Consider the following 574,924-nt stretch of genomic DNA (forward strand, 5'->3'; position numbering starts at 1 on the left):
TCGGCCACTGAGCTACAGCAGAAGCGGGCTTTGGTTTTTCAAATTTCGGCAGTGCCCTGTGCGAGGCCAAAATCCGGCATGCTCCCTCACCTCTCAACTTCTGTTCTGCTCAATCCACTATGTCATAGTTATGGCACCCTGTGGCGCCCCCTAGAGTCAGTGCCCAGTGCAGAGGAAGCAGTCACACTGCCCCAAATCCACCTCTGGCTACAGCCCATGCCTTTGTCCTTTGGGATGATTTAGGGTTTACTTTATTTCTTTCAAAAATAACTGGATTGGTTTAATTGCACCAGGGCATCTACACTGTTGTAGAGGTTTAAAAACTGGGGTTTTTTCAGAAAAAGGAAGTTGGGTGTAAATAACTTCTACTCTAGTTCTGTTCCACAATTACCCATATTTTTCATTCTATAAGATGCACCAGACCACAAGATGCACCTAGTTTTTGGAGGAGGAAAACAAGGGGGGGAAATTCTGAATCTCAGAAGCCAGAACAGCAAGAGGGATCGCTGCGCAGTGAAAGCAGCAATCCCTCTGGCTGTTCTGGCTTCTGGGATAGCTGCGCAGCCTGGATTCACTCCATAAGACGCACACACATTTCCCCTTACTTTTTAGGAGCGAAAAAGTGAGTTTTATAGAGCAAAAAATACGGTACTTAACTGGTGTTGACAGAAGAAACTGCAATGCTTTTACAGGGAGGTACGTTTGCACACAAAAGAATTATTATTATTGTTATTATTATTATTATTATTATTATTATTATTATTAGGCTTCCCTTTCCTCATGCAACACCCCAGTGCAAGGTTTGGATTTGTCTGTGCAATATAAAAAAAAATTCCTGGATTCCAATTGTGACGGCCCATGATGCTGTTCTTATGAACTCTCGCTAGAGGGTGCAAGAGCATCAGATATAGAGGCCATTGCGATGAGATCGCTCAATGTGTTCCTTCTGCAATTGATTTATTAGAGCCTGCAATGAGACAATGAGGCTCTGGCACAGGTCATAACAGCTATTTCACTTTGTGCCTTTCTTCGCCTGTGAAATTCCTCTCCTTCCCGAAGCCAAATGGCCTTGTCTCCTCTAGAGACGCATCTTGAAGCCTCTGGCTTCCCCAAGCAGCCCAGCCTTAAGAATATTTATTCAAAGTCAAAGCCAACGTGAAAGCAACGGGATTTACTTATGAGCAAGCATGCTCTGAAAAATTTGGATGTCTTAAAGTAAATAGTCCAAATCATCAATTTGTTGTACATGCGATCTAGTCTGGCTCCCTGCTATACTCAGGAATTTAAGAACTGAGGCATGCAAGAGATGATCATTCTTCAACATCTCCATGTAGGGATGAGGAAGACTTCTGCTGCTGTCAACCCACCAGAAAAATTAACCAATAAACTGAAACTGACACGGGGACAAATAGAAGACACCTTCACCCCGGTATGGCTCCCCTTTATCACATACACAGCCCAACAAGACAATGACAAAAATCCACCAATGGCATATAAATCAATCTGGCTAACCTGATCCAAAACACCCACCCACCCCACTCAAACATGAAAACAAAGACCACCACAGCCAACCACAAATGAATAACCACACCTAGGCCAACCCCAACCTCTCTCACCACCAAAGGAACACAAGCGAACAGCAAAGAAGCTGCACAAGCAACGCTGACACCAAACCCTACATATAGTGAGTAAAATAGAAACATTGCCACCGACCCCACCCATCTTCCCCACCCCACCTCTTTCCCCCTTTTCTTCCTAATGTCTCAACAAATGAAACTGATTTGTAAAAATGCTACATGGGGGAAAATACATACAAGAGAGAGACATTGCACACACTTTTGTAAATCAAGAAAATCTTTAATAATAATAATAATAATAAAACAATGCTGAGCTAGGTGGACGAATGATCTCACTTGGTCAAAGGCAGCTGCCTATGCAATTTGATGAATTTAATGCTACAAGATGTGGTGATGACTCCACCAGGAGTCCTGGGTCCAGTTCTGGGCACCACAATTTAAGAGAAATGTTGATAAGCTTGAAGGTGTGCAGAGGAGAGTGACTCAGATGATCAAGGATCTGGAAAGCAAGCCTTGTGGGGAATTGTTGAGGGAGTTGGGTATGTTTAGACCAGGGGAGGAGGAGACTGAGAGGAGGTATAATACCCATCTTCAAGTAAAAGGTAAAAAAAAAAAAAGGTAAAAGACCCCGGACGGTTAAGTCCAGTCAAAGGCGACTATGGGGTTGTGGCGCTCATCTCGGTTTCAAGCCGAGGGAGTCGGCGTTTGTCCACAAACAGCTTTTCGGGTCATGTGGCCAGCATGACCACTTTGGGAGCAACGGAACACCGTTATGGAAACCAGAGCGCATGGAAATGCCATTTACCTTCCCGCCACAGCAGTACCTATTTATCTACTTGCACTGGCGTGCTTTCGAACTGCTAGGTTGGCAGGAGCTGGGACAGAACAACGGGAGCTCACCCCATCGTGGGGATTCAAACTGCTGACCTTCTGTTTGGCAAGCCCAAGAGGCTCGGTGGTTTCTTGAGGGCTGTCACATGGAAGATGCAGCAAGTGTTTTTTATTTCTGCTTTGGAGGGTAGAACTTGAAGCTCTGGTGTTTGTTTGTTTGTTTGTTTGTTAAATTTATATACTGTCCTTCATCCGAGGACCACAGTTTGGTTTACAGCAGAAATGCACAAAGATACAAAAACATGATAACAAACGAAACAATAACCCTCCCCTCCCCACTCTCTGGGATGGATCCTGCACCTGAAGCTGCCAGGCTCTCCTTATGTCCTTAGGCTCCTGTCCCCAGGACAGTGTAATTTGGCCGTCTGCCATATCCTGCCCTCTTTAAACCCTCAGCAGGCCCTGCCCTGCCCCACTCCCACCCTTCTCAAAACAGAAAGCAGCTTATCCTCCTCGTTAAATTTACTGTGGGATCTTGATGCAGCGTACCTTGAAGAACAGCCTGTTTGGGGGGCCGTCATAAATAAGCAATTTTTCTCTTATTAGCCAGCCATGCATTTTATGGGAATGAACTCTCCCAAAGTTGAAGTACATCTCTGTTAGCTTCTTCAAGCGCCAGATGCAAGGCATCTGCAGCCGGCCATAAATCCAAGATGGGTTTTACAGTCGCATCAACAAGCGCACGGCTCCGTCCCTCTGCCAGATGTAATCCTTTCAAGAAGGGTGCCTTCGCCCCACACAAACTTCTGGCTCAAGGTTGTCAACTCTGGGCCACTTGAAACACATCTTGGGATGTTTCACACATTCAGTCCTGACTCCAGAGTTAATAATAATAATAGTAATAATAATTCTGTTATTTGTACCCTGCCCATTTGGCTGGGTTGACCCAGCCATTCTGGGCGGTTTCCAGCACATATAAAAACATAATATAGCATCAAACATCCCAGTACTGAGCTGCCTCCAGATGTCTTCTAAAAGTTCTTCATCTCCTTGACATCTGATGGGACGGAGTTCCACAGGGTGGGTGCCACTGCCAAGAAGGCCCTGTGCCTGGTTCCCTGTAGCTTCATTTCTTACAGTGAGGGATCCACCAGAAGGCCCTCAGAGCTAGACCTCAGTGTTTGGGGTGGATGATGGGGGTGGAGATGCTCCTTCAGGTATACAGGGCTGAGGCCGTTGAAGAGCTTTAAAGGTCGCCACCAACACTTTGAATTGGCTGTTGTGTTTTGGCAAAGGGAGCTTGAGTATTTGGGCCACATCCTCTCCAAGGCACTGCCACCACCTCCCTCCATGCACTGGATGCTGGCAGCAGAGGGAGTCAAGCATAGGCAAGCCCCGCCTGCGACATACTGCCGAGTGAAGGCCCCATCGCACTCTGGCCCTCAAACCAGTCGTTGGTGAGGTATCAACACATCACCCAGGCCTAGAGGCCACATACCCCTGAATGCCAGTTCCTGAATGAATTGCATGTGGGGAAAGTGCTGATAAACTCAATTCCTCAATTCCTGCTCGTGGGCTTCCCATGGACCTCTGATTGATTCCTGTGGGAACAGGAGGCTGGCCCAGATAGGTCTTTGGCCTGATCCAGGAGAGCTCTTCTCAAGATCTTGTGAGAGGGATCACCCCCTGTCGCTCTCCTGATTATTCAACCACAAGTAAAACAGATTCCGTGATCACTGCAGATGGTGACAGCAGTCACAAAATTAAAAGACGCCTGCTTCTTGGGAGAAAAGCAATGACAAACCTAGACAGCATCTTAAAAAGCAGAGACATCACCTTGCCGACAAAGATCTGTATAGTAAAAGCTATGGTTTTCCCAGTAGTGATGTATGGAAGTGAGAGCTGGACCGTAAAGAAGGCTGATTGCTGAAGAATTGATGCTTTTGAATTATGGTGCTGGAGGAGACTCTTGAGAGTCCCATGGACTGCAAGAAGATCAAACGTATCCACTCTTAAGGAAATCAGCCCTGAGTGCTCACTGGAAGGACAGATCCTGAAGCTGAGGCTCCAATACTTTGGCCACCTCATGAGAAGAGAAGACTCCCTCGAAAAGTCCCTGATGTTGGGAAAGATTGAGGGCACAAGGAGAAGGGGACGATAGAGGATGAGATGGTTGGATAGTGTTCTCAAAGCTACCAGCATGAGTTTGACCAAACTGCGGGAGGCAGTGGAAGACAGGAGTGCCTGGCATGCTCTGGTCCATGGGGTCACGAAGAGTCGGACACAACTAAATGACTAAAGAACAACAAATCTTCACTGGACACAGTCTATATCTGCAGAACCCAATTTCCCATCAACTCAAGGTTGGATCTCCTACAAACATGATCACATTCCGCTGATTTCAAGAAGGAGAGCGTTACAGATGCATTTAACTCCCTCCAGCTGAAATTTATAACTTTATGACTTTGGCCAAATCCTGACGTGCCCCTCCTGCATTCCACCTTATTTGTTTTATTGCTTGCAGCATATTTTATTTATCTGTTTTAAGGTCTGATAAATCCACATCGCCCTTAGATTAATCTTTGCAAACACAAACCGTGGCAGAGGAATGTGTACCATTAACTCCCTCTCTTGGCCCAGCGTTCCTGAAGCGTGATGTTCTGAGCCATTTCCTCGCTGCTAATTTGCTGGAGCAATAAATCTCTATGAAGGCAATTGCCTGAACTTTTCACATCACTGGATATATACATACCTGCACTGTTTGGTACTGAAAAGAAAATAGTTTTCTATGAATGTCCTTCTAGGCCGAGAGCACATGTTCTGCAAAGGACCAGTCAGACTGTGGCAAAGCAGTTCAGCAATGGAAGGTTGCAGATTCTATTTCCTTGACTTGAGGACTCCAAATAGAAGTTCTTCCTACAAAAAAACTCTATAATACACAACAAGAAAGGAGTTTCTTGAGGAGATTCTGACTCAACATCAGGAAGAACATTCTGAGAGCTGTTGGACAGTAGGATAGACTCCCTTAGAAAGTGCCGGAGGTGAAATCAGATTGAGAGAATGTTCTTTCATATGTGGTGGACCTCTAAAAGGGTAAAAGAGTACAGTAGTACCTCGGGATACATACGCTTCAGGTTACATACACTTCAGGTTTCAGACTCCGCTAACTCAGAAATAGTACCTCGGGTTAAGAACTTTGCTTCAGGATGAGAACAGAAGTCGTGCTCCGGTGGCGCTGGGACAGCAGGAGGCCCCATTAGCTAAAGTGGTGCTTCAGGTTAAGAGCAGTTTCAGGTTAAGAACGGACCTCCGGAACGAATTAAGTACTTAACCCGAGGTACCACTGTCTTGGGAAATAATCCACAATGAATTTAAAAAAAAAAAAAAAAATTTAAAAGTAATTTTCTAAAGAAAACAGAGTCCATTTCATTGGGGATAATGCAGATGGAAATTCCCATGTGTCAAAAAAGGTTATTTATGAATGCCACTACTGTGGCCCGTGTTTTGTTAGCCCAAAAATGGAAAACGAGCCATGTCCCAACCAAAGAAGAATGGCAACTGAAGTTGACAGAATATGCGCAGCTTGCAGACTTAACATAGAATAAGAGAGCAAGAAGAACATATGTTTGAAGAAGATTGGGAAATGTTTATTGAATATACGGGTGGGGGGGGAATTGTGCACACTTGAAAACCTTGGCAGCATTAAGATAAATTCAACAGAGTAAATGATGGATGTGATGATGGAATACTGAATGGTTTAGTTTTTGTAAAATATGCAGGGATTTATGATATGCAAAATGAACCACGGAAAGAGAAGAAGGGAAGTCATTGATATTTTAAGGATGTTTAAATGAGTATTCTAAATTGTAAAACAGAAAATTTAATAAAAAATATATAAAAGGTAAAGGGACCCCTGATCATTAGGTCCAGTCGTGGCCGACTCTGGGGTTGTGGCGCTCATCTCGCTTTATTGGCCAAGGGAGCCGGCATACAGCTTCCGGGTCATGTGGCCAGCATGACTAAGCCGCTTCTGGCAAACCAGAGCAGCACACGGAAATGCTGTTTACCTTCCCGCCGGAGCGGTACCTATTTATCTACTTGCACTTTGACGTGCTTTCGAACTGCTAGGTTGGCAGGAGCTGGGACTGAGGGATGGGAGCTCACCCCATCGCAGGGATTGGAACTGCCGACCTTCTGATCGGCAAGTCCTAGGCTCTGGGGTTTAACCCACAGCACCACCCGCGTCCCTAAAATATATACCCTCCCCCCCAAAAAAAAGACTCCCTCAGAAGGTGGATGTTTTTAAATAGAGCTTGGGTGGCCCACTGTGATTCTTGCATTGTGGAGGGTTGGCCTAGATCACCCTTCCAATTCTCCAGCCCTGTGCTTCTATAACACATACAGGGAAGTTGGAAGTGAGACATATATATACAGTGGTACCTCTAGTTACGAACGGGATCCGTTCCAGAGGCCCAGCCGCATCCCGAAAACTTCATAACAGCAGGCGCCCTTCTACGCACACACGCTGCACGATTGAGCACTTCTGCGCATGCACACAAAGCCCTTATGTGCATGCGTGTGGGGTGAAACCAGGAAATATACACTTCCAGGTTTGACGCATTTGCAACCCAAAGTTTATGTATCCAGAGAGATACGTAAGCAGAGGTACGACTGTATCTCATCCACAGATACTGAGTTTTCAGGCAAATGCCTGGGCACTTCTAACATTGAACACTTGGAAACCCCACTGAGGAATGGGGCCTTGGAACGGAATAAGTTATTATTGTGGAAGTCAGCATCAAGACTTTTTTGTCTTTTGACCTTCAACCCTCTTACTGAGTTTTCAACAACAACTGTGCTGTGCTGAATAAGAAGCTCAAAGTATACAGCAGCTGCTATTACTGGTGACCAGAGTTCATTTATGATAAGGTTAATACCACAAATATTTTGGAAAGAAGTCGTGCCAAAATTATTTCTGCATCTCCTGTGGTTTCGCAAGTCCATACAGTCTTCCAATATGGGCGATAAGGGGATCCCAACAGAGCCAAATTAAGACCTTTAGAAGCCTTTAACACCAAAAGATTATGGGTCAACATTAATTGCAAGAAAACAATGTAATATTTTGAACATCTTTTTTAATTGCAAGGAGGGACTCCCTGGTCCTGAATGGGGTAACTGTGCCGCTGAAGGACCAGGTGCGCAGCCTGGGAGTCATTTTGGACTGACAGCTGTCCATGGAGGCGCAGGTCAATTCTGTGTCCAGGGCAGCTGTTTACCAGCTCCATCTGGTACACAGGCTGAGACCCTATCTGCCCGTGGACTGTCTCATCAGAGTGGTGCATGCTCTGGTTATCTCCCGCTTGGACTACTGCAATGCGCTCTATGTGGGGCTACCTTTGAAGGTGACCCAGAAACTACAACTAATCCAGAATGCAGCAGCTACACTGGTGACTGGGAGTGGCTGCCAATACCATAAACACCAGTCCTGAAATATCTTCATTGGCTTCCAGTATGTTTCCGAGCACAATTCAAAGTGTTGATGCTGACCTTTAAAGCCCTAAATGGCCTCAGCCCAGTATATCTGAAGGAGCATCTCCACCCCCATCATTCAGCCCAGACACTGAGGTCCAGCTCCAAGGGCCTTCTGGCGGTTCCCTCACTGCAAGAAGTGAGGTTACAGGGAAGCAGGCTGAGGGCCTTCTCGGTAGTGGCGCCCGCCCTGTGGAACACCCTCCCATCAGATGTCAAGGAAATAAACAACTATCTGACTTTTAGAAGACATCTGAAAGCAGCCCTGTTGTTAATGTTTGATCGTTTATCATGTTTTTAATGTTCTGTTGGGAGCCACCCAGAGTGGCTGGGGAAACCCAGCCAGATGGGCGGGGTATAAATAAATTATTATTATTATTATTATTATTATTATTATTATTATTACTCCCACCACAAAAATGTACCCCCTCCCGAAACTGGCATCCAGGAACTAAGTGTTGCTGGGCCTTACGAACACTCTTCCAGCAGAGATGCAATTAAGTTTTACTCCAAGCAGACCTGCTGAAATGGGTAGGACTAAGTTAGGGCAATTAATTTCAATGGGTCTACTCTGAGTAAAGCTTAGTTGATTACCAGTCTGGGATTCACACTCCAAGAATATGTGATTTCATAGTGTTGGGTTACAGCTGGACTGGCAGCAGGCGGAGGGATACATTTGCCAAACCAGAATTTACAAAGGCACCCTTCTCAAATGCATCAGCAGGAAAAAGATTTGCTGCTATGGTTTGTGAATTTCCCTTCGGCCACCAGATGGAGCCAGAGACAAAGTCTTCAGCAATCTTGAACTCAAGAGTAAACAGGGAGTAAATCCCAATTTAATTCTGTGTGTCTTTCTTCTGATCATACATAAGATCATACCCCAGAAAGCTGGTTGTGTGTTTTTTTAATTTTATTTACTTAATCAATAACACATACTTCAATATCATATAAGAATAAAGGAAAACAATTCAATTGAATGGAAATAGAAATTAAACATACACACATACAAATTGCAATTTTGGGTCATTTAACTCACAATCTCTAGAAACGTATTAGTATATTACTGATGTTGGCAGTTGGTAACATTTAAAAAAAAAGATTTGTCTTATTTTTACATGACAGGATATTTTCCTTAAGGTCTTATGATATTCTCACCTAAAGCTGAAATGCTACAAAAATTCCCACTGATATTTCAGAGAAGGAATTGAAACATTGTTTTCGACATTGTTTCCACGTAGCTGAAAACAAATCTTTTTCCTGTCTTCAAGTGTACCTTCAAATCTTAGTTCAATTTTGAGCAATAGCTATGGACACTATAAACACTTATTTATTTTCACTTGCTTGAGGGAACCATCCCGGCAGCTAACAATAAATATAAAAACAATTCTTTATCCAGACCATATTTAATGCGGCCCATTCCCAGTAATCAAAGGAACTGGAGTCCATTATTATTTTGCTATTAAATTAATTTCTAGGAAGCATATCTCCCCCAAAGCTGCAACTGAGTGACACTCCAGCTACCTATAACTGGGAATGCTTTGTGTGTTTTTAAACCATCAGCACTTGAGGGGGAGAGGTTGGGTTTAAAGTGTGTCATGCCACTTAAAAAATATTTTAGGAGTAGATTCTTGAATCTTTACTGAGGCTGATGTCATAGGCACATTCTTCCATATTCTTTCCTACTTAATAGAGTCCGTATGGAAGTGAAAGCTGGACCATAAAGAAGGCTGATCGCCGAAGAATCGATGCTTTTGAATTCTGGTGCTGGAGGAGACTCTTGAGAGTCCCATGGACTACAAGAAGATCAAACCTCTCCATTCTGAAGGAAATCAGCCCTGAGTGCTCACTGGAAGGACAGATCGTGAAGCTGAAGCTCCAATACTTTGGCCACCTCATGAGAAGAGAAGACTCCCTGGAAAAGACCCTGATGTTGGGAAAGATGGAGGGCACAAGGAGAAGTGGACGACAGAGGACGAGATGATTGGACAGTGTTCTTGAAGCTACCAACATGAGTTTGACCAAACTGTGGGAGGCAGTGGAAGACAGGAGTGCCTGGTGTGCTCTGGTCCATGGGTCATGAAGAGTCGGATACGACTAAATGACTAAACAACAACAACAACATCAAAACCAAAATCCTTTTCTGAAATCCTGTTAGATTGCATGTATCTAATTCTGTTAATATTTCATAAATCTAGGTGATCTGTCCTTTGGCATTGAAATGATGAGCTGCAATCAGATGTCCAAATGACATGAACACTCTTTTTACCTGCTGTTTAATTGCATCTTTTTAAATATAACTAATTTTTATTACATTTTGCAGTTTTGTATTCAACATAATCATCATTATCACAAAAGGAGTATGTATATCCCAGTCTCCCTCCACCCCCTCTCCCATGACCATAGCTGTCAACTTTTCCCTTTTTTAAAGGGAAATTCCCTTATTCCGAATAGGATTCCTCGCAAGAAAAGGGAAAAGTTGACAGCTATGCCCACGTCAGATAGTTGTTTATCTCTTTGACATCTGATGGGAGGGCATTCCACAGGGCGGGCACCACCACCGAGAAGGCCCTCTGCCTGGTTCCCTGTAGCTTGGCTTCTCACAGGGAGGGAACCACCAGAAGGCCCTCGGAGCTGGATCTCAGTGTCTGGGCAGAATGACGGGGGTGGAGCAATTGAGTTATTATTTTCACAAGCAAAGCCAACCCAAGAGATTTTGGTACCCAAGGAAAAAAATCGCGCATACATAAAATTTCACATACAAAATGTATTTTGACTACTAGCAGTTGAATTTTATTTTGACAATAGGATAGGACAATGTACTCTGCTGAACCCGAGAGCAACCGACTAGCTTTCATGGTGCTGGGGAGGTCGCAGCATGGTTCACAGAGTTCTGTCCTCCATCTAAACATCACTGCCTGCCCTAGAGCTTGTGCAACCTAATGCAGCCACCTCACTCTGCCCCATGGTAGGGCCAGCCTGGAACAAAACGATGCAATTCAGTGCAAGGGGGCCTGCTAGCTAACAACCCAAAGATTCCCCTTCTGTCTTTACATCTTGCTTCTGCAAATCCCAACCCCACATCCTTCTCCTTCCACCACCTGATTTTCCGCTGTGATGGGCACACTCAAAAAGACTGGGGTGGGAAGGGAAAGAGGGAAAGGAGTAACAGCTATTTTGGTTTTCAATACAGCTGCAGATTTCAAGGTATTGGGGAAATTTCTGAGTAGTGAGCCATCAACCTATAATGTGATCAAGGGAACATTCAGAGGACACACACACAAACAATAACACCATTGTGCTCCATGTTAATTAATCTGCAGCCACAGAGCCATCTGTTTGATGGGACTCATGATTAGTTTCTAAAATGAGAAAGTCCACGTGTTCAAGCTTGGAACTGCTTTCACTCCAATTACGCCAATTTACGGATGAGGACTTCCCCACCATCCAATCCCTTTATGGGTTGGGGGTGTCACTGCCCGGCAGTCCCCTGCTCCTGAGTTCCTGTTTAATTGGGAGGCTCTTTCAAATCAATTCCATAACAGAAATAGGTCTGGCCTTGATGGTGAGCCCACAATCCATCGTCAAGCAATGTTAGTTCTGTGTGAGAAATTGGCTCCAATGATGTCCAAGAGGGAACTGAATGTTTTACTGTTCCCTGCGTCAAATCACCCTCCCAGGCTCCATTCCTTTGCTGGACTCCACCACCCCACCACCCCTGTGGAGGCATTGAAGATCTTAAAGGGACAGGCTTCTAGGTCAAGTTCCTCCATTCTACAGCAAGTTCCTCCATTCATGTTGCCGCCATTGAAATGTTGGCTTGGAGATGTAGATTCCTGCTGGGGAAGTGGCTGAAATTTGAAACCTTAAGGTCCACCACCATTGCAAACCTTACTGGAACCTTAGAGTGAAGGACAGGCAATAATAATAATACAGTGGTACCTCGCAAGACGAAATTAATTCGTTCTGCGAGTTTTTTCATCTTGCGAATTTTTCGTCTTGCGAAGCACGGATTCCCTGGGTATTAACGGTTTTAAGAAAAAGGAAACAAACTCGCAAGACGTTTTCGTCTTGCGAAGCAAGCCCATAGGGAAATTCGTCTTGCGAAGCAACTCAAAAAATGAAAAACTCTTTCGTCTTGCAAATTTTTCGTCTTACGAGGCATTCGTCTTGCGAGGTACCACTGTAATAATAATAATAATAATAATAATAATAATAATAATGTGTATTTTAGGTAAAAGGTAAAGGGACCCCTGACCATTAGGTCCAGTCGTGGCCAACTCTGGGGTTGCGGCGCTCATCTCACTTTATTGGCCAAGGGAGCCGGCGTACAGCTTCCGGGTCATGTGGCCAGCATGACTAAGCCGCTTCTGGCGAACCAGAGCAGCGCACAGAAACACCGTTTACCTTCCCACCGGAGCAGTACCTATTTATCTACTTGCACTTTGACATGCTTTCAAACTGCTAGGTTGGCAGGAGCAGGGACCGAGCAACGGGAGCTCACCCCGTCACAACGCCAACTTTCTGATCGGCAAGTCCTAGGCTCTGTGGTTTAACCCACAGCGCTACCCGCGTCCCTTAATGTGTATTTTACAAATACATTTATTGGGGAACCGGGGCAAGCTGTAGTTCCTTTTTGGATTATACATGCTTGATAGTACATCTGGGTTCATTGCCACATACAGTGGTACCTCCGGTTACGAACGGCATCTGTTCCAGAGGCCCGTCCGCATCCCAAAAACCTTGTAACTGGAGGCGCCCTTCTGTACACACACGTGGCGCAATGGAGCACTTCTGCACACAGACGCAAAGTGCGGAGTGAAACCCGGAAGTACTGTATTTTTCGCTCCATAAGACACACTTTTTTCCTCCTAAAAAGTAAGGGGAAATGTGTGTGCATCTTATGGAGAGAATGCAGGCCACGCAGCTCTCGCTGAAACCAGCAGAGCAAGAGCTGCGCAGCGCCTCTTGTTCTGCTGGCTTCCCAGCGAAGCGGGAGGAGGAACGGAAGGGAGCCTTTACGGAGCCCCTTTCCTTCCCTCATCCTGCATCGCTGGGAAGGCAGCAAAACAAGAGGCGCTGCGCAGCTCTCCCTCTTGCTGTGCTGGCTTCAGCGGTAGCTGCGCAGCTTGCTCTGGCTTTTCAGGGAGGTAGGAGAAGTGATGGAGGGCAGCCCATCAGTCCCTTCTCCCACCTCCCAGAAAAGCCAGCAAGAGCCACTCTATCTTTAAAGAGCCACGCCAAGCGAGCGTTTCTGCGGCTCTTGCTGGCTTCTCTTGTTTTCCTCCTCTAAAAACTAGGTGCATCTTATGGTCAGGTGCATCCCAGAGGGATACATAAGCAGAGGTACGACTGTAATGTGCAAGGACACAGATTCATAAAATTGTAGAGTTGAAAGGGACCCCAAGGGTCATCTAGTCCAACCCCTTGCAATGCAGGAATCTCAGCTAAAGCATCCATGGCAGATGGCCATCCAACCTCTGCTTAAAAAACTCCAAGGAAGGAGAGTCCACTGCCTCTCAAGTCAGACCATTCCACTGTTGAACAGCTCATGCTGTCAGAAAGTTCTTCCTGATGTTAAGATGGAATCTCATTCCTTGTAACCTGAAGCCATTGGTTCCCTACCCTCCAGAGCAGAAGAAAACAAGCTCGTTCCCTCTTCCATGAGGCAGCCCTTAAGATATTTGAAGATGACTCTTGTATCTCCTCTCAGTCTCCTCTTTTCCAGGCTAAACATGTTAGAATTCCTGCTCCATGATTGCAGTCATGGGATTGTTGTCTATCACATGATGGTGTATGTTTTGACTCCACAGAGTGGGAAGTGACGGAGACAGGATGTTTGTGTCACTGTGTTCCATGTAGTGGGACTATTGTCCTTTGTTCTTTCTCTCCGCTGTCTGATGCTAGAGAGAGAGGGAGCCATGTTGCAGTACTCAGTCTGTGTTTATATGTAAATAAAGTAGATTAGCCAAAATGCTGAGTTGCTGGGGTTCTGTTACGCAAGCTGCGCAAACTCTGCGGATCCCTAAGTGTGCTGATGTCTGTTGGCATCGGTCGCTGTGATGTTCTGGCTGAAGACAGCTTTTGAAGCTCCCGAACAAACGACCAGGAGGGAGAGAACATGCCAGTCGGGCATGTGTCTCTGCTAGGGTCCTACTTCAACCACTCCTCATAAGGCTTGATCATCTTGCTTACCCTACTGGAAAGGCCTATCTAGACCAGCATTCTATTCTCACAGCAGCCAACCAGATGTCTCTGAAAAGCCAGCAAACGGGACCTGAGGTCAGCAGCCCTTTTCCGCACAGAACATATCTGTTGTGGCTGGTAGGCACTGACACCCTTCTCTATGAATCTGTCTAATCCTCTTCCAAAGCCATCCGAGCTGGAGGCCATCACCATTTCTTGTGGTACCAAATTCCATAAATTTCTTTATTTGTCGTCTGCAGAAGTATTTTCTTTTTCCTGTCCTGCACCTCTGAGCATTCAGCTTCATTGTGAAATAGCTTCGCTGGCGCGGAAGACAGCTTCACGGATATCGATATGGAGACTGATTAAGGTTTTATTGTCCCTCAACACGTTCAAATATGCTAATGTTATTGTTTGCTTAGTTTCATTGCCGTCTGTAAATTTTTTATTCATGCCCTTGTGAACAGCAAGTCAAAACATTCTATTAAAACATTCTGTCCTTGGACATATATGATGTGAGCTATTTCAGGAGTCACTTGTGTCCCAGAATCCACACGTGAGGGCAACTGAGTTCTTGATGAATTGTAATTCTTGTATTTGTTGAAATCTTCCTTTGAATCATCGAATCATAGGATTGCAGAGTTGAAGGGGACCATGAGGGTCATCTGCAAGGTGAGAATCCTTTGCCCAATGTGAGACTTGAACCCACAAACCTGAGATTAATAGTCTCGTGTTCTACTGACTGTGCTATCCCTTGAAGTTCCTTTGATCCAAGGCATAAATGAGTAGGTTCATAAGAGCAGGAGTGGAGAACCTTTGGCCCTCCAAATGTTGCTGAACTGCAACTGTCATCATTCCTGATCTCTGGTCATGGTTGCTGTGGCTGATGGGAGTTGCAGTTCAGCAACATTTGGAGAGCCAAAAGTTCCTAACTCCTGTATTAAAGCATTGTGGGTGGCGCTGTGGGTTAAACCACAGAGCCTAGGACTTGTCGATCAGAAGGTCAGCGGTTCGAATCCCCGCAACGGGGTGAGCTCCCGTTGCTCGGTCCCTGCTCCTGCCAACCTAGCAGTTCGAAAGCACGTCAAAGTGCAAGTAGATAAATAGGTACCACTCCGGCGGGAAGGTAAACGGCGTTTCTGTGTGCTGCTCTGGTTCGCCAGAAGCGGCTTAGTCATGCTGGCCACATGACCCGGAAGCTGTACACCGGCCTGACCATAGGTGAATAACAAGAGCAGTCTTGCTGCCAAACAAATGTATGGTTTCAAAAAATTAAGAAATTCAGGTTTGGACTACAGAGGAACCCCAAATTTGAAAGAGCTGAAAAAGAGCTGAAAACTTTAGGGTATATTCTACCGGTGGAGACCATTTCACATGGGGGGGGGTCCATTTCCAGCCCCCACATGCATCGGCGGAGCTCATATAACCCCACCCTGCCCATTCCATCCCCGTTCTTTCCTCTTCCAGGTTCAAAAGAACCTGCATATCAGCCATTGCGCGTCAATTGGACTCGCACAAATCGGTCGCCGGCAATCCCATCAGCATTGCCTCTCCCCATGGTAGGCCTCCCCGCATCAAATATAGGTCATTTGTTTTACAGAAAAGGAAGTTTTACAGGAAAGGACAGCGAGAATTACAGAGCTGGGGAGACGAAAGAATTTACTGTCTGCCGTAAAGAGGATTAACAAGCTCTCTGTGACATAACATGCCTCGTTGGTCTACTTGGCTAAAGTTACCAGATGTCCCCATTTCCTGGGGACAGTCCCCAGATTTACAAATCAGTCCCCATACAAAATCCATTGAAGTTGAAAAGTGTCCCCAGATTCATTAAAAAAAATCTGGTAACCTTATACTTGGCACTATAGTGCATGGGTAAGCAAACTAAGGCCCAGGGGCCGGATCCAGCCCAATCGCCTTCTATATCCAGCTTGGGAATCAGGGTGTTTTTACATGAGTAGTATGTGTGCTTTTATTGAAAATGCATCTCTGGGTGATTTGTCGGGCATAGGAATTCGTTCATATATTTTTTTCAAAATATAGTCCGGCCCCCCACAAGGTCTGAGGGACAGTGGACCAGCCCCCTGCTGAAAGAGTTTGCTGACCCCTGCCATAGTGGAACACACCCAAAAGATGACAGCACGGGGAAGACGTATCTATGGAGGAAATTCTGCCTAGTGGAAGACCAGCAGTCTGCCCCCGATGGGCTATATAGCAGGAATGCATATCCTGCAGTCCTCCAAACGCCAGTGAACTACAACTCCCATTTGCCCCAGCCAGCATGGCCAATAGCCAGGGGTGATGGGAACTGTATACTTCAGCCACAACCAGAGAGCCACAGTTTCCCCACTGTGGCGCCATGCAAGACTTAACATCTGTACATGCACTTGTCTTGGAAGACAATGCCTTGTTTGATAAATCGTAGAATTGTAGAAGGGACACCAAGGGTCATCTAGTCCAACCCCTGCAATGCAGGAAACTCAGCTCAAGCATCCATGACAGATGGCTATCCAGCCTCTGCTTAAAAACCTACAAGGAAGGAGAAGAGTCTACAACCTGCAGAGGGAGACCATTCCATTGTCAAACAGCTCTTACAGTCAGAAAGTTTTTCCTGATCTGAAGTCGGAATCTCATTTCTTGTAACCTGAAGCCATTGGTTCGAGTCCTGCCTTCCAGGGCAGGAGTTTCAAATACAGTGGTACCTTGGGTTAAGAACTTAATTCGTTCTGGAGGTCCGTTCTTAACCTGAAACTGTTCTTAGCCTGAGGTACCACTTTAGCTAATGGGGCCTCCCACTGCCGCCGCGCGATTTCTGTTCTCATCCTGAAGCAAAGTTCTTAGCCCGAGGTACTATTTCTGGGTTAGCAGAGTCTGTAACCTGAAGCGTCTGTAACCCGAGGTACCACTGTAATATTAAAGGGCTGGCCACCCTCCTTGGTCTCTCCCCCATTATGTGGCACGGCAAATTTTGTTCCTTCCACTCAAAGAAATCTAGCAGGTGCGATCCAGGCACAGTTTTGCACTTTTAAGCCCTCCCTGAAAGAAAACATGTACTTAGCTCTCCCAGAGAGAGAGCGAAAATGTGTGTGTGTGTATTTGAATCTTCCATTGCTGGAGAGAAAAGTAGGTGCACAGAGGGGGGAAAGACAGGGGAGAGCAAGGAAACATCAAGAAGAAAATGGGATGCATGCTTTGTCGTTCCAAGCGACTTGGTCAAAACCCCAAGAGGAGGGGAAGAAGGCAAAAAGCTCTCCTCCTAAAACCACCTGGGAGAGAGCCAGGTGTATGTGTGGAATGGGCAGAGAAAGGCTGCCAGGATGACTTATGGTGTGCTTGGAGTTGCTGTGGGCTATATAAAGCAATGCAGTGCAGGCACCCTCCCACTATCGCTGTCTCTGCACGCTCTCTGCAAAGCGATAAAACTTGCCAGAGAAGGAGACTTCCTGGCCAGGCAGCTGCTCAAGGTAAGATGAGATGACTTCTTTGCTTGTTTAAGGCAGTGTGGGAGTGCTAGGGTGGCTGGCCTGGTCAGATGCAGAAGAGAATAGGATCCCTGCACTTTTTAAGCAGTTGGATTCCAAAGGGGGGATTTCAACAGGTGTACGTTTGCTGTAGTAATCCCCCCCTTTTCCCCCCGCATCTCGTCACCCTACAGTGCACTTACCTGATTTGGGGCTCTCTGAAGTATCTGATTCTACACACCTTGCTAGGAAAGGTTTTTTTTTCTTTTTTAACAATCCAGAAGGAAATAAATTGAGCTAGAATGCAACTGTGCAACTCCTAAGGATGCACATAGTTAGGCAGTCATTCAGTGGGACACATGAGTTAAGATGCGCCAGGGCAGGCTCAGGCTGCAACTCTATATGCCCACTTACTTGGCAGTAGAGATTGTGGTGAAATTCAATATGCTTTGCATTTTCCGAAACAAGGTGAGAAGCAAAACGGAGCTGTCCTCCGAGATCTGCCCTTCTCTGAATTTTGCAATGCAGCGTTTACCCAAATGCATGTGCTAGGGCAAGGTATGCCTAATCAGGCATTGATTAGTGAAAATAGCATGCAATAATGTATTGCAAATGGGGAAATTGCTTTGCAAAAATGTGTACTTGAAGGGAATTAGCCGGCAAAAAAATGTGCATGCAGAAATTTGAACAGAAACACTAATGAATTTTCATGACGACTTTTTAAAAAATTACGAATTGCCATGGAAATGTGGAGAACTGGATGCAAGTTTGGAAAAATGAGAAACCAGAACTGAAAGATTCACACATCCTTACCTAGCAGTAAGGCCCATTAAACTCAATTGGTTGCAAACTTTACTCAGAGCACTCGTTGAATTGAATGAACATAATGAAGTTAGCTCCACTAATTTAAATGGGTCTACTCTGCGTAAAACTAAATTTCAAGCATATGCATATAGGCTTGCACTGTAAACTATTCCTAATTCTACACCAAACATTTGTGGCAGGTGTTTTTGTTGCTTTACGGTGCCCCACCATCAGACTGACTGTGACTGCAATCCTAGGCGCACTGACTTGGGAGTAAACCCCCATTGAGCTCAGTGGGATCTGTTTCTGAGTAAACATGTTCTGGCTGACTCTGCGCATCTTGCTTATCTGGCTTCTTGCTGTCTGTTAAAAGCGTCTCCGACAAACTACAACCAGCAGGAAGAGATAAGAGGCAGGAACAGACAGCAAATACAGTACTTTGAAATTAAGACAAGTCTCTGGAAGCTGAACCACCTTGTGCTTTTTATTCATGCTTAATCCTAACCGATGGGCAGTTTGCTTGTTTCGAAGACATTCGTGCTGGCAAAATTGGGACAGTTCATCCTAGTAGCAGAAACGGATTATTGACTTGTCAAGAGGTGTGGAACTAATCGTCAAATTTCTTGGGCTGGTGGGATAGATGTTTAATGGACATCAGCAGACTGGTGTTGGTTTGTGCCCTCTGGGCATCTAGCTACTTAAGCAGCTCCCTACTAGAAGATTAAAAGCAGCAAATCCATGAGGAACATACCCTATTTTTTGCTCCATAAGACTCACTTTTTCCCCTCCTAAAAAGTAAGGGGAAATGTGTGTGCGTCTTATGGAGCGAATGCAGGCTGCGCAGCTGTCCCAGAAGCCAGAGCAGCAAGAGGGATTGCTGCTTTCACTGCACAGCGATCTCTCTTGCTGTTCTGGCTTCTGAGATTCAGAATATATTTTTTTTCTTGTTTTCCTCCTCCAAAAACTAGGTGCGTCTTGTGGTCTTATAGAGCGAAAAATACGGTAATTCATACAGAGATAGTTCAGAGATCTGCTTCCCAGAAATGGGCATTCTTGATAGATGATGAGTTCAACAGCTTGACTCGAACCAGGGTGAGCTCAAGACATTTTTCTGCATCAAGTGCAGCAATTTGCATCAAGTGCATCAAGTGCAGCAATTTGCCGTTCTCCACAACCCTAGATTTGTTGTTGTTGTTTAGTCATTTAGTCGTGTCCGACTCTTCGTGACCCCATGGACCAGAGCACACCAGGCACTCCTGTCTTCCACTGCCTCCTGCAGTTTGGTCAAACGCATGCTGGTAGCTTCGAGAACACTGTCCAACCATCTCGTCCTCTGTCGTCCCCTTCTCCTTGTGCCCTCCATCTTTCCCAGCATCAGGGTCTTTTCCAGGGAGTCTTCTCTTCTCATGAGGTGGCCAAAGTATTGGAGCCTCAGCTTCAGGATCTGTCCTTCCAGTGAGCACTCAGGGCTGATTTCCTTCAGAATGAATAGGTTTGATCTTCTTGCAGTCCATGGGACCCTCCAGAGTCTCCTCCAGCACCATAACTCAAAAGCATCAATTCTTCGGCGATCAGCCTTCTGTATGGTCCAGCTCTCACTTCCATAACGGGTTATAAAACCCAACTCTCACTAACCATCTCACTCGGAAAGGAAATTTCAGATTCGGGAAGCAAATTAGGCATTTCCTGCTCATTGTTTGGGGCTCAAGGTGAATTTTGAATGCCAGAATGCAAAATGAAACAACAACAACACACACACACAACAGACACAGCTTCTTGACACTGTTTTTAGTACTCCAGGATTGATGTTACACTGCAATTCAGAGCAGCCTTCCCGGAGAAGAAATCGGCACCCCTCCATTTGGTTCTTGTTCTGTGTTGTTGTTTTTAAGCCTTGAGATTTCATGTTGCTGTGTGTCTGAAAAGCAGCGTGTAAATAAAATAAAATAATAAAACAGAATAGGGGGTTGCTAGCCCAATAAGTCAAGGGAAACATTGCTGAATTTTGCACTCCTGCCTTCAGAATGTACTTCAGCCCCCACTCCCAAGTTGTTGGCATCCATCTGTCTTGAGAGACAATGGAGTGTGCCTCTCAGGGTGAAATCAAACCATTGGAGAATCACAGCACCTGCTGTAGCTGCAGAGGCTGGTAACTCATAACTGCTGCCTGTGACTCCTAACTGTGTGGCCTGATGAGCGAGATAATCTTGGGGTGATTCTGCCTTGCATCGGGGGGATTGGGTTCAATTTACAATTCTGTGCTCAAAACAAGGAGATCCTGTCCGAATCAGGCCTGTGATCTGAGAAGTAGCAAGGACTTTCCTCCTGCATAATATTATTTCGCCGTATCTTTACAACTGCATGTGAAACTCTTTTTTTTTTATTGCTTTTTGTCAATCTGTCAGAACCAGTGCAATAATAAAGCTACAGGCTTCTAGAGAGTTGCTACAGCTCTGTGCTGTAGTAACCCCTTTGTTCTCACTAGAGCCTTTCCAACATTTCAGTCCTGTGGGCACTTAAGGGGGTGAGGGGACCTGAGAGCCTCAGTGGGAGGGGGGCACAGTTCAAAATACCAGAGTGCCGAAAAGAGAAAAGAGGAGCGAACAAATGTAAACTTTGCTCTTGTGTAAACCAAACAGCTCCATTGAGTCAGTCAACACACATCGCAAGCAAAGAAAGAAAGTTCCCTTACCCAGGTGAAAATGTAGTCCTAACCTTAGCAGCAAAGAATACCTATGTAAACTGCAAAGCACAATCTGTACACCACGTTTTTTCCAAAAGCACGTTCTCAGTCCTCTGTCTCGACTCTGCAAGTGGTTACTAGTTTCTGTTCAAGGCTTGGGGGAAAGGCACTCTGCACATGTTGGGTTTCCCTCTGATCATTTCTGCTTTTCAGCGAACAGAAAGAGAAGTGCTGGATTTTCTGTGAAGGCATTTCCCCCTAAGAACATTTGTGAGAATAAGAAAGTGCAGTTGGTTCTTGTGTGAAGGGAGGCAGAAGAGTTAGAGTGAGTTAGAGACAGGATAAAATAAGAATAAGAGGGTAAAGGGAACAGCATTTTGAATGCATTCAAATTTTACAGTGGTACCTGAGGTTAAGTACTTAATTTGTTCCAGAGGTCTGTTCTTAACCTGAAATTGTTCTTAACCTGAGGTACTATTTCTGGGTTAGCAGAGTCTGTAACCTGAAGTGTCTGTAACCTGAAGTGTATGCAACCCGAGGTCCCACTGTAGTTGTGTTTGCAGTAAACTACAATCTTCGTTGTTAACTTGAGAACCCGACTGGGACTAAGTGTTTCACCGGGGAGAACCTGGTTGGCGGCAGCAGATTAGTGGTGTATGGGTCAATAGTCCATCAAACGACCAGGGGCTCCGTACACAAAAATTCAGGAGAAACAGTAGCGGATGGTGGGGTAGGATGACAGCACTTACCTAACCTCCTGGCTGTGGAGTCTCTGCTGTTTACCAGAGGGAAGTGAGAGGGGCAAGGTGGTGGTGACATTGATGCTGTGGAAACGCACCAGCAGGAACACTCTGCCAGCACAATTGCACAGCACTGACCTCCCTACTGCCTTGCTCCTTCCACTCTTGCTCCCAAAAAGCAGCAGGGACTCTGCTGCCAGAAGTCAGGTAAGCACCGTTGTCCCACCAACCACTACAGCAGAGAGCCTTTCAGCAGTTGTGTTGGAAATGCAAAACCTCCACTTGCGGAAGAGAGACCAACAAAAGATGACATTCCACCTGCATTGTGCGTCTCATTCAACGAAGGCCAGCACAGTAGTCACGAGAGATATGATCAAACAAGAGCAGAATGAGGGCACCCGACCAGGTGCCTATAAAACAATAAACTTCTTGCCAAGGCAGAGAATGGGTTCATTTACTGACTTCCTTCTCCCTGCCCTTTATCACACATGCCACGCTAGGGAGAGATGGATGGATGTTCTCTCGCCGACATTTCCGGGCACTCCGCCATTCTAGTCCCAACAAACACATCCCCAGATGGACACAAGCCTTATGACTCTGAATTTAAGAGCCAGCGCTGCCCAGCTTATGCCCACGACCCCTCTCAAAGCATGCCACTACTGGAGAGGCTGCAAGGCCAGGTAGGCATACTTTGAACATGGCCAGCATCTACAGCATCAGGTTCAGAGGTCAGCTTGGTGGAAGGCCTACTGGGTGGATCTGATTATTCCTGGACCCCTTTTGTTTTTCATGTTCCGGCAGAATTAGTTGGACCATGACTCCTGTCATTGCTGGTCATTGGCCTTGCTGGCTGGGGCTGATGGGACTTGGGAGGGCATGATGTTGGCTGTCCCTGTGGATTTCACAGGAGTACCTTTGGACCAGCTGCTTCTCCCCGGCCAGCTTTTCTCTGAATTGCTTCTAGTCCTAATATGGAAAAGGAGGTGTCAGGAATGAGCCAGCTCCTAGTGAAACTCTACAGCCTGCTGCAGAACAGAGAGAGTTAGATCTGCAGCAGGCAGAACAGTGCCCAGGGGCCAGTGCAACTCCCATGGGCACTGGAATGCCAGTTGCCAAGAGCGGGCTGAGAGTGGGCTGGAACACAGCCAAAGCTCTCCAGAAGATCAGTTAGGCACAAACAGGCAAAGAGATAGTTTGTTGGAACAGGAAGAGGTTGGAGCAAGCCAATCAGTCCCAAAAGCCGGCAAATGGGAGGGTTGTTAGACCGGAAGCAAAACAAGAGACGTAAAAGTCATAAGTTCAATATCTTCTGTAGATCCCAGAAGGACTCTTTAGAAGGGTCATCTTGAGTAACGATATCGGTCAGAAGCTTTGTTAGAGTTGTCCAGAGCTATCTGTTTGTTTGGTTTTTTTGCAACAAATCCTCCTTTTTAATTAGCTAAGCTTCTGGGAACCTGGACTTCTGACAGGAGGATCACAGCAACTTGGGAGATATTCATGATCACAGTGTGAAGTCCTATGCATTGTCGCTTTTGTTCCTGGCAGGGTCTGAACACCGCAACGGAAATGGAAGACGCCGGAGAAAAGTCTAGCAAAATGCAACCCCAGACGGGGAAAATCTGCAAAGCCCTGAGCTACATCATGGGGGACATGAAGGCATTGGGAGACTGGCTGAAAGGTAAGCACATAGCAGATGATGCACCGATGAGAACCAGAATGATGCAACATTGCTTTTGGACCTGGAGACCTTTGCTTGAGTGCCTGCTCATCTTCAAAGCTTCTCCTGTACGAACAGCACAATCCTGGGGAGCCTGTTGTTTTCCAGGAGATGATGGACTAAAACATTCATTATCTCTCACCACTGGGACTCAGGACACGTTTCCTGAGTCCAAGAAGAACATAATATGGAGGGTGCCTGCTGGATTAGACCAATGGTCCATTCTAGTCCTGTGTTGCAGTCTAGGTGGTTCCATCAAACCACGAAGCTCAGTTTAGTAGTTTTGCAGAGGAAGCAGTGGGTGGGAACAGGAAGTAAGGCAGCAGAGCTCAGCGGCCAGGAGCCTCAGGTTCAAAACATCCCTGGTCACTCTGCACTGAGGGCCTCCCACAATCCTGGACCTGTCCTGCTAGGTCTGGTGTTGTCCTCTCTTTTCCCCCATGCACATATCACGATATGTTTATTCCTTTGTTCCTAAGTTTCCTTTGTTTGAGATCCACTCCGCCACCCTGCTCCCAGACCATCGGTTTATCTTGCCCAAATTCCAACACGAAGTTTTAAGTTATGCACATGGAGCGGGTGTGTCGCAATCCCAGCACAAGCTGGCAGGGACACACTCACGCCATCTGCCATCTTAGATGTAAGCAACATAAATAAGCTGGGTTTTTTATCTCCGGCATGAACTCTGCCATCAGTTCACGCGCTGCTCAGTCAACTCCCCAATTGCAAAACGGTGTGGTTTATTTTATTTTTTTATAAACAATAATAAACGTGTGTCATATTTTACAACTCTGTCAGTGGTAAGGGCCCTACCAGATGCTGCTGGGAATATGTGCTTTGGAAACTGTCCCAGACTATAAACTTTCAAACAACGGTAACAGACCTACTGGAGTGTGCTACAAGTTGCGCCCCAAAATCTGCCTCTTTGTGCATTTTGACAGTGCATGGTCAGTGAGTGTTTAAATACTTGCCCAATGCTTGCTAAGTATTCAGGATCCAGTGAGTGCACCTAATAAAATGTCCTGCGGAAACATAGATCAAACTGTGGGTTCATCTAGCTCAGCATTGCGGGTGGCGCTGTGGTCTAAACCACTGAGCCTCTTGGGCTTGCTGATCAGAAGGTTGGCGGTTCGAATCCCCGCGACAGGGTGAGCTCCCATTGCTCTGTCCCAGCTCCTGCCAACCTAGCAGTTTGAGAGCACACCAATGCAAGTAGATAAATAGGTACCACTGTGGCGGGAAGGTAAACAGCGTTTCCATGTGCTCTGGTTTCCGTCACGGTGTTCCATTGCGCCAGAAGCGGTTTAGTCCTGCTGGCTACATGACCCAGAAAGCTGTCTGTAGACAAATGCTGGCTCCCTCAGCCTGAAAGCGAGATGAGCACCACAACCCCATAGTTGCCTTGGACTGGACTTAAGTGTCCAGGGGTCCTTTACCTTAGCTTTACCTTTTTACAATGATTGGCAGCAGTTGCTCTCCAGAATTTCAGGCAGCGTTCTCTCCCGACCCACATGGATATGATGGGGAATGAATCTGGGACCTTCTGCATGCACAGCAGATATGCTTCTGCTTAGCTACAGCTCTTCCACAAGGGCTGTGCGATGCAGCCCTTTTGCTCAGCAGAGAAGCATGGCCAGTGCACATTGCTGTGCTTGCTATTGATCTTGTTACATTGACTTGGTTTGTGAGGTTTTTTGCTTTTCCTCCAGAGATGGTCAAGGCAGTGTACACAGCATTCCCAGGTGGTCATTTATCCAGGCCCAGCCCTTGTTTGCATCAGCAAACTTAGTGTGTCATGTGCCTTGGATGGCTTTGAAAGAGGTTTGGATAAATTCATGGAACATAGGGCTATCAATGCTTCCAGTTGTTGGAAACTGAAAGAGGGGAGGGTGCATACACTCCAACATTTCTCCAATGAAAATAGGAACATCCTATTCAATAATAATAATAATACAGTGGTACCTCAGGTTAAGTACTTAATTTGTTCCGGAGGTCCGTTCTTAACCTGAAACTGTTCTTAACCTGAAGCACCACTTTAGCTAATGGGGCCTCCTGCTGCTGCAGCACCACCAGAGCACGATTTCTGTTCTCATCCTGAAGCAAAGTTCTTAACCCAAGGTACTATTTCTGGGTTAGCAGAGTCTGTAACCTGAAGCGTCTGTAACCCGAGGTACCACTGTAATAATAATAATAATATTCTTTCTTTTTAAAAAAATAATTTTTATTAACTGGCCAATCACATCAAATTAAATCACATCACATAAATTCCAAATTACAAAGCCAAATTTTTAAATTTTGTTGGGGGAACCCATACTTCAAGATCCAAAGGGGGATTCAGATCATCTTCTTATTACTGCGTTAATGTCCAAATCAGTCCCAATCAGTCCAAACAAAATTCATAATTCTATCCAGTCTTATCTTGGTGTTTCCACATCATATCTTGTTCATATAATTTCTATTTTTCCTTTACAATCTCTTCTGTTAGTCTCGATAAGCCGATAAGCAAAATAATAAATAATAATAATAATATTCTGCCCATATGACTGGGTTGCCCCAGCCACTCTGGGGAGCTTCCAACATATATAAAAACATAATAAAACATTAAACATAAACAACTTCCCTATACAGGACTGCCTTCCAAAGGTTGTATAGTTAGTTATCTCCTTGGCTTCAGAGGTTGGATAACTCCATACCCTCCAACATTTCTCTGATTAAAATAGGGACATCCTAAGGAAAAGCAGGACATTCCAGGAACAAATCAGAAACCGTGATGGCTTCTGTAAATCTGGGACTGTCCCTGGAAAATAGGGAAACTATTAGGGTCTGAGGGTCTTCTTGTTCTAGGGCCCTGTTTGAGATACATCTGGGTGGCCACTGCGAGAACAAGAGGCTGGTCTAGATGGGCCCTTGGCCTGATCCAGCAAAGGCTCTTCTTATCTTCTTCTGCCCCTCCCTTTGGACCCCTCCCTCGTCATCTTGTGTGTGAGCCTTTAGCCATGTTTTCAGGCACCATCTGTTTTTTGCACTTAGGTGCTCCAATGACGACATTCTCTTTTTATATATATATACATTTTTATTGGTTTTTTTACATATCATTTCCAACATTCATTTAACATAACTTCTTATCTTATACAATATTTTAGACTTCCGTCAACACCTCTGATGATTTTCCATTCTTTATCACTTGTTCTGCATGTCTTAATTTCTCTATTACTCTTAATTATCATTAACTAATAATTCTCCTCATAGTCTTTCTTGCAATATTTCAAATAGTCCTCCTTACAGAACTTCTTGCAGTCCTACTAGCGTAATCTGTTCATTACTTTTCAAATAGTTCATATATTTACTCCAGTCTTCTACGAATCTGTGGTCCCAGAGGTTTCGAATCCTTCCTGTTAATTTATTCAATTCTACATAGAATTTCATCCGCCATTCATCTTTCATCGGTAATTCTTCTTGCTTCCATTTTTGTGCCAATAACATTCTTGCTGCCATCATTGCATATAAAAACAACTTACAACCCTGTCTGTTAATATCATCTCCTACAATGCCAAGTAAAAATGCTCCTGGTTTCTTAATAAATGTATGCTTCAACATTTATTTCATCTCATTATATATTTCCCAGAAGTTTTTCACTTTTTTACATTCCCACCACATGTGATAGAAAGTTCCTTCCTTTTCTTTACATTTCCAGCATTTATTACTTGTTTTATAGATTTTAGCTAATTTCGCAGGGGTGATATACCACCTATACATCATTTTCATCACATTTTCTTTCAAAGCATTGCATGCACTAAATTTTAATCCTTCTTTCCACAGTTTTTCCCAGTCTTTTAACTGTATACTATACCCAAAATCTTTGGCCCAATGGGGACATTCTCTTTCAGATAAGCCTCTGGTGTTTCAGTTTGTCGACTGGGTCCTGCGTGGCATCTCTCAGGTGATGTTTGTCAGCAACCCGCTGAGTGGTCTGCTCATGTTAGCCGGATTCCTCGTCCAGAGCCCTTGGATCACACTGACATGTTGCACTGGAGTCATTGTCTCAACATTAACAGCACTGATCCTGTGCCAGGAGAGGTAGGTTTGCCCCTGAATTATTCTTTCATGCCTCAAATCCCTTCTCTTTTCTTGTTTTACATGCTTATATATACATATCTTTAGGCACCAGGCAAAAGCATTCCTCTTCTCCCAAGCCTTTGGCCAATTAAATAATCTGCGGCCTCTTAAACTGGGGGTGTTTTTGTTTTTATTTGTTATTATGGTGTGTGTGTTTTGTGTGTGTGTGTGTGTGTGTGTGTGTGTTTATGTTGTAAACAGTCCTGTGATCCTCAGGTGAAGGGCGATATAGAAATTATTAGTATTATTATTATTATTATTATTATTATTATTATTATTATTATTAGGCTACTGGGCTTATTGACAACTCCACAAATATCCTATGTTCTGCAATACATTAGACTGAAATTTTGGACACAGAAAGCTGAAGTTCTGTGAGCAGAATTATACTGTTCAGTGGAGGGGAATAATAAGTGTTATGTACTGAGCTTGGTCCTGCCAACCTAGCAGTTCGAAAGCACGTCAAAATGCAAGTAGATAAATAGGTACTGCTCTGGTGGGAAGGTAAACGGCGTTTCCGTGCGCTGCTCTGGTTCGCCAGAAGTGGCTTAGTCATGCTGGCCACATGACCCGGAAGCTGTACACCAGCTCCCTCGGCCAGTAAAGCAAGATGAGCACCGCAACCCCATAGTCGGCCACGAATGGAACTAATGGTCAGGGGTCCCTTTACCTTTTTACTGAGCTTGGATTCTAGAACAATAGGCAGGTAGGGTCCTAGAAGGCAGCAACCTGATTGGTCTGCACGAGCCGTCCAATCTGGCTCCAGGAGGAAGTGAATCAGCAACCTGATCTTCTGCAGGAGCAGACCAGTCAGGCTCCAGGAGGGGAGTTGAATCAGCCAATCATGCGTTGTTCAAATAATGTAAATATAGCCAGAGGTTTTGAGGGAAAACACACTCACTCACTGTTTACCATGAGCTGAAATAAAGAGCATGAAATCAACACTCAACTCTGTGTATATTTCAGAGGATGTGGTCAGGAATCATCCCTTCCTTGCCAGCAACCTCCAGAGACCCTCAACCATTAGGCAAGGGTAGACATTGTCCGTTATCACTCTTGGTCACAGCCTGGGGCAGAGGCAAATATCTTCTGCAGTCATCAAGACTGCTCCTCAGACCCTCAGCTTCAGCAGCGACTGTTACAATACAGTTGTAAGCATTTCTGACCTCTTTTGCTCCTCACGCAGGTCAGCCATTGCTGCAGGACTCTACGGCTACAATGGCGTGCTGGTAGGAATGCTCATGGCTGTGTTTTCCGACAAGGGCGAATATTACTGGTGGCTTCTGCTTCCTGTTGCTCTCATGTCCATGACGTGGTAAGTATTTTGGGTTCCAAGTGGGCATTTTGTGTGTGTGTGTGTGTGTGTGTGTGTGTGTGTGCTTCTCCACTTTGCCCGCTGTCCACTTTGTTCTCCTCTCACCGTCAGGCCATAAGGTGCATTTATATTATACAACAAGGGTAGCCAATCTGGTGCTCTCCAGATATAGCTGGATTACAGATCCTTTCAGCCCTAAGCATGGACCATGTTGGCTGCAGCTGATGGGTTCCGGAATTCAGATATTGGGTGCTGGGTGCTGGAATCCAATATCTGAATTGGCAGCATGTTGGTGGGGGAGAATTGGTTTTCCTTCCTTCCTTCCTTCCTTCCTTCCTTCCTTCCTTCCTTCCTTCCTTCCTTCCTGGAAGCATAGAAGCTATCATACCCCCCATTAAGGTCCCAATTCAGATTCTCCCCACCTCCTAATGTATGCATGATCAACTAAATATCTGGCCTTTCGGGACATCTTCGGGAGAAGAAAATACAGTGGTACCTTGGGTTACAGACACTTCAGGTTATGCGTTTTCGGGTTGTGCACCGCGCCAAACCCAGAAGTACTGGAACGGGTTACTTCCGGGTTTCGGCGCTCGCGCATGTGCAGAGACACTAAATCACACTTTGCGCACGCACAGAAGCGCCAAATTGCGACCCATGCATGCGCAGACACGGCGCTGCAGGTTGCGAACCTGTCTCCCACAAGGATCACGTTCGCAACCCCAGGTTCCACTGTACTAAGGAGTAAACCCTACACAAATCCATAGTTGATTCCCTTGGACTGTTGGGTGGCTCCTTGTATGCCTCCATCCTCAACTCCTGCAGCCAGACTGGCGCCAAACATATTGCTCTGCTTTCTTTTGGTCCACATCAGTGAGGCTGAGAAGGGGCTCTTGTCATCTGGGCATCCCAGGACACACACTGCCCAGGCTTGCGCCCCAGGGAAGTCACTTGGAATCTGTTAATGCAGCAAAAAGCAATGCAGGAGGTAGCAGTTGTGAATTACCAGTCTTTGCAATCGCAGCAAGTGCTGCAATCCTCCAGCGGTTTGAGTTCACCTTCAGAGGCACACACACATTATCTCTCGAGACAGAGGAATGCCAAGAAGAACCGGCTCCTTTAAGAGAAGCAACTATGACCCAGAAGGCCAGCTCCCAAACTTTCGTTATACCATTAATTAAGCTCACAATGGGTTTTTGCATAAACAGCAGATGACAACGCACTCATGTTGATATTTGGTGTGGGTGTCTTAAAAAAACACACAAAATCCTTCACTTAAAGGCACACATGCAGAGCTAATGTATTATGTGGTTTCATCCTAAGTGGGTAATTGAGTCTGGGTTTTACAGGCCTTGTCCAATATTCTAACCATAGTGGTGCCTCTGTTTATGAACTTAAACCGTTCTGGAAGTCCGTTCTTAAACCAAAATTGTTATTAAACTGAGGCACGCTTTCCCTAATGAGGCCTTCTGCCGCCGGTGCCCTTCCACCGTTCGGATCCCGTTCTTAGACCAAAGTAAAGTTCTCAAACTGGGACACTATTTCCGGTTCTGCAGTTTGTAAACAGAATCATTTTTAAACCGGACTGTTCTTAAACTGAGGTACCACTGTACTTCACTACACCCTGTGTGCCTGCTAAACCAGAAATTATCTCAAGTTTCTTTTTGTTGTTTTGTTTTGTGATTTTTCATTGACATAGTTCTACAAACTCCCACTAACTGGTTCCTTTCTTTCCATTCATTTCAAAAACATTTTCCCTCCCTTCATATAAACTGAACACTGAACCGAAACAAGTTTATCGCATGAGATTCATTCAACAGGAAGGTTACATTCCATGCTGCGTATTGTGTATTGTGTATCACTTTGAGAAATATGAGCCAGTAACGCCAAAACAAAATAAAACAAAACAAAAATGCCAACGTGATAAAACTTCTCCCTTTGGCTCTGAGGACAAAAAAAACCAGTGACTGATCATGCATTCCAATCTGTTTCCAAAGGGGGAGCACTTTTGCTCTCTGCTGAGCACTCATTCTGATCTGTTTGCGGGGAGATTCGACAAAGGGCTCATCCACACCAAATTTCCTCCTCACTTTCTAGCCACTGGTTCATGCTTTTCCAGTCCGTGTGCAAGCACTTTTTTCTTCCCTGCCACTTTCCCTGCAAAACCCACTCTTTTAGATGCAGATAGTGTATGGATAAGAGACGCGGGTGGTGCTGTGGTCTAAACCACTGAGCTTTTTGGGCTTGCTGATCAGAATGTCGGTGGTTCAAATCCCCGTGATGGGGTGAGCTCCAGTTGCTCTGTCCCAGCTCCTGCCATCTTAGCAGTTTGAAAGCACACCAATGAGAGTAGATTGGTACCACTGCAGCGGGAAAGTAAACGGCATTTCCGTGCGCTCTGATTTCCATCACAGTGTTCTGTTGCACCAGAAGTGGTTTAGTCTTGCTGGCCACATGACCCAGAAAGCTCTCTGTGGACAAACGCTGGCTTTCTTGCCCTGAAAGCGAGATGAGCGCCACAACCCCATAGTCGCCTTTGACTGGACTTGATTGTCCAGGGGTCCTTCACCTTTACCTTTATCGTATGGATAAATGCAACAATGTTTGGAATCCATTCATAAGAAGCGTAATGTCTTGTTAATAATAATTTTACATTTATTGGATTATTTGCATCACTTATGTCCTCTATTGTGTACTCTATTCTATTGTGTTGGTTATTTTCCCTCTTTCTTTCTTTCTTTTCATATTATTCACATCTTTCATATTTCTTTTCTTTCATTGAAGATTTTTCACTGAAAACTTATACAGTGGTACCTCGGGTTACAGACGCTTCAGGTTAAAAACGCTTCAGGTTACAGACTCCGCTAACCCAGAAATAGTACCTTGGGTTAAGAACTTTGCTTCAGGATGAGAACAGAAATTGTGTGGCGGCAGTGGGAGTCCCCATTAGCTAAAGTGGTACCTCAGGTTAAGAACAGTTTCAGGTTAAGAACAGACCTCCTGAACGAATTAAGTTCTTAACCCAAGGTACCACTGTACATACATATATATATGTATATATGTACATACTTTAACATTCTTGGCAATCCACAGAAAACCCTAATTGCCCTTTGCTGTAATTCAGTGTGGAAGAGCTGGTTTCCTAAAGAAAGCTGTGGGGCAAAAAAAAGGGGGGTGCTCAGAAATGGACTGGGGAAATGCAAACATATGCCAAGAAAGAATGGGGGCAAAAAAAAACAGTAAGGGGGAGGGGCCCTCAAAGTTGCATCAAGCAACTGTCAACCTTCACTTTCCAGCACATTTTTCTAATTGCTTTCCTTATCACGAAACAGTCCAATTTGGATGGGGAAGCAGGTTTGTTTCGCAAGATCTCCTAAACAACTTTCATTGTGCAACCTGCATTTGCCTGTACGTGGTTGAATTCCACCAGAAAATAGCTACAGTTTGGAAGCCTGCTGGGGCTTCTGAAGCAGCAGCAGCAAGCTGGGTAGAATTTTGTTCGCAATTTCTCCAGGCTTTCTGTAAAAATATAAAAAAAATAAACAGAAGCCAACTCCCCCTCCCAGTACGATTACAGTGGTACCTCAGGTTACAGACGCTTCAGGTTACAGACTCCGCTAACCCAGAAATACTACCTTGGGTTAAGAACTTTGCTTCAGGATGAGAACAGAAATCACGTGCCGGCAGTGCGGCAGCAGGGGGAGGCCCCATTAGCTAAAGTGGTACCTCAGGTTAAGAACAGTTTCAGGTTAAGAACGGACCTCCGGAATGAATTAAGTTCTTAACCCGAGGTACCACTGTATTAGACATTTAAATGTTTTCTGGTTCCGTGCTTACCAATGCTTAAAGAACTGTGTACACATTGGGTATGAGCCAAAGCTCCTCAAGGCTCCTATTTGAGAAAGCAACTCTGTGCACACAGGGAGCTACCCCAAAGCCACTCCCGACCTAAAGAGGGGGTGGGGTTGCAGTCGCACGCCCCCATCTACTTCTCGCGGGGCTGGGGCCAGCCCCGCGGGTCGCGGGGATTCCCTTAGCATTAATATTCATCGCCCACAGCGTCAGCCAATCAGCTGACGCTGTGGGCGGGACCACCAGGGAGCATTTAAGGTCGGGGCAGCCCTGGCTTGCCCCTTTTCTCTCTTACAGCTGCTGCGGTTTGTGCACACAACTCTGTGCACACAGGGAGCTACCCCAATTACCTTTGAGTAGGGATGGGAGGGAAATTCAATTCAGTTGACAAACAAGAAGAAGAGAAGAGTTTTGGATTTTATATCCCGCTTTATCACTACCCAAAGAGTCTCAAAGCGGCTAACATTCTCCTTTCCCTTCCTCCCCCATAACAAACACTCTGTGAGGTGAGTGGGGCTGAGAGACTTCAGAGAAGTGTGACTAGCCCAAGGTCACCCAGCAGCTGCATGTGGAGGAGCAGAGACGCGAACCCGGTTCCCCAGATTACGAGACTACCACTCTTAACCACTACACCACACTGGCTCTCTACCTGAGTCACACGATTCAAAGGCAAATCTACCTGATTCACACATTCCGGGGGGGGGGGGGGGACATGTAGGTTGACACACAGCCATCCGGCAAAATTTGTGCTCCCCTGAATGTTGCAATGCACATCTGCAGCCAACTTTTTGTTGGCATCCGTCTGTCTCGGGAGTTGATGGAGGAGTGCGCCTTCAGGGCTAAAGTCAAACCGTTGGAGAGTTGCAGCGCCTGCTGTGGCTGTAGAGACTGAGATGGGAGAGACATGTTTTGTTGCAGCTGGTGCAGATGAAAGCGTCCGGTTGTGCTGCTGCAGATGCACCATGGCATTTCGTCTCTCTATGCTCCTCCCAGTGGTCATTCCTCCTCTGGTCACAGCTATGGATGATCAACTTGACTGCTTGTCTCCAGGCACTGCAGTCGTCTGCAAGGGATTCTCGTGTATCTGGGTTGATGTTGTCAGCCTCCTTGTCATGTTTGCAGACATCTTTGCAACGCAAGAGTTGGTCTTCCAATGGGCCTGGTGCAAATCCATATACTACACTAAAATGTGCTTTAAAATGCATATACAGTGGTACCTTGGTTCTCAAACACCATGGCTCCCGAATAAATTGGCTCCCGAATGCCACAAACTTGGAAGTAAGTGTTCCGGTATGCGAACGTTTTTCAGAAGCTGAATGTCCGACATGACTTCTGCTTGAGTGCAGGAAGCTTCTGCAGCCAATCAGAAGCTACGCTTTGGTTTTTGAACGGTTTCAGGAGTAGAACAGAGTCCCAGAACAGATAATAATAATAATAATAATAATAATAATAATAATAATAATAATAATGTATTTACACCCCGCCCATCTGGCTGGGTTTCCCCAGCCACTCTGGGCTGCTTCTAACACAATATTAAAATACAATAGTCTATTAAACATTAAAAGCTTCCCTAAAGCTTGAGAACCAAAGTACCACTGCATTAATGAAAGTAACATTCAAAATGCATTATATTCCTGCAAACTGCTTTGCAAAAACATGTACAGTGGTACCTCTGGTTGCAAACAGGATCCGTTCCGGAGGCCCATTTGCAACATGAAAAGAGCACAACCTGCAGCGGCATGTCTGCGCACGCGCAGGTTGCGATTCACCACTTCTGTGCATGCGCATGATGTCATTTTGTGCGTCTGCGCATGTGCGAGCAGCGGAACCCGGAAGTAACCCTTTCCGGTACTTCCGTGTCACCGCGGGACATAACCTGAAAGAACGTAACATGAAGCGGACATAACATGAGGTATGACTGCATGCAAAAAATTGCATGGGACATCCCATTGTGCAAGTGCAAATCACTGCTGGCAGGACCTCTTAGCTGAATCCCATGCAATATTACTAACTGTGAATCTATACATACATGTTAGCGTAAGCACATTGTAATGCAAAACTGTGTCCCCCTTAGCTCTGTTGTGTTTCCTCTCTGTGTGCAATGATGCTCTTTTGTTCTTTTATTCCAGTCCTCTTTTCACGAGTGCCTTGGCCTCCGTCTTCAGCAAATGGGACCTGCCAGTTTTCACGCTGCCCTTCAACCTGGCTCTGAGCATGTTTGTGGCCGCCACTGGCCCCCACAACCCCTTCTTCCCCTCGACGCTCATTCAACCCGTGACCTCGGTGCCCAACATAACGTGGTGGGAGGCCGAAGCATCTTTGGTAAGGGCCATTTCAAATGCTCGCATCTCTCAGCCAAGGGAATTCATACGGGGGGGGGGGAGAGGAACCTCCGAATGAGGGAACATGGGGTGGAAACAAACCACTTTCAGACAAAGGATTGCGGAGCCCGATTCCTGCATCTATTACCCTTTACATTCTGGTTGCTCCTATACTGGGCTGAGCACAATGGGATTCTGCACCAAGGGACAAGACAATTGCAAAACATCGAGCTGAGAACAAGCCTTGAGTCATGGACACTGGACAATGAATCCAGTGAAAATTATTCTCTATTTTTTTTAAAAAAAAATGTGGATGGAACTGTGTGATTAACAGGTAATAGACAGTCTTTCAAGAAAGCACCATAACTCAATAAATAATCAATGTATAACAACTGTACTGGAGGTAAAAATTTGACCCAAACACATTTTGACTTTGATGCCTTCCTCGTTGGCCCTAATTGAGTGCATGTATATAAATAAGGATGGAATGTGGGTGGCGCTGTGGTCTAAACCACTGAGCCTAGGGCTTGCCGATCAGAAGGTTGGCGGTTCGAATCCCCGTGACAGGGTGAGATCCCATTGTTCAGTCCCAGCTCCTGGCAACCTAGCAGTTCGAAACCACATCAAAGTGCAAGTAGATAAATAGGTACCGCTCCGGCGGGAAGGTAAACGGTGTTTCCGTGCGCTGCTCTGGTTCGCCAGAAGCAGCTTAGTCATGCTGGCCACATGACCCGGAGGCTGTCTGCGAACAAACGCCAGCGCCCTCGGCCTACAGAGCGAGATGAGCTCACAACTCCAGAGTCGTCCGTGACTGGACTTAATGGTCAGGGGTCCCTTTACCTTTACCTTTACCTTTACCTTTACCTTTACCTTTACCTTTACCTTTACCTTTATATAAATAAGCATCAAATATCAAATACAGTTTTAATAAGTTGTTTACATGACTCGAGGTTTCATCCTGGCTTGTGGTTTCACAGTGCTTCTATGCTGGGGCCCAAGTACGTAAAAGATTGCCTCCCCCAATATCAACCGTCTCAGGCCCTATGGCTCTCAGAGTGGTGATATTATGGCACGTTGTCTAAATGGTCTACTTAGTAGCAGTCCCGTGCTTCTGCAATCCACTCCCTGGTGGTGTCCATCTGCTCCCTGCCTCCTTGCTCTTAATATTTCAGTAGTTTTTTATAATGTTCCTGTTCATCCACTCATGTGGTGGCTGAAACATAGGGGATTTGAGGAGCAAACTTGGAATTATTAGCAGTGAGGATGCTTGGTTTGCCTGAGGTGGTCACTGCACTCTGCCTAATGGCATTATTAATATTATTGTTATTATTATTATTATTATTATTTTATATAACACCCTTCACTCGAAGAACACAGGGTGGTTTACAACATGTTGTTGTTGTTTAGTCGTTTAGTTGTGTCCAACTCTTCGTGACCCCCTGGACCAGAACACGCCAGGCACTCCTGTCTTCCACTGCCTCCCGCAGTTTGATCAAGCTCATGCTGGTAGCTTCGAGAACACTATCCAGCCATCTCATCCTCTGTCGTCTCCTTCTCCTTGTGCCCTCCATCTTTCCCAACATCAGGGTCTTTTCCAGGGATTCTTCTCTTCTCATGAGGTGGCCAAAGTCTTGGAGCCTCAGCTTCAGGATCTGTCCTTCCAGTGAGCACTCAGGGCTGATTTCCTTCAGAATGGATAGGTTTGATCTTCTTGCAGTCCATGGGACTCTCTGTTAGGATCTTCAAGCCCATATCAGTCAGAGGAATTGGCCACTCTCCAGGTGCCCGGCTTGAATCCTTGTTGATCTCCCCCGTCTCGGCTCCCGGCAAGACAAGGCCAGATCTCTATTGGCCGATTCTCCTCAAACGTGAGAAGAACACAACCACTCCTCCCCTCTTCCCTGCCATCCCCAGGGAGGGGAAAAAGACAGACAGAAATGTCTTTACATGCCTTTATTTCTGTCTTTCCAGCAGTGCAGCGAAACGTGTCTGCACTCTCTCACATCAGCAGCAGAGAGGGAATAACTCCACCCATGTACTTCTGGTACAGGGTCATGTGACACTCTGAGCTAACATCCGGTGCTCAGTGCACATAATAGACTGTTCCTTGTTCCCACGGTACAGTCCCAAAACATCAACATCCTGTTTGGCTTTCCAGCCACCTGGAGCACTCAGCAGCATTGCTCCTTTTTCGTAACAACCTCCCCCAAAAGAATCAATGCGTGTTGCGGCAAGCAAAGCGTGATCCAGAGAAGAAAACAAACAGTTGTTATACACATAACACTCCCCTGTTGTTTCAGTTCCACCCTTGGAACTACCCGCCACTGGTTTCCCCAGTGTACCTCTCTGGTTGTCTGGCTTCCAAGGAATGAGTGCATCTGCATTACCTTGGCTAGCAACCCTCTGTTGTGTCTTTGTCTCTGACTTAGACACAGCTCCAACCTGTCCCCGGTTGTGTCCAACAGCAACACATGCAACAGCTAAGTTAGCAAACTCTTCTGAGTACCTTTTGGGTGGTTCACCCTTTGTGACTCTCTCAGACCTGCGTATGAGGTGCTGATCCTCTCTGCTCACTGGTTCAGTCTCAGGACTCTTAGGAGAACCAGTTCCAACAGCAAACAGTGGTTCATCCTTCACCTGTGAAGGTCTATCCATAGTGTGAGATTTCCTCTCAATGACTGTGACAACTGAGCTCTCTGAGCTATCACTGTCGCTCTCAGTACCACTGTAAACTGTGAAATCATCATCATCATCTGAATCGTCCTCTGTGGGAAATGTGTGTACTATCACTCTCTCCTGTTCAGGAGCACTCTCTAGAAATTTTGTGAGAATCACCTGACCAGATTCAGACAAAATTACTCTGTAGAGACCCTTTTCATATCCCACAAAAATGCCTCTGGCATTCTTTACTCCACCTGGAGCTTCTGTCCTCACATGAGACCCAAAAACCCTGAAATGGGCAACAGAAGGTTTTCTCTGGAACAGTTTCTCAAAAGGAGAACTTCCCAACTCTTTTGAAACCTTTCTCACCCACGCATGACAAAACGACATGAGTGACTCCGCCCAGAACTCATGTGGCAGATGTGAACTAAGCAATTGCGCATTCATCCCCTTTTGCAATTCTTTGTTCACCCGTACACAGACACCCCTGTTCCACGCTTCCGCTGAAACAGCAACTTTGTGTCTTATCCCTTTCTTGTGCAGGAACCTCTGGAAATCCTGTAAAAGAAAAATCTGCTTCTCATCTGTCAAAAGACAATCAATGTTAGCATCATGCATATCTTTAACTTTGTCACAAAACTCCTGAAACCTTTCCAAGGCTTCCTGTGGCCTCTTTAACACATAAACCCAGACAAAGTTAGAGAAATGATCCACACACACAAGATAAAATCTTGCATTGCCTCTAGATGGTTCTAGAGGACCAATCACATCAGCATACACCCGCTGAAACGCTCTGTCGACCCTGGCCACCTTCTTGGCACTTGTTTTGGTCACACCTGCAAGAGAAATCAAGTTAGACTCAGAATTACATTCCATGTAATCACTTTGCTCAAAGTCCAACAAATACAGTCCATCTTTCTCTCTGGCAGAAAGATACAACTCTCCATTAGCAACATCAGTGGGGGAATTAGAACTCCGTTCTTCCCTCCCCCTGTCCTTCACCTCCAGTGCAGCAAGCCTGTCGTGTTCATTCAAAACAACGGCAGACACCCTCTCCGCGGTCAATTCGTTCGCCGGAAGGGAACCCAGCTGACTGGCAACCGTTTTGTAAGTCCGATTTAAGCTGTTAATCATCATGAAGCAAAACACTTCCTCCTGTAGACGGAAATTGCGTTCCACCATCTGTTGGCGCAGATATTTCATTTCCGTCAGGTGCGCTTGAACATCTCCATCAGGCGCAAGCCTCAGATTGGTCAGCTTCTCAAAATACAACAACGCTGAAGAACCAGCATCTCTCTGATGTGTTCTACGCAGCGTTTCCCAAACCTCTTGCGCGTATTCCAAATCCTGAATATGCACAAGTTGATCATCCGAGACACAGAGATTTTTGGCCGTCCTGGCCTTCACATTCTGTGATTCCCAACCTCGGGTTGGTGCTGCAGGGATGGGATTCTCAATCACCCCAAAAATCCTCTGATTCTGCAGCAGGGCCTTCATCTTTACAGACCAAGATGAATAATTGTCATTAGTCAGGGGAGGCGGGTAAGGCAAGGCTCCCCCCTTCTTGGGATCCATTTTGAATCCAAGTCTCAGCTCTCTTTCTCGAGCTAGTAAAATCCAAAAGCTCTTTTGAGCTGTTTTTCTGCCTCTCTCAGGCAGGCAATCTCCAAGCTGTCTCACAGTCCTTGCAAAGAAGCGAATTCAAAACAACATTCGCTTTCCCATTGCTCTGACTGAGCCAGCCCCAGGTGTCAGTAACTTTCCAAGCCGACTGACCGTCGTTGCTTAGCAACTTTGCATACCTCTTCTTCGTTATCTAACCACAAAAATCCCTGGTATGCAAGCCTAGCTCTCAGAGCTGGTTTTCCAAACGCAGCTCCTGTGAACCACTTCTGCGTTCACACTTTCAGCCCGATATCTCAGCATACCTTTTTGGGGCTCCGATGCTTGGAAAACACCCCCTCTTGGTGTCCAGCCGTCTGTTCAGCTTCTGGCTGCAATGCAGACGTTATCTTCTTTCCTTGGTGCAGAGGATGGCACACGATCCATCAACCTCTCACCTCTCATGCTGAATCCCATGGATCAGATAACGAGCAGCTTATGCTACCATATGTTAGGATCTTCAAGCCCATATCAGTCAGAGGAATTGGCCACTCTCCAGGTGCCCGGCTTGAATCCTTGTTGATCTCCCCCGTCTCGGCTCCCGGCAAGACAAGGCCAGATCTCTATTGGCCGATTCTCCTCAAACGTGAGAAGAACACAACCACTCCTCCCCTCTTCCCTGCCATCCCCAGGGAGGGGAAAGAGACAGACAGAAATGTCTTTACATGCCTTTATTTCTGTCTTTCCAGCAGTGCAGCGAAACGTGTCTGCACTCTCTCACATCAGCAGCAGAGAGGGAATAACTCCACCCATGTACTTCTGGTACAGGGTCATGTGACACTCTGAGCTAACATCCGGTGCTCAGTGCACATAATAGACTGTTCCTTGTTCCCACGGTACAGTCCCAAAACATCAACATCCTGTTTGGCTTTCCAGCCACCTGGAGCACTCAGCAGCATTGCTCCTTTTTCGTAACACTCTCAAGAGTCTCCTCCAGCACCATAATTCAAAAGCATCAATTCTTTGGCAATCAGCCTTCTTTATGGTCCAGCTCTCACTTCCATACATCACTACTGGGAAAACCATGGCTTTAACTATACAGGCCTTTGTTGGCAAGGTGATGTCTCTACTTTTTAAGATGCTGTCTAGGTTTGTCATTGCTTTTCTCCCAAGAAGCAGATGTCTTTTAATTTCGCGGCTGCTATCACCATCTGCAGTGATCATGGAGCCCAAGAAAGTAAAATCTCTCACTGCCTCCATTTCTTCCCCTTCTATTTGCGGTTTACAACATAAAAACACCAGATACATCCCAGGCAGGATCCCCTCCCCGCTCCTCGATTTGTGGGTGCTGTGTGTGAGTAGTTGTCTGTGGCCCATGCCCAACACCAAATTCTTCGTTCAGCCTTCTTCGTTCAGTGTGAGAGGGGGCCCTGATATTTTGACTGACTAGGGGCCTCCACAGGGTTTAATCTGGCATGGGTCACACTGGAAATAGCAGCAGCAAACCTTGCGCTGATTTTAAACAGTTTCCTTTGCCCCCTAACCCACAAAGCGGCTGTTTGTGGGTTTGGTTTACATGACAACCCCAGAGCCATAGAAAAACACCCGGGTGGTAAAGTTGTGCATAAGATTTTATTGTGGCAATCGACTTTTATATGCGCCGCCAACTAACTCCCCTAACTGCCTAATTGGGCCCAATTGACACGTTATGGCATCCAAGTGATCTTTCCAACTTCCAAACACCCTGGATCTCGGAGACTTTGGTCTCTCGTTGGCACGAGGGCAAATAAACGTGATCAGGGAAAAGGAGCAGCACCATGCTTCCTGAGAACAGATCCAAGCTCAGCATTCGTCCTAGCCTTAGCTATAACCACTTTAGCTTCAGTTGGTCACCCACTGAATAATTACGTGAAGAGACCATCAAAGTGTGAAGCTGCCAAGATGATGATGATGATGATGATGATGATGATGATGATGATTTTATTTATACCCTGCCCTCCCAGGCCAAAGCCAGGCTCAGGGTGGCTAACACCAGAAAAATTGCAGTAAAATCATAATGGGGGGGGCAATTTAAAATACAGGTTAAAATGCAATTTAAAATGCAGCCTCATTTTAAAAGTAGCAGATAGATCAAGACCGTAAGGGGAGGGAAACGTAAGGGTCAGATTGAGTCCAAACCAAAGGCCAGGTGGAACAGCTCTGTCTTGCAGGCCCCGCAGAAAGATGTCAAGTCCTGCAGGGCTCTAGTCTCTTGTGACAGAGCGTTCCACCAAATCGGGGCCAGTGCTGAAAAGGCCCTGGCCCTAGTTGTGACCAATCTAACCACCTTGCAACCTGGGACCTACAAAATGTTGTCATTTGTGGACTTTAAGGTCCTCCGCAGGGCATACCAGGAGAGGCGGTCCTGTAGATGTGGGGAGGGGGATTGAATTTATGTGTCAAGGTAGCCAGAGGTCCGCATTCCCTTCCAGATTGTCCGTGGCAGGTCAGAAGCAACTCACATGCGCACTACAACGTACTCATAAGCCAACTTCTCTCGGCAGCCATGAGCATCATAGCCAGACACTGGAGGGACCTGTCAGGAGTAAACATGGACCACTGTTACCAAACCTTATGGGAAACAGCCCTACTAGAAAAATAAACCAACAAACTGAAAGTAGCATGGGGACGAATAAAAGAGGACATCTTCACCCCGGTGTGGCTCCCCTTTGTTACATACGCAGCCCAACAAGACGACAACAGGAACCCACCGACAGCATATGAATCAATATGGCTAAATTGACCCAACAATTCTCACACACGAAAACAAAACTCATTGCTATAGTCAACTATGGCAACCAACCATGCCCTGTGTCCCAATCTCTCTCTCCGACAACAAAAACTAATAAATGAATAGAAATAGGACCGACCCATGTGATGCAGACGCAAAAACCTTATGCGTACACTATGTAGGGGATGCGGATGTGGTCTAAACCACAGAGCCTAGGGCTTGCCAATCAGAAGGTTGGCAGTTCGAATCCCCGCAATGGGGTGAGCTCCCATTGTTTGGTCCCTGCTCCTGCCCACCTAGCAGTTCGAAAGCCCGTCAAAGTGCAAGTAGATAAATAGGTACCACTCCGGCGGGAAGGTAAACGGCGTTTCCGTGCGCTGCTCTGGTTCGCCAGAAGCAGCTTAGTCATGCTGGCCACATGACCTGGAAGCTGTCTGCGGACAAACGCCGGCTCCCTCGGCCTATAGAGCAAGATGAGCGCGCAACCCCAGAGTTGTCCGCGACTGGACCTAATGGTCAGGGGTACCTTTACCTTTTTACACTATGTAGAAGAACAAAAGTTTGCTGCCCTCTTCCTCTTCTCCCCCAACTTTATGTGGTCTATAACATTAGCGTCTCACATTGAATATGAATGATCTGTAGAAAACTCTATGAACTGAAAGCAGAGATGCCGTATGTGTTTTTGTAACCAAGAAAATATTTAATAGAAAGAGTTTTTAAGAAACAAATAAGTGAATAACTCGTACGGCATCTGTGAAGTTAGGAGAATCAAATTTCTACCCCACTCATAGCGTGGAGAAGAGTTTTCTCCACCAAAAATTACGTTGGAGGGAGGGAAGGAAAATGTCTTTTCTTTCGTGTTTTTTCTTCAAATGCTCTTCTGGATTTTAACCCCAATTGTCCTAATGGTGCTCTTCATACCCCCATCATTCCCCATCATTGTGTCTTCTAACCTGAGAGTTAGATTCAAGATCATATTGATTCAGGGCCACACACCCGGCCCCTCAGTTAGCTGTAATGAAATATTTGGGATATGCACAGAATTGTATGTTCTGGAGCCGCGTTCCTGAAAACCGTCAAGACTCTGTTGACGTGAGCAGTGCTGCGTCCCACAAACTGAGTGGAAAAGTACAGCTTGGGGCCTCTGTTGGCAAATGGGTTTTTTGGCATTGAGACCAGTCACCTCCAGCTTCCATGGAGGGGAGACGTATTATGTGAGATTAACAGGTTATTAGAAATATTTTTTATTCTTATCTCCGCAAGAGACTTCAGAAAGCGTGTGCCAGCAGCGTCATTTAGTGGAACGCTCCCCTGTGACTTAGCCAAAGCAGTAATGAGTTTTCTGCTGTCAAGCTGAAGCAGACTCATGCGTCGGGCATTTAATTTCATTTAAAAGGGGGCCTTTGTTTCGGCGGCTGTCTCATCACGGTTCAGATTCATAACATTCACTGCCTGACATTAGCTGCTTGTTTGAAAGGAAGGAAGGGAGCATACCAGCTCAGGGGTCGAGAGTTCAGCTCACAAAAGCCCAGTTTATATGTCCCTGGAACAGGAGCAAACTTCATTCAACTGGAGGGGGAGAAGTAATGGTGTCCCTCACCTCCCCTTAGCAGATAGTGTCATGTCTTAAGATGGGAGCTCCCTGTTGATAGCTAACTTTCCACTCCGTGCAGGTGGCTGAGATGCCCAATTCTCCTTTCAGGAGAAGGAGGAATTTAATGAATGGAATGTCCTTGCAGAATCCTCGCCACAGAGATGGGGAACCTGCAGCCCTCCAGACCACGGCCAGCCCACCAGTTAGGCAAGGTGACACAGCCGCCTCAGGCGGCAGGATCCACCGGGGTGGCAGATCACTCCTTTCCCCTTTGTTCCTGATACTGTTATGTATTGGGTTTATGTTACAAGGCGTGTTCTAACCAATCGTATAGGCGTTGGTAGTCGAACGTTCTAATGGCAAGTAAGCGCATGCATTTTCAACCGTCAACGGTCAATGGTCAGTTCATGCACGGTTTATTATTGTGTTGTCCAGTCAGTTCGGCTCTTGTTTTCCTGTGAGTGAGCTGTTGTCACTGACAAATGTTGAAGGAACTTACACTGCCTTGGACTTCTGACATTTTCCGAACATTTAACGTTTTGTGATCTGCCTCAGGGGCCAAAACGTCTTGGGACAGCCCTGCTCCAGATGTTGCTGGACACCAACTCCCATCAACCCCAAGGGTGACGGGGGCTGAAGATCAGCAGCATCTGGAAGCCATAGTGTCCATCACCCAGGAGGGCTGACAAGGGGAGGCCAGTAATTCTGGGTTCCTCAGGTAGCAAGGCAGCATAGATGGCGCCCTTGAGCAACAGTGTTTGATATTTCAAGCTAGCTGTGGAAACAGGTAAAGGTAAAGGGACCCCTGACCATTAGGTCCAGTCATGGCCGACTCTGGGGTTGCAGCGCTCATCTTGCTTTATTGGCCGAGGGAGCTGGCATTTGTCCGCAGACAGCTTCCAGGTCATATGGACAGCATGACTAAGCCGCTTCTGGTAAACCAGAGCAGCGCACGGAAACACCGTTTACCTTCCCACTGGAGCGGTACCTACTTGCACTTTGACGTGCTTTCGAACTGCTAGGTTGGCAAGAGAAGGGACCAAGCAACAGGAGCTCACCCCGTCGCGGGGATTCGAACCACCGACCTTCTGATCGGCAAGTCCTAGGCTCTGTGGTTTAACCCACAGCACCACCCGCGTCCCTGTAAACAGAGCATTGATTATTGGTTATTGTAAACAGAGCATTTGTTATTGTTCATTCATGGTGATTTGTGTTCATAATGCTAATGGGTCGGTCACATGCGACCCTACTCTTCATGTCTGCAAAAGTTCTGGGGTGGTCAAACTGCTTCATTTTCAATCAGAGCATCTCCTGTAACGTCCTGCTGAAACCTCATAACCTTTTTCATAAGATCACAGATTTGTAGAGTTGGAGGGTCATCTAGTCCAACCCACTTCAACGCAGGAAACTTTTCCTTGAACTCACGACCTTGAGATTAAGAGTCTCATGCTCTACAGACTGACCTATTGCAAATGTTCCGGTTTGGTTTTTCCCCACTTTTGTTGAGCTGTAGTCCCTATGGCAGGCATAGGCAAACTCGGCCCTCCAGATGTTTTGAGACTACAATTCCCATCATCCCTGACCACTGGTCCTGTTAGCTAGGGATGATGGGAGTTGTAGTCCCAAAACATCTGGAGGGCTGAGATTGCCTATGCCTGCCCTAAGGAGAGCAGTAATGTGGTAGCATGAGAAAAACATCACAGAAACAAACAGAATAACAAGCAGAGGAAACCCATCACCCATATACTACTATTGTGCCAGCATCGTGTTACAGAATGCACCTGCATTAGAACACAAGTTCAGAGAGGCTTTAAGATGCCAGAGCCTGGTTTCTGAGAGCCCCGGTAAGAGACTCACAAATGAGAATGTAAGAAGAGTCCGCTGGATCAGGCCAATGGCCCATCTAGTCCAGCATTTATTTCTCACAATGGCCAACCAGATGGCTATGGGACCCACCTTAACACACACACATACACAGAGTGCCCTAAATAATACTTGCACTCTGCAAGCATAGATACATGTTCCTGGTGACATAATCCAGGAATCGAACACACCCAGATTTTAAAACTATTGAAGGCTGAGAATATACATCAGAAATGGTATATTTTATCACTATCCTATGCTGTCATAAATTCTCTGAATCATTTAGACCCAAGTATGGTGGGAGACTGGATTCTGGGCAATTGATGGTCCTTATTAATATGGGGGCATTTGTATGGAAGACCATTATCATACAACCTTGAAACCTGATATATCTTTTCCCAATACCTGTTCCACAGATATTGCAGTCCGTCCCAGTGGGAGTTGGGCAAGTGTACGGCTGTGATAACCCTTGGACCGGAGGCATTATCATGGTGGCTCTCTTCATTTCCTCCCCGCTCATCTTCATCCATGCCGTGATTGGCTCGGCACTGGGGGTGCCTGCAGGTATGAGAATGCCCTAGGCAGCCAGAACTGGCTTAAACCATTATCCTAAGTACTCCATCATATATCCAGCCAAACTGGGGTTATAACTGAGATGTTAGTATCTGGTTAGCTTGCCAGATAAAACCAACAAACCATGCTTGGGGTCTAAAGAGGGAAGAACTTGCCTCTAGGTGAAATGAGGGGGGAGTCACCACAGATACCTTTGCATGTCAAATTCCATCTTGAGATCCTAGGGTAGAAGGTTTCTAGAGATTGTGTGGACCTAATCAAATAATAATAATAATAATAATAATAATAATTATACTCCACCCATCTGGCGGGGTTTCCCCAACCACTCTGGGCAGCTTCCAACAGAACATTAAAATACAATAACCTATTAAACATTACAAGCTTCCCTAAAGAGGGCTGCCTTCAGATGTCTTCTAAAAGTCTGGTAGTTGTTGTTCTCTTTGACATCTGGCGGGAGGGCGTTCCACAGGGCTGGTGCCACTACCGAGAAGGTCCTCTGCCTGGTTCCCTGTAACTTGGCTTCTTGCAGTGAGGGAACCGCCAGAAGACCCTTGGCACTGGACCTCGGTGTCTGGGTTGAACGATGGGGGTGGAGACGCTCCTTCAGGTATACTGGACCAAGACCATTTAGGGCTTTAAAGGTCAGCACCAACACTTTGAATTGTGCTCGGAAACATACTGGGAGCCAGTGTAGGTCTTTCAAGACCGGTGTTATATGGTCTCGGCAGCCGCTCCTATTATTTCCTAGGTATCAAGGCTGGGGAACACTTGGCCCTCCAGATGTGGCAGGACACCATCTCCCATCGGATGGGCCAAATTTTAGTTCAGCAACATCTGGAGGGCCAAAGGTGCCTCGCCCTGCCTTCAGCCCAGGAGTGACGTGTCTTCTTCTCACCTGTCTTCTTTGCAGCCCTGAGCCTAGCCACACCTTTCAACAATATTTACGCCGGCTTGTGGAATTACAACAGTTGCCTCTCCTGCATCGCAATTGGGGGCATGTTCTATGCCCTCACCTGGCAGACCTTCCTTCTTGCACTTGCTTGTGGTAGGTACCCAGTTTCATCCCTATTGTGCTCACAATAGGGCATTTGTCCCTGTTGCCCAGTATTAGCTTCCTATGATTGCTAGTGTTATGTACTGAGTTGAATAGGATCCAAACTGCAGCAGTCTGATTGGTCCTAGAACAATAGGATCCAAAAGGCAGCAGTCTGATTGGTCCTAGAACAATAGGATTCAGAATGCAGCAGTCTGATTGGTCCTAGAACAAGGCAGCAGTATGACTGGTTGGCAGGAACCACCCAATCATGCTCCAGATAGAAGTGAATCCACAACCCGATTGGCTTACAGTAGAATTCCGGAATTAGCCAATCATGTGCAGCCCATTGTGTAAATGATGTATATAAAGCAGATACTTTGAGGGGACGTTCATTCATTCCTCCTCACCACTATGAGCTGAATAAAGAGCATGAAATCACTTTGCGACTCTGAGTATATTTCAGCTAGCTTCTCTCCAGAGTCTCATTTCCCATCACTTGCTCCCTGAAGATGCCAAGGATTGAACTTGGGGAATATCTCTTGGATTTTAAAAAATATACATTGACTTAGTTTATAGCAGAATTTAAAGCTTGGAAGCTGGGTCTACGCATTTCCTCTGCCACCCATTCTGTCTCATTCTCACATCATCAGCATTACTTAAGTTTTAAAAAAGGGAAATAGAGGGGTCCCAGAAAAATAAGTTCTTTCCTTAAAAACAGTCTTGAAAACAGACTTCTGTTTAATTGGTTCTATGTTTTCAAGAGAATCCATCAAGAGTGTGTGTTTTGTGACTTTCAGAGATTTATAAGATTTCTGTTTATTTGGTTTCGCTGAGAGTGCATATTTCGTATATTTCATGCTGTTCAAGGTTCTGTATAGATTATATAGAGAGTTTATATTGACATCACATTGTTGTACTTGGTCATCGTGTTGCCTTGGCTATTAATTGTTTGCAACGCAGGGGTTTAATTGTTTGGCCACTTCAGAATCTGCCATATATACTAGTCTAATTTACTTCTTTGTCTCGTCTCCCCGCACCCATGCCTCTCTTTTTTTTTTCCAGCTCTGTTTACTGCCTACTCAGGAGGAGCACTGGGCCATATGTTTTCCGTGGTGAGTTTTGCAGGCTTTAAGGGGTTGAATTCATCATTAAGAGTTCAGAGTCGCTTTCTTAGTGATAAGGTCACCATCCCCTTTAAAAAAAATGGAAGCACACAAAAAGGAGCTTGTTGGTCTTGGCTCCTGACTCTGGGAGATTTAAAAGGGGAATAAAAAAAAAGTAAAGCTGCTATTCTACAGCACTCCTGTCTTCTTGAAATTATTCATTATTTAGAAAATGTAAACTGCTGGATCAAAAGGTTTTACAGCCAGTATACAAATGAAATTGGAATCCACTGTCCAGAACACACATACATAAGGTCATTCATCATTAAAATTCAAACTCAATACACCTTTTAAAACAGATACAGGCAAACAAATGTTATACGTGATGGCATGCATTGTTCCATGCCACCTGCATAACCCCACTGTTTCATTTTGGGGTTTTCCCGACAACTGGGCAAACCCCTGAAATGAAATTAAATGAAATGAGAGGAGACCACAGAATAGTAAAGAGATGCAATGCAGAAAATCCTCTGTTCCTTACTTTATCGTGTTGTCTTTTCACTTTGAATACCTGTTGCCTGTTCAGAGCCAGAACAAATGAACAAACCAACCTAAGATGCTTAAAAAGCATAGGCCCCTGGTCCATAATAAATACTTCCAAAATCTTCCAATGGCTAATATCCTTTTTGGGGACCAAACAACATGTCATGAACTACTGCGAAAGCCACTGAGAGCCAGTGTGGTGTAGTGGTTAAGAGCGGTAGTCTCGTAATCTGGGGAACCGGGTTCGCGTCTCCGCTCCTCCACATGCAGCTGCTGGGTGACCTTGGGCCAGTCACACTTCTTTGAAGTCTCTCAGCCCCACTCACCTCACATAGTGTTTGTTGTGGGGGAGGAAGGGAAAGGGGAATGTTAGCTGCTTTGAGACTCCTTAAAGGGAGTGAAAGGCGGGATATCAAATCCAAACTCTTCTTCTGTAGAGTTCTACAGAACTCTTCATTTGGCCAGATACTGCAATGGCCTTTCCCAACCTCAGTTGTGACTGGACAGTAGCTTCCATCATTCCTGAACACAGGAGTTTGAGTTCCTCCAAGTACCATGTTGGAGGAAGGTTGCGTTTGACAAAGCAACAAGCGGAAGTGGGCAGATGGAGTGAACAAACAAGGAGCAAAACAAGTTGGGGATGTTACAGTCCATGGAGTTCTGCATCTAGATTCAGGTCCAAAAAGGAGATTGGGTTAGTCTCTTCTAGATGCAATGGGTACCAAGTTTACGCACTTAGGAATCTGGGATAAAGAAGCAATGACTGATCCCCATTTCTGAACCTCTCTTCTCCTTCAGTTCGGAATGCCTTTGGGAACATGGCCTTTCTGTTTATCTTCGCTCGCTTTCCTGCTCTTAACTACCACCAACGACGCCATCTACAAACTTCCTCTCTCCAAAGTCTCCTACCCAGAAGCCAACCGGGCCTATTACTTGTCGAGAAACGACGGACAAAACGCCAAGTCCACCTGCGACGTGTGACAGGCTGAGCCTCGTACATCTTCCTGTCCGTAGTGGTGTCTGGACTTCCCAAGGAAGATAAACAGCTCAGAAGGAAAACAAAGCTGTTGGTGGAGCTCTTCATCCATTTTAAGTCGCAAATAACTTCACTCAGATCAGCAAGTCTCGGAATTCTCTCCGTATGCCAGTCAGAAGTGAGCAGAATATCCTGTTTGTTTGGAAAGGGGTGTGACATTGATGGAACAAATGAGGGCTGAGATCTGTGGTGGCCAACTGCAGGTTCACTGGCTGGAGCCAGTCTTCTAAAGCAATATTAGCTGATACCACCAACATACATATATATGTGTGTGTGTATATATATATAATCACAGTGTGGTTTTTTAAACAATGCTATACAGCGTCACTTGTAAGGAATAGAAGGAAAACGTTATTGTGTGTCACAATGCAATATTGTATGCAAGTTACATTCACAGGACCTTAGTGCTGGAGAGCACCAACTTTATTGTGGAGACTGAGCACTCGTATAGGGGCCAGTTCATATGAAAAAGAGACATATTGAAGACCCAGACCACTTTCGGGAACAGAACGGCTCCTGAGAAAAGAGGTTTGGTGATTTCTAGATTAGATGGTATTCAATCAAGAGGACATCTAATTGAGAGGACAAAGCAAGCAATGGGAGAGTTGCATGTCTGGGGAGAGTATTTTTGTATTAATTGTATGCAATGGGAGTGTCCGATTACAGGTAACAGAAGAGATGTGGGCTAACCATACTTGCATAGTCTGTATCACCTTGCTGGAATCCCCATGGTTGGCTGGTGGGTTTTTAATTTGCAAACAGAGAGAGCATACTCCAGATCACTGGACAGGTAAGGCAAAACTACCGTATTTTTCGCCCTATAGGACGCACTTTTTCCCGTCCAAAAATGAAGGGGAAATGTGTGTGCGTCCTATGGGGCGAATGCAGGCTTTCGCTGAAGCCTGGAGAGCGAGAGGGGTCAGTGCGCACCGACCCCTCTCGTTCTCCAGGCTTCAGGAAGCTATCAGCAAGCCTTGGGAGCTCCGCAGGAGTTCCCGTCAGGCTCCCAAAGCTTGCGGATAGCAGCCTGCATCCCGAAGCCTGGGGCGTGCTGCACAGCGTGCCCCGGGCTTCGTGCAGATATCGGGCAGCCCCACAAGCTCAGGGGACAGCGGGGAAGCGGAGCGCTGCCATCCCGCTATTCCCCGACCTGGTTTGGAGGCTGGCTGTGGGGAGAAGCACGCTTCTCCCTACTGCCAGCCCCACAATCTCGGGGGACAGCGGGGAGGCGCAGTGCGCCTTCCCGCTGTTCCCCGACCTGGTTTAGAGGCTGGCGCTGGGAGAAGCGGGCTCTGTGCATGACTCTGTGCATGCTTCCTGCCACTAATTAGCCGGTGTTTTGCCAGTGGAGAAACAGAAGGAGAGAAAGCAACCATAATAGGGAGAAATGGGAGGGGTGAAATCTGAAGGTTTTATTGGCCTAACACATTTGAAAATATGCCTCTTCTTCAGGGACACTGCAAATAAGAATATGGAGCATTTTGTATAACATGATTCAACTAAAACTATTATATACCATATAGCAAGGATGAAACTATTATAATTTCAATATTGGCAGTGAGCCCCCTATTGAGATGTGGACGCTGGGGCTGGCTAGCTTCTTGCTTCCAAACCATGGTTTGCAAAGTTGCTTCAAGCCATGGTTCAAAGGCTTGGTGCTAACCACTGTTTGCTACTGTGTTTATCTCGGCAAACTATGGTTAGGAAAAAGTCAGGCAGTAAACAAGGGGATCCTTGAGCAACAGAGGATAAAGGTCATGCAATTTGAACTGCTATGTTTATAGTTTTCTGGATTATTGCAGCTATTGTAATAAATGTGCCTTAAAGGAGGGAGCGAGGGTGTTTCCTGTGTGCCAAATAAAACCACAGACAAAGTTCACAAGTTGTGGCAGTTTCCTATTCTCTTTTTTGGGGCATCAGAAGCCACTGGAAGATTAGGAACTTGCTGTTCCATCTTAGAAGTTCCTCATTCTCTTTTCTGCAGTCTGAGCTGTCACCTGCGGTTTTCCTTCTGGTGGAAATCATGTGCTGGGCAGCTTCGCAGAAACAGATCTTCCATATCAAAGCAATTAGGTGGAAGCTGATTCACTCCTAAGGCACTGGACTGCAAAAGCAAAGCAAAACAAAGCTGGTTTTTTCATCCAGGTTGGTTGCTCTACAGTGCAAGAAAAGGAGAGGAGAAGATCTGGTGCCAGGACACTTTCAGCAATGGAACATCCTAAGCTACGGTTTTGTACAGAGCAGCGACGTTGCACTATTGCAACAAGGCAAAACCATCTTGGCTTCTTTCAGCAGAACAGCTCTTTTAGAAGAAGCCCTTTGGAGGTGTCCTTCCTAACTAGTTTGCAGACACTGAAATATACTGTAAAGCCAGATGCTGCTCTAACACAGGCAAAGATTGCCAATTTCTCAGTAGTGGCGCCTGCCCTGTGGAACACCCTCCCAGCAGATGTCAAGGCAATAAGCAACTATTTCACTTTTAAAAGACAATTGAAGGCGGCCCTGTTTAGAAAAGTTTTTAACGTTTGATGCTGTACTGTTTTTAAGATTCAGTTGAAAGCTGCCCAGAGTGGCTGGGGAAACCCAGCCAGATGGGCGGGGTATAAATACTATATTATTATTATTATTATATATGAATACACAGAGCTGATTATTAAGGAGTATGTCTAACTCATTCTAACTCACCTACCTGTCAAAATGGCCCACAGAGGTTAGGATAGATAGTCACCTGCTAGTATTTGCAGATCAACCTACCATTAAATACCTAGGATAAAGGACCATTAAAAAAACAAACCAACACTATTCTGCCAGGTTCCCATTTCAATACAATCAGCTTGCACTGAATATCTCTCCAAACCTTCCTGAGCCCACAAGTCCTGCTCCAAGGGGTTCACCAAAATTAAGTTTCTCCCATACTCTAGTCTTCTGGACCATGACTAGTCACATGGAGACCAGTACTACTTCCATCTAATGTTTAGCCAAAAACCTTCCTCCAATTTCTTTCTCTCTTTCTGAAAGAGGCTTCCATTTTTTTCATGTGCATCATTCTTGGGGCACTTGAGAATTGCTTTGGGTGCAGGATTTTGAGTTTACTTTATCATTTGTTTTCCTTTCCATTAAATATTTCTCTGGGACTCTGCAGCCTTCCTGGCTGCCGACACTTCCTGATCTGGGTGGGGAGACATCCAGGGGAGAAGTTTGCTTTGGACGCCTTCCCCAAGCATTTAATTGAAGGGTGAGCACCTGGGAAGGGCATAGAGTGCAAATCATTCATGAGATGCTTTGCAGAATGAACAAAAAGATATTTACAAACAGCCTTCAGACACTCCAGAAGTAAGGCAAGCACATGAGCATAGAATCATGGAATCACAGAACTGTAGAGTTGGAAAGAACCTCAAGGGTCATATAGCTCAGCCTCTGCAATGCAGGAATCTCAACTAGGCCATACATGACAGATGGCCATCCAATTTCTTCTTAAAATCCGCCAAGGAAGAGACAGCTCTTACTGTCAGAAAGTTCTTCCTGATGTTTCTTTGGAATCTCCTTTCTTGTAACTTGTTCAGGTCCTACCCTCTGGAGCAGAAGAAAACAAGCTTCCTCCATCTTCACTGAAATGTTCTCTCCTCTTTCATAAATTTCAAATGCAATTTATTGACTTGTTCACTGATTGAGAAGGGAGGGGGAGCAAAACACAAGAGATGTTCTCAACTTCCTTCATCCTTAAAAACAGCTGGAGCCTAGAGCCAGCTCAAGGACTTTTGCTGGCTGAGACAAAGCAGAAGTTGGTGCCCCCTTCATGCCATGTACAGAAGCTAAGTGGATTGGCAATCGACTCTTTCTTCAGCACTGGTAACAGGATAACGTTCCTCCATTGTCCCTGAGGGCAGAAGGCTAATTTAGGAGATACAGACATACCTCAGGTTACAGACGCTTCAGGTTGCGTTTTTTCAGGTTGAGGACTGCCAAAATCTCGAAGTACTGAAACGGGTTACTTCCGGGTTTCAGCAGCCGCGCATGTGCAGAAGCGCTAAATCACACTTTGTGCATGCGCAGAAGCTCTGAATTGCAACCTGTGCATGTGCAGACATGGGTTGCGAACACTGCAGGCTGTGAACGTGCATCCTGCACAGATCATGTTCGCAACCTGAGCGTCCACTGTATATGAAAGGCATGAGATCTCCAACAGAGGGGAACGGTTGGAGGGAGTCTCAGAGAAAATGTCTGCAGCTGACCTGACCTCCAACATCTGCCGCCTGAGGCGATTGCCTCACTCTGCCTCATGGTAGGGCCAACCTATCTGGTGTCCTGAAAAGGACACTGTGACACCAGAGATTCACTTCAGAGGCCAGTTCCGCTTTTATTGCCGCTGTAAAACGTCTATTGCCACCTTTATTGTATTCGTGTTTCATCATCTGTCAATGCCCGTTGCCCTCTTCAAGCACACAGTTGCAAGTGGAATCAAAGGAACATAACCGACTTGTTTTGCACCCACCCCAAGGCTCAGTGCAGCATGAGGGGGAGATTTGTGTCAGGATCTCTGGGGAAGGAAGCATTAAACCTCCCCTCCTAGCATCTTGCAGCCACAATGAATATTAGGGAAATGTTCCCCCATGGTTCATTAAGGATGTTGGGAATTGTAGCTTTGTGAGGAGTCAACTGGGGTCAGCATCTCTGGTGGGGACACAAGGTGTCCTTCTGGGCAGTTCATCTGCCATTGGTTGCCACCCCTTGCACTCAGGTCTCAGTTGTGCCTCCTAGAAGCTGTCAGTACGTGACAGCGGCCACACCCCTGGCTTTGTATAGGCAGGTAAACCAGGTGAGGGTAGCCAATGGGTCTCCAACTCTCGGTGAGTTAGGTATGTGCCCTGCGTGCAAGGACAGACTCTGGCAGATTGAGCAGATGAGAGACCACTACTGGGTCTCAAGAAGGTGCTTTCTGCATGAACTGTTGAAGGGTTGAGGGGTAAGTGGGGCTCATCCACCTGGGAAGGTAGCCCAACTAGGAGAAGGAAAACTCTGATCCTCAGCCTCTGCTGCCTTGCAGCTACACTCATTTGGGAGAAAGCCACTTCTGCCCTTCGGAGAGGTGGAGTTGCGGGCTTCACGGCCCCAGCCCCCGCACGATTGGGGGGATTCCCGGCCACATCACCTCCTGGCCAGCCAATCAGCTGACTCTGGGGGTGTGGCCTGACCTATTTAAACCAGGACGTGGCCGGGGGTCTCCCTCTTTGCCGCCTGCCAGCTGTTCCTGCTTTTCCCACCCTCCCACCCTATAAGGTTTCCGTTCCTTGACCTTGCTATGGACCTTGGTTGGTCGCCATTGAGGGGCCTGGTAGGAATTTTTCCACTTAGCAAATTGGCACCAGCCGCTTGGTTTTCTCCTACCTTGTAGCAAATCACCACAACTTTCTTGGTATTGGTGGTTAGGCATTGGTATTGGTATTGATATATAGTTGGAAGAGTGGAGGTAGTGCCATCACCTGCCCCATATATTGAAGGGTAGTCCGATAAAGGATTCCGGGGGGCGTGGCCCTGTCCGAAGCCTAGGGAGGTGAGGTCCTAAGGCACGTCCCCAATCAGTGACCCGGGGGGAGTTCCTAGTTGATGTGCATCAGCAGGACTCCCCCTATTGGTGGTTAACTCTTCCCAGACTTCAAGCGGACGGGCTGAAGTCGGATATAGTCGGTTAGGACCAATGCCTAAGCCAATACCGCTCATCACCTGTAACCAATAAAGTTGTGGCCTTATTTAGCCCATTAACCTTAATAATTGTGTCATGTGTCATTATTTCCACTGGGGGAGGCGGGAACCCGCCACGGAGAGGCTTCAGGAGCAAACCCTGAGGAAAAATCAGTACCCACTGCCTTGCGGGACATCTTCAGGAGAAGAAAAGGCTAAGGAGTAAACCGTACACAATCTGGAGTGGAGTCCCTAGGCTGGTTGAATGGTGCTTTGTATGCCTCCTTCCAGCAACTCCTACAGCCAAACTGGTGCTTTCTTTTCCTTTGGACCACATCAGCAAAGCCAAGAGGTCCTGTCATCTGGGCAGGACCTCCAGACACACTGCCCAGACTTGCACCCGGGAGAGGCCAGGCCAGTGCTCCAAACGCAGCGAAAACAACAAGGGAGGCAGTAGTTAGAAGCTCAACCAGATTGGCCGAAGGTATGAGCACTATGGGTTGCCTCCATAGACCTCACCCCCAAAGGAGCACTCCCCAACTGTCTCCCAAGACAGACAGATGCCAACATGTAAAAGCCCTAGTATTTTAAAACCCATATATTTGAGTGACACCTAATTAGTCCTTCAAATGCTTCACTGAGTGTTCTCAGTTTTGCTTTTATTAAAAACTGTTCCATCAGTGACTTGAACAGCAGGCCTGACATAGCTATTAAAGAGTTGGTGCTGACCTTTAAAGCCTTAAATGGCCTCGGTCCAGTATACTTGAAGAAGCGTCTCCACCCCCATCGTTCAGCCCGGACACTGATGTCCAGTGCCAAGGGTCTTCTGGCGGTGCCCTCACTGCGAGAAGTGAAGCTACAGGGAACCAGGCAGAGGGCCTTCTCAATAGTGGTGCCTGCCCTGTGGAACACCCTCTCATCAGATGTCAAGGAAATAAGCAACTATCTGACTTTCAGAAGACATCTGAAGGCAGCCCTGTTTAGGGAAGTTTTTAATGACTGATGTTTTAATGTATTTTTTTATCTTTTGTTGGAAGCTGCCCAGAGTGGGTGGGTATAAATATTATTATTATTATTATTATTATTATTATTATTATTATTATTATTATTATTTTGAGGGAGTCACTTCTGCACAATTTTGCAGACCAGGGTGCTCTGTCTGACAGGAGCAGTTGGAAAGAAAGAAGATGTCCATCCTATCTGTTTCACTTACATATGGCATGTTAGATTATCGGTGCGATTGTTGATGAAGGTTTTAGCTCAGGAATTAATTCAATTTCCTTCTTTCAATCAGGGGCAAGGAACCTGCAGTCCTGAAAATGTTGCTGGACTCCAACTCCCATTAGCCAACAGCCAGGGATGATGGGAGTTGGAGTCCCATCCAACTGCAGGTCCCCCCACCTCTGAGGAGGAACATTTCCCCAGCATGGCTGTGTAGCAAAGGGAAAAGCTTCCCATCTTTGAAATCTTTGCTTGTCGGCTGTTCAAGGCCCTGAACTCCTGCCAAGAGAATTGTGGGCAGGTGCGTCTGAACAGAATACAAATATTGCGATAATAACCCCATTTGAAGCTCGAATGAATGCAAATCGGGATTTAAAGCCTGGAACTAGCAACTGCTGCCACAATGTGAAATTCGTAACCCCTCTCCAGAAGTTCCACTGTGAGAAAAAAAGATGGCGGCAAGTCTGTCGCCATGGAAACCAAGAGCCACTGCCGCACTATGGAGGGTGGAAGGCTGCCAGGCCTGGTAATCCTTCCCTAACACACACACACACACCCCAAGAAAAATTCAACATTCAACATTTTCTTGGCTGTGTGGGGGGTCAAATGCACACAAAGGAAAGGTTAGCATAGCTCCACCTCAGATCCCCACTTTCTGAAGCGCCATGACACAGCTTTGGGCCTGGGCGCCCTGCAGCTCAGCTGACTGGAATTTTCCCCTCTGGCAAAAAAGGGAAAAATTCCACTGCCCTTTCCGATTCACCCCCTCGCTGCGGCGAAGGGCTGGGCAATATATTTTTTTTATTGAGCACAAAAGTATTTGAGCCTGCAATTTACGGCTTGGAGATTTGCAAAGTTGGGCAGGGCAGGCTTTATCAACAGTCTCTTCAGCCATTAAAATATTGTTATGAGTTTGCGGAGGGGGGGGGGCAGTCGGCTGTAAGCAAGATCCTTCTAACTCCTGGATTCGGCAAGTGTTAAAATATGAGCCAGGATTGCTCCCTGTGTTGCGGTGATAGACTGGGTGACGGGCCATTAGGGAGAACAAGGAATAGGGCAAAGCCTGAGTTTAGAGTTGGATTGCCGTGATGTGAGCTAGAAGCAAAGCAGCATGTTGGAGAGAAAGAGAAGCACTTGGAATTAATGTTTGGTTTCTGCTTGAATCCAAGGCTGTGGCAATGTCAGGAAGGCTGTGAAACCCTCCATGGCAGGCTCAGACCGTATATAAAAAGGTAAAGGGACCCCTGACCATTACGTCCAGTTGTGACCAACTCTGGGGTTGTGGCGCTCATCTCGCTTTATTGGCCGAGGGAGCCGGCATACAGCTTCCAGGTCATGGGGCCAGCATGACTAAGCCGCTTCTGGTGAACCAGAGCAGCGCACAGAAACGCCGTTTACCTTCCCGCTGGAGCGGTACCTATTTATCTATTTGCACTTTGACGTGCTTTCGAACTGCTACGTTGGCAGGAGCAGGGGCCGAGCAATGGGAGCTCACCCCGTCACAGGGATTCGAACTGCCGACCTTCTGATTGGCAAGGCCTAGGCTCTGTGGTTTAGACCACAGCGCCACTCGCGTCCCATATAAAAACATAAAGGTAAAGCTAAAGGGACCCCTGACCATTAGGTCCAGTTGTTACCGACTCTGGGATTGCGGCACTCATCTCGCTTTATTGGCCAAGGGAGCCAGCGTACAGCTTCCGGGTCATGTGGCCAGCATGACTAAGCTGCTTCTGGCGAACCAGAGCAGCGCATGGAAACGCCATTTACCTTCCCGCCGGAGCGGTACCTATTTATCTACTTGCACTTTGACGTGCTTTTGAATTGCTAGGTTGGCAGGAGCAGGGACCGAGCAACGGAAGATCATCCCGTCGCGGGGATTCGAACCGCCGACCTTCTGATCAGCAAGCCCTAGGTTCTTGCAAATAAATCCTATTCACTGTGCCTCATTTCCAAAAGGAAATGTGAACACTTGCCTGGAACCCCTGGAATCTCACACCACTTGGAGATTGGGGTGGCAGCAGGCAAAATTACGGAATACATGTAAAGATCGAGAAAGAGAACTAGGTGAATGACTTGTAGCATTGTAGAATTGTAGAGTTGGAAAGCAGTGCAAGATTAGACCCTGTGGAAGCACCTAGACAGTCTAAATCTCGGGGAGGGGGGCTTGCAAATTATCTCATAATACTTGATTGTAATTTTCTTTCAAGATCAAATCAATATTGTTTTGATCCGTTGCCCCTAAAAGGCATGGGGCCCACAGGCCAGTGCCTATTCTGCCCATCTGGTAGATGGCACGGTAGAAAGGACACCAAGAGTCATCTAGTCAAACCGCCAGGGACACAGGTGGTGCTGTGGTCTAAACCACTGAGCCTCTTGGGCTTGCCAATTGGAAGGTTGACAGTTCGAATCCCCACGACAGGGTGAGCTCCCGTTGCTCTGTCCCAGCTCCTGCCAACTTAGCAGTTCGAAAGCACGCCAGTGCAAGTAGATAAATAGGTACCACTGCAGCGGGAAGGTAAACAGTGTTTCTGTGCACTCTTGTTTTATGTCATGGTGTTCTGTTGCACGAGAAGCAGTTTAGTCATGCTGGCCACATGACCCGGAAAGCTGTCTGTGGACAAACGCCGGCTCCCTCAGCCTCAAAGTGAGATGAGCTTCAACCCCGTAGTCACCACCAGCACGAGGTTGACCAAACTGCGGGAGGCAGTGGAAGACAGGAGTGCCTGGCATGCTCTGGTCCATGGGGTCACGAAGAGTCGGACACGACTAAACGACTAAACAACAGCAACAGACAGATAATTTAAGGATCTTTACAATTTTATAATATGTAGACAATAACATGTGCTGAAAAAACAGAGAGAGAATTAGGGAGGGGGAGAAGACGGTATGTTTTTGATAAATTGTTATGTTGAAATTCTTAATAAAAATTATTCAAAAAGGGGAAAAAAGAGGATTAGAGAAATTCATTGTGGGTAAGGCTATCAGCCACTACTTGCCATTATGGGTATATTCTCCGGCCACTGTCAGTCTGCTCCCAAATGCCAGCTGCTTTCCATAACTATCTGGCTGGCCACTGTGAGATCAGACTGCTGGACCCAATGGGCCTTTGGCCTGATCCTGTAGGGTTCCACTTCCTTTTTGCTCCAGAAGTCACTCTACTTAGAGCCAGATAAGCTTCTTCGATTTCACATAAAACCTGGCAGCATGAGCTGCACAATGCCCTGGACTCCCTATTTTGCCTATGTTTCCCCTCACCACCACCCAGCAAGGCCGTTTTCTTGGGGGTAAGTCTTACTCAAGTTCACGGCATCTCCTTCAAGCCCCACTGCCCTCTTGTGGCAGAAAGCTTGCTTCTTAGCACCACAATTGTGTCTCACTGCCTTCGTGGAGTGAAACACAGGAGGAGCAGAAAACCCATTAAGAGGTCTGGTGCATCAAGATAACCATGCTCACTCCTTTTAAGGGGCCAAAGGACTGTATCAGAAGACGAACAGATAAGAGATTGCAAGAAGACTGCAATGCCACGACCAAAGCATTCCAAAGCACATTAGAACACTTACTGTGGCACTTTAGGATGAATGAATTGTTGCTGCCTGTTCCTCACCTTTGACGCTTTCTTCAAAGCATCTGGTATGTAGAAACCCAATCAGTCTAATGTGTGGATTAAATTTGCTCTTGCTGCTTTTATTCTGCATTTATTCTCCTTTCTGTCTCGCCCTTACTCCAAGGAGATCAGGGCAGTCTATATGCTTCTCCACCACCAACATCGCATAGATACGATAGAAGTGTACAAAATTATGCAAAGCAGCCAAGAATGATGCATGTGTTTTCTTTTCCAGTAAAGCATATCAAAGTGCAAGTAGATAAATAGGTACCACTCCGGCGGGAAGGTAAACGTCGTTTCCATGCATTGCTCTGGTTCGCCAGAAGCAGCTGAGTCATGCTGGCCACATGACCCGGAAGCTGTACGCTGGCTCCCTTGGCCAATAAAGCGAGATGAGCGCCACAAGCCCAGAGTCGGCCACAACTGGACCTAATGGTCAGGGGTCCTTTACCTTTACCTCTACCTAAACATTTCTCTAGCACTTTGCAGCCTCCTTGTCTGCCCGTGTTTCCTGATCTGAAAGAGTCTGGTGGGGGGAATCCTCATGATGTCTTCCCATGGGCTTTACTCTGGAGTGTAGGCACCCAGGAAGGCTGCAGAGTGCAGATGATTTGTAGGATGGAAGAAAGGGCACCCACAAACACCCCTCAGCCACAGCAATAAGGCATGCATGATCAAAAGAATAACCTCTGCACCCAAGGATCATGAGAATTTAACCTAATTTTCTCTCCCTGTGTATGGAATGTAAAAAGGTAAAGGGACCCCTGACCATTAGGTCCCATCGTGGCCAAATCTGGGGTTGCGGCGCTCATCTCACTTTATTGGCCGAGCAGCAGTTTACCTTCCCGCCGGAGTGGTACCTATTTATCTACTTGCACTTTGATGTGCTTTCGAACTGCTAGGTTGGCAGGAGCAGGGACCGAGCAATGGGAGCTCACCCCATCGCGGGGATTCGATCCGCCGACCTTCTGATTGGCAAGTCCTAGGCTCTGTGGTTTAACCCACAGCACCACCCACATCCCTTTCATGTATGCAATGTAGTTTCTCATTAATTTTCTCATTAATTGATGAAGAGTTGGGGGTTTCTTAAGGGAGACGTTTTCAGCACAGCACTAGTTTACCCAAGTCATTTCATCACTTGCCTTCACCCTGGTTAAATAGAAAGGGAGGGCGAAGGGTTGGGAGAGGAAGAACCCAATGGCTTCTCTCTGCGATGACTTTTACACTCATCCCAGCATGGCTAGCAAGAAGACTCATCAGCTGGCCAGCCATGTGAACAACGCATATTTTCCAGGATAAGGGAAGTCCAGTCACATTCATTCTGCAGAGTGGAATCACTGCTTCAGCATTTTACCCAACAGCAAACAAAGAGTGGGTCTGATCAGATCAGCAAACAAGCTTCAACGTGGAGCAAGCCCAGAAGATGGAAGGCACTAGCTTCTTGCTCGCATGTCTGCTTTGCTTTCTTAAGGAAGGTGAGTTTTGCTTTGGGGAAACTTCCCCCCTCTCGTCCTTACGTTGTTCTTGGAATTGCCCAATTCCCTATGGGGCAGAATGGAGGGCAAAACCCAAGACATTGCAGGTCTTGATCAAAAACCTATTGGTAGCCAATGGAGCTCTATCAACGGCCGCTGGTCCTATTGACTATGCTTTTCCTGTTGAAGCAGTGTTTCCTCTGAATAGCAGCTGCTGGGAATCACAAATGGGGCGTTGTTGGGATCAGGTCCTCCATGCAGACTTCCTGCAGCCATCTGGCTGGTCACCATGGCAACAGGATGGTGGACTGTGATGGGTCTTTGGCCTGCTCCACCAACACTCTTCATGTGCTGCTACTCTGCCTTAGACAGAATGCAACAGCATCCAGACAATCCATTGTGTACCGTGGCTTCATTGCCTCACTTGTTTGGAAACCCATAACCATGGTTTCTTGGTTTTCACGTAATGGGAAGCCATAGCTGACTGCAGCTTCTGGGTTTGATTCCTTGCGCACTCAAAGGGAGCTGAGAAGTGAAAGCAAAGGGGAACTGTGCAACTGCACACAGCTTGTGAATATCCTAGCTTCTTCTTCTTTTTTAATCCGCAAGTCCCAGGCCCACACTCTCCTCCCCCAATTTCTGACAAACCATGTTTACTGTAACCTTCCTTAAAAATACCAGCTAAAGGAGCCAGCCATTCTTGAAGTGGCTTGGACTAGACAAGCATCAGGGTTCCTTCCAACTCTACAATTCTATGGTTCTATTATACTCTGCCTCAACCCCTCTGTAATTTGAGCCTTGCCCTGAACTCTGCTTGCCATGTTGATGGTAACTGTTGTCATTCCTGGCTCCCTTACAACCATCCCTGTAGGAGATCATCCCTTTGAAAACACTTATTTGGTCACATTCTCACGTTCCACTTTCAGTTGTGCACTCATAATAGTAATAATAATAATAATAATAATAATAATAATAATAATAATAATAATTTTTATTTATGCTCCGCCCTCCCAGGCCAGAGCTGGGCTCAGGGCGGCTAACAACAATAAAAATTACAGTAAAAACATAATGGGGGGGGGGCAATTTAAAATACAGGTTAAAATGCAATTTAAAATGCAGCCTCATTTTAAAAGTAGCCCATAGATCAAGACCATAAGGGGAGGGAAACATAAGGGCCAGACTGAGTCCAAACCAAAGGCCTGGTGGAACAGCTCTGTCTTGCAGGCCCTGCGGAAAGTTGTCAAGTCCTGCAGGGCCCTGGTCTCTTGTGACAGAGCGTTCCACCACGTCGGGGCTAGTACTGAAAAGGCCCTGGTCCTAGTTGAGAACAATCTAACCACCTTCAAATCAAATATCTTTAATACGGTCAGTGACCAGGAAGCAATTTATAAAAATATGACATTAAAAGTAGTGTTGTGCTACAAATAACATTAGAAATATGGCCAATTCACAGAATTGGTGCTTATATTTATAACCAGGTTTTGACTTTTAAAGTTTTAAAAATTCAATTCAGGTGTCGCTACTGTTTATTATCGTTCCTTCGATGTTTACAATTTGAGCTCCATTGTTGACATCATTGCTCGTCTTATTCTTGTTGCAATGTAACAGTACTTTGCCACGGACCTGCTAATTTCGGGCTCTTTGTCAGCTAAGAGGTGTCTGATATAGGTGTCATCTGTACTGCGAGGTATTTTCCTCAGAATCGGTTCGATCAGCTCTTTTCTTGAGTCTCGATATAATGGGCAGTATAAGATGACATGCCCAATGGTTTCGATTTCATTGCTGTTACAGGGACATAATCTTTGTTCGATCAGTATTTTATTGTATCTTCCCTCTAGAAGAGCTGAAGGGAGAGCGTTAAAGCGGGCCCTGGAAAATGCCCATCGGTGTTTAGCGTTGTCTAGAACTTTGAGATAGTTTGCTAGATGGGGCCTTTGGGGGTTGTATAGAAGTTTGTAAGTTATCGGAAGTTGATTAAAGTCATTTTGGGCTTCAATGTCCCTGAGTCTTTCTTTGATTATGTTCTTGGCCCTTCCCCTTTCTAAACTTAATAGATACTCTGGGGAGAGACCATATGTGGCCAGTTTTCTGAGAGTGCCCTTCAACCAACTAGATTGGAATTTGTCAAGAAGCATCAGGGAAAGTAGTCCAGCCGGCGAGTTGTTTAGTCTTAGCCAAGTGCATAAGGTTCTTATCCATACTTTGGCTTTAATGCTGTATAAGCCCGCTTCCAGTCGTAGGGCGGCGTTTGGGACGCATTTAGGTGTTTGCAGGAGTGATCTAAGGAAACCTGATTGTATCTTTTCATATGGGTCTAGATTAGAGAGGGAGACGAGTGGTGCGCCGTATAGTATTTGTGCTGTTGGTTTTGCAACGAATAGTTTAATTGTAGCAGGAATGAAATTTCCTCCCGTTGTACGATGGAATCTTAGGATTGCTGTTGTACTTTTTTGTGCTGTAGAGGAGCTGTAATTTATGTGGGCAGTCTTCTTCCTTGATGTTTGGAATATAACTCCTAGATATTTAAAGCATGTCACTTGTTCAATCTCCTGATTGTCTAAATTCCATCTGTATATTTTTCTTTTGTTAGAGAAAACCATGATTTTTGTTTTTTGGTAGTTCACTGTTAATTTCTCTTCTCTACAGTATTGGGATAAGCTGTTAAGACCTTGTGACTTGGGACTTGTGTTGTCATTTGTGAACCTTAAGGTCCTCCGCGGGGCATACCAGGAGAGGCGGTCCTGTAGGTATGAGGGTCCTAGGCCGCATAGGGCTTTAAACGTCAAAACCAGCACCTTAAACCTGACCCTGTACTCCACCAGGAGCCAGTGCGGTTGGTCAAGCACTGGTTGAATGTGATCCTGTGGCAAGGACCCCGTAAGGAGCCTCACCGCGGCATTCTGCATCTGCTGGAGTTTCTGGGTCAGCTTCAAGGGCAGTTACATACATAGAGCGAGTTACAATAATCAAGCCTGGAGGCGACTGTCACATGGATCACTGTGGCCAGATCAGGGTGAGAAAGGTAAGGGACCAACTGCTTGGTATGGCAGAATTTGGGTCAGACAGGGTAGGAACCGGTGTGGGGTTTTCTTGGTTAACTAAAGATCATCGATGCTTTCCCTTCCAGGTGTTTCTTCCAAAGGCTGGTCCATGCACATCCCGCCAGAGGTAACCGGCGAAATTGGCAAGGCAGTTGCCTTGCCCTGCACATTCACACACCCACAGAACACCAACGACCAGACCCTGACAGCCATTTGGCGGGTCAAGGAGCCTTTCAACGGAGCCGTTGTTTTCAAGTGCGTTTCCCACAGCTCAAGCGACCCCTGCAAAACCACCGTCGGCTCGGAGGGCAGATACAAGCTCTTGGGGAACCCGAGGCAGAACAACCTCTCGCTCCAGATCAACAGCCTGACGTGGAACGACAAGAACAGATACTTCTGCAGGGTCGAGTTCTCCGGGGATTTCCACGACAAGTATGAGAGCAGAACGGGACTCAGGCTCCATCTCATAGGTGAGAGGAACGTCAGATCCAATAGAGAGGGGAGGGGGAAGAGCTGGAAATGGATGGCCAGTGTGAAAGGTTGGCAAAGAGGTTGGCGCTGAGTGAGGTCCAAACCCAGGAGGGGGGCATCCACAGTCTATTGCCTCTGTTCCTGTTCAACATCCTGCCTATTCACCTGCCCATTTTGGGGCATGGGAGGAGGGCAATATGAAAGAAGCAGGCTTGGCAGCGACTGTCCTGCTTTGTGGTAAGCAGGGCAGGTCCCAAACTGAGTGAAAGGCAGGATGGTAATGGTAATAATAATAATAATAATAATAATAATAATAATAATAATAATTTATTTATTTATACCCTGCCCATCTGGCTGAATCTCCCCAGCCACTCTGGGCGGCTCCCAATCAAGTGTTAAAAACAATACAGCATTAAATATTAAAAACTTCCCTAATCAGGGCTGCCTTCAGATGTCTTTTAAAGATAAAATAGCTGCTTATTTCCTTCACATCTGAAGGGAGGGTGTTCCACAGGGTGGGCGCCACCACTGAGAAGGCCCTCTGTCTGGTTCCCTGTAACCTCACTTCTCACAATGAGGGAACCACCAGAAGGCTGGATCTCAGTGTCCAGTCTGAACAATGAAGGTGGAGACACTCTTTCAGGTATACAGGACCGAGGCCGTTTAGGGCTTTAAAGGTCAGCACCAACACTTTGAATTGTGCTCGGAAACGTACTGGGAGCCAATGCAGATCTCTCAGGACCGATAAATGATGGAGTGTAGAGGAGAAGGTGAAAAAGCATCTAAGTCTGTATTTGGTTGTCCCATATCATATCAAATCAATAAATTTTGTTGCTTATAGCCAATGGCCATCACAGTGCAGTATGAACACAAACCACACAGCTAAAAAACAGAAGACATTGCATGCGCCAGACCAGAACAATTGTACAACGCCAAAAATTTAGGAAAGTTCTACCTGGTCAGTATCCCTAGGGTTTGGCACTTACGCTAAGGTTACCAGACGTCCCTGTTTCCCGGGGACAGTCCCCGGATTCTCAAATCAGTCCACTGACAAAATCCTATCATTCCTAATGAAGCTGAAAAGTGTCCCTGGATTCATTGAAAAATATCTGGTAACCTTAACTTACGCTTTCCAGAAAGGTCGTCCTTATCTTTCTTGCCGCTGGTGTGAATGGTGCTGCCCTAAAGCTGATGCCCTTATCAGCATCTGCCCATGACCATTCAATTTTCAAATCATCTGGTTGACCTTCTAAGGCGATCTGAAAAGGGGAGATAAATTTAACTGTGGGAGTATCGTACAATGGACAATACAAAATACAGTGTACCAGATTGGTTTCCCCATATGCAAACTGGGACTGTGCATAATTTAAAAGGGGCCTAACGGGGAGGGGTTTTGAGTTTACTGGGGGAGAATGTACACACGCACACACACACAAATGCATATACAGTGGTACCTCGGTTTACGAACTTAATCCGTTCCGGAAGTCCGTTCTTAAACAAAGGCGTGCTTTCGCATAGAAAGTAATTGAAAATCGATTAATCCGTTCCTGACGATGAAAAACGATCCCTAAAAGAGCAATTTAACAGGAATTTTGCTATCTAACCATTGATCCGTAAAATGAAAGCAATGATAAATGTAAAAGGTAAAGGTAAAGGGACCCCTGACCATTAGGTCCAGTCGTGGCCGACTCTGGGGTTGCAGCACTCATCTCGCTTTATTGGCCAAGGGAGCCAGCGTACAGCTTCCGGGTCATGTGGCCAGCATGACTAAGCCGCTTCTGGCGAACCAGAGCAGCACATGGAAATGCTGTTTACCTTCCCGCCGGAGTGGTACCTATTGATCTACTTGCACTTTGACGTGCTTTTGAACTGCTAGATTGGCAGGAGCAGGGACCGAGCAACAGGAGCTCACCCCGTCACAGGCATTCGAACCGCCGACCTTCTGATCAACAAGTCCTAGGCTCTGTGGTTTAACCCACAGCACCACCCGTGTCCCTAATAATCAATGTACTGTACTATAAAATAAATAAGACAGTATTGTAGATGATAAAAAGTAAAATTGATTTTTTTTTTCTTACGTGCACTGATTGTTTGGATGGGGGGCTTTTATCCATTTCTGCAGTCACACAATCAACCAGTAGCTGAACTGGGTTCCACACAGTCACAAAAACGAAGCCACAAGCCACAGACACAAGTCAGTCCCCTAAAACGAAGAACAAGTCACAGTCAAAAAAATGAAAAAGCCACACAAACAAAAACACACAAGAAAATTAGCAAAAACTAAAGCTCCAAATGTCACCTCTGTGTTGTGTGGGTGCTCGGGACTCAACAGCCGACAGACTCAACAGGAAGCGTCTGATTAGCAGTGGGGGACTCAATTTGCAAAGGGAACACACTCAACAGGAAGAGGAACATGTTCTGCTTCCAAGGCAAAGCTCCCAAACCAAAACACCTATTTCCGTGTTTGCAGCGTTCTTAATCCAAGTTGTTCATAAACTAAGCTGTTCTTAAACCAAGGTACAGTCATACCTCGGGTTACAGCTGCTTCAGGTTGCATTTTCTCGGGTTGCGGACCGCCGAAACCCGGAAGTACCGGAACGGGTTACTTCCAGGTTTCGGCAGTCATGCAGGCGCAGAAGCACTAAATAGCACTTTGCGCATGCTCAGAAGCGCCAAATTGCAACCTGTGAAGACGCAGGTTGCGAATGCTGCGGGTTGCAAATGTGCATCCCACACTGATCACGTTCACAACCCGAGCGTCCACTATACCACCTCCATCGTTCTGACCGGAAACAGAGGTCCAGCTCTGAGGGCCTTCTGGCAGTTCCCTTGCTACGAGAAGCCAAGTTACAGGGAACCAGGCAGAGGGCCTTCTCAGTAGTGGCACCCACCCTGTGGAACGCCCTCCCACCAGATGTCAAAGAGAAAAACCAACTACCAGACTTTTAGAAGACATCTGAAGGCAGCCCTATTTAAGGAAGCTTTTAATGTTTGATGCATTTCAGTATTTTAATATTTTGTTGGAAGGGGCCCAGGGTGGCTAGGGAAGCCCAGCCAGATGGGCAGGGTATAAATAATAAATTAGTATATTATTATTATTATTATTATTATTATTATTATTATTATTATTCCAAGTTGTTAGTAAACTAAGCTGTTCTTAAACCAAGGTACCCCTGTATTTGCATTGTGTTCATATTTCGGGACTTTCCGCAGCTCCCCCCAGGATCGTTAACATCTCCGTCCAGACCAGCCAGGACCACACTTTCCACGCAAAGTGCACAGCCGAAGGGGAGCCTCTGCCCACCCTGACATGGGCTGGTCCTCCCTCCGACAACATCACCTTGGCTTCAACTACGGCCCACCAGATAACCAAGGAGCTCCAGCGCCTGACGCACGATGGGAAATACACCTGCACAGCTGTTAACAGCCTGGGAAGAGCAGAGGGGGCTGTGTACTTCTACAAATTCAGAGCTGGGGGCAGCTCCTGGGTCCTGGTCCTCTTGTTTGCCGCCTTGGGGATTAAGACGCTGGCGCTAGTGGCGATACTGGGGTTTGGCGCTTTCTGGAAGAGAGGTAGGTCCATGTTTCTGTTGCGTTGTCAATCATTCAGAGATGCTTCCTAATTAAACAAAGCAATACTACCTCTCCTGATATGCCCTGCGGAGGACCTTAAGGTCCACAAATGGCAACATTTTGAAGGTCCCGAGTCGCAAGGTGGTTAGATTGTCTCAACTAGGGCCAGGGCCTTTTCAGTACTGGCCCCGACTTGGTGGAACGCTCTGTCACAAGAGACCAGGGCCCTGCGGGACTTGACATCTTTCTGCAGGGCCTGCAAGACAGAGCTGTTCCGCCTGGCCTTTGGTTTGGACTCAGTCTGACCCTTATGTTTCCCTCCCCTTATGGTTTCGATCTATGGGCTATTATTAAAATGTGGCTTCATTTTAAATTGTATTTTTAACCTGTATTTTAAATTGTTTTTTTCCCCTCCCCTATTATGTTTTTATTGTAATTTTACTGGTGTTAGCCGCCCTGAGCCTGGATCTGGCAAGGGAGAGCGGGGTATAAATAAAAAAATTAGTAGTAGTAGCAGCAGCAGCAGCAGCAGCAGGAACAGCAGCGGTATTCATTGAGAAACCAAAGGGGATGAAAATCTAGATCCAGTTTCTCATTCCAGTTTTGCAGCCTGGATTTGCAGAGGAAGCACTGGTTTTTATATATTTGCACCATCAGCATGCATGGTGTTTTATGTCGTCAACTTGATCATATTGATCACTTTTAACCCATAAATGCATTTAGGCACCATTTCTTTTTTTTAAAAAAATTGCACTATATTCAAAAGATGTGTGCTGCTGTTAGGACCCATTTTAGATCCGGCCAGCTGAAGAACCGAGTTTCACAAACTTGGATCTCCAGCTGTTGTTGGACTACAGCTCCCATCATCCCTAGCTAGTAGGACCAGAGGGATGGTGGGAATTGTAGTCCCAAAACCGCTGGAGACTCAAGTTTCGGAAAACCCTGATTTAGTGTGCAGAAAGTCAAGCCCTTGTCCTGAGGAGCTTATGGTCTAAAATTTGATGTGCAGAAAATCTTTGCTGCAAGCGTAGTTGCAGAAGCAGCCTGCAGGGTGTGAATTCCAGACCTTGTTGGACTCCATTTCCCATCAGCCCCAGCCAGCATGGTTAATGTTCAGAGGCAATGGATGCTGGAGAGTCCAACACCAGGTGGAGTGAACCATGTTGGGGGAAGGTTGTGTTATACAAAGGAACACTGAGGTCCTCAATGATGAAGCTATCCCTGTGCATGGGCAACTGGAGTGTTAAGGAGAAGACTAGGCTACAAAGAGTCCTGACATCTAGTTTTCTCCCTGCAGGGAACCTTTGTGCAGAGGTGCATTCAATCTGCCGACCCCCACAAGCAGCTTGAAATACTATGGCCCAGACACAGGTCTATTGTTTCAGTAAGAACCAGGTCTTGGTCTATCAAGGACTTGGGCTTTTGCTGGCTCTCCAGTGTTTGTTCACTTGAACATTACACAACAGAGCCAGTGTAGAGTAGTGGTTAAGAGCAGTGGACTCGTAATCTGGTGAACCGGGTTCGATTCCCTGCTCCTTCACATGCAGCTGCTGGGTGACCTTGGGCTAGTCACACTTCTCTGAAGTCTCTCAGCCTCACTCACCTCACAGAGTGTTTGTTGTGGGGGAGGAAGGGAAAGGAGGTTAGCCGTTTTGAGACTCCTTCAGGTAGTGATAAAGTGGTTTATCAAATCCAAACTCCTCCTCCTCCTCCTCCTCCTACCTTCTTCTTCTTCTTCTTCTTCTTCTTCTTCTTCTTCTTCTTCTTCTTCTTCTTCTTCTTCTTCCTCTTCCTCTTCCTCTTCTTCTTCAATGCAGTAAGAAAACTGATACACCTTTCTCTTTATTTTTTGTCTCTTGCATCAAATCACAGACAACTTGATGGCTCCAACCGGCCTACCACGGTAAGAAATTCTTACATCTCAGCTTCAAATTGGGTCAGCAGGTCTGGGTGGGTGCCAGAAGCTAGAACAGGCTTCCTCAAACTCAGCCCTCCAGATGCATTGAGACTACAATTCCCATCATCCCTGACCACTGGACCTGCTAGCTAGGGATCATGGGGGTTGTAGGCCAAAAACATGTGGAGGGCCGAGTTTAACGAAGCCTGAGCTAGAGGAAGGGTTTCATGGGCTTGCCAACCCTTGCCATGAAGGGTTTCATGTGCCAATTCCCAATGTGCTGGCCTTCCTGATACACTAGATTTCCACATGCAGGCTTGTTCTTAGTTGACGGAGCGCTGCGACATACCGCCTGCTCCCTGTGCCTCCCACCAGCTGCCATACAAAACTATACGGTGCTCTGGTAGGTCTTTCACATTTTTTATCCGGCAAAACCTACAGTGGAAGTGGAATCTCAGCCCAACTCTCAGAAGTGCATGAATAGCCACTAAGGCAGAAACTTTACAACCTACTTCCACTATCCTCTACACGCATAGCTGTCAACCATCCCTTATTTGGCGGGAAAGTCCCTTATCCCAGCGCCGTGTCCCACTGCTGTCCCTTATTGGTGATGTCCCTTAAATTTCCCGGGTTTCAAAGGAAGCAGCTCCTCTCCCTCCCTCCCTGCCGGCCAGGGAGGAGGGAGGCTCCAACTGTGTTGCTTGGCTGCGTTGCTCACCCAATAAGGAGTCTAAGAACGACTGGGGGGTGGAGCTTGCATGCCTTGTGCTGATCAAATCTGCCACGTTGCCTGGGGACTCGCCTTTGCTCAGCGATTCCCAGCGGAGAGGTGACGGTGGTTTTCCTTGCTGCATCCCCTTTGCCGGGTTGCTGCGCTGTGGGAACCACTGCTTGAGGCTTTGTTTGGCTGCTGGCTGGGCTTTCTGTCTTTGGCTCAGAGGGGCTCAGAAGTTGAACATACCTGTGCTGGGAAAATCCCTTATTTTGGCTGCTGATCCCTTATTTTCGAGGCTGCTGGTCCCTTATTTTCAAATCTGTAAGTTGACAGCTATGTCTACACCAGGCTTAAATAAATCTGCCCTACGGGGCAGTAAAGGGAAAGGCAAAGTGGGATTAAACAAGGCAAAACCCCAGATAATACCTGAGGAGGAAACCCCAAAGCAGCGCCCTGAAACAAACATAATAACGGAAGTAACATCTCAGAGCCCTGGAAGGAAATCAATTAGAAATACGGGTATTAAAGAGGGTGTGGCCCACAATATTGATGGCGACATACTACAGGACTGGCAAGTTCCAATCCAGAAAAAAGACTGGACCTTGATACTAATCCCTCAAAAACTTGTGTTTGTTAACTACCCAAAACTGAAGGGTTTCCTCTCACAGATGGATCGCACAATGCATTTCCTGAACCTCCTGAATGATATGTTGCCAGGAGTGGTAAAGCCAAACGATATTGCTTCTATAGTGTACTTAGATGATGATGGTTACTCGGTACGAGCAATGATCACCTTTCAAGATCAAAATTTGGCCAAATTTATCCACGGATCAAGACATCTATTCTTAAAGGAAAGGATAACAATACTAAGATTCTTTGAAAATAGGGTACCATTGAGCCCCCTTTTTGATGCCAAGTGTGATAAACCAGTGGTAGAAGGAATAGCCACTAAAAAGCACGAGCTATTTTTTAAAGAGTTTTTGTCATAAGGAACTACTGCAGGACGTGGACACAGAGTGGGAGAGTGGGGCAAAGATTTGTGGAATAAAAGACGCTGCCTTTTAAATAGGTCAGACAGACCATTTCAGCATCTAGCCCAGTACTGTCCCACTATGACTGGCAAAGAAGAGTTTTCCCATCACCTGTTTCCTGGTCATTATTTTTCCTGGCGAGGAAGGAATTATGCCAAATTAGGACATTCCACCCATCAACAACACACACACACACACACACACAGAGAGAGAGAGAGAGAGAGAGAGAGTCATTTCTGAACCATTAGCAGACACATCACCTTTCAACTTTGTTTCTGCCCAACTTCAAAGTGCAGAATATTTGAGAATCTGGGCAGAGGAGAAGAGTCAGCGGTTTTCAGCATGACTTAGCAGTGTCCCTCCGGCCCGCTTAATTTAGATTGCAATTATAAGAACATAAGAACAGCCCTGTTCCAGTAGCCGAGTAGCCCATCAAGGTCAGTTCTCACAGTAAACCAACGAAGACCACAAGCAGGACCTGAGAGCAGAGGCGTTCTTCCCTGTCTCTGCCTTTGGCCAACTGATGGCCTACATTTTGAGGTGCCCACTTTCAAACAGTGTTCTTTGTTTTTTCCTTCATTGCCTGGCATGAGCACACAAACACACCCATTTCTTTTTTTAAAAAATAGAGGGTAGCAGTTGCCACTACACAAGATGGCAGAGACAGAGGGCCTTTGAGAGAGCTGAAAGCAGTGAGAGACATATCACTTTGTTCCCCGTAATGCATCTTCGTTTCTGCTGCGGAAACCCAGGTTTAACAGAATTTAGAAACAGAGCTTTTCCAAACCTGTTTGCGGGAGATGGAATTGAGAAGAGCGTTCTTCCCAACCACTCTCAACTCTTAAGGACATAATTGACGTAGGAAGCTGCCTTATGATGAATCAGATCCACCACTCCATCTGGAAGCAGCTATCTGGGGTCTGACACCCAGTCTCTCTCCTAGCCTTACTTGGGGACTGATTCTGAGAACTCCTTGCATGCAAGGCAGATGTGCTCCTTCTGAGCTACAGCCCTGCCCCAGTTCCCTATCTCTTGCCACATGTGGTTTGAAAACATGGGTGATGAAACTATGGCCTTCCTGAAGTTGCAGCTCCCGCCATTTGTGACCACTAACCACAGTAGATTGGACTGGAGGAGTCCAGTAACATCTAGAGTGCCACAGGTTCCCTCACCCAGCAGTTTCCCAAACTTTGGTCTTCAGCTACAACTCCCACCATCCCTAGATAGAAGGACCAGTGGTGAGGGATGATGAGATTTGTGGTCTAAAAACAGCTGGAGACCCAAGTTTGGGAAACATAAAAAGGAAAAGTAAAGGGACCCCTGACCATTAGGTCCAGTCATGGCCGACTCTGGGGTTGCAGCGCTCATCTCGCTTTATTGGCCAAGGGAGCTGGCGTACAGCTTCCGGGTCATGTGGCCAGCATGACTAAGCCGCTTCTGGCGAACCAGAGCAGCGCATGGAAACGCTGTTTACCTTCCCGCTGGAGTGGTACCTATTTATCTACTTGCACTTTGACGTGCTTTCAAACTGTTAGGTTGGCAGGAGCAGGGACCGAGCAATGGGAGCTCACCCTGTCGTGGGGATTCGAACCACCGACCTTCTGATTGGCAAGCCCTTGGCTCTGTGGTTTAACAAACAGCACCACCCACGTCCCTTTGGGAAACATAGGATTAGACAAAACCTTGGCACTATAGCAAGCAAGCTTCACCAGTTCACTGATCTGGATGGATCAAAGTCGTTGTTTTCATGGCAACATCTTTCGCCGATTAAAACCTTTCAGGCATGATCCAGCCAAAGCTCACTGCCTTTTTCCATTGGGGAGTTAACTTGCAACCTAGAAGTCCATTAAATTCAGTGGAGTTTAATTTGGAGTAGAATCCACAGGGTTGCTCAACAGGACATAAAAATAGGGGGGGAATCAAATGGATTTAGAGTTGATGTTCTTCTGTTTTAAGCAGTTGGGCTTTCTTTGTTGTAAACGACCTTAAAGTGTTTGGATTTTTAAAAAAGATAGTTATATAAATTGTGTTAAAATAAATAATCAATTTCTGCCATGGCCTGCTTCCCGCTTCTTGGAACTTATGTTGTTGACATTTTTCACCGGCAGGCAAGCCATGCAAGATTCTCCATACGAAAACCTCAACCGCAGGATCAACTCCATAAGTCAAAGCCTGCCAGAGTGAGAGAGATAAAAGAAAGCCATCTGTGCATTAAGCAGTACATGCACGAAGAACTAAAACAATGTTGTGCACGTGTCAAAAGATTCTCAGCTATGTGGAAATCAAGCAGTTTCATGCAGTGAAGCAGAGATCCCACCCAGAGCGTTATCACTCAGAGATGTTGTGATGCAAAATGACAGGAGTGGATAAAAACTTGCAACTCCCTTGCGATGGAACATCTTGATGGGCCAGGACGTTGTTCGTTGCTGTTAAAATTGTGCTGCTGAATCTTTCTGCTAGCATTGTTGAGGCTTGCTTTGCTTTGTATGTTTTTTTTATGAATTGAAAGTGGTTTTGTGTTAATGTGTTTACACCATAATGCCTCTCTGCTTGTGCTTTTAGTAAACGGCAAATGGTTTACATACAATCTGAAGAGAAACCAGAGTATGTGCTTTCAAACATGTTGTAAGTCACTTTTTGGGCCGTGGCCACCTAAAGAATTAAATAAACATCAACAGCAGCAAGCAGGCACTTGCATGGCCACGTAGCTGTCCATCACGCATCAGCCGAAGTGCTTTGCTTTGCAGACCGCCCTGAATTTGTGAGGTATGGGGTTCCTTCAGTCAATCTCAGGAGGTCTGGTCTGAAGGCAAACGAAATCCCTATCTTGATGAAGCTAAGCCAGGCTGGGGCTGGTCAATGCCTGGATGGGCACCAGCATGGGGATCACGTGATTTTTCTGTTGGTTTCTGTTTGCCTCACTGAGCAGCTGCTGGTAGTCACAGGACTATGTTTTCATTCCACAGTCCAGATACTGTTGGGAGACGGGATGTGACGTTTACTGGTTTCCTGTTTCCTGTTTCCTTTGTACTGTCGTTTCTTTGTTGGAGTTGCTCTCTGCTTCTCACAGAGACAAGATGTATATTTGTATGCTCTCAGCATAGCTTAGAAATAAAGTCTAGCAATGTAGCCATACCTGCCTCATCCTTCTGTTGCGGACTCTGGGTTACACTCTGCTGGCCTCAAGCCAAGATGAGCCATATCAGCTCGGAGGACCGGAGCTGAATTTATCTAACATTTTCTGCCTTGGCTTTCTTCCTGGATGGAAGGTGAACTATAAGAGTAACAAAATATTTTGCCAAGGGTCCTGCCTCAAATGTTCAACCAGCCTCGCACGAAGGGAAGGGAATCCCACTGCCCTGTCAACACACACCCCGCAACTGGTACCCCAACTGACAAAACAGCCTATCCCCAATAAGAGTCTCAATCATCGTTCTAGTGTTTCTCACTGTTTTATTTCACATGGTCCTTGCAGACACAAACAACTATAAACACACATCCGGTTGAAACCACAGGCAAAACAATAGCTCCCATATCAGAACTATCACGCCTGATGCACACATAATAGTTTCTGCATTTTCACAGTCTTCGTTTTTTTTAATATAAATTTATTAATTCTGAGCTGAGGGGAGGAAAAGAAACATCTCAGAAGGCTTCTCTTCTTCCTCTCCTCTCTCTCTAAAAAGCAGCAATAATTCTTCTTCCAGTTGTGAGGTCCTCTAAACATGAAGTCCCACCAAAGCAGTGATATTTCACTACCAGTGCACCACAGGGGCAAGCTGACTGGTCCTATGTCTGGAAGCTCAATCCACAACCTGAGTTCTGAAGAACCCGATGCACAAGGACCTTATTTGGCATAATTTGGCAATTTCACAAGGAAAGACTGTGGGATTTGCAGTTTCAGAAATCATTAGCTGAAGGCAAACGCTACAATATCATTTGCCAGTGCAAGACACTGAAAAGTTAGGAGAAAACCTTGCCTGCCAAGTGGAGCTAAAGGCATGAATCTGCAGGTACATATTCAAACAGAAATGCACTCTTGGGTTTTGTTTTGTTTTTACTGATGAGTTCAGAAAGGAAAAGCATATTTAAACCCAAAAAGGGGGCAGGGGTGATTCCCAAGAGATGCACAGAACGTGCTTGTAGTGTTTGCCGGAATCTATATCTGAGCAAATGAAATCCCAGCAAATATATATATAAATCTCGAAAGGCCTGTTGCCAAAGCGTAGCAGCTTCACCGTCCAAGTGCATTTCAGTGAGACTCAAAAGACAGTTGCAAGTCAGCCCATTGAAATGAACTGAGCATATTGGCCCCCTGACGATGCTAGATTTTAATTCCCATTCTCTGTGGCCACCAGCCATATAGGTTGGGGCCAATGGGGGTGGAGAGTTCAGCAACATCTGCAGGGCACCCCACTGGCTATGCCAGGCATAGCGAGTTGCACCAAGAGTGTGTGCGGAGGTGATCAATATCTCTTTTTTTCTCAAACAGAAGGGGGACAACCTTAACAAACTCACTCAAATAAAGCAACAGCAACGGAATAAATCAGTGAGCCAGGAAACGCAGCTTGAGAGGCACGTCGTATACACACAGGTAAATAAAGGGCACGCACACACACACACAGAAACCAGCTGTACTCTGTATATTGCAAGATTTGGACAGACAATTCTGGAGTGTCATCCGAGCCTCACAAAAAGGCTCCACAGCCTCTTCCTTAGGACACTTAGCAGTAAATGTTCAACTGATTACTATAAAGCTTATCTCTCCGTGTAGGACCACAGGTTAGTGACCTCAGCTTAGGGAAAAGGTGTTGGGTGGGGAGAAATCAAACTTGCTTTGCTGTACTGACAGAAAGAATCCAAGCTATTCAAATGATGTGTTTTAAGGATAGGGTAGCCAGCTTGTGAGTTGTATCTGCTCCAGGTGAGAGGAATCCTGGGCACCTTGCAGGCTTTCTACCCCGCCAGCGTCGATGGTCCGTCATACCATTACAAGAAAACCATATTTTTCCTAATTAAACTCTTAAGAACACTCCAGTAATTAGGACGCTGCTGTCTTCTCCATGCTACTGAAATCCAACGAAATTTTTGTTCTTTGCTCCTTTTACTGCCTTATAATAAAAAAGAAGTATGAAAGCGATAGCTTGTTCCATGCACATGATAAGTGACGCAGGAGACTCTCTCCCTTTCCCCAGAACCCTTAAAGAAATGAATTCAGCTTCTGTCAATTTGGCTGGGTGAAGATGCAGGAGGTTTGCCTCACTAGGTTCCATTTTCATCACACATCAGAAGCATTTCAGACAAGTAGATGGAGGCAAATTAAGCAAGAGCAGCGGGGTGATGAGAGAGATGGTCCAAAATCCTGATTAGGTGACGACCAGTGAGTCCAGACTGGCCCACGAATTTCACAGTCAGCCAAACAAAGAAAGAAGAAAAGGCACAGAAAGCAAAATCAAGTTAGTGCTGGGGCAAACAAACCCTGCGTTATTTCCAAAATGGTGAAGCACTCACGTCACTTAACAGTCTTCAAGCACAATCCAGCACAGAGGTCTTCATAAAGTCCATGGAAAAATCAAACCAGAGCCCCGCAAAGCCCTGAACCACGCCGTTAAGACTGTATTAAAACAAAAAAAAAAGCCAGAGAAGTGTTTTGGCTTGGCGGAAACGCGAGAGAGATTTGTGCAGGTGTTAAAGCCCAGCTATGGAAACCTCCAAGCTGGCTTTCAAACCAGTCTATCTAATCTTTGCCCTCTCTCTCTCTTCCACCACTTTTGACAAAGTGAAACCCTGTGAATGACAGCTACTTGTGCAACTGCCGACTGTAAACTGTAGATAATCCACGATTGCAATGCGAGGCAGGGTGAGGCCACCTCCCCTCACTTGCTGCTACCGTATGGCGTCCAAGTAATGCACTTCTGGGTACAAAGTGTTGACGAGGATAGCCAGAAGGTTCGGCCCATCGCGAAGGCAGCGGCGAGAGTCCCTGACAAACTGGGAGGCTTGGGAGATCTGCTCCTGGTATTCTGCGTACTGTTTGTTTGAAGTCATGGAATCGAGAGCACTCAGAGCCTGCAAAGATGGAAACAAGCTATTAATAATAACAATAACAATAACAACAACAACAACAACAATAATAATCATAATTTTATTTTTACCCTGCCCTCCCCAGCCAAAACCAGGCTCAGGGCGGCTAACACCCGATATAAAAGCAAATTGATTGAAATACAACTTAAAAACAAGATTAAAATACAACATTCAAACATTAAAATACAGCCTCATTTCAATGGAAACTCAAATCAAAAACTTTTTTGGGGATGAAAACGTCAGGTCTTCACCAAGGCCAACTATCCAGACTGGTCCTACGTGGGCCAGAAAAAAGCCAGGGAAATCCCCAAATAGGAGTTCCATCACAGGAGGAGAAAGGAAAAAAGAAAGAGGGAGAGGGGGTCAAATTGATTCCAAGCCGAAGGCCAGGAGGAACAACTCTGTCTTACAGGCCCTGCGGAAAGAAATCAGATCCTGCAGGGCCCTGGTCTCATGAGACAGAGCGTTCCACCAGACTGGGGCCAGTGTTAAAAAGGCCCTGGCTCTGGTTGAGGCTAATCTGACTTCCTTAGGGCCCAGGACCTCTAGGGTGTTGCTATTTATGGGCCTTAAGGACCTTACATCCACCAAGGGACACAAAGAGCATTCTTGATGCAGGCACCAGATTAAACCACTCAGGATGCATCCAACCTACCTGCTGAGCTTTGGCAGAGAGGTGCAGCTCCACGCCAGGCCTCAGGCGGATCTGGTTCTCCACCGGAATCTGCACCAGCAGGAAGGTGGACATGCTCCGGGCAGCGACACGGAACCTTCAACGAGAACATGAAGAGGGAAGGGAGTTGGCAAGGGAGCTCCTCTCTCCGTTGGAAACAGAGAAACACACACACACACATACAAAGAGCTCTTTCCCTGCAAGTTCCACCTAAAAAATATGCAGTTCCGGCCCGGCTTTATTTTTGCCCTGCATTATGTCTCTGCGTGATCACTGCCAATCTGTCTCATCCTAACCTACTGGAAGGGTTATGGTGAGGATAAGAAGGGAGGCAGAAGGGAGGAGAGGGCAAGAGCCCTGCAAGCTGCTCTGAGGACGGCAGGACACCAAGGACGCGGATATTGGCCTTTTCAGAGGAAAGGGTGAATCTTTGGCATCCTTTTGTCAACCTTTTGCTCTGTACTTTCTCTAATAATAATAATAATTTATAATAATAATAATTTATTATTTATACCCCGCCCATCTGGCTGAGTTTCCCCAGCCACTCTGGGCGGCTCCCAATCAAGTGTTAAAAACAAGACAGCATTAAATATTAAAAACTTCCCTAAATAGGGCTGCCTTCAGATGTCTTTAAAAAATAAGACAGATGTTTATTTCCTTGATATCTGATGGGAGGGCATTCCACAGGGCGGGCACCACTACCGGGGAATGAATGAATGAATGAATGACTAAATAAATAATAACAATAACAATAATAATTCTTGTGCAGGTTTTGTTGTGGCCAGTACACCCTGCCCTCTCCTTCACACACTAGAGGAAGACATCAGCAGACTTTGGGAGGGAAAATAAAACTAGGTGGAGAACTGGGAGGAAACTCTCAACAACCCAACAAGGATTGGGCATGCCCCGCGGTGGCAGAACGTTGGTTGTTGTTGGTGGGAATGGAATGGAGTATCCAGGAACAGGGCAAGATTCTAGCCACGCAGCAAGCCCTTCACATTGCAACATATGCAGCAGCAGCAGCTCTTGCTTGCCTTCCAAAACGCCCATCTTCTTCTTCTTCTTCTTCTTCTTCTTCTTAATTGTTGCAATACATATATGAAATCTTTACATAATGATACATATACAGTGGTACCTCGGGTTACATACGCTTCAGGTTACATACGCTTCAGGTTACAGACTCCACTAACCCAGAAATAGTGCTTCAGGTTAAGAACTTTGCTTCAGAATGAGAACAGAAATCGTGTTCCGGTGGTGCGGCAGCAGCAGGAGGCCCCATTAGCTAAAGTGGTGCTTCAGGTTAAGAACAGTTTCAGGTTAAGAACGGACCTCCGGAACGAATTAAGTACTTAACCCGAGGTACCACTGTACATTATATTCGTAAATTCACATTTTTCACTTTTCATTACGTACCAACGTTTATCCATTTCTTAATCCTTGCCCTTTGTCTTCCCTCCACCCGCGTGTGACTTCCTTGTTATTACTTTATAACTTTATTATTGAGATTGTATTTTCGTATCTTAATAATTAACCATTCAGTCTTACATAGCTGCTATCTTTTTATTTGGGCCCACCTTTCCTTAATCATCATAAGAACAACAACCCATTTTCACCTGTTTGACAAAGGAGATTTCCTGCCCAGCCCTAGAGCACCGAGGATCCCAGAGGTGAGTCTCTCTTCGGCCAGGAGGTTCTGCCTGCCTTGCAGAGACATCAGGATGCGGATGACCGACTCCATCAGGATGGCATCGTCCTGGTCTACTTGGAGGAGGCAGAGCTGCAGGATCTTGTGCCACCAAAGGAACAGCTTCGCTTCATCCTTGGTGGAGCTTTCGGGGGGAATCGTGAGGATTGGGGGGGGATGGACAGGGAAAGGGGGAGAGACACAGACAAAACCAGACACCATTAGAAACTGCCCGTCACCCCGACGTTACTTCCCGATAGCTGTTATCCCTCTTGCAAGAAGTACCGTATTTTTCGCTCTATAGGACGCACCTTTTCCCCTCCAAAAATGAAGGAGAAATGTGTGTGCGTCCTATGGAGCGAATGCAGGCTGCTTGGCTTCAGCGATAGCAACATGAAGCCCCCGAAGCGCAGAGGGAGAGCTCCCCCCGTGCTCCGGAGGCTTCTCGTTGCTTTCGCTGAAGCCGCCTGAAGCCCCCGGAGCGCAGGGAACTCCCGCTGCGCTCCGGTGGCTTCGGGCAGATATCCGCAAGCCTTCGGAGCGGAGCAGGAGTTCCCACTGCGCTCCGAAGGCTTGCGGATAGCCGCCTGAAGCCTGGAGAGCGAGAGGGGTCGGTGCACACCGATCCCTCTTGCTCTCCAGGCTTCACTTCGCTGGAGAAGCGCTGCACTGTTTTCCCTCTCTGTGCAGCGCCCCTTCAGGGAAGCGGGAGGAGAAATGAAAGGGGCTCCGTTTCTCCTGCCGCTTTGCAGAAGGGGCGCTGAGCAGAGAGGGGGAGAATTTTTTTCCCTGTTCTCCCCCTCCTATGGTCCGGTGCACCCTATGGAGCGAAAAATAAGGTATATGCCAAATAAAGACTGTCCTTCTTCACACGGCGCATAGTTAAAACTGTGGAACTCCCACAACGGCTGCCCGAATATTACTTGCTAAAAATTGGAAAACACAAGAACTACCGACAGTGGAGGATTGGCAGATGAAGATGATGGACTTTTCGGAGCTAGCTGACCTGCCTGGAAGAATCTGCGACCAGAAAGAAGAGGAGTTTCAAGAGGAGTGGAGGAAATTCAAGGACTATTTGAATCAATATTGTAATATAAAAAATTAGAAATTACTTGACAGAAACAAATAGGCCTAGGATTAAATTAAGTTATAATTAAATAAATGGGATTTAGAATGTTAAGAAAAGTGAATAAGGTGGACTATAACTGGAAACTGTTTTAGTTTAATAATGATATTGGAAAGCTGTTACTTTTAATTACAAGGAAACTCAGAAGGGAGGGATTTGAGGAAGTCAACCAAGATGTTTAAAAGGTTGGATTTGTGAAGAATTAAAAGTTTGTTGTTATTGTTTATCTGTTTATTGTTCCCTCCCTTTTTTCCTTTTTTTACTTTTACTTTTTCTGTTTTTGTGTATCATTTTGCTTTGTGGTTTGTGTTACCACTGTGGAAAATCTAACAAAATTTATTTTAAAAAATAAAATAAAACTGCGGAACTCCCTCCCTCAGGAGTCAGCAATGGCTGCCAACGTAGATCGCTTTAAAAGAGGATTAGAGAAAATAATGGGGTTGGAGAAAGCTATCGAGGCAGCAATGTTCCAGGATATGGGTCCTATCGTTTCCTCCTGCCAAACCTTTTACATCTCCATTATATCCAAAATTCACCATTGTTCCAATCCTACTAACCATTTTAACTGTTTACAATGGTTTTTAAGGTAAATTAGAAATTTTCCCCATTCCTACTGGTTTAATAAAGCTTCAAAGGAAGGTTTGGACAATTAATGAGTTGCTGCACCATCAAAGATAACAGATTTGGACAACATCCCAGACTGGAACGGAATCAGAGGAAGCTGAGCTGATAAAAAGACAGTTGAAAAATATATATTAACAAAGCTGTATTCGGCGGATGAAAGTATATGATGCTTGACATGAATGAGAATCACCGACCCAGGGACAAAGAATTATGAAGCGTCAAAATCGAGATGTGGAAAATATGGAAACAACGAGGAGAAGCAGGACTAAGATGTGGAGATATGCTTCAGAGATCCAGACCGTGGGGCACTCCGAGAAATTAATAAATACAATTTAGACTATAATTTGATCTTTTTATTTTAGTTTTTTATTTTAATTGAAGTATTATGATTGGATATATTAATTGGATGTTTTTTATCAGAAAATCAATGAAAATGATTTTTTTAAAAAAGAAATTTCCCCCATTCCTTATTAAAATTTTGGTTTTTCTGATTTCTGATTCTTCCGGTCATTTTTGCCATTCCGGCATAATCCATCAATTTAATCTGCCATATATCTGCAGACAGATGGGAGGTCTCTCTCTCAACCTGGAGGTGTCAGAGATTGAACCTAAAACCTTCCAATTGTGTTCTGACACTGAGCTATGGCCCTTTCCCTAAAAATAAAGCAAGGTTCTAGTCATCAGTGTTCTGATTTAAATAGCAGAAGCCGACTCAACCTAAATGGTTCTCCCAGGTTTCAGGCAGTGATAGTGGCTCCCAGTTCTACCTGGGAGAAGTCAAGAACTGAACCCAGGATATTCTGCATGCAAGAACATGAAGAGGCATCCGCAGAAACAACTGACTGCATTTTGCGTAGCCAGGAGTGCGGGCAGACAGTTTCCTGAGTCCATCCATCTCTGATCTAGCTGCAAGGATTTTAAACATGATCACTGCCCTGCAATTTGCCAACAGAAACTGCACAGCTCTGAACCACGAGGGCGAACTTCCCCTGCTGGCTATTTTTTAAAGGGTTCCAAAAATAACCCTGTCTCCGCCAAAGCCACACTTTCCAAGGCGAAGCACCAGCGCGTGACTGCTGGCCTCACTCACAGCTGGGCTGAATGATGGAGCAATTCTGACGGAACCACAGGCAGGATTAAAAGTCTCCCTTGTCCATCCTTTGTCCATCCCGGTCGCCCTCTGGGGATTTAAAGCTTGTGTTGTTAAGAACTTGCTATTTAAGCTCTTAAAACACTCCCCGCATTCCAGTTAGGAAAGATTATTCCCATTTTGCAGAGATAACCAGGGTGGAAGTGGGAGAGACGATAAAATACGATATCTTTATTGTCATTGTCCCATACAGAACAATGAAATTGAAAAATCTACATAAGACATTCAAAACCAACAAGCCTGCTATCCCAGCTACCCCAACCTGGTTAGCCTTCTCGGTGGTGGCACCCGCCCTGTGGAAAATTGACTATCAGTGAGCATTTTGGAAGGCCCAAAGAGAAGAATTTGCCTGGCAATCGGTAGCCAAGGTGAGAAGTCCTGCCCCAAACATCTGTCCTCATCTCCCTCCCGACCACAAGATGTCTGTACCTGGGGAACACCTGTTCCAGCCACTTGCTCAACATCAGCACCACTTTCATTTCATTGTCCAGCGTCTGCTTGGCGTTCAACTGCTGCAGAGCGTAGACGTAAAGAGTTAGGTAGCCGCCCAGCGAAAGGCACTCCTGCAGGAAGTCTTCGGCCGTGAGTTCGGGGACCTGTAGGGAGGCCACGATCGGCCCCCAGCCCAAATCCTGGCTGAGTGGAGAATCTTTGTACAAAGAGGGAGTTGGGGGTGGGAGGAGAGAGGAGAGGAAGCACTGTTAGGCTAAAGCGGTCAGAAGACCTAAATGAGACAGAGCTCAGAGATGTTCCTTTAATTCCAAAGCATTTCCTTTAAATTTGTAAATATCCATGAGAACCCAAAGAGGCAAAAGGAGCACAAACTATAGTATGAACGGCACCAAATGGCACCCCAAAAGGGTCAAATCCGCACCCCGAATATACCATCTCTCAAAAAAACAGTACAATTTTACCGTATTTTTCACTCCATAAGACGCAGTTTCCCCCTCCTAAAAAGTAAGGGAAAATGTGTTTGTGTCTTATGGAGCGAATGCATATGGGAGAGAGAGGAGGGAGAAAGCCCCCAAGAGCCGCACACACGCTCCGCGCAGCTCTTTAAAGGGAGCGCGGCTTTTGCGGGAGGTGGGGGAAGGGACAGAGGGAAGCCCCTCAGTCTCTTCCCCCACCTCGCGGAAAAGCCCCCAAGAGCCGCGCTCCCTTTAAAGGATGGGCTGCCCTTCTCCCTCCTCAGGGAAAAGCCTGCAAGGGTCGCACGCACACTCCGCGCGGCTCATTAAAGGGAGCACTGAGCAGAGCCTGGGATGCATACAGGCTCTGCTCAGCGCTCCCTTTAAAGAATATTTTCTTTCTGGCATTCCCCCTCTAAAAACTAGCTACGTCTTATGGAGTGAAAAATACGGTAATTATGCAGGGAAAAAGTGAATAATTTAGTCTGATTCTGCCTACCATGGGGGAGGAATAAATAATTGTGTGAAGCACTGAGGATTCATCCCCCGGGCAGTGAAATATCCCCTCAGCTGCTTGCTTCACATCCATATTTTTCAAGTTTATCTACATAAGGAGCGCAGAGAGAAGAAACGCCATGGTGCATCTGCAGCAGCACAACCGGACTCCTCCATCTGCCCCAGCTGCAACAAAACATGTCTCTCCCATATCGGTCTCTACAGCCACAGCAGGCCTTGTAACCTTCCAACAGATCTATGAATTGAAATCCAACCTCTGTTGGAGATGTGGTGGAGAAATAGGAACAACAATACATATGTGGTGGAGGTGTGAGGAAATTAAGAAATTTTGGATAGTAGTACATGAAGAACTAATGAAGATGTTGAAAATATCAATAACAAAGAAACCAGAGACATATCTCCGTGGAATGATAGATGAAGAGGTACCACAGGGGGGGGGGCGGGATTTTTCTATATGCAAGTACAGCTGCTAGAATAGTGATTGCTGTTAGGTGGAAGTCACGCACCATACCCACAAAGGAGGAATGGACTTGTAAACTAAACGAATATTTAATTTTGGCAAAATTAACTGCTATAATATGAAATTAGTCAAATCAAAAATTTAAAAAGAAGTGGAAATGTTTTGATGAATATATGGCAAAATATTGCTATGCTAATATGCCTAGATTAAAATGTGAAGTATTGGATGGAAGAAAAATTAGTAAGGAAAGATAATAAGAATATACAGATGATTTGAGAAGACTGTAGAATGCAAAGATTATTGTAAATTGTATAATGTGGAGGAAATCGAGTGGGGGTGGAGGGAAGTGGGAGGAGGGAGAAAAGAATAATATGATGGATTGAGGAAATAGAAATGTAAATGTATGGGGGGGAGGAAATGATGTTGGCTTTGGTACATTTGTATTGTAATGTAATATAATATGTGAAAACCAATAAATTAATAAATAAAAAACAAAAACCTTCCAACGGTTTGACCTCACCTACAAAGGCATATTCTTCTATCGTCTCCCGAGACAGACGGGCGCCAGCTACAATCTTGGTAACGTAAGGACTAGAAGCTTGGGTTTTTGTTTAAATCCTTAGGTTCTTGGGATGCTGAAACCTGTACACTTACAACAACATCCAGGTCCTTTCCAATGCTACAATTCTATGAGGTATCATCACAAAGACAGAAGTTCTTGCACTAACACAGCCCTTCTCAACCTGTGGGTCCCCAGATGTTGTTGAACTACAACTCCCATCGCCCCTAGCTAGCAAGGCCAGAGATCAGGGATGATGAGAGTTGTAGTCCAACAACATCTGGGGACCCACAGGTTGAGAACCACTGCGCTGACACGACAGCTTCACTGGGTGCAACCCACCATGCCTAGACAGACAGGCAGGGCCACCCTGAGTCGACAGTGAGTCACGAGGAAGGATAGTCAAAAGCCTTCCTCTCCATAGCTGTCAACTTACAGATTTGAAAATAAGGGACCAGCAGCCAAAGTAAGGGATTTTCCAAGCACAGGTATGTTCAACTTCTGAGCACCTCTGAGCCAAAGGCAGAAAGCCCAGCCAGCAGCCAAACGAACCCTCAAGCGGTGGTTCCCATAGCACAGCAACCCGGCAAAGGGGATGCAGCAAGGGAAACCACCGTCACCTCTCCGCTGGGAAGCGCTGAGCAAAGGCGAGTCCCCAGGCAACGCGGCCGATTTGATCGGCACAAGGCATGCAAGCTCCATCCCCCAGTCGTTCTTAGACTCCTTATTGGGTGAGCAACACAGCCAAGCAACACAGTTGGAGCCTCCCTCCTCCCTGGCCGGCAGGGAGGGAGGGAGGGAGAGCTGCTTCCTTTGAAACCCGGAAAATTTAAGGGACATCATCAATAAGGGACAGCAGCGGGACACAGCACTGGTATAAGGGACTTTCCCACTAAATAAGGGACGGTTGACAGCTATGTTCCTCTTTCTCACCTTCGTTAAAATAGGCCGTGACACAGGCTTCCGTGGTCTCTGCCATGTGCCGGACCGATGCCAGACTCTGGCATGCAGCTGTTAAGAGAGGCATCACCCCTAAGCCATGCACGGCACTGTCGATCCAGCCTCGCAGACTGATGCGCAGAGACTCTGCCGTTGCGACGCTGGCGTTATTCATCATCGTCAGGGCTTCTGTGAAAAGGCTGCTTAAGGCCAGGTGGCGAGACTGCATGTCCGTGTCTGCAAAGGTAGAGCAAGCCAAAGGTTTTTGTTTTGTTTTTAATTTTAAAAAAATCAAGCAAAACATTTGAAATCACAGGAAGGAAAGAGGAAGGGTGGCTTTTCTGCATAAAGCACAGGGCTGAGATTCATGAGATTTATTTTTTTTAAATCTTTATTAATTTAAATTACACATATACAGTGGTACCTTGGGTTAAGTACTTAATTCATTCTGGAAGTCCATTCTTAACCTGAAACTGTTCTTAACCTGAAGCACCACTTTAGCTAATGGGACCTCCTGCTGCCGCCACGCTGCCAGAGCACGATTTGCATGCTCTGGTTATCTCCTGCTTGGACTACTGCAATGCGCTCTACGTGGGGCTACCTTTGAAGGTGACCCGGAAACTACAACTAATCCAGAATGCGGCAGCTAGACTGGTGACTGGGAGCGGCCGCCGAGACCATGTAACGCCGGTCTTGAAAGACCTACATTGGCTCCCAGTACGTTTCCGAGCACAATTCAGAGTGTTGGTGCTGACCTTTAAAGCCCTAAACGGCCTCGGTCCAGTATATCTGAAGGAGCGTCTCCACCCCCATTGTTCTACCCAGACACTGAGGTCCAGCTCCGAGGGCCTTCTGGTGGTTCCCTCACTGCGAGAGGCCAAGTTACAGGGAACCAGGCAGAGGGCCTTCTCGGTAGTGGCGCCCGCCCTGTGGAACGCCCTCCCATCAGATGTCAAAGCGATAAACAACTACCTGACATTCAGAAGACATCTGAAGGCAGCCCTGTTCAGGGAAGTTTTTAATATGTGACATTTTAGTGTATTTTTCATCTTTGTTGGAAGCCGCCCAGAGTGGCTGGGGAAACCCAGCCAAATGGGCGGGGTACAAATAATAAATTATTATTATTATTATTATTATTATTATTATTATTATTATTATTTACGTTCTCATCCTGAAGCAAAGTTCTTAACCCGAGGTAATATTTTTGGATTAGCGGAGACTGTAACCTGAAGCGTATGTAACCCGAGGTACCACTGTACAAAGAATTTACAAAGAATTTACAATCTCATACTACAAAAAGAAAATTAAAGAAAAACAATTAAGAAGAAAAGAAGAGAATACAGAAGAAAAGAAAAAAGAAAAAGCAGGTTTGCTTACATAAAAATACTTAATCTTCCTAATTAATACTTAAATAAACACTTAAATAAAAAAGACTTCTGACAAAATGAGTCTTTCTCATTATACTGTTTATACTGTGGTTGTTCTTTTCACATCGTTTCATATTTTTTAGTATTGTTCCCGTCTACTCCACAAATGGAGATTCATGAGATCTAGCACTCTGCCACCACTGGTGAAAAACAGTTCCGCTGAACCCCAGTACTGCAAAACGAGCAGAAATTAGCATCAACTTCTGAAGATGCCACCTTGCTCAGTAGAGTGGAACCCTGCTTCTCAAATGCCTTTTGGCTCCCAAACTCCAAAAACCCAGAAGTGTTCCTGTTTTTGATGTATTTTTAATCTTTGTTGGAAGCCGCCCAGAGTGGCTGGGGAAACCCAGCCAGATGGACCGGGTACAAATAATAAATTATTATTATTATTATTGAACATTTTTCGGAAGCAGAAGGTCCGATGCCGTGTCAGCGATTGTTTCTGGGTTGCCTGCACCAATCGGAAGCCGTGCCTTGGTTATCAAACATTCCGGAAGTCAAATGGACTTCTGGAACGGATTACGTTCGAGAACCAAGGTACCACTGAACTACCAATAATGGGAGGCAGCGGGACTCCATGTACGTTCCAGTCCTGAACACCAGAGACCCTTAAAATTGGGGTGCGGGGCCTTTTCTGCAGCAGCCTTAATTCTCTAGAACTTCCTCCAAAATGTCTGCCTGGCCTCACTTTTGTTAAATCTTAAAATAGGGGAGGCTAACCTGCCATATACGGGACGCGGGTGGAGCTGTGGGTTAAACCACTGAGCCTAGAGCTTGCCGATCAGAAGGTCGGCAGTTCGAATCCCCATGATGGGGTGAGCTCCCGTTGCTCGGTCCCTACTCCTGCCCACCTAGCAGTTCAAAAGCACGTCAAAGTGCAAGTAGATAAATAGGTACCGCTCCGGCGGGAAGGCAAATGGCGTTTCTGTGCGCTGCTCTGGTTTGCCAGAAGCGGCTTAGTCACGCTGGCCACATGACCCGGAAGCAGTACGCCGGCTCCCTTGGCCAATAAAGCGAGATGAGCGCCGCAACCCCAGAGTCAGCCACGACTGGACCTAATGGTCAGGGGTCCCTTTAACCTGCCATATACAGCCCTTCCCAAAAGATTTGCGTACCTCCCCTAAACCTCCCCCCCAAAAAATCCATTAAAATGTTTACTTTTTATTTAAAAAATGACACACCACAGGTTCCCCTCTGTAATACTGTGACCCCCAAAATGGGGCCACAGGACCATGAAAATGTGGCCTTGGAAACTTTGTATTGATACCTCCCAGCAGTCTCCTGCTGCGATTTAAGGTCTGAACCTGCCCCAAATGTGTCCTTTTTTACTTCATTAAATAAGAAAAATGGTTTTAAATACAGCAGAGAAGCTGATGGGAAAGTCTTTGGTAAGGCAGCCTTGAAATATGTCATTCTTGCCAAGCCCACTTTGCACTTTGGCCCCCAGAGGGCTGGCCATGAGTTAATGTGGCCCTCAGCCCCCCTAAAAAGGCGATTCACCCATTTTAAAGGTTCGTTTTTAAAAGCTGTTTGTTCCAAGCTGTGCTCTATTAAGACTGCAGTGAACTGGGTTTTTAAAACTCGCTGCTGTTTTGTTTTGGAGTTTTCCTAATTGGATTGGTTTGTTTTTTATTTTGAAAACAGTCTGACGGTTTCAATTATCTTTCGTACGTCGCCAGGCTTTGCCCTGAAAGGCGACAGAGATGTGCTCCACATGAAATGGGTGCTCAGCCACGCAGTTACAGCCCAAATGACATAAAAAAGGGTCAGCAGGATTGGACCAAAGATCCTGAGATCATAAGAAGGGTGTGCTGGATCAGGCCAGCAACCCATCTAGTCCAGCATCCTGTTCTTAAATTTCTTTTTTTTAAATATAATTTTATTTAACATAATTATTACAAAATATAAGCAAAATATTGCAAATACATACATATATATTTCAGATAAGCACACACATATAAAAAAGAACAAAAAAGAAAAAAGGAAGGAAAGAAAGAAAAAAGGAAGAAGAAGAAAAGTTGGAAGAATTTCTTCCAAATTTATTCTACAAATATCTCAATCCTAAAATTTCATTGATTGACTTCCATCGCTTACACTGCACTTCCTATATACATTTAAAGCAAGATTGTATCTGTTATTGCACATTTTCCCCATATAATCTCATACAAATATTCTAAGCAATAAGTTTTCTAAATCTTTCATAAATCTATTCTTAAATTTCAAGCAACATATAGAACAGCACCCTTCTCTCTGCAACTCCACAAGCTACACACACATAGAGACCAACCTGGAGGGTTAAAGATGGTAATATCATCCAACAGCTTTGACATCTCTTGCTCCAGAGAAGGCAGGGTTATCTTCCCATTTTGCTCCAGGATGCTGAGGAAATGGACAACCTGGCGAATGTAAGCCCTGCACTTGAGGGTTGCATCCTAGGAAAAGCCAAGGGGGAAACAGTTAGCTCACCACCTCCCTGTTTCTCACAGAAGCTGCTCTAAATTTGTTTGTTTCGTAAAATTCATACATCGCTTAATTGTATGCGCGTATATTAAAACTTCAAAGCGGTTTCCAAAAAAAGGTAAAAATACTAATAAGAACAACTAACAGCGACAACTTAAGACTTTCTGTAAGTTAGAATAACAATATAGTTGTGCCTCGGATCTCAAACGCCTTGGCTCCCGAACAAATTGGCTCCCAAATGATCGAAACCCAGAAGTGAGTGTTCCGGTTTCCGAACGATTTTCGGAAGCCGAACATCCGGCGCGGCTTCCAATTGGCTGCAGGATGCTCCTCCAGCCAATCAGAAGCTGTGCCTTGGTTTTCAAATGGTTCTGGGAGTCAAATGGTCTACCGGAACGCATTCTGTACGAAAACCAAGGTACGGCTGCAGATTTATTTATTTTTTAAAAAAAACCCAGATTAAAACTTGCACCATCCCTGGGTAGCCTTGCCTAAACAAAAATGTTTCTATTTTTTAATTTTTAATTTTGTTTAAAATGTATATAAGAAGTGCAGTGTAAGCGGTGGAAGTCAATCAATGAAATTTTATTAATATTTTCATATTGAGATATTTGTAGAATAAATTTGGAAGAAATTCTTCCAACTTTTCTTCTTTTTTCTTTCTATTTCTTCTTCTTTTTTCTCTTTTGTTCTTTTTTATATATGTGTGCTTATCTGAAATATATATGTATTTGCAATATTTTGCTTATATTTTGCAATAATTATGTTAAATAAATAAATTAATGCATTATTAAAGTAAAAAAAAAAAATGTTTCTAGCAGACGCCGAAATGTGACGGTGCCTGTTTGATGTCAGTAGACCGGGAGTTTGAAAGTTTAGTCACTGCCACTAAAAAGTTGAACCCTTACAAATGCAGAATGGCATTTTGTGGCACCTGTAGCTGCTAATTTAGCCAATTTAAGCTGACAAGTGGGCACCTATGGGGCGAGGCAATCTCGTAGCACAGAAACCACAAGGTGGAGCGGCTCTCTCCTTCCCACCAGGAGCAGATTTAGGGGATCGGGGCCGGTTTGGTTGCAGAGCCTCGGGGAAGCTGCAACTATGAGGCAGAATGGACAGCAAGAGGCGGTGGGGGGAGCCAAATTTTGGCCTCGCACAGGGCGCTGCTGATTTTGAGACCCCAAATTCTGCCGCTGTCCCTACCCACACAGGGCTGTCCTTACCAGATGCATGTGGCTGTCGGAGGAAGCGCCGAAGCCCGCCGACGCCTTGAGCAGCTTGACGATCAGCTCAGCTGCTGGCTCCTTGGCCAGGATGATAGACGGAGGATAGTGGGTGTTGAAGTAGCCGATGATGCTCTGATAGGACAAAACGCTGACGTGCTGCCAAGGGAGGGAGCTGGTCTGGCCCAGGAGGTTCAGCAGCGGAGACTCCTGACATTTTGGGGGGGGGGATGGAGATCTCGTTCACGGTTCAGTCAACCAAAGAACCACACTTTGCCTTCAGCTAACCTTTACTCGGGACACGGGTGGCGCTTTGGGTTAAACCACAGAGCCTAGGACTTGCCGATCAGAAGGTCGGCGGTTCGAATCCCCACGACAGGGTGAGCTCCCGTTGCTCGGTCCCTGCTCCTGCCAACCTAGCAGTTCGAAAGCATGCCGGTGCAAGTAGATAAATAGGTACCACTCTGGTGGGAAGGTAAACGGAGTTTCCGTGCGCTGCTCTGCTTTGCCGGCCACATGACCCGGAAGCTGTACACTGGCTCCCTCGGCCAATAAAGTGAGATGAGCGCCACAACCCCAGAGTCGGCCACAACTGGACCTAATGGTCAGGGGTCCCTTTACCTTTAACCTTTACTCAGAGCAGACCTCCTGAAATCAATGGGCCTAAGGTTGTCGTGGGGATTAACTTCAATGGGTATAGAACAGAACACCACAACACCATTTCTGAAAAGTAAGTCTTCTTTGCCCTAACAGCCTCCTTGACTTTCCTTTTCAGCCTTGCTGACAACCTCTTGAACCGGGAAGGGCGGGGTATAAATAAAATTTTATTATTATTAATAATAATAATAATATTTTATTTATACCCCGCCCTTCCCGGTTCAAAAACTGGGCTCAGGGCGGCTAACAACAAATCTAAAACACTTTAAAACACTTAATTATAAAAGCATCATAAAATACAGCATAAAAACATGAATAACAATAAAATGCAAAAATCAATTAGATAATCCCCAGGGCTAGCTGGATGAATTGGTCCTACTTGGGCCAATGAGGAGGCCAGGGGGGAATTAGCTGTGGGGACTCAGAGCGGGTGATCTTCATAAAAGGGGAGGGGGAAGGAAAGAGAAGGGAAATAAAAGATCAGATTTTTGCAGTTTTGAACCCCCCCCCCAAAAAAAAATCGTTGAAGAGAGATTTGGGCCCATGAACATTCCCTTTCAAGGACATATTCCAGCAGGGCAAAAGCAATTCTGCAATGTGCAGAGCAGGACCGGTGAGCTTCCACGGGCCAAGGAGAGTCCTGTGGAAAGAGACCTGGAGGGTAGAATCTTCCTGCTGCTGTGGGATATGGAATTTTTCCGTGCAACCGTTTGCGGAGCAGAAATCAGTACCAACTTTGGTTGGCACAGGAAAACATCTGAGCAGCTCAATTTGGGAGGGAGGGTCTAGCGGACAACCGTTGGGCAGGGTGGGGGAGCTGCTTAGTCCTGGGACATACCTCCCTGGTTATAAGTTGCTCTTCCTTTGCCAGAAGGACCACCATATAAAGCAGGCACACAATCATGTCCTGAGTTCCCGGAGGCGGGTTGGGATTCCAGGCGTCAGAGAGGACGCTGACCCAGTTGATCTCGCACAGAACCGAGCCCAGGAAGAGGAAGCAGCTTTTGGGACTGCCTCTCTCAACCTGGAAAAGTGAAAAGGAAAGAACAACAACAATTTATTATTTATACCCCGCCCATCTGGCTGGGTTTCCCCAGCCACCCTGGGCGGCTTCCAGAAGGATATTAAAAACAAGATAAAACATCAAACATTAAAAACTTCCCTAAACAGGGCTGCCTTCAGATGTCTTCTAAAAGTCAGATAGTCGTTTATTTCCTTGACATCTGGTGGGAGGGTGTTCCACAGGGCAGGTGCCACCACCGAGAAGGCCCTCTGCCTGATTCCCTGTAACCTCACTTCTCACAGGGAGGGAACCGCCAGAAGGCCCTTGGTGCTGGAGAGGCCAGAAGGACAGTATTTGGTTCCTCACCCCTCTTCTCCAGGTGTACAGTTCAGGGAGGGTGCTGGCAAAATTTGGGATTGCCTCCCAGGAGCGCTCAGCCTGCAGACACGCAGTGGCAGCGGCAGGACAGCTGTCTTACAAGGAACCTTGCTGTTCTGCTCATGGGCAAACCCCTATCAGGCATTTGAGGAGCCCACAATTTCCTTGAACACACTTTGAAGAGCACTGCAGGGCGGGAACCTCAGAGCTGGACCTCAGTGTCCAGGCAGAACAATGGGGGTGGAGACGCTCCTTCAGGTATACTGGGCCGAGGCCGTTTAGGGTTTTAAAGGTCAGCACGAACACTCTGAATTGTGCCCGGAAACATACTGGGAGCCAATAGTAACTAGGATGGGGAACTTCTGGCTCACAGACCCTCATTAAGCCCACCAGACTTTCCCACTTCTTGACCCACTGGCAGGACCACACATTTGCCATCCCAGGTTCGGGGCTCTGTTGCATAATCTGAATTGCAACGCCTGAAGAGGACAGGGAGCTCCTTCCAAACATCCTTCCCTGTTTTCCCTCCCTCGCTATGGTTCTCTATCCAAAGCATCTGCCTCTTACTTTAAAGAATTCTTCCATGAGTTGCCGGTCCGGATGCATCTCCTTCCAGGGAAGGCGGCCAAACTCGGCGTGGAACGTGTAGAGAATGTGCTCTGGCATTTTGGGGGCCGTGCACGTCTCGCAGTAGTGCATCAGGTGGAGCCAAAGTGGCCCATGGTGGCTTGGCAGCAGTTTATCTGGAGAGGAAAACGGAAATGGCAAATTTAGCTCAGCATCTGCTAACCACTTGCCTATAGGAAGCCCACAAGATGTCCCATAGAATCAGATGAGGTAGCCTTTGTCAGGAGCTCAGCCTACACTCGAGTAGAACCCTGGCAGAGACACATGCCCGACTGGCATGTTCCCTCCCTCCTGGTCGAGCGTTCAAGAGCTTCAAAAGCTCTCTTCTGCCCGAACATCACAGCGACCAATGCCAACAGACACTGGCACACTTAGGGATCCACAGAGTTTGAGCATCATGCATAACAGACCTCAGCAACTCAGCATTTTGGCTAATCTACTTTATTTACATATAAACACACACGGAGCACTGCAACATGGCTCCCTCTTTCTCTAGCATCTGACAGCAAAGAGAAATAAACAAAGGACAATAGTCCCACTTCATGGAACACAGTAACATAAGCATCCTGTCTCCGTCACTTCCCACTCTGTGGAGTCAAAACATATACCGTCATGTGAAAGACAACAATCCCATGACTGCAATCACGGAGCAGGAATTCTAACAGCTTTCCCGTTGTTGTTCTTTTATCATATGTAGTGGTCTTATAGTAAGGTTAAGGCTTACTGGGAAATAATATATAATGAAATGAAAAGGACGTTTAAAGTAGTGTCCGTTTTAAAAAACCCAGAAGCTTTTCTCTTGGGAATTATAGGGACAGGACTACCTAAAACGTATAGAAACGTATTCATGTATGCTGCTACAGAGGCTAGAATGTGACTCACCCAAAAATGGAAAGGAGAAGAAGTCCCAGCAAAGGAAGAATGGGTACAGAAACTTATGGAATATGCAGAAATGGCAAAACTTACCGGAAGAATAAGAAATCAAGATAACAAACTTTTTATAAAAGAACGGAAATGGTTTATTGAATGTTTACAGATAAATTGTAAACAGATAAAAGCACTGGCAGGGTTACTGTAATAGCCTGCAGTTTCATAAGAGTTTATATTTAAAGAAGATTAATAAATGAACAAGTTCAGCTATTTTGGATATGCAGAAAATATTAAAAATAAATTTAAGGAACCTCAGAAAGTGGGGGGAGGAAGTCAAGTTTCAAAATGTCAAAATGATTGTAAAATCAGTGAAATGTATAAATCTGAAAAGTATTAATATATTTTTTTTTAAAAAAAGAAAAAGATGGATGATCCCTACTTTATTTTGCCTTCTCTTCTGTGTTGCGTGTGTGTATTGCTGTTACGTTGTTTGGAGACCTTCGAATGGCAAGCAACTAACAAGCTTCTTCTTAATAAGAAGAAGAAGAAGAAGAAGAAGAAGCCTCGCTTGTTGGAAAAATTGGGTGGATGAACACCTTCCTGGCAGCATGGATAACACAAGTGGGAACGAAATCCACACACAAATAATGTGCAATTCAGAAAAAGGCTAAGGAAGGGAAACATTCATGGTGGGCATGAATATTAAAGGATATATTTAATGGCTGCCAGTATGGACTTTTGCCTACCTTTAAAGCTTTCGTGCAGAACTCCTATGCTGCCTGCGTATAACTGCACCATATTTGAAGCCACCGGTGTGTCGCTCTCCAGCCAAGGGTAACAGGTCTGTTTGCTTGATTAAGGAACAAGACGCGGGGAGAGGGAGAGAGGTAAGAGAGATTTTAGACAAGAGCCACTACCCTCCACCTGCTTCCTGGCACCCTGCCACAATTTCAAGAGGTCAACCAATATAAGCTTATAAAATTGCCTTGCGCCAATTCAGACCATTGTGGGCCATCTATCCCAGTGTAGCACAGGAAATGCAAAAAGAGAAATACGCCGTATTTAAGAGGAAGCACGCTCATTAAGTCAATATACAATACAGTCGTACCTTGGAAGTCGAACGGAATCCGTTCTGGAAGTCAGTTCGTCTTCCAAAATGTTCAGAAACCAAAGCGTGGCTTCTGATTGGCTGCAGGAAGCGTCCTGCAGCCAATTGGAAGCCACGGAAGCAGCGTCGGACATTCGGCTTCCAAAAGTGGTTCGCAAACCAGAACAGTCTTTGCAGTGTTCAGGAGCCAAAACGTTCAAGAACTAAGCTGTTCGAAAACCAAGGTACGACTGTATTCTTAACAGAGCTGCAGATAAAAACATACATTCATATCCATTAGCAAAGAGTGTCCAGGGACCAAAGTTTCGGGATTCTGAGTACAATCGAAGGTTATTTTTAAAAATCTCTTAATAAACACTTGTAATTATTTTAATTTAGACCATGGAACCTTTTGTAATTGGAGTCAAAGAATTGTATCAAATATATATCATTTTCCTCCAGGTATGTTTCATTATTGATTCAGTAAATCACACAGCTGTATCCTATTGCTTTCCTTATTGGCACTTGTGACAGCTTAGTGTTTATTTTTTAAAAAAATTAAAGACCATTTTTCTTTCCTTTCCTTTTTTCTATAACTTGCTCAGCATTATTAAAATTCAATAAACCTTTTTTTCCCCAAAAAAGAAATAAACGAGGAGCTGACTGATTATCGCAAACGGAATCACACAAATGCCCTTTCACAGACACAGACACATGAAATGTTTCCTCCCTTCGACTTCCTGCTCACCTTGCGTCTTCTCTCTCCAAAACCAGGATCCAAGGCCTAAAAAGTCTGGTGATAACCAAATGCAAAGAGCGCAGCGCTGGGAAGGAGGAGAAAAAACACATGTGCAACATAGCAGAGATATTTTCACAGCACAAACATCTAACCACTTTCTTCAAAAGAGGTAAAATCGTAGAACTGTAGAGTTGAAAGGGCCTCAACTTCCTGCAACGCAAAAAACAAAAGTTGGGACTATGTGTTGTCAGCAACTTCAACAGCCCAAGTTTCAGCTGATGCTGCTTCTTTTAATTAAAGCAAGTCCTTAAGACTGCAAAAACAAGTACAGTCGTACCTTGGTTGTCAAATGGAATCCGTTCCGAAGTCCATTCGACTTCCGAAAACCTTCGACAACCAAGGCGCGGCTTTTGATTGGCTGCAGGAGCTCAATCGGAAGATGCGTCGGCCGTTCGGGTTCCAAAGAACGTTCACAAACTGGAACACTCGTTTCCAGGTTTGCGGCATTCGGGAGCCAAAACGTTCGACTTGCAAGGCGTTCGGGATCCAAGGTACGACTGTACACAGGGGAGTGTGGAATGCCAGTGACCTGTCGGAAGCCAGCAAAACAGTATGCCGAGAAACCAGGACTCAGCAAAACGTATTTTCAACCTGGGGCGGGGCAGAGAAGGGCAAAAAGGGAGGCAGGCACAGTGGGAGCAGTCACCCTACGTGGACCCTCGTATCTATGGGGCCGCCTCTCCCGGTATGCCCCACGGAGGACCTTCAGGTCCATAAATAGTAACACCCTAGAGGTCCTGGGCCCTAAGGAAGTCAGATTAGCCTCAACCAGAGCCAGGGCCTTTTCAACACTGGCCCCGGCCTGGTGGAACGCTCTGTCTCATGAGACCAGAGCCCTGCAGGATCTGATTTCTTTCTGCAGGGCCTATAAGACAGAGTTGCTCCGCCTGGCCTTTGGCTTGGCATCAACTTGATCCCCTTCCCCTCTTTCTTTTTTCCTTTCTCTTTCTGTGATGGAAATCCTATTTGGGGACTTCCCTGGCTTTTTTCTGGCCCACGTAGGACCAGTCTGGATAGTTGGCCTTGGCGAAGACTTGACGTTTTCGTCCCAAAAAAAAGTTTTTGATTTGTGTTCCTACTGAAATGAGGCTGCATTTTAATGTTGTATTTTAATCTTGTTTTTAAGTTGTATTTCAATCAATTGTTTTTATGCCGGTGTTAGCCGCCCTGCGCCTGGTCTTGGCTGGGGAGGGTGGGGTATAAATAAAAAATTATTAGTATTATTATTAATTATTATTATTATTATTATTATGCTAGCCTCCCAAAACACAGGGACCTCAGGACAGCCGTTCCAGTTTGCCTTACACTCTTGCCTGTGTGTTACCTTCCAGAGTCCTGCCGCTGCCGACTGGCTCTCGTGCCAAGTTGGCCACTTCCGAGTCCACCAGGCGGTTGACGAGATACTCGGCGAAGCAGGTCACTTCGGCTATGTAGGGAGCCCACTTGGAGAACAGGCCAAAGCTCCGGAAGTCTTGCGAAGACAAGCGCAGCTTCAGGAAGTAGTCAGAAAGCCAGTCGATCGTCTCCATGACCTGCAGAGGAAGAAAGCTCTGAGGCCTGGGAAGATGTACAAAGCAGATTATGGCCCGCCATCCCAGACGGAGAGCTTGCCACTTTACTTTGCCGCCAGTAGATTATGGGAAATTTTGGACCACCTCCTGTAGGCGACCCAGAGATTTACCAGTAGATTCCGGCCTGCTATCTAGCTCTCCTTTAGATGATGCATCGTAACAGCGTCACTCAAGGAAATAAGAAACTGCCTGAGGCTGCCACACACCAGAGTTCCATCTAGCAGCTAAATATCCATCAATCAATGTTTATTACGGCAAACAGCCAGCATATTAAACCAGAATTTCTGCATAATTCTCTACGTAAGCAATAAAAACGATATATATGGGATTTAACAATCAATATACTAACGGAATGTACTTGAAATATGCGTCCAGAGAGAATAAAACGCCATAAAAGTTTAAAAGAGTAAGAGATTTAACTAAGAACTGTAGAGGTTTATGACGAGTTATGCAGCTGTGTATTCTTTTGGTTTCTTTGACTTACAGCTGTTGCACAAAATCTAGCTACATTTCTAGTGACGTACGAATTCTGGCCGGACAAGAGGCAATTTAAATAGCATTCCTCTGTCCTACCTGACACTTTTCATACAAGGGGCGTTATGACAGAGGCTCTGGAATCTGAATAAAATATACAATGAAATAGAACACGGATCACTGTTTTTATGTGACCACTCTTACATGGACAGATCCAGAATCTTTCTGTATCTACCTTCCAAAAGAACAGATGGCAGGACGTCAAATTTCCAGCGGCTAAATAGCATTTGCCTTGACGGAACAAGGGCAGAGGGTCATTGAAGCCTTGCTACACGCAGATCCTTTTAAAGACCCTCCTTCCTACTTAATCATAGACATGTAGTGCCTGTGCTTTAAGCTTGAAGTTACCAGCATGGTAAAGGTAAATGACCCCTGACCATTAGGTCCAGTCGTGGCCGACTCTGGGGTTGCGGTGCTCATCTCGCTTTACTGGCCGAGGGAGCCGGCGTACAGCTTCCGGGTCATGTGGCCAGCATGACTAAGTTGCTTCTGGCGAACCAGAGCAGCGCACGGAAATGCTGGTACCTTCCCGCCAGAATGGTACCTATTTATCTACTTGCACTTTGACATGCTTTTGAACTGCTAGGTTGGCAGGAGCAGGGACCGAGCAACAGGAGCTCACCCCGTCGTGGGGATTCGAACCGCCGACCTTCTGATCAGCAAGTCCTAGGCTCTGTGGTTCAACCCACAGCGCCACCTGCGTCCCAGCAGCATGGTACCCATGGGCTAAATGGTGTTTTGGGGGACATTCCCTGGTGCCCATGAAACCTCAGACTAGATCCTTCCTGCATGAAAGAAAGATGCTCCGCTATTGAGCTACAGCCCTTCCCCTTGTTCGCGAGATCACATCGCAACGCTACACCAGCCGCCCACCTGATCTGCGGACAGAAACAGCTGCACGGAAGTTTGCAGCGCGATGTTTTCGCCGGCGTTCTCCTTCCCGGCATCTTTCTTCGCGGCCACAGAGCCGCAGCCCAAGGCTTTCAGGGACACCTTCCAGCAGTCAGGGCTCAGGAGCTGATCCGAGGAACCTGAGGGAGCAGGCCCAGAGCAGATTGTCCAAGTAACAGGTGCCAATAACCAGAAATTACATGGGAGCAGGGGTCGGGAACCGCCGGCCCTCAGGTCAAATGCGGCCCAGCTCCCAATTTGGCCCATGAGGCCATTTCACTCAAAACACACCCAACCTGTCTCACGCCCATCCTTAGATTTGACATAAGGGGTGGGAAGGTAGAGACAAAGTTGGATCAGCTGTGAAGGCGATCCCTTCTATAAGCAGGGTTAAACTCACAGGCCATAGGCGGCCAGTTTTACCCTGCCAGATCGGCTGTGCGGCCAAGTCCTCCAGGGGGCTGGGGCTCAAGGACAAGGTCAACTGGTGGTGAAAACAGCTTCGCCAGTCCTCTGATTGGTGAAATGCCAAGTGCAGGGCTGGCAAAGTCCCCACGCACTATAGGTCCCATGTCCCTGACTACCAGCCGTGTGCCAAGCACTCTTAAGGATGTAAGGTGATTGACAGGCGGTTTGTCCCACTTTAATTGGTCCACAGGGGTGACCCGCCAAGCCAAAAAGGTGCCCGTCGCTGCATTAGGTGGGGCTTAGTATAAGCTAACCAGTGTGGAGGATAGCTCAGTGGGTAGAGCATGAGACTCATAAATCTCGTCCTGGGTTCAGGCAGAAAGATTCCTGCATTGCAGAGGGTTGGACTAGATGACCCTCGTGGTCCCTTCCAACTCTACAATCTATAATGCTATGTATTTCGCAGCAGGTCCACAAGAGACCAAGAAAAGTCTAAAGCATCTTAACTTTCGTTCTTTTCTTTTTCTAAGGAACAATTGCAAAAATAATTCATAAAATGTAAGAAAGCTGAGCACCACCTCTTTGTTTGCATATGATTAGTGTGCATCTATACAGGCCGCAGAAATCTGCTTTTTCTCCTTGCAGGGTATGAAGTGTTTCAGGGCAGGGGACTTTACATCTATCCCACACATGCAGACACACCCACACAAAAGGTGGGACCAAATTTCAGTGGAAGCGGTGCAATTCAGCTGTTTTGAAACAGGTGGCCGAATTTGGCCTGAAGGCCAGCTGGGAAACTCTCAGGTAGTGCCCCACCAGGTACTTACTTTCCATGAGCAGCCGCAGGTAGCTGCTGTAGTGGTCGGGGAACTGGTACTGGAGAAGGCAAGTCCAGTGCTTGCAGAAGATCGAAAAAGGCATCAGAAGGTCTTCCTCGGGCTCCAGGCCACAGGCTTTGAGCGCCAAGTGGATGGACTCCAGAAGTCTGGTCCGCTCAGAGAGTGGCGGCTTTGAGCTGTGCAGCCACTGAGGGAGGTCAAACTGGAAGAGGAAAAGGAGGACAAGCATTGTGACGTTAAAATATGAGAGAGTGCTGGAGGTGAAATAGTTAAACAGGTTGTCCAGTCAATAGACTGAGTCAGGAACAATTAGGGGCTAGGCAGACAAGTAAATATCTGAGAGGTGGTTTAGTGAGTGAGAGCAGGGAGCGGAAGTTATAGGTCTGGATAGGTACCCCATGATTGGAACTGACCGATACCGTTCATGAAACCACATGCTTGTTAAACTGCAATAAATAAACAAACGTTTATGTTCCAATTAACTCTGGCTGGACTCAGTATTGTCCCAGGTAAGGCCTGGGTGGTGGCAGCGAGAAATAAAGTGCTGGCACAGGGATCAATAGATGGTGAAACGTCCAGGGACCCTGTGTGATCGCCACAAGCATTTGCACAAAGAGCTTTGAGGATGGAGCTGCGGGGGACTGGGAGATCTGAGAAAAGAAATAGTGAGCATAGTTCTCCAGCGCCCGAAGGGTAACCTTCACACAAAGAGGTAATAAATCAGAATCTGCCTGCCCCTTCAAAATGAATGTGTGAGAGAGGGCCGCTGCAGCCAAACTGTTGCTGAGGCATAAAACAAGTTGGGAGACCCTGAATATTTATTCGATTCCAGTTTCCCTCTCTTCTCCTTATGTTCAAAACATAAGTTAACACTGATTAGGGATACAAAAAAGAACTTCACAATCCAAGGAGAGCAGTAGGGAGGATGCAAGCATGCGTTCTGGATTTCTTAATGCTAGCTGCGTATGCCCCAAACCTTAAGCCACGGCTTGTTCGAACCATGGTTTATTGAACAAACCAGGGGCAGCCTTGCAGACGAGCAAAGAAACCATGGCTTGTTTTGCCTACTGTTGGTTTCATTTACTAACTGCTCTCGCCTTGGGTCTCTGTAGCCAGGCAAGCACCTGGAGATGGGTAACAAATCAAACCAGAGTTACTCCCAGGGTAGCGTGTTTGGACATAACGAGAAACAATGGCTCACACAAGCTGAGATTTGTAAGTAAACTTCAATTCTAATATTCCGGTTTGTGGGCCACAAGCAAACCATAGCTAGTTCAAAATAGCAAACAGTCATTCAGGTGTTCAAGCAAACCACAGATAAGCTAAACAAGCCATAGTTTAGTGTAATGGGGCCACTCATTAAGAGTGTGGGATGTTCCATCTACACTAGCCTGGAAGAAGCCGGACATTCGCTTTGTATTGTTATGCTGGAACGTCTTAGCACAGTAAGCCTCCAAACCACAGGTTAAAGGAGTACATTTCAGTAAACCTGTCTAGCTTTGCTGTATTTGCATTAACGTTCTTCCACCCTCTCTGCACCCACAACAAACACTTCAAAAAGGGAAACCCATGTGAAATCAACTTCCCGGGTCATAAAAAGGAGAACTTTGAGAGCCTCTTGCCTTTGTGAGCAGCATGAAAATGACATCGCTGTTGTCGTCGCCAAGGAAAGACACAACTTTCTCATACAAGCTGACGAATTCTCCTGGGGAGGCAACAGGAGTGAAGTAAGGAGACAGGAGTGTGCAGAGCCTCCGATTCTTCAGGACTGTTTGCAGCACCGGCTTGCATTCCGATTTGGTTCCGGAGATGAACACCTGGAAAGAGACTTAGATCTAGGGGTTTGTTCAGCAAAGACACAGCACAGCAAGACCCTTCTGTATTCTGCTTGGCTTTGCCACAGCTCATCTACACTTGGACTACGGAAGCATCAGTCTTCAGTTCAAGTCTCTGTTAATAGATATACCTGCACTTAAGTGAGGACCAAAGACAATTTTACACAAGGGCCTTGGAGAAGACCTATTAATGGGACTTAGAAAAGCGAACGGAAACTGAGCGAGGTCCCAACCAGTGGCGTAGCGTGGGGGGTGCAGGGGGGGGGGCGGCCGCACCAGGCGCAACATCTGGGGGTTAGGGTTAGGGGGCGCAAATCCACGGGTTAGGGGGCGCAAATCCACGGGTTAGGGGGCGTAAATTACTTGCCTTGCCCCGGGTGCTGACAACCCACGCTACGCCACTGGTCCCAACCAAAGAATGGCAACTTAAATTGACGGAATATGAGCAGCTTGCAGATTTAACATATAGAAAAAGAGAACAAGAAGAATATACGTTTAAAGAAGACTGGGAAATGTTTACTGATTATATGGGTGAAAGTTGTATACATTTAAAAACATTGGTAGCATTAAGATAAATTCAACAGTGTAAATGAGTTTTGATGGTGTAACAATGGATTACTGAATAGTTTAATTCATGTAAAATATGCAGGGATGTATGGTATGCAAAATGAACCGTGGAAAGAGAAGAAGGGAAGTCTAAATGATCATCTTGAAATGTAAATTAGAAAAACTTAATAAAAACTATTTTTAAAAAAGGAAAGTGGTGAAGATCCTCACTTCAAACTTATTTATGAGGTTTAATTTCACGGCTGCATGGATGTCATCAAGAAGGTGGTAAGGAGGTGTAAGTTAGGCCTAAAGCGTCCATGACAAAGAAAACATTTGCAACAAGCGAAACAGAATTCTAGACCAGAGCGGCTTACTTGGCCAAGGATCTCAATGCAGGAGGTGAAGAACTGCCTCGTAGGCGGATGCCGTTGTGTTTCGTCACAGACAAACCCCACCACGGCAAAGAACAGGTCGATCCCGACTCTGTGAATCCCGGGCGTAGACTGAAGCTTGTAGATATTTATCAAAGCTCTGTGCAAAACCAAATGAAATTAGGAAACATATTACGCAGGAAGCCACACTGCTACCCATTCTGGGAAGTTCTTTGCATGATCAGACATCTCTTAATAATAAAATTTTGCATGATGGTTCTCAAGATGAAGGAAGTTTCCATCTATGTTTGGGATACATTAAAAGCGGCTTTTTAGAATACATTTGAAGGGGTTGTGAGGGGCTATGGTATGAAGGAGGAGAGGCTACAAAGAACCAGGACCAGAACAGAACCTTGCATAGAGTTCTTTGGGCCCTGCCCACGGCCTGATGAACAAAGGTACAGTGGAACCTCTGGTTATGTACTTAATTCGTTCCGGAGGTCCGTTCTTAACCTGAAACTGTTCTTAACCTAAAGCACCACTTTAGCTAATGGGGACTCCCACTGCTGCTGCGCTGCCGCCGCACGATTTCTGTTCCCATCCTGAAGCAAAGTTCTTAACCTGAGGTACTATTTCTGGGTTAGCGGAGTCTGTAACCTGAAGCGTCTGTAACCTGAAGCGTATGTAACCCGAGGTACCACTGTATTTTGCTTTATCCCACCAAACAGATGTTGAGCTAGATTCCAGTTGTATGCCTGAAGTTTCCAGCACTGGACATCATCAGGACCAGAGAAGCATGACCCGAGATAGATATGTCCCAGCAACTTACGTTATAAAGTTTTCCATGTGCACAGCGGCTTCCACCACACTCAGAGAAGGGGGCTGAGAGGCCTCTGCCTGCAGCTGCTTCACTTCTTTCTTCAGAGCATGAAGCTGCTGACTGATGGCTTCGTTTTTGTGCTTCCCTTCAAACTTAAAGAGGGAACAGTGAGTTACCGCAGGGCCCATGCAAGGCGAGCAGCATCACAGAGGCCCAGAATGTGACTCTTGACACAGAATCCCCCCCTGGAATTTTTAGAGCAAGTATCTAGTATCCATAGGAATAAGGAAGAAAGTGTGTTCATGTGTGTGTTGTGGGGATCAGAGTGTTGGAGTGGGACCTGGGAGACCAGATTTCAACTCCCGAACACGCCCATGAAGATTACTGGCTCCCAGTACGTTTCCGATCACAATTCAAAGTATTGGTGCTGACCTTTAAAGCCCTAAACAGTCCTGTATATATGAAGGAGCGTCTCCACCCCCATCGTTCTGCCCAGACACCGAGGTCCAGCGCCAAGGGCCTTCTGGCGGTTCCCTCACTGTGAGAAGCCAAGTCACAGGGAACCAGGCAGAGGGCCTTCTCGGTAGTGGCACCCGCCCTGTGGAACGCCCTCCCACCAGAAAAACAACTACCAGACTTTTAGAAGACATCTGAAGGCAGCCCTGTTTAGGGAAGCATTAGGGATGCATTACTGTATTTTAATATTTTGTTGGAAGCCGCCCAGAGTGGCTGGGGAAGCCCAGCCAGATGAGCGGGGTATAAATAATAAATAATAAATAATAATTATAATTGGGTGACGCTGGACCAGTCCCTTGGGAGTTCCCCAGCTGGTTCCTCCCACCATCCCTCGGCGTCCAACCAGTCTAGGACATTGCTAAGTTGAATACAACCCCTGTACTCAACAACCCACCCCATAGCGCTTAGAAATGAGTGCGTGAGGCCCTCAAACTGTAGAAGAGAGAGGTGTCTGTTCCAACCTGGATTGTCACGAGAGCTGCTCCCTGGCAACTTTTCCCAGAGCTGCCCCGACACTCCAGATGGTGAGTAACTTGCTCTTCTCTGTTGCTGTAAAGTTTCGGCAGCGTGTCCAGGATCTCGCTGTTGAAAGCAACTTGCTGGGACTCTCGGAGCGCTGCAGACCTGAAAAATCAACAGCGGCAGCAACCCATACATTAACCAAAATAATAATAATAATAGAGCTCTACTCAAACATTTAGGCTACCAGGCACATGGGATTTTTTTTCTAGCCATGGATGCTGTACATAAGAAAGTGTAGCCTTCTTAGACTTTACCGACTGGTGGGGTCTGCGTTGCTCCCAGGAGGGAGAAAGGAAGTCAAACGACACCGAGGTTGATTCAGAGAAAGAGTTTATTCTGCTCTCCGGATAGCAGAAGGCACTTGCGTGGTCAGTTCACAGCAAGTCCAAAGAAAGGAGAAATTTCATGCAGTATATATATCCTCCAGGCACCCTCTCCCCCCTTCCCCAGGAATCCAACCACGTCAGCTTATACACGCAAGTTGACATCCATAAACAGATATTCCTGTTCCGGTACTCTTGACCATAAAAGGTTGTTCCTGTTCCTATACTCTTATCTTGGGGCAGGAGGTCACCAACTCTAAGAGCACTCCTGGTGCCGTTCCCGGGTCTCTTGTCAGACCTGACAAGGTCTGTGCGTCTTTGTGATCAGGATGTAAGATAAGACCCAGACGGTCCATCCCTGCTGCACGAAACTGGCAAGGCCATCCATTGCCGTCACAGACTGATAAAGGAGAGGGCTTTGAGCAGCTGTTTATACAGCTGGCTTTCTGTTTATACATTGACTCAAGAGCTCAAGTTAATGCATTTGAGAAATGCTCCCTTGGAGGAGGAAAAATGAAGATTTTGGGTCCCGTTACAGACTGACTGCACAGAAACCCAGTCCTTCAAAAGAAGAGAGGAAAGTGATGCCCCAAAGGTTTGCATGCAGCACCCAGAGCGCCTAACACAGGCCTGCGGCAGGGTTTCTCCCTGTCCGAAGGAAGAGAGGGAGGAGGCAGCCTGGAGGCTGGGCTACACTTAAAGGGGCTCAATACAACACAGGGGAGAGATGCACAAAGACAATGACAAGGAAGCCTGTGTCTCACTTGGCACGGTGCTGCAGGATGCTGAGGTTGGAGCGAACCAGCTCTTTGGCTTCTCTCTGATTCACCAAGCTGGCGGGAGAAATAGCAGGCACAGGAGCTTTCATCGGCTGAAGGGGGAGAGGGGGCTGGGGGGCGTCGTACTTCTTTAAGCTGCTGATGATTCTCTCTTTGGCTGAAAGAGAAGAGGCATGTGAAGCGGTCACCAGTCACACCGCTTTCTGGTTGATCAGCAACAGGTGGAAAGCAAAATTTGCACTGAGAAATCGTTTCAAACCTTTAAGAAGGCCTCTACCGCTCTTACAATGCCATTCATTTCTGCCCCTCTGCAAAACTGAAACACCGCACTTTACAACACGGGATCAACTGGATTCCCCACCAGCGCCTCCTGGCTCCCCCGGTTACTCTTTAATTCTACTGAGCAGGTTATCTGACAAACCTGGATATCAAACTGTGGTCTGAGTCTGGTTTGCTTTGACTACTCTGAATGGTCACCACGTAAGAGGAGATGACCACTTATGAGCTTGCAGGTATAATGATGATGATGATGATTTATTACTTGTACCCTGCCCATCTGACTGACCACTCTGGGCAGCTTCCAGCATATATAAAAACATAATAAAACAATTAAAAATTAAACCCTATACAGGGATGCCTTCAGATGTTTCCTAAATGTTATATAATCACTCATCTCCTTAACACCTGATGGGAGGGCATTCCACTACCAAAAAGGCCCTCTGCCTGGTACTAAGCTTGTGAAAGTCAGACTCTTCCTATGACTGCCAATTTCCAAACATGGGGCTCCATCCCATTTTAGTTCTGCTCAGAATGGAAGTGTTAAAATTAATGGGCATGACTAACCAGCATCCATTAACTTCAATGGGCCAAGCTTGAGTAGAACTTTATGGGCTACAACTCAGAAGACCTGTGCAGACTAAACTTGCAGAGCTTTTAACCAATTATCAAGCGAGGAAATTTAGATACAGTGGTACCTCTGGTTACGTACTTAATTTGTTTTGGAGGTCCGTTCTTAACCTGAAACTGTTCTTAACCTGAAGACCACTTTAGCTAAGGTACTATTTCTGGGTTAGCGGAGTCTGTAACCTGAAGCATCTGTAACCCGAGGTACCACTGTAATCTACTCACCCTTCTCAGGAGTGAATGAATGAATGTATTTATTGATTTAATTCATTGGTTCATTCATAGCACCCTTCAACACAAGCTCTTAGGGCTGTTCACAGAATAAAACACAGGATAAAAACATATAAATAAGTAAAACAAAACAGCAAAATAATAACCCCCCACCTACCCTACTCTGAAAGCAAGATTAATGTAAGACTATCAAAGTGGAAACAACATGAAGATCATTTCTTTCAGCAGTCTCCCATTATGATGAGAGGTTCGCCTACTCACTATTCTGAGCAATTTTTTAAAAAAATTAAAAAATGCAAGCGTGCACTGCACTAAAAACACTCGTGTAGTTTTGCAGAAACAGATTATAGGGATTGCCAAATTGGAATTGTAGGCTCAGCATATAAATTTATCAAGAAGACCTACTTAAGGAACAAAAGTTCTTGTGAGCATTTTAATCTAAGTGGGTTTTTACTTTTCCACCAAAAAGTAGGAGTATATAAATACAATCACTGCAGCAATTACTAAGGAAACTGGAGTTACAAATGCCTTTTCTCTATTAACGATCCAAAACAGCTGCACCATTAAAGTACTGCAAGCAAAAATCTCAGTTAAAGCACAGACGTCTTGTTGTGTTTCTAAGCACCGTGAGCGCTGCTTACCTAGCAGAGGGTCCGTGAAGTCCGTCTGTGCAGACAAAGTACTTGAGGCTGCATGCGATTCTACCTTGACTTGGAACCAAGAGTCCAGCACTTCCTGGAATTCGTGCTGAACGCGCTCAGTGTCCACAAACTCTATCCACAAATCCTACGACGGGACGAGAGAAAAGAAACACAGGTGGGCAAATATGGATGGCCGTGGAAGGGAACGCTCCCAGTCTCTTTTACATCATGGTGGCAGGGACATCGGATATGGGTAGAGAAGCAGAGCAACAGAGAACATCCCACTGGTGTCCATCTCGTGGTCTCTTGTGGTTTCTCACAAGCTCAACCCCACCATGAGGAATGCAATTCCAACCTCTCCCCAAAGGGGCGTGGCTTGCATGAAGCTCCTCCCTAATGGGGGTTCCATCCAATAACCTGCCTAGTGGGTTGAGGTTTCCTCCCCCAAAAAAAGAATGAAGTTTTGAGAACGAAGCTGGGCTTCCTGAGAACCCCATATGTAACAGACATGTGGGTATTTTTACCTTATGGGAACTAGGTTAAAGACCGATAGAAAAATTACTGGAGAGCACCATTAGAGGGTCTCTGCTCCTGCCAACCTAGCAGTTTGAAAGTGCAAGTAGATAAATAGGTACCACTCCAGCGGGAAGGTAAACGGCGTTTCCGTGCACTGCTCTGGTTTGCCAGAAGTGGCTTAGTCCTGCTGGCCCATGACCTGGGAAGCTGTACGCCGGCTCCCTTGGCCAATAAAGCGAGATGAGCGCCACAACCCCAGAGTCGGCCACGACTGGACCTAATGGTCAGGGGTCCCTTTACCTTTACCATTAGAGGGAGAGCGGGGAGGAGAGCCACTTTGATCCATGAAGCTGCTGTGACCACTTCAAACAAGATCCTAAAGGCCACGCTCTCATGAGGGACACATGCCGCACACATACCTCTGACAGAACTGCCTATTTGGACATCATCCAAACAGCTCTCTAAAGCCACCCAAGTCCAAAAAGCACTTGGGAGTGTTATAGAAGAAATTGGGGTTGGCTTTTACAGTGTCACCTAAGTCCATTACAAATCAGAGAAGGAATGGACGGAGGCAGGATCCGGCGAAAGCAAGGCAGATCTTTATTTTTCCTGTTGCTACAGAGTCTACACATACACACACACCCCGGGACTGGGCAATTTCTAAAGTTCTTAAAATTCCTTCCACACTTTTGTGCCAGGTGCTTGGACTACAAATCCCATCAGCCCCAGCCAACATCTGAGGGTTGTAATCCTCTAGAGGACACCCAGTAAGATAAAACATATGCGAAGGGACTTGAAAGGAAGTCAAAATTGAAGTAAAGATTTTGTAAGATAAAAGGGGGGGAAATACTTACTTTCATTATTATCATTATGTCTGTGTGTGTCTATACATATGTGTGTTTTGTATGGAATGTTTGGGAGGAAATAAAACGGTAAATAACAAATAAACTAAATATTGATGTATGTAATTTTTATTTCTCAATTATATTTAGTGGTAGTATGGTTGTAATGTTTTTAGTAACATAAAATCATTCAATAAAAAGTATTTTTTTAAAAAAATAAAAAATAGAGGGCACCCGGTAAGTGAAGGCTGGCTTACAGTACATGAAAAAGATACACTACGTTAAAATGCATCCGCTAGAAACATCATGTATATTAAAAATTACAAAGAGATCAATAAGCTGAAAGTCTTCTGGAACAGGCAGGTTTCCGCCAGAGTCCAAGAAGAATGAAGTGTTGGGGGTTGATGGATTTTCCAGGGAATGGCAACCCGCGAAGTTAATTGTTAATTTGGAGGTGTATTACGGGGGGGACAGAGTTATGGCAACCTCACCTTTTTTTTTCCAGAGCCAATGCAAATTATTTAATTACATGAAAACAAATGTTCACCTACAGACAAGTAAGCATTTGTGAACATTGTCTTTTCTATTAGTGGAACCGTTTGGCCATGTTTTGTTTCCCAGGCTTTTGATTTATTAGTACATTGGCATATTCCTTTCAGAGCATTATGTAAAGGAAAGATCAGATTAAAAAGCCAAGAACGGTATAATAAATTGTCACTAAGGGAAATAATTTTCCACTTTAAAAGAAAAAGAAGAGAGAAAATCTACCACCCCCATGACTGTTAGACTGTTAGTGTTCCAGCATCCTGTTTAAAAGATTAGGCTAATGCTAGAAGTTTGAACTTCATTATTCAGCATGTATATCTGAAGGAGCGTCTCCACCCCCATCGTTCAGCCCAGACACTGAAATCCAGTGCCGAGGGCCTTCTGGCGGTTCCCTCATTGCGAGAAGTGAGGTTACAGGGAACCAGGCAGAGGGCCTTCTCGGTGGTGGCACCTGCCCTGTGGAACAACCTCCCATCAGATGTCAAAGAGACAAACAGCTATATGACATTCAGGAGACATCTAAAGGCAGCCCTCTATCTGGAAGTTTTTAATGTTTGATGTTTCCTTATGTTTTTGTATTCCATTGGAAGTCGCCCAGAGTGGCTAGGGCAACTCAATCAGCAACCTCACCTTTGACCCTCCACATTACCTGCTGGTTCTGCATGATCTTCGCAAGCCTGTGGGCATCATATTGCTTTGGTAAGGAGGGGATGTACGTGTCCCCCTTCTGAAAGCTCTCTTCCTCCAGCCACAAAACAAACGTGTTGAAAAGCCTGAAAAGCATAACAAGGAGAGGAAGCAAGAAGAAATTCCGACGAAAGAAGAATGGCAGACAAAATTAACGGACTACACAGAATTGGATAAAATGACAAGGAAGGATTCGAAACCTGAGGGACCAGAGATTTACAGAAGATTGAAGAAATATATCATAGAACCATAGAATCAAATAATCATAGAGTTGGAAGAGACCACAAGGGCCATCGAGTCCAACCCCCTGCCAAGCAGGAAACACCATCAGAGCACTCCTGACATATGGTTGTCAAGCCTCTGCTTAAAGACCTCCAAAGAAGGAGACTCCACCACACTCCTTGGCAGCAAATTCCACTGTCGAACAGCTCTTACTGTCAGGAAGTTCTTCCTAATGTTTAGGTGGAATCTTCTTTCTTGTAGTTTGGATCCATTGCTCCGTGTCCGAATTATTTGAAGAGCAACTGTAATCAACAAATTACGCTAGTAGGACTACAGGAAGTTTTGTAAAGAGGAATATATGAGATATTGCAAAGAATAGAAAGAAGAGAGATATTAGTTATGATATTTACCGTATTTTTCACACCATAGGGCGCACCGGACCATAGGGCGCACCCAGTTTTTAGGGGGGAAAATCAAGGGAAAAAAATTCCCCCCCAGCCCCAAAGAGCAGCGTACAGGCTGCGCACAACCTCTCCCTGCCGGAGGGGTTGCACGCGGCTATGGCACAAGCCAAGGCAGTGAGCAGGATGGATCCCGCTTGCTGTTTTGGCTTCCCCTTTAGCCCCGTGCAGCCTCTCCCGGGAGGGAGAGGCTGCACGGGGCTAAAGAATCCATAGCCCCGTGCAGCCTCTCCTTGCCGGAGGGGTTGCGCGCAGCTATGGAGCAAGCCGAAGCAGCGAGTTTTGGCTTCCCCTTTAGCCCCGTGCAGCCTCTCCTTGCCGGGAGACGCTGCGCAGGGCTTTCCTGGCTTTACTGGGAGGTGGGGGGATTCACCCACCTCCCGCAAAACCGGCAGAAGCCGCACAACTCCTTTAAAGAGATCGCGGCTTCTCCTGGCTTTTCTGGGAGGTGGGAGAAGGGACTGATGCGGCCAGCCTCCTGTGGAAAAGCCCGCAAGAGCGCACGGAGCTTGTGTGCAGCTCTTGGGGGCTTTTCCCGCCTGCCTCCCCCCTGCATTCGCTCCACAGGAGGGGAAAAGTGCGTCCTGTGGTGCGAAAAATACGGTAAATGTAATAGTGAAAATAAGAAATGGAAATTAGGTGAAAAATTGGAAAATTTTCAGATGTGATTAATGGAAGTAAAAAAAAAACTGTGTAAGACGTAAAAGTACGCTTAATTGTTTTTGAAAATGGTATGTTGAAAAACTAACTAAAAAATTATTTAAAAAAGAAAGAAAACCTAGGAGAAACCTGGCCAGAGGGTCTAAATAATAAAATTATTGTTATTATTATCTCCAGCCAGGCAGGGTATAAATAATAACAAATTTATTATTATCTCCCCCTACCCCGCAGGCCACACACCCTTCCAAGCTGCACCCCTCAAGAGTTCTTGCCTGCCCAGAATGTGCCCTTGGACTTTGCCAATGCCTGGATGAGAGTCAGAGAGGGGTGTGTACAAAGGTAACATTCGCAAGCATTGCTCCATTTGCTTTGGCAATGGCCTGAAGCCTCCACGAGGCTTCCCCCAAGCAGATGTCACCTGTGAGCTAAAAAGGGTTCCCCCACCCTAGAAAATTTTCCAGAATCCTTTGCAGCACATAGAGGAGAATGTGAGGGAGGCAGGTCGTTTAAGAAAGGGTTCTCCGGAACTAGAATGCATGGAGACCGTGCATCTAAAGCCCACCCCTGAGGCAGGGATACTATAATAATAATAATAATAATAATAATAATAATAATAATAATAATAATAATAATAATAATAATAATTTTATTTATACCCCGCCCTTCCTGGTTCATGTGAACTGGAATACAAAAAACCATGTGAACTGGAATACAAAAAAGGGAGGCGTGAGGAGGTCAGGAAAATAAGCAAATGAAATCCAAGATATGAAAAGACTGATTTGTTTTTAACTATTTTTCTTTATTTATTTTTTCTGTATTTTGTACTTTTTTTTTCCTCTTATGTATTTTTGTACTTTTTGTATTTTTCCTTTTTTCTTGTTTTTTATTCTGTAAGTTCTTTCTTTTTGTAAAACTATAATAAATATCTTTTTAAAAAAAAAACTGGGCTCAGGGCGGCTAACAACAAATTTAAAACACTTAATTATAAAAGCAGCATAAAATACAGTATAAAAACATGAATAACAATAAAATTCAAAAATCAATTAGATAATTGCCAGGGCTAGCTGGCTGAAATTGGTCCCACTTGGGCCAGCGAGGAGGCCAGGGGAGAATTAGCTGTGGGGTCTCAGAGCGAGTGATCTTCATAAAAGAGGAGGGGGAGGGAAGAGAAATACAAGATCAGGCTGAATTCAAATTAAAGGCCAGGCGGAATAGCTCTGTCTTACAGGCCCGGCAGAAGGAGGTTAAATCCTGAATGGCCCTAGTCTCATGGGACAGAACATTCCACCAGGTCGGAGCCATCACTGAAAAGGCCCTGGTGGAGGATAGTCTGACTTCCTTAGGGCCCGGGACCTCTAAACTATGGCTATTCATGGACCTTAAGGTCCTCTGCGGGCCATACCAGGAGAGGCAAGGGATGGGTGACCTGTGACTGGAGGCATGAGGAGATGCTCCAGAAAAACAGCACCCCAGGTTCTGCTTCAGGACAAGGTCTTCTTTGGAGATATATGATTACCTGACAAGCTCCTTGTGCAGTTCAGGGGAGGTCAGGTAGACCTTCTTGCCACCTCCTTTCTCTGCTAAGCTTTCGCTGCCCCCTGCCGGGTTCTCCAGCCTGAGGGCTTTGCTGGCTGAGTGGTGGAAGTCTGCAGCCTCGATCAGGCGATGCTTCAGGTCGCTTAATAAACCCAGATGAGCAGGACTCTGGAAGAACCTTTTCCCAATGCATCCATCTACAGGTAACCTTAAAAAGAATAATCTTTCTCATTTACAACCAACACATAGAAAAGCGCTATGTAGACCTTTTCCCTTTTGAAGAAAAAGAGACTAAGGTGGTCATAATGAAACTTAAAGGTAAAGGGACCCCTGACCATTAGGTCCAGTCACGGACGACTCTGGGGTTGCGGCACTCATCTCGCTTTATTGGCCGAGGGAGCCGGCGTACAGCTTCCGGGTCATGTGGCCATCTGGCAAACCAGAGCAGCGCACGGAAACGCCGTTTACCTTCCCGCCAGAGCAGTACCTATTTATCTACTTGCACTTTGACGTGCTTTCGAACTGCTAGGTTGTCAGGAGCTGGGACCGAGCAACGGGAGCTCACCCCGTCGCGGGGATTCAAACCGCCGACCTTCTGATTGACAAGTCCTAGGTCTGTGGTTTAACCCACAACACCACCCACGTTCCTTTATAATGAAACTTAGCAATGGACGAATCAGTCTACTTCCAGTTGCATGAGTTATTTTGTTAAGTTTGTCCAATTTCTGCAATTTTTTAAAAGAAATACCCAAACAAAACTTAATACACGTTTCTAAATATATTTGGCTATGCTGGCTCAGGCTGGTGGGAGCTGAGAGCCCTAGTACATCCAGAGAGAGGCAGATTCCTGTGTCTTGGTAAAGAGAAATTTCAGTTTTAACCAGGATTCCTGAACTGCCACCTGTTCGTCCCCAATACACAAACATAAAAAACCTGCCTTTTACTGGTTTGACTATTTGCCTGTCTACCTCCAGTGTTGTTTGCTCTGACTGGCAGAAGCTCCCCAGGGTCTCAGGCCGAAGGCTGCCTTTCTTTATCACCCGCTCTAACTGAACCCTTTCACTTGGGGATGTTGCCAGGGATTAACAGGCGGCCAAAGGCATTTTGCATGCAGAGCAACCCATATAACCAAAAAGCAAAATGTGTTCCCCTTTCATGAGCCTCCTAAAACATTCATCCCAGCTGGTATCTGCCTGGGATCTGAATTGATGTCATGTTGTCTTTAAACTGCCTTTATATTTGCAGTCGTTTCCTAAAATTGTTTCTGAATGCGCAAGTGTCTTTAGCCGGTTCTTCTATCTTATGTCATTACAGGGTAAATCGTTTCAGGACGCCTGGTGGGGAAGCAAGACGGAAATGAAATAAATAACGATAATTAAATAAAAACCCTCCAGATGTGAATTCACCCATATTGCGGCCCCGAGCGGTGGAGGTAGAGGAGGAAGAATTTCTGCCAGATGAGCGGGAGCAGCGGGTGGTCGGCGGGGGTAACGAGGGCTTGATGAGCCCAACGATAAATCAGCAGCCGCTGGAGAGATGGGACGATGGGCAGCTTCAGCTGGCTCTGAGCTTTCTGAAGACAGAAAAGAAAGTTGGTTGCGTCGCCTTCTGTTGTTGGGAAACTGTGTACGTGCAGCTACTCACACAGAGTCAATTGTGAAGAGAATTGTGAAGAGAAGGCAATCTGAAGGAGTAAGTCTGCCTGGTGATAACAGAGACATGGAGACAACTCCCTGATTGGTCAAGCTCTCTAAAGGGAGTGCTAATTAATGGCCTACTAAATGGAATGTGTTAGTTCAGTGTTCAGAGTTCTGTGTGTCAGTGTAGGAGTTGTGAGTCGTGTCCGAGAGAGCTAGCAAAAGATCCGTGTTCTGTTCCTGTAAATAAAAGGTAAAGGTAAAGGTACCCCTGCCCGTACGGGCCAGTCGTGACCGACTCCGGGGTTGCGCGCCCATCTCGCTTAAGAGGCCGGGGGCCAGCGCTGTCCGGAGACACTTCCGGGTCACGTGGCCAGCGTGACAAAGCTGCTCTGGCGAGCCTGCACCAGCGCAGCACACGGAAACGCCGTTTACCTTCCCGCTATAAAGCGGTACCTATTTATCTACTTGCCCTTAAGAGTGCTTTCGAACTGCTAGGTCGGCAGGAGCTGGGACCGAACGACGGGAGCTCACCCCGCCACGGGGATTCGAACCACCGACCACACGATCGGCAAGTCCTAGGCGCTGAGGTTTTACCCACAGCGCCACCCGCGTCCCTGTTCCTGTAAATAGTCCACTATATATAATAAACACCTAACTACTACTGCTTCGTCTATCCTGTCTGCAGCCAAGTCGCCAATTGCTTCCGTGGATTCTGCGTGTACTCTGCTAGGTCTGGCTAAGGTCCGGCAACTAGTCAGAAACTTGCGAAACACCAAATAGGTTATGCCAATATCTGTGAAGTCAATTTCCCCCATTACGAGCTTGTTCTGGGTGCTAGGATACATCTGGAGAGACGGGGGCAATTGGCAGGCCCCCAGCTGGCTCCAGCCCACAGGCCGGCAGCCGGGCGAACTCCGATTCTCAGAACAGTATCAAAACTGCGACTCAAGCCCCAGAGACCTTTAGAGACTGAGCATGCAAGCTAGCAGAGATAAGAACTCTTTGCAACAGAAGTAGCGAACAGAGGCATATGTAAGCATATTTGCAAGCGTTTATTCAGCATCAGGACAGAGGAAAAACATGTCTGCTTCCCTTCGTGTCCAAGCAAACAGCAACATAGGCAAAAGCTATATCCAATGGAAGTTCCCAGCAGACTGTGCTGGAAGTAAACAGACATGTGACATGCAACAACTCCACATGCCTGTTCTAAAGGTGGAACGGAACTATATCCTAACATCAGGTGCCTTTTAAGAGAGGGCATCCATTGCCTAGAGAAGACATGTTGGTCCTACCTTCAGAGCCTGATCAGGAGCCGAATTGCTGATCACCAACTCCTTTTCCACGACTCTGCGAAGCTGGGAATCCTCTTCGAAGATGGACTCCGTATTCAGAATGGTCCACGCAAACCAGACCTGAAAGTAATAAAAGCAAAGGCTACCAAGGGAAGAGAAGCTTCTGCTCCCAGGAGGCCCATCGAGACTCAAAATGGTTTCTTCCAGGGAGAATAAAAATCAATGTTTTTTTTATTTTAAAAAATATTTTTGAATGGATTTTTTTCTATTTAAATCAGATTTTTTTGATTTAAATTGGATTTTTAAAATAAAATGCTTTCAGGGGGGAAATCTTTCTAAAGATAGTTTTCTATTTAAGTTACATTATAGTCCAAAGGCTATTCATCAGGAATAAGGATTTATTTTAGGTTTTTCATGTGTGCTACCACTAAGTCTAAGTTTTTGGTTTCTTAAAATTATTTTAACCACATCAGTTAACAAACATGGATACATATGCCATAAAGTTACTTTTTTGGTTAAATAAATTGTTTAAATTGTTATTAAGGAAATGATTATTTTTTCCTTCCAATAAAGTACAGCAGAAAAGTTGCCCAAATAGAAACAGTTAGCTTATTAAACCTCACCATAATTTCATAATTATCTGTCTATGTATTTCTAACAGTATAACCAAATCAGTGATTTTTGATATAACTGTAAAAACTACTCTGAAAAATTATTATTCCAAAAATGAAACCTTTGTCTGGTTGCAAATATTAAGATTATACCAACAAGAATGAGTCTTTCTGTTAAAAAAAGAAGAAGATTTAAATCAAGTCTTACTGACTGGTGATTTAAATTGTGATTTGATTTAAATCAAATCCACCCTGGTTTCTTCCCAGTGAGAGAGCAAGGCTGGGCAACACCCTCCAAGCCCATTCTAGGACGTCAACTCTATGGCACTTCCCTACCTGCGCGGGATTTGCGTTTCCCTCGATGAACGAAGGCGTGACATTTCCGGCCACGATCCAGCTGACTAAGGAAGAGAGCAGCCCCTTGTCGCAGTGGTAGCCCAAGGCATTCTGGGAAGGTTGGGTGAGAGAGAAAAGGCCAGGTGAGAAGACCTTGAGCCATTGCAGGCCAGAGATTTAGGCTGAAAGGCAATGGGATTTAAGCCATAGAAGCATCTTCAGCCTTTAAGAAGACTCTTTTTGTTATCAGAGATCAGGAGAACAGCATTTCAAACAGCATTTGACATAACAATGTTTGAGGCAATATATAGCACAGGGAAGCCAAACTCTAGTGTGAAGAGGGCAGCAACGAGGCTTTGGAGTCTGGAGAGTGTCCTAGCAGGAAGGGTTCAAGAAGATGTGCAAGTTTAGCTTGGAAAAGAGACGAGGAAGAAGCACTGGGGACCGCCATCTTCAAATATCTGAAGAGCTGTCACATAAATAGAGAAAATCTCCTCCAGATGGCGGCAATCAACAGGTTCAGCTTCCAAGAGTGGTGATTTCTTCTAAACATTAGGTCAGGCGTCCTCAACCTCGGCCCTCCAGATGTTTTGAGACTGCAGCTCCCATCATCCCTGACCACTGGTCCTGCTAGCTAGGGATCATGGGAGTTGTAGGCCAAAAACATCTGGAGGGCCGAGGTTGAGGAAGCCTGCATTAGGTCATGGGAAGAAGGAAGGGCCACGCTCATGAATTAAATAGCCACACACCCAAGAATCACAGAGTACCAGTGTTAGAAGGGATCCCAAAACTCAACAAGTCCAACCCAATTCCAGAGCAGGGAATAGGTGACCACAGCATCCCAACACATTCTGCATTAAAGGTAAAGGTAAAGGGACCCCGACCATTAGGTCCAGTAGTGGCCGACTCTGGGGTTGCGGCGCTGATCTCGCTTTACTGGCCGAGGGAGCCGCCGTACAGCTTCCGGGTCATGTGGCCAGCATGACTAAGCCGCTTCTGGCGAACCAGAGCAGCGCACGGAAACGCCGTTTACTTTCCCGCTGGAGCAGTACCTATTTATCTACTTGCACTCTGACGTGCTTTCAAACTGCTAGGTTGGCAGGAGCAGGGACCGTCGTGGGGATTCAAACCGCCGACCTTCTGATCGGCAAGTCCTCGGCTCTGTGGTTTAACCCACGGCGCCACCCGCGTCCCACATTCTGCATTACTTGGGCATTATTTAAATATGAGGGGCAGATGGGAGTCATCAGCCTGGGAAGGAAGCCCATCAAGGAGAAGGAGAACTCTGATCCTAAACCTCCGCTGCCTTGCTGGATATCTTCAGGAGAAGAAAACCCTACACACATCTAGAGTGGAGTCCCTAAGATGGTTGGATGGCGCCTTGTATACCTCTTTCTGGCAACTCCTGCAGCCAAGCTGGTGCCAAAGACGTTGCTCTGCTTTCCTTTGGAACACATCAGCGAGGCTGGTGAGAAGGGTCTTGTCATCTGGGCAGGTCAAGCCCATAAACACTGCCCAGGCTTGTGCCCCAGAGAAGGCACTTTAGTGCTGCAAGCACTGCAAGCTGAGCCTAAGATGGAAGGGCTGAAAACATTAACACTTCAGCACCCCTAACTTCCCTGTTGGGTTTCTAGAGGGACCACCAAATCCACAGCTTTGGATTTGTGACAGCAAGCAAAATCAGGCTCACTTTCCGTTTGCGGTTCCCAGTTACACCACCAGTTGCCAGCCCTGTTGTTCTCTTGCCAGTGACAGTCACCTGCAGCCTGGGGAGAGGAGAGATCTGCCCCCTTCATCTTAGGGGGCTGCCATATACTGAGTCAGATCTTGGTCCACTTAGCTCAGTTTTGGACAGATGCTCCCAAACCTTCCTGGAGATTTTTTTGGGGTTGAACTTTTCGAACCTTCTGCATGCAAAACCTCCCCTTCTAGAAGCTCTCTGGCTATTTGGTTTCTATGAAACAGTATGGCCCAAGCTTAATATAACAGAGTAGACAATAAACTTGGCTGAGAGAGGAGGATCTTGTCGTCTAGGCAGCCCAGGACCTCCAGGCTTGCACCTCCATGGATGGTCACCCCAAGAATTGCACTCCATTGTCTCTCGAGACAGACACTGCTAGTTGAAGCATCTCCTAACCCAGGAGGGAAAGAGGGATGGGGCGTCCGTACCTTGTGCTGCTGGTACAGCAGCTTCTGCACACAGTCCTCTTGGTTGAACTGGAAAGCGGCTTGGCACAAGTGGTCCATCAGGCAGAGTACGGCTCTCTCCTTGTGCCACAGCGGCTGGCTGGTAAAGGCCTGGACCCAGAACTCCAGCACGGCCGCTGGCCCGACTCCGTTGGGAAGGCTGCTCATAAAAATGTGAGTCTGCCAAGAAAAAGGGTGGAAGGATGAAACGAGATCGCAATAAGGGGCAGAGAGAACCCAAACACCAGGACGGCAGCAACAAGGCATGAGAAGAGCCCTTCTTAGTAAAATGCTGCCACGATTAGAGACGGATTTTTGCAGGCGACAGAGAAGCAGTCAAAACTATTTGATTGGAGGTGCTCACTGCATGGGCTTTACACACACACACACACACACACACACACACACACACAAAGAGAGGGAGAGGGAGAGGGAGAGAACAGAGCCTGATTCTCATTCATCCACAGCACAGTCAACTCACTGACACTGTATCTTTTGCCCACCATTTTTGCATGCTCCTTCTGATGGGAGACTCAGGGTGGTCATAGAATTGTACTGCCGGAAGGAACTCCGAGGGTCATGTAGTCCAACCCCTTGCAATGCAAGAATCTCCACTAATAATAATAATAATAAATAATTTATTATTTATACCCCAGCTGGTTTCCCCACCCACTCTGGGCGGCTTCCAACAGAATGTTAAAATACAATAACCTATTAAACATCAAAAGCTTCCCTAAACGGGGTTGCCTTCAGATGTCTTCTAAAAGTCTGGTAGTTGTTCTTCTCTTTCACATCTGGTGGGAGGGTGTTCCACAGGGTGGGCGCCACTACCGAGAAGGCCCTCTGCCTGGTTCCCTGTAACTTGGCTTCTCGCAGCGAGGGAACCACCAGAAGGCCCTCGGCACTGGACCTCAGTGTCCGGGCAGAACGATGGGGATGGAGACGCTCCTTCAGGTATACTGGACCGAGACCGTTTAGGGCTTTAAAGACATCCCTGACAGATGGCCATCCAACCTCTGCTTAAAAACCTCCAAGGAAGGAGTCCACCATCTTCCGAGGGAGCCCATCCCAGTGCGGAACAGCTGTCGCTGTCTGAAAATTCTTCCTGATGTTTTGCCAGAATCTCCCTGGGGATGGCCTCAGAAATGGTCAGAAATTCAGAAAAGCTTGGCGATTCTACAAGCCTCCACGCAAGGTGCATGCAACTTGGCTTCCTTGACCAAATCATCTACTACCAGGACTCCCAGTCTCGCTCTCTCGCTCTCGTCACAGGACCTTGGACAGTTCCGAGCTGGCAATTTGCTGAGGTCATAGAACCCTTCCCAGGCTTCACCCTTTTGCTGAAAGGTGGAGCGGTCCTCTAGCCTGCAGCCATGGATCGCCGTTGCCTCAGTGCTTGCCAAACACAAGCACTGGAAAGGGTGAGGCTCTGGACAAAGACTGACAAAGAATTGGCCTCGGTGGGGAAGGGGCAGCTGAAGGCACTACCAGCTGGCCGGTTCTGGCTCCGCACTGGAGACTCCGCCTGGACCCAGAATAATATAATACATAATAATAATTTATTATTTATACCCCGCCCATCTGGCTGGGTTTCCCCAGCCACTCTGGGCTGCTTCCATCAAAATATTAAAATACTGCAATACATCAATCATTAAAAGCCTCCCTAAAGAGCGCTGCCTTCAGATGTCTTCTAAAAGTCTGGTAGTTGTTCTCTTTGACATCTGGTGGGAGGGGGTTCCACAGGGAGGGTGCCACTACCGAGAAGGCCCTCTGCCTGTATCTTGGCTTCTCGCAGTGAGGGAAGCTCCAGAAGGCCCTCGGCGCTGGACCTCAGCGTCCAGGCAGAACCATGGGGGTGCAGACGCTCCTTCAGGTATACAGGGCCGAGGCCGTTTAGGGCTTTAAAGGTCAGCACCAACACTTTGAATTGTGCTCGGAAACGTACTGGGAGCCAGTGTAGGTCTTTCAAGACCGGTGTTATGTGGTCTGATGTTGCTTGCACAGCTGGTCCTGGCTTCTGTTCCCCTGCATCAAAGTCCTGGCTGCTTCCAGAGGTTGGGGCCATGACATTTTAGCTGCATTGATGTATCCCCAACCCCACCCTGACCACTGTTGCTCTCATTCAGTCATCCCTGGAACTCCTGGAATTTCAGCAGATATGGATCTACAAGCTCTCAAGCCTATCTTGTCAAGCCTAAGATAAACTTAATTTGGGAAAGGAAGGAAGAGCCAAGATTCTCAGAAAGCTGCATTATACACTTGCAATACTACACATGTTTTGTCAAAAGATTCTTTAGCTGAGATTCCTGCAATGCAGGGGCTTGGAATAAGGGGCCCTTTGGGTCATTTCCAACTCGACAATTCAATGATTCTGAGATTCCACGCTTGGGGGAAACGCACATTCGTTTACATGGGGAAACAATCCTTATTTTATTTCTTTAACAAAAATTCATATGCTGCTTGATTGTCGTAGAGCCTCTAAGCAGTTTAAAGGAAGCGGCAAAACTGTCAATAACTCCTTGTCAATAACTTGTCAATAACTCTTGTGGCACAATCTAGTCTGGAACCGTGTAGGCTGATCTTTAGGAGCAAAGGGGTGGGTGAGGTTTGCTCCCTTGGTTCCCTTCCAGCCTTAAAAGGGTCCACGGTCGAAGAAGACATGCTTCTAGCTCCTGACCTGAATCATGCAGTTGAGCAGCTTGATGTTTTCACCGTAACTCGTCCCAGTTAAGTGCTGAGTGACTTTCTGCGTCACTTGCTGAGTCATCCCTTGGGGGACACCACTGTCCAGCTGAAGGAACTGATAGAGGCAAGACAGGAACCTGGGTGGTCGGGGGACAGAATAAAGAACAAGTTGCCAATTTAGTTGCCAGGTCAAAAAGGTACAGCTGCCCCACTACCATTGTTACAAACTGGGATACGAAAGCTAGGAGCCATATGGCTGCTGGGATCTGGATGGTGGGTAGCAAAACAGAATGTCTAGTCGCCATTTTATGTACATAGATTGGGAAGACAGATAGCAGTAAAAAAAAAAAAGAGTTCTTTCTTTCTTTATTTTTTGCTGCCAGGTGATTCAGGAAGTCTGCAAGGTAGCACAGCAGCAAAAGACATGTATTTTGCTACCGCGCCACCCCGCAAAACAGCTGATTTACCTGGCAGCGCAGCAGCAACAGCAAAAAAAAACAAAGGCGTGTCTTTTGCTGCTGCGCTACCCTGCAGGCCCCCTGAATCACCCACAGACAGGTGGATATGCTAGGCACCAAAGGTGGCACCTGGACAGAGCAATCCTGTTGCAAAAGACCGGTCGCCAGTTGCAAAATGCCCAGCTAATTTCAAATGCTGTGCACTACATATACCAGGCATAGGCAAACTCAGCCCTCCAGATGTTTTGGGACTATAGTTCCCATCATCCCTGACCACTGGTCCTGCTAGCTAGGGATCCTGGGAGTTGTAGGCCAAAAACATCTGGAGGGCCAAGTTTGCCTATGCCTGACATATACCAACTCTCAGAAAGGGCCCTCTGGCTGAGCTGCAAAAACCAGCCTGCCCTATTTAATTAATAATAATAATAATATTTGTACCCCTGTCCATCTGACTGGGTTGTCCCAGCCACTCTTCCCAGCATATTCAAAAACATAATAAAACATTAAACATTAAAAACTTTCCTATACAGGGCTGCCTTGAGATGCAATAACAGCAGAATTTTGAAAGGATGGATGGGGGAGTACAAGCAAGGCAGGCAGTCTTGGACTTACTGTTCGTTCTTCAGCAGGTAATACTGGCACGGGTAGAACAACGGTAAGACTTTATCCAGCACGTGAACCACTGTTCTCAGATGCCGCGACTGCACCAAAACGCCCAGGAGTGAGATCCCTTCAGCACAGAACTTCTCAACACTATTGAAGGATAAGAGGAAAATGTATGTTAGTCATTGGACAAAATGATAACGGTATTAACAGGCAGAAGGGTGATCTGCTCCCATACCTGCAGGCTTCCAGGAAGCTGACACAAATTCTTCTGAGGGGTGTTCCTGCCTCAAAGCTATTATGGGGAGACAGACATGAAGATGCATTGGGCAGCTGCCACCTCCCTCCATTATGTGCTGTAAATCTATCTTTACTGTACATTGCTTGGAGACTTTCACATGACAAGCAACTACAGTTGTACCTTGGATCCCGAACGCCTTGGCTCCCGAACAGATCGGCTCCTGAACGATCGAAACCCGGAAGCGAGTGTTCCGGCTTTCAAACAATTTTCGGAAGCTGAACGGCCAGTGCAGCTTCCGATTGGCTGCAGGAAACTCCTGTAGCCAACTGGAAGCCGCGCTTTGGTTTTCGAACAGTTCCGGGAGTCGAATGGGCTCCCGGAATGCATTCTGTTCAAAAACCAAGGTACCACTGTACAGTCATACCTCAAGTTACAAACGCTGCGGGTTGCGCGTTTTTGGGTTGTGGTCCGCGCCGAACCTGGAAGTACCGGAACAGGTTACTTCCAGGTTTTGGCGCTCGCGCATGCGCAAAAACACAAAATGACATCACACGCGTGCGCAGAAGCGCAGAATCACGTCACACACGTGCGCAGACACGGCACTGCAGGTTGCGAACGTGCCTCCTGCACGGATCACGTTCGCAACCCAAGGTATGGCTGTGATAAGTTTAATAAATAAACAAATAAGCAAGGGGAAGGGCCATTGCTCAGGGGCAGAGAACCTGATTTGCCTGAAGAAGATGCCAAGTTCCATTCCCAGAATAATAATTTATTATTTATACCCCGCCCTGAAACCTAGGAGAGCCATTGTCAGTCAGTTATACAGACCAATGGTCTGGCTCTGTATAAGACAGCTTCCTATGTTCCTGTGATGCAAGGGCAGGTCAGCATGAGGGGGGGGGGTTTTGGGGGGGTCACCAGGTTCCTCTGAGCCATGATTGCACTACCTTCCCTATGCTTTCTGATTGACTGTGAACGAGCTGCAGGCCTGGGGCGGGGGATGCATGTAAACCCAGAAATGCACCGCCGAGGACACAGAGGGCAAGGGAGAGTTCTCCTGGCACTCACCTATGCCCCACCGTCGTCATGGCCAACGCTAGGTAGCAGCCAATAGGGAGGCCCGACCGGACGGCCTTCAACAGTGGGTGAAAGGTGGGCGATTCTGCCAGGTCAAGAGCCGCAGAGGAGGCAGGAGTGGGAGGCCAGCCCTGCTGCATGCCGTAGTCGTTGGCGTGCAGTTTCAGCCTCAAAACCAGCCCCCAGGCCCACTGGTTGAAGGAGGTTTCGGGTGTCTCTCCGTAGCGGACGATGCTGGCCAGGTAGGAGACCTAGACAATGATTAATAATAATAATAAATTTTATTTATACCCCGCCTTCCCCAGCCAAGACCGGGCTCAGGGCGGCTAACACCAGGTAAAAACAATTGATTAAAATACAACTTAGAAACAAGATTAAGTACAACATTAAAATGCATCCTCATTTCAGTAGAAACTCAAATCAAAAACTTTTTGGGGATGAAAACGTCAAATCTTCACCAGGGCCAACTATCCAGACTGGTCCTACGTGGGCCAGAAAAAAGGCAGGGAACTCCCCAAATAGGGGTTGCATCACAGAAGGAAAAAGGAAAAAGGAAAGAGGGGAAGGGGATCAAGTTGATTCCAAGCCAAAGGCCAGGCGGAACAACTCTGTCTTACAGGCCCTGCGGAAAGAAATCAGATCCTGCAGGGCCCTGGTCTCATGAGACAGAGCGTTCCACCAGGCCGGAGCCAGTGTTGAAAAGGCCCTGGCTCTGGTTGAGGCTAATCTCACCTCTTTAGGGACCTCTAGGGTGTTGCTATTTATGGACCTTAAGGTCCTCCGTGGGGCATATCGGGAGAGGCGGTCCCGTAAGAGAGACGGGACTTCTGGTTTGTCTACACAGCATCTTGGAGCGGTGCAAAGTCGCTTAGCGTTGCTTTAACCTGAAGATTGATGGACTCCAACTCCCATCAGCACACCAGCACCGTTGATGGTCAGGAATGATGGGAATTGTAGTCCAGCAAAAATCTGCATTGGCCACAGGCTTCATCTACATTTATGGGAGGGACTGAGGTAACAATTGCCCAACCTTACATCCAACAGAAGTGAAGGGCAGTTTTTAAGCAACAGTTTATGGGAACCCAGCTCGTCGCTGCCTCCCCCATAGCAAACAGGATTGTATAAAGAAGTATTATTACATGATGAACACACAAGAAGGATTTGACACTGTGAGAAGGGATTAAAGATTACGGCAGTTTTCTTAAGGTTTAAGAGAGGGTGCAACAGGGGGTGAGAAATGGAAACACAATGGAAAAGCAGGTGAGAAGTTGGGGAAAAGTCTTTATTATGTACAGTGGTACCTCAGGTTACAGACGCTTCAGGTTACGAAATTTTCAGGTTGCACACCGCGCTGAACCCGGAAGCACCAGAAGGAGTTACTTCTGGGTTTCGGTGCTCACACATGCACAGAAGCACTAAATAGCACTTTGCGCATGCGCAGAAGCGGCGCTGAGGGTTGCGAATGTGCCTCCCGCACGGATCACATTCACAACCCGAGGTTCCACTGTATTGAAATACATGTGTGAATTTTGGAAAACTTAATAAAAAAAAACTTCAGTGCAAAAAAGCCAAGCTAACAAGAAGCATTCAAGGAAGAAGGGCGTACCTGCTTGATGCTTTCAGAGATGAGCCCGCTGTACGGTTTCTGAGAGAGGTACTTCTGGTAAGCTTCTAAGACCATTAGCGCAACTTCAGCGTGGACCGCTGGGTCGAGATGAAGGCCGCCCTGATGATGAATGACATTTAAGACACAGGCCTTAAATGTACAACCCTCCCATCACATCACAGTAAACCGTGGTCCCTGGGGCAGGTATGTTTGAACAAGGGACTGCGGTCTGTCTCAGTCCCAATGAACGGAGGGTTGTTCTTGGCTTAAGGAGCAGAGTTCCGTGAAGAGTAACAGCCCCTGAGCTGTTTCCTCTCTGCACTAGCAGGGAGAAGGCAAAGCAACCCAGAAGGGAGCATGTTGGCATATAAACAGTGGTGGCTTGCAGAGGCATGCCTCTGTATTTTAATATTTTGTTGGAAGCCGCCCAGAGTGGCTGGGGAGGCCCAGCCAGATGGGCAGGGTATAAATAATAAATTTATAATGTCTGTTTCCAGAGGCCAGGGGTAAAAAAATTCCATTTACCCAAGCCTTTCGGCTGCTCATTTGCAATGTGGATAAAAACTAGCCTTTTGTAGAGAGGTAAAATTTGCATTCGTTGCTCCGCCTGTTTCCGCTCTGTCCCCGCCCATCCAGTGGCCTCACAAAATTGCCCATAGGAGAATGCAGCCCTCATGTAGAAAAGGGCTGTATGAAATCTGCACAAACCATCCTCTGGACTGAAACCAGGTTTAATAATAAATTAATAATAATAATAATAATAATAATAATAATAATAATAATAATAATAATTTATTTATACCCCACCCATCTGGCTGGGTTCCCCCAGCCACTCTGGGCGTCTTCCAACACAATATTAAAATACAGTAATGCATCAAACATTAAAAGCTTCCCTAAACAGGGCTGCCTTTAGATGACTTCTAAAAGTCTGGCAGTTGTTTTTCTCTTTGACATCTGGTGGGAGGGCGTTCCACAGGGCGGGCACCACTACCGAGAAGGCCCTCTACCTGGTTCCCTGTAACTTGGCTTCTCACAGCAAGGGAACCGCCAGAAGGCCCTTGGCGCTGAACCTCAGTGTCCGGGCAGAACGATGGAGGTGGAGACGCTCCTTCAGGTATACTGGACCGAGGCCATTTAGGGCTTTAAAGGTCAGCACCAACACTTTGAATTGTGCTCGGAAACGTACTGGGAGCCAGTGTAGGTCTTTCAAGACCAGTGTTTCAAGACCGGTGTTTTGCTTTGCAATCAGCTGATGCATTCATTACGACGTAGCAAAAGCCCGTTTAAAGGAGCTTTTCAGTCCTGCACAAGTGTGTGTGTTTGTGGGGCGGCGGGTGTCTTAAAAAATGGAGCTTGCCACCTGCAGTTCCCACCCCCCCACCCCAAAGTACTGGTATTAAAAATAACTGAAAACTGTAATGCATTGTTCGATTCACTGACTAAAAAGCTGCAGCCTTCTTTCTCCACACGCACCTGCTCACCGAGTCCCCAGTTCAGTCCTTCCAGGATAATGCAGGCAAGCTTGTTCTCCACTTCAGTGAGGCTGTGATTCAGAAGCCAGTCGCGGATCAGGGCTACCTCGGATGAAGACGGCTTCCAGAGGTGCATGGGCAGCTCTTTAAATAAATACAGAGAAACCTAAGAAGAAAGAGGTGACAGATATGCCGATGAAGATGCTGGAGTAGAGATACAACAGGGAAAAGATAAGACATAACATTTTACAAGAAAAGGAAGAAATGCCACAGACAGAATAATTGCCACACACAGGAAGAATAAGGATATAGTTTGAGTGCCTCACTTGTAGTTTTATAAAGCATCTAATGTGCCAACACGAATAGAAGTTATTAATATTGCAGTTGTTGTATAAAGGATTATTACAATGACTGGAATATAATAGAAATTAGTAAGATTTTGGAATGCAGAAATAAAGAAAAGCGTAAAACCATCCATTCTAGCACGTGGGGAGGGGGCTAAATTACGTAATTCGGTATTTGAACGATTGGTATTAGTAATTGTATTATAAATTGGTATTGTTATAATGAGGCTGTTATTGGAATGTAATTGAAAACTAATGAAAAATATTATAATAAAAAAGACCATCTCAAAGGTCCAGGGAAGTCTTTTTTAACGCTGTTGGACGTGAGTAATCTTGCAGAAATAAAGGCTCATAAAGCAACAGAATCGAAATCTTGGACCCGTTTACACAAGCCTCTGTTGGCATCCATCTATCTCAAGAGACAAGGGAGTGTACTTCCAAGGGCGAAGTCAAACTGCTGTGATAGCAGCGCCAAAGTGAGCTCCCCAGGTGCAAGACTGGGCAGTGTGTCTGGAGGTCCTGGGCTACTCAGATGACAAGACCCCGCCCCCCCCCAGCCTCGCTGATGGGATACAAAGGAAAGCAGAGCAAGACGTCTGGCACCAGCTTGGCTGCAGGAGTTGCCGGAAGGAGGCAAACAAGGCGCCATCCAACCGTCTCAGGGACTCAGCTCCAGATTTGTGCAGGATTTACTCCTTAGCCTTTTACCGTATTTTTCACTCTATAAGAAGCACCAGACCATAAGACGCACCTAGTTTTTGGAAGAGGAAAACAAGAAGAAAAAAAATTCTGAATCCCAAAAGCCAGGACAGCAAGAGGGATCGCTGTGCAGCGATCCTGCTTGCTGTCCTGGCTTATGGGATAATAATAATAATAATAATAAATTTTATTTATATCCCGCCCTCCCCAGCCGAAGCCGGGCTCAGGGCGGCTAACAACACTAAAATAGTGCAACATTATAAAAACATTATAAAAATTAATTAAAATCAAAATTGATGGCAACCATAAACTAAAGTTTTGTAAAGATTGCCAAAGGAGAGAGTCAGGCTGCGCCCTGACCAAAGGCCTGGTGGAACAGCTCTGTCTTGCAGGCCCTGTGGAAAGATGTCAAGTCCTGCAGGGCCCTTGTCTCTTGTGACAGAGCGTTCCACCAGGTTGGAGCCGCAGCCGAGAAAGCCCTGGCTCTAGTTGAGGCCAGCCTAACCTCTCTGTGGCCTGGGACCTTCAAGATGTTTTTATTTGAAGACCGTAAGTTCCTCTGTGGGGCATACCAGGAGAGGCGGTCCCGTAGGTACGAGGGTCCTAGGCTGTATAGGGCTTTGAAGGTTAAAACCAGCACCTTAAACCTGATCCTGTTCTCCACCGGGAGCCAGTGCAGCTGGTATAGCACCGGATGAATGTGATCTCGCAGCGAAGACCCCGTAAGGAGTCTCGCCGCGGCATTCTGCACCCGCTGGAGTTTCTGGGTCAGTCTCAAGGGCAGCCCCACGTAGAGCGAGTTACAATAATCCAGTCTGGAGGTGACCGTCGCGTGGATCACAGTGGCTAGGTCAGGGCGAGAGAGATAAGGGGCCAACTGCTTAGCTTGGCGGAGATGAAAAAATGCCGCCTTTGTTATAGCTGCAATCTGCGCCTCCATGGAGAGGGAGGTATCGAAGATTACACCCAAACTCTCGCGCGCAGCCTCTCCCAGGCAATGGGAGCCTTCATTCCTGCCCAGGAGAGGCTGCACACGGCTAAGGCTCCCCCAAGAGCCGCACTCCCTTTAAAGAGCGTGTGGAGTGTGTGTGTGGCTCTTCAGGGCTTTTCCCCGAGGAGGAGGAAGGGCAGCCCTTCTTCCTCCTCAGGGAAAAGCCCCGAAGAGCCACACACACACTCCACACGCTCTTTAAAGGGAGCGCTGAGCAGAACCTCCCACCTGCATTCGCTGCATAAGAGGCACACACATTTCCCATTACTTTTTAGGAGGGGGAAAGTGTGTCTTATAGAGCAAAAAATGTGATATCCTGCAAGGCAGCAAAGGTTTAGGAGGAGAGTTTTCATTCTCCCACACGGGCTACTTTCCCAGGCTGCCAAGCCCTATCTGCCCCTTGGCTCTCAGCTCATGGTCTTTTAAGGTGGCTCTTATTTAGCAGTATGGGCTCTATGGCCCTTTGGTCCTCCAAGCTCCTATCTCCAACAAGGCTGTGTGTGTTCTGTGATTCAGAACATGCTTCTAGTCCCTACTGTTTATCCAGATAAGAGCTGCAAGGTGTGCATTTGGGAGGTGGCAGGAGGTGAAATATCAGGGTGTGAGTGAATGAGGTTTCCATCATTCAGAAGGTGAGGCCGAAGGTCCTTGCTGTTCCCCTTCCGAACCAGAATAAACGCAAAACAACAGGGCTGGCGTACATCTCTGGCGGGAGCATTTTAAGTTGCACATGGCCAAAGAACGTTCTCCATCAACTGGGCCCAGCCGCAGCAGCAGCAGCCCAGCATGGCGTGGTTCTTACCATGCCGACCTTTTCAATGGTCTCTTTGACTCGGTCCAGAAGAACAGAGATCATGCTGGTGTGGACAGCGGTGATGGCGCCCAGGAGCTCCCGGCCGACCTTTGAGAAAGTCTCTCTGGTGGAAAGGCTGACGTAAGACACCTGGAGAAATACAGCGGTTTTTATTTCATTTTTAGCCGGCCGCTGAGGCTTTCCCTGGTAAAACGCCATTTCTCTCTTTTTTTAAAATAATTTTTATTGAATGATTTTATGTTATAAAAAACATTACAACCATACTACCACTAAATATAATTGAGAAATAATAATTACATACATCAATATTTTGTTTATTTGTTTTTTACGGTCTTATTTCCTCCCAAACATTCCATTCCATACAAAACAGACATACGCACACACACAGAAAAAAAAGAAAAAAATTACCGTATTTTTCACCCCATAGGACGCACCAGCCCATAGGACGCACCTAGTTTTTTTTTGGGGGGGGGGGAATAAAGAAAAAAAAATTATTTCCCCCCCAGGCGCTTGCGGGGCCGGCAGTGGGGAGAAGCGTTCTTCTCCCCACCGCCAGCCTTCAGACCAGATCCGGGGACAGCGGGAAGGCGCGCTGCGTTCCGCCTCCCCGCTGTCCCCCGAACTTGTGGGGCTGGCGCTGGGGCTCTCCTGAAGCCTGGACCCCTCTCGCTCTCCAGGCTTCAGCGAAAGCCTGCATTCGCCCTATAGGATGCACACACATTTCCCCTTCATTTTTGGAGGGGAAAAAGTGAGTCCTATAGGGTGAAAAATACGGTAATAATGATAATAATGAAAATAAATATTTTCCCCCTTTTATCTTACAAAATCTTTTCTTCAATTTTGACTTCCTGTCAAGTCCCTTCGCATATGTTTTATCTTACATTTGAATGTACCCAAAACAATAAACCTTTCTATGTAAATTTTCCAAATGTAATAAATCCTTAATTGTTATCCACCTCCTTTTACTTCCTTTGTCACTCGAATGCTAGCACGGAGTCAAAACGCCATTTCCCAGCAAACAGCCTTGCTCAACTTCCGACAGACGAACGGCTGGCCGGGACCAGGAAAAGGAGGCAGGCACACAGCCATCTCTTAGCAAGTTTGGAGCAGAGGCAAGATTCGAACCAGGAGCTGCTTGCTTAGCAGCTCCGCCTCGCAGCTGCAGTGCGGAAGCCACTCATGGGTCGGAGCTTTCCGCCCAACACCGCAGCTCCCTCTCACCTATCGAACTGCTCCTGGCTCACCTCATAGATTTCCAGCACGATGACTCTGACAAAGTCCTGGTCAGCATCTTCGCGTTTCGCCTGAGCCATCTGGGCAAACGTCGTCAGCAGGCAGATCTCCTCGGAGCCGTTCATCGACTGGAGATACTTTTCGAAATTCTCCAGGTGGGCTGGGTCTGCCGGTGGCAAAAGAGGGGGCTGGTTTTATTTCAAGGGCAAAGATCAGAGGTCCTCCTTTAATGGGCATTTCATTCCATTCTGCGTCACAGCGGTGAGCTCCAGATATTGTCTGACCGCAACACCCACTGTCCCTGAGAAATGGAGTCTGCTGTCTGGGGCAGAGGGGAGCTTTAGTCCAGCATCATATGGAGGATGAGGATAATGATTAATAATAATAATAATAATAATTTATTATTTATACCCCACCCATCTGGCTGGGTTTCCCCAGCCGCTCTGGGCGGCTTCCAACCGAATATTAAAAACAATACTGCCTCAGACATTAAGGACTTCCCTAAACAGGGCCGCCTTCAGTTGTCTTCTAAAAGTAAAATAGTTATTTATTAAAATAGATTATTATTATTTTATTTATACCCCGCCCATCTGGCTGGGTTTCCCCAGCCACTCTGGGCAGCTTACAGCACATAAAAAATGGTTAGACATTAAAAAAAACTTCCCAACACAGCTTTCAGATGTTTTCTAAAAGTCAGATAGTTGTTTCTTTCCAAATTGGCTACTGCTGCTGCTGTGTTCTAAATAGATAAGGGGCCTGAACGGCTGCCCAGCATAACCAAGTGTGCACACAGCAGCTTGCATGGGGTGGAGGCAGGCAGATCTCTTCCTAGTGGCAAAGAATTGGGGGGGGGGTGGAAGCACACAAACAGCTGTAAAAAGAAAGAAAAGAAAAGCCATCTGCCTAAGCCCAGCCATTTGTCCCCAAAGCAGATCGACCCACCAGCCTTCAGAAGTTTACACAGAAGGGAATGTGGCCAAAAAAGATTCCCCAATGTTGCACCACCACCATCACAGGAAGATGGCCAGAATTGGCACTTGCCAGCATGACCACTTGCTTGCTCCCAGGACACCAGCCCTGACACTTACACCGCAGGCAGTAAAAGGTAAAGGTAAAGGGACCCCTGACCATTAGGTCCAGTCGCGGACGACTCTGGGGTTGCGGCACTCCTCTTGCTTTATTGGCTGAGGGAGCCGGCATACAGCTTCCAGGTCATGTGACCAGCATGACTAAGCTGCTTCTGGCGAACCAGAGCAGCGCACGGAAACGCCGTTTACCTTCCTGCCGGAGTGGTACCTATTTATCTGCTTGCGCTTTGACGTGCTTTCGAACTGCTAGGTTGGCAGGAGCAGGGACCGAGCGACGGGAGCTCACCCCATCGCGGGGATTCAAACCGCTGACCTTCTGATCGGCAAGTCCTAGGCCCTATGCTTTAACCCACAGCACCACCCGCATCCCTACACTGCAGGCAGATGAGCATCCAAATATACCTGGCTGAAATTCCACATGCAAACACCCAAAGAAAGAAAGGGAGAAGGGGGTGTTGAGACGCTACCATTGAGCCTGCGTTTGCAGTCAGCCAGCTGCACTGCGGCACATAGCTTCTCCAGGTTCTCACTTTCTGCGCAGTGCATGATGGAGAAGAGTTTCCAGAGCATGTTGCAGGACAGGGTCCCGTACGGCATCTCGGACATAAAGAGCCAGACCCCTAGCCTGTTGGGAAAGGGAAGACCAAACAGAAATGTTTCGGGCACAGGATTAATAATAATAATTTATTATTTATACCACGCCCATCTGGCTGGGTTTCCCCAGCCACTCTGGGCGGCTTCCAGCAAAATATTAAAATACAATAATTCATCAAATATTAAAAGCTTCTCAAAAAGGCGCTGCCTTCAGATGCCTTCTAAAAGTCAGATAGTTGTTTATTTCTTTGACATCTGGTGGGAGGGAGTTCCACAGGGCTGGTGCCACTACCAAGAAGGCCCTCCGCCTGGTTCCCTGTAACTTCACTTCTCGCAGCGAGGGAACCGCCAGAAGGCCCTCGGAGCTGGACCTCAGTGTCCAGGCAGAACAATGGTGATAGAGATGCTCCTTCAGGTATACTGGACTGAGGCCATTTAGGGCTTTAAAGGTCAGCACCAACACTTTGAATTGTGCTCAGAAACGTACTGAGAGCAAATGTAGGTCTTTCAAGACCAGTGTTATGTGGTCTCGGCGGCCACTCCCAGTCACCAGTCTAGCAGCTGCATTCTGGATTAGTTGTAGTTTCTGGGTCACCTTCAAAGGTAGCCCCACGTAGAGCGCATTGCAGTAGTCCAAGTGGGAGATAACCAGAGCATGCACCACTCTGGCGAGACAGTGCACGGGCAGCTACCATTGCTGCAAAGGCAGAGAGGATTCTCAAATGAATGGTCCAGCCACTCACTTTGTCAGCTCCCGCAGAGGAAACGCATATGCCCCTAACCTTGGCAATTAACTGCATGCTAAAAAGCTCTGATAAAAGCCATTTCCCTCCACGGCTTGAGGAGCTGAGTTCCTGGCTTCTATCGGGTCCCACCTGACTTCACAGCTCTCTTCTAGACTCAACCTAGACTTCCCAAACGCCACAAATGCCGCCCCCCGCCCCTGGCCCAGCCCATCGTTTCCTACCTTTTCGCTTTCAGGACTTGGAGGACAGCCCTCAGGAAGAGCTCATCGAATTCCACCTGCAGTTTCTCAACAGAGTAAGGGTGCATCTCGTAGCCGTAGCCTTTGGCCTGGCTGGCATACTGGGCCCAGTGGTCACTCACGTAGCAAAGTGTCATCCTAACAACAGGAGGCGAGAGAGGGGGAACGGGGAGGGGGAACAGGACAATGCGGAAAATCTGAATGTCTACAAATCATTTAAGAACATAGGAAGAGTCTTGCACCTGGATCAGGCCAGCGGTGCATTGTAGTCCAGCCTCCTGCTCTCACGGTGGCCAACCACTGTGGACTCTCCTTCCTTGGAGGTTTTTAAGCAGAGGCTGGATGGCTATCCGTCTTGGATGCTTTAGCTCAGATCCCTGAAATGCAAAGGATGGCCAACTCCACAGTTTTCTGATTCTGTGATCTGTAGATAATGAGGGTGATGCAACAGCTGCTGAACTACACATACAAAAGGCCCCTTTGGAAACATGTAAAGAAGCTGTTGCATGGCCCTCAGACCCCTTCCAACTCTACAATTCTAAGGTATTTCGATTCTAAAAAAGGTAAAGGACCCCTGGACAGTTAAGTCCAGTCATATGCGACTATGGGGTTGTGGCACTCATCTCGCTTTCAGGCCAAGGGAGCCAGCGTTTGTCCACAGAGAGCTTTTCGGGTCATGTGGCCAGCAGGACTAAACCGCTTCTGGCGCAGCAGGACGCCATGATGGAAACCAGAGCGCATGGAAATGCCATTTACCTTCCCGCCGGAGTGGTACCTATTTATCTACTTGCACTGGTGTGCTTTCAAACTGCTAGGTTGGCAGGAGCTGGGACAGAGCAACGGGAGCTCACCCCGTGGCGGGAATTTGAACCGCCAACCTTCCAATCAGCAAGCACAAGAGGCTCAGTGGTTTAGACCAGAGGGCCACCCGTGTGGACCTGTGCCTAGAAAGCATGGGGCAAAATGCGGCACAATCCGAGACCAGGGAGAAGAATCGGTAGAAGAAGGTTGGAAGAAATTTAAAGACTATCTACAGAAACATTGCAAAATTAAGGAATGTTAGAAGGATGCTGGAATGAAGTTATGTGGTTTTAGCAGTAATGTAATAAAGGAGTATGTAAAAATGGGTTGTTAACAGGTGAGAATGTAAAGTTATGATATATTAAGATAAATGATTAAGATAAAAACAAAGATGGAAAGGATTTGCTGAACTAACCAATTGAATTAGAATACAAAAAAGGGAGGTGTGAGGTGGTCAAGGAAACAAGTAAATGAAAGATAAGATATGGAAAAATTGATTTGTTTTTAATTGTTTTTATTTTTCTGTATTTTGTATTTTTTTTGTTTTATTATTTTTATTATTTTTGTAATTTTTTGAAACTTCAATAAATATTATTTTTTTTAAAAAAATTGAAAGCATGGGGCAAAATGAAAGTGTAGATGAGTCTAGATGTTGCCCTTGTAAGACTCAGCAGAGAGAAGGATGGGGACGAAGTCAGAATCAGTTGACTCTGACACCACCTGTACACCCAGCCCCACAGCACAACAGCAAAGCTCCCTTGCACACAAGTGCTCACCTGACATCTGCTGCTGCACACAAAGATCTATACATCAAGGCGCTAATCTAACGCTGGCAGAAGAACAAAATCGCTCAGGTGTTTCCTTTGGAGCAAAGCGGCAATTACAAAACTGGGAGGGGATGCCGAGGCAAGCTGGACAAACAGCGACCTCCACAATCCCACGTTGGCCGAGAAGGGGCCTCTGTTGCTGCTTGAGGCTACCAAGCGATGCTCCTTACCTGATGAGGTGGCCGATTCGTTTCACAAACTGCCTATAGCGGGCTCTGTTGAAGGTTTCCAGTCCCAGGGCAAGGAGTTCCACTAAAGAGTTTGCAAACGCAAAGACCTTCATCATCTCTTGAGGCTTTGTTTTCTCAGGAACGTAGATGCCTTCGCAACAGATAAAACAGATCAGGATTGGCAAAGGTGGCGAGGGGGAGGATTAGCGTGTTATTAATAAGTCCTGTTGAAACTGGAATATAGTTCAGACTACGGCAAGTGTGCTGTCATATATATTCCAGCATTTCTTATTTTTCCATTTCATTTCCCTTTTAATTTGTATACCGCCTTTCTACATTACTACACACGAGGCAGTTTACAGCGGCAAAATATACAGCATACCTTATAATAATCTGATCCAATACAAAAAGCCATGATAAAACATAATCTTAAAATGAAACGGCCTACATCAAATAAAGTAATATCCAATAATCTATTAGAATAGTACACAGTAAAATTAACTCTCGAAACATCAGCAAATAATAGCTAAACTGAAATACACTCTTAACAATTGCAAAAAATAATTACTAAACTACGATCAATAAAAATAACTGCAAGTCACCGTGCGTAAACTACTACAATACATGCAAAACCGAGTAAAGGGATCAAATTGAGAAACGAAGACACACCACTTATAAAATTATTATTTAAAAAATTAATCTTAACCTCTGTCTTAGGGTGCCAGTCCTACTGAACTAGGCTCACTCCCTGTTCCCAACCTACTAAGTAGGAACATAGGAAACTGCCTAGCACAGAGTTCGAGTGTTGATTCCTCTTAGTCTACAGTGACTGCCGGCAGCTCCTTTGGGATCTTACACAGCGGTCTTTCTCCCCAGGCCTACGTGGAGGTTCTGGGGACTGAACCCAAGGCCTTTCCATATGTACCAACTACTTCAGTTGACATTCCACACCGTTTCCATATTGCCCGACCCACATCCCTTGGGGACTTCGCTTACCTTTAGAATCAAACCCGAGGATGTGCTGGAAGAGTTCGTGAAAGGGGAACTGGGACAGAAGCGCAATCAAGTCGTCTTCCAGGAGGAGGACCCAGCTAGTCTCAGAATCTTCGTCCTAGGACAAAAGACAACAGCGCATCAAGAGGCTGCATTTCCCACTGCACAGTGCCATCTCTCTGAAATTTTTTTTAACTTTTTAAATTTTATTAACATATAAAACACATACATATACATTTACACAATTACACAACACACATACATAACACACTACAGTGGTACCTCGGGTTAAGTATTTAATTCGTTCCGGAGGTCCATACTTAACCTGAAACTGTTCTTAACCTGAAGCACCACTTTAGCTAATGGGGCCTCCAGCTGCTGCCGCGCCGCCGGAGCACGATTTTTGTTCTCATCCTGAAGCAAAGTTCTTAACCTGAAGCACTATTTCTGGGTTAGCGGAGTCTGTAACCTGAAGCGTATGTAACCTGAAGCGTATGTAACCCGAGGTACCACTGTACCTTATTTTCAAAACATAAAACATACCTACATTACTCTATATAGTAGCTACCTATACTATACATATCAACATACCTACACACCTACCCAACTCAGACACCCACCAAGTGACTTGACTTCCAGCCATTCTTGTTACGCTACTTTATTTTTCCAACTATCATTACTTCTTTAGTCTCTTCTTCTATCTTAACTTTACTGTCCTTTCACTCTAATCATTTTCTGGATTCACTCAATATCTGTCAGAAATTCTACTTTTTCCACATAAATTTTGATGTATTCCTTAAAGACAGGTAAAGGTAAAGGGACCCCTGACCATTAGGTCCAGTCGTGGCCGACTCAGGGGTTGCGGCGCTCATCTCGCTTTATTGGCCGAGGAAGCCGGCGTACAGCTTCTGGGTCATGCGGCCAGCATGACTAAGCCGCTTTTGGCGAACCAGAGCAGCACACGGAAACGCCGTTTACCTTCCTGCTGGAGCGGTACTTATTGATCTACTTCCACTTTGACGTGCTTTCAAACTGCTAGGTTGGCAGGAGCTGGGACCAAGCAACAGGAACTCACCCCGTCGCGGGGATTCGAACCGCCGACCTTCTGATCGGCAAGTCCTAGGCTCTGTGGTTTAACCCACAGCGCCACCCACGTCCCTTGATTCCTTAAGGATAGCTCACTCTTTATTCACTTTTTGTACCATATCTCCTCTTATCCTCCCTGTTAGTGCCATCCCTCTTAAAAGGTACCTCTTCTCCTCCTTCATCCACCAGAGTCCAGTTCCCAGATTCCTGCCCAGATGAGGAAGACGCCTTCCGTTCGCTCGGTTTCATGTGGCACATGAACTCCGCTCGATTTCTGCGAATCACAAAATGCAGCAGGCCATGAAAATTGGGTCACAGAGACCAAAAGAGGGGGAGGAGGCTCCGTCTTTGCTGGCTAGTGTTCTGGGGGGGGGGGGCCAAGGGAGAGGGGAGAGGGGAGAGCAAGGCCAGCAACTCTCAATTGCCTCGGCACCCCCTCTTGCAGCTGACCCAACTGCAAACACAAGCAGGCCAAAAGGGAAGCTGAGTCACAGGGAATGGGCTTCCCTTGCGCTTGATCCATAAACAGCAGTTCGAGCAGAATTCTGCAGCGCAATGGCTGGCAAGAGTGAGGCCTTGTCAGCATATAGCACCTGCGCTCAGAAATCTGCACTGGCTGCCGATTTGCTACTGGACCAGGTTCAAGAGTTACTACTAGAATGTAGTACTACTAGTTACTACAGTAGTACCTCGGGTTAAGCACTTAATTCGTTCCGGAGGTCCGTTCTTAACCTGAAACTGTTCTTAACCTGAAGCACCACTTTAGCTAATGGGGCCTCCTGCTGCCGCCGGAGCACAATTTCTGTTCTCATCCTGAAGCAAAGTTCTTAACCTGAGGTACTATTTCTGGGTTAGCGGAGTCTGTCACCTGAAGCATTTGTAACCCGAAGTGTTTGTAATCCGAGGTATACCACTGTATTAGTATACAAAACTCTTAACAGTTTCCAAAAGACCAGAAAAGACTTTTTATGTATGCGACAACAGCTGCATGGATGTTACTAGCCCAAGGATGGAAAGAAGGAATTTAAAGCAGCTGTGTAGATGACACAGAATTTACAGTTTGTGGAGAATATTCTCCGGAGAATATTCTCACCTCACATCACTAGTCCTGTATATATCCAGTTTGACATTTTGTGGGTAGCTATGAGGTTACCTGCACAGGGGGAAAATAACTTTTTTTGCTTGCACGTCATCCCTGCACAGTGCTAAGCAGAATAACACCCCTAGCGCCACGGAGAGAGGCTCTTTTGTATACTTACTTGGCAGGAGACATAAGCAAAGCAAGGGACTGCATGAAGTGAAAGAGCCCCGAGGGGTTATCCAGAACCCGAATCTGAAAGCAAACAAGAAATTCAGTGAGGGGTTTTTTAAAAAAAAAAAAAGGTGCTACTCAAACTCTGAGGAGATTTCACCCCTCCCATATCCAAGAATCTCCTGATGAGTCTGCTGATTCTCCAGAGAGGAGGAGCAGTGTTCTGCTCTCTACTTATTCTGCTCCAGCACCACATCAAAGAGTCAGTCAGTCAGTCAGTGTGTTGGAGAGAGAGAGACTGAGTGTTAGAGATCGTGTGTATAGATAAGGTTGCTGCTAAGAGCAGCTGCAGACACTCAGTGCAGTGCAGCATTCTTTATGCTTAGACCTCATTTAGCTCTGTATATAGTTTGTATGATAGTTGTAGATAGAATAAAGAAGTTATTCTACAGAGCTGCTCTCCAAGTCGTCTATACTCTGCTATACTCTGCTATACTCTGCTGTGCGACGACTGTCTTCTTGTGGGAGTGAATCCGGTGCTCACAACTCTAAGCTGTGAGTCCACAGCACTTTGACCTGTTCCTGTGCAGAAGGTGGTCTCTGGAAGTGCTACCCAGCTCGCCTAGCCCAGTCGGGGCTGAAGTGGATGATTCCAGTTAGTGGCACTGGCTCAAGAGCGATGCTGACAAACTCAGGTGTCTGGGAAATCAAGATCGAAATGCACCCGGTACATCCAATTTATGGAGATGCAGGTGAGGAAACAGTTTCCACAAGAGCTGAGGTGAGATGCTCAAAGGCAGATAAACACAAAATGACCTCTGAGAGCAGATTAGAATATGCAGGAAAATATGTTGGTACAGCCCATCTCAGACTGCACCATTTCAGACCTCAGGTAGAGAGAATTATACTTTTAATGCTCCCTAAAATAAAACACACCTGCCTGTGAAAACATGCATGTCAAGGGGCAAGGGAAGGCTAAACTGCTTTTCCTAATAATAATAATAATAATAATAATAATAATAATAATTTATTTGTACCCCGCCCATCTGGCTGGGTTTCCCCAGCCACTCTGGGCAGCTTCCAACAAAGATTAAAAATACATTAAAATGTCACACATTAAAAACTTCCCTGAACATTTTTTTTAAAAGACTAGCCTTTGCACATTCAAATTTCAAACATGCTGCATTATCATCACATTTCTATACCGCTCTTCATCCGAGGATCACCCCCTGGCAATCTGTAATGGTGTGGCCCTAGAACGCCTACATTTGTCCTCCTGCCCCCCTTTAAAAGGTTTCACTAATCTGCAAACTGTAACTCATTTGTGGTTTGGCACCTCATTCTGTGGGGCAGGCCCTCCCACACCTGCCTCCCAAAGTGCAACTAACTGCCCAGGAGACAGCGAGATCTGGGTCCCCAGCACATCCCCGTAAGAAGCAAAGATTAAGCATCCACACCTGAATGAAAGGAACAGCCCACTTGCTAACGCCGGCCGGGCAGCGGAGGATGTGGTTTAGGAGGAAAATGTGGTCCCCTGGACAACCAACCTTTTGCAAGACGGACACCTGGAGAGACAGGAGGCAATTTGAAAGGCAGTTAAGGGAGGGAAGGACTGCAAAGCCACAGTTAAGACGGTTCTCTTAAAACAGAAGCATACTGAAAGGCACGGTCCCTCTTCAAAGCTCCCCATTCCAGACCCTCTTCTCCTTGCATTGCTATTCTTGACTTCCTTTTGCTAGGTCAGTTGGGGAATAGGACGCGGGTGGCACTGTGGGTTAAACCACAGAGCCTAGGACTTGCCGATCAGAAGATTGGTTTGAATCCCTGCGACGGGGTGAGCTCCCGTTGCTCGGTCCCTGCTCCTGCCAACCTAGCAGTTCGAAAGCACGTGCAAGTAGATAAATAGGTACCGCTCCGGCGGGAAGGTAAACGGCATTTCCGTGAGCTGCTCTGGTTTGCCAGAAGCGGCTTAGTCATGCTGGCCACATGACCCAGAAGCTGTACGCCGGCTCCCTCAGCCAATAAAGCGAGATGAGCGCCGCAAGCCCAGAGTCGTCCGCGACTGGACCTAATGGTCAGGGGTCCCTTTACCTTTACCTTATAGATATAAAAGGATTGCCCTAGCACCAGATTTAGGGTAGATCTGACTCCCTCTGTTTCTCACCAGCCTCTGCAGCCAGGAGAGCACGTCGCTCTCAAACTGAGGATCCTCAACGACCCTGCGCGTGAAACTGAAGAGGACACTGATGCACTCCTTCAAGGGACCCACGTCCGAGGAAACATTTTCAGCCTGTTTAAGAACTGCAGACGAGGAGAGAAGAAAAAGGATGAAGCGCTTTCACAGTTGCAGTGAAATAATGCAGAGTACAGTGGTACTTCGGGTTACAGATGCTGCAGATTACAGACACTTTGGGTTACAGACTCCGCTAACCCAGAAATAATACCTTGGGTTAAGAACTTTGCTTCAGGATGAGAACAGAAATCAGATGGTGGTGGCATGGCGACAGCGGGAGGCCCCATTAGCTAAAGTGGTACCTCAGGTTAAGAACGGTTTCAGGTTAAGAACGGACCTCCAGAACGAATTAAGTTCTTAACCCAAGGTACCACTGTACTGGGCCTCTGCTAGGAAGCCTCCGCTGGGTTCAAAACCTTGCCTAGCCATGAGGAGGCTTGCACCAAGTTACCGCCTCTTATTGATGGACTGATTTCATTTATATTCCAGCTTTTCTCCACGAAGCTTCAGGTGGTCCACACAGTTCTCCCCCTCCTCGTTTAACCCCTACCATAACCCTATGAGGTCAGTTAGGATAAGGCTAGAGAGGGGAATAGCCGCCCAGCGTGGCCGGTGCAGCCCAGCCAGATGGGTGGGGTACAAATAATTAAATTGTTTAAATTGTTACAAGGTCACCCAGTGAGCTTCATGGCCAAGTGGGGATCTGAACCCTGGTCTCCCAGATCCTGGTCTCACTCTGGTGGTTGTAAAGGGGTGGGAATGGGATAACCGTCACCCCACTGGGGAACTGGGGGGCAGATGCAATTTAATGACGTAAATACACTCGTACCTTCCGGAATGGATTACCATATTTTTCGCTCTATAGGACACACTTTTTCCCCTCCAAAAATTAAGGGGAAATGTGTGTGCGTCCTAAAGAGCGAATGCAGGCTGCGCGGCTAAGCCCAAAGCCAGAACAGGAAGACGGAGCGCTGCGCAGCGCTCCGTCTTGCTGTTCTGGCTTGGGGTTAGCTGCGCAAAGCCTCCGCAGGGCAGCGAGGTGCCTTCACCCCGCTACCGTGCGGAAGCTACGAAGGCTGTACAAAGGTGGGGGAAAGTTGCAACGCTTCCCCCCACCGCCAGCCCCACAAGCTCGGGGGGCAGCGGGAAAGCAGCACTTCCCCCCGCCAGCCCCAAGGAGCAGGTCGAAAGGAACCCAAAGCTGGGCTCCGGAGGCTTCGGGTGAACGCACCTTGAACGCACAGAATGCACCTTGTTTTGGAGGGGGAGAACAAGAAAAAAATATTCTGTTCTCCCCCTCCTATGGTCCGGTGCGTCCTATGGTCCGGTGCGTCCTATAGAGCGAAAAATGCGGTACATTCGAGAACCAAGGTACGACTGCAGTCCCCCTCCTTGGCTGAAGGGAACACGCAGTTGCAGGGTTGTGCACACACACACACAGATGCTCTCAGCAGCCACACACCACTGTCCATGTGCCCAGAGCATGAGAAGCTGCCAAACAGGATCCCCCCCTCCGTTTTCACAAAGGGGTTCTACGTCAACACCCCAATACGTATGCCACAGCCCCTTCTCTCACACACTGTGTGGATGGTGGGAGGGCAGGGAGAGCAAAAACAGCCCCACAAACCCATCGTGCATTGCCAGAAGGTACAAGAAGGTAGTCTGAGCCTGCCCAGAATCAAGCACGTCAAATGAGCAAATGCGCTTCGCTCGCGTAATTTATGCAGGTTGCAGAACGGGAGCAGAATTCTGCCGCCTTCTGCACACGGCGTCCCTGATGCTCCCTGCCCATGGGGAGTTAATTGGAATATAACTCGGATACACGCACCTGGTGGCGGCTGCTGCTGAATGCCCACAGACCTCAGAGAGGAAGAGCTGCTGAGAAGCCTATAGATGTAAGACTCCACCTGCAGGCGGGACAACACAGACGTGTACAAGTGCAAGGCCAGGGTCTGGTGCACATGCTCAGCCTGGGCTTCGAAGAGCCTCTTCAGGTCTCCCAAAGCGCCTTCGTTCATCTCGACCGTCTGGTAGCGATGGTGGCCGGACACTTTGCACTGATCAGCACAGACGCCCTGCAAGGGAAGCAATGTTCAAAATAAGGAGTTAAGGCCGGCGGGGTGGAATCCATTTAATAATTTTATTAAGTGACCTTGTTGCACAATTCGATCTCCTAACATGACTTTTTCAATGTATTGTGGCATTTTAGGTATCACAGTTTTTATTATGATGATTGCAACTGTCGAGAGTGAATTTCTGTGCAATTATTTGTTGATATTCTGAGAGTTCATTTTGTGGTGCGCTATTGTATCCTGATGGGTCATTACATATTACTTCATTTGATAGGTTAAGAACCCTAATTTTTTTATTATTGATTTATTTGTACCGGATCAGTTTGCTATTAAGATGTGTGGCCTTGTATATTTTGTCGTTTTCGCAGCTCGCAAACCGCCCTGTGTATAATAATATAGAAAGGCGGAGTACTAATTAAAAGAAAGAAACAGAAAGCTCCAAAAAGTCTGTAGCTGAGTGTGGGCGCTCCTGAGCCGATTGAAGACATTCCTTAAAAGCGTGTGGTATAGCCCTCTCAGGATGCTCATTCAGGATCCCATTCCAGAAGCATTTCCGCAAGTCAAGAAGTGTTCCCTCAAAGATGAAAGCTATGGAAAAACTCTGGTCTAGAAGGCTAAGCAACAAGGCATGTTAGGCCTCACCATTTCTTGGGAGGGGAAATTCAAACAAGCAATTTCCCCCACACCACTAATACCTGCATTCTGAAATAGCTATGTTTTATAATATTAACAATAATAATAATAATTTATTTATATGCCACCTATCTGACTGGATTGCCACAGCCACTCTGAGCGGCTTCCAGCAAATTAAACATGTTTATTTAACTGTGTTTATATCCCGCCTTTCTCTCCAGGGAGCTCAAGATGGTGCACACACAGTTCTGGCCCTCCTCATTTAACTAACTCCCAGAACAACCCTGTGAGGTTGGCTAGGCTGACAGACAGCAACTGGCCCAGTGGGGAGTCAAACCCTGGTCTCCCAGGTCTTAGACTGACACTCTAACCCGGTGTTTCCCAAATTTGGGACTCCAGCTTTTTTGGGGGAATACAAATCCCATCATCCGTAGCTAGGAGAACGAGTGGTCAGGGATAACGGGAACCGTAGTCCAAAAACAGCTGGAGACCCAAGTTTGGGTAACACTGCTCTAAAAAGGTAAGAAAAGGTAAAGGACCCCTGGACGGTTAAGTCTGGTCAAAGGCGACTATGGGGTTGCGGCGCTCATCTTGCTTTCAGGCTGAGGGAGCCGGCGTTTATCCGCAGACAGCTTTTGGGCGTTATGTGGCTAGCATGACTAAACCGCTTCTGGCACAACGGGACACCGTGACGGAAACCAGAGCGCACGGAAAGGCCGTTTACCTTCCCGCTGCAGCGGTACCTATTTATCTACTTGCACTGGTGTGCTTTCGAACTGCTAGGTTGGCAGGAGCTGGGACAGAGCAACAGGAGCTCACTCCATCACGGGGACTCGAACCGCCGACCTACCGATCGGCAAGCCCAAGAGGCTCAGTGGTTTAGACCACAGCGCCACAGTGCCACTAACCACTATGCCACACTGCATCTCAGATTTTTTATAAAATGTTACGTCTCCGGAGGGCTGAACCATCTGATTTTCCGCAAACGTATGAACCGGTTTTTAGAAACATGCTTCGGTTACTCCACCTGGATGGCCTGCTGTTCATCCTTGAAAGTCCACAGGCGGCTCCTGGCGCTCTGGCAATCCAAGGCAATGGTTTGCAGCTCCGCTTCGGCAAGGAGCAGCTGCTTGCGGCACCGCCAGTAGTTCAGCAGCAGCTCAAAGAACTCGTGCCTGTCCTGGTGCGCCACAGTCCCAAACTCTTCCACGTAGGCGTCGACGTTCTCCAGCCAGGAGCAGGGCTCAAAGACCTTCAGCTGCTCTCGGGTGAAAGGCAACAGCTCCGGTTCTGCAGGGATCTCAGGGTACAGCCTCTCCTTCGGTTTGAGGGGAGCAACCGCAACCGCCGCCAGCCTCTCCCTGAACAGCTCCAGCGGGAGATCCGGATAGAGCATTTTGGGAGCGGATTTCTGAACCTGCTCTTTGCTGGGGGCACAGATGGCGGGAAGAACCTCATCCGAAGGATGGGAAACAGACTGTTTGTCACTGCGTACGGTCTCAGTCTCTGGGCCCTGCGCACTCCCCAGCAAAGGTGGAGCGCAAGGAGCATTGCTTTCCGAGAGGTCGCAGGAAGCAACTGCTTCGGCAAGGCTCTGAGAACTGGCTGGGTTTCCCCCGGTACTTTTCTCCTCCTGCAAAGCTCTGCCTGCCAATTCTTCCCCCGGGATCGGGGGCTCCGACGGGGCAGTTTCTGGAGAGCCTTCATTTTCTACAGTTATTGCACTCGGTGGAACATCACAGGCATCCTTCACATTTTCTATCTCTTTGGCTTCGTTGCAGAGCCTGGGCTCTGGAAGGCGTTTTCCCTGGGTGTCGCAGGACCGAGATGGTTCTTCTCCATCTCTAACTGAATCTGGAAGAGACAGCTGACAGGCGACGCTCTCCTCCTCCTCGCTTTTTTTCTTTTTTTCCTAGTGCAAAGAATTGGGGGGGGAGAGACAGCAACACTGAAGAATGAGATTTGAGGAACAAAAGACCCATAGGAACGTAAGATGGTCCCTTATGGGGAGTAATAATAATAATAATTTATTATTTATACCCTGCCCATCTGGCTGGGCTTCCCCAACCACTCTGGACGGCTTCCAACAAAACACTAAAATACAATAACCTGCTAAACATTAAAAGCTTCCCTAAACAGGGCTGCCTTCAGGTGTCTTCTAAAAGTCTGGTAGTTGTTGTTCTCTTTGACATCTGGTAGGAAGGCATTCCACAGGGCGGGTGCCACCACCGAGAAGGCCCTCTGCCTGATTCCCTGTAACTTGGCTTCTTGCAGCGAGGGAACCGCCGGAAGGCCCTCGGCGCTGGACCTCAGTGTCCGGGCAGAACGATGGAATAAGGCCATTAATCCATCTAGCTCAGCAATGTCTACACTGACTGGTAGCAACTATCTGGGATTTCAGACAAAAGGCATTCCCTGTCTCACCTAGAGATGCCAGGGGGTGATCCTGGGATCTTGTTTATGCAAAGGAGATACTCTACCACTGAAGGAGCTGCTCAATCACACACAGAGAGATAGATGCTAGATAGATAGATGATAGATAGATAGATAGATAGATAGATAGATAGATAGATATCCTGATCTACAAGCCCAGAGGAGGGCTCATGGGAGTGACTGGGTGCAGGGATACCAAAGGAGAATGCCAAAAACACCAGAGTAATTGGTATACCTGAAGGAGCGTCTCCACCCCCATTGTCCAGCCCGGACACTGACGTCCAGCGCCGAGGGCCTTCTGGCAGTTCCCTCACTGCGAGAAGTGAGGTTACAGGGAACCAGGCAGAGGGCCTTCTCGGTGGTTGTGCCCGCCCTGTGGAACGCCCTCCCCTCAGATGTCAAGGAAATAAACAACTATCTGACTTTTAGAAGACATCTGAAGGCAGCCCTGTTTAGGTAAGTTTTTAATGTCTGGTGTTTTATCAAGTTTTTAATATTCTGTTGGGAGCTGCCCAGAGTGGCTGGGGAACCCCAGCCAGATGGGCGAGGTATAAATAAATAAATAAATAAATATTATTGTTATTCTCTATTAAAGAAGGTGTAGACTTAGAACAAAACAGCCTGACAGTTCTCCTAGCTTTTGCAACCAGGAGCTGCCTTGTCTGCACCTAAGCAAATATTTATAAATTATTTATACAGCAAAGAAGCATACATCATTTCACCAGACTAAATGAGAGCAGTGGTGCCAAATACCCAAACCTTACAGATAGCTCCCCTCTTCTGAGCTCAGAGCTCAGCACCTCAAGCCCCACAGATAAGGGTAACATCAAAGCAATACAATTAGCCTATATCAATGCCAGTGAATAGAAACGTATATGGGTTCACTGCTACAACTATTACAAACCTCCCCTTTTACTGAAGTACACCTTTAAATTGATATTTTATTTAGAGTCTATCGCCTTTGTGCGTTCCCCTGCTCCAATCTGCTCTTTTATTGCTTGTTAGAGTTGGGTTGTGTTTGTGTGTTCAAGTCTTGTTGTATTTTTAATGTTTTCACTGCAAGCCACCTTGGAGCTGTTGTGACAGGCGAGATAATAACACCGACAACAAACAACCTCTCACCCGTTTCTTGCAGAAGTGTTTGGCTTGCCACATCATGGAACACTTCCCCAACTAATGAAAGCGCTTTCTGGAAGGGAGCGGGGGAGATGAGAAACCAAAAATGCTGAATGCGAGCCAAGAGCCGAAGGAAATGCCATGTGAGAGTCACATTATTCCCAAGACTCGAGGTTAACTAATGTCACAGATTCAGTTTTCGACAAACTGGTACCCTGCTGGTACACTGGCTGCGGCTGATGGGAGAATAACCCAAAACATCTGCAAGATACCAGCTTGGCAAAGGATGCCACGGATCACGCTGCCTCCGACAGTCATATATGACCTTATCTGACCTTTTCCAGCAGCAAAATAATGCTTATCCACAAAGGCCAGGAGGGGAAGCCTGAAAAAACAGCAGCAGCATTTCAGCACAAAATCCAGGGTGTGTCCATCAGATTCCAAAGGATCCAAGCTCCCTTGTCCTTTTGAGCAACGAGCAAGTTTCTAGCCCCCATGACTGCAGCCGTATGCTTATGAAAAGCTAAGGGGCTTTTAATCCTCTCTGACAACAGAACTTGGCCATCAAGTCCCACCGATCCCTTTTTCTTCTGCTGAAGCTGCTTTCACTGAGGGCTTGGGGTATACAGAATAGTGGAGCAAGCAAGGCAGAACCTGCACTGGCCACAATGACACAGAGAGAATCAGAGGCAGCAGGGAGAAAAGAAGAGCGAGAGAGAAGAGACAGGAATACGCAAGTATTAGAAGGAAGGAGCTTCTTCTAAGCCTCACTTCTGACTCTAGGAGTGTTCGCCCGTTACATTCAGCACATGTAAAATCTGTACCACTGTTGGTGCTGACCTTTAAAGCCCTAAACAGCCTCGGTCCAGTGTACCTGAAGGAGCGTCTCCACCCCCATCGTTCTGCCCAGACACTGAGGTCCAGCGCCGAGGGCCTTCTGATGGTTCCCTCCTTGCAAGAAGCCAAGTTACAGGGAACCAGGCAGACGGTCTTCTCAGTGGTGGCGCCCGCCCTGTGGAACGCCCTCCCACCAGATGTCAAAAAGAACCACCACCACCAGACTTTTAGAAGACATCTGAAGGCAGCCCTGTTTAGGGAAGCTTTTAATGTTTGATGGATTACGGTATTTTAATATTTTGTTGGAAGCTGCCCAGAGTGGCTGGGGAAGCCCAGCCAGTTGGGCAGGGCATAAATATATTATTATTATTATTATTATTATTATTATTATTATTATTATTATTATTACCTGTGTACATGTTCACGGAACTGCATAAAATCAACAAGTGTGCACTCCTTCACACATTCCCTTGTATAATTGTAGAGACAGCTTGCAGCTGGGTTTGATATAATGTGTGAACAAGCCTTTTATTCTTCTTTCAACCATTTCAAAGACCACAAGCGGAACACTAAAGCCTGACCTGGATTCTGCAAGTCCCGGCCCCAAACTCTTCCAAATGCCTTTTTTCTGGCACTTTTGTCTGCATTTTGTGTATTCACCTGCTTTGCCTCAAATCCCACCCGTCCCTTCGATCTCCTTCCCCAAGTGAAAGTGAAAGTCGAAGCCCATGCATCGAACTGCCTCCTCCATCCTTACCTCAGCTTCGTGGTTTCTCAATACCACCAACACTTAAATGGTTGCTGTCTTGCAGAGCTGCAAACCGACTTCTCTGCTTACGAAACTCCATGAAATGCCAGGCATGCTGATGGACTTCCACTTAATCCATCAATAAACAAACGCTTCCCGGATACAAAGAATGGTATTGCAATCCAGCGCTGCAGCAGCATCTGACTGCATCTCCATGGCCATCAAGGGTTGCCAGAGTAAAATTCCATAAATGGGGACAGAACGTAAAAGCTGCTTTGCTAGATCAGGCTAGAAGGCCATAGCCTAGCCTTTTGTTTCAAACACTGCCCAGCCAGACTTTTCAAAGCCCTCGCAAGGATGGCAAGATGGAGCCTCCCTATGGAGGGGCAGCTCTATCTGGGAGATAGCCTCCCTCAAGGGACAGTTTTGCTTGTCAACAGCCTACAGAGTCAGATTTAAGGTGCTGGCTTTGACCTTTAAAGCCCTTTACGGCCTAGGACCTTCGTACCTATGGAACCGCCTCTCCTGGTATGCCCCACGGAGGACCTTCAGGTCCATAAATAGCAACACCCTAAGGAAGTTAGACACCCGGGCCCTAAGGAAGTTAGATTAGCCTCAACCAGAGCCAGGGCCTTTTCAACACTGGCTCCGGCCTGGTGGAACGCTCTGTCTCATGAGACCAGGGCCCTGCAGGATCTGATTTCTTTCCGCAGGGCCTGTAAGACAGAGTTGTTCCACCTAGCCTTTGGCTTGGAGTCAATTTGATCCCCCCCGCTTTCTTTTTTCCCTTCTCCTCCTGTGATGAGGCTGCATTTTAATGTTTCAATGTTTTAATGTTGTATTTTAATCTTGCTTTTAACTTGTTTTTCATTCAACTTGTTTTTATTATTGCTTGTTAGCCTGGCCTTGGCTGGGGCGTGCGGGGTATAAATAAAATTTATTATTATTATTATTATTACTATTATTAAATGGAGCCTCCTTGCCTACAGACAGTCTACCTGCAGAATAACTAAATGAAGCCTTCCTGTGTAGAGAATGAGTCTACCTGTGGGCCACCTGAATTGAGAGCTCCCTCACCCCACTTGCTGAGAGGCAGTCTACCTCTGTTATACACAGAGCCTCCCTACCGAGAAGCAGTCTACCTGTGAGCCGCCTGAATGGAACTTGCTTGCTGACAGGCATAGTTGAGAGGCAGCTTACAGAATACCTAAATGGAGCCTCCAGCCAGCTTCCTGGACAGACCACCTGTCAGCTTCCTAAGTGGAACCTCTCCACTGAGAGGCAGTCTACCTGCAAGAGGCCTTAATGAAGCGGCCCCTATTGGTAAACAGGCTACCAGCTGCCGAAATGGATCCTTCTCGCTGAGAGGCAGTCTACCTGCGTGATGGAGGCAAAAAATAGTCTACCTGTACGAGACCTGGGAGAAGAGTTGGTGGAAGAAGACTGGAAGAAATTTAAAGACTATCTTCAGAAATAATGTAAAATTAATGAATGTTAAAATGATGTTGGATTGAAAATAAGTGGCATTAGCAACAAAGTTAACAAGAATATGCAAAAATGAATTGATAATGGATGAAAATATAGAGTTATAATATGTTAAGATACAGAGTTAAGATAAACGAAAGAGGGTAAGGATTTGCTGATTTGTTTATTTAAATGGGAATACGAAAAGGGGAGGTGTGAGGAGGCCAAGGAAATAAGATAATGAGTTTAAAGTTACAAAAAATGGATTTGCTTTTAATTCTTTTTTAGCTATTTGTCTTTTGTATTTTGTATTTTTATTCTTCTTTTTTCTTTTTCATGTATTTTTCTATGTTTTTTTTTTTGGTATCTTTTTCTTTTTATATGACCTTTGTTCATTTTGTAAATTTATGTTTTTGTAAAACTTTAATAAATATCTTTTTTTTAAAAAAAGTCTACCTGTAAAAAGTCTTAATGGAGCATCCCCTAATGAGAAACAGCCTACCTCCAAAATGCCTTAGTGGAGCTTCCCTGCTAAGAGGCAGTCCACCTGTGAGACGCCTTAATGGACCCCCCCTCCACCCCCTAAAAAAGAGAGTCAGTCTCTGAAATACTGTACCTAAATGCAGCCTCTTCTGTCAAGCAGCAGTCGACCTGCGAGAAGCCTCAGTGGAGCTTCCCTGCTAGGGGGCAGTCTACCTTAATGGAACCTCCCCTAATGAGAAACAGTCTACCTGTGAGAAGCCTTGATAGGGCTTCCCTGCTAAGAGACAGTCTACCTATAAGATGCCTTAATGGATTTCCCACCCACCCCCAAAAAAGGCAGTCAGCCTCTGAAATACCTAAACGGAGCCTCTCCTGTATAGCAGCAGTCTACCTGTGAGAAGTCTAGTGGAGCCTCCCCACCAAGAGGCAGCCTACCTGCGAGATGCCTTAATGGAGCCTCCCCCCCCCCCCCCGCACAAAAAAGGCAGCCAGTCTCTGCAGCCTCTTCTGTCAAGCAGCAGTCTACCTGCGAGAAGCCTCAGTGGAGCCTCCCTGCTAGAGGGCAGTCTACCTGTCCTATAAGATGCCTTAATGGCGCCTCCCCTAATGAGAAACAGTCTACCTGTGAGAACACCTAAATGGAGCCTCTTCTATCCAAGAGCAGCCTGCCTGTGAGATGCCACCCCAAACATCAGAAAGGCAGGTAGCCTCTGAAATACCTAGATGCAGCCTCTTCTGTCAAGCAGCAGTCTACCTGCGAGAAGCGTCGGTGAAGCCTCCCTGCTAAGAGGCAGTCTACCTGTCAGATGCTTTAATAGAGCCTTCCTTCCCTGTGAGAAGCCTTGATGGATTTCCTCCCCCCCCCCCCAAAAAAAAGACAATCAGCCTCTAGAACACCTAAATGGAGCCTCTTCTATCCAGGAGCAGGCTACCTGTGAGATGCCTTAATGGAGCCCCACCACCCCAAACATCAGAAAGGCAGCCAGCCTCTGAAATACCTAAGTGAAGTGTTATGTACTGAGTTGAATAGGATCCAAACTGCAGCAGTCTGATTGGTCCTAGAACAATAGGATCCAAAAGGCAGCAGTCTGATTGGTCCTAGAACAATAGGATTCAGAATGCAGCAGTCTGATTGGTCCTAGAAGAATAGGATCCAAAAGGCAGCAATCTGATTGGTCCTAGAAGAATAGGATTCAGAATGCAGCAGTCTGATTGGTCCTAGAACAATAGGATCCAAAAGGCAGCAGTCTGATTGGTCCTAGAAGAATAGGATTCAGAATGCAGCTGTCTGATTGGTCCTAGAACAATGCAGCAGTATGATTGGTTGGCAGGAACCACCCAATCATGCTCCAGATAGAAGTGAATCCACAACCTGATTGGCTTACAGTAGAATTCCGGAATTAGCCAATCATGTGCAGCCCATTGTGTAAATAATGTATATAAGCAGATAATTTGAGGGGAATTTCCTTCATTCCTCCTCACCACTATGAGCTGAATAAAGAGCATGAAATCACTTTGCGACTCTGAGTATATTTCATGAAGCCTCTCCTGTACAGAAGTAGTCTACCTGCGAGAAGCCTCAGTGGAGCCTCCCCGCCGAGAGGCAGTCTACCTGCGAGGCAGCAAGGCGCCTCCCTCGCTCGCTCCCCGGGTTACCTTGGTCCTTCCCCGGCTGCTCCTCGGCCTGCTCCGGGGCTTGACGGCCTCCGCCATGCCGCCCGCCTCGCCCTCCGACGCCCAGGCAGGGTCTCCCTTCCTCCCTCCCTCCTCTGGTGTTGTTGCTCTGGGCTCCCGCCGCGTCACGTGGGCGCCAGGCCACGCCTCCCCGCCGGGCCGTAGAGATACGCATGATAGAGTGATGCTGTCATTCACGATTATAGTCAGGCCGAAAGGGCGGGTTTTTCTTTTTTTTTTCCCTCGCTTTTCCTCCCCATTGCTTTCTTATTTGCTTGTGTTGCTTTTCTCACCCCGCAGCTCCGTCACGGCGAGGCTCACGGGCCGGGCTGCAACCAGGAAGCCTGACTTCCAAGTCGAGTCCTTGCGGCACCTCTATATTTTTAGTACATCTACGGCCACTCTGCTTTCCGCCAATCGCTGCCGAGACAGACGCGGAAGCGACGGGCGGCGAAGAGGGTTTTAAAAGGGAACGAAATAAGCGCCCGCGGTTCCGGCGATCTGTTGGCAGCAGCGACCCCTGGCGGCGCGGGGTGGGAATGGCGATTCTATTAAGGTCTATAACGGGAGCGATTGTTCCCTGCTACGTTGTTCTGCAAAAAATAAAAAGTGGTGTCGAAGGCTGCGACCTATATATGCATGTGAAAAAGGGTTGCCTGAAATGAAATTAATGGACTGTGCAGAATTAGATAAATTAACAGGAAGATTTTGAAATCTAGGGGACCAGAGATTCTTGGAAGACTGGAGTAAATATTTGAACTATTTGAAAAGCAATTGTAATAAACAGATCACGCTAGTAGGACTGCAAGAAGTTCTGTAAGGAGGACTATATGAAATATTGGAAGGAAGACTATGAAGAGAATTATTAGTTAATGATAATTAAGAGTAATAGAGAAATTAAGAAATGCAGAATAAGCGATAAAGAACGGAATGGAAAATCTTCAGAAGTTGTTGACGGAAGTCTAAAATATTGTATAAGATAAGAAGTTATGTTAAATGATGGTTGGAAATGATATGTTAAAAAACTAATAAAAATATATTTTTAAAAAGAGAAAGGGTTGCCTGATTAGAATACTTAGTGCAGGAAAAGAAACTCTGCACGCGCCCAGAGACAAGTAATCCAAGACTGAGACGCAGCGTTATAGCAGCATCTTAAAACAAATCCCAGCCTAGGCTCAAAATTTAAACTATCCACTTTTATTTATTTTTTACAATTAAGCTGCGTAGAATTTTTTATGACCTTTATTGCAATGACCTCCCGAGGATTATTTTGGGAAGATGCACAGGGGCTAATGAACATGGCCATTTTTGCACTTTTTATTTTATGTCCTCTCATTTTCAGGGTGCCCATGAAAAAATCCGGAATGAGGAGGGGACAGCGAAATGTGAGAAGTCAGTGATTTGGAGGAGAACATAAAATGGACAACAGAGAATCAGTGGAAGTACAGAAAGCTTGCTGTCCGCATTAACTGTCATGGGCTGGCTGGGTGCAGAGGAGGCACCAGCGGAAAGAAGGCTCGGAGTCAGGGGATTGGTGGTGGGTCAGTGTTGAGTGGTCAGAGGGAGAAGCCTGGGAGGAGGAAGTGTCGGAAGCTGAAGAGGCAACAGGACTTAGTGAGCAGGAGGAGTCTGTGGCAGAGAGCAGTGCAGACCCGGAAGCTGAAGAGGAGGCAGAGTTGAGGCAGGCTGCTGAAAAACCCAGGGAGTCTCCCCCTCCTGCTGCAACCAGCTCCCCTCCCCACTGGTCTCCCAGAACACGCAGAGAAATGAAAAGAGCAGAGATTGTGTGCAGACACAGTCTCCAGCATAGCTGTCAACCTTCCCCTTTTTTGTGGGAAATTCCCTTATTCCAGCGCCGTTTCCCGCTGCTATCCCGGATTGTTAGATATCCCGTAGACTGTCCCCGGGACTGGTGAGGCTGCTGATCCCTTATTTTTGAGGCTGCTGATCCCTTATTTTCAAATCTGAAAGTTGACAGCTATGTTCTCCAGTTGCTTGGGAATAAACCCTGGAGAGGAAGGGACTTAGGCAGCGGTGGGAAGGCAGGGACCTTCAGTCCTCGCAGCTGCAAGACCTACTTGGGAAGAGTTGCTGTGATCACTAGGGTCTGTGCTGTTTGGGTTGTTTTGAATAAAGAGTTAACTTCACTGATACCGGTGGGTTTTTAAATTGCTGACATATACCTGACATATTCTTCAGCCACCCATTAGGTACAGTAGGACTCCTTAGGCCCAGAGGGCGGAAATTTCCAGACATTCCCATTCCTTCCACAGCCAGGAACTCACAGGCTATTAATACTCACCCAATCTCTTATGTGAAGCAATTTCAACACAGCAAAGTATTTCAATTAACCAAAGTCTCACAGCTTGGTGTGGGTTTTTTTTAATCAACATTTTATTAATCACCAGCCCTTGTAGCTGGGAAATAAATCAGTAACTCTTTCCTTCAGCCATATTAAAGAAATCAAATAATTAAAGGGGTGGAGGTGGGGAATCAACCGAGAGAAGCCAATTCTGGGAAATCCATTCCTTTCATCTCTTTTACTTTCTGTAATAAATTTGGGGTTGGATTAAATGGAATTTGGGGTCTCCTCTAAGCTGGATTTCTGCAAGCAGAAAAAGGAACTGCAAAAGTGGTCAGACCAGTCTCTATTGACTTGAATACCCCAGCCAGGTTTATTGAGTGTCTACTCTGTTATGTTAAGGTTGGGCCATACTGTTTCATAGAAACCAAATAGCCAGAGAGCTTCTAGAAGGGGAGGTTTTGCATACAGCAGGTTCCAATAGTTCAGGCTTCCTCAACCTCAGCCCTCCAGATGTTTTGAGACTACAGTTCCCATCATCCCTGACCACTGGTCCTGCTAGCTAGGGGTCATGGGAGTTGTAGGCCAAAAACATCTGCAGGGTCAAGGTTGAGGAAGCCTGCAATAGTTCAACACCCCAAGATCTCCAAGGAGGTTTGAGAGCATCTCCTGTCCAAAACTGAGCTAGCTGGACCAATGGTCTGACTGAGTGTATGGCAGCCCCCTAAGATGAAGCGGGCAGATCTCTCCTCTCCCCAGGCTGGAGGTGACGTCACTGGCAAGAGAACAACAGGGCTGGTAACTGGTGCTGTAACTGGGAACCGCAAACAGAAAGTGAGTCTGATTTTGCTTGCTGTCCCAAATCCAAAGCTGTGGATTTGGTGGTCCCTCTAGAAACCCAACAGGGAAGTTAGGGTATGGTTTGTTGTTGTTTAGTCGTTTAGTCGTGTCCGACTCTTTGTGACCCCATGGACCAGAGCACGCCAAGCAGTCCTGTCTTCCACTGCCTCTCTGCAATTTGGTCAGACACATGCTGGTAGCTTCGAGAACACTATCCAACCATCTCGTCATCTGTCATCCCCTTCTCCTTGTGCCCTCCATCTTTCCCAACATCAGGGTCTTTTCCAGGGAGTCTTCTCTTCTCATGAGGTGGCCAAAGTATTGGAGCCTCAGCTTCAGGATATGTCCTTCCAGTGAGCACTCAGGGCTGATTTCCTTCAGAATGGATAGGCTTGATCTTCTTGCAGTCCATGGGACTCTCAAGAGTCTCCTCCAGCACCATAATTCAAAAGCATCAATTCTTCGGCGATCAGCCTTCTTTATGGTCCAGCTCTCACTTCCATACATCACTACTAGGAAAACCATAACTTTGACTATACAGACCTTTGTTGGCAAGGTGATGTCTCTACTTTTTAAGATGCAATCCGGGGACACTTCTTTTTTTAAGCTGAGTAGCAACAGGGAGTCAGTAGGGGGGATGGCTGAGGCAAAAGACCCTGGGCTCAAGCACACATGCATATTGTATAAAGGTGCAAAGCCCTTCTTTCGCACCCTGTGAAACATAAATGGGCAGAGCTTTTTAAAAACTGGGCAACGGCACGCCACCCACCCATAACTCCCGAGCCTTCCCCGGTCTCCTTCCCCCTTTGTTTTGGCAGATCAGGGGAGGCTCAGGAGTCACGGGCGGGCGGCCATTGCCCAGGAGGGGCCAGCCTGTTAGCGCTGTTGGCTCTGGCTGGCTTCAGGAGCTGCTTGCTGCTGTGGCGCTGGAAAAATGGCGGGCGCCACGGCAGCAAACAGCTCCTGAAGCCAGCCAGAGCCAACTGCGCTAACAGGCTGGCTCCGGGCTGCTGAGGCTGCCGTGGCCACGTTTCCCAGGGACAGATTTGCAAATCTGGGGACATTCCGGGGACGGAATTTGTCCGGGGACAGATTTGCAAATCCCGGGACATCTGGTAACCCAAATTAGGGGTGCTAAAGTGTTAATGTTTTAAGCCCTTCCATCTTATGCTCAGTTTGCTGTGCTTGCACCACTAAAGTGACCTCTCTGGGGCACAAGCCTGGGCAGTGCTTATGGGGTTCCTTGACCTCCCCAGATGACAAGACCCTCCTCTCGGCCTCCCTGAGCAGAGCAATACGTTTGGCACCAGCTTGGCTGCAGGAGCTGCTGGAAGGAGGCCAACAAGGCACCATCTAACTGTCTTAGGGAGTGACTTTCATTCCTGAGAAGGCATTCCCTGCCTGGCCAGTGTGTGGGACCACAAGATATCCCACAACGCAGAGAGATTTAGGCATATACAGTGGTACCTCGGATTACATACGCTTCAGGTTACAGATGCTTCAGGTTACAGACTCTGCTACCCCAGAAATAGTACCTCAGGTTAAGAACTTTGCTTCAGGATGAGAACAGAAATCATGCTCCGGCAGCGCGGCGGCAGTAGGAGGCCCCATTAGCTAAAGTGGTGCTTCAGGTTAAGAACACTGTATCCAAGACCTTCAGTTTGGACCTAAGTTGAGAAACATCCTAGGGAAAGCCCTTTTCCCAGACCTGCTGAAATCCAGTTGTGGAAATTGACCACAGAGGTCAGGCAGAGAGCTAATGCAAACTGCCCAGACAACACACATAACCCTTGCTTCCTCATTCCACAACGCCAAGGGAAGTGTTAACACTAAGTCGCAGGGCCTGCAAGACGGAGCTGTTCCGCCTGGCCTTTGGTTTGACTCAGTCTGACCCTTATGTTTCCCTCCCCCTTATGGTCTTGATTTATCGGCTATTTTAAAATGAGATTGCATTTTAAATTGCATTTTAACCTGTATTTTAAATTGGTTTTGTTTTTCCCCTCTCTTTTCCCCCTATTGTGTTTTTACTGTGATTTTATTGGTGTTAGCTGACCTGAGCCCGGCTCTGGCCAGGGCGGGCGGGGTATAAATAAATTTTATTATTATTATTATATTATTATTATTCTCGGAAAGCTGCGTTCTGCACCACCAGAGTACACGCAGCAGTGGAGAATATGAAGAACCCCAGACGTTAGTGTCCTTATCTGATTTTGACTTACAGCCATCGAAAGATGGAATCATTTAAATGATTGAATCGTTTAGAGTCCTTCAGTTCTGGACCTCACTAGACTCAGATTGATGCTTTAAAAAGAAAAAGAAAAATCAACGCTATCTCCCTCTCTTCCATTCCACCCTGCCTTTTTCAATCCTAGCAAAACTAGCCATCATATTAGCATCTCACTGTTCCTGAAAAGAGTTCAGGACAACGTAATGGGATTATCTCATTTTACCCTCACAACAACCCTGTGAGGTAGGTCAGGAGATAGCCAGCAATGTGCCCAAGGTCATCCACTTATGTATTTTCACTATTAGATGAGGATCTGAATTCAGGAGTCGCACACCCAAACCCAACGGTTGAGACATGACGCCACATCAACTGCTGAGCACTTAAGGGTATCCCCCACTCCCTCAAATGAAAAGTCTTTCGGATTTGTTGTGTGAAAAGCCAGAGGTCTTTTCTGACGCTGGCACACATCCTCTGTTGTGAATGAAATAATCTCCTCGGGAGACCTTGCTTTTAAACAGTCCAGCCGAAAACACAAGTCTTCAGGGATGGGAGAGTGGAGAGCAAGCCACAGCTTTTAATAAACTGTTATTTTCTCACTTGCTTTCCTCGAGGAGGGGCAGCTGGGCAGAACGGCTTCAAGATCTGGAGAAAAGAAGGATATAGAAAGTGAGCGGAGTGCATCTAAACTGAAAGAAATTTCTGAGCCGGTCAGGCTCCTGCAAGCTTTAGCAAGTGCAGAATGGCAGAGTCCACATCCTGGAGGTTGCTGGGAATCAATTCTGTGCTGAATGAATTGACTTCTAATTCATTTTGGGACCAAGCTGGAGGGTTTCTTACAGGGGTTGGGAACCGCCGACCGAAGGGACAAATTTGGCCCGCCAGCCCTCCCCATTTGGCTCAATGAAACTGAGGGAAGATTATATTAAAACTATAGAGGCAATATATAGGAAACAAAAAAACAAACTTATTTTCAATAACGAAATAACAGAATAATTTTGTATGAAGAGGGGGACAAGACAAGGTTGCCCCTTGTCACCACTACTATTTATTATGGTACTGGAATTATTGATGGATGCCGTAAGAAATGATAATAAAATAAAAGGTATCTCATTAGGGAAAAAGGAATATAAGATCAAAGCATTTGTGGATGACCTGATTCTGAGGGTTGAAAACCCCAAAGAAAGTGTAATACAGATAACTGAAAGCGTTTTTATTTTGTAAACCGCTCTGTGACCCTTGGGTGAAGGGTGGTAAAGAAATTTAATAAATACAGTGGTACCTCAGGTTACATATGCTTCAGGTTACATACGCTTCATGTTACAGACTCCGCTAACCCAGAAATAGTGCTTCAGGTTAAGAACTTTGCTTCAGGATGAGAACAGAAATCGTGGTCCGGCGGCGCGGTGGCAGCAGGAGGCCCCATTAGCTAAAATGGTGCTTCAGGTTAAGAACAGTTTCAGGTTAAGAACGGACCTCCAGAACAAATTAAGTACTTAACCCGAGGTACCACTGTAATAAAATAAGCCGTGAATGATGGAACGAAATCTAGTCCTGGCGTTGCTGCATCCCACCCTCATCGAGTCCCTTTTGGAATGAGCAAACTTACACTCTCTGGGCTAGTGGTGATGTATTAAACTGTATCCATCCACCGTAGAGTATTCAGGGTCTACTGTAAGAAGCAGATGAACAATTAATTAGCATTGTGAAAGATAGAAAGGGCACGTGCGTGACAAGACGGCGCAACTGACAGGAATCCCCAACTCAACTAGGGCATCCCACAAATGCGGTCCTGAGAAGGGAATTTCCTGACCTCTAGCAAAGGGACCTGTTTATTGAGCATGCGTCTTGCTTTGCTTGCGCCGGGGTGCCCAAACTTTTTTCTTTCTTTCTTTCTTTTTAATTACTTTTTTATTCAAAATTAAAACAAAACATATTATCCAGAAACGTATCATCCTTATTTTTCCCCTTTTCTCCTCCCTCCCCCTCCCTCCCCCCACAGAACCCACCCACCCCCCGACTTCCCTCAGTTCCAGTCTTTGATTTCTCTAAAAATGCTGCTTTCTGCGTGTTACACAGTTGTATAGATCCTCAAACTATTTAAGTAATAATTATCAATAAAAAGTTTGTGAATGTTTATTCAAGACCAGCCAAGGAGTCCAGTTCGCTTTGTTGCGTCTTAAATACTTTGTAAAGGGTTCCCATTCTTCTTTAAAGTCACAGTTACCCTTGTCCCGTAACTTTTTTCAAAGAGGGCCAAATTTGATGAAGTCGCTTGAGCTTTTTGTTGTTGAGCTTTTTTTAGGATTGAAGTTGCCGAACTTTTTAAAAGATTTTACCCCATGACATATACTGCCACGGGGCCGGATTAAATAAACCAGCGGGCCAGATATTAGGCCCCCGAAACGGACTTTGGACAAGCCCGGCGTACGCAGAGGTTAGGCCAGCGGTTCCCGAAACAGGACAATTATGGGGGGGGGCACACGCTAAGAGACAAGGGGGTAACCGGGTGCGGGAGGTATAACTGAACATCAGTCTTTGTATCACTGGATCAAATTCATCACCCTTGTTGAATCCGTTAAACTAAATTGTTTCAATTGGATTTTGAACGAATGTGCAATTGTTTTGAATTTTGCAGCATGGTTCTCTTCCTTAGTGGTGTTATGTACTGAGTTGAATAAGATCCAAAATGCAGCAGTCTTATTGGTCCTAGAACAATAGGATTCAGAATGCAGCAGTCTGATTGGTCTTAGAGCAATAGGATTCAGAATGCAGCAGTCTGATTGGTCCGCAGGAGCCACCCAATCCAGCTCCAGGTGGAAGTGAATCCGCAACCTGATTGGCCTACAGGTGAATCCCGGAATTAGCCAATCACATGGGGCCCATTGTGTAAATAATGTATATAAAGCATACATTTCGGGGGAACTGGCATTCCTCACTACTATGAGCTGAATAAAGAGCATGAAATCCACCCTCGACTCCGAGTATATTTCAGTGTGCTGGGCAAACCATTATTTTATGCAGTGCTTTTTATAGGGTTGGGTAGAGGGAATCGGAGATGAGTTTATGGAAGCAAGAAAGTGGTGGCTCCAAAAACTTTGGGAATCACTGGGTTCTGCTCCGTCCGGTCATTACTGAGCATTTGTTGGGATTTTCTTGCAGGGAGGTTATACGAAAAAACAGCATTCGTCCTGAATTCATCCTGGCTTGCTTGCATCACATCCTCCCAGTAAACATTAGCTCATCTCACATTTTTTCAGTGAATCTCCCCATCAATTTCTTAACCTTAAAAAAGCGGGTTTGTTGCACGTGGGTGACAGATTAAAGTGTGCGAGCAAACCTATATTTTCTGGTATGCACGTCAATCTCTCCCAGAAAATGCTGATAGTCTGGAGGTGACCAGAGAATTTACAGCACCGTCATACTACAGGAATTCCCAGAGTTTCAGGGCAGAGCAAGATGGTGGGGATCTGTGTTGGCTCCCCCCCCCCAACATAAAAAGCAGCAGCAGCAAAATTCTCAAAAAAATGCAGCTGGTTTAGAAGAAAACTTATGGTTGCTTACATGGCCCGCTGGAAGGAATAGGTAGCTTTGGCCTCCTGCCGAGAGAGAAGAAAAATTCATTTATTTTTTCTTTTGTTGAATTTTTATACAGCCCTTCATTTTAGGATCACAGAGAGGTTTGTGGTATAAAAATACATAACACAGTAACAAACCAAACAATACCACACACACACATACACAGTTTAAAAAGGCCATAGATTATTTAATTAGCCAAAAGCCTGGGAGAAGAGGGAAGTTTTCGCCTGGCCCCTAAACTGAAGGACAAATGGCTTCTGATGGGCCTGGACTCTGGAGTAAATTTCTCGAGCAGAGCTGCAGGAGCAGCAGGTGCTCTGTTTCTTGGTTGCCATCTTGCCAAACAGGTGATACGGGAGAGGGAGGAGATGGCCTCGTTTCTGTTAACCCCAATGGAAATTATCAACACCACCCCTCTTAGCCAGAAATGAGTGGAAATGAACTTCCATGGGGCACTCTGTGAATGTGACGAAGCGATCCACCTGTAAACAAATCTTTGCGTTGCCTGGAATCATTTTTGTCCAACTGGAAGTGCAGATTCTTGAACAGGGGTGTTTGTTCTGCTCGTGAACCAACACACATGGGAGGAAGGGAGGAAGAATAGGAGAAGGATGGATGGTTCTTTTCCTGTGTTTTTCGGCTCATGAATCCAAGGCCACTTTTCTGGGCAGCTGTCAAGTCACAACCAAACCTGTTCCGAGCATCTTAAAGGCACCCAAGACCATGCTATTGAAAGGGGCCCCCTTAAGCATGTCAGTGTGTAAGACAATAAACTCTCTTCTCCATGTCCCTAACCTGCAAGAAGTTCCACAGTAGTCTCTTATCCTCCGTGGAAGCTTCATGGAAGCTTATGAGGAGCTGAAGGAAAAACCTCCTGTTATGTACTGAGTTGAATAGGATCCAAACTGCAGCAGTCTGATTGGTCCTAGAACAATAGGATTCAGAATGCAGCAGTCTGATTGGTCCTAGAACAATGCAGCAGTATGATTGGTTAGCAGGAACCACCCAATCATGCTCCAGATAAAAGTGAATCCACAACCTGATTGGCTTACAGTAGAATTCCGGAATTAGCCAATCATGTGCAGTAAATAATGTATATAAAGCAGATACTTTGAGGGGACATTCATTCATTCCTCCTCACCACTATGAGCTGAATAAAGAGCATGAAATCACTTTGCGACTCTGAGTATATTTCACCTCCCATTACAGACAGAGGCTTTTCTTCTTCTTTATGGCTTTTAGACAGTTTTCGGCTGAGTCGCTTTGAAAATACTGCAGAGCGGAGCAGGGAGAGGGGCCAGCGACAAGGATTATTTCTTGACAACCTGGATGACGTCATCATGTTCCATCAAGTGGCTGAGTCCTACTTGCTGGGGGCTGGCGCCTAAATATATTCACTGAAGGTAGCAAGTGAGCCTCCCTGGAGAGAGCGTTCCACAGATGGGGAGCCACTGCAGAAAAGGCTTTGGGTGATGATTGCAGGGTCTGGGTTGGTTCAGAGGCAGTCCTTGAGGTATTGAGGTCCTGAGCTGTCTAAGTTTTTATAGGTCAAAACCAGCACTTTGAATTGGGCCCAGAAGCTAATTGGCAGCCAGTGCAGTCAAGCCACAATCGGTATAATATGCTCAAACTGTCTTGCTCTGGTGAGCAACCTGGCCACTGAATTCTGCACCAGCTGAAGTTTCCGAACCATCTTCAGAGGCAGCCCTACATATGTGTTGCAGTAATCTAACCTAGAGATTTATTAAAATATTTAATAGAATTCAACTTTTAGGGTTGGTGGTGGTGGTGGTGGTGTTATTCCACTCATATGTCAAAAAGCCTTCAACTATAAAATTGATCCATAATCACACCTGCGTGTTAACCCAGTAACAGTCAGTCTGCTCTAGTGAAACCGTGAAGCTCCAGTATACGTGAAGGAGCATCTCTGCCGCCATCGTTCTGCCCAGACACAGAGATCCAGCTCCGAGGGCCTTCTGGTGGTTCCCTCACTGTGGGAAGCAAAGCTACAGGGAACCAGGCAGAGGGCCTTCTCGGTAGTGGCGCCCACCCTGTGGAACACCCTCCCGCCAGATGCCAAAGAGATAAACAACTTCCTGACACTTAGAAGACATCTGACGGCAGCCCTGTTTAGGGAAGTTTTAAATGTGTGACATTTACATGTATTTTAAATCTTTGTTGCAAGCCGCCCACAGTGGCTTGGGAAACCCAGCCAGGTGGGCAGGGTACAAATAATAAATTATTATTATTATTATTACTATTATTATTATTATTAATGCCAGGAGGTGCAATGCCATTAATACCATCTTATATTTATACTACTGAAAGGTTGAAGGTTTGTTTGGTTTTTTTGCATGTTGCTACTTTACCTATTGGGACACGGGTGGCGCTGTGGGTTAAACCACAGAGCCTAGGACTTGCCAATCAGAAGGTTGGCGGTTCGAATCCCCACGACGGGGTGAGCTCCCGTTGCTCGGTCCCTGTACTGCCAACCTAGCAGTTCGAAAGCACGTTAAAGTGCAAGTAAATAAATAGGTACTGCTCTGGCGGGAAGGTAAACGGCATTTCCGTGCGCTGCTCTGGTTTGCCAGAAGCGGCTTAGTCATGCAGGCCACATGACCCGGAAGCTGTACGCCGGCTCCTTCGGCCAATAGAGCGAGATGAGCGCCGCAACCCCAGAGTCGGTCATGACTGGACCTAATGGTCAGGGGTCCCTTTACCTTTACCCTACATTAGCTATTAAGCTGCTGTTTTATGCACTGTTATGAAACTGTTCTTAGGACAGTTGGTTTTGAGATGTGTTCCTGTTTTCTCAGCTGCAAGTTGCTCCATTTGCGCAAAGGCAGCACACCACCAAAATGACTGCGATGACTGCTGCCACATTGGCATCCCCTGATGCAACTTAATCAATTAGTTAACTTGCGATTCCCTCCTTTATCCTTACCTCCCGGGGGCGGGGGCTTGATTTCTCCCTGGTGCTGCATTCTTCTGAGTGTTGTAATAGTTTTCGTAGACCACTGGATCTGCAGAGAGAGGAAGGGAGAGCAGGCAGATTGCAAAGCAGTCATCGTTTTGTAAAACAGGCTGCAGAACCACCGGCAAAAGCCACTTGCTTCTTGGCCAAATTTTGGACAGGAAAGCCACTACAATTGTTACAGCTGGGGAGTAGAACATACTGAGAGGAAGACCCAGACAGAACCCTTCCCCCACCCTGAGTGCAACTTTTTTTGAAAAAACGTATTTTTATTGTTATCATTCAATTTAACACACCATACAGAAAAAGAAAGCAAATATCCATCACCACAAAACAACAAAGAAAAAAATTGATACATAAAGTAGTAGTCTCTAAACCTTAAAATAAAAATGGTCTTTTTCTATCGGCCAGACTTTCTGTCTATTCCTTTCTTCAAATTCTCATTATTTGTTCACTGCCGTTACATAACAAGCTTTTTTATATAATTTAATAATATTTAATCCATTCTTAGACTTTACATCATTCTCGAAACTACTACTGAAATTATTCGAATGCTGCAAATGACCTTAAACTACAATTATTATTTTTCAAATAGATTTTAAAGACTTTCCATTTTGAAATAAATGCCTGCTTTGGTTTGGTTTTTGGTTTTTTTCTGACATACTATCTAGTTCCGCACATTCCACCAATTTTTGAATCCATTCTAATCTTGACAGAACTTTGTCACTCTTCCAGTCTGCCGCAATGAGAACTCTTGCTGCGACCATGGCATATAAAAAGATCTCTCTTACCTTTTGGGGAATATCCGAATCTGTGATTCCCAAAAGGAAAGTTTCTGGTTTTCTCTTAAAGGATATTTTAAGCATTTTTTCAAATTCTATACGGATGTCCTCCCAAAAGACCTTAATTTCTTTACACTGCCACCACATGTGGAATAAAGCACCTGGCTTTTCTTTACACCTCCAACAATTACTTGAGATGCTTTTGTACATCTTTGAATGTTTCCAGGGAGTTAGATACCACATTTTAAGTAAATTCTCTTTCAAAGCATAACAAACTGTAAATTTCCAGTTTATTTTCCACAGGTTTCCCCACTGCTTCATGGTTATTGTGTACCCGAAGTATTGCGACCACTTTACCACAGCCGCTGTGACCTCCTCCTCGACTTCCCAGTCAAGAAAGAGTCGTACCCCAGTATGCAACTTTTTGACCCACACATAGTGACATTCCCCCTCTCTCTCTTTACAGAAAAAACGGATACCAAAAAGGGACATGGTTCACCCACTGCTGTGATGTTCTGTGCGCTTCCAGAATCTGAGATGGGTCCACTTACTTGGTGGGACGGTGCCTGTTTTTCGGGCATTCACAAAAAACTCGATGTCCTTCTCGATGCTGCACTGCTCAAGGCTCTTGCGTATCTCCTCGTAGTTCTGCAAGGTGCAAAACAGCAGGGATCATCCCTGGTCCTGAATGGGGTAACTGTGCTCCTGAAGGACCAGGTGCGCAGCCTGGGAGTCATTTTGGATTCATAGCTGTCCATGAAGGCGCAGGTCGATTCTGTGTCCAGGGCAGCTGTTTATCAGCTCCATCTGGTATGCAGGCTGAGACCCTACCTGCCCGCGGACTGTCTTGCCAGAGTGGTGCATGCTCTGGTTATCTCCCACTTGGACTACTGCAATGCGCTCTACGTGGGGCTACCTTTGAAGGTGACCCGGAAACTGCAATTAATCCAGAATGTGGCAGCTAGACTGGTGACTGGGAGTGGCCGCCGGGACCACATAACACCGGTCCTGAGAGATCTGCATTGGCTCCCAGTACGTTTCTGAGCCCAATTCAAAGTGTTGGTGCTGACCTTTAAAGCCCTAAACAGCCTCGGTCCAGTATACCTAAAGGTGCGTCTCCACCCCCATCATTCAGCCCGGACACCGAGGTCCAGCTCCAAGGGCCTTCTGGCGGTTCCCTCACTGCAAGAAGTGAGGTTACAGGGAACCAGGCAGAGGGCCTTCTCAGTAGTGGCGCCTGCCCTGTGGAACGCCCTCCCATCAGATGTGAAGGAAATAAACAACTATCTGACTTTTAGAAGACATTTGAAGGCAGCCCTGCTAAGGAAGTTTTTAACGTTTGTTGTTTTATCGTTTTTTAATATCCTGTTGGAAGCCGCCCAGAGTAGCTGGGGAGGCCTGGCCAGATGGGCAGGGTATAAGTAATAAATAATAATAATAATAATAATAATAATAATAATAATAATAATAATCCCAGTGGCTCCAAAGATATATTCTGACAAGGGCTCGGGAAGAAAGAGGGCAAACCACCTCATCTTTGAAAGTGGCTTCTCTTCTGTTATGTCACAAGAGGTCAAATTATCTTTCTGAGAGGGAACAAAATCATCGGGGGCAAATTCTGGTTCTCTCAGTCCCTGCCTGTCCATAGGGTTCTACTTCCCACCAACGCCTCTGTCTCCATCCATTAAAAAGCCAAACTTATTGGCACTGAACAGTGAGGGTCACAGCAAACAGGAAGCAGGAGATGTACGTTTGTGATCTCCAGAGTTAAGTGGTCCCTCAGATACTGAAGGACTGCAGGCCCCATCGACCCTGACCATTGTTCATGCTGGCCAGGGCCGATGGGAGCAGTTCTTTGTCTCCAGCCCCTGTCCTGGAGAATGCAGACAATGCGGTCCTCTACTTACCTCGTCGTTCTTGACACATTCCTGAGAGAGCTGGTTGACGTGGAGCCACAGAGCATTCCGGAAATAGTTTATCCTTTCGGTCTCTTGGCTCTCAAAGAACTGCAGGGGGAGAGAGGCGGAGGACAAGGCTGAATGTAGAGGCAAAATATCAGTATCTAATTCTTTTGGAAAGAAGCTTGCTTTGGTCTTTCCCCCTTCGTTGGGAGTAATTATAACCTTAAGCACAGATAATAATTAGGAAACTAAACCCCCACCAAAGAAACCCCACCTTTAAAAAACATCAGCAAATGAAGCAATCAGCACCGGACTTGAGAAATGGCAGCAAGTTGTCAATCTAACTTTTCAAAAGCAATCCCAAAATTGTGCAAATGTCTGGGAAGGTGCAGCTTGTGATGTTCATCTCCCCTGGGGCATCAAGGTCCCCGTGCAAAAGTTGCTGTGCAACACGTTACTCACTAGTGCAAGGGGGGGAGGAATTGCAAGACAGCATTTAACTGATGCAACCAATAAAATTGTGTTCTCAGAGATAGCCATAAGAAGGCAATGAAGTATCAATTCCAGATTCTGAACAGGCTCCACCCACACCGCCTGTTTGTTTATTATTTGTCAAAATAACTAAAACTCTTTGAAAAATGCACTGTGACATAAGCAACACACTCCACCTGTCATTGTTTTTAAGAGTGTTCCTCAACACCCACACACAGCCATTGTTAGGATTCTCTTTTACCAGATCATTACAGATATAACATTCTTCCTTACATTTCTGTCCCGCAAGGGCCCGGACTGACTCCAGCTACAAAAGCTAAGACTCTTGGACTGGGGTGTTGTTTTGGGCTTTTGATGTCATTTTTTAAAATATTTATTTTAGATGTGGAAATTGTTCAGTTTGGCTGTGTATTTTGTGATGGTCTATTTACTACTTTTGTTACGTTGCAATCAGGGTCTTGCGAAAGAACAATGTTAAACAACAATTGATGACCTCCTTCTACCAGTCCACAATAGAAAGTGTCCTCTCATATTGTATTACAGTGTGGTATGCTGGCCTGACAGCCACGGACAGAAAGTCTTTACAGAGGGTGGTGAACACAGCACATGATATCATGGGCTGTCCCTTGAGCCCGCTAGATGACATCGCAAGGGATCGATGCCTTAGGAAAGCGAGAAAAATTCTCAGGGACGATTCACACCCTGGCCAGCACCTCTTTAATCTTCCACCCTCGGGCAGGAGATATAGAAGTATAATCACTCGTACCAACAGGCTAAGAAACAGTTTCTATCCATGGGCTGTTAGGCTGCTGAACGGAAAATAATATAGTGCAACTGAATTTTGGGGTCGGTGTGTCGTGCGACAAGCACACAGAGTGCAATGAGATTGAGTGTTTGTGTGGGGCGGGAGGGAGGCTTGGTTAATTTCATTGTACACAGGTTGTACACTGACAATACAGGTTGTACACTGACGTTTCTGAGCACAATTCAAAGTGTTGGTGCTGACCTTTAAAGCCCTAAACGGCCTCGGTCCAGTATATCTGAAGGAGCGTCTCCACCCCCATCATTCTACCCAGACACTGAGGTCCAGCTCCGAGGGCCTTCTGGCGGCTCCCTCACTACGAGAAGCCAAGTTACAGGGAACCAGGCAGAGGGCCTTCTTGGGAGTGGCACCCCACCTGTGGAATGCCCTCCCTCCAGATGTCAAAGAGAAAAATAACTACCAAACTTTTAGAAGACATCTGAAGGCAGCCCTGTTTAGGGAAGCTTTTAATGTGTAATAGATTATTGTATTTTAGTGTTCTGTTGGAAGCCGCCCAAGGTGGCTGGGGAAACCCAGCCAGATGGGTGGGGTATAAATAAATTATTATTATTATTATTATTATTATTATTATTATTATTATTATTTAGGTCTTCTTCCATGATGTAAGCTGCCTTGTGCATGGTTTGAACTGTAGAAAGACGCATACAAATAAAATAAAAAAGTTACATAACCTTGGTCTCCCGGATCTTAGTCAAGCACAGTAAGTCCTACGCTCTATAAAACCGCTGCCGGGTTTTCAATCTGATTAGAACTGGCAAAGCGAGCCATCAATTTATACTCTTGAAATCCAGTTCTTTTTCATACGCTCAAGCTGACTGAAAAGCCAGAACAGAGTCTGAACATGAGAAACTGGGGGCTCTGGTCAGGCATTCTAAATAAAAGTACATAACACTCTCCCCACAAAAAAATCATGCTGTGACAGTCTACCTCAGCCTGGCACCCTGTTATTGAACTACAACTCCCATCAGCCCAGGCCAGTGCTGCATGCACCTAAATATCTGAAAAGAGCCCCATTCTTGAAAACATTTTGTTCTAAATCCTGCCTGCATCTCTGAAGCACAGCTGTCAACTTTTTCCTTTTCTTGTGAGGAATCCTATTCGGAATAAGGGAATTTCCCTTAAAAAATGGGAAACGTTGACAGCTATGCTCTGAAGAAGGAAGGGAATTCCATGCACAGTATATCCATTTCCATGTGTATAATTTAAATGCAATAATCTTAACACTATTTCCGGTTCCCCAAGAAAGAATGCAGATATTCGAGATGCTTTCGAGAACTCGAGGGCATCTAAAAAGCAATCCCTGCCCAGCAAATGGTTTTCTTGCAACACTCTGACTTTACTTGTGGGCTGCCCCCTTTTCCGTGGGGCAGGGTGGGTCTCCTCCCTGCAGCTTTTCAAAGAAACCTCACCCGCTTGAGGAAGTGATTGGCAATCCTCTGTTTTGTTACATGTACACACACCCAAAGGGCAATCCAAAACACACAACGTTCAAAGGCGAGGGATGAAGTTTCCTCCACACACTTATTTCTGTCTTTTGGCTGCTACTAGCTAATCTGGATTCCTCCGCCCTGTTTCTTTTTGACATAAAGTGTTCAGAATTTGAACCCAGAACCCAGTATTTGGGGTAAGGGGGCAGGGGAACTTTTTTTGCAGGCTGAGGGCCACATCTCCTTGCGAGTGCCCTTCCAGGGGCCACATTCAGTTCCACACATACAGCTTTTTTAGGGGGGGACTAGCAGCTAGTGGCAGACACCCCTTCTTACAAGCCCGGCGAGCCTCTTTTAAGACCCAAGGGCCACATTCCCTTCTAGGAAATCTTGCAGGGGCCGCATGCCAGGGGCCAGGGCAACTAGTGGCCAGGGCAAAAAACAGTATCCTAGTTTCTCCACAGACACACCAGGCAAGGAAGAGACGTTATCAAGGTTTCGAGGGCATATGCCAGTCGGTCAAAAACACCAGTGAGGTGAATTGAACGAAACATTTCTGTGACGACAACACTCTCTGAGCTATACAGTGGTACCTCGGGTTACATACGCTTCAGGTTACAGACTCCGCTAACCCAGAAATAGTGCTTCAGGTTAAGAGCTTTGCTTCAGGATAAGAACAGAAATCGTGCTCCGGCGATGCAGCAGCAGCAGGGGGCCCCATTAGCTAAAGTGGTGCTTCAGGTTAAGAATAGTTTCAGGTTAATTACAGACCTCCGGAATGAATTAAGTACTTAACCCGAGGTACCACTGTACTGCCTGCCCCAGCATCCTGTCGCCTCAGGAGAGGCAGCCAAACCATTTTTCCCCCAAATAATCTTTATTAGTTTTTCAATTAGATACTCCACATACACATATTGTATTACATTTTGCATTTATACTTGCTCTTCAGAGCTGACTTCTCTCCTTCCTTCTTCTGGTTTTTTATGTCACATATAATTTTATCACATTATTTCCTTCCATTTTGTATATTGTTATTCATTTTCCATATTTTGTCCATAGTGTATCCATAAACAAATAAATCCTCGTGTTTATACAATTCTTGTTGTCTGTCTGTATTCATTTACCACTACTGTTAGTTATATTAGTTTCCTTATACGTATTATTTTCATTACCCATCACTTTTCTTAACCTTTCCTGTTATGAGGTTCATTTCCAATTCTACTGGTTTCACGATTTCATCTTATCTTTCCCATAAGAGGCAGCCAAACCTTTGTTATATTCATATTTACCTCACACGCCTTGACATGTTCATTCTTCCATTCTTCCCTGATCTTCTCCAGGGCACCAACGTTCGTCTGATACACCCTGTCTGCAGTTGGAGAAATAAAAACAAAGAAATCTGGTCACATCAAGAGAAGATGGGCCAAACACAGAATTGTAGAATTGGAAAGGGACCCCAAGAGTCAAGTTCAACCCCACTGGCAGTGCAAGAATCACAGCTATAGAAGCTCTGACGGTTGGCCATCCAACCTCGGTTTGAAGACCTCCAAGGAAGGAGAGTCCACCATCTTCCATGCGACTTCATTCTACCACCGAATAGCTTGTTCCGTCAGAAAGTTACGATACGATAATCTTTATTGTCATTGTCCCATACAGAACAACGAAATTGAAAAATCTACATAAGACATTCAAAACCCAACAAGCCTGCTATCCCAGCTATCTCAACCTGGTTAGCCCCCTAAAAACTCTGATACCCCATTTTTAAATACAATATACTCCCATACAGACTCCTTAAAGGTAAAGGGACCCCTGACCATTAGGTCCAGTCGTGGCCGACTCTGGGGTTGTGGCGCTCATCTCGCTTTATTGGCTGAGGGAGCCGGCGTACAGCTTCTGGGTCATGTGGCCAGCATGACTAAGCCGCTTCTGGCGAACCAGAGCAGCGCAAGGAAACGCCGTTTACCTCCCCACCAGAGCAGTACTTATTTATCTACTTGCACTTTGATGTGCTTTCGAACTGCTAGGTTGGCAGGAGCAGCCAGTCGCGGGGAATCGAACCGCCAACCTTCTGATCGGCAAGTCCAAGGCTCTGTGGTTTAACCTACAATGCCACCCGCGTCCCTTACAAACTCCTTACAATGCGTTTAAAACCAAAATCACATTTGGGTAAAAACTGTTTCTCAGACGGCCAATCCTAGTCTTTATAACCCTGTACCTTCTTCCAGAAGGCAGAAGCTGAAAGAAATCATTTCATTTCCGGGGTGCGCACTATCCTGCGCTATGTCTACGGCTTTCTTATGGCACCTGGAAGCATAGATTTGATCCAAGGTGGGAAGAGTGCACCCAATTATTCTCTCTGCAGTCTTTACAACCCTGGACAGCATTGTTTTTTCCCTGATCGTGCAGCTCCCAAACCACACACCAGACCGTAAGTTAATATACTCTCCACAGTACAATGGCAAAATGCCATCAACAGGTCCTTTGAGAGATTATTTTTCAGAAGGATTCTCAGAAAATATAACCTCTTCATCAGGTCTTTGCTGTTTTCTCCCCAGGTTAGGTCATCTCTCAACTCCATTCCCAGAAATCGAAACACGGAGACCTGTTCCACGCACTTCCCCTCAATAATAAGTGGCTGAATATTCAATTTACATTTCCTAAAGTCCACAGTAATCTCTTTTGCTTTCTTTAAGTTAAGGAGTAAGTTGTTTTTCCTGCACCACTCCCCCAACTGCTCAACTTCCTTCCCCTCTCCAGCCATAATTAAACCAACCACCATTGTATCATCTGCAAACTCAATGATCTTATTACTGGGGTATTTGGGGGCACAGTCAGCTGTGTAGAGCGTTCTTCCTGATGTTCAGTCGGAATCTCCTTTCTTGTAACCTGAATCCAGCAGAAAAGGAGTGAGCTCCTTCCACCATGTTGTTAACCCTTCAGATATTTGAACGGAATCACAGAATTGTAGAGTTGGAAGGGGCCACTGCAGATCAAGCTGCGGCTAAAGGCCGCGGAGCAGAGGTCCATGCAAAAGTTGACAACCCAACTTTCTGGGGGACGTGAACTCACCCGAATCTTCCAGGGCTGTCTTTGTCTGAGCCAACTTCACGAAGAGCTGGAAGGGAAGCAAAAGAAATGAGGTCAATCGTCGTTCAGCCAGCCAGGAGAGCAGCTCTGTGAGGAAAAGTTGGGCAGATGGGTCTCCAACCGCCATCTTGGTCAAGGGAAGGGGGCCTGACCTCAGCCTTCCCTAGAACTTCCATTTTGTTTAGAAGGTACCTTCTACCACATGTGGTGGACCTGCAAATAGGTACATAAAGGCTTTCTGGGAAATGATATATAATGAGTTAAAGAAAATGTTGAAAAATACATTTCTTAAGAAACCAAAAGCTCTCCACCACTGAGCTATGGTCCTCCCTCTTTCATCTCCCTATTTTTGGCCTCGTTTAGGGTCATACTTCAGCCCGACCCAGCTCCCACTCCCCACAACCCCCCTTGCACCTTCCTAACCTTTTCCTGCTGCTTTTGCGTGACCAGGTTGGCGCTCCGGTGGACAGCCTGCTCCGCCTCGTCCTTGTCCCGGCACCTTTGCTCATACAGCCTCTTGGCCTGAGGGGAAACCAGGATGCAACAGGTTGCCAAGGATGTACATCAAAGGGTTACAACAGAGACCATAACAACTTGGGACCAGGCTACCTATGAGATCGACCTTGCTTGTTCAGACCCAGAAACCTCCCCCCTAAATAAATTCACACTTGACTCAAATTTTGGTTTTGGTTTTTGGCAGAATTTAGGCCACAACTTTATTGATTACAGAAGGTGAGTGGTTGCATAGGCTCTGGTTCAACTAGCTCCCTGCCATGCAGGTAGCGCTGACCCAGGACACCAGCATAGGTCAGTCAAGGGTGAACACCTGGATAAGCGGAAAGCCGGGAACAGGCTATCTCCGCCACCCAAATGTCCCCCTGCACTCAGGCATGGGCACAACCCCCTCTCAGGGGTTGACCAAACCATCGAGTCCCTGGATTCCTTTAACAGAATACCCTTCACATAGGGATGGCGAGAGCATTCTCCCATCCCTATCACCTGAACCAGAGCCTATCCGCAACCTTACAAGTTGTGACAATTTGCTACGCAGCAGGCGAAACGCAAATGGCAACCGCCAATCAGCCAAGTGGGGAAAATTCCTGCCGTGCCCCTGTCCCAATGACAGACTACACACGACGGCATAGCAAGCGCAAAGCCCTAAAAGTAGGGAGAGGTGGGAGGGTGTTCCAAATGCATGCGCCAAAAGAGGAAGCACTGGGTCACGTAAAGTAAAGGTAAAGGGACCCCTGCCCATTAGGTCCAGGTGTGGCCGACTCTGGAGTTGCGGCGCTCATCTCGCTTTATTGGTCGAGGGAGCCGGCGTAAAACTTCTGGGTCATGTGGCCAGCATGACTAAGCCACTTCTGGTGAACCAGAGCAGCGCACGGAAACGCCATTTACCTTCCTGCCAGAACGGTACCTATTTATCTACTTGCACTTTGACGTGCTTTCGAACTGCTAGGTTGGCAGGAGCAGGGACCGAGCAATGGGAGCTCACCCTGTCGCGGGGATTCGAACTGCCGACCTTCTGATCGGCAAGCCCTAGGCTCAGTGGTTTAACCCACAGCGCCACCCGCGTTCGTGCATGGGTATAAATAGGTCCCTCAAACCGTTTAGACTGCGTCCCATTGGCCAGATTGCACCCAGCTTTGAGGGACCTACCAATTGGGTATTGTGGCTGACCAATGTACCCATCCACAACACAGGGTGTTGGTTGTCCAGGTCCTCCCGGTTTGTCCCATAAATGCTCTCTGGATCGCTTCAACTTGTGGCAGCAACGCAGCCACAGGTGTCACATATAATACCTGCTCTGCTTTTGCAAGAAACTGATCTTTGGAACTCCCTGCCTCTTGATGACCAGGCAGGCACTGTTTTATTCTCTCTGCAAATCGTGTTGAGGCTTTCTACACTCAGGCTCGTCTCGCCGAATGAAGCTGAACCTGCTTCACCACACGACTGCCAGAGAGGGTGATCTGCAAGGGCATGTGGTATCTTAAGAACCAGGGGAAAAGAATTAACTCACGTCCAGGGTTTTCTTGTACTGCAGATTCCGGTTTTTGTGAATCGCGTCCATTATGAGTTCGATCTGCGGAAAGAGTACCAGGGTTAGTGGAGCCTTTTGCTCCTCAGCAGAACAGGGAAGGAAAGAGAAATCCGTTTCCCCTTTCTAAATATAGAAGGCCACACGCGTTTTACAAGGAGAGGAATTACCGCAAACGTCTTCCGCTTCATCTTGCAAAACTGAATTGTCATGTCTTTGCTACAGGCCTCCGATTTGGACACCTAACAGAGAATCTGAATTCCACTGAATTTTTGAGGTTTGTTAAAGGGTTGTATTTCCTGATAACCGAAGCAGAGCGCCAGTAAAAGACATTAAATCATGCCGAAAGCACAGCAGCTTCACTTTGCTTCCTCATGTACTACTTGAAATTCTTTCATTCCCTTTGCAGACCCATGGCAGCTAGAAATTTGGTTTAATTTAACCAAAGTTGAGTTTCCTTATTGATTCAGGTCAGAGGAGACAGGATTTTCAGCCAGGCTTTTGGGCTTGATCTTGAGGAGTTTCACGACGCTACTATGGTTCTTATTTTTTATTGGTTCCAAAGTTTAATATTTTATTGCTAAGTCGCTTTGAGTTCACTGTTCCTTTAAAAAAAGCAACTGATACGTGCAATAAAATAATGGATTCATAGCTGGATCCTGCCCTACGCTTTTCAGCGGGAGGGTACAATTATGGAAGCTCTCAGCTCGAAAAGGAAATTCAAAACCAAAAGCTTTTCCTCCAGAGCTTTGAAATGCAGAAACGCAATATATCGCCCGCAAACAAGGAAGCTGTACTGTGCTACCTGGTCTGGGCCCTATGCGGTTAAGGTGCAAGCTGAATTTTGTTCCACTAGCAGAGGAGAGGGGGAAGCAGTTGTGAAAGGAATGAGGAAATTAAAATGGGCAGACAAGAAACTCTGCCATGTCCAATAGCGGTAGAGAAGTTCAGGTGCTGAATGGAGGTTGTTTTCTTCTTGGAACCAGAGTTTATCACATTTTAGGGCTCCCAAACACAATGGGAACTGGAATTGCCACCTGCAGGGTGGTGTGGCAAGCACAAATGTGTGTGTTTGTGTGCTCAGTCCCTGGAGTGGCAGCCTATTTATTATTTCTACCGAAAGATGGTGGAGATTACCTGTACCTGAACATCACAATCTGTGTGCCTGAGCTCACCAATCCCTGGGCTGCATGTGGCTCTGTGTTTAGTTGCAACATAAAGTCTTGCGTGAATTCCCCAAAACCATTATTTTGCTTTTCTCAAAGCTCATACACAATTTCATTCTGGACAGATAGTCAATACAGGAATTTAACAATCACTTTAAACCAATTCTTGTCCGTGAAAGCAAAATTGTATCATTTGCCTATAGGAGGATGGGAATGTTTAATGCATTGAGTTTTGGGCTGTGGGCATCCACCTGTTTTAGTGACGACGCGAGGTCGTTAAGAAAAAGGTTAAAAAGAGGGGGAATAAAGATGGAATCAATGTCAGTGAATCATCCTGTGTCTGTGGGGAGTCTGCTACAGCCTTCCAAAATTTCTTATGACCTCTCGTTCGGATGGCTGAAAGTAACATATCCCAACATGGCTGATTATATCTTATCCGGCTGAGCTGGATAGTTTCCCTGAGTTGTCGGGATCTGGAGAAGTAAATATCAGGCATATATATATATATATATATATATATATATATATATATATGGTTATCCCAGAAGGCTGATCGCCAAAGAATTGATGCTTTTGAATTATGGTGCTGGAGGAGACTCTTGAGAGTCCCATGGACTGCAAGAAGATCAAACGCATCCATTCTTAAGGAAATCAGCCCTGAGGGCTCACTGGAAGGACAGATTGTGAAGCTGAGGCTCCAATACTTTGGCCACCTCATGAGAAGAGAAGACTCCCTGGAAAAGACCCTGATGTTGGGAAAGATGGAGGGCACAAGGAGAAGGGGATGACAGAGAACGAGATGGTTGGACAGTGTTCTCGAAGCTACAAACATGAGACAGAAGTGCCTGGCGTGCTCTGGTCCATGGGGTCATGAAGAGTCGGACACAACTAAATGACTAAACAACATATATATATATATATAACCTATTGCAGAGCAGACGTGAACCTTGGGCCACCCTCCCCCTTCCCCAATCTTGTCGCTCATCTTTCCTGTCCCGAGCGGAGAAACCAAGTGACAACATTTTGCAGAATGCCGTATCTCTAGGAAGAAGCGGGACAGGCCTCAGGCGGCAAAATGGGACCGGCCACCCCCATCTGTCTCCAAGGACCTTCTCCAACCCCTCTCCTGCTCCTGACCTTTTTGCGATGGAGCTTTTGCTTCTCCCGGAAGTCCTCCATCTTCCTCGCCTCTTCGCGCAACGTTTGGGCCAACTGGATGTGGCTCTGCCCGACGCTGTCCACCTCTGAAAGCAAGGATATGTTAAGAAAGAGATAAAGAGATAAAAGTGTCGTATGTGTGAACTTCAGTAAGTTAAAAGTGGTGTTGTGCAATTTTCCTATTACTATTTATATATTGTTAAAATTGGTTAATTGTAATGAATTGATGTAGCAACTACTGTGGTTTTTTCCTTTGTTATTGTTGAATTCTAAATAAAGTATTATTCTTTTTAAAAAAATATGAAAGCAAGGAACGCTATAACAAAAGAATCACCGGGAGGAAATGTAAATGGCAGGCTTTGTTCCTCCTCACCACCCAACTCTGGAAGGAACGTCACTTTTACTGCCGCTTTGCAGAAGGGAAACCGAGGCTGAAGCACAACAGCAACATTCCCAAGGTCATCTGACGCGGAGTTTCCGACTAAAACGCTGTGATTTTTTTTTTACAAAGTGAATGTTGCAGTTTTCGTTACTTTATTTTTTGCTTAATTCTTCTATAGCGGCAATAATAATGTTGGGGAAACGTCACAGAACAACTAGCAAAACAGGATGCTGTGTGAACACTCCAGTATAAATCCAGCACTAACACACAATTGTTCCGTCAATCACATGTTGCGAATACAGCCCCTAAGGAAACACCAGTCTGCAGGGACAGGGTTTAAAAGCGTTTAATAGAGATGTTCCCATCCAGCTAAGGTGCTCCCCACCAAATTCATATGGGGCTGAACCATAGCTGTCAACTGTCCCTTATTTGGTGGGAAACTTCCTTATCCCATCCCCATGTCCTGCTGCTGTCCCTTACCGATGATGTCCCTTAAATTTCCCAGGTTTCAAAGGAAGCAGCTCCTCTCCCTCCCAGCCGGCCAGGGAGGAGGGAGGCTCCAACTGTGTTGCTCGGCTGCGTTGCTCACCAATAAGGAGTCTGAGAACGACTGGGGGGTGGAGCTTGCATGCCTTGTGCCGATCAAATCGGCCACATTGCCTGGGGACTCGCCTTTGCTCAGCGCTTCCCAGCGGAGAGGTGACAGTGGTTTTCCTTGCTGCATCCCCTTTGCCAGGTTGCTGCGCTGTGGGAACCACTGCTTGAGGCTTCGTTTGGCTGCTGGTTGACTAAAATCCCTTATTTTGGCTGCTGATCCCTTATTTTCGAGGCTGCTAGTCCCTTATTTTCAAATCTATAAGCTGACAGCTATGGACTGAACAGGGATAACAGGTGCCCTAGGGAGGCAGTGGAATTACCAAAGCTGGTACCATGCATTCAAGTTCACAAATTTTGCTGAATTAAACTTAATGTTTCTAATTGGAATTTGGAAAGAAGATGCAATTAATGGCTACTGTTCGGATTGCTCTCATGTTATTATCGTCCTTTGTAGGCCGTGCAAACCACTATTCTGAATAATGATTTTTAGGGGTGGCGCTTTGGGTTAAACCACAGAGCCTAGGACTTGCCAATCAGAAGGTTGGCAGTCCGAATCCCCGCGAAGGGGTGAGCTCCCGTTGCTCGGTCCCTGCTCCTGCCAACCTAGCAGTTCAAAAGCACATCAAAATGCAAGTAGATAAATAGGTACCGCTCCGGTGGGAAGGTAAACGACGTTTCCGTGCACTGCTCTGGTTTGCCAGAAGCGGCTTAGTCATGCTGGCCACATGACCCAGAAGCTGTACGCCGGCTCCCTCGGCCAATAAAGTGAGATGAGTGCCGCAACCCCAGAGTCGGTCACGACTGGACCTAATGGTCAGGGGTCCCTTTACCTTTACTTTACTAGGGATGAGTTTATGGAACTCAGGGAGCAGTGCCCCAAAAAAGTTTGAGAATCGCTGAGTAACGGCGTGAAAAGGGCAGAATTTCGGATAAATGAACAAATCCTTAGCCGCTCGCCTCTTCTGTCCTATTGTACAGTCTTCACTATTTTTAAAAGGCTATGGTGGACTGCCAAAAGGGGTTTGATAAAATTCTATTCTAATCCGTTCAGATGCCTGAAACGAGGGCGAAGGAGCCCTTGATTCCCACGAGACCTTTCTCACGCTTCCCCTGTTGCGTTTTCACCGTTGTTCGCCAGCTCCTCCCTGTGAGGAACAAAGCAGACTTTGGGGGTTCCAGGGTCAGTCCAGCCAACGCCAAAAAAATGCCACTAAACTGGCAATGTGGGAAATTCCGCTGCCTGGAGGCTGCCTATCAAGCTGGAAGCCTTCCAAGGCTGAGATTTTCCAGAAAAAAACACCAACCCACATTTCATGTTGCAGGCAAGAAGGGTTCCTAGAAACCCCGTGGACTTTTGCAGAACCTCTGCCCAGATCCCACAAATGCATTTTGAAACACAGACATTCCTGGCATTGCACTGCTCTGTGTTTCCATCCAAGGATCCTTAACGCGTGCCAGTTTTTCTGCGCCAGTGTATCTCGCCGCCTGTCAAGGGCAGTGCGAGTGCTTATTTCTGCTCCACGTACCCAGGGTGCAAAGACAGGAGTGATTCCAACTAAAAGGCCTGAGAGAGTCATTAAGCAAACAAAGGCAAGGAGCTTGTGGCAGAATCAGAAGCTGGGCGGACTATGCTATGAGACGCCTTAAAGGTAAAGGTAAAGGGACCCCTGACCGTTAGGTCCAGTCGTGACCGACTCTGGGGTTGCGGCGCTCATCTCGCTTTATTGGCCAAGGGAGCTGGTGTACAGCTTCCGGGTCATGTGGCCAGCATGACTAAGCCGCTTCTGGCAAAACAGAGCAGCGTACGGAAACGTTGTTTACCTTCCCGCCGGAGCAGTCCCTATTTATCCATTTGCACTTTGACGTGCTTTCGAACTGCTAGGTTGGCAGGAGCAGGGACCGAGCAACGGGAGCTGACCCCGTCGCGGGGATTCGAACCGCCGACCTTCTGATCGGCAAGCCCTAGGCTCTGTGGTTTAACCCACAGCACCACCCGCATCCCCTATGAGACACCTTAGCCTCTCTTAAAGGAATAAAAGGCAAACAAAGGATGCTATCTTATACTGAGTCAGAGGATATCAGGGAAAGGCAGAGCACATCCTTTGTGTGGACGACTTTGCCCATTCAGCTCTGAAACTGACATCTCTAGTCCCCTATCTGACACCCTGAACTATTCAACCCCGGCACAAAAATGGAAGCAATAAGAATTACCGACGAAAGAAGAATGGCAAATGAAATTAATGGACTACGCAGAATTAGATAAATTAACAGGAAGGATTCAAAACTTGTGGGATCAGAGATTCGTAGAGGACTGGAGTAAACATTTGAACTATTTGAAAAGCAATTATAATATACAGATTACGCTAGTAGGATTGCAAGAAGTTCTGTAAGGAGGACTTTGTGAAATTTTGCAAGGAAGACTTGGAAAAAAATGGTTAGTTAAGGATAAATAAAAGTAACAGAGAAATTAAAAAATGCAGAACAAGTGATAAAGAACGGAAAACCTTCAGAGGTTGTTGACGGAAGTCTAAACTATTGTATAAGATAAGAAGTTATGTTAAATGGTTGTTGGAATTGATATGTTGGAATTGATCGAAGGTAGGGTGAGCAAGGATTACTCACCTCCGTCACTGGTGTTGTGCAATGCCAGGTCTATAGGCAACAAAACCGCCACCCTGCGAGACTTCTTCACCTCGCAGGGGGTTGACCTGGCTTGTGTGACGGAGACCTGGGTGCGCGAAGGGGAAACTGTTACCTTACGACAGATGGCGCCCCCGGGTTTCTCCGTCCTCCACCAGTCACGGACTGTGGGCCGGGGGGGAGGGGTGGCATTATTAATTCGGGAAGATTGTTCTTTCAGGGCTCTACCATCGCCATCGATTCCTGGCATTGAATGTGTTGGCCTAGTGTGGGGCTCCGAGGTGAGCTTGGCTGTCTGGCTGGTGTACAGGCCACCTAGCGCACCAGCAGCCACCCTGTCAGGCCTGCTGGAGGCGGTGGCCGGCTGGGCCTTGGAGTTCCCTAACCTATTGGTATTGGGGGACTTCAACATCCATGCTGATGCCATTCCCTCCTCACAGGCTCTGGACCTGGTGTCTTCCATGGCGACACTAGGGCTCTCCCAGTTTGTTTCGGGCCCCACACATGAAGCAGGCCACACGCTGGATTTGATCTTTGGCGCCGGTATAGATGTGATCATGTCTCCTTCGATGAAGGTGCCATGGTCTGATCACTACGCTCTGAAAGCCAGGATTGATTTTCCACCTCCACCCTGCTTAGGTGGCGAGCCAATTTGGGCTCGCCCGCATAGGCTGATGGACCCTGATAGATTCCGTCAGGCCTTGCGGGACCTTGCTCCCCCTGGCGACTCATTGACTGAGCTTGTTGAGGGCTGGAATATCCAGCTCCTAGCAGCCATCGATGAGATCGCACCTAGGCGCCCTCTGCGACCCTGCAGAAACCGGGCTCCCTGGTTTACCGAGGAGCTTCGGAAAATGAAGCGGGACCTCAGACAGCTAGAGCGAGTATGGCGGGGTGCCCGTGACAGAGCCTCAAGAACATCTTATAGGGTTTTTATGAAAACCTACGAGATGGCAGTGAAGGCCGCTAAGAAGTCCTACTTCTCGGCCTCCATTGCCTCCGCTAGCTCTCGCCCGGCGCAATTATTTAGTATAATTCGGTCTTTAACGTCCCTTGAAGGACAGCCAAATTTAAATAACAATTTGACACACAGCTGTGAAGCATTTGCGAGCTTTTTTGCGGAGAAGGTCCTGTTGCTCCGCCATGACCTCCCTGCCAATTTGGATACAATAAAGGAACTGGAGGCCCCTCGACTGTCCTCGGGTCCAGTATTGGACCACTTTGACCGGATATCCCCAGCCGATGTGGACAGACTCCTCCGAGCTGGAAAGCCCACCACCTGTCCTCTTGACCCATGCCCGTCTTGGCTGATTAGAGCGTGTCCAGACGAGGTGCGGGCCCCCCTGGGTGATATCATCAATTTGTCCCTTGGCACCGGGATATTCCCAGGGGAACTGAAGGAGGCAGTGGTGCGTCCGCTCTTAAAGAAAACATCATTAGATCCCTTAGATCTATCCAATTACCGCCCAGTTTCGAATCTTCCATTCCTGGGTAAGGTGATTAAGAGAGCGGTTGCTGAACAGCTTGGTAGGTTTCTGGATGAAACATCGGCTCTCGATCCATTCCAGTCCAGCTTCCGCGCTGGTCATGGGACCGAGACGGCTCTGGTCGCCCTAACAGATGATCTCCACAGGCAGCTGGATAGAGGCGGGTCAGGGCTGCTGATTCTTCTAGACCTGTCAGCAGCCTTCGACATGGTCGATCATGAACTCCTAGACCACCGCCTTGCCGACGTGGGGATCCAGGGCACAGTCCTCCAATGGCTGCGCTCGTTTCTCTTTGGTTGGGGACAGAGGGTGGCGCTTGGGGGGGAATTGTCATCGCGCCACTCCTTGGTGTGTGGAGTGCCTCAGGGTGCGATTCTCTCCCCGATGCTTTTTAACATCTTTATGCGCCCCCTCGCCCAGCTTGTCTGGAGTTTTGGGCTGGGTTGCCATCAGTATGCCGATGACACCCAACTCTATCTGTTGATGGATGGCCATTCTGACTCGGCCCCAGACACACTGACCAGATGTCTGGAAGCTGTGGCTGGATGGTTACGTGGGAGCCGGTTGAAGTTAAATCCTTCGAAGACAGAGGTCCTCTGGCTGGGATGGGACGATATGGGATTGAGGGGGCAACTCCCATCTCTTGCGGGGGTGCAATTAGTGCCAGCATCATCCGTTAAGAGTTTGGGTGTAATCTTCAATACCTCCCTCTCTATGGAGGCGCAGATTACAGCTATAACAAAGGCGGCATTTTTTCATCTCCGCCAAGCTAAGCAGTTGGCTCCTTATCTCTCTTGCCCTGTCCTAGCCACTGTGATCCACGCGACGGTCACCTCCAGACTGGATTATTGTAACTCGCTCTATGTGGGGCTGCCCTTGAGACTGACCCAGAAACTCCAGCGGGTGCAGAATGCCGCGGCGAGACTCCTTATGGGGTCTTCGCTGCGAGATCATATTCATCCGGTACTATACCAGCTGCACTGGCTCCCGGTGGAGTACAGGATCAGGTTTAAGGTGCTGGTTTTAACCTTTAAAGCCCTATACGGCCTAGGACCCTCGTACCTGCGGGACCGCCTCTCCTGGTATGTCCCACAGAGAAATTTACGGTCTGCAAATAAAAACATCCTAAAGATCCCAGGCCACAGAGAGGTTAGGCTGGCCTCAACTAGAGCCAGGGCTTTCTCGGCCGCGGCTCCAATCTGGTGGAACGCTCTGTCACAAGAGACTAGGGCCCTGCGGGACCTGACATCTTTCCGCAGGGCCTGCAAGACAGAGCTGTTCCACCAGGCCTTTGGTCAGGGCGCAGCCTGACCCCCTCCTCTGGCAATCTGCACAGAATTTTGCTTAATGGTTGCCATCAATTTGATTTTAATTTGATTTTAATTAATTTTATAATGAATGTTTTTAGAATGTTGGATTATTTTGATTGTTGTTAGCCGCCCTGAGCCCAGCTTCGGCTGGGGAGGGCGGGATATAAATAAAATTTATTTTTATTATTTTTATTATTATTATTATTATTATTATTATTATTATTATTATTATGTTAAAAAATTAATAAAAACATATACAGTGGTACCTCGGGTTAAGAACTTAATTCGTTCTGGAGGTCCGTTCTTAACCTGAAACTGTTCTTAACCTGTGGTACCACTTTAGCTAATGGGGCCTCCCACTGCCGCCGGAGCACAATTTCTGTTCTCATCCTGAAGCAAAGTTCTTAACCCAAGGTACTATTTCTGGGTTAGTTGAGTCTGTAACCTAAAGCGTAGGTAACCCGAGATACTACTGTATATAAAAAAGAACTATTCAACCCTAGAGATTCACATGCGGTGCAATTAACATCTCCTGTTTAGCAACCATGTTCAAAATTGTGCCAGCCTAGTTTGGGGACTCCTTCATGACATCCGTAAGCTCTGCACACCCATCCTGACCTGCTCCTCATTTTTGGGGCAACCCAGTCAGATGGGCAGGATATTATCAAACCGTTCTTTTCCTAGCCTGCTAAGAGGGCTGCAATAGGAGTGGGCTGCAATGACAGCCAGCGTGGTGTAGTGCATGGGTAAGGAAACTAAGGCCTGGGGACTGGATCCGGGCCTTAGTTTGCCTACCCATGCACCCATGCCCAATCACCTTCTAAATCCAGCCCGTGGATGGTCTGGGAATCAGTGTGTCTTTACATGAGTATAATATGTGCTTTTATTTAAAATGCATCTCTGGGTTATTTGTGGGGCATAGGAATTCGTTCATTTCCCTCCCTCAAACTACAGTCCGGCAGCCCCCCACAAGGTCTGAAGGACAGTGGACTGGCCCCCTGCTGAAAAAGGTTGCTGACCCCTGGTGTAGTGGTTTAGGGTGTTGCACTAGGACCTGAGAGACCTGGGTTCAAATCCCTGCTCAGGAACCAAGCTCACCGAGTGACCTTACGCCTGTCACTCATTCTCAGCCAGACCTACCTCACAGGGTTGTTGTAGTTTTAAGGATAAAATAGGGAGTGGGGAGAACTGTGTATGCCGCATTGAGCACCTCAGAGGAAAGGTGGACTATAAATGGAATAAGGAGGTAAAGAAAAAGTAAAGTACTGGGTTTCCCTTCCCAATAAGCACTGCTTTCTGAAGGTTTTGGCAGTTTCCAGCCGTGAAATGAGTTGCATTCTTAGAGTTGCGCTACTCCAAGACCTTCTCCCTGCTTTTGCGGGAGGGGGCGGAATTCCCCCACCTCCCGCAAAAGCCCACAGGAGCCGTGCGCGACTCCTACGGGCTTTTTGACCAGGAGGGAGAAGGGACTCAAACGGCCAGTCAGTCCCTTGTCCCCCCTCATAGAAAAGCCAGCAGAAGCCGCGCACCCTTTAAAGAGCGCACGGCTTCTGCGTGCTTTTGCGGGAGGTGGGGGAATTCCCCCATCTCCCGCAAAAGCCCACAGGAGGGAGAAGGGACTGACTCAGTCCCTTCTCCCTCCTTGGGGAAAAGCCCCCAAGAGCAGTGCGCTCTTTAAAGGCTGCGCGGCTCCTGCGGGCTTTCCGACCCAGCTTGTGGGGCTGGCAGTGGGGGGAAGTGCTGCTTTCCCCCAAAGCCAGCCTCAAAGCCGGGTTGCGGATCAGCGCGAAGGCGTCGCCCGCCTTCCCGCTGCCCCCCGAGCTTGTGGGGCTGGCGGTGGGGGGAAGCGCTGCTTTCCCCCACTGCCAGCCTCAAAGAGCAGACTCTCCTGGCTTCAGCGAAAGCAACGCGAAGCCTCCGGAGCGCAGGCTTCGGAGGCTTTGCGTTTCTACCGCTGAAGCCAAGGAGCCTGCATTCGCCCCATAGGACGCACACACATTTCCCCTTCATTTTTGGAGAGGGAAAAGTGCGTCCTATAGGGCGAAAAATACGGTAAGACTTTGCAATCCGCTGTAAGTCTTCTAGGGAGGAACTGGAGTAAAGGAAATTAAAATGCCAGAGCGTTCCATGAAATTCAGGGTGGGGAGGAGGGGAGAGGAGAGAGAACTATCTAAAAATACATGGCTTTCTCCCCCCAGGTAACCTGCAAATATCAAAGTATTTCGAGCCAGTGATTTCACTCTCTCGTGTATGTGTTTGTACATTTCTTCACATTAGCTTCACACACAACCCGAGCCACGGTTTTGCACATTCTGGAGACCGTTAAAAGTTACTTACGTTGCTTGAAAACCTCAAGAGCTCTTCTCAGGGTGCTGGAGGAAATGCAGAAAGAGTGAGGGGTGGGGAGAAAAAGGAGCAAACAGTTAGAATCTGGGAAACCTTGGAGAGAGGAAAAAATCATCAAATCTGTTTTTATGCCACACGCCAGAACAAGACTTCCTTGTGAACTTGCATAAACTGGCCTTGTTTCAACACCGGGTGATGCAACCTTTGAAATTCAGAGGACAAATTTTTACGGCTGGGCGTGAGGTCCTGGGCTTCTTTTTCTTCCGCTGCCAGAGACCTCCTCAAAAGCACTTGGCGGCTGGGTAAATATGCCAAGATTTCTCAAGAGGGGCTGCAACGAGGCTCAAAATCCAAACACTCCTCTCTCACACACACACACACATACATGCAGATGATTTAACATGGGGCAGCCCCACCAGGTAGGTCTCCTGCACAGCTCCTCGACTGCAAGGGGGTTGTGCAAGAGACCTTCCCAGTGGACTCTGCCCCATAAGCAGGCTGTACTCCATAGAGCAGATCCACCCATTTTCCACTGTAAAACTGCTCTGTTATATACCTAGGAAGAGGCCAGCCCAGATCTAGAAAGAGGAGATAACAAAACCCTTTTGTTTTAGGCAGGCCTAGTACACAATTTTGTTACTTTTTAAAAATAATAATAATAATTTAACTAACTTTATATATCACTTGATTACACAAAAATTTTAAAAAACCAAACATTGTTATAATTTTTTATTAATTTTCTAATATTTACCCAATATTACCACAGTTTTGCCAATTGTACAGTTATTCCAATTAATATCAAAATAATTCCAAATATTTCCAAATTTCTACAATTTAATCCCGCGGGGAGAAACCCCAAACTTCTGGTTGGTTTTTTTAAAAAATAAACAAAATGTTAAAATTATCGGTCATTTAAAAATATTCAAAAGATGATCAAAATCAACTGTGGCTAAAAAGAAATAAGAAATAAATACTTGCTGATTTTATCCATATTTTTAATTACGCTTACTGTTTTTTTAATGTCTGGTTTTTGTCACTATTTTTCCGGGTCATGTGGCCAGCATCACCAAGCCGATTCTGGTGAAACCAGAGCAGCGCACGGAAACGCTGTTTACCTTCCCGCCAGAGCGGTACCTATTTATCTACTTGCACTTTTTGGGGTGCTTTTCAACTGCTAGGTTGGCAGGAGCAGGGACCGAGCAACGGGAGCTCACCCCGTCGCGGGGATTCGAACCGCCGACCTTCCGATCGGCAAGCGCTAGGGTCAGTGGTCTAGACCACAGCGCCATCTGCATCATTCTTGTTTAATTTATATGTAGATCCAGAACTGGTTACGAGCACATCTGAACCCACAAAAGCCGAAGGATTCCCACCCCCTTTTTGCCTACGGCTTCCCAAGATGGCTGCCTCGCCGTAAAGCAAAACCAGCCACCGTGAGCAATTTAAAGCAGCGGAGCTTCCCCTAAGCCACAGCCTTTTCTCGTTTCCACTAAAGCAGGAACTGAATTCTGAGCACGGGCAACAATGATTACTGGAAGAGCCTACTTGGGCAGAAATGAAGGGAACTGGGGTTACGTCACACATGGTTTTTTAGACCAGCGAGTGTTTTTCCAGCAAAAACCCTCCTCGCTTTCACAATAGACTCAGGGACTTTTTAGACTGGTGGCAGATGGCTGTCCGAATTCTAGACCAAAAGCAGTCAAAGCAGTTCCGTTTTAGCAAAGTGATTTTTGGAGGGTACGCTTGAACTTTCCTCTCCTCGTGTGGACCCACACTCACACCCACAAATCTGCTCCAAAGGGCAGGGGTAAACCCCTCAGAAGAGATTTCCAGGGACGCGGGTGGCACTGTGAGTTCAACCACAGAGCCTAGGACTTGCCGATCAGAAGGTTGGCGGTTCGAATCCCCGTGACGGGATGAGCTCCTGTTGCTCGGTCCCTGCTCCTGCCCACCTAGCAGTTTGAAAGCACATCAAGGTGCAAGCAGATAAATAGGTACCGCTCCGGCGGGAAGGTAAATGGCGTTTCCGTGCGCTGCTGTGGTTCGCCAGAAGCGGCTCAGTCATGCTGGCCACATGACCTGGAAGCTGTACGCCGGCTCCCTCGGCCAATAAAGCGAGATGAGTGCCGCAACCCCAGAGTCGGTCATGACTGGACCTAATGGTCAGGGGTACCTTTACCTTTACCTTTACAGGAAGAGGAGGGGACCTTCACAAGGGCAAAAGGAGAGCTGCCTTATTCCAAGGCAGACTCCACAGGCCAGAATCGCCCACACGGGCTGGCAGCTTGCTGTTCAGTGCTCCCGAGACAGGAGCTCCTCCAAGCCTTACCTGGACATGCCAGGATCTGAACCTGGGACCCTTCCCCGAGCGCCTTCCATCACGCAGCTGGAACGTCTTGCGCTGATGGAACATTGCTGGAATCTGCCCCGAGTTTCATTCAAAGGAAGTCCAGAGGTTGAGCCAAAAATGGGGTATAACCCCCCCTTTTTTTTACAAACAACAACACAGTTTTAGGGACCGCAGTCACTCACTTCAGCTCTGTCTGCCCGCAGGGTTTTTTCCGCGATAAATTAATCAGGTCCTTGCCATATCTCTCTTCTATAGAAGCCCTGTTGCGTGGGAAGAGAACGATTTTGTTTGTTTGTTTGTTCATATCCTGCCTCTCCACCTCCCGCCCCCACAGCCAGGGGCTCCAAGTTGGCTTACACAAATGAAAGCAACACATATAAAATACGGGAAAGCCTAAAACATAAGGAAGATGTAGAACAATGGCAAGAGAAGTTGATGAACTATGCAGAACTGGTAAAAATGACAGATAGAAAAAGACAACACAGACTTTGAAAAAGATTGGGAACCATTCATATTATATTTGCAGAAACGAAGAAAGTCGATAGACTTGATGGCAGGATTTAAATAAACATTCACATTATTAGCATTAGAAAATGTTTAGAAGGTAGTGAAATATGATTATGGTGTATTTACTTTTATTTTTATGCTTTTAAGCTTGAAGTTATGTTATTAATAACTTTTTCTGTTAGGAGGTAGCAAAGTGGGTGAAAATAGCAACAAACCAGAAGCGGAAATTGGGAGAAGCCTTGGAGGGGAGGGGAGGGAGGAATTTATAGTAAATGCTAAGAATTTGAGATGCATGTAATGAATGAAAAAGAAAAATGAATTATTATTTTTTTAAAAAATAATTTAAATAAACAGGTTGGGTGGCCATCTGTAAAAAAAAACATATAGAAGATTAACAAGTACAAAGTAATTTGGACTATAATAGAATCATAGAACCGCCGAGTTGGAAGGGGTGCCCAGAGGTCATCTAGTCGAACCCCCTGTGATGCAGGAATCTCAGGTAAGCAACTATGACAGGCAGCCATCCAACCTGTGCTTAGAAATTTCCATGAAGGAGAGGCGTTGGTTTCAACAGAACTGAAACAATATTTTAATTTTTTTTACCAAAGCACAGATAATGAGAAACAGCATAATTAAACCCCTTTCCTTAAAAAAACAAAACAAAAGCCTATTGGAACAAAACACCTGCCAGCTGAAGAACAACAAGGAGTTGTTCTACCTGGCCTTTGGCTTGGAATCAACTTGATCCCCTCCCCCTCTTTCTTATTTCCTTTCTCCTCCTGTGATGGAACTCCTATTTGGGGACTTCCCTGGCTTTTTTCTGGCCCACGTAGGAACAGTCTGGATAGTTAGCCTTGGTGAAGACGTTTTCATCCCCAAAAAAGTTTTTGAGTTTCTGCTGAAATGAGGCTGCATTTTAATGTTGTATTTTAATCTTGCTTTTTAAGTTGTATTTCAGTCAATTGTTTTATATCTGGTGTTAGCTGCCCTGAGCCTGGTCTTGGCCGGGGAGGGCGGGGTATAAATAAAATTTATTACTTCTTCTTCTTCTTCTTCTTCTTCTTCTTCTTCTTATTATTATTATTATTATTATTGAGAGAGCCGGTCTAGCTTCTCCAGGGAGGGAGTTTCAGAGCCTGGGAGAAGCCACCACCAAGAAGGCCCTCTCTTGCATTCCCACCTGTGAGGTTGGCGGGTGGGGGGAGAAGATTTTTTTTGGGAAATGGAACCCATGGAGGAAGGGGAGGACAGGATCACACTTCAAAATGACCTTGACAGATTAGAGAACTGGGCCAAAACAAACAAGATGAATTTTAACAGGGACAGGATCACACTTCAAAACGACCTTGACAGATTAGAGAACTGGGCCAAAACAAACAAGATGAATTTTAACAGGGAGAAATGTAAAGTATTGCACTTGGGCAAAAAAAAAAAATATGAGAGGCACAAATACAAGATGGGTGACACCTGGCTTGAGAGCAGTACATGTGAAAAGGATCTAGGAGTCTTGGTTGACCACAAACTTGACATGAGCCAACAGTGTGACGCGGCAGCTAAGAAAGCCAATACAATTCTGGGCTGCATCAATAGGAGTATAGCATCTAGATCAAGGGAAGTAATAGTGCCACTGTATTCTGCTCTGGTCAGACCTCACCTGGAGTACTGTGTCCAGTTCTGGGCACCACAGTTCAGGAAGGACACTGACAAACTGGAACGTGTCCAGAGGGCAACCAAAATGGTCAAAGGCCTGGAAACGATGCCTTATGAGGAACGGCTAAGGGAGCTGGGCATGTTTAGCCTGGAGAAGAGGAGGCTAAGGGGTGATATGATAGCCATGTTCAAATATATAAAAGGATGTCACATAGAGGAGGGAGAAAGGTTGTTTTCTGCTGCTCCAGAGAAGCGGACACGGAGCAATGGATCCAAACTACAAGAAAGAAGATTCCACCTAAACATTAGGAAGAACTTCCTGACAGTAAGAGCTGTTTGACAGTGGAATTTGCTGCCAAGGAGTGTGGTGGAGTCTCCTTCTTTAGAGGTCTTTAAGCAGAGGCTTGACAACCATATGTCAGGAGTGCTCTGATGGTGTTTCCTGCTTGGCAGGGGGTTGGACTCGATGGCCCTTGTGGTCTCTTCCAACTCTATGATTCTATGATTCTATGGTTCTAGGTCCAAAGGTTCGAAAGAACCTTTTTCTTTTTATGCTCTGGAATGGTTAAAATTATTGTGCACAAATTTATGTAAAACCAATAATATATAATGGAGCAAGTCCGACAAGTCTTCAGCACATACCTTTCCTTCAAAAAGTCTTCAAACTCCTTGCAGTTCTTCCTGCCGTCATTGAGGTGCTGGATGATGCCATCGTAACCAGCTGTGCTGATTAAATCTGTAGTCTGAGCAAAGGGAGTTGAAAAATATATTTAGAAGAAATATAACTTTAAAACAACAACAACAACAACAACAACCAGCCCAGCAAGGATCTAGAACAGGGGTCCTCAAACTATGGTCCGCGGGCCAGATCCAGCCTGCCAGGGTCCTGAACTTGGCCCATCCGCAAGGCGTAAGGCTCAGAAACGGGCGGGTGGGAAGAACCCTGAGGTAAAAGCATGCGCGTGTAACAAAGCCCTGGTAACGCGGTTGCTACCGCCTGCGCCGGCTGCTTGATAACAGCATGCTGCCCCTTTAAGCCGCCGGAGGGTGGGACAGTGGTGAAGGAACTCCTTCCACGCCAGCCCTTACCCTCCAGCCAACTCCATGCCCGCCGGAACAGCGCCTCCCTAGCCAGTTGCCTCCTTAACGCTGCACGGATCTCATCTGGCGGCTTTGGCAGCCTTAAAAGTTAGGGAAGCACCAAAAACACAGGCAACATATGCAAATAGAATTAGCAAGAAGAGGGGAGTCTCCATGTAAATAGCGGTGGGTGAATCTTTAAAATCAAGCGCTCCACCCACACTTCCCCTCTACAAATTCATGATTCTGTGATTCTATCCTTTGAAGTTTAGACTGATACATCTTAGGTTTCATCCTGTTTACAGCTTCCTTTTCCCTCTCCTCTCTCATGGCTAGGGATGAGAGGTCCCCGTGGTCTGAGAAGAAATGAGCAAGCACAGCTGCTTTTACTTTCTCCAGACCAGTTATTTAGCTTAGAACTAGAAACGGTCCTATCCGATAATAAACAGCTTCAATTACTTTTCTCTACTGCTGTATTGGACGGGACGTGGGTGGTGCTGTGGGTTAAACCACAGAGCCTAGGGCTTGCCGATCGGAAGGTCGGCGGTTCGAATCCCCACGACGGGGTGAGCTCCCATTGCTCGGTCCCTGCTCCTGCCAACCTAGCAGTTCGAAAGCACATCAAAGTGCAAGTAGATAAATAGGTACCACTGTGGCGGGAAGCTAAACGGAGTTTCTGTGCACTGCTCTGGTTTCGCCAGAAGTGGCTTAGTCATGCTGGCCACATAACCCGGAAAAACTGTCTGCGGACAAATGTCGGCTCCCTCGGCCAGTAAAGTGAGATGAGCACCGCAACCCCAGAGTCGTCCGCGACTGGACTTAACTGTCAGGGGGCCTTTACCTTTACCTTTTTACCGCTGTATCTCTCATGGTGTGATTGCAACAGGTAGAACGAGATCTCCAGCCATATTCACAAGCCCCACTCTGCACACTGAAGTTCAACAGCTGTGGTAGAGACCCTGTGGCCCTCTAAATGTCTCTGGACCAAAACTCCCAGCAGCCCCCACAAGCCAGACCAATGTTAGGGTTGATGGGAGTTGTAGTCCCGTGTAGAATCATAAAGTTGGAAGGGACCCTGAGGGTCATCTAGTCCAACCCCTTGCAATGTAGGAATCTTTCGCCCAATGTGGTTCTCCAACCAGTGGCCCTAAGAATAAGATTCTCATGGCCACCCTTTTATTAGAGTGTCACTATGAAGCTGATCAATATACCACAAAACCAGATTGATGGCAAAGAAGTCCAGCGCATTAGAAACTGTATAGGACTGAAACTGAAGGTACTTTCTACCACCTTTGGTGGACGTGCCCAAGGATCAAGGCCTTCTGGGAAATGATCTACAATGAAATTAAGAAGGTACTTAAGTGTACCTTTCATAAGAAACCAGAGGCCTTCCTCCTGGGCATGGTAGGCCAATTGGTGTCAAGGAAAGATAGGACGTTTTTTATGTATGCTACAACAGCAGCAAGAGTTCTTTTAGCAAAGTATTGGAAGACACAAGAACTACCCACGCTGGAAGAGTGGCAGACGAAAGTGATTGATTATATGGGACTGGCTGAGATGACTGGCAGAATCCGTGACCAAGGGAAAGAGACGGTGGAAGAAGATTGGAAGAAATTTAAAGTTTATCTTAAGAACTGTTGTAAAATTAATGAGTGCTAAAATGTCATGGGTAATGTAAAACAGAATTGCAGTGATAAATAATTGGGTAAGAGGAAAAGGATTAGAAATTGAATTACAAGTATTGAAATTAGGGGTTGCTGGGAAAATTTAAAACAGGGATGCAGAAAAGGGAGGTATGGGGAAGTCGTTGAAACAAGGTTCAAGAAAGAGAGGTTAAGAAATTATATGTGTTTACATGTTTGTTTGTTTATGTGTTATGTCGTTAATTGTTAGTTGTTTTGTGTTTTAATATATGTTGTAAAATCAATAAAAATCTATTATAAAAAAAAAGAAACTGTATAGGACTCTTCATCTGGGGGGAAAGCTCTGAGTGGATCATTAAAAAATGTGTGGCGATTAGGAAGTTGACTCTCCCCAAAGGCAGAACTTGCCTCCATCATGGGCTGAGCAAATTCCAGCTGTTCAGCCCCATATAGGCCATCGGTGGGCTCTGCTGCCTAGAAGGGATAGGCTGAAAGGCCAACACTGAGGATCATCACAGAGGGCAGGAAATTATTCTATGGTTCTATTTATTTGAGATTCCTGCATTGCAGGGGGTTGGACTAGACCGCTTCAGGGTCCCTTCCACCTCTACAATTCTATGATTTTATGATTCCAATCTGGTGGAGGAACTGAAACTCAGAGGCAGCTGAGAAATAACGGGACGCCAGGGATTCTGTCTAAAACACAGCGGAGCATCCCCAGAAATGGAAGCAAGAAGAAATTCCGACGAAAGAAGAATGGCAGATAAAATTAACGGACTACGCAGAATTAGATAAAATGACAGGAAGGATTTGAAACCGGCGGGACCAGAGATTCACAGAAGATTGGAAGAAATATACGAACTATTTGAAGAGCAACTGTAATCAACAAATTACGCTAGTAGGACTACAAGAAGTTTTGTAAGGAGAAATACATGAAACATTGCAAAGTAGAGAAAGAATGGAGATATTAGTTATGAGATTTAAATGTAATAGTGAAAGTAAGAAATGTATATTAAGTGAATAGATCTCTTGTGCTCAAGTCCTGCTTGCCTGTTTCCCACAGGCATCTGGGTGGCCGTTGTGAGAACAGGATCCTGGCCCAGATGGGCCACTGGCCTAATTCAGCAGGCTCTTCTTATGTACTTAGGCTGGTGCTGAGCAAGGACTTGAGTCTTGTTCTCTCCAGTCAAAATTTCTCTGCCTAGGGCTTCTGTCACACCTTAGGAACCTGACGTACACTGAGTGAGAGCATCTGACTTATGTAGCCCTCGGCTGACTCATCCTGTAGCCTGATTAGACTCTACCGACTGGTGGGGTCTGTGTTGCTCCCGAGAGGGAGAAAGAAAGTCAAATGACACCGAGGTTGATTCAGAGAAAGAGTTTATTCTGCTCTCCTGATAGCAGAAGGCACTTGCGTGGTCAGTTCACAGCAAGTCCAAAGAAATGAGAAATTTCATGCAGTATATATACCCTCCAGGCACCCTCTCCCCCCTTCCCCAGGAATCCAACCACGTCAGCTTATACACGCAAGTTGACATCCATGACCATAAACAGATATTCCTGTTCCGGTACTCTTGACCATAAAAGGTTGCTCCTGTTCCTATACTCTTATCTTGGGGCAGGAGGTCACCAACTCTAAGAACACTCCTGGCGCCGTTCCCGGGTCTCTTGTCAGACTTGACAAGGTCTGTGCGTCTTTTTGTGGTCAGGATGTAAGATAAGACCCAGACATGCCATCCCTGCTCCACGGAACTGGCAAGGCCATCCATTGCCGTCACGGACTGATAAAGGAGAGGGCTTTGAGCACTTGTTTATACAGCTGGCTTTCTGTTTATACATTGACTCAAGAGGTCAAGTTAATGCATTTTAGAAATGCTCCCTTGGAGGAGGAAAAATGAAGATTTTGGGTCCCGTTTCAGACTGACTGCACAGAAACCCATTCCTTCAGTCTGACTCGCAGCAGCTCTCTGAGATCTCAGGACAGAGGCCTTGTGGCTGCGAGAGATGTGCTCTGGTTCTTGGCCATGGCTAGCTGGCGAAGAAGACTTTCTTCAAAGAAGACGTGTTTTTGCATGTCATCCAGTCAGCCTCAATGTGTCAGCCCAGGAACAAAAGATTACCTTGTAGTCGAAAATATAAATTTAGGAAAGGGCTTTTCTCAGAACCCTGAATTCCAGTTTCCTCGAGTTCTTTGTAACACTGAGGCAATGCGATAATGCTGGAAAGGGGAACTCTGGTTCTCACACACTGGCGTGACAATGCTGCAGATCATGGTTTTGATGCTCAGCGGAGAAAGCTTTGCACAAACTTTCGTGGAAATTAGACAGTATTTAAGGGAACCTCTCAGAGAGATATGCCTGCATGGTGCCAAGCTTAGAATAGGTCAGGCTGCAATAAATATTGTTTCAAAAGTTGGGTGCCATCCCTACCCTCTACCAGATTCATGGGGGCTCCTGGCACTCACCCAGGGTCTGCGTTCCTTTGGAGAACAGAGACACAACAGAGACTGTCATAGCTTTAAGAAATGTGGTTCATTTGCCCATTTACACCTTCTGTCTGCATGGGAAGAGTCCAGATCTTACAGCATGGCTCTTTCAAGAGCCTTGTACCCCACAGCAGTGCATCTCTCCCAGCCAGCCTTCAGCCATCCTGCCCAAGATGGATCCCAGGCTTTCTTCTTCCTTCTTCTTCCCAGAACACCCTGCTAAAAAACCCTCTTTTCCTGCCATTTCACACCCAGTTACTGTGGCAACCTTCCAAATCCCCAATCACACAGTGGGGAGGATAGTTCTCTTGCATTGTCAAAGGCTCTCAATGGCCCTGTATTGTTTCTTGATGGCCAGGTTGTTTTGCATAAGCTTGCTCAGGATTTCCTCTGCAGTTTGTCTTTCTCCTTTCACAACACAAAGCCTCAAAATCCTACCATTTATTAATTTCGAGAGTTATGGGGTCCCCAGCCACAAATCTCTTAACACCGTGTTTGTTAAATTGTGGGTGAACATATCAGACGACACAGCGATTCTTCAAACAGCTCTTGTTTATTCAGAGGCCAGAACAGAACTGAACTGAAGGGCTCAGTCAGCCTGCTTATATAGAGCTCCGGTACAACGTTACTGTAGCAACTTTCTAAAACTATCCAATCACTGAACGTCACTTTCGATCCTTCATTTGCATAAAAACTATCCAATCACTTAACGTCACTTTCGATCGTTTATTTGCATAACTATCTACAGTATCCCCCTGCTGACCCAGGGTGAGAACTTCAGTACATAACAGTGTTAGCTTTTTAGGAGACACTCTGCCAAACCGGTGCCCCCCAGCTACCCCAGCCAGTATGGCCAGACTGAAGCTGCTGTCAGTCATCGGGATGGACCAATGAGCAGATTCTTATTGTGTTAATCTGAGGGTCTGCTTGTGCATGGTAGCTGTGAAGCAGAACTTTTCCTGACTTCCTCTGTCAGAGCTCCATTGCACTCACTTCCTGCTTACAGACTTCCCAAAGGGCATATAAATGAGCCGCTGATCTGATCTGGCAGGGCTCTTTCGTTTGTTCTTCTGTCATCCAACCATTATGGCCCATGTTGCCCAGTGTCTGCTGGGGATGTGTGCTGACCTCTGGGCCTGTCCGCTGCAGATGCTCCACTGTGGGTTTTTTATTATATAATTTTTTATTAGTTTATCATTTTCAGCAATAATTAAACATACTTTCATATCTTATACACAAGATGTGTATTTCTTTAAAGGCCAGAGCAAATAACATAACCTAGTTTTACAGCTGTGAAACAGTATAGCAAGTGCTCTTAAGTTGTGGTAATTAAGCTGTTGGGTATAGTATATAAGGACGCAGGTGGCGCTGTGGGTTAAACCACAGAGCCTAGGACTTGCCCTGCGGCAGGGTGAGTTCCCATTGCTCGGTCCCTGCTTCTGCCAACCTAGCAGTTCGAAAGCACATCAAAGTGCAAGTAGATAAATAGGTACCGCTCCGGCGGGAAGGTAAACGGTGTTTCCGTGCGCTGCTCTGGTTCGCCAGAAGCGACTTAGTCATGCTGGCCACATGACCCAGAAGCTGTACGCCGGCTCCCTCGGCCAATAAAGCGAGATGAGCGCCGCAACTCCAGAGTCGGTCACGACTGGACCTAATGGCCAGGGGTCCCTTTACCTTTTTATAGTATATAAAGAACAGCATGTAGCTCTCTCAGTACCCTGGTGAATTGGATGGTGGATGGGTCATGCTTATTGATATAGTTATACCTCGGGATGAATACACTTCAGCTTAAATATTTTCGGGTTGCGCTCCGTGGTAACCCGGAAGTAACGGAGCGCGTTACTTCCGGGTTTCTCTGCTCGCACATCCGCAGAAGCTCTTGGGTATTGTCGGCCAAGGGGTGTTAAAGACGGATTTAACTTTCTTTATGTATGCTACAACAGCAGCTAGAATACTCATTGCAAAGTACTGGAAGACACAAGATTTACCCACACTGGAAGAATGGCAGATGAAGGTGATAGACTACATGGGCTTGGCAGAAATGACGAGCAGAATCCGAAACCAGGGAAGAGAAGCAGCGGAAGAGGAATGGAAAAAGTTCAAAGATTATCTAAAGAAATATTATAAATTTAATGAAAATTAGAATGATGTTGGACTGGAAAGTAAATGGTTACTATTAGCAACGGTTAAGACAAGGAGAATAAGGAAGATTAGCTTAAATCTAAATTAAAATAAGGGAAGATTTGCTGAATAATTGATTAGAATCTGGAATACAGAAAAGGGAGGCATGAGGAAGTCGGGGAAGAAAGGTTTAAGAAATTAAGATATGAAATGGTATTTGTTTTTCTTTGTTTTGTCTTGTTTTTGCCTTTGTTTGTTTAAGTATTTGTTGTATTTATGTTATGTTATGTTATGTTTGTGCGGTTATAAAAACTGATTAATAAAAAATATTTTTAAAAAAAAAGAGAACTTGATGGTGTAAATCGGTCACGAGACTGAAACACACACCTTTCTGGTTCTGTGTTTTTTAAAAACTGGCACCAGCAGGATTATATTTGCTCCTTGCTCAGGGTGGCCTAAACGCTCCTGGAATAACCAGAGAGTTTCAGATGGGCAGAGATGGATTTAGGGGACTGCAACTGGTTCCCCCACACTGGGCACCAAGCCGGGAGCGCGCCACAGGGGGCACTGCAACCATGACGAACAACGGAAGGCAAGGGGCAGGAGGGTTGCCAAATGTTGGCAGCACACAGGCGCCTCTGAAATTTTAAAAGCTCAAAGTCCTCCACCAAGATGGGGTTGGGGCAGCCAAGTGCCACAAAGCCCAGCCTCAGCATTGCAAGGTCTCCTCACCAGTGCCGGAGGCAAAGAAGCCAGTGCAAATGTTTCGGCTGGGAACATAACTAGGTCACCATCTGTGGCACAGCTATAAACAGAAATAACCCCAGAGGAGCTGTTTGCAGGAATATCGGTGGAAACTGTAGGCTGCTTCAAGGTGACAAGTCAGCCGCTGATGAGTCCTTGGTGCAACAGAAAGAGTGACCGGAGGCAGATGGAAACCAAATTCCAGATACAGCACAATTCTGTTCAGCCCCACTAAACCGACTGAGACTCAGGGGCGCCGAGAAACCAGAGGCCTTTCTTCTGGGCATAGTTGGCCAATTGGTGTCAAAGAAGGACAGAACATTTTTTATGTATGCTACAACAGCAGCAAGAGTACTCATCGCAAAGTATTGGAAGACAGAAGATCTACCCACCGTGGAAGAATGGCAGATGAAGGTTATAGACTATATGGGACTGGCAGAAATGACCGGCAGAATCCGAGACCAGGGAAAAGAGACGGCGGAAGAAGATTGGAAGAAATTTAAGGACTATCTTAGGAAACATTGTAAAATTATGGAAGGCTAGAACGATGTTGATTCAGAAATTAAGTGGTTAAAAGCTGTAATGATTATGTGATTAAGAAAAGAAAGGTTAAAAATTATACAGAAATTAGGGGAAGAATTTGCTGAATTGACTTAATTAGAGAATGGAATACAGAAAGGGGAGGTATGAGGAGGTGGGGAAAGTAAGTTTTATGAATATAAGGGATTGAAATTATACATGTTGTTGTATGTGTTCTGTTGGTTTGTATGTATTTTTATTGTTCTTGTTTTTTGTTTTGTTTTTTCTATTTTATATAAATTCCTAAAACCTTAATAAATATTTTATTAAAAAAAAAGAGACTCAGGGGCGCCGACTCCTAGGGGCACATCTCTTCTGGGGTCCCCTGGTCCCCAATATTTTTTTGGATGAGGAGCTGGGGCCCCCAATGTTCTGAATGAACAGGGGATGGAGTAGGCTGAGTGCAGAGCCAAGGACAGCAAAGAGGCAGCAGGAGGAGACATCCGAGAACAAGAGAGAAGGAACCACCTGCCATTGAGTCGGCACTGCCGCCATGTTCAGCTCCCCCCCCCCGGCTCCCCCCAATGTCCTGACGTCGCAGCAGCATGCACACGTCATTGCCCTCCCAGTCTTCAGCACAAGCTGGCAACTCTGCTGAGACTTACAGTGCAACTTGTGAAACTGCCTTCTACTGAATGAGACCAACGGTCCATTTAGCTCAGTATTGTCTACACTGACTGCGACGCGGGTGGCACTGTGGTCTAAAACCACTGAGCCTCTTGGGCTTGCCGATCGGAAGGTTGGCAGTTCGAATCCCCACAGCGGGGTGAACTCCCATTGCTCTGTCCCAGCTTCTGCCAACTTAGCAGTTTGAAAGCATATCAGTGTGAGTAGATAAATAGGTACCACTGTGGCGGGTGTTAGAATTCCTGCTCCATGATTGCAGTCATGGGATTTTTGTCTATCACATGACGGTGTATGTTTTGACTCCACAGAGTGGGAAGTGACGGAGACAGGATGTTTGTGTTACTGTGTTCCGTGAAGTGGGACTATTGTCCTTTGTTTTTTCTCTTTGCTATCTGATGCTAGAGAGAGAGGGAGCCATGTTGCAGTGCTCCGTGTGTGTTTATATGTAAATAAAGTAGATTAGCCAAAACACTGAGGTCTGTCATGCAAGCTGCAAAGACTCTGCGGATCCCTAAGTGTGCCGATGGCATCGGTTGCTGTGATGTTCGGGCTGAAGAAAGCTTTTGAAACTCCCGAATGATTGACCAGGAAGGAGAGAACATGCCAGTCGGGCACGTGTCTCTGCCAGGGTCCTACTTCAGTGTAGGACCAGCTCCTGACAGTGGGAAGGTAAACGGCGTTTCCATGCACTCTGGTTTCCGTCAGTGTTCCATTGCGCCAGAAGCGGTTTAGTCCTGCTGGCCACATGACCCGGAAAGCCAAACGCCAGCTCCCTCGGCCTGAAAGCGAGATGAGCGCCACAACCCCATAGTCGCCTTTGACTGGACTAAACCATCCAGGAGTCCTTTACCTTTATCTTTTTATCTTTCTTTTTTCTACACTGACTGGCAGCAGCTCTCCAAGGTTTCAGGCAGGGGTCTCTCCCGCCCCCCCCCCCGAGATGTCAGGTATTGAACTTGGGACCTTCTGCACACGAGACAAATGATTCGCCACTGAGCTCCAACCCATCTCCATGTCTGTTCAGGGGTAAGCCCTGCTGAATTCAGAGGGGCTCCTTCCCAAGTAAGTGCGCCTAGTGTTGCAGGATCACCCCCCCAATCATTTAGTTTGTACAAACTCGACACACTCACACATGACATACGCGATGTTTCTGTTATAAATTCATAGAAAATCAACCGTACATCGGATCTACACCGGTCCACTTTTATTTTGCTCCATGAAGGAAGGACTATCAAAGGGGAATGGTTTGATACAGGACGACCATAATCCCTTGAGCGTACCAACATGTATGCAGGAGCCATACCCAGTTGGCATGCCAACCTTGATGGTCCCAGACAGAAGACCATCAGGGTCATAAAGGACTTGCATATGGGAGTGGATTCAACACGGACTGAAACAAAGGACAATGATCAGATCTTCCCTCTGGGGGCAGGAAACTGCCAACTCCCCTTTGTCCTCTGGAAAATACTCATGGGGAGGGGGGAAAGGAGGGACCAGCCAGGTGACAAGGTACTCAGGTTACCTCCACAAACCCCTAACACAACCCCTCCTTTTTATGATGTAGTCATGATGTAGCTGTGATGTAGTTCTAGGGGTGTAGCTTGGGGGATTAGTAGCTAATAAAAGTTGGGGTCTCCTTTTGTTCAGGGCTTCCATCTTGATCCACCTGGTGGCAGGTGGGAGTCCTGTCATGACAGTCTTCAATAAAGACCAAGCCTACTGGCTGCTGTTTTGCTCTGGTATTCCTGGCTGGTGTCCTTGTTTTTTTGTCCAAGGGAGCCCTCAGATTTCTCCGTTAACACTAGGATTCTGTAATTGGCATTCCAAGACTTAACAAATCACCGTTCTTGGAGGGGAAGAACCTCGCTAAAAGTGTCCGGGAACCAAAGTCTTCGAGATTGCTTCTTTGCCGTTTACTTTTATTCTATACAGTGACTCGGTAGCATCAGGTACCACAGCTCTATGCGAGTGTCTGGATTTAGTACAGTTCAGAGTTATTCCTTATCCTTTTCTTTGGAGTAAAAAACTGCAATTGTTTCGATTCAAACCATGGAACCATTTGGAACAGCGTTTCCCAAACTTGAGTCTTCAGCTGTTGTTGGACTACATCTCCCATCATCCCCGACCACTGGTCCTGCTAGCTAGGGATGATGGGAGTTGTTATCCAACAACAGATGGAAATCCAAGTTTAAGAAAACCTGCTTTGGAATGACTATACAGGCCTCACTTCCTCTTGGTCCATTTTCTCACAGGCTCAGTAAATCGTATTGAGGTATCCTATACATCTTTACAGGGACGTAGGTGGCACTGTGAATTAAACCACAGAGCCTAGGACTTGCCGATCAGAAGGTCGGCGGTTCGAATCCCCGCGATGGGGTGAGCCCCCGTTGCTCGGTCCCAGCTCCTGCCAACCTAGCAGTTCGAAAGCACCTCAAAGTGCAAATAGATAAATAGGTACCGCTCCGGCGGGAAGGTAAACGGCATTTCCGTGTGCTGCTCTGGTTTGCCAGAAGCAGCTTAGTCATGGTGGCCACATGACCCAGAAGCTGTACGCCGGCTCCCTTGGCCAGTAAAGCGAGATGAGCGCCGCAACCCCAGAGTCGGCCACGACTGGACTTAATGGTCAGGGGTCCCCTTTACCCTTTACCATACATCTTTATGGGCAACTGTGACAACTTGCCCTTTCTCTAAAACCAAGTTTTCTTACATTTCTTTGCTGTTGTTAAGATGCAGTTTTAAAATATTTGGGGTGGGCAAGGATTGCAGCAGAAATTGCCTGCCTGCATTGAACTCTGCCATTCCACAAGAGAAAGCGCAGCGCAGAATCCTCTGACAGGGCCAGGGTTTTGTTTTCATTGCTCTAAAGTGTTGCCACGTTTCCCACTTCTCCTCCTGACTTCCTGCACACAGAGCAGCTTCACATTAGCACATTAAACAATCCAGACTTGACCCCGTATCCTGTTTTCTTACTTTCATTTTCCTTTCCAGTGACTTTTCTATCACAGTCCAGGCTAATTTGAACTTAGCCTGATCTTTCATTCCCCTTCTTCCCTCTCCCCTTTTTATGATGATTACCCGCTCTGGGATCCCACAGCTAATTCTCCCCTGGTCTCCTCGCTGGCCCAAATAGGACTAACTTAGCCAGCTAGCCCTGGTGATCATCTAATGTTTATTGGATGGATTTTCCCCCTAAATTGATTTTTTAATTCTGAATTTATTGTTATTCACGTTTTATACTGTATTTTATGCTGTTTTTTGTTGCATCAATTAAATGTTTTAAATTTGTTGTTAGCTGCCCTGAGCCTGGTTTTCTGAACCAGGAAAGGCAGGGTATAAATAAAAATTTATTATTAGTATTTATTATGAACTCCATTCTCTAGCTTCTGTTAATACAGACCAGGAACACTGTTTGTCTTCTAATCATTCATTGAGAAGTGGACTCAGTCCAAAAGCTGCTCTCTTTCTTCCCCAAGGAGGGCTATAACTCAAACAATATTATTAATTATGATGATGATTAAAAATTTGTATACTGTCCTATACCCGCAGGTCCCAGTTCACAACGTAAAATCACAATATAAAACACAAAATACATAATAAAAACAAAAACAAGAGCAACCCAGTAGTTTCCCCGCCCCCAACATGTTTTAAAAGGGCATTGGATGTGAATCAGCCAAAGGCCTGGTTAAAGAGGAATGTTTTTGCCTGGCGCCAAAAGGTGTATAATGGGTGTGGCAGCTGAACCTCCCTATGGAGAGCATTCCACAAATGGGGAGCTAGTGCACAAAAGGTCTGTTTTTGTGTTGCCACCCTCCGGACCTCTCACAGAGGAGGCACACGAAGAAGGGCTTCAGAAGATGATCTCAGGGTCCAGGTTGGTTCATAGGGAGAGAGGCAGTCCTAAACATCTTGATATGCATACAGAAGACACACGCCGTCTCCAGGTAGGGCTGAGATGGACCAATGGTCTGACTCAGGACAAGGTATTTTTCTATGTTCCTAAGGCAGCCTTAGGAACATAGAAAGTGAGATCTGGACCATAAAGAAGGCTGATCGCCAAAGGATTGATGCTTTTGAATTATGGTGCTGGAGGAGACTGGAGAGTCCCATGGACTGCAAGAAGATCAAACCTCTCCATTCTGAAGGAAATCAGCCCTGAGTGCTCACTGGAAGGACAGATCCTGAAGCTGAGGCTCCAGTACTTTGGCCACCTCATGAGAAGAGAAGACTCCCTGGAAAAGACCCTGATGTTGGGAAAGATGGAGGGCACAAGGAGAAGGGGACGACAGAGGACGAGATGGTTGGACAGTGTTCTTGAAGCTACCAGCATGAGTTTGATCAAACTGCGGGAGGCAGTGGAAGACAGGAGGGCCTGGCGTGCTCTGGTCCATGGGGTCACAAAGAGTCGGACACGACTAAACGACTAAACAACAAAACAACAACAAAGGCAGCCTTTTTCAACTTTGGGTCCCCAGTTGTTGTGGGACTACAACTCCCATCATCCCAGTGGTCAGGGATGTTGGGAGTCGTAGTCCAACAACCCCCCCTTTGCTTCTGTACCCGAGAAGTGACCCGTCAATGTATGCTAACCTGTTGTTTTGGCATTTCAAATTGTTTTATGTGCAAATCGCCTCAAGACAGCGGTTTAAAAGCCGATTAACACACCAGCTGCAATAGCAATAAGCAAGAGCAACCGCTCGCCCACCATCTTGCTGCGTCCCAAAGTCCCACTTTCAGAGAGCAAACCTCCAGTTGCACTTTCACAAGCACCGGTTTTGCAAGGCCAAGAGGGACAGGGAGAAGTCGGCGAGGAAGAAGGAAGTGACAGGCGCCGTTTCAAAAAGTCGAAGGGAAGAAAGCAAGAGGAGGCAGCAATGCAGCCGCCAGCTGCTGGCCCTCTACATCCCCATCCATAGCATGAATTGAAAACTAAACTCATTTATCACGGCGTAAAGCTTCGTGGGCTGCTGTCCCCTCCATCACAGGTCCAAGGCACAGTCCTCAGTCGCAGGAACACCAGTTACAAACCTGGCAGGTAGGTGGGCGGATAATAATAATTATAATAATACAGTGGTACCTCGGGTTACTTATGCTTCAGGTTTCATACACTTCAGGTTTCATACACTTCAGGTTACAGACTCCGCTAACCCAGAAATAGTGCTTCAGGTTAAGAACTTTGCTTCAGGATGGGAACAGAAATCGTGCTCCGGTGGTGCTGCAGCAGCGGGAAGCCCCATTAGCTAAAGTGGTGCTTCAGGTTAGGAGCAGTTTCAGGTTAAGTACGGACCTCTGGAACGAATTAAGTACTTAACCCGAGGTACCACGGTCATTTTTTATTTGTACCCTGCCTATCTGGCTGGGTTTCCCCAGCAACTCTGGGCGGCTTCCAACAAAGACCAAAAATACACTAAAATGGTGAGCCACAAGCTCAGAGGGATGAACAAGTGTAAAAGGGCAGGCCATGACAATTCAGCTGCAATTCACAGAAGCACAGTGACCCTTTGCAGGCAAGAATAATGGGCAATAAAGCTGTAAACTTGGCAATGCAGAGATAATAAACGTATGCAGGGCAGCAGGGCAGGAAACGGTTGCTCAACAGGTAGTCACCAATCTGTCAATGAAACCCATGGAATCCTCAAACAGGCACCTCCTCAAACACACCTTTTCTCTCAACCAGAGCCGGTCCACCCATTAGCCTGGCTGAGGCAGCTGCCTTGGGCGGCAGGCTGGGGACAGCCCGGAGGGGCGGCAAATCCAGAAAGACAGGGCAATCCTTGAGTGCTGTTTCCCCAGGTCACCTCCAGGGGCTTCTTCAGCAGAGTAGGAATTAACTAAAGTTTATATAATAAAATAAATAAATAAATAAATACATAATAATAAATTTTATTTATAGCCCGCCAGAGCCGGGCTCAGGGCAGCTAACACCAGTAAAATTACAGTAAAAAAATAATAGGGGGGGGGACCAATTTAAGATACAGGTTAAAGTGGAATTTAAAACGCAGCCTCGTTTTAATAATAGCCCATAGATCAAAACCGTAAGGGGAGGGAAACATAAGGGTCAGACTGAGTCCAAACCAAAGGCCAGGCGGAACAGCTCTGTCTTGCAGGCCCTGAGGAAAGATGTCAAGTCCCGCAGGGTCCTAGTCTCTTGTGATAAGTAGTTGCAACAGACGGGGCGAACCAAGAAAACATGATAAAGACAAAAGGAAGGAGAGGATGGGAAGGTCAGCTGAGGAATGCTTTCTGGTTTTCTGTTTGTTCTTTTGGATATCCTAACATTGTTATTTTATTTTTTTTCTATTTCAGAGTCGTTGTTTCTTTTGCTTCTTGCGTCATTTCTGTTTATCTCTTTGATATGGAATTGTATCAGAAACATAAATAAAAACAATATAGGTTGGGGTGGCTTCTGCCAATTGGGGATGTCTCGCTCAAAACGGGACAGTGGCGGCATATGGGAGGAGCGCAGGCGCCATTTTCTGGTTTACCTCAAACGGCCAAAGATCCTGGACCAGCCCTGCTCTCAAGAGATAAAAGGTAAAGGTAAAGGGACCCCTGACCATTAGGTCCAGTCATGGCCAACTCTGGGGTTGCGGCGCTCATCTCGCTTTACTGGCCGAGGGAGTCGGCGTACAGCTTCCGGCTCATGTGGCCAGCATGACTAAGCCGCTTCTGGCGAACCAGAGCAGCACACAGAAACGCCGTTTACCTTCCCGCCGGAGTGGTACCTATTTATCTACTTGCACTTTGATGTGCTTTCGAACTGCTAGGTTGGCAGGAGCAGGGACCGAGCAACGTGAGCTCACCCCATCGCGGGGATTCGAACCGCCAACCTTCTGATCAGCAAGTCCTAGGCTCTGTGGTTTAACCTACCCGCATGGTTGCAATTATGCATTTGCTGAGATGTCCTCTAGTTCCATTTTTAAGCAACGAGGCACTTGGGTTTTCCCCCAAACCTCGCAAGGCACTTCCTAATATAATGGTGAACTGTCTCTGCCCCCCTGACAGGAAGGGCACTGCCCCTCTCAGTCTGAAATGTGGGGTTTTTCTTTCTCTTTCCTAAATACTTCCTTCATATTTTTGCAAACCAGGGTTTCCTCCTCTTCCTCTCACACACGCACATGCCAAGCATGTTGATATCTGCCTCTTGTTTCCATTTCTGTCAGCTGTCACCACCTGCATCTGCGATTAGCGCAAGTGCCACAGCGTTTGTTATTTTTAACCCGACTCAGTCAGTAGGTGCTGTACGGTAAGTGCATTTGCAAAAGGAACAAATTCTTCCCACGGGTTTTCAGCCTGAAAAGGCAAAGCGACAGGAGGAAATGGAAAGAGGCGAAAAGGAGGCAAAGGTGGGAGCGGTTGCAAAGAGAGGCAGCCTCTTCATGTGGTGTCGAAGTCATAAAATTGTAACGTCGGAAGGGACCCTGAGGGTCATCTAGTCCACCCCCCGGCCATGCAGGAATCTTGAACCCATGACCCATGAGATTAAGAGTCTCGGGGAGCTCTGGGGAGCAGGGGCAGCAAGGAGCGAGGTATGCAATAGAGCGGGGGGGGGGGGTGTCCCCAAACTTTTGGGCTCCATTGGGCATATTTAGAATTTAGAGGGTGTGACATGGGCTGCTGGGAGTTGTAGTCACTTCTGGAGAGTGCCATGTTAGCAAAGGCTGGACTAGGAGATTAAGAGAAGCTGCTGAAGTACCGTATTTTTCGCTCTATAGGACACACCCGACCATAGGACGCACCTTGTTTTAGAGGGGGAGAACAAGAAAAAAAATTCTCCCCCTCTCTGCCCAGCGCCCCTTCAGCGAAGCAGCAGGAGGCGCTGCACAGAGAGGGGGAGATTTTTTTCCCCCTTGTTCTCCCCCTCTAAAACAAGGTGCCGTTCAAGGTACGTTCAGTCGCCTTCAGGCGGCTACCTTGGAAGCCTGGAGAGCGAGAGGGGTCGGTGCACACCGACCCCTCTCACTCTCCAGGCTTCAGTGAAGGCAACCCGAAACCTCTGGAGCACGCTCTGGAGGCTTCGGGTTCCTTTCGACCTGCTCTTTGGGGCTGGCGGGGGGAAACCCACCACCAGCCCCAAAGAGCAGGTCGGGGAGCAGCGGAAAGGCGCGCAGCCTTCCCGCTGCTCCGTGAGCTTCTCAGGGCTGCAGGGGAAGCCCGGGTTCCCCCCCCCCCCAGCCCCAATGAGCAAAGAAGCCAAGACAGCGAGCGGGACGCATCCCGCTCGCTGTCTTGGCTTCTGCCATAGCTACGCGAAACCTCTCCAGTAGGGAGAGGCTGCACGTGGCTGTGGCAATACCCCCACCTCCCGCAAAAGCCCACAGGAGCCGCGCACCCTTTAAGGAGTATGCGGCTCCTGTGGGCTTTTCTACAAGGAGGGACTGACTGGCCGCGTCAGTCCCTTCTACCTCCTGGGGAAAAGCCTGCAAGAGCTTGTGTGCGGCTTTTGGGGGCTTTTCCTGCCTGCCTCCCCCCTGCATTCGCTCCATAGGACGCACACACATTTCCCCTTCATTTTTAGAGGGGGAAAACTGCGTCCTATAGAGCAAAAAATACGGTACTCCTTGCAGATGAGAAATGTTAGTTAGGGCCGTAGCTCAGTCTGTTCTGCATGCAGAAGACTCCAGGTTCAATCCCAGGCATCTCTAGGTAGGGCCGGGAGAATGACAGCTCACTCATCGAAGCAGGGGGCGGGGTTTGTGACCTGTGCCTGGGTGATACCCCCTTTGCTTGCTGACTGTAGCCCCGCCTGTCGGCTGGGGGGCGGAGCAAGGGCCAGGTAGGGCAGGTTCCAGCTGACCATCTCTCCAGTCGGTCCTTTTCTGAGAATTGCTTCACACCTGACGTGGCAGGCCAAGACGTTGGGGGCAGGGCGATGAAGGTCGCAACAGTAGGAAGTGAAATGCATGCCCCCTCAAAGCACTTGGGGATATACAGAGCGTGTACCCCAAGGACCCACATTTGGCAGCTGCCCCCCTGATGTTTCTGGCCATTTTTACCAGTTCCTGCTTCTTCCAGAGAATCCTGGGAACTGGAGTTTTGTAAAGGGTGCTGCAAGTTGAAAGCAGCACAAGTTGAAAGCTGTTCCCCTCCCAGAGGCATAATTCCCAGAGTTCCCTGGGAAGAGGGAATGGTTTCAGCAGAGAGTCCAGATGGTTGGCCTTCAAGAGGTTCTCTCCCGCTGTGTGATCCTAAACTCTGGGAGACAAGGTCCGTTGTCTGTCTTTGCTACTATGTAAATATGCAGGATGTGAAATGGTACAAGTGACTTTTTGTGTGTGTCCGATTGCTGCGTCCTTCACCTTTCGCTGTTCCTCTGGTCTGTATCCTTTTCTGCATTCCTGGCTTTGTAAATCCATTGAGGAGCCACTTGCGTTGTACATTTACAGTGGTACCTCAGGTTACATACGCTTCAGGTTACAGACTCCGCTAACCCAGAAATAGTGCTTCAGGTTAAGAACTTTGCTTCAGGATGAGAACAGAAATCGTGCTCCGGTGGCACAGCGGCAGCAGGAGGCCCCATTAGCTAAAGTGGTGTTTCAGGTTAAGAACAGTTTCAGGTTAAGAACGAATTAAGTACTTAACCTGAGGTACCACTGTATAGCAGTATTATCCCACTTTAAATGGTCATGACTTCCTCCCCAAAAATCCTGGAAACTGTGGTTTGTTTGGGCTGCTGAGAGCTGTTAGGAGACCACCCCGTTCCCCTCACAGAGCTACGATTCTGAAAGTGGTTGAGTATACCTAAAGGCATCTCCACCCCCATCGTTCAGCCCGCACACTGAGGTCCAGCGCCGAGGGCCTTCTGGCGGTTCCCTCACTGCAAGAAGCAAAGCTACAGGGAACCAGGCAGAGGGCATTCTTGGTGGTGGCACCTGCCCTGTGGAACACCCTTCCACTAGATGTCAAAGACACCTGATATTTAGAAGACATCTGAAGGCAGCCCTGTTCAGGGAAGTTTTTAATGTGTGACATTTTAATGTATTTTTAATCTTTGTTAGAAGCTGCCCTGAGTGGCTGGGGAAACCCAGCCAGATGGGCGGGGTACAAATAATAAATTATTATTTATTATTATTATCAGTTCATAAGGGAGAGAGAGAGAAAACCCTCCAAAATCCAGTTAGACAATAACTTAGGATCTACCAAACGGCTGTTTGGTTGGGATTAGACTGTTTGCCACTATGGCACACCAGCTTAGAGAGTGGGAGAGAAATAAGATTCTAAAGCAAATGGAACAGAATCGGAACAGAATTGTTCCTATTAGGATAGCTAGAAGGAAAATGCCAGTATTCACTGTATAAATTTAGTGCATCCCAGAAATGCATTTATCAAATAAGATAATAGTTGCAAGTCAGAGAAGGAGGTTGGCATTGGCTAATTAAAAAAAAAAAAAGATATATACCGCTATTCCAGCTTGCGTGACCTGAGAGGCTCTTCATTACTAATCACAGAAACTTTTGGCCTATCTCTGGACAATTCGACGGTGCAAGGGAAGCACTCTGCACATGCTCATGACCATTACAACAACTGATGAGCCAAGGCCAAATCCTGGTATTCTGAATGAAGGGAATGTGAAGAGCTCCACAAAGAATCTCTCAAAACTGGCTGAAAGGGCTTTAAAATAGCAAATGAAATTCAGCGTAAGCAAGTGTAAACTGATGCACATTAGGGAGAGAAAAAACCCCACCTCTAACTTGATATATATGCTAGGAAGCTCTGAAATAGCGGTGGCTGACCAGAAGATAGACCTTGGGGGTCATACCAGGCACCTTAAATAAAGTACCAAGCCAGTGTGCAGCAGCTGTAGATAAGAAAACTCCTTTTTTATGAATAATTAGGAATGGGCAGGAACATAAAATGCAAATCTATGATATAACCACAGTTCTGGTCACTGTGCCTCGAAATGGATATTGTAGAGCTTTAAAAGATTCCAAAATCAGCAACCGAAATGATCAAGAAGGGACTAGAGCAACCCCCCTATGAGGAAGGATTACAACATCTGGGACTTGGTGGTTTTTTAAAAGCTGAGCAAAAGGCAGGGGAGACACGAGAGGCGTCTATAAAATTATGAATGGTGTGAAGAAAGTAGATATGTTTTTTTCTCACTCTCTATAACTTTAGAACTTGGGAACGGTCCCATGCAACAGAATGGAGAATAGCTTTCCACCCTCTTGCATAACTGAGGAACTCATAGACATCCAAAGAAGTTGAATGTCTGTCGGAAGATCAAGGGCAGACCAGAGGACGTTTTGCACCCAGCACACAGTTAAATAAACCATGGAATTCAATCCCTCAAGAAGAGGAGAAGAGTTTGGACTTGATATCCCGCCTTTCACTCCCCTTTCACTCCTGTATAGGCCAAGGGAGCTGGCGTACAGCTTCCGGGTCATGTGGCCAGCATGACTAAGCCGCTTCTGGCGAACCAGAGCAGCGCACGGAAACGCCGTTTACCTTCCCGCCAGAGCGGTACCGATTCATCTACTTGCACTTTGACGTGCTTTCGAACTGCTAGGTTGCCAGGAGCAGGGACTGAGCAACGGGAGCTCACCCCATCGCGGAGATTCGAACCGCCGACCTTCTGATCAGCAAGTCCTAGGCTCTGTGGTTTAACCCACAGCGCCACCCGCGTCCCTTTCACTCCCCTTCAGGAGTCTCAAAGCAGTTAACAATCTCCTTTTCCTTTCCTCCCCCACAACAAACACTCTGTGAGGTGAGTGAGGCTGAGAGACTTCAGAGAAGTGTGACTGGCCCAAGGTCACCCAGCAGCTGCATTTGGAGGAGCGGGGAATCGAACCCGGTTCACCAGATTACCAGTCTACCGCTCTTAACCACTACACCACGATGGCTCCCAAGCTATCTCTCAAGAGGCGACAGTGGCCACCGACAATGGATGGTTAGGCAAATTCATGGAGGAGAAGGCTAAAAATGGCTAAGTTCTGCCTCTTGCTCCGAAGGCATTGTGCCTCTCAGTATCAGTTGCCTGGAATCGTGAATGCTGTTGCACTGAGGTCTGCCATGCAGGCTTCCCACTGGCTGGCCACTGTGAGAACAGGATCAGCATCTGGACTGGCACACCTCTCTGTTGAAAGCCTGGAGAATGAGCAGGAAGAGGCAGGCAGAAAAAGGAAGAGACTCAGAAGGGCAGCAGAGCATTTAAGGACAGGGAGGGACCAGAAACAGGCAGAAACAGCCGCTGCTCAATCCAGACCCTGCACAGACCAAACACACAACCAACGCACAGGTTACAGCCTGGTGCCGATAATGCCAAGGTTGCAGGTTCGATCCTCGCAGGGGGCAAATTCACACATTTCAGGGGATTGGTCTAGACGACCCTCAGTGTCCCATCCAATTCTGTGACTCTATGTATCTATGCAACACCCTAAAGCTCAGCACAAATTCGCTGTGGCACGCGTTTCTGGAACCAAGGTCCATTTCCTTAGCTCTCACCTGCACAAAAAACTTTTAAGCCGCGATAAATTGCCTACAACCTTCCGGCTGGGACAAGACGCTTCGCTCGAGGCGCAACGCAGGACGCAAACCAGCCTCTAGGTAGGACCTCGCCTCCCGTTTTGAATCCCCAAACAGCCCTTGCGCCTTTAAGAGCTGCCCAGAGGGAGCAATTGCGCCAGCTGCGCTTCCCCTCCACCACCGCACACAGACACACAAACAGCTGCATCGCCAGGAGGACCGGCGCACCTGGCGAGAAATTCGCCCTTAGAGGCGCAGGGTCTGCGCATTGCATCTGTGCAGCTTTGCTGCAGGTATCCGAACGCCCCCTCTCCCCAACCCCTTATAACTAAGCCTTTAAAGGAGAGGGGTGGGTGTCTAACTTTTCCTTCCAGAGACCGGACACGCTCCCACGCTGTCTCCCCTCTCACCCAGAAGTTGTCCTTGAAAAGCGTCTCGCGCATGGTGGCTGCAACAGGTTAGATCCCCACCTCTTCTGCGCCAGGTGCGCAAAAAGTGCCCAGGCTGCTGTTGCTGCTGCTGCCCGGCCGATCTGCTCCACGCAAGTTCCTCAATTCTCCGTGCCTTCTCACTCCCCCCCCCCACTCCCTTCCCTGCTTCCCTTTTCTGCTGGGTCTTAAAGCCGGTGCACGCGCAAAAAAGAAAAGGAAAAAGGAACCCATTCTTCCCCTCTGAATTGGACAAAAGGGGAAGGGCTGGGGATGGTTAGGCGGCCGCTGAGATGGAGTTGGTGCCCGCTAGCAAAATGGCTTTAAAAAGTTGTGCAGAAGGTGGGGAAAATTCATAGAGCACCTTCAAGATCGCGGTGAAGGTTTAAAGACGTCAGCAGGATTGTTATAACACTTATAACATTAACAAGGTTAATATTAAAAGTGAATTTGAAAAAAAATGTAATTGGATGCAGTAAAAAGAACGGATAAATATTGGAAACTGAGGGAGGGGGGAAGTCCGGGTATTCAAGTAATCCCAGATGTGCAAAAAGTTGGAAATGTTTTAAATGCAAATAACTCTGTTGAAAAATGCAAAAAAATAAAAAATAAAATAAAAAGGTGTGTAAAAGGATTTCTCTCTGTGTGTAGCTTCTCATAGAGGGCTAAGAAATGCATGCTCAAATTTCCTCTTTTTTGCACAAATTGTAAAAAAAATGGAGTTTGAGGCTGTTCCTTGACTTGGGGGAGGGGTAATCTGATGACTACTCCAGAGCACAGACAGTGTCATCCTTTTATATGTGGTTACTCAAAAATGACTGAGTTTAATGGGGTGTTAATAATAATTATAGTTATTATTTTATTTTGCCCAGCCTTCACCTGAAGGTCCCAGGGCAGGTTACAATTAAAACACGATGTTTTAATTGCGGGGGAGGCTGGTGCCCAGCAATCGTGTACATGATCTTAAATTTCACAAGTCAGGTTAAAGAGGTCCAAAATAAAGCTGCATATTCACTATACATTTAAAACACCCGCCCCAAGAACCTTGGGAACTGTAGTTCACTCCTCAAAGAACTACACTTCCCAGTAACTTTAACAAATTTGCAGCAACTGGTCCCAATAAATATATACTATGCATATTTGTAACTCAGAGCAACACTTTATAAGTCTGATGACGTGGACTATAGTTTATAAAGGTTTATAGCATAATTTGTTCGTCTTTTAACATATCACAGAAGTTTCTTGTTTTGCTGCAAAACCTATGATGCAAATCTTTACCATGTTTACTCAGATGTTAACCCCCATTGATTTCAGTGGGCTTTACTACCAAGAAAGCAGGTTTGGATTATATAGATTTAGGGTTGTGGTTAGAACTGTAAGGTAAAGGGGATCCCTGACCGTTAGGTCCAGTTGTAGCCGACTCTGGGGTTGTGGCGCTCATCTCGCTTTATTGGCCGAGGGAGCCGGCGTACAGCTTCCGGGTCATGTGGCCAGCATGACTAAGCCGCTTCTGGCAAACCAAAGCAGCACACGGAAATGCTGTTTACCTTCCTGCCAGAGCAGTACCTATTTATCTACTTGCACTTCATGCTTTCGAACTGCTAGGTGGGCAGGAGCAGGGACCGAGCAATGGGAGCTCACCCCGTCGCGGGGATTCGAACCGCTGACCTTCTGATCAGCAAGCCCTAGGCTCTGTGGTTTAACCCACAGCGCCACCCGCATCCTAGGTTAGAACTGTAGTTTACCCCTAAGAGAGAAAGAGTTCCCAGTGACTTTAACAAACTACAATTCCTATAATTTGTTGATAGAAGCCATGTGCCTTAAATGTATTATGTGGTATTTGTCCTGTGAGTAATAATGCCGTACAGCTGCAATCCTTAGGCACACTCTTGGGAGTAATGGAAATGGAAATTCATTTGGAGTAATGGCAAGGCAGCACTCCTGCACACACTTACTTGCGAGTAAGCCACACTGAACTCTGATTTACTTCCAAATAAGCATTGTTTACTACAGCTCCTAAAGGCACTACTTCCTTGAATGCAAAGGTTGTTTAGACTCAAACATAAGATTGTGGTCTTTCTGGTGTAGTTCTGATTGATAGGTGGCAAACATTCAACAGGTAGAGCTCTCCCTTACTATTGCCCAGGAAAAGGCTGCATCTGTTGAATTTTCCTTGTGCTGCACAGATAGAGGAGCCCTGTCAGACAAAAAGGTGGCAACTCTGTGCATGGCAACAGAAGCTTCATTTAGGAGCAGAGGTGTGGTAGGAGGATCAGCTGGAGTGTTGGCGAGATCAGGGAGCATTTGCAGGTGCTAATTAACTCCAGTTTTCAAGTTGCTTGTTACACACAAAACACTTTCAGACGCAGTAGATTGTGGGAAGAAGAGGTGCTGTGCTCTGAAGGAAGAATGGTTTCTGACAAGGGTATGCAGTTAAGAGAAACCAGAAGCCTGTGATTTTCACAATTGCTTATCCCAGGTTGAAAAGGAAAAAGTATTTTTTAAAAAACCATGCTGACTTTGCTGGCCAAATGCAAAAGGGGAAATGATTCCATCCCACCCCTTTTAAAATTCTGGAAGAAACACAATTTGAGCCAGTCTAGCTTCTCAGGCAAGGCTCAGAAAAGCTGCCCTTACTTATTTTTCCTCTTTGTCAATCATATTTAGTGTATTTTTTTAAATCCCACCCACCTTTTCCCCAAGCATGAAGTAGCACACATAGTTCTCTTCATGTTACCCTCACAATAACCCTGCGAGGTAGGCTGGCCTGTGAGATGAGCAGCAAAGGTCTGCCCATGAATGCCATGGCTGAGTGGAGATTTGAATCCAGGGCTCCCTGGTCGTTGTTTGAGACTCTTAACTGCTACGTAACCACCCCCATCGTTCAGCCCGGACATTGAGGTCCAGCGCCGAGGGCCTTCTGGTGGTTCCCTCGCTGCGAGAAGCCAAGTTACAGGGAACCAGGCAGAGGGCCTTCTCGGTAGTGGCACCCGTCCTCTGGAACGCCCTCCCACCAGATGTCAAAGAGAAAAACAACTACAGTGTTACCTCTGGATGCGAACGGGATCCATTCCAGAGCCCAGTTCACATCCAGAAGAGAACGCATGTCTGCGCGGGTCGCGATTTGCAGCTTCTGCGCATGCACGTGATGTCATTTTGAGTGTCTGCGCATGCATGAGCGGCGAAACCCGGAAGTAACGTGTTCTGTTACTTCTGGGTCGCCGCGGAGCACAACCCGAAAACGCTCAACCTGAAGCAACTTTAACCCGAGATATGACTGTACCAGACTTTTAGAAGACATCTGAAGGCAGCCCTGTTTTGGGAAGCTTTTAATGTTTAATAGGTTATTGTATTTTAATATTCTGTTGGAAGCCCCCCAGAGTGGCTGGGGAAACCCAGCCGGATGGGCGGGGTATAAATAATAAATTATCATTATTATTTACTTAACAAAATTATTTAATAACTGGGGGAGGGGAGAGAGCGTTCTTAATTTAAGAGCACGAGAAGAGTTTGCTGGAGCAGACAAGTGAGCCGCCTAGTTCTGGATCTTGTTCTCGCAGTGGCCAACCAGATGGCCGTGGGATTCTCAAAAACAGAGTCTGAGCACTACAGCAGTCTCCCCACCTGTGATTCCCAGCCACTGGTATTCCAAAGCATTACTGCCTCTAGCAATGAGGTAAAACATAGCCATCAGGTTTAGCAGCCAACGACAGTCTCATCCTGCACAAATTTGTCTAATCCTCTTTGAAAGCCATCCACATTCGTGGCCGCCTCCTGTGGAAGTGAGTTCCAGAGTTTAACACTGCAGGATGAAGACCTGTACAGTGGTACCTCTGGTTACAAACGCTTCAGGTTACAGAGTCTGCTAACCCAGAAGTAGTACCTCAGATTAAGAACTTTACTTCAGGAAGAGAACAGAAATTGTGTGGCGGCGGCAGCGGGAGCCCCATTAGCTAAAGTGGTACCTCAGGTTAAGAACAGTTTCAGGTTAAGAATGGACCTCCAGAACGAATTAAATTCTTAACCCAAGGTACCACTGTAAGGTGCCCAGATGTCCCCCCCCCCTTTTTTCCTTTTAAGTAAAAGCTGAAAACTTTGCGATGGTGAAGTTCCGTCTTGAGAAACAATAGTGACCGGCTCATGAATAGATAGAAGTATTTTTAAGGCTGTCTTTCATGGCATAAAACCCTCACAAAGCAGCTCATGAGACATAAAAATACAAAACAATTGATATATTGATATATATATATTTAAAAAGGATAAAACAACTGTTCAAAGCACCACAAGCTGACAGCAGATAAAATGATTAAAAGCTGTATTTGGGGTACCGGTAAACCACCCACCACTGGAACATGGAAATTACAGAAGCATTTCTTATGCAAAGTTTGCAACGAGAGGCATCGCAATCCACAACGTGTCAGATGCTGTTGGCACAGAATGAAGACTCCACCTGTTCTCCCGGTTTGCCTGGCCTGACAAGAGTTACTAAAAATACAGCTGAACAATGAGGAAGGTCGGACAGGACAATCGCCTAGTTTGTTTCCAGGTTATGACAGTAAGAATGCATACAGGAGGAAGTCCCAAGCCCACAAACACACCCTCTCTGTTGCCGATAACTCAACCTCAGGAAGAATGCTTCCAAAGAGGGGTCGGCAACTAGAAGTCCTCAAGACTAATCCGTCCTCCCACGAGGGATGGGCACTTCACTTTACCACATTGCCAGCCCAGAAGCCAAAGAGGGTTCTGTAGTAAGTGCTGTCCTTTTGCATCAGAAGTTGTCTGCAGAAAGCTGAAGTACAGTGGTAAGGTAAAGGTAAAGGGACCCCTGACCATTAGGTCCAGTTGTGACCGACTCTGGGGTTGCAGCGCTCATCTCGCTTTATTGGCCGAGGGAGCTGGCATACAGCTTCCGGGTCATATGGCCAGCATGACTAAGCCGCTTCTGGCGAACCAGAGCAGCGCACGGAAACGCCGTTACCTTCCCGCTATAAAGCGGTACCTATTTATCTACTTGCACTTTGACGTGCTTTAGAACTGCTAGGTTGGCAGGAGCAGGGACCGAGCAATGGGAGCTCACCCCGTTGTGGGGATTCGAAGCGCCGACCTTCTGATCGGCAAGTCCTAGGCTCTGTGGTTTAATCCAGAGCGTCACCTGCGTCCCTGTAGTACAGTGGTACCTCTGGTTACAAACTTAATCTGTTCTGGAGGTCTGTTCTTAACCTGAAACTGTTCTTAACCTGAAGCACCACTTTAGCTAATGCGGCCTCCCGCTGCCGCCGCGCCGCCAGAGCACGATTTCTGTTCTCATCCTGAAGCAAAGTTCTTAACCCGAGGTACTATTTCTGGGTTAGCGGAGTCTGCAACCTGAAGCGCATGTAACCTGAAGCGTATGTAATCCGAGGTACCACTGTACAAGGGTGTTAAGGCAAGTTCCCATGACCTACCACACAGCTACCCCCAGGTAATCTTGTTCCTGATCAGGCCACTAATATTTTGCTATCTAAGGGCAGGGAGGCAGATTTCACATGGCTGTAAGCGAATAAGGGGTTTGGTGGGCAAACAGCCTGCAAGCTGTGCTTTACTCCTACTTCGTGTGTGTATGCATGTGTGAACAGGGGGCAAATAAAGGTCAGAAAGCCACTTGCATACCAGTGTCTAAGAGACTGAACTAGGAGTCAGGATGTTCCTTGTTGCAAAAGGCCTGATCCTACCCTAAACCAGCGACAGTCTGAAAGCACCCCTAGACAATCACAACAGGCTAACATGAAGCTAACTTAGGAAGAGACAGGCTGCTGGATTGCTCTGGCCGGCAGCATCTCACAGCAGCCCAGGTTGGATATTTAACATTATGAGGTGGCAGAATGGACTGTACAAATCAAACTGCAAGGGAAGAGATCATTTTTATTGGTCCCTTGAGTAAGAAGAACTAGAAGCAGAAAACTAGCCATTTGGGAGAAGCAATTTGCTCTCCCTGCTGTCTCTACTCTATTTTATCTTTTATTCATAAATTTGATCCACAACTGCATTGGAACTGTTCGTTCTACCAGAACTTTGTAGCCCAAAAATGGAAATTACCAACAACAGAGGAGTGGCAGACGAAGATGGTTGATTATGTGGAACTAGCAAAATTGACCTGTACAATCCAAAATCAGGAGCAAACAAAATTCCAAAAGGATTGGAGTAAATTTATGGAGTACATAAATAATAGCTGTAGAAATCTGAAGACTCTGGCAAGACTCTGAAAGAGTTCTTACGATGTAGACAGGGTTGGATACAGTAAGAAACTGTGGAAAAGTAACTGACATAAGAAAACCTGTTGAAGAAAGAAAGTCAATGCTCAGCAGAGTGTGGGGAGAGAATGTGGGTAAATGGCTGTTGAATTTTACTGTATTTTGTTTGTATTAAATGAAACCCCAATAAAAAGCATTTACCAAAAAAAGGGAACTGTTCGTTCTACCCTGAATCAGGAGTCTACCACCCCATTCTTCTGCATGTTAGATCCAGCCTCAAGCTACGTTCTCTACCTGCTGCCTGATCTTTTCAGTTGCCTGAGCCAGGGATTAAATCTGCAAAGGATGTGCTTGTCACTAGATTGAAATGCTTTTGCCCAGTCCCTGGAAAATGTCCAAGATAACCCATGTAAGCCCAAAAGGACCTCTAAGCCAGAACTCACAACAAAGATTTAATACTTCTTCCAAAATCACCTGTGCTTCCTTTCCCTTTCCAACCATCGCTTTCTTACCTCCTTTGGTAGAGATGTTTCTTTGAAGAGTGTTCTTTCCACTGTAGAAAAAGTATTCCATATTAAATCCATGAGCCTTTCTGTCCTCTTTTCCTTTCTCTCTCTCCTGCACCCAAGAAGGCTGCCTTGCTGTAATGTGTGACTGAGTGTAAGGGACAGACCTGAATGAAACTGGGTGTTCTGGGAGGATTAAGCCGCAAGCATCATATTACTGCAAGGAAGTCTATGGAGCAAGACTATGGAGGTGGGGAAAACACTAGCAGGAAGGTGTACTTTCCTGGAAAGTGTCTCCAGAAACCCAGGAAGCTGCACAATTATTGGATTAGTGACATCCCTTAATCCAGGTGCAACGTGGGGATGAACACACAAAATGATACCATGGTGGTGGCTGTTATTGAAGAGACAATGGAGTGTGCCTCCAGGGGTGAAGACAAACCGTTGTGTTAACAGCAGCAAAGTGACCTCCCTGGGTTAAAAAAAGGTAAAGGAACCCTGGATGGTTTAGTCCAGTCAAAGAACTATGGGATGCAGCGTTAATCTTGCTTCAAGGCCAAGATTAGACCTGTTTAGACCACAGTACCACTCACGTCCCTGGGAGACAAGCCTGGGTAGTGGCTATGGAGGTTCTGGATTACCCAGATGAGAAGACCCTCCTCTTGGCCACGCTGATGTGGTCCAAAGAAGAAGACTTTTGGCACCAGCTTGGCCGCAGGAGTTGCCAGAAGGAAGAGAATAAGGCACCATGCAATTGTTTTAGGGACTCAACTCCAAATTCGCATAGGGTTTACTGCTTAGCCTTTTCTTCTTCCAAAGATATCCCACAAGGCAGCGGCGGCTTAGCAGGGGCGAAAGTAGGCTTTCTTTCACCCGGGTCAAAGACCCAGTTTGGCACACACAAACCCATGCTCATTTGAGTACACACACACACACACACACACACACACACAGGTTGGTGTTAGGATATTGATGTTCCGTTCCACCTAAACAAATGTGTGGAGCTGTTGTATGTCACATGTCTGTTTACATTCCAGCACAGCTTGCTGGGAACTTCCGTTTGTGTATAGCTTTTGCCTTATGCTTCCTGCTGCTTGGACATGAAAGAGAGCAGACATGTTTTGTTTGTCCTGATCTATGCTGAATAAACTGCTTGTAAATATGCTTTACATACGCCTCTGTCCGCCCTTCCGTCGCAAAGAGTTTTGTTATTTCTGCTGACTTGCTTGCTCAGTTTCTGAAGCCCTGAGTCACATTTTTTGATGCAGAACCGAGGACTGGAGTTTGACAGGCTGCCGGCCGGTGGGTTGAAGCCACCTGGGGGTCTGCAAATTGCCCCCGTTCCCTTGGACGCAGGGGGGCCACCAGGTGGCGCATTGGAAGATGGCCAACAATAACATCTCTCTGACCCATACGAGGTAATTAAGAGGCTGCTATGGGAAGTATGCAGCCTTCCCGCCCCCCCCAAGGAGATGGGGGGGGACTGCCTTGCCAGTGGTGTCCATAACGCACCCCCGGATTCGAAAGAAGGGGGTGCCGGTCACTTGGCACAAGCCCTCGATGAGGTCGGCGCTTCCTGACGCTGTCTCCAATCAGCGCGTGCTGGTTCGCTTTAGCTCAAAAATATAATTGGAAACATATAATTGGAAAGAAGCTAAAGCACATACATCAAGCAAAGTTCAGGAGATGAGACTGCTGATTAATGGATCTCTGTGACCAGAGCGACGGGTGGGACAAATAAATCAAGTGATGAACCACCATTAAGAGACTGGTATGTTTTGGAGTGAAACAGAAGGGGGTGGAGGAAAAAACTTTTCTTTTCTTTGCCTTATGTGAATATTAATAACCCTCCACCCCAGAAAGAAGATCGTTGCATTCTATTAATCACAAGCAGGAATTCAAGAACTCTGTGGAGTGGATTATAGATTAAAGAGATGACTGGTAAACAATGGAGAACGGAGGAAAATTTTATGACGCAGCTTTAAATGGCGTCTCGCTAAGACAGGCTTGTCTAAGAAAGACGGGGGGGGGAGGAGGATCAGGATCATCGGAATGTGAATGATGAGTGGAATGTGATCTTAACCTGACAGAGCTCTCCTGATATACTTGGCAAGCCTGAGAAAAGTAAAGGACAGACCGAAGATAAATTTTTTATGGAAGTGTGCAATGGCTGTCCCTAAGTGATATGATCTTTGGAGAGTGTAAAACCCACACAGAGAATGTCTGTTTCCAATCCGCTTGTGAAGATTATCAGAGATCGCAAAGAAAGGAATAATATGATAACAACAAGAAGATGAAGAAAGTAATAAAGAGACTATCTGGAAAGAACTGGATAGAACTGTTTAATTAAAGCAGCAATATAAGTGATGCTTGGACCCCCGTTCGGAGCTTGATGTATGGGTACCCCCAACAAAATTTAAAAATCTGGCTGTATAATTTGGAACTAATGTGATTTGGAAATAATGTGATTTGATTGGCCTGTTAATAATTTTTTTTTTTTTTTTAAAAAGCAAATTGCCCCTGCTCCCTTGGACGCATCAAAACAGTTGGGAGCTTTTACGGTGCCCCTCTGGAGGCTCCATCAGGGGCAACCCCCCCCCCCAGCCCCCTGTAGGTACAGCACTGGTTTAGGATCAGAATTTTCCTTCTCCTAGGTGAGCTACCTTCCCAAGTCAACGAGTCCCATGTGCCCCTCACTACAGCACATGCAGAAACCGCCTTCTTAACTGTTGGACCCACTATTGGTCTTGTCTGTTCAATCCACAAGAGCCTGTCTTCACATGCAGGTGAAGTCCCTAACTCACCGAGGATTTGAGACCCATCAGCTACCCTCACCTGGTTTAGCCAGCCAGTCAGAGCTATTCCTAGGGTGTTGCATGCTGACAGCTTCTAGAAGTCACAGGTGAGAGCTGAGTGCATGGTAGGGACCAAAGATGGACAAACTACCCCAGAAGGAGCACATCATGTCCCCCACCAGAGGTACCACTAACACCCCATAGCATGGCAAAGCAGTTATTTTTCTTAATACCAGGAACAACTCCACAGTAGTGGTTCCTTGGTTTAAGAAGTCCGGATTAAGAATAATTCGGTTTACAAACTCCGCAAAACAGGAAATAGTGTCCTGGTTTGAGAACTTTACCTTGGTATAAGAACAGAATCAGAACGGTGGAAGGGCACCGACGGCGGGAGGCCTCATTAGGGAAAGCGCACCTCGGTTTAAGGATGGTTTCAGTTTAAGAACGGACTTCCGGAACGGGTTGTTTGTAAACCAAGGTACCAGTGTACAATGAAATGTTTTATTTGGCCCTGTGTGTTTATTATGGGGGATACGTACCCCCCTCTTCCAACAAGATCAAAGGGTTAGTGGGTGACCCTTTGTCTATCATGTATTTGTGATCTGAACCATCAGTGTTGGCTTAAAATATATTACAATGTATTAAAGTCAGGGGTTTCAAAAAGGGAGCTGGAAATGTGTGCTCTGGTTGTGCAAGCCACAGCACAGGTGAACAAGATGGAGCACTGGCCTTCCGTCACATACGTGACTTCTGATGGAAGAGGAAAAAGCCATGGGCTAGGAAGGAAACTTTGACTGCTGGGAAATGGAATGTACATGTCAGGTTTCTTTGCAGGGTGGATGAACTCTGGGGCTTTTCCATGTGGTGACTCCTCTAATCTTGTGCTTCTTGATCATCTCCAAAGTTGCTCAAACTAGAGACCTTAAAGCCATTATTTCACTCACACACACCCAATACACCATGCACGCATGCTGAGAGGTGTGGATTTAATCTCTAGGCAGGGGTTCCCAAAACATGGCTCACAGGCTTCATTCACCTGGTCTGCAGTGTGTCACTGGATTTGTGACTTGAGAGGGAATATGCATCACCTTAAATACTCCTAAATTGTAACTGTATTACTTCTTTTATTTCTTATATTGCATTTGATATTGAATGCTATGGAATTCTAACACAATGCCATTACAAATCGTCCAGCAATGACTAGGACAGAAAAATCACTAGGTGGTCTGTAAAGACCCTTAGCAATTTTCAAGTGGTCCATGGGGTGAGGAGAAAGAGTCTGGTCACCACTGCTCCAAGGCCTCATTTGCACATTACAGTGGTAACTCGGGTTAAGTATCGTATTTTTTGCTCTATAAGACTCACTTATTCCCTCCTAAAACGTAAGGGGAAATGCGTGTGCGTCTTATGAAGCGAATGCAGGCTGCGCAGCTATCCCAGAAGCCAGAACAGCAAGAGGGATTGCTGCTTTCACTGCATAGTGATCCCTCTTGCTGTTCTGGCTTCTGAGATTCAGAATATTTTTTTTTGTTTTCTTCCTCCAAAAACTAGGTGCATCTTGTAGTCTGGTGTGTCTTATAGAGTGAAAAATACGGTACTTAATTCATTCCAGAGGTCCGTACTTAACCTGAAACTGTTCTTAACCTGAAGCACCACTTTAGTTAATGGTGCCTCCTGCTGCCGCTGCGCCACCGGAGCACGATTTCTGTTCTCATCCTGAAGCAAAGTTCTTAACCCGAGGTACTATTTCTGGGTTAGCGGAGTCTGTAACCTGAAGCGTATTTAACCCGAGGTACCACTGTACTGGCAGAGGGCTGTTGCATGGGAGATTCCAAACTCCTCTGGTCATGTTGTTGGGGAGTAGGGGAGACTGCTGCCTTAGAACAAGTGTGGGGAACCTGTGGCCCTGGATACATGGGTGAACCGCAATTCCCATTATCCCATGCTGGCTGGGGTTGATGGGAGTTGGGGGTCCAGCAGCACTAGGATGACAACAGGTTGCCATCACTGCCTTGTTAGTTCCCATAGCAGCACATTCCCTGAAATGAAAAGGCAGGGAGGCTAGGCAAGATTTAGAGTGAGCATGGCAATCATTTATGGTCAAGAAACTCTCAGGTCCATAATCATGACCTTCCCCTGCCTAGTGCTCTCCAGTTTTGAACTTTGTAATTCCCACCATTCCTAACCATTGGCTACGGTACCTAGGACTGATGGGAGTCTTAGCTCAAAATACCGTACCTAGAATGTATCTGGTTGGGTAAAGTTAAAATAGGGAAAAGGTTGAATTGCGGGGTGTTAAGGAATGGTAAAGGCTGGAAAGAGGAGGTGGTGAATGAGGAAACAGTTTCTGAGGGAGTATATTATCTAAGTTCTAGGAAAGGGCTGGGTGCTATGAACTACAAGGCAGTAGAGAAGGACAGCAGCTTGGAAAGCTGGGCAATTGGTTTCAAGGAGTCAAATGAACACAGCCAAAGCAGCAGGCATGTTCACGCAACACAATGCTTTCATGTATTTTATTGCACAGTGCCCTAGGGTTTATTTTCTGTACAAGTGCTGCCCTCTACTGGTCCATACATTTAATGTACTGGTTCTGCTGGCTAGGGGTGATGGAAATTGTAGCCCAAAAGCAGCTGGAGGCCAAAGTTTGCGAAACTCTGTTCTGGAGTCAAAGGAAAAGCACCTCCCAGTCAAACAAGCCATGTAATCCTAAATGTGCAAACTGGAGAACCACGTCTCTTCCCCACCCTCCAGCTAAGGGCAGTTTTAGGTGCTTGAAAACATGCCGGAAAGAGTTGGATGTGATGTCTCATTGAGGGGTGAAGGCAGAAGCAAAGTTTCAAGGTGCAGTAGATGCCACCAACCTGTTTGCACATAGGCCTGAATACACACATAGGAAAAAGTATAGCTGTGTTGAGACGTTTGTGCACCTACCTTTCCAATATGTGTTTTAGAGAAGTGGCCTGTGTGTGTTTCTTTCCAATACTTTTCTTTTCCTCTACAAGGCCAAAACACTTCTAAAAGGGGTGAGACTAGTTTTCTGGCAATGTGTCGGCAGGCGATGTGCTTCTTGGAGGCTGATGTGCCACCTAAGGTGGTTCCCTCATGAATGGATTGTCTCTGATTAGTGGGGTGTGGACAATGAAAGGAAAAACAGGCTGTTCGAAACTTGTGGTTTTGGCCACCTGAGTAAACCCCTTTTAGAATGGGGTAGGGCTATAGTTTGGCCTGTACAAGCAGCTTGTACAATGGATTAAAACTCTGCTGCCCATTTTGCAGCCACCCAAACCCACCTTCCCATCCTATTCCAACCACCTAACCCCAAACCACATTATCAACCTCCAGGTTAGAAAGTCTGAGCAGTACGGCAAAGAGGCAAAGCAATTCTCCCACATGTGTCTTTAAGGGCAAACGGCCTTTAGAAAAAAGCTTTTGTTCTTTAATCGACAGTGTGCAATGTTTGCACTGAGTCTTAAAAGTATTACCCTAACAAAAAATCAGTATGGTTTGCAAGATTTTATTTGCCATGTACACACCTATGTCGGTTGCCAGCAGGTCACTATCGCAGCGAGCACTATGGCCACAAGACTTCTTTACATGGAACTTTTAATTCTCAATGAGATCTGTACATTCAACTCACACATACCTTTTATTAAGCCTCTGGTAAAAAATGGAACCAGAGTGCTACCACCGTTCAGTGACAAAATATGCCTTGTATAGAGAACTGTCAAAGAGTTTATGCTTCAAATGTTGCCAGGAAATTTGTGACTATTTCCTTCAGCTTGGCTTCAGTTTGTTCAGAGATCTTCCCATCAGTCCTGTCAAGGCAAAACCAACCAAATTTCAACTCTCATCCACAGCAGACTGTGTAGCAACTACTCCTTCACTTCAACCCTTTTGCAGCGACTTCTTCGGCCACCAGCTTTCTCTTTCCCCCACCCCCACCATTATCCATAAATCGCCATATTTAACAATATTATAAAATGAACCTAAATATTAAATGCAGTGCTGTGCGCCATCCAAAGGCAGCTTCTTGAAGCAGCTCTTCCAAGTGAAACTTAGGACTATTTTTATAAAGTCACTGCTGCTCTTTAACAATAATGCACAGAACTATAAGAACTATCAGTGGTTCAAAGCCACAGTCATTCCATAGAAATGTATGACTGCCTCAAAAGCAAGTGGAAGTTTCTAGCCTATTTTACCTGATTGTGGAGAGGAGGGCCTGGTGCTGGCTCAGAACGTGAGCAAGGAAAGCACTCTCGAATTTGGTGATCTTGCTGGGCTCCAGCTTGTCCAGGTGGCCTCTTACCCCAGCATAGATAACTGCAACTTGTTCCTCAATAGCCATGGGAACTAGAGAGAGAAACGTGCAAACTTAGGTTAGACTACTTAGTCATTAGTGTGCCGTAAAACACAGCAAACCTGTGCCTATGCTAAGTATAGTTAAGACAGGGGCAACAGGATTTCCTCAAGAAAGTTAAGAACACTTCACACGCCCCTTAATAGAAAGGATCAAGCTACTGCTCAAGGCAGATACTTCTCTGATCAGAGACTGCCAAGATTCCCAGCCAGACACAGGAAAATCACATTTCTCTTTTCCCCTCCCCACACATGCATATGTACAAGGAACTTCTCTTTCATCTTCAGCAAATAAGCATTTCCCCTTGATCAAATAAACTGATTCAGGTAAAGAGAAAGTTTTTAATTAATTACTCTATTTTGCCCAGACATCGGCTCTGTTCGGCATCACCCGAAGTGATAGTGATGGATTTAGGCAATGCTACAACATTAGGCCTAACAGGAGCTCAGAAAAGGAGGAAGAAAGAAGTTTTATCCTCCCTTAGGAGACCCAAGGATCTGCAAAGTCAGGAAAGGTTTCTGACTACCTCATTCTAAACACTGGAACATGAGCAGGCGCATGCTTTATTTCTACACTTATTTGCGCTCAGCAAGATTTCAACTAAACTGAGTTATTCAGCAAACCTTCACCTATTACATCAGGCTCAGGGCACCTCAGGTCCAGGGGCCAAACACAACCCTCCAAGCATCTCTCTCTGGCCCTCAGGACCTCCTCCCCAGGCTGCACCCTGCAGAGACCCTGCTTTGCACAATCCTTGAATTTTTCTGCCTGGCTGGAATGTGCCCTTGAACTCTGATAATGCCTCTTGTTTGCCTGACTGGACAACAGAGAGGGATGTGTGTAGAAGATACAAAGGAAAACAATATAATTTTGCCTCTGGGCCACTTCTGTGTCTGGCCCAGAGGGGCCTCCCAAGAAGATTATCCAGAAGGAATAAAGCAGACCTTGGGCTGAAAAACATTCCTCACCCTTGTGTGACATGGGGAGGGTGTGGTAGAACTAGGAGTCATGCAGAATTCTTACCATATTGTCCTTGTTTAAGCAGCTCAGTCAGTCGTACACCACGATTGAGCAGCTGCTGAGTAGCAGCATCCAGATCTGACCCAAACTGGGCAAAAGCAGCTACTTCACGGTACTGAGCCAGTTCCAGTTTCATGGTTCCGGCCACCTAGAGAAAGGAGTGGACAGGCTTATTGCCTTTTCTAGGCAAATCATTCTGAACACTTTCCGCTTGCCAGTCTGGGTCTTCAGCTACTGCCTGGACCATCAGAATTGCTATGACAATATAGAAGTGGTCACAGTTAACTATCTAGATTAAATATGGCATTGTCAGAGATAGGCAGGCTTCAGGCCTGGGCAAACTACTGTGTTTTTACTAGGATGCTAAGATCCACCAACTGGTGCTAGGTACAAATGGCAGCTCAGCGGCCTGACACAGGCTTAGAATTAAGGAACAAGCTGCCGCCAAACATTTCTCAGTGCCAGAACTAAGCTCACAATGTTTTCATACAGAAGTTGTCATTCGTTTCAGCAGCTGTCATCCACAGCAGCTAAATTTAGTGCCTTTTTGTTACTGTCATTGTTAATCAGTGAGATTAATGATATTAGTCAGATATCATTGCCAATATATTGCAAGTCACTCAAGAGTACTCTCTTGTCCTACAGAAATTATTGCTCAAAGTCAGAGGAGCCAGGACCAGGAGGTACAACAATTTGACAAAAATGGTCTAAGCAGAATTGATATAGAAAAGGTCTGGCATATTATGCTATTTGTCAGGGAATCAGGAGCAGGAGCACTGGGGAGAGAGGATTGGGAGAGCGAAGGGGAAGAATCCGAGGGCAGCGTAGGGGAGTATGACAGTGGCCCGAGAGATTCCATGAGCTTCTCCAGCGAATCAGAAGATTCCCAGAAGGGGGCGCCGATGGTCAGGGCAAGGGGGGTCCCAGGGGGGACGCACCAGAAACAAGGAGCCAGAGGGGAACCCCAAAGCAGCAGTGGAGGATCGGGACCAGTTTCCCCACCAGAGCGTAGTGGGGGGGAGGAGTCACATGTGTCAGGGGCAGTGTCTCCTCCAGAGAGGGAGTCAGGGCTGACCACGCCTCCAACGGAGGGGAGGTCAGTTGCAGCTAGCCCCCCCGAAGGGGGAAGCAGTGACAGCAGCAGTGGAACGGTCAGGAGGAAAGCTGCTGGCTGGGCGCGCGTGCCAAGTTCAAATGTGCAGGCGCGCGGAACAGCAGGAGACCCGGATGGGGAACCAGCTCCTAAAGCCCGCCGGAGGGAGGGAGAAGGCTCAGGGGAATCAGCGGGAGAAGAGGCTAGAAAGGGCGGAACCCCGGCGGGCAGGCGGACCCAGAGGAGGAAGGAGCAGCGGAGAAGGTGGAGCAAGGCTAGAATCTTAAATTGGTGTCAAGGGGGAGGAGACTCAGACGGAGCATCAGCGGTCTGACACTTGAGACGTGGAGCTGCGCGCTGCGGCTCTGGAAGTGAAACTGAACTTCAATAAAGACTTTTATACTTAACAACGAAGCAGCGTTGGTCCTTTGTGAGCTGGGACCTAGGGTAGCTCTGACACTATTGCTCAAGAAATTTCCAACCTTGCTTTTGCTAAACTGGCCTCCACTTAAACTTTTAGTAAACCCATTCCTGCAGAGACAGCAGCATGGAATATGCAATTCTGTATGTTAACCAGAGAATACTCACTAGCTTGCCACGTGAGCTTCTTTTATTCAACAGTTCTAATTGAGATAATGAAATGCTAGAACAGAACGATACTGCTGCTGTAATCCTGCACCCCAACACAACAAACTGAATGCTTAGCTAACCCATAGTGTCAATATAACTAAGATTTTACACTTACCTGCTTCATAGCCCTTGTCTGAGCAGCAGAACCAACACGAGACACAGACAGACCAACGTTGATGGCTGGGCGGATACCTTTGTAGAACAGCTCAGTTTCCAAGAAGATCTGTGGGGAAAACCAATATATAATTTTACCAGACACTAATGTGACTAAAGAAGTGCAATTGGGCCCAATATGGACTTCAGATCATCCCAAACCATTCTGTATGCGGATTCTCAATTAAGTACTTTGGGATCCTACCTGACCATCGGTGATAGAGATTACATTGGTTGGAATGTAGGCTGACACATCACCAGCTTGAGTCTCGATGACAGGAAGGGCAGTCAGAGAGCCACCTCCAAAGGAATCGTTCATTTTGGCTGCTCTTTCCAAAAGGCGGGAGTGCAGGTAGAATACATCGCCGGGGTAGGCCTCTCGGCCAGGTGGACGACGCAGCAACAGGGACATCTGGCGGTAGGCAACAGCCTGTTGATACAAGAAAGATGTTACATCTGTTTCACCTGCTCCAAGAATCTTCTTAAGGTCCAAGTTTGTGCCCTGCAAATTAAGAAGCCAATAGCACATTCAAACCTGTTTGGATAAGTCATCATAGATAATCAAAGCATGTTTGCCATTGTCTCTGAAGTATTCGCCCATGGAGCAGCCAGAATAAGGAGCCAAATATTGAAGTGGGGCAGCGTCTGAGGCTGTAGCAGAGACCACGATAGTGTACTTCATGGCATCTGGAAAAAATGGTTTAAAACAGTTTTGTCAGTGTCAGTTTCTAATTAAATGGAAATGGAAACAGATTGGCTAACAGCCATTCAGTTACTAGATTTTGCCCCATCGCACCATACCATTTTCTCACAGTATTTCAAAGCGGGGGGGGGGGGGGCTTTGCTACAGTAAATGGCACAGTTTACAAAAGTGTGTCATTTCTCTTGGGGGGGGGGATATTTTCTCCTATTTGTCCTTACCCTGGCACACTGTAAGCTGAGCAAATTTAGCATGTAACAGAAATAAAATTAAGCTGCAGTTTCAGGAAAGTAAAGCAGGTCTTTAACTAACAGAGCTTAGTACCAAGATAACGGGACATGGAACTTGACAAATATTCTGCTGTCAAGAACATCTCAGCTGTGTACATAAAACAGTTATAGATCGATAATACACAGATAAAAACAGTTCAACAAACATTTATGCTATTCATTTCCACAGACTTCACTTCCATCTAGGAAGTTTATACAAAATATATAAATACCTGCATCAGTGAGCCTCTTCACCAGCTGAGCAACAGTGGATCTTTTCTGGCCAATTGCAACATAAATACAGTACAGTTTCTTCTTTTCATCAGTCCCATCATTAAATCGTTTTTGGTTGATGATGGTATCAATAGCAATTGAAGTTTTCCTGCAAGGAGAATAGAAGGTCAGTTAGCATCATTTGCTACAGCCTGTCCAGAGCTTTTACAAAGGATTTCAAGCTATATTTTGGAGAACCCCAGGGTTCCTCATTGTGGAAAGATCACAAGGCAGTTTACAACCTAATTGTGTGCAAGCATAATAATCATGGACAAGCTTCTCTGCCTATATGAATCTTTTTTTTACAATGAGCTGAATATAATCAGGAATTCATTGGCAGTTTGTTGTAGAGCCAGTGAACTGCCTGAACTGGATACACCTTAAAAACATGCCCCAGAGCCTTCTACAAAGCCCAGGAGTTTTGAGACAGGTGCACTGGGGTCCTTGGCCAACAAATCAATGTGTGAAAGGGATCTCTGAAAAATGGGAGCTTCGAGAATAAGACACTTTTCTGAATTCCCAGGGCACTTTTGTATCACAGAAAACTTAACAGCAGTTAGGACAAAGCAGTTTGAGTTAGGCGAGACACTAGCTCCTTACCCTGTCTGCCTGTCTCCAATAATCAGCTCACGCTGACCACGACCAATTGGGACCAAGCTGTCTACGGCCTTGATGCCAGTTTGCATGGGCTCTCGCACAGAGATTCTAGGAATGATCCCAGGTGCCTTCAGACCAACCCTCCTGCGAATCTTGGAAGTGATGGCACCCTTTAAAAGGAAGACAACATTGTCATTTCCCCAAATTTGCTCACTACTGATAACCGACATGCAAAAGCAGTAAACATTGTTGCCACACCAACCTTTCCATCGATGGCATTTCCCAGTGCATCTACAACACGTCCCAGCAACTCTTCACCAACTGGGACATCCACAATGGCTCCTGTTCTCTTCACAACATCCCCTTCCTTAATCAACCTGTCGTTACCAAATACGACGACACCAACGTTGTCAGGCTCCAAGTTCAAGGACATACCCTAGAAAGAAAGTTAATTTAAGAAGGAATTGAAAAGATGCATTCATGAGACACTCCAGTCAAGTGTTGGCAGGGCAGATTCCCACAACCAACTTAAGTCTACCAAGCTATAAGGGTTGAAAACAGTATCAGTGATGACAGTTCCATATAGGATATGCTATGGCTGAGCACATTAGGTTAGAGCTATAATCACAGTAGCAGATTGTCAGGGGACTGCAATCAGAAAAGGGGAGGGAGGCAGGGGGATACAGAGAGCCCCCAACGCTTCTGAGGAGCAGCGCCTCGTCCAGCGGTGGTAAAAGCCACACCTCCAGTGCAGTAGAGGGGGAAGGGGGCAGCCAAGCGAGGGGAGGGCCCGAGATGATACTGAGAGCCCAAGCACCTCACCTAGCCCAGCTGGCCAGGAGGCAGACGCACTGTTTCCGTCGCCCAGCTTACGCAGAGGGGTGAAGGAGGGGAGGCGGAGATTTGGGGTGTCTAAGTTCTTATGTTGGGGGAGACACCGGAAGGGGCCACTCCCAGAATCTACAAGTGACTAAGATGGACATGAACTTTGTGGTTCTACCCTGTAAATAGTTTGCACCAAATAAAACCTGTTAAAGACAGGTTGGAGTCCTGCCTGGTTACTCACAAGCAACCACCACCAGCACCTGACACAGGTGTCATATCTTCAGTGAGCAAAGGCTCTTTGTAACAAGTTGATTTTAAACCACATTTTCAGTCCCAACATTACTCATAATTAGGTACCTTTCACAATGTAATCAAAGGGTATGAAGAGACCTTCAAACCAAGAATCACAAGTTTTACACAGGCACTTAATAAAAATACAGATGCAATGGAAACAAAACCTACCTTAAGCCCAGAAGAGAACTCAACCATTTCTTCTGCTTGAACATTCCTGAGGCCATACACACGGGCAATACCATCACCAATGGAAAGCACACGGCCAGTTTCTTGAAGCTCAGCAGAGGTGTCAGCGCCCAGAATGCGCTCTTCAAGAATTGAGGATACTTCAGCAGTGCCTGGCAGAATTTAAGTCAGGACAATGAAATTTCTTGTGCCGCTGGAAGACTCGTAGAACCTTAGCTAGCTTTACATCAAAAGTGACATTTCTGGTAGTCTGGATTAAACAAGATAGGTTAGGTCTAAAACTTGTTTATAGCACATCCTTCTGTGTGGTGTGGTGACAAGACTCTATCTAGTCTATGAAAGCTTAGATGTCCATCTCTAATCTAGTCAATGGCATGCAAGACACCATATATAGAGAGAACAGATCTACAATTGTAAAAGCAGAAAAAAACCATTTTATTATTTTATATTTCTTTGGTGGACTTATCATACCCTTCAGACAAGGTTTTCAAGGTGTATTTGAACATTTGACTCAGCTTTCTACCAGCTACTCAACGAAGCTTGCATGTGTTAGGCAAGCTGGATGAAATGTTTAACAGTTTCATTTCTTGATTCTGTACAATCATGAATTAGATTAAGCTAAATGGTAATCAAAGTACTCTTCTATTTGCCCAACTGCCGCTATTTCTTAAAACTCCAACAGACAATTAAAACTTTAGTTAATATCCCTATTCCAAAACATTTAGAAGAGTAACCAGTTACGTAATTGCTATACAGTACTACATAAAAGGATGTATTTATTTTGGTTCCACATGTTTCACCAAATCAATGCTTAGCTGCAATTAACAGTGATCACTACTGTACTTTATTACCTAAGTTGAGTTTCCAAATATATATTTTTTACTCACCTGTTTTCTGTTGACTTGTTTTGGAGGCATGGAGGTTCCTTGTTGCAACAAATGATGCACCCAGAGCATTCCGAGAAACCTAGCATAAAGAAAAATCTTTTGACTTTTACGTTCAACTTATTATCACTTTCTTGACATTTATGAAATCACACTCGTTTTTGCTACTCCTCACTCCATCTCCCCACAGGGTTTACTTAATTCCAGTTATCAGCTCTTATATATCAGCTATTGATTATTTCAACCATAAAGGTATGTTACTGGTATACAGTATCTCAATGGTGGCGAACCTATGGCAAGCGTGCCAGAGGGGGCACTCAGAGTCCTCTCTGTGGGCATGCGCACCATCACCCCAGCACAGAGTTCGTCACAAGAAAGCCAGAGGGAGGCGCCTGAGGACATTTCTCACATAACCCACATCTCTGCCCAGCCCAGCTGCTCCCGCTCCATTCTGCGCCCCTCTACTGAGTCAGGCAGAGCCAGCCAAGCGCATCATGCGAACTGCTCCTCATGCTCCAAGCATGTATGAGTTGTTGTTTTTTCTAAACTGAAACCTCAGTATTCAGGTTAAATTGCTGTGTTAGCACTTTGCAATAAATAAGTGGGGTTTGGGTTGCAGTTTGGGCACTCGGTCTCTAAAACGTTCTCCATCACCGCAGTATCTGGAACAGGTAGACATACGGTACAGTCCATTTCTAGTATGCAGGTTTACTTGGGATTATACACCCACTGTAGCCAATGGGGCTTTCTCCTGGGTAGAAATGAACAAGATTGTAGCTTTAGATTCAACACTGCTGCAAGTGACTTTAGCAAGTAAGGTTTTGGCACCATTAACACAGAGAAAGAAGATACAAAATCTGAATGATTTGTATAGACTACTCAGTATTAGTGGCTGGAAGGTATTGCAAGAGAAATAATCAGCCCAAATATCTTGATTTTAGTGGCATCCTCCATTCCCCTTCTGTAGAATCCTGGGGGAAGGAATGGGCCTAGCTCCCTGCCATCTGAAAAGTTTCTTTCATAGATTCACTCTTGCACAAACCTATTAACAGGACAAAAGTAATGCCTATATAGTCACTGTGCTGAAAATTGGGAAAATATGGGGACAACCTCTTGGATAGAGATGTCCAGATTTTTTTTTAAAAAAAGCTCTCTCCCATGTAAGGCCTTGCATTTGAAATTGGATGCAAGTATTTGTTGCTCTTTTCAAGTACTATGTAGGAATTCTGAAATAATTTAATTTGAGGTGCCTTTTCTAAAGAATGACCTTCAGTAGAATCTACCAGCAATACTGCACATGGACGCTCTCAACACTAATTGGTCAAAAAGAGCAACAAGGACAAATATATCAACTCTGTAATGTAATGGCAAATGTGAAGACACAGGACTGTGAAGAGTTGATGGAACCGTCAAATATGTAGCAGCAGTCACAGCTGTGAAACCTAGGGCTGCACCACCAAAGTATAATGCTAGAATGAATGAAGATTTACACTGAAATATTTGCTAAGAATGAATGATGTATTAGTGTTTTTCTATTGTAAACTGCCCTGTGATCCGCTGAGGAAGGGCAACATAAATTTTAAATAAATAATAAGTAATAAAAATAAAGAAGATATAAGCCTATCTTACAAAACAGAGGAGGAAGAACTCTAGGACTTTCCATCACTGACAGGCTTTCAAGACATGTAGATCTACAGGGGAGACCCCAAACAAGTTGTTGCATTTGCAACCCCTGAACGTATCTTTTTGAGTTCCCAAACTTGTCTGGGAAGCAGTTTTCTCAAACCCTGATTAAATGCAAAAGGTGAGCAAATATAGCTCATAAAAAAGGCAATACCAAAGGATTCTCTTATTAGATGCCACCAAGGTCACAAATACCAAAAGACGATGCTGTGCTGACACCACCACAAGGGCTGTCATCTTGCAAGGTGAGGCAAGTATGCCTGCAACAGCAGCCACTTCTCTCCTACCCAGGAGCTCATGCACACTCCCATGTATCCACAAGGATTTCCCCTTGTGCGGAGGGCCTTCTCCTCTCTCTTTCCCCCTCTGTACTCATCTGGATTCGGTCGCTGCAGGATCAGCAGCTGCTGGTCTGCCACTTTTTTGGCGTTCTGTCTTTACAGGCTTTCAATTCCATTTTAAAGACATTTAAACTTCTCAATATTCTAACCTGCCGTGCATGGTCCAGTTGACCACGCATTGCAGGGGGCTGAACTAGAGGACTCTCAGGGTCTTCTCCAACTCTACCATTCTGTGGCGACTGTAGATGCAGAAACTGAATTGCTTTGAAAATAAGAAATTGAATGGAGGCATTGCGGGTGACGGGAACTGGATAGCATATTCAGCACCCTCAGAGGGAAAATGAGTCCAACTGCATTTCTGCCCAATATGTTCGCAGCTCAGAGAGGAGCAAATCAGGGGTGAAAATGCCTCTCCTGCAACCTTTAAAAAAGAAACAGCGTAATCTTGGAGGAACAACCATTACTATCGCCATTTATTGATTACCACTGACAACCACCCACCCATGCTTTCCAATGCACAGCCGCGCATTTTAAGTCATCGTAGAAACAGAATAAATCACAATCACATGGCTTTATTTGAAAAGAAGAATCACCACCACTCTGACCCCCACCAACGTGCAGCGGCTGAAAGGGACCCGTTTCCCTTCGCAGTGACCTTGCCAGGCCTCCAGGGGCGAAGGGAAACGAGAGGACGGGAAACTCCGCCAGCCCCGCTCCCCATCCCGCCGTGGAGCCCAGCGACACGAGAGGAGGGCGAGGCAGCCTCGAAGGGAGCGAGGCCTGCAAGAGCACGGAGCCTCCACCCTCCTCAATGTCACCCGCAGGGCCCCAAGATGGCGGCGCCGACGGCCGCCTCACACGGACCGACCTCCCTCCCTCCCTCCGCTCTCGCGTCTCTCTCTCACCAGGCCAGCCTGCCGGGGCAAGGCGCGGGCGAGGGCGGCGGCTACGCGCACGGACAGCATCGCGGCGGGAGAGGGCGGCGGAGAACCAAGGGAGAGAAGGAGACGCCGCTACTGCCGCTGCCGCTTCTTCTTGCTTGTCTTGCAGCCGCCGCAGCCGCCTCACGTCAGGGACCCGCGGACAAAATGGCCGCCACGCAGCACCGCCCCCTTTTTGCCGGAAGAGGCCACGCCCCCTTTCCTTCAGCCTGGCGGAGAGGAGAAAGTCATGACCCGGAAGCGCTTCTGCTGCCTTTCCCCACCTTTTACCTCAGTTCAATAATTTATTATTATTATTATTATTATTATTATTATTATTATTATTATTATTATTATTATTATTATTATATAATTAAATATATATAAAAAATATTGATATTATTATATCGGTCCGGTTTCTTTATCTGCAGTTATGTCTGAAATTTCTCTTCATGTGTGCGTTTAAGGGGGGGAGAGCGCTGTTGGACTTCAACTCCCAGAAGGCCCCCTCCGACACGGCCGGTTGTTAGGCATGCTGGGAGTTGGAGTCCAGTCGGGTCGTCTGGCATCCCGACGTTCCCCTCGCGAGGGCAGACCACGCCCACCCAGACGCGAAGGTCGTCCAAGGGTCGGTCCAAACGGACTAACCCCACCCCTTTGGTGTAAACTGCCGGCGAAGGGGGCGTGTCCGACGCCCTTACCACGCCCCTTCCAAACTGCCCCGGATCCACGTGGCTCGCTGTTCAGTGCTGCGTTGTCAGCTGCACCCGAGCAGCCGCTTGATTTGAGCCTCTGCATGATAACCCTGGTGTCCCTCTGCCTTGCATGATCAGGGGTTTTGCCCTAGTGAGCGAAGCTCCTCTGAGCACGTGCAGAGTGCTTATCGCTCCTGACACTAAAAATCGCTGCGCTCCTAATCCCAAATGCCTGAGATAACCTCATTTCAAGTCATTGGAAGTTACTCCTGAGTAAACGCGGCCAGGACGGCAGCCCTCATTGCCAGATACCACTTTCTTAGGGAGGGAGGGAGGAGGGTGCGTCTTCTGTTTATAATAATATATGGAAAAACACATAAAGTAGGCACACCTCAAATGCGACGAAAATATATTCTCTTCATAATACTGTTACGTAATACGGTATGTATTTTTGTGTGTTTATTCAGTAAACCACCCTCGGATGGTTGATAATAATAAAAAAATAATAATAATACGTAATAATTATAATATTGAAAAGATAGGCATCTCCAATAAATATGATGGAAGCACTGTATATGCACGCACCTTTTGTTATTTGTTTTTCAAAAGAAACGTAAAGTTTGGGAACCCTCATCCGACAAGGCCCCCTCCTCACCCGCCACCCTCTAAGCACAGGTTCCTATGGGGAAACGTTCCAAAGTTTCAGGTGCGAGTCCAGAAGGTGCCCAATGTACATGACGTTCTGTTGAGTGTGCGATAAAAGAGTACCACGGTGCAAAGGTGCAATAGTGCTACAATATACTGTGGACATGAAATCCTTGATGCACCAGTTCAATAGCGGCCTTTGTCTTATCCATGGGTAGGCAAACTAAGGCCCGGGGGCCGGATCCGGCCCAATCGCCTTCTAAATCTGGCCCATGGACGGTCTGGGAATCAGCGTGTTTTTACATGAGTAGAATGTGTGCTTTTATTTAAAATGCATCTCTGGGTTATTTGTGGGTCCTACCTGGTGTTTTTACATGAGCAGAATGTGTGCTTTTATTTAAAATGCATCTCTGGGTTATTTGTGGGGCATAGGGATTTGTTTATTTCCCCCCCTGTTGCAGGAATTTATGTATAGGTTGGGGGGATTGCCCCTCCAGCAGATATCATGCACATGCAGCCCACTACCAAAACCAGCACAATTGCTTTTGTGACTTTTGTGATTTGTCCCCACAAAATACTTCATCACAGTTTCTTCCTATCCATTCAAAGGGCCTTTGCTGCCGGATACCAAATGTAACAATTCACTGCTAAATGTATCTATGTACTGGCTCACTGGGGAAACTTCAGAAATTCATATAGACATGTGTGCTCAGCTACTCAGCAGCCCCTCTGCCTGAGTGATAATCCCTGGCATCCTGATACCTGAGTACCAGACAGGTAGCCATTCCAGAAATAAACCCAGATGAAGACAAAAGGGTGTGATTAACCTGGCTGGGAAACAGGGAAATGTAAGTATCTTTTTGTTACACTTGATGGGTGTTTGGTGGAGGGCAAGGGGAACCATGGGGCAGGGTCCAGGATGCTCAGATTACTGCCACCAGACCTCCCCTTTCATGATGTAACCATGATGTATGAGTGATGTAGTTTTGCCAGCAAAGGTCTGTATAGTTAAAGCCATGGTTTTCCCAGTAGTGATGTATGGAAGTGAGAGCTGGACCATAAAGAAGGCCGATTGCCGAAGAATGGATGCTTTTGAATTATGGTGCTGGAGGGGACTCTTGAGAGTCCCATGGACTACAAGATGATCAAACCTATCCATTCTGAAGGAAATCAGCCCTGAATGCTCACAGGAAGGACAGATCGTGAAGCTGAGGCTCCAATACTTTGGCCACCTCATGAGAAGAGAAGACTCCCTGGAAAAGACCCTGATGCTGGGAAAGATTGAGGGCACAAGGAGAAGGGGACGGCAGAGGACGAGATGGTTGGACAGTGTTCTCGAAGCTACCAGCAAGAGTTTGACCAAACTGCGGGAGGCAGTGGAAGACAGGAGTGCCTGGCGTGCTCTGGTCCATGGGGTCACGAAGAGTCGGACGCGACTAAATGACTAAACAACAACAACAACATGGGGATTAGCAGCTAATAAAAGTTGGGGGGCTCTTTTGTTCGGGGCTTCCATCTTGTTCCACCTTGTGGCAGGTGGGAGTCCTGTCGCGACAGTCTTCAATAAAGACCAAGCCTGCTGGCTGCTGTTTTGCTCTGGTATTCCTAGCTGGTGTCCTTGCTTTTTGTCCAAGGGAGCCCTCAGATTTCTCCGTTAACACCCCCCTTCAAAATATAGTCCGGCCCCCCACAAGGTCTGAGGGACAGTGGACCGGCCCCCTGCTGGAAAAGTTTGCTGACCCCTGACTTATCTATGCAAAGGGGTGCATTTTCCCACTGACTAGCAATGCGGCTGCCTTTGGTCTTCCGCCCCCCCGGGGCTTTTCCCGGTCCCTTCCCGGGTGAAGCAAGGTCGCTTGTCCTTCCCGAAGCAGCTTCCTCCCCCCTTGCGCGCCCTTGAGCTCTGGAGGCGTGCAGGGAGTTTCAGCGCCTCCCCAGCGTGGGCTGGGCTTTGATTCATAGGCTAGGCCCCCTCCGAACTACAACTCCCAAGAGGCACCTCGCCCAGTGACGCCATCGTTCCGCGACGGGGGAGTTGCCGAGGGATAGCGAAGCGGGAGGTTTGCAATGCAAGAGGAGCTGGCGGGGATGGAGGCGAAGCTGGAGAAGGTGAGCTGGAGAAGGCGATCCCTCTCTCTCTCTCTCTCTCTCCCTGGGATCTTTCCGGAGAGGAAAGCGCTTTGCAGATGGGAAGGGCGAATTGAAGAGCGAGAAGTTAGTACTGCAGGAGAGTAAAGGGCGAGTGGTCAGGGGAAAGCCGAGCAAACGAGGAAATTTTTACTAAGCGCCCACCTGAATGACACTGGGGTAGTGCCAGATTTACTTAGAAGCTAAACAAGATGTAGCTTAGGGCCCCACTCTCTTGGGGCCCCCCCAAAAAAAATTAAAGGAAAAAAACTGGATGTACATTTCCAAAATATAAGATGAAAAACAAATAAAATAAAACCTACATACAGCAACAGTGTTTTGTGTTGTGTAGGCTCCTATGATGTAGGTAATGGGCCCCGCCTGCTAGCCTGCTCCCTAAAATATCACTGGTTTGCTCATTTCTATATATAGGGTGCCTACATTATGCATGGACTGGCTACATGGCAACATGTGCAAATGGCTTTAGATACCTCTTAGGTCCATAAATTACCATCTAGCATATATTCCACACACAAAAACAGTGACCATTTGTTGTTGACAAAGGACAGCTGGACATATAAAGGGCCCCATTACCTTCAGTTGCTTAGGGCCTCATCAAACCTAAATCTGGCCCTGCTCATAACCCTTGTGATTACCCCTGAGTTGTGTCTTGTATTTTTAAACTACAGCTTATTCTAAGCTGAGTTTCGTGACCATTGGGGCACATGCTGGGAACCATAGGAAAAGCTCTTAGGAGGTATTTCCCAGTGACCTGCTGAAACAGGTAGGATTTGTAACTGGGGACACATTGGACATACCCTTTTTCGGTAGCCGCAATGCACAAATAGCCCCTTTAAGGGGACTGGGGTCTCCGAAACAGAATGTGCAATTCACGGTGAGTTGGGAGCCACAGGAAACACTAGGAAATCCAAGGGTGTTCCTTCAGGGCTCAGGAAGCTGTCAGAGACATCGGTTGCCACAATCACTGGTTTGCTCATTTCAGTGATCCGTGCGACTGTCACCTCCAGGCTTGATTATTGTAACTCGCTTTATGTGCCCTTGAAGCTGACCCAGAAACTCCAGCGGGTGCAGAATGCCGCAGCGAGGCTCCTTATGGGGTCCTTGGCGCGGGATCACATTCACCCAGTGCTTTACCAACTGCACTGGCTCCTGGTGGAGTACAGGGTCAGGTTTAAGGTGCTGGTTTTGACCTTTAAATCCCTATGCGGTCCAGGACTCACGTACCTGCGGGACCGCCTCTCCTGGTATGCCCTGCGGAGGACCTTAAGGACCACAAATGACAACACTTTGGAGGTCCCAGGTCGCAAGGTGGTTAGTTTTGTCTCAACTAGGGCCAGGGCCTTTTCAGTACTGGCCCCGACTTGGTGGAACGCTCTGTCACAAGAGACTAGGGCCCTGCGGGACTTGACATCTTTCCACAGGCCTGCAAGACAGAGCTGTTCCGCCTGGCCTTTGGTTTGGACTCAGTCTGAGCCTTATGTTTCCCTCCCCTTATGGTTTTGATCTATGGGCTACTTTTAAAATGAGGCTGCATTTTAAATTGCATTTTAACCTGTATTTTAAATTGGTTTTTTTCTCTTTTATTTTTAATGGAATTTTACTGGTCTTAGCCGCCCTGAGCCTGGCTCTGGCTGGGGAGGGCAGGGTATAAATAAAATTTATTATTATTATTATTTTATATATGTGGTGCCTACATTCTGCTGTTTATAATTATTAATAGTTTGCATCATTTATTTACACCTATTACTATTTCATGTTATAGCAAGTTTCTAGAGACTAGATTGAGTCTTTGTAAAGTGTGCTACTAAAGGAACTTTTGTTATTGCCAAATGTCAATGTGTTTGCATTATTAAGTTTGTTATGAGTAAAAAATCATTTTAAGTTAGAGCTTAATAATTAATTATTTCACTTTGAATATACTTCTTAATTGTATTTGAGTTCAACAATTACTTTCATAAAAGGCATATTTTGTTATGTGCAAATGGCTTTAGATACCTACTAGGTGCATAAATTACCATGTAGCATATATTCAACATAAAAAAGCGACAGTTTTGTGGGGACATATAAAGGGCCCCATTGCCTTCAGTGCCTTAGGGCCTCATTAAACCTAAATCTGGCCCTGCATGGGGGGAGGGCATTTCAGGGAGTAGGGGCCATCCCAGAGAAGGCCCTGCTGCCAGATGACACTCAGAAGGTTTTGTCTTTATCAGCAAGGCCTCCTCTGGTGATGTTGATGATCTACACGCCTGTATAAGGGAAGATGGTCCTTTAACATCCCAGCCACCAGCAATGTTTATCCTTAGGTAAAGGTAAAGGGACCCCTGACAGTTCAGTCCAGTTGCGAATGACTCTGGGGTTGCAGCGTTCATTTCGCTTTACTGGCCGAGGGAACTGACGTTTGTCCGTAGACAGTTTTTCCAGGTCATGTGGCCAGCATGACCAAGCCGCTTCTGGCAAAATCAGAGCAGTGCACGGAAACGCCGTTTACCTTCCCACGGGAGCAGTACCTATTTATCTCCTTGCACTTTGACATGCTTTCGAACTGCTAGGCTAGGTTGGCAGGAGCTGGGACAGAGCAACGGGAGCTCATCCTGTTGTGGGGATTCGAACCGCCGACCTTCTGATCGGCAAGTCCTAGGCTCTGTGGTTTAACCCACAGCGTCACCCACATCCCATGTTTATCCTTACAGTATGATATTATAATAATTAAATAACTGCAGCATATTTTATAATGATGAAAGGCGCTAAATAACAACAACAGTAATTGGTTTCTTTCCGCTTTTCCCGTTAGGTTGCTTCGTGGCTGAAGAAGACCTTTGGGGATCAGCCCATCCCTCCATACGAAGCCGATGCACGGACGGTGGATATTTTGTACGAACTGGCAGAGTGCAATGAGTCCAGGGATGGGGACGTCCGCCTGTTAATCGAGGACATGAAGCAGAAGGCGGTAGAGTACGAATCTGACGGTGAGACTGAAAGCTTAAATTTGAAGTTGCGGCGGGTAGCTGTCTCTTAAAACACACACTTTAGAACAGGGGTCAGCAAACCTTTTCAGCAGGGGGCCGGTCCACTGTCCCTCAGACCTTGTGGGGGGCCAGACTATATATATTTTTTATTTTAAAAAATGACACAAGAGTACCACGAGCCCCGTTGGCTGCTTACCTGTGTCTTGTGAGCGTCAGAGGCTAGCAGCGGCGGAGGGACGATGAGTGATGTGCGAAAGGGCTCCAGAGAGGGGCTGCTTAAAATGGCGGCCACTCAAGCACTGCTCTGCTGGCACCAACAAAACCCAGCCCCCTTCCTCCTCTAGGCAGGGCGGGGAGAAGCCAGGAGGAGGGAGGGAGGAGGCACCGCCGTCGTGGGAGGGAGAGGGAAAGCACGCATGCGCTGGCAATCTATGCAGCGATTCCCTGACCATCCACGGGCCGGATCCAGAAGGCAATTGGGCCTGATCCAGCCCGTGGGTCTTAGTTTGCCTACCCATGCTTTAGTATAAGAATAAGAATAAGAATAATTTATTATTTATACCCCGCCCATCTGGCTGGGTTTCCCCAGCCACTCTGGGCGGCTTCCAACAGAACACTAAAATACAATAACCTAACACTAAAATACAATAACCTCTCTCCTCCTTATTATAGTTCTTTAAAACTGTACGCCAGGGATGGCCAACTCTCCTCGGTCCCAGCCAGCATGTCCAAAGATTGGGGGCTATAGGAGTTTGGAGTCCCAACAACATCTGCAGGGCACTATATTGAAGAAGAAGAAGAGTTTGGATTTGATATCCCACTTTATCACTACCCTAAGGAGTCTCAAAGCGGCTAACGTTCTCCTTTCCCTTCCTCACCCACAACAAACACTCTGTGAGGGGAGTGGGGCTGAGAGACTTCAAAGAAGTGAGACTGGCCCAAGGTCAGCCAGCAGCTGCATGTGGAGGAGCGGAGACGCAAATCCGGTTCACCAGATTATGAGTCCACCGCTCTTAACCACTACACCACACTGGTTCTCCGATTGGCTATTCCTGTTGCACACAACAACTGTCTTAGGTGTAGTTTCTCCTCCAGTCAAGGCACCAATTTTCGAACTACTCAGAGTTCCTCTCTTCTGTGGCCTGCTTTATAGAAATGTGTTTTTTAATATATATATATATTTCCCCCCAGGCACCTACCTACAGGATCTTCTGACCGAGAGTCTGAATCTTTCTTTCAGCAACATGTCTAAGGGCAGCACCAGCTATCTGAACACATTGGTAGACACAGCTTTAGCCCTTGAAACAAAGGACACGTCCCTTGCAAGGTAATGTGTGCCTTTGGTTTTCTCTGTTATCAGATAAGCTTCTTTTGGGTGTTCAGTCTCACGCTCGGTTTGCATGAAGAAGCCCTTCAGCTGCATGAACTTTAGTGCCTTTTGCACTTACAGTCTTACCGAGAGAGGGATATGAGAGAGGGTTTTAAAGAGAGAATCACGTCCTGTTTTTGTTTGAATGGTTTGTCTGTTTTTACAATCGGAATTGTTTTAACCTGTGTTTATATCATATAGTTGCAATCAGCAACCTGGGAGCTTACAGTGAAGGGAGGGTAAGAAATTCTAAAAATAAACAGAACAAATAAATGTTCTACTACTCTGGAAAGGGTTGTTTATACAAGTAGTTCAAGGCTGCAGTTATAAATACACTTACTAGGGTGTAAGCCTCACTCAACCTTCCTGTGAATGAACTTTCCACAGACAGTGTGCTTTCATGAATGGATGGTCAAAAAAAACCCTTAAATCCTTTAAAAAATATTTTGGGTGTGTCATGTGTTGTTATTGAAAGCTCATTCACCTGTTGGTGTAATGAGTTTGTTTAATAAACAAAATCTATCAATTGTGTATTTAATTGTATATATTTAATTAAATATATTGTGTATATTAAATAATATTGAATACAGTCATACCTTGGTTGAATGTGCTTCAGGTTGAGCGCTTTCGGGTTGCGCTCCGCGGTAACCCGGAAGTAACGGAGCGCGTTACTTCCGGGTTTCACCGCTTGCGCATGCGCAGATGCTCAAAATGACATCATGCGCATGCGCAGAAGTGGCAAAATGCGACCCGCACACGCGCAGCCGCACCGTCGCATCTTACGTTCTATTCAGGATGCGAACAGGGCTCCGGAACGGATCCCGTTTGCATCCCGAGGTACCACTGTATTAATTTACAATATGAAAATTTAATTTATTGTGTGGCCCGTGAGTTCTATGTTGCCATACTCTATAGGGTCTTATTAGCAGTTTGTGTGAATGAGCCATAAAGGTAAGTGGGGAGAGGGCCACAGCTTTGTGGAAGAGCATCTCCTTTGCATGCATACGTTCCTGAGTTCAGTCCTCACCACTTCCTGTTAGGGCTGGGAATGTACGCAGCCAGGACTCGTGCAGAACTTCTGCCAGCTGGTGTAGACAACACTGAACTAGATGGGTCCAATCGCAGCTTGCCAAATCCTTCCTTGATGCACGTAGGTAGCTGGTAGCTGAGCTTCTCCTTGCAGCCCTGAAATCCGGATACTGTTTGTTTGGTTGTTGCTGTTTTTTTTTAAAAAAATAATTGTCATTACCAATTCTTTCTAGCTTCATTCCTGCCATCAATGATTTGACTTCAGAGCTGGATGCCGCAGATTCCAAAAACAAAGAGATGGAGCTGGAACTGAGCACTTTGAGGAAAAAGCTCACCTCGGCGCTGGTGCTGGAAAAACGGCTTCAAGAGTAAGTGCTGGACAGAAGTTTCCTTTATGCTTAAATTTTCTCCAGTGAGCTCAGCAGCTTCAGTAGGGTTGCGGACACACTGGCAGCCAGCCAGTTAACAGGATGGATTTTTTTAACTGTTAGTTGAATTGCATCATGTGCCTTTTGATCTCACGGCTCTTCCTCCTCCTCCTCCTCCTCCTCCCTCTATATTTATTTATACCCCACCCTTCCCCCCTGAAGGTGGCTTGCAGATAAAATAAGAACAGCTGAAAACTTAGGGAAAAAACCATTACAAAGCAATTAAGCATTAATAGGATGAAAACTGTACAGTCGTACCTTGGATCTCGAACGCTTTGGCTCCCGAACAAATTGGCTCCCGAACGATCGAAACCCGGAAGTGAGTGTTCTGGTTTTCGAATGTTCTTTTGGAACCCGAACGTTTGATGGAGTTTCCTGCAGCCAATCAGAAGACGCACTTTGGTTTTCGAAAGTTTTAGAAGTCGAACGGACTTCCGGAACAGATTCTATTCGACTTCCAAGGTATGACTGTAGATAAATAGATAGATAGATAGATAGATAGATAGATAGATAGATAGATGTAGATTGATATACAGTGGTACCTCGGGTTACATACGCTTCAGGTTATAGACTCCGCTGACCCAGAAATAGTACCCTGGGTTAAGAACTTTGCTTCAGGATGAGAACAGAAATCGCATGGCGGCAGCAGCAGTGGGAGGCCCCATTAGCTAAAGTGGTGCCTCAGGTTAAGAACAGTTTCAGGTTAAGAATGGACCTCCAGAATGAATTAAGTATGTAACCAGAGTATTCTATTAAAAGCATACAGATAATAGCCACAAAACAGCATGCAAAGTGCATTGTGGGCCATTGTGATTCAGGCCTGACTTCCAGCAACAACAGAGCCACAAACATCAGTCACCATCATGACATGTATCTTAGACTTAAACATAGGTTAAAGGTTAAAAAAGGTAAAGGGCCTTAAACATATAACTTAATAAACATATAACTTAACAGAAGCCCTCCACATGTCCACACAAAATTGATGTCTATATGAAAAACGTTCAAATGTAGCTGGGGCTATTAGGTGCACAGATCGTTGTTTTTAGTGGACGGTGGGTATTTATCCTTCCAGGGTCTTAAGTCTAAGCTTCTTAGCAACCACGGGGAATCTCTAGGTCCACTTCTGTTGACTTGCTGTTAACCTCCATGCTGTAGGATTAAAAGTTCATGAACATTTACAAATGGTTTTACATTTGGCCGCCAAAGCTGAGGTCTCCCCACAACTGCCTTCAGGGAAAACATTCCATATTGCAGACCTTGTTGTGCCTCCGCAAATCCCAGTCTCACGGCAGGCAGGTCGCCAGGGTATGTTTGGGTCTTTTACTTGAATTTTGTTAACTGCATTGGAAATGTCAACTGCTATCGTTTGAGCCTTTATTTTCCCCTTTCCTTCTCACTTTCCGAAAGAGCAGCCTTCTTTATTGCAAGCCTGTACATGCTTTGTGATCCTGAAGACTCAGCTAACCACAATCCGAATACTGTGGGGCATTTGGGGGTTCGGTAGGGTTCACCCCAGGGCTGTAGATTCCAGATCCTACTAGCCCTGTTCAATGGAAGTTGTACGTGAAGTTTCTTGAGCTGTTCTGGGAGCAGACAAGCAGTTTGGTTCCTGGCCTCCTTAGAGATGATGTAGGCATTTAGCAAAGGAGATCTGCCACTGATAAGAAGTCTTTGCTGTTTTTGTCGTTGTAGTGACCTTAAGAGAACCGAAGAACTACTGGTAGTGGAAAAAGCGAAAGCTGATAACCGGACCCAGAACATGAAGTTCCTGAAGGACAAAGTGGAAGATTTCAAATTCAGAATCAAGGCAGCAGAGGTTAACACAAAGAACCCTTTATTGGTGTTGCTGTAGGGGAGGCTCACTGAAATAGGAAGTTTGTTTTTACTAACGCTTTCTATAGTGCTATCTTTGTACCTGCAGCTTAGCAGAGTGGCGTAATAAAATATAAACCCCTGCCCCAAGGAGCTTGCAATCTGAATTTGACAGAGGGAGGAGGCAGACGGAGAGGTGTGGGTAACAAAGGAGGAATGGCTGCCTCTGAAAACCGTTCAGAAGCTCCACCTGGTGCAGAATTTGGCGGCTGTTTAGCTCACTGGGTTTAGCAAGACAGTTTGAGCATATAACGCCAATCCTGGTCTGACTGCACCGGCTGCCAATTAGCTTCTGGGCCCCATTCAAAATAATGTTTTTGACCTATAAAGCCTTAGACGGCTCAGGACTGCAAAACCTCAAAGAATGCTTCTCCCCATATAAACCCTGAGATCATCCTCTGAGCCCTTTCTGTGTGTGCCTCCTGCATTTGAGGTCTGGAGGGTGGTAGCACGAGAAGGGGCCTTTTCTGCAGTGGCTGCCTGTTAGTGGCTCCCTTCCCAGGGAGAATGGTCTGGTGCCTTCCTTATACAGTGGTACCTCGGGTTAAGAACTTAATTCATTCTGGAGGTCCGTTCTTAACCTGAAACTGTTCTTAAACTGAAGCACCACTTTAGCTAATGGGGCCCCCCACTGCTGCCGCGTTGCCGGAGCACGATTTTTGTTCTCATCCTGAAGTGAAGTTCTTAATTAGAGGTAATATTTCTGGGTTAGCGGAGTCTGTAATCTGAAGCGTCTGAAACCCGAGGTACCACTGTACTCTTGAACCAGGCCTCGAAGGGCTGATTAAAATTCTACTGCCTTTTAAATGTGCTGGGGAGGGGGTTATTGTTTTGTTGTTCTCATTTTAACTATTTATTCATGCTTGTACATTGTACAATGGTACCTTGTACAGTGGTACCTCTGGATGCAAACGGGATCCATTCTGGAGCCCCGTTCGCAACCTGAGTAGAACGTAACACGTGTGTGCAGGTCGCGTTTTACCGCTTCCGTGCATGTGCGTGATGTCATTTTGAGCGTCTGCGCATGCGCGAGCGGCGAAACCCAGAAGCAACGCGTTCTGTTACTTTTGGGTCGCTGCGGAGCGTAACCTGAAAAAGCTCAACCTGAAGCATATTTAACCCGAGGTATGACTGTATTTTTATCTTCTGAACCGCCCTGAGATCTTGTGATGAAGGGCAGTACAATCATACCTTGGTTCCCATACGCCTTGGTACTCTGATGTTTTGGCTCCCGAACACTGCAAACCCGGAAGTGAGTGTTCCATTTTGCGAACGATTTTTGGAACCCGAATGGCCGACGGGGCTTCCAATTGGCTGTGGGAGCTTCCTTCAGCCAATCAGAAGCCACACCTTGGTTTCCGAACCTTTTGGAAGTCGAACGGACTTCTGGAACGGATTCCGCTCGACTTCCGAGGTACCACTGTATATCAATTTAATAAATAATAAAACGATGATAATTTAGCTCAGCGGGGGAGCGCCTGGCTTCCATGCGAAAGGTCTCAAATTCCATCCCTGGCATGTCCAAGTAGGACTGTGAAATCTCCTGTCAGTGTAGGCTATACTGAATTAGGAGGACCAACAGTCTGACTCAGTGCAAAGCATATGTTCGTGAAGCAGAATGGCATTTTTGCTATTTTTAATGATTTGGGAACTAGCAAAATGACTTTTTCATCTCTGTCTTTTTCTTGAGGGTAATCCTACAATGCGTACCGTCTGTTGAACAGAAGTCATTGCTTGCCCTCTTATCCTGGGTTTTTTGCTTTGTATCTCTTGGCAGGAACAATTATCTATGTGTGGGATGGATGCTTCACTGACTCACGAGTCTCTGGTGAATCTCTCAGAGGTGGGTGTTCTGCCTTGCATGTTGACGTGTTTGAAAATGACACACGCTGGTTGGCATTCAACCTGGATGATAGAGAGGAAATGCCATTTACCCAGATGGCAGTTGGCTGTAAGCTTGCTAGAGATGGTGAGATCAGCTCCAAATGCCTCTGTGATGCGTGTTTCAGAGAATGCAAAGGGATTCGCATTTTACATCAAAGGGCGGGCCCCTAGTGCTAACTGAAATACTGCAAGAGAGAAATAATAATAATAACTTATTATTTATACCCCACCCATCTGGGTTCTTGACGCACAAGCTATGAAAGATACAAACAAAAATAGGGTGTTTTGTATTGGGGGGTGGGAAACCATAGACTGTAATTGTAAATAATAATAATACCGTCATTGTCATAATCATCTTCATTCATTCCTTCCTTCCCCTCCCATCTGGCTGGGTTTCCCCAGCCACTTCAGGCGTCTCCTAGCAGAATATTAAAAACACGATAAAACATCAAACATTAAAAACTTCCCTAAACATGGCTGCAGAAAGAAAAAAACCACCCAAACTCAACTAAGACTGCAATCCTGTGCACGTCTACATGGAAATAAGGGTAAAAATAATATTATAATAATTTATTATTTATACCCCGCCCAACGGGACGCGGGTGGTGCTGTGGGTTAAACCACAGAGCCTAGGACTTGCTGATCAGAAGGTCAGTGGTTCGAATCCCCGCGATGGGGTGAGCTCCCGTTGCTTGGTCCCTGCTCCTGCTAACCTAGCAGTTCGAAAGCACGTCAAAGTGCAAGTAGATCAATAGGTACCGCTCCGGCAGGAAGATAAATGGTGTTTCCGTGCGCTGCTCTGGTTTGCCAGAAGTGGCTTAGTCATGCTGGCCACATGACCCGGAAGCTGTATGCCGGGTCCCTTGGCCAGTAAAGTGAGATGAGCGCCGCAACCCCAGAGTCGGCCACGACTGGACCTAATGGTTAGGGGTCCCTTTATCTTTACTTTACCCCACCCAAACATCGACGTTAGTTCATTTCTGTTTCCTTTTTCCCCAGTCTTAGTTTAGTTCCCCCCATTTCTGCACACTTTTTGTAAGCAATTTTGCCTAATACTGATGCCCCTGCTCACTTTGCTTGCCAACTCCCTCCCCCTCACCCCCTAATACGCTGCTCAAGAATATTTATTATAACTTGTTAGGGGTTTGAGCACTTAAGCTTCTCTTCTATTCCCCATCTCACAATTTTGTTTTCCCCCACCCCGGCAAAAAAATCCCTTATACCTCTGCATTCCAAACATTCTGGACGCTCCCAAGCTGTCACGCTATTTTGGGAGGTTTTATTCCAGCCTGTTGATAGACAAACATACTTCTGCATTGCTAGGATATCCGCTAAATATATACAAACTGCTCCCTTAATTTTGGCCCTGTTTTTCTTCCAAAGTGATAAGCACACCTCCAGCTGACTTTCCTTTTGATAGTCACTTTTGTATCTAACAACACAGTTCAAATTGGCTGTGCCTACAGTGGCTCTCATACAATGTAGCAGCAGCATATTTAAATGCGCAAGTATCCGCTGCGTAAGTGTTTGTTACCCAGTTGCGGCTGGATCGTGACCATTCACTTGGTTCTGCCCACGCAGTTGCGTTGTAGCGGGTTTGTGGGATGAAGCTATGGGAAAATGAGTCCCATCTCGTTTCTGCATTAAAATATAAATGGCCCCTGGTATCATTGCAGGTCATTTTATACCCACAGTGAGCATATATACTTGTCAAAACAGGCAAGCTCTCCCTCTGCTATAGGGATAAAGCTTTCCATTTCATCTAATTTCCTCTCTTCTCCCTGGCCTCCACCCCTCCTACAATCTAAATACAGATTAAGACGGGGGATTTTGGCCACCTAGATGTTGCTAGACTACATTTCTCACCATCCCTAATCAGAAACTCTGAACCGAATTCTCCAGTCCATTCTTCCCAAAATATGGCAATTAAGTGTGTAGATAAAAAAGGTAAAAGTAAAGGACCTCTGACAGTTAAGTCCAGTTGCGGACGACTCTGGGGTTGCGGCGCTCATCTCGCTTTACTGGCTGAGGGAACCAACGTTTGTCCGCGGACAGTTTTTCTGGGTCATGTGGCCAGTATGACCAAGCCACTTCTGGCGAACCAGAGCAGCACACGGAAACACCTTTTACCTTCCTGCCGGAGTGGTACCTATTTATCTACTTGCACTTTGATGTGCTTTCGAACTGCTAGGTTGGCAGGAGCTGGGACCAAGCAATGGGAGCTCACCCCGTAGCGGGGATTCGAACTGCCGACCTTCCGATCGACAAGCCCTAGGCTCAGTGGTTTAGACCACAGCGCCACCCGCGTCCCGTGTGTAGATAGGCATGCATATTTTGCAGACTGCTTTGAAGTGTCGTTTATTGCAGATCGTGAGGCTAAAAAGCACCCACCCAAATCTTACATTTATTTATTTATTTATTTCTGGTGGGAGAAAGACGGAGTCACTGTGTGAATGGTTTGTTTTGTTTCCATCCACAGAATCTAGCGGAATTAAAGAAGCAGGCAGTACCTTTGAAGAAGAAACTGGAGTCGTATCTGGACCTGACCCCTGTAATCTCCCGTACCCCGCTTCTCTTAGAACTGTAGAATTCTAGCATTGTAGCTCAACTTCCAGCAGAGTTCCCCAATATGGTGCCAATTGACAAGGATCGTGGCTGCTGCGGCCCCAAAGGCCAGGAAAGCACCAGATTGCCCAAGGGCTAGTTTAAAATATTGGCATGGATCCCTTGGCTCAGTATGCTTTTGGAAGTTCGGCCTGACATGAGGGTTATGGGTTAGCTCACAATTGAAAGGAGCTTAAAACATGATTGCAGAGCTTTCTTTGCTGCCAAGGCTATAGAATTGCTATTATTCCTACAGCACTTGTACATATATGCACGCTATTATGCTTGTTTTTAAATAAATACAGTATTTTTCGCTCTATAAGTCGCACCCGACCATAAGACACACCTAGTTTTAGAGGAGGAGAATAAGGGGGGAAAAATCTCTCCCTCTCTGCTCAGCGCCTCTCCAGCAAAGCAGGAGGAGAAATGGAAGGGGCTCCGTTTCTCCTGCTGCTTTGCTGAAGGGGCGCTGTGTAGCTTTCCCTCTCTGCGCAGTGCCTCTCCAGCAGAGCGAAGTCAGAACAGCAAGAGGGATTGCTGTGCAGCGAAAGCAGCAATCCCTCTTGCTCTCCTGGCTTCTGGGATAGCTGCGCAGCCTGCATTTGCTCCGTAAGTTGCACACACATTTCCCCTTACTTTTTAGGAGGGTAAAAGTGCGTCTTATAGAGCGAAAAATACGGTAAGTGTCCACAAATGTTGCTCCAGTTAACAGTTGCAGCCCTTCTGGTAGGCAGTTGCAGACATGAGTGGCAAGAAGGAAGGTGGGTAGGGTTGTTTGAGGGGTCAAGAAACCTTCAGATTGCTGCTGGACACTGAAGTGTCTTTGTTCCAAACTCACTCTTCTTCATTGCCTATCCGTCTACATTTCATGGAATGATTTCTGATGGCACCGGAGTGTGTGCTGAACAAATGCACTTTTAAAACTCTCTTTTTTAAGTTTTTTGGGGGGGCAGCAATACCTCCGTAGACTTTTTGATTGATTTCAAAAATTCAGACGGGAGTGTGGAAAACCCCTTCGTCTGCCTAAATGGCTTTCTACTACTCTTTTCAGAGTCCTTCTCTCGCACGAGTGAAGATCGAAGAAGCAAAGAGGGAGCTGGTAGGTGCTTTGTTGGTATTAATACGTTCTCTTAGCTGCACCAGTGGACAGGCTGGTCTTCTGGGCTATTTGGTGCATTTTTCTTGTCCGAGGATATTTTGGAGGGGTGGAGAAACTGGACCTCTTCTGTCCTAAAGGCAGCATGAGAAATTGCCACCTACATAAGCTCAAGCCATTGTCCATCTCTGCCTTCCCCTAAAGTGCTTTGTTCTTATCTCTGCACATCAAGCAATGGAGAGAGAGGTTCAAGTGCAAATCTAAGCCTGTCAACCATTCCTCCTTTTCACATTTATTTAAAGGTAAAGGGTAAAGGGACCCCTGACCATTAGGTCCAGTCGCGAACGACTCTGGGGTTGCAGCGCTCATCTTGCTTTATTGGCCGAGGGAGCCGGCGTACAGCTTCTGGGTCATGTCGCCAGCATGACTAAGCCGCTTCTGGCGAACCAGAGCAGCGCACGGAAATGCTGTTTACCTTCCCGCCGGAGCGATACCTATTTATCTACTTGCACTTTGACGTGCTTTCAAACTGCTAGGTTAGCAGGAGCTGGGACCGAGCAATGGGAGCTCACCCCATTGCAGGGATTCGAACCGCCGAACTTCTGATCGGCAAGCCCTAGGCTCTGTGGTTTTAACCCACATCGCCACCCGCGTCCCTTTCACATTTATTTATTACTTGTTAAATTTATAACCCACCTTTTTCTCCAAGAAGCTCGAGGTGGCGTACATGGTTCTCCCCCTCCTCATTTAATCCCCACAAAAACCCTATAAGGTGTTGTGGACTAGATCATCCCTGACCAGTGGCCATGCTGTATGGAGATTATAGCTCCACAACATCTAAAATCTTTTCATTCTGACCTATTCTGTTTCCTTTACTACTTTGGCTTGACCGTACTGTCTCTGTTAAGGGCTTTGAATGTCTGAGCATTTTTTACTGTATTGTTGGTTGGTGTTTGCTTTGGGTATCGTGTTTGCCACTTTGCGAAAACATGCTCTTAAAAAGCAGGATATAAATCTATTGGATTAATGATATCTGTTATCCCAATTTCCCTTTTTGGTTGGTTTCAGCTTGTGGAAAGCATCTGTATGGTATGTTGCCATTACCATACCATGTGTGTGTATTGGGGAGAGTGTCTTAACTCTCATCCAAATATTGGGGCTGACTTTTCTCTCCTTTTTTCTAGGAAGCTCTTGAGGCCGAGGTTTCAGCAAAGGTGGATATGACAGCACTTTCAGTCCCTTTATCTACCAAACGTCACTTTTCTTAATGACCTTGGTGCAGAAACAAAAGGGCAGTTCTATATTGTAAATTCTGTGGCTCTTGGTATATCTTTCTTATGTTCATGTGGCCTTTGTCCTCTCTCCTTCACTTCCCTTTCTCCACCTTTTTTTATTTTAAAAAATGTACAGCTTCATGTTTTGCATACATTTCTCTCTATTTCCCCCATGAGAATGAACAATAAAACAGTGTTTCTGAACCATCCTTTACAATCAACATGTGTAGCAATCTGATTTGACTGCTGCCCGGAAGGCGGTACTCTTATTGTATACAGGAGCAGAAACCATTCAAGGTTTGATTAACGTTAGGAAGTTGATCGGGAAAATCCGAAACCAGTGTGATCAAGCTTTCCGAAAAGACTGGGGTAAATTTATACAAAACTTGAAAGACAATTGTAAACATATAACAACACTAGCAGGATCGACTTAAGAAGACTTGTAATGTTGATGATTCTACCTTTTTACATTTTATTTAAATAATATGACAATGGTAATGGGAAAAGTAATTAGGAAAAAGTACAAATGTGATGATATAGTAAAGAATTAAGGTAACCATGAATCGGGGGGGGGGGGGGGTGAGTCGATCAGCTCATATGAGCAAAAAGCAATGTGAGTAATGAGGATGTATCTATATATTCACTACTGTCTAGGTTTGTCATTTGCCGTGATCACGGTCTTCTGCATATCTGAGGTTGTTGATATTTCTTCTGGCAATCTTAATTCCGGCTTGGGATTCATCCAGCCCAGCCTTTCGCATGATGAATTCTGCATATAAGTTAAATAAGCAGGAATATCATCACTTCCACTGGCAGTGCTTTCTAAGGCCCATTTGACTTCACTCTCCAGGATGTCTGGCTCAAGGTTTACAACCACACTACTTGGGGTGTACGAGCCATCCATATCTTTCTGGTATAATTCCTCTGTGTATTCTTGCCACCTCATCTTGATGTCTTCTGCTTCTGTTAGGTCTATATATTATAAAATGGAAACTTAATAAAATATTAAAAACTTTAGAACTTTAGAACTTTAACTAAAAATGGCACCTAGAAACAACCAGTTCCATTTCTCTCTTGCCCACTCCCGCCTACTCCCAGTAAATGCTAGTGGGGCCCAATATCAGCACCCCAACCATCTTTGGGGAGCTGAAGGGGACCAAACTGACCAGAGCTGAAGTCTGCCTGGGGTTTCTGTGCAGGTAGGCTATAAGTCATTACTTTAAATTTACTATTTTGTCCCAGAGATATGAAGATGACACAACCTTGATGGCAGAAAGTGAGGAGGAATTTAAAAACCTTTTAATGAGGGTGAAAAAGGAGAGCGCAAAATATGGCCTGAAGCTCAACATCACAAAAACGAAGATCATGGCCACTGGTCCCATCACCTCCTAAAAACAGAAGGGGAAGAAATGGAGGCAGTGAGAGATTTTACTTTCTTGGCCTCCATGATGACTGCAGATGGTGACAGCAGTCACGAAATTAAAAGACGCCTGCTTCTTGGGAGAAAAGCAATGACAAACCTAGACAGCATCTTAAAAAGCAGAGACATCACCTTGCCAACAAAGGTCCGTATAGGGAAAGCTATGGTTTTCCCAGTAGTGATGTATGGAAGTGAGAGCTGGACCATAAAGAAGGCTGATCGCCGAAGAATTGATGCTTTTGAATTGTGGTGCTGGAGGAGACTCTTGAGAGTTCCATGGACTGCAAGAAGATCAAACCTATCCATTCTGAAGGAAATCAGCCCTGAGTGCTCACTGGAAGGACAGATCGTGAAGCTGAGGCTCCAATACTTTGGCCACCTCATGAGAAGAGAGGACTCTCTGGAAAAGACCCTGATGTTGGGAAGGACTGAGGGCACAAGGAGAAGGGGACGACAGAGGACGAGATGGTTGGACATTGTTCTCGAAGCTACCAGCATGAGTTTGACCAAACTGCGTGAGGCAGTGGAAGACAGGAGTGCCTGGCGTGCTCTGGTCCATGGGGTCATGAAGCGTTGGACACAACTAAACGAGTAAACAACAACAACAAAATCTGATAATTGAGTTGCTCCCAAGTATTGCGGGAAATTTAAGTGACAGCTCTCCATTTTTGGTACATGGGCTGCCAGAAGTTGCTAGTTTTGTGTACAGCTCCCTCATGTGGTGAGCCACAGAGCTGCAGGTAGCAGCCTCAGCCAGTCGCCTTCAAATCCTGAGCTGAGACAGCCCACCTAGACAGGCCATAGGCTCCTTCCAGCCAGGAGGGGAGTATAAAAGGCGTCATTCTCCAGCTGAGTGTTTCTTGAGCAGCGTTCTGAGGTGCTCCTGTATCCTTTAGTGCGCAATAGCTGTGGGAATAGTCAAATTAAATGCTAGGGATCGCTAGGAGAGGAACTGAAAACCAAACTGGCAGCTGTCATAATGCCACCATAATAGGAATTTATGGTGGGCTACTGCGCACAGTTCTGGTCGCATTGCCCTCAAAAGGGATTTTTTAGGGTTGGGAAAGGTTCAGAACAGGGCAACTGAAATTGGATGGAGTGGCTCCTTCTGAGGAATGGTCGCAGCTTTTAGGACTTTCTTAGTTTAGAGGATAGGCGAGAAAGAGGTGACGTGATAGAAGTTCTATAAAACTCCACCTGGCATGGATGGAGAGAAGTTATTTCTCCCTGTCTTATGACACTGGAACCCGTGGGCATCCTAGGAAAGTTTGGGGCAGACGTAAAGTACACAGCGCATGGAGAAATTATGGAACAGCAGAGATGGCTCACGGGGATGGCTTTAAAAGTGGATTAGACCCATTTATGGAGGAGAGTGAGGCTGCTGATGGCAACTAGCCATCAAGGAGGCTGTGCTCTTCATGGTTGGAAGCAGCAGTTTCTGGAAAACGCCGGAGGGGAGAGCGACTCCTGCGTTCGAATCCTGCTTGCGTCTTTCCCTTCTGGGGTATCTGGTCTGGCCACCATGAGGACAGAGGGCTCGGCTACATGGACACCCTTTGGCCTGATCCAAAGTGGATCCAAAGTGATGCCAAAATTCAGAAGTGAGGCACTCCCACAACTCACACACACATATATAATTTTATTCGTATTATTATTTATTAAATTTCTAGACCTCCTTTCATCCAAGGATCACTGGGCATTTTGCAATACAAAAACACGAAAATGCTTAGCAAAGTAAACAAAAACCGTACTTTCCAGCTGAAAAGGCCATAGATACACACACACACACATGTGCATGTATGTATGTATACCTGAGTGTAGGTACCATCTGTTGTGTATTGAGTCAAAGGATTTTATATCTGTATTATTGTTGTCTGTATTTGCATTAGGGTAAAGTAACTGCCTTTTGGTTCCAGAGGGTACAGCTACTATTGGTTCATTTAAGCTGCTGTATTTGGATCCTCTGTCTTATTGGTTTCCTCCAAAAGGCAGGACTGTGATTGCCTGATATTGTTCCCTCCAAAATGTATCCTTTCTAGCTAGTTCCCTGTCCCTATAAATGTAGCTCTCCCCTCCTCAGTCTCAGTCTTGTTTGCTGTAATAAAGAAGCGTTACTACAGAACTGTCTCCAGCATATTATGTCAAGAGAGCTGAAATCACAAACCCCACGTCACAACAACTGGCGACGAGGATGGGATCCGGAATGCTGAGGAGCGGTTAAACGCAGCCCTGCCTCAGAGTCCGGATTGTAGCTAAGAACAAGACTCACTGGCCGGCTGAGAAGACGACCCTGCCCACAGGACAATGGAGAGTCCAAGGGTATTGGAGCCCTTCCAGCCATCAGAGCCCCACACGTGGGAAGACTACGTCGAACGCTTTGAGTTCTTCGCAGTGGCTCAAGGGATCACCGATGCCAGCAAAAGAAGGGCCACATTCCTGAGCTACTGTGGGCCTGAGACCTTCAAGCTGGCCAAGGCATTGCTTGCTCCAGCGAAGCTAAGTGAGACACCTCTCAAAGATATTCTTGCCTGCCTGACAAGCCATTTGGCGCCTACTGAGACCAAGATGGCCCGGCGGTTGGAGTTTCATAAGAGGCAGCAGCGTGCTGGGGAGTCTGTATCTGCATTCCTAGCTGAACTGCGGAAGCTCGCTCAGCACTGCGACTTCCAATGTCTGGAAGAGACTCTCCTGGATCAGTTTATCGGTGGTCTGAGCAGCAAGAAAGCCAGAAGACGCATCGTGGCTAAAGAAGAGGTTACCCTTGCTTCAGCCTTGAAGGAGGCCACCGCCACGGAGAATTATGAAAGAGAGGAGCTTGATGCCAGTCGCAAGGCCCCAAAGATAGAAGTTGCGCATGCCATGGACGAGCTAGAGGCTACTCCGAGCCAAAGCCCAGTCCATGGGGTCGAGTCAGTGCGTCAGGCCTGCACAGTGCACAAAGATCACCAAGGCAGGTACCCTGGTTGTGGCGGAAACCATGAGCGAAAGAGTTGTCGTTTCCGGGATGCTATGTGCCGGACGTGCGGGAAGACAGGTCACATCGCCAGGGTCTGTAGATCGGCGGCGCTGGGAGCGACAGGAGCAACTAGACTGGAGCATCGCAGACCGTCCACGGCAAACCATGTTCTAAAGGACTGCCACTACGTAACGGAGATCAACGGGAGGGTCATGCAGTTTCCAGTGCAAGGCAAGGCACACGTCAAGGTGAAGATTGAGGGTCAGCTGTGCGACATGGAGGTGGACTCCGGATCTGGATTCACTATCGTGTCGGACCAGACCGCGAGGACATTCTTCCCCAGGGGTAAGTTGCCCCCTCTGGAGCCCTTCCCGGCAACCTTGCAGTCATACTCAGTGGGCCGCATCCATGTCATGGGAATGTGTGCCGTGAGAGTACAGTTCCGGGACAAACAGGCGGTACTCAAACTGGTGATTGCGAAGGGCAGTCGCCCCAGTCTCCTGGGCACTGACTGGTTCCCCGCCCTGGGACTGAGTATATCAGGGCTTAATTCAATCCAAACCTGCCCTGAGATGAGCGAGGCATTATGCAAAGAATTTGCCGGTCTCTTTAATGGAAAACTGGGTTGTTATAAAGGGCCCCCAGTTGACTTCGAATTGGACCCTGGGGTGGCCCCAATCCGACTCAAACCAAGGCGAGTGCCATTTGCACTGCAACCCAAGATCGAAGCAGAGCTGGATAAATTGGTCAAGCAGGGAGTTCTCTCACCCGTGGACTCTGCTAAGTGGGAGACTCCAATTGTCACGCCCCTTAAAGCAAATGGGGAAGTCAGGATCTGTGCAGATTACAAATGTACTATCAATAAGGCACTCAGGGGAAACTCATACCCCATTCCAGTCGTATCACATCTGTTGGCTAAACTGGCTGGGGGCAAGGTGTTCGCCAAAATTGACCTGGCACAAGCTTACCAACAGCTGCCAGTAACCCCACAATCAGCGGAAGCACAGACTATTGTCACACATAAAGGGGCGTTCAGAGTTAACAGATTACAATTTGGAGTTTGTGTGGCCCCAGGGATTTTTCAAGGGCTCATGGAACGCCTGTTAAGAGGTCTGCCGGGGGTCTTGCCATTTTTTGATGACGTTTTGATTGCTGGAAAAGACCCACAGGAACTGGTTGCGTGTGTCCGTGCAGTGTTGCTCAAGTTCAAGGAGGTGGGGTTGCAACTGAAAAAGGAAAAATGCAGTTTTGGGGTGCCAACCGTGGATTTCTTGGGGTTTAAAATTGATGCATCAGGCATCCACCCCACAGATGCTAAGATTAAGGCCATCATCGAGGCACCACGACCACAGAACAAGACGCAGTTGCAGTCATTCCTGGGACTTATTAACTTTTATCATTCGTTCTTACCCCACAAAGCTTCGGTAGCTGAACCATTACATCGTCTGTTGCAGAAAAAGAATGTGTGGCGATGGGGGCAGGGGCAGCAGAAGGCTTTTGACTCCTTGCGAGGAATGCTGAGTAGCAGGAGCGTCCTTGCTCATTACGATGAGTCAAAGCCGCTGGTCCTGGCATGTGATGCCTCTCAATACGGCCTGGGGGCGGTGCTGAGTCATAGGGAACCGGATGGGTCGGAAAAGCCCATCTCTTTCTATTCCCGTACGTTGTCGCCCACGGAGCGCAACTATGCTCAAATTGACAAAGAGGCGCTTGCAATTGTGGCAGGAATCAAAAAGTTCCATGATTATGTGTATGGTCGCCATTTCTCCATTGAAACGGACCACAAACCACTGTTAGGGTTGTTCAACCCGAACAAACAAACGCCACAAATTCTCTCCCCCAGAATGTTGCGTTGGTCTATATTCCTGAACGGGTTCCAGTACACCTTGACCCATGTGCCGGGGAAACGGTTGTGCCACGCTGATGCGCTGAGTCGATTGCCTCTTCCTGGCGGGAGCAATGTGGATCCTGCTCCAGCGGAGCACATAATGATGCTGGAAACACTTCCGGGGGCTCCTGTAACGGCTACTGATATAGCTGAGAAAACGAGGAAAGATGCTGTTCTCTCCCGTGTGCTCACTTGGGTGGGGAGGGGGTGGCCAGGTGGTCCACATGAAGACAAATTCAGGCCTTATGCGACAAGGCAGCACGAGTTGTCCATGCATAAGGGTTGTCTCCTGTGGGGAGATAGGGTGATCATCCCAGCACCACTGAGAAACAGGGTTCTTGAGACGCTTCCCATGGGACACCCGGGAATGGTCAGGATGAAGTCGCTAGCCCGATGTTATGTGTGGTGGCCTGGAATGGACCAGAACATAGAACAATGGGTACGAACATGCAAGGCATGCCAAGAGGTGCGGCCAGAAGTGGCCAGAGCACCAGTTCACTGGTGGGAGCAGTCCAGATCTCCCTGGAGCCGGCTGCACTTAGATTTTGCTGGGCCATTCCAGGGGAAGGTCTTTTTGGTTATCGTCGATGCATATTCCAAATGGTTAGAAGTGGCGATGGTCCCTAGCATGGCATCAGCTGCCGTAATCAAGGTGTTGAGGCAGCTGTTTGCAACCCACGGGTTACCTGAGACCATTGTATCAGATAATGGGGCAGCTTTTGTATCCCAAGAATTCAGGGCATTCTTGGCTGATAACTTCATAAGAGGGGTCACATCCGCGCCCTTTCACCCATCCTCCAATGGGCAGGCTGAGCGCATGGTAAGAACAGCCAAAGAATCCATTGCGCGCTTAATGGAGGGTAACTGGTCAGCTCGCATCGCGCGAATGTTATTTTTGCAGCATGCGACGCCGTGTACTGCGACGGGCAAGTCGCCAGCTGAGCTGCTCTTGGGTAGAAGACTGGTAACGGTGCTGGATTATGTCCACCCCGATAAAATGCCAAACCGTAATTCAAGAGAAACCCCCCAGGCTGAGGCTGACACAACAAGGTATCTCGCCCCTGAAGATCTGGTCTGGGTGAGGAACTATTCACGAGGTCCGCGGTGGGTGGCTGGTGTGGTCACCCGGACTAGTGGACCAGTGTCCTACTATGTGACCTTGGAAAATGGGCAAGTTTGGAAGAGACATATAGATCAGCTGAGGCGCCGGGCGCTCAGCAGGGAGGGGTCAGATAATTCATCCCTGGCTAACGACGCAGAGCTGCAAGACCAGAGTGAAAATGGCCCAGAGGTGCAGTCACCAGGGGCTTCAGCAAATGAACCAGGGTCTGCTAGTCCTGAGGAGGACGAGGTACAGGTAGGGGACCCTGCGATGTCTGGGACTCCATCTGTTCCTGACGAAACCCCTATAGCACCCCCCCTACCACAGGTAACTGCCTTTTGGTTCCAGAGGGTACAGCTACTATTGGTTCATTTAAGCTGCTGTATTTGGATCCTCTGTCTTATTGGTTTCCTCCAAAAGGCAGGACTGTGATTGCCTGATATTGTTCCCTCCAAAATGTATCCTTTCTAGCTAGTTCCCTGTCCCTATAAATGTAGCTCTCCCCTCCTCAGTCTCAGTCTTGTTTGCTGTAATAAAGAAGCGTTACTACAGAACTGTCTCCAGCATATTATGTCAAGAGAGCTGAAATCACAAACCCCACGTCACAACACCATCTTAGGTTAATTGATGGTAAGATGCTCCAGGAGCCTTCCTGGTACGTGATGCTCTAAATCAGGCTTCCTGAACCTCAGCCCTCCAGATGTTTTGAGACTACAATTCCCATCATCCCTGACCACTGGTCCTGCTAGCTAGGGATGATGGGAGTTGTAGGCCCAAAACTTCTGGAGGGCCGAGGTTGAGGAAGCCTGCTCTAATAGTATGTCTCTTTTGTTTTTTTATTTTGGCATTTTTTGTGTTGTCAACCCCGTGACCTTCGGAGGAAGGGCAGTATCTAAATCTAATAAAAGAAGAATGTGTATATGAATATAAACACGAGCACACACATTTCTGGGTCTTTATATATGGGGTTTGTTTAGTTTGCCTGTTTTGTTTCTTTGCAGGTCAATTTGTGTTGCGAGGAGAAAAGTGGCTGCTAAATTTAATAACATATATAACATTATGAGCAAATTTTTTGCATTATTTGCTTGTTATAATGATAAATATCCCAGTCATAATGAAATCACATACATATGTGTGTATTTATATATATATAAATATATACATATACACACACACACACACATTTATATGTAGGTATAGATACATGCAATATTTTTTTCCATTTGCAGAACCTTGTGATTAATGCTCGGTGTGCTTTTGTAACGTTTGACGTGTGTTATCTTATTTCATTTGTGTTGCGATTAGCAATGAACCTTTTCACTCCTGTCAGCGGCCGTTGGGAAAAGCGCGCCAATTTCGCCCTCCCTGAGGGAAACCCGTTGGAGTCGCGCGAGGGGCTCCGCTTTCCCGCCCAATGCGCGCGCGCGCGCGCGCCCCGGGAGCCGCTAGGCGGCGCTGCCGCGGCGCGCGCGCCCTTGCGTCAGCCGCTCTTCTCCGCCGCCTCCCTCTTCGCCTTTCCCCCTCCGACGACGAAGCCGCCGCCGCCGCCGCCGGAAGTGACGCCGAAGGGAGCCGGAGCCGAGGCGAGCCCAGCGGCCTCTCTCCTTCCCTCCCTGCGGTGACATTTCCGCTCCCTCCCCGCTGGGCCGAGGAGGAGGAGGAGAGGGCGAGGGCGAGCCGGTGGTGACGGAGGGAGGACACCCGGCCCCTCATGCTCGAGCTGCTCCCTTCCGCGGGGCCTGAGGCCGGGAGGAGCCTCGGCGGCGGCCCTGGTGGTGAGTGACCCCCTTTTCCAAGCGGCCCTCCTTGAGAATCCAGGCCCCACAGTCGGGGTGGGGGGACCCCCGCTAGCCGACCCCTCGGAAGGCTTGGGGGGTGGGTGGGTTCAAGAGCGCGCACGGCGGCAAGTTTTGAGGCTCTCGACCTTGGTCGGCCGCCGTTTTCGCCTTGTCGCCTGGCAACGCTTCATCCAACCCCCCCCCCCCGCCTCAAATCTTGAGGTTTAAAGAGAGGGGGCAGGTGGAGAGGAGGGCTGCTCTCTTTCAAACCCTCCCCTCCCCCGCACACGATTCCTTCCTTGGTGGTCCCTTTGCCCCCCTCACCACCTCAAAAGAAACCAGCGCTTCTCCCCGGCGTGTAGCTGTTTATTGAGGGCGGGGGGTGCATGCGGGCCAAGGGGGTCAGGAGGCAGAGACCCCCCCCCTTAAGGAAACCTGCCTTGTCAGGTTTCCTTAAGATGAGCGGGTTGGCATGGCCCTGTAATTCTGCACAAGGTTGAGAAATGAGGGGGTGGGGAACGTTAGGGCCAGGGTTTTTTTTTGTTTTTTTTGAGGGGGGAGGACTGCACCAGATGCAGAATTAACTAGCCATGACTCCGCTGCTTCTCATCCGCTCCATGCCTAACCTTGAAATAGTGAAATGTCGAGGAAATAGTCTCATCTCCCCTCTTTTGTGTTTTCGTGGAAACTTAAGAAAGAAGGGGATGGGTGGCTTTTCCTTGAGTCAGTGCTTCTATGGGGTCATGGTTTTCTCACCTGTAGCACATTCCACCCACCCGCTCTTTTTTTGCTTACCACCATGGACACGCTGGCTGCCTCTCTCTGCCTCCCCAACTTAAGTCTGCGCCTAAGGGACATCATCTCAGAAGTTTATTCCTTTGGTTCCAATCGGATCTGTTAGTATATGTGTTTAACATGTATGATAAAGAAGTTCTTGGTGGAAAGAGAGGGCCTAATAGAGTAGCTGTGAGAGATCAGAGGGTGTTAAGTATAGATGGGGAACCTGGGCCTCTGAATTTTGTGACTTCAATTCCCATCAGTTCCAGTTAGTATGGCCAGTGGTCAAGGGTGATAGTCGAACAATACCTGGGGGGCCACAGAACCCTCACTCCTGTGGTGAATGAAAACCATGAGCCTCCTTCTATGAGGGTAACTTTGTAATCTTTCTTTCATTTTGGAAAGAAGCAGGGATGCCGCCTTTTCTATTCACTAATGGAGCTTAATGTACTAGAGTGCGCTTTCCCCCAGAAACAAGATTGCCGTGATATGTGTATGTAGTGGCAAGGGAGGTAGAGTTTGCTTAGACACTTTCTATGGGTCTCCCTTGGGGCAAGTCCAAATGCAGATATATTGGCCAGGTTCGTACGACACTGTAAACCATAGTTTGATTTATACTGTGAATAAGGTGAATGGCCAAACTGCTGGTGTTTGCTCTTGAAATTACAGGCACTTTGTGCCTCCCCAATCCTGCCTGTTCAGAGCCAGGTTGGCTTCATGGTACAAGTTCTCCAGTCAAACAATGAGTGGTAAGGCAAACAAACGGCGGCTGGTTTGGAGAAAGCAAACTATGAGTATGGGCTCGCACATGATGTGAAGCCTTCTTCTGCTTTGTTTCCTCCCTGGCGCACTGAAGGAAAGAGCTGGGGAGCAGTCAAGTGTGATCTTCGGAGCAGCAGGCATTAGCTTGCTGCTTGTTCACCGTAAACCGTTGTATATTTTAAACTCTGGTTTTAAGTGACAAGCAGTCCAGGACATTCTTGTTAATCCTTCCTAATCCACCTTTTTCAATTGAAAATTATTCCAGATTGGTTGTTAGTTATTATTTCCTTTGCGGCATGGTGATCTGATCTGTACTGACCTCCTATCCCTTTATAAGGCTGCAAAGATATTAGGTGTTAAACCTTTTCCCCTTGCCCTCTTCTCTCCCTCCTTCTCCCCATTCCTTTGAATATTTTATCTGCCACTGTTAGCAAAGGTGGAAACAAGCCAGAGGTGTAACTGAAATACAACTGTCTGGCTTCAAGTAAAGAATTCCTTTCAGCTGGGTTAATGACAGTAAATGATAAATATAGCTGGTTTGAATTTCTGTGACCTGACACATTGCTCTAGTGAAGTTTAATTTGTAGATTTAGCAACTATTTTTACAAGCCCTGTGGGCTGTTGAGTAATAATAGTGACTGCTGTAGGTCACTTAATCAGAAGAATTTATAATGTTGGAGGACATCATTTTTTATGCTTAGGGTAAAATGTATGATGTTATTGATGAGCCCATAATTCAGCATCAACAAATCATTCAAAGCAAATGTTCTTCTTGCAATAGCCAGAGGACCAGTACATGCTTCTGTTTGTAGAGTGTACACAAATTCAAATAAGAGTTTACTATTTTGCAAGTGACAACAAGCCAGATGTCCATGGACATGATGGGTTTTGTTTTTTAACATTGGTGAGACCGCTGATGTAACAGGACAGCAGGAATAGAGTGTGGGATGGGCTTTTGCAATAATTGTGGAAACCCAAATGTTACCTTGGTTTGATTATTATTTTTATATACTTAGCTCATTTTAAATTAGTTCAGAATTTAGATAGCATTCTAACATTTGCTGCTGTTCATTCACAAAGTGTAACATTCTATATTAAAGGGCAAAATGTGCATACTTCAACAATGTCAATTTTCTTTTAGGAGCTGAATTAATGATTATAAGAATCTGTTCACTTGGTTAATAAGTTTTTCTTTTTTAAAAAATAGCTGTTGAATTCATATTCCGTTTCTCAGTATTCTTCTTTGAGCCCATTTAGCTTAGTTACAAGTTTGTTAACAAACATTGTTAATAACACACAGAGTTGTCTGCGACTGGACCTAACAGTCAGGGGTCCCTTTACCTTTACAATTGGAACCTAGTTTGCATACTGGTAAAAAGTTACTTTTTGTTTCTTGCTACAGTTGATTGAATGGAAGGGTAGTTACGTTTCTGTGGTGTTTCTCCAGCATGGGTTCTCAGAATAACATGGACGTATACACTGATTTTCCTTTCCAGCCAGAGCCCCATTTTTTGCATCAAGCGTTGTCTAGAGTAGGGCGGTCCAACTTTTCATACCAAGTGGACCACAAGTGTACTTCAATACAGGACTTGTGGGCCACACACTGGCCTGTTGCGGGGGGGGTGGGTGGGTGGAATTTGATAACCCCACTTGTGTTGCCTTCCAAAAGCTGGCTAAGTGAGGTGTTGGACTTTGGGAAGGTGTGAGGATTCTGACAGGGTCCTACAGCCCTCCCACCTCCTTCCCAAAGCTGAGAAATTGCTAACCAGGCAGGAGCACTCTAGGACCTTGTCAGAGTCCTCATGCCTTCTTCCCAAAACCAAGAGCCTTGCTTGACTTTCAGGAGCAATTTGGAGAATGTGAGGAGCTGTTGTGGGAAGGAAGCCTGAACTATCTCTTCCGTATGAGTGGGACACCATGTGCAGTGCTTTATATTCTGATCTGTGACTACAGAATGTGGGTTAGAATCCCAAACGCAAATGAAGAGCCTTCATGTTTCATTTATACACATTTTCTCTTTCTGTCGGATTGACAGTCCCTAAGCTGTCACTTTCCCCTATGTGGATAGGACTACAGCAACAGCTAGTATGAAATGTTGTCTGACAGTGCTGTTTCTACTACCCCCTAGTGCTTGAATGGTACTGGTTCATTTTCTCAAAAGTATTGCTGTTGCTTTTTTAATTTGCAAATGCTGTAGAGAAGGGGTAGTAGTAATCTGCTGCCCTGCAGATGTTGCTGAACTACAACTCATCATCAATATCATCTCTTTATTTGTAGCCATCTGACCATTTACAGTGGTACCTCGGGTTACATACGCTTCAGGTTACATACGCTTCAGGTTACAGACTCCGTTAACCAGAAATATTGCTTCAGGTTAAGAACTTTGCTTCAGGTTGAGAACAGAAATTGTGCTCCGGCAGCGCGGCAGCAGCAGGAGGCCCCATTAGCCAAAGTGGTGCTTCAGGTTAAGAACAGTTTCAGGTTAAATACGGACCTCTGGAACAAATTAAGTACTTAACCCGAGGTACCACTGTAAATGTTTTATAACAAGTAAAAATTGACAGTTAATAACATTAACAAAGATGCAGTTGAATGCAACTAAAAACCCAGAATTATAATGCTAGCAGTTTGTGTGTGTATATATAGCCATCATAAGTGGTCTAATATGGATGGCCACATTCAAAAACTTTGCTGCTTGCCTTATGACTGGCTTATTGGAGCCCTCAAGCAGACTGTAGATCAGGGACCCCCAAACTCGGCCCTCCAGATGTTTTGGGACTACAATTCCCATCATCCCTGACCACTGGTCCTGTTAACTAGGGATGATGGGAGTTGTAGTCCCAAAACATCTGGAGGGCTGAGTTTGGGGATGCCTGCTGTAGATCCTTCCTAGCTTCTTGTTACAAGGGCAGCATTTATTGTTCATTTGTGGTTTTATTGTTTCTGCCTTCTAAAAAATTGAAAGGAATAGCACAAAACCTTTCTGAAGTATTGCGACTCTGGGGGATCCAGCTTGTGAGGACATTTTGAGTTGATTTGCTGTTGATAACAGGCTCTGAATAAAATAAGCTGCATAAAGGACAAATATATCTTGTTCTAATTGTGGGGTTCTTTCCTCTGTACTTTAGTCTTCCCTAAAAGCAGCAGAAATATTTTTCTGTCTCAAGAGGGGAGTTCTCAACTGATATACTGAGAATGACTGAGCAATAAACTTGAGGAATACTCTCATGGTTCTTCCATAGCTGGAGGAGTTAATTAGTGTCTGTATTTGGCTAGGTAGAAGGATCAAAGAATTAACACTGAAATATAGAAGAAGGCTGCTCAAATGTGTTAAACATATGCAAAATTAGATCTGTATCATTGATTATGATAACTATGTTTTAATATTTTACCAAGATCGGTGGTGATGGATGTTGGATAACATGATCTGCAAAGCGCCTGTACTGTGTTGGAAGCACTTACGGAAATGTTTCAAAGTACATGTTTACTCTAGCCAATAAAATTGAAAAAGATATTAAAGGTAAAGAGAAGATGAAGTTTTTTGCTGTCTTAGAGAATGTAAGCATTGCAAATAATGCTTCTTAAATGGTTTTGAAACCTGACAATTTTTGTCTTTAAATTATTTAAACCTCTGTCTCTTCAGGTTCTAATTATGGGACGCCTCATCCCACGCTGGCTAGTGAAATAAAAGAGAGAGGAACAGAATAGGTGTACCTTTAACCATCACTGCGAAGGTAGTTAACTGAAATGCTAAAAGTGGCATCTGAGGAAATGCAATTACACCTCAGTCCCTTCCTCCTTTTGTAGTGTTTCATTTTGCTTTTTTTAAAAGAGAATAAATATGTAAAGGCAATTTCCTTCCAAATGCCCATTTTTCTTTGCAAATATATGCCTTAGTTGCTATTTCTCAGAGCTGCTTGTAGTAAGTGAACTTTTGAAGCAGAGAGACCAAGTATATGGTAAAAGGTCTTAGCTATTCTGAGCAATATAACTGACGTGCTTGCGATATGTTGTTTATCTGTGGTCAATGATATGAGGAAGTTGTGTACCGAAAAGAGAAACTGATCCAGAGTAGATTTTTATTACTTGGCGACTTCAAGTGTAATTTTATCAGCTCTTGTTAATGGTGCTAATTTCCTAGTAGTGTGTGTGCATGTGCTTTTTGGAGGATGGGATGAAGTGTGAAAAAGACATAGAGGAGAAGAAAAAGTGGGATAATTGGCTATACTTATCTATTCACCTAGTTACGCTATTCAGAAGTCCTCAATTGCCCTTGTAATGTAGTTTTTATTACTTTAGATCAGAGGATTTCAATTTTTTTGGGTCCACGGCTCCCTTGACCAACTACATTCTTTTTGCAGCACCCCTGTGGGGCTCAGGAGCCCAGTTATGTCACCCCTTGCCTGCAGAGCTGGTAACCCCTCACCTTTTTCGAACGCCCTCCCTTGTGGAATGTGCCTTCACCCTCCTCTCCTGTCCTTGGGAGTGCTTTGGGCAGCTACTGCCGCTGTCCCTGGTCTCTGAGCTGCCTCCCCTGCCCCAAAGAGAGGTGCCTCCCACTGCCCAACAGGGGCCTGGGAAGCACCCCCTGGCTAGCCCCAGAGCCACCATTTTTCTGGAGAGCTGGAGAGCCAGGGCTGCTGGAACAAACAGCTGTGCAAGCCTTTTGGAGGCAGAGACATGAGAGGGCATCGGAGGAGGGAAGGAAAGAGGGACAGAGGCCAGTGTTGCCCACAGCACCCCTGACCACCATTCAAGGCACCCCAGGGTGCCACGGCACACTGGTTGGAAACCACTTTTTTTATTTATAAACATCCCTGTATTTTATAGACTGGCATATAGCACTCAGTTTTCTGTTTAAAGGGTCCACATTTAGGAAGGTATTCAACTAAGCTTTACTCAGAACAGACCTGTTGAATTTCATGGCCCTGGTTTAATTATGGTCTATTGTTAGTAAAACTTAGCTGACTGCCACCCCTAATTATATAAGCGTATTTGCAAAAATAAATGACAGCATTTAGGATTTCTTCCCTTCTTATCTTTGGATAGTGTTCAGTGTAGGGGAATAGGCAAAGTGGTTGATTTGGATATACCAGACCCAATTTCAGTTGTTTGCTATGTCATTAATTTCACTGGAGCCATTAGCTAACTCATAGCCAAGCATACCTCAAGTGGTTGTGAAGATAAAGAAAATTCTAGCTGTGCCACCTTGAGCTGAAAGAAAAGTGAGATAGATTTGTAACAAATTTGGGTGTAGGAAGAGTTAATGAACTTTCAGTTTTGGGTTTTTTTAAATATAGCAAACAGTAAAAAAAAAAAACACAAAGCAAGTGTGACAAGTCTTTGTGCAAAACTATAAAGTTGAAGAAATTAGTGGAAACGTGCATTAAATGTCTGGATAAAAAATGGACAAATTCGCAGTACAGCGGCATTTCTGAATTGGCAGCTTTCACACACAGCTGATTCCTGTGCTTTCCTGAAATGTCTAAATGAAGGGTGGTAGCTGGGGTAACAGCTGGCAGAGGAACAGTTAAGCAACCCCCTCCCTTTTCCCCTAAGTCAGCTCCCCTGTGAATGCCTTCCTCCACTTTGCACATCAGCAGCAAACACAGGATTGGGAATCCTGCAGTTACCACCAAACCTCTGGTTTAACAGAGCTTAATCAATAATATGCTTTTTCACTCATGCAACCCAACCCTGTGCATGCTTATGCAATTGTAAGTCACAGAGTTCAGTGGGACTTTCCCTTTGAGTACCGGTAACTGTATTTGGCTTAAGAGTTCAGCCCTAGAAAGGAAAGATAGTTGAAGTTGTTTTTTTTTTAATAAAAAAAACTTTCAACTCCACTTCAGCAACTCCTCTGCCCACTTCAATTTAAGATAGAGCTTTAGTATTGCTCTTTAGGGCTTAGATAAAACTAAGAATTAGAGTTGCTTGACTCCGTGGGTATCACTGCTATGAAATATCATCCCCAAGTATATTTATAGTGTGCTTTCAAAAGTGAACTAACGAAACCAGGTAAAAAAAACAAACTTGCTAATGTCACTGTTTATCTATATTATTTATATCAGTATGGCTTTTTTTAAAGAGTTCCACTACAGAAGCCCTATTTGTAATAGAACTATTCTCAGTGGTGACGGTAAGCTTCTGCTACAAATGTGATAGCAATAACACTGTAAACATCGTCTGTCTTAGAAGCAATCCAAGATACAATTTATTTTGGGATTAATAAATAAGATGATGCCTCTAATATCTGTTCCAGCATAAACAGAGTCACTATGCTAACTTTAAGGTTTAGATTGTGAATTTACAATACACATTTTCCTACGTCAGTTACAGACTGCAGCCTACCGTTATAATCATAAACTTCTAGACAATCTGTTGTATTCAGTAACTTGTTTTAAGGCATGTCTTCTAAAGATTAGTATGGCTTTCCTTTTTGAGAGGAAGTGGTCAAGTACGGTGAATCCCCATGTGTTTCTGTCTATTGTCATTTGCATTTGTTGCTTTGTAGATACTGTGACTTTGGCTCAGTCCAATGTATTGTTTTAAATAGGAAATATTTTCTTTAAAAAAAAATTACATTGAAAAAATGGTGCAGACTGCTTTGTCTTGAAGTCAAGGTTAGCTGCCTTTAAGATCTGTATAAGAGTTACCGGTATGTGTCACCGGAAAGCTTGTGTACTTCTTAATTTGATCGTCTCAGAGTAACATGACAAAGACACTCTTATCAATTTTATTATACTAGCTCAGCAACAATAATCAAACTATGATCTCCATAGAAATGTTGTTTTGTAATATTAAAAAATATATACTGAAATTGTAAGTGGTGCAATTTGGGTATTTCTTTACAAAACATCTAAACTTCAGGGAACCTATTAATTCAAGATGTTACAGTAGGACTTGTTCTTGCACAATTACAGTTGTTGCCCAAAGCATACAGAAATGAAGTAATATGTGTGAATTTATTTTATAGCATTTGTGTTTCACCTTTCTTCCAAGGAGCTCACGGCAACATGCATAGGGTAATCTCGTATCACAGCATCTCAGTCCATATAGGTAATCTTTGTCATTTCAGCCTGTAGTAGTAAATTAGGCTGAAAGCTAGTGTCTTGCCCAGAGTCATCCACTGAACTTCATGGTTGAGTTTGCACATGGGCCTTCCTGATCTTAACTCCCAACACACTGGGCCCCATTTAAGTTGCATGTTGAATTAAATGTCTATTTCCAAGGTTATTTGACTTTCCCTTTCTTAAAGGTTCATTGCTAGTTGCCGTACACACTCCTAACTCAGGGATTTTTCAGGTGGTGTTATCTTCAGAGTTCTCTATCCAGGTCTGTGGCTAATTCTAATTTATGTAAAATGCTTGCATAAATCTCACCAGTTTTCAATCCAAATTTTAGTGGCCCAAAGGATAGAAAGCTTGTCTTTCCTCAGATGTTAGGGCCCTGAAGGTTTTTTATTTTTATTTCCAGAGCAGCATCTTTTAGATTTTAGTTGACTTTCCTTTACTTACTGTGATAAGAAAAATCAAGGCAATAGCCTCTGAGACATCTGTTTCTAAATGCTTACAAGCTTCTAATATGGAGGCTTACAAAGTAATGAGGGTATCCTTTGCAGAAAATGCATTAGCCCCCTTTGGCATTTTTGTTTGTTTGTTCCAACCAAGCAGTCTGTTCTTACTTGGCTGTGTTTCAAATGTATTCTTCCCAATTTTGTGTGTGCGTACTGCTTTGATACTACCCAGTTTGAAATGGCATTGTCTTGGGTGCTAGTGCAGCCGTCCTTTGTTGGAACAAAAAGTGCATATTTCTCTATACTTTACTGATGGGAAGAGATAAGTGTGTTTGTTTTGGAAGACTTTTGTCTTGTTTTGTATCTGGGACTTACGTAATGGCTTTACCAGTTGACTGACTGTGGGCTTGTAATTGAGTTTTATTTTATTTTATTAATGTTTTGCCAGTCCAGGGGGAAAGGGGTGGATAGGCGGTATAGTCTATGTTTTATGGGTGGAGAGACGATCATTGTTGTTACTGAAGGGTTGCTTTATGATACTGTTATTGTTCAAGTTCAAATAGTGAAGGTTAGTGTTATAGGAAGCTCTGAAATAACTCCTGGAGCCTGGTCCTAAGGAGTCCATCTGAGAAAATGATTTGGTATTTCCTGCCTCCTACTGGTCAGATGGAAAAAGTACCCAGTATAGTGTGGCACCTGCAGTAATTGCAGGAGGACAACTTTGCAGGTAAGAGCCTAAGTTGACCATTTCCTCAGTGTTCGAAAGTGGTCAGAATTATCCATGTTTTGGATATTAAGGGCCTGAAACCTGAACCAAGGAACTTTGGCTGAATCTACTCCAGTCTCTACTTCACAGATGCTACTGTGTTGTCTCAAACAGCTAAGTAATCTGTGCTTGCTTCTACAGTGGTACCTCGGGTTAAGTACTTAATTCGTTCCGGAGGTCTGTACTTAACCTGAAACTGTTCTTAACCTGAAGCACCACTTTAGCTAATGGGGCCTCCTGCTGCTGCCACGCCGCTGCAGCACGATTTCTGTTCTCATCCTGAAGCAAAGTTCTTAGCCGGAAGTGTATGTAACCTGAAGCATATGTAACCTGAGGTACCACTGTACAAACATATTTTATTTTTACGAGACTATGGAATTATAGAATGCAGTGGTGATACTTGTTTACATTTAGCAGGACTTCAACGAAGTCTTGACAGTTCAGTTTCAATGAGGATTTTAAAATCATCTGCCAGTTTTCAATCCACCCCCTTTATTTGCCAGTTTTGCCTAGCTTTTTCAATAATGTGTTCCCAGGAATAGCAGAGCCTGTGCTATGGGAAGAATTATTAAAGTCTCTGTTTTAATGTAGCCAGTGTGATGAATGGGGAAAGGGTATGGTTTTTCATGTGTTGTTTGGGAACAGAGTTTAATGTAAGTCAGCTCAATGCAGTCACCTCCATTAACTGCTGAAATTCAAAATGTCAGTTCTTTGAGGACGTTTAAGGCCATGGGCTTGAACTAGATTTTCTGTTTACATGAAGGACTTCTCTCACTTTTGATGGCAGTTGATGAGTGCTTAATGCTGCTCCACAGAATAAAAGCTGTAACTTTAAAAGCCTCCAATAGAAATTGTAGAAACACCGTGCAGTATGATTAAAGACACCTTTAAAAAAATCTGTAGCCTGAAGAAACATCACGCATCATCTGTTGAATTACTTATACAATTGTTCTTTGGACAAAATGCACCAACTGGTTTTGATCTTTTAGCACTCTACAAATTAAACTTGATTTAGAATTTTGAATTCAGGGATGTCCAGTTTTTAGTACCTTAACTAGGTACTAGACCACTGTTAGTGAAATTGTTATATCAGCTCAGTGATAAGGGTAAACAGTGCTGAACCCTCTGAACTTTTAAAAATAGACTTAGAAGGTGTAATTTCGACTTCATTCACCTCATTGACTGTAACCCTTACCCTAATGGTAAGCATGTTTGGAATTATGTGACAGATTTTTTTCTTGTATCATATTCTCAAATTTCAGTTTTTTTAAAAAAAGGAAAGGATAGATTTTAACAAGATCATGAGAACAGAAGCCAGAAATAAGCCTTCAGAGAGAGCCTGTGGCCCTCTAGGTTTTGCTGGCTTACACTGATAACTCCCAGCATTCCTGATCACTGGTCATGCTATCTGGGACTAATGGGAATCATAGTCCAACAACAATGGAGAGCCACAGGTTCTGCATCCATGACATAGGTTATATTTGGCTTGATTCTGTAATCCCATTGCTCTGGGTGGAATTCAACAATGCGCTATGTTGAATGCTCTGTCTGAGCAAGCTTACCAGATGGAGTAATCCCCCGTCCTCTCCATGCACTGTTCCAGGAGGTTTCCAAAGCCAATTTTGGGGTGGGCATGGGGAGGAAAGGAAGGAAAATCCAATTGCGTAAGTAGAAGCCCTTACACACAGGGCTTCTCACGGGACTGATGAATCCCATCCTCTGTTAGGTTGCTTTCTGTGATTTGCTGATCAGATGATCCTCCTTTTCTGGCCCTTATATCTTCTCCACTGGGGATTTAGAAGCCATCAAGATCATAATTTGAAACCAAAGAGAAATGACAGCTCCTTTTTTTTGTTTCAACAAAGGCTCAAAGATTAGAATATAATAAGAATGAGCACATTGATTTACCATTCAGTTATCAGTAGGTGCAGTAATTTTGTAACATGCAATGAAATGCACCAGTTGAATGACTACCAGTTTGACACTTGGTTTACGGAAGCAGTTTATTTTCCTGAATCATCAGGAAAAACTTGTACTATCTTAAAGGATGTATGTGTGAAAAAACTGTGGAGCTGTTTATTCTTAACACACACAAAGGCACTGAACTGACAACCTACAACCGCAAGACACATGCAGTTATTTGTGGTATCTTTATACTGACAGGCAAATGTTTACTTATTTTATATTGCATATATTTACGTAAGTGTTTACCTGTCAGTTAGTAGCATTTCAGATGTCAGAATTTCATGAGAATAATCCAGCACAAAGATACATAATTGCCCACTGCCATTCATTGAGACGTAACAGCATGCAGATAAAATCTTAATAGTTTACAGCAGAAGGATTAGTATCATCAGGTATTGCCCTGAGGTGAAAGCTTATGCAATGCAACCCTGCTGCCACTTCAGCATAACAAGTCAAATACAATATTGGTGGGATATGACATCTATTAGCTGTAACCTTGCAAATGATCTCTCCAAATCTATGAATGCTACTTGTTGGAAATATTGAGTAGAATTCCTAAAATGTTGATTGAGGTATTGACTCCAGGAATGTAGACAGAGATGCTCAAATACCATTTTAGCAATATTTGGTGTCCTTAAAAGAGAACTGTTTTTACCCCAGAGATCTTAATAGTTTAATTGTCTAGACACTGAAGTTGGGAGGGAGATGTCTTATGTTGCAATGTTAATATTTCAGAATTGTTCATGAGTTGGTTATTTGCAATACATGAAATGCTTCATTTCATAGCTTCTGTAACAAAGGGCAAATAAATGCACCTCCCTATCACTGCATTTTTCCTCTTGAAGCTGCACTGCTTTTCCAGCCACAAAGTGGAATGTCTCCATTGCATTGGTGTGATGTACTACATAGAATGCTTAACTTGGGCCAGGGAGATATGATTGATTGATTTTGATATGTTTGTGTGGCACAGAACACCCCAAGTTGACACAGAAAAAATAAGGAGTTATCAATGGCCACTTGTGTTCTATGTGGTGATTCAAGGCTTAAATTCCACCCTAAATGACATTTATCAAACACAGATGTGTCAGCAGTTCCAAGAATAGGATTCCTTTCTTACTCACCTTCATCCTTATTTGTGTACTCCCCTAAGCCCAAGGTAGATTGTCATATTGTGAGCCCTGTTGGATCAGTCTGATGGTTCAGATACTCCAGCATTTTGTTTCTAACAGTACCCGGGGAAGTGTGCAGGCAAGATGTGAAGGCATTGACCCTCTCCTCCTGTATTGATCCCAGCATCTCTTACTCAGAGGTGTACACTCTCTGACATCCCATTTAGCTGTTATGGCTGATATCTGTTGATAGACTCTTTCCTCCTTGATGCTAAGCAGTTGAATGGAAAAAATAAAACAAGAAGTACAATTTCACACTACAGACTCATAAGCAACTTGCAGTTTCACTGCCATGATATGTGGTAATGACCACAAGCTTAGATGGCTTCACATTAGAAATTAGAAATTCATCAAGAAGCGAAGGGGCTCCTGAGTTATTTTAAGAGGTTTTCCCCCCTATCCACTCTCTCCATGTTGTTTGTCATTTAAAAGCAAAAAACCAACAAATGTCCCCCTACGTTTTTGTTTTTCTAGATTTAAAAACCCCCAGGAAATATTGTCAAGCCTTTCCACATGGGTAAAACTCTCCAGACTCTTGATTATTTTAATTATCCCTTTCTTCACCTTTTCCAGTCGTATGATCTCTTTTTTGAGATGAAATAACTAGAATTGCCCACTGTGTTGCAAATGCAGTTGCATCATACCTTTTTTCTCAGCCTGTATTGAGTGTTTGACTAGCTTGGCACAGTAGCTTGGGCTTTGAGCTTTTTATATTGTGCCCACACCTTTTAGATTTTGATGGGCAACACCCTATGCCATGCCAGTGGATGTGATGGAACTTCCTTTTCTCCTGTTCTCTCCATGTTTGGGAGCATCTCCCAACCCCCCAGCGCAGATTAGAGGGGTTGCAAGAGTGAGGAGAGGAAGAGTTAAGTCTGTTTTAGCAAGTGGAAATCTGTTAATCCGCATTTACATTACTGCCCTATGTTTCCACCTTCTTAAACTTTTATTAAATATGTTGTAGCTTTCAAAATGCACAGGATGTTCTACAGACAGTAATAAATATACTTCCCCTCCTCTTAGTGCTGGCTTGGGTATATTGTCTGCTGAGCACTAAATAGAAGCAGTCTGTTTTCTTAACCCTCATTTGTTTATGCAAAGCTAGCTGAAACAGTGCTCTAATTTCATCCTTTCATCTCTTGTTTCACTCATCATCTAGTTGGACAGAGTAGAGCCCACTGCGTCTAGGGTGGCTGCTCAGGCTAATTTATTAATTGTCTGGTGAAGTGCCAGAGTAATTTCCCAGAGCCTTTGGTAGAATGGGGGCAAAACATTTCCTTCCATAAAAACTTGATTTCTAAACTTAGTCTTCCTTAAACTAAAAACTCGTGAAATATTTTTTTTTTGAATGCGTGAAATGCTCTACTTGCACAGCATGTTCAGTGTGCCTTCTATAATAATCTTCAATCTACAGCATTAGAGAATTCTAATTGTAAGACATATGCAGCATAAGTAATAGATCTATTAAAATTATAAGGCATATGCAATATTATTAATAGATCTGTTAATACTATCTATTAATCCTGCGACTGGGACTGTTTTCTGTCCATTTGTTGTGCTTGTTAATGAACAATCAGTCAGTCAATCAAGGCAGCTTACAACATACAAAAAAATTACATTATTACAGACATAAGTACTCATAAACAAAAAAATAAAACATCAAAAGGTACATAGCCAAATTTAACAATTTCCACATAAATCATAAGATCTAAAATAAAGATACAAAATAATAATAATATCAGTAACAGCAACAACCTCCCCCAAACAATACCTCAGCTCAATAATAGTCTGTTCAGCGACCTTTGCTTTTGAAGCTGGAGTCAGTTAGGGCACCACCCTCCCAGGCCAGGTGAATAAAAAGACCTGCACGGCCGGGAGCAGGTCTTCCAGGACTCACAGCCAAGATGAAGCATTGTTCTCTGAATTAGTTTTGTTTGCCTTCAATGACAACAACATATAGCTAAATCAGACTGGTTACATATGACATCAAATAAAGAATGTTGATGAAGCAGCGGTCAATGGGAAATGCAGATGCCAGTGAAGTGGGTAAGATTGGGGTAGGTGGTTTGATTGGGGAACTCAACCCTCCAAAAGGTCGTCTTCCACACCAACTTAGTTTTTGAAGAAAAGAGGCTAGCTTTTAGGTTTCTTTGTGTTGCAAGTAATTTTAACTAGATATGAGCGAAAGTATATACCTAGGTGATTTTGCTAGAATCCTGGCTTTGCAGCTGTGACCGTAAAGAAAATTGAGGAAGAAAACGTGATGGAAGTATAGAATCATGGAGTGGAGATGCATCATTTTTGCTGCACCCCTCTATTGCAGGGATAGTAGAGCCTATGTCCTTCCAGCTGTGGTTAGATTCCAGTTCCTCCCATCACTCTCAACCAACATGGCCAGTGGTTGGGGATGAGCAAAATTATAAGCAGATGGACCACTGGACAACTGTTCAGTATGGTGAAATTTTTATTTGCAGGAAGGTACTCTTTAATTTTCCCAGGATTGGGACAGGACCCCACACACATAACCTACCCTACTTGAACTAGTCATCCTTACCATTTTTGCTGTTCCGCATCAAGTAATGCAGATGTGGCTTGTCATCAAAACTCAGTGAGGCCTACTTGGAGAAGCTTGACAAGAAAACTCTTCCTACAGCATTCCAATTCCACCCCAGTACTGTACTTAAATTAGCACTCCTGTTGTAACTCTCAAAACATTTAGTAAGTGCTAGACTTCAACTGAAATGTCTGGTTTCCTTCAAAGTTATGACCTAAAAAAAACACTATGAGCCTTTTTACCGGCTTAAACCTGCAGAAATACATTGAAAGAAAAATGAAGCCTTCGCTAACCATGGCCTGGTGCATCATTGTAATATATTTACATCTTTTTTGGAGTTAATTGTAGCCTTGCACAGGCGTTGACTGATTATCATCACGTGAGGTTGCTTGCTTTTGACCTTCCTCCGCCCAACATGTACATAGTGGGGTTTGTGAGAGAGAGGATGCAAGCACTGTCCTGTTCTTCCCTTCATGAGGAGTGAATGGCTTTATATGGATAGTGAGAATGTTGCTTTTACAGTCATAATGAAGCCTCTCAAAATTGGATGATTATTATTTACTTCTCATGAGGCATATTGATGTGATTTACAATATTGCATGTTGCATTTAGAAAAAACAATTAAAAACTCTTAATTATACATGCATGCATACATACATACATACATAACATTAATTCAGATCCAGGACAAAAACCAACTGGGATAAAGATTGATGACAAATTACAGCAGTTGGTTTTAATTTGGAACCCTATTAGACATCCACTCATATAGTGACCAGAAGGTAAGAGAATGTTATCTGAAAATAGCAAAGATAGGTCTCAATACAAAGTTCAGTGACCACTGGTGTAAGAAAAATACGTGGGTATGCCATTGTCTAAAGTTCATGCACTTGTCTTTTCTGCAGTCAAGAATTTGGCTGGACACATGTGAAAAGGCTGACTTTTGATTAAACACGTGCCAGGGTTAAGTAGTGAATCTTGCAAAATTTCAGTTTGTGGTTGGTTACTGATGTGTCAGCAAAGAGAGCTGGTCAGGCAGGCATTTACCACTGTCCCTTGTTAAATAAAATGACTAGACTTAAAAAAATATGGAGTGCTTTTCCTCATGTTTAAATGTACAAATGGTTGTTGTAATTGCAATTGTAATTCTAATGCAGCATACTCATAACCCAGAGAGAAGGTTAACTGTCGGCTTATGAGTAAGGAAAATGCATTTGTGTTCCTGCGCAATAGACAGGTTATGCAAAGGAGATAATCTTCAGGAGTATCTGCTATGCTTGTGGATATATACATACAGATAGGGAATTCTATATAATGAGAAGAACCTACTGATTCGGTTTCACCTTTCTTGAAAATTTTGTTGAATGATAAGAACCTGCTAAACTTTTGCTGGTTTTGTTTGTTTGTTTGTTTGTTTTGCTTCGTTTAAAAAAATTTTTTTTTACATGTGAGTTTTTGTTTGCTTTTGTAGTGAGTTTGGTGGTGAAAAACAGCCAGAATGACAACTTTGGGCACTCAAGTCTTCTGTCTGCAGAACAGGTACAGCAGTGACAGCAGTAGCTGAAGGGTGAGTCCTTATCTTATACTCTTCATGTACAACAGCTCTTCATCATCTGAGCATGAGAAATAACAAGACAATCCATAATGTATCAATTTTATTAACTGTCATAGATAAGAGGCAGTTATCGCATCAAATAACTATGCAGCAAAAAACTGAGCTTGTAAGTGGTAATTTATTTCCTATTGCATATTAACTGTCAGATTGGATGGGCTGTATCCACATTGATACTCACAGTCATACTCAGAGTAGACCCACTGAAAGTAATGGACATAAGTAACTTAGGTATGTTAATTCATATGGCTCTACTCAGAGTAGAACTTTGTTAACTACAACTCCATGTGTGTGAATTCAGCCTGAGACAATTGCTGCTTTGATAGCTACTAGAAACAGAAGTTGCTAAATTAACTACCCACTCTCATGTAGTTGAACTCTTCTGTGTGTTCTTTGACTAAATATTGTATAGAATCATTTAAACTGTCTTAGCTTTAGCTATGTATGTCCAGTGTATGCGTTTTGCTGTAATTCATTAGTACAGCATGTGTTTTGCATGCAGCAGGTCAGAGTTCAAGAGCTGGGGAAATCTATCTGAAGCGTTAAAAAGCTAACGTCAGTCAGGGCAGACCACGGGTCAGAAAACCTCAGGCCAATTGCCTTAAGTTTATTTGTGAGGAACCTTCTGGGGGCTGCATGCAGTAGCAGGTGTTACCAGAGGCAAAATGGGTAGAGTAGTGGCTGTGACTTGGTATTTTTGCATTCCAGCCTTGCAAAAATCATGGTTTTTACGCTTGCACGCAACTCTCTATCCTCCACTTAGGCTGCAGATGTGTGGGATTGTGACATGTCACATGTCTTTGTTTACATTCTAGCACTGATTGTTGGAGTCTTGTGAGCAGAAATTGAGATACACTGTTCCGTTCTGTATAGCTATTGCTTTTGCAGTTCTCTCTCCGAGGAAGAAAGACGCAGAGAGAAGCCATATTTTCTTTGTTTTGTTACATTTGATTCTGTGCGCAATAAATTAGGCTTAGATGTTACACCTCAAGGCTCGGCTTCTGTTTGGACTCTGCTAGTCGTGTGCTCATGTCCTTGGAGAAGGGTCACATCAGCCTGATGGGACACTGGAGTGATGATGGGCAACGCTGCCAAAAACATAGTCGCAGTTCAAGCACACAGTCCACTCAGGCAAAAACACTTGAGGAGGATGCAGAACGGGGGGGGGGGGTGTCAGGAGTGTGTGGCCTGAGAGATTCCTGGAGTACCTCATTTGAACCCTGGGCCTGAGGTTCTCCAACCAGTACAGACAATACTGACCTAGTTAAATCAGTGGTCTGACTTTATATAAGGCACATTCCAGGGTTCCTAAATAAGCTGGAAACAGCTAGAGGTCAGAATGTTGCATTGAAGAGAAAAAATGCTTAGATAAGCATTTATTTATTTTATAAAATATATTTATTTCATCAAGTCTGTTTTAGATAAACATGAAGCATAAGATTCCTTTTCATAAAGGGTGTGGATGCTGGGCTAATGAATTCCTAATTATACTACTCTCTATTAACCGGAGCTTGAATTAAAAAGATAACATTATGGCTGAATTTTTTCAGGGATAGAAATAAATGCTTTCTCATATTCAGTTGCCTCTTCTTATACTGTTTCCTCTGCCAGATCTCACAAGTTTATCTGGGTCAGTCTAGGCCAGTACTTGTAAACGAGACCTTAAAGAAGAACCTGAATGTTGCATGAAGTAATGATATCAGTGCACCGTGAGAGGCACGTTTACTTCTAAGCAAGTACTTAGCTTGTCTTCTTGCATAGTAAGCCAGCAGCATACTTCTGTTTATAAATGAGAAATCTGAAGAACATGCCCCTTAATACTTTATATAGTTAATGGCTAAGTAAATACTCTTTGCAGGGATTTGTATTGCAGACAACAACTCCTGTCATAGAGATATTCACTGAAAGTTATTATTGTTTCATATTCTTTCTATATTTCTCTTTCACTCTGTGATGAAGTGATCCTTTCCATGTAGCTAGTTTTAGGAATACAGTAATAATTGTAAAATAATTTACAATTGGCATCCTCAGTGAAGTAAATTTGTAGCTTTCCTGTGTGTATTTTTCTTATACTGTTGCTAAGTGTAAAACAGCTGATTTTCATGCCGAAGGCCCCCTTTCAATCCCCACTGTCTTCAGGTATGGCTGGGTGAGGCTTCTGTCTGAAACATTGCAGAGTTGCTGCCAGTTATTGTGGACAATACTGAGGCAGATGAACTGTTGGCCTGATTTGGTATAAAGCCTTTTCCTAGGTTGGTTCAGACTTGTGTAAGAGGTAGGCAGCCTTGGCCCTCTTTCCAGCTCAACCTTTAAACTTGTTTATGTCCCACTAAAACCAGAGGGGCTTCTGTGTAATGTTTAAGCATCTCTAGATAGTGACATTTGCCATTTTCCACCTATGAATTACCTCTAGTCTGGTTTAAATAGCTATCCCTAGTAAGCACATATAGTATAAATATAACTGAAGCACTTTCATTCAGCATAGCTGTGCTTGAGTACATCTGGAGAGTCATATATATACACATGACATGCAGAATCCTAAGAATCGCTTCACATTTTTTCACATGTTTTTAAAGTAGGCTGCTGTCTACTTTAAAACACCTTTCCTGTGGAATTTCCCTGTATCTTAAGGTGATAGTTTCTATAACACTTCTCATTGTTCAAAGTGATTCATTTCCTCTATGTTTATCATCTGAGAACTTTAAACTCCCAGCCAGCCAGGGAAGGTGATCACAACTTTAGTGTCCCACAACCAGGACTTTGTCCACTAAGCCACTAATGTTGGGAGAGCAATGCATTTGTTTGAGACTGGGGGACAGGACAGGGGACATGTGGACAGAATTATTTAGCATCGTGCCACTTCTCTCTGAAAAAAAGTACCTGTATTGCTTTGTAAGCATTACATTTTTCTGTACCTGATTTTAAACTGTAAGAAGCACACTTGACCACTTTAAAGAGCACCGTCATTGTGGAGAAACATTTTATCAAGTGGGCAGTACTGGCATAGAAGGCTCAAAATCCAGAAGGTGGTCCCAAACCAGTGGACATTTCTTTGGACAGAAATGATACTAATAGTAAAACTGTACGGTATTAAAACCTATGAAATCTGACCATGGAAACCAAATATCTAAAAGGTTAGCTAAAGAAATAGATAAATAGATAAAGAAAAATATTAATGTAGCCACAGAAAGACTATTTGATAGAATATGAAGATTAAGTCCTGATATGGTCTAAATAGGATATAGTCTAAATTTGTCTGGCGTATACACATTTTGAAGTCCTACCTGACTTCCCACCATCATTATTATTGTGAATGTGAGCAACTGGCATCAACCCTTGAACCAGAGTAATAATAATTTAGGCTGAGATAACGTTCCATATACTGAGTTATATGTTTGAGCAATTGGGTACAGTTCTGAGTCATTCTGCTTCTGGTCTTCTGTCAGGCTCCAGTTCTTTTTCCTAGTACTGCTATTGTCCATAGTTGGCTTGATAGTGATGGAATGAGGGACATTAACCTTCATGGCACCTGGAAGCTTGTGGTCTCACTTTAATGAGGAAAGGGGAACTGATCTATTTGCTTACTATTGTGTGCTGATCTGAAAGCCTTGCAAGAAGGAGGCCTTTTCTTCTTACTTCTGTTGCTGGAGAGGAATTTGGATCAGCTCCCAGACTTCAATATCAGTTGGAGGTGTGTCCAAACTACTTGAGTGAATGGTCATTGCTGCCACTGTTCTGATTCCTGATAATTGGGAGGAATTTCCCCTCCTGGGCCCAGTGCTGTTTCACACCACTGGTACATCACTAAATTGCTAGCAAAAAAACTTGGGCTGGAACTCCGTAGTGTACCCAAATGTGCTCTTTAGTTGGACCTTATGTTTGAAGCAAAGCATGTTTTAACAGAAGTCCTCAAGAGGCTAATTTCTTGACTCTTCAGCACAGCTTGACCCTCTCTGGGAAATATTGGGGGGGGGGGAGCCTGAAATTTGTTGGGAAAGTGTTAAGCCCCAACTGAGTTGCCAGTTTAAAATAAAGGGCTTCAGTAAACTTATTGATTTCTCCTATATAACCAGCAAGATCCTTTGCACTCTCCCATGGTTGTTTCAAATTCTCCTTAAAGTACCGTAATTTTGCTGCTGTGTCACTGCCAAACCTGTTCATTTGTTCTGTGTGTTCTCCTGCAGGTTGCTTTCCTCCTGAAGCCCTTGGCTAATTTGCGCTGTCCGCTAGACTCTGTGATCCATGCTTTGAGACCAGGAGAGACTTAAAATTTTGAAATGAAGATGGAGGCAGCAGACAAAGTAGAAGAACTCATTGACCCAGAGGTTCCATCAAAACTCCCAGAAAAACAAGAAGCAGCTCTGTGTGAAGAGGGACCTGTAGAACTAGAAATGCATGCCCAGAAAGAGAGCGGAGCTGCTGTGGAGGATTCGACAGTGCTTGCCTCGATGCCATGCTTGCTGATGGAACTGAGACGAGACTCGTCAGAATCTCAGCTAGCATCAACAGAGAGTGACAAACCAACAGCTGGCCGTGTTTATGAGAGTGACTCTTCCAACCATTGCATGCTGTCCCCTTCTTCCAGTGGGCACTTGGCTGATTCAGACACTCTGTCTTCCGCAGAAGAGAACGAGCCCAGCCAAGCTGAAGCAACTATAGAAGGAGATGCTTCTGCGGTATCAGGGTCTACTGTTGGGAGGAAATCCAGGCGGTCAAGGTCGGAGAGTGAAACCTCAACAATGGCTGCAAAGAAAAACCGGCAGTCTAGTGATAAGCAGAATGGTCGTGTCGCCAAGGTCAAAGGTCATCGGAGCCAAAAGCACAAAGAGAGAATTCGGTTATTGAGGCAGAAACGGGAGGCAGCTGCCCGCAAGAAATACAACCTGCTGCAGGACAGCAGTACCAGTGATAGTGACCTGACCTGTGACTCAAGCACGAGTTCATCAGATGATGATGAAGAAGTTTCAGGGAGCAGCAAGACAATCACTGCAGAGATACCAGGTAGAGGATGTTTTTTAAACTGAACTGGTAAAGCTCCTACCATCATTTCTCAGCTGTCCTGCTAAATTTAGAGGAGCGACACTTGAGAAAATAGAAATAATAAACTAGGAGAACTGCAACTCTATGTAAATTGGAGGGCTGCAGTATGTGAAATGTTTTAAAGGTGGGTCCTGGGGTTTTTGAATGTTCTTATTTGCAGAATTGAAAATTTAAAAAACTGGTAATGGTGAGTTGAGTTCCAGACCCTGCTTTCTGCCCCCACTAGTTAACATCAGTGTGGCTTAGACAGACGTATTTAAAACAGCCTAGTTTGAAGCTATTTTATTACAAATGGATTATTCTTTTAAAATACTGCAACTGTATCTGCATCTGAAACACCATGGGGCATAGTTTTGCTGTTGGAGAAGGCCATGCTCTCTCCAATACTTAATTTAATGGTGCACTTTCCAACTTCATTTTAGTGCATGATAAACTGGTTCAGCTTCGTTGTGTGTTACAATTAGGTGAGCTGGTTACTTCAGAACCTATATGAGGAATATTTTGCACTTAGATTGCAAATTAACAGCCTCCACACTACCCCTCAGTTTCAGAAGCCAGAGGGTTTCAATGTCCTCTGTTGCATGGATTGCACAATTACTAATATCATTTTTCCTGCTGCATCCATATTGTGTGACTGAGAGGTGAAATATCTTGGCCATTCTTACAATCAAATATTGGGGCCATTCTTATGATCAAATACTGGAAGGTGCATTTTGGACAGCTTTCCATTTGTTAAGGCCTGCATTATTCCTTTATCCCAAATAGCATGAGGAGGAATATGTATCTTCTACTTGGCATATGGTACTCAAAATAACTGCATTTTATAGCAACCTTAAAATAAAATACTATTTAAAAAGCTTTTGGTTTGCCGATCTTTTATGGGTGAACATAACATTTGTTTCTTTGCATGAGAGAGATAAGTTTTGTAATTAAAACCTGTGTCCTCAGTAAAGCTATTTATATATGATGTGGGAAGACTTAAAAGGAAAACTATAATGCTGTTTTTGCAGCTTGACCCTTCAGGTATTCTTTCTGCCAGTGGTAACCTTTTAAAGTTTGATGGATTCTGCCTTTGCACAGCACTTTGGGTTTTACAGTTGCTTATGGGTGTAGTCTGCCAGGGCTTTTAGTTGCCCAGCCTCAATGTCACTTTGGATATCATGAGCTTTCTGCCCAGACCTGTTAAAATAAATGGAAGTTGCACTGCAACAGTGCCTAGTGAGATGCCATATCAGTGAACAGACTAAGGCTTTGCTCTGGACATAGCGTTTTTTTAAAAAAAGATTGTGTACAATCTTAGGTGAAAGGGACTAACCCCAAGCAGACTGGCTCTGTTGCTGGACTGTACCATTTCATACCATGGACATGGCATAGTTTTCCACATAAAATGCTGGCTACATATAAAAAACTGGCATACTGGGAAGAAGGGCCATAGCTCATGGGTAGAAGATCTGTTTTGCATGCAGAAGGTCCCAGATTCAATCTTTGCCAGGGAATGCCTTGCTGTCTAATCCTAGAGAGCCATTACCAGTATGTATTGACAGTACTGAGCTTAGATTGGCCAGTTTTCTGACTCAGGGTACATAGGAAGCTGCCTTATACTAAATATCTAGGCCGGCCCTTTTTCATATCACACTAGTTTTGAACAGGGAATCTTTTATTACACCCACAACAGGTTTTTGGTGGGTCTTTGCTAGTCTGGTGTAGTGCTAGCAGAATCTGACTGCACGGCCGGCTATCTTATTCCATTGATTTGATGCCCGTGTGCAATTCTGTGCAGGTGTAAAGTGCTGGCAGACATTGTAGACACAGTGGAGATAGAGGTGTAGCCTGGGCTTCCTATCAAGTAAGGGGATCTCTAGTACAGTCTCTTCTGTAAGGCAGAATCTCTGCTGTCTAAACCTTCTCCGATGGGACACCGAACAATGGCAGGGGCCATCTTGTTCAAATGTTTGTATATAGACAAGTCCTTAAGTCAGCTTCTCTCTGCTGAAGGATATGGAAGAGTAGCAAGCTTTACATCATCACAGCCTCCACACAATAATAGTGTGACATGCCCTCCATTAACAATGCTTCTCTCTGGCATGTTTCACTGTGGATATATTGGTTGTTTGGCGCATAGTATGAAGCAAAGCAATTAAGTCTTTAAAAGTGTGGATCACTCTTCCCTCGGTGCCTTTGCCTTGCTTGTTATAGAAATATAAAACCTATATAATTGTGGTTCTTTTGAAAGTGTGATTGTCAGTTTAAGTAGGGGCAGGATTTTGTTTCTGTTGCATTTCTGTTTTAGGGGAAAAAATAAGTCAAGGATTGAAAGCTGGAATTCCAGGTGAGTGCTCATGAGCACACACATAGTTTCAGGAACTTGCAATACATCTTAGCCCTCTTTTTTTAGGCTAGGTGAGAGTTTCTCAATTTTAAAGGAAGGCAAGAAACACCAAAATGGGAAATTGGAAGAGCTAAGTGAAAAGGACATAAGCTGTACCTGCTTGTTTACATTTTAGTTTTGCTAGTAAACAGGAGAGTAAATAATGTATCATAACCCTAAAGTAACCTGTTTTTGGAGAAATTAGTGCAAAAAACACGCATGTGGGGTTGTGGAGGCCAAGTATTTGCCTTCTTTAAGTTACGTGCATATGGATTTCTTTTTATCCCTTAAAAATGTTGAGGCAACCTTTGTAAAGATAAGACCTAGCCACCATTAAAATATCTATATCAGTGTCAGTTTGCATAAGCATTAAGTTGTTTGTATTGAATAGTTTTCCATCTCTTAATAAAATCTAGGTTTGGGGACCTGCAGAGGGTAGATCTGATTGGGGCCTGCTACAGTGAAGTTTTGAGTAAAATTATATTTTAAATTTGAGAAAGCTATTTTATCCAGAGCTGCAAAAATGAACTCACTGACAGTGTCATTTGGAAATTGAATGGGAGTGACAATTGCCTAAAAACCATAACCATGCACAAAGGTTTCTGCCTCCCCCTCTATAGCTACCATACCATATGTCCTTGTAAGTTGGAAATGAAAATCTTTCTTTAATCTACCATTGCTGCAAGCTGTTTTGAAAGTTCACCCTCAGCCGTGTTAGTAGGGTTCAACTACCTCTTGTCCTTTTTGCCAGTGGTAAGCAGGACAAACCCAAGGTGTAGTTCCAGTGCTGGTGCTACAGAGGGGGAGGGAAGAACCCTGCCCCACCCAGCTGAAAACATGGATAAAAGCCTACAGTTTGCAATTAGTTGTATTTGTAATGGGTACACGTCTAGAGCCAAAGCTCTGGCTGTGGAATTGTAATCTTGTAAATCATGGCATATTAGTGCAGTTCTTCTCTGTTCCGAACAGAAGGAAACACCCCTTTGCCCCTCTTGTCATCCTGGAAGAGAGGAGGATAGAAGATAGCCCAGAATTTCCTTCTGGTAGACATTGCCCTGGAGAAGAAATCTGAATTTCCCTTCAAAAGCAGCTGCTGTTATTATAGAATGCTAGGTTTATGAGAAGAGCTCAAAAGACAGACCTTTCCATATCTAGTTGTCTCTGATCTTTTTAGTCATTGAAGGACTTCACTGTAAGTGAAGATATATTGCTTCTAACAACTCAAGAAGAATGCATCCCATAATAAATGTCCAGATATTTCATTCCTATAAGAATAGTAGGCATAGTTCTACTGATACTCAGGTTTTGAGAATTTTAACCTCTGCCTCCTGAGAAAGCAATCTATCAGACTAATGTCATACTCTTAATTGTTTGCCATTGAAAAAGAATGCAAAAACTAACCTAAACAATATAATTTATGAGTAGTAGTCCCCTCATGGTATTCTTGTGGTAGGTTCCCGTAGCATCAGCTATGTGTGACTCTCCTCCCCATATTGTAGCACACTGAGCTAGAGACTTAAGAATCAAGTGAGCTGCCCAAGTATTTTTCACTGTCAGTATTTCAAAACAGGTGTCCAGTTAAATTCCTAAACTATTTCCCTCTAAAATAAATTCTGGACATCACAGTTGCAGAGAATAAGATGGAAGCGTGTAGGCAAGTCCCAAACGAGTAGTGTGTTGCTGGTCACTTGCTAATCACTACTAGAAATGACCTGTAGATTTTCCTTCCGTTATCCATGCTTCACTTGTGCCTCATGTTTCATCTCTCAGGCCCACATCCACCTTCCATAATCTGTGTCACCTCATTCTTTGCAGAAAAATCTGAGATTTGTGAAGACCTACGTGCTACCGTTAGAATACAGAATGAAAATTATGTTTCTGCAAACTTAGATGAGCTGCTCAGAGTTCAAAATTAGGGTTTTCTTTGTGCATGTTTGGGACCCTCTCCTTGAGTTGTGGTTCTGACTATCTGCAAGAGCAACTTTTCCCTCTGGGAATGTTTTCACCCACAAGGTCCACATACAGGTCTTTGTGTTTTGGGATTTTCCCTTAAAGCAGAGTAAACAAAGACTGTGGGTTGGATTCAGACATCTCCCTCTGAATGGAAAGTCTCTTTCCATTCACAGATAAGGTTCTGATCCATCAGGAGCTCCCACACACTTAATCCTGCAAATGGGATACAAGGAGGCATTTTTCACCAGTGCTTCCCCTCTTCTGCAGCCCCTCTCCCCCCCCCCCATATGACCCCATACACAATTTTGGAGGATACCTTTGGAGGATACCTCAACCCTCCCGAGCTGCTTTGTGGGGACATAGAGGGCTGTCGGCAAAAGGGAGGAATTGCTGAAAAGCCACTTCTACCCATGGGAACCTAGAGTTCTGCTGCAGGCAGGTCTGGATCCAGCCCTGTGCTTTTCTTTGGCGTAATCTGCTCTGTGTTTCCCCTTCTGCGCTCAGTAGTTGAAGATAAGATTATTTAAATATAATTCAAATCCATAAAATCAAATCCATGGTGGTCTCCCAGAAGCTAGTAACCTTGAGAGAGAAACAGAACCTTCACCCCCAGAGGCAGTAGATATATCTGATGACTAGATGACGTGGAGAAACAACCACGAATAGCCACCACCATCGTACCTTGCTTGTGAGGTCAGATATTGGAAATGGAATGCTGGACTAGACGGACTATGCTCTAATCTCGCACGGCAACTCTTGTATTCTTACGTTTTACTTAGATGGAGTGTGCATAAAATTAGAGTGTTGGTTGTATTCTCATAAAACAAGATTTTGATTCTTACAAAGTTATGCTGCTTTGGCTTTTGTTCAGCGAGGAAGACACCAAACTTAGAAATAGGGTTGATTTCACCTTCTGAAAAAATGTTTTGAAAGCCAAAAGATTTAAATAATTATGTTGGGGTGGTGGCTTATGAACTTTTAACTGGGCAGGTATCTCAGTGCTTCTCAGAGATTCTACCTACCTGACCAGTTAGAGCAAGTATGTAGCTTGTTCGTGCTCGCATGCCTTAATGTATGGATGTGATTACCTTTTCCTTAATGATGTCTTATGCAATGGCCTCAATGTCTTTAAAGCTGGCTTCAGTCGTGCTGGGGGATCTGGAGGAGCGACCAGGGAAATTCCAGGATTGCTTGACAGGGGCACCGTATGGGATAGGAACTGCATAGGCAGTGTCCTGGAAGAGGCCATGAACTGCTTTGCCGAGATGCAGAGGCAGACAGAGGAGAAGTTTCGCATGTGGATAGAAAAGCTAACCCGCCTTGACACAGATGAAGAAAGCAAGCAGCAGCTGGAGCCCAGGGAACCTAAAGTACCATTAGCTGGCCAAAGAATCTCCCCAGCTACTCAGGCAGGGGTATTTGTGCAGGTGCCTGATAGCCAAGTGCTTCCACAGCCGCCCTTTAATTCTTATGTGAGCTGTCAAAATGCCGACACTGCAACTTTAAATAACAATTTCCCAGCTATCTTTCCTGAAAATGGGAATATCGCAGAACCCAACTTGAATCAATCACAAACTTAACATGGTTCCCAAACCTTTCCTGTTGACCTTTATTGAACTGCAAAAGCTGTATTCTATATGTTTTTTTGGTTCCTTCTTTAGGCTTTTTAACTGCCAGTGTTGGATTTTTTTGAAGACAACAGATTTGTACTTAAGGTTACCATTAAAATGCTTCTCCTCTCCAGCTTATCATCACCAAAGCTTGGCAAGATACAATTTAGTGATCTTTTTGTGTGTGTCTTACTGTAGGAACAATCAATGTATTCACTTGTATGCTCCTTTTGCATGCCAAAAGTGTTTATATGTGGAAATACAAATTTGGAATTGAAAGCAGCCTTATGTACCCAGACAGTATACCCTGTGAATATTTTCTTAAACAAATGCTAGTATCTAGATTGTGCATCATAAACAGGATTATATATTGCTTGCCATATTTTTTGGGTTTCTCCTTTGATCCTGTTGGATTGAAGTTGGCCAGTCTATGGACGAGATGATTTGATAAACCAGTATTCATAGCCTCTCTTTAGCCTTTATTTTTCTCACAAGTGTTTGTGACATTTAGGAAGCATATGTTTTGGTAAAAACTCACGTTACCCCAGGACCACAGGAATTTGAGAGATAGTTAGAAGCAATAGGCCTGTCTACCCTGGGTTACACTAACTTCTAGAAAATTTGACGTTTTTAATAAAAGAGGTTGAATAAGTTTTTTATTGTACCAGCATGACTGCTTTAAACACTTAGGCCACCTGTCCACAAACAGAAAAATAGTAATTGGTGTGTGTTAATACATGATCAGATTGCATTTTCATGTTCCATTTAAACTCCAGAAGCCTGTAGTGAAGTAAAAAAAAAAAAAATTGGTCAAGGGTGGTTGTTTTTTAAAAAAATCTGACCTACCATGGAGGAAGAACAAAGTACATTGGCTGCAATCCAGAGAGTCTCTTTAGGCAGCCCATGCAAGGGTTTGTTGTGCATGTCAATCAGGGTCTAGTACAGTGGAGGCCGGTCTGTTACAGGAAATGGGGCATTGCTCCACCAGCTTCAAGTCTGACCTTAGCCAATCCCTAACTCCCTGCTTTCTTTATTAAAACCAGTCCCGGGAGTAGCTGTGCCCTTCATTTTCCTTCTCCCTGGTCATAGTGTTGCCATTGTATAACTAGCAGAGAGAGGAGGATGGGGACAGCATGAATTTGTTTTTTCTGCCTGTCATAGCCTCTGGCTCCACCAACTGATGGTTTCCTTCATGGGCAAGTTGTTGAGCTCTCTCTAGGATATCATTTAAATCAAATCGATTTAAATCACTAGTCGGTAAGACTTGATTTAAATCATTTTTTTACAGAAAGATATTCTTGCTGGTATAATCTTAATATTTACAACCAGACGAAGGTTTCATTTTTGGAATAATAAATTTTCAGGGTGGTTTTTAGAGTTTTATGAAAAACTACTGATTTGGTTATACTAGTAGAAATACATAGACAAATAATTATGACATTGTTGTGAAGTTTAATAAGTTAACTGTTTATATTTGGGCAACTTTTCTGCTGTACTTTATTGGAAGGAGAAACTTAATCATTTCCTTAATAACAATTTAAACAATTTATTTAACTAAAGCAATAACAGTATAGCATATGTATCCATGTTTGTTAACTGATGTGGTTAAACAATTTAAAACAAAAACAAAAAACCCTTAGACTTAGTTGTAGCGCACATGAAAACTTCAAACAGATCCTTATTTCCTGATGAATAGCCTTCGGCCTATAATGTAACTTAAATAGAAAACTTATCTTTAGAAAGATTTTTTCTCCAAAAGCATTTCATTTTAAAAATCCGATTTAAATTTAAAAATCTGATTAATAAAATAAAAATCAATTTTTTATTATTATTTTTAAATCATTGATTTTTTTTATCCACCCTGGTCTCCTTGCCTTTGGCTCTGCCAGTTCAAATTGATATCAGCCACCACTGGTCTAGTATACCTAAGAGCTAACTTTCTTCCCATTTTATCATCGTTACATTTAAGAGATTAGAAACTTTCTGGGCATCCAGTCAGAATTGCAAGGTGCACCGATTGCCATTCATGGTGGCTGCCAATGCTGGCATTCAGCTTCTAAATTTTCTTCCCCATGTGACTCCCCCAAGCTAGTATGTCTTCTGGAAGCAGTGTAAGACATTCTTATTCAAACCAGGTCTTGGGGCCTAGTAACATGGTAGTAACATTTTACCTGCCCCACACTCCTTGGGTGAAATAGACTACAGCTCCTAAAAGTGTAAATTTAATGGTGTAAGGGATTCACAAGCATGTGGAAAATTTAAGTACGTGGTGCTTATTGTATGACTTTCTGGATTGTGGCCATTGTTTTAACCCATGTTCCAGTTCAAGCATTTTCCAAGCCAGCCTTGAAGGAATAATTGAACTATATCCCTAACACCTCTGGTTGAAAATGCCTAAGCATTATTTCAATTACTGTAATTTGCAGGTTGGGGGTAAACTCTGCACCTGGGAAGTAGCTTTGTGTAGAGTAATGAACCTTATAAAGTTGCTGGTTAGATAAACTTTGTTCTCATAATGGAAACTGAAAGTTTTCCGTTTTCCTTCTCCAGTTAGGCTTTTAAATGCAAATCATATGTGTTGCTTGCACAATGTACAGTAGCTCAGCATAACCCCTTCCGTTATAGGCAAACAAAGGTCAAAACAACATTGCATCTATTTCAGGTTTACAGTGTGGGCCTAAACATGCTTACTCAGAAATAAGTCTCATTAAGTTCAATGGAGCTTTCAAGTAATTGTGCTTAGGACTGCTTAGGACCTAAAACTACAGGTTGCAAACATTGGCCGACATCCAGAGAACAGGATGACTGCTTCTTCATGGCCGAGGACTGTGTTTTTCTAACAGCACCTTCCTGTACCACATGGCAAAGTGCTCGTGGAATTGAGGGGGCTTTTGGAAGCAGGCTGTAATGTGACGTGCTGTTCAGTGACAAGCATTCAAAAATGACAACAGACATTTCCAAGACCTTGGGGCATTTCTAGAATAACTCTTTGGACCCTGCCTTTTTATTGCCGTGTGCCTGCTCACTGGCCTTCCCCCTTTTCTAATGTCATAACTGATTTTATGAAAGTAAAATAACTTGGAAATATGTACCTGCGTTCCCTGCCCTATCTTCTACACAATGTCTTTTAAGAATAAACCTTGCTTTTAAAAAGCTGTATTTTCAGGGTGACAGTTGAAAGGCTATGCAGGATGTAATTTTATGTAAAAGAAAATATGAATGGTTTCTAAAGCAATTTTGGTGTTAAATCTTTCCTTGTATAATTTTGATATGAGTGTTTTGATGTAAATTTGATATCTTCCTAATATGAAACCATGTGTACATTAACTTGATTGATTTCAAACAGTAGAGTAATTTTTTATAATCTTGACAAGACCTTTTCTTTTCCCTCTCTCCTTTTTTGCCTTGAATAAAACGTTATGAATTTGTCCTTACCTACTTTTAAAATTAAGAAATTATTGTGATTATTTTGTTGACGTTAGTATGTACCCCTTTCTAGTACCGATAGGCATCTAAGCATTTAGAAATATATTCGGAACTGCATGTCAACTTTACAGGTCTTCCCAAGCACTCAGGGGCTGCTTTTTTTTGTAGAACATCATTGCCTCAAGCATGCTCTAAAGCATATTTTTAAAATGGATGATACAGGTGTTTTAGAATCTAGATCAGCTGAGTCAGGTTATGCTATAGGCACCTCACAATGTAATAGTTTTGAGATCGAAACTAGTTGTAACTGGCTATAATCCTGTTAGCATAATTTTATTGTAATTTTGTTCTTAGAAGCCCCTTGCAAAAATTAATAGATGGGAGTTTTACTGAAGACCCTGAAAGGTCTTCTGATGTTTATGAATAATCATGTTTAGCATTCTGTTCACTCTTTACCTGTGCAAAGCATAATTACCTTTGTTTTTGGTAAAAACCTGTGGTTTCTCTACAGTGCTACCATACCTTTGGTGTCAAAGCAGTACTTTTTATTATAACTCTGTACAGAGTTATTCAATAGACAAGTTTGGTTTTAATTTGGTGACCACTGAAAGACAATGGAGATGTAATGCTGTCTCCCTCTTAGCTGTGGTTAAAAGATCAGGAGTCAGCTGTGCAAGAGTTTGTGCCTTCCCTCCTCAGAAGTAAATCCCCTTCCCTCCAGACACCTTAAGGCAGGCATCCCCAAACTCGGCCCTCCAGATGTTTTGGGACTACAACTCCCACCATCCCTGACCACTGGTCCTGTTAGCTAGGGATGATGGGAGTTGTAGTCCCAAGACACCTGGAGGGCTGAGTTTGGGGGTGCCTGCCTTAAAGGAAATGTTTCTACTAATTACAAACATGGTTAATTCTAACCACAGTTTGTCAACTTTCAGATCCCAGTACAACAGGAACCCTGGCTTGTGTTAACCACTGGTATGGCTGGTGACGCCTTCCTTGCCCATGATTGAGGCAAGAAGAGGGGATTTGCTTCTCAAGAATGGGGTGGAAGGAAGGTGTACAAACATTCATAGCTGTCTCTAAATCCCTTAAGCCTGCATAATAGCTTTATGCACCAACCACCTGCAATCTGACCAGGGGGTATCTTTACCACCAAGTAGAACATGAAGCTGCCATAGGTTTGACAATTTGATTTATTTAACTGTGCATTCATCTTTTTTAATCTGTAAGGTTTGGGGGAAAAAAAAAATTATTACTAGTGGCACAATAAATGGAATATGTCCTGGTGGTGTTATTAGAACCAAAGGAGCAACTTGTAAACCTTACCCCAAAATAATTTGTGAGAAGCCTTATTTCTAGATGAACATGTCCTATTGTCAGATCCTGCTACCCCGTTAAAGCTTTTCTCCGTAGGAGGAAATGGTGGTTCAGGGTCCAGCAATTATATGGATCGCACCTGCTGATCATGCCCTCAGAGCCCCAGAAAAACACTTCTAATTTTCAACTTGCACAATAATTTTTGGTTGCATTGTTTCAGGACTATCCTTGCTACAGATTCAAGGGTGAGTGGCCTGTCCCACATTCTGATTTTGAATACTGATGATGTGGAATAGCTGTACATTGTCTTCATTAAAAAGAAAATAGTGGCATTCGTGCCATTGAACTTATCCCTCATCATGGCTCTTGTAGGCATTTCATAATAACTTGAGATTGAAGCCAGTTTATCAGGCTGAATAGATTTGTTCTGAGTGACAAACTAATCTTTGATACGATTTACATTATTTTAATATATGTCTTGTAATTTAAACAGACCAGTTCTCCTCTCCCTCCTTAACTCATGATGTTAGTATTTCTATATTTTTATCTTAGTCTTTTAAGTAAAAGATTCAAATTTAGGACAACAATTTATTGCAGAGCCATGTTATTTGGGTCCAACTCTCATCCACCCTTGGCAGCATGTAATGTGCAGCATGATGGGAGTTGTAGTCCATCAACAGCTGAGAAATACCACTTTTGGCTGCCACTTGCAGAGTGTTTGCTACCTATGCACCAAGATTAATGCTACTTGAAGTCAGGTTTTTACCAATAATTACAAGCTGGGTGTGAAATCGTGTTTAAACCTAGTTGAGCTTTAGCATCAGTTATCTCTGGAAAAAAAAGGGAAAGGAGAAGGAGAGAGAGCTGAGAGACAAATTTTGAAGAGGTACTCTCCTCTCTTTCATTAGGAAAAACATCTGCTTTCAGCCAAATGACTGGTTACATGCAAGTCACACTGTGACTGTTCAGTCCCCACCACTCGCACTCACATGTTGTTGTCACCTTGATGTAATTTTGATTTGAGTAGATCATGAAATACTGTACAGCAGTGATGGCCAAACTCGGCCCTCCAGATGCTTTGGGACTACAATTCCCATCATCCCTGACCACTGGTCCTGTTAGCTAGGGATGATGGGAGGTGTAGTCCCAAAACAGCTGGAGGGCCGAGTTTGGCCATCACTGCTGTACAGTGTAGCTTCACAGCCTGTGCTCAGAAATCACTTGTTTTGTATGGCAACATGTTTATTGTCTTTCCCTTTGCTATGATAGCAAGTGGTTATGTCCATTTTATAGATTAGGGTTCAAGAGGAGGGGAGGTCATAACTTTCTCAAGGTGCCTGCGTCAACTCTAGACATTTCAGTTCAATGTGCCAACATAGCTATGCCATGTCGTGCCCCTCATGACTGCTTACAGAAAATTATTTTTCTGTCCACTTTACTGCATGGCATGAAACTATTACTTGGTAAACTTTTTTTTTTTTTTTTTGGAGAAAGGAATAATTATCTTGAATTGGTTCTTAATGGATAATACCCAACTGAGTTATATACAGATTAGAAATAAGAGGGCTTACATGATTTATCACTAATATTGGCTATCACCCGTTGCATATACCTTCATGATTTTGTTTGGGTTTTAATATTTAAATCAAGTATAAGCAACTTCTATCAAATGCATAATTCCTCCACCCCACCCCAGTGAAAAGATCATGACGGGGTGGGAGCAGCTTTGTGCAGTGAAGAGCGAAGTAATGTTAATTTCTCTTAAAATTCTTTTCACTATATGATTTTGGAGAGAATATGGTTATGCTATTCTTTTACTGTATTTATAAATGTGTATTCCTTGCCAAACTGTATAAATTCAGAAATGTAACTACTGTAACCTAGAATTAATATAGCTATTAATAAAATTCTTATTACAATGTAAAAATATAAAGCCAACCCTTTTTTTGGGGGGGAGGTTTTGTGAGGTTTAATTTAAAATCTAGCTAAACTGCCTCAGGTGCTGCTTGGGAAACTTTTACATCTCCCCTCTCCTTTCAGTTCCATACATCTTTCGCTTTTCACTTCTGTCTGGTTTCTGCAGCCACTTACGGTACCTCTGCAACTCCTGCATCGATGCTATAATAGCCCATGTTGTTTTATCTCACCGTTCCCTCCACATCCCTGCTTCTTGAGCAGCGTATTTATCAATTTATTTTTGTAAATTTCACTGGGCATTAGCTTTCTCTAATCTGGAACCCTCCAGGCATTGTGGCACTTCACCCCCATCAACACTTTCCATAATGGCCGGTCGTCGGTTATGATGAGAGTTAAGAAGAGCTAAGCTGGATCAGGCCAATGGCTCACTACTCCAGCACCCTGTTCCCACAGTGACCAACCAAATCCCTCTGGGAAGCCCACAAGCAGATCCCAAGTGCAAGAGCACTCTCTCGCCCCACCACCGTGGTTTCCAGAAGCTGTCATTCAAAAGCATTACTGCCTTTGACTAGAGGCAGAGCATAGCCATCAGGGCTCGGTAGCCATTGATAGCCTTTTCTTCCATGGATTCGTCCAATCCTTTTAAAAATCATCCAAGTTGGTGGCCGTCGCTACCTCCTGTGGGAGCAAGTTCCATCATTTTAGCTGTGTGAAGAAGTGCCGTATTTTTCGCTCTATAAGACGCACCAGACCACAAGACGCACCTAGTTTTTGGAGGAGGAAAACAAGAAAAAATATATTCTGAATCTCAGAAGCCAGAACAGCAAGAGGGATCGCTGTGCAGTGAAAGCAGCAATCCCTCTTGCTGTTCTGGCTTCTGGGATAGCTGTGCAGCCTGCATTCACTCCATAAGACGCACACACATTTCCCCTTACTTTTTAGGAGGGAAAAAGTGAGTCTTATAGAGCAAAAAATACGGTACTTTCTTTTAACTCTCCCGAATCTTCCGATCCTCAGCTTCCCTAAGTTTTAGTGCTATGAAACAGTGAGAAAAACTTCTCTCTCTCCACTTTCCCCATGCCACAAATAGCTTTATAAACTTCTATCATGTTGCCTCTTCCTTGCCTATTCCCTAAACTTAGGTAAAGTTAAAGGGACCCCTGACCATTAGGTCCAGTCGTGACCGACTCTGGGGTTGCGGCGCTCATCTCGCTTTATTGGCCAAGGGAGCCGGCATATAGCTTCTAGGTCATGTGGCCAGCATGACTAAGCCGCTTCTGGCGAACCAGAGCAGCGCATGGAAACGCTGTTTACCTTCCCGCCGGAGCAGTACCTATTTATCTACTTGCACTTTGACGTGCTTTCGAACTGCTAGGTTGGCAGGAGCAGGGACCGAGCAACAGGAGCTCACCCCGTCACGGGGATTCAAACCGCCGACCTTCTGATCGGCAAGCCCTAGGCTCTGTGGTTTAACCCACAGCGCCACCCACGTCCGTAAACTTAAGTAGTCCCAAATGCTGCTGCCTTTATTCAGAGGCAGGTCGCTCCATCCCCTTGATAATTTTGGTTGCCCTTTTGCCGTCCACCAACAGCTGGAGGGCACCAAGTTGGGGAAGGTGGCTGTAAAGCCTCTGATGTAACCAAACGTTACTGTTGTTTTTTCATTTTCAGTATAGTTTGCCAAAGGAAGTAAGTAGTTTGAGTTGTTTGTTGACAAAGCAATTGAGGAAGCAAATGCAGAGAAGGCATAGATCTAGGGAGGCAGAGGCTTCTTCTTAAAACCAGCATGTTTGTGCACCAAGGTTTCTAATGGTAAAGAAACAGACCTGCCAGTGCTGGGGTCTTCCACTAGTAGTAACAATAATTGCAGCTCCCTATGTGCTGCTTGGCTCTACTTGTTTTACTCCCGATTGGAAAGTTGGTTTGTTTTTTAAAGAAATCACTTTGTCATCTTTTGCCACTGTTGTAAGGCTGGATTTGGTGATGACAAGTGGTACCTGAAGCAAAATTTTGCAGCATGCGTTCACCTGATAGACGTGCTCCTGTTTCAGGGTTGCAATCACAATACCGTGGTACCTTGGTTCTCAATCCATTCCGGAAGTCCGTTCCAAAACCAAGGCGCCCTTTCCCATAGAAAGTAATGCAAAATGGATTAATCCGTTCCAGACTTTTACAAGCAACCTCTAAAACAGCAGTTTAGCATGAATTTTACTATCTAACAAGACCATTGATCCATAAAATGAAAGCAATAAACAATGTTCTGCAGTCACACAATCAATCAGTAGCTGAACTGGGTTCCACACAATCACAAAAACAAAACAGAAAGAGCCACAAAAACAAAACCGCAAAATAAATAGCGAAAACAGACAGACCTCAGCGTAACACTCAAATCGGAAGTGTGGCACTCAAATAGGAAGCATGGCACTCAAAACGGAGCGTGTTCGGCTTCTGAAAAAAGTTCGCAAACTGGAACACTTACTTGCAGTGTTTGGGTTCCAAGGTGTTTGAGTCCCAAGGCATTTGAGAACCAAGGTACCACTGTAGGTGGAAGGGATCCATAGCATCTACTCCAAACTGCTGCCAATGCAGGAAATTCCCTATTGCACCATTCCCAGAGGATCTTCTTCCAGCTTCTGCATAAAAAGAGATATAGAAGTTAGAAAGCTGCTGTTGGTCTATCTAGCTCAGTATTGTCCTGAATTGCAATGGCTCTCCAGAGTTCCAGGCAGGGGACATTTACAGCCCTACCTGGAGATCCCAGGAATTGGACCTGGTGTCATCTGCATGCAACATGGATGCTTTCCAAATGAGCTTTTCCAAGGCTATTCCACGGACAAACAGCTTCTACCATCACTCTTCCTAACGTTTAGCCAGGATCCATTTTCTTGCCATTCGAACCCATTGGTTTGAGTCTCGTCCTCTGGAACGACAACAAAAATTGGGAAGGAGAGAGCTGAAAATAGATTCTTAAGTGTCACTCTCTTGAACTAGTAGTGCTAACCAGGAAGGAGCCAGCGTCCCACGCAGAATGCAGGAAACCTGAAAGATTTACTTAAATGTAAGCAGACATATGATGAAAACATGCAAACTTGGCATTGATTAAAAAAAATGCATAATTTTTTATGTAAGAGCAGTATAAAAGTGGAAAGGAACAATATGAAATTCATATTAACTGAGGAAGGGGTGCAAATGTGATTAAATGCAAAAACAGAAAATTAAAGAATAAGGCAACACAATGGAGATATAAATAGATACACAATTTATAACGAGCAATTAACTGAAAAAAATAATTGGCAAATAAAAATATTTAACAAAATGGCTGCCACTAAAGCACGCATATTACGTTGCCCTAAACAGCATTTTCCTTCAACGTCTACCAATCCAAACTAGCTAAAAGCTTACTAAATTCTCCAGTATATAGTAATGTAACCTAAAGAATAAGGAGCGGATGATAGATAGATACCTATGCAAGGAGGGATCCAAGGAACAGGTTCTTGGGGCAGTGGGAGAGGGAACTGGAGGTAAATGAATTCAACATCCTGAATGGTCCAAATAGGAAATTAATTAAGATAAAAATAGATTTAAAAATGTTTACAGTATGAAGAGTGCAGTCTGAGCATCCCAGGAAGATAAACAGAACCTTGGGGGAAATAAAAACTAAAGAAAAGGCATTTATTCAGAACTGGTCAGGAGTCAAATATTCAATTCCAGAAGCCTGACTCAGAAAAAATGGCCAGGAGTAGTCAAAAAAACCAAAGGAAGAAGGTGTTCAAAGCTCCCACAGTGAAGGCTGAGGCAAGCTGAGCACCAGTTGTCCTCAGAAAAACTCTTAGTAGAAGGAACAATAAAATAAAATCAAGTTGTTTGAAAAAGTGAGTCCTAGCACTGAGGTACAGTTGCATTTGGATCTTGACACCTCATTTTTTCCTGTGTTCTTATTTGTTCATTTCTCTCACTCCACTTTTTCTCACTAAGATTTAGTTCTATATTGGTGAATGACGTGTTGGGCGCCTGCAGAAATCAGTTTCCAATTATTTTAAGATACTTAGCATGTTTTCATGCCTGATGAGGGGACATGGAGATTCATGAAGGTCGCTCAGAGCTGCTAAAATGCAGGAGAACAAACCTGTATCTTCTTCATAACTGGTATAAGGCCTTGGCAGCATTTCTGCTCCCCATATTCCAGAGTCTAGGCCAGTGTTCCCCAAACTTGGGTCTCCAGCTATTTTTCGGACTACAATTCCCATTATCTCTGACCATTGGTCTTCCTAGCTAGGGATAATGGAAGTTGTAGTCCAGAAACAGCTGGAGACCCAAGTTTGGGGAACACTGGCCTAGGCAGAGACATTTCTATCTGGAAGAAAGACATGGAGGCCTGCTTAAGCCATGAGCCAGAATTTCTTAAGCAAAGCTTCTTTGCATTCCACTCCATAGTTATCTGGGGTGACCACTTTTGCCATTAATGCAGATCTCAATAATACGAAGGAACAAGCCATGCCTTCCTTTCGGATTTTATAAGCTTAAGCAAGCCAATTCGCTCCACCACTGGTTTTCTGGTTTTCTTTTCCAACATCCCTTGGTAGTGTTTGGTAACCACAGAGCATTCATCGTTCCCATTGTTTTTTGGGGGAATGGGGAGCTGCTCCATTTCAAAGGTTTTTTTTTATACTTCTGCAAACCTTGCAGTTTGTCCGAGCATACGAACAACTCCCTCTTTTTTCTCAGTGGCCCTGTTTCAGCTATCATCGTGAATTGAGTCCTCAGTATTCACAGTCAATGTTCTCTTGGCTACCAGGATAAACAGTTACAATCCTACGAGCATCTAGAGGCATTTGCCTGTCATGTGCAAGGTCCCAAGCTCAATCCCAGATTTTTTGGGGGGTTTTGGCAGTTGTTGACCTTTTTTTAGGGGGGGGGGGCAAAAGTAACACCAAACGATCGCTCAGCAAACAAGAAGAAACTGTGCAGCGATAACTCAGTCTTCCGTTTTTGCATTCATGCGCGACTGAAGGATGGAGCGAGGAGGCAGGGGCAGATGTTCTTTCTCCCCCACGGAGGAAAAAGAGCCCGCGATCGACCACTAGCAGCCGGGGATCGACCTGTCGATCGTGGTTGAACGGTTGGACATCTCTGCCTTACAAGAGCTGACACCTTACAGTCAGTGCTGGGCTTGATGGGCTAATGGTCTGTCTCCATATGAGGCAGCTTCATGCGTGAGAAACATAATGCTGGATAAAAAATGCCTCTGGGCTGGATATCCCAGGCTCTTCTTAACGTGGCAGGATCCGGCAGCCCCCTTGGTGTGCATTCTGAAATTGCGAATGTGAAAACGCCATGCTGGGTTTTTATTTTTCCATGTCAGTTTCCCAATGGAGACGTCTCTCTCTGCTGTTCACCAAGCAAACGTGAGCTGGTTGGCAAATTGTGTTGCAGAGCCATCCTTGCCAAGCCTCACCCATTTACATCGTCTTGGATGTGAACATCAGTTAACCGGATGAGTTGTGTGCAATTGATTGGCAGTAGGCTCAGGACAGACAAGAGAAAAGTACTTGGAAACTTGTGATTCAGGGAATTTGCAGCTTCAGGATGAAGTAGTAGCCTGTAGCTCCATGCTTGTTTTTTATTTAAAAGATTAGACAAATCCAAAAAGAATTGGCCTGCCAATTAAGCATGAAGGCTAAATGCTCCATGCTCAGAAGAAGTGAGCCACTGAGTATTTCTTGTTTGGAAGTAACACCAGTGGAGTCCCACTGCCCTCATGTGTTTCTAGGAAGGTGGCTGGTTGGTCATTGAGGGAAGGAGGACTCTGGACCAACTGGGCCTTTAGCCTGCCCAGGTGGGGCTCCTGCTTCTATATGATATTTTCCACCTTTGCATCTGATAACCCACTGGTTGTTTGTTTCTCATCCCGAAATATGGAGCTTATTTCCTCCCCCGCCCTTTCTTCAATGCAATTGTTTCCCAAAGCTTTGTTTCTCTTGCCTTCCATTTTGTTCAGATGTGTAGAGTTGCCTTCCCATTGGGGCTTCCCCATTCATTTCAGCGGAGGTGGCAGCTCCCAGTAAGCAATCTCTTGCATGTACCATATTGCTGCCTCTGCCAAAGTAAATGGGGCACCCTTGTGTACAGGAGTGTGGGGTGTTGCACACACTCAACTGCAGCAGAGTTGGGAGGACACTAACTTAAGATGCCCCCGATCAGTTCTATCCCATGCAAGTATGGGGAAAGTCTCCATTTTCTTGGGCACCGGGATCTCATTCCTGAATTTCTACCTATTCTGATTGTAGGCTTCCATTCTGCTATGGAAACGAATGCTTGCCACCAATGAACCTGCAAAACCATAGCCATTCCCTTCTGTGTGATACAGAAGTGAACAACATATCAGAGGACAGTCGGCTTTGCAGATTGAGAGAAAAGGCAAAGTTGCAGGATGTTGCGTTGTGAATTTCCTAACAGGACAGCAGTTTAGCCAGGGCCTAGACAAAAACTTTTGGTGCCATGTAACCCACTCCTTTGCATATTTACTCAGAAACAATTCCCAGTGTGTTAAATGGAACTTATTTTCAAGTGTATTGCAGCCTGAGTCAGAAAATTCATAAACCACCCCACCACCAGTAAAAAAAGAAGGATTCATTCTGTCAGTTTCTTCCCTCTACAGGTCTCATTGAATGCCCTTGTATGGCTCCCCTTAAGCCCAGCAGGGCTTGTGCAAGAGATTATTCACCTTCCTGTCTTCCCCCTCACCTGCCCATGATCGGCTTCCTTTGCCTTTTGCCTGGGCTGCTTCTGGATTTAGCTTAATCCAAACATGCATAGGAATTTCCCTTTCCCCAATCTCATTTGAGAGTCGAAAGCAATCAAATAACACAACTCTTCCATTGACAATTTTAGGGCATTTGACTTTTGCCAGTTTTTCTTTTAAAGAAACCTAGTTTAAATATTTATTTTCATAATTGACAAATGTTAATTATTGTTCAGCATGTAAACTGTTTGTTCAATGTATGCTAAAAATTTAAGCTAAGTTATAAGGTGTGCTGTTTGGAAGTGTGGAAGATACAGGAGTTGGAGCTACAGATAGCAAGTTTATGCTTGTATTTCCTACTGATGAAGACTTTCACCCAAGTTATTCTCTGGGTAGGTGATAAGAATATCACTCTGCATGTATATACATTTATTATACATTTTTGCATGATTATACATGTAGGAGTGGTACAATTTTGACTTGACTCCAGTTATTGTCTAAATACAATTTGGCTCATTTAGACCTGTCTGATTTGACTTTTGACAATATTACTGACAATTAAAGTAAACTCATTTGCAAAACATGAAAACATTATGAGTAGCTCCTTAATTGGCTAGATAAGAAACAGTCAATATTGTACTTGACCCTCGTATCTTCTGCACTCAAAACATTTTTTATTGACCATGTAATGTCAATTGATACCATATCGCACTGAACTCTGATGATATTGTGGGGAGGAAAATTACGCCTTTGCTTAATTCTGCACGCCAGTTAGTGTTGTAACACACATTCTCACTTCCCACCTAAAACATTCTCACCCTTGCATATAAAGTTTATAACCCTATTTTCAACAGCAAATGTCAATCTGCAACTGGCTATGATTCCTCCCCGCATTACAATCATCAGTGTTTGGTGTTGGACCATTGTCCCCTTTGTACATACTAGTAGTTAACCATTCCATTTACCTTTTATTTAAGTTGAATCTGTCTTAATTTTTGCAACTCCGACATTGTTTCAGGAAGCAGGTTGTTATTGATGCTGGTTTATCCTGAATCTTCTGTACGTTTCTTTAACGTAATTTACAGAACTGATTTCGGGATACTTTTAAGTGGCATTGGTTCCATATGGAATTAAGAAACGTCTTGCTAAATTACCTAGTTTATCTAGTTATTTGAGAAATGAAATCCAAAACGTACCAAAATCCCTGTGTCTCTAAACAGAGCATTTGGTTGGCCACTGTGGGAAACAGGATGAACTTTTGGTCTGCTCTAAAGTTGGGTTCTTCGATTCCTAAAACTTTAGCTTCATTTCCCATAATATGGAACATTATTCTTATACTGTATTACACTGGGATTTATACTGCATGGTAGCTGGCAGCCATTTTATATAAGAGAATAACTGCTTTTATACTGAATCATTTTTATTGGTCCATCTAGCCCAGTGTCCTCTGTCCAAACAGACAGTAGGGAATCTCAAAGTCTTCCCCAGTTTTGTGACATGAGAACCTTTCACTGAGGATGTCTGGCAAATCATCGGGCTCTATATCCCATTTGCACATCCACATTAGCTGCTGGAAGGATTCTTTTTATATTCTGTTTTAGCCAGGACAGAGTGAGGGTCAGTTCTCTTGACAGCAAAGTGACTTTTTCTTTCAGAAGATGCATTGCAGCCCTGTTTAGGGAAGTTTTTAATGTTTGATGTTCTATTGTGCTTTTAATTCTGTTGGGAGCCGCCCAGAGTGGCTGGAAAAACCCAGCCAGATGGGCGGGGTATTAATAATAATAATAATAATAATAATAATAATAATAATAATAATAAAATAATAATAATAATACCTCCAGAAGGGATGTGTATTGCAGACTTTGCAAAATTCAGTTCTACGTGGCATGGCAGTTTTAAAGGGGACAAGTCAGATGCGTGGAGAAACAGCTATTCGTGATGATGGCTTTTATGAAACCTCCATTTTTATAGGAGTGTATATCTAAAGTGCTGGGGAGGAAAAGCAGAGGAGGCTATTGACTTTATGTCCAGCTTGTGGCCTCCAAAAGTATTTGGTTGGCTGCTGAAAGAAGCAAAATGTTGCACTTAGATGGATCTTTGGTCTGAACCAGAAAGCTGCTTTCACATTTTAAAAATCCAAAGATCCATTTAACTTGTTTGCATGCCTAAGGAAACTTTAGACGGATGCTGACACACAGGAACACCTGAAACACACAATGCTTCATAGTAGAAGACGTTTGAAATGGAGAAGAATAGCAAAAACTGTTTGTGATGTGACGTTGGGAGCGGGAGGCGGTCTGCTGCTCATTGAAAAAGCAGAAAACCCCAAGAACATTTAAAAATAATTCCCCGCCAGGTTATTCTAAGACTGAGCATTTCAGGTGTCTAGTCTCCAGACAGGAATCTGAACCATATAAATTAAAGAAGGGACTGCTTCTGTGTTTTTCTGTGTCACAAAGACTTGTGCCATCATAATGCATGACTGCATGGACTAGCGAGATCCTGGCTCAATGCAGATGAAACAAACCATAATTTGGTCGTTGGGAACACACTCTGTGCTTGCACATGCCAGTTACCTTCCATGCTTCCTGGGTTATGGTAATCATAAGTTGTTGTGATGTCTGAAACGATGAGTACTGCTGATCGCGGGTTGCCTCCAATCCAGAGTTGGAAGCCCACTTCAAACCATGATTTCTCATTCTGTTTGGAGGCAGACCTGTGATTAGTGATACCCATAATTTGCTTAACTCAGACACTGAGGCAAACTAGTGTTCCTAGAAACCAGGATGTGGAGGACCATGAGGAAGTTGTGTGTTTCCGACAGCCAAATCTTGAGTTTGCCTCCTTGCCTAGCTTGAACAGTTGATTCTTCAGTCTACATAGACGCTGCTTTTCCCATTCCCACTTTCATAGGAGTAGATGGTTGTTTCTAAGGCAGCTATATTGAGAGCAGGCATGCCGTGCTTTGCTTGCAGTCCATCTGGCGCTCTTCACTCTCCCCCCGCACCCTCCTCTCACTTAGCAACAAAAATACCCTGCTGTAATTTTGAAAAGAATTGATGTGAATTATTTTGTCGGTGTGTTAGATGAGTGAATCGAAAAGGAAGGTTTCTCCTCATCTGCCCCCCTTAATTGTAAGTTGGCAGATGAAATGTGACACACCTTTTCCATAGCTCGTTGGCAGAGTAGATTGTCTGCATGCAGCGGTTCTCAACCTGTGGGTCCCCAGATGTTGTTGGACTACAACTCCCATCATCCCTGACCACTGGTCATGCCGGCTAGGAATGATGGGAGTTGTAGTTCAGCATCTCAGATAAACAGGGCAGCATCCCCAGATCTTGGAGGGCTGCTGTCAGTCAGAGTGTACCTTGCTAGGCCACATGGACCAATGATAATTAGACTCATTATAAGGCAGCTTCATGTGTTCGCACATGTATGTTTCTGCACCACTTTTTCTGCATCCGTGCTTACAGTTTTCAAAATCTTCAAAAGCGCAGAAATGCCGATGTTTACCGTTTTGGAAAATATATATATAAACCACTCAATAAAATAAAGAATAATCTCTTAAGCAGTGTGCATTCCGCAATATAATGAGATGCAGATAAAATCAGCAGGATTTAAAAGCAGGTACATATCTGGATAGGTCTGGACAAAGTCTTCTTAAAGGTAAAGGGACTCCTGACCATTAGGTCCAGTCGTGGCCATGCGGCGACCATCTCGCTTTATTGGCCGAGGGAGCCGGCATACAGCTTCCAGATCATGTGGCCAGCATGACTAAGCCGCTTCTGGCGAACCAGAGCAGCGCATGGAAGTGCTGTTTACCTTCCCGCTGGAGCAGTACCTATTTATCTACTTGCACTTTGACATGCTTTCAAACTGCTAGGTTGGCAGGAGCAGGGACCGAGCAACAGGAGCTCACCCCGTCGCAGGGATTCAAACCACCGACCTTCTGATTGGCAAGTCCTAGGCTCTGTGGTTTAACCCACAGCGCCACCCACGTCCCTTAAAGTCGCCTTAGCAAGAGTCAAAAAGCAGTATAGCAAGAGTGCCTGAATAGCGCTAGCACGCAGGGAATTCCATGGCATAGTTGCTGCCACCCTGAAAGTTGGGCAGACGTGGAATGATTATTATAAGACACTTGTAAGAGTGCAAGCCCTGTAAATCCAAGTGGTGGAGAAGGCAGGAGAGGTGCACTACGGTCCCTCAAGCAAGCAGGTCCCAAGGTATTAAGGGCTTTATATACCAATAGGAAAACTTGGCCCAGGAGCAAATCAGCAGGCACTGCAAACCTTTGGGCCGAGGTGTGGTATGCTGGGAGGGTCTCATTCCTGTCAGCAGCTGCACTGCAGCATTCTACATTCACTGCACTTTCCAGACCACCGGCAAGGGAAGCCTCACATAGATATATAAAGTTCAGTTTAAGGGGAGAAATAGGGCAGATCTGTCAGATCTGCACAAAGTAGTCCAATGATAGTTTTGACTGGATTGCTCAGGTGGTTAGAGCACGGTGCTGCTAACACTAGGGTTGCAGGTTTGATCCCTGTATGGGACAGCTGCATATTCCTGCATTGCTGGGGGTTAAACCTGAGGATTCTTGGGTTCCCTTCCAACTCTATGATTCTATTATTTTGTGGGAAATATGAAGTATATTTTGTTACCAGTAATCCTTTAGATAAATAATATTGGTGTTATGTAAAGCATTTACTTGCATATTACTTCAACAAATGACATTTATGGTCTGCACCAGCCTTCTGCAACCTGGGGCCACCCAGATATTTTGGACTACAGTTCCCATCAGCTGGGAGTTGTAGTCCAAAGCAGTTGGACCCCATCCAAAAAGGCTGATCTGTATCCAATGAAAGTTGGCAGTTTTGTCCCTGCTTTTGATTTGTTTAGTATTCAAATGCTGACCCTTGTTATATAGACAGCAAAGCAGCAGTAGAGTTTGTGCTTCCTCCAAGCCGCTTGCGGTCTTAATAGCTGCGGGTTCTCTTTCCTTCCCAGATGGAGCTCCGGTTGTGGCTCACTATGATATCTCGGACACAAATTCCGACCCAGAAGTGGTGAATGTAGACAATCTATTGGCAGCTGCGGTAGTCCAAGAGCACAACAGTTCTGTCGCTAACCAGAACACTGGGCCTACTTGGAGGACGAGAGGGCTGCTAGAAGAGCTGAATGCTGAGACAGGTGAGTAGGGGAACATTGTCCCAATCCTGCGCTAGCTCCTGCACCTGGCCTACGCTGTTGTCCCCCTGCCACGACTCTTCAACTGTAGCCTGAGGTCATCAGGCCTGCAGCAACTAGGCATGCAAACCCATTCTCTCCACTGCTTGCTATTAGAAAACTTAAGTGTACACATTGTAAACATGGCTGAACTGGCATGGTTGTTGTTGTTTAGTCGTTTAGTCGTGTCCGACTCTTCGTGACCCCATGGACCAGAGCATGCCAGGCACTCCTGTCTTCCACTGCCTCCCGCAGTTTAGTCAAACTCATGCTGTTAGCTTCGAGAACACTATCCAGCCATCTCGTCCTCTGTCGTCCCCTTCTCTTTCTGCCCTCCATCTTTCCCAACATCAGGGTCTTTTCCAGGGAGTCTTCTCTTCTCATGAGGTTGCCAAAGTATTGGAGCCTCAGCTTCAGGATCCATCCTTCCAGTGAGCACTCGGCTGATTTCCTTCAGAATGGATAGGTTTGATCTTCTTGCAGTCCATGGGACTCTCAAGAGTCTCCTCCAGCACCATAATTCAAAAGCATCCATTCTTTGGCGATCAGCCTTCTTCATGGTCCAGCTCTCACTTCCATACATCACTACTGCGAAAACCATAGCTTTAACTATACGGATCTTTGTTGGCAAGGTCCGTATAGTGAAAGCTATGGTTTTCCCAGTAGTGATGTATGGAAGTGAGAGCTGGAGACAAGCTGTATTCCAAGCAGGCAAACTTTGCCCCCTAGAGCACCTGTGGCTGACCACTTCTCTGGAAGTCCCGAACAGACAGATATTCTTCCTTTCATTCCCCAATAAAAATCCTGAGTTTAATCCCTTTTCTCCCAATACCCCAGCTACTCAAAAGTATCCAGTCCTTTTGTTATACAAACCAATAGGGCTCAGAACATGTGCACAGTTCCTTGCAAAAGATAGTGAAAAAAAGAGAGAGAGAATATCTGATTAAATGCTTCCAAAGGATGAAAGACCATGAGTGAAGCCTAACATTTTAATGGGATTCTGAGACCAGTAAAAGCTGGCCCCTTAATGGAAGCCCAACTCATGCAGGTAAAACTAACTTACTCTGACATTTTTATTTTTATTTGCAAGTCTCTGTGTGTGATGTGTCACTTTTCCTTTTCCCCACCTTTTCTGAATTATCTGGTGTTTGGTGTCAATGATTTAGAAAGATATTTCTCTGGAATTTCTCACAAAAATCTTCCAGACCACACAATTGTTCAGGGACACTTTTGTATTCTCCAAGGATATTTCACAAAGTTTTCTTAACCTCTGGGTCCTTTCATAAATCCAAAAGTGCTCTTTGGGTTTATTCTTTTGTGGAGCTAGGCTGGTGGAAGGGACTCTCAGCAGCTTTTCCAGCAGGTGGACAGTAGACTGTGTCAGGTTCAACCTGGTGGCAATCCATCATAAAAAAAAATATGTGAAGGGTCTGTTTTTATACAAAAACAGGGTCTGCCAGGAAGGAAAGTCTTCTCCCCGTCCCCCACTCCCCATCCATGGCTGGTATACTTTGCAATGGCAGTCTGATGAATGGGTCTTTGCTTGACGTTGGTGAGAAACAGCTTCTTTCTAAGGATTTCCTGCAAGGGTGAACAAGCTGCTGAATCTTGGGTTGGGTTGTCCTTTTTCTTTGCCTTCTACAGATCACTTGAATGCTGGATTCCTGGCAAGCGGCAAGGCCCCCAGCAGCAACACCCAGGTCAATGAAGAAATTAATATAGCATCATCAGATAGCGAGGTGGAGATCGTGGGAGTTCAGGAACATGCAAGGTACTAATTTTCCTTTTAAGCACCGAGTCCATCTAAATACTTGGAATTAATTTTTGAAAAGGAAGAAAATGCAGATCAGTTGGTCATCTTACTCCCCCCCCCCCCCCCCGTGGGTAGGTTTTCGCCCTCCCTCTGTTAAGACGACTTGCCTTTTCCCAGTCTAACCCTGGAATTGCATACACATTAAACATGGACCTAGCGTCAAATATATGATTGATATTTGGGTGCGACGGAATCTGCCGAACCCAGAGGCACAGGGCACAGAGAAGGGTGTCTTCAGCATACCGTATAGTGTGCACAGCTGCTACAAGCTTATTTTTAAACGAACTAAAGCAGCAAAACCATAAGGGAGCAAAGCAAAGGGAGAACCCGAGTCTTAAGGAGATCGTTTTTTTAAAACAGGAAAGAAGTGTTTCAAGCGGCAAGGGAGAAAGGCATTCCAGACATAGGGAGAACTGAAAGCAGAGGTGGAAGTGAAGTGGAAGCCGAGGAGGAAGTCAGTGAGGTGTCAAAAGGCAAGGCAAGAAGCGAGAGCAAAGAACTGTTTGAGCAAAGGTGCAGAGCCTAACTGCCCCTCAGTTTCCAGTGTGAAGGCAGGTCTGCAGCATAAGATTCCCACCCCCCTTCCACTCTACGCAGGTACTGGCTGCCGGGGACCACAAGAAAGCCTGCCCAGCATCTGGGCACAGACAGTCGCTGTCGTCCTGGTTTCATGCTCCTCTTTCTAGGGAGCAAGGCTGCAGGTGGCCTTGGTGTCTGGCCAATAGCAGGTATCCAACTGGGCGAGAGTTAGCCCTTCACTGACTCTGTAGGACCTTCTGGCCACTGGCACGCGATGTAGCTCTAATCCCAGGTTTCTCCATCCGTGGCAAGGGGAATACAGGCTGTAAGCGGGTTCACCTTTCAAATACCAGAGTCACCTTTTGTCCAGGTTGACAACCACTGGTGTAAACCACTCCTTGTGCTCCAATAGGTGAGCCTTGATGGGCATGTCTTTGTCTCCCCTTTCCTTTCCGCAGATGTGTCCATCCTCGGGGAGGAGTGATTCAGAGTGTGTCTTCCCGGAAACACGGCTCAGGCCTGCAGTGCACCCGGCAATCTGAACCATGGACAGGTGTGGCCCCCCCGCAGAATTGGTCTTCGCCGCCCGAAGTGGTGGATCTCACGCTGGACGAGGACAGCAGGCGCAAATACCTACTGTAATGCAACTTCACTGTGTTTTCTAGTCACTTAGCCCTCTCCTTCCTTTTGTGGCACAGAAGTTTCTGGTTATCGCCTCGGTGTTCAAAGCCTCTGCTCCTGGCATTCTGGAATTCAGAGTCCTCCGGGAGGGTTTCCTCCTCTTCTGAACTCTTCCCCCCCCCCCGACACCTTCCAATTAAAATTGCATCATCAAGAACTCTCCTTGAGATATTGACCCCTCTGTAGTCAAAGGGAGCTTTCCCTCTTACGGAAAACTTAGTGGCACTGTACTTCAATAACAACTTCCAGGGTTTTTTTCATTGTGTGTGATTAATTTAGAGCATTCGTTGACAGCAGCAGTGACACCTTCCAACCCATGCCCTTTAGAGAGCCGTACAGTTGCTTTAATTCACCACTAAAACGGATGTCGCTGGTACATGTGGGGCTTTATTATTATTTTTCCCCTTGCATTTTTTTATTTTAAAAAAATAAAATAACACCACTGGCCCAATTTGTTCATAGCTCTGAATGCCCCCATCATGATTGTAGTATAGCTGAGGGAGCTTAGAAGGGGGCATTCGTAACGCAAGTTGATTTGGTTGCAAAACCAGCAGGACTTGATCACAAAAGGCCTCTAGTATGCACTGAGCAGCTCTATTTAAAACCCTAAAGATTGTTCTCGACATAATTTGTAGCTTGCACACTGCTCAGTGCTCAGTTTCCTCATAATAATAATGCATTTTATTTTTTCTCTCTAGACTACTGTACTGTTACTGGTCATTTGGCCCAGATTGTTACAGCTTTTTTTTGTTTTGTTTTGTTATTGTTGTCGTTCACCCGAAGCAAACAAAAGCACAAGGAAGTGAAGTACCACAAAAGTACCTAATTCTGATCTCAGGTGTGGTTTTCATGTTAAGCTTTAAAGGTCTGGGTGCAGCCTAACCCGTATCTCTACGTGTTTGGAGGTATGCAAAAGCAGAACATGAGCACCAGAGTGGATCCTTCTGCCCTGGGCTGCATTTGTACAAAGGAATTTTGGGTTTTTAACAAACCTTTAGCACACTGTCCTTCCTGTCCTCCACTTGGCAAGAGAAGAATTAGAGGAGGCTGCTGGGTCGCTAGGGACTCGCCTTCCAAGGGAAGCGTTTTCGCAGCTGGGCGAATGTTTACAGAGTAGGCCCAGTTCAGTCTCTTCCCAGGGTGACTGGCACCTACTCTGTTCAAAACAGAGCAAGAAATAACTCGCGGAGAGGAGGCCTCCCGTAGATTCTCTGAATATTACCACCCTACAGAGAAAGGCATGAGGCTTTGTATGCAAAGCATGTATGATCAAAAGTAGAACATATCCTGTTACATAGCCCCCCCCCCTCCCCAGAGAATTACCCAGCACGGCTTTGCCTTCATTCATTTGATTGCTGCCGCAGAAAGAGCAGCGAAATCTGGAGCAGCAAGGGAAGCTTTGCCACATATATGGATCACTTCATGAGGACGAAAAAAGAATGGGAGGGGTTTCCTTTTGTGTGTGTGCATCTTCAGAGACGAGGTGTTAATCTGTAAGTGTACCTTTGCTTTTCATACTAACGTGAGAAATGGCCCTTGATTTTACCTTCTTTTAAAAACTCGACTGAGCGCTGCTGGGCTTCACCAGCTCTTGGGTTTATGCCCCTTGGCTTTAGAACGGTTCCCTGGCCCAGATTCTGCAAATGCCTTCTGCAAGTCCTGGCATTTGCTGCAAGCCGGGGTTTCTCCTTCCCCACATGCCTTCTGTTCTCTTGCAAGGGCTGATAGGACTTAGACAGCAGCGTAATGGCAGCTGGACTCATTGGGCACATTAGATCTTCATGTTTGTCCAGTCACCTTTAGCTGTAGAGTCCATTGCACACCCAGACAAAGTTATTCTGCTAGATTCCTGATCAGTGTTGGCTTCAATCATTAATGCATCTGGGGCAGTTTCTGAATAATATGTGGAAAATGCCCTTTGTTCCTCAAGACTCCTTGAATGCCTTGACAGTTCGAAACGGCATTCCTGCAGTTCTGTTATTGGTTGCTGTAAAATGATCTTTCCTTATGCAACGGCAGTAGCTGTTGGTGGACCAAACCTTTGCATATGGTAAGGTTACCACTCTGTACTTGGGTTATCAAGGAGTAAGAATATCCTCTCTCTGGAAGTGTAGGACACGCCAAAGCTGAAAAGCAACTTCAGTTCATGCTGAGCTTTATAAGAACAGAAGAGGAATGTCCTGGCATTCAGACAGGTGGTATTGGAGGGGAAGCAAGTTGTATCGCCATGCTTCGTGTTGTCTATAAAAGCCCTAGATAACCTATGCATTCCCCAAGTGAGGGTGGGGGGCAGATCAGGCCCTTGGTCCCACTGAGTTTTGCTGAAAGCCAAGCCAAGAGACTGTACTTTGGGGGCAGTTCAGTCATCATTTACACTGGAGTAGATACAGCCTGTTGAATAGACATTGGTTAAGTGGTTAATGACATACAGCCAGCTTTCAGTTTAAAATCTTGTTGTGCAATCCCTGCTTGTGTTGTTTCGTTGAACTGAACAATGTTTATGCTTCCCACAAAGACCTTCCTAAGTCCCCATCTGATTGTCATTTGAAGGACAGCATGGGGCTTGTTTGCCCTTCTTAGTTTGGTTCACTGGGCAAGACTTTTGGGAGAGGGTTGCCTTAGATAGCTCTGCAGATGTGGCAGGCCTTGAGATTGCTCTTGATGCCAGCTATGAGCAGTTTTGCTGACGTTATAAAGTGGGAAGGATGTGGTCACTCTTAAAAGAACAACTTGATAACAGGTTTCTGCAGAGGGGATGAGATGTATCTCCTGCTCTCCCCACACTCTCTGTCAATGACCACAAGGTGGACTTGGACTCTGGGACTCAGATTTTGTTGTCAGATGGAGGCAGTCAGGACTTGATTTGTTGAACAGATAATGCTTTGTTGTCCTGGCCATAGTTCCAATAGACACCACTAGGCTTGCCAGCTTTTGATCTGGAGACTGCACCTGTTGCTTCAACATCTGAGAGGTGGCGAGGCCTTATTTCAGACTGTAGGTGAAGGAATTGCATGTTTCAGGGCTCTGCCATCTTAGCAACATCTCTGCAAAATGGAAAACAAGGATGTCTGAGAGAAGTCTAGGCTGCAGCTCCCTCTCTGAAGTAGTTGCCAGGGCTCAGGAAAAAATAGTAATAAATAAAAGTATTTTCATGGGCAGTTTCTTCCGCCTTCAGCCTGCAATGTTAACATGATTATGCTAACTTTGGGAACAGTGTCTCCTTCCTCCGAGCTAAAATTGCCAGTTTGTGAAATCCGAGTCCTGCTTGCTATGGCAGACAAAGCAGCATGGACTGAAGATGTACAGCAGACCCAGGCAGTGGTTGCCAGAACAGCAGGGTGGCGTGGCATTACTCACCTGCCATCTGAACATGGAGGTTACTGCTGGTAACCAAGAGGGGAAAGGGGCGAGGGAGGTCAGCACACTGCGGGAGCAGCAGCAGAGCCAATCTGATGCTGTGTCCCCGCCAACTTCCTCTCCTCTCCCTCTCGGCTCTTGGTAGAATCCCCCATGTTGGATAGCCAGGTGGGCAACGCCACTCCACCAGCCGCTACAGTGCACAGGACACATTGGCCCTAAACGGTGTCTTCACCTACCACCCAAGGCTGTTAAAGCTATCAGTTGTGCCTGCAGATCTTTTGCCGCAAAGGCCACCCCTTCTTTTTCTCCTCACTTGCTGGTTCCATCGCTCTCAAACTACATTGCGAAATGAACACCAGGCTCAAAGTCACCTGCACACGAGAAAGCTGCTTGGGAACTGCTTTCTCGTGACCCTGTCCCATGTGATTGAAGTGTGTGTGTGTGTGTGTGTGTGTGTGTGTGTGTGTGAATGGCACTGCCATGAGGCATTGGCCAGCTGCCTCGCTCTTCCCAGCTGGTTGTGGCATGCTGGCAATCAGGTGAGAAACACCAGTCAGCCTGCATGTCCATTTCCAGTTTTCACGCATGCCTGTGACGGCTGCATGGATTGCATCATGGGGAAGTAATTCAGATGGAGGTGCGTTTGAAAAGCACCAGAGCAAGCTAACCAGGCAGCCTTTGGCTAAGAACGGCTGCTTCATTACTACCGTTAATGAAGTTGCCTTTTGAAATATGAAAATTGGCTCTCGTTAGAAAATCTATGAGCCATGCTGGTCTACTAAGCTGGTAATCCAAGTATCCTCCCTTTTACGCTGGCCAGTACCAGAAGCATCTAGGAGTCCTTCCTTTTTTAAAAAAAGAAAGAAGCAGAAGGGGGGAAAAAAACTTTGTATATGCTGTGACTTCCATGTACATATAAAAAATATGACTGCATTCTAACCAAACTTCCTCCAATTGTGCACTGTGTTTGTTTTTAAAGGAATCATGAACTCCAAGCTTGATAACCAGTTCATGTCTCTCTCTTTTAATTTAAAAAAAAGCAAAACAAAAAACACTACGTTTCTTTTGCTGACTTGGGTAATTTTTCTTAAAGCTATGTTCTTTTAAAAAAGAAAGAGAAAAGAAACAAAAAATTCAAACCGCAATCACTGGATAGTTAATACATTACTTCTTCGTCTTCTTTTTCCTTTCCCCCCTTTTCTTCTTCATCATCTTTGTCTGAGAGAGCAAAAGGTCGCTGGGACTGATTTTCTCTTTTCTCAATGGATAAGTGAAATTGTAGCCATCGTATGGCTAAGAACAAATGCACTTGATCGTCCTTGCACAGGCCTGTGAAACGTGCACCCATCCTAGCTTCCCAGGCACGCCTTGCAAAGCAGCAGGATCTTTGATAAAAATGTGGCGTTTGTGCCACAAAAATACAGATTCTACCCAAGAAACTGGCAGGCTGCATCTTGGGCTCTTTGTTTTCCTTACAGGCCTGGTTTTAGCAGCTCTGCTCTTCTTGCTGGAGCTCAAGCTTGGAATCTTCCAGTGGAGACAAAAATAAAATAAAATGCTTAGAATTTATTGTTTTCAGTTGTGTAACTCTTGAATTAAAAAAGACAAAAAAACCCACACAAAAATGTTCTTTTTAACACTCATTCTCGTTTCCATCTAGTATTTAATGGTCTTTGGAGAAGAAAAAATAATAATAATAATAAAACAGAGTGTTATAAAATATATATATTTTTTGGTGCAAGATGAGACTTTCTGTTTTTTTTGGAAACAAGTCTGTAGCATAAAGTTTAAACTATTTTAAGACAAAATAAAATAGAGTGGATTATTTAAACAATATCTTACTTTGTAGTATGTGGGGCTTTGGGGGAGGGGTGGGAAATTTTGGGAGATGGCGTACATGGACCTCACTTACCACTGCTTTTCTGTTTTCAAGTTATAATAATAATGATAATGATGATTATAATTTATTATCACTAATCAAGCTTCCCTGGTCTCCTACATCTTAGTCCCCACACTCCAGCCACTATACCATGACAGCTCTCTGAAGTAGGTTTTAGGTTGTATTTTCATTGTAATGGATATTGTTTTTGTGTAGTGTGTGGCATACACCTCTTTCGCAACATAAAGTGGTTTGGAAATGCTTTTAAATGAATAAAACAATATGAGCCAGCAGGTTGCTTCCCCTCCAGATAAGCTGGCCACTTATTGCAAGAGGAGTCATAAACGCCTTCCTCAAGGGGAAACTGGACAGCCTGGATGTGGTTTAAAAAGGCAAGTATGTTTATTACTGCAGTCCATGGGCTGACCTGAGTCATTTGCAGTCTGAAACTCCCCACCCTCCTCAGCTCCACGCAATGGAAGCCAGCTGAACTCCCCAGTTGACCAACTTAAGTACTGGTGATGGGAAAGTAAGAGGCTGCCTTATATTGAGTCAGACCAGTGCTCCATCTAGCTCAACACTGCCTATTATTATTATTATTATTATTATTATGTGTTTACCGCCCTTCATTTGTAGATCTCAGGGTGGTTCAGAACATCATAATAATAATTATTATTATTATTATTATTATTATTATTATTATTATTATTATTATTTATACTCCGCCCTCCCCAGCCAAGACCGGGCTCAGGGCGGCTAACATCAAATATAAAAACAATTGATTAGAATACAGCTTAAAATACAAAATTAAAATACAACATTAAAATGCAGCCTCATTTCAGTGGAACTCAATCAAAAACTTTTTGGGGATAAAAACGTCAAGTCTTCACCAAGGCTAACTATCCAGACTGGTCCTACATGGCCTAGAAAAAAGCCAGGGAAGTCCCCAAATAGGAGTTCCATCACAGGAGGAGAAAGGAAAGGGGGGGAGGGGATCAAGTTGATTCCAAGCCAAAGGCCAGGCATTACAACTCTGTCTTACAGGCCCTGCGGAAAGAAAATAGAAGATAAAAATACACAAAATACATAATGAAAGTAAGAGCAAAAGCAAACCAAGAATCCCACAACACATTTAAAAGAGTATCAGATATATCTAGTCCAACCCTCTGCAATGCAGGACTCTAAGCTCAAGCATCCATGACATATGGCCAACCAACCTCTGCTTAGAAACCCTCAAAGGAGAAGAACGCACAGGGAGGGAGACCGTTCCACTGTCAAACAGCTCTTACTTTCAGAAAGTTCTTCCTGATGTTTAATGTTCATCAGCCAAAGCCCTAGTTCAGTGATGGCCAAACTTGGCCCTCGAGCTGTTTTGGGACTACAATTCTCATCATCCCTGACCATTTAGCTTGGGATGATGGGAGTTGTAGTCCCAAAACAGCTGGAGGGCCAAGTTTGGCCATCACTGGCCTAGTTAGAGATAAAACGTTTTCGCTTGGCATCTAAAGGTGTATAATGAAGGCGCCAGGCGAGATTCCCTGGGGAAAGCTTTCTGTGAACGGGGAGCCATCACGGGAAAGTGTTGCTCGTGTCGCTACCCTCCGTACCTCTCATGGAGGAGGCACACGAAGAAGGTTCTCAGGTGATGATCGCAGGGTCCAGGTAGGTTCACCTGGAGAGAGGCGGTCCTTGAGGTATTGCGGTCATGAGCCATTGAGGCTGTGTCTACACCAACTGGCAGTGGATCTGCCCAGGAATTATCTCCCAGACCTACCTGCTGAGGATTGAATCTAGGAGCTTCTGCAGGCAAACTACCTGCCGCGGGACGCGGGTGGCGCTGTGGGTTAAACCACAGAGCCTAGAGCTTGCCGATCAGAAGGTCGGCGGTTTGAATCCCCGCGGCGGGGTGAGCTCCCGTTGCTCGGTCCCTGCTCCTGCCAACCTAGCAGTTCGAAAGCACGTCAAAGTGCAAGTAGATAAATAGGTACCACTCCGGTGGGAAGGTAAACGGTGTTTCTGTGCACAGCTCTGGTTCGCCAGAAGCGGCTTAGTCATGCTGGCCACATGACCTGGAAGCTGTATGCCGGCTCCCTCGGCCAATAAAGCGAGATGAGCGCCACAACCCCAGAGTTGGCCACGACTGGACCTAACGGTCAGGGGTCCCTTTACCTGCCACCGCACCTAGGTGCAGCAGAGGAGCCACACACACAACTCTGTCCTGCCACAGAAAGAAATGGAAGATTGGGGACGGGGGTTGCCATGGCTGCACACCTGTGAATCGCAGCATCCTCTGCCTGAGAACTGGGCCTGAATAATCTTGAGCTCATTTTGCATCTTTGTAGTAAAATCGGTGCCTTTCCAACACGTCCAAGGCTCACAAATGTCAGCGTGATGCTCCAAATAGGACTGTTCAGGTAAACTTGCATCGCCCATTCATTTGCTTTTGCTGTGTGGTCCAGCAGGTGCCCTGAGACTAGCCAGCCCTTCTCAACTCTCGGAGGTCACCTGAGCTATCTTGCTTTAACTTTTTTTCAAAAACCTGTTTGCAAATAGCTCAACAGGTGCAATGCTCAGCTTCTCGGGTGACTCTCTCAGCCTCCCAGCTGTTAAGACACCTTGTGGAGTTTTAAGAAGAGAGTGGTCTTTTGTTTCTGTAACCTAATGGGAGTTTTCCTCATGCCAAACCATGTCTGGTATGTGTTTCTTTTTTAAGAGTGACTTTGCCTTTGCCTTTGCCTTTGCCCCCATAGCGACACATGGCCACTGGGTCTGGTTATCTGAAGTCTGTCCCGTTAAGTGGACACAGACAGAAGGAAGGGATTATTCCTTTCTCCAAATCGGATTTAAGAGGTCACTGGGAGTCTTTGGAAGTGGAAATAATTCTGGGGCTCTCTCATTTTCTCTCTTCTAACGATAAACTCCCCACCACCACCACCTCCAGACTAAGCCCAGAGCCAAGGTGCAACAATGACAAATTCTGGGGCAGTTTCAAGCCACATCCTGAATTTTGCAACCTGCATAGATTATGCAGATTGAACACCTTTGAATGGTTCCTTTTATTTTGCCCATTCTAGTTTGGCTGACCTTGGGGAGGGGCAGCAAGCTAGACCAGGCACTGATATATGCTAGCGCTCTGATCATTGGAAATTTTATTCAGCAACTCCTCTGCCACTGAGATTCACACATTTTCAGGCCACAGCGAGGTCTAGAAACCTGCTTTTCAAATGCAGTTGTACCTTGGACGTAGAACGGAACCTGTTCTGGAGGTCCAATCAACTTCCAAAACATTCGGAAACCAAAGCGTGAATTGTGGTTGGCTGCAGGAAGCTCCTGCAGCCAATCAGAAGCCCAGTCGGATGTTTGGCTTCCAAAAGAATGTTCGAAAACTGGAACACTCACTTCCGGTTTTCGATTGTTTGGGAGCCGAGGTATGATTGGATCAAGCAAGGCAACCTTCTCAGAAACTGGTCTTTTCAAGCCAGTCTTCTGTGAGCTTCCTGTGTGCTCACCAGATTATGGCTTACAGTCAGACCCAGGGATTGCATGAAGATATGATGCTGTAAGACAGTGCCAAAACATTTCCCTTCACTGACCACTAAGTTGTGGGGAACTGTAGTGTAGTGTAGATACTGCTTCTGGTTGTGTGTGCGCCTTTGAATCTTCCCCACTACACTTGCTATCCTCTCCTGGCGCACGGCACCCTTTGAGAACTGCTGGCCCAAACTGCATGCAAAAAATGTGTGTGTGTGTTAGAGAGAAAGAGAAAGAGAGAGTAAATTTGCAGCAAAATGTGAGGGTTAAGAAACAACAACCCTGCAAGTGTGTGGAAATGTACAGAATGGATCTTAAGATTGCAAAAATGAGTAACAGAGAAACCAATATTGTCAGATACACCCATAACCGGATGTAATAATAATAATAATAATTATAATAATAATTATAATAATAATAATATACTAAAAAAATATTTATATCCTGCCCTCCCCAGCCGAAGCTGGGCTCAGAGCTTCTAACAACAATAAAAGTAATACAGCATTCTAAAATCAATTCATTCTAAAATCAAAATCAAATTAATGGCAACCATTGGGCTAGAGTTCTGTGAGGATGACCAAAGGAGAGGGTCAGACTGTGCCTTGGCCAAAGGCCTGGTGGAACAGCTCTGTCTTGCAGGCCCTGCGGAGAAGATGTCAAATCCCACAGGGACCTAGTCTCTTGTGACAGAGCATTCCACCAGATCGGGGCCACGGCTGAAAAAGCCCTGGCTCTGGTTGAGGCCAGCCTAACCTCCCTGTGGCCCGGGATCTCCAAGATGTTTTTATATGAAGACCGTAAGGTCCTCCGTGGGACATACCAGGAGAGGCGGTCCCATAGGTACGAGGGTCCTAGGCCATATAGGGCTTTAAAGGTTAAAACCAGCACCTTATACCTGTAAGAACAACAACAACATCTGGCTGGGTTTCCCCAGTAACTGGGCAGCTTACAGCATTTTTAAAAGGTAAAGGGACCCCTGACCATTAGGTCCAGTCGTGACTGACTCTGGGGTTGCGGTGCTCATCTCGCTTTATTGGCCGAGGGAGCCGGCATACAGCTTCCAGGTCATGTGGCCAGCATGACTAAGCCGCTTCTGGCGAAACAGAGCAGTGCATGGAAACGCCGTTTACCTTCCCACTGGAGTGGTACCTATTTATCTACTTGCACTTTGACGTGCTTTCGAACTGCTAGGTTGGCAGGAGCAGGGACCGAGCAACGGGAGCTGACCCCGTCGCGGGGATTCGAACCGCCGACCTTCTGATCGGCAAGTCCTAAGCTCTGTGGTTTAACCCACAGCACCACCCGCATCCCATTTTTAAAATACAGCATTTTTAAAGTACAATAAAAACACCAAGTGTTACAAACCTCCCGATACAGGTCTGCCTTCAGATGTCTTCTAAAAGTTGTGTAATTCTTTATGCCCTTGACATCTGGTGGGAGGGCATTCCACAGGGCGGGCGCCACTACCAGGAAGGTCCTCTGCCTTTTCCCCTGTAACTTTGCTTCTCACAGTGAGGGAACCAGCAGAAGACCCTCCGAGGAGGACCTCAGTGTCTGGGCTGAGTATATCCTTCAGGTATACAGTGGTACCTCAGGTTGCAGACGCTTCAGGTTACATACGCTTCAGGTTACAGACTCCGCTAACCCAGAAATATTGCTTCAGGTTAAGAACTTTGCTTCAGGATGAGAACAGAAATCGTGCTCCAGCGGTGCAGCGGCAGCAGGAGGTGCCATTAGCTAAAGTGGTGCTTCAGGTTAAGAACAGTTTCAGGTTAAGAACGGACCTGCAGAACGAATTAAGTTCTTAACCCGAGGTACCACTGTACTGGGCTGAGGCCATTTTGGGCTTTAAAGCACCAACACTTTGAATTGTGCTCAGAAAGAGAGGTGATATTTGAGGTCTTTCCTTGTGGGAGGTTTGCAGTCTGCTTTTCAAACCCTGAGCAGTTTACCCAGCAAATATTTGTAGGTGAGGAGCAGCTTTTCCTTCCTATTTCTTCTCTCCCCACTGCTCCCCAGTGTTGGGCAGGATTCTGGCACAGATGAAGCTGTAGGAGCAAAGGCTGGTTCTTTTTTAAATTATTATTAAAGATTTTCTTGATTTACAAAAGTGTGTGCAATGTCTCTCTCTCGTATTTTTTTTCACCATGTAACGTTTTTACAAATCAGTTTCATTTGTTGAGACATTAGGAAGAAAAGGGGAAAAGAGGTGGGGTGGGGAAGATGGGGTAGGGTGGGGTCGGGTGGCAATGTTTCTATTTTACTTACTATATGTAGGGTTTGGTGTCAGCGTTGCTTGTGCAGCTTCTTTGCTGTTCGCTTGTGTTCCTTTGGTGGTGAGAGAGGTTGGGGTTGGCCTAGGTGTGGTTATTCATTTGTGGTTGGCTGTGGTGGTCTTTGTTTTCATGTGTGAGTGGGGTGGGTGGGTGTTTTGGATCAGGTTAGCCATATTGATTTGTAAAGGTAAAGGGACCCCTGACCATTAGGTCCAGTCGTGGCCGACTCTGGGGTTGCGGTGCTCATCTCGCTTTATTGGGAGCCGGCGTACAGCTTCCGGGTCATGTGGCCAGCATGACTAAGCCGCTTCTGGCAAACCAGAGCAGCGCACGGAAATGCCGTTTACCTTCCCGCCGGAGCAGTACCTATTTATCTACTTGCACTTTGACGTGCTTTCGAATTTCGTGGGGATTCGAACCACCAACCTTTTGATCGGCAAGCCCTAGGCTCTGTGGTTTAACCCTGTAATATTGATTTGTATGCTGTTGGATTTTTGTCGTTGTCTTGTTGGGCTGTGTATGTGATAAAGGGGAGCCATACCGGGGTGAAGGTGTGCAGCCAGAAGCATCATAGCCAGACACTGGAGAGACCTGTCAGGAGTAAGCATGGACCAATGGTATGGGAAACAGCCCTGCTAGAAAAATTAACCAATAAACTGAAACTGACACGGGGACAAATAGGAGCCTGGTTTATGCTTGCTCTTTGTGGCATACGGAGCCAACCATGTGCCGTCACGCCCAGGCAACTGATGGCTGTAGCTGCTAGGCAAATGGCCAGCTGGCCCACATCAGCCCTCGAGGCAGCCTTCCCTCCCATCCTGAGGGGGTCACCGGGTTTGGCGTCTTGAATTCCTCTGCTTGTGAATTCTTGCTCCGCTTTCTATTCACAGCAGAGGGGCAACGGCATCCCTTGCGAAATCTAAACTCACTAGGTGGCGCCAATGTTAGCTGCAAAGCTTGAAATGCTATCTCAAGCTGAAATATCCAGCACAGGAAAAATGCGATTTGGAAACCACTGTGGCTCTCGAAGAAGGTGGATAGTTTCCGTTGTCCTTCTGTCCTCGCTGCTCAAACAGGTGCAGCAGGTTTTTGAGGAGCCCGTTTGACCAAAAGTGAGAGTGGGACAGAAAAGCAAAGGTGCAGACTTCCGGGTTGGCGCCATCGCCGAATGGCGGACTCCCTCCGAGCTCCGGAGGGAGTCTGCTCGGCAGGGGCTGGGTTCTACCGCATCGGCGATGCGGGGACCCTTAGAAACCACGGCCACGGAGGCCGTGGACATGGAGACTCGGCTTGCACCGTTAGCGCCCTCCCGACTCGTGAAGGAGCCTTTTTAAAGGCTACGGATCGGGTGCCGGGGAGAAGCGTGGTGCCTTGAGTTCTCTGCTTCCCCTGCTGAGCGAAGCCGCATGCCATTCGGCGGAGAGCGCTGACTTCTTCCATTGAAAATTCGGACTTTTCAACAACAACCCGTGAGTAAATTTGGAAATCGGGTTCAAAAGGAGGAAAAAAAAATTTTTTTTTCGAATTGGATACGAGCGGGGGGGATCCAAAAAGGAAGTCAGTCCCCTCCCTATTGTAAACTTTCCAAAACAAGGACGGGGAAACCAAGACCCAAAAAGGCTTGCATTGCTGATAAAAATCCAAAATTTCACGATGGGGAACTACAAGAACTGTGCTGGAGGAGGAACTGGAGAAGGGAAACGCAACCCCCCCCCTGGGAACCGGGGTGACTGAAGAGAGAGCCTGGTGAAAGGAGTCGGAGATCTTGACAGCTGTCAAAATAGCTGTCAAAGTCGAAAAGCGGAGTGGATTTTATTATGAGAACTTGGCTGGTTAAATTTGATACAATTTGCTACAACTTGTTAAAATTTGGATACAAAATGGCGAATATGGATAACAAATTGACTTTTGGATTAGAGGAAACAAAGATACAACAATCCCCCTTGAGGAGTTTCGGGACATTACAAGGATTGGGAAAGTGGAAAAACACCAATGGAACTTTACAGGACTGGTTATCTTCTGGGAAAGCTGCAAAACGGAAATAACATCTCGTCTTCAGGGTGTTTTCTTTTTTGTTTTTTTAAAGGAGACAATAGATTTTTCTATTGAAGAAAGGAAGGGACTGAACGTAAGGTTTTGCCCCTGAATAACAACCATCCCTGCAGACTTACCAAACTTTCGAACTACAACGTTTTAGCAGCGGAACAAAGGGAAATCAGACTACAACCTGGAAAGAACAATGGAGGGAGTTCTATTACAGTTTTATTAAAGACTGAAGTTAAAGTTTTGAAAAATAATGATAATAATAATAATTTTGATTTTCTTTTTTTTTTTTAAATAATTTTTATTACGTTTCTTTTCATAATTTTGACAATTCAATACAATACAGAAAAACCCAAATACAAGAAACAATTTTTGATTTTTTTAACAAAAAAGAAAACCATTGGACTTCCCCACACCTTCCAGATCTGCGTTCTTTGTAGTAGCAATATCAGCAATTTGTTACCTTATTTCAAACCTTGTTGGAACTTTCCATTATTATGTACCCATATTCAGTATATTGTATCTTAACTTTGTTACCTTTTAAAATAAACATAAAATGTTTGATTCACATTGACTTCTTTTCTCATTTGTCATTAATTTTACCATTTGCTTAATCATATTTGCTAAAGCGTAACCTTTCCAAAAACATGCACTGTCTTAAAGTTCATACAGCTTATAGTATTTTTGCAAATAGTCTTTAAATTTTTTCCAATCCGCCTCGACTGATTCTTCATCCAAATCTCGGATTCTGCCGGTCATTTCAGCTAGTTCCATATAGTCCATCAACTGCGTCTGCCATTCCTCCAACGTGGGTAAATCTTGTGTCTTCCAATTCTTTGCGATGAGTATTCTTGCTGCTGTGGTAGCATACATAAACAAAGTTCTATCTTTCTTTGACACTTTCTGGTCTACCATGCCCAGCAGGAAGGCCTCTGGTTTCTTGGGAAAGGTATACTTAAATACCTTTTTCAGTTCATTGTAAATCATTTCCCAGAAGGCCTTCACTTTTGGGCAGGTCCACCAGAGATGAAAAAATGTCCCTTCTGCCTCCTTACATTTCCAACATTTGTTATCAGACAGGTGATATATCTTAGCTAGCTTGACTGGGGTCATGTACCACCGGTATAACATTTTCATAATATTTTCTTTCAGGGCACTACATGCCGTGAATTTTATCCCGTTGTTCCATAACCTTTCCCAGTCTTCAAACATAATGTTATGTCCGACATCCTGTGCCCATTTTATCATGGCAGATTTAACTGTCTCATCCTGTGTATTCCACTTAAGCAGCAAGTTGTACATTCTCGATAATACCTTAGTTTTTGGTTCTAACAATTCTGTCTCCAATTTCGATTTTTCCACTTGGAAACCAACTTTTTTATCCAATTTAAAAACCTCTTGAATTTGAGCATAGTGTAACCAATCTCGCACCTTATTTTTTAGTTTATCCTTACTCTGCAGTTTCCAGTTGTCTCCAATTTTTTCGATTATTTCCCAATATTTCGGCCAATAGGCCTCCATATTGGGTCTTTTTCGAGCCTTGGCCTCCACTGGTGATAGCCACCTCGGGGTTTTACTCTCTAATAAGTCCTTATATTTCATCCAGACTGCAAAAATTGATTTTCTGACAATATGATTTTTGAACAGTTTATGAACCTTAACCTTGTCGTACCATAGATATGCATGCCAACCAAAAGCATTATCAAACCCTTCCAGATCCAGGACATCAGTGTTTTCTAACAAAAACCAATCTTTCAACCAGCAGAAGGCTGCAGATTCATAATATAACCTCAAGTCCGGCAGGGCAAACCCTCCTCTTTCTTTCGAGTCAGTTAGTATTTTAAACTTTATTCGAGGCTTTTTGCCCTGCCAGACAAACCCAGATATATCCTTCTGCCATTTTCCAAAACATTCCACTCTGTCCACGATCTGTAGGGTCTGAAACAAAAATAACATTTTCGGCAATACATTCATCTTTATAGCTGCTATTCGACCCAACAAGGAAAGTTTCAATCTTGACCAAATTTCTAAGTCCTTCTTAATTTCCGACCAACATTTTTCATAATTGTCTTTAAATAAGTTCAAATTTTTGGAAGACAAATAGATCCCTAGGTATTTCACCTTTTTAACCACATTTAATTCTGTTTCTCTCTGAAACCCCTCTGTTTCTGTAGATGTCAAGTTTTTGGCCAAAACCTTAGTCTTTTGTTTGTTCAACTTAAATCCTGCAACCCGACCAAACTCATGAATAAGTTCTAAAACTCTTTTTGTACTGGGTTCTGGCTCCTGTAATGTCAAAACTAAGTCATCTGCAAAAGCTTTCAGTTTATATTGTTTCACTCCGACCTCTATCCCTTGTACCAACCGGTCCTCCCTAATCATGTTCAATAGCACCTCCAGGACTGAAATGAATAAAAGAGGGGATAGAGGGCACCCTTGTCGTGTCCCTTTTTCAATTTTAAATTCCTCCGTCACCACATTGTTCACTATTAATTTAGCTTTCTGTTCTGAATAGATTGCTTCTATTCCATTTTCAAACCCCCGTCCCACTCCCATCCCTTCCAAATTTTTCTTCATAAACTTCCAAGATATATTATCAAATGCTTTCTCCGCATCAATGAAGATTAAAACCGCCCTTGTGTTCCTATTGGTTTGCAATAGTTCCAAAATGTCAATGATGTTTCTGGTATTTCCATATAAATGTCTACCAGGGAGAAAGCCAGCTTGGTCCTTGTGAATTACTTCATTTAAGACCTTTTTAAGTCTGCTTGCTAAAATGTCTGCAAATATTTTGTAATCCACATTCAGGAGTGAGATGGGACGGTAGTTCTTAAGCTGGGTCTTTTCAGATTCTAGCTTGGGTATCAATGTGATGAATGCTTCTTTCCACGTTTCCGGTGCCCTCTTCCCCTCCATGATCTGGTTGCATACCTCCATCAAAGGCTGTGTCAAGTAGTCCTTCAAAGTCTTGTAGTATTTGGAGGTAAGCCCATCCGGGCCTGGAGATTTGCCAAGTTGCATATTCTGAATGGCACCTTCAATTTCCTGTTGAGTTATTTTACAATTCAAGATTGATCTTTTATCTTGGGTTATTTTTGGTAGTCCATTTATCCTTAAAAATTGATCTATCTCCAACTCTTTCTGAGGCCCTTGTGCATAAAGTTCTTTGAAGTATCTGTGGAAGCACTTCCTGATTTCTTCTGGTTTCTGAACCATTCTTCCTTCAATCTCTAGATTTGTCACTGTATTTAACTTTTGTCTTTTTTTCAGCTGCCAAGCTAGCAGCTTTCCACATTTGTTTGCTGATTCAAACGATCTTTGCTTCATCTGTTTGATTTTCCATTCGATCTCTTGATTTATCAGTTTAGAGTATTGTGCTTGATGGAATTTGATTTCTCTCAGCACTTCCTTTGACTTGGGATTGGTTCTCAGTTTCTTCTCACCTTGATATATTTTCTCCAATATTTTATCCTTCTTTCCATTCCAGAGCTTTTTCTTGATTGTATTTTGTTGTATCAGAAACCCTCTCATAACGGCTTTACTTGCGTCCCAGATCATTCTTTTTTCAACTGTAGTGTTCAGGTTGATTTCAAAATAGTCCTTTAACGTTTTTTGGGCCTTTTTCACAATCTCTTGATCTCTTAATAAGGTGTCATTCATTCTCCATCTGAAGGAACCGGTTTGGGTAAGTCTAAGTTCTAGTTTCAAAGCATTGTGGTCGGAGCATGTTTTTGGGCAGATTTCCACCTTTCTAGTCTTGGGTGCCAGCCCTCTAGATGTCCAGATTTGGTCGATCCTTGTCCATGACAGGTGGGCCTCAGAGAAGAAAGTTCCTTCTTTACCTAGGGGGTCTTTTGTCCTCCATATATCAATCAGATCCAAATTGTCAATCAGTTCAAAGAAAGTTTTAGGCAGTCTGCCATCTGATGTTAAGTTTTGATTTTGAGACTTATCCATATGTGTAGATACCACTCCATTCATGTCTCCCATCATTATGATGTTGTTGTAGTCCATATAGTCCAACATGGTCTCATGCAGCTTCTTAAAAAATTCTGATTTCCCGTCATTTGGCGCATATATTCCTAATATCAAAATTTTTTCTCCTTGTGTCTGGATTTCAATCGCCAAGATTCTTCCTTGCTCATCTTTAAATACAAATTTTGGTGCCAGGCTCTCCTTGGCATATATCACCACGCCTCTTTTCTTAACCTTGTCTGATGAAATAAATTCTTGGCCTAGTCTTTTGTTAACTAAGACTTTTCTGTGAAGCCTGGTCACATGGGTTTCTTGTAAACAAATAATGTCCAATTGTTCTTTCTTCAATATGTGAAATATTTTCCTTCTTTTTTCCGGAGAATTTCCGCCATTTATATTCCAACTAAGTAGCTGCAGAGACATCCTGTACTGTTTTGTTACACCTAGAGTGGTGTATCTTCTGGTCCCGAGGGTGTAGGGCCTGCTCCGCCTCCAGGCGGAATCCCAGCTTGTGGTAGAGGACAAAGTGCTGCTGCTTCTTTTTGGAGATCTTCACCGTGATCGTGCAGGAACTTTTGTAAATCCTCTGGTGTTTTTATCTTTACCTTCTTCTGCTTGTAAGTAAATGATAACCCTTGTGGAAACTCCCACCTATAACGAATTGTGTTGATTCTCAGCAGTCTTGCCAGTTCTGAATAAGTGGTTCTCAAGTCCAATAACTGTTTTGGGATGTCTCGGTAAATTTCCACCCTTTTATCTTGTATCACCAATGTATTTGCGAAATGTAGGCCTAATATTTTGTCTCTCTCTTCCCTTGATCTCAAAATTATCAAACAATCTCTGGGTCTGTCCTTCCTTACCAATCTTCCCAGCCGAAAAGCTGACACTATTTTAAAGTCAGTTTCTTCCTTAATGCCCCAGAATTTTGAAAATTCTGTTGTCAAAAATCCAATTAAATCTTCTTGTTCAATTTCTGGGATTGCTCTTAATCTGAGGTTATTCTCACGATTTTTCAATTCCACCATCGAGAGGTAGGCTTGTTGTTCACCAATTTGTTTATGCAAAGGTTTAACTTCACCTCTAACTTCCTCGACCTCTTTTCTAGCTGCCGTTGCAATTTGAACAGCTTCCCCAGCCAAATTACGGTTTTCTTGTGTAGCTCCTTGCAATTTTTCAATTGCTTGTGTATGCTGGGAAACCTGATCTGTCAATTTCTGGATCGAAGATGTAGCTTGGTCAATTTTTGATGATTGGTTGTCAACCTTTTGATTTAAAGCTGCCAACTGCTCCAAGATTTGTTTCAGAACTCCCTCAGATGCTCCTGCTGCCATATCTTCCTCTGCTGGAATTTTAGACTTTTCGGCTTCTGCCTTTTGTACGCCCAGCACAGCTGGAACTGATGATCTGCGTCCCTGAGTCAAAGTTGTTTGTACAAGCTGTGCCTGCTTTTTTTCCTTTTCCTTCTCCTTAGCTTCCTTGGCTTTGGCTGCTCTTGTCTTTCCTGTACCACTCATCAGTCAATGTTCAAGGTCAAATTGTTATTGTCCCATGGGAAAGACAGATCCAATTTAAAAACAATCCAGTGAGAGAGAGTAAACATAAAAAGCTGTTCCCAGGCCTTATATTCCCAAAATCCTCTAGGGGGAGTACCACCAAAGTTTCAAAAAGAAGAAGGCAACTTTTCCGCCATTAAAGTCCCCTGTATGTTAAAAAGCAGAAATGCAATAGTCCCAAATGGTAATAAACAAGTCCTGCAGAGTACTTTAAACTTTTAACAAAGTTTCAAAAAGGTGCCTACAATTTGTATCCAGTCCAGCTTGTTAAAGCTCAAAAGCTCAAGGGTATCCATACGTCTGTAAAAGTTTGTAACAATTTGTAACAGTTCCGCAGTTAAACAGTTTCCCCTCCAGCAGCCCGACGATTTGGAATTTAGCTTTGAATGATCTTACTGGGGAGGATCGCTCCAATTTTCCTTTTAAAAAATTGCTCACAAATAAGTCTATCTTTTCTCGTTAACAGTCACTTCTGAAAGTGCATGAAAGTCCCTCTTTAAAACATCCCTTTTCAGCCGCTTTTCGCTTCTCTGATCCCTTGCTTTGATCTTGTAAGCAGCTCCGGGAGGCGGACTTCCTTTTTAACGTCTCCCGGTTACAGCCAAAATTTTTTTCAAGAATTTACTGCCGAATTTAACGTCCTTACTCACGGGTTTGTTGTTTCAGTCGAATCTTTAAAGGAAGAAAGGTCGGCGCTCATCTGCAACAGCTGCGCGGCTTCACTCCCGCAGAAAGAGCGATGAACTCACAGCACCGCTACCCCTCTTTCACTCCGGAGCCCCTTATGGGGTTCCTTTCGCGATTTCGGGGTCGCTCCAGGTGCCCGCCGAGTCCCACGGCCACGAGCTCACTCTGCTCGTGGTTTTTCTTGATGGGTCGTCGCTGTGCCGCAGCGAAACGACCCTTTCCTGCGGAGCCCCTCTTCAGACTAGAAGAGGACCGCCATTACAGTTTCGCGCCGCCTCCGGAAGTCCAATAATTTTGATTTTCAAAAAAAAAATTTATTTTTAATTTTAAAAAAGAAAAAGCCAGCAAGGAGTTGGGGAAAAGTTGTGATTTATGGTCTTAAGAATTCCAGGCAGACACCAGGGGTTGATGGTCAGGGGGAAATTAAACCGGGGACAGGGGGGGGAGAACTAAAACTCCAAAGGCTTGCCAACTTGGTTATTTTTTGCTGAATTGGTCTATTATTCATTATATTTTTTTTTATTCTCTACCTTTTCTGTTTCTATTATCTGGGGTGCTTCTTTTATTAAAAAATGGAAATTGTGGAATGACATGGGGTGGGTCTTGGGGAAAGAACACTGGGTCTTTTTTTTTTTTTTTTTTCTTTTTTTTACTGTAAAACAAATTAAGTTTCAATTTGAATGGGGAACTTGTTTGGCCAACAATATGAAAGGGGAATATGGTAGGGGTGGGGGAAGGGGGGAGTCCCGTAAAGTGATATTTTTTGTATTTTTGAAAAATTTTAATAAATATTATTTAAAAAAAAAAGAAAAGCAAAGGTGCAAACCGATAAGAATGCACACATGTATCAGAGCAGCTCCAGCTCTCTGATACCAGACAAAAACTATCCCAGCCTCTTGCCTTCATCCTGATTTACTTGCACAAAGCTTTGGTTAGACTGTGTCTGGTCTTTATTGAGAATTCCTTCTGAGTTGTTCTGCAGGGCGATTATATAGCAAGGAGCATTCATCCTGAATTTGTGCTTATTTGCATCTGGCATGTGTATACACACGTTTCTGTTTATCATTCATTCATCCCACACTTCTCAGTTCATTTCCCTATCACAAAAAGCTGTGGTTTTATTTTTTAAAGTGGACCTGCTGCATGAGGTCTTTAATTCACATTATTTGTGCAAACCTCAATTTCTGGTCCGTGCTCAAATCTTTCCTGCAAAAGGCAGGTAGCTGAGAGGTGATCCAAATATTACGGAGGTTTGGTGACCTCTAAGAACATGAGAAGACAAGAGGCTGCTCCCCACTGAATTCAGCATCCTGCTCCCCTAATAAACTTTTTAAAAAACCACACACAAAAACTACACCACATTATTTGGTTGAAGAAATGCCCCGCAAAATTCAGAGGAGACCCAATTCTGAAGAATGGTCACGTTACGATTTGCATATTGGTTCAGGAAGCACAGATTAGGTAGTTTCTGTTGCAGATATTAATATTGTGCAGTTTGAAGTGAATAGAAGCATAAGAACCAACTCCTTTTGGAAGAAATCATTGCCCAGGCCTATAAAAAATATTATTCAAATTTTTACTGGCAGAACTCTTCAAGATAAAACATAAGCATCAAAGATACAAATATCCATACAATGTCTTCTGCTGTCCAGAACAGGCTCAGCATCTTACAAAATATGAAATAATCCTCAACTGCTGCTCGAATTTTACTAGCTAAAAAGTGGAAAACCCAAGAACTACCCACGGTGGAAGAATGGCAAATGAAGATGATGGATTTTTCGGAGCTAGCTGACCTAACTGGAAGAGTCCATGGGGTCACGAAGAGTCGGACACGACTAAACAACAACAAAACAAATAACCCAGAGATGCATTTTAAATAAAAGCACACATTCTACTCATGTAAAAACACCAGGCAGGCCCCACAAATAACCAGAAATGCATTTTAAATAAAAGGACACATTCTGTTGTTGTTTAGTCGTTTAGTCGTGCCTAACTCTTCGTGACCCCATGGACCAGAGCACGCCAGGCACTCCTGTCTTCCACTGCCTCACGCAGTTTGGTCAAACTCATGCTGGTAGCTTCAAGAACGCTGTCCAACCACCTCGTCCTCTGTCATACCCTTCTATTTGTGCCCTCAATCTTTCCCAACATGAGGGTCTTTTCCAGGGAGTCTTCTCTTTTCATGAGGTGGCCAAAGTCTTGGAGCCTCAGCTTCAGGATCTGTCCTTCCAGTGAGCATTCAGGGCTGATTTCCTTCAGAATGGAGAGGTTTGATCTTCTTGCAGTCCATGGGACTCTCAAGAGTCTTCTCCAACACCATAATTCAAAAGCATCAATTCTTCTGCGATCAGCCTTCTTTATGGTCCAGCTCTCACTTCCATACATCACTACTGGGAAAACCATAGCTTTAACTATGCCGACCGTTGTCGGCAAGGTGATGTCTCTGCTTTTTAAGATGCTGTCTAGGTTTGTCATTGCTTTTCTCCCAAGAAGCAGGCGTCTTTTAATTTCGTGACTGCTGTCACCATCTGCAGAGATCATGGAGCCCAAGAAAGTAAAATCTCTCACTGCCTCCATTTCTTCCCCTTCTATTTGCCAGGAGATGATGGGACTCACGTTGATTCCCGGACCATCCGTGGGCTGGATTTAGAAGGCGATTGGACCGCATCCGGCCCCTGGGCCTTAGTTTGCCTACCCATGACCTACAAAGTCACTTACAGACTCACTGTGAAGACAGTGTTTATGGAAGACAATCTTCCATAATCGGCTACAAGTGATCGCCAAAGAAGAAAGATCAAGGGCAAGTCTATATGAGCCCTGAGTGCAGATGTCTCCTATCTAGAATAAATCCTATATAAATGGGGGAAGACCCAGACATCCTGTCTTTGACCCAGACCAGTCTTAAGCTGTCTTTCTGAAGCCGTATACCATTCAGCAGGCAGGCAACTCTTTAGGGTGTGCAAAATGGTTTTTATGGGCCTCATGGTGAGTCTAGCCAGCCTGAAGTTCTGCCTCCACCCTTTGTATCTGATCCTAGGGAGGCTGTTAGGATCAAAACAGGCGATGCAATTGTAAGTCCAGTCACAAAAGGATGAGAGGAAACATAAAATTAATTTCCAGCCTTAAAGCCGGCTTTAGATCTGGCGAGCCTTTTGAAGACTTGGGGACGGAGAAGGAGGAGGAGGTGGCAGGCGGGGAGCTGACGGCGAGGACTTTTTAATGCTTCCCTCACCCAAGGTGTGATCTTCTGCTCAGCGGTGGTCAATTCTGAAGAAGACTCCACCCACCGCCATTTGCCATAAACAAACATGCACTCCAATCGTACTGAAAACAGGGGAAGGTCCCAGTCAAATTTAATCATGCAGCCCGGTTTCAAATTCAGATGATAAAAATTGTGGCTTTTAAAAATGGCAAGTGCTTATATGCTGAATGGCATTTCTTAGGGGAAGAAATGTAAGCTAAGTGTGGAAGTCTTTCAATTATTATCAAATGCCTTTATTCAGATTTCAGCCTTTTGCTCCAATTTCAATAATTTAAGACGGATAGATGGATATACAGATAGATGATAGATGATAGACAGATAGATGATAGATGATAGAGATAGATAGATGATGATAGATAGATAGATAGATAGATAGATGATAGATAGATAGATAGATAGATAGATAGATAGATAGATGATAGAGATAGATGATGATAGATGATGATGATAGATGATAGATAGATAGATAGATAGATAGATAGATGATAGATAGATTAAATAAAATAAATAAAATTGCATTCATATTCTACTTTTTCTACAAAGTGCTCTAAGTGGTGTGTGCAGTGAGCTCCATGGCTTGGGGGGCGATTTGAACCCAGGCCCTTTTCCTACACTCTAAACTGGTCCTGCACACCAACTTACTTTGGTAGTTAAGGCAGGTGTGTTTAAGCTCTTTATTCAAACCAATGGTGATGAAAATGGTTTATCCTTGTCTGGATCATGCTCCATTTAGCTCCCTGCCACTCTTAAGCAAACTGATGAAAATTGAACGGGTAACGGTATTTATTTCGTGCATTTAAAAACATTTATAGGCTGCCTTGATGAGGCAGTCATGTTAAGAAGTCGGAACTTTTGAGCAGTCAGATTTTCAGCAAAAGCCGTCCCATTCCCTCTCTTCATTTATTTCTCTTTTTTTTTGGCGACAAATCCCAATGCGGTATATCAACAAACCAACGTTTTGGCTACGAAAATCTGGGCTTTTCGTTCTGCTGGGCTTTCGTATAAGTTCCGTCTTGTTGATTTAATTTCCGGGAGCTGGTCTGAGAAAGCAGCCATTTATTAGCAGCAATTTGTCCTGGCCTGGCTTAGGCGAGGCTGAATAGTTCTCCCTCCGAAGACAGCTGCAAGCTCAGGAACATACCCCAGGGTCTAAGGAACATAAAGAAATTTGATTCCAAGTCGCGAGAAATCTATTGGAAATCTGTTCCAGCAGCGTCTCCACTTTCAGCGGCAGAAAGGGCCCCTCTGTGGACATTTTGCATTTGCCTTTTGTGTTCCTTTGGAGAGGCTTTTCAGTCCCTCTCTCTCTCTCTCTCTCTCTCTCTCACACACACACACACACAAACACACAAACACAGCTGCCTTTCTCCCTGTGCGCTTTGCCTTCTGGCTGAAGCAAAGTGTTTTCTTTGATTTTTAAAATTTATTTACATATTTATCCCACGCTTTAAAACTTTAGTGCAGTCATGTATCTTGTTATGTTTGAGCAAATAAATCACACAAATAACGTGATGGGAAAAAATATGCACATAATTGGAGCCATGGGGTCGCAGGCTTGTTTATTGATCTATAACGCAGAAAAAAGACACATTCAACTGACATTTACTCAGAGTAAACCCTTAAGTTCCTTTGAGTAAACCCAGGTTGTCGGTCTGCAATGGGTCTGCCCCAAGTAAAAGTTAGTTGTATGCAACTCTTACAGGTGAACAGTGTCTTGAAAGTTTGTGTTCCAAAAGTTAATGAATAAGACATGTTTTTCTAAGAAATTATTCTTCTGTGTGTTTTGCTGAGTTCTTGAACAATTAGTTCTGTAAGGAAACCAAAAACAACAAAAAGAGCGTTCTGTTAAAAAACTTAAACTTAACACATGCAAATATTCATTCCCAGGCTGATTAATTTCTTCCTTTAAAAAGAATGATATTATATGTATGCCAAATATCAGTTCAGCCTGCTCTTTAATACTTAGTAAGGTCTGGAAGTTATTATTTCAGAGGGCTAGGCACTTTGTGTAAGCTCAGAGGCAATTAATTCCCTATCATTACTTCTTCCAGTCTTTGGGGGGAAAATATTACTGCCTATTAGCATTTATTTAGAGCTTTGGGTTATTCAACATACATAGCACATATTTTCCAAGGAATCTTTACAACAACCCTGAAGGGCATGCCAGCTTATCAAAAAGGCCTGGGAAAAGACATATAAAGATTTGAAGAAAATGTGGGAAATGATTGTTGTTTAAAAAAATTGAAGTTATGATATTGAGATGTACAGGACTTGATGGATTGTTTGAGCAAAAGACTTTGTTCCGATATGTGAGACTGGATGCCAAGCCAAGTCCAACTAAACCCTATGGAAGGAAGAAGCCCCAGCCAAATAAGATAAGAAGAAAAAGAAGAAGATTGGCAAAATAAATTACTGAACTGTGCAGGACAAATTATTATAAAAAGGGGCATCTGTTTAATGCATATTTTTTTAAGCTTTGTGTATAGATTTTCACATTAGTATAACTTTTAAAAGTCACTTGTAATAAGATGAAGAAGGTTTTAAAATTGGTTTGTTAAGTATATAAGATTTTATGGACGTGCATGAACAAGTATATTATAATGGAACCAGGAGGGGGAGTGGAGGGAAGTCAACCCAAAATTATGGTTTAATTTGGTTATGATTTTTTCTTCTATGTCCCCCCCCCCCTTTTGTTATTTTTGGAAAATCAAAAAAATGTTATCAAGAAAAGAAGAAGAAAATTCTCAGAAGGAAACATGTCTCCTTCTCTCAAAATACCAGAAAGGAAATCCATTGAAATAAACCTCATAATGTGTAACATAAATACTTTTATTGGAATAATAATAACAATAAAAATAAGAAATACAATGTACAATGTAATCAAAGTAACCAGTGGTAGTGGCAAATATCATATAGACAGACAACAAGAATTCTATATATAGAAGGGCTTATTTATTTACAGACAATTTATGGACAAACGGGTAAGCAGAAGAAGAATATATAGAATGGATAAAGACAATGCGAAAATTTCAGAAGCGACATAAAGAAGTCAGAAGAAGGAAGGAGGGAAGTCAGCCCGTAGGAGCAAACTATAAATATAAAATGTTGCAGAGTTGGTTTCATATTGACAACTATATGAAACACATAAAGAAGACAGCAAGAAAGGATTCAGTTATACAAGATCTAGGTTTCAAATGGAAGTGATCGAAGGGAAAGTGAAATTACTGAAGGCCGCATACAGCATATTATTAGAATGGGAGACGAAAGATGAAGAGGTAAAATCAGTTAGGATTAAATGGGCACAAGATGTAGGTCACAACATTATGATAGAAGATTGGGAAAAATTATGGAAAACTGATTTAAAATTTACAGATTGTTCCCTATTGAAAGAGAATTATATGAAGATGATGTACAGATGGTACACGACACCAGTGCAGTTAGGGAAAATGTACAAAACTAGTTCAAAGATATGTTTGAAGTGTAAGGAAAAGGAGGGGACATTTTGTCATATGTGGTGGGATTGTAATGTAATTTTAAAAAATTGGGAAATGATATACAACGAATTGAAGAAAATTTTCCATTTAACATTTGTTAAAAAACCTGAAGCATTTTTGTTACGGACTGTAGGGAAAGACCTGCCAAAAAAACTGAAAAACATCTTCATGCATGCGACAACAGCCGCGAGAGTTCTAATAGCACAAGGATGGAAGACTGAAGAAACCCCAACTAAAGAATCATGGCAAGAAAACTTGATGGACTATGTAGAACTGGCAAAACTGACATACAAGCTACGGGACAAGGATAACTGTGATTTTAAAGATGAATGGGAACCCTTTACAAAGTATTTGAAGACACAACAAAGTGAACTGGACTCCTTGGCTGGCTTTGAATAAACATTCACAAACTTTTTATTGATAATAATCAGCTAAATAGTTTGAGGATCTATACAACTTTGTAACATGCAGAAAACAGCATTCTCAGAGAAATCAAAGACTGGAACTGAGGGAAGCTGGGGGGTGGGGGTGGGTGGGTTTTGTGTAGGAGGGTGAGGGGAGGGAGGAAAAATGGGAAAAAAATAAGGATGATATGTTTCTGGATAATATGTTTTGTTTTAATTTTGAATAATATTTTTTTAAAAAAACGCCTATAAATAAAATGTAATATATTATGTATTTGAAGTATGAATTTTAGAAAACCAATAAAGAGAAGAAGAAGCAGAAGAAGAAGAAGAAGGAGAAGAAGAAAGGTAATCCAATGAAGCTGAATGATGGGGGAGAATTCAGGACAGACAAAATGAAATACTTCTGCACTCACTGCGTAGTTAATCAGTGGAACTCCCTGCGCACCAACTCACCAACTTAGATGGCTTTAAAAGAGGAATTAGACAAATTTTTCAGCCAGCCTCTTGGTGCTTCCAAACTGAACACCTCAACCACCTCACCAAGTCAGATGGAAAAGAGGGATAGAGTTTGACCCCTCTCAAACCATTACCCAGCACTAGCTCTCTAAGCCTGAAATTTGCGATTCTATAACCAAATAAAACAAAGTCTGAGTGAAGCTCAGCTATCTTGCAGAAGGGGAGGTGTCAGTGGTTGAAATACAGTGAACACTGCCTACTTGCACCCCATGCAATTTGCTGGTTAGGCAAAGCATTGAAACAAGTAAACAGCTTGTCTCAGCTTTGTTCACTATGACTTCAAAACAGAAGCGGAGCGAGGTGGAATTTTGTACTCTGCAAACCCTGCAGTTATACAAGGAATTTCCAGCACTTATTAATACACGGCCATTTTTGAAGTGGAACGGAGAAATCATTTGAAACGCAAGTGAGCAAGCCTTCCAGAGAGAAAGTAAAGGAGGGCGCAGAGACCCATTTCTAATTAAAATTGTTATGGGATTCCAAGGAGGCGAAAATTTAATTACATACACTGGAAGCGGTCCAGGCATTCATACTTAAATGCCTCTAACCTTGTGAAAAGCTACGTGGAATTTTTAATCGTCGATATTAAGCATTCGGGCACAGCATCCCAAGAGACACAGGTGAAGATTTGCTATCAAGGTGATGCCTGAACTTGCGACGAGAACAAGTTTAATGGTGGAGGAGAGTGGGGAAGGAGGAAAGCCATCAATTTTGGGCAATTTCGGCATTGCAAACATGGCAAAAACATATGAATGTGAAGAGATAATAATCCACTGGGACTTTTTAGTTTAGAGAAAAGGCAAGGAAGAGGCAACGTGATTGAAGTTTACAAAGTTAAGCTGGAGAAGTTTAGAAAGTTATTCTAGAGAAAATTATGATGGAAAAAGTGGCTAGAGGGAAAAATATCCTCCCTCTCTCATAACATTGGACCATCCAATGAAGCTAAATGTTGGAAGATTCAGGGCAGAAAAAATAAAGTACTACTTCTTTTACTTTATCTATTGATGCTTATTCAGAGATATACAAAAATACATACCCATTACAAAGTATTTTTTTTAAAAAAATAATATAGTAAGATAAAAACAGCTACTTAGTCTAGAAGAGAACAAACTCAGAAGAAAAGACTAGAGGAGAGACGTAAAGAAAGAGAAAGTGAGAAAAAAAGAGAAAGGAAAAACTAAAGAAAGTTGGGAAAGAATAAAAGAACTTCTGGCTCTATATTCTGCAGCTACATACAATATCCATTCCTTAAAATCCAACCATTCTATCTTCTATAAACCAGGGTTTTTTAAATCTTCAAATCCCAATATTACAAGCTCATTTTCTTGTAAAAGTCCACGAGAAATTTCCAATCCTTAACAAATGTCAGTAATGATTTTTCTCTAACTAAACATTGTTAACGTTGCCATCTCAGCCAGATCCAGTAATTTTATTAGCCATTCTTCTATAGTGGGTAGGGCTGTATATTTCCATCTTTGGGCATATAGCAGTCTTGCGGCTGTAATCATATATAGGAATTATCTTTGATAGTCTTTTTCTAATTGTCTCTTCATTAGCTCTAAGAGAAAAAGTTCTGGCTTCATTTGAATATGTGTGTGTGTGTTACAATTCAAAATACTCATTTTACATCCTTAAGATATCAATGACTTCCCTTCTTCTCTTTCCATGGTTCATTTTACGTATCATAAATCCCTGCATATTTTACAGAAACTATACCAATCAGTATTCCATTATTGCAGCCATCAAAACTGTTGAATTTATCTTAAGGCTGCCAGCGTTTTCAGCTGTACACAATTATTTCCCATATATTCAATAAATGTTTTCTAATCTTCTTTAAACATACAGTGGTACCTTGGGTTAAGAACTTAATAATAATTAATTAAGAATAATAATAAGAAGAAAAATCTTCTTTTATCTTTTGCATTTTTATTGTTGTTAAGTTTTTATGTTGTGTTAAATGTAATCCCCCCCCCCCCGTGTTTATGTTTGTGTGCCTCAGGGTTCCGTCCTCTCCCCCATGCTTTTTAACATCTATATGAAGCCACTGGGAGAGATCATCAGGGGGTTTGGACTGGGTGTCCATCAATATGCAGATGATACCCAGCTCTACCTCTCTTTCAAATCAGAACCAGTGAAGGCGGTGAAGGTCCTGTGTGAGTGCCTGGAGGCAGTTGGAGGATGGATGGCGGCTAATGGATTGAGGTTGAATCCTGACAAGACAGAAGTACTGTTTTTGGGGGACAGGGGGCGGGCTGGTGTGGAGGACTCCCTGGTCCTGAATAGGGTAACTGTGCCCCTGAAGGACCAGGTGCGCAGCCTGGGAGTCATTTTGGACTCACAGCTGTCCATGGAGGCGCAAGTCAATTCTGTGTCCAGGGCAGCTGTCTACCAACTCCACCTGGTACGCAGGCTGAGACCCTACCTGCCCGCGAACTGTCTCGCCAGAGTGGTGCATGCTCTGGTTATCTCCCGCTTGGACTACTGCAATGCGCTCTACGTGGGGCTACCTTTGAAGGTGACTCGGAAACTACAACTAATCCAGAATGCGGCAGCTAGACTGGTGACTGGGGGCGGCCGCCGAGACCACATAACAGCGGTCTTGAAAGACCTACATTGGCTCCCAGTACGTTTCCGAGCACAATTCAAAGTGCTGGTGTTGACCTTTAAAGCCCTAAACGGCCTCGGCCCAGTATACCTGAAGGAGCGTCTCCACCCCCATCGTTCTGCCCGGATGCTGAGGTCCAGCGCCGAGGGCCTTCTGGCGGTTCCCTCATTGCGATAAGCAAAGCTACAGGGAACCAGGCAGAGGGCCTTCTCGGTAGTGGCGCCTGCCCTGTGGAACGCCCTCCCATCGGATGTCAAAGCGATAAATAACTACCTGACATTCAGAAGACATCTTAAGGCAGCCCTGTTCAGGGAAGTTTTTAATCTGTGATATTTTAGTGTATTTTTGGTTTTCTATGGAAGCCGCCCAGAGTGGCTGGGGAAACCCAGCCAGATGGGCGGGGTACAAATAATAAATTATTATTATTATTGTGTATTATAAGAGAAAACCAATAATTTTTTTTGGGGGGGAGAAATAAATAAATAAACTTCTATCAAGCTCTGCCCACTGGTGTGGACTGCATGATGGAATAGGAAGCAATATCATGACTAGTAAAAAAAAAAAAAGGTAAAGGAACCCTGGACAGTTAAGTCCAGTCAAAGGCAGTTATAGGGTACGGAGCTCATCTTGCTTTTGTCCGGCGTTTGTCCACAGACAACTTTCCGGGTCATGTGGCCAGCAGGACTAAACTGCTTCTGGTGTGATGGGACTCCGTGATGGAAACCAGAGCGTACAGAAACACTGTGTACCTTCCCGCCACAGCGGTACCTATTTATCTACTTGCACTGGTATGCTTTTGAACTACTAGGTTGACAGAAGCTGGGACAGAGCAACGGGAGCTCACTCCGTCATGTAGATTCAAACCGCTGACCTTCCGATCATGACTGGATGAAATAGGAAGATGTGGAAGGCAATGATGAGCCTATTTCACACACACATGTGCGCGCGCGCGCGCACACACACACACACACACACACACACACACACAGGATCTTAATGGCCCATTTATGATTTACAATGTCCCCTCCTGGAAGCGCCCCTTCTCCTCTCTGTTTTCCATTTCAAACTCTGGGCATTTCTAGATTGTCGCTATTTGGGGATACTATTCACTTGCAAATTGCCAAATTCCAGTTGCTTGGTTAAAATTGTTTTAGCACTCTTTCACAATAAGCCAGCTTCCTCCTGCCCACAAAACTGAACTTTTGATTGTAAGGAAAATTCACAATCCCTGCACTATTATTGTGTCAATGACACATTGCAGAATATACCCTCCCCCCAGGAAACAGCTGGTCTCAAAGGGCCAGTTGAAGAGCCACCCTACAAACAAATCAGAATGAGTGATCAATAGCTGATATAATCTAACCCAGTGGTTATCAAAGGGTGTGGTTTGCCACAGGGGTGCCGCAGGAGAAGATGGCGAGGGAGGCAGGAAGGTTCAAGGACAGTCAAAGAAACATTTAAACATTTCTGTGTAATGTAATATTGTACAGTATGAAGATCAGAAAAGATAAAGGCTTCTTTGTGTTGATGAGATGAGAGTACAGTGGTACCTGGGGTTACAGATGCTTCAGGTTACAGACGCTTCAGGTTACAGACTCCGTTAACCCAGAAATAGTACCTCGGGTTAAGAACTTTGCTTCAGGATGAGAACAGAAATCGCATGGCAGTGGTGTGGCGGCAGTGGGAGGCCCCATTAGCTAAAGTGGTACCTCAGGTTAAGAACAGTTTCAGGTTAAGAACGGACCTCCAGAACGAATTAAGTTCTTAACCCGAGGTACCACTGTATGTCTCAAATATAAATGAGATCACCTGGCCAAAGCAAGCTCACACCTCTCACTGAGTTTGCATTTGTATAAATAATTATACCATTTATAATTATATTTTGGGAGTGATGCATGTTCTTATGTAGCTACATTGTTGTATACTTTGTGGGTGTCCCATGATCCTATTACAGTGGTACCTTGGTTCTCCAACTTAATCCATTCCGGGAGTCGGTTTGACTCCTGAAACTGTTCGAAAACCAAGGTGAGGCTTCCGATTGGTTGCAGCAACTTCCTGCCCTCAACTGGAACCCTCGTAAGTGGCTTTGGATGTTCAGCTTCTGAAAAATGTTCGCAAACCAGAACACTCACTTCCGGGTTTGCGGTGTTCGGGAGCCGATTTGTTTGACAACTAAGCCATTCGGGAACCAAGGTACCACTGTATAAAGTAGTTGTGTTCTATGTTATAAATCAAGCCTAGCCAGAAGTGGTTCCTTTTGTTTTCCAGCATATTTCTTATCAATAAAAAAATTGGTTTGAGAAATTTTTTATTCTGAGAGAGAAAAAAGTTTGAGAACCACTAATCTAACTCGAAGCTACCAGCATGAGTTTGACCAAACTGCGGGAGGCAGTGGAAGACAGGAGTGCCTGGCGTGCTCTGGTCCATGGGGTCACGAAGAGTTAGGCACGACTAAACGACTAAACAACAACAACAACAATCTAACACCATGCACGAGCACACTGTCGGGTTTGCAGAAAAAAATCAGGATAAATGCCCCATAAACAGGTTGTCTGGAAGTGACCTCTGAAAAGAGTGTCCTTCAGTTATTAGAGATCTGTGGCTTAGTTCCTGTCCTCTTTGAATCCCAATAGCTTCTGAACGAGACCAGTCTTCTAGCCGACCTTCTGATGCTGCCCTCTGGCCTCGACGCAACTCAGTTTGCACACTGGGCAGCGGCTGTGGGAGGAACGACCGGGAGGCTAATTTTAACTGAAATCTGTGCCTTTGGCATCTGAATGAAATTTAAAGCCACATCGACGGATCGGATTGCGGTTGGAGATTGTGCACAGATGAAAACTGGAAGGCGGAGGGGGGGAGAACCCCTAAGAGGAAGTCTGAGAACTGATGTCCTGTGAGAAACCCAAGACAACTGATACTGCAGCAAGCCAGGTATCTGGAGTGGCTTGGGAGCAGTTGGCTGCAAAGGAGGAAGGGCACCCAGACTCGGATCGAGCCAGCATGTGTCATCAGGCATCTAAGATGAAGCAAGTGTCCAAATGTGTCAAAGGCAGCTGTGCAGGATGACAGGGCAGGCAAATGCAAGGACCGTGTCTGGAGCACAGAAGTTGTGTGGCAGCAACGTGGATCAGCTGGGAAGTCTAACTTCAGGAGCAGGAATACTGGAGAGGGGCAGGAAGAAAGCAAGGAGAATGGCCATAGAGCAGCAGGAAGAGAATCTGATTTGCATGCAGATCTCAGGTTTGGTCCCTATCACAATGGGTTTAATAACAGGTGGAGACGAATCAGCGTATAGAGGGGAGGTCCAAAAAATATCTATATGGTGCCTAGGGAACAACTTGCTCCTTAATATCAGCAAGACAAAAGAGATGGTGTTGGGTTCTGGAAAAACATTAGAAAACAGAAGCATTTACTTCTGGTTTTTTGGCGTTCGAGAAACGAAATGTACGACCCCGAGGTTCCATTGTATATTGTTGAAGGCCCTACATGCAATAAAGTAACACCATTATCCCCCAGGGAGGTGTAGCAGTTAGAGTGCTTGACTCAGATGAGGGCATTGGAGCTCAAATCCCTCACCCCATCATTAAAATCGCAGTGAAGAAGAAGCAACCATATTTCTACCTGACCTGCCTCAAAGGGGCGTTGTGAGGACCAGTGGTGGAAGGTCATGGGTGCCATCCTGAACTACTCAGAGAAAAGGCCATACTAGAGAGTAGCAGCAGTAAAAATTCAGCTCCTAAACAATATTGTGCAGCCATACAGAGCACTGGGCCACGACAAGCCTCATTCCCCCTTGAAAAAACAGTTGTTCTTGTGGAAAGGTGTGTGCTAGGTTTGGACTTTTGATGCGCCTCTGCTTCTGTTTTCATGTGGGATTCAGTCACGTATTGGCAAATTCAGGTTTCACAATCAGAAGGGCCGGGCGATTTCTGGTTTTCAACATCACGCTATATCACCACCGAAACCGCCACCCTGCGAGATTTCTTCATCTCGCAGGGGGTCGACCTGGCTTGTGTGACGGAGACCTGGGTGCGCGAAGGGGATACTGTTACCTTATGAGAGATGGCGCCCCTGGGTTTCTCCGTCCTCCACCAGTCACGGACTGTGGGCCGGGGGGGAGGGTGGCATTATTAATCCGGGAAGATTGTTCTTTCAGGGCTCTGCCATCGCCATCGATCCCCGGCATTGAATGTGTTGGCCTAGTGTGGGGCTCCGAGGTGAGCTTGGCTGTCTGGCTGGTGTACCGGCCACCTAGCGCACCAGCAGCCACCCTGTCAGGCCTGCTGGAGGCGGTGGCCGGCTGGGCCTTGGAGTTCCCTAACCTATTGGTATTGGGGGACTTCAACATCCATGCTGATGCCATTCCCTCCTCACAGGCTCTGGACCTGGTGTCTTCCATGGCGACACTAGGGCTCTCCCAGTTTGTTTCGGGCCCCACACTTCAAGCAGGCCACACACTGGATTTGATCTTTGGCGTTGGTATAGATGTGATCATGTTTCCTTCGATGAAGGTGCCATGGTCTGATCACTACGCTCTGAAAGCCAGGATTGACATTCCATCCCCACCCTGCTTAGGTGGCGAGCCGATTTGGACCCTGATAGATTCCGTCAAGCCTTGCGGGACCTTTCTCCCCCTGGCGACTCATTGACTGAGCTTGTTGAGGGCTGGAATACCCAGCTCCTGGCAGCCATCAATGAGATCGCACCTAAGCGCCCTCTGCGACCCCCAGAAACCGGGCTCCCTGGTTTACCAAGGAGCTCCGGAAAATGAAGCGGGACCTCAGACGGCTAGAGCGAGTATGGCGGGGTGCCCGTGACGGAGCTTCAAGAACATCTTATAGAGTTTTTATGAAAACCTACGAGATGGCAGTGAAGGCCGCTAAGAAGTCCTACTTCTCGGCCTCCATTGCATCCGCTAGCTCTCGCCCGGCACAATTATTTAGTATAATTCGGTCTTTAACGTCCCTCGAAGGACAGCCAAATTTAAATAACAATTTGACACACAGCTGTGAGGCATTTGCGAGCTTTTTTGCGGAGAAGGTCCTGTTGCTCCGCCATGACCTCCCTGCCAATTTGGATACAATAAAGGAACTGGAGGCCCCTCGACTGTCCTTGGGTCCAGTATTGGACCACTTTGACTGGATATCCCCAGCCGATGGGGACAGACTCCTCCGAGCTGGAAAGCCCACCACTTGTCCTCTCGACCCGTGCCCGTCTTGGCTGATTAGAGCGTGTCCAGACAAGGTGCAGGCCCCCTGGGTGATATCATCAATTTGTCCCTTGGCACCAGGATATTCCCAGGGGAACTGAAGGAGGCAGTGGTGCGCCCGCTTTTAAAGAAAACATCATTAGATCCCTTAGATCTATTCAATTACCGCCCGGTTTCGAATCTTCCATTCCTGGGTAAGGTGATTGAGAGAGCGGTTGCTGAACAGCTTGGTAGGTTTCTGGATGAAACATCGGCTCTGGATCCAGTCCAGTCCGGCTTTTGCACTGGTCATGGGACTGAGACGGCTCTGGTCGCCCTAACAGATGATCTCCGCAGGCAGCTGGATCGAGGCGGGTCGGGGCTGCTGATTCTTCTAGACCTGTCAGCAGCCTTCGACATGGTTGATCACGAACTCCTGGACCACCACCTTGCCGACGTGGGGATCCAGGGCACAGTCCTTTAATGGCTGCGCTTGTTTCTCTCTGGTCGGGGACAGAGGGTGGCGCTTGGGGGGGAATTGTCATCGCGCCACTCCTTGGTGTGTAGAGTGCCCCAGGGTGCGATACTCTCCCCGATGCTTTTTAACATCTTTATGTGCCCCCTCGCCCAGCTTGTCTGGAGTTTTGGGTTGGGTTGCCATCAGTATGCCGATGACACCCAACTCTATCTGTTGATGGATGGCCATCCTGACTCGGCCCCAGACACACTGATCAGATGCTTGGAAGCTGTGGCTGGATGGTTACGTGGGAGCCGGTTGAAGTTAAATCCTTCGAAGACAGAGGTCCTCTGGCTGGGATGGGACGATATGGGATTGAGGGGGCAACTCCCATCTCTTGCGGGGGTGCAATTAGTGCCAGCACCGTCCGTTAAGAGTTTGGGTGTAATCTTTGATACCTCCCTCTCCATGGAGGCGCAGATTGCAGCTATAACAAAGGCGCCATTTTTTCATCTCCGCCAAGCTAAGCAGTTGGCTCCTTACCTCTCTCGCCCTGACCTAGCCACTGTGATCCACGCGACGGTCACCTCCAGACTGGATTATTGTAACTCGCTCTACGTGGGGCTGCCCTTGAGACTGACCCAGAAACTCCAGCGGGTGCAGAATGCCGCAGTGAGACTCCTTACGGGGTCTTCGCTGCGAGGTCACATTCATCCGGTGCTATACCAGCTGCACTGGCTCCCGGTGGAGTACAGGATCAGGTTTAAGGTGCTGGTTTTAACCTTCAAAGCCCTATACGGCCTAGGACCCTCGTACCTACGGGACCGCCTCTCCTGGTATGCCCCACAGAGGAACTTACGGTCTTCAAATAAAAACATCTTGAAGGTCCCAGGCCACAGAGAGATTAGGCTGGCCTCAACTAGAGCCAGGGCTTTTTCGGCTGCGGCTCCAACCTGGTGGAACGCTCTGTCACAAGAGACAAGGGCCCTGCAGGACTTGACATCTTTCCGCAGGGCCTGCAAGACAGAGCTGTTCCACCAGGCCTTTGGTCAGGGCACAGCCTGACTCCCTCCTTTGACAATCTTTACAAAACTTTAGTTTATGGTTGCCATCAATTTTGATTTTAATTAATTTTTATAATGTTTTTATAATGCTGCACTATTTTAGTGTTGTTAGCCGCCCTGAGCCCGGCTTTGGCTGGGGAGGGCGGGATATAAATAAAATTATTTATTATTATTATTATTATTATTATTATTATTATTATTATTAAACATCACAGTTTAGTGGGACACGGGCGGCACTGTGGTCTAAAGCACTGAGCCTCTTGTGCTTGCCGATCGAAAGGTCGGCAGTTTGAATCCCCCACGACAGGGTGAGCTCCCGTTGCTCTGTCCCAGCTCCTGCCCACCTAGCAGTTCGAAAGCACACCAAAAAGTGCAAGTAGATAAATAGGTACCACTCCAACAGGAAAGTAAATGGCATTTCCGTGTGCTGCTCTGGTTTCGGTGTTCCGTTGCACCAGAAGCGGCTTGGTCATGCTGGCCACATGACCCAGAAAAACTGTCTGCGGACAAACGCTGGCTCCCTCGGCCTGTAAAGAAAGATGAGTGCTGCAACCCCAGAGTCGTTTGCGGCTGGACTTAACTGTCAGGGGTCCCTTTACCCTTTACCTTTAAACTTCACAGTATATTGATATATCATTGTCAGAAAGAAGGGTGGAACTCTGTAGAGGCGAACAGTAGGGCTGGGCGATATCTGGTTTTCTACATTGTGATATATTGCCAGCTAAACATTGCAATATACAGATATATCATGATGTTTGAAATAAGGATGGAGCCATGTAGAGGCATTGGCTGGCTTCACTGTTTTCCCCACATTATGATTTTTGCATAGCTCTCACACACAAATCATGATTTGCGATATACTGCCAGGTCAAAAACTATGAAACCGATATAATGATATGGCTTTCAAACCAGTTTTAGGCGATATATCAATATATCAAAAGGGACATGGGTGGCGCTGTGGGTTAAACCACAGGGCCTAGGACTTGCCGATCAAAAGGTCAGCGGTTCAAATCCCTGCGACGGGGTGAGCTCCTGTTGCTCTGTCCCAGCTCCTGCCCACCTAGCAGTTCGAAAGCACGTCAAAGTGCAAGTAGATAAATAGGTACCGCTCCGGCGGGAAGGTAAACGGTGTTTCTGTGCGCTGGGTTTCGCCAGAAGTGGCTTAGTCATGCTGGCCACATGACCCGGAAGCTGTACGCTGGCTCCCTCGGCCAATAAAGCAAGATGAGTGCCACAGCCCCAGAGTAAGCCACGACTGGACCTAATGGTCAGGGGTACCTTTACCTTTACCTTTATCAATATGTCACCCAGCCCTACGACAAACCAACTTCCCCCAATGGTTGATGTTCTTGCAGTAAGGAAAGTGATGCAGAAATGTGATGAAAAGTGTGGGATGACACATATTTGGCATGCCATCATTTAACTTCCCTGCAAACAGATGGGGAAGGATGCTGACAAAGCAGGTCGTCTCGCAGCGACCTTTGCATTGGCATATGTTTTCCTCCACACTTGAAGTCCTTTATCTTTTGTCCCGGTTAACATTTTGCACCTCCAGGTGCCAATTACCTTCCCTTTCCGCCCCACCTTCCCCCAAACATAAATCATAGATAAGGAAAAATTTGAGATCCTTGTCCTCGTTGGTGGAGTGGCAAGATCTGAGCTGAAAACGGAACATGGCAGATAAACCTCGACATCTCCGCACGCCACCTTCCGTTTACGAGGGCAATAAAGGAAACAGCAGCTTTTATGTCTACAGCGGATCCCGGAGGGCACATTCCCTGTAGTGGGGCAGGGTGGGGAGTGCGAAACACCAGGAGAAGATGAGAAGCTCTTTGGGTGCACTTCAAAGGTTCTCTAAAAGCAAGTCTGTATACCAGGAGGAATATGGATCACATGGAATTTAACTCCAGTGGAAATTGTTCTGATGAGCTAATATAAGCTCCCGCAGAGCCTGTAATGAATATATTTGTTTCATTGCTGGAATTTCTATCCCGCCGTCTATATAAATCCCAGGGGCAGGTAACAGCAATATTAAAACCATCAACCATCAAGTACAACCAGAGAAATGAACATATAATAAAGCTAACAATCCCAAGCAAGAATGGAGAGCCAGCAGTCTCTGCCATTTCTTACTCATTGCAGCAGCAAGTAACCATTCACAAATGCCCAGGTAAGTGCAAAACTTAAGGGAAGACTCAGAGACAAAGACAACAGAGACTCTAAAAAAAGAGTGGGAATCGTTCCATGTTGTGTATACAGAAATATAGTAAAGAAATGGACTCACTAGCAGGGTTTGAGTAAACACAATTAAGGAAACAAGAGTAAAGGTGAAGAAATAACAATATGGAGATTAATTAAATGTAAGATGGAATTTGAAGGATATTTGGTGTAAAAATGATAAGAATATAAGAGCATTTAGCTTAAAGGTGGGAAATAAGACAAAAATTTAGCAGAAGTAGCAAATAGTTAAAAAACCAGAAGGGGAAGTTAAGGGAAGTCCTGGGAGTTGTGTTTTATTTTTAATATGACAATTGTGTTGAATATTAAATTGTAAAATCTAATAAAAATTATTATTATTAAAAAAAATAACCACCCCGAATGCCCAGGGTCTCAGCTTGGTGCGAGAATGTCAGTAAGGTGGTGCTTGCCTGATGGTGGGACGATAAGACTGTCCTCTGCTCCAAAAAGTTTTTGAGTTTCTACTGAACTGAGGCTGCATCTTAATGTTGTTTTTTAATCTTGTTTTTAAGTTGTATTTTAATCAATTGTTTTTATATTTGGTGTTAGCTGCCTGTCTTTATTTATTTATTTATCATCATCATCATCATCATCATCAAACAATTCTTAGAATCATAGAATTGTAAAGTTGCAAGGGGCCACAAAGGGCATCTAGTCCAACCCGCTGCAGTGCAGGAATCTTTTGCCCAACGTAGGGATCGAACCCACAGCCCTGAGACTTAAAGGAGGGATTTCAAAGCTCCATAGGTGGTGGTTGTGTAGGTGGAAGCAGCTGTGAGGAGCACATGGTACGAAAGAAGAAACCTTGGCTGTTTTGCATATCCGACTGAAAGAACCACCATTCCCCCAGATGAACCTGGCCAGGCCTTGAAATTATGAGTTCAAGGGCCTCAGATTATAGCCTTTTTCTTCGCATCGCCTCTATGGGAGGTCCAAATGTAGCAATGACAGAAAAGGCCTTTTCTGTAGTAGCTCCCTGTTCATGGAATGCGCCCTCAGGGAGGTCTGCCTTGTCAACGATTCAGTGCCAGGCAAATAGGTTTCTGCTTTTCTGAATATTCAGAAAATTCACCAATGACTGGATGTTTTTACTTTGTGTTTATATATATATATATATATATATATATATATATATATATATATATAGTGTATTGTTGGATTTTGGGCTGCATACACGCCATACATTTAAAGCACATTTGCTCCCCCAACACACAAAGAATCCTGGGAACTGTATTTGAACCATCACAACACTACCGTATTTTTTGCTCCATAAGACGCACCTGACAATAAGACGCATCTAGTTTTTAGAGGAGGAAAACAAGAAAAAAAATATTCTGAACGAAACAGTGGGTGTATGATTTTTGTGGTTCATGCTGTGGCCACAGACATGATATGTGATTTGACGCTGAGTTTGGGGTAGCCCAATGCAAAAACCCTGAGGATCCATGTGGATCCGTGCTTTGTAACCACGTTTTTGCGCCATTGTGGCCCCACGAAACAGTGGATGCGTGATTTTTTTGCTGCGGGCTGTAGTCATGGACATGCTATGTGATCTGATGGTGAATTTGGGGTGACCAAATGCAAAAATCCTGAGAATCCATGGGCTTTTACCTCCCCTCTCCCAGGCAGCCTCCTTTATCACTAGCCTCCCTTATCTCCCTCCTGATCGCTTGCCGATCAGCGGCTTTGTTTCAACACCCACTTCTCTCTTTCTAAAAAAAGAAGAAGCATGATCTGCTTTTTGCCCCTGGGCAATTCAGCTCCAGGGACCACACATTCGCACCATAAGACGCACAGACATTTCCCCTTACTTTTTAGGAGGAAAAAAGTGTGTCTTATGGAGCAAAAAATATGGTAAGTTCCCAGCAACTATAACAAAATACAGTTCCCAAGATTCTTTGAAAGGCCAAGTGTTTTAAATGTAAGGTGTGTGCATAGCCTTATTCTCATAAATCGCTTTGAGAATGTATGTTGTGTGGGAAGCCAGAAAATGTTGTTCGGAGCACAAAACCTCGCATAAATGTCCCCAGATATATGGTACAGCCCTTCCTCAAAGAGCCAGCCATCCCAAACACCTCCATTACTTCTTACTGCATTTTTTGTTTTTGTTTCTGGTAATAAACCACAATGGGTGGTCCTTTGAAAAGCTAGATTGCTTACGCAGCTATGCGTCACAAGAGCCAGCTTTTTGCCTCTGCATCAAAAATCCAATATTTGCCCAGTAGATCTCAAGCACAGTTTGTGATTTTCGCTGATGAGCGCTGCGCGACAAAGTAAAATCAGAACGATTCTACAAATCCACCCCTTTTTAATATGAAGATCATGGAGGGCGGGGAAGGTGGTGAGCAGAGGAGTATAATCCAGATTAAGACACCCATGCTGCATGTGTTTTAGGAGACTGCTATGCTGCTTAAATCTTTCAGATTTGTCTGTCCAGATGTATTCTACAGATAAACTAAGCATGGATTAAAGCCAGTTTTGAACTGGTCTGTTGAAAACCCAACAGGAACAGAGGACTGCTGCCAGTTAAAATAGAGCAAGCCAGCAAACGAGAAAGATTACTATCCTTTAGTTTAGCGGTGGAGCACAGAAGATGCCAGTTTCTCCAGAAGGGGCTGGGATACTGGGGAATTTCCCTGTCTGAAATCCCAGAGAGTGGCGGCCATCTGATGTCAATAATAGTGAGACTGATGACCGTAGTTCTGAATGTGTATAAGGCAGCAAGCACCCTCTGTTCGTAATCAAAGGAGCCGTTCATCTAGATCCACGATTACTGGAACCTCACTATGGTTAGCAAAACTAGAATAAATTGTGCAATAGAAAAGGAACAGCGCAGAGGTGCTTAATCGGTGCAAGTTGCAGAATTCAGGATGTGGGTTTATGCTGCCCCAGAATTTGTCATTGTTGCATGATACATAGAGCCTTGGCTCTGGCTATCGCTGGCTCCTGTGGGAGTGAGTTTTCTAGATTAACTATGCTGTTTGAAAAAGTATTTTCTTTTGTCTGCTCTGAGTTTTCCAACATTAAGCTTCACTACATGTCCATGGGTTTTAGTGCTATGAGAGAGGAAGGGAATATATATAGATACAGATATGTTGTTGTTTAGTCGTTTAGTCGTGTCCGACTCTTCGTGACCCCATGGACCAGAGCACGCCAGGAACTCCTGTCTTCCACTGCCTCCCACAGTTTGGTCAAACTCATGTTAGTAGCTTCGAGCACACTATCCAACCATCTTGTCCTCTGTCGTCCCCTTCTCCTTTTGTCCTCAATCTTTCCCAACATCAGGGTCTTTTCCAGGGAGTCTTCTCTTCTCATGAGGTGGCCAAAGTATTGGAGCCTCAGCTTCAGGACCTGTCCTTCCAGTGAGCACTCAGGGCTGATTTCCTTCAGAATGGATAAGTCTGATCTTCTTGCAGTCCATGGGACTCTCAAGAGTCTCTTCCAGCATCATAATTCAAAAGCATCAGTTCTTCGGCGATCAGCCTTCTTTATGGTCCAGCTAAAGATATGTAGATCCACTTTCTTCATGCCATGGATACTTTAAACACTTCCATCACATCAGCTCTGACTCTGTTTCTCTATTTGAAGGGCTGTTGATGAAGAAGTCCTTTATTTGAAGTCTTCCTCTTGAAGGGCTGTCCAAGTCCAGTTGAAAGACAAAGAACCCAAGGAAGGAGGGAACCTCAAAGTTGCCCATCCAGTTAGCAGCACCCGAGACATCTTGCTGCCTTCCCCATTGCAGTGAGATAGATTGCATGGCAATGCAGATGTACCGAGTTATAGTTATTATATCTATCTAAATTGGCATCAATGCATATAAATTAATATATTCAGATATTGTGCATATCTGTGCCCTTTTTGGTAATGCATGCTCTCTTCTCGCGGAATGCCTTCGGCAAAGGGCATGTTTTTATCCCACTAGGTATCTGCCCTAAACTTGAAACTGCTTTTATATTCGCAGATGTTTTAATTGTGTGTGCACGCGTGCAATTGTTTTATATATGCTTTTATTGTATTGTGAAATTGCTTTGAGATGTTTCATAGCAAACAATTCGTAAAAGAAACCAGTCTTGAGAAGGATATTGAGAAGCTGGAACAGTGTGCAGAGGAAGGCGGCCGAGATGATACAAACTAAACTCCTCTTCTACAAACCGCAAAGTAAAACAAAACAAAACAAACACCAGTGCCTTTCACTTTTCATAACAGTCAGTAGAAGTTACATAAAAGATATCCCCTTAGGCCTCTCCCTGGGTCACTCCCATACCATTGTCCTTTAAAGGAACAACACACAGTTTCAAGAAAACTTCCAGATGGCCGCTCTCAGAGCCTTGGCTCCCCTGAAATATTTCAGGGGTCTGGGGTATGGTTACCAGACATCCCCATTTCCCAGGGACAGTCCCCGATTTACAAATCTGTCCCCTGACAAAATCTCCGGATTTCATTTAATGTCCCTGCATTTATATTTTAAGTGTTGTAGATTTATTAATAGGGAATGAATGTTGTGTGATTGGTTCAACGGCACAAGACACGTCATATGGGGACAAGGCAAAATGGTGGGCGCCACGACAGTGATCAGCTCCTGAAGCCAGCCAGAACCAACTGCGCTACCAGGCTGGCTCTGGGCTGCTGAGACTGCCGCTGCTGCTGCCACTACCGAAGGGGAATCGGGGACGCCCGACGCGTCAACTGGGGGAGCCGCTGACCCCTTCCCCCCGCAACCCAAATCGAGATGGGAGCGAAAGCGCCCGGCCATCCGGCCGACTGCCCAGAGGCACTCCAGGGCCAGGAAAACCCAGAGCCAATGCAAAAGGAAAGGGAGAGGAGAAGAGAGAGAAAGAAAGAAAGCAGTAGAAGAAAGAAAGAAACCCTGACCTTGCCACGTTGCTGCCGCCACTGAGAGGTAGGAGAGCACTGGGAGGGCAAGGACATGTGGCCGAGCCCAGGCCCGACCCGAGCCTACCTCCACAGTGGCTAGCGCTCCAAGAGAGCAGGCCAGGACCCAGAGGAAGGCCACAGAAGAGAAGATATTACTTATTTTTTTGTGATTTTTCTCTTTTCAAAAAAATAACAACAATCTATATATTTTTTTAAAAAATTTTAAGTGTCCCTGGATTCATTGAAGAAATCTGGTAACTTTAGTCTGCCCTCCCCAAGTCGATGGGCATTGCCATTCAAATGTTATACATGCACCACATCTTTTGATCAGTTATGTGGGGTGGGGCTTACCTCCCCCCTCCAGTTGTGTTCAAGTTGGCACCCCTGTTGTCAGAGTAGGACCTTGGGAGACCAGGGTTCAAATCCTGCCTCAGCCATGAAGCCCACTGGGTGGCCTCTCAGCCTAACCTACCTCACAGGGTTGCTGTAAGAATAAAATAGGAAGAGAACTACGCACCCCACCTTGAGCACCTTTGGAGGAAAGGTGGTATATACATTGGTACCTCGGGTTAAGTACTTAATTCGTTCCGGAGGTCCGTTCTTAACCTGAAACTGTTCTTAACCTGAAGCACCACTTTAGCTAATGGGGCCTCCTGCTGCCGGAGCACGATTTCTGTTCTTATCCTGAAGCAAAGTTCTTAACCTGAAGCACTATTTCTGGGTTAGCAGAGTCTGTAACCTGAAGCATATGTAACCTAAAGCGTATGTAACCCGAGGTACCACTGTAAAAGGAAGGACGACAGAGAGAAAAATCGGGGTCGAGGAGGACTAACACCAGGTGGCAAAACAATTACCAAAGAAATGAAAGTATCCCGCTTGGCACATTTCGATAAAATATCTTCCCCGAGGGAAAATTCCCGATGATCTTTGTTTTGTTTTGTTTTGTTTTGTTTTGTTTTGTTTTGTTTTGTTTTGTTTTGTTTTGTTTTGTTTTGTTTTGTTTTGTTTTGTTAAAGCTGCCTAGATTTCAAAGCCTGTTCCGTCGTAGCGAAAGACGCAACTGCTGTCCCGTCGCCAGAAAGTAAAAAAGAATAAAAATGCCCGGCGCATCTGTAACCTGCGCGCGCACCGTTCTCCCCGTGCGCCCTGCACATCTGCCTTCTCCCCAAGCGCCAGCCTCCGCTCTGGCCATCGCTCCCTCGCTCGCCCCTTTTGTGTGCCCTGGACGGTGCGCGCTCGGGGGCGCGCGTGCCCCCCCCCCCGGCCGCGCCTCCCTCCTTCGGGCTTCCTGTTTCTCCATCCTCCCGGTTGCGCGCGTGTGCGCGCGCGCCTGCTTGAAACCCAGCCTTCCTGCAAAAGCCCTGCCTCCAATTGCTGCGCGATCTCCTTCTTTGGTGGGAGGGGAGAGGGAGGGAAAGAGGGAGAAAGAGAGAGGGAAGGAGAGAGAGAGAGAGAGAGAGAGAGGGAGGGACCCCAGGGTAAGCTGCAGCCCACCCCCACCCCCCTCCTGATTGGGCCTCCTCCTTGCCCGGGCTGGAGACCATATAAAGGGAGGCGAGGGGAGGGGAGAAAGCGCGCGCGGGGAGGAGGAGGGGAGAGAGGCGCAAAAGGCACCCGCGCAAGGCATCCCTCCCATTGGCTGCGATTCCCTTTGTGCGCCAGGCAGCTGCGAGCCTCAGCTCTCCATTTGAATGTATACAGGGCACTGGGAAGGGACCATTTCCATGGGCCATCTGTCTTACTCTAGCCCGCAGCAGCAGCAGCAGCAGCACCAACCTCTCCAGAAACAGCAGACGCCAGCACTGCCAAAACCATCACCATCGCCACCGAGGAGGAGAAGGAGGAGGACCGCCGCCGCTGCCACCACCATCACCATCACCACCGAGGGATAGTTGCAGCGCCAGGGGACCACAGCAGCTGGCCAAGATGGTTTTGGTACACGTCGGCTATCTTGTTCTTCCAGTGTTTGGCTCTGTGCGAAACAGAGGTATCTCTTTATCTGTGCATTTTCTGGTGGGGTTGGGGTTTTGGGGGGAGGTGGAGGGGCGGCTGTAGGGATGAGGAGAGAGCAACCCCCCCTTTCCCTCCCCCCTCAAATGACCTGGATGGTTTGGTGATGGTTGTAATGGAAGCCACTGGTTGTGTTGCCTTCTTACATACAATTGGCAGAGAGGCGAAGGGGGAGAGGTGTGTGTGAGAGTGTGTGAAAGTGGGGAGGGAGCTGGGGGGGTGGAGAGCAGAGCAAGTGTAGGGCATTTGAGAAAGGGGGATGGATGAGGGGCAGGGGGAGGGCAGCATCTCCTAGTGGTGTCGGGGGACCCGAGAAGCGCAAGGAAAGGGAGCAGTCTGTAAGGAATCGGGGCGCGGGGGGGAGATTAGAGAAAGAGATGGAGAAGCGGTGGAAAGAAAGAGGAGCCGGAGGGGGCTAGGGAATGAAAGAAGAGGCGAAATTCGGGGGAGAGGGAGAGAGAGAGAGAGAGAAAGGGCACGAACTGGGAAGGGACGTAGGGGATTGTGTGCGAGAGAGCGCAGGTGGGGAGATAACCCATTAATAAGAAGGAAAATGGACCAGGATCGGAGATGGCAGGGAGGGAAATCTCTAAGTAGATCGAAGCGTTTTGTTTTGAGAAACAGTCTTGTGTTATTCTTTAGAGATCTTGGGTTGTATTTCAGAGCGATCTCGCCTTTTATGTAGAATAATGTATATCCCACCCCCCCACCAATGTCCAGTTAACTCCATTTTATATATTCTGGCGAGCCCCTCCTCTTTTTTCTCCCTCCCCTTCCCACCTGACAAATATAGATCCATGCCTGCGAGGAACACTAAACTGCCGCTTTCTATATATGCAGATTGTAGGGAACTTTACGTGGTGGTTGGTTTGGTCGGAAATTGGAGGGTTTTACTTGATGCCCATAGGATATAAATCTAGGATCCAGGATTTTGGGGGCTTTTTTGGTGTGTGTGTGTGTGTGTGTGTGTGTATTTTTATTTTATTATTTTTTAAGTAATTGTCTTATATGTGATCCCAAGCCCCTATAAAACGAAAAGCAAATTATGAGCTCATGGCGAGGCCAGCTGGTCTCATCCCTCGCTCTGCCTTCTGGTGAACTCTGTTCAGCCTCTTTTGTCTTCTCCCCCCCCCCCACCAAATATACTTATCCAGTGGATTTTAATCCTTTTTGAGGGGGTTCGGGAACCCTCCAACCCAGCCCTGCCCCCTCTTTTTTGTGAGGTTTGACATAGGTGTCTGTGCATTCCCCCCCCAACACCCCCCTTTCCCCCTTATGACATTTAAACAATTTCTTATACCCAGCCCTGAAATATCCAGACCTGTCCATTCACAGAAGTGTGTGTCTTTCGATCTGAGATGCACCCTGGTTGCCTAGACCGAAATCCAAATTAACAGCAATTATTTTCCATCTCTGGATTTGAATTTAATATGGGATGTGTATATGGCCATTGCACATTTTCCCCAAGCTCCCCTCTTCCCTCCCATTCCTATATAGCCGTCACGGACAACGGTTTTGAATCCTCTGCTTCCTTTTTTTTCTTCTTTTTTTTTTTGGAACAATTTGTCCTCCTCCATTCCATGTATTTTCTTTCAATCAAATTGAGGATGCATTTAGATGTCATGGCTGATTCCTACCTCGCACCCCCTTTCTCTAAGAGCCATTCTTGCCTCAACTATATAATCTCCTTTTTCCACCATGCCTGCCTCCTCCCCTTCTGTGGCTCACGGCTGATCGAACCCCTAGGATAGAACAAAATCTCCCAGTTTAATTAAAGCAACTAAATAATATAGCCCGTTTTCCTGGTAAGCCAAGGCATTCTGCTCATCTCCGCTAAGATGCGATCCATCAGTGAGGTGTGGACAGTTAATAGAAACACCCCCCCCCATAAGAAAAAGAATCTAAGACCCTAAGGCGAGACTCCTGCCATTGTGCTCCTGAGACCTGTGGGTTTCAGTAGTGACCCCCCCCCCCTGCCACCCAAATCTCTTTGGACTGCATCATTCTTAGGGTCAAAATCCTGCTCTCTGCGAAACACAGGTGAGGAGATGGAGAGCGTAGAAAAAGTGGGCTTCCAAGACACCGGGTCGAAACAGGCATCAGCATCCGCCCCCCGCCCCCCGCCCCCCCCCAGCCTCGCACATCCCTCATTCTGCTGCTTTTGCCTTTCCTCCCCTTTGCCCCTCCCTCCCCGCCCCCCCCACTGTACATGTGTATGTACATAACAGCTTAGTTTCCGCACATGGTGGCATTTCTGTTTCCTTTAATTGCAGCCTCTTCTGGTGTGGTGTTGGTGGTGGTGGTGATGATGATGATGATGGGATGACGACATTTTTTTTGCATTGATCCAAATCTTTTTCTTTCTTTGTTTGTTTCCAAATTTATTTTGTTTCCTCATCGTGTAGATCAGTGAATGGTCAACCTGCTGCCCCTTCCGTTGCCTTGTAGTTTTCTGCCTCTGCATTTTAGCTCTAATGTTGACACCCCCCACCCCCTTCTTTAACCATTTCCTGTATCCATCTGAGGAACTGCACTGGCCTTTTAAGCTGAAGTATCCTCTTTCGGTGGGTGGTGGCGTTGCTGCAAAACAGGGGTGGGGGGGTGGGGGGGTTGTCGGCTGCTGGGAGGAGGAGCTGATGATATTTTAAAGCCGGAATGCTACCTCCCTCCCTTGCCTGCTCAGTTATCCTTGCATGACTTGAAAATGCAAAGGATTATTTATTTATTTTAAAAGCAAAGAGAGAGAGAGAGAAGGCACTGTTTGATCACTTCCAAAAATTATGCTTCTCTGCAAAATATGATACTGATGTAGCCAAGAGCTTCTTCCTCAACGATTATGGCTTCTTTAAAAAATAAATAAAGAGCCAGCAGGCTGTAATTTCAAATTCAGGTGTCATCTGGGAGAAAGGGGGAAAATTTGCTTGTGTTCTTACCCTCTGGGGAGAAGCGCCAGGAACAATAGATTTCACCTCTCTTTGGGTCTCATTGGCTTCCGAACACACCCACCAAGGAACTAAGGTTCTGGGTTAGGTGGTATTTGCCCCTGCTAAAAACCATCCGAGACTTTCTGACAGAGGATACTGAGGCTTAAAGCTGAAGTCTTAAACCACCAATCTTCCTGTGAAAAGAAAAAGGAAAGAAAGAATATGGTAGACAGACTGTATGCTCAAACCTGTTTCTCTTTAGATGTCATTGTAGTAGTCTAGAAGGGGGGGGGACAGGCCATTTTCCAATAGAGATCTAGTTTTATAACGCCATTTTTGTATCTTCATCCTGTTTAGCTAAGTACATTTGCACTGTAAATTCCTGTTAAGTGGATTCATTTTGCTTCAGTTGGGTGGAGGACAATTTCTTGGGGTTTTTTTGCTCCCCTTGCCACCCAAATCTCCGCCCTAACCTCTGTTCTTGTATTCGATCTTGGTTTCCCAGGCAAATTGACTTTGGCTTTGAATTTCTTACAAAAGAAAAAGAAACCATTGCAAATTAAACAGACAAACAAACAAACAAACAAACAAACACAACCCTCCCAATCATCTGCAAAAAAGGCTCTGCGAATGAACACCTTCTTTACTTTGGGAGCACGTCGTAAATTACACATAGATACACTCTCACAGACTCGCACACCTCTCTCTCCTCACCCAAATTCCTCCCTTCCCAGCAGTTGACCTCCATCCGTTCCCTTTGCAAGCTGAACCCCACTCAGCACCCACAAAACTCCCTAACAAAAACCGACGTGTCCCATGTCTTTAACGTAACACAAAACATTCCCCCATACATGCACCATTTAAACACACACACACACAAACACCTCTATTGGGTGGCAATTTGGATCCAATCCTTCTCTTTTGGAACAGTCCAGGGGGGTGGGGAACCAAAACATGCAAACTTAACGAAAAGGAGGAAAGAGAGAAGAAAAAACAAAAAACAGAGGAAAGTGGAATGCTTGCTTAGCAAAATGGTTTTCCATTCAACAGGGATAACATTTCTCTCTGCTGTGCTGAATTTTTTACTTCCTGTTCTTATTTTGTGGGTAAATTTTTTTCTGTATTCAGATATCCTTTGGTTGTGTATTTCTTCCACCTTTTTTCTTGTACTAAAACTTGAAGCATGGTCTGTATTTTTTTACATTACCTAGTTTTTTCTGATGTAAATTCTCTCTCCGTAGAGACATACCCTGCTGAAATGTAATGTGCAGTAGCTGATACATCTTATTCATTGTATGCCGCTTCCGTTCTGTTGCCCTTCCACGGCATGGTGGGCCCTGTTGCCTTTTGTATTGTGTGCATGACAACATTGTTACAACACAGTTCCACTAATACTAATATACAATCTCTCAATAAAGAAACTAGTTTTCCTATATTAACCTAGTGTGCTTTTTCTATTGCTGTCCCCCACCCCATTTATTGTTGTATTCCTGCTGTTTTAGATTATTTCCCCCCTCTCCCGCCCCCGCTTCTCCACCCCCACCTCCTCCCCCATTTGAGTGAATGGATCTCTTTTTCTCTGGGAGGGGGAGTGCCACCAGTATTGGGTTGAAGGGGGTATGAATGTTCTTTCTCCCATATCTACCTTCAAGCATTCTATAACCTATGAATACCAACTCTCTCTCTCTTTCTCTCTCTTTCTCTCTAGATACACATCCTATATTATCTTTCCCCTCCCTAGGTGGAGATGACTCTCTAATTGAGGTGCGCCAACCTTTTGCCAAGCTGCCCCCGTCCCCGGCCAGGTGTCCCGAACATCTGGAGGGTGCCAAGTTGGCAAAAGGCTGGTCCTCAGAGCGCCCAAGACGAAAATGTAGAGAGGTATGCATGTAAATTCACACACTGGCGAAAAGTCCAAAACTGTTAAAACGCAGGAGAAGCTTGCTAGCTACTGCGAAATCCCAACATGTACTGAACATCACACCAGGTTGCTAATCAGGGTGAACAATGACACCAAAGTGGATGGGGCTGGGGAGAGAGAGAAAATTAGATATATATTGACAAATAGCCACTGATTTTTTTAAAAAAGTACCTCCCTCCTCTTCACGAGCCTTCCTTTTGAGTTTGAGGATGCATGTTCAGTCCTGTAGGTAAAAAACCTTTAGTTGTTGGTAGCTAAGGATGACCTTGGGAAGACGGAGGGGTGGGAATGGAAGTGGGGTGGTGGTGGACAGGTATGGGTTGCAAATGGATCCCTTAAGACGTTAAATTATCCCCCTGGCCATACGCCACTCACAGCCAAAGGTCCTTGCAAGACTCTGAAAGAATAAGCACTAGATAGACCTTTAAACTATTACCTTGCCCAGGGCAAACCAAAGCGACCTACAACCAAACTAGATACCCATTCCACCTTCTTTCTCCCTCTGTTTATTGATGAACCAGCCTTTAGTCTTTGTGTGTGTGTTTCTGTGCGTGTGTACATCCATGCAACACGTACATGTGCAGAGCAGGGGCCAAGGAACATCCCCCCCCCAAAAAAACCTATTTGCGGTTCAATCTGATTCATGCCTACTTGGAAGTAAGCCCCGCCTGTTTCCAGCAGGGCTTACTCTCAGGTAAGTCTGTGCAGGATTGCAGTCCTGGGGGATTATGCCCCAAACCAGCAGCCATGGTGAAGAGGGCACCCTTATGTAACACCTTGGTCCCGTCTTCCATTGCCTACGTGCCGGGAGAGAACGAAGGGCTAGACTTTTGAAGGGCTAGACAAAAGAAAGTCGAACCTCAGTCTCCCCTAAACAAAACCAGGAAGGGGGGGGCGGGGAAGAGAAAGTAAAAGGTCGTTAGGTTCACCCCTCTCCCATCGTCTTTCTTTCAGGTGGGGCGAAGAATAAATCCAGTTTGTGTTAAAACGTTCGAGACCACGCCAATGGTCTTGGAGAGGGAGGGGTGGAGAAAGGAGATTGAAAACCAAGTGGAGAAAATAAGCGTCTTTGTAGAAGGCGTCCCAGTTTGGGGGTGCAGGGGGCCAAGCCCCTTTCCTGCTGGCTCCATCCTTCCTGCTTCACGCGCCTTCCCCCATGTATATCCTTAGTCAATCGTTTGGCCATTGCCTCCCTCCTTGTTTGACCATACGCAAGACACATCCGACATATTGCTTCTCCTCTCTCCCCCCCTCCTTCCGAACGTAGTGAATGCTCTTTAGGCCTTTGTTCTTGACGCTGTCCTAAGCCAGGTCTGGCAGCTTAGCTGTTTGCTGTGACACACATCCATCTTATTACCACACATGTTTTTTTTAATATATAAAAAAAACAAAACCAGAGCCAGGCTGTGCTAGCTTGCATGAAAGAAAGAAATATCTCTAGGTGCATGCCTTTTGCAAAGCCGTGTGTGTGTGTGTGGATGAGGCTGGCCATCCTTTAATGATGTGATTTTTTTTAATCCCTCACCCTTCCTTCCCTTTCTCTCCCCCCTCTGCCTTTCTCCCCACCCTCCCACAATATAACCATTTTGATTTTCTTTTGGGGAATGAGAAGCCATAAACACAAGCCACCCACCTCGCCAGAGGTATCTGGTTCCTGGCTCCAGCCAGAGGGAAATATATAAGACTACGACAGCTGTTTCCCACCCCACGCTTCTCCCCACCCCACCCCACTCCTCGCTCGACTCCGGCTTTTGTTCAGATAGCAGCAGTTTCGCTGCATCAACAGATAACCCTCCACCAGATCTGGTCCTAGAGATTAATGCCCACGCAGATCAAAACCGTTCCTTTGCTGCAGCTGGGGGAGAGTTTCAGTGCTTTTAATAAGGCCGGGAAAGCGGCTCGGTTAATAGGAAGTCATGCTAAGTCATTTGTCATCTGAGTACCACGGCTGACCTATCTCGCCAGAAGCACATTCTTGGGAGAGCACAGGTGTATCTCTGCCACATCTCGCCATTAAACAACCCGAGGCCTCCATAGTTCACATCATTCATTGAATGCATCTGCAACTGACCTCCCACAAGTCTTGGATATTCCGGTTTCCCCTCCCTCTTTTGTTTCGTTGACACTCAGTGTGAAATGTCTTGACAAGCACAGACCTCTGCCCCTGCTGTGGGCATGAATATTCACACCATATTAGGTTTTCTGGAGTCCATCTATCTACCTACCTATCTATCTATCTGGGGCACCTTAACCTAGCCAGGTCCCACCAACACCTGAGGGTCTCCAGGATGTACTAAGTGTGGTTGATGAGGGATAATTCTGGAGGCAGAGCTGGTGGTATTCCTTTGTCCATGTGTTCAGTTCAATGTGGAAGAACTTGGCTCCCTGAGATTTCGTTTTAAACAAGCAGACATGTCCTTGTGGTTGAAGGTTGGAAATGTGTGAGGGTCTGCCAGATGTTCAGAAACTAACAGCGACATTGTGCTATGCATGTTTGCTCTGGCTGCGATCCTATTGCCTACTTGGAAGGAAGTCCCATAGAACTGAATGGGGCATGTCTCTGAGAAGACATGGATAGGATTATACTGTTGGTCCCACTGCACACAATGGACTTTACACGCAGGTAAGTGTGTCTAGGATCCCTGGATCCGTATCTCTGACTATTCCTTGTCCCTACTGGCAATTGAAGCCCAATTCTATGTGCTTTCCTTGCTTTTTGCTTCCTTATTTTAAAGTCTCCCCCAAACCTCCATTTAGAACAAATAATGCAATGTAAGCAAACCAAGGCCCGCCTAATAACAAGCTGGCACGGTTGTTTCCCGAACATGGGTTGTAGGTGTTGCCTTTTTAACATAATGCGATTGTTGTTGTTCCTTTAAAAAAAACAAATCATGTTGTCTGAGCACTCACATTACCCTAGGCTGGGTTAAGTCTGACAGATATAGGGCACATTGCGCAGGGAGCGTAGCCTTGTGAACACTGTCAAAATGAGTCAGAACTCTGCAAACAGAATTCTCAAGCATCTTCAATCCAGGTCAACATACAGTGGCCACGTATGGATGGCCAGAAGAAAAGGACAAAAGAGAGGTCAGATTTGCATAAAATTAGCATTTGCTAATTTGTGTGTGTGTACACACTTTTGGGAATGATTACTGCAATTCAAGTATAGTGGTACCTTGGTTCTTGAACAGTTTAGTTGACGAATAAATTGGCTCCCGAATGCCGAAAACTTGGAAGTAAGTGTTCCGTTTTTTGAATGTTTTTCGGAAGTTGAACATTTGACGTCGCTTCCGCCTGAGTTCAGGAAGCTCCTGCAGCCAATCGGAAGCCGCACCTTGGTTTTCGAATGGTTTGGGGGAGTTGAACGGACTTCCAGAATGGATTAAGTTCGACAACCAAGGTTCTACTGTAAATATAAATACAGTCTTCTATCCAGTCGGTACAACACAAGACTCTTAATCTCAAGGTTGTGGGTTTGGGCCCCACGCCCAGCAAAAAGATTCCTGCATTGTTGCAGGGGGTTGGAATAGATGACCCTCATGGTCCCTTCCAGTTCTACAATTCTGTGTTGAGTGGCCACTTCAAGGTCTTTGATAGCCCCACGTACCGTGTTCTTTGACTTGAAACCAGACTCGGACTGGGCAGGCCTTCAAACAGAGAACTGTCTGTGTTGCAAAATAGAAGAAATGCCATCCTAGGTCAACTGTGCAAAAGGGGCTCTAGTGGTGTGCCCTGATTTCTTTATTTTAAAAAAGGAATATATGAGATCTGTAGTGTGCCTTATGTCACATGCCAGCAGCTGGAGTGTTGTGTGTCGAGGTCCCCAGGGCCACCCCAATAACTCACACACCACACCAAATTTTTTGTTTAAGGTTTTTGGCATAATTTTGGCCACAACTTTCTTAAAATACAAACATGTGAGTGGTTGCTTAGGCATTGGTTGCAACTAGCTGCCCCCACCGTGGGGGACAGTCTGACATTCCACACGCCTGCGAAAGTCAGAAAGGGGAATACACTTGGGGATAGCAACGGAGCAGGGAACCTGCCCTCAGCCCACCCCAAATGCAGCCAGGAGCTCTTGCAGTGGCCCAAGCCCCCTTGACAGGGTGGACAAGCAATAGTTAGCCCCCGATTCCTTTAACGGAATCCCTTGCAGCAGCAGCATTAGAGGGGCAGGCACAGCCAATCCATGCCCCTCAACCAACCAAACCATAAACCAATGCCTAACTGCAACCTTACAAGTTGTGATGATTTGCTACGCAGTAGGCAAAAACCAAATGGCCCCAGCCAATCAGCCAGATGGACAAAATTCCTACCGGGCCCCTGCCCCAAGAGCAGACGACCCCATGACAGGCATAGCAAGGTCAAAGCGAACAACCCTAAATATAGGGAGGGGGGGACGGGCAATCCGATGCACGGGCGAAAAGAGGAAGTCCTAGCCTCGTGCAAGGAGTTTTAGCATTTCTGGCTGTCAATCAACAAATGGCAACATTAACTTCTTCCCAACGACAAGGGAAGCCCAATCGCATCAGTGGCCAACGGTCAATTAGCCCGCCCCACAACTTTGGAATGTCCTGGCGGCCCCCACCGCAACATGTGCTCTCCATGAAGGAGAACATGCTTTCTCTATAATGGGAGACTCATCCTATTCAATGGATATTCTTGATCAGGTCGAGGACCTGAGAAGTGGATCTTGAGCAGAGATGAAATCTCCGTGCTTGGTCATCCGAGGAACAGACCTGGAGCCCTCTTTGATGAAGCAAGCCCATGCGACGCCTACTCGGAAGCAAGCCCTACTGAGCTCAATGGGACTTCACAGTGCAATCCAATCCATGTCTACTCAGAGGTAAGTCCCACTGAGTTCAGCAGGGCTTACTCCCAGGTAAGTGTGTATAGGATTGTAGCCGGAGGGACTTCTTCTTTTTCTTAGCATTTCAATCCCAAATAGGGGCACTGGTTTTCATTCTGCTCAGTGCTGTGTGCAGGGTTCCACTAGTGTACAAGCACATCACACAAATGTGGCATTTTATATTGGATTCAGCAAGCAGCACCACAATGTGCAGCTGTTTCTTTTTTAAAAAGCAGATGTTTCTATCCCTTGAAAGGGCCAAGGAAGTTTTACAAGCATCTGGGCCATGGGTAGGCAAACTAAGGCCAGGGGGCCGGATCCGGCTCAGTCGCCTTCTAAATCCGGCCTGCAGACGGTCCAGAAATCAGCATGTTTTTACATGAGTACAACGTGTCCTTTTATTTACAATGCATCTCTGGGTTATTTGTGGGGCATAGGAATTCGTTCATTATTATTTTTTCAAAATATAGTCCGGCCCCCCACAAGGTCTGAGGGACAGTGGAGCGGCCCCCTGCTGAAAAAGTTTGCTGACCCCTGATCTGGGCCATCTCTGGTGAAAATGCAGAGGAGGTCGTGTTTGTCAGCACAGCAGTGTGCATATCCTGCTTTGTCCTCAATGATTACCAGAAAAATAATAACCATTATGCAAATATTATGCCCAGTTGTATATAAGCCAGGAGCTTTCCTTGATGCAGAGATTAGGTGTGCTCACTGTTCTGTGTGGTGGTTGTTTTTATTTCTTGCTTTGCGTTAAGTTCACATCTCCAATGCGCATTCACATCTCTCCTTGCAAACAAGAACCAGGACCACCAAATCAGAGCTCCATTGCACCCTGAACCGAGAAGTCCTGGTGTCAGTAGGGTGATCTCATTGTGGTCTTTGTGGATGCTATTTCCGTGGCGTCAATCCAACAGACCTTCTTTGCAACCTGCTATGGCAAATCAGAGAAAGGCAGGGCCGGCACTTCCATAAGGCAGAATGAGGAGGCTGCCTCAAGCCGGTAGATATTGGATGTCACGAAATGGCGGCAAATTTGGTTTGATATTGTAATTTTACTGCTAGGGAGCGGGAGGCGTGCTTGTAGGATTTCCTGTCTCAGGTGCCCATATAATTTGGGTGGCCTTGGATAGTTTGACCTGTCGGGGAGGGACCATTTCCTGTTTTGCCTCAGGCAGAAAAATGTCCTGAGAGGTGCCGGAACTGAGCTCTGGGGAGTTCCAGCTGAAAAAAAGCCCTGTCCCAAAACGATGCATTCTGGGAATGGTGGCAGTGACCAGAGTCGCAAGAGGCCAACTAGAGACCAGTGGACCCAAGATATGCTCTATTTCTTAAATCAGGGGTAGGCAACCTAAGGCCCGGGGGCCAAATGCGGCCCAATCGCCTTCTCAATCCGGCCTGCGGACGGTCTGTTAATCAGCGTGTTTTTATATGAGTAGAATGTGTCCAAAATTTTATCTCTGGGTTATTTGTGGGGTATAGGAATTTGTTCATTTCCCCCCCCCAAATATAGTCCGGCCCCCCACAAGGTCTGAGGGACAGTGGACTGGCCCCCTGCTGGAAAAGTTTGCTGACCCCTGCTCCTACTGGATCTCTGGCCTCGAGGGGCCTTTTCCATCGCTTCCTAACTGAACCTTAAGCAAAATAATAATCTTGAGATGTTCAGGATTGGACCTGGCCCCTTCTGCATCCTGTCACTGCTGTGCCCTTCTTCTGAGCTCACGTGATGGGGGAGGGGAGGGGGTGTTGCTGGAGCCAGGATCGAAAGAGCAATTGGAGTCCCACAACCAAGGAGTCCTCAAGTCCCGTTGGAGGTAGGGAGCGACGGCAGCCTTGAAGAACCCAGGGGAGGGAAGCTCTCAGCAAGTCCTGGGCAAGCCGTTGGGAGATTTGGCGTGGTTGATTTGGCTGAGGACGTGACTGGGATTGTAGCCAAGCTGTGCCGATTCCCTGCAAAGCAAGGTGGGAGGCAAGTTGAAAGAATCGGTGGTTGCTAGTGGCGATGGCTGCGTTGTACCTCCAACTTTCAGAATGCCTCTGAGTGCAAGTTTCTGGAAACACCAGGAAGGGAGACTTTCTGCCAGGTTGCAGACTTTCCTAGCCCAAGGTCACCCAGTGAGTTTCGTGATGGAGCTGGGCTTTGAATTATAGCCTCCCAAGTCCTAGTCTGACACTCTAACTAACCACTATAACAGACTGGATCAGACATCTGATTGGCCACTGTGAGAACAGGAAGCTGGAGTAGATGGGCTGTTGGCATACTCTCCAATATTGCTCCTATGAAAATAGGGATGTCCTATTCACGTGGGTGGTGCTGTGGTCTAAACCATAGAGCCTAGGGCTTGCCAATCAGAAGGTTAGCAGTTCGAATCCCCGCAATGGGGTGAGCTCCTGTTTTTTGGTCCCAGCTCCTGCCCACCTAGCAGTTCGAAAGCACGTCAAAGTGCAAGTAGATAAATAGGTACCACTCCGGTGGGAAGGTAAACGGCGTTTCCGTGCGCTGCTCTGGTTCACAAGAAGCGGCTTAGTCATGCTGGTCACATGACCCGGAAGCTGTCTGTGGACAAACGTCAGCTCCCTCGGCCAATAAAACAAGATGAGTGCCGCAACTCCAGAGTCGTCCGCGACTGGACCTAACATCAGGGGTACCATTACCTTTACCTTTTATTCAATAATAATAATTAATAATAATAATACCCCACCAAATAACCCCCAGCCACTCTCAGCAGCTTCCAACATATATAAAAACATAATAAAACATTAAACATTAAAAAACCTCCCTATAGCAGACTGCCTACAGATGTTTGCTAAAGGTTGTATCTCATTGGCTCGGTGGTCACATAGCTTTTTTTAAAAAATAATGTTTAGGGGTACTCTCATTTTGACTCAAGAAAATCACCATTTTGTAGTTCAAATCGGGGAAAATCAAGACAGTAAATGGGCAAAAGTACAAAGACTGACAAAATGTTTAGGGGCAGAAAGAAAAGCACTGCATAACTCCATAACCTCCAACATTTCTCCAATGAAAATAGGGATGTCCTAAGGAAAAGTGGTACATTCTGGGATCAAATCAGGAACCAAGGCGGCTTCTGTGAATCCAGGACTGTCCCTGGAAAACAAGGCCACTTGGGGGGTCTGAGATTCCTGTGGGAAACTGGCAACTGATTTTCAGAAGCATTTGCCTCCCGTTGTGGATGGGGCCGGTGCTATTATTAGGCCAGCTAGGCAGCTGCCTCCGGTTCAGACCTCAAAGGGGCGCAGTACTGACCTTTGAGGAGCACAGTTTGATACAGATTAATTTTGCTTATATCTTATAAATTTCTGATCATACTTTAGACTTCGAAGAATTCCATCACACTTGAAATAATTCATACAAAGACATCTGCTTTTGAAAATTGAAGTTAGCCTCTTTTTTTTAAGGGGACGTGCAAATGGTTAGCATGGCCTCTAGGGCTCAAAAAAGTCTGCCTTCAGCAGCGCTGACCAGTAGCCATTGAGACCCTTATCTTCCATGTGGCCCTTGTGAGGTTGTCCAGAAACAAATGTGGCCCTGGTGTCATTGGTTAGCGGCTTTGGCTTGGGGTTGGGACCTGGGTTCACACCTCTGATCAGCCATGAAGCTCACTGGGTGACATTAGGCCAGTCCCTGCCTCTCAGCCTGACAAACCTCACAGGGATGTTGCAGGAATTAATTGAGGAGCAGGAAAACCACATCTGCCGCCCTGAGCTGCTTGTCGAAAAAGATGCAATATAAATGCAATCAATCAATCAATCAATCAATCAATCAATCAAGGGCCACCAGAGGAACCAGCTCTATGAGTCCGTCTCCTTGCCCAGTTCCTATTCCTGTTTATCCACACGTTTGATGGTTGAAAAGAAGATACAGTCATACCTCTTGTTACGTTTGCTTCATGATACGTTTTTTCAGGATGCGTTCCGCGGCGACACGGAAGTACCGGAAAGGGTTACTTCTGGGTTTCGCCGCTCGCGCATGCGCTGATGCGCAAAATGATGTCATGCGCATGCACAGAAGTGGTGAATCGCAACCCGCACATGCACAGACGCGCTGCTGTGGATTGCGTTTTGCTCATGTTGCGAACAGGCCTCTGGAATGGATCCCATTCGCAACCAGAGTTATCACTGTACTCTTCCTGATAACCTTCAAATGCGAGTATGTGATTCTTTTACATATTTTTAATCTTTAAAAGGGACACGGGTGGCGCTGTGGGTTAAACCATAGAGCCTAGGACTTGCCGATTGGAAGGTCGGCGGTTCAAATCCCTGTGATGGGGTGAGCTCCCGTTGCTCAGTCCCTGCTCCTGCCAACCTAGCAGTTCGAAAGCACGTCAAAGTGCAAGTAGATAAATAGGTACCGCTTGGGCGGGAATGTAAATGGCATTTCCATGCACTGCTCTGGTTTGCTTAGTCATGCTGGCCACATGACCCGGAAGCTGTACGCCGGCTCCCTCGGCCAATAAAGCAAGATGAGCGCCGCAACCCTAGAGTTGGTCACGACTGGACCTAATGGTCAGGGGTCCCTAATCTTTTTTAAAAAAAGTTTTTAGGTGTCCTTGGAGGAGGAAAAAGCGAGTTATAAAAGCGATAAATAATTGTTATTGGGGTAAAGTGGGGCTCCCCACATCCATGTATACTGCTCTGGCAGTGGGGCCATCACCAGGGGCGGAGGAAGGGGGGTGCAGTGGGGACGGTACGCCCTGGGTGTCACCACTGAGGGGGGTGACAAAATGGTGGGCGACTCTCACCGTGGGGCCTGCAGAGTGCCTGAGCCATGGGTCTCTCCTGGGAGTGACACAGTGACTTGAGCGCCCGCAAGCTCCTTGCTGCCCCAAATGGATCACCCGCTGCCTCCCCCTCAGCTGTAGGGTGGCTGAGTGGGCGGAGGTAGGCAGACTCCTGCCCTGGCTGGCCCTGCCCCTGGGCACAGGGCATGGACTCTGCCCCAGGCGCCCGATCGGCTTGCTCCACCGCTGGCCATCACTCCCGTTCTGGAAACAAAAACCCGAAAGCCATGTCCTCTGCCCGTCTCCACTGCCCCGCAGTCAGGCTACAGAAGCACAGCTCTGGTGCCCCGGGGCAGTGCCCTCCTTGTAAGCTTCTGGAGTCATCTGGCCGGCTGCTGTTGGAACAAGACAACCTGCTAGCCTAGCAGCACCTCAGTCTCATCCAGCAAAGCCATCTTTATTATTCCAATTGCGTCTCTGCATTGGCTTCGAGACAGCAATCCTCCATATCTTTTTATAGCGTTTAACAAATTCCATTAAAACCAATGGGGCTTATTTGTAAGTAAATGTGCTTAGAATCAACCTGTTACGATCGTCGCCATCTCCTCTCTCCCTTTACGCCTTCTGTTTTAGATTACTTTTGGGGGTGGGCGGGGCAGAACGATTTAGTGGGAAAGGGACCGCCGGGAGTTTGGCAAGGCTCACCTTCAGACGCTCTTCTTTCCAGCACATGCAACATGCCATTATCTCCGCCTGAATCTTCCTAGAACCATCTTGCGTGCCTCCTTCCACAGTACGGCAAATGGCTAGCATTAAATCCTTTTGTGGAGGATGGGCGTTGGCTCTGCAACGCCGCCCTTGCACAACGGCACTCCGTTTCAAAATGGCAAAATGCTTCGTGTGCAGGGAACTCAGGAAGATTGCGCTGAATCGGAGCACTGCTCCATGTGGCTCAATATTGTCCACAGTGGATGACATTAGCATCTCTCCAGGGTTTCTCTTCCAGGCCTATGCCAGGGACTGAACCAGATACCTAATAATAATAATAATAATAATAATAATAATAATAATGATGATGATGATAATAATTGTTATTTATACCCCGCCCATCTGGCTAGGTTTCCCCAGCCACTCTGGGTCGCTCCCAATGGAATATTAAAAAACACGATAAAACATCAAACATCAAAAGCTTCCCTAAACAGGGCTGCCTTCAGATGTCTTCTAAAAGTCACAGGTGTTGGTCTGCCGTAGTCGAAACAAAATTAAAAAATTCCTTCCAGTCGCACCTTAGAGACCAACTATCTGAAGAAGTGTGCATGCACACGAAAGCTCATACCAATAACAAACTTAGTTGGTCTCTAAGGTGCGACTGGAAGGAATGTTTTTAATTCTAAAAGCCAGATAGTTGGGAAGGCGTTCCACAGAACGGGTGCCACTACCGAGAAGGCCCTCTGCCTGCTTCCCTGTAACCTCACTTCTCGCAGGGAGGGAACTGACAAAAGGCCCTCGGCACTGGACCTCAGTGTCCGGGAAGAACGATGGAGGTGGAGATGCTCCTTCAGGTATACCGGACCAAGGCTGTTTAGGGCTTTAAAGGTCAGCACCAACACTTTGAATTGTGCCCAGAAACGTACTGGGAGCAAGGCAGATGCTGTACCAATGAGCAATGGTCCTTCTCTGAGCATTAACCATCTTCCACCATTAGTCATGATGGCCAGGGCAGGTGAGATTTGGATACTGAGCTCTTGGCACTTCAGGGCAATTTAATCCCTGATCGTTTCCACAGCCCAGGGTGGCAGGGATGCAAATGAGGGCTGGATCATAGAATTGTAGAGTTGGAAGGGACCCTAAAGGTCATTTAGTGCAACCCCTTGAATATATACAATCCGTACCATCACAGAATAGTGCCCTTCCCCGTGAATATGCTCAGCAACATGTCATTTGAAGCAATCCTATACATCATTCTGCTTTATTCGTTATTCCGCTATGCATCCACAATGTTACTGCATTATGCCATCTGGAGGGACACTCTTGTGCTAAAGCACAACAAAAGCGGCACAGAAAAGAGTCCAGAACATTTCGTGTATATAAAAGTTATAGCATGTGAGCAGGAAGCTATAGGGTGTGCAGAGAGTGGAAACAAAGCAGTTTGTCCATCCCCACCCCTCCAAAAAAACTTTTGCAACAGCATTCAGCATATGGGATCACGTATAACTGTCCTGATACCATATGAGGTGGGCTGTAGGCTAGAGCATGGAGACTTTGGGAAAGTGCCCTCCTCATCCTCCTGCCTCCTTTCTCTGGCGCCCCCTGCTGTTGGTCTCCTTGCCTCTTGCCCAACCATAGGCAATGGACACCAGGTGCGGCTGAGTAAAGGCTTTTAAGCTGTCTCTGCTATGGGGAGTGAGAAGGATGGACCTGGGGCTGCAATCCTTTTACACACCTGTCTTGAGAAATCTTGTGGAGAGTGGTTTTTGACTGGGAAAACACAACATGCAGTCTGCTCAGCAGACAATGACTAGGGGCCCACCCAGGCTACGCTTTTATTGCTGAAAGGACGCAGCAACATGCGATCAACACATTAACAGTGCATTTATACTGGGCAGTAAGCCTTTCTTCTCCATTTCTCCTGTTTCCACATTACGGGATCCACAGAAACTTAATAATAATTGCAATACCGTATTGCAATAATAATAATAATAATAATAATAATAATAATAATAATAATAATTTATTTTTTATACCCCACCCCCCATCTGGCTGGGTTTCCCCAGCCACTTTGAGCAGCTTCCGACAAAGTATTAGAATACAGTAGTCTGTTAAACATTAAAAGCTTCCCTAAACAGGGCTGCCTTCAGATGTCTTCTGAAAGTGTGGTAGTTGTTCCTCTCTTTGACATCTGGTGGGAGGGCGTTCCACAGGGTGGGTGCCACTACCGAGAAGGCCCTCTACCTGGTTCCTGTAACTTGGCTTCTCGCAGCGAGGGAACCGCCAGAAGGCCCTTGGAGCTGGACCTCAGTGTCTGGGCAGAACGATGGGGGTGGAGATGCTCCTTCGGGTATACAGGGCCGAGGCCGTTTAGGGCTTTCAAGTTCAGCACCAACACTTTGAATTGTGCTCGCAAACGTACTGGGAGCCAATGTAGGTCTTTCAAGACCGGTGTTATGTGGTCTCGGCAGCTGCTCCCAGTCACCAGTTTAGCTACCGCATTCTGGATTAGTTGTAGTATCCGGATCACGTTCAAAGGTAGCCCCACATAGATGTGGATGCACAAAACACTTAAAAAGAAGAGAAATCAAGGCTCCTTGCACTTTGGTCTGCTCTGGTCTCCCTCTTTCTTCCCGTCTAGGGCAGCCCTGCCCTCTGCCTGCCCCTCAGAGCCTCTGTGTCACACAGAGCCAACTGTATCCTCTCCCCTCTTCCATACTCCAGCAGCCTCTATGATCTGCCCAAGGAAGGAAGCTGGCGGCAGTAGCCACAGAGAGGCAGCAGGATGTTCCTTTGCAGCTGTCCCCAGGCACTGCTACACAGTACAAACACCAGCTCATCTTCACCCCCAATGCTTGGCAGCAGAGGGGCTGGTGGGGGAAACAGGGACATTCCAGGATCAAATAAGAAGCTGGGGTGGTTTTTGTAATTCCAGGACTGTCTCTGAAAATAGGGGCACTTGGAAGGCATAAAAAGGTATAGGTACCCCTGACTGTTAGGTCTAGTCACGGACGACTCTGGGGTTGCGGCGCTCTATAGGCTGAGGGAGCCGGCGTTTGTCCGCAGACAGCTTCTGGGTCATGTGGCCAGCAGGACTAAGCCGCTTCTGGTGAACCAGAGCAGCGCTCGCAAACACTGTTTACCTTCCTGCCACAGCAGTACCTATTTATCTACTTGCTACTTGGAAGGCGTAAAGGTAAAGGGACCCCTGACCACTAGGTCCAGTCGTGGGCAAATCTGGGTTTGCGGCACTCATCTTGCTTTATTGGCCGAGGGAGCCGGCATACAGCTTCCGGGTCATGTGGCCAGCATGACTAGGCCGCTTCTGGCGAACCAGAGCAGCGCAATGGAATTCCCGCCGGAGAGGTACTTATTTATCTACTTGCACTTTGATGTGCTTTTGAACTGCTAGGTTGGCAGGAGCAGGGACTGAGCAACGGGAACTCACCCCGTCATGGAGATTGGAACCGCCGACCTTCCGATCGGCAAGTCCTAGGCTCTGTGGTTTAACCCACAGCGCCACCTGCGTCCCTCATCTTGGAAGGCATAGTAGTGTATTAAAAGCACAAACTGAAAACAAACAAACCCCTCGGCAGCTTTAAAAGTTCCAGGATTTTTGCAGAAACCCTGTGGAAATGCACAGATCACGGCCAAAAGCAGTAGAACCATCCCAGAACATTTGCAAGCACACACGGAGAGCGTGTTGAAAATACCGTTGTGTATAACTGCCCAGATAGCATCATGAGAGCAAATCATGATGGAAGCACGATTGAAAAGGAAGTCTGGAGACGCGCTCAGAGAGACTCAAAGGAGCTGAGCTCTTGCAAAGGCTTTCAGGGAAGAGAGAGTGGGAGGAGGCTCTGGGAGTGAGCACCTTCTGCAATAAGATCTGTCAGCTCTGTGGGGATGGGGTTCACTAGATCTGCCAGCGGAGAGGCTGTTTGTAGAGTCACTCATATGTGCTGCTGGTTTGATGAGCTCTGTCAGCAGGCATCTGTTTCGGGGTGGATGGATTTTGACAAACTGCTTTCTTCTGCAAGATCTAACACCCTGGATTCTCTCAGTACTGCGCTTTTGAAAAAAGAACCTCTCTCCTTTCCTGGGTTGAAACTTTCCAAGCTGAATGTGGGGTGTCTCTGTGCACCAGGCTGCGTTTGCCACATGTAGACCTGAGGCAGCTGCTGCCATGTTGGAGTGGTGGCTAGAGAGTTTGAACAAGGTCCTGAGTTCGAATCCCTGCCCTGAGTGACCCTGGGCAAGCCTAGTTTTGCAAGTTCCACCTTCTCACGTCCTGGTGAGCCTGGCAAACTTTAAGTCACCTGATTTCAACCCTTTGCAAAAATAAAAATAAAAATGTATATTTATATTTGCATGCCATGACTGCCTTCAAATGGCAAGAACTGAAAAAATGCCCCTGTTTCAAGTTTATGCAGATATTGTGTCACTTGTTTTCAAAGGGACCAGCTGGGAGGGGGAAAGGGAGATGGGTTAAATCCTGCTCCTTCTTTTGCATCCCAAGCAGTGGATCTGCTTTAAAGTGAGCCTTGCATTTGTTGTGTGAATGCACAGTGTGTGTGTGTGTGTGTGTGTGTGTGAGAGAGAGAGAGAGAGAGAGAGAGAGAGAGAGAGAGAGAGCGCATGTAAGATTTCATTTTGTCTTTTGGTTCTGCTAGGACCCCACGAGAGACGGGGATGGAGGGAGAATTCCGACTCATTTCTCATTTAAAGGCAGACTTGCTGAATCTGCAGATTCCTACATTGCAGGGAATTGGACTAGCTGACACTTGGGACCATAGCTGTCAACATTTCCCGTTTTTTAAGGGAAATTCCTTATTCCAAATAGGATTCCTCGCAAGAAAAGGGAAAAGTTGCCAGCTATGCTTGGGACTCGTCCCACTCTACAATTCTATGATTCAACATTTATGCTCTTTGGAATTTTTCAACACTATTCTCCTCCCAAGAAATTTGTGCAAAAATGTATAATAATAATAATAATAATAATAATAATAATAATAATAATAATATTAATATATACCCTACCCATCTGGCTGGGTTTCCCCAGCCACTCTAGGTGGCTTCCAACAAAATATTTAAAATATAATAAAACATCAGACATTAAAAAAATCCTTAAACTGGGCTGCCTTCAGATGTCTTCTAATACAGTGGTACCTCTGGTTGCGAACGGGATCTGTTCCGGAGGCCCGTTTGCAACGTGAAAAGCCTGCAACCTGAAGCGCCATATCTGTGCAGGTGCGTGGCGCGTTTTGGCACTTGTACGCATGCGCAAAGCGCGATTTAGCACTAGTGCGCATGTGCGAGAGGTGAAACACGGAAGTAACCCTTTCTGGTACTTATGGGTCGCAGCGGGACGCAACCTGAAAAAATGTAGCATGAAGCAAAAGTAACATGAGGTATGACTGTAGTGAGTTATTTCCTTGACATCTGGTGGGAGGGTGTTCCACAGGGTGGGTGCCACTACCGAGAAGGCCCTCTGCCTGGTTCCCTGTAACCTCACTTCCTGCAGTGAGGGAACTGGAGCTGGACCTCAGTGTCCGGGCAGAACGATGGGCGTGGAGATGCTCCTTCAGGTATACTGGACTGAGGCCGTTTAGGGCTTTAAAAGTCAGCACCAACACATTGAATTGTGCTCGCAAATGTACTGAGAACCCTTGCATGCTCATGCTAATTGGAAGTATTGGTGACAGGTTTTGGAGAGCACTTGGGCAAGACGGGGGCCTCCTACCCCTGAGTAAAATCACCTCATTCTCCACGCTATTGCTGCTGTCTATCCATTTGCCCTGTGGCCCTGAGCCCAATGTGCACCACTGCTCAGCGTTTCTCAAACTCAAGTCTCCCAACCGGTGTTGGACTACAATTCCCATCATTCCTGACCACTGATCCTGCTAGCTAGGGATGATGGGCATTGCAGTCTAACAACAGCTGGAGATCCAAGCTTGAGAAACAATGGGAGGGTCAGAGAGAGCTTATGTAGTCTGTCGCTCCTCCTGCAACGCTTAGGAACTCAAGACACTGCCTTACTCCGAGTTAAGCCATTGGTCTATGTAGCTCAATATTGCCTACACTGATGGGCAGAAAAGTTTCAGGCAGGGTTCTATCCTGGTGGCATGGGGATCGGGACCCTCTGCATGCTGAGCATGCGCTCAGCTTTGGTCCTTCATCTCTTTGGACGCAGCAGGTGAGCAGTCATTGGCCGCAAGGAGAAAAGAGTAGCAGTAGGGGCTACCCTACCATTGGGCAGAGTGAGGCGGTTGCCTCAGGTGGCAAATACTGGGAGGCAGGCGGTGGAGATCCATAGTGAGCTGTTCAGAGGGCAGAACTGTGTGTATCATCACACAATCAGCCCTACAGCTGCAATGCTAGTCTGCTGTCCTCTGGCGCAGTGGGAAACAGGGCACTGGCGGGAAGGGATGGAGGGCATCATCCTGTCCTCAGCCTGCAAAATGTCTGGTGCTCTTGGGGTTGGCGGTGGGTGACCTGCCGGAGCATGGGTCTTGGCCTGTGCGCAATGATGTCTGCTGCTGGAGCTAGCCTTGTTAGATATCGGTCCTGGTTCGCCTTTATTCTGGGCAGAGTCACGGCACGGTTGCCTTTCCGGCGACATCTTCGTTAACTCCCGATGACTTCCTCTGTGGATCATTAACTCTGATGAAACAACAGGCAGCATCTGCCTTTGTGCTCTTTCATCTGAAGGACTGGGAATCTCCGCGGGAGTGATGATATTATTTCAAGTGCACACAGTCCTGGAGTGATTGTTCTGCTGGTGGCTTGGAGGGTTCGCTTTCTTGTCCTCCTCTTCCTCCTCCTCCTTTGAATTGTGCATAGCGGTTAAAGGCTAAATAAGGTAGCATAGAAAGCCCACGGGATGCATTTAATTGCCACAGATTTGTAAGGGAATCTGAGCTGTAGTACTCACCATCCGTAAGAAGGGGACGATGGGAATCAAGCGTTCACCTGGAGGCAGTGCTGAAATAGCAGAATGGAGGATGCAATGAGCTGAGGGTGGTCAGTCTCAGTGTCTCATTCTTTTTCAACCTTTCTCACCACATTTCCACACTACAATTTGTTTTTGGGGAAACTTACCAGCAATTTAATACGCATTTCTCTCAATATTTCCCGCATTAAATCTTGCCCAGTGTGCACATTTTTGCAAGCCGTTCCCCTTAATGCAACACATATTCCATTTCACGTTCTCTCTCTTGTAGCACATGCATTTCTGTGCATATGTTTTGTGGGCGAGGATTGGAGAACTGTGTCGCAAAAGAGGCATGAGAGAGCATGAATTAGAAACGGGCCAGTTCTTCCCCATCTCTATGAACCCCTGTCCCGCCACCACAGTTAGCAATCAGCATGAATCGGGTCCACCCACGTGGTGCCAGGCAACCCATTTTTACATGGTGCTGCTGTGGATGTTGCAACGATGTCAGGTGATTGGCAAGCGGGTGGCCACACCCACCTGCCCAACATGGCCTGCGGGGGAGGGGAGATAAGAACCCACGTTTCTAATGGGATCTGCTTCCCTGCTTTTGGCCTAGAGCAGGGACGTCCAACTCCCTAGAGACTGTGATTTACTCAGAGAATAAAAAAACTGGCAGTGATCTACCCCTTTTTTGGGAGTTCAGGTCAAAGTCATTGAGCCTTTTTTTAGGGGGGTATTTTGACTTTTGGGGGGTTCAGGTCAAAGTTGTTCAGCTCTTCTTAGGGAGGAAAGTCAAAGCTGTTGACCTTTTTTTAGAGGGGCACCTCAACAATGTTGAGCTTTCATATTAGGGGGAAAAGGGAAAAGTTGCTGACCAAAAGATTGAGCAGGAAACAAACAGCCTCACAGTGAAAACTCCATCTTCCATTTTAGCAATCAGGCGCAAATGGAGAAAGGGGTGAGGTTGTATCCTCTTTTCCCCTGCAAAGGAAAAAGAACCCGCGATAGACCCAAACCTCCCAGGGATTGAACATTTGATAGCGGTCGGCCGGTTGGACTTCCCTGGCCTAGAACATCCAGCATGCCATGTCTCCAATTTCTTAGGTCTGAGAGAGGTGGGGAGGTTTCTATCCCCTGGAAGGAGCATATCTGCAGTTTGGGGGTGCTCCTGGATTTGACACTGTCATTGGAGGTTCAGGTGATTTCATGGCTAGGAGTTCCTTTTCCCAGGTCCAGCTTGACAGCCCCTGCTGAACAGAGATGACTTGGCCACTGTCCTCTATGCTTATATAATAAGTGAGAGCCCAGGGGTCTGAACACTCATCCCCCCCACCACTTTCTGAACACGGCCAAGGAGGAAGGAGCGGAACCACTGTATGACAGTGCCCCCAGCTCCCAGCCCCTCTAGACCGTCCAGAAGGATGTTATGGTTGATGTTATCAAACGCCACTGAGAGATCCAGCAGAACTAGGAAACAGCTCTCACCGTTGTCCCTAGCCCGCCGGAGATCATCGACCAGTGTGACCAAGGCAGTTTCAGTCCCATGATGAGGCCTTATGTCCTTACAATTTCAATCTTGTAGTTTTAAACTGTTGTGTCCCACACTCAGACCTTTTCAAAAAGCCTTTGCCTTGCACCTTCTTTACTGCCCCCCCCTTTCCCTTCTTGTTAAATCCACATTAAATCTCAGCCTTTAATAAGCGCCTCTTAAACCCGTCCATTAATTCCTTTTTAATAAGCCTTCCTTAGTCACCCCTTCCAAGGATTCCTGGCAAGACAATGGTGTCTCTTGGCTTCAGAACGGGTTTCAAGGCTGTGCTTGCTGTGGCTGCTGGCTGGCCGGGTGAAGGGGTTCACAAATTTGGCTCTTGGAAGGGCTCTCACACCACGCCAAAAGACGCCTTGCCAGATCTGGTGGAGGAATGTGCGATGATGATCGCTGCATCTACTTAGCAGGAAATCAAAGCGGCGCTTAATCATGAATGGCGTTATCTTTTTCTGCAAAGTCTGCAGTATGATGAATCACTCGCTTCTAAATTGATGGCTGAATGAAGCTGCCCCTTCGCTTGCTCCCTGGCTAAACTGCCCCTCCATTCACTTCTCCTTTTTATAATGCTGGTAAATACTGAATCCCAGTTCCTGAGTACGCTGCTTTAGTGCATGAGTAGGCCCCAATAAATTCCTTTAACAGGGCAAAATTTTATTCAGCATGAGGAGGAACGGTTGCGCTGGGAGACGTTTATAGCTCTCCGACAGCTCCAGAGACAGCGGTGATTTTAATTGTTTCCCCCCACAAGAAACATTAAAACACACTCACTCTCACACACGGTGTCTATTCTGGGAATCAGCAAATTCACAACCGTTTGCTAACTTCATGAAGCCCCTCTGGTAATTTTTCGAGCACCACCACAAAATTCCACCCAGAATGGAACCCAGGGCAAAATCTGTGGTTCAGTTGGCTCACAGAGTAGTTTACGGTGCAAGCTTGAAGTGATGGTGCCTCCATCTTTGCTTAATTAAGAACCTGCCCTGTCCACATGTGAAGCAGAGTGGTGAGGTCTGATTTCATCTCCCCTCCCCACAGAACTCCAAGAAAGGGGAACTCTCCAGATGCTATGGGCCTCTCCATCAGCCTCAGCTAGCATGACCAAAAGTCAGGAGTGATGGGAATACTAAGCAAGCAACATCTGAAGGGCCGTGGACTCCTCAGCCCTGCCTTACATCCCATAGTCTCTGCTAATCTGGTTGCTATGTACTGGAAGATATGGGTCATGGGGGGGTAGAGATGTTCAGCTTGGAGGCACCAACAGGCTGGCTGCAAAATTTGTCTAATTCCTCTTTTAAAGCCATCTAAGTTGGTGAGTAGGGAGTTCCACAGATTAACTATGCAGTGAGTGCAGAAATATTTCATTTTGTCTGTCCTGAATTTTCCCCCATCATTTAGCTTCGTTGGATTAGCTTTCTTCTTCTTCTTCTTCTTCTTCTTCTTCTTCTTCTTCTTCTTCTTCTTCTTCTTCTTCTTCTTCTTCTTCTTCTCTTCCTTTCCTCCCTTCCCCCTATGGTCCCGGGGTGAGTTACAACATAAAGAACACAACATAGGGTTTCAATCAACATTGTTGGCATTGGTCTGTCTCAGGAGACAATGGAGGAGTGTACCTTTGGGGGTGGAGTCAAACCATAGGAGAGATACAGGAGAGACATGGTTTGTTGCAGCTGGGGCAGATGAAGGCGTCCGGTTTTGCTGCTGCAGGTGCACCACAGTGAAAGGATTCCCACTTGCACAAACAGGACTTCTGCATTCTCTTCCCTCTGTGTGCCCCTAAATCTGTTCTGAGGATTCCTCCAAACCTCTGGAGCAGATTCAGGGCCTGTGGGGGGGGGATGGGGGACGATGACTGTCAGACTACTGTTTGCTTGCCTGGATGGAGCAATGTACCTGTGCAGAAACCTCCGCCTTTTGCACAGTACAAAGGTAAGAGTCTCATTGTCTGCTCCTCTGACCTCTGCCTCTGTCCACCCCTGGAATATGGCCCCAGAAGGTTCTCCATGAAGGAATGTGGATCAGTTTTAAGAGCTCAAGCAATAGGCTAAGATATGTTCCATTTGCATAACATATACAGGAAGTAGGATTTAGCTTTGCGTGGTGCAGAATTTGGGTCTCACAGCTTGGTGCAAAATTCTGATTTACTTATTCATCGGTAAGCTCAGAGTGTCCACGGACCTGGCCGTGAGTGACACCGCGGTGGCAGCAGAGTTAATACAGAGCAGCAAAATGCTATAAAAGTGTCAGTCCCGTAGCAACACGAGGCGAAGGAATCAGCTTTGTTATCTTGTACAACAGTTCTCTGCAATATCCCACAAATCTCCAGAGAGGCTGAGATAAGAAATGGGTTTCTTTGCTGAGGAGCAATACGGAGAAAATGTGACATATAATGACATATAATGATGAGAGGGAAAACGAAAGGCAAGAGCTCTCAGGTTAGGCCTGGACTCGGGATTCCAGAGGCACGGTTGCCAACATTTTGATTTTAAAAATTCTGGCTGCTGCGTGGGGTTAGGGATGGAGCCCTAGCAGATGGAGCCCTGAGTCAGGGCAGGAGCAGAAGGGCCACATTCACTTCTGGAAAACTGTCTGGGGGCCATAAGCAAATGGTGGGTAGGGCCAGAGGTGCAAATGGGTGGAGCAATGAATTTCAAATTCTGCCTGGTTGCTTCTGCACACAGAGCTCTCCATCCTCCTTCCAGGCAAGTAAGGATGCCATATTTCTACAAAATCATTTGTATTATTCAGTGCACGTAACTTTGTTCATTTTTCTGATACAGCAATGGACCATACATTCTGTTTGCAATGAGACATACGCAGATGTTCCAATCCTTTCCGATTCTGTGCCGATCCCCAGTAGGTGTGCTGCTGCCAAAAGAAAAGTAATTAGTTCTTTATAACAAAGGTCAGATTGCCCTTCTTTAAAAATAGTTAATATTCCTGAAACTTGGGGTACATTCCACATGTTCACCCATAACATACCTTATTTCTGTAACACCCTCTACCAGAAGGGCTTTATATGTCGACATGTCCACCACATGTGAAATGCTGTACCTATCCTACTGCAGCCTCTCCAGCACAACAGTAGGGGCAGTTTTATTAATATAAATACAGTCATACCTCTGGTTACAGATGCTTCAGGTTGCGTTTTTTTGGGTTATGGACCACCGAAACCCGGAAATACCGGAATGGGTTCCTTCCGGGTTTCAGCAGTTGCGCATGCACAGAAGTGTTAAATCATGCTTTGCGCATGCACAGAAGCGCCGAATCGCAACCCGAGTGTGCGCAGATGCGCCACTACGGGTTGCGAACGCTGCGGGTTGCAAACGTGCATCCCGCACGGATCATGTTCACAACCTGAACGTCCACTGTACACCATAATGGCGTCAAATGAGAATTGATTGCTTCAAGCCAGGTTAAGATAGCTCCGTCTCCTCCTATGCTGCTGTTGCTGTACTAGCTCCTAATGAATACAAACTATTGCATTGCAAGGTTTTGCAGCAGCCTTCCTAGAACGCCTCCATTATTCCTAGGAAAATACACTTGCTGTCTCTGTGGGCACAATGAGAAGACGGCCACCTACCAAGCAATGATCATGATATTTAGCATTTGTTTAATGCTGGTCAAATCTCGAAATCACTCAGCTTTCATTATCTCAGTAAGGCTGCAATTCTAAGCATATTTACTTGGATAGACATCTTGTCGTATATTTAACCACTCTTAGGGCTAGGCCGTAAGGTTCACCGGAGCCCTGCTAGGGAGCTGAGTATCCCCATACAGTGGTACCTCGGGTTAAGAACTTAATTCGCTCTGGAGGACCGTTCTTAACCTGAGGTACCACTTTAGCTAATGGGGCCTCCCACTGCCGCCACACCGACGGAGCACAATTTCCCGTTCTCATCCTGAAGCAAAGTTCTTAACCCGAGGTACTATTTCTGGGTTAGTGGAGTCTGTAACCTGAAGCATCTGTAACCCGAGGTACCACTGTATTGCAGATGGGGGCTGAGCCTGGGAGATTAATGGTTTGCCTAATGCCGCCAAGGGACGCGGGTGGCCCTGTGGGTTAAACCACAGAGCCTAGGACTCGCTGATCAGAAGGTCGGCGGTTCGAATCCCCACGACGGGGTGAGCTCCCGTTGCTCGGTCCCTGCTCCTGCCAACCTAGCAGTTCGAAAGCATGTCAAATTGCAAGTAGATAAATAGGTACCGTTCCGGCAGGAAGGTAAAGGGTGTTTCCGTACGCTGCTCTGGTTCTCCAGAAGTGGCTTAGCCATGCTGGCCACATGACCCGGAAGCTGTACGCCGGCTCCCTCAGCCAATAAAGCGAGATCAGCACCGCAACCCCGGAGTCATCCGCAACTGGACCTAATGGTCAGGGGTCCCTTTACCTTTACCTTTTAATGCTGCCAAAGAAGGGGTTACTACATCAGAGAGCTATGGGAACCCACTTAATTGACAACCTCAGGCAAACCACTTATCTCTCAGCCTTAGGTCCCATTTGCAATGGAAGGGGGTTTCTACAGCTCTCTGCTGTAGTAACCCCTAGTATCAGATACAGTGGTACCTCGGGTTACAGACGCTTCAGGTTAGAAATGCTTCAGGTTACACACTCCGCTAACCCAGAAATAGTACCTCGGTTTAAGAACTTTGCTTCAGGATGAGAACAGAAATCGTGCTCCAGTGGCAGCGGGAGGCCCCATTGGCTAAAGTGGTACCTCAGGTTAAGAACAGTTTCAGGTTAAGAACGGACCTCCAGAATGAATTAAATTCTTAACCCAAGGTACCACTGTATATAGTTGCACCAGGGAGAGAATGTTTTGGAAACAGGGTTTCATGCTCACTACCAACCCATTGTGTATTTTTTGTTGCCCCCCCCCAAAAGTCTAGGGGTACAAATCTAGCTTAAGACAACAGAGGTTTCCCAAAATAGCAAGACCATGTTGCTTCTTGCCAACGTTGTCATAGAAGCAGCGCATCCTCATAATCTGCCATTTCATGATCTTCTCCCCGCCACCCCTTGGAAACTCTTGTGCTTATCTGCAAGCCTTTTAAGAATGGTGACCTCATTCAGTCCCATCATAAGGTCAGAGGCAACCTTGAGAACTATTTGAAAACGAAAGATAAGGTGCAGCTTGCCTTACCTGAGCCGATAAATGTGCAATGCGGCCATCATCTATCTTACCCGTTACTGTCTTTTTGGAGAAGCTGAACTCTAATTCACCCTTGGTGTCAGCCCTTTTCGGGATCTTGGCCAGATCTGCGTCTTCTCTTCTACTGCCATTTAAAAACTTCCTGCAAAGTCTGGAATAAGCTCTTAAGTTTGCAACAAACTGTCGGTGGAAGCAACAGTTTGATTTCTGGATGCTCTGTGGCCATTGCTGTTCACTGCTAGTTGTTGAGGGGCAATGTGAACCCTCCATCACCACCTTGTTGTTGTTGTTTAGTCGTTTAGTTGTGTCTGACTCTTCGTGACCCCATGGACCAGAGCATGCCAGGCACTCCTGTCTTCCACTGCCTCCCGCAGTTTGGTCAGACTCAGGCTGGTAGCTTCGAGAACACTGTCCAACCACCTCGTCCTCTGTCGTCCCCTTCTCTTTGTGGCCTCCATCTTTCCCAACATCAGGGTCTTTTCCAGGGAGTCTTCTCTTCTCATGAGGTGGCCAAAGTACTGGAGCCTCAGCTTCAGGATCTGTCCTTCCCGTGAGCACTCAGGGCTGATTTCCTTAAGAATGGGTAGGTTTGATCTTCTTGCAGTCCATGGGACTCTCAAGAGTCTCCTCCAGCACCATAATTCAAAAGCATCAATTCTTCGGCGATCAGCCTTCTTTATGGTCCAGCTCTCACTTCCATACAAACCAAATTTGGAGAGGGGAGCCCACCCAAGAGACAAATTCAACAGATTCTTGGAGGAGAGGGCTATCAGACAGCCACAATCCACGATGGCTTTGCTCTGACTCCACAGCTGGAAGGAGCAATGCTTCTGTATACCAGTTGCTGGAAACCCCAGGAGGGTCCTGCTTGTGAGCTCCCTACAGACACCTAGGATGCGGGTGGCGCTGTGGGTTAAACCACAGAGCCTAGGGCTTGCCGATCAGAAGGTCAGCAGTTTGAATCCCCGCGACAGGGTGAGCTCCCGTTGCTCTGTCCAAGCTCCTGTGAACCTAGCAGTTCGAAAGCACACCAGTGCAAGTAGATAAATAGGTACTGCTGCAGCGGGAAGGTAAACAGTGTTTCCGTGCACTCTGGTTTCCGTCCCGGTGCTCCGTTGCACCAGAAGCGGTTTAGTCATGCTGGCTACATGAGCCGGTAAGCTGTCTGGGGACAAACGCTGGCACTCTCGGCCTGAAAAGCGAGATGAGCGCCCCAACCCCATAGTCGCCTTTGAGTGGACTTAACCATCCAGGGGTCCATTAACTTCCCCCCTTTTTTTTAACCTCCTGAGTGTTGGGTGCATTATTATTCCAGGGCATTCTTGGAAATTAAAAATGGCAGTTTTCTCGGGTCATGTGGCCAGCATGACTAAACCGCTTCTGGTGCAACAGGACACCATGAGGGAAACCAGAGCGCACAGAAACGCCATTTACCTTCCTGCCTATTTATCTACTTGCACTGGCGTGCTTTCGAACAGCTAGGTTGGCAGGAGCAGGGACCAAGCAACGGGAGCTCACCCCGTTGCGTGGATTTGAACTGCTGACCTTCTGATCAGCAAGCCCAAGAGGCTCAGTGGTTTAGACCACAGAGCCACCCGCGTCCCTACACTCAGTAGACCAGGGGTTGAGAACTTTATTATATCCAGGGCTTTTTTTCCAGCCGGAACACATCAGAGCTCTGTTCCGGTTCCTCTCAGGTGGGCACCATTGCCATTATAAGAGAACAAGGGAGGCATTCATGGTGAGTTGCGGCACCTCTTTTTCTAGAAAAATTACACCCAAGATGAGGCCTGGTTTGGTTTCTGCCTGAGCATAACTAGCAATCACTAAGAAACAGAACGAAAAGGAAGAAAGAAACTAAACTAAAACAACTGCTTTGCCCCTCAGGGGCTGTGTTAAAATTACTCAACTGTACAGTTAGGGAGCATCTTCAAGTTCCCAAATGCCCCCAAACAGCTCTAATATAACAACTACAGAGATGGTAAGACTTAGTGTTCAGGGAGTGTACAATCTATGTAGAGTCATACCTCATGTTACGTTTGCTTCATGGTACGTTTTTTCAGGTTGTGTCCCGCGGCAACCCAGAAGTACCGGAAAGGGTTACTTCCGGGTTTTGCCGCTGGCAGAAGCACTATATCGCGCCACGCACCTGTGCAGATACGGCACTTCACATTGCAGGCTTTTCATGTTGTGAACGGGCCTCTGTGTGGTGTAGTGGTTAAGAGCGATAGACTCGTAATCTGGTGAACCGGGTTCGCGTCTCCGTTCCTCCACATTCAGCTGCTGGGTGACCTTGGGCCAGTCACACTTCTTTGAAGTCTCTCAGCCCCACTCACCTCACAGAGTGTTTGTTGTGGGGGAGGAAGGGAAAGGAGAATGTTAGCCGCTTTGAGACTCCTTCGGGTAGTGATAAAGCAGGATATCAAATCCAAACTCTTCTACCACTGTACCTGTGTATACAAAAAGTTGAACTGTACACATCAATAATGGTACACTCTTTAACACAAATGCTTGTGCAAATATACAGGCAGCTTGTACCTGTATTCATTGTAATGTGGAAAAAAGCTTTAGGGTATGAGGAAGGACATTTTAGGTGTGTGTGGGGGGAGGATAACGTGCCACCTCTGCCACATTTTAATGGTGTCCACCAGCAAAGGCTGCCATGTCCCCCTCATCCCAGGAAAAAAAACAAAACACCATGATCTTCTCACTCTCTCCTCTGGGCCCCTGGGGTCGCATAACTTCATACCCTCCAACATTTATCCGATAAAAATAGGGATGTCCTTAGGAAAAGTGGGACATTCCGGGATCAAATCAGATACTGGAATGGCTTCTGTAAATCTTGGACTGTCCCTGGATAATAGGGACACTTGGAGGGTCTGTACTGGCTATTATTGCAATGGTTGCTGAGATATGAAATCCTTGAACGTGCATATAGCTCTGCATTAACAGTAACAACAACAACAACATAAGTGCAAGTCCTTTTGGATCCCAGCCTATGCTTGGTACAAATGGATTTGGTGTCAAGTTTCCAAAGGCATTTGCTGTGTTGATTGCGATTGACTCGGGCCTTAATGCCGTATAAGGGATATTCTGATAGAAACATTTTTCATAGTTATGTTTTATAACACAAGGGAAAGGCAAATCAGACCTGGCTTGTTCCTTGCCAGGGCACAGAGAGAGTTCCCCCACTCAAAGCCATGTTGATGGTGCATGAAGTTAACCCACTGACCTTTGGAAGCCTGTCCTTGTGCGACCCCAACACAATCTCCATTTCTCTTCCCCAAGCCAGAGCTCTGTGGGAGGTTGAATGTGCTGTGAGCTTAATAAAGCACTTACTCAACTAGACTTGCAGCCATGGTGCAATGTGAGAAGTTAGGGTGCCCTAAAGCAGAGGAAGAGGGACGCGGGTGGTGCTGTGGGTTAAACCACAGAGCCTAGGACTTGCCGATCAGAAGGTCGGCGGTTTGAATCCCCGCGATGGGGTGAGCTCGCGTTGCTCGGTCCCTGCTCCTGCCAACCTAGCAGTTCGAAAGCACAAAAAGTGCAAGTAGATAAATAGGTACCGCTCCAGCGGGAAGGTAAACGACGTTTCTGTGCGCTGCTCTGGTTCACCAGAAGCAGCTTAGTCATGCTGGCCACATGACCCGGAAGCTGTACGCCGGCTCCCTCGGCCAATAAAGCAAGATGAGCGCCACAACCCCAGAGTCGGCCACGACTGGACCTAATGGTCAGGGGTCCCTTTACCTTTACCTTTAAAGCAGAGGAAATGCAGTGCTTTAAAAAATGATGTGCTTTTGCACTGCTAGGCTGGCAGGAGCTGGGACTGAGCAACGGGAGCTCACCCTGTCATGGGGATTCGAACTGCCAACCTTCTGATCGGCAAGTCCTAGGCTCTGTGGTTTAACACTGTCTTGTGGGACATCTTTGGGAGAAGAAAGGGCCGACAGAAATCCAGACTGCAGTGGTGGTCGGATGGCACCTTGTATGCCTCCTTCCGGCAATTCCTGCAGCCACATTGGTGCCAGACTTTATCTCTGCTTTCCTTTGGCTCACATCAGCAACACCAACAGTGGGGTCTTGTTTTCTGGGCATCCCAGGACCCACAGACACACTGCCCAGGGCTTGCACCCCAGGGAGGTCCATTTGGTGCTGCTAACACAGCAATTTGACTTCACCTCTCGAGGTGTACACCATTCTCTCTCTCGACAGACAGATTCCAAGAACCACCATTATATGCTTAGGTACGGATTTAGAACAAATTGCTATAAGTTGAATAAAAGTACAGTGCATGTCAGCATAGAGGGGACAGGACTGAGGCCAGGTGACCTGTGTGTGTCTGCTCAGTCTGCTGCCCAGCTGTTTGTCCTGGTTGGTGGGCAACTTCAATCTCCCCTCTAGGGCTTCTTTATCTTTAAACTGGACTTGCTTTGAACAGAGCACTTCTAAGAAGTCCTCTGTGCAAAGCACGTCCAGTTTAAAGGACCAAGTCCAGGTTAAAGTCCACTGTTCTAAGGAGGACTGTTCCTCTGATAGCCATTCAAAGAGAGGACTGTGCTGCGCAAGGTAGGGCTGCCCACCATCTCCTCATTTTTCTTGTAGGTCCCACTTTTCCTTAGGTCCTTCTTTCCCACTTCCTCTTTCACCTCTACGTGCATTTTGAGGCTCAGATCGGCACTCAAGCTGCAGATCTGACCTTTGAAAAGTATAAAAGATTTCGTAGCTGGAGGAAAAGGGGAGAAATCTCGGATATTTGGGGGGGGGGAGAATGAGGGTGGTGCCCAAGAACCCCCCCCCCAGGACCCAAAGAGGCTGGTTACCCTATAGCTCACCCTTTTCGAAAGTCATTTAGGTGAATGACCATCACATCATCTTGTATCTATGAATTCTAGTGGGTCACATCGGGGCAAATGTTTGGGCTGCTTGCCAAGCAGTATCTCCTCTGGTGCAAAGGTGCCACATCCTATCCATCATATCTTGCTTTTTTCCCACTAAGCACCAGCCATTGCAGGAGGAGGGCTCCAGAAACTGAATGCCGAGTTCCGACGAATGGTGCAGCAATATAAAAACCGGATTAGCTCCATCGGATAAATGCCTCTGTGGTTTGGGAGCTCAGTATCTCCTCTCTCTGGCTGCTGCTCTTCAGCTAGTCTAACTCCAAGGAATTTGCCAGAGAGCTTTTCACTTTATTATTATTATTATTATTGAGAAAATATCGAGAGCAGGTTTTTTGCCCTCCAGCTACATTCTAGTAGTGAATCTAAATTGGGGCTGAAACCATTAATGCATTTTAGCACAGCCCTCAGGTAAAGAGGAGTTCTGAAGTGCAGCTCTAAGCAGGGAAATGGCCCACTGGAACAGCCCAAACAGAAATCATGATTGACCTGGGACAGAGTCGTCCCTAATATGCAGACCATAGCATTTGATTCAGTGCAGTGCATTCTTGCGTGAGTTTTGTGAAAGGAAAGTACCAGCGGGGCATATTGTTGAGTTTTGAGCGAAACATGTACAGTGGTAGCTCAGGTTAAGAACTTAATTCATTCTGGAGGTCTGTTCTTAACCTGAAACTGTTCTTAACCTGAGGTACTACTTTAGCTAATGGGGTCTCCCGCTGCCACCCCGCTGCCACCACACGATTTCTGTTCTCATCCTGAAGCAAAGTTCTTAACCCGAGGTACTATTTCTGGGTTAGTGGAGTCTGTAACCTGAAGCATCTGTAACACGAGGTACCACTGTAATTAACTTGCAAGAGGAAGCCAACTGTTTAGACCAGGAAGGGAGAACCCATGGATGGCCCTGTAGATGTTGTTAGACTACAACTCCCATCTTCCCTCAGCATTGTCTGTGCTAGCTCAGCCTGATGGGAGCTGAAGTCCAACAACAACTGGAGGTCAATTGGCTCCCCCTCCATGGCGCAGACACAACCATAGAAGGATGCTCAGCTGCTTTGAAGAGGGAGATAAGACAGGGTAACAGGAGAGAGCCAGCAGCAAATCACACTGTGTAAGTTGAAGTTAACTATTTATTAGCAAAAGTAGGATCTGAACAGGATTATCAGGCCGAATGAGCACGGCATGTCATCTCCTGCAGGTCTTGCCCCCATGAAACAGTTGCTGAGACTGAAGGTCCCCACCTTCCCACAGCTGCCCAAGTCCCCTCATCTCCAGGACCCCTCCCCAAGCAATCTGAGACTGTGCCTGTGTGAAGCTAACTTCTCCTCTGCCCTCTTCATGGCACTCCTGGTTCTGGGAGACCAGGCGGATGGAAACATCTTACAGCAAGAGGAGAGAAACCCGTGAATTTTCACCAGCCTGACTCACCTCTGTCTCTTGGCATTCTTCCTATCCTTCTTCAGCTTCTGCCTCTGATTCTAGACTTCTCTCTGCCACAGACTCCCCACTTCCTGCTTACTAAGCCCTGTTTCCTCTTCTGACATCTCCTTCCAGTCTTCTCCATTTGACTACACACTGTAACCCCACAACCAAGCCCCTGGCTCTGAGCTTTCTTCCCTTAGGGATTCCCCAGCCGGTTTCTCCCACCATTCTTCTGGGCCCAACCAGTCCATGACATAGCGATGGGCAACCTGTGAGGCTCTCCAGAAGTTGTTGGTCTCCAACTAGCCCTAGACATCATGGTCGGCAAGCCCAAGAGGTTCAGTGGTTTAGACCACAGCGCCACCCGCGCCCTACCTTTACCTTGCCTTAACTAACTGCAATGCTCAAATGCTACCTCTTAGTCAACAACCATCTCCTGTTTTCTCCCCAGCTCCCTCCTGACCACCATCTTCTGTGAGGCATGGAGCAGGCATGCAAACTCTATAGGGCAGTGGAGCCCCCTCAATATCTGTTGGCAGGGGGGCGGGCCCCCTCAGTGGTAAGGGGGGGGGAGGAGGCTAACCGCAGAGCCAAGTGTGGCACTGGCTCCTCCTGAGAACACGAGAGAAAACACCGGCCATTGAAGACATGCGGCACTGGGGTTTGCGCTTGGTTTCCTCTAGATGATGTCACATCACATGCATGATGTCACACATGTGTGATGTGCATCGGGCGCATGACATCATGCACTCACACTGCATGCGAGGCCCCCTCAATCTTGGGTGCAAGAAGGCTTCTCTGCCAACAAGACATGTCTTCCTCACCCGAGATCCCCTTTTAAGATGAGCAATCCAACGATCATCAAATATTTTAGCTGTCTCTCCCTTTATTGTAGTTATTTAACAACCTGCTCTTCAGTCTCACAGGGACTCATAAATTGCCTCACAACAGCCAGAGATCACAACGAAAGAGGCTACATCAATAAAACAATAAAACAGATTAAACCCACAGAGCAGACACAATCCTTGGTGAATAAACAAAGCAGACTGACAGTGCAAATCATCCTTCCATCTACAAGTTGTTGTTGTTTAATTGTTTAGTTGTGTCTGACTCTTCATGACTCCATGGACCAGAGCATACCAGGCACTCCTGTCTTCCACTGCCTCCTGCAGTTTGGTCAAACTCATGTTAGTAGCTTCGAGAACACTGTCCAACCATCTCGTCCTCTGTCGTCCCCTTCTCCTTGTGCCCTCCATCTTTCCCAACATCAGGGTCTTTTCCAGGGAGTCTTCTCTTCTCATGAGGTGGCCAAAGTCTTGGAGCCTCAGCTTCAGGATCTGTCCTTCCTGTAAGCACTCAGGGCTGATTTCCTTCAGAATGGATAGGTTTGATCTTCTTGCAGTCCATGGGACTCTCAAGAGTCTCCTCCAGCACCATAATTCAAAAGCATCAATTCTTGGGCGATCAGCCTTCTTTATGGTCCAGCTCTCACTTCCATACATCACTACTGGGAAAACCATAGCTTTAACTATACAGACCTTTGTCGGCAGGCGGTGTCTCTGCTTTTAAAGATTCTGTCTAGGTTTATCATCGCTTTTCTCCCAAGAAGCAGGCGTCTTTTAATTTCGTGACTGCTGTCACCATCTGCAGTCATCATGGAGCCCAAGAAGTTAGTCCCTATTCAAAGAGGACTTTGGTGGTAGAGCAGCCTTTGCAAGCTGGTGTCCTCCAGATGTTCTGTCAGTCAGCACTGCCTGCTTGCTGGGATGGAAGGGGGATGGTTGGTGGGAACTGTTGTCCAAAACATCAGGAGGGCAGCAGGTTGACAAAGGTTGGGGTATAGGGTTGCAGCCTCTAAAGTACACACAAAAAATGTTGACAAATAAAAAGCTGCTGAAAGAGACATCAAACCTGGTATTTCTGGGAAGAGCATTTCAAGGGGTGGGTGACACCACCGAAAAGGCCTTACCCCAGATTGAGTGCTGAGGATGATCTTAGCACTCAGGCAGATTTGTATAGGCCAGGAGTAGCCCTTCAGATGCCATTGGACTCCCATCATCCCTGACTATTGGCCTTTCTGGCTGGTGCTGGTGGGAGTTGTAGCCCAACAACTTCTGGAAGACACCATATTAGGCATCCCTGATTAGGAGAAGGCAGTTCTTTAAAGTCCTCAGAGATCCATGTCGAGATGGGGAAGAGGGGAGGTACTTCAGCTATAATGTAGAAGCTCCCAGGTTTCTCCCATCTGTGAAGGCATTACAGATTGACTGAGCTGGTGGAGAGGAGCGGAAGGTCAGGAGAAACCCTTCTTTATTTCAGAGAACAATGCCAAGGACCCAGAGAGATGCAGGGAAATAATTGTAATTATATATTAAATATATAAAGGTATTTAAAATATATTAAGCAGTATAGAAATTAAATACTCAAAATAATCGATGGTTGTTGGGCCAGGTCACATGTTGTAGAAGTTCTGAACACCATCTTCTGTGGCTTTTCCGAGGTACGCATTCCCACTAAGACCATAAGTGTGCGCGAACAATGCTCTCCATCAATATAGCTCCGTTTCCTGATAATGATGCGCAAGACTTCGGTGCCTGGGAAAAAATGTGTCTCTGTGCTTGTGGGAATTGCCAGTGGGAAGCTACAGCTCTAAACACAGAGGCTTAGTTTACATGCTACAAAACTTCGCACAAATGAGTCCTCAGAGGCAGTAGGGAGTCCATCCTATTGGGTCCTTTTTGTGGTGACTGATTTGGCCGAAAGGGAAACTGAAGTCCAGCACAACCGAGAAAGGAGGTGGAGCAGGGCTTAGCAAACGTTTTCAGCAGGGGGCCGGTCCGCCGTCCCTCAGACCTTGTGGGGGGCCAGACTATATTTTGAAAAAAAAAAAGAATGAACGAATTCCTATGTCCCACAAATAACCCAGAGATGCATTTTTAAATAAAAGGACACATTCTGCTCATGTAAAAACACGCTGATTCCTGGACCATCCGCGGGCCGGATTGAGAAGGCGATTGGGCCGGATCTGGCCCCCAGGCCTTAGTTTGCCTACCCATGAGGTAGATATTGCTCACTTAGGGTGGGGATCTTGTATCAAGGTAACAGGAGATCAGGAGGTGGAGGAGAGCCCAGCTTTGAATCCCTGCCACCTCCCGGTAAAATGCCTGGGAAAGTCACCTGAGGACTTGGGAGAAGTGTTGGCAGAGACAGTACTGGGCTAAGGATTTGATTCACTGCAAAACAACACCAAACCTCTGGTTACGTGAAACATATTCAATAAACACACAAGACGTAACCGGTTGTACGTTTGAAAAAATAATATATACTATTAATTGTATTGAATTGTAGATTTCAACAGAAGTAACTCATAAAGTTCAACGAAAAAAGTAGAAGACCCAGTGGATCATTTCATTCTCTAATCAGTTTATGCATAAGGTCCATATATTGGAAAGTGTCCATTCCACCTGTCTGTTCATAGAGTCCAACAATCCACACCAAAGGTTGTTGCAGTTCCACAGAATCCTTTCACAGAGTCTAAGACAAGGATTTCCGGAATATTAGCCTTGTTTCGCCGTCTTGGGTTTCATCAGTAGTACAAACTCTTGGTAATGCAAATAAATACAATATAGTAATCTCACACATTTTCAAAGCAAAATTAATACAAAACCCGTCAACAACCATACATACGATATATGATATCACAGGACACTTATAACATAGTAGTAGCTGCTGTAAGCATCAACTTTTACAGAGTAGAGTTATATGGACAAGCACAACAGAGTGGTACCTCGGGTTACATACGCTTCAGGTTACAGACTCCGCTAACCCAGAAATAGTACCTCGGGTTAAGAACTTTGCTTCAGGATGAGAACAGAAATCGTGCTCTGGCGGCGCGGCAGCAGTGGGAGGCCCCATTAGCTAAAGTGGTGCTTCAGGTTAAGAACAGTTTCAGGTTAAGAACAGACCTCCGGAACGAATTAAGTACTTACCCCGAGGTACCACTGTATTGATTCAAGTAACAGGTGAATGAACATTAGTTAGAACTTTCTGACGGTAAGAACAGTGGAATGGATTATCTTGGAAGCAGGTGGAATTTCCCGCCTTGGAGGTTTTTAAGCAGAGGTTGGGGGGGGCATTTGTCAGGGATTCTGTAGCTGTGATTCCTGGTATTCCACGGGGGTAGATCACATGACTTTTGTGGTACCTTCCAACTCCAGAGTTCTGTGATTCCAAGTTCTGCATCTTGATGTTCCAATTCTTGATCTAAGGAGGTCTTGCACTGACCAGCAAACTCCCTCCCCCTGTTTTTAAAACCCACACCTGACTTTGTGGTTGTCAAAACTTTTCCTTGGCTCTTTTCTCAATTGCCCTGAGATATTAGGGCGCGGTTTTACCAGATTGCTCGCTTTTGGTCTAGGTTTAGTTCCCTTTTGAAGTTCCCTGATAACATCTGATTGTTTGGCAGGAGCAAAATCGAGCCACGAATATGAAGCCCCTTTTGAAAATTCCCAGCCTTAAGTTACGGCTGCCTGTGTGGCCTTCCCCAAGAGAGAGTAATTGAAGAAGGGTGCCCTGAATGGAGAGGGGACTTTGGGAGGGAAGGAGACGACAAAGCCTGCTCTGTTGGGAAATTTGGGGGAGGGGGGAGCTCTCAAACAAAGGTTTGGAGAGCAAAAATGGCATTTGGCTTTGCAGGAAAAAGAAGAATGCAGTCGCAAGGTGCCTTAATTGGCTTTTGACTCCTGGTGGCAATGCCAGAGGGCCGTAGCTCAGTGATAGAGCTTGCAGAAGGTCCCAGCATCAGACTGGCATCTCCTGGTGGGGGGGGGGGTAGAGACTCCAGACTGAAACCCTGGAGACCATCTACCTGCCTGTCAGTGTAGACCAGAGTTTTCCAATTTGCGTGGTGAGTTCTCGCCCCCCCCCAGTGGAAATAAAGACACGTGACACAATTATTTAAGGTTAATGGGCTAAATATGGTCACAGCTTTATTGGTTACAGGTGATGAGCAGTATTGGCTTAGGCATTGGTCCTAACCAACTATATCCGGCTTCAGCCTGTCTGCTTGAAGTCTGGGAAGGGTTAACCACCAGTACGGGGAGTCCTGCTGATGCGCATCAACTAGGAACTCCCCCGGGGTCACTGCTCGGGGCGTGCCTTAGGCCCTCACCTCCATAGGCTTCGGACAGGGCCACGCCCCCCAGAATCCTTTATCGGACTACCCTTCAATATGTGGGGCAGGTGATGGCGCTTCCTCCCCTCTTCAATCTACAGTACTATACCAATGCCTAACCGCCAATACCAAGGAAGTTGTGACGATTTGCTACGAGGTAGGTGAAAAACCAAGTGGCTGGTGCCAATTTGCCAAGTGGAAAAGATTCCTACCAGGCCCCTTAACGGTGACCAACCGAGGTCCATAGCAAGGTCAAAAGCCTTAAAGGGCGGGAGGGTGGGAAACAGGAGCAGCTGGAGGTGGCAAAAGAGGGAGATCCCTGGCCATGCCTGCGTTAAATAGGGCAGGCCACACCTCCAGAGCCAGCCGATTGGCTGTCCAGGGGATGACGTGGCCGGGGATTCCCTCAATCGCGTGGAGGCTGAGAGCCAGCCACCGCGCGTGTGGTGGGGGCATGAAGCCCGCAACCCCATGTCCTCTTAAGGCAGAAGTGGCTTTGTGGGTCACTGGGTGTGTGGGTTGCAGGCTTCGTGAGTGAACACCAAACAATTAACTGTCACAATGAATGCCTCTTGCAACTTATTGCTTTATCGGCACATTGTAATACGGTATTGCGTTGACACTTGCAAACCAAAAGTCAGAAAGTCTCGAGTCTTACATTCTAACATGTGAAAACTGGTGTTTTCTGGTGGCTGCTGGCAGAGGCCTAAGGTCCAAAAGTCATGGGTCAATAACATTCCCACGCTCTCAGAGTTAAGGAAATCCGTAGCAGTGGCAAGCAGTCGTTCGGCAGCAACTGCTGAGTACCGTTGCTCCATTTCAGACCAGAGTGTAGGATTTCTCCACTGCTCTATACTGAAAGTGTACATAAATGCCAACAGAAAGGTCACATGTGGCGGCTCTAAGCCCTTGCAAAATATCAAGCAAAGATTCTTCCTCCTCCACTGCAAAACCAACAATGACACAGAATTTGGAATTCCTGCAGTCTTGCTCTCGGCTTCTAAGTAGGGCAGGGAACGAGGAAATTGGGAGGGGATGTGTCAGATCTTAGGTCTGTGAGCCGATAGCAGGGGCTGGTTTGTATGTATGTATGTATGTATGTATGTATGTATTTATTTATTTATTTATACAAACTCAAACCCAGTGTGAAAAGCAGTTTTGGTGTAGGATCCGATCACATGCCAGCAAATACAGGCTGATTTGCAGCTCTTAAGCAGCAAAACCATTTCCCCCAAACCCAGACATTTTGGTGTAAGGAAAATGATGAAGAAATGCATTCGAAAATGTGAGCGAACAATTGCTTGACACATTGGCATCTAACAACAACAACAATAACAACAACAATTTATTACTTATACCCCGCCCATCTGGCTGGGTTTCCCCAGCCGCTCTGGGCAGCTCCCAACAGAATATTAAAAGCATGATAAAGCATCAAACATTAAAAACGTCCCTGAACAGGTCTGCCTTCAGATGTCTTCTAAATGTCAGGTGGTTGTTTATCTCTTTGACATTTGATGGCAGGGCATTCCACAGGGCAGTAGTCTGTTAAACATTAAAAGCTTCCCTAAACAGGGCTCCCTTCAGATGTCTTCTAAAAGTCTGGCAGTTGTTGTTCTCTTTGACATCTGGTGGGAGGGCGTTTCACAGGGCGGGTGCCACTACCGAGAAGGCCCTCTGCCTGGTTCCCTGTAACTTGGCTTCTCGCAGTGAGGGAACCGCAAGAAGGCACTCAGCGCTGGACCTCAGTGTCCGGGCAGAACGATGGGGGGGTGGAGACACTCCTTCAGGTATACTGGGCCAAGGCTGTTTAGGGTTTTAAAGGTCAGCACCAACACTCTGAATTGTGCTCGGAAATGTATCTAACCTCCAAGCAAACAAATAGCACCTAGAGGGCACCAGGTTGGTGACCGTTGCCTTCCAAGAAGCACTATCTGAAGGGGTGCTTCAGAAGGCCAGAGAGCCGCGTAATTGAGTAGCCATTAGCAGTGATCTCAGGAGGGGATTGCAGGCAGAAGGATAAATACACTCCAGCCATGGGCGAGATGAGTTTCCTGTTCTTTCTGCCTGCTGGGTATGTTAAATGGCAGAACGAAACGTTCTGAAATAGATGGAATAAAACAACCTCCAGTGGGGTAAAGGAAAACGTGTTTCTGTCTGACCACTGTCAGAAAGGGTCAAAATCACAAAGCAGGGTCAGTTCAGGTCCTCTCCCCAGTATTGTTTCTTCCACCTTCTTTGGCAGTGGAAACGGAGGCCCAAATTTAAAACAAACCACTGGATTTGTTGGTTGGCATCTGTCTGTCTCAAGAGAGCCTCCAGGGCTGAAGTCAAACTGCTGCATTAGCAGGACAGAAGTAACCTCACTGGGGCGCAAGCCTGAGCTGTGTGTCTGGAGGTCCTGGGCTGCCCAGATGACAAGACCCCCTCTCAACCTCAGAGCAATACGTTTGACACCAGCTTGGCAGCAAGAATTGCTGGAAGGAGGTGTACAAGGCACCATCTAACCGTCTTAGGGACTCCACGCCCAATAATAATAATAATAATAATACCTGAAGGAGCGTCTCCACCCCCATCGTTCAGCCCGGACACTGAGGTCCAGCACCGAAGGCCTTCTGGCAGTTCCCTCATTGCAAGACGTGAGGCTACAGGGAACCAGACAGAGGGCCTTCTCGGTTGTGGCACCCACCCTGTGGAACGCCCTCCCATCAGATGTCAAAGAGATAAACAACTACCTCACATTCAGAAGACATCTGAAGGCAGCCCTGTTCAGGGAAGTTTTTAATATGTAACGCTGTACTGTTTTTAAACACTGATGGGAGCCGCCCAGAGTGGCTGGGGAAACTCAGCCAGATGGGCGGGGAATGAATGAATGAATGAATGAATGAATAAATAAATAATAATAATAAGATTTATTATTTATACCCCGCCCATCTGGCTGGATTTCCCCAGCCACTCTGGGTGGCTTCCAACAGAATATAATAACCTATTAAACATTAAAAGCTTCCCTAAACAGGGCTGCCTTCAGATGTCTTCTAAAAGTCTGGTAGTTGTTTTTCTCTTTGACATCTGGTGGGAGGGCGTTCCACAGGGCGGGTGCCACTACCGAGAAGGCCCTCTGCCTGGTTCCCTGTAACTTGGCTTCTCGCAGCGAGGGAACCGCCAGAAGGCCCTCAGCACTGGACCTCAGTGTCCAGACAGAACGATGGAGGTGGAGACACTCCTTCAGGTATACTGGACCGAGATTTGTGTAGGGTTTACTCCTTAGCTTTTTCTTCTCCTGAAGATGTCCCGCAATGCAGTGGAGGTTTAGGATCAGAGTTTTCCTTCTCGTAGCTGGGCTGCCCTCCCAGGTTGATGAACTCCATCTGTCCCTCACTTGTCTCTGCAGCAGGTGCAGAAACTGCCTTATTGACCACTGGACTCACTCTTGGTCTCATTTGCTCAAGCCTATCTTTGCATGCTGGTGAAGTCCCAAGTCCCTAACTTACTGAGGGTTTGAGACCCATCAAGAATAACCTGTTATTATGAATCCTAGCCATAAATGTGTACACACACACACACACACACACACACACCAGTCTTTGACATTATTTGGAGTCCCATATATTGCTTCATTGGAAAGAGAAATATATGTCTCCATTTATTCGCTGGCTTGAAGACTAATACTTGCCACTTATGAGTGGATTGCTTATAGACAGAGACTTTGCTGGGAGCTGGTGTGGTGTAGTGGTTAAGAGCAGTAGTCTCGTAATCTGGTGAACCGGGTTCTCGTCTCCGCTCCTCCACATGTAGCTGCTGGGTGACCCTGGGTTAGTCTCTTAGCCTCACTCACCTCACAGAGTGTTTGTTGTAGGGAAGGAAGGGAAAGGAGAATGTTAGCCGCTTTGAGACTCCTTAGGGTAGTGATAAAGCGGGATATCAAATCCAAACTCTTCTTCTTCTCTTCTTTGCATGGACAAGTACAGTGGTACCTCAGGTTACAGACGCTTCAGGTTACAGACGCTTCAGGTTACAGACTCTGCTAACCCAGAAATAGTACCTTGGGTTAAGAACTTTGCTTCAGGATGAGAACAGAAATTGCGTGGCATCCGGCCGGAGGCCCCATTAGCTAAAGTGGTACCTCGGGTTAAGAACAGTTTCAGGTTAAGAATGGACTTCTGGAACGAATTAAGTTCTTAACCCGAGGTACCACTGTATAATGAAATTTGGAACTCAATAATACAAAACACAGTAGGTTAAAAACTGTAAAGGGGGGGGGGAGAGAGAGAGAGAGAGAGAGGAAGAGAGAAAACACAACAACACAACACAGAGATGCTTTTTTTCTGGCAGAAATAAGGGTGAGAGAAAAAAAAACCTACTTTGGTTTGCATTTGCCTCTTCGTGTTGATTTGGCCTTTTGGCTTCTGTCGGCTGTGATGCACAAATAGACCTGAATAAAATTGCAACTATATATATTTGGGCTTTGGGGCTCACTTGCCTGGTGATTGTCTTGCGGTCCTCTTGCAAAATGAGTCACTTGGTTTATTGTTGCCTACACACACACACACACACACACACACACACACACACACACCACATGTGTTGAATATTACTTCCCTGACCCTCCCTCCTCCTCCTTCTCCTCCTCCTCCCAGCCCAAGCCCTGTTCATGCATGACGGTGCACTGATGGAGGAGTCACTGGCAGAGCTAAACCTTTTCCAAGGCGAGGCTCCTGTCATCCATCATGAGTTAAGTATGAGCTGCCCTGGTAGCTGTCAGAGGAGGCCCAGCTGATGTGCCGCAGCTAATTAGCATGCCTTGCGCTGCGCATCGGGATTTGGGGAGGTCTCTGGCAGCTGTGCAAACCTGCGTGGAAAAATTCCACGCCTGCAAAAGATCGAAAGGCCCTCATTTGAAGTGCAAAAGCTGTGCTGAGGATACGGGGAGCTTAGCTGGAATTAGAGGCAGCAAAGCGGGGAGGGGGAGCTGCACCTGTTGAATTTTTGCCTGTTGCGCAACTGCTAAAGGGAACAGGGCTCTTGCCAGGAAAAAAGGGGCTGCAACACCCACAATTAGTGCCCCAGTTTTTCTATATTTTTCATTGATGCAGAGCAGATTTGCATATACTCCCATAGGAAGGTAAGCAAAGCCTTAATAGTAAAGGTAAAGGGACCCCTGACCATTAGGTCCAGTCGTGACCGACTCTGGGGTTGCGGCGCTCATCTCGCTTTATTGGCCGAGGGAGCAGGCATACAGCTTCTGGGTCATGTGGCCAGCATGACTAAGCTGCTTCTGGCGAACCAGAGCAGCGCACAGAAACGCCGTTTACCTTCCCACCGGAGCGGTACCTATTTATCTACTTGCACTTTGACGTGCTTTCAAACTGCTAGGTTGGCAGGAGCAGGGACCGAGCAACGGGAGATCACCCCGTCCCAGGGATTCAAACCGCCGACCTTCTGATCGGCAGGTCCTAGGCTCTGTGGTTTAACCCACAGCGCCACCAAATTTTGATCCGTTCCAAGCACCAGGTAAATCAAAGCTGCTGTCCTGATAGTGCTGGGAAGTATAGAAAGAAATAGCCCCCCCTTAAACCAGATAAACTGAGCGAAAAGAAATTGATGTATAGACATGCTGTGGTCTCTGAAACCGCTATAATTCTATAGGCTGAGAGAGAGCTCTGGCTTCAGGCAATTGGAATGAGTCTTCTTTGGGGGTTTTTTTTTTGTCTCAGATGCTGCTGAATTTTAAGAAGTTTTCCACATGCAAGGCAAAGGGTCAGAGGGAGCTGGGCACCATTGGTTGGCGATAGTTGAGCAGATGGATTTGGGGGCTCAAGCTAGGAACCCAATAGGTCAGGTTCTACTTCCTAATGCTTGTACTTCCTACTTGTTGGTTTGTTGGAGGAAACTGTAAGTTGTTTCAGCTGAGACATTCACAGCACAAACCAAGGGTAGCCAACATAGTGCTCTGCAAATGTTGTGGGACCACATCTGACACTATCCCTGATCTTTGGCCATGCAGGGAAACCTGGAGCCTGGCCTGGCCTTCTTTGGACTTGAAGGTACCACCTGCCCTGCTGGGACTTGGAGAATTTGAATATGTTTGCATTTGAGTGAGAAAGCAAGCTGTTCTTCTTGAACCAATACACAAACCCAAACAGCCTTTGAAATCCATGCATTTCTGAATTTTGCAATGCAGTTCGGCAAACCACCAGTGTGTACAAAAATGCATTATTTTAAGGGGGAAGTTTCCATAAAAATGCACATATGAGCGAAGGCAGCGTATAAACATTCATTGCATTAGGGAAAATAAATGTGTATATTCAGTCAAAGCTGAACACAAAAATGTGATTAGTAGGAAGAATTTGCACTAAAACGCTGAGGAATTTTCATAAGGATGTTTTATTTTCTTGGGGGTGGGTGGGCTGCAAATTGCTGTGAATATGTGGAGGACCAAATTTAAGAGTTTGGAAAAATGAGAATCAAGATTGACAGTTCTACCCATCCCTATTTGGACTTCCAAATGGTATGTGTGAGTGCACAGCCTGGATAGCTCAGTTGGTAGGGCATAGCATAGTAGAATCTTAGATTTGGAAGGGACCCCAAGGGTCATCTAGTCTAACCCCCTGCAATGCATGGTGATGATAATGTCAAGGCTGCAGGTTCAATCTCCATATGGGAAAACTGCATATTCCTGCATTGTAATAATAACAATAATAACAATTTATTATTTGTACCATGACCATCTGGCTGGGTTTCCCCAGCCACTCTGGGCAGCTTTCAACAAAGATTAAAAATACATTAAAATGTCACACATTAAAAACTTCCCTGAACAGGGCTGCCTTCAGATGTCTTCTAAATGTCAGGTAGTTGTTTATCTCTTTGACATCTGATGGGAGAGTGTTCCACAGGGCGGGCACCACTACTGAGAAGGCCCTCTGCCTGGTTCCCTGTAGCTTTGCTTTTCGCAATGAGGAAACCGCCAGAAGGCCCTCAGAGCTGGACCTCAGCGTCCAGGCAGAATGATGGAAGTGGAGACGCTCCTTCAGGTATACTGGGCTGAGGCCGTTGAGGGCTTTAAAGATCAACACCAGCACTTTGAATTGTGCTCGGAAACATACTAGGAGCCAATGTAGGTCTTTCAAGACTGGTGTTATGTGGTCTCAGAGGCCGCCCCCAGTCACCAGTCTAGCTGCCGCATTCTGGATTAATTGCAGTTTCCGAGTCACCTTCAAAGGTAGCCCCACGTAGAGCGCATTGCAGTAGTCCAAGCAGGAGATAACCAGAGCATGCACCACTCTGACAAGACAGTCTGCGGGCAGGTAGGGTCTCAGCCTAGATGATCCTCGACGTCCCTTCTAACTCTAAAATTCCATGTGCTCTTAAAAAGGTAAAGGGACCCCTGACCATTAGGTCCAGTCATGACCGACTCTGGGGTTGTGGTGCTCATCTCACTTTATTGGCTGAGGAAGCCGGTGTCCAGCTTCCGGGTCATGTGGCCAGCATGACTAAGCCGCTTCTGGCGGACCAGAGCAGCACACAGAAACACCGTTTACCTTCCCGCCGGAGTGGTACCTATTTATCTATTTGCACTTTGACGTGCTTTCGAACTGCTAGGTTGGCAGGAACAGGGACCGAGCAACGGGAGCTCACCCCGTCACGGGATTTGAACCGCCAACCTTCTGATCGGCAAGTCCTAGGCTCTGTGGTTTAACCCACAGCGCTACTCGCGTCCCAGTGCTATTAATGTGCTATTAATGATCTATTAATGTGAACAGCGTAGTGTAGAAAGCAGAAGCAGAAATAGGCACCGAGGAGGAAATACGCACACCTGCAAACCTTTACAAGGTTCCCCTAGCAGTGGCTAATCTGAGATATGTTGACATTAGGAACACACAGCCAAATTTCCCTTCAAAGGCCGGCCTGTCGGCAAAACTCCCTGGCATTTGTCAGCCTTGTCTTCCGATATGGAGGACTGGAATTGTTAAAGATCCCCAAAGTGCCGGATGATTGCAGAGAGGAGCCATCCATCGCTTTTGGGATGAGAAAATCCAGTTTGCCGTTCCCCGCGTTTGAAGCGACTAAGAAGGAGTGGCAGGTCCGTGGGGCAGACATGACATTTTGATAACTAAACACTCAAAGCGAACCATGTCTAAGAGGTTGCCGAGAAGATTCCCCCCACAGCAATACGCGAGCCGTAAGTGGAAATTAATTAAAGGACTCTACGTTTTTCGGCAGAATTATTAACAGGAAGTTCTGGCTGCAAATTGGAGCTGGAGTGACTTAGTCCGCTTCCTCAGCCTTGCTGAGCAGCACGTAATGATGGGTCTGTAGCTCAGAGGCTACACAGGTATTTTGCACTCAGAACACCCCCACATTCCTGCCCCCCCTCCCAGCCAAAGGATCTCAAGCAGCAATCGTGGGAGGCCTCACAAAGACTGGGATGAATTTCCAAATTGTTGAAAGCTTGGGCTAAATAGGGAGGGTTTTGGAGGGTTGAATGAGGGAGCAAAACAATGTTCTTCCATTTGCCTTTTTTTGGGGGGGGAGGGTCATATTTGGGAGACAATTCACCAAGGGTGGTAGTCAACTAAATTATTCCAAGAAGTCCCATTGAAATTAAGGGACCTAGCTTAGTCATTTTCATTAATTTCAGCCAGTCTGTTCTGAGTGAAACTTAATTGAATACCACTCCAAAATTCCCTCACAGCTCCGATCGCCTGGCAGCTGCTATCTTCTTTTTCCTCAGAACGCCAAGTTTCTGAGTGGCATTTTATGTGTGTGTGTGTGTGTAAACGGCATCCACCACAAGAAACAAACCAACCAACCAACCAACAAACAAACAAAATGGTAGTTTGGGCTGCCATTCCTCCACCCCAGAATACCTTATAGAGCACGGCATTCTGTGAGGAAATGGCATTTGTCAGCTGAACAGCCGTGGAGATAGCTTTGGTTGTTTTTCTCTCATGAAATTGAAGGCCTACACCCTGTAAATTGCTACAAAGGCCACTCCAATGGCCTGAAAATAGAGCTGCAAACTGTGTGTGTGTGTGTGTGTGTGTGTGTTGCTGAAATATACTCGGAGTTGAGTGTGAATTTCATGCTCTTTATTCAGTTCGTAGTAACAATGAATGAAACTTCCCCCAAAATGTCTAGCTTTATATACATTATTTACACAATGGGCCCCGCATGATAGGCTAATTCCGGGCTTTTCCTGTAGGCCAATCAGGTTGCCGATTCACTTCCTCCAGAAGTCTTATTGGCTGCTCCTGAAGACCAATCTGGTCGCTGATTCACTTCCACCTAGAGCTGGATTGGGTGGCTCCTGCAGACCAATCAGACTGCTGCATTCTGGATCCTATTGTTCTAGGATTCAGCTCAGTACATAACAGTCGCCCGTGCCTGTTATTTATCTGATTCATTTCTTGGAACTTAGGAAACTTATATGAACTCAGGCCATTGGTCCATCTAGCTCAGAATCACCTGCACTGTCCGGTAGATGCTCTCCAGCATTACAAGCAGACAGCGTCTCCCAGCCCTACCTGGAGATGCCATGAATTGAACCTAGATCCTTTTGTGTGCAGATGAGGTGCTCTACCACTAAGCTATGGCCCTTTCCCCCCAAATCGAGTGAGTATAGGAACATAATAAGCTGCTGAGAATCAGAGTACTGTAGAGTTGGAAAAGACCCTGAGGGAAATCAAGTCCAGGCTCCTGCAATGTAAGAATCTCAACTAAAGCATCCATGGCAGATGGTCATTCAAACTCTGCTTAGAAACCTCCCAAGGAAGGAGAGTCCACAACCTCCTGAGGGAGACAGTTCCACGGTCGAATTGCTCTTACATTAGAAAGTTCTTCCTGGTGTTGAGTCAGAATCTCCTTTCGTGTAACCTGAATTTTTTATTTCATGTCCTGTCCTCTGGAGCAAGAAAAAACAAGCCCTTTAGATATTTGAAGGCATCTCCTCTCAGTCTCCTCTTATCCAGGCTAAATATACCCAACTTCCTCTATCATTCCTCATATAAGTCTTGGTTTCCAGACCCTTGAACTTGGTCATCTTAGCTGCCCTCCTCTGCACACGTTCCCATTTATCAATATCCTTCTTAAATTGTGATGCCCAGAGATGGACACAGTATTCCAGGTGTAGTCTGGCCAAGGCAAAATGTTGTTGTTGTTTAGTCGTGTCCGACTCTTCGTGACCCCATGGACCAGAGCACGCCAGGCACTCCTGTCTTCCACTGCCTCCCGCAGTTTGGTCAAACTCATGCTGGTAGCTTTGAGAACACTGTCCAACCATCTCGTCCTCTGTCGTCCCCTTCTCCTTGTGCCCTCCATCTTTCCCAACATCAGGGTCTTTTCCAGGGAGTCTTCTCTTCTCACGAGGTGGCCAAAGTATTGGAGCCTCAGCTTCAGGATCTGTCCTTCCAGTGAGCACTCAGGGCTGATTTCCTTCAGGATGGATAGGTTTGATCTTCTTGCAGTCCATGGGACTCTCAAGAGTCTCCTCCAGCACCATAATTCAAAGGCAAAATAGAGTGATGCTATTACTTCCCTTGATCTGGGCACTGTAGAGGATTTGTGGTTTTTCTCCAGGGTTTCAAGACAGTCGATTGCAAAAACAATGCAGATGACCGAACTAAAATATCAATATTACCCGCAGGCCTTGGTGAGCAGGCATGTATTGAGTTGGATCTTGACCTTGAAGAGCTACAAGGAGACAATACTGGGCTTCATGGGTCAGTGGCCTGACTCAGGGTAATGCGGCTTCTTATGTGACCTTTACACCAGGGTCATGGCTTTGCCTGCCAGGTGCGCAGCCTGGGAGACATTTTGGACTCACAGCTGTCCATGGAGGCGAAGGTTAATTCTGCATCCAAGGCAGCTGTCTAGCTAACACCCTACCTGCCCGCAGACTGTCTCGCCAGAGTGGTGCATGCTCTAGTTATCTCCTGCTTGGACTACTGCAATGCGCTCTACGTGGGGCTACCTTTGAAGGTGACCCGGAAACTGCAATTAATCCAGAATGCGGCAGCTAGACTGGTGACTAGGGGCGGCCGCCGGGATCACATAATACTGGCCCTGAAAGATCTGCATTGGCTCCCAGTACACAATTCCGAGCACAATTCAAAGTGTTAGTGCTGACCTTTAAAGCCCTAAATGGCCTCGGCCCAGTATACCTGAAGGAGCGTTTCCACCCCCATCATTCAGCCCAGACACTGAGATCCAGCTCCAAGGGCCTTCTGGTGATTCCCTCATTGCGGGAAGAGAGGTTACAGGGAACCAGACAGAGGGCCTTCTCGGTAGTGGCACCCTCCCTGTGGAATGCCCTCCCTTCAGATGTGAAGAAAATAAGCAGCTATCTTCTCTTTAAAAGACATCTGAAGGCAGCCCTGTTTAGGGAAGTTTTTAATATTTAATGCTGTATTGTTTTTAACACTTGATTGGGAGCTGCCCAGAGTGGCTGGGGAAACTCAGCCAGATGGGCGGGGTATAAATAATAAGTTGTTGTTGTTGTTGTTGCCACAAAGAATCCTGGGAACTGTAGAGCCAGTGTGGTGTAGTGGTTAAGAGCGGTAGTCACGTAATCCAGGAACCGGGTTCGCGTCTCCGCTCCTCCACATGCAGCTGCTGGGTGACCTTGGGCCAGTCACACTTCTTTGAAGTCTCTCAGCCCCACTCACCTCACAGAGTGTTCGTTGTGGGGGAGGAAGGGAAAGGAGATTGTTAGCCGCTTTGAGACTCCTGAAGGGGAGTGAGAGGCGGGATATCAAATCCAAACTCTCTCTTAAGGCAGTACTGTCACTGTGGCTAGTGCCATATAATACTTGTTCTGCACTTGTAAGAAGGTGATATTTACTGCGGCAGCATCCAAACTTTGGAACTCCCTTCCTATTGACATCAGCCGGGCGCCTTCACTGTATGCTTTCTGGTGCCAGCTGAAAACAAATTTGTTCCTGCAAACCTCTCTAGACATGCAGAACTCTGACATGTGTTGTAATCTGGTCTTTAGCATTTATTTTAATTTTGTTTTGAATGTTTTAAATAGTAGTTCTTAACTGGTTTCTGCTGAACACTTTTATTATTTTTGTAACGCGCTTTGAAGATTTGCCCTTTTTTTATACATCCGAGCAGTGTATAAATTTTAACAGCTAACTAACTAATAGATAAAGGGATGCGGGTGGTGCTGTGGGTTAAACCACAGAGCCTAGGACTTGCTTATCAGAAGGTCGGCAGTTCGAATCCCCCCAACGGGGTGAGCTCCCATTGCTCAGTCCCTGCTCCTGCCAACCTAGCAGTTCAAAAGCACGTCAAAGTGCAAGTAGATAAATAGGTACCGCTCCGTCGGGAAGGTAAACGGCGTTTCCGTGTGCTGCTCTGGTTCGCCAGAAGTGGCTTAGTCATGCTGGCCACATGACACGGAAGCTGTACGCCGGCTCCCTCGGCCAGTAAAGCGAGATGAGCGCCGCAACCCCAGAGTCGGCCACGACTGGACCCTTTACCTTTACCTAACTAATAAATAAAGTGCTGAGAATTGGTTTAACGCACAGCACCACCCGCGTCTATAAAATTTTATTTTATAAATTTTATAAATTTTATAAATTTTATAAATTTTATAAATTTTATAAATTTTATAAATTTTATAAATTTTATAAATTTTATAAATTTTATAAATTTTATAAATTTTATAAATTTTATAAATTTTATAAATTTTATAACAGCTAACTAACTAATAAATAAATAAAGGTACTGAGAATTCGTAGGAGACCCTGATTTCTCTCCCAGACCTATAGAGTTCCTTGGGGAGAGGGACTGATTGTGAAACAGCTTTAGAGATTGTAGAAGGAACAACACAGACCTGAGATCTTTATAGCTCCCTCCAGCCCCTGTAGTGTTTCTCTTGCTTGCTATCGGTTATCACCTTCCCCAAGATTGGTTGCTTTAAGAAAAACTTCTCCGGCCAGCTCTCGCGACGCACATTCCAGTTTTATCTGAGCCCTTTTTTAATGGGGTGCCGTGGGAGGAAGCGCAGAGCTCTTGGGACGAGAGCCTAAAACAGTTGTACGCAGTCAGCTTTTGCGATAAGCAAGGGAGTGATCGGAGGCGGCCGGTTCCCAGTGGACTGTCTCTGTCTCCCATCAGAGCAGATAGCAGGAGGAAGACAAATGAAGTCGTCTTGCAGTTACTTACTGAGTCAATCTGTAGCAAGAGTCTTCCTTGCAAGCCAGAAGTTGCTGGCGTGACTCCGTGATCTAAGGGAGACATAAAAATAGAACTAGCCTGTTCTCAGACACACACACAGAGCTCAGAATCGGAAGTAAGGATGTAAACAACAAAGGAAGGAGGGAGGGAGGCAGTGTGGTTAATTGCCGACGAAATTTGCTGGTGCAATTTTGCAAAAGCGAAATAGCACAAGAAGAGCTCTGCTGGATCGGGGAATAGGCCCATCTAGACAGCATCCTGTTCCCACCTGGGTCCAGCCAGATCCCCGTGGGGAACCCACAAACAGAACCTAAACACAACAGCACACTCACCGCTTCTGATTCTCTGCAACTGGTACCTCTAACAGCGAAGGCAGAACAAAGCCATTGTGGTTTGTAACCATGAATTTGCCTAATCTTCTTTCAACGCCTTCCAAGTCGCAAATGGACACCTTGATTTTGGCTCCCAAGGGAATCCTAGAATCATAGAACTGTAGATTTGGAAGGGACCCTCGGGGCCCCAGGGCCCAACCCCTCGCAGTGCAGGACTCCATTTGAAATATGCCGCCGTCATAACTTTAAGTCTGCAAACAATATCCATTTGCTTACGTTTCCCCTCGCTGTCTTCCCTTTGCGCTGAAACGAATGAGATACACGCACCTGTGGTGATCACACAGGATCCCCGGACCTTTGACGGTCTATTGATCCCTGTGCCACCACTGTGATTGCTTTCTTCGCTGCCACCAACATGTTTCTCTCGGGTACACACGGAGTCCAGACAGTTGTTAACATTAACAAATAATCAAGTTTATTTTTATAGGCATGAACAAGCTTATGGTTTCAGTTAATTTTTCTTGACAGTTTCTTAATCTTAGTTTCTTTACTGACCTATATGTTCCTAACAACTTCAAACTGATTATCCCAACTATCTATCTGACTCCACCTAACAGTTCCTCTCACTCTCTCACCACACAACTCGACCAACCCACAGACTTATGCTCCCTCTTCCTTCTCCAACTCCCAACTCTCAACTGACATTCACACAACTCCAACTCTCACTCTAACTCCTCCCCTCGGTGTCCCACTGGCCAATCACGTCACACTCATTTAACCCTTTCCTTATGACCCACCTAGGACCCTTGTGAAGAAGACTCTGAATATGCTCAGGTGTACCCTGATATACGCTAACACACACACACAGCTTTATGAATCTATATTAAATGTTTCCCAGGCATCAAGGGGGCTGTGATGCATTCGCAGTCCGCGGCGCCGGCGAGCCAGACTCAGTGCGCGCAGTGCCAAATGTAAGAGGTGACAGGTGTTAATGAAGTGAAAGGGCTGTGAATCCGCTCCAGAACGCCCACGCATTAGAGACTTAACCACTCTGACTGTTGAATACTCTAGCAGTTGTGTGTGTGTGTGTGTGTGTGTGTGTGTGTGTGTGTGTGTGTGTTCTAGCTGGCTAGTATCAAAGATGGGCTGCTGTGATGCACTGGTGAGTTGTGGCAATTTTCTTCACGTTGCTACAGCAACATCGGGGGGTTGTAATCTAAACGCGGCTTGCTGTTCTAGGGAATGTAATTCGTGCTTTGGGTGAGATTCTGGATTCAAATCCCCGACAAGCTGATATAACAGCAGGGAGGGAGGGGGGGACGGGTGGTCTATGCAGGTTTCCTTTTAAAAGGGGGAGGATCCATAGCTCAGCGCACGATCTCATGCTGCGCAGGCAGATGGCGCCAGGTTAAATCAGGGTAGATGGGTTTAAATCCAGGTGATTTAAATCCCTGCCCTGAACCAGATTGCGTGCAGACCGGTTGCAGTGACCGTTTCAAAATTTCAGCTTGCGAATGCTACCCGGAAGAGCAATCCGAAACCACCCATCATTCCTAGAACGTATGAGCCCTGCTTGAGAAGTCAGGGACCTAGCAGAGGCAACCCACAGTCAGGATTCGAACACAAGAGCACTCGCCTCTCCTATTTCCACAACTGGTATTACTACTGTAACTCGCTCTACGCGGGGCTGCCCTTGAAACTGTCCCAGAAACTCCAGCGGGTGCAGAATGCTGCAGCGAGGCTCCTCACGGGGTCCTTGCCATGGGAGCATATTCACCCAGTACAGTACCAGTTGAACTGGCTTCCGGTGGAGTATAGGTGCTGGTTTTGACCTTTAATGCCCTATGCGGCCTAGGACCCTCATACTTACAGGACCGCCTCTCCTGGTATGTCCCACAGAGGACCCTAAAGTCCATGAATAATAATAGCTTGAAGGTCCCGGGTCCTAAGGAAGCCAGACTATCCTCCACCAGGACCAGGGCTTTTTCAGTGACGGCTCCGTCAGTGGAATGCTCTGTCCCACGAGACTAGGGCCCTTCAGGACTTGATCTCCTTCCACAGGACCTGTAAGACAAAACTATTCCAACTGGCCTTCAATTTGAATTAGCCTGATCCTCCCTTTTCCCTTTCCTCTTCTATGAAGAAATCCTTTCTGGGACTCCACATTTAAATTCTTCCCTGGTCTCCTTGCTAGCCCTAGTAGGACCAACTTGGCCAGTTAGCCCTGGTGATCATTTGATGTCTACTGACTAGGGTCCCCCTCTCAAATAACCCCTGAATTTTTGAATTTTAATGATATTCATGCTGCATTTTATGTTGTATTTTATGCTGTTTTAAGCTGTTTTTAAGTAGCATTTTAGTCAATGTTTTATATTTGCTGTTAGCCGCCCTGTGCCCGGTTTTTTAAACCAGGAAGGGTGGGGTATAAATAAAATATTATTATTATTTATTTATTATTATTAGAAGCGCTAGGGCCTTGAACGGCGAAGGGAGAACATAGGCATCATAGCTTTGCCCGCCATTAATCAGTCCAATTCCCATTTATTTATTTATACATACATACATACATACTCACATATATTTCACTTTTCCTCTGAAGAGCTTAAGGCAGTGAAGGCGGTTCTCTGTTTTTGTGTGTGTGTGTTTTGGTATATAATTTTTATTAAATTTTCTGTTTTACAATTTAAAATACTCGTTTTTACATCCTTAAGATATCAGTGACTTGCCTTCTTCTCTCTGCATATATTACAAAAAAAAAAACCACCAACCTATACCATTCACTACTGCATTATTGCCTCCATCAAAACTTATTTACACTGTTGAATTTACCTTAACGCTGCCAGCGTTTTCAGCTGCACACAGTTATTTCCCTTATATTCAATAGCCGTTTCCCAATCTTCTCTAAAGGCATGTTCTCCAATAAAACGCATGTTTTCCAATCTTCTCTAAAGGTGGTTCTCTGCTCTCTGTTTCAGCCTGACAACCACCCTGTGAGGTAGGTTCAGTTTGAGTTAGCCATGCCCAGCCACTTGAATAGGTCTACTCTGAGTAGGACTGGATAAGCAAGCCTTTGAGCAGACCGAACTCACTGTGCGAGCTTCGTGACTGAGTGGGGAACCAAACCCTAGTCTCCCAGGGCCTAGCCCAACCCGCAAACCACACCGGCTCTCTCTGTTAAAGCTGTCAAAATTATTACATCTTGTGGCAGTGAGTTCCAAAGGCTTAACTCTCTCTGCCTACGAGGCAGGTTTCAGTTTCTCTGTGCATGTGCGAAGCTAGTAAGGAACATTAAAGGGGTTGGACTAGATGGCTCTTGGGGTCCCTTCCAACAGCACACTTCCACGATCAGTCACTCTATAGCTAAGTCCGCTGTCCTGTGCACACATAGTTATAAGTAAGTTCCTTTGCACAAAGTGGGGTTCTTACATCTGAGTAAACACCCAACGGATGATCCTGTTAGTGTTCAGCGTATTCCATAACCCAGGACTGGTTCCTACTAGACATAATAGTGTTTCTTCATGAAATGAAAAGTAAATGTCTTTGCTGTTTGGTTAGCAGAGGCCATAAATATTCAAAATTTGAAAGGCGGAAGCACTGCAAAGCTCAGCGAGCTGAGTCGGGGCGAGAGAAGAGGAGAACAGTATCAGCCGTCTGGGTTCTGCGGATGAGCCTGGTGAACTGGTGCCTGCCTGGCAGTGTAGTGTAATGGTCAGAGTGTGGCACGAGGTCTGGGTTCAAATCCTCACTTAGCCACAAAGCTCACCGGGTGGCCTTGGGTCATGGCAAGGGATATGGAGAAATGTGGTTCCGTTCCCATAAAGAGGCAAACTTACCTAATTTACACCTTGTGGAAAACAATATGCAAACCGAAACACAGTCACTCTTCAAGATTCACGCTTCTTTGAATATTGCAATGCAGTTTGCCAGCCAAGGAATTTTTGCCAAAAAGCATAGATCAGGGGGGAAAGTAGGTGTGCAAATGCAAATGCATATATTGGTGAAAATAGGGCTAAAATGCCTTCTGTTAGTGAAAATTGCTTTGTGTGTATTAGGCAACATTGCATACAAAATGTGTAGATTAAGAGAAATTCAAACTAATATGCTGACAAATATTTAATGCTGACTTTAAGAAACAAGAGCAAAATGATGTGGAACTGTGGAGAAGTGAACTTAAAACTGGTAAAAATAAGAAACTGGGAGAAACAAAAATCAGTAAATTTGCTCATCCCCAGACCTGGCGAACTGTGGCCCATTCATTTTAATGGATCAGCCCTGAGTAGATTGTAGTTGTACATAACCCACAGTCCTTCAACCTAATCTACCTCACAGGGTAGTTGTGAAGGTGAAAGAGTAAGAGGAAGGAACAATGTATGCTGCTTGAACTCCTTGGAGGGAAAGTGTGTCTTAAATAAAATAAGTAACATTTTCAGTTTTACAAACCATGGTTCTTTCTTTACATTCCGAACCATAGTTTGGAAAAATCAAATTGCCCTCTTGTGCACGTAGCTGAATTGCACTGCCTTCCCATTTGATCAAATCATCGTCTGTCATTACTTCTGAAGCAGCAAAACAACATTGGAGTGATCCACCCAAATGTTTGGACAGTTAGGTATTTTCTTAGGTATTGACCAAGGCAATATGTGGTTGTTGTTTAGTTGTTTAGTCATGTCCGACTCTTCGTGACCCCATGGACCAGAGCACGCCAGGCACTCCTGTCTTCCACTTCCTCCTGCAGTTTGGTCAAACTCATGCCGGTAGCTTCGAGAACACTGTCCAACCATCTTGTCCTCTGCCGTCCGCTTCTCCTTGTGCCCTCCATCTTTCCCAACATCAGGGTCTTTTCCAGGGAGTCTTCTCTTCTCATGAGGTGGCCAAAGTATTGGAGCCTCAGCTTCAGGACCTGTCCTTCCAGTGAGCACTCAGGGCTGATTTCCTTCAGAATGGAGAGGTTTGTTCTTCTTGTAGTCCATGGGACTCTCAAGAGTCTCCTCCAGTACCATGATTCAAAAGCATCCATTCTTCGGCGATCACCCTTCCTTTTTAAGCCATGTTGTTAATCATATGACCACAACTGCTATAACTGATCTTTTAAGTCATTGATTTAAAATTTCAGGCCAGTATTCAACTAACTAGCTTTGCCAGCACTTGGATTGTTGCTTGTGCGATGGCACTGCTCCCCTCTCCACGCCTGACCCCCCCCCAAAAAAAATCTGTCCTTAACCCCCAAAGCAGATTGGGAAGGATGAGGGAGATGTGCACCCTCAGTTTAAAGGATCTCAAGTTGGAATGTGCCATATATTGAAGGTCACAGGGTTTGTTCCTGAAAAATGTAAGTTTGTAGTCCTCAGGGTTGTGTAGAGGGAAATAGAAATCAGAAACACATGCCCGTGGTCTTCTGGAAGGTTAGGGCTAAAACAGCAAGGGGAAGGGCCATCGCTGAATGGGAGAGATGTTTGTTGCAAGTCTGAACGGAGTTTGAAAGGACATTTCCTTGAATGCACTGATAGGCCTTCTCATATTCAAAAGGGAAATGAGCCAAGGGCGTGTGGCTGACATACCGTACATACATATGCCCACCCCTCCACACATGTTTGCCCTCACCATGTCATGGCTGAGTGCCCAGAGGGGGCTTTTTATGACGTCACAAATCCAGTTCAGAGCGAGGGTTGTGCTTCCGGCCCTCACTCTGAATGGGCAAACGGCTTTCACGCTGCTGAATCGCAGAGATGTTTGTGTTGCAATGGGGCAAAAGTCTTGGGTGAAAATTTCCCTCTCCTACGCTGATATTCGGTAGCAGATGATGGAAAGGATCCCTTTCCTTGAGACCCTGCAGAATCCGTCAGACAGTTGTGACTTAGATGGACCAGTGGTCCGGCTTGCTACAAAGCAGCTCTCTGCATCCCCATCCTTTAAGACTTTCCTTTACCTGCAAAAAGAGATTTTCTTCCAGGGCCGCAGCAATGCAGAATCTCCCCGGCATGAAACCACATCACGAGGCAAGCAGCGGGAGAACATTTGATATTCAGTCCCCAATTAGGGCTCTCTTCTCTCCACTTTTATTTTTTTGGCAAGCAGCTGAACAATTCCTGAGCGCTGCCCTTCCCCCGGTTGCTTCAGAGAGGTGGCTTTGAGGCAAAGGGATTTTCAAAATGTTCCGTGTGCGAAACCAGGAGGGAGAGAGGGGAGGGAGCACCCTCGGATCATCAGCACCCTCCTGGCCCTGTGCTTTGCATGTTCTTGTCCCTCAGGAGAAGGGAAGCCAAATGGAATGAGGTGGCCATTAGCTAGAGCTGCTCCTGCATCAGGTCTGAATGAATAAGATACAGCCAGAGCCATTTGCTTTGTGCAATACCTTGGCTTGAGTATGGCCCAGTTCTCATCGCAGGGCTAAGTGTGGAGATGAGGACTCACACGTGTTAATGCAGTTCTGTAAAATTAAAACAACACCCAAATCTCTGCATATAGAAAACTAGCATGTAAGAAAGAAGAGCCCTAAATAATAATAATAATAATAATAATAATAATAATAATAATAATATTTATTATTTATACCCCGCCCATCTGGCTGGGCTTCCCCAGCCACTCTGGGCGGCTTCCAACAAAATATTAAAATACAGTAATGCATCAAACATTAAAAGCTTCCCTAAACAGGGCTGCCTTCAGATGTCTTCTAAAAGTCTGGTAGTTGTTCTTCTCTTTGACATCTGGTGGGAGGGCGTTCCACAGGGCAGGTGCCACTACCGAGAAGGCCCTCTGCCTGGTTCCCTGTAACTTGGCTTCTCGCAGCGAGGGAACCGCCAGAAGGCCCTCAGAGCTGGACCTCAGTGTCCGGGCTGAACGATGGGGGTGGAGACGCTCCTTTAGATATACTGGACCGAGCGCATTGCAGTAGTCCAAGCAAGAGATAACCAGAGCATGCATCACTCTGGTGAGGCAGTCCGCAGGCAGATAGAGTCTCAGTCTACGTACCAGATGGAGCCTTGCTTTCTCACTGACACTCTAGATTTCTCAGTGCAGGGATTTTTCTTGGATGGAGGAGCATTCAGTGAGGTGAACCACCACCCCGCTCCCGGCAATTTGATGTGGTTTAGTCCAAACACACTCTAATCACCCGAGTAAGAGCTAGGCCTTAGCATCACCAGCAATTTAGTGCGGGGGGATGGAGAAGTAAAGAGAATATATAACATTTCTTGGTAGCTCCTTACTTAATTTCAGTTTCTATAAGGATTCAAGCTATATTCCCTGATTCCTGGCGTCTGGAGGGTGTCCATGGTACTTGGTGGCTAGTGTAGCACACTGCACATGCTCAGAGGTGCCCCATCTTTATTCAAGGCCCAGTGAGACTTGACATATTTCTACAGGGCCTGCAACACAGAGCTGTTCCACCTGCCCTTTCTTTTGGACTCAGTCTGACCCTTATGTTTCCCTCCCCTTATGGTTTTGATCTATGGGCTACTATTAAAATGAGTCTGCATTTTAAATTGCATTTTAACCTGTATTTTAAATTGGTTCCCCCCCATTATGTTTTTACGGTAATTTTACTGGTGTTAGCTGCCCTGAGCGGGGAGGACAGGGTATAATAATAATAATACATATTATTTATATCCCGCCCTCCCCAGCCGAAGCCGAGCTCAGGGCGGCTAACAACAATCAAATAATCAAACAATCCAACATTCTAAAAACATTTCATTATAAAAATTAATTAAGATCAAATTAATGGCAACCGTTAAGCAAAATTCTGTGCAGGTTGCCAGAGGAGGGAGTCAGGCTGCGCCCTAACCAAAGGCCTGGTGGAACAACTCTGTCTTGCAGGCCCTGCAGAAAGATGTCAAGTCCCGCAGGGCCCTAGTCTCTTGGGACAGAGCGTTCCGCCAGATTGGAGCTGCAGCCGAGAAAGCCCTGGCTCTAGTTGAGTAATAAAATCTATTATTATTATTACTTTCGCCTCAATCTCCTCCTAATCTTCAGGTAGGAGAGGTACCCATCTGAAATCTGAGTGGAAGGAAGCAGGAAATAATGTGAGGAAATGTGCAAAGTTTCACCTAGCAGGTTGGCCCCTCTCTGATGTTGTTGCCCTGGGACATGTACAGGGGCACAGCCTTGTTTCTTCCTTGCTTAAGGGAGACCCCAGAAACTTTGCAACAAGCAGCCACTCATTATTGCAGCCACTCGCCAGCTTCCGCTCAGACCTATTTGCTTGTCTAGCAACCACAACAGTTCAGCTAGGGAAAGGGGCAAGTGGTGGATGCCACACTTTGGAAACCTGGGGTCGTATGGAGGTGAGCAACTAGCTAGTGAAACTGCCCAGAAACACAACCAATTGTAATGGTAGAACTTCAGGAAACAAGAATGTACTCTCCAAAGTTTGGACTAGGTTTGGACCTACCCGATCGATCCACATTTTCTGAAACAATATGAAATTAGGCATCCTTCAGAATTTGCACTTCTCTGAATTTTGCAGCACAGTTCTCTACTCAAGTAATGGGTACAAAAATGCCTGTATTAGTGATAATAACATTGAAAAACACATTGTTTTCCGGGAAATTGCCTTGAAAAAATGTGTATATTGGGTAAAATTGCATACAAACGTGTGTGTATCAGGAGAAATTCACACTAAAATGCGGGTGACTTTTCATGAGGATTAAATAAATAAGGTAAAGGTAAAGGGACCCCTGACCATTAGGTCCAGTCGTGACCGACTCTGGGGTTGCAGCGCTCATCTCGCTTTATTGGCTGAGGGAGCCGGCGTACAGCTTCCGGGTCATGTGGCCAGCATGATTGAGCCACTTCTGGCGAACCAGAGCAGCTCACGGAAACGCCGTTTACCTTCCCACTGGAGCGGTACCTATTTATCTACTTGCATTTTGACATGCTTTCGAACTGCTAGGTTGGCAGGAGCAGGGACCAAACAACGGGAGCTCACCCAGTTGCGGGGATTCGAACCGCCGACCTTCTGATTGGCAAGCCCTAGGCTCTGTGGTTTAACCCACAAACTGAAGTGGAAATGGAGAAAGAGAACGAGAGAGAGAGAGACTGACAGGTTCACCCATTTCCCCAATATCTCATCTGGCCAGGAGACGGGGGATATTTTCCTGAGGAAGGCAGGTCCTGCTTGGTTTAATTTAGGCTTAATGGGAGGTTATGCAAAGGTTACCTGAAGGCTGAATGAGATTAGGACCACCCAAGAGGTGTCAAGCCTCTTGAGACTTTCTGATTAAGGATTCCTTAAAACTAAGCCAGGGAAATGGGGGACTGGAGATTTATGTACGGGCCTAACAGGGATTATGGACACCTGCATCTTTTTTGTCTCAATAAATTTAGGGGCTTTCACGAGGCCATTTGTTTGCTTTCTTTAATAAAAACTCAGATTGAAAGCGAAGCTTACTAGACTCCTAGAACAATCCTCTGCAATGCAGGAATCCCGGCTGAAGAATTCCTGGCAGATGGCCATCCAAACCTCTGAAGGAGGAGAGTCCACCATCTCCCAGAGTAGTCCATTCCACTGTCAAACAGCTCCTACCACCAGAAAGTTCTTCCTAATGGTTCACCTCATAACTTGGATCCATTGGTTGGGGGTCCCGTCCTCTGGAGCAGCAAAGAAACAAACAAGTTTGCTCCATCTTCCTTGTGACTGCCCTTCAGATTTTTTTTTTTAAATCATTTTTATTGATTTTCCAATAAAAAACATCCAATTAAATATCCAATCATTATACTTCAATTAAAATAAAAAAGATCAAATTATAGTCCAAATTATATTTATTAATTTCTTGGGGCTCCCCACAGTCTGGATCTCTGGAGCATATCTCCACATCTTAGTCCTGCTTCTCCTGTTGCTTCCACATTTTCCACATCTCGAATTATGAAGCGTTAAAACCGAGCCCTTCAGATATTTAAAATGGTCACTGCCCCTGTTGGCCAGAATCAAGATGGTTATATGCCCTGCTTTACTTTACTTGAAAGAACCCTGTATTTGAAGGAATGTCCGGAATGAGTCTGATTTATGTATAAAGAACCCTGAGAAGTGAAAGCGGGCATGTGTGTGTGCTGGTTTGTCAACTCCAGGGGGTCGAGGTGTCTTCAGCCCCCTCAATTTTTGTTTGAAGGGCATCTGGCCCCCTCAACGTTGAGGGGGCCAGGCATGAGCGCTCGGCATCCTCCAGAGGATGTGATGTCATGGAAGGTAAACTGGCCTATCAGGAGATGCTGAGGGGACTGGCACGGCCTGGCAGAAGGTCACACCAGCCTGTACGATGTTGGTTGACACGTGCGACATCACATGTTACACACATGACATCATCCCCCACACAGTGCATGATAGGCTCCCTCAATCTTGTGGGCAGTCTGGCGCCTCTGGTTTGTGTCCTGTGGAGATGTCCTGGAAAGGCTGGTCAGACTGTTATGTACTGAAGTTCTCACCCTGGGCCAGCGGGGGGATACTGTAGGTAGTTTTCACTCAGGTCCACATATGCAAATAAGGAATTGAAAGTGACGTTCAGTGATTGGATAGTTACAGGAAGTTGTTACTGTTGCTTTGTAGTTGAGCTCTATATAAGCAGGTTGGCTGAACCCTTCAGCCCAGTTCTGTTCTGGCCTGTGGATAAAAAAAGAGCTGTTTGAAGAATCGCCTGATATGTGTTGTCTGATATGTTCACCCACAACTTAACACAGACCAGTAGGAGGAACTGGAGGAACTGGAATCTAAGGCAGGCCCTAGACATTTTGGCTCCTTAGGCGAACCCCAAAATGGTGCCTCCCCACCAAGGAATAAGGGGTGGATGAAGAGTGACATGAGAAACAAGGCGGGAAATAATTGGGAAACATTGGGATCTGTTGTCTGAGGTGGCCGTCTCACCTTACCTCATGGGTGGGCCGGCCCTGATGCCCAAGAAATCTTGGTGTTGCTTTGGAAGGAACCTGAAGCAATGAGTCAGACCCTAGAGAGGAGCCCTGTAGGTTGTCAAAAGGGAAAGCCACCTGGGCAATGCCTGTTCCTTCTCTTTCCCCACAGAGCCCAGCCCTCCCTCCTGCCCCTGTTGGCGGGCCTCTGCCCACAAGGGAGGCGTGGAAGGACATGCCAGCATGGTCTTCTCCCCTCTTGCCTTGGTCGCTCAGATGCCAGCACTGGCACAAACAGACGGCTCAAGCCCAACCCACTCGAAGAAGGGCCTGTTTGCTTACCCAGTCCAAAGATGCTTCTCGCGTGCCATGCAAAAGCTGTGCCCACCTTAAAGTTTGTGGCAGAAGTCATAATCCAAGTTCAAGTGTGTTATGTACTGAGTTGAATAGGATCCAAAATGCAGCAGTCTGATTGGTCCTAGAACAATAGGATTCAGAATGCAGCAGTCTGATTGGTCCTAGAACAATAGGATTCAGAATGCAGCAGTCTGATTGGTCCTAGAACAATAGGATTCAGAATGCAGCAGTCTGATTGGTCCTAGAACAATAGGATTCAGAATGCAGCAGTCTGATTGGTCCTAGAACAATAGGATTCAGAATGCAGCAGTCTGATTGGTCCTAGAACAATAGGATTCAGAATACAGCAGTCTGATTGGTCCTAGAACAATAGAATCCAGAATGCAGCAGTCTGATTGGTCCTAGAACAATAGGATTCAGAATGCAGCAGTCTGATTGGTCCTAGAACAATAGGATCCAGAATGCAGCAGTCTGATTGGTCCTAGAACAATAGGATTCAGCAGTCTGATTGGTCCTAGAACAATAGGATCCAGAATGCAGCAGTCTGATTGGTCCACAGGAGCTACCCAATCCAGCTCCAGGTGGAAGTGAATCCGCAACCTGATTGGCCTACAGAAGAATCCCGGAATTAGCCAATCACGTGGGGCCCCTTGTGTAAATAATGTATATAAAGCAGACATTCTGGGGGAACTTCCAGTCCTTCTCACCACTATGAGCTGAATAAAGAGCATGAAATCCACTCTCGACTCTGAGTTTATTTCAAAGTGCTTAATTGAGGGAGAGGAAGGATGTTGGTAGTGGGTGTGGGGCTTAAAGCTGGCTATCAGCACGGTGGGCATTGCGTTCTTTGTTGGCGCCTAGGGCATGTGTATGCACAAGGCAGGACCAGGGGCTTGGCACGGAAGGTGAATAAAATCCACTGTGCCAGCCCAACCCTTACCGCCACTGCTGGGTGGGTGTGGGGCACAGAGGGTTCCCAGGGCCACGCTGTGCCACCTGCCTGTGTACTCATGCAAGCGGTAGCCTGGTCAGCTGATGCGACTGTTGGCAGGCGCACTCCCCAACACTGACCGGATAACCTTTCAGTGAGGGGGCAGGAGGCGCGGTGGCAAGACCAGGCTAGGCTCCGGGACCCAGAGATTTCTGATGGCAATCAGGGTGGGGATCCGGGGACGACAACATCTATCTCGCACCCCCTCAAAATCATGTGCCTGGGGCTACGGGCCCCCATGCTAAAGGTAAAGGACTCCTGACCATTCTGTCCAGTCGTGGCCGACTCTGGGGTTGCGGCGCTCATCTCGCTTTATTGGCCGAGGGAGTCGGCGTACAGCTTCCGGGTCATGTGGCCAGCATGACTAAGCTGCTTCTGGCGAACCAGAGCAGTGCACGGAAACTCCGTTAACCTTCCCACTGGAGCGGTACCTATTTATCTACTTGCACTTTGACGTGCTTTCAAACTGCTAGGTTGGCAGGAGCAGGGACCGAGCAACGGGAGCTCACCCCGTCGCGAGGATTCGAACCGCCAACCTTCTGATCGGCAAGTCCTAGGCTCTGTGGTTTAACCCACAGCGCCACCCGCATCCCTACAGCATGAGCATTTAAGCAGAAGCTGTACAGCAGACTGAGTAGCTTTGGCCCCCTGACAATGGTGAGACGTACTGCGTTTCTGTTCAAAGCGAGTCGCTCTTTCACGAGGGTACCCTCTTTCGCGCCAGCACTTGTGAACACGCCTCGGGTTGCGCAGAGCACCTCTGACCGTCCTCCCGCCTTTTCCCTTCCAGGCGCTCCTTTTCAAAGGTCTCAGCATCCTCATGCTACCTCCTGCCGGCACTTCCACCTGGGCCCCCAGCCTCAGATTTCCACAGACTTCCCCCTGCCTCACGCCGTCCAGCCTCACATGGCAACCGCGCACCAGCACGGAGGCCCCCTGCACCCGCCCCTGCCGCCTCTGCCTGCCCTGCCATTCCAGGAAGTGACGGGACCCTCTTTCCTACCTCAGGCCCTTCACCAGCAATACCTCCTCCAGCAGCAGCTCCTCGAGGCCCAGCACCGCAGACTCATGCCTCATCCCAGGTGAGCAAGCATCTCCACCATCAGCCAAGATCATGGATGTGACCAGTTTGGGACATCCTAACAGCCAATGTCTTCTGCATGCTGTTGGACTCTTCTGAGCCCATTAGCCCACATGGCCAACGGATTGTGCGAGTTGCAGTTCTGCTTTTGCAAAAAAATATACAGTGGTACCTCGAGTTACATACGCTTCAGGTTACATACGCTTCAGGTTACAGACTCCACTAACCCATAAATAGTACCTCGGGTTCAGAACTTTGCTTCAGGATGAGAACAGAAATCACGCAGCGGGGGCAGCGGAAGGCCCCATTAGCTAAAGTGGTGCTTCAGGTTAAGAACAGTTTCAGGTTAAGAACGGACCTCCGGAACAAATTAATATATATATCCTTGCATACAGAAAGCTAGCACATCAGAGACATTACAGTGGTACCTCGGGTTACATACGCTTCAGGTTACATATGCTTCAGATTACAGACTCCGCTAACCCGGAAACAGTGCTTCAGGTTAAGAACTTTGCTTCAGGCTAAGAACAGAAATCGTGCTCCGGCGGCAGCAGGAGGCCCCATTAGCTAAAGTGGTGCTTCAGGTTAAGAACAGTTTCAGGTTAAGAACGGAGCTCTGGAACGAATTAAGTACTTAACCCAAGGTACCACTGTATTTCTACTGTAGCCTTCTTCCTGATGCCTTAGCTCTCCATGGCACCCTGCCTTCCCACCAGGGAAGAATGGGTGAGGGAAGATCTACAGGAAAGAAAGATAGACGTTGGGATCTCCTGCCCTGGTGGATATTGCCACCTGAGGCAGTTGCCTCACCTTGCCTCGTGAGTGGGCCGGCCCTGACTACAGCTCCTATCAATCCTTACCCTTAACTAAGCTGGCTGGGGTTGTAGTGCCACAAAATCTGGGGACCTAAGGTTGAAGAACACTGTTTTAGTCCAATCCCCTGCCAAGGCAGGAAACCCACTGCTGATGCATCCTTTGTTCCCCTCAAAAACCTTTAGCAAAGGTATGTGGATTTCAAAGGCTGTAAGTTAAATCAGTGGAGGATGGGCTTATCAATGGCTGCCTACCATAATAACTAAGCATTGCTAGTTTTATGACTGACACCCAATTTGTGTGTCATTCCCGCTCCCGACCCACATAGGGCAGCATCCCCCAAATCGTCAATTGAAATTTGTTTTTAATTTATTTTTGCTTTTGAGTTGCTTTTAACGTTTCATGATTTTATTGTTTGGTTTTATATTTTTTTGGTTTGGTTTTATATTGTTTGGTTTTATATTGTTGCAAATCCCTGCAATATTTTTTTATGATACAGTGATATATAAATAAATAAAATAAATGAACGTAAGCATGCAGCACCCTGCCCTTTCCCTGCTTCTGCAGGCTGAAGTGGTACCGTCTAGAAAAAAACAAACTTTAATTCTGGTATATAACAGGTCTGGGAGGAACTTGTTTCCTTCCAGATACTGATGGATTCTCATCAGCCACAGTCAGGAAAGATGGGAGATGTTCTCCAACAGCATCTGGAGGGCCATAGGTTTCTCATCCCTGGCCTGAAATCTTGAAACTATATGCACAGCAACAGTATACATAAAATGGGGTCAAACCATAGGGTGTTTGTCTCTAGAGCAATCTTTTTTTTTTTTTGCCATGCCTCACCAAAGCACCTCTAAAATTCTGATGCCCCCACCCATCCCATGAAATATAATTCTTATTATTCAAAAAGTGAACTCCAACTCACATGGAGGAAGCCTAAAAGGCCATTAACTTGGTCTAAACAAGCTTCCAAATTGCCCCCCTTAAAAATCAAATTGCCCTCCTATGGGGCATGTGCCTCACATTGGGAACCATGGCTCTAGAGTGTCCCTACTTCTGTGAGCTTTGAGGAGGCATTTGCTTGGCCAACCTTGAAACCACTGTCTCATTCGAGTACCTGGACCTTCTGTGTAAGCAATTCATATGTATTGCAGCCTCACCCAAGCTCCAGATGTTGTCAAACTACAACTCCCAGCATCCCCAGCCAGCATGGCACAATGGTCAGGGTTGCCAGATGCTGTAGAACGTTGGGAAGACTCTAGCTTGCAAAAAGCTGTCGTTAATACTTTGTCCAATCTGTGAATACACTCTATTGACTCGAATGCTTTGTCTGCAGGTCACCATTAAGCTCTGTGCAGGCAACTGATCCAGGGTGAGTGAAGCTGCGTGTGCATGCATGTGTGCATGCGTGAGTTGGTGAGGTGGGCGAGGAACTGTGACTAAATCTGCAGGCACAGCCCTATTTGCATTCAGTATACTCAGAACATCAGAAGATATGACCAGCCATGCATTTTGCCTTCTGCTGTTTATGCAGGAACTCACTGCAAGCTCAGTTAATGGTATAGCATCCCAGTGCGCTTTGAATATAGGCTTGTGCATGCTTGACAGCCCTCCATTTCACAGGGTTCCTGAGCGCATGGTCAGAGCCAGTGTTCACACCATTGGGTTTGTTTTCACAGGCTGAATGTGTGTAGCTCATGAACGATGGGGAAAGGCAATATCTCAATAGCAGAGTGCATGCTTATCATGCAGAAGATCACATGTTCAATTCTGGGCATCTCCAGTTATTTATTTTTTTAAATCCAGAAGCATAGCTCTCTCTCCCCTGCTGCCCTCCCCAGAGAGTCATTGCCAGTCAGAACAGACCAACCTTCACCAACTGTGCTCTAGTTGTTAGTGAAACCCATCTCCCACCACCTTGACCAGCCTGGTCAAATTGTAGTCCAAAGGTACCCAGTTGGGGAAGGCTAGAGGGCTAGACAATACAGTCATACCTCATGTTACGTTTGCTTCAGGTTGCGCATTTTCAGGTTGCGTCCCGCGGCAACCTGGAAGTACCGGAAAGGGTTGCTTCCGGGTTTTGCCACTCGCGCATGCGCAGAAGCAGCGAATCGCGACCTCCGCGTGCGCAGACGCGGGTTGCGTTCTTTTCAGGTTGTGAACGGGCCTCCGGAACGGATCCTGTTCGCAACCAGAGGTACCACCATACTGGACAAGGGAGGCAAGGACATAAGAATAGCCTGCTGGGTCAGCCCAATGGCTCAACTAATCCAGCATCTTCTTCTCACAGTGGCCAATCAGATGCCTGTGGGAAGCCTGCAAGCAGGTCCCAAACATTTCGCCTCCTGCAGTTTCTGGCAACTGATATGCAGAAGCACACAGTCTAGTTGAAGAGCACAGCCATCATAGCTAGTAGCCATCAACAGTGGCGTAGCGTGGGGGGTGCAGGGGGGGCCGGCCGCACCGGGCGCAACATCTGGGGTTAGGGCAAATCCACGGGTTAGGGGGCGCAAATCCACGGATTAGGGGGCGCAAATTACTTGCCTTGCCCCGGGTGCTGACAACCCACGCTACGCCACTGGCCATCAATAGCCTTTTCCATGAATTTGCCATGGCCATAATTGCCTCCCATGGGAGCAAATTCCATGTTTTGACCTGGATGATTCCTATGACGCTGGTCCCCCAACCCCGTGCATTCACGGACCCTGAATCAGTTGTCTGAACAGGGTTATCCGTGTTGCTTTGGATGCAGGATTCAGAACGGTGGGGGTGGGTGTCAAACATGAGCCTCTTTTGCTCACCTTTCTTCCTCAACCCTGCAGGCGGACTCAGGAGCGTATCTCTGTCCAACCTCATCGGTTACATCCAAGCTTCGAATTTGGCCATCAACTGCAAACTCCTCAACCCATGGGCCCCCAGCCCAGATATCTAGCGGAAGGAACAGACTGGTAAGTCATTCCTTGCTGTGACAACTGGGGTGAAATCAGGTGCGGAGCAAGGTGGGGGTGATGGGGGTGGACCGCCCCGGGTGTCATTACCGAGGTGGGTGACATTTGGCGTGCCGTGCACCTGCGACTCCTGCCTACCCTGAGCCATCCGGGGAAGGGGATGAGTTGCACCGCATTTCGCTGCTTTGTTTTGACAGCCCTGCGCTGCCTGGCTGCTGGAGGAGGCATGCAGGCAGGCCCAGCAACATAGGTCAAGCATTCACTAAAAAAGGCTTTGGTCAATCCTTCCCCCCAACAACTCCTGGCAATGACAATGGGTAGATCACAGCCAGTCTTTTTATACTCAGAGTAGATCACAGTCTCTTGGAAGTCCAACTAGATTTCAATGTGTGTAGGAGGGGAGATGACAAGAAGAAGAAGAAGAGTTTGGATTTGATATCCCGCCTTTCACTCCCTTTAAGGAGTCTCAAAGCGGCTAACATTCTCCTTTCCCTTCCTCCCCCACAACAAGCACTCTGTGAGGTGAGTGGGGCTGAGAGACTTCAAAGAAGTGTGACTAGCCCAAGGTCCCCCAGCAGCTGCATGTGGAGGAGCGGGGAAGCGAACCCGGTTCACCAGATTACGAGTCTACCGCTCTTAACCACTACACCACACTGGCTCTCACACTGACAAGAAATTTCCCGTACCGGGTACCACCTGACCTTGCTACACCACTGGGTGAAATAGAAGTCTTGTGATACCAGTTCCTGTGGGAACGGTTGAAGGAGCTGGGCATGTGTATAGCATGGAGAATGGAAGACTAATAGGAAACATGATGGCAATGTTCAAATATCTGAAGGGTGGCATGCAACAGTAATTTAGTGGCAAATTCAGAAGTGCAGGATCCCTAAATGAAAGTCACAACAACAACACCCCCTTACAGTCACACCCCCTTCTAAGATCATGCAACCTTCTAAGATAATACAGTGTAATAATAATGATGATGATGATGATGATAATAATAGTAATAGATGCATTACCATAATCAGTGCAAAGCACCATGTATTGCCTTTCAGCAAGATCTATTATTTGCACATACACTGGCAAATTATTTGGAGTGCTCAAGTATCTTCATTTGGAGTGACTTAAGTTGTCATTTTCTTGAAGTTCCATTGTACATGACAGAACTTGCACACCATTGTCTTGAAATGGGAGCACCTTGTGTTCTCTCTCTTCTTTTTTTATAAATATTTATTCGAGTTTTCAATTTTATACAGACAAAAAAGAAAAAGAAAAAAATATATTAAAAACAAATCAATTTCAATATCAATTTTCAATAACATGTTTCTTTGACTTCCTCATACCTCCCCTTCTTGTTTTCTAGTTCAAATTGTTTATCCAGCAAATCCTAATCTCTTAACATTCCTTTTAACTAACACCTTATTTTCCAATCAACTTTTTAAATTTTATAACTTAAACAATATTTATCCCAGTTCTTTTTATCATAACAGCTAGAGACCACATAAATTCAATCCAGCATCTTTCAAAGTTCATTAATTTTGCAATATTTCTGTAAATAGTCCTTAAATTTCTTCCAATCTTCTTCTGCCGACTCTTCTCCCTGGTCGCGGATTCTGCCGGTCATTTCTGCCAGTCTGTGTTCTCAGTGCCCCATAATGCTTAGTTTTGGAGCATCAGAGCTTTCCCTCAATATTCTTCCAGTGTTCCTTCTTCTGAGTTACCCTAGGAGTCAATCCACAGTGGCCGATTCACCTCCTTTTACTCTTAAAAAACACAAAGTCATTGTTTAAGCCTCGGTGACTCAAAAGCTCCCCTTTCATGCTGATTGGGCAGCTGTAGGGCTATGGAGACAGGGACCCTGCTGCAGAAATAGTACTGAGTTTTCCACCTCTCACAACCCTCAACCACCACCACACCTTTGTCTGCAGAAGATGGCGCAGACTAGTTCTGTGTTGTTTCAAATCACAGAGTGGTTTAACCATCAACCCCTCTTCCCAGGGAACTCTGGGAATTGTAGTTCTGGAAGGGGGAATCTGAGTCTTCTAACAACTCTCAGCACCCATTAACAAACCACAGCTCCCAGAATTCTTTGGCTCTTTAAAGAGTCATCATAGTTCTTTAAATGCATGGTATAAATGTGGCCTTCATGTGGCCTTTGTAGAAGTTCATAGGGAGGAAGATGGGGATAAAAACAGAACTGGCTGACTCCACCTATGGTTGGCTTTTTTCTTTTCTTTTCTTTTCTTTTCTTTTTTTAATAAAATTTTTATTCATTTTTCTTTTTCATTCATTACATACATCTCAAATTCTTAACCTTTACTATATATTCCTTCCTCCCTCCCCTCCATAACATCAAACCTAAAAACATAAAAGTAAAAGTAAACACACCATAATATTTCTCTATCTTCTAAACATTTTCTAATACTAATAATGTGAATGTTTATTTAAATCCTGCCATCCAGTCTATCGACTTTCTTTGTTTCTGCAAGTATGATATAAATGGTTCCCATTCTTTTTCAAAATCGCTGTTGTCTTTTTCTCTTAGTCTGTCTGTCATTTTTGCCAGTTCTACATAGTTCATCAACTTCTCTTGCCATTGTTCCTAAGCTGGTATTTCTCCAGTCTTCCAATTTTGTGCAATCAACATTCTTGCTGCTGTAGTGGCATACATAAATAAAGTCCTCTTTTCTTTCGGCCTAAAATACCTAGTCAGAAGGCTTCTGGTTTTTTTACAGAAGTTATTTTCAACATTTTCTTCAATTTATTATATATCATTTCCCAATAGGTTTTTACCTTTTTACACTCCCACCACATATGATAGAACGTACCTTCTGTTTCACATCTCCAACACTTTCTTTCCATTTTTATACATTTTTTGCCAGTTTAACCGGTGACAGATACCATCTATACATCATTTTCATATTGTTCTCTCTCAGCTTCTTTCTTTCTTTCTTTCTTTCTTTCTTTCTTTCTTTCTTTCTTTCTTTTTTTCTTTTCTGCCCTACCAGTCTCAACGGGCATCAGACACCACTGGGAGGAAGAGGAGGGAAAGACTATTGGCACACCTTTTACACTAATTTGAGCTCATTTTGCACAGGATCTCAGAGTCCTTTCCACATACAGGACCATGTGCGGATTCTGTAGAAAAGGCCAACAAGCAGAGAAGTTTGATGTTCAGTGCAGAATATCAACATCCTGTTTTAATTTACGCCTTTTTCACTCCATAAGACGCACCTGACCATAAGACGCACCTAGTTTTTAGAGGAGGAAAGGGGGAAAGCTCCATTTGGGGGGGATCAGCTCACAGTTGTGCAGCTTCTTTTGCAAAGGGGAAAAAGCCCTGTTTTTTTGAGGATCAGCTCAAAGTTGTTGCGCTTACTTTGCAAAGGGAAAAAATCCTGTTTTTATGGGGTTCAACTCACAGTTCTGCAGCTTCTTTAGGAAAGGAAAGGGAGCCATTTCTACAGTTTCCAGACAGATAATCTAATCAGCCAGTCACATGTTGCTGGGGAAACAAACAGCCTCCGTCTGCAGAACATTCAACAATGGAGGCCTGGGCAAGGGGCTGGGGCCAGAAAGGGAGCCAGCGAACAACCACACATTCACTCCATAAGACGCACAGATATTTCCCCTTACTTTTTAGGAGGAAAAAAGTGCGTCTTATGGAGCGAAAAATACGGTAACAATCACACCCTACTTTTTACATTTAATTGGCTGTGCTGTTTTCTCCTTCTCTTGACCACCGGTGCTTCGAAACTCCACAGGGTTAACGTATATACCAACCAAACTCTGAACTATTTGGATGAGTCACCATGCCTCCGGGCTCATGTTCCTTCTATCCGGTGAAAGATATAAAAACAGCATTAGCCATTGGGTTTGAACTCAAAGTGTATGTGTGTTGGGAAGGGGGTGGCGGAATGGGAGACTTTTTATAAAAAAGGTTGTACAACTCCTGAAAGCGATTCGTATTTCTGCACCCTTCCAGGGATCTCAGCGTCGATGCTGGCCTAACTCACAACCAGTTCCAGGTCAGGCCAGTTCCACAACATTATCAGCATTACTTAGCGACACAACGAATGCAGCATTTCCCCCGGAACACGTCCTCAACGCAGATGGTAAGCGAAGCGGGAGTTGCTGGGGGTCACTTGAAGCCTGGCTTAGACTAACAGCATGGTAACCAGAACCTGGTGATGGAGCACATTCTCTGTGTGCAGAAAGCCCCAAATACTATCCCTAGCATTTCCAGCTCAAGTGTGCTGGTCCTGAGGGTTAACCGTGCGGTGAGGTCCGAGTCTAGTCCAAGGTCGAGGGTGCGGTATGGAGGCTGTCCGTCAAAGCTGAAGCGGGGTCCAAGGCAGGGAGTCGGATGAGGTCAGGAACTCTGGCAGAAGAGCAGGACAGGGTGCAGGCAGGAACAGGCTACCAACAATGTAGTTCCCGCAACCTGGGACTGGGCTGGCTGGCTTTTATCTGCCCCGAGGCATAGGGTGGCCCCGGTCCACAGGTGATTCGCCTCTCCTGGCCTGGAGGCGAGCACTCCTCTTGCAGGAACTTAGTTCCCTCCGCCTCTCTGCCCTGAGCCTCTGCAGCTCAGGAGAGGCTGGAGGGTTACCGGACCCAGAGGCAACCTCCTCTTCCCCTAATGGGGCTGAGAGTGGAGCACTTGCAGACAATGGGTCCTCCATCCCCTCAGGAGCCAGAGCAGACTCAGCTGATGCCTGCACCTGAGGGTCCAGCACAGGTGAGGACCCTTCAGGCTCATGCCCCTGCCACGGCTCAGCTGGTTCTGGAGGCAGGGACTCCTGTGCAGGTTGGTATTCCTCAGGTTCAGCCTCCGAGTCTGAATCCCAGGCCATCACATCATGGCTCATTTGATCCTTGAGAGACATCGCCAGTCAGCTTAGGCGATACCAGCCTATAAGGGCCAGTGGTCTGACTCTGCTTAAGGGAGCTTAATGAGTTCTTAATCTGTTCTTGGACTGCTTGAATGAATGATGCTTCCCAGCTTCGAAATACAAAACTCGGCAGCTCATAGGGCTAGCATCTGAATGTTCTTACCCGGCTCAGATTTCTGCCTCTCTCCTGCCCAAATCCTCTCACCCAATCTTCTCTTTTTGCTGCTTTGGTAATAGAGTTGGGATGGCAGGATATACCACCCCATCTCTCCCCTCCCCCCTCTGTGAGCAGCCTGGCATGCAAGATTGGGTTGCTCACAGCGCTCATCTCTGAGTTCTTCTCTGGCTCAGATTTTATTTTCTTTTTAAAAAAATAATATTTATTAAAAGTTTAAAGATTACAGAAAGAAGAAGAAAAAGAAAAATGAAAAGTTAAACAAAACAAATCAATACATTACAATACATAGAAAAAAACAAAAACAAAAAAAACAATACAGCAAAACAAAAGGAAAAACAAAAACAATTAAAAACACATCCAATATTTCCATATCTTTGTCTTTCATTTACTTGTTTCATCGACCTCCTCACACCTCCCTTTTTTTGTATTCTAATTCAGTTAGCTATTTCAGCAAATCCTTTCCATCTTTCTCAATTTTTGTTCTATAATTTATCTTAACACAATCTAACCTTAATTTTTCCACTTTGGCCCATTAACAATCTATTTTTACTTAATTCTTTATAACATTTCTGCTAAAGCCATATAACTTCATTCCAGCATCCTTCTAACATTCATTAATTTTACAGTATTTCTGTAAATAAACTTTGAATTTTTTCCAATCTTCAAAGTTTTAATCTGTGCTGGAGAAATACTGTAGTTTTCGCTCTATAAGACGCACCTGACCATAAGACGCACCTAGTTTTAGAGGAGGAGAACAAGAAAAAAAACCTCTCCCTCTCTGCTCAGCGCCTCTCCAGCAAAGCGGGAGGAGAAACGGAAGGGGCTCCGTTTTTCCTCCCGCTTCGCTGAAGGGGCACTCCGCAGCTTTCCCTCTCTGCGCAGCACCCCTTCAGCGAAGCAGCAGGAGAAACGGAGCCCCTTTCATTTCTCCTCCCGCTTCGCTGAAGGGGCGCTGCGCAGAGGGAAAGCTGCACAGCGCCTCTCCTGCGAAGCGAAGCCAGGAGAGCAAGAGGGATTGGTCCCTCTTGCTCTCCTGGCTTCAGCGAAAGCTGCGCAGCCTGCATTCGCTCCATAAGACGCACACACATTTCCCCTTACTTTTTAGGAGGGGAAAAGTATGTCTTATAGAGTGAAAAATACGGTAGTCAACGTCTCTCTCCTACTCACCTCCCTTGTGGGGGAGCCCTGTCCCCTCTTTCCATCTCTGGCACTGGGCATGCACCAATGCTTGGGAACTAAGCTACAGTAGCGTTGGGAAACATAGTTTCCTCAGTGCTACTGACGCATTCCCATGTGGAAAATGCTCCGTGCCTTAAAAACCAGCATATCAGGAAAAAGTCTATGCCAGAACCCTTCTTCCTGACATGTTAGTTTTCTATGCGGAGGTGACAGGAACATTTAATCATGTGATTTCTCCATCTGCCATTTGGAGTGTTACAGTCCAGGGATAGTTTTACGACACAATCTGCTGTCTGTGTAGACCGGGCCTGAGTCACTGTCTGGGCGAAGGCAGTCAAAATACAGGCTTCTATCATTCCTGTCAGCTGATTGCTAGTTAGGCACTGTGGGAGGCAATTCTTTCTGAATGGATAATCTGACAGCTTTAGCAGAAATGATTGCTACAGCTGGTTGGGTTCTTTTACACATGTGTTCGAAGAACAACTTGCATCGCTGACTGCAGAATTGTACCCTCATAATCTGAAATAATGTTGGGTGCTCCATTCTAGCAGATAATCTTTCTTTGAATTAACCCTTTTCAAAGGCCATTAAGCCTTATTTTGAATACTACTACTACTAGCAAACTCTTACTTACTTACTTACTTACTTACATACTTATTTTGCACAATGCCTCACAGGTTGTTCATGAAATTAGAAACTACCCATATCCTCAGCTTCAGCTACTTGCTCTTCAGGGACTGAATCCAAACAGACACACGTCCGCTGTGAGGGAAAGTTACGAAGTAAGTGCTCGCAGCTTGAATGAGCCTCTGGACCTTTCCCCCTGCAGGTTCTGTATCCGTTTATTCATTCAGCCACTATGGCTTTACTCTCATGTAACAGTAAGCCATAAACTGGGCCGGCCCTATGATGAAGCAGAGTGAGGCAGCTGCCTCAGGTGACAGACGGTGAGGTGTGGGGAATGGCCAGAGCTGTGAGTCCCCCATGGCTGCCCTGTACCCTCTAGATTAGCCTGATGCCCTCAAGTAAAGCGGCAGACGTGTCCTTTCACCAGTATTGGAGTAAAATTCAACTCCCAGTCCAATTAGCTTCTGTATGTGCTTTTGGGGTTGGGCGCCATCTTGTCCTTTGCCTCAGGCAGCAAAATGTTTTGAGCAGGCCCTGTCAATAAATGACGGCTTATTGCAAACGAGTCGTGTGCTGATGTGCACTGCTGAATCACATCCATCCCCCTCTTTCCTGTGTCATGCTGGGAAGACACAAGTCAGAGTTAGGTGCAAATCAGCACTTGTGATTTGCTTGCTCAAAACAAGCCACAGGCAAAAGCTCAGGTTTGTTCTTGGCTCCCAATATGTTTCCGAGCACAATTCAAAGTGTTGGTGTTGACCTTTAAAGCCCTAAACGGCCTTGGTCCAGTATACCTGGAGGAGCATCTCCACCCCCATCATTCTGCCCGGACACTGAGGTCCAGCGTCAAGGGCCTTCTGGTGGTTCCCTCATTGTGAGAAGCCAAGTTATAGGGAACCAGGCAGAGGGCCTTCTCAGTAGTGGCACCCGCCCTGTGGAACACTCTCCCATCAGATGTCAAAGAGATAAACAACTGCCTGACATTTAGAAGACATCTGAAGGCAGCCCTGTTCAGGGAAGTTTTAATGTGTGACATTTTGATGTATTTTTAATCTTTGTTGGAAGCTGCCCAGAGTGGCTGGGGAAACCCAGCCAGATGGGTGGGGTACAAATAAATTATTATTATTCCTATTATTATTATTACTATTATTATTATTATTATTTCTCCTGGTTTGGTTTTTTGGGGGGTCAAATGCCAAAATGGGCATGATCAATTATAAAAGTGGGCATGGGGAGAACTGCCACTCTTAACAGCTGCCTTCCCAAAGGCTTTGCAGCCAGCTATTTGACACTATTTTGAAAAGTATTAGTAATTGGTTATTAAGTTTGGTTTTTGAAAAGCTTTAAAAATTAAATGGGCAATTTGAGGGGGAGTTTGGAGAGCCCCTCCCTCACAGTATCACAGGGTCAGTCAAGAATAATAATAATATAATATTAAGAATAATTTATTATTTATACCCCACCCATCTGACTGGATTTCCCCAGCCATTCTGGGCGGATTCCAAGAGAATATTAAAATACAATAGTCTATTAAACATTAAAAGCTTCCCTAAACAGGGCTGCCTTCGGATGTATAGAGAGAGGGAGGGAGGGAGGGAGGGAGGGAGGGAGGGACAGGGCAGAGAGAAAGATTTGGAGGGGCTTTGGGGCAATAAAACCTTTTTGGCATTACAGTATCACAGCAAGGGATCTAGAAGAGCAGTCACTATTACACACACACACACACACACACACACACACCTGATGCAAAAAATACTGAGATAAGATCAATTGTTTGACTTCATATCAGTCAAACTTCCTGTATATTCCCATTTTGAAAGTCATTTTATTTCCTGTGACTTTAAAAATAAACCCGATTAAAAGACAACCTTCTTTGGACCAGTAAGGGGCAGGGAAAGGGTGGGCAGATGAGGACTCTTGATCTGCCGTCTCAGATGGCTAACAGGTGGCTCTTTGAAAGGTCTCCTGTTCATTCCTTTCTCTTTCCTCCCTCTTTTCAGGAGCTTTTGCAACTGGAAGACAGGCTGGGCAGTGTGAACAGGGGGGCCGTCCAGAACACCATTGAACGGTTCACTTTCCCACACAAATACAAGAAGGTAAGAGTTGGAAGAACATCTCATCCTACCAGAATTGACACTAGGCGCTGACCATTCTTGGAGGCAAGGCTGATGCTGGCTACAACTTTTTTAATTGCCAAAGTAGATGAAATTTGCAGGCATAACGGCCGCCTTACCATCACTGGATTAAGCTTGACAAATCGTAGGCAGATAACAACCAGGTTGTTGTTTTTTCATACAGGGCATCTTCAAAAATTGATTACTATTTTTAAAAAAGACAATCAACTTTTCATTTTAAGAATGAATGAACGGATGTGGATGCAACACAATCTTTGCCCTCTATGAATTTGCCTAAAATCGGTGGCTACCACAACTTGTGGTAATAAATTGTAAGCATGTAAAAACAAGTACTGCCAAACGGTTTCACGCTGGATGACTCTGAATTATAATATTCTGAAGGAAAGAGACTAAAATGTATTTTTCTGCCTACTTTATCTGCATCATCTATTTGTTCTGCGGGTTCATATGTACAAATCTGGGCTGCTTGGAAAGGAATAGTAGTGGTAGCAGCAGTAGTAGTAATGACAGTAATTTATTTTAAGTATTCACATAAACTCCTGCACTGACTGGTATTTTGTTATCAATAGGTCTTAATGGAAGCCTCAGCTTCCGAGAGAACCAGTGATGTCTTTGACATGTTACCTGTGTATGACCTTAAAACTCTTTGGTCCAGGTGACAGGTTGTGACACACACATCCATCAACCTCTCTTTCCCACGGAGACAGGCAGAGTGCTAACTAGATTCAGCATCCATAGATTTTTCAACAGGGCAGGTTTCCCTAAACTGAATGTGCCCAGTGAGGGCATTGGTTAAGTCAGGCACCCACAACCTTTGGCCCTCCAGATGTTTCAGACTACAATTCCCATCATTCCTGACCACTGGTCCTGTTAGCTAGGGACCATGGGAGTTGTAGGCCAAAACATCTGGAGGGCCACAGGTTGGGGAGGCCTGGGTTAAGCTCTTTGCCATCTAAATCCCTACCCACTCCTGAAGGACTTTAGGCGGCCATCTTGTGTAATGCTGTGATCTTTCCTTGACCTTCTTGACAGAGGAGACCGCAGGAAATCAAAGCAGTAAAGGAAGATGGGGAGGAGTCGGACACCGATGAGAAATGCACAATCTGTCTCTCGATGCTCGAAGACGGAGAGGATGTGAGGTATAACTATTCTCCAAAGGGATTCTGAGTGAAATCTTTCTTATGCTCCTTCTCCATCAATCTCACCCCACCTTAGAGTTTCATCACTTTCATTCTTTGCTTGCTGGTCTGGGTTTCTATCGCAAACTCCCCCTCCACCTCACAGATATATATATTGCCTCTGAGCAAATCAAGACGTCGGTCCTCATGAACTAAACAGCCAGAGGTTTGTAACTAGGGCTGCTGATGGGGTTGTCTAAGGCCTTATAGCACCCCAGGGCTTCTCTCTCATCTGAAGACAGCCCTGTTTAGGGAAGCTTTTAATGTTTAATAGGTTATTGTATTTTAGTGTTCTGTTGGAAGCCGCCCAGAGTGGCTGGAGAAACCCAGCCAGATGGGCGGGGTATAAATAATAAATTATTATTATTATTATACCTCAAAGAACCACCCGCCTCCAATCCTGTATCCATTTTGAGAAGCCGGTTCCAGGTTTAAAGGAATGGGATTTGTCTTGTATCAGTGGGCACCTGACTACCTTACCCGGTGACAGGAACAATGGCTGGAGAGCCGCCATTTTCATTTCCCACATTTCCCCTGGACACAACACCACTCCTATGCATTGTGGGGAAATCAGACAGTAGTCCTTGACTAGAGCACCAGTTTCAAGGAGGGGGACGCGGGTGGCACTGTGGTCTAAACCACTGAGCCTCTTGGGCTTGCTGATCAGAAGGTGGGCGGTTTGAATCCCTGTGATGGGGTGAGCTCCAGTTGCTCTGTCCCAGCTCCTGCCAACCTAGCAGTTTGAAAGCATGCCACTGCAAGTAGATAAATAGGTACCACTGCGGCGGGAAGCTAAACGGCGTTTCCATGCGCTGCTCTGGTTTCTGCCACGGTGTTCCATTGCACCAGAAGCGGTTTAGTCCTGCTGGCCACATGACCCGGAAAGCTGTCTGTGGACAAACACCGGCTCCCTCGGCCTGAAAGAGAGATGAGTGCCACAACCCCGTAGTTGCCTTTGACTGGACTTAAGCGTCCAGGGGTCCTTTAAAGGTAAAGGGACCCCTGATCATTAGGTCCAGTCATGGCCGACCCTGGGGTTGCAGCGCTCATCTCGCTTTATTGGCCGAGGGAGCCGGCATACAGCTCCCAGGTCAGCATGACTAAGCCGCTTCTGGCGAACCAGAGCAGCGCACGGAAACGCCATTTACCTTCCCACCGGAGCGGTACCTATTTATCTACTTGCACTTTGACGTGCTTTCGAACTGCTAGGTTGGCAGGAGCAGGGACCGAGCAACGGGAGCTCACCCCATTGCGGGGATTCGAACCGCCAACCTTCTGACTGGCAAGCCCTAGGCTCAGTGGTTTAACCCACAGCGCCACCCGCGCCCTTTAAAGAGGAGCTTAGGGCAGGCATCAGCAGTGGGCATCAGCCATTGTGCTGAGGCCCCAGCCGTCGCACAAAGGTCCTGCATGATGGTGCCAGGCTCAGTCTCGACCTCTTGCCCAGGTAACAAACCTTCTGTTTTCCAGGCGTTTACCTTGTATGCATCTGTTTCACCAAGTGTGTGTGGACCAGTGGCTCGCGACCAGCAAGAAATGCCCTATCTGCCGAGTGGACATTGAAACACAGCTCGGGTCCGACAGCTGAGAGGAGAACCAGCTCTGGGGATGTGTCCTCTTTTCCTTTCCTTTTCTTGGTCCTTCCTGGGGCGTAGCAGCCCCTTTGCAGCAAAGGTTTTGCCTTTCTGAGCCATTTGATTTTGTGTGTGTGTGTGTGAAGAAAGCCTGCAAGCACATTCGCAGATTATTTAAAAAAAAAAAATTAAATTAAATTAATTTTTAAAAAGAAGAAGAAGAAGAAGAGGAAGACGAAAATGAGGAAGACAGAAAAGATGATGATGATGATGATGAAGAAGAAGAGTTGGTGGTTTATAATATCTAGAGGTAGGAGGAGATCCGGGCCACCTTGTTGACTGCGAAGCATGGGTATACGCAGCTAGAAAGCCGGCGGGAAGAGTTAGTCGTGGGAAGGACGGTACATAATGTTCCTAGTTATGGCCTCTCAATCCTGCTTCTCAAAAGGATTGTATATAATATACCTCTCAAATAAGTAGAAACACATTAGGGGTTCTTTAGCTATTTCTATGGATGGCTTCCAGAGCATGTACGCTTAAAGAAATGTCGTCTTTTGATGCCCTGTCATCTTGTGGTGGATCTGTTGCTATTAACCTAATCTGCACCAAACATCGCATTGGGGGCTTTTGTTATCTTTTCGTTTTTCCATAAGGTTCCTTACTTTGGTGCCTGGCTGAAACATTATTGGGGGTGGGGAGGGAGACACAAGAATAAAGTTCTTTTCTTGCTTGGGTGAAAACAGGGAAGAAAAAGAATCCTGTTTACGCTGGAAAAAACAAAAGAAATATATATATCTATTTCTTTTCCCTTAGGAGCATTTGACTTGGGAAAAGATTGCAGTGAGGTAGGAAATTAAAGAAAATGAGGGAAAGTGGAAATTGGAAGGAAATTTGGGGGTTGGGAGAAAAGAGCGGGAAACTGTTTTTCCTGCTTATCTGCTGGTGCTGGACATGATACTTAGGGCACAAGCCCAGGATGAATTTTGCTTCCGTCTACTGGATCTGAACGATGGGTTTCCCAAGGAAGGATTAGAACATCTCTCCACAAGTCTCAGGCTTAGCCTGCTTCTCCTTCAGAAAAATACATATTATTAATTTGACACTCTCCCTTTTGGAGCAATGGAACCATTTTCTGCCTCTTTTAAAAACAACATGGCAGCCATTTGATTGTCAGTAGGCAATTTGCTTTTGGGGAGCAGTGACAAGGTGACTTTTAACCCTGGAGGGCTCCTTGGGCTCTATATCTTGTGACTGGTAGGAGGAAGCGATCTTCATCTGGTCTTGTGCATGAGTTGGATAGATGGTTTAAGCTCCTAGTTTTGCTAGTAGAATACACTGTCTTTGGTAACTGGTCGGGGTGAGTCTGAAAGGCCACAGGAAATAGATTCTGCCATCTCTTGGCAACACAATAAGCACAAGCCCTGCTCTCCGAAGCATGGAGAACGGGGCCTAAAGACCACGTCTTGCCTGTTCTACCTTAAATTCTTGCACAAAAGCAAATGGGAAGTTTCTCATCAAATCCCATAGAACTCTTCCAGAAATATCCCCCCACTTCACTCTCTCAGGATCGCAGAGACTGAAGGAACGGCAGGGGCTGACTGAGCAAAATCTTCCACTTTTCTTCCAGATCTTTGCGCTGTCTACCGTGTGTGTGTGTGTGTGTGTGTGTGTGTGTGTGTGTGTGTGTGTGTGTTTAGAGAGGTTTTAGCACTCAAGACAAACCCTGCATTACTTATTTTTCAAGTGCTACAAATTAAGCAAAGGGGAGGGGAGAAATTCAGTCCAAATTTACATGGTGAAAGCCCTTTTGTTACATGGAATATTTTGAACACGGACAACATTTCAGGTTCCTGGAAAACATTAGAATGATGCTCTGGTCTTGTGTGATTGCACAAGCAAATACTGTATGTCTGCATGTGCATATATAGTTATTCTGTCCTGAAACTGGTTTTCAGGCTGTCAACTGCATAATATGCATGTAATGTAGCTAAGTTGCGCAGTCTCCACTGAAGCTGCATTCCACATCCTTAGCAGAACGGGGAATGATGTGTGCAATCTGCTGTTCAGGAAGAGGAATGAGGGTCAGGACAAATTCAGCCTTTCCCAATCTCTTTTCCTCACCAAGCCGCTGACCAGCGGAATGACAGCTTCCTTTACAAAACTTTCACCACACAGCAGAGAAGCCAACACTTAGGGGCCATGGGGCTTCGGCCCCCACAACAAAACATTTGCGGGGGCTAGGCTCCCATAAAGTTAATGGGCATTCCCATTTAAATGGTGTGTGTGATTATGTGGGATGGGGCTGTCCTGGGCCCCCACAATATTTTATTCAAGTTGGCACCCCTGCCCCACAGCCCGACATACTGCAAGCACTCACTTGGTTTTTGACCTGTATATTTAAACCAGTCTCAAACTGGTCTAAAACAGAAGGCCCCGCCCCACTGGTAAAATTACTTTTGCATGCCTGTTCAATATTCTTTGTAGCAGAGTCCTTGGCCCATGCACTCATGACAGTGGTTCCTGGTGGCTCCTTGAGCGGGGACCATAGCTGTCAGCTTTTCCCTTTTCTTGCGAGGAATCCTATTCAGAATAAGGGGATTTCCTTTTAAAAAAGGGAAACGTTGGCAGCTATGGCGGGGACTATCACAGGTATTTTATGCCCTTCCATTTTAGGCCTGAACCCAGGATGGGCTATAGCACAAAACATACAAAACAAGTGAAGATCACAAAAAAAAGACATTTCAATATAGATTTTAAAAAATAATAATGCGAAAACAACATTATGAAAACTGGTCCTTTGAATCAGGCGGCTTACTTGAGGGTTCAGAAATGAGAGAGGCTGATGGCCCTGTTCATAAGCTCATTTTTGTGTGCTATTTTTACTACGTTGCATTTTTCTCATCCGCTGACCTTTACAGATCAAGCTAGCTATAGAGTGATCTTTTCTTCCCGCTTGGCCAGAAGCATCAGTATTTTAAAAGGCTTGCTAGATGCCCAATTCATTCAGGATGAAAACAGGCTCCTGGACCAGTTTGCAAAAGTACAAATATATATATATATATATATCAATGAAACTCCCCACCTCCAAAAAAAAAAAAGGAAGAAAAAGAAAAAGCTTGAGATGCTTTCTAACTGTGAGTGGGTGGAAACAGAGAGATTGGAATCCTGAGCAGCTGCGCTCCGCACTGGTTCCTGGGAAAAACTTGGCTGCAAATGAGCCATTCGTCCATGCAGCCTTTAAATCTGAAAAGGATGGTTGGACTGCAACATTTAATCGATTAATCAGTCAGATTAATCAGTCAAAGGTGTTTGATCAGATTAAAAGTTGCAGCTTCATTAATGGAGCACCTGACGACGACAATTGCCACTTAATTATTTAATTATTCATTTGAATCATTTCTACAGAAATTGGGAGCAGCAGCAACCACCTTAGATTAGGTTCATCCTTCCCTAAGTTGCTTCTACTGCCTACGGTGACAAGTGAGGGGAAAGCATAAACTTTTGATAAACGCCGCATGGTTTTATTTGCAGACTTTTTTTTTTTGCAGATTGCAATGATAAATGAATTGATTAAGTTGTCTAAAACTCACATGGTGATTAAACCAATTTTGCTTTTATTGGGTGACAGCCCAGAAACAACAATGATAATTTCATCCTCCCCTGAAAGCGTAAAGTTCAATTCAAGAGTACAATTTTTGCAGTGATAAATATTTCAATCCCCTTGTCACAAGAGGCAGCGATTTAAGCGAAGGCTCGCGCCCTCTCTGTCTTTTGCCTGGCAGTCCTCTGGAGGATCAAAAGAAACAAGCGTGATCCCACTTGCCTTTATACATTTTTAATACTCTGAGGCAACAAAGGAAAAATAACAAGCTCCCCCTGTGCACATTTTTCTATTACCAAAAGGACTTCAATACAAGTGGGGTCCCACAAATGTTTGCAGAAACATTTGCTCTCGATTCAGACCTTCTTGCCATTTTGCCCCCGTCCCTTCGTAACAACCACACATTGCCTCTTCTGTCTTTAGCTCCTATGTGCTGGTGCCTTTTTTTGAGTAGTTAGAATAGACTTATTCTGTGACCTCACAGCAGCTCAGCCAATGGCTAAGAATGGCTTGCAAGGAACTGCCAATTTGTGTTTAATCCCTCAGGTTTTATTGCTGGTATTCATTCCTGACAGGGTTTGTTTTTTTTAAAAGGGGTCTTGTAGAACTACTATTTCCCAGCAAAACTTCACATTCTCTCTCTCTCTCTCTCTCTCTCTCTCTATATATATATATATATATATAATCGTTTTATTAGCATTCCTCCAACAATGGTAAGGTCCCTCAGCCCAAAATGCCAAGCAGGGACTAAGGATGAATGAAAAGTATAAATGTGGGCATGGAAACTCTTCTCCATCATGGGTTCTTCTTCCTTTCCTCGGAAAGGGTGAGGCAGTAGGATATAATATTTTCATACACTTTCTCTCCATCTTAGCTTCTTTCCCCATTGGAACAAGTGAGGAAAGCTCTTGCAGTGGATTCAGAGACAGTGATTGGCTGACGTGAGTCCCCAAACTCATGGCTACCCAATGCTGAGTTTCACCCCTCTTTGCTACTTCTGTCTGGCCATGCTATTTAGAGAAGAAGCTCACCACAGTTCCCTAGCAAGACCCAGAAGTGCTCCTTCAACAGAACCCAGAGGGGAAGGAACTGAGGCACAAAACCAGCAGAGCAAGCCAGGCTTGGACCCTGTTCCAGAGAGCCCATTCATTTGGTTCTGCTAATCTGTGATTGACACCTGCATCCAACCCAAGTTCTACTCCTGTTGAAAGGAGTAGATCTGAGTTAGTCACGTCCATTAATGTAAATGGATCTGTTTTGAATAGAAATGGCATTGGGTTTTAGCCAATGCTAGCCCTACTCAGAGTCGACCTATTGATGTTACTCGACATGACTCACGTAGGAAGCTAAATAGCTTAGTCGGTAGAGCATAAGGATCTTAATCTCAGGGCTGTGGGTTCAAACCCCACATTGGGCTAAAAGATTCCTGCATTTCAGGGGGTTGAACTAGATGACTCTATAATTATATTATTCTAACGGGTCTTCTTCTCTGAGTAGAATTTAGTTGCTTGCAGCCCACCAAACTTTGACCAAAAACAGCATTGTCCGTTCTGGAAAACAGAGTTGATCCCAAGATGTGAGTGAGAATGCATTGCAGGGCGTTGAACTGGATGAGACTTTGGGTTCCTTCTATGATTCTATGAATGGTTTTCTTAACCAGACATGTCTGCTTAAATGAAGGGGCTGTGTTCAGTGATGCAACTGTGCCAGTTCCAGGAACTTCTGTGCACATAACAAAACTTCCTCTCTCTTTGTGCCCTCAAAAACAGCTCTGGAGGATTGGGGGACCCTCCGAAGCAATTGCAGGGGCCCACAGGGAGACGAGGTAATGAAATTCTTGTTGCGCAGAGGAACCCTGCTGGTGTGACATTGGAGACAACCCTATGATCCCTCAAATATCACCGTCTTGTTTTGTGTGAACAGTGGAAGAGATTGCTCAGTGGCAGCCAGAGGAGGCCAAATTTGGAAAGATTCACTTCAGACGATCTTTCTTGTCTTCTGAGGGAAGAACAGGCATCCATTCATTTTCTCTCAAAACAATTAAAAACCCTCTTCGTGAGGAAAAAAATCCAAGGGTCGCTTACTTTTGCCGGAAGGTGGCACTAGAAATCGGTAGCCATCTTCCAATTTGCTTTGCTAAACTTTAGGGTTGAAGCCCAAAGTCAAGAAGAGCTGAGTGCCTTGGGACTAAAAACAAACAAATAGAAAACATTGCCCAACAATATGGCTTGGGCCTACTTCCAGCAGCAGCAGATTATACTGTTAATAGCATTTAATAATCATAGTAATTAATAATAGCAAGCAAAAACAAGAGTGATATGGGATATCGGTAATGGGGCAGGGGTTTTGGTTGTGTCAAGTTCTAAGCAAATGTAGAGAGAAAAGTTGGCCGAACTTCAACAAAGGGGCAGCTTGCAACATGGTTTTCTTCCAGAGATGGTTCTTGACTTACGTAGATGGGCAACCAACAGCTTTTTCCATGACTGACAATGCTGGGATTGAGCTTCAGAATCTATTTACAAGCTGAAAACTTTCATCCTGATTCTTTCCAAAAGAGTTGGCATATTTTTATGTGCAGGGTGCTTCTACTCAGAAATGGCACCCACTCCTCCCTATAAACTTCTAAGCACAGGAAGAAGACTTGACCTCAGGGGACCCTAGTTCTTCATTTGTGCTGTGCTATCTGCAATGATCCTGGTTGCGCTTGTTCCAGAACGTAGCTGCTCCAGCATCAGTATTTGGCTGGGTTGCTGCCTCCCAGGACAGAGGTCTACGAAGAAGTCTACTGAGAAGGAGAGCCGCCATCTTTGTTCTTGTTCTGTTTTCTTCGTGGGACCCACTGGTTTGAAAGCGGCAAGTGTTGATTCCGAGTCCTCCTTGGATTTCCTGTCCAGAGCACTGCTTCTAAGGAAGAAGGCACCCACCACCCCAGTGATTCAGCCCAGTTGGGGGTCTCCTTTGCTTCTGCCTCTTATGGAACAACTATAGAGACCTGCTAGCCCATCTCATTCTGGGGCCTACAAAACTCGTGGGGCTTTATGGAGATCACAGCAAGAATGGAATGGGAATCAGTGTGGCGTTTGGTGCCAATGAAAAGGGGGAGATTTCCTCCCTCAAAGCAAATGCCACCTTCAGAGGAGAAGTTTTCCTAAGGGTTAAATGCCCTCTGCCAGCTGCAATCACAGTAATTAACACCAACGCCCCCCAACTGATGCTATTTGCATCCTTCAAAACCTGCAGTTGGATGCATTTGATGTCGCACCAAGTTTGACCCTTTGTGTCTTGCAGAAAGTGCTTAGAACTTGACATAGCCAAACTCTTACTTGGGAAATATTTTTAATGGGGAAGAAAAGGGGCTCTTTTTTAGCCCTGTCTGAAAAGCAACCATTCTTTGTGGGGGGGAAGCGAGAGCTTCCAAACCAAGTGCTTAAAAGCCTATGCGAAAGTATTAATATATATGCATACATACGTACATATATATATATATATATATTACATTATTTGCCTAATGAATAATAAGCACAGTTTTTAAAAAAATGGTGAAGCAAAGCACCAAACCCTCATTGGTTTTTTTTTAAAAAATATTATTATTATTATTTGGAGTGAATGGGTGAGGGACGGCGACTTGTACAAGCGAATGCATGTGAACCGCCAGAACTGCATTAGATGACGTTCAGTGGCTTTGCAGTTAAACGTCTTGTGCGAATGAGGACATTGAATGATCTTTCAAAAAGAAATCTCTAGAAACACACACAAAAAACACATCGATAGTTTACAGGGTTTTGTGAGTTTAAATGCCTTATATTTAACAATCATAATTTATGACTAACTTGTAGATATTGTGGGTTCTTATTTAATTATTTTTATAGTTGGGTTGTTTGTTCTTTTGCATTTTTAATTATAATTTATTTATTTAGAAATGAATACTAATTTTTTTAATTGCTCCTCTATTACCTCATAATATTTTTTTGGCATAATTTCTGGGAATGGAATGCTTTGCATGCGTCGGTACTTTCAAAGAATAATAATTTTAAAAAAATAAATGATAAAATGGGCGGGGCACATTTATCGTTTCAAAAACAAAAACAAAAAAAAATATTCAGGGTGTGTGATGACAAACTGTATTACTTGTGGTGCTGTTACCTTGGAGACATTCCATACAAAAAAAAAAAATGCAAAACTTTGATTCTGTATGCTGTGACATAGTGGAAAATCTGCAATATAGTGGCCGTGTTTTAGCACACACAAAAACACACATACACACATTTAAAACATATATAGATATATAAATATATAGATATATATGAATATTATTTGCACTCATGATCAAATTGCGATGATCCACTCGCTCCTGCCTTTTTGTGTGTGTGTGTTGAGGGAAAATTGCCACCCTCAAAAACCAAACAGAAGGAATGTCTCCCTTTTCTGAAAGCTTTGGATGACATGCCAAAAAAAGGGATCTTCCTTCCCTTGGGGATTTATGCAGAAACAAAACATGCCCACGAGAGCTGATCCACGTATGACGGTGGCTGGGTGTACATTTAGCCATGGGGAACTGTGGCACTAGAGAGAGCAAGCCCTGGGCTTCTGCACCACCTAGCCCTCGCCATGCGCAGGGAATCCTTTGTGGAAACTATGCTCTAGTTTCAGCTATGTTCGCCTTGCATTTTTGGCTGCCTGACCAGGCCTTGCCAGTGTGATCCTCCAGCTATATAAAAGGGGTGTGGATATCACACAAGCAAGGCTTACTCATGGAAAGGCTGCCCACTAAAGGTTCGCCATGTGGTTGGAAAGGGTGTCTCTGAGCTGCATCCCAGTCCCACCCACCCAGATCATGTGCAAACCAGTCTCAAATCTCCCAAACATTACAAGCAAACCCCAGGCTGGTGCATCTTAAGGACAGAATCATCTGGAGAGGTGCTTCATCCCAGCTGAAGAGATGTGCTAGTCCCCGATATCTTAGCAGGTAAATTCCTTGGAGCAACGACGATCGCTTAATACACAGTACCTGCATCACCACTGGTGATGGTAAAGTCCAGAAGGTCTCTTCGCGATTGCCATTGTGTGCATGTTCAGAAATAACCAGCAACAGTTTCCTATGTGTATTCCAACCTCGTATGCTCCAAGGGACCCACACAAGATCGTGGCCCTGGAAAAGTGCTTGTTCAGCCACGGTGCCCCCAAAAATTCACATTTTGGGGTGCCGTGTGAGATCGCAGATCCACAAAACAGTTTTTTTGGGGAAGAGGGAGAGATCTTGGCCCAAAGTCTCATGAGAGCATGGTGCCCCAATGGCTGCGGTGCCCTCATGGGGGGAAAAAGGAATGTCCTGGCTTTTCCAGGGCACTTGGTGGCAGTGGCGTAGCGTGGGGGGTGCAGGGGGGGCCGGCCGCACCGGGCGCAACATCTGGGGTTAGTGCAAATCCACGGATTAGGGGGCGCAAATCCACGGGTTAGGGGGCGCAAATTACTTGCCTTGCCCCGGGTGCTGACAACCCACGCTACGCCACTGCTTGGTGGGTATGTAACTTGTCTGCTGAAAGTGGTATCCCCAGTCATGGGATGGGGTGGAAGCAAAATTTGCTTCACGTCTTAAGTGGGGTCACACTCCCTCTTCCAGGTCCTTGCACTGATTTGTACAGTGGTACCTCGGGTTACATATGCTTCAGGTTACATACGCTTCAGGTTACACACTCCGCTAACCTAGAAATAGTGCTTCAGGTTAAGAACTTTGCTTCAGGATGAGAAGAGAAATCGTGCTCCGGCGGCGCAGCGGCAGCAGGAGGCCCCATTAGCTAAAGTGGTGCTTCAGGTTAAGAACAGTTTCAGGTTAAGTACGGACCTCCAGAACGAATTAAGTACTTAACCCGAGTTACCACTGTACATACATGCAACATGCGTGCAACCTTACTGGAGTAGAACGGTAAGGGCAGCCGTTAATAAGGGAATATTATGATTGACTGTGATTATTGATGGATGACCTCTCCAGGATTTTCCTAACATGCACCAGCTATGGCAACAAGGGAACCTTTGTTTTTGTAAAAAAAAACCCACCAGGGCAGCACGATCACACAGTTTTTTCCCTTAATGGCAGAAGAAAGTGAATGGATCATCCACTTTTTTTTTTTACTCCTACTGCTGTTCTGTTGTGCTGTGCAACATTTTGCTACATAGACTATTTTATAGGAGAAAGCTAGAAAAAAATATTTATTATTAATATTAAAGCAATAGTGCATTTTGGGAGGGGGGGTGGAAATCCAAGAGACATTAGAAATTGTGTAAATGCTTAGATTCACTTTTGGTGGATTTTTTTGTACTTTATTTATAACTAATAAAATGAATTGCATTGCTAACTACTTCCCCGGAATACGCGATGGCATCGTGATTGGGTGGGAAGGGAGCAATGGGTGGGTTGTGGGAGCTGGGTTTGTTAAAGCACTGGGTCTCGGCGTTTCTAGCAAAGTCTGGAACAAACAAACAAGGGAAGGAACAACCTTTTCGGGTCAGTGGAGTTTTGAGAAAGTTCTGGGGGTGGCAACTGCAAAAGGGCTGCTGTGGGAGGTTGTGGCATATCACAAAATGGCTGCCATCGGGATGTGGCGTAATGCAAAATGGCTGCTGGTGGTATAACTGCAACATCCGAAAGGGCAGAAAAAGAGACAGGAACACAAGATGGGGCTGGTATGCCCCCACCAGGGCCGGATTTAGGCTTGATGAGGCCCTAAGCTACTGAAGGTAATGGGGCCCTTTATATGTCCAGCTGTCCTTTGTCAACAACAAATTGTCGCTGTTTTTTTGTGTTGAATATATGCTATATGGTAATTTATAGACCTTATAGGTATCTAAAGCCATTTGCCATGCAACCAGTCCATGCAGAATGTAGGCACCCTATATATAGAAATGAGCAAACCAGTGATATTTTAGGGAGCAGGTGAGCAGGTGGGGCCTACAACACAGGAGCCTACACAACACAAAACATTGTTGCTGTAGGTAAAGGTAAAGGTAAAGGGACCCCAGACTGTTAGGTCCAGTCGCAGATGACTCTGGGGTTGCGGCGCTCATCCCGCTTTATTGGCCGAGAGAGCTGGCCTACAGCTTCCTGGTCACAAGGCCAGCATGACTAAGCCGCTTCTGGCGAACTAGAGCAGCACATGGAAATGCCGTTTACCTTCCCACCAGAGCGGTACCTATTTATCTACTTGCACTTTGACGTGCTTTCGAACTGCTAGTTTGGCAGCAGCAGGGACCAAGCCATGGGAGCTCACCCCGTCGCGGGGATTTGAACTGCCAACCTGATTGGCAAGTCCTAGGCTCTGTGGTTTAGACCACAGCACCATCCACATCCCTTCGTTGCTGTATGTAGGTTTTATCTTATTCGGTTTTTTTAATCTTATATTTTAGAAATGTACATCCAGGTTTTTTCCCTTTAATTTTTTGGGGGGGCCCCCAAGAGAGTGGGGCCCTAAGCTATAGCTTGTTTAGCTTATACGTAAATCTGGCACTGGCCCCCGCCATGAGCCAATGGGAAAAACAGAGAAGAGGCTCTTACAGCAATGAGGAAAAGACTTTTACCTCAGCCACCGCCAGACTGGATCACAGATAGAAGCTCTTTGCAGAACTCCTCTCCTCAGAATGCATGGGAAGCGAATGTCCGATCCTGGCATCAAATGAAATGTGAGCGTGTTTTAAGGGTGGCTGTGCAAATTTGGAGAGGCCAAACTGCCGGGGAGGGGAAAGGAACCGAGACAGGACAAATGGTCTCCTGTCCATTGTGGATATGTTGGGGAGTAGTTTGGCAAACCGCTGTTGGGGTGAACTGTTGGAAGGGGGGACTGGTTTGAGGACAAGCTGTGTGGGTAGAGGAGCTTCAGTTGAGCTGTGAGGGGAGGTGTGAGGGACTGGGTGAGGTGTAAAGGGAGGAGGGGTGGCCAGGTATGAGAGAAGGAGAGTTGGGGAGGCAGGTGCGGTGAGCAAGGGTGCAGCGAGCCCTGTGTGTGTGTATACATAAGAAGAGCCTGCAGGATCAGGCCAGTGGTCCATTTCATCCAGCATCCTGTTCTCACAGTGGCCTGTGGAAACCAGCGATCAGAACAGGAGCACAAGAGCAACTCTCTGCTGCTGTTTCCAGCAAATGGTATTCAGAAGCATTTCGGCTTTCAACTGAGAAGGTAAAGCACAACCCCTCATGGTCAGCAGCCATTGACAGCTCTCTCCTCAGTATATTTGTCTCCCTTGGGAGGTGATGGACTCTCCTTCCTTGGAGATTTTTGAAGCAGAGGTTGGATGGCCACCTGTCATTTGAGGTTCCTGCATTGCAAGGGGTTCAACTGACTGACCCTCGAGGTCCATTCCAGCTCTATCATTCTATGGTCACAGTAAGGAAAGGGACCCCTGACCATTAGGTCCAGTCATGACCGACTCTGGGGTTGCGGTGCTCATCTCACTTTATCGGCCGAGGGAGCCGGCGTACAGCTTCTGGGTCATGTGGCCAGCATGACTAAGCCTCTTCTGGCGAACCAGAGCAGAGCACGGAAATGCCGTTTACCTTCCCGCCGGAGCGGTACCTATTTATCTACCTGCACTGGCGTGCTTTCGAACTGCTAGGTGGGCAGGAGCTAGGACCGAACAACGGGAGGTCACCCCGTCACGGGGATTCGAACCGCCGACCTTCTGATCAGCATGTCCTAGGCTCTGTGGTTTAACCCACAGCGCCACCCGCGTCCCTACATGGTCACAGTAAGGGGCTGCAAAATCCCTGTTACAAATGTCCAGCTCACATTAAAGGTAAAGGTACCCCGACTGTTACGTCCAGTCGCAGACAACTCTGGGGTTGTGGCGCTCATCTCACTTTATTGGCCGAGGGAGCCGGTGTACAGCTTCCGGGTCATGTGGCCAGCATGACAAAGCCACTTCTGGTGAACCAGAGCAGCACATGGAACCGCCGTTTACCTTCCCGCCAGAGCGGTACCTATTTATCTACTTGCACTGTTGTGCTTTCGAACTGCTAGGTGGGCAGGAGCAGGGACCGAACAACGGGAGCTCACCCCATCACGGGGATTTGAACCGCTGACCTTCTGATCAGCAAGCCCTAGGCTCTGTGGTTTAACCCACAGCGCCACCCGCGTGCCCCAGCTCACATTGCCCTGCACAAAATGTAGAGTTTCCAGGGGTCTTTGTGAAGCTTTATTCTGCTAAACTCATTTCAAATCCTGTTGTTTGCAGATATCTCCAAGGAGATGTATTAGTCCCCAGGGAAAAGATGAATAAAAAGGAGAGCCTTGGGGTAACTGGCCTGTCACCTAACTAATCTCGTAGGTAGTCTGTGGGGCTAAAATGCTGACATTAGGCGAAGGTAAGAGGCAGTTGCGAGAAAAGAAAACAGCAGCAGATCTTTAAAGGACAGCATCTAAAGTTTGGCAGACATCACTGGCGTTACGGTGGCCGAACCACGCCTGCCATTCTCAGCTCCTGCAGCCGCACCAATTTAATTTGGGTTTCTGTAGTATGGCATTGACCGAGGAGCAAGCGCGTTAGCAAACGAGGAAGTCACTGCAGCAAACAAGCTCTCCATGCCTGACCAGCTGACAGCTCCCCAGCTCCTCAGCTCCCTTTGCCAAGAATGCATTCATTTTAGAGAAATATATGTAAATCCTCCCATTGGAAAAGTTCAGCGGGAATCTTATTACGACTGTAGCGTCAGTTGTTGTAGCAACGGGAACGGGCCTCCGGTGGGGGTGGGGTGTCAAAAGTTGAACGTGGCAGAAAGGGAAAGGAGGATGGAGGCATTTTTTTGTGAGTTGCTTTGGCCAGGGTCTCCTGTTGGGTCTCTGCAATGAGCCTCAGCTTTGGTTTGAACACACTGACTCCTGAAATAGGGAATCCTAGAACTGTAGAGTTGACTTCCAAAGGGTCATCTAGCCCAACCTCCCTTCAATGCAGGAATCACAGCTAAAAAATCCCAGAGAACTGGCAATCGAATCTCTGCTTAAAAACCTCCAGCAAAGGAGAGTCCACCACATTCAGTTGGAGTCCGTTCCGCGGTCGAACATCTCTCACCATCAGGAAGTTCTCCCTCTTTAGCTGGAATCGTCATTCCTGTAATTTGTGCCTGATGGTTCAGGATCCTACCCATAGGAGCAGCAGAAAACAAGCTTGCTCCTTCAGCTATCATATCACCTCTCAGCCTTCTCTTCTCCAGGCTAAATATACCCAACTCCTTCAACTGTTCTTCATAAGGCTTGGTTTCCAGGCCCTTGATCGTCTTGATTGCCCTCCACTGCATGCATTCCATCTTGTCAATGTCCTCCTTAAATTGTGGTACCCAGAACTGGACATAGGACTCCAGGTGGGGGTCTGATCAAAGCATGATGAAGCTGTACTATTACTTCCCTTGATTGGGATACAGTGGAACCTCGACTCACGACCACAATCCATTCCGGAGGCCTGTCCTTATGGCGAAATGGGTTGCTGGGAGAGGTGCCATTGTGTGCAGGTGCGGGCAGCGATTGCCCGCTTCTGCGCAGGCGCGAACGGCGATCGCCGCTCCTGCGCATGCACGAAGGGCGGCAAACCCACCAGTTACTTCCGGGTTTGCCGTGGTCGCAACTTGGAACGTCCGCAAGTGGAGGCGGTTGTAAGTAGAGGTCCTACTGTACTCTATTTCTGCAGGGAGGGTTTTGTGTTGGTGGGGTGTCCTTGGGTACCAACCACTTCATGCAGCTGAGACCCACAAGCAATGGATGCTGCTCAATCAGGGCAAATAGAGCATTGTTCCACCTTCTGTTGCTCTCTCTTCCTTCTGCCCTACCAGACCTAAAGGGAAATATATGGAGTATATATGATGCTCTGGTGTTTGTATGTAAAGTTGTATACATAGTACTATGATTCTATGACTCGGCTTGTGAGCAACCTGTGGCCTTCAAGAAATTGTTGGACTCCAACTCCCCTCAGCTGGACAATTGTCAGGGATGATAGGGGCTGTAGTTCAACAATATTTGAAAGGACACAGGTTCCCCATCCCTGACTTACCTCAACAGCCTGGGAATTGAACCTTGAATCTTTCATATCCAAAGCATGCACTCCATCATTCAGAGGTTTAGCTCCTAGATGGGCAGGAGATGACCAATGTTATTCCAGCTGCAAGAACATCCCTATTCACCTAATTAGAGGCAACCAATCCTAGGTTTTCATTTTCCAAACTCTGGATGGGGATGACCAGCTCATCATACAGGATTTATTTATGCCTATAATAAAACCCAACAATATTTTTAAAGTCAACTTTATTCATGCTTAAGTACCAGCATATAATCTGACAAAGTTAAAATGGCTCCATCGCACACACTGGAAATGTTTTTAATCAGAGAAAGGCGCCTTCTGTTTTTCATGTAAGTTGCTTTTTGTTAAAGTATTTTGTTCTTTTTTTAATTAAAAAAAGGATAAATCAAATAACAGCAATAATTAAAAATGTTAAAACACAGCATTTTAAAGGAATTGTAGTAAAGGTTTTCCAGCGAACAGGCACTATAATGACAAATGAACTGCGCATTAACGTTTTTGTGTGGATTGCTCTGAAATGATATAAACAAGGAGAAAAGAAGTTTTAAGTGCAATGAAAATTTTACCGAAGAGGCGTATATTTTTACAAAATAGGGGTAAACTACCAATAATCTGTAGCAGAAGCCTGTAAGCCCGTTGAAAGGAAATTGGTTGGTTTAAATTTACATGGTAAGCAAAAATGGGATTGTTTTGACATTCTGTTTAAGATGGGGGAAGAAAGGGAACAGGGACCCAGACTGGGAAACGCCATTGCCCAGCCAGGTTTAAGGATTTCAAGAAAAAGTGTACATTTAACGTTGCCATTAATTCCTTGGAAACAGCTCTCTGTAGGTTAACCCATCGCCTCGATTCTGATCAAGCCACTTTCCGCAGGGGAAATTTGTGGTCACGCCTGTAGCGGAGTTGGTGATCTCCACGCGTTCCACCAGCCATCCGCACGAGATTCCGGTGCTGTCGTGCTCAATGCGGACTTTTTTCAGCTCCCCAAGCTCAAGGATCTCCAAGTAGAACCGGTCGGTATTGCCCCGCTCAAAGAGGTTGCGGCACTTCTGTTTGAGCGCCCGCTTGCCGGAGTCCCCGTTCACTCCGAATATGGTAATCAGGACGTTGGCGTCTGTGCCAGATCCCTTCTCAAACCCTGTCACAACAATGACCTCATATTTGACTGGCACCAAACTCCGAGCTTTGCTGGCAAAGCTCTCAATCACCTTGGCACACTCAAAGACCTTGTGGTCGCCCCTTTTCCTGCAGAGTGGTATTTTCGCATTGCACCTGAAGAAATACCTGCCAAAAGGAACAGAACAGAGCTTTGTACCTGGGACGATTAACAGCTTACCTTTCTGACCAAATATTTCGCTGCAGGGAGCTTATTCTTCTTGGGAGAGAGAAGGCACACTTTCCATAACAACTATTTTGTTGGCTTTGCCAAATCCCATTTGATTGAATGTTTTGTTATCCTTCTTTTGTTTAAATTCCTTTGGCTGGCAAACTTCCATAAGCATACCAGGCACAGAAATCCATTTAATTGGATGTGTAGCCTATTCCCCTCAGCCCTGCTTCTGAAAAGTTGCAATCTCTGCCCCTTCCATTTCCCCTATCCCAATCTCAGATGACGATGATTATTTATTTCATTTATGAATCCATTCCCACGAGGTGTCTCAAAGCGATCTACAGTGTAATAACATATGCAAAAAAAGTTGTGTATATAAAAACTGTTAAATCAATTGTAGGTATAAAATAAACTTTTTTAAAAAATCCCATGTAGCTAGATAGATAGAGAATAAAACAGCAACAGCACATGTGTAAAAATCAATTCAGACCCAGCATGGATACCAACTGGGATAAAGATCTCTATTTCAAAAGCTTGTTGAAAGAGGAACATTTTTCGCAGGTGCCAAAAAGGCAACAGAGAAGGCGACTGTTCAGTATGCAATGGGAGGGACTTCCAAAGGCGTGATGCCACCACACAAAAGGCCCTGTTCTGACACTGTGGGGAATGAACTGGCATACCAGCTCTTTGCTACAAAGATGACATGAAGGCTGGCAACATCGACCCCGCTGTGTGGGAATTCCTTGCAGATGACCGTAGTACATACCTTGGGTTACAGACGCTTCAGGTTGCGTTTTTTGGGGTTACGGACTGCCGCAACTCGGAAGTACCAGAAAGGGTTACTTCCAGGTTTCGGCGGTCGCACATGCACAGAAGCACTAAATAGTGCTTTGCGCATGCGCAGAAGTGTCAAATCGCAACCCGCGTGTGCACAGAAGCGCTGCTGCGGATTGTGAATGTGCATCCTGTATGGATCACGTTCACAACCCAAGTGTCCACTGTACTGTACCTGGAGACACACAGGTCATGCATCCATAGCAGTGGACCAGAGGAGGAACAACCACTGGGAGGAGCTCAGAGAGAAGAAATGCCATGGTGCATCTGCAGCAGCACAACCAGATGCCTTCATCTGCCCCAGCTGCAACAAAACATGTCTCTCCCGTACCAGTCTCTATAGTCACAGAAGATGCTGTAACCTTCTAACAGTTTAATTTCATCCCCAAAGGCACACTCCTCCATTGTCTCCTGAGACAGGTGGGTGCCACAACAGCAAGGGAGCAAGCTTCCTGCTAAGATGATAGCTGCAGGCTACGGTCTCTTGCCGAAAGCAGTGATAGGCTGGATATGTAGGGGACGAGGCAATCTTTTAGGCATGCTGCTCCCAGTTTGCAGCATGTACAATTTTTCAGCAGTGGCAAAGTATGATGACGATATTCTGCTCTAGTGAGCGGTCCAGCTGCCACATTTTTCACTAGCTGCAGATTCTGGGAGAGCCTCAAGGGCCGCCCCACATACAACACATCACAGCAATCCAACCTAGAGGTTACCTCAGATAGCACCCCCAGATGCCCAATGGGAAATAGGCATCATATTTTATGCGTGCCAACAGACCTTCTTAAAACAAGGATTGTGCTTTAACTCAAAAAGTTTCATTGGTACAGCTGCGAAACACCACCACATTGGTTCTGCATGGTATATAATCACACCTGCTCTCAAACCTCTAACAGGGTGAGTTGCATGATAGGTTGGTTCTTTGACAGGTTCAGGGTAAGGTAGGATCAGATGGGATCTCACTTTGTGTGTTGTTGACAAAATGGGGATTTGTTTACTTTCGGCTCCAGGGCCCATACAGTCATTCCCAAACTGTGTGTTGGCATACACTAGTTGTACCACAAGGGAAGTGTGGCTGGTTTCATGGGAAATTAACTAATTGAATAATTAACAGCTCTTGGGAGCCCCAAAGACTCTTACAGAGAAGGCTCTTTGGTCTGCCTCCATGTTTTTCATTGCTCTGCCTAACCCTGAGCCAAAAAATGGAAAATACGGGGCTAAGATGGGTGAAAAGGGGCAACCTCTCCTTTTGCGAATTTTGAGGGGAGGGAGAAAATCTTGTAATGTTGCGGGCTCACGAGAAAAAGTGGTAGACGTGGCAGCGTTTTGTTCTTTCGAATACAATTTTGGTGCCGATGCAAAACAACCATAAAGGTCCTATTGATGGCCCAGCAATTGCTATTTCCGTGCTTTCCATGCCTTTTTTGGAATTATGATATACCATGATATGATATCTCAAGGGTCTTTTGTGTATGAAGCAGAGAATGGCAGCCTGTACTTAGGAATGGGGATAAATTCAGTTCAATTCCCATTTAAAGGCCAACTTAGTTAATGTTCATTTCCTGAAACAATCCACCAACCCCAGCACAGCCCTGCTTCAAAATTTATATTTCTCTGAATTTTGCAATGCGGTTCTCCAGCCAAGAAACGTGCACAGATATGCATTTAAAATGTGCATAAAAATTCAAATGGCATACAAGAATGCATAGATTCGGAAGGGACTAGAGATGGGGAAGAAATTTGATTTAAGATAGGCTTAGAGGCAAACCTTCAAATAGGCATTTTCCGCAATAATATGTGGACCGAAACACAGATGTCATATGAAATTAGCTTTTCTTCAAATTTTGCAATGCTGTTCTCCAGCCAATTGGGGAGGGGGGAGATGAGAAATTTAATTTTCCAAATTTGCCCAACTTTATGTATCCCACTGCAGATGGCTGTCCTTCAACTCAAGTAGGGGTGAGGTTGGAGCTAGTGCCATCATCCCTACTCTACCCACCTGCATGTTCTACTTACTCATAAGTATAATGCCTGAGTAGGAAAAACCAAGAAACATCCAGTCAAATCTGGAAAGCCAGCAACCCTATTGGTGAGCTGCATTCATCTGGTTCCATCTGGTTTACCTCCTGAACAAGGGAGACATCAGTCATTCAGCCCTATAGGGGGAAGGGGGACTGTAGACTTGACCCGACACCATAGTCAGGACATGGACCTTGTTGCAACTATCCAGAAATACCACCAGATCCAGTTGTCCCTGCCACTTGTGGAATCAGTGAATGCCAGAGACATCTAGATCAGGCGTAGGCAAACTCGGCCCTCTAGATGTTTTGGGACTACAACTCCCTTCAACCCTGACCATGGGTCCTGTTAGCTAGGGATGATGGGAGTTGTAGTCCCAAAACATCTGGAGGGCTGAGTTTGCCTATGTCTGATCTAGGGAGCTCTTTCCTACAAGCCACTTACTGGTTGTAAAGTTCCAACTCCGTGACGATAATCTCCTCAACATGCCAGTAGACTTCGGTTTTCACACTTGATTTCTTTCCATCTTTTGGACAGTGACTAACACAGATGGCCGCAATATCGCCGACATTCTTGGAAGCGAACTCAAATTCGTCTGTCGCTCCTCTGGAGAACACCCCGCCCCACAACAAAACAAAACAAAAACCCAGTGTTGATTAATATCAGAAAGACCAACAGTCATGATGAGAGGACAGAATTCATACAAGGTTGGAAGGTTGTGGACTCTCCTTCCTTGGAGATTTCTAAGCGGAGGTTGGGTGGCCATCTGTCATGGATGCTTTAGTCATGATTCCTGCATTGCAGGGGGTTGGACTAGATGACCCTCAGGGTCCCTTCCAACTCTACAATGCTGATTCTGTTATTTATAGTCTGCCGTTCACCTGAAGTTCCCAGGGTGGCTATACTTAAAATCCAGAGCAAAGTTAAACAATAATATTAAAACAGGCCAATGTAAATTTCCATTCAAATGAAGCAGCAGCCATATAAATCCAGTCCTCCGTACCTCATCCTTCACCAAAAGCCTGCGTCTTCCTCCAATGGCATTATATTGGTGGAAGGGTCAACTCTCGGTGGTAGAGTGTAAGTGTTGGGGACCATGCTGAGAAGTAATATAGATTTAGAACAGTGGTTTGCAGAGGGACATAGTTCAGAAGACAGAAGTTGGGAAGAACTGAGCGGTGAACGGTTAGAGAAGAACAATTGGGAGAGAAAGTTAACAGGCTCACTTTCTCTGGAAAGCATCCATCCTCTCAGCCCAAGGTCAAGGACAGGGGTCTGCAACCCGCGGCTCCGGAGCCGCATGTGGCTCTTTTACACCTTTGCTGCGGCTCCGGGGCGGATACTAGCGAGGGGAGGAGGCGCATTGTGCGCCCCGACACTCCCCACTGTGGCGGGCGCTGTACTGGCTGTGACATCGCATGGGGGCGGTGCGTGCATTAGTCACGCACCGTCCCGACGTCACCTTCCCGCCCGCCCGCCCGCTACATTGTAAGGGGCATGTACACTGGTCACTGTTTTGAAGGGGAGTGAAGAACACACACACAAAAAAAGGTAACTTGTTAATTTAACTTTTATTTCTATGAGGAGGAGTAATTCTGAGGGGTCAAACAAAGAAATAATAAAAAAGCGACAAAAAAGTTATTTTTATAATGACGAGTTTTGCGGCTCCCAGTTTTTTTTCCTTTGGAAATGGGTCCAAGTGGCTCTTTTTGTCTTAAAGGTTGCAGACCCCTGGTCAAGGAGAACAGACAAGGTGGCAGCATAGAAAGCAAAGTGGTTGCGAGATCAATTTGCAATACATGGAATTGACATGGGTGACTGGGGGGAAGTGGGTGGTGCCCTTAATTAGGAGCACCTTCATTCCTAGAAATGGATTCTTTGTTCTCTTGCTATGATCATTAAAATTTCTAACCGGTAAGAGACTCCTTTCGCTTTGTTCTGTTTATCTACTGCCAAACGGGGGCAGGAAGCTGAGTCCCTGAAGCCTGACGGTAAGCTTTCCATGTAGAAGGTCGCAGGTTCAACTGGCAGCATTTCCAGGCAGGTGCTGGGAGAGATTCCCTCTCTGAAACCCTGGAAAGCCACTGCCAGCCAATGTAGGCAATGCAAAGATGAATGGACCACTGGTCAGATTCAGTATAAGGCAACCTCTTAGAAGAGGAATTTCCTGTTAGACAGAGGAATGCCTCTTCTGCAACAAAATTGCCATCAGCAGTCATCGTCGCCATATATTATTAAGACCACCCACATACCTTAAAAACCTCCTTTTTTTGGGTGAGTTCTCCAGAAGGAACTCTTTCGACCGTCCCTTCTTCCCCTCGAAAATAAGAGAGACGTTCTCCTTTGTCTCTGCGTCATCTCGGTCGCTCGTGACTGTCTCGATCTTGTAAGCTTGGAAGTCAGAAAAGAGCTTATGATGAAGGAGGGGGGAAAGACACAGGCCCTCAGCCCTTCCTAGTTCATATCTGCCATTTGAGCTTTTAGGCTTCATTTGCTATTAAGAGTGTCTGTTTCACATGCATCATATCTGACAACATGTAAAGGTCCTAAAGGGGGAAAGATCTGGGCTTCTTCTCCTGGCTTAAAGCAGGGATGGGGAGCTTGTGACCGTCTCCAGATGTTGCAGGACTACAACACCCATCAGTCCCACCAAGGATGGCCAATAGTCAGGGATAATGGGAGTTGTAGTTCAGCAACACTTGAATGACCACAGGCTCCCCAGCCCTGCACCTTCCACCTAGTGCACAATGAACACAGAATAAGCTGAATGAAGAGTCTTTAAGATGCTTCTTCATTAACAGCATGACCTAGTAACTCTTTTCAGGTGTCAAAGCTGCGGGCAACAGTAACCTAGCTCTACTTCCCCCCAACATTTTTGTTGCATTTAAACTCGGGAAGGTAGAGAATTGTACCTGTGGAACATTTTAGAACAGCCCATGATATTGTTTATTCAGACAAGTGGGGTAAAGTGGGGCGTCAACACCACTGGCCCAGATTTCACCAGCTCCAAAGAGGTCCCCCCACTTGCTGTTTCCATGCCCTGATGCAGATGTTGAGGTATGGGCCCTCTGTAAAAGGTAAAGGTAAAGGGATCCCTGACCATTAGGTCCAGTCGTGGCCGACTCTGGGGTTGCGGCGCTCATCTCACTTTATTGGCCGAGGGAGCTGGCGTACAGCTTCCGGGTCATGTGGCCAGCATGACTAAGCCGCTTCTGGCGAACCAGAGCAGAGCACGGAAACGCCGTTTACCTTCCCGCCAGAGTGATACCTATTTATCTACTTGCACTTTGACGTGCTTTTGAACTGCTGGGACCGAGCAACGGAAGCTCACCCCGTCACGATGATTCAAACCGCCGACCTTCTGATCGGCAAGCCCTAGGCTCTGTGGTTTAACCCACAGCACCACCCGCATCCCTGGGGCCCTCTGTAAACCTTCACAAAAACAGGACACCCCATTGCACAGGGGTGCTGGTTGCATGAAACCCTCTGCATAAGCAGAGGCAGATCTGGGGAGTGCAACCTGTTGCACCGGGCCCAGAGCCTCAAGGGTGCTGCAAATATGATGTAGAATGGAAGGTGAGAGGCAGGGGGCCACTGAATTCTGGCATCGCACAGGGGGCTGATGAAATCCGAGACCCCCAAAGGCCACTGTCATGAGCAATTATTTTGGTGCAAGATTCCTCTCATTGGGCAGTGCCAGTGGTGTGCTCAATGTCAAGTGGAGAATAGCTCAGTCAGTAGAGCACAGGACTCTTAATCTCATGGTTGTGTGTTCAAGCTCCAAGTTGGGCAAAAGATTCCTGCATTGCTGGAGTAGATGATCCTTGTGGTCCCTTCTAACTCTACAATGCTATGGTTCTATGACCAGTGGCATAATCCTGCTACTCCCTTCTCCACACAGAGCTTCCACCTGTGGAAAATGTTGGAGGAGGGCTAGCATGACTTCCGTTTTAAATAAAATGGCTACCACGAGTTTCCCCCTCCACTGCCCAGCTCTCCCATTTAGACCTACAGGTACGTTCCTTCAGTTCCAGGATGTCATTATTGGCACAAGCCAGCTCTCGGAGGAGCTGCCCATCTTCTTCACTCTTCGCCAGCCAGCGATCACACTGGAAGCGGAACATCTTGTCCATCAGGGAGTCTTCTATATCGATGTACTCCAAGTGCCAGCCGGGCGCTATCCCTGCGGGAAAGGAAGCACCTCGTTACTTGGGGGACATGAAGCAGGTTAGGCTGCTGCCACCTACAGGAAGGGATGTCAGAGAAGTCCAACAAAAACAGGAATGGAAATCACTGGTGTTTGCTTGTTTGTCCAACATCTGGAACGGAAACCAATGGAAATCCAGTGAACACAGTTGGTATTTGCTGCTGCTGTTATTTTCAGTCTGCAAATGGTATGCAATTGATTGTGTCTTCCCTTCCACTTATACCGTGTCTCCTTTCTGCTGAAATAAAGGGTGGAATAAGATAACGAAAACATAATTTGCATAATTATGTAAGCATGGTCCACAAGCTTCGTTCTGATGGTCCATGGCGCATCTTTGGATTTGTGGTTGAAGAGGTGAGACAGCACATCTGTCGCATCAGATATTCATTTTTATTTTAAACTAAATTAGAATCGCTTCTTTTATTGCATCACCCAGCCTGGACACTGAGGTCCAGCTCTGAGGGCCTTCTGGAGCTTCCCTCATTGTGAGATATGAAACTACAGGGAACCAGGCAGGAGGCCTTCTCTGTAGCGGTGCCTGCCGTGTGGAACGTCCTCCCATCAGATGTCAAACAGATAAACAACTATTTGACTTTAAGAAGACATCTGAAGGCAGTCCTGTTCAGGAAGGTTTCTTAACGGAAACCCAGTCAGAAAGGTGGCATAGAAATAAAGTTGTTGTTGTTGCTGCTGCTGCTGCTGTCGATGTCATCATATTACATTTCAATTCCACCTAATTCTGTCGGATTCAGATTGTAACTTCATAAAACGCAATGTGCAAGAAACAAAAGAAGCAATGAAAACATAGTTAATAATCATACATGTCAGGGAACTGCCATCGGTTCAGAGGCGAGGAATAGAAGGGCAGTTGTGTTACAGGGAGCCTCTGAAAATCTTGCGAAGCAGTTCCTCCTTCGGGGAGGAGGAAAGCCCCACCTCTAGTGGGGAAGAGATGCAAGGGCCAGAGGATGCTGGTGGGAGCCTTAACACCACTCCTGGGCAAGCTGGACAGGAGGGAAACATGCCCTTGCCATCGCCCATCCTGCGCAGTAGCCTAAGGCACAAAGAGGGAAGGAGAAGGTTGGGGGTAACGAAACTCTTAAGTTGGGGGAGGTCCAAAGAGAGACCACTCCCAGATTCTGCTAGCGATTGAGCCAGACATGAGCTTTGGGGCTCTTCACTGTAAATAGTTTGCACCAAAATAAAACCTGTAAAACACAGGTTTGGAGTCCTGCCTGGTTACTCTCGAGCAACCGCAACAGCTATCTGACAATACAGCATCTAGCACAGGTCATAACACCTACTGCAATAGGTGGGGAAATCATTAGCTGGTTGGCCAAGACCCTCAAGCATTTTTTTAAGTGGTCCATGGAGGTGGGGGGAGTTTAGGAACCCCACTGTGGAGGGAAGCAGCATTGCACTGAGCCAGTCCCTTGGTCCATCTGCTGCCTACACTGGCATGCAATGAAGGAGCGTCTCCACCCCAATCGTTCTGCCCAGACACTGAGGTCCAGCACCGAGGGCCTTCTGGCGGTTCCCTCACTGAGAGAAGCCAAGTTACAGGGAACCAGGCAGAGGGCCTTCTGGGTAGTGGCACCAAGTTACACCCATCAGATGTCAGAGAGAAGAACAACTACCAGACTTTTAGAAGACATCTGAAGGCAGCCCTGTTTAGGGAAGCTTTTAATGTTTGATGTATTGTGGTATTTTAATATTTTGTTGGAAGCCGCCCAGAGTGGCTGGGGAAGCCCAGACAGATGGGTGGGGTATAAATAATATATTATTATTATTATTATTATTATTATTATTATTATTATTATTATTATTATGACTCTCCAGGTTTCAATTAGGAGATATTCCTGGAGATACTGAGGACTGAACCTTGGGTCTTCTGCAAGCAGAGCAGATGCTCTACCGCTGAGCTATGCGCCCCTGTCCCTAGTTGAAAGCCCCTTTCCGCTGGATTTAATTTACCGTATTTTTCGCCCCAAAGGACGCACCAGCCCATAGGACACACCAAGTTTTTTGGGGGGGAAATAAAGAAAAAAAATTTTATTTTCCCCCCCCCCCAGGCGCTTGTGGGGCCGGCAGCGGGGAGACGCACTGTGCTGTCCCCGGAGACAGCTGTCCCCGGAGATTGCGGGGCAGGCAGCGGGGAGAAGCGCTCTTCTCCCCACCGCCCGCCTGCAGACCAGGTCCGGGGACAGCGGGAAGATGCGCTGTGCCTCCCAGCTGTCCCCAGAGCTTGCGGGGCAGGCAGCGGGGAGAAGCGCTCTTCTCCCCACCGCCCGCCTGCAGAACAGGTCCGGGGACAGCGGGAAGACACGCTGCGCCTCCCAGCTGTCACCGGAGCTTGCGGGGCAGGGGGCGGGGAGAAGCACGCGTCTCCCCGCCATCAGCCTCCAAACCACATCGGGAGACAGCAGGATGGCGGCGTTCCGCCTCCCCGCTGTCCCCCGACCTTGTGGGGCTGGCGCTGCGGCTCTCCTGAAGCCTGGAGAGCGAGAGGGGTCGGTGCACACCAACCCCTCTCGCTCTCCAGGCTTCAGTGAAAGCCTGCATTCACCCCATAGGACGCACACACATTTCCCCTTCATTTTTGGAGGGGAAAAAGTGCGTCCTATAGGGTGAAAAATACGGTACCTGGGGAAAACTAGGAGTGCTGGGCCACCCCTGCCTGCTGCTGTTGGCGGAGTCTCCTTATTCCTATGGCCCCTTGTTGTATGGAAATCCAGGCCTGCTCTTACATACCTGCCATTTCTCATCACTTAACAACAATGAGAAGAAGGGGGGAAAGTGAGGAGCAGAAAAATCCAGCCCAGGCCCTGCTTGCCTGCCAGCCCTTAATTAAGTCTTGAGCTCCAGAAGGCAGTGTTTTGTTAGAGGATTACCCAGGACCGCCATGTGTGCTGGAAGACACCAGGCTCAGGGTTTTTCTTCTTTGGCATCCCTGGAGAAGCAAACCCTTGACAAATAAATGCTCTGTCTCCCAAAGCCCTGTCTCCAGCAGTTTGGGAAGAGAGTCTTCAGCAAACAGAAGGCAAAAGGGGGGAGGGAAAGGAACCACAACGTCCGCCTGCGGTGAGAGGAGGAGCAGCTGGGCACTGCGGTGGGAATTGGGGGTTGGCGGACGATCACCTGGTGGCTGGAGGGGAGCCAGCTCTCTAAGCCTGGAACTTGCTATTGGATGGAGGGCAGCTGGCGAAGGAGCCAAACCAGAAGGGAGCTGCTTCTCCGCTCGGAAAGAAAGCAAAATAGTTGCTTGGGCAAATAGCTGTGCTTTGAATTGCACTAGGTGTGAATTACATGGGAATGGGAGTGTGATAGGAATTTTATGGTCTTAGATATATGGTAATGTTCATAAGTGTACCAACCAAGCACGTACATAGATCAGCACAGGAAGGCCAACCTGGAACCATTTTGATTCCTAAACTGAGTAAATGTTTTCTCTGCAAGGTCAAAGTGGGAAACCTCCCACTGTCTTTTCATTCACATATCCTGCCTTAAGGGTAAGTCTGTGTTTGAATAGGGTGTGAGCCTGTCACCTGGTCCAGGAACTAAGTATTTATCATTACAAAAGACTGGCCAGGCTACCCAGGAAATCCAATCAAGTAACCTGCCAGACAGGAGATAAACAACGACAGGAGAAAAACAACATTCAAATTTCTGTTTTAAGACCACCTTTTCTGTGATGTAGGTGTGATGTATCTGAGGGGTGGTCTTAGGTTACACCCCTTCTGTGACATATGTATGATGTTTCTGCGGGTGGTCTTGATCTACAGGGTGGCAATTTCAAAAGTCTTTATAAGGCCTTGCATACCATTTTTCTGGGTCCTCCTCCTTTCCTGCGTGTGAGGGGAGCACCCTGTTGCAACAGATCAATAAAGATCAGGCTTACTAGCTGCTTTGCTTCTCAATATTCTCTGGTTGGCCTCTGTTATTTTCTCCTACCAATAGGGAACCTATGTAAGGACTCTATATGGGCTCTTGGATACTCCATAAGGGAAAAGGGCAATTTTTGTTTACAACAGGGGCAGCTCTCTCTCCCTTTTGCTATGGCCCCCTTTCTGCCGTTTTTAGAAGGCTACAACAGATCTATGATTTGCACCCCCTGCCTCTATTGAAGGGCTCTCCAGGGAGTCAGGACTGAAGAGTAGGCACAGTGCTTCATTCCCAATCAGTGAGTGTCCAGTAACCTCCTGCTAATCTCCTGGAACTTTTTGTACCACAAATGATCCAGCTGAATTTTATTTTTGTTCTATTTTTATAGAATCATAGGGTTAGAAGGGACCCCAAGGGTCATCTAGTCCAACCCCCTGCAATCAGGAATTTCAACTATAGCATCCATGGCAGATGGCCATTCAACCTCTGCTTAAAGACCTCCAAGGAAGGAGAGTACACCATCTTCCGAGGGAATCTGTTCCTCTGCCAAACACCTCTTACTGTCAGAAAGTTCTTCCTGGTGTTAGACACAAGATCTACCCACCGTGGAAGAATGGCAGATGAAAGTGATAGACTATATGGGACTGGCAGAAATGACCGGCAGAATCCGAGACCAGGGAAAAGAGACGGCGGAAGAAGATTGGAAGAAATTTAAGGACTATCTTAAGAAACATTGCAAAATTATTGAAGGCTAGAACGATGTTGATTCAGAAATTAAGGGGTTAAAAGCTGTAATGATTATGTGATTAAGAAAAGAAAGGCTAAAAATTATATAGAAATTAGGGAAAGGATTTGCTGAATTGACTTAATTAGAGAATGGAATACAGAAAGGGGAGGTACGAGGAGGTCGGGAAAGTAAGTTTTATGAATATAAGGGACGGAAATTATACTTGTTTTGTATGTGTTCTGTTTGGATTGTATGTATTTTTATTGTTTTTGTTTTTTATTGTTCTGTTTTTTCTGTTTTATATAAATTCCTAAACCTTAATAAATAAGTTATAAAAAAAAAGAAAGTTCTTCCTGGTGTTGAGTCGGAATCTCCTTTCTTGTAACTTGAAGCCACTGGTTCGAGTCCTACCCTCCAGAGCAGGAGAAAACAAGCTTACGCCATCTTTTTCCTTTCTCCTTTCTCTTTCTGTGAGGGAACTCCTATTTGGGGACTTCCCTGGCTTTTTTCTGGCCCACGTAGGACCAGTCTGGATAGTTGGCCTTGGTGAAGATTTGACGTTTCCATCCCCCAAAAGTTTTTGATTTGACTTTCTATTGAAATGAGGCTGCATTTTAATGTTGTGTTTTAATCTTGTTTTAAGTTGTATCTTAATCAATTGTTTTATATCTGGTGTTAGCTGCTCTGAGCCCGGTCTTGGCTGGGGAGGGCGGGGTATAAATAAAATTTATTATTATTATTATCTTCCATAGAATCAAGTAGACAGTTCCAGAGTTAACGCTAAATATATTACTGCTGGTAAATGAGCCACCATAGCTGCTAGAGGGCCGTGAAAATTTATGTCCACCCAGGTACTTGTCTACCCATGTACTATCTGAAACCAAAGGGCTGAATTGGTTGCCAGATGTGAATCCCCCCCCCCCCCGTTCTCCTACCCCACTAAGGACTTTATCCAGTGCTTTTTTTTTCAATTTTTTAAAAAAGTTTAGGGGTACTCTCATTTTAGGGGAATTCTCAAGAAAACCACCATTTTATAGTTCAAATTGGGGAAAATAAATACAGTGAATGGACAAAAGTACAGAGATTCACACAATGTTTAGGGGTACGCGTACCCCTGCGTACCCCCAGAAATAAAGCACTGACTTTATCTTTCTCGAACCATCCCAACATTCAATGCATGTGTTGTAAGATGGAGAAAAACCCACTTTCTCCATGCAACACACAGTTTGATAAACTTCTATCATGTCGTCTCTGGGTTATTTTTTCTCTAAACAAAAAAGCCCCCAATAGCTGCAACCTTTGCTCATAGGGGAAGCACTGTACAGGGAACAGACCTCTCTAGATGCCCTCAGGAATCTTCCGGCAGAATCCGTGACCAGGGAGAAGAGTCGGCAGAAGAAGAATGGAAGAAATTCAAGGACTATTTACAAAAATATTGCAATATTAATGAATGTTGAGTGATGTTGGATTGAAATTAAGTGGTTTCTAGCTGTAATGGCACACAAAAATATGAAAAAATGGTCCCTTTTTTCTTTGTATATAACTAAGAGTTTAAGCTACAATAATTTAAGAAGATGGATAAAAAATAAGGGGTTTAATTGTAATGTTGGAAGATAAGGATTTGCTGGATAAACAATTTGAACTGGAATACAAGAAGGGGAGGTATGAGGAGGTCAGGGAAATATGTTATTGAAAAATAAGTTATGAACTTTATGTGTTTTTATTATTTTTTCTTTTTAATTTTTTTTGTTTGTATAAAATGGAAAATTCTAATAAATATCTTATTAAAAAAAAAAGGAATCTTCCCTGGCCACCCCCTGGGCCTCACCCATTACTAGCCCTTCCCAGCACCATCGTTAAAAATTTGCCCTGCTGGGATTTTGATAAACCCACTTCCACCCTGCAGAGGAGGTAGGATTGCAGGCGTCACGGCCCAACCCCATGCGCGGTAGCTGGAGCCCAGCCCCTGCACGATTGGGGGAATTCCCGGCCGTGTCACCCCCTGGCCAGCCAATCAGCTGGCTTTGGGGGCGTGGCCCTCCCAATTTAAACGCAGGCACGGCCGGGGATCTCCCTCTTTTCCCGCATACCAGCTGTTCCTGTTTCCCCCACCCTCCTGCCCTTTAAGGTTTCCGTTCCCTGACCTTGCTATGGACCTTGGTTGGTCGCCATTGACGGGCCTGGTAGGAATTTTTAAACTTAGCAAATTGGCACCAGCCGCTTGGTTTTCGCCTACCTTGTAGCAAATCGTCACAACTTTCTTAGTATTGGCGGTTAGGCATTGGTATTGCTCTGTAGATGGAAGAGGGGAGGAAGCGCCATCACCTGCCCCGCATATTGAAGAGTAGTCTGATAAAGGATTCCGGGGGGCGCGGCCCTGTCCGACGTCTAGGGAGGTGAGGGCCTAAGGCACGCCCCTGAGCGGTGACCCCGGGGGAGTTCCTAGTTGATGTGCATCAGCAGGACTCCCCCTACCGGTGGTTAACCCTTCCTGGACTTCAAGCAAACAGGCTGAAGCCGGATAGTCTGTTAGGATCAATGCCTAAGCCAATACCGCTCATCACCTGTAACCAATAAGTTGTGGCCATATTTAGCCCATTAACCTTAAATAATTGTGTCATGTGTCTTTATTTCCACTGGCGGGGGGGACGGGAACTTGCCACACAATACTTCCTGCTTGCTTTGATAGATAATGGAAAGATATTTGTGTGTGTGATCCTCTGAGTTTTGTGCAGCTGGTTTGTCGTTTTCCTTACAAAAGTGAGAGTCACATGCATTGTTCCAATCAGTTTCCCCTCTGCGATCAACACCCCCTACTATGTGCCACCATGAAGAAATACAGCCCGCAAAGTGTTAGTTTCTGTTCATATCACTGTGCAGCTGCTTGGAGTCACAGGACTCTGTTTACATTCCAGAGACCTTCCAAACTGTGGGAAGTCTCATGGGAGGGGAGACGGGATGTGACGTTAGTGGTTTCCTGTTTCCTTTGTTCCTTTGTTCAGCTGCTCTCTGCTTTCATAGAGAGAGGATGTGTTTTTTGTCTGCGTAGTTGGGATAATAAAACTCTTAACAATGTAGCCCAAACCTCTCGTCTCTTTCCTGTGCTGGAAACTCTGCTGAATGGAACGTGTCTTGGAGCCTTATCAAAGGCTCAGGTCGTTAAACACGTCGTGAGGCGATTCCGAAGGACTCGGGGGAAGAAAATGAGCTTTATCAGCTTGGCTGAGCAGAGATCCCGACACAAAGCAGAAATGGTACCCCCCCCCTCGACCCCTTAAAATAAACCTTTGTTAAAATAAACAAATAAACAAACCATCTTTGTTACCTGTATTGTCGTGCCAGATCCGCACTTTGCAGAGATCCCCAAGACTGAGTATATCGGAGAAATAGAAAACATCCAACTGGTTCCTCTCAAACTTGTTGGACGTGTTTGCTTCTTTAAGAGCCAAAGTCCCGGAGTCCCCGTTCTCCCCAAAGATGATCATGAAGACATTGGCATCTGTTCCAGCCGCTGCAGGGAGACAGAGAGAGAACAGATTACTGCAGCACTTTATACGTAGGGCTGCCTCTGAAGACTGCTTGGAAACTTCAGCTGGTGCAAAATTCGCCCAGAAATGGAAGCAAGAAGAATTACCGATGAAAGAAGAATGGCAGACGAAATTAATGGACTATGCAGAATTGGATAAAATGACAGGAAGGATTCGAAACCTGCGGGACCAGAGATTCACAGAAGATTGGAAGAAATTTACGAATTATTTGAAGAGCAACTGTAATCATCAAGTTACGCTGGTAGGACTGGTAGGAAATAGGAACGTCCTAAGGAAAAGAGGAGGGACACAGGTGGCACTGTGGTCTAAACCACAGAGCCTAGGGCTTGCCGATCAGAAGGTTGGCAGTTCAAATCCCGCGACGGGGTGAGCTCCTGTTTCTCAGTCCCTGCTCCTGCCCACCTAGCAGTTCGAAAGCACGTCAAAGTGCAAGTAGATAAATAGGAACCGCTCCGGCAGGAAGGTAAATGGCGTTTCCGTGCGCTGCTCTAGTTCGCCAGAAGCGGCTTAGTCATGCTGGCCAAATGACCCAGAAGCTGTACGCTGGCTCCCTCGGCCAATAAAGCAAGATGAGCGCCGCAACCCCAGAGTCGGCCACGACTGGACCTAATGGTCAGGGGCCCCTTTACCTTTACGTTACCCAGATGCTTAGACAGTTGCGGCAATCTTAATCTATTTTAGTATTTCAACTTTTGTATGTTTTAAAGCAAGGTTGTGAATCCGCCCCCCGAATTTCCTGTTTTACGTTTTGTAAACCAGTTTGAGGTTCCATACAATCATGTGGCATATAAATTTTATGAAGTCTATAAATCATACTAAATCAAGATCTCTGAAGTCCATTCTGGAGTAATGTGGAGTAAGGCCTTTAGCTGGCTGCCCCTGTTCTGTGAAACAGCATCCCTATTGACACACGATTACGACAAGTGCTCACTATCTCCACTTCCGGAAACAACTGAAGACATGTTTGTTCTGACAAGCTTTCCCAGCTGAAAAAATAGGTCGCTGCCATGGCATTCCTTATTATCTGCCGTTCTTTCCCCTGTTGCTTTTAACTGCGTTTTTAGCAGTTTTTATTGCATTCTGTACATCGCCTTAGACCTTCACGGAAGGAGATAAATAAAACAAAGAACCAAGAGCTGCTGTGGAATCCTCCTGGTGGCTGGCAAAGGAAAGGACTGTTTTGGGTTAGGGTACACCTGCAAAACATCCCCAAACCCTGCACAGAATATGACAGCTCACCTCTCGTGGTGCTATGATGACATACGAATCAGGTTATTGTCCCTGTGCTGGGAGATGCCGCAGCCAAACTAGTTCCAAACCTGCATGCGCCTCAGTCGGATGTACCATTATGCTGACTGCTGTATAATCTGATCAAAAACAAGATCACCTCATTCATTCCCTAATTTGTTTTCCCCCACTGACTGTCTCAGCTCATAACAAAATAGAACTCACTGTTGTTAAAAACTATCACCCTTCATTTCCTGGAAAAGAGAAGATGGATGTGCTCGTGTTGACATCTGAAGCTCTCTTCTTTGGGAGCCAGAGTGCTCGTTCTCTCTCTCTCTCTCTCTCTCTCTCTCTCTCTCTCTCTCTCTCTCACACACACACACACACACAATGGAGAAGGTTTGTCAGAGTAAGAAAGAGGTAAGGTAAGGTAAAGGCAAAAGCCCCCTGGACGGTTAAGTCCAGTCAAAGGTGGCTTTGGGGTGTGGCGCTCACCTCGCTTTTCAAACCGAGGGAGCTGGTGTTTCTCCACAGACAGCTTTCCAGGTGCCATGCGGCCAGCAGGAATAAACCGCTTGTGGTGCAACGGAACACCGTGATGAGTGCCACAGTGCACGAAAATGCCATTTACCTTCCTGACACAACGGTACCTATTTATCTACTTGCACTGGTGTGCTTTCGAACTGCTAGGTTGGCAGGAGCTGGAACAGAGCAACAAGAGCTCACCCCATCGTGCGGATTCGAAACGCTAACCTTCTGATCAGCAAGCCCAAGAGGCTCAGTGGTTTAGACCACAGTGTCACCTGTGTCCTTTCTAAGTACGAAAGAATCAGCAATCAAGGAGATCATGTGTGCTTGTTGTTTAGCTCGTTTAAATAATAATTCACAAGTTCTTTGATAATACCCCCCTGCCTCTTTTATAAATAAATATCTATCAGTTCCTCACATTACACATTCTCCAAGACTTCTGAGGGATTTCATGGGTAGCCAAAAAGAGCACCAATCTGGGTAGGAATATTTCCTAAAGAGATCCGTGCATCTGTCAACTGATACCAAATATTTCCAAAAGCAAAATGCTAAGCAAAACTTGAAGGTTCCTCTTCTCTGGCAGAACATCTAAGGATGTCAATGGAGTTTCAATAAACCTACTAAAATTTTCTTAAGAATTATTTCCTTGGACAGACATAGTAGGTTAGTGACAGTAGTGATTCTATCACAGCAGGGGAAACTCACTGGTTTCTTGTAGAACCGGATGCAACAAATGTTAAACATACCTCCAACGTCGCTGGTTTTAACCTGAATTGTATATTCAGTATAATCCATCATCTGCTCATCATCGATTACGGCCGGAATCTCCCATTCCAGGGTGAGATTGTCTCCCCACTGTGTGGAGAGCCATTCATTGTATGCAAACACGGTCACCTCTTGAGTGGTCAGATTCTTCATGGTGATCTAGGGGGGAACCAAACCAAAGGAAAGCGTTCAGTCTGAATTAGGACCCTTTGGGTAGCCCTAAAAGAAAGCTTCAGCAACACCCACTGGGGAATTTTTGCACTTGGGGTGTGGGGTGGGGCAGAGCTGTGGACACCAGCATCACTGATGCTCACCAGTAGAAGTGGTGTGGTAGGGTTAGGGGCACACAGTTGCAACGGTGGGACTATTTATATGAATAACCATAGTTGAGGTCCCGGGTCCTAAGGAAGTCAGACTATCCTCCACCAGGGCCAGGGCCTTTTCAATGATGGCTCCGACCTGATGGAATGCTCTGTCCCATGAGACTAGGGCCCTTCAGGATTTTACCTCCTTCCATCAGGCCTGTAAGACAGAGCTATTCCGCCTGACCTTTAATTTGAAGTCAGCCTGATCTTTTATTTCCCTTCTCTTCCCTCCCCCTCCCTTTTTATGAAGATCACCCGCTCTGAGACCCCACAGCTAATTTTCCCCTGGCCCCCTCGCTGGCCCAAGTAGGACCAATTCAGCCAGCTAGCCCTGGGGATTATCTAATGCTTATTTCCCCTAAATTGATTTTTGAATTTTGAACTTTATTGTTATTCATGTTTTTATACTGTATTTTATGCTGCTTTTATAATTAAGTGTTTTAAATTTGTTGTTAGCCGCCCTGAGCCCGGTTGAAAAGGCCCTGGCTCTGGTTGAGGCTAATCTGACTTCCTTAGGGCCCGGGACCTCTAGGGTGTTGCTATTTATGGACCTTAAGGTCCTCCGCGGGGCATACCGGTAGGGAGATGCTAGGCTGTATAAGGGATAGACATACACACCCCTGCTCTCTCTGCTCTCCAATCCCACCTCTCCCTTTGCCATTCCCCCATACCTGACCAAACCCCTTTCCTTTTCTACCTGATCCACCCCATCACCTATCCCACCCCCTCCATTAATCAGCTGGTCTGGGCATGCCAGCCATTCCTCATGCTGCAGCTGGTGTGGTCACCGATAACTGCAGAGCGTGACGACACCTTACATTTTTATGTATATAGGAAGATATGAATGACTTTCTTTTGGGGAAGCTATCAGGCCAAGCAAAGGTTCCAGCTTTGGGTGCTAGATAGAAGTTTCAGGATATATATGGGCCTGGTCACCAGGCCTGTTCTGAAGTCTTTTGCTCCACAGCTGGCAATTATATAAATTCAATAAACATAAATAATATAAAGATAAGTACGGAGGCGGGCTTGTGAAGCATTGTAATTTCTTCCTGTTGCAAACTGTGATACTTCTCCAATGGCAGACTCCTAATTGAAACAACCCATTCATTTTTTAATTGGCAACTCTGATCTGCTGTTTACAATTGGTGGGAGGGTGGAGATTTTGTCGGTTTTTTGAGACAGGAAAACTCGGAGTATCGTGCCTGAGTTTCCATGTAGCAACAAACGGTTAATTAACGAGGTTGATGGCTTCATTTGCCTTCTCATCTTGTCTGCTTAGCACTGACAGTGCACCATCTGTCTGACATTCCAGATCTGCCCCCACAAGTCCTCCCATCTGCTCGTTCTCCTATAAACACGCCGCCGACAGAAATTCAAGGGAGCTCAGATTCGTCCTCACACCAGCCTGACACCCCTTTTGAAACCTACGAAGATGCATTTGCGAGTGTGTTACTCATCAGTGCTTTGGAGGGAGGTGAGAGTGCACTGCATGCGCTGGAAGAGAAGCAGCGGAAGAAATCTACATTCAGCACCAAATTCCACAGTGCGAAGGACGGAATTCTCCTGCAGCCTCTATAAATGTTGCAGAGCACGGCAATGTGCACAGATCAGGTTAATTTGCTCTGGAACATATAAATATATCGGATAGCTTATTCTGCTTCCAACAAGGACCTGTAATTGCGTGGCATGTTCCCAACCCCCCCCCCGGTGGAAATAATGACACATGACACAATTATTAAGGTTAATGGGCTAAAAAAAGGCCACGACTTTATTGGTTACAGGTGATGAGCGGTATTGGCTTAGGCATTGGTCCTAACTGACTATATCTCACTCCCAGTGGCGTAGCGTGGGGGGTGCAGGGGGGGCCGGCCGCACCGGGCGCAACATCTGGGGTTAGGGCAAATCCACGGGTTAGGGGGCGCAAATCCACGGGTTAGGGGGCGCAAATTACTTGCCTTGCCCCGGGTGCTGACAACCCACGCTACGCCACTGCTCACTCCAACCCTTCCGCTTGAAGTCCGGGAAGGGTTAACCACCAGTGGGGGGAGTCCTGCTGATGCACATCAACTAGGAGCTTCCCCAGGGTCACTGCTTGGGGGCATGCCTTGGGCCCTCACCTCCCTAAGCTTCGGATAGGGCCATGCCCCCTGGAATCTTTTAACTGACTACCCTTCAATATGCGGGGCAGGTGATGGCGCTACCTCCCCCCTTCCATCTACAGAACCATACCAATGCCTAACCTTTGAAGGTGACCCGGAAACTACAATTAATCCAGAATGTGGCAGCTAGACTGGTGACTGGGAGTGGCCACTGAGACCATATAACACCGGTCCTGAAAGACCTACATTGGCTCCCAGTATGTTTCTGAGCACAATTCAAAGTGTTGATGCTGACTTTTAAAGCCCCAAATGGCCTCAGCCCAGTATACCTGAAGGAGCGTCTCCACCCCCAACGTTCAGCCCAGACACTGAAGTCCAGCTCTAAGGACCTTCTGGCAGTTCTTTCCCTGCAAGAAGTGAGGTTACAGGGAACCAGGCAGAGGGCCTTCTTGGTGGTGGCACCCACCCTGTGGAACGCCCTCCCATCATATGTCAAGGAAATAAACAACTATCTGACTTCTAGAAGACATCTGAAGGCAGTCCTGTTTAGGGAAGTTTTTAATGTTTGACATTTTGTTGTGCTTTTAATTTTCTGTTGGGAGCCACCCAGAGTGGCTGGGGAAACCCAGCCAGATTGCGTGGGGTATAAGTATATTATTGTTATTATTATTATTATTATTATTATTATTATTATTATTATTATATACCTTGCTCTCTTCCTCTATCTAGACCAGCCTTTCTCAATCTGTGGGTCCCCAGATGTTGTTGAACTACAACTCCCATCAGTCTAGCTGCTGCATTATGGATTATTTGCAGTTTCTGGGTCGCCTTCAAAGGTAGCCCCATGTAGAGTGCATTGCAGTAGTCCAAGGTAAGTGAAGGATGTAGCTCCAGCTCTCCAATTTGGAGAGCACAGGTTTGCGGGCAGCAGTTACTTCCTAGTCCCCCATCGGGAGTCGACATGGCTGGGCATCTGCCAAGTTCTGCACCAGTTCAGGAGGACCTCACTGGTTCTGGGGTGATCTTTGAGAACTTGAAAATGGCTTCCATCATAAAAATGGCTGCCTCCTTTGGTACACATGAGCAGCTGAGCATCTACAGATAAGCACATTTAATACAGAGTGGGCGGCTCGTTGCTTCAGCAGCTGTTTTATTCGAGAGGTTCAGTGCTAAATTTCACCCACAAAACAAAGGCAGTGACTGAAGCAGACTCACTAAAAATATAAAGTCACTGCACGCCATTCCATGCAGCCCTATTTTTAATCATCCCACGGGGAAGTTTAATAGAATCATAGAACTGTAAAGTTGGACGTGACCCAAAGGGTCACCTAGTCCCAACTCTTGCGATGCAGGAAATCACAGCTAGATTTCAACAACCGGCTTTATTTATTTTTAACAGTAAGACTGCCTTGCAAAACAACAACAACCCCAAAGATGCTTTATTCAAAGGTTTAAAAGGCACCCTAGACCACATTTGAGCGGGTGGAGGGGATGAGGAAATCAGAAATAAACAGTACAATGCTATTCATGTCAAATCGGACGTTAAGCCATGTGAGACCAATGGAACCAACTCCCATGTAAACGTGCTGAACCAGCAGCAAAAGAATTTGGAGGAAGAAAGTCGGGTTGGGGAGATTTCACGAAACAATTTCTCCTCAACTTACTGAATCAATTTTGCCAAATTTTGGTCAAAGCGCTGCTTCTGCCCAACCCTGTGTGGTTTCCCCATCACCTTCCCCATCTCTCAAACCTCTGTCCAGTTAAAATCCTTGCTGCCTCCCAGTCATTCCCTTTGCTTTCAGCGTGGTTCCCTATGAAAGGCTGCAAAGCGTGATCATTGGAGGAAGGTTCTGTAGCAGTTGTAGAAGCACGTGTTTTCTTTCCCCTTATATCTCTCTCTCTTATGCTAAGGTTGCCATAAGTCTGACAAATCTCGAACATGTCCTCTTTTGGGGTGCCTGATGTTGGGATATTCCATTCCACCTTAAGGAATAGGCATGAGATTGTTGCATGTCACATGTCTGTTTACACTCCAGCACAGTATGCCGGGAACTTCTGTTTGTGTATAGCCTTCGCTTTTGCTGTCTTGCTTTGGACACGAAGGACATCAGACATGTTTTCCTTTTGTCCAGGGGGATTTTTACAATTTTAAGCAAATGTGGGGGGCTTTTTGGAGGGGGTGTTGGACAGATTGGGCTTGGCAGCAGTAGCAGGGTGAGCAGAGAGTCGCCCAAAAATGCTCAACAACTTTTTTTTGGTCTGAATTTTTACCTCTGGAAATACGGCAACCCTATTTATGCTCATCTAGCTGCAATGAGCATAAGACACAAAGCGAAGATGTACAAATATCAAAAGCGACAAATAAATACCGTACCCATCCCACCTGAAGAATCTTAATTTTCGTACAGCTGTGTGACTTGATTATATGGGGTGGGTGGGAAGCAGAGATGGAAGCAAAGGGAATTTTAAATATTTGGCACATCAAAGAAAGGGGAGGGAGCGATACATTTTGTAACTATTATTTAAAAAGATGCTTTGGCAAAATAAATATCTGAAATGGCCCTTTCAACAATCGCATGGATCCAAGCCAGGCTGAGCCACCCCCCACTCATGGATGTGCAACATTCTCTCCAAAAGCATCCATGGCAGCTACAATTTCTCCTTGGGGCCTCCTACCACAAAAGAGGATTTGAAATGTATTGCAGGTGCGATGGCTCAAAGCCAATGTGCTCTCCTAATAAAGTCGAGCAGCAGAGAGTCCGCTTGGGTAAAATTATAGGTTGCTCTTGGCTTTCCTTACAGATCTCCCATGTCTCCGTTTCTAGCAAGATAAGAAGTTGAAGGGCTGGAGGAAACATTAATGAAAAACGCGACCTTGCCAAGCAGACTTTCCTTATTACCATCCCTTGAAAACCTTGGGATGTAAATAATGAGAGATTGAATCCCTCTAAGGAAGGAACAAAACATTTGAAATGAAGCGTTTACGGTGTTGGACAGTGTGCTGAAGCTGTATTTGGGAACGCTGTTTCCCATCCCCGGGGAGATGATGTTGCGGGCTGGGACCAAGCCCTTCCCACGCACATGGAGCGGAGTTGCCTCTACGCCACTGCTTGGTTCTCGGCCGCATCAACCCAAGGCTGTCCAATCCGGACGGTCCAGGGGCATGGCATGGGCTATTTAAACTGCCCACGGCCAAGGACATGTTTCATTTCTCCCTGCTCGGGCAGTTCTCCCGCCCCATCTCCCTTAGGTTAGGTTCTTTATCTCTTGACCTTACTATGGACCTCGGTTGGTCGCCTGTTGAAGGGACCTAGTAGGAATTTTTTCCACTTGGCAAATTGGCATTGCCCATTTGGTTTTTCGCCTACCTCGTAGCAATTCGTCACAACTTTGTAAGGTTTGGTGGTTAGGGATTGGAGTATTAGGTTGAAGGTGAGGGGAGGTAGTGGCCATCACCTACCCCTTCTATTTCAAGGGTATTCCGTTAAAGGAATCCGAAGGGCGTGGTCTCTGTCCGAAGCCCCCTGGCTAGGGCCATGGCACGACCCCTAGCAGTGACCCTGGGGGAGTTCCTAGTTGATGTGCATCAGCAGGGCTCCCTCTACCAGTGGTTAACCCTTCGAAGACTCCTGCAGATGGGCAGGAGTCAGATATACAGTCATACCTCGGGTTGAAGTAGCTTCAAGTTAAGTATTTTCAGGTTGCGCTCTGCGGCGACCCAGAAGTAACAGAGCGCGTTACTTCTGGGTTTCGCTGCTCGCACATGCGCAGACGCTCAAAATGATGTCACACACATGCACAGAAACGGCAAAACGCGACCCGCGCATGCGCAGACACGCCGCCACATCTTACATTTACTTCAGGATGCGAACAGGGCTCCGGAACGGATCCCATTCATATCCAGAGGTACCACTGTAGTCGTGTGGTTTTCAATGCCTAAGCCAATACCACTCACATTCTGTAACCAACAAAGTTGTGGCCTTTTTAGCCCATTGACCTAAAATACTGTTTCATGTGTCTTTATTCCACTTCCTGGGAGGGTTTGGGACCTTGCCACGCAACAGACGGTAGCTTTGACATAAAGCACATGTCTTAGGTAACTCCAGGTAGATCTAGAAAAGAAACCAAAGTCCCTTCTCCAAAATGGAGTCACTCCATGAAAAGAATTCACACGGACCATCCCCACAAGCAGTGGAGGAGTTCAAGAACTCTGTTGCTACCTGTTCGAGAAACCAATCTGGGCGACACCCTTCTCCATCTGTCCGTATCCTCATCTTCCTGAGTGGTGCAATGTCGGGAATCTCCATGATGAAGGTGTCCTTTTGGCCAATCTCAAATCTGGAGGAATGAGAAATTGGCTCAGAATTAGGTCAGCTTCATACATGAAAGAGCCCCTGGCCACTGGTTGGAAGAAAGAGTAGGATCTTCCAGGTTGCAGGGAGAGTGCTGTTGCACTCATACCCCACTTGTGGGCTTCCCTGGGGGATCGGGTTGGCCACTGCAAGGAAAGGATGCTGGTCTCATGCTCTGTCTTTTGACTCGGTGGTCCTTGCATGAATTGGCCTTGGGGTGGATGGGAGGCAGAGGATGGATTTGGCCCACCCCCCCTGTTAAGTGGCCATGGCTGCTTTAAGAGTCTGCTTTGCGGACTCTGCTTGTCACGAGTGAGATTCATGGCAATATGGTATCCTGGCGCAACTCCATTCCAGAGCATACTTTGCCAAGCAGAAGACGTCTCTTTCCACAAGGGTCAAATCAATCCTGGCACAGGGAAGACCACTTGGAAGACTTCTTTTCAGTCTGGTGTTTTCCTTTTTGTCCATTTAGTCAGGGAAAGTGCCAGGTAGCACTAAAGAGAGTGTCTGTTTACATATCACATAAATGCACAAACATGAAATTCACATATGCTAATGAATGAAATTTCCTAAAATTTAAATGAAAACCATATCTCACTATAGTTGGGATCAGGCGGTCTGCATCACCTGTGTGTTCAGTCTGCTTGGCAGCTTCAAGGCCTGCTTGCAGACTTGCAGCAAACATCTGGCCTGATCCAGCAGCTCTCTTCCGATGTCCTTAAGGCCCCCTGCTTTCCCTTCCGATGGTTCATTGAACCAAACGTGGACTGGACAGCTCTTCAGACAGAGGACTGTACTTTATAAAGTAGCGCACAGCCCTGTCGTGTATGCCTGTCCCTTCTCCAGGAAGTGAGCAAAGATGGCTGGTGTTTGATAAGGCTTGGGGAATTGCTTGAGGGAGGGTTGTATGGACACAGAGTGGGTTGTGACCACAGCAGTGTTCTTCAACCTTAGGGCCCCAGATGTTACTGGGCAACAACTTCCATCATCCTCAGCCAGCTTAGCCAATTTTCAGGGATGATGGGAACTGTAGTCCAATGACACCTGGGGTCAGGGGCGGAGGAAGCGGGGTGCGGTGGAGCCGGTCCGCCCCAGGTGTCACCACTGAGGGGGTGACAAAATGTCAGGTGGCACTCACTGCGGGGCCTGCAGAGCCACGCGTCTCTCCTGGGAGTGACGCGGTGGCCTGAGCGCCCGCAGGCTCCATGCTGCCCCATATGGTCTGCCCACTGTCTCCTCCCCCAGCTGTAGGGCTGCTGAGTGGGAGGAGGCAGGCAGAGTCCTTGGAGGTCCTGCAGAGTGTCCTGCCCCAGCTTGCCCCGCCCCCACGGGTGGCTGGGCACACCCCTGGGCTCAGGACACGCGTGCCGCCCAAGGAGCCTGATTGGCTTGCTCCGCCGCTGCCTGGGATTCCAAGGCTGAAGGGATGAGGGCCTCATTCCTGCCTGCCTGAAATATCTCTCCTCACCCCATTCCAACCCACGTCATGCATCCTTATCTGGACTTTGCATGTGCCATCGCTGTCAGTAGGAGAGCACACACGCTTCACCTGCTGAAGAAGAAGAGTTTGGATTTGATATCCCGTTTTATCACTACCTGAAGGAGTCTCAAAGCGGCTAACATTCTCCTTTCCCTTCCTCCCCCACAACAAACACTCTGGGAGGTGAGTGGGGCTGAGAGACTTCAGAGAAGTGTGACTAAGGTCACCCAGCAGCTGCATGTGGAGGAGCAGGGAAGCGAACCCGGTTCACCAGATTACAAGTCCACCGCTCTTAGCCACTACACCACACTGGCTGAAGGACCCTAGCTAACTCTCAGGCATTTCCAGGTAGAAGGTTCTTGCAACAGGTGGTGGACCTCTTTCTGGGTGAGACACAGGACAGCCACTGCCAGTCATCGCAGACAATAATGGGCTGGCTGGGCCACTGGCTTGATCCAGGTTCCCTCCAGGCTGAGCAGTTCTGCTATCACGCTGCTCCTGCAAGCAACACATTTAAAGATCCTGCTCATAACTGTTTGTTGGATTCTAAACCTCCCTGTTGCTCCACAGGACAGATTAAATTACACAGAGGCTATTGCCCTGGAGAGATGAACTAGATGGCAAGAGAGCTCTTTGAGAACGCTTAATTTATATGCATGCGGGGGCATAAATCTGAATCAAACACTAACAAGAGGAAAAAGGGGTGAAGACAGAGCAGATAAATGGCCTGGCACACTGCCCTCTCCTGGATATGGGCTCATCTCTCAGGAGGAACCTATTGGCTGTTCCTGCCCTCATGTCCACTTATCAATTTTTGCATGGCCAGGAGCAATTTTGTAGCTTAAAGCTAATGTAAATTAAATTGCCTTATTATCTGGGACAGTTTAAAGACGTGCTTGTTTTTTATTTATTAAATTTCTATTATGTATTGAATTGTTTCTGTTGCATAAATCACCTTGGGTTATTACTTAAAGAAAGGCTTCAAGTCTTAGGGTAACTACAATTTGCTGTCCCAATTATCCTCGCATGGCAATTTTCTGGGATTGTATCCAGGCCTCTGTGCATTTTGCAATTCCATGGAACTGCAGAAAAACCACCCAAATCTCAGCTTGCCTTTTTTCCTTTTGCTTTTTTAAAATTTTTACAGCAGTTAGGAGAAAAACATGTTTCCAGTCCTGGCAAACTGCCATCTCCATTAGGAAGCAGGCCTGAGACCCTGGAGAGCCATTGCAAACCAGGGCAGACAGCAACCGGCTCAATGGGAACTTCCTATACTCCCTGTTATATTGTTTAGATTTTCTGATAGGGAAAATCAGATAGAGAGATCAGGTCCACCAACAGCAGGATACACATGTACCAGGCCCTGAGCAAGCAGGGACCCTGGACTTTTAATTTTCATTTTTTTAAAAAGTCAATTAGAGATGTATAAAGAAAGTTTGAAAGCAAAATGTGGAAGCACCTTTCTAAGGCAAATTGGGCAGATACAGAGAGGTTGTTGTTGCTAATGATGCTTAGGAAATGCTGATTGAATATATGTCTATGAGCAGCAGTTCTTGGCAGTAGATTGCAGGGAGTAGAGGGCAGGGGCCTCAGTCTACAGGTACAGGACCAGGAAATCCCATTGGCAGCCGTATGAGAGATCATGATTTACCCAGAGATAAACTAGGCACTTTCTCAAACCAAGTCCAACACAACGAACCCACAAAGACCAAACGGCCCTCCAGGGGCTCAAGAATGGACTCTGCCATTGGGAGCTCTGGAACAAGGAATTTGGCAAAGTCCTGCTTACCTGACTCCGTTTTTCTCCAGCTGCATCTCTTCAGAGCACCCGTTAGATCCAAAGAGCACGATAAAAATACCAGCATCCGTACCAGCATGTGAGACATCGCCAGTCACAACGGTCACTTCATAGAGAATCTGGAAAGAGATGAAGGACTTGTGATTTTACTTTCTGTAATTAAAATAATAATAATAATATTTTTTTTAAAAAAATACTTATTGTAAAAAACCCCACCAAAGACCAAGCCACAATTGTAAAAAAATAGAATGGACCGTGGCTGTGTCATTGGCTCCTTAGGCTATGCATGGAACAAGGCTGGCTTTATGGGCAGAAGGAACTTCCAGGTAAACGAAGGGATTAGGGTAAAAAATGAAAATAATTCCACATTAAAGAGAGGGGAAATGTCTTGGAATCGGTTGTCCTATAGCAGCCCCCCCCCCCCAATACAAACAATTAATTGGTAGAGCTCCCTGCCATGAGTGATATGGAGATAGTCTGTAGCTTGAGCAGTTTAGGGGGATAAGATCCATCAATGGCCATTGGCCATGGTAACTTCTTCCCTAAAAATTGACCAATTCAAGGGGCCTTCTGAGCACCCCCATACCTAGGGCCCATGTTTTTAATAGCATGGCCCTGGTTTTCACAGTAATGTCTTAATTTATAGCATGATCCATCACATTTGAAAAGGAAGGCTACAATTATTAAACTACAAGCCATTATCTGTGTTGGGGCACCTCCAGAAGTGTTGTGGTGGTTTTTTTGCTGTGCATTTTCCAGCATTTTATTGACAGAATAAAACCACAATTGTGATGTTTTTATACTGGACCATCTACACATTAGTTGTTCTTCGGTGTTTCCTGTCATGGGCCAGGAGTCAGCTTCACCTGCTGCGCAGCAGCCTGAAGGAGCAGATGGCGAAGTGACTCCACCTGCTGATGATCAGCCTTCTTGTTCCTGATGAGAACCAGCTGGCTCCAGATATCTTAAGCAGGGTTTCCAGCCTCAGTCGGTTGCTGGAAACAACATTTGTCATTCCCCCTAGGCAACCGGGGCGACCAACCTAAGGTCCATAGCAAGGCCAAGGAGAGTTTAAGATCCTGAGCTAGAGGGAGTGGAGGGTGGGTGACTCGCGCCGGGACGAAGGAGAATGAGGCCGAGGGTGGGCTGGCGCCGCAGCATATAGGCTGCAAAAGAAACGCCCCCCCGGTGTCACCTGATTGGTTGCCCACCGGCAGGGGCGGGCGCCAGCCAGGTAAGAGAGGGAGGCGGGGCTCAGGCTCCCGCCCACAACCACTCCCCTCCCTTCCAGGGAGGAGAGTCCTTGTCATTCCTGGGCAGACCTTGCTGCTTCTTGCGACCATGAACCCTTGGCTTTCTTGACTCCCGGATCATCTGACTATGCGCTCTATGTGGGGCTGCCTTTGAAGGTGACCTGGAAACTACAACTAATCCAGAATGCGGCAGCTAGACTGGTGACTGGGAGCAGCCGCCGAGACCACATAACACTGATCTTGAAAGATCTACACTGGCTCCCAGTATGTTTCCGAGCACAATTCACAGTGTTGGTGCTGACCTTTAAAGCCCTAAACAGCCTTGGTCCTGTATGCCTGAAGGAGTGTCTTCACCCCCATCATTCTGCCCAGACACTGAGGTCCAACTCTGAGGGCCTTCTGGCGGTTCCCTTGCTGCGAGAAGCCAAGTTACAGGGAACCAGGCACAGGGCCTTCTTGGTAATGGCACCCGCCCTGTGAAACGCCCTCCCACCAGATGTCAAAGAGAAAAACAACTACAGTGGTACCTCAGGTTAAGTACTTAATTCGTTCCGGAGGTCCGTTCTCAACCTGAAACTGTTCTTAACCTGAAGCACCACTTTAGCTAATGGGGCCTCCTGCTGCCGTTGCGCCGCCGGAGCGCGATTTCTGTTCTCATCTTGAAGCAAAGTTCTTAACCTGAAGCACTATTTCTGGGTTAGTGTAAACTGAAGCATATGTAACCTGAGGTACCACTGTACCAGACTTTTAGAAGACATCTGAAGGCAGCCCTGTTTAGGGAAGCTTTTAATGTTTAATAGCTTATTGTATTTTAATATTTTGTTGGAAGCCGCCCAGAGTGGCTTGGGAAACCCAGCCAGATGGGCAGGGTATTATTATTATTATTATTATTATTATTATTATTATTTGACCTGAGACCCTCCTGGCCTTAGGACTGCACTGAACCTTATATACAAACTCTGCCTCCAGGCAAGAACTCACCTGAGATTCGGCTGGTGGGCTGACTTCTCCCTTGACTCAGCTGGCAGCACAGGATTATGACATTTCCCTAATGTTACTTTATTATTGGAATCTGGAGGAGGACTACTGTTCTATAGCACAACCAAAGCAGTACTTACACCCCAGGACGTTAGCGGTGCGAAAAATTACAGCATCAGGAAGTTACAGGACAGGCACCTATTGTAAATGAAGCAGCGTGCCCACCATGAAACTTTTGCAGACACTAACAGTGTTGGAAACAAGATCACATATAGCTGCCCTGATACAATCATGGGTACAAATAATCATGAATTCACAATAAAAAAAGAATTCTGCAGGACAAAAAGAGTTCTTTGGTGGTCCACCAAAGCCACCAGTAATTTTCAAGTGGTCTGGCAAAGGCAGGAGAATTTGAGAACCACTAGTTTCCTCCCAGAAAAAAAGAGTTATATTTGCTTCAGAAGTGGCTGGTGAGAGGTATAAGGCAAGGTGATATGACTGACCTTCAGGCCAACGTTGACACAGTCTGCATCCAGGATGTTGTAGACCCGCGAGGTCAGTCCATCTCCCATGTCTCTGGCCAGCCAGCACTTGCAGACAAAGGTATACATGACACCTTTGGTGGGCACAATGATGGTTATTTCTTCCAAGAGCCAGGAGCTTTCTGGTGTGGCACCATCATGACCCACCTAGTGGAGCCGGAAAGGAAGAATCACTGTTGGTCAACATGAAAGCTTGGGCAAGCCGAGCACACAATGATGGAGAGAATGGCACCACAACGCTATGTAAAGGTAAAGGTAAAGGGACCCCTGACCATTAGGTCCAATCGTGGCCGACTCTGGGGTTGCGGCGCTCATCTTATTTTATTGGCCAAGGAAGCCGGCGTACAGCTTCCGGGTCATGTGGCCAGCATGACTAAGCCACTTCTGGCGAACCAGAGCAGCGCACGGAAACGCTGTTTACCTTCCCGCCAGAGCGGTACCTATTTATCTACTTGCACTTTGACGTGCTTTCGAACTGCTAGGTTGGCAGGAGCTGGGACCAAACAACGGGAGCTCATCCCGTCATGGGGATTCGAACCGCCGACCTTCTGATCGGCAAGTCCAAGGCTCTGTGGTTTAACCAACAGCGTCACCCGCTTCCTATTTTTTTTTATTTCATTTCATTTCACTTTTAATTTGTATACCGCCTTTCTACTCAAGGCGATTTACACAATTAAATTAACTCTCAAAACATTGGCAAATAATAAACAGATAATAAATAAACAGAAATTCACTCTTAGCAATTGCAATAAATAATAATAAAGACACACAACTTATAAAATGATTTTTAAATACTTTTATTTATCAGTTGAAAATGGGTGTGGCAGGAGGAATTTTTTATTCTGAAAATTTGACCCAGAGAAAAAGGGTTCCAGAACTGCAGCCCCACTGTGTGTTAGCCACCTGGGTGGGGGTTGGCAGGGGCTGAAGGAGACACACTGGAGGAGCACAACCCACAGGTGCAAACCACGGCGCTCGGCCTGTGCGTGCCTCAGTTCCCCCACCCTCAGGAATCACTGCTGTACTTTATTTCATAAAATTTATTGTATTTTTCCATGTATAACACGCTCCCATGTATAAGAGGCCCCTTATTTTTGGGGACTCCAAATTAAGAAAATGGGGAGAGATTGCCCAGAATTGTTGTTCGGCTTTTTGGGGGAGGATTGCCCAGACTTGTTGAGCTTTTTTTAGGGGGGATTGCCAAAAATCGCTCACCCGCATAACCTGCTCTGCCACTCGCACACGTCGCAATATCCGCTTATTGTCTGTCCCCTTACTGGCAGATGCCGCCAATCGCCCGCCCAACTCATGCACCAACAGCCAATCAACACCAGCCCTTGCCGCAGCCACCAATAACACGCCCAATAGCTGATGACAATCTCAGGCTCGCGGGAGCAGCCAATCACACGTCCCTCCTATGCACTATCCGTGTAGAAGACGACCCCATATTTTTAAACTAATTTTTAAAAATAAAATAACCTCGTCTTATACATGGTAAAGTACGGTATATGCTACAAGGCCACATAGCCACTGGGCTGCTTTGTAAACTTCTATTTATTTAATACATTTATGTGCCACTTAATTACTTGCATTTCTCAGCAGGGCCTATAAAAACAATCCACGGGAAATGGGGAAAACAGAACAATAAAAAATGGACACTAGAAGTGAAAGCGATGGAAATGGAAAGACGGTCATGTTCACAAGTAGCACGAAAAGCGGGAGGTGGGGAATATGTTTGTGGAAAAGGGAATCTGGAAGAAAAAGGAGGCAGCTTAAAATGTTTGTGGAAAACCTGTGAGCAGTACTGGTTTAGGTCTACCGACCAGCTCTTTGATCCACGAGGGACAGAGTGAAGAACATCTTTCTATAGCTCTGTGGCGCTTTGCAACCATTCCCTGAACTCGCACGACCCTACTTAGCTCAGAGAGATGCGAATCCTCTCAGCCGGCGCTGTCTGAACTGTCTGACAAACTGCTAACAGTTTAGACTTCTCTCCAAGAATCTCGCCGCATGTCACTGCTAAATTACTTAAGAGATTAATCTCGGGCACATTCTTATCAGCATAATTATGTATCCCAATCACTTCAAGGGAGCCTCTCGCAGTCAATCAGCCCTAATGAACAATCTGCTCACGAAAACACTGGAAAGCCTGACAGTTCATCGTGTTCAAAGCAAAAGTTGTTCCTTATTAGCAGAGGCGTCCAAACCCTTTTGGCTTCTCTGCTTCAAGTGGGGAAATTAGTTCCCAGTCCACCCTCCATGCGATATGTCATTCCATCTGAAACAGCCGATCACTTGTATATCTCCTCCCACTACACACACAAATTTACACGAAACAACTGATAACTTTATCTAACTGTTTCAGCCATCCCTCCCATTCAGGGGCATTACCACCCGGCTAAAGGCTGCATAGCTGCAGAAAATTACATCTAATCGCCTTGGAAACTGAGCGATTGACGGGGAGACTGGCAGGTGCTCACAATGGGGGAGGAATGTAGTTCAGTTTGCATTCCTAACAGGCATGTACCTAATTCGCTGCTCCCAAAATCATGCACGGACCCAAACTGTGGCTGTTCTTCGAAAGGACTTCTCCAGATTTCACAGTGCATTTCTCAAACCAAGCAATTTGTGCAAAAGAAATGCGTATATTAGGGAAGAGGTACATAAAACACATGGGTTAGTGGAAAAAGCCACCTATAAAAATGCACCATAAGGGTGCTTGTTTGTTAAAGTTTATATTAGGCAATACTGCCTATAAATTAAGAAAAAGGCAAACTAAAATGCCGGTGAATTCTCATGAGAACTTAAAAATGCAATCTTACGCGAAAAGGTTGGAAAAATGAGAAATCAAAACTGACAGATTTTGTCCTTCCATAGCAGATTCCTGACATGGGATAGGAATAATGAAAATGGCTTTGGTATCCATCATTGCTACCTCTCCAGCTAGCTTTTGCTCAGTCTCTGAAAGTCACAGAATCATAGAGTTGGAAGGTAACCCCCCCAAAGATCATCTAGTACAACCCTCTGCAATTCAGGAATCTCAACTAAAGTATCCATGACAGATGGCCATCCAACCTCTGCTTTAAAATCTCCAAGGAAGGAGAGTCCACCATCTCCCAAGGGAGACCATTCCACTGTTGAAGAAGAAGAAGAAGAAGAAGAAGAGTTTGGATTTGATATCCCGCCTTTCACTCCCCTTCAGGAGTCTCAAAGCGGCTAACATTCTCCTTTCCCTTCCTCCCCCACAACAAACACTCAGTGAGGTGAGTGGGGCTGAGAGACTTCAAAGAAGTGTGACTGGCCCAAGGTCACCCAGCAGCTGCATGTGGAGGAGCAGAGACTCAAACCCGGTTCCCCAGATTACAAGACTACCGCTCTTAACCACTACACCACACTGGCTCTTACTGTCAGAAAGTAACCAATATGATCAAGGGTCTGGAAACCAAGCATTATGTTTTGTTTTGTTTTAATAAATATTTATTGAAATTTTACAAAAAACAAAGGTTTACAAAATAAGAAAAAAGCATATAAAAAGAAAGAACTAAGAAAAAACATACAAAAATACATAAAAAAGAAAAACAATAAAAATAAAAATACAAAATGCAAAAAGCAAATAGGTAAGAAAAAAATAAAAACAAATCCATTTTTTGATATCTGTAAACTCATTTGCTTGTTTCCTTGACCACCTCACACCTCCCCTTTTTGTATTCCCATTTACATAATCTAATCAGCAAATCCTTACCCTCTTTCATTTATCTTAACTCTATATCTTAACATATTATAACTATATATTTTCATCCATAATCAATCCATTTTTGCATATTCTTATTAACTTTGTTGCTAATGCCACTTGTTTTCAATCCAGCATCATTTTAACATTCATTAATTTTACAATATTTCTGCAGATAGTCTTTAAATTTCTTCCAATCTTCTTCCACCAACTCTTCTCCCAGGTCTCGGATTCTGCCAGTCATTTCCGCCAATTCCATATAGTCCATCACCTTCATCTGCCACTCTTCCAGGGTGGGTAAATCTTGTGTCTTCCAATACTTTGCAATCAGTATTCTTGCTGCTGTTGTTGCATACATAAAGAAAGTTCTATCCTTCTTTGGCACCAATTGGCCGACTATGCCCAGGCGAAAGGCCTCTGGTTTCTTCAGAAAGGTATATTTAAATACCTTTTTCATTTCATTATAGATTATCTCCCAGAAAGCCTTAATCTTTGGGCACGTCCACCAAAGGTGAAAGAATGTACCTTCATTTTCTTTACATTTCCAACATTTATTATCGGGCAGATGATATATTTTTGCAAGCTTGACTGGTGTCATGTACCACCTGTATATCATTTTCATAATATTCTCTCTTAAGGCATTACATGCCGTAAATTTCATACCGGTGGTCCACAACTGTTCCCAGTCAGCAAACATAATGTTATGTCCAACATCTTGTGCCCATTTAATCATAGCAGATTTAACCGTTTCATCCTGCGTATTCCATTTTAACAGCAAGTTATACATTCTTGAAAGTATCTTAGTTTTGGGATCTAACAGTTCTGTTTCCAATTTTGATTTTTCCACCTGGAAGCCAATTTTTTTGTCCAAATTATAGGCCTCTCTTATTTGATAATAATGAAGCCAGTCTCGCACTTTATCTTTTAATTTCTCAAAACTCTGCAATTTCAATTTGTCTCCTTCTTGTTCCAAAATTTCCCAATATTTAGGCCATTTGGCCTCCATATTGAGCTTTTTCTGAGCCTTTGCTTCCATTGGTGACAACCACCTTGGGGTTTTATTTTCAAGTAAATCTTTATATCTTATCCAGACATTAAACAATGCTTTCCTGACAATATGGTTTTTAAATGCTTTATGTGCTTTAACCTTGTCGTACCACAAATATGCATGCCACCCAAAAACATTATTAAAACCTTTTAAGTCCAAAATGTCTGTGTTCTCAAGAAGCAGCCAATCTTTCAACCAGCAGAATGCTGCTGATTCATAGTAAAGTTTAAGGTCTGGCAGGGCAAATCCGCCTCTTTCCTTTGCGTCAGTTAATATTTTAAATTTTATTCTGGGCTTCTTGCCCTGCCAGACAAATCTAGAAATATCTCTCTGCCACTTCTTGAAACAGTCCATCTTGTCCAAAATTTGCAATGATTGAAACAAAAATAACATTTTTGGCAATACATTCATCTTTATAGCTGCAATTCGACCCAACAAGGAAAGCTTCAAATTTGACCATACTTCTAAGTCTTTTTTCACTTCTGTCCAACATTTCTCATAGTTATCTTTAAATAAGTTTAAGTTCTTAGCAGTCATATTAACCCCCAGATATTTTACTTTCTTAACTAATGTTAAACCTGTCTCCTTCTGAAACCTCTCTTTCTCAATCGGTGTTAAATTTTTCTCACCAAGCATTATGAGGAGCAGTTGAGGGAGTTGGGTAGCATGTCCTCCTGGAAAAGAGGAGTTTAAGAGCAGAGACATAAAGTTGCCAACAAAGGTCCGCATAGTTAAAGCTATGGTTTTCCCAGTAGTGATGTGTGGAAGTGAGAGCTGGACCATAAAGAAGGCTGATCGCCAAAGAATTGATGCTTTTGAATTATGGTGCTGGAGGAGACTCTTGAGAGTCCCATGGACTGCAGGAAGATCAAACCTATCCATTCTGCAGGAAATCAGCCCTGAGTGCTCACTAGAAGGACAGATCCTGAAGCTGAGGCTCCAATACTCTGGCCACCTCATGAGAAGAGAAGACTCCCTGTAAAAAACCCTGATGCTGGGAAAGATTGAGGGCACAAGGAGAAGGGGACGACAGAGGATGAGATGGTTGGACAGTGTTCTCGAAGCTACCAGCATGAGTTTGACCAAACTGCAGGAGGCAGTGGAAGACAAGAGTGCCTGGCGTGCTCTGGTCCATGGGGTCACGAAGAGTCGGACACGACTAAACAACAAAAAGAGCAGATATGATAGCCATCTTCAATATCTCAAGGGCTGTCCCATGGAAGATGGAGTGAGCTTGTTTTCTCCTGCTCTGGCGGGTAGGACTTAAACCAATGGCTTCAAGTTACAAGAAAATAGATCCCATCATAACGTCAGGAAGAACTTTATGGCAGTAAGAACTGTTCGACAGTAGAATTGGACTCCCATGAGAGGTTGTGGATGTTTCTTCACTGGAGGTTGTTAAGCAGAGGTTAGATGGCCATCTGTCATGGATGCTTTAGTTAAGATTCCTGAATTGCGGAGGGTTGGACTAGATGACCCTGGGGTCCCTTCCAACTCTACAAGTCTATGGTTCTATGGACTACAACTCCCATTCTCCCTGAGTCCATTGACCATGCTGGCTTGGGCTGATGGGAGTTAGAGTCCTATAGATAGATAATTTATTACGGTCGGAGAGCAGCTTATAAAACACACTTGGGGGTACAATCCCAGAAGGAAAACAAACATTTAAAACAATGTACAACAATAAATTTAAAATTTATAAATGCGATAAGCATATAGACACTTAAAACTTTAAGATAAGCTACTGCAGAGAGATGACCCAGAGTCACCCATGGAACAGAATTTGGCGATTTTCTTAACGAACTAGTTTGGTTTGGGGGATGGTCTGCACCTACAGATTTGTACACAGAATCTGGCGACCGTCCGGGTCGTCTTATGATCTTTGCCTAACAGGAGAAGGTCAATTTTTTGCTTTTCCGGGAGGTAGAGTCCTATAACAAGTAGAAGGCCCCAGTTTCCCCCTCACCGTGTAAGGACATTCCACTCCTCTTCCAGGTAGAATCTTCTATTTCCTACTCAAATTTATGAATGGGCAGTTTCTGTCCATTTTTCATTCTTGTACTCTGGCCTACCTTTCATAGCTCATTTCTAGGCTCTCGCAAGCAGAAAGTGACCCTGTCTAGCTCCCTGCCCCGGGCATTCAGGGAGGTCTGGCAAATCCCAGCTGGCAGAGATGCTGCAAGGTTGCAATAATGAGACATGATGGATTTGTCAAAGGGGAAGCTGGATTGGATTAGCCAAAAGACCATTCTGGCCAGATGGAGCAAAATGAGAGAAGACGCAAAGCCTCAAGGAGGTGGAGGAGAACAAGAAAAGCTGAAGAGTCAGGATAATCTAATAAAGGCCTTATTGGTAAAGACACTACATGATGTCAAAGAATTTGGTGGCAAATGAGGCACAATCCAAATAGACAAATTTGCACACTATATTGATTTGTTGTTGGCATCCGTCTGTCTTGGGAGACAAGGGAGGAGTGTGCCTTTGGGGGTGAAGTCAACCCATCGGAGAGTCATAGCGCCTGCTGCGGCTGTAGAGCCCCATATGGGAGAGACATGTTTTGTTGCAGCTGTGGGAAGGTGGACCCCTGGATGGTTAAGTCCAGTCAAAGGTGACTATGGGGTTGCGGCGCTTATCTCGCTTTCAGGCCGAGGGAGCCGGCGTTTGTCCCACTGACAGCTTTCCGGGTCATGTGGCCAGCAGGACTAAGCCACTTCTGGAGTAATGGAACATTGTGATGGAAACCAGAGTGCACGGAAACACCATTTACCTTCCCGCCACAGTGGTACCTATTTATCTACTTGCACTGGCATGCTTTCAAACTGCTAGGTTGGCCGAAGCTGGGACAGAACAATGGGAGCTCACCCCGTCGTGCAGATTTTAACTGCTGACCTTCTGAACAGCAAGCACAAGAGGCTCAGTGGTTTAGACCCCCTGCGTCCTGAGGGAGGTATAATTTATTCTAGTTGATGGGCAGACAAGGAACTAATGTAGAACATAAAGAAACCTTTTGCCACTAATGGCAGCCACTTTGATCAGCTGACTCTGTTTCCCGAGCTGTTTCAGCAGCTATTGCCCCAATACTTTAAAGCAGTTCTTTGCAAGCGTAAGAGACAGGTAGGTCATGTTGCAATACTCGGCGGCTACTATCCTCAATGCCTCTGTTGTACCTGCACTGTTATGTTGCCATCTTTTTTGGTGATGCAGTGTATTCTTGTTTTGAGTGCTTTTTCACTACATCTATTTGCTAATAGTCTGGAGTTTTCCCCTCCATATTCATAGAAGTGTTGTTTAGAATATAGAATGCTGATCATTGTTTTGTTGATTTCTAGGGAGTCTAGTTCTCTCCTTTTTTGTTCTATAAGTTGAAGGAGTTTTTCGGATCCTGTTTGTTTGTAGCATGATGAGAGGGCAGTGATGTCTTGTTCTATTTTCCTAATTTTTGAGAAGGTTTGTTTTTTAAGGAACGCTTTCTCTTTTATGCAAGCTCCTCTGGTGACTGCTTTCATTGCGTCCCATAAGAGGGGGGTTGTTATAGTGTCTACATCATTTTCCTTGAAGTAGTTTTGGAGAGTTTTTGTGAGACTCTCTCTGATTTGTTTGTTTGTAGTTAGGATGGGACTGAAGGACCATGATGTGGTCCCTCTCCTATTTTAACGGTGACTTCTACTGGGGCGTGATCTGTGATTTTAATGTTACCTATGTTTGTTGATTCCATTGAGGGGATCAGACCCTGTGTGAGCAGAATGCTGTCCAGTCTGGACACTGTACCATGGCGTCCAGATTGGAATGCATAGCTGGTGTCTCCCAGGTTTTGTTCACCCCAGATGTCTTAGATACCCCTGTTGACAGAGGTTGGGAATCACAAGTGGGGAGAATGTAGCTACACACCCAGGCACTGCTGGCAGGCTTCTCTGGTTGGCAACCGTGAGAAGAGGTTACTTGATGACAGCGGTGTAGCATGGGTTGCCAGGGCCCAGGGCCACACCGGGAAGGGAGGGAAATGGACAGAGTATGCATGCACATTCAACTGCTTAACAGTGTCCGTGTCATGCAGGGATCGCAGGCACAGAGATACAAAAAGAAGAATCATGCCATAGTCTGGAGAAGTCACTTCCTAGTTCACACAGAGAAGCAATTTTTAACGGACCCCAACGATAGAAGCACAAAGCTGGATTGTAGCAGTACCGGGTGTTGAAATATTGCACCCCTAACAATTTTGTGCCCGGGGCAACCATCCCGTGCCCCCCATGCTATGTCACTGCCTGCTGAATTGCCTTACCCTATACATGCCCACTAGAGTGCTTTGATCTGTGGAACTGGCACTGTTACACGTACAACGTAAGATTTGCTATCCATTTTCATGCGGCGGCACCTAAACTTTGTAACTCCCTGCCTATTGACTTTGGACAAGCGCCATTGCTGTCTGTTTTTGGCACCTCCTTAACACATTTTTGCTCAGGTAAATCTATCTAGATCTGCAGAAGGTTCGTATGTGTTTTATTCCTTTTTTAGCTACTGTTGCTTTTCATCATTTGGAATATTTTTAAATACCTGCTTTTAGCTTTTTTTAAAAAAAAAATCAATAATTTTAATCGGGGGGAAGCAGAAGGCATAGCATGCAAGAGCAACCACGCTGCCTGCAGATGGCCGTCAGGAAAAAGCAAAGGTTTATTTTGGGGTGGGGTGGGGATAAAGCTGAGTGGAGTGATTGTCTATGCAAATTGTGCCTCTCAAACCCTTTGTTGTATAAGGGTTCCTGCGCTGGGATCTCTGATTGGTGCACATTGCTTATGAGCCATGATTAATGCTCTCCTATGAGAGGTCTCCCAAGGTCTGGCAAGCTGTGAAAACAATTTCCATGTCGAGCTAGGAAATTATACAAGAAGTTTTCCTCCCCGCAGGCCATTTATGAATCCGATCTCTGATAGAGAGCAACACTTTGTCAAGTCATCATTGTCTCTCTCATTTTTTTTTTACAGCATTTATAGATTGAAAGTGTGGGGGGGGGGTTGCATAGCTGAGAACCGCCCCCAGCCGCACACCACCCAAACAGATGCACACCAAATATAAGTGATTTTTGCATTGGGATATTTTGCAGGAATCATATTCAGACGATGTGTGCTGAAGGGAAAGGAATAGGATTTGGTTAGGCATGCACAATTTGTAAGCCATCAAACTAAGACATCTTCCCACCTGCGCAGGTAAGGGAGTTACTTACGCGTCACTAAAAAGAGGAACTGAATCACCAAAAAGGAGGACGGATACAGAGCTGCATGAAATTTGCATATGAAATTTATACGTATCAATGCAAATTTGGGGGACACGCCAACTAGGTTTTACTCAGAGTAAGCCCACTGAAATTATGGACCAAAGTTGCAATGCAGTCCTAAACATGTCTACTCATAAGTAAATCCTGTTGAATTCAGGGAGCCTTACTCCTAGGTAAGTAGGGTTAGGATTCCTGCTGAATTCAGGGAGCCTCACTCCTAGGTAAGTAGGGTTAGGATTGCAGCCTTAATCATGCTCCTTAACTTCAATGGGTCTACTTTGAGTATTACTAATGTTGGATACCAACATCCCCCCAAAGTTGCTATACCTCCTTGGGCCCTACTAGGTGACCTATTTATTTAGCATTCATCTGGATTCGTTTGCAGGAAGATTAGATGATGTTGGCTATTTAATGACCATGCATTTTGACTTGTTTGTGGGGAGATGAGATGATTTTGTGTCAAGGCAAGTGTTATCCCACGCTTTACAGTTCACTTCCCCATCACTTTCCTTATTGCAAACAGTTCAGCCTTTCGGAGGAGCAGATTTGTTGTGCAACACCAACCAATCCTATGCACAAACACGGGCACTCACTCACACATGCAGTAAGAAGAGTCTTCATAGCTCAGAACAAGCTCCATATAGAACAAGCACCTTGCTTTTCACAGTGACTAAACAGCTGTCTTAGGGAAGACCCAAAGCAGAACATTCTGCTTAGTCGTGGGTTTGCTGAATGCCAGCTTAGCTGAATACCAACCAAAGGAAACAGCACCCTTCCCCAGCAGTTTCAGCTGCCAGATAGTAGTGCTGGGAGATATCCTGCATCTGACAATGGAAGTTTCCCATTGAAGGGGGGGGATGCTAGTTACTGGGGACATAGGCTTGGTTCGGACCTGGGCTCGGCCATGTGTCCTTGCCCTCCCGGTGCTCTCCTACTTCTCTCCTTAGCAGTGGCAATGTTGGGGCTCCTTTCTTTTTTCTCCCTACCTGCCCACAGACTGTCTCGCCATAGTGCTGCATAGTCTGGTTATCTCTCGCTTGGACTACTGCAATGCACTCTACGTGGAGCTACCTTTGAAGATGACCTGGAAACTACAATTAATCCAGAATGCAGCTAGACTGGTGACTGGGAGCGGCCGCCGAGACCACATAACACCGGCCTTGAAAGACCTACATTGGCTCCCAGTACGTTTCCGAGCACATTTTAAAGTGTTGGTGTTGACCTTTAAAGCCCTAAGCAGCCTTGGTCCTGTATACCTGGTCCAGTATACCACTCCCATCGTTCTGCCTGGACACTGAGGTCCAGCGCCGAGGGCCTTCTGGCGGTTTCCTCAATGTGAGAAGCCAAATTACAGGGAACCAGGCAGAGGGCCTTCTTGGTAGTGGCACCCTCCCTGTGGAACGCCCTCCCACCAGATGTCAAAGAGAAGAACAATTACCAGACTTTTAGAAGACATCTGAAGGCAGCCCTGTTTAGGGAAGCTTTTAATGTTTGATGCATTACTGTATTTAAATATTTTGTTGGAAGCCGCCCAGAATGGCTGGGGAAGCCCAGCCAGATGGGCGGGGTATAAATAATAAATTATTATTATTATTTATTTATTCTTTCTCTCTCCTCTTTCTCCTCTCCCCTTTCTTTTCGTGTTAGCTCTGGGGTTTTCCTGGTCCCAGAGCTCCACTGGACAGTCAGCCTGGTGGCCGGGCGCTCTTGCACCCGGCTCAATTTGGGTCAGGGGGGTCAGCGGCTCCCCCAGTTGATGCGCCAGGCGTCCCTGGTTCCCCTTCGGTACTGGAGGCAGCAGTGGCAGTCTCAGCAGCCCAGAGCCAGCCTGGTAGGGCAGTTGGTTCTGGCTGGCTTCAGGAGCTGCTCGCTGCCGTGGCGCCCACCATGTTGCCTCACTGGAAGTCAGAAGTTTCCCATTGGACACAATGACTTGTAGTCATTGATGGGCTTTCCCCCCTCCATTTGTTTACCTCACTCTGCTTTGAAAGCCATCTAAGACAGTGACCATCTCACCATCTTGTGGCGCAATGGCACACACACTCCATTGCAGCACTTTTTAGCACAAAACACACACTGCCAATGGGAAGACCCGCAGCTCCACGAAACCATGTTCAACCTCTGCTATCTCTGCGGGAGACTGCAGAGAGCTACAGCTAATCAAAACAGGCAATACTGGACTTGACGGACCAATCATCTGAAACAATTTATGGCAGCTTCATATATGTAGGCTGGGAGGATGTTTTGGCCCTCCAGATGACACTGAACTACAACTCCCATCAACCATAGCCATTGGCAATGCTTGCTGGAGCCAAGGGAGCTGCAGTTCAGTGACATCTGGGGGCCAAAGGTCCCCTAACTCCAAGGGACGCATAGCTGTCAGCTTACAGATTTGAAAACAAGGGACCAGCAGCCTTGAAAATAAGGGACCAGCAACCTTGAAAATAAGGGATCAGCAGCCAAAATAAGGGATTTTCCAAGCACAGGTATGTTCAACTTCTGAGCCCCTCCAAGTCAAAGGCAGAAAGCCCAGCCAGCAGCCAAACGAAGCCTTAAGCGGTGGTTCCCACAGCGCAGCAACCCAGCAAAGGGGATGCAGCAAGGAAAACCACCATCACCTTTCCTCTGGGAAGCGCTGAGCAAAGGCGAGTCCCCAGACAACGTGGCCAATTTGATTGGCACAAGGCATGCAAGCTTCACCCCCCCAGTCGTTCTTAGACTCCTTATTGGGTGAGCAACGCAGCCAAGCAACACAGTTGGAGCCTCCCTCCTCCCTGGCTGGCAGGGAGGGAGAGGAGCTGCTTCCTTTGAAACCTGGGAAATTTAAGGGACATCATCAATAAGGGACAGCAGCGGGACACAGCGCTGGGATAAGGGACTTTCCCGCCAAATAAGGGACGGTTGACAGCTATGAAGAGACGTACTTGGGATGCCTTGTTTCAGTACAGCCTCCAATTGCTCTGCCCTCTTTGGGGAGAAGTTTGGGTCGAAGGCCCACAACACCAACACTCCCAGATCTCACTCTTCACTTGTACAGTTACCTCCATACTTTTTACTTCTTCAACATCCAGTCCCATGACGGAGAATTTCTCCACGGAGGCATCTGCAAACTCAGTCTGTCCATCCGGGAGGTCAAGCCACAGCCGGCCCGTCTGCAGCTTCCGGGGACCCGAAATGATGATATAGACTCGGCTGTCGGTGTCTGAACCCAGCTCGGCACCCGTGGTGACAATGATGTGGTAAGGAATTACTGGAAAGAAAGGAAGAATAAGGCAAGTGAGCGGTGGAGGGTATGGGAAGGTTCCATGTTTAATCCTTGGCATCTGCAGGTAAAGGATTTCAGACATGAGGTCTATTCATTGGTTCTTTGACCGAGACTTTGGGGAGCCACATCTAGGGACAGTGAGACCCCGTCTGCACTATGCATTTAAAGCATCATCATACCACTTTAAACACCCATTGGTTCTCTCAAAGAATCCACGGAATTGTCATTTGTTAAGGGTGCTGACAGACATGTAAAGGTAAAGGGACCCCTGACCATTTGGTCCAGTCGTGACCAACTCTGGGGTTGCAGCGCTCATCTCACTCTACACGCTGAGGGAGCCAGTGTTTGTCCGCAGACAGCTTCCAGAGCGGTACCTATTTATCTACTTGCACCGGCATGCTTTCAAACTGCTAGGTTGGCAGGAGCAGGGACCGAGCAACAGGAGCTCACCCATTCACGGGGATTTGAACCGCCAACCTCCTGATCTGCAAGCCCTAGGCTCTGTGGTTTAACCCACAGTGCCACCCGTGTCCCTTCTCCCCCTGACTACTCGTCATCAACCCACCACCAGACCTCAGGCTCTGAGCCTTCTTCCCTTGGGGGTTCCCCAGCTGGTACCCTCCCCATTCCTCTGCATCCAACCAGTCCTTGATAGGGTTGGTTGTTAAAAGGTAAAGGTACCCCTGACCATTAGGTCCAGTCGCGGACGACTCTGGGGTTGTGGCGCTCATCTCGCTTTATAGGCCGAGGGAACCGGCATTTGTCCACAGACATCTTCTGGGTCATGTGGCCAGCATGACTAAGCCGCTTCTGGTGAGCCAGAGCAGCACACGGAAATTCCGTTTACCTTCCCGTCGGAGCGGTACCTATATAACCACTTGCACTTTGACGTGCTTTCAAACAGCTAGGTTGGCAGGAGCAAGGACCGAGCAACGGGAGCTCACCCCGTCGCGGGGATTCGAACTGCCGACCTTCTGATCGGCAAGCCCTAGGCTCTGTGGTTTAACCCACAGCACCACCCGTGTCCCGTGTTGACAGGCATGAGCCAGCAGTAAATCACACTGAGCAACTCTTACTAGCAAGAAAGGATCTACACAGCAGGGTCAGGCCAGATGGGCAGGGTATAAATAATAAATTATTATTATTATTATTATTATTATTATTATTATTATTATGTGAACAACAACTCATCTCCGGTAGGTCTTATTCCCATGAAGCAGTTGCCATGACTCAAGTACACAGCTGTCTGTGTCTTCTCCTCTCCAGGGTTTTTCCCCCAAGCAAGCTGCATGTTTGTCTTTGCTGCCCCCTGCTTCATGCCTCTCCTGGTTCTGGGAGACTGGGAGGGGAAAGCTTGCCACAGCAGGAGGGGGAGACACCCATGCCTCTTCACTAGCCTGACCCATCTTGGCCTCCCTCCTCTCCTGCTCGGCTTCTGCCTCTGATTCTGGACTCTCTCTGCCACAGACTCTCCCTGCTCACTTAAGCCCTGTAACCTCTCCAGCTTCTGACACCTCTTCCCCACAGTCTTCTCCCTCTGACTAAGGTAAAGTTAGAGGTAAAGGGACCATTAGGTCCAGTCGTGGCCGACTCTGGGGTTGCGGCGCTCATCTCGCTTTATTGGCCGAGGGAGCCAGAGTACAGCTTCCGTGTCATGTGGCCAGCATGACTAAGCCACTTCTGGCGAACCAAAGCATTGCACGGAAACACCATTTACCTTCCCGCCGGAGCGGTACCTATTTATCTACTTGCACTTTGACGTGCTTTCGAACTGCTAGGTTGGCAGGAGCAGGGACCGAGAAACGGGAGCTCACCCCGTCGTGGGGATTCGAACCACCGACCTTCTGATCGGCAAGCCCTAGGCTCGGTCGATTAGACCACAGCGCCACCCGCGCTGGTTGGTTGTTAGGAAACCTCTAATCCCCTCACAGATCTCCAATTCCCAAAGTTCTCTGGGAAGAGGAATGGGCAGTTAAACCACTCTGGGAACTGCAGCTCTGTGGAGAGATAAGGGAGGGGGTCACTTAACAATCCTCAGTGCCCTTAATGAACTACAACTCCCAGGATTCTTTGGGAGAAGTCGTGGTGGAGCTGTTAGGAGATCCATATTCCTCTCATCGAGCTACAATTCCCAGAGTTCCCTGGTAAGAAGGGCTGGTGGTCAATGCACTTGGGGAATTGCAATGAACTGACTGAAATCTCTTCTCCAACCCTGCAAAGTCACATGTTCAAGTGCCAAATGGCCGTCTGCCTGCCCTCTTCCCACTGCAGTGCATCATATCCTTACATGGCCCTTCCGGAGGAGATTCACCCGAACTGTCTGTTTTCTTATCCTTGACGTTGGCATTGTTGTCCCGGCTCAGGGATGAGTCACCAGCGTCTTTTTTGTCAGGATCGTAGTTCTAATGGGAGAGAGCAAATACACTCAGGGGACATATCAGACCCAGCCTTCCCAGCAAAGTCGGAAGAAGTTTCTCCAGACCCCAAGGAACAATATTACCGCAATTCCTGGTATGGGTTATTCCAAGTCAGCTGTTTACCAAGGGCAATGTGATTAATGGCATATGAATATATATATATATATATATATATATATATATATATATATATATATATACAAATGATTTTGGGGAGAGGCCCTCGTTCTACAATGCTTCTTCTATGCACCTAGGCAAACTGGTTCAAGGCAGGATTTATTTTGGACTTGGAGCAAGCTCTGGGTTCGAATCCTCACTCACTCACAGAGCTCACTGTGTGCCCTTTGGCAAATCTCTCTTGCTTCCCCACCCCCCAAATAACCTACCTCTCAGGACTGTCAGGTAGATAAAATTAGAACTTTTTGAAGGGGAAGGACACAAATGTTATAAAGAAAACCAACGACAAAGCCTGCAAGTCCTCCAACCAGTTCTGTTTTAACCAGGGCCGCCGCCTAGTTAAAATAAATCTTAATTGATCAAGTCTGTGAGTATCAGCTGATTAAATTCAGATAGGAAGCAATACTTCTGAGCAAGAAGCCTTCCTTGTTTTCAGAGGAATATGTCATAGTCCCAGTAGTGATGTATGGAAGTGAGAGCTGGACCATAAAGAAGGCTGATCGCCAAAGAATTGATGCTTTGCTGGAGGAGACTCTTGAGAGTCCCATGGACTGCAAGAAGATCAAACCTATCCGTTCTTAAGGAAATCAGCCCTGAGTGCTCACTGGAAGGACAGATCCTGAAGCTGAGGCACCAATACTTTGGCCTCCTCACGAGAAGAGAAGACTCCATGGAAAAGACCCTGATGTTGGGAAAGATGGAGGGCACAAAGAGAAGGGGGTGGCAGAGGACGAGGTGGTTGGACAGTGTTCTTGAAGCTACCAGCATGAGTTTGACCAAACTGCGAGAGGCAGTGGAAGACAGGAGGGCCTGGCGTGCTCTGGTCCATGGGGTCACGAAGGGTCGGACACGACTAAATGACTAAACAACAAAAATGTCCTAGTAGAAATCCTCTTAGAAAAAGGTGGTAAACCTTAGGCCCAGTGGCCTAAAGCTCTTGCAATCTGGCCCCTGGGACTCTCTGCAAAAGGAAAATGCCCTCCTGCCCATAAAACCTCTGTTCCTCTGTCTCTGCTATTCAGCCACAGATTATGGCTTAACCCAACTTTTTATCTCCCCAAAGGAACAATGGAAACACAATGTTTATGTTCCAATGGCTCCTTCACCAACGGACCCAAATCTGAGCTGGAACACCAAACGCTCTTTTATCGTCCTTTCCGCCCACAAGGATCCAATCCATGGCCAGGCTAGGTGAGTGGAGTCAATCCAGTTCTTGAAGGTCCTCAGAAAGTTCCACCTGCAGTTCAGTGACTCACCACATGAGGCAGCTGTCCACAGAGCTGAGCAGCTCCAGACACCCTAATCGCTGGGTATGACTTGACCAGGCAAAATGCTTTGCAAGCAGAAATGAGCCAAATATTCCAAAGCAATTTGTGCAGTGAAAACTGTGAACGGAATGAGAAACAGCCACAAAAATTCTTGGGGGTTTGGGGGCTGGTGTAATAGCATGACTAAATGTTTAAAAATAAAAGAAAATCCCCCTGCATGTTCGTTGAAATTGTTTTTATTAAACCTAATTAGTTTTGCCTCCTTAAAAGGAATTAATAATAGCGGCTAAGTAAGCCTGGTCCCACCGGGCCCTTTGCAGGCTACATGTACTGGATGCAACCCATGAAGCTCATCCCTGGGGTGTCTCCATTTGCCCCAGTGTTAATATGCAGTCGTTTCAGTCATAACGTGCAATTAAAACATCGCTCTGCCCTGTAGAACAAGCCCTTACAAAGTCAACCGGCTCCACTCAACTGCAGTACAAGGCCTTTCTGAGTAAAAGGCCGAGCGCTGCCTATTAATTTTGATCCCGTTAATTAATCCACATACTTGGAATTCTAATTAGCTCCTGGTTTTCAGTGGCTGTGGCAGTCAGAAAGAAGCTTGCTTTCTTTCACGCATGGAAGCCACAGACATTTCACCAGGAAAGATTAAATGTGCCAAAGCAAAGCCTTGGCAAAAAAAAAAAAAGCTTGTGAGTCATCATCAAGTGGATGAAAAGTCAGTGCTAAGGACATGGTTTTGCATAAGTTTCTAGGCCATATGAAATTATGCTGATGTGGAGACAGATACTACTCTCTTCCCTTCCCAGTACTAACATTTGGAGTTAGTTCCAGACCTTCCAAGTGTCCCTGTTTTCCACAGAATTTACAGATTTACAGAAACCTGATTTAATTCAGGCTGTAAATCTGATTCAAATCAGGTTCCTGATGTGATCCCAGAATGTCCCTCTTTTCACTAAAGGTAAAGTTAAAGGCACCCCTGACTGTTAGGTCCAGTCGGGGACGACTCTGGTGTTGTGGTGCTCATCTCGCTCTATAGGCTGAGGGAGCCAGCTTTTGTCCGCAGACAGCTTCCGGGTCATGTGGCCAGCATGACTAAGCCGCTTCTGGCGAACCAGAGCAGCGTACGGAAACGCCGTTTACCTTCCCACCGGAGCGGTACCTATTTATCTACTTGCACTTTGACGTGCTTTCGAACTGCTAGGTGGGCAGGAGCTGGGACCGAACAATGGGAGCTCACCCCATCATGGGGACTCGAACTGCCGACCTTCTGATCAGCAAGCCCTAGGCTCTGTGGTTTAGACCAGAGCACCACCCGCGTCCCTCCTCTTTTCCTTAAAGGTAAAGGCACCCCTGACCGTTAGGTCCAGTCGTGACAGACTCTGTGGTTGCAGTACTCATCTCGCTTTATTGGCCGAGGGAGCCGGCGTACAGCTTCCAGGTCATGTGGCCAGCATGACTAAGCCGCTTCTGGCGAACCAGAGCAGCGCACGGAAACGCCGTTTACCTTCCCACCGGAGCGGTACCTATTTATCTACTTGCACTTTGACGTGCTTTCAAACTGCTAGGTGGGCAGGAACTGGGACCGAACAATGGGAGCTCACCCCATCATGGGGACTCGAACTGCCGACCTTCTGATCAGCAAGCCCTAGGCTCTGTGGTTTAGACCACAGCACCACCCGCGTCCCTCCTCTTTTCCTTAAAGGTAAAGGCACCCCTGACCGTTAGGTCCAGTCGTGACAGACTCTGTGGTTGCGGTACTCATCTCGCTTTATTGGCCGAGGGAGCCGGCGTACAGCTTCCAGGTCATGTGGCCAGCATGACTAAGCCGCTTCTGGCGAACCAGAGCAGCGCACGGAAACGCCGTTTACCTTCCCGCTGGAGCGGTACCTATTTATCTGCTTGCATTTTGACTTGCTTTCGAACTGCTAGGTTGGCAGGAGCAGGGACCGAACAATGGGAGCTCACCCCGTCATGGTATTGGAACTGCCAACCTTCTGATCGGCAAGCCCTAGGCTCTGTGGTTTAACCCACAGCGCCACCCATGTCCCTCCTCTTTTCCTTAGGACATCCCTATTTCCGTCAGAGAAATTTTGCAGGGTATGGAGTTATGCTACCCCAAGCCAAGGAGATAAGTACCTATGCAACCTTTAGAAGACATCTGAAGGCAGCCTTGTAGAGAGAAGGCTTTTTCACTGTTTTATTATGGAATTAATACCCAAGGGGCATCATTTAGAGATGGACACATTTCACACTGCTCTTCAGGAGATGCTCTATTTCTGCCCAGTTTGCTTTTTCTAAATGCTGAGGTGCAGGTAGACCTACTCTGCCCTCACCCCACCAACAGGCTGCTTGCAGGAGCAATGGAAGAGTTGAGCCATGAACAGGATTGTATCTCTTATTTCAGGAACAGAACAACTGCTGGCTTGGCTGGCTTCCTGTTCACAGAAGGGAAATGCTACTTGACATTTGACTTGCTCTCTGAATCAGCTATGCCTGCTGTGTCTTTGAGGAAGAGAACTTTTGGCTCAAATCTTGGGGGAGGAAGAGGACGCAAAATGAGAGTTGCCCTTCCCGTCTTTAGGAACGGGAGCGCAAAAGTCGGGGTTTCTTGACTGAACTTAAAAGTTTCGTGAGCCTAATTTTTTAAAAAGAAAACTCATATTTTTGTCACCCCCCTCAGTGATGACACCCGGGGCGACCCGCACCCACCTCACACCCCTTCCTCCGCCACTGCCTATAAATTCTGAAATGGCTCAGGACAGCAATACCTGAAGGACCGTCTCTTTCCGTATGAACCTACCCAGACCCTGAGATCATCTTCTGAGGCCTTCCTTTGTGTGCCTCCTCCTCGAGAGCTCTGAAGGGTGGCAACACAAGAACAGGGCCTTCTCTGCAGTGGCTCCCTGTCTGAGAAATGCTCTCCTCAGGGAAGTTCACCTGGTGCCTTCATTATACACCTTTGGATGCCAGGCAAAAACATTCCTTTTTAACCAGGCCTTTGGTTGATCTGATTTACATCCCATGCCCTTTTAAAATGTAGGTTTTTTGGGGGGGGGTCTATTGGGTTGTTGTTGGTTTTTTGTATTGTTTTTGTATTTGTATTTTGGATTTTTATTATGTATTTTGTGGTTTTATATCTTGATTTTATTCTGTGAACCACCCTGAGACCCCTGCGTATAGGGCAGTATATAAATTCTAATAATAATAATAATAATAATAATAATAATAATAATAATAATAAATTACAGTGGTACCTCGGGTTACAGACACTTCAGGTTACAGACTCTGCTAACCCAGAAATACTACCTTGGGTTAAGAACTTTACTTCAGGATGAGAACAGAAATTGCGCGATGGCAGCTAGAGGCCCCAGTAGCTAAAGTGGTACCTCAGGTTAAGAACAGTTTCAGGTTAAGAACGGACCTCCAGAACGAATTAAGTTCTTAACCAGAGGTACCACTGTATGCCTTACTGTGAACAAGCTAAATATTTCTGATTTACTCTTCCCCACTCACGCTGGAAAGAAACAAACCACAGAACCCTGGTGTAGACTTACTCTTAAACAATAGGTCATGCCTTGTTTCTCTTCAGACCACCCACAATCTTTAGCCAAGCTTCCATTTTGGGTAGTCTGTTGGAGCAAAACAAGCCAGGATCCTTGGGTTGGATGTAATGGCAAACCGTCACATCCAAGAGATCAAAAGGTTTGTCTCCTCCAAGTCTCAGAGGGAAGAAAATGAAGAGCCCCAGATAGTGATGTTTGTGGAAAACTATTAACAATGTTTTGCTGCAGTGCATGGAACGGGCCACAGTTTGCTCCAGGGGACTTTGGGGAACAAGAAGACATTGGCTACCAGCCAACTAGCCCCAGCTGGGAGGAGCTTCAGGAAGTGGCTTTGTGGTTTGCACCCAGTTCTTTGATTCCAGTCCCCTATGCACCCAAAAACAGCCCAAACAGCCTCCTTTTGCAGCTTGCAGCTGGTGCTATGAAAGTGCAGCATTTTTACCCAGCGTTTGACCTGCCTTGCTAACATCTGACAGAGTAATTTGGAGGTATTGGGAAAAGGCATCACAACAAACGCTCTTAAGACATGCTGGGTTTTTGTTTTGAGTTGGTTTTTGTTTGCAATTCAGTCTTGAATTATAACCAAGAGCTGGTCTTTGATCCTTGCTGTGAATCTTGCCTCTCTGAAACGGAAGTCTTTCCCCTTCAATCACTGAAACCTGATATGGTGCTCTGCTGGAACCAGCAGGTAATAGGTCCTATTTTCCCCGGGAATCTCACTGCAGTACTGACGCACTGGAGATAAAAATATAGCTTTTTTCAGAGAGTCAACCATGGTGTTTCCATCATCAATTCGCTTGCAGAAGCCTGGACTCTGGCTGCGGCCAGTTCCAGGAGGAGAAAGCAAGGATGCTTTAAAGATGGCTTTTACCAGGTGTCACAGCTAATTGCCCAAAATAAGAAGAGATGCTGTCTGAGAAAATTAAGTTATAACAGAATGCCTGCAGCTAAGCTAATAACCACCAAGATCACAGTGACACAGAGAAACTAGTTTCAGCTACTTCTGGGAATTTCCAGAAGTTTCCTGTTTGAAGATCTATCCCAAAACATTAACACACCCTTTCTTTCCATTATGATTGTTTGGTTGCTGTTGCTGGGGTGGTGGAGTGCACCCAGGCTGGGGGCAACGATCTGGCATGGTGGCACTGCCGGGGGGTACGATCTGGCGTGGCCACAATTGGGACCGGTCAGGATTTTGTCACCCCCACCCAGAGATGGCACCCAGGGCAGGCTGCACCCACCTTGCTCCACCTCTGTTCTTACCTGCCTTTCATCACCAGGTATGGGGAAAGCTATGAGCCTAATCCGGCCCACCAGGCTTCTTAATCTGCCACAAAAGGTAAAGGGACCCCTGACCATTAGGTCCAGTCATGGCCGACTCTGGGGTTGCGGTGCTCATCTCGCTTTATTGGCCAAGGGAGCCAGAGTACAGCTTCCGGGTCATGTGGCCAGCATGACTAAGCCGCTTCTGGCGAACCAGAGCAGCGCACGGAAACGCCCTTTACCTTCCCGCCGGAGCGGTACCTATTTGTCTACTTGCACTTTGATGTGCTTTTAAACTGCTAGGTGGGCAGGAGCAGGGACCGAGCAACGGGAGCTCACCACATCACGGGGATTCGAACCACCGACCTTCTGATCGGCAAGTCCTAAGCTCTGTGGTTTAACCCACAGCACCACCCGCGTCCCTAATCTGCCACAAGCACTCTTCTTAAGGCACCTGCTTTCTCCCTCGGCCATGCCCTCTCCCCCACTTGTCCTGTTTGGTAGTGACCTAGCCAGGAAAGAAGACACGTCTTCATCCTTTGCCAGTTTGCTTTGGCCTTTCCCCTGCCTACTTTGGGCCCATCTTTCCCCTGCCTGGTAATTAGATATCCTGTGCAAAATGTTGCCCGTTCCCTGCCCCTCACTGTTAAAATTACACTGGCCATACATAATATACACACAAATCTACTTTTGCCCTCTGTCACCTCTGGGGTTGTCGGTAGAACTGCAAAAGAATTTGAAAAACAAGAAGAGAAGTGGCAAAATGAGATTGAGAAAATGATGGTGAGGATCAGCAATGTGTCTTGAAGGGATGGGAAAGGAGATAATTCCTTATTTTCTGTAGCTGGCAGGTTCCTCCACCTTTTACAAAAATATTTTATATCTACTAGTTCTACCCGCCGTCTACCTGGCCCCCACTTCCCCCTTTCTTTTCTTTTCTTTCTGCAAACCTCTACTTTCTGAGCCCTTGAATTCTGGATTTCTCTCGCTAAGTAGATGTAAATTTTAAAAATAAATATTTTGTTTGCAGGAACTTTTACAAAAGGAAAGAAAAGAAAGAAGAAATTTGGGCAGTTTGTGTGTTCATGAACTGAAATCAGTCAAGCAAATATTACTGGCTTGCCTTCACATAGTTGTTGTTTTTAAAAACTCTTTTCCTGCTGTTTTCCCCAGAGGGGAAACCCCTCTTTAGCCCTCAATTGGAGTAAACAGCAATTCAGGCTTTCTCTGGGTTGATGTTTCCTCCGATTTAGCACTAAAGAGCAGGCTTTCCCTGGGAAAGGAGAGGAGCAAGGACAAAACCGCTCAAAGCCATCCTTTCTAGGTACGGGACAAGCCGAAGTGTCGATGCTCCCTCTGTCCACAAACAATACACAGTTAATGACTTTTTGAAACAATGGTTGATGCTTCCATTCCATCAAAATGAATGTTATGGTTGGAATGGAAATTGTTGCCTTCTTAAAACCCTGGCCACCTCTGGTTTGGCAACTGAGCTAAAAGCAAGATTGTACACCACAAACAGCCATTTCTCTTTCGTACCACATCTGAACCTTAAAATAAAAACCCCTGTGCCTCCCAGACCTCCAAACCTCTAGGACACCAGGGCCTAAATAAATATTGTGATTTACTTTTTCAAAAAGGACCCGCTCTATCATCAGGTCCTCCTTCTTCCTCGAGAGCCAGCGTTCACACGGAAACAGGAACAATTCTTCTGTGTTGTCATTCAGGATCTCTACTTTCTCTAGGTACCAATCTGGCCTTGGGTTTGTGTTGTCATGCCGAATGTTGATTTTGAAGACAGCGCCGAGGTCCACGGCTTGGATTGAGAAGATGTCTTCCTGGGGAGAATGGAACGGAAACAGGAGCCATTCTTCAAGGTTCTGTTTGTTACGCAAGCAGAAAAGTGCACAGTGGCTAAGATCCAAGGAGTCTGAGACTTAAGCCCTGGCCTTTTTGCACTCACACTGTGACTCCATGAGACCTGCACTTAATGTGTACCATGAGGGTATGTAACTTGTGTTTCCTTAACTACCGTATTTTTCGCTCCATAAGACGCACTTTTTCCCTCCTAAAAAGTAAGGGGAAAGGTGTGTGCGTCTTATGCAGCGAATGCAGGCGGGAGGCTCTGCTCAGCGCTCCCTTTAAAGAGTCGTGTGGAGCATGTGTGCAGCCTGTCAGTCCCTTCTCCCTCCTCGGGGAAAAGCCCCCAAGAGCCGCACACATGCTCCGCACGCTCTTTAAAGGGAGCGTGGCACTTGGGGGCTTTTGGGATTCAGAATATTTTTCTCTTGTTTTCCTCCTCCAAAAACTAGGTGTGTCTTATGGTCTGGTGCGTCTTATGGAGCGAAAAATACGGTGATCGAAGATTGGGGGGTGGATTTTTTTTTCTGGGAAGGCAGTGTGCAGGGACAGAGTTTTTCCTTACGTTTCTAGAAGCACAAAAGCTGTACTTCTCTCTTATCAAGACGTTTGGTGAAGAATACTCAGTTTGATCGATACCTGTCCTCTTTCAAACTTGTTCATGTTCGTTTCAGAGCTGCTGAGTTGTCTCTCCCCTGTGTCTCCCAGGTCTCCATATATCGTCAAGAACACGCTGGCATCTGTCCCAGCGCCGAAAATATCGCCGGTGAAAACGCTAATCTTGTACGTATGAACTGGGCAGAGTGGGAAGGAGAAGATCATGTTTTAATGGAGGCTTTCAGAGCACTGACATCAGTGACTAGATGAGCAGCCTTCAACTGATCCTAGCTTGCAATCATTTATGAATGAACAAAGGAAGCTAGTTTGTAGCAGGTTAGGCCCTTTGTCCATCTAACCTTACAATGCAATTTGGCATCCGTTCCCCACAAGGTCTCAAGGAAATCTGTTTTCCAAACCCACAACCAGACACCTTTCAATGGGACAAGTTGAGGGTTGAACCCAGGACATTTCATGCACAAAGCAGGTGATCTACCACTGAGTTAGAAGGTGGCTAAGAAAAATACCCATTTCTCCAACTCAGTTTTAAGCTCTTTGTAAGTGTTCTGGAAAGGACGGACATGACTGTGGTGAGTTTTTGTTGGAAAAAGCAAGGCTTGCTCAGCTATAGGCACCAGGCACGTGTCAGCTGCCTTCTTTCAATGCTCTCCAAGTTCCAGCAACATTCCTGCAGAGTGCTAGAAAGAAATCTAAGACATAATGGATTTTGAAAGCATTTTATTTAGTTTAGCACTCCTTCCCTCCCTCCCTCTCTCTTTTTTAAAAAAGGGCTTGCTTGAAAGAAACAAGATGAAACATAAAGGAAAATTAACTGCTCCAAAAGGGGCACTTGAGGGAAAATGGAAAATCATCAATGAAGAGGATACTATTATGAACGCTCATTATTCAGTATTTGATTTGGCTTTAACGCAGCTTGTAAGCACTTGTTTACACTGTCGTTCATGCTGAGACAGCAACCTTTCCCCTCCCCTTAAGACAGTCTTTTATTTATTTACAAGATCATGGGTTGAATCTAAGACTATGGGGCTGCTGCACACACAATGCAGCAACAAACACAAACTTACCATGAGACTAAGGGCTCACGCACAGTTGCCTTATGCCCTGTGCTTTCTAGGAACAGTCTGCACTTTAAAGTGCCCCCCCTTTTTTTTGCACCGACAGGTTCCCTATGAAAACCCGTTCTTTAATGCTGAATCAGAACAAATGGCAGTTCGTGTTTTCTGCAGATTGCTCTTTGCCCCGATTCAGCAGTAAAGGGTAGGTTTCCTCAGCGAAAGTGCCAGGGCAAAGGCGGAAAAGTGCTCTGAGATGGCGCTTTAAAGCACAGACCTGTCCCTAGAAACACAGCACAGTCGAATGAGGGGGTAGAATCCTGAGCTAGCATGGATTATACCACTTTGGCCAAATGGATTGCATTTTTTGAGTGCTCCCGTGAAAAAAAATCCTGGAAAGAGTACGCATAGCTGCAATAATTACATATTATTCTGGTCTATCCCCACCTCCAACTCCATCTCCCTTCCCCTCCCCTTATACCTATTTTGTAGATCAGAGGTTCCCAAACTTATTTGGCCAACCGCCCACTTTTATGGGGGGGGGATACTCAGAGCTCCCCCCCCCGGAAATCTACCTTCTTTAAGCAAAGTGTCAGGGTTGGCCAAAGAGGCAGGCAAGCTGGGATCCACTTCCTGGATCTGGGTGATGCTGAAAATGGCTCCCCCAAGGCTACTACCACCCCCCCTGGATCGTTCCAGCACCCCCCGGGGGGTGAAATTACCCACTTTGGGAAACATCACATTCTAGATTGTAAGTTCTTTAAGGCAAAGACCCATCCTCTTATTATTTGCAGAATACCATGTTCACTACACATATAAATACATGCCATAGGTAAATTATACTAAATTAGCACAGCGGGGAGTGGGTTGATCTAGAGTAGGGGCTGCCAAACTCTGGTCTGGTGGGATTTGACTCACTTTCCAGTGGATCATCAATTAGTTCATCGATCTGCTTGAGCGTCCCATCTTTCAACAGTTTTTCAGTAAAGACTCTGGATGGAACCAGCTCCCTCATAATCTCGCCATCATCTTCAGAGGTGGCCAGCCACTTCTCACAAGGAAACGTTGTTTTTTCAGAACCCTAATGCGGCAGTTGAGGGGGTGGGGAATAGCAGAGCGCAACAAACGTAAGTAGTGGAACAACGTATGTAAATACCAGGTCAGCAACCCAAATATTTGAGAAATAAACTTATGTCAGGGTTCAGCCCTACCCAGACATCTTCAGGACATGAGAAGAGTCCTTCTGGATCAGGCAAGTGGCCCATCTAGTCCAGCATTCTGTTCTCACAGTGGTCAACCAGATGCCTGTGGAAAACCCTGAGCAAAACCCTCTCCCCTCCTGTTGTTGCCAGCAGCTGGTATTCAAATCTGAGGTCTCCTCAGATGAGGAACAAGGAGAGCAGGACCCTCCTCACACTTCCTATGACCCCATCAGGTTTGAATTGGAGGTCCCCACACCAACTCTCTCAGACCACCACCCCTGATCTCAGCCAGGACCACAGGAGCAGAGGAGACCATGAAGCAGCCAGGAAGTTCAGGGCCACCAATGAAGGGCCCAACTAGCTGTGAACTTGGGAGGATGGAGAAGCACATAGGAGGACTTGCTGAAATCTGGGCTGGGCTAAGAGCCAGGAAGGGGTGAAGCCTTCAGCTCCTATATCACCTCCCAGGCTGATGTGCTGGGTTGCTGATGCAACAGGTCTCTATCCATCCTGACCTAGGGGAACCCACTCATCAAAACAGGGATGGAGAGACTTTGTTCAGACTGAGGGCCACTTTCCATTCTGGGCAACTTTGCAGAGGCCACCTGCCAGTGGTGGGTGGTGTGAGAGGCAAAAAGTGAGTGGAGCAACTAACGTACATGTTTCCTTTGTGCAGTAGCCTGGTTTCGGTTTCTGGGCTCTCACATCTCTGTCCAGGCAAGCAAGGGGCACTGCCAGCTTTCAAGGACACATTCTGGGCAGGCAAAATCTCAAGGAAGGTGTGAAGCAGTCCTAGTGAAGAACATGACTTGGGGAGCATCACATGAGGATCAGGGGTGTGGCTAGAGAGGAGGTGTGGCCTAGAGAGAGTCTCCAAGGCCCAATAGAGAGGCACGAGGATGGCACTGTGTCAACAGCACTCCAAAAAAGGCACCTGCAACCAGCGCCCAATGCACATTATCAATGCACATTATTGTTTGGTCTGTAGATGCCAGGGACCAATCTATGAACTTTCTGCATGCAAACTCCACCACTGAGTTACATCTGAAGGCCAAATGAGACAGGGCATAATGCAAGGTGGGGGGTTATTGTTTTTTAAAAAATGTAAATGTAAGTAAACACCATTCATGGGGGAATCCCACATTGCAATGCCAGCATCAGAGGAAGGGTTTTCCTTGGGACTGCAGCAAGGGAGGAGATGGTTAGACTTTCCCTCCCCACTTGCAGTGATCTGGATAATCATCAATATACCTTCCCCTCCTCCAGCTGATGCTGTTTGCATAACAAAACAACCTGCACCTTTTAATACGAAGAGCTACTTTGACATTAATGTCACGCCTAGTTTGTTCTCCCCGGAAAAAGCTCTTTGCTCTCAGCTGTTGGTCAGATCTCCAGTGCCCTGTGAGCTCATGGAGAGCAGCCACAATATATAAATAAAATGTAGCATATAAAGTCACATTTTGCAACGGAGGAGCCTATCCTCACCCCCTGGGCTGTCAGAACCTCCTCATTGCTGTCTGTCAGTTCTCCCTGCACAAATGAGATCCCACTGAAACGCTCCGATTTGCTTGCCCCCACCTCCCCCAATACTCAGCACAGCAGATGAAATATAATTGTGAAATTTAACTGGCACATGTTGCTGTGGCTTTAGCCCTCTGCAGCGAAGTCAGCTTGTCCTGCCCAAATGCTTTTCAATTTAATCTGACCTCATTTCCCCCCCTTGCCGCGCACAGATACGCGGAGAGGCTTCTTAGCAGTCTAATCAGGTAGCAGGGCTTTTAGCGGCTTGGCAGCCTATTGCTATCCTGTGGCAGGCCGTAATATCCTGCGGCGGATGATGGCACGATCATGCAGCACTCGGCTCTTTCCTTCCTCCTATTCCTCCTCCTCCTCCTCCTCTCCCCCTTCCCCTCTCCACGTGCCCAAATCTAAAAGCTCAGCAAGAATATGTGTGGCTGCTCAGTCGCATCACCATGGCCTGCTACTACATCCCCTCCAGGCATTCTCATTAACAAGGTTTCGTCAAGGGCTGGTTATGGCTACAGAAAAAAGAAAAAGGAAAAAAACGAGGAAGCACTGGGTACAGGAAAGCCGGTCGCTGTCTGCAGGGAGCTATCCAGAGTGCTGATTCCGATCAACGCAAGCCAGGCAAAGGATTTTGACTGGCTATTTCACATCAAAACAGAAAGATCCATTATACAGTGGTACCTCGGGTTACATACGCTTCAGGTTACATACGCTTCAGGTTACAGACTCCGCTAACCCAGAAATAGTACCTCGGGTTAAGAACTTTGCTTCAGGATGAGAACAGAAATTGTACTCCGGCGGTGCGGCGGCAGCAGGACGCCCCATTAGCTAAAGTGGTGCTTCAAGTTAAGAACAGTTTCAGGTTAAGAACGGACCTCCGGAAAGAATTAAGCACTTAACCCAAGGTACCACTGTATGTGGGGTTTTGTGTCAGCGTCGCTTGTGCAGGTTCTCTGCTATTCACTTGTGTCCACCCCCAATCACCTTCCCCCCCTTCACCTCTTTCCCCCTCTTCTTCCTAGTGTCTCAACAAATGAAACTGATCTGTAAAAAATGTTACTTGGGAGGAAGAGAGAGAGAGAGAGAGAGAGAGAGAGAGAGAGAGAGAGAGAGAGAGAGAGAGAGAGAGATTGCACATACTTTTGTAAATCAAGAAAATCTTTAATAAAACAGAAAGATCCAGCCGTTCCTCTGCATTCTCACCTGATAACAGCCCCTCTGGTCTCTAGGCCCTATTTCCACCCAAGCCACTTCTCCTGCTGCTGTCCTCAGCACCTGACTTCTCCTGCCCCTTCGATCCCCTTCACCGTCTTCCCAGAGCATCCTTTAGCTCCTTGCTGCTTCTCCACCCACAATCCGTTTTGCCCATTTCCATCCAGCTACTGCCTTGCCTGCTTCTCAGCTGCCCTGCCTCTCCTTTGGTCTTCCCACCAGGCATCCTGCCCCACAGGCTCATGACAGCAGGGAAAAGGGGAGCCAGGAAGGAGGCACATTAGGGAGGGACGGAGGCAGGGGTCCAATCTGCCGAGTGCAGACCAAAGCCACTTAAGAGACAGCTGCCGGTGGCTGCCTGCTTCCTCCCCAGCACGCTGAGGCAGGCTTCCTTTGTTCCTAGATGTGGCTGGATTTTGAAGAGTGTGCGCCGAGGAGCACCAGAAGCTAACAGCGCATAATGTGCACCAGCGAGAGCTCATTAGTTTCAGGGAGGGGAAAGCAGAGAAGCTGCTGCAGTTATCTAAGAGTCCCTAGAGGATATTGCCTGCTCTCTTCCATCCTTCAAGGCAGCTCTCTGCTTCCCTGCTTGCTGTTGTCTCGTGATATAATGATACATCAAGACATTAGGAGGCAAATCCTGGGTTCTGTGCTTGGTTTGTAACACTGATGTTTGGGGAGTGGGCTGGCTGGGAGGAAATGGCAGTGGGGGGCAGGGATCCCTTGCACAACAGCTTCTGCTATTTTTTTTATCCATTTTTTAGGTGGGGGGAGGTCCAGTCAGGTTTCAAGATTGTAAAGAAACCTGATTTGGAGGGCAGGCTCAGGATGACCTGAGGGGCATTTGCAGGTGGACACTGGCAGCTGTCACTCTGCTATAGCCTGTTAATTATCCCTTGAAAACAACCCATTTCAGCTCTTACATTACTTGGCATGTGGGTACAGGTGGATGTTTTTCTGCCCACTCCCTAATAATAATAATAATAATAATAATAATAATAATAATAATAATTTATTATTTATACCCTGCCCATCTGGCTGCGGAAACCCAGCCACTCTGGGCAGCTTCCAACAAAACACTAAAATACAATAACCTATTAAACATTAAAAGCTTCCCTAAACAGGGCTGCCTTCATATGTCTTCTAAAAGTTTGGTAGTTATTTTTCTCTTTGACATCTGATGGGAGGGCGTTCCACAGAGCGAGCGCCGCTACCGAGAAGGCCCTCTGCCTGCTTCCCTGTAACTTGGCTTCTCGTAGCGAAGCCAACGAGAAGCCCTCAGTGCCCTGTTCTATGCCTTCCCAGCCTAAGAGCATGCCTCTTCCATTTCCCTCAGACTCTGGGCATGTCTCCCTCGTTGCTCTTCCTGCTCCACATCCAGGGAGATGGCCGCATCTGCAGAATCAGATAAATACAGGCCATTTAGGGATTGCAGACGGCTCTTCCAGAAGGGAGGAGCCACTGCAAGAGTAGGCCCTGCCAGCCTTCTTAAGTCTTCAGGGAACATTTTCCACACTCAGCCAGCAGGGTGCACTGGGAGCTGCTCAGTTTCTGACCTTCCTGAGGAAGCAAGATACCGTATTTTTCACTCTATAAGACGCACCAGACCACAAGACGCACCTAGTTTTTGGAGGAGGAAAACAAGAAGAAAAAATTTCTGAATCTCAGAAGCCAGAACAGCAAGAGGGATCGCTGCGCAGTGAAAGCAGCAATCCCTCTTCCTGTTCTGGCTTCTGGGATAGCTGCGCAGCCTGCATTCGCTCCATAAGATGCACACACATTTCCCCTTACTTTTTAGAAGGGAAAAAGTGAGTCTTATAGAGCAAAAAATATGGTACGTTTTGTTTTGATGAGGTAGGCAGCACATTAACTGGAAAACTAGCACCATAAAATTTTACAGCGGAGCGCAGGAAGGTGCCTTACAGTGAGTCAGAACCATTGGTATATTTAGCTCAGTATTCTGTACACTGACTGGCAGGGGCTGTCCAGAGTTTCAGACAGGGATACTCTCCCAGCCCTACCTAGAGATAATGGGGATTGAGCCCAGGACTTTCTGCATGAAAAACAGCTGCTCTACACTGAGCTGTTTGCTTTTTTCTTTAAGTTCAATCTTTTAAAAAAAAACATCAAGAAAATTTATCACCATTTTACTGCGAATTTCTCCAAATATCCACGTTTTTGCATGCCCTTCTGCCTGATACACACACTTTTGCAAAGCGATTTCCCCTAATATAATGCACTGATATGTGCTTTCTCATGTGCATATCCGTGTGTTTTTGTGCACACTGCTTTGCCAGGGAACCTCATTGCAAGATGCGAAAAAGTGCAAATAAATAATAATAATAATAATAATAATAATAATAATAATAATTTATTTATACCCTGCCCAGCCACTTTGGGCGGCTTCCATCAAAATATTAAAATACTGTAATACATCAAATATTAAAAGCTTCCCTAAAAAGGGCTGCCTTCAGATGTCTTCTAAAAGTCTGGTAGTTGTTGTTCTCTTTGACATCTGGTGGGAGGGCTTTCCACAGGGTGGGTGCCGCTACCTATAAGGCCCTCTGCCTGGTTCCCTGTAACTTGGCTTCTTGCAGCGAGGGGACAGCCAGAAGGCCCTCGGCACTGGACCTCAGAGTCCGGGTAGAACGATGGGGGTGGAGACGCTCCTTCAGATATAAATTCTGAAGGGTGGTGGTGTTCCAGTTTGCATATTGTTTTGGACAGTCCCAATTAGGCAGGTTCGCCTTTTAATATGGGCTGAATCAAATTTCTGCTCCACCCCTACTTCCAATGAGCATTTGTTCCCGTTTGTTTGTGGGGAACTTGACAAACAGCAGGTGCATAGCCCCTTCCATTATTGCAGAAAGTCTGATTTGTGCAACCTGAATTTTTGGCTTATGCTTGAAGCCCATTTGAAAACAGCGACTGTCAGGAACTGCCCAGTCAGACAGTGACTTGCATAAGGCCGTGAGAATATAGGAAGGGCCCTGCTGGATCAGACTAGAAACCCATCTAGTCCAGCATCTTGTTCTCACAGTGGCTCACCAGTTGCTCCCTGGCAACTGGTAGCCAGAGGCAGACCATCTTAGACACTGGAGGTAATACATAGATGTGTGGTTCATAGCCATCGACAGCTAATCACCTTTTAAAGTCACAGTGTGTGAATAAGTAATTCCCAGAATCACAGAATTGTAGAGTTGGAATGGAGCCCAAGGATCATCTACAACCCTCTGCAACCCTGAGATTAAGAGTCTCATGCTCTACCGACTGAGCTATCCATTCGTTCTGAATCTTGCATCGTTCATCTTCCTAGGATAACCCTGAATACTACTAGATAGATGATAGATAGATGATAGATAGATAGATAGATAGATAGATGATAGATAGATAGATAGATAGATAGATAGATAGATAGATAGATATAGATAGATAGATGATAGATAGATAGATAGATAGATAGATAGATAGATAGATAGATAGATAGATAGATAGATGATAGATAGATGATAGATAGATAGATAGATAGATAGATGATAGATAGATATAGATAGATAGATGATAGAGATAGATAGATAGATAGATAGATAGATAGATAGATAGATAGATAGACAGACAGATAGATAATTTATTACGGTCAGAGACCAGCTTATAAAACACACTTGGGGGTACAATCCCAGAAGGAAAACAAACATTTAAAACAATGTACAACAATAAATTTAAAATTTATAAATGCAATAAGCATATAGACACTTAAAACTTTAAAATAAGCTACCGCAGAGAGATGACCCAGAGTCACCCATGGAACAGAATTTGGGGATTTTCTTAACGAACTAGTTTGAGTCGGGGGATGGTCTGCGCCTACAGATCTGTACACAGAATCTGGCGACCATCCGGGTTGTCTTCTGATCTTTGCCTAACAGGAAAAGGTCGAATTTTTGCTTTTCCGGGAGGTCAGCGAGCCTCACCAGCAGGGGATCAATGGTCTCACTATGTGCCTCTTGATAAAAGGGACATCTAAAGAACAAGTGCTCTGGGATTCCTATATCCCCCAATGAACAGGAGCAAAGTCTCTGAGCATATGGGACTTTTTAAAAGAATCTTTCCAGGACCGGCGAGGGCAGAGCCGAGCTTCTGGCGAGTGTAAAAGCCCTTCTTGCATTTTTGGATATGAGAAAGAAGAGATATGCTGCCGGTGCAGCTATATATCTCTCGATTTCTCCAATTTTATAGTCAGGGCACCTTGAGCAGTCCTGTTGTCTCTCAGTGTCTATGATTCTTTGCCTAACCATAGCTTTTGCCTGGCCCAACCCCAGACTCAGAAGGGCTTGAGGGGCAAAACCCTGTTTCTGAAGGGTGTTCAGGACTGCTGTCTGCCAGCCTGACTGGAACTGGCCGCAGAGGATCAGTGGGGCTATTCTTCGGGGGAGCAGATTCAATGTCAGCCATTTGTAGACTGATGTTAGGCACTGAATACTACTATTAATAGAAAGGGAGACAAACATTTCCCTATCTACTTTCTCTACACCGTACACCTTTTTGTATCCCTTGCTTGCCTTTGCTCCAATCCCATTTTGGGTGCCTTTTTGCCCCTATTCTAATTCTACAAATATCCTTTTTGAGATGCAAAAGCCAAAATTCTACCCAGTATTCCACGATTTCTGTACTGGCAAGTTGTTGTTTTCCTACTGATCTATAACGTGGAATTCACTTTTCCCCCCTACAGCTGCCGCACGCTGGGACAATATCTTCATCGAGCTGTTCACCAGATCCCACCAAAGATCTTTTCCCTGGTCAGTCATACAAACACAAGAGGAGCCTGAAGATCAGGCCTGCGTCCGGTTCTCACAGTGGCTGAGCCTGTGAAAAGCCTGCCAGCAGGATTCAAGCAGAAGAGCAACTCTTCCCACCTGTGGGAATCCGTGACCAGGGAGAAGAGTCGGCAGAAGAAGAATGGAAGAAATTCAAGGACTATCTACAAAAATATTGCAATATTAATGAATGTTGAATGATGCAGGATTGAAATTAATTGGTTTCTAGCTGTAATGGTAATAAGATTATGAAAAAATGGTCCCTTTTTTCTTTGTATATAACCAAGAGTTTAAGTTACAATAATATAAGAAGATGGACAGAAAATAAGGGGTTTAATTGTAATGCTGGGAGATAAGGATTTGCTGGATAAACAATTCGAACTGGAATACAAGAAGGGGAGGTATGAGGAGGTCAGTGAAAGATGTTATTGAAAAACAAGCTTTGAACTTTATGTGTTTTTATTATTTTTTCTTTTTAATCTCTTTTTTTGTTGGTTGTATAAAATGGAAAATGCTAATAAATATCTTATTAAAAAAAAAACTCTTCCCACCTGTGGTTCCTGGTAACACCAGTTCAGATCTCATTAGTTTATAAGTGAACTTAGGATTTTTGCCACCTTCTTGGCCAAAAGGAGGTAAGGACTTGCTGCCTGCGTTTTGCAACAGCTTTGGGGTCAGCCCTCTGCTCCACGAAGCAGAAAAGTTCTTTTGGAATGGGGGCATGCAGCAAAATGCTCAGCTTTCTGCTCACCTTTCCATTGGGTAAAAGCCTTCGTATCTGCACTTTATCAAGATGCCAACCAGGATTAATCCCTGCGCCGTCATGCCCAATGCGGATCTTTTCAAGAATGTCCCCAATGTCCTCCAGCTGGAGAAGTCAAGGAAGATATTTCAGGATCAACCAAAGTTTAGCAACCTCACTTTCCAACACCCAATCCTATTTGCTCCTTTAGCTTGTATCTTGTTTGTTCTTAATGGGATAAGAAGATAACAAATATTCCGGCAGCATCTCAAACTGCAACCATCTCAGAAAGGTGTGCTAGATACTAACACATTCCAGCTAGCAGAGGACTTGGCTGTAGACTGAAGCTCATGAACTTGGCCAAAACAAAACAAAAAGGTGTATATTAATGGCCGGAGCTGAAGAATCCAAGAGAGAATAATGGCCAATTTAGACTTTGCCCAGGGCATTCTGGGCCGTACTACAGCTAGGGTGGGGAATATGTTGTTGGACTACAACTCCCATCATTCTTAACCATTGGCCATGCTGGCTGAGGTTGATAGGAGTTGGAAGAATGGCAGGTCAAGATGGTGGAGTATGTAGAGATGGCCAAGTTGACGGGGGAAATCCGAAATCAGCTCGATGAACTGTTTCAAAAGGACTGGAACAAATTTATATTCTATATGAAAGAAAACTGTAAACATCTGAAAACGTTTGTAGGTTTGGACTGAAATGTTTTGTCATGTAAATATAAGGAACTGATTTACCAACAATAAGGGGAAATATTAAAGAACGATAGAATATTAAAGAACAAAGGTGATTTTAGAAATGCTAAGAATTTAGTAAGATGTATGGAAGTCGGAAAGAGGGAGGGAAGGATGTCGATGCTCTGTTAAAGCAATGTATTGGGATATGGAATTATGTAACTGTCAGGGGTTCGGGAGCAGGAGCACAGGGGAGAGAGGAAATGGAGAGCGAGGGGGAGGAATCCGAAGGCAGCGTAGGGGAGTATGACAGTGACCCGAGAGATTCCATGAGCTTCTCCAGCGAATCAGAAGATTCCCAGAAGGGGGCGCCGATGGTCAGGGCAAGGGGGGTCTCAGGGGGGACGCACCAGAAACAAGGAGCCAGCGGGGAACCCCAAAGCAGCAGCGGGGGATCAGGACCAGTTTCCCCACCAGAGCGTAGTGGGGGGGAAGAGTCACATGTGTCAGGACCAGCGTCTCCTCCAGCGGGGAGAGGAGATGAGTCAGGGCTGACCACGCCTCCATCGGAGAGTGGGGGAATGGAGGGGAGGTCAGTTGCAGCTAGCCCCCCCGAAGGGGGAAGCAGTGACAGCAGCAGTGAAACGGTCAGGAGGAAAGTTGCTGGCTGGGCGCGCGCGCCAAGTTCAAATGTGCAGGCGCGGGGGACAGCAGGAGACCCGGATGGGGAACCAGCTCCTAAAGCCCGCCGGAGGGAGGGAGAAGGTTCAGGGGAATCAGCGTCAGAAGAGTCTAGAAAGGGCGAGACCCCGGCGGGCAGGCGGACCCAGAGGAGGAAAGAGCAGCGGAAAAGGTGGAGCAAGGCGAGGGTCTTAAACTGGTGTACAGGGGGAGGAGATTCAGACGGATCATCAGCGGTCTGACAGTTGAGACGTAGAGCTGCGCGCTGCGGCTCTGGAAGTGAAACTGAACTTCAATAAAGACTTTTGTACTTAACAACGAAGCAGCGTTGGTCCTTTGTGAGCTGGGACCTAGGGTAGCTCTGACAGTAACAAAATGTGAATATGATAAAAATGGAAAACTTAATAAAAATCATTATGGGGGGGAAAGAGATTGATAGGAGTTGAAGTCAGACAACTGAAGGGCTACAGGCTCTTCATCCCTGCTGCAGAATTTAATGTGTAGTAACTCCTTCTACAGGGGAGAAAGGGTGAGGGGGACTGAGCAGAGCAGACCTTCTCCTTCTCCATCTCTTGCCTTTTCTTGAAGGTGGGATGTTTAAGGTGTTTGTGCCCTGCTTTGCACTAGAGCAGGCACCCCCAAACTCGGCCCTCCAGCTGTTTTAGGACTACAACTCCCATCACCCCTAGCTAATAGCACCAGTGGTCAGGGATGATGGGAGTTGTAGTCCCAAAACAGCTGGAGGGCCGAGTTTGGGGGTGCCTGCACTAGAGCTTTCAATTTCTGGTTTCTAATAATAAAATAATAGTATTTTTTTAAAAAAATTATATCCCGCCCGTCTTGCTGGGTTTCCCCAGCCACTCTGGGCGACTTACAACCAATATAAAAACACAACAAAGCAGCAAACATTACAAAACAAAATATCCTTTACGAGCAACAAACACATCAATAAATCAATAGTAACAACAACAATAACAATAGCAAATGCTTGGAACTGGGATAGATCCACGAGCTCGCAAAATTATCCATTTCAGGTGACAGGGTTTACACCAACATTCTCCAGACCAACCAAGTGCTATCCATCTCTCGTTTTGAATAAAAATGATTAAAATCTCTATTTATCTGAAAATCATTTAACATTAGAAGGAGAGCAATTATTCTCCCCCCCACCCCTTCTGCTCATGCCAAATAAATTGCTTTCCTTTGTAAGGAAATGCCACGTGTGCTTTTAAAGACAGGCATGGAAGAAGCCAAGAAAAAACAACAACAACAAAATGGTATATTTATTCAGGCACTTTCCACATTGCCATCAAATCACCTCCTCAAAGTGTGGCTGATAACAGTTTCTTAAATGCTTTCAGGATGCTATCTGCAGAATACAAAGCAGATCCAGCAGTAAAACTACGACTTCTTTTTTCTTTTCTTTTTTTAAAAAAGGCATTTCACAGCCCTTGGGTGATCAGGAATCCCGGAATTGTTTTCAAGGTCTATTGAACTTATTACAGATTCTCAGAAGTAGTTGACAGCATGCAACATTTTGCTCCTACTTCCCTCTCCCCACTCACTAGCTGTCTTCTGCCACTATAAAACATCAACCTCAAAACATGTAAAAATAAGATTTAGGAACAGTTTTGCGTTAGTCCAAAAGAATTCTAAAGTGCTCAAGGCCATGCGAGGATCAAACAGGAAAGAATTAACGGCAGAACTATTTGATCCCTCAGTAAAAAAACAAAACAAAACAAAATCTGGATAAAAGAGCAGTTGGCCTAGATGTCTATTTTATTTCATCTTTAGCTTTCGAATGCCACAAAGGTGGAATGTACTGCAAGCAATTCAGGGGATGTGGTGCTTTTGTTCGCAAATGAATTTACTGGAATCAATTCTGCAATACTTTTCCATGTTTGTACACTTCTTCTCCACATTCATGGATAGAACCACAGAGCCTAGGGCTTGCTGATCAGAAGGTCGGCGGTTTGAATCCCCGCGACGGGGTGAGCTCCCGTTTCTCGGTCCCTGCTCCTGCCAACCTAGCAGTTCGAAAGCACGTCAAAGTGCAAGTAGATAAATAGGTACCACTCCGGCGGGAAGGTAAACGGCGTTTCCGTGCGCTGCTCTGGTTCGCCAGAAGCAGCTTAGTCATGCTGGCCACATGACTCGGAAGCTGTACATCGGCTCCCTCGGCCAAAAAGGGGGGTGAGCGCCACAACCCCAGAGTCGGCTATGACTGGACCTAATGGTCAGGGGTCCCTTTACCCTTTTAATTCATCTCTTTGCCATGGAAAGAGTGTAGGGCTTTTGACCTAGAGCCATTACGCTTCTCTCCTTCCCTCCCAAAAATATCCAAATTAGCTGGGGGGGGGGAGAGGTTTTATCCAATGAGGCTCTCCTGTTAGTGCAAGGATGTGTCTGCTTGTACATGCTCCTTGCCCCCAAATCACCAGACGGTTGTGGGGGAAAAAACCATAACTGATTTGATAGTGTGGGGAGGATATTCAATTGCACAGGTGGAAGTCCTTGTGATAATGTGATGACTTTGTTGGATACAACCCATGAATACTGTAAATTATTAAGTAAATGTATGTAAATATAATTGACAGGATAATTCTGAGAGCAAAGGGTGAGTCACTTATCTTAAAATTTGGACTGCGGGAAGGCGAACAGCTACGGCATCTTTTAGGTTACCTCCACAATGAACTGATTCACGGTGTTCCTCTCAAAGAACATTCTTCGCTCCCTCTTGTTTTGGCACAAGGATTTCTGGCGAGTGCAAACCCCATCAGCTCCATACAGGACAATGAAGACGTCGGCATCAGTCCCGGCTCCAAAAATATCACTTGTGTAAACAGTGACCTCGTAGGGAACAACTGCACCAGGCGAGGAAGAAGATAAACAGCGGGCAAAATGAATTGTCGTTGTTAAATGTATGACCCACCCTTCACCAGCATTTTCCAGAATTAAAAACTCTTTTTTTTAATGTTTAATGCATTTTATAGTAATATTTAATTTATTGTTTTATTTATAATTTTACTTGTACATCGCTAGGAAAGCCTTTTTATTGGAAGAAAGAAGAATTACCGGTGATCAAAGAATGGAGGATGAAGTTAATGGACTATGCAGAACTAGATAAATTAACAGGAAGGATTCAAAACCAGCGGGACCAGAAATACACGGAAGACTGGAGTAAATTTACGGACTATCTGAAAAGTATTTGTGAAGACCAGACAACGTTTGTAGGTTTGCAAGAAGTTTTGTGAGGAGTATTATTGGAAGTATTGCAAAAATGGATATGGGGAAGGATGTTTTGTTAAGAGATGTAAAGGCAATATAAAGTTAAGAAATGCATAAGAAGTGGTTAAAACGGTGGATCATCAGAGGTGCTGATGGAAGTCTAAAAAGATTGTATAAGTGATAAGTTTTGTGTTATATTTTATAATTTATATGTTAAAATAAATTATATATATATATATGGAAAGCCTTTTTATTGTGGTTTATAATTTTTTCAGATTAACGAATGTTTGCATATCAAAATGTACTTCATCTTTCTGCCAATGTCCGTTTTTAAACCTCCCTCTCCTAACAGTGCAGTCTTCTGCATGTCTTTTTCTATGAAATCACTTTTATTTGATTTCACAAATATAAAATTATAGCAATCCAAATGCTTCTCAATATATATAGATATTACTCTGAATCTCAAGACTCCCCTCCTCACGGGTCCTATTGTCAACATTTACGACTCCATATTATTCTACAATTTGTATTTTATATCAATCCATATTGTCCGTAATATTTGTTACAAGTGAGATTAGAATCTTGCCAATGTTTTCATCTGCTTGCAACGATCTCTTAAATAAATTACAAATTTTCCCCATTCTTTTTTAAAGTTTTCATCCTCTTGGTTCCTGAGCTTTCCAGTTAGCTTTGCCATTTCTACGTAGTCCACCAGCTTAGCTTGCCATTCCTCCCTGGCAGGGCAGAAATAAAAACTCCTAAAACATATGACATTCCCAATAATAGGTTGGGTTCTGAAAACACACCTCTCATGTCTCAAAGGCCAAAGTGAAGAGGTATATCGTGAAGAAGCCAGACACACCTCTGTAGGGACATAATTCCACAACCTAGGGGATTCCACACAATTTAAAAAAAACTCATTTAAAAACAGACCAAATATTCTGGCAAGCAACACTACTCACAGGGGACATATGTCCTGGTCTGTAGGGTTGCAGGGAAGAGAACTCTTTCAATGGCTCCATCGTCTTCTGATTTATCCAGCCAACGGCCACAAGGGAACACAAGACACAGCCCCAGGCATGGGGCATCCACTTCTACCCATTCCAAGAACCAACCTTGAGCTTTACCTGCAGAGAAACAGGAGACAGTATTCCAGGTGTGGTCTGATCACACAGTACTATGACCTCCCTTGATCTGTATATTTTACTTCTGTTGATGCAGCCTAGAAGGGCATTAGCTTTTTTTTTTGCTGTTGCATCACACAGTTGACTCATGTTAAGCTTGTGGTTTACGAAGACCCCTAGATCGTTTCCACATGTATGACTGGCAAGACAGGTGTCCCTCTTGCTTCACTTGCCTGTGGTGCAACCTGGGAATTAGGGAAATATTCCTAAGTTTAAAGAGCTCTGTGCTGTTAGGAATCATGGCCACTGGTCCCATCACCTCCTGGCAAATTGATGCTTTTGAATTATGGTGCTGGAGGAGACTCTTGAGAGTCCCATGGACTGCAAGAAGATCAAACCTATCCATTCTGAAGGAAATCAGCCCTGAGTGCCCACTGGAAGGACAGATCCTGAAGCTGAGGCTCCAATACTTTGGCCACCTCATGAGAAGAGAAGACTCCCTGGAAAAGACCCTGATGCTGGGAAAGATGGAGGGCACAAGGAGAAGGGGACGACAGAGGACGAGATGTTTGGACAGTGTTCTCGAAGATACCAGCATGAGTTTGACCAAACTGTGGGAGGCAGTGGAAGACAGGAGTGCCTGGCGTGCTCTGGTCCATGGGGTCACGAAGAGTCGGACACGACTAAACGACTAAACAACACAATGCTGTTAGGAAAACATTCTTTAAGAAACAGATAAAAGTTCCTGGAAGCTTTAAAGAGGGTTCCAGAATTTTCTTTAGTGAGTAGCAGTGGCACTCAAGGCTTGATTGGTGTCAGCCGGTGGTGCAAATAAAGGGAGGAAGTTGCAGGCTGAAATTTCCTCACGAGGAAAGCACACGTACACACTGTCAGCACGCACGCTGACAACAAGGTTGGAAGTAAGACAATGTGTGCTGCTGATACTGTGAGTGTTGCTGGGTCAGGATTGTTAATTACTGGACTGAGATTATACCGTGCTGGAAAGATTGAGAAGGAATGTACTGTATTTTTCGCTCCATAAGACGCACTTTTTTCCTCCTATAAAGTAAGGGGAAATGTGAGTGCGTCTTATGGAGTGAATGGTGCTGCGCAGATAGGGAGAACTGTGCAGCGCCCCTTCAGCAATGTGCCTGTCCTGGCTTCTGCCTTAGCTGCACACAGCCTCTTCGGGCAGGGGGAGCCTTCATCCCGCTGCCCTGAAGAGGCTTGGCGCAGTTATCCCAGAAGCCAGAACAGCCACACGGTATCCCAGAAGCCAGGTCCCTCTTGCTGTTCTGGCTTCTGGGATTCAAAATATTTTTTTTCTTATTTTCCTCCCCCCAAAACTAGGTGCGTCTTATCGTCTGGTGCATCCTATAGAGCGAAAAATATGGTAAATAGCTTGGATATAATAGTAACAGAAATGCTTATGCAACCAGTCAAGCAATAAAGAAGCTCTTGACTGTGAATTTGAGTATGACTCCTGTTCTTGTCCTCTGCCTCCGGGGAAAACTCTGCTACAAACAGTAAGAAGTGGTTTACCAAGGGGCCACCACACAAGCAGAAAAGCACAGCGGAAGTGTGTGGGTGCTAACCTCTAAAATATGCAAATTAGGAAAGGTGATGAACCATCATATTTACGGCTGGAGGAAGCCCCCATGATCATGTAAGCTTGGGACCCATCCTAGAAGTTGTCTCAGGGTCAAGTTGACCTGTGTCCCCAATTAATTGAGTCATAATTCTCTAGAGCTGGTTTGAGCAATTTTGTACATTCAAGCCAACATACCTGTGTTATCGTGGCCAATCTTAATTTTTTTTAGGTCTCCGAGGTCCACACATTCCACCGTGAACACATCAATCTTTCCTCGCTCGAATTTGTTCTTGTTCGTCTTAGAAGCCTTCAGGCCAATCGTCCCTGTTTTGTTTTAATTCACAGAGGGAGGTGGAAAGGAAAGGATTATTATGATTATTTATTGAATTTATATACCACCCTCAACCCAGAGGTCTCAGGGCGGTTCACAGAAAAGATCAAAATAAAAACTACAATGCAATAACACCCCTCCTCCCCCAAAAGAGCCACATTTTAAAAGGGCATAGGATGCTGGCACCAGCGGTTGATGTATCTGGGCATATGCCAAAGCAGTAGCCACTGGGCATCCTTGTTGAGTCATTGAACCTCTACTCAATATTGATCCAGAGTAGATTCCAATGTATAGTTAGCAGAGTAAAAATTTAAATACATTGCAAGATTCCCAAAAAATAGACCAAAGGCAGTTGTTTTTCAACCAGCAGAGCTTTACTGCTTCTGAAGGCAAATGAGCATAATGGTCACACTTAGCTGGTGACAACCCTTTGTCCTTAGGGATTTGGAAGAGAAGATGGGAAACCCTGTTCCAAATCAACCTTCTTCTCTCCCTCAGGGCCATCTGCCATTAACTGCCCTGTGGGAAAGATCCTGATAACTTGTTATATGCTTTATTGTTTATTTAGTTTATTTTTATCTTGTGAACCACCCTGAGATCTTCGGATGATGGGTGGTATATAAATTTTATAAATATTAATAGCAATAGTAATAATAATAATAATAAGTGTTTGTGTGTTTGTGTAAATTTTCTTGGAAGGATTTGTATCCTTGAAAGGCAGGATATAATTTGGATGAATAAATGGTTTGGAGGTAAAATCATTCCTCATCTCATTATTTTTATGTCACAAAATTTTATGCACCACTTGATCAGAAGGAAACCTCTAAGCGGTTTACAAAAATATAAAATCAAACATAAAAATTATCAATTAAAAGAACAGTTAGAACAGCAGAGACAGATGGATGCCAACAAAAGAACAGGTATTTTAAAACATGCAAAAGATAATCAAAACTGACAGTAGCTAAAAAGGAAATAAATGGTATGTCAACATTCTACATGTCTGGATAGACTTGCCTAAATAAAAATGTTTTAAGGGGATGCCGAAAAAGAGTACAGCGAAGACACCTGCCTGATGTCAACACCTGCACCTGATATCTCACCTGCCCCTATTCTGACCAATCGTAGGACTGGAGGTCTTGAGAGAGTACTTGATGCAATTATACTACTGCTAGCAAATGCAGTCACGGCAATTAGTAGGTCACTCCCTTTGACTGGGGTCGAAAGATTTTCACAATTATTTTAAAAAAGCAACAACAACCATCCACAGAAATGATGAGAAGAATCATGCTTTAAAATGAAACCTGTGAAAGTGGAATTTGACTGATCTGTCCATCCCTAATTCAGTCAGATCTGGTGCATTTCAGAACATGAACTGCAGTTAATACTGTGTAATGGAACTGCCAAAAGGAATCTCAAGAGACTCCAGGTGAAGACCCAAAGAAGGCCTGGACACACACAACAGCTCAAAAGTAAAGGTAAAGGGACCCCTGACCATTAGGTCCAGTCGTGGCCGACTCTGGGTTTGCGGCGTTCATCTCGCTTTATTGGCTGAGGGAGCCGGCGTATGTGGCCAGCATGACTAAGCCACTTCTGGCGAACCAGAACAGCGCACAGAAACGCCGTTTACCTTCCCGCCGGAGCAGTACCTATTTATCTACTTGCACTTTGACGTGCTTTCAAACAGCTAGGTTGGTAGGAGCAGGGACCGAGCAACGGGAGCTCACCCCGTCGTGGGGATCTGAACCGCCGACCTTCTGATCGGCAAGTCCTAGGCTCTGTAGTTTAACCCACAGTGCCACCCGCATCCCTTCTACAGTGGTACCTCGGGTTAAGAACTTAATTCGTTCCAGAGATCCGTTCTTAACCTGAAACTGTTCTTAACCTGAGGTACCACTTTAGCTAATGGGGACTCCCACTGCAGCCACGCCACCACCATGCTATTTCTGTTCTCATCCTGAAGCAAAGTTCTTAACCTGAGGTACTATTTCTGGGTTAGCGGAGTCTGTAACCTGAAGCATCTGTAACCTGAAGCGTCTGTAACCCGAGGTACCACTGTAGTTCATCTATCCATGGCAAGACAAGAAACTCCAATCTGATTTGGCTGCCCCAGTGAGGAAACAATTTTGCCATGAGACGATGAAAAAGCATTTGCTGGAAGAGTAGCTAAACCTTCCATGCCAATTCTCTTGAGCCCTGGCAGTCAATTACCGTATTTTTCGCTCTATAGGACGCACTTTTTCCCCTTCAAAAATGAAGGGGAAATGTGTGTGCGTCCTATGGAGCGAAGACGCCATAGCCCTGCGACCCTCTCCCGGCTGGAGAGGTGACGCGCGCCTATGGCAGGAGCCTCCATAGGCGCGCGTCACCTCTCCACCCGGGAGAGCGCGCGCGGGGCTAAAGCAGCCCCCCGCGACCCTCTCTTGGCTGGAGAGGTGACGCGCGCCTATGGCAGGAGCCTCCATCGGCGCGCGTCACCTCTCCACCCGGGAGAGCGCGCGCGGGGCTAAAGCAGCCCCCCGCGACCCTCTCCCGGCTGGAGAGGTGACGCGCGCCTATGGCAGGAGCCTCCATAGCCGCGTGTCACCTCTCCACCCGGGAGAGCGCGCGCGGGGCTATAGCAGCCCCCCCCCCGCGACCCTCTCCCGGCTGGAGAGGTGACGCGCGCCTATGGCAGGAGCCTCCATAGGCGCGCGTCACCTCTCCACCCGGGAGAGCGCGCGCGGGGCTAAAGCAGCCCCCCGCGACCCTCTCTTGGCTGGAGAGGTGACGCGCGCCTATGGCAGGAGCCTCCATCGGCGCGCGTCACCTCTCCACCCGGGAGAGCGCGCGCGGGGCTAAAGCAGCCCCCCGCGACCCTCTCCCGGCTGGAGAGGTGACGCGCGCCTATGGCAGGAGCCTCCATAGCCGCGTGTCACCTCTCCACCCGGGAGAGCGCGCGCGGGGCTAAAGCAGCCCCCCCCGCGACCCTCTCCCGGCTGGAGAGGTGACGCGCGCCTATGGCAGGAGCCTCCATAGCCGCGTGTCACCTCTCCACCCGGGAGAGCGCGCGCGGGGCTAAAGCAGCCCCCCGCGACCCTCTCCCGGCTGGAGAGGTGACGCGTGACTATGGCAGCAGCCTCTCCGCTGCGCCTTTCCACTGCTCCCTGACCTGCTCTTTGGGGCTGGTGGTGGGCTTCCCCCCGCCAGCCCCAAAGCGCAGGTCGAAAGGAACCTGAAGCCTGGAGAGCGAGAGGGGTCGGTGCGCACCGACCCCTCTCGCTCTCCAGGCTTCCAAGGTAGCCGCCTGAACGCACCTTAAACGGCACCTTGTTTTAGAGCGGGAAAACAAGAGGGGGAAAATTCTCCCACTCTCTGCGCAGCGCCTCCTGCCACTTCACTGAAGGGGCGCTGGGCAGAGAGCGGAATAATTTTTTTCCCTTGTTCTCCCCCCTCTAAATCAAGGTGCGTCCTATTGTCCGGTGCGTCCTATGGTGCGAAAAATACGGTATATGAGTGGCAAAGCCACTTCCGACCACGGGAGGAGGTGGTGTTGTGGGGCATCACATCCCCAACACGCGCGCGGAGGCTGGCCCCCAGCCCCATGCGATCTGGGAAATCCTTGGCCGCGTCATCCCCGGGCCAGCCAATGGGCTGGCCCAGAGGGTGTGGCTTGCCTCATTTAAGGCAAGCGCGGCTAGGAATCTCCCTCTTTGGTGGCTCAGCTGCGTTTGTTTCCCACCCGCCCACTTGCCCTTCAAGGTTCCTCTTTTGACCTTGCTATGGACCTCGGTTGGTCGCCATTAAGGGGCCTGGTAGGATTTTTTTCCACTTGGCAAATTGGCACCAGGCATTTGGTTTTTCGCCTACCTCGTAGCAAATCGTCACAACTTTCTCGGCTTTGGCGGTTAGGTATTGGTATGGGTATTGTTATGTAGATGTATGGGGGGGAGGAGCGCCATCACCTCCCCCGGATATTGAAGGGTAGTCCGGTAAAGGAATCCGGGGGGCGTGGCCTCGTCCAAAGCCTATGGAGGTCAGGGCCTAAAGCGCCCCCCCGAGCGGTGACCCTGGGGGAGTTCCTTGTTGATGTGCATCAGCAGGGCTCCCTTGCTGGTGTTAACCCTTCCCAGTCTTCAAGCAAGCAGGCTGAAGCCAGATAGTCGATAGGACCAATGCCTAAGCCAATACCACTCAACACCTGTAACCAGTAATGTTGTGGCCTACTTTTAGCCCATTAACCTAAATTACTGTGTCCTGTGTCTTTACTTCTACTGGTGGGAGGCGGAATCTTGCCACGCAACCAGCACCCCACCATCTCGCCCTGGGGCTGGGCTTTTTGCTCCCACCTGTATCATCTTTGGTGCCATAAAGGACGATGAAGACATTGGCATCCGTCCCACCACGTTTCTTGTCCCCAGTTTTCACAGTCACAGTAAACGTCGTGGATTGAGCTGTCGAGAAGAAAAATCTCCATTGGCGAGGGCTGACTTCTGAGCTATGGTGAATTTCATGCCCTCTCTTATCCCTTCACACACACAGGACTATTCTATGGAGTGAGTTAGCCACTGAATAGAAGTGATCCAAGACCCACAGTAGAGTCATACTTCTAGGACAGAGACGCGGGACCTTTTTCACCCCGAGGGCCACATTCCCCTCTGTGCAACCTGTTGGAGGCCACATGCCAATAGTGGGCGGGGCAAGAGGCAAAAGTGAGCTAAACAACACATGTTTACATTTGTAATTAAAAAAAAAATATTCATAGGCTGCCCATCTGACTGGGTTGCCTCAGTCACTCAGGGAGGCTTCTGACAAAATATTAAAAACACAAGAAAATATCAACCATTAAAGATTTGCCTTCAGATGTCTTCATTTGTCCAGTCAGCTAGTTTTTAAGCCCACACAATTCTGTCGTCTACCCAAGGAAGGAAGAGGTGTTCAAGCAGAGTTCAAGGACTCATTCCAGCCAAGCAAAAACACTCAAGGGGGATGCAAAGCCTCTCCTCATTTCTGGTCCTCATTTCTCCTCTTTCCTCATCCTCAGCCTTTGGGATGCAGAAGCAATTCTAAAGAGCTGGTGGCAAACCTTTCTGTTCCAGGCCGAGTGTTGCAAGAGACCCAGAATCGTCGGTATCCTTCAGCACAAAGGCTTCGTCCACTGGGACCAACTCTCTGGCAACCTGACCGTCATCTTCTTCCACTGCCAGCCACCTCTGGCATGGGAAATAATAACTGCAAGAACAGCACAGTTTAGCAACCTCCCCTTGGCCACCTCCAGACTGAAATCCTACTCTAAAGGCCTAGGCAATATGTGTTAGAATTCCTGCTCCGTGATTGCAGTCATGGGATTGTTGTCTTTCACATGACGGTGTATGTTTTGACTCCACAGAGTGGAAAGTGACGGAGACAGGATGTTTGTGTTACTGTGTTCCGTGAAGTGGGACTATTGTCCTTTGTTCTTTTTCTCTTTGCTGCCTGATGCTAGAGAGAGAGAGGGAGCCATGTTGCAGTGCTCCGTGTGTGTTTATATGTAAATAAAGTAGATTAGCCAAAATGCTGAGTTACAGAGGTCTGTCACGCAAGATGTGCAAACTCTGCAGATCCCTAAGTGTGCCAATGTCTGTTGGCATCGGTCGCTGTGATGTTTGGGCTGAAGAAAGCTTAAGACGCTCCCGAACGATTGACCAGGAGGGAGGGAACATGCCAGTCAGGCATGTGTCTCTGCCAGGGTCCTACTCGAATGTAGGCTGAACTCCTGACAATATGCTGGCTCCATATCCAATGCCCTTAAGGACAGGTGCTCCCCGCAACCTTCTACTTTAGCACAAGTTGCCAGAACAAGGGGGTCAGTGAGGGGGGCTTTCCTAGTCCACATCTGGGGTCCTACACCTGCAATTTGCCTAGGGGGAAACCCTCTCATACTCTTCAATTATTTCCCCCCTTATGTAAATTGCAGGCAGGAGTTCAGATTGCCACCCATCGCAGGGGCAAATGGTTAAAGCCATTTTATTCACCTTCGTGCGAGGATCCAGATCCGACAATTTGTGATCAATCCGCCCTGTTCCCTCTGCACTTAAGAGTAAAGATTTGTAGCTAATTATATATTTTGTTGCACTTTGCAAAATATGAGCAAGCCAGGGCTGAACTGATATTACCCTTGCTGGTACCTTTCCCGGGAAAATCAGAGGCTCACTATGTCAGGTTCCTATGGGAAGACCGGACAAATGCTAGAACATTAGCAGTGGCCAAGTTTTTATCGGTGGTTGCAAGAACCAATGATCCCTATATTCTGAACGAAATGCTTGTTTAACCTGGAGGTAGGCTGTATGAATTGTGTATTGCTTTGTAACGATTTGTTGGGTCTCTGGACCGTAATAAAGGTTGATGATGAATTATGTATTCTCCAGCTTGACCTTAAAGGGGCAGGTCAGTAGGACAGTAGACCAAGAAATTGTAGAATTGTAGAAATGGAAGGGACCACAAGGATCATCAACTTCAACTCCCTGCAATGCAGGGATCTTTTGCCCAGTGTGGGGCTTCAGTTGTATATAGTTAAACCAAGTTATTTTACTTCCTGTTAGAGCTTCTTTTATTTGTTCTTTACTCCTCATTTTCTCCACCCATTCCTTTATTTTAAGCATTTTCTTCTATTTCACTTCTTTTTCAATTCCATTTTTAAAATTTACTGGGAAGTCTTCTATTATCACCGCCAGAATTATTGAGAAATTTACTGGTATCAATTCTCCTTTATATATCGCCCATATCTCAATGATGATTTTTAATAAGGGATTTTCAATATTCCTGCCACCATTGCCTATTTAGTTTGATCAAAATTTATATATTCACTAACTTCTCCCTCATTTCTCCCTCATTTCTCTCTAACCATTCTAAATCTCATTGTTCTGTTATCCAGTCTATGGTATATCTTAATCGATTTGCTATATAACTTTATGTTGGGGAGACACTGTCCACCTGTTTTCTGGGGTTTATACCATCTTCTTTTATTAATCCTAGGTTTCTTATCCCCATTACAAAATTTATTACTCATACTTTGCCAACCCTTTATCTCTGTCTCTGATCTCTTAATTGGTAACATTCTAAATAAAAAAATTTTTTTACTTCCAATCTTTGCCTATAACAGTATTACCTTAAGTATCCAGGAAATCTTAGCTACGCAGCTTTTGTTGTTGATGATAATCTTAACAACCATTTTAGAATATATACAGTGGTACCTTGGTTCTCGAACGGCCTAGTTGCCGAACAAATCAGCTCCCGAACACCAAGAACCTGGAAGTAAGTTTTCGGACATTTTTTGGAAGCCAAATGTCCAACACAATTTCTGCTTGAGTGCAGGAAGCTCCTGCAGCCAATCGGAAGCCGCGCCTTGGTTTTTGAACAGTTTCAGGAGTGGAACGAACTTTTGGAATGGATTAAGTTTGAGAACCAAGGTACCGCTGTATAACATTAATAAATGCCCTCATATCGAAAGCTCTGGCCAGCAGCTTGCTTTCTTGTATAGCCATTTTGAGAAAGGAGGTGGGCTGGTTTCAAACCCCACACTACCTGATCTGACCTGCAGGCATGTATCATTCTTGAAGATGCTGCTTTACCCAAACCTCTTTTGACCCTGGGTTTTGGGGGAAGGCAAATGGGACCTGCCAGGAGGTTAGATTTTGTATAGGGGCATCGCAGGACAAAGGCAACCCAGTCTTGTACTGAAATTCTCTGTGGGAGGGAGTGAGACTGCAGTCCCATATCCACTTATTTGCTAGTAACTCCCATTGAATTTGTCAAGGCTTGAAGCCTTTCTATTAGGTATTTTAAGCCAAGATATACCAAAAGAAAGGAGGACTTTATTTATGTATGCCACTCCAGCAGCGAGAATGTTGATCGCACAAAATTGGAAGACTGGAGAAATACCAACTTAGGAACAATGGCAAGAGAAGTTGAACTATGCAGAACTGGCAAAAATGACAGACAGATTAAGAGAAAAAGACAACAGTGACTTTGAAAAGGAATGGGAACCATTTATATTATACTTGCAGAAACAAAGAAAGTCTATAGACTTGATGGCAGGATTTAAATAAACATTCACATCATTAGTATTAGAAAATGTGTCAAAGATAGAGAAATAATATGGTGTATTCATTGTTATTTTTATGTTTTTAGGTTTGATGTTATTGTATAAATATGTTATTAGTAGCTTTTTCTTTTAAGAGGCAGCAAAATGGGTGAAAGGAGAAACAAACCAGAAGTGGAAATTAGGGGAAGCCAAAAAGAATTCATTGCTTGGTATAAATGTTTAGGGCTACACTGTAGAACACCCAAGGGTACCACTACCCAAGCAAAGGAGGACCCCATTGTTGAAATTCCCCTTTAGGTTGTTCTGTGTAGTGTTTATCCTAACAACAACTCGATGCCTTGTTTCACTTATGCAATTCTTGGGCATTTAGGTTATATATACAACTGGAGTTGCAAATTAATTTCAACTGCCCTGTGAATTGGTCAGGACCCAGAATGTTGCCTTAGCTGAGGGACAGTCATTGATCCGCTCACGTGATGTCCTCGTTGGTGTCAATGACCTCGATCCTCTCCAGGAACCAAGCGGGATTGCTTCCAGTGTTATCGTGGCGGATGCGTACCTTCTTGAGCTCTCCCAGATCAATGGCTGGAACAGTGAATACGTCCACCTGCAAAGCAGAGAGAGAGAGAGCGCCCCCTGGAGTTCGCCGTTTACCTTCCCACCTATTTATCTACTTGCACTTTGACATGCTTTTGAACTGCTAGGTTGGCAGGAGCAGGGACCGAGCAATGGGAGCTCACCCCGTTGCGGGGATTCGAACCGCCGACCTTCTGATCAGCGAGTCCTAGGCTCTGCCACCCGCATCCCAGTACATGTATTATTATTATTATTATTATTATTATTATTATTATTATTATTTGGACACCATCCTTCATTACAAGATTTCAGGGCAGTTCACAGGATAAAAATACCAGGGAGAAAACCAAAGAAATTGTTAAAACAAAACAATAACACCCCCCTCCCACAAACACATTTAAAAGGCTGTAGAATATTAATCAGCCTTATAAAACCTTTTTTCTTTTTCTTTTTTTACAAACCTCTCAGTTTAAGGCAGGTTCACATCTGCAGTCAAACTGTTGCCCCCAACTCTGCTTGTTTAATGGTCTGTTGCAAGTGCCCAACAGATAAATTGGATGCAATGTTACATGCACCGTCCAGTGCATTTATCGTGCATGATTTTAAAAAATACAAATAGCAGCTGATGGAGGGAGCTGATAATTATCAGGGTTTCAGGAGGAAGGGATGGAGGAGCTTAACTCATTTCTTTCCTGCTGAGATCCTAAGGGAGGGAAACTGCTCCCTGAAAGCTGCTATTTGTACGGGGGAGAAAGTTCTCATTGGGAACAAATCTGTAGAAGCTGTAAATCTGAAATATTACTCCAGGTCTGTTGTTTGGTGATGTGCTACAATTGAGAAGAGCAGAATGTCATGTTTATCTCTTGGCTGTTTTTGGAGTGCCGGATTAGCTGGGCGTGTGACCTGCATCTAGGCACCGAGTTCTCAGGTTCTTACCTGGTTCTTCTCAAATTTGTTGAGGTGATCTGAGCGCTTCAGGTGCCTCTCTCCGGTGTCTCCTCTTTCACCATAGATGCTCAGGTAAACGTTAGCATCTGTTCCGGCGCCCCACACGCCCCCAGTGATGACATTGACTTCATACAAGTTTGCTGGGGGAAGGAAGCCATAAATCTGTATTCAGATTCTGAGAGGACTCATTGTTTTCCCTTCTGTAAACATGTTTTGCTTAGGCTTAGCCTCTGTTATTCACTGAAGGGTTCTGGTGAGTCAATAATAATAATAATAATAATAATAATAATAATAATAATAATAATTTATTGTGTATACCCTGCCCATCTGGCTGGGTTTCCCCAGCCACTCTGTGTAAAAACACAATATTGTGTAAAAACACAATACAGCATTAAAAACTTCCCTGAACAGGGAATTCCTCCAGGAGGGAGTTCAGGGCTCTTCTCATCACAGGGTACCCACACTTACTGTTTGTTTTAATAGGGTATGAGAGCTGGGGGCGGGGAATTCACATCTGACAACCAATGCGGCCCTTTGGTCTCAGGTGTCAGGAAAGTGGCCCCCCAGAGCGCAGGGGAAGAGTGAGACTCAGAAATCCAACTAAGTGAATGAGGGACTGACTCTGCAGATGAGAGCTGGCTAACAGAGTTGAGAAAGGACAGTTCGACCCGCCTTCCTGGGGAAGACTCTGTTAGTTCTCAAGAAGAGGAAGAGTTAGAAGGCAGCCAGAGCACTGCTACACAACCAGCAGATAAGCAGAGGTCTGAGACTGTCAAATGACAGTGGGGAGGGTGAAGGCCAGCCTCTCAGTCCCTGTTCTAGGAGACTGGATAAGATCAGATTGCAATGGAAGGGCAAGAGGGGAAAGACGGGAGTTTGGTGTCCTTCCTGCTGTGGGAGGGGCGAAAATTCAGACTGACCAACTATCGTCAATGCAAGCAGGCGAGAAGCAGTGCTCTGGATGTGTCTTTTTGTAAATAAACGTACATAAAACTACCAGAGAGTCATTACTTCTTATTGGGACTTGCTTGCCTTGCAGAGATCATTACACCAGATAGTACAGGAGTGCACAAGTCTAAAATGCCCAGGATACAAATTTTCATGGCCCTCCAGTAGCTATCGTGGCTCATTTACCAGAAGTAATGTATTTAGGGTTAACTCTGGAAGTGTCTACTTGATTGTATCTATGGAAGATGGATCAAGCTTGTTTTCTCCTGCTGTGGAGGGTAGGACTCAAACCAATGGCTTCAAGTTACAAGAAAGGAGATTCTGACTCAACACCAGGAAGTGTATATACTTGAATCTGACCAAAATAAGCCTCCTAGAGCTAAATATACATCAAGGTAGCATACAATGTCCTCCTCCTCCTCCTCCTCTTTTAATCCCCACAATGACCCTTTGAAGTACTGAGAGGTGGGGACAGGCCCAAGGTCACCCAGTGAGCTTAGGTGCCCAGTGCTGATTTGGTCTCCCAGGTCCTAGACCAACACCCTAACCACTACACCACGCTGCCCTTGTCCAAGTCTCCTCCCCAATCACCTTGCCCAAGTCTCCCTCCCCAGGCTGCTTTTGCATTGCAGAGGAAAAGATAAGGGGAATCAGCGGTGCTATTTCCTGAACTGGAGGGAGCTCTGACTAAAGTCCCTTCAAACTATCAGAAAGTTGGAGAACCCTGGACTCGTGTCTGCATGGATCTCCACTTATTGGCCACCCTGCTCACACAAGGTCCATACCCGCTAAAGCTGGATACAAGGAAATGCACTAGGAATCATGCATACCGACAAAGGAAACTACCTTATACTGTGTTTAGCACAGAATTGTTGGTACTGACATATAGCGGCTCTCCAGGATCTTTCAGTTAGGGATCTTTTCCATCCCTGCAACTGAGCTATGGCCCTTCGATCCCAGTTTACCTTCCAGTGACCCTAGTTTACCTTCAATTTCCTCTCCATCCTCTGGTATCAGTTCCACCACCAGCTCCTTGTCCTCTTCATCCCTGGCCAGCCATCGGTGGGCTTCAAACTGATAAACCTCCATAATATCTATCTCCTGAGGCTCCTCCTCTTCCTCCACTTCTTCAGGAGACTTCTTCTTCTTCTTCTTCTTTTTCTTCTTTTCCTCCCTTGTCGGCATCTTCTTAACCGTGACAGTTTCCAAGAACCAGCCGTCCCCAATGCCACTTCCGTCGTGGCCAATTCGGATCTTGTAGACTTTGCCAACGTCCGCAGCTTCTACCTTGAAGATTGTTAGTAAAATAAACTCTGAGCATTTCGACAGCATTTTTAGGTGTTGAAAGCGTTTTGTACATGCTCTCTGTCATCCTTACAGCAACCCTGTTAGACAGGCATGGCCAAACTTGGCCCTCCAGATGTTTTGGGACTACAATTCCCATCACCCCTGACTTGTTAGCTAGGGATGATGGGAGTTGTAGTCCCAAAACATCTGGAGGGCCAAGTTTGGCCATCCCTGCTGTTAGATATGATCTCTATATTTCAGACTAATGGACAGAAGGGTGTTTTCTAAATTGTACCAATTTTGTTAAAGACAAGACTACTGAGCATAAATAACAAAAATACAGGAGGATTTTTTATATAAAATATAAAACAGATGATAGGCAGTGCTTGCAAAGACAGTTTTTTTAAGAGGGTTTCTTTTCTTTTCTTTAAATTTTAATAACTTTAATGATTTTGCAGTTTATGCAGCAAAGCAAAAGACAAAAGAACATGCAACAAGAAATTATAATCTTTAACTAACCCACAGGCAAGTCATAGATATGTAAATCTTTTTTTTAAAATGACCAAATAGTTGGTTTAACAAAATATAGAATGAAATAATGAATGGTCCAGAAGCCCAATGTGGAAGTTGGGAGAAGAGGTAGGGTACTGGGGAGAGTTACAAATATTTCCAAATTAAATCATAATGACCTGGGATGGGTTTTCTGAAGACCCCTGTGGGAGAAAAAGGATAATAGAATAGATTTGGAAGGGACACCAGGGTCATCTAGTTCAACCCACTACAATACAGGAGTCACAACCGGAGAGTAATTGTGACATCAGAAGATTGACATGCAGGTGGCAGATATTCTGCTTCTAAATAAAAAATATAAAATATCTACATGGTGCCTCGGGAACAACTTGCACCTTAATATCAGCAAGACAAAGGAGATGGTGCTGGACTTTCGGAGGAAGAGAGGAGAACTAGCCCCACTGTACATCGGGGAGGGCTGTGTGGAGAGAGTCTCTTCCTTTTGATTCCTAGGAGTTTATCTCAGTGAAGACCTTACTTGGAAAATAAATACAACCCAGGTGGTTAAGAAAGCCCAACAGAGACTCAATCTCCTCAGATTATTGTGGAAGAACCATGTCAATCAACATAGAAAGTGTCCTTTCATACTGCATCATGGTGTGGTGCGCTGGTTTGACATCAGCTGATAGGCAGTGCCTACAGAGGGTGGTGAATACAGCACAAGATATTATGGGCTGTCCCGTGAATCCACTGGATGACATTGCAGAAGAACGTTGCCTCAGGAGAGTGAGGGAAATTCTCAGGGATGATTCACACCCTGGCCGGCACTTTCTTGATCTCCTGCTCTCAGGCAGAAGATACAGAAGCATGATTAGTCGCACCAACAGGGTAAAGAATAGCTTCTTCTTCTTTTTTTAATGATATTTATTCAAAATTTCATCAATACATAAACAAAAACAAAAGAAACAAAAATAAAAATACAGCAAAAAGGAAAACAAAAAGGAAAACCAAAAAGGAAAAAAGAAAAACGCAGAACTCAAATTACAACTTTTCATTTGCTTATTTCTTGAACTTCCTCACACCTCCCTTTTTGTATTCTAGTTTAATTCATTATTCCAGCAAATTCTTCCCCTGTTTCTCAATTTTAATTTAAATAATTAATCTTCACAATCTATCTTATTTATTAATTCAACATAGCCTTTCCCTCTTTTAATTTAATCTGTTATTCAATTTACCTTAATCTCTTTAACCTTATCTTAACTTAAAAATCTTAAAATTTCAAAGTTTACGTCATATTCATTCATATCTCCTTAAATCATTTCTACTAAAGCCAATTTTGTTCCTTTCCGGCATATTCCCTGGTGTTTCATTAATGTTACACTGATTCCAAAATTAACAAAAGAATTTCCCTTGATATCTCTAATTTTTATCCAACGTCCCTTCTTCCTGGTTTCGGGTCATGTCAGTCCTTTCAGTCCATTACATCCAGTCCTTCAATCTGTTGTTCTTATGTCCGAGGCCCTTAAGTCTCTTCTAGGCCCCTTCTGCACAATTTCTTGTCCTTGTTTGTGCTTACGCAGTTCTTTGTCTGTTGTTGATTTCTTGGGGAGTGGGTCTCCGGAGGTTTCCATCCAGTAATAGTTTCCATTTTCCTTTGTCAGACTGGCCCCTTCCCCCCAGTCCCACTCCCTGTCATCTCTGTAGTCCAAAAAATATTTATCCAGAAGATAGTTGTTCACCTGTTTCATAATCCCACTAGAGTTAAGAGCTTCATTAACTTCAAACACATCCCAGCACTCTCCAAGTTCAATCTTCCAACGCAGTAACTTTTGTTCCTGCAGGACTTTGAATCCCTCCATTTGTGTTGTTTGAGGAGTAATTACTGCCTCTTCGTTCTTCATCTGCCCTTGGACTTGTCTTGTCAAGCCAGTTTCTTGAATTGGTTGTTGTATAACTTCTTTATCCTTATTCCCTGTTAAATCATATTCACTGGCCACAGCACTCATCAAGTCCAATTTTTCATGCATCAAATTCATTTTCTCCTGCAGCTGCTGCAGCAGGGCATTTGTCATACCAAGGGCAGACACCAAACATTCCTTCCAACTCATTTCTGTTCAAGGTCAGACAGCAAGTCCCACGATCCAAAACTTGCAGCTGTAAAGTCCAGATAAACAGCAACAGCAAACTGACAGGCTCCCTCTAGGGGATACAATTTCTATTTGTATCCACTTTTTTAAAAAAAAAGTATCCAACAAAGAAAATTACTTTCGATTTCAAGTCCTTTCAATTTTCAAATACTTTGTATCTTTAAAATACAGAAATGCAGAAGGTAGCATTGAAGTTAATTTGTTTCTCTTCTCTTTTTTTACCTATCTGTCAAAATACTCCACTTTCAATCAATGGACGTCACAAGCAATTTCTGTCCCGACACCCCGTCCCCAGGTTTGGGACAATGGAAACTTAGATACCTTTACTCTCCTCCTGCAGGATTAGACAGTCAAATCCCCCCCCCTTTTCTCCTGCTTCCAAGGGGGTTTTATTGGTTGTAGATGCAGGAAATTTCCAAACTTTAAAGCTGTTTTCCAGGCTATTAGGTTGCAAGGTCTTTGCTTCAATCTATATACAAAAAGCGGAAGGCGGACTTCCTGTTTAAACCTTCCCACTTGTGCCTAATTCAAAAGTTTTGCAAATTTCTTGATCCAATTCTCCGTTTTTACTCACGGGTACTTGATTTAGAGTCCGAATGTCGTCAGGAAAAAGTCAGCGCTCTCCGACGATGGCTGCGCAGCTTCCCTCCATGGAAATAGCGATCGGTTCGCAGCACCGCGCTGCTCACCCCACTTCACTCCGGAGCCCCAAAAAGGGGTTTCCTCGTGAGTAGGGGAGGCACTCTTGGTGCTCTGCCGAACCCCACGTTCCCAGGCTTCTCCGCCTGGGATTTATAGCGGGTCCCTGCCTTCGCCGCGGCGGGAAGACTCAATTTCCACGGAGGCCGTTCCTCCAATTGGAGGAACTCCGCCATTCGTCGTTGGCGCTAACCCGGAAGTCTGGGTAAAGAATAGCTTCTATCCTGGGCTGTTAGGCTGTTGAATGAAAAGATAACAACAGGGCAACTGACTTTCGGGTTTGGTGGGTGTGCGTCAGTAAACGAGGGGAATTAAGACTAAGAGAGCTGAGTAGTGGGTGCTCATGTAATCTCACTGTATACAAGTTGTACAAGTATTTCAATTTCAATTTCAGACCAGAAGTGAATATTATTCGGAAGACTTCCGGAGGCGGCGCCATCGGCAATGGCGGATTCCCTCTAGTCTGGAGGGAGTAGCTCCGCGGAAATCGGGTCTTGCCGCTACGGCTAAGTGGGGACCCTTTTGAAAATCACAGGCGGGTGAAGCCTGTGACCGTGGGACTCGGCGGGCACCTTCAGCGCCCCCCCAATTCGCGAGGGAACCCTGCGAGGGGCTCTGGAGCGTAACGGGGAGTTTGGCGTGGTGCTGAGAGTCAATTGCTTCTTCCGTGGAGTGAAGCCGCACAGCTGTTGCCGGAGAGCGCTGACCTTTTTCCTGTGACAATTCGGCTACTAAACAACTACCCGTGAGTAGGTGAAGCTAAAAGATTGGGGATCAAAGAAAAAAAGGGACTAATTTGGCACTGAAGCGGGAAGGCATAAACAGGAAGTCCGCCTTCCACTTTCTGTATACAGATCAAAGCAAAGACTGTTTAAGCTAAGACCTGGAGAGTTGCGTTTAAAAGTCTCAAATCCTAATGTCAAAGCAAAAGAATTCCCTCCCTGAATTGCAGGAGAGGGGAGGGAAGAGGGTAAAGTATTTTTTTTTTGCCTGCAAAAAAAGAAAAGAAGAAGAGAAAAGGGAATAAAGACCACCACTTAATCCTTGGGAACGGATTGCCAGGATTATTAGAACTGTTGTACTGAGAGTCGCACTATTTATGGACAATGTAACTTTTTGACAGTTAACTCTGCAAGGGAGATACTTCTTGAAGGGCTTCTTTGGACTTGAAACTGTTGCCTGTTTTGTTGAAGGGGGACTTTGGAAAAGTTGGAAAAGATACTCTATTGCAATACTATTGACTGCTACTGTGTCCCCCTAGAGGAACACTGAAATTGTTACAACTAGTTGGGGAATTTTCCATTCTCAACTAGCTTGGGAATTTCCACTGCAAAACAAGCTTTGGCCGTGGGACTGACCTTGATTCTCAGACAAAGTGTGATGGATGAAAAAATAACAAAATCGGGCAAGGTTAGATTGCAGCAGGCCAGTGCAGTATCGCAGCAGCGTAGACCATCTGCATCCGGCCCTCCTGCACCACAGGGGGAAGATCCTGTACAAGCTGGGTCAAAAGGAATGGCCTCTGAAGAGGGATTTACTTCAGTATTAAGTAAAATTTATGAAACATTGGAAAAACTAAGCAAACAAGTTACTGAAGCAACAACTAAAATTGACCAAAATACTACTAGCATTAACAACCTGGGGCAGAAGGTGAATTCAAATACAGAATCCATTGAAAAACTGCTGCAAGAATCTACTTCTAATCGAAAGACAGCTGAGGAAGCAAGGGAAAAAGCAGCGGCTGTAGAGGAAAAGATAACACCGATATGCAAACAGCTTGGGGACCATCAGTCGCTTTTGCCTATGATTGAACTGAAGGAGAAACAGACCAATCTGAGGATCAGGGCGGTACCTGAACTTGAAAAAGACAGCCTAAGTGATTTTCTTACACAGGAATTTGCGGACTTTTGGAACTTGGATGATAAGCAAGACTTTAAGATAGTAAGTGCTTTTAGACTTGGAAGAGGAGGGAGAAAGAACAGGTCGAGAGACTGTTTGATTACCCTCCGATCAAAAGAGGAGAGAGACAAAATACTGAGTCTGCACTTCCAGAAGACCTTGGAAATAAACGAATCAAGAGTGGAGATATTTAAGGACATTCCGAAACATCTTTTGGACCTTAGGTCTAATTACGGAGATTTGGTGGCCCTGCTGAGAGGAAATAGAACCATTTTTTAGGTGGGAATTCCCCCAAGGCCTATCTTTTACCTTTAAAGGGAAAAAGTTTAAAATAAGATCAGTGGAAGATAAAGAAATTTTTTTGAGAGAACACGGAGAAGACCTGCAAAAAGAAGCTGTAGAAGAGCTAAGAGCTTTAAAACCAGGAGTACTAGACATAGTACCACCACCTTTGGGATTGGACAAGCTAGAGAAAGTGATACCACCGTCAGAACAAGAGGAATTACTGGGAGCAGTTGGAGGAAAAGCAAAATAAATACACCATGTCTCTGCAACTATTAAGTTGGAACATTCATGGATTTAACTCCCCGGAGAAAAGAAGGAAAGTCTTTCATTTATTGAAAAAGGAACAATTGGACTTGATTTGCTTACAGGAAACACATGTGATAAGGCTACACAGGAAAGTACTGATTAATAAAAGATTGGGTCAAGAGTTTATTTCATCGGACAAGGTTAAAAAGAGAGGAGTAGTCATTTATGCAAAAGAGAGCCTATCACCGAAATTTGTTTTTAAAGATGATCAAGGAAGATTTGTGGCAATCGAAATTCAATCACAAGGAGAAAAATTTTTAATAGTAGGTGTTTATGCACCAAATGAGGGGAAATCTGAATTTTTTAAGAAGTTGCATGAGACATTGTTAGACTATATGGATTACAACATTATTATGATGGGAGATATGAATGGAGTGGTATCTACAAACATGGACAAGTCGCAGAGACAGGTTGTAACCAAAGATGGCAGACTACCAAAAACCTTTTTTGAATTGACTGACAGTATGGACTTGATTGACATTTGGAGAACTAAGAACCCCTTGGGTAGAGAGGGAACCTTCTTTTCTGAAGCCAAAATGACATGGACAAGAATTGACCAAATATGGATAACTAGAGGACTGGCACCTAAGACTCGAAAAGTGGAAATTTGCCCAAAAACTTGCTCCGACCATAATGCTGTGAAAATGGAGATGAAACTAACACCAACCGGTTCCTTCAGATGGAGGATGAATGACACCTTGTTTAGAGATCAAGAGGTTATCAAGAAGGCCCAAAAAACCTTGAGAGACTACTTTGAGATAAATTTGAACACCATTACTGAAAAAAGAATAATCTGGGACGCAAGCAAAGCAGTTATGAGGGGGTTTCTGATTCAACAGAATGCAATAAAGAAGAGAGCCCAAAATGAGAAAAAAGATAAAATTTTGGAAAAAATAAAAGAGGGTGAGAAGAAACTGAGAGCGAAACCAAAGTCACAAGAGATTCTGAGAGATATAAAGTTATATCAAGTGCAATATATGAAGATGACGAATCAGGAAATTGAATGGAAAATTAAACAAATGAGACAAAGGACATTTGAATCAGCTAATAAATGTGGAAAATTGCTAGCTTGGCAAATGAAAAAAAGACAAAAGCCTAATACTATTACTAACTTGGAAGTGGAAGGAAAGAACATTCAGAATCCAGTGGAAATTAGAAAATGCTTCCAGAGGTATTTTAAACAGTTATATACACAAGGGCCACAGAAAGAGTTTGATATAGACCAATTTTTAAAAACAAATGGATTACAAAAAATCTCTCAAGAAAACAAGATAATGCTGAACCATAAAATTACAGAACAGGAGGTAGAAGGTGCCATTCAGAATATGCAGTTGGGCAAATCTCCAGGGCCGGATGGCCTAACTTCAAAATATTATAGATCTCTGAAGGATTGGATAATTCAACCACTAAAGGAGGTCTGTAATGAATTTTTTTTTTTGGGGGGGGGGGAAGTGCCAGAGTCGTGGAAGGAAGCCTATATTACGCTTATACCGAAAACTGAGTCTGAAAAGACACAACTTAAGAACTACCGCCCCATATCCCTGCTCAATGTGGATTACAAAATATTTGCTGATATTTTGGCTAAAAGATTAAAAAATGTATTAGTGGAAGAGATACATAAGGACCAAGCCGGCTTTCTCCCAGGTAGACACTTGTCTGACAACACGAGGAATATAATTAACATTTTGGAGAAGTTGCAAGTGAACATCAATACTAAAGCAGTTTTAATTTTTGTAGATGCGGAGAAAGCCTTTGATAATATTTCTTGGAGTTTTATGAAGAAAAATCTTCAGGGGATGGGGGTTGGTCAAGGGTTTGAAAATGGTATAAGTGCAATTTACTCAGAACAAAAGGCTAAACTAATAGTTAACAATGTGGTGACAGAGGAATTCAAGATAGAGAAAGGGACACGACAAGGCTGCCCAATTTCCCCATTGCTTTTTATTTCGGTCCTGGAGGTTTTGCTAAATATGATTAGAAGGGACCGTCTGATTAAAGGTATACAGGTTGGAGCCAAACAATACAAACTGAAAGCTTTTGCAGATGACTTAGTATTGATGTTACAGGAGCTAGAATCTAGTACTAAAAGAGTATTAGAACTGATTCAAGAATTTGGTCATGTGGCAGGATTTAAGTTGAACAAGTTAAAAACTAAAGTTCTCGAGAAAAATTTAACACCGACTGAGAAAGAGAGGTTTCAGAAGGAGACAGGTTTAACATTGGTTAAGAAAGTAAAATACCTGGGGGTTAATATGACTGCTAAGAACTTAAACTTATTTAAAGATAACTATGAGAAATGTTGGTCAGAAGTGAAAAAGGACTTAGAAATATGGTCAAATTTGAAGCTTTCCTTGTTGGGTCGAATTGCTGTTATAAAGATGAATGTATTGCCAAGAATGTTATTTTTGTTTCAATCATTGCAAATTTTGGACAAAATGGACTGTTTCAAGAAGTGGCAGAGAGACATTTCTAGATTTGTCTGGCAGGGCAAGAAGCCCAGAATAAAATTTAAAATACTAACTGATGCAAAGGAAAGAGGTGGATTTGCCCTGCCAGACCTTAAACTTTATTATGAATCAGCAGCATTCTGCTGGTTGAAAGAATGGCTGCTTCTTGAGAACACAGACATTTTGGATCTAGAAGGTTTTAATAACGTTTTTGGGTGGCATGCATATTTGTGGTACGACAAGGTTAAAGCACATAAAGCATTTAAAAACCATATTGTCAGGAAAGCACTGTTTAATGTCTGGATAAGATATAAAGACTTACTTGAAAATAAAACCCCAAGGTGGCTATCACCGATGGAAGCAAAGGCTCAGAAAAAGCTCAATATGGAGGCCAAGTGGCCGAAATATTGGGAAATTTTGGAGCAAGAAGGAGACAAATTGAAATTGCAGAGCTTTGAGAAATTAAAAGATAAAGTCCGAGACTGGCTTCATTATTATCAAATAAGAGAGGCCTATAATTTGGACAAAAAAATTGGCTTCCAGGTGGAAAAATCAAAATTGGAAACAGAACTGTTAGATCCCAAAACTAAGATACTTTCAAGAATGTATAACTTGCTGTTAAAATGGAATATGCAGGATGAAACGGTTAAATCTGCTATGATTAAATGGGCACAGGATGTTGGACATAACATTATGTTTGCTGACTGGGAACAGTTGTGGACCACCGGTATGAAATTTACGGCATGTAATGCCTTAAGAGAGAATATTATGAAAATGATATACAGGTGGTACATGACACCAGTCAGGCTTGCAAAAATATATCATCTGCCCGATAATAAATGTTGGAAATGTAAAGAAAATGAAGGTACATTCTTTCACCTTTGGTGGATGTGCCCAAAGATTAAGGCTTTCTGGGAGATGATCTATAATGAAATGAAAAAGGTATTTAAGTATACCTTCCTGAAGAAACCAGAGGCCTTTCTCCTGGGCATAATTGGCCAATTGGTGCAAAAGAAGGATAGAACTTTCTTTATGTATGCAACAACAGCAGCAAGAATACTTATTGCAAAGTATTGGAAGACACAAGAGTTACCCACCCTGGAAGAGTGGCAGATGAAGGTGATGGACTATATGGAACTGGCGGAAATGACTGGCAGAATCTGAGACCAGGGAGAAGAGTTGGTGGAAGAAGATTGGAAGAAATTTAAAGACTATTTGCAGAAATATTGTAAAATTAATGAATGTTAAAATGATGCTGGATTGAAAATAAGTGGCATTAGCAACAAAGTTAATAAGAATATGCAAAAATGGATTGATAATGGATGAAAATATATAGCTATAATATGTTAAGATATAGAGTTAAGATAAATGAAAGAGGGTAAGGATTTGCTGAATTGATTATGTAAATGGGAATACAAAAAGGGGAGGTGTGAGGAGGTCAAGGAAACAAGCAAATGAGCTTAAAGATAACCAAAAAATGGATTTGTTTTTTAATTTTTTATCTTGTATTTTTTTCTTTTTTCTTTTCTATTTATTTTTGTATTTTTTGTATTTTTTCTTATTTCTTCCTTTTTTATGCTTTCTTTTTATTCTGTAAACCTCTGTTTTTGGTAAAACCTTAATAAATATTTTATATATATAAAAAAAAAACAGAAGAGAATATCATTCACAGCTCTCAGGGCTGAGAGCTAAAGATTCATATTTTCCATTTCTTTGTGATCACGTCCACAAGGCATATTTTGAACTTCATAACACATTGTGCAGGCGTGACCTCGGAGAAGCTAAAACTGAAGAAGGCTCATCTAACATCAAGCCTGGCAAAAAGATGCAATATCTAGATCTGCCACACTTTTGCTGGCGGAGAGGGAAAGCACTCACCCCAGAGAAATCTAGTTACAGCCCCTTCTGTGGCTCAGCCCTACCTTGAAGGTTTCTGTCGCTCCTCTCTCGTAGTTGTTTGACCGGTTTCTCAGAATCAGGACCTCTGTTTTGCCCAGCTCACCATATATCTGCATGAAGACGTTGGCATTGGTACCTGCATTCCTCACGTCGCCAGTCACTACACACACCTCGTAATTTATCACTATGTTTGAAGCAGATGAGGAGAGAGGTTATTGTGGGAATTAAGGCTGTTCTCTCCCCCCGCCCCCAATAGATTTTAGAGGATGAAATTAGATAATACGGAACCTTAAAATGCAATTGCATGTAATTTGGAATACAGTCGTACCTTGGTTTTCGAACAGCTTAGTTCTCAAACGCTTTGGCTCCCGAACGCAGCACACCCAGAAGTGAGTGTTCTGGTTTGCAAACTATTTTTGGAAGCCGAATGTCCGACGGGGCTTCCGCAGCTTCCGATTGGCTGCAGGAGCTTCCTGTCGCCAGTCAGAAGCTGTGCTTTGGTTTTCGAACGTTTTGGGAGTCGAATGGACTTGCGGATCAGATTCCATTCGACTTCCAAGGTGCAACTGTATAAACATAGACATTGGGAGAGCTGGAAGTCACTAGCTTTGTTGAATTTGACTATAACGGTTGAGTAGCAAATGTAACTTCCAATATGGAAAGGAGTAAAATATCCTTATGGGGGGAAATGATTTACTATGTGAAGAAGTACTTTCTTGTATCTGACCTAAATCTTCCAACATCGCAGAGGACAACCCTCCCTTTCTTTCACTCCCAGAAAATGCTATCCATCATAATCACTAGAAAGATGCCACCAGTCCTTACGTTTCTCAATTGGGACGATCTCGCTGGGGTAGACTTCAATCTCTACCTTTCCATCGGCTTCGGTTTTGTCCAGCCAACGGTTGCAAGGGAAGTTGTACTGCTTGCCGTGGACAGGAATTGAAATCTCAACACTGCCAAGGTGCCAGCCAGCTCGGAGTCCTACATTATCGTGCCCGATGGAAATCCGCTTGATCTTTGAGAGGCAGAACGGAAAGAGTTTGAGTGTGTCATGGAAATGCCTACTGCTCTAGCTTTGCTCAATTCTCAACTACCTCAGTTGTCTTTGCTCTCTGTCTCAAAGGGGACTTCTGGATTCTGCTCAGTGCTATAGCAGGCAGTCAGATACAACGTCTAGATTTGATGAGTTGCACCCAAGTTCCATACAAAGTAGACCCATTGGAGTTATTGGAGCTAAGTTAGGCATGCCCATTGATTTTAATGGTTCTGCTCTGAGTATGACTAACATTGGGGATAAAGGGGACCCCGACCATTAGGTCCAGTCATGGCCGACTCTGGGGTTGTGGCGCTCATCTCGCTTTATTGGCCAAGGGAGCCGGCGTACAGCTTCCGGGTCATGTGGTCAGCATGACTAAGCCGCTTCTGGCAAACCAGAGCAGCACACGGAAACACTGTTTACCTTCCCACCGGAGCGGTACCTATTTATCTACTTGCACTTTGACGTGCTTTTGAACTGCTAGGTTGGCAGGAGCAGGAACCGAGCAACGGGAGCTCACCCCGTTGTGGGGATTCGAACCGCCGACCTTCTGATCTGCAAGTCCTAGGCTCTGTGGTTTAACCCACAGCGCCACCCATGTCCCTTATGACTAACATTGGACACACACACACAAAAACCTGGAGATCAGTCATCATCATCAACATCATCATCATCATCATTATTATTATCCCAGCAGCTCTCAAAATGACTGAAGCCTGTTGAGTAGAGGCTAAATGATCTGAGCCTGTGCAAAACTGACAGCACATCATATTAAGACTTCTACAGACAGCAGAGGTAGTGAGGAGTCCTGTGCACAAGAAGGTGGTGTAAAGCAAGCCAATGTAAGTTAAGCTAGTGTAAAATTGCACCAGATCCAAAGCCCCTTCAGCAGCGGGCCTGCTGCTCCACCTAATCATGTCAGAGAGAGAACAAGTCATAGAATCGTAGAATTGTAGAGTTGAAAGGGACCACAAGGGACATTTAGTCCAGCCCCTGCAAATGCAGGAATCTTTTAATCCATGTGGGGCTCGAACCCACAACCTCAAGTTTAAGAGTCTCATGTTCTACTGATTGAAATATCCTCCTAAAATAGCATTTTATGCAGGGGTGCTGGGTCGCATCATAGAACTGAATGGGCTTAGGGTCCACTCTAAGTTCAGCCATTTTGGTCCTCTTTCTGCCATGCCCCCACCATGACCTGGGGGGGGGGACTTACCCTGGCTTTGGCTGAGCTGAGCTGAGCAGAGCAGAGCTGAGCTGAGCAAGATGAGCTGGAGCTATATTTGGCCAAGCTGGAATGGGGGGCTTAATGCCAGCTGAACCTGGCTGAGACAGGAATCAGCTGGCTGGGCCAGTGATCTGCTGCATCCTAAGATGCTTATCCCAGTGGATCTTTCCATAGGTTTGCCCCCTAAAAAGGTAAAGGGACCCCTGGCCATTAGGTCCAGTCGTGGCCGACTCTGGGGTTGTGGTGCTCATCTCGCCTTATTGGCCGAGGGAGCCGGCGTACAGCTTCCGGGTCATGTGGCCAACATGACTAAGCCGCTTCTGGCGAACCAGAGCAGCGCACAGAAACGCCGTTTACCTTCCCGCCGGAGTGGTACCTATTTATCTACTTGCACTTTCAAACTGCTAGGTTGGCAGGAGCAGGGACCGAGCAACGGGAGCTCACCCCGTCACGGGGATTCGAACTGCCGACCTTCTGATTGGCAAGTCCTAGGCTCTGTGGTTTAACCCAAAGCGCCACCCGCGTCCCGTTTGCCCCCTAAGTGGGTTCAAAACACCACGCTCCAATTTTTCCTCTTCCCCTGCCTCGACCCACTGTTTTCCTCAACATGGAGTCCGATAACGAGCTCTGGAGTCCGTGCGTGCTATTTCTGACGTTTTCTGTGAGTCTAAAAAAGCCATTGCTTAACTGTGGGTTTCAGTTTAGAAAGCATGTGATGCCATAAAGTATGATAAACTGCTAGGCAACCACACTCCGTTTTTAAAGCCATTGTGACCTTAACAATTAAAGCAGTCCTTTCTGCGGCGCAAAGCCATGTTTGCAGTTCGTTCTTACCTCCCCAATGTCCATTGTGTCGAGAGTGAAGATATCGATCCGTCCTCGTTCAAAGTAGTCCTCTAAGTCATTATCAGACACCAAAAGTGTCTCCTTTTTCGTGTCTGCTTTTTCACCGTAGAGCTTGATCAAAACCTTTGAATCTGAGCTGGCTCCAGGGACGTCCCCAGTTTTTATGCTGATGTGGTAACCGATATCTACAGAAATATTAGCATGTGCTAGGTATGAGACCTGACAACATAGGGCAAAAACTCATCCCTCATCACTGGTGATCGAAAAAGAATAGGAAGGGAAAGGACAGAAGCTAGGAATTCATGTATGAGACTTCAGACTCTTTCAGGACCAACTGAAATGGTCAGTGTCATCCATTGCTATACTTGACGGAGGAAAGATAAATAGACATTCAAAGGACTTGACCAGAAACAATGAGAAGACACAGCGAGTTAAAAGAATGCTTTCTATCTACCCCCGTCCCAATGAAGTAAAAAACTGAACAGCCAGACATGAAATCCATTTGCAAACTCACTTTCCAGAATAGATGATCTCCCAGCTGGAACTAACTCTCGAATAATCATGCCATCATCCTCATTCTTGTCAAGCCATCTGGTCAGCAAATAAAAGTTAAGTTACCTGCTATTACCAGCCAAGCATCAGGAGGTTTATTAAAATCCAGGAAGACACAGTGTATATACTGAGAAACAAACCTGTGTGCCTAGAGACCTTTTTATGGCAATCTGGAATAAGGAAACAGATTACAAGACACCTGGCAAAGAAGAAACAATATCCAATAATTCACAGAATTGTAGGGTTGGAAGGGACCCCCAAGTGAAAGAATCCCTGACAGGTGGCCACACAGCTTCTGTTTGAAGACCTCTAATGTAGAAGAGCATATCACCTTGCAAGGTAAATGTATATATTTGTCATCTTTATTCCATTTCTCAGTTGTGGATTTGAGATGCTTAAGGGGGGGACAGGGAACAAGAGCTAGGGAAAGGTGTTAACTTCTGGCAGTTAATGCTTTAAACATCATCCGCATGATTGAAACCTTCTTTGATTGGGGAGTTTGAAAAAAATGACCCCAAAGGGTACTAAGAATATGTATAATTTCTGTTTTATCCTAACCTCTGACATGTTACATTCCAGGTAGTAAAGGTAAAGGTAAAGAGACCCCTGACCATTAGGTCCAGTCTTGACCGACTCTAGGGTTGTGGCGCTCATCTCGCTTTATTGGCCGAGGGAGCCAGCGTACAGCTTCCGGGTCATGTGGCCAGCATGACTAAGCCGCTTCTGGCGAACCAGAGCAGCGCACGGAAACGCCGTTTACCTTCCCGCTGCAGTGGTACCTATTTATCTACTTGCACTTTGACGTGCTTTTGAACTGCTAGGTGGGCAGGAGCAGGGACCGAGCAATGGGAGCTCACCCTGTCGCAGGGATTCGAACTGCCGACCTTCTGATCAGCAAGCCCTAGGCTCTGTGGTTTAACCCACAGCACCACATCTACAAAAAAAGTGGGCTACTCATTGTCTATTCTTCCCCATTTTTTAAATTGAAGATTTCATTAAAGGGCAGCGGGCTGATGTAAGGGGCACAGGGCAGGCCATGTGGGACTCACAGCTCTGGCCACTCCCCCCCACACACACATCAGGATTTGCTGCCTGAGGCAGCTGCCTCTCTCGGTCTCCTCATAGGGCCAGCACTCACACTCACTCTCTCTCTGACACACACAATTTGCATTCTGGACTGGTGCAGCCTGGCAACAGATGCATTGCACACATTTGGTGATTGTATATTCCATTTTTAAAAAAAATGCAAAATAGCTATGAGACCCTGGCAAAGCACCACAGCAGAATGGGCAGCATGTAAAGCGAAGGAACCCCATTTCCCCTCGCTGAACATTTGTTGATTGTCGGGTATGTACTCTACCCAGTATTCTTCCCTTTCAGTCTCTAAAATCATGTGGCCAAAGGTAAGCGCTTTGGAAAGGTTTAGATGCCACAATTAGCAGTACCACACCTGAGTTTTCATTTTTGCTGCAAAACCTGCTGTTTAGGGATGTTCATTGTGGAGAAAAAACACTTTCTTGCAAAAAAGGTTGTGTTTGTTTGCTGCCATTTTCCCCTCTGCCTGCTACTGCTGGGGCGCCATTTTGTTCTACTTGAAAAGGCCACATCACACCATGATCCCAGCCAATCAAAGATCACGATGATGCCACAGCACCCTGCAACCAGTCTGGCGGGACTATGTGACAACAGCACTGAGAGAAAACAAATCCTCCAAATTCCTCTGAATAGGAGGAAATGAATCTCTGTTGCCTAGGCGTTAATGTTGATGCTCATTATTTGTCTACACCATACTGGTGATTTTGTCCATTTTCATTACTAGGCAAGACTTTCCCAATTCCAGTTGCTTATGACTAGGCTGGAGAAAAATGTGGATGAGGATATATATCTGAATGCATATCCCACCGAAAGCAAGTGTCGATGGATGACATCTGCATTCTGCACCAGCCAGGAAAAATGTGCAACAATTAGATCAGAGCAATGATGTTTTGATCTGGTTGCCTTGGCAATGAGGAACACATTTCATCTTCCACTGACACCCACCCCCAGTGAACAAGGGAGGGTGTGTTTCGTGTGAGATGTAAAAGGTTCGTCAACATGCTCGTCCGTGGTTTTGGCCCAGCATTAGTTAGGAACAGTAATCCTCTGCTGTGGTGACTTGTGGCAGAGATTGAGAAGTAAGAATGTAAGGAAAGCAGCTGTAGAAGCAACCAAAATAACTTCCCAAAGGAAGGAAGTCTTCGTAGGGTTGGTTTTGGTCTTTGGTTTTTACCTTGCTGCAACTTAGTACCTGAGTCTCGCGCAGCTCTTGATGCTGTTCCCATCCTAGGATCTTGTTCCAGTGACTAGGGATTAAGCCAGCGCCATGGTCAAGACATCTTGCTGTTTAGGTGGCACCTTCATGAGAAATTCTTCTGAGATACTTCCTGTTTTTAGTCTTATAACCGGGATCACTCATCACAGGAAAGCTGCTTCCAGCAGCCTCCTTGTAAGGAGTGTAGCATCTACATCAGCCATAAGCAAGGCCCATAGTTTGTGATCAACGATTTTATGCTTCTCAAAAAAAGAAACACCCCAAAGAAATCGGAAGACTCCTTGACCAGCAGGCCTGGAATGGTTGTCATCCAATATCTACAGGTCATGGAGAGATCTGCTTTCCTTCATAAAAGAGGATGCAGTTGGCAAGCACCTTTGTCTTCAAATTTCTCAAGAGCCCATGACACAACCACCAAGCAGAAGGCAGCCATGTTGGCAAAGAATGCACATGCCAGCATTGGGCTGGGTTCTTCTGCTGCAGGCTGTCATGTGACCCTCTTTCTATTTGAAAGGTAGAGATAATAGAGGTGCAAGGACAGCAAAGGAAACTTCTCTTGAGATTTGACTGTCTTACATGGAAAAGAGGGCTCTGGAGATGTTAAGGACCATGTGCTCCTTCTTGTGGCATGTGTTTCTGTGACTAGAGGATGGTAGAGAATCCACCCTACAGAGCAAGAGATTTTAAGATCTGGGCCTTGGTCTTCATGTTCCTGATCGGTGTGATGTCTCTCTGGGGTTTATAATTTGCTGCCTCCATGATTCTGAGGGAAGTTATTGCCTGGTGCTCAGGTAGATCACATGGAAAGGAGAACCAATTGTGGCTTTATTTATACAGCACCCATTTTTATTTTTCAAGGCCACAGGATTGGAAGGAAAGAATACCATGTTTTAAACCAAAAAATTGGTCAGTGGGGTAAATCTAAATCATTTCACCTTATGAACTATTCCTGGTTTTGAAAGGGCTGTACATTCCACTTGCATGCTGTATCCTAGTAGCTTGCACACTTCCTAAAATTATTATTTATTGTTGATGCTATTTTCAACCACTGTGTGCTAGGCTAAGATATCCACAGAACACTTGTGTCAGGAGGCTTTATGGTGAGGTTCAGTGGCTGAGGCCACTGGGGTTATGTTGGGTGGCTGATGCCTATTCTATCCTTGCTTGTAATTTTCTCTCTGAGGCATGACTCGAGAGAATGGAGGCAACAGGTTTTGTACAATGAGGCCCACAGTGTGCTCATCGTGTGTTAAAGCAAAAGGGTAGCCTGCCGTCCTGAACACTCAGCCAGTTGACAGAGCACAGGCAGAGCCTGACATTTTTCCTAGTACCTGTAGCAGGGGAATTCTTGATCCTCACTCTCTGGCTGTCCATCTTCCCTCACTATCACTTTGCCAAGGTACCAGCCGCTGCTTCCTCCTTTGCCGTCATGCCCTATCCTCACCCTTCTCACCTGCTTCAGGTCGACCGCCTCAATGATGAACTCATCAGCCTTCGGCGCAAGGGAAAGCAGAAAGAAAATGGTCAAAATGAGAGACAAGAACGTCAAGAAACAAACACACTTTTCAACACCTGGAATGGTGGACTCAGATCTGAGAGAAATGGGTTCAGGCAGGGGAGGCTGGTTCATTGGGGCAAATGAGGAACTGCCTCCAACAGCCAGTCGCCTAACTGCCTGCCATTTTACTTACCATCAGCCAGGGGGTGTTGGCGCTTCCTGTCATCAGCTCTGACTCCATCTGCTGGTGGTCCCCTTGCCTTCCACCTCTAGGAGCCAACTCCTAGGGGCCAAGGTCCCTTTGTCCCCAATAAAATATTTGAGGGGGATACCACCACCCCCAAGTTGATAGGCATTGCCATTGAAATGGTGAGCAGGTGCCACATCTTGTGACGCAGGGTGAAATGGTGTAAAGGTAAAGGTAAAGGAACCCCTGACCATTAGGTCCAGTCGTGGCCGACTCTGGGGTTGCGGCGCTCATCTCGCTTTACTGGCCGAGGGAGCCAGCATACAGCTTCCGGGTCATCTGGCCAGCATGACTAAGCTGCTTCTGGCGAACCAGAGCAGCTCACAGAAAGGCCGTTTACCTTCCCGCTGGAGCGGTACCTATTTATCTACTTGCACTTTGACGTGCTTTCGAACTGCTAGGTTGGCAGGAGCAGGGACCGAGCAACGGGAGCTCACCCTGCCACGGGGATTTGAACCGCCGACCTTCTGATTGGCAAGTCCTAGGCTCTGTGGTTTAACCCACAGCGCCACCCGTGTCCCTTATTGAAATGGTGAGCAGGTGCCAAATATTGTGATGTAGGGTGGAGCCCCCCATAATATTTTATTCAAGTTGGTGCCCGAGTTCTGTCCCAGCAAGGCTTAATGTACACCTGCCATCACTTGTAGGACTTGTAGGGCAGAAGCCCGGGACGTGACAGAGCAAAATGAGTCAGAAAGCTTCCAAATTCAACCGGCTGGCTTGCCACATTTTGGAGTGCCGTCTAAAGAGGGGCTTTCCCAATAAAAGCACTATATAAATTGATCGCCCCGATGTGGGGTGTCAAGAGGTGAGTAGAGTATGTGGATGTACTAGGTAAGCAGCCAGCACAGGGCTCTAAACTCTGAGTTTTGTTTTGTTTTTTTAGCCCTCCTAAGAAGAAAGTTATGAAGCAAAATGTGCAGGTACCCTTCTAAATGATTCCTGTAAGATTTAAAACACTTTAACAGTAACAGCTTTCCTAAAAGGAATATTGGGAGCTGTAGTTTTTAAGGGGGCTGGGAACTGTAGCTCTGCGAGAGTTCTCCTAACGCCTCTCAAACTACAGTTTTAAAACAACAGCTCTCGGCATTCTTTTTGGGCAAGCCATGATTCTTACAGTGGTATAAGAGTGCTTTAAATGTAAAGTGGTTATATACACACACAAATGGTTATACAAATCAGTGTTACTTAAAACTCTTTTAAGCTGCTAACACTGATACAGTTAACTTTGAGACACAGCAATAGGTACATACCGAGGGCTTGTTTAGAGAAGATTCAGACATCTCCTGACAACAAACCCCATCAGAGATGAAAAAGGAATCTGAGGGAGCACTTCAGGTCTGGCTCATGTTTTACAGCTCATGAAAACAAAAGGGAACATCTCCAGGTGCTTATAAATAACTTCAATATAGTCTCTTTTTAAATGTCCGGCAGGTTTCGAGCTGTGGTGAATTCTTCTTCAGGGAATTGCTCTCTGCCTCCAGCCCTTCTGGATTCTCTTCCCCAAAAGAAAAACTACATTAAAGTTATTTATAAGCAGCCTGGGACGTTCCCTTTCGGATTTGTTTTGTTTTGTAGCATAAAAGTGCAACCCTTTCGTTATATATCTGAGCTGCCCCTGTGTAGAAGCTGAATTAAATCACTCCGCAAGATGTGCGGTCCCAGCTGCTTGGCGAAAACTGACTCTGGACAGTTTTGGCATGTGAGGTGGAATGTCAAAATGGTACACACACGCACCCTTCCTAATAATATCTAACTATGTAAAACAACTCAGGGATTTCCAGTCTTTTTGAGCCACATTCAGAATGTTGACAAAGTGCTGTTCACGCCAGTCACAAAATGGCTGACATGTGGCGTGTGTGTGGCGTAATACAAAATGGCTGCCACTTCTAAAAGAGGAGGCAGGACCACACAATGGTTTGGGGCATTACCCCCGGCAGACGTACCCCCATCAGCTGGAAAAAGGCTCTGTTCCACATGTAAAATGGCAAACGTTCCTGTTGTGTATTGAGTCAAAGGATTTTATATCTGTATTATTATTGTCTGTATTTGCATTAGGGTAAAGTAACTGCCTTTTGGTTCCAGAGGGTACAGCTACTATTGGTTCATTTAAGCTGCTGTATTTGGATCCTCTGTCTTATTGGTTTCCTCCAAAAGGCAGGACTGTGATTGCCTGATATTGTTCCCTCCAAAATGTATCCTTTCTAGCTAGTTCCCTGTCCCTATAAATGTAGCTCTCCCCTCCTCAGTTCTAAGTCTTGTTTGCTTTAATAAAGAAGTGTTACTACAGAACTGTCTCCAGCATATTATGTCAAGAGAGCTGAAATCACAAACCCCACGTCACAACAGTTCCCTTCCACTAGATGGGTTAGGCAGCACTTCCTGCAGTCACTTGACAATGACCAAACACTGCCCCTCCAACTCCACAGCAAAATGGCACACCAGCTGTGGCAGCTAGAACAAGGGATAAAAATCTGAGCAGCCAGCTTCCAGGCTACACCTGTGATCCTTTAAAAAGGCCATGGCACTGCCACCTGTGAACTGACTGCTCAGCATTCCTGCCAATGCTGGCATCTGTCTGGGACAACTGGCCCCATGTCTATTATTTGGGCTGGCCCTCTCCCTCTTTCCACAGCTAGTATATCATGGTGTCTTCTTAAACAGGCACACAGACTTACATTGCCCTTCTCAAATTTATTGATCGAGTTCACGCTGTTCTGCAGGACGCGGTCCCCGGTGTCTCCCTGATCCCCATAGAGGCAAGTGAAGACGTTGGCATCCGTCCCGCTTCCACTCACCATCCCGGTGTGAACAACGACCCGGTACTTTTTCACTGCAAAGGCACAGGTTGAGGAATCCATGAAGAAGAAGAAGAAGAAGAAGAAGAAGAAGAAGAAGAAGAAGAAGAAGAAGAAGAAGAAGAAGAAGAAATTATTTATACCCCGCCCATCTGGCTGGGTTTCCCCAGCCACTCTGGGCGGCTTCCAACAGAATATTAAAATACAATAATCTATTAAACATTCAAAGCTTCCCTAAACAGGGCTGCCTTCAGATGTCTTCTAAAAGTCTGGTAGTTGTTTTTCTCTTTGACATCTGGTGGGAGGGTGTTCCACAAGGCGGGAGCCACTACAGAGAAGGCCCTCTGCCTGGATCCCTGTAACTTGGCTTCTCATAGCAAGGGAACCGCCAGAAGGCCCTCGGAGCTGGACCTCAGTGTCCGGGCAGAACGATGGGGGTGGAGACGCTCCTTCAGGTATACTGGACTGAGGCCGTTTAGGGCTTTAAAGGTCAGCACCAACACTTTGAATTGTGCTGTGAATGAAAGAAAAACAAGTCCAGGAATGGGGTTCTACAACTCTTTCCCTGTGGCTGAGAGCAGTTCCTCCAAAGCTTCACAGTTCTGTGGTTCCCACAGGCAATTCTGTATTATTGTCTCTCATACAACCAGCACTTCAAGAAATATGAAAACCCAACAAAGATTCCAAACGGTAAGGCACACATTGTTGAGCTCTGTGCCTGCCTCATAAAAGCTTGCTGCTTTGGGGTTACAAGCTATACTACCTATTTTATCAAAACGTTGCTATATAACCAGAGAATTCAGGTGGGTGCAAAATTCCTTGATGGCCTTTGGGTAGGGATGCAAGGTGGCAGTGGTTTCCATTCCGATTTGTATTCATCGCAATCGACGCTGTTTCCCTTCTGCTGCAGTTTCGTTTCTGCCAAATAATGCATTATTCATCTTGATGCTGGCTATTTTGTGTAAGTTAGATAACTTATGTGATTATTTGCATGACTTGTGCAACTAAAAATAAAATCCAGTGTAAAGAAATCATACAAAACCATAAGAAGGTCGTTCACTGTGTGTCCATTTGAAGACTTAAAAAAACAAACCATGATGGGCAACAGTTAGAGCAGCGGTTCTCAACCTGTGGGTCCCCAGATGTTGTTGGACTACAACTCCCATCATCCCTGAGCTCTGGCCTTGCTAGCTAGGGGTGATGGGAGTTGTAGTTCAACAACATCTGGGGACCCACAGGTTGAGAAAGGCTGAGTTAGAGGATTATCTAACTTATCATCCTCTAAGACTGTACCCTTCAAGGATTAAGGGGTCATTTAACAACAGACAGTCAGATCTGAAATAAAATTTTCGATAGTATGCCAGTAAATTTGAAAACACTGGGCAAGTCCCAAATATGTGTAAGCAACCTGCATAATGACTACCACATTGCCAACATTTATCCTGCATTGTTGGACATATCTTTGTGAGTTTATATAGGGTTATGTTGTGTGAAAACTCTTTTGAGGGGGTTGGAGATGATGATGATGATTATTATTATTATTATTACTACTACTACTACTACACTGGGCAACAATTTTTTACTTTTTGAATGTTGTCTAGATTTCTACAACTGATTTAGGGTATTTTTGCACTGCTGAATCAGGAAATGGCATCCGTTTCTCTCCATCAGGTCAGGTTTACTGTAAACTGAATGGTGGGCATTGATAAAGGTAAGTACACGTAAATTGCATGTTGCTTCACCATTTTTCAAACTTCAGGACTTGAACTTCCGTTTCTTGGAACTCCTGGAATGCTCAGCGGCAGGGAGGTCTCTCTTCAGAGTCCAACAGTAGTCAGCCATCATGACTGCGTCCCAGTGACCCTGATACCTGGTCTCCATCTCTTTCATGTCCTGATGGAATCTCTCCCCCTGCTCGTCACTCATTCAACCCAGGTTCTCAGGAAACCTGTCCATATGTGAAAATAGGTAGTGCATCTTGACGCTCATGTTGCAGCCCAGGTTTCTGAAAGCAGTCAGCATGTTGTTGACAAGTTCTGCGTAGTTTCTGGGCTTATTGTTGCCAAGAAAGTTCTTCACTACCAGAACAAATGCCTTTCACGCTTCCAGTTCCACTTCGTTCATTGAGTTTCCGAACTCTGGATCTCTGATGAGCTGACGGATCTGAGGACCGTCAAAGATGCCAGCTTTCAACTTCTCCATGGTCAATCCTGGAAAAGCCTGGCACAAGTAAGTGAAGCAGTCACCATCCTTGTTCAGAGCCTTGGTGAACTGCTTGATTAAGCCGAGCTTGATGTGCCGCGGTGGGAAGAGTATTCTGTCTCTGTCCACCAGAGGGTCGTTGATGACGTTCCTTTTTTTGCAAGGCACCAATTCCTCCCGCACAGGCTAGTCCTTCTTCATGTAATGCTGAGCACGGTCCCTACTATCCCACATGCACAGAAAACATCGGTACTTGGTGAAGCCAGACTGTTGTCCCAACAAAAAGTTCACCATCTTTAGGTCAACACAAATAAACCACTTATGCTGATCATAACCAATTTTCTCCAGCACATACTTCACCGCTTCATAGTTCTTCAGTGTACTCGAGTGAGCCAGGGGTGTAGAGGCAAACTGGTTGCCGTTGTGTAGCAGAACACATTTCAGTGATCGCTTGCTGCTGTCAATGAACAGTCTCCAATCTTTGGGTTCGTACTGTGGCACTCCAAGCTTGAGCAGAAGCTGCGCAATATCTGCACAGTACACCAAGTCCTTCTCTTCCAAGAAAAAACGGAGGTACTCTTGATGCCTGTTGCGGAAGAAGCTGATGCAAGCACTGTCAGAGAGGACGTTTTTTCCCTTCAATCTGGATGCTAACAGTTCGGCAGAGTCCTTTGACAAGCTGATGTCGCGAACTAGATCAATCAACTCCTTTTGGGAAAATGGATGTGGAGCATCATCTTCAAGAACCACTTCTTCTTCTTCATGTCCTTCAACACTGGAGGCACCTTCGTCACTAATGTCAGGAAGTTCTCCGAAGATAGGCACTGGAATTTCATCACAATGAGCTACAGGACGATGTGCTGATTGAAGATCAGGATACTTGAGGCTGCTCCGGTTCTTTCTGTTGATCCCAGCTGCACTAATTTATGGAAGATTTCGAGGATTTGCGACTTCAAACTGATCCCTTTTCGACATAATCACCCAGAACTATCGGACCTGAATACTTCTTGTCATTAAAATAATCATTTCCAATCAAAACAATTATTCGACATGGCATTTTACCCCCACCAACTTCTTCTAAAATGCTCCACACAAGCGTACATGTGAACAAAAACGTAAAAAACTGACATGTGGCCATAGCTCAAAAACTTGACCTGATTGAGCAAAACCAATGTGATTTTTGGATTCAGCGCATCAGATTCGTCCTAAATCAACTGAAAAAACGCAGACAACAAATTTGTTGTTGACCAGTGTTATTATTATTATTTATTTGTACCCCACCCATCTGGCTGGGTTTCCCCAGCGACTCTGGGCGGCTTCCAACAAAGATTAAAAATACATCAAAATGTCACACATTAAAAACTTCCCTGAACAGAGCTGCCTTCAGATGTTTTCTAAATGTCAGGTAGTTGTTTATCTCTTTGACATCTGGTGGGAGGGCGTTCCACAGGGCGGGCGCCACTACCGAGAAGGCCCTCTGCCTGGTTCCCTGTAGCTTTGCTTCTCGCAGTGAGGGAACCGCCAGAAGTCCCTGGGCACTGAACCTCAGCGTCCAGGCAGAACGATGGGGATGGAGACGCTCCTTCAGGTATACTGGGCCGAGGCCGTTTAGGGCTTTAAAGGTTAACACCAACACTTTGAATGCTTGTTTCCTCAGAAATCAGCTAGGGCTTCCTGTTTAGCTCTGCTACGCTATTTCCAGGAAAAGGCTGCTAAGGCAGAGATTGGCAGATCCTTCCATCCTTCACTAAGTGTGATAAGATATTGGAGCAGGGATTTTGACTAGAGAGGTGTCAGGGAACTGTCATCGGAAGAACAGGTGGTGGAGGGGCTCCCAGAGGTTGAGAGAGACTTATCAGAGGAGGAGGGAACCAGCAGGGGGCGAGAAAGAGCTCCAAGGGAAGGCGAGTCAGAAGATTGGCTCAGAGACAATTCCAGCGAGAACAGCGAGGAGGTTTCAGGACCTCCATTAGGGACACCCACTCCTCGCCGGAAATTGTCACGTAGAGAGTCCAGAAGACGTGTTTCCGTTAAGGAGCTGTTATGCTGGAAGAAATTCCGTAAACGCCCACTGTCGGATTCTGCCAGCGACTGACGGAGCCATGCTTATGGCGCTCCGTTACAGACAGTGGTTTGTGGACTTAGCCAAACACTGAGGGATTAGGAACTTTACGCACAAGCAGCTCAACATCCCATCACAGCAATCCGACAGTCCCTGAAAGCAGCTTGTGCAGAGAAGGCATCATGAGCAACCCAGCCGGAACCGGAGAGGCAGAAGGAGCTGGAGCCGGTCCAAGCCTGGAAGAAAGGTACCGGGTGTTGGAGGTCCAGCTAGCGCTGCAAACGGCGAGGCTCGATGAGAGGAGGGCTCAGGATGCAGAAAAGGCAAAGGCCCCCCCACAAGCAAGAAAGATGCCAGGATTGGTGCAGAAGTTTGGGGGGGATCCCAGGAACTATCAAGCCTTTAGGACAGAGATGCAGTATGCTCTTAATCTGCAGTTTGATGACTTTCCCGATGAGGAATCGCGAGTGGCGTTTGTGATTAGCCATCTCGAAGGAGGGGCGAGAGACTGGGTTAGACCCCTGATGGCAGGGCATAATGAAGTCTTGAAAGACGCACGGAAGTTTTTTCGCGCCATGGACCTGATGTTTTCCAGCGACATTGAACAGGGAGTGGTGCGCAGACAGTTGATGGCTTGTAAACAGGGGAGCCGATCTGTCCGTGAGTACTGGACTGAGTTTACTATGTTGATACACAAATTGGGGTGGGATCTGTCAGCGGAACCCATTCAAATGCTTTTCGAAGAGGGACTTTCCTCGGCTGTGAAAGATGAACTTTCCCGGGCGCCCAGGGCGGAGTCTATGGACCAGCTGACCAAATCAGCGCTGACCATTGGAGCACGCCAGGAGGCCAGAGCCTTGGAGAAGCGGGAAGGGAAAGGGGAGCGTTGGAGAGATTTCCGCATTCCAGAGATTCCGGAGCCAGCTTTCCCGCCCGCAGAGCCGATGGAAGTTGGAACAGCGCGCGCGCGGGCAGTTTCAAATCCCAGTGAAGGGCGGAAGAAGGAGGGGAAGAGCCCCAAGAAATGTTATCTCTGCCAGCAGCCAGGTCACTTTGCCAGAGTCTGCCCGCAAAGAAAGGAATGGCAAGGGATGGCAGGAGCTGTTGGGGGGAAGGAGGAGGAAGGACAGGACCAAGTAAAAGCCAGCACCTGACTGCCACCATCAGGGCACAGCAGTCAGGCCAAGGAGCAGTAAACGTGCCCACGCCAGAACCTCCGAGACCAGCCCTAGTGATAGAGGTGTTGCTAGAGCTGCCAAACGGACATCCCTTAAAGATAAGGGCGCTATTGGACTCAGGCAGCTCCTGTAATTTTATGAGCAAGGAGTTTGCAGCAGAACACCAGATACAGACTATCCCTTTAAGCAACCCCTTGCAGGTGACCACGATCGATGGGAGAGAGCTGTTGGGAGGAGGAGTCAGCTTACAGACCGTCCCAATGGTAATGAGGGTAGCCAGGCACACCGAAAGAATAGCGTTCCATGTGGCCACCTTGGGAGGGGCTCCCATTATTTTGGGGATGAGCTGGCTAGCGTTGCATGATCCGCTAGTGGGTTGGCATCAGAGAGTGGTCTCCTTTGGGTCAGCACATTGCCTAGAACATTGCAAAGAGGGCAAGGCTCCAGAAGGGGCAAAGGCCTATCTAGCAGGAACAGAAGTAACGGACAAAGGAAAGGTGCCCAAACAATACGCTGACCTGAGCAATGTCTTCAGCGAAAGGGAAGCAGACAAACTACCACCGCATAGACCCTTTGACTGCCAGATCAATCTAGTCCCTGGAGCCCAGCTCCCTGTGGGCAAGCTGTATGCCATGTCAGACAGGGAAATGCAGGAGTTGAGGGAGTTTATTGACAAAAACCTGAAGAGAGGTTTCATCAGAGAGTCCAGAGCGGTGGGGGGCAGCCCAGTGTTTTTTGTGGACAAAAAAAACACGGATAAACCTAGGCTTGTAGTGGACTTCCGGAGCATAAATGCAGTGTCGGAACCAGTGGCCTTTCCCATGCCCAGGATTGATGACATTTTGACCCGGGTGAGGAAGGGAAAAATTTTCACTAAACTGGACTTAAGGGGGGCATACAACCTGATACGGATAAGGGAGGGGGATGAATGGAAGACAACGATGTTCACCCCCCTAGGGGCTTTCGAATATCTCGTTATGCCCTTTGGATTACAAGCAGGCTCAGCATGTTTTCAATCGTTCATGAACCACGTGCTGGGGCCTCTGCTCTACAAGAATTGTGTGGCCTTCCTGGATGACGTATTAGTCTATTCAGAGAATGAGGAGCAGCATGTAAAGGACGTCAGAGAAGTGTTGAGCCGACTGCAAGCAAACCAACTGTGGGTGAAATTAGAGAAGTGTCAGTTTCACACCAAGGAGGTGGAATTCCTGGGGTACCGCTTGTCAGACAAGGGGTTAGCCATGGATCCAGGCAAGGTCCAGGCGGTACTGGAATGGAAGAGACCGAAAACGAAAAAGGATGTGCAAAGATTCTTAGGGTTTGGGAACTTTTATCGGAAGTTCATCAAGAACTTTGCCCATTTAACGGCTCCCATCACGGACTGTCTCAGCAGCAAGAAGAAATTTGTTTGGACGGCAGAAGCGGAGCAAGCATTCGAAGAATTGAAAAAGGCCTTCGCTTCGGAAGAACAGCTCCTGCATGTGGATTTACAAAAACCCATGAGAGTGGAAACTGACGCATCAGACCGGGCGGTGGGGGCGGTGCTTCTTCAGCCGGGGAAGGATAAGTCGGAGTGGAGACCGTGTGCCTTCTTCTCGCGGAAGTTAAACAAATCCGAGAAGAACTACACGGTATATGACCGAGAACTACTCGCCATTCACGAAGCGTTCCGGAAATGGAGACACTTACTAATTGGTGCACAACACAAGGTGCAAGTATGCACGGACCACAAGAATTTAGAGTACTGGAGAACGGCACGAGTGCTCAACCAACGGCAAGTGAGATGGGCACAGGAGTTCTCCAAATTTTATTTTGAAATTTGCTATGTGCCAGGCCCGGAAAACGTCAGGGCGGACGCTCTCTCACGCAAACCAGAGTATTTGGAGGGGGAGGGAGCACCCGAAGAGAGACATATCATCCCAGAGGACCACTGGGTGTGTGGGGCGGCGTTGGTGGGGCAAAGGGAACTGGTAGAGGAGACGCAGAATGATGAATACGCCCAGAATAAGCTCCAAGGTCTAAGGAGGGAGGGAGAAAACTCCGGAGGTTTTGAAGAAAGAAACGGGGCATTGTATTACAAAGGGGCACTATATATACCCGAAGGGGAATTGAGAGGGAGAGTACTCAAACAGATGCACGACAGCCCTACAGCAGGGCATTTTGGGCAACACAAAACCATGTGGTTGGTTACCAGGGAATTTTGGTGGCCCCGAGTGAGGGAAGATGTAAGGGAGTATGTAAGAGGGTGTGACCAATGCCAGCGAGCCAAGGGAGAAAGGCGGGCACCGGCGGGGTTGTTAGAACCGTTGCCCACACCAGAGAGGCCATGGGAGGCGGTATCGATAGATTTTATGACTGATCTGCCGAAATCCAAGGGGAAAACCGCCATACTGGTAGTAGTAGACCTGTTAACTAAGATGGGCCACTTTGTAGCTTGCTCACATGCAGTCACGGCGGAAGAGACAGCTAAATTGTTTGTAGAACATATTTTTAGACTGCATGGCGCCCCCTTGAGGGTGGTCTCAGACCGGGGCAAACAATTCACGTCCAGGTTCTGGAGGAAGCTCATGAGCTTACTGCACGTGGAGGTCAATTTTTCGACTGCCCGGCACCCAGAAACCAACGGGCAGGCGGAAAGAGCAAACGGTATCCTCCAACAATATCTGAGGTGTTATGTCAATGACAGAGAGAACGATTGGGTGGAAAAGTTGGCGCTGGCGGAATTTGCCTACAATAATGCGGAGAATGTGTCCACCGGGATGAGCCCCTTTTTGGCTAATTATGGGTGCCACCCCAGGGCATTTCCAGGGGGAGGAGGGGAGAGATGGAGCGTCCCAGCCGCAGAACTTTTTGTAGAAGAAATGGAAGCGATCCATCATCAACTCCAACTCAACTTAGAAAGGGCCAAAGAACAATATAAGAAGCAGGCAGACAAGAACAGAAGGGAAGGTGAAACCATAAGGGTGGGGGATCAGGTGTGGCTGTCCACCCAAGGACTGCCGTTCAAGGGGGGTTGCAAGAAATTAAGACCCAAAAGATTGGGACCATTTGAGGTCATTCAACAGGTTAACCCCGTAGCTTTCAGACTCCGGTTACCGAACCACATGAAACTGCATCCAGTGTTCCACAGGTCATTACTGTCACCGTATGGGGGGGAAAGAAGGGGTTTTCCCACAGGGACCTGTCTTAGAAGAGAGGGAAAGCAGCAACCATGTGGCGGAAATCCTCGACTCCAGGTGGAAGGGTAATCAGGTGGAGTATTTGGTAGCGTGGGAAGGGGAACCGGAGTCAGAAAACACCTGGGTGACGGCAGAGGAAGTCAATGACGAGGTCTTGATCGAAGCGTTCCATCAAAGGTTCCCCAGGAAACCTCAGTCAGTAGCGAGGTTCCGGAGAGAGTACTTTGGCACCACCGATGAGGAGGAGGAATTGGAAGGATTCACGGGGTCAGAGTGGGAAGAAGGAATAGATTCCGAGGAGGATGAGTACTTAGAAACCCAAAACAGCAACCGGTGGAGGAAAATGTTCGAGACTTCGGAAGATGAGGGAAGTTCTTTCAGGGGTTTTGCTCCCTCGCCTCCAGCAGAGGAAGGGAGAGGAGGGGGTGGAGGGGGCCCTGGAGGGGAGGTGGATGTCAGGGAACTGTCATCGGAAGAACAGGTGGTGGAGGGGCTCCCAGAGGTTGAGAGAGACTTATCAGCGGAGGAGGGAACCAGCAGGGGGCGAGAAAGAGCTCCAAGGGAAGGCGAGTCAGAAGATTGGCTCAGAGACAATTCCAGCGAGAACAGCGAGGAGGTTTCAGGACCTCCATTAGGGACACCCACTCCTCGCCGGAAATTGTCACGTAGAGAGTCCAGAAGACGTGTTTCCGTTAAGGAGCTGTTATGCTGGAAGAAATTCCGTAAACGCCCACTGTCGGATTCTGCCAGCGACTGACGGAGCCATGCTTATGGCGCTCCGTTACAGACAGTGGTTTGTGGACTTAGCCAAACAC

At 45.9% G+C, this 574,924-nt stretch overlaps 9 protein-coding genes and 4 long non-coding RNA genes across 32 annotated transcripts in view; 5 read left to right on the forward strand and 8 right to left on the reverse strand.

The window, feature by feature from the left end:
* Positions 1-17,210: 17,210 nt before the first annotated feature.
* Positions 17,211-50,851, forward strand: LOC310744410 (urea transporter 1-like). Of its 2 annotated transcripts, none has more exons than XM_083575774.1 (9): positions 17,211-17,581; positions 23,351-23,483; positions 27,410-27,599; positions 28,825-28,953; positions 34,932-35,124; positions 46,030-46,177; positions 47,097-47,231; positions 48,285-48,334; positions 49,667-50,851. In XM_083575774.1, the coding sequence occupies exons 1-9, from the start codon at positions 17,435-17,437 to the stop codon at positions 49,847-49,849; spliced, it is 1,308 nt and encodes a 435-aa protein (XP_083431900.1). In that variant the 5' UTR covers positions 17,211-17,434; the 3' UTR covers positions 49,850-50,851. The 2 variants fall into 2 exon arrangements, with proteins under 2 accessions (XP_083431900.1, XP_083431899.1); XM_083575773.1 differs by lacking the exon at positions 17,211-17,581 and adding an exon at positions 22,273-22,485.
* A 5,128-nt stretch (positions 50,852-55,979) lies between these two features.
* On the forward strand, positions 55,980-75,630 carry SIGLEC15 (sialic acid binding Ig like lectin 15). Of its 4 annotated transcripts, none has more exons than XM_083575873.1 (7): positions 55,980-56,067; positions 60,268-60,434; positions 61,703-61,883; positions 65,011-65,394; positions 68,609-68,968; positions 70,841-70,871; positions 74,720-75,630. In XM_083575873.1, exons 3-7 carry the CDS (start codon positions 61,832-61,834, stop codon positions 74,793-74,795), a joined length of 903 nt encoding a protein of 300 aa, XP_083431999.1. In that variant the 5' UTR covers positions 55,980-56,067; positions 60,268-60,434; positions 61,703-61,831; the 3' UTR covers positions 74,796-75,630. The 4 variants fall into 4 exon arrangements, with proteins under 4 accessions (XP_083431999.1, XP_083432001.1, XP_083432000.1 ...); XM_083575875.1 differs by having other exon boundaries at positions 61,770-61,883; XM_083575874.1 differs by lacking the exon at positions 55,980-56,067 and adding an exon at positions 57,689-58,036.
* A 414-nt stretch (positions 75,631-76,044) lies between these two features.
* On the reverse strand, positions 76,045-154,978 carry EPG5 (ectopic P-granules 5 autophagy tethering factor). The gene is made up of 44 exons (XM_083575465.1): positions 154,829-154,978; positions 147,119-148,003; positions 145,215-145,461; positions 143,318-143,454; positions 142,611-142,718; positions 141,161-141,234; positions 140,067-140,175; positions 138,819-138,933; positions 137,823-137,973; positions 136,007-136,162; positions 134,913-135,070; positions 133,369-133,523; positions 132,113-132,253; positions 129,278-129,442; positions 127,805-127,924; positions 126,190-126,449; positions 124,890-125,030; positions 123,812-123,956; positions 121,117-121,314; positions 118,948-119,058; positions 118,001-118,120; positions 116,475-116,641; positions 115,049-115,276; positions 112,152-112,275; positions 109,599-109,743; positions 107,809-107,980; positions 106,661-106,823; positions 105,693-105,835; positions 104,867-105,023; positions 103,731-103,925; positions 102,097-102,310; positions 100,844-101,001; positions 99,190-99,397; positions 97,815-97,890; positions 96,726-96,829; positions 95,050-95,225; positions 93,940-94,125; positions 92,445-92,654; positions 91,049-91,193; positions 87,329-87,571; positions 84,382-84,601; positions 80,982-81,197; positions 79,351-79,465; positions 76,045-78,680 (listed from the first exon to the last, which is right to left on the reverse strand). The coding sequence occupies exons 1-44, from the start codon at positions 154,883-154,885 to the stop codon at positions 78,498-78,500; spliced, it is 7,701 nt and encodes a 2,566-aa protein (XP_083431591.1). The 5' UTR covers positions 154,886-154,978; the 3' UTR covers positions 76,045-78,497.
* On the reverse strand, positions 152,224-153,767 carry LOC310744311. 2 transcript variants are annotated; one of them, XR_014539516.1, is made up of 4 exons: positions 153,699-153,767; positions 153,466-153,563; positions 153,146-153,385; positions 152,224-152,631 (listed from the first exon to the last, which is right to left on the reverse strand). It is a non-coding gene; the product is annotated as an uncharacterized lncRNA (long non-coding RNA). The 2 variants fall into 2 exon arrangements; XR_014539517.1 differs by having other exon boundaries at positions 153,146-153,563.
* A 5,441-nt stretch (positions 154,979-160,419) lies between the features above and the next one.
* Positions 160,420-221,977, reverse strand: PSTPIP2 (proline-serine-threonine phosphatase interacting protein 2). Of its 3 annotated transcripts, none has more exons than XM_083575822.1 (15): positions 221,823-221,977; positions 193,554-193,654; positions 190,937-191,014; positions 188,396-188,430; positions 179,622-179,728; positions 177,301-177,363; positions 175,701-175,799; positions 175,260-175,305; positions 173,480-173,559; positions 169,455-169,553; positions 168,099-168,195; positions 166,736-166,814; positions 163,777-163,811; positions 161,822-161,884; positions 160,420-160,857 (listed from the first exon to the last, which is right to left on the reverse strand). In XM_083575822.1, exons 1-14 carry the CDS (start codon positions 221,892-221,894, stop codon positions 161,832-161,834), a joined length of 1,044 nt encoding a protein of 347 aa, XP_083431948.1. In that variant the 5' UTR covers positions 221,895-221,977; the 3' UTR covers positions 160,420-160,857; positions 161,822-161,831. The 3 variants fall into 3 exon arrangements, with proteins under 3 accessions (XP_083431948.1, XP_083431947.1, XP_083431949.1); XM_083575821.1 differs by lacking the exon at positions 221,823-221,977 and adding an exon at positions 215,123-215,381; XM_083575823.1 differs by lacking the exon at positions 221,823-221,977 and adding an exon at positions 215,063-215,236.
* On the reverse strand, positions 164,070-165,165 carry LOC310744794. Its single transcript, XR_014539747.1, has 3 exons — positions 164,989-165,165; positions 164,372-164,662; positions 164,070-164,331 (listed from the first exon to the last, which is right to left on the reverse strand). It is a non-coding gene; the product is annotated as an uncharacterized lncRNA (long non-coding RNA).
* A 3,738-nt stretch (positions 221,978-225,715) lies between the features above and the next one.
* On the reverse strand, positions 225,716-277,569 carry LOC310744528. The gene is made up of 2 exons (XR_014539607.1): positions 275,959-277,569; positions 225,716-225,936 (listed from the first exon to the last, which is right to left on the reverse strand). It is a non-coding gene; the product is annotated as an uncharacterized lncRNA (long non-coding RNA).
* ATP5F1A (ATP synthase F1 subunit alpha) lies at positions 228,110-239,072 on the reverse strand. Its single transcript, XM_083575708.1, has 12 exons — positions 238,822-239,072; positions 235,896-235,974; positions 234,991-235,160; positions 233,966-234,139; positions 233,707-233,873; positions 233,067-233,215; positions 232,400-232,551; positions 232,070-232,294; positions 231,827-231,934; positions 229,992-230,136; positions 228,811-228,961; positions 228,110-228,426 (listed from the first exon to the last, which is right to left on the reverse strand). The coding sequence occupies exons 1-12, from the start codon at positions 238,879-238,881 to the stop codon at positions 228,345-228,347; spliced, it is 1,662 nt and encodes a 553-aa protein (XP_083431834.1). The 5' UTR covers positions 238,882-239,072; the 3' UTR covers positions 228,110-228,344.
* On the forward strand, positions 242,153-257,063 carry HAUS1 (HAUS augmin like complex subunit 1). The gene is made up of 9 exons (XM_083575886.1): positions 242,153-242,285; positions 245,116-245,290; positions 246,482-246,617; positions 247,922-248,056; positions 249,809-249,932; positions 251,766-251,831; positions 254,352-254,423; positions 255,528-255,575; positions 256,757-257,063. The coding sequence occupies exons 1-9, from the start codon at positions 242,244-242,246 to the stop codon at positions 256,838-256,840; spliced, it is 882 nt and encodes a 293-aa protein (XP_083432012.1). The 5' UTR covers positions 242,153-242,243; the 3' UTR covers positions 256,841-257,063.
* ARK2N (arkadia (RNF111) N-terminal like PKA signaling regulator 2N) lies at positions 265,729-320,911 on the forward strand. Of its 7 annotated transcripts, none has more exons than XM_083575817.1 (7): positions 265,748-265,987; positions 282,971-283,066; positions 287,296-288,112; positions 312,489-312,671; positions 314,352-314,478; positions 314,881-315,075; positions 315,498-320,911. In XM_083575817.1, the coding sequence occupies exons 3-6, from the start codon at positions 287,389-287,391 to the stop codon at positions 315,044-315,046; spliced, it is 1,200 nt and encodes a 399-aa protein (XP_083431943.1). In that variant the 5' UTR covers positions 265,748-265,987; positions 282,971-283,066; positions 287,296-287,388; the 3' UTR covers positions 315,047-315,075; positions 315,498-320,911. The 7 variants fall into 7 exon arrangements, with proteins under 7 accessions (XP_083431941.1, XP_083431944.1, XP_083431943.1 ...); XM_083575814.1 differs by having other exon boundaries at positions 314,881-314,998; XM_083575816.1 differs by having other exon boundaries at positions 265,749-265,987; positions 314,881-315,071; positions 315,498-315,636.
* Positions 300,318-303,881, reverse strand: LOC310744536. The gene is made up of 2 exons (XR_014539614.1): positions 301,736-303,881; positions 300,318-301,474 (listed from the first exon to the last, which is right to left on the reverse strand). It is a non-coding gene; the product is annotated as an uncharacterized lncRNA (long non-coding RNA).
* Positions 320,912-360,570: 39,659 nt separating the features above from the next.
* On the forward strand, positions 360,571-447,937 carry ARK2C (arkadia (RNF111) C-terminal like ring finger ubiquitin ligase 2C). 3 transcript variants are annotated; one of them, XR_014539559.1, is made up of 10 exons: positions 360,572-361,117; positions 427,884-428,175; positions 430,324-430,359; positions 431,810-431,935; positions 435,921-436,050; positions 438,865-438,969; positions 440,815-440,910; positions 441,982-442,088; positions 443,598-445,368; positions 445,399-447,937. XR_014539559.1 is itself a non-coding variant. In XM_083575849.1 (9 exons), exons 1-9 carry the CDS (start codon positions 361,057-361,059, stop codon positions 443,713-443,715), a joined length of 1,071 nt encoding a protein of 356 aa, XP_083431975.1. In that variant the 5' UTR covers positions 360,572-361,056; the 3' UTR covers positions 443,716-447,937. The 3 variants fall into 3 exon arrangements, 2 of the variants coding, with proteins under 2 accessions (XP_083431976.1, XP_083431975.1); XM_083575849.1 differs by having other exon boundaries at positions 443,598-447,937; XM_083575850.1 differs by lacking the exon at positions 430,324-430,359 and having other exon boundaries at positions 360,571-361,117; positions 443,598-447,937.
* A 10,094-nt stretch (positions 447,938-458,031) lies between these two features.
* The window catches only part of LOXHD1 (lipoxygenase homology PLAT domains 1), a 194,308-nt gene continuing 77,415 nt past the window's right edge, over positions 458,032-574,924 (reverse strand). For 2 of the 5 annotated variants that reach the window (XM_083575472.1, XM_083575471.1), the window contains exons 13-41: positions 565,369-565,523; positions 562,277-562,437; positions 558,597-558,673; positions 558,071-558,267; positions 555,795-555,987; positions 554,993-555,153; positions 544,477-544,777; positions 542,531-542,682; positions 541,492-541,625; positions 538,022-538,167; positions 537,285-537,389; positions 532,824-532,952; positions 530,876-531,040; positions 529,368-529,549; positions 525,331-525,447; positions 516,746-516,908; positions 514,797-514,951; positions 513,926-514,135; positions 505,891-506,005; positions 503,380-503,588; positions 490,253-490,438; positions 487,510-487,637; positions 484,106-484,223; positions 477,403-477,580; positions 474,679-474,864; positions 466,550-466,720; positions 464,790-464,928; positions 462,982-463,143; positions 458,032-459,641 (exon numbers count right to left, since the gene is read on the reverse strand). In XM_083575472.1, coding sequence (XP_083431598.1) covers positions 459,161-459,641; positions 462,982-463,143; positions 464,790-464,928; positions 466,550-466,720; positions 474,679-474,864; positions 477,403-477,580; positions 484,106-484,223; positions 487,510-487,637; positions 490,253-490,438; positions 503,380-503,588; positions 505,891-506,005; positions 513,926-514,135; positions 514,797-514,951; positions 516,746-516,908; positions 525,331-525,447; positions 529,368-529,549; positions 530,876-531,040; positions 532,824-532,952; positions 537,285-537,389; positions 538,022-538,167; positions 541,492-541,625; positions 542,531-542,682; positions 544,477-544,777; positions 554,993-555,153; positions 555,795-555,987; positions 558,071-558,267; positions 558,597-558,673; positions 562,277-562,437; positions 565,369-565,523 — 4,976 coding nt within the window. In that variant the 3' untranslated portion in view covers positions 458,032-459,160. The remainder of the gene's footprint in view (positions 459,642-462,981; positions 463,144-464,789; positions 464,929-466,549; positions 466,721-474,678; positions 474,865-477,402; positions 477,581-484,105; positions 484,224-487,509; positions 487,638-490,252; positions 490,439-503,379; positions 503,589-505,890; positions 506,006-513,925; positions 514,136-514,796; positions 514,952-516,745; positions 516,909-525,330; positions 525,448-529,367; positions 529,550-530,875; positions 531,041-532,823; positions 532,953-537,284; positions 537,390-538,021; positions 538,168-541,491; positions 541,626-542,530; positions 542,683-544,476; positions 544,778-554,992; positions 555,154-555,794; positions 555,988-558,070; positions 558,268-558,596; positions 558,674-562,276; positions 562,438-565,368; positions 565,524-574,924) is intronic. The other 3 variants (XM_083575473.1, XR_014539524.1, XM_083575474.1) reach the window with 3 other exon arrangements.

This window comes from Podarcis filfolensis (genome assembly GCF_964270895.1).
Source record: "Podarcis filfolensis genome assembly, chromosome: 11".
In the NCBI taxonomy this organism is placed as follows: Eukaryota; Metazoa; Chordata; class Lepidosauria; order Squamata; family Lacertidae; genus Podarcis; species Podarcis filfolensis.

What these genes read in the sequence shown, in the direction of transcription:
- LOC310744410 (XM_083575773.1), top strand. Translation starts at nt 22,312, where the DNA reads ATGGATGGATGTTCTCTCGCCGACATTTCCGGGCACTCCGCCATTCTA. An exon ending in ATTGGGAGACTGGCTGAAAG is followed by an intron (nt 23,484 to 27,409) that starts GTAAGCACATAG and finishes ATTCTCTTTCAG; the next exon opens with ATAAGCCTCTGGTGTTTCAG. An exon ending in GGCACTGGGGGTGCCTGCAG is followed by an intron (nt 46,178 to 47,096) that starts GTATGAGAATGC and finishes TCTTCTTTGCAG; the next exon opens with CCCTGAGCCTAGCCACACCT.
- SIGLEC15 (XM_083575873.1), top strand. Translation starts at nt 61,832, where the DNA reads ATGGAAGGCACTAGCTTCTTGCTCGCATGTCTGCTTTGCTTTCTTAAG. An exon ending in ACTCAGGCTCCATCTCATAG is followed by an intron (nt 65,395 to 68,608) that starts GTGAGAGGAACG and finishes GACTTTCCGCAG; the next exon opens with CTCCCCCCAGGATCGTTAAC. An exon ending in TGGCGCTTTCTGGAAGAGAG is followed by an intron (nt 68,969 to 70,840) that starts GTAGGTCCATGT and finishes ATCAAATCACAG; the next exon opens with ACAACTTGATGGCTCCAACC.
- EPG5 (XM_083575465.1), bottom strand. Translation starts at nt 154,885, where the DNA reads ATGGCGGAGGCCGTCAAGCCCCGGAGCAGGCCGAGGAGCAGCCGGGGA. An exon ending in GCATTGAGATCCTTGGCCAA is followed by an intron (nt 103,926 to 104,866) that starts GTAAGCCGCTCT and finishes GTCTCTTTCCAG; the next exon opens with GTGTTCATCTCCGGAACCAA. An exon ending in TCATGGAAGAATTCTTTAAA is followed by an intron (nt 94,126 to 95,049) that starts GTAAGAGGCAGA and finishes TCACTTTTCCAG; the next exon opens with GTTGAGAGAGGCAGTCCCAA.
- PSTPIP2 (XM_083575821.1), bottom strand. Translation starts at nt 215,314, where the DNA reads ATGGGTTCCTTTTTCCTTTTCTTTTTTGCGCGTGCACCGGCTTTAAGA. An exon ending in GAAGACTTTTTGAAGGAAAG is followed by an intron (nt 191,015 to 193,553) that starts GTATGTGCTGAA and finishes CCCACGCAACAG; the next exon opens with GGCTTCTATAGAAGAGAGAT. An exon ending in CAAGCCCCCGCCCCCGGGAG is followed by an intron (nt 163,812 to 166,735) that starts GTAAGGATAAAG and finishes CTCTCTCGGCAG; the next exon opens with GAGGCCAAAGCTACCTATTC.
- ATP5F1A (XM_083575708.1), bottom strand. Translation starts at nt 238,881, where the DNA reads ATGCTGTCCGTGCGCGTAGCCGCCGCCCTCGCCCGCGCCTTGCCCCGG. An exon ending in AACAAGTCAACAGAAAACAG is followed by an intron (nt 235,161 to 235,895) that starts GTGAGTAAAAAA and finishes AAATTCTGCCAG; the next exon opens with GCACTGCTGAAGTATCCTCA. An exon ending in TCTCTATCACCGATGGTCAG is followed by an intron (nt 231,935 to 232,069) that starts GTAGGATCCCAA and finishes TTTTCCCCACAG; the next exon opens with ATCTTCTTGGAAACTGAGCT.
- HAUS1 (XM_083575886.1), top strand. Translation starts at nt 242,244, where the DNA reads ATGCAAGAGGAGCTGGCGGGGATGGAGGCGAAGCTGGAGAAG. An exon ending in AAGGACACGTCCCTTGCAAG is followed by an intron (nt 246,618 to 247,921) that starts GTAATGTGTGCC and finishes AATTCTTTCTAG; the next exon opens with CTTCATTCCTGCCATCAATG. An exon ending in TCAGAATCAAGGCAGCAGAG is followed by an intron (nt 249,933 to 251,765) that starts GTTAACACAAAG and finishes ATCTCTTGGCAG; the next exon opens with GAACAATTATCTATGTGTGG.
- ARK2N (XM_083575814.1), top strand. Translation starts at nt 287,389, where the DNA reads ATGAAGATGGAGGCAGCAGACAAAGTAGAAGAACTCATTGACCCAGAG. An exon ending in GGAGTTCAGGAACATGCAAG is followed by an intron (nt 314,479 to 314,880) that starts GTACTAATTTTC and finishes TTTTTAAAACAG; the next exon opens with GAAAGAAGTGTTTCAAGCGG. An exon ending in GTGAGGTGTCAAAAGGCAAG is followed by an intron (nt 314,999 to 315,497) that starts GCAAGAAGCGAG and finishes TCCTTTCCGCAG; the next exon opens with ATGTGTCCATCCTCGGGGAG.
- ARK2C (XM_083575849.1), top strand. Translation starts at nt 361,057, where the DNA reads ATGGTTTTGGTACACGTCGGCTATCTTGTTCTTCCAGTGTTTGGCTCT. An exon ending in TGGCTCTGTGCGAAACAGAG is followed by an intron (nt 361,118 to 427,883) that starts GTATCTCTTTAT and finishes TTTCCCTTCCAG; the next exon opens with GCGCTCCTTTTCAAAGGTCT. An exon ending in AGACTCATGCCTCATCCCAG is followed by an intron (nt 428,176 to 430,323) that starts GTGAGCAAGCAT and finishes CTTTGTCTGCAG; the next exon opens with GTCACCATTAAGCTCTGTGC.